Source organism: Lissotriton helveticus, chromosome 7 (assembly GCF_964261635.1).
Source record: "Lissotriton helveticus chromosome 7, aLisHel1.1, whole genome shotgun sequence".
Classification (NCBI taxonomy): Eukaryota; Metazoa; Chordata; class Amphibia; order Caudata; family Salamandridae; genus Lissotriton; species Lissotriton helveticus.
In genome coordinates, this window is record NC_136068.1 from 841,824,475 (window position 1) to 842,401,190 (window position 576,716).

The 576,716-nt window shown below is 48.6% G+C and overlaps 1 protein-coding gene across 1 annotated transcript; it reads left to right on the forward strand.

The window, feature by feature from the left end:
* The first annotated feature begins 10,762 nt into the window (after nucleotides 1-10,762).
* CTNNA1 (catenin alpha 1) lies at nucleotides 10,763-431,403 on the forward strand. The gene is made up of 18 exons (XM_078653347.1): nucleotides 10,763-11,118; nucleotides 76,021-76,126; nucleotides 93,435-93,630; nucleotides 127,600-127,766; nucleotides 128,774-128,893; nucleotides 159,648-159,914; nucleotides 173,869-174,072; nucleotides 176,447-176,527; nucleotides 176,904-177,056; nucleotides 177,673-177,765; nucleotides 220,207-220,363; nucleotides 222,139-222,339; nucleotides 276,300-276,451; nucleotides 310,551-310,661; nucleotides 342,214-342,395; nucleotides 422,668-422,773; nucleotides 429,249-429,383; nucleotides 430,428-431,403. The coding sequence occupies exons 2-18, from the start codon at nucleotides 76,022-76,024 to the stop codon at nucleotides 430,713-430,715; spliced, it is 2,718 nt and encodes a 905-aa protein (XP_078509473.1). The 5' UTR covers nucleotides 10,763-11,118; nucleotide 76,021; the 3' UTR covers nucleotides 430,716-431,403.
* The last annotated feature ends 145,313 nt before the right edge of the window (nucleotides 431,404-576,716 follow it).

The following is a 576,716-nucleotide window of genomic DNA, read 5'->3' on the forward strand; positions in this document are numbered from 1 at the left end:
CTCCAGAGGACTTGAGTGACGCCCTGCAGTTTCAACGCGTTGCGTGTTGAATAAAAAACCCGGCATGAAACTGCAGACAGAGGGCGCAGTTGGGCTCAGATGTGAACGTAGTTGGGGGATGTCTAAGAAGCTGCAGCGCCTGGCGGGATGCGAGGGATCCCTGTGGAAGCGCTTTCTATGTTGATCATTAGGGCTAAGCACAGGGGAGACCCGAGGAGCAAATCTTAAGAATGCAGACCGAGGTGCGTGATGCGGGAGCCTTTGACAAAAAGATAACAAAAATAAAAGAATAAATACAATTACGATGTAAAACGTTTTTATGTAGTGCACAGTTTATTTCATGCAAAATGAACCCAACTCAATACATATGTTAAAGGTTATTTCCGGGGCTTAACACAGTGACGTGTATGACTTGATGCTGTGATGCTTGAAAGAGGTTTGATGCGCAGTGAGGTTTCGGAGAATGTGAAGATATGTATAAACATACATTATATGTACAGAGCTCCCCTCAGTGCAGTGTAGTGGCATCTGCGGATATCTGACATTCTCAGCACCTCAAAGACATGTCTCGTGCACATATTTAATGGAGCCTGGAAGAGATCTGAACATTGTAAGGCAATAACAAGGCAGCGCTGGGAGAAATGTGAGTCACGGCCGGCCAAAACAATGCAGTGCTCGTGAAACTGAAAGCACGGCCGACCGGCCGTGAAAGCCTTTGATGCCGCAGGGGGTGGAGCGGCAAACTGAAAGCACGGCCGGCCGGCCGTGAAAGCCTTTGATGCTGCAGGGGGTGGAGTGGCACCAAGCTGGGCAACAGATGGCTGACGATTTGATGCTGTGCACGCGCATTTTAGGTCAATGCGCTTGCGCATTGACCTAAAAGCGCACAGGCAAAGCACCAAATCGCCAGCTAGTTAAACCTCTGTTTAAGCCCCTTTATATCTCGCTCCCGCTCAATGCGCATGCGCATTGAGATAGGTCGCTCGACCTAAAAAGGTGGGAGGGGGAGGGAAGAGAAAGAAAAGAAACCTATATTTCAAACCCAATTCAAACAAGCATTTACAATGCAATGGTCTCGGCATTATTAAAGGTAGAGCTATTGGCATTGCTCATGACTTTTTTTTTTAAATCATAAATAAATGGCATTGTCATTTACATTGCCAATAGCTTAATTGTTAAATAAATGGCATTGTCATTTACAATGCCAATAGCTTAATCGCTTGCAAATGCATGACCTATTGCATGTATACCCACACAGAGCCACACATACAAAGCCACCCACACACACATAGAGCCACCCACAGAGCCACCCACGCAGAGTCATTCACATAGAGCCACCCACACATACAGAGCCACCTACACAGAGCCACCCTCACACAGACAGAGCCACCCACACATAGAGCCACCTACAAAAAAAGCTATCCACACAGAGCCACACACACAGAGCCACCCACACACACACAGAGCCACCCACACACACACAGAGCCACCCACACACACAGAGCCACCCACACACAGAGCCACCCACACACACACACACACAGAGCCACCCACACACACACACACACAGAGCCACACACACACACACACACAGCCACCCACACACAGAGCCACCCACACACAGAGCCACCTACACACACACAGAGCCACCCACACACACACAGAGCCACTCACACCCACACACACACACACACACACACAGAGCCACCCACACATAGAGTCTCACCTATAACTGAGTCTGCTTCTTGGAAAGCGGGAAAGAGGCGAGCCTTTGATACCGACTCATGTACAGGGAGGGACATGTATGGGGATAGAGAATGGTATGAGGGAATGATAACTGGTGTTAGGTCAGATATTGGGGAGGGGTGGACACTAAGCGACAGACACTGGTGAAGGGGAACAGACACTGGTGAAGGGGAACAGACACTGGTGAAGGGGAACAGACACTGGTGAAGGGGAACAGACACTGGTGAAGGGGAACAGACACTGGTGAAGGGAAACAGACACTGGTGAAGGGAAACGGACACTGGTGAAGGGGAACGGACACTGGTGAAGGGCAACAGACAGTGGTTAAAGGGAGCAGAAATTGGTTAATGGGAAGAGACAGTGTTTAATGGGAAAAGACAGTGGTTAATGGCAAAAGACAATGGTTAAAGGGAGTAGACAGTGGTTAAAGGGAGCAGACAGTGGTTAAAGGGAGCAGACGCTGGTGAAGGGGAACAGACGCTGGTGAAGGGGAACAGACGCTGGTGAAGGGGAACAGACACTGCTGCAGAGGGACTGGTACTAGTGTATGGGAACAGGCAGACACCTGTGTGAGGACAGACACTGGTGTTGGGGCAGACATCAGCGGTGAGGGTGGACACTGGTGACTGGAGACAGAAATGAGTGTAGGTGGCAACAGATGTACGGGGAGGGACATGCATAGGGATAGACACTGGTACGAGGGACAGATATTGGGGGAGGGGTGGACACTAAGCAACAAACGCTGGTGAGGGGGAACAGACTGGTGAATGGGGTCCTGTACTGTTTAACAAAGAGAGAAAGAGGTGAGCTGTGGGACAGGTGTGGGAGCGAGTGAGATAAGGGAGATGAGACAGGCGACAGGGCTCCCCGGCATACGGAGGGGGTGGGAGACCGTGAGGAGGAGACAGAGTGAGACATGTAGAGGGGAGGGTGCGCGGGAGAGAGAAGGGAAAGGAGATTGAAGAGAAAAGAGGGAAGGCCAGGAAAGAGTGGAAAGAAGAGTGAGCGGAGAAAACGCGAGTGTGAGGATGAGACACGGATAAAGGAAGCAAGAATCAGGGGATGAGTGCGCAAAGTAATGAGACACGGAGAAGGGATTTGTGCGAGCTCTGAGTGGGATCAGCGCAAATAATGGGGGGCAGCGGGAGACGGAAGGGGGCGGAGACAGGCGACAGGGCTCCCCGGCATACTGAGGGGGTGGGAGACCGTGAGGAGGCGACAGAGTGAGAAGCAATTTTATCCGCATTATAGGAAATTCTGTAGCTATAGCTGACAATGTATTTGTCGGAGACAGCAGCCACACCTCCTCTTCGTGCCTAACAGTTAACTCCTCTAAAAAGAAGACACATGTTCAGGGAGGAGCAGGGGCTGCCGTGGGAATGGGGGATTGGAACTTTAGACCAGTGGGCCCTGCAGATCCTTCGACTGGGACGCTCTGTCCCATTCAGCAGAAAGCCTTCGCTCATCAAGCTGTGCCTGTGCACTCTCCCCTCACAGAACCATCTTGATGAAAGTACTTTCTGAACAAAAGGGGGAGATAGAACAAGTTCTCCTCTTGCAAAGAATCAAGGAGGTCCCCAAAAAGTTCAGAAAACCGTTGGCGACACCCACAGTCCACTACTATATGAGTAGAGAGGCTGTTACTTTAGCTCCGTAAAGAGGATTTACCTGCATTCATCTCTGCCGAGGATATGTTAATTTTCGGTAGTGTAATTCATGCTAAAAATTGAACAGTTTCGTGGCTTTCTCTTTCTTAACGCCTAGAAAATTGGGTTGAATGAATGTCACTGGCGCCATTTGTCCCATTTTTGGATCGTATTCACTTCCGATATTGAGGTCACGGGATTTGAAACCTTGGACAAGTTCGTCATGAGGAATATGTGGAAATATTCACTGACAGTCCGTTGCACACCCAGTCATATATAATGATGGTTTAGAGTGCATACTACAAAGTCAAAGACTTATAAAGACGCATTCGACAAACACACGGCGTGACCTATAGAGGTTAATTTTAAATCAGCGAATGAATGATTGACATCTTTGGTTAAAATAAAAAAAAGCCTCAAGGAATGTTACATCAACACTATATGTTACATCAACACTATTCGGGCAGAGTCCCGTCCTCCCTCAAACCAAATGCCATCTCAAAAAAATTAACAGTCTGCGCAATGCCTCTTGGAATTAAAAGCAGGGCCGTTCTGCGGGCCTTGGATCCAGAGGCAGTGGGGGATCCTTTCAGGCACCGGGGATGGTGGGCACATATCTGAGGAGAAGGAGGAGGACTGCATCATGAGCGTGCTGAAAAGCAAAGATATCCCGGCAGGGAGAGGCGGTGCCGGCCGAAGCTCCTCTGTTTACATGCGTGACCACTGCAGCATGCCACCTCATAAAAGCAGAGGGCTTCCCCGCCCCCTCAGAGGGTCTGCCGCGCTAGGAGCGCAGCTCCTGTGTATACGTGTGCCCGCTGCCGCATTCCACCTCATGGCACTCCCAGTCGGACGCCCCCCGCCACCCTCAGGGTCGCAGAGCCTGCTAAAGTGAGGCCGCTCCGGGCTGTCTCAGCTGCCGGTTCACACTTGACTTCTCCCCCTTCCTTCCTCCGTGTCTGTCGCGTGCAGCAGTTTCAGGCACGGCCCCTAGGACCTCCAAATATTTTTACCAGTGAACTATAACTGGGTGAGCTATACATGTTGGGAATGTTAAAGGGGGGTTAGACCGGTTGGTGGTATTTGGGGCTAGCTCCAAGAGTGAGCTGGACTGGCTGCTGGGGTGTTCCGGGGTGGGCTGGGTCCGTTGGAGTGTTCAACGGTGAGGTAGACCTGCTGGGCTCTTCGGGGTGAGTTATAATACATGGGTGAGCTATACCAGCCCGGGGTGTTCACGGAAGAGTTAGAGCCGCTGTAGCTGGTCACCTGCGAGCCGTACTTGCCGGGGGATGTTCAGGGTGAAGAGTCAGAGCTGCTGGGTTGTTGAGCGGTGAGCCAGACTCCCTAAAGCGCCCGGAGACGATGGTGGCATCTCTGAGACCCGCCTCGTATATTTTAAATAACTGTTAACAATAGGTGGACTAACAGCTGCACCTTCAAGCCAGACATAAACAGTGCATATTTTGTGCTGCCCTCTTTTATTGTGTTACTGGATTTATAAACACAAAGAAACACAAGGCTAAAGGGAAGTGAAGGGTTCTTTTATCTTCGAATCACCGTGGTCCGACTGCGGCTGCATGGGCAGAGTCATGAAAGGTGTTGTAAAAGTTCAATAATACCGAGGGTCACGATACTTGGGTACAAAACATAGATACACTTGTGACGAATTAAAACTCAGAGCAGAGGGTCAACAGTAGATCCAGGGGGCACGTGGGAGCTTCGTTCGAGCGGCCCACTGCCAGTCGGGCCGTTCGGTGATGGGTGTGAGGAGCCCCGCACCTCCCTGAAACCAACAACCCGGGTCTTGCACTCACCGGGTCTCTGCAGGCACCGGGTCTCTGCAGGCACTCACCGGTTTTCTGCAGGGCTCCTCTCTCTTTCTTGCTTCCGTTGCGGGGCTCTCTCACACTGCGGGATTCTGACGGCAGAGTCACCGCAGCCCTTCTCCAGCCACGGCAGTCCTGTGAAGCGTCTCCTCCCCTGGGGGCGCCATAAATGTCAGTCTCCAACTTTCATATAGCGCTTTTCATTGCGGGTTATCGTACTTCTAAGCGCCTTCAGTGTTTGTTAAATTGGGGGAAGGAACAGCAGTCCGGGATAATTCAGTGCCCAGGGTCACACAGTGACGTAGCCAATTCACATCCTGGATATGAGCGTAGATCCACAGGTAGGGCAAGGGAAAATGGCAGCACTGCTCCCTGGTGGTACGGAGGCCGCAGCTGCAGAAAGAGGGCGACTCAGTGCAGGCAGGTTGTAAATGCAAAAGGCACTCATGTAGATGTTGGGGCCACACAGTGTAATAGGTCTCCTTTGTTCACCCCAGGCAGATTAGCCATGATCTCGCAATGCAGGCGGGACCGCTTTATTTTTATGCAGGTGACTGCCACGTTGGTCCTCCAGGCGTCCCCGGGAGTCCCCGTTTTCAGATGAGGCTACTGCTGTGTATCGGGCGGCCGCCGCGCGCACACCCGCACCTGTCCCTGCCGTGGCCGCTGCAGCGCCCGACCCTAGCAGATGCGGCCGGAGGGCCCTGATCCCTCGCGGTCTCAGGGAAATGAAGCGGCAGGGGCAGAGCGGCCAGCCCAGCAGCCACAGCAGACCAGAACAGCAGGGGAGTGAGGAGAAATACACCAGCGCGTGCCAGACTCACCCCTCCTGAAGAGTTGCGGTCCCGCGAAGAACTCCAGTAGCGTCGGGCAGATGTTGCACACTGAGCCTGGGGATGTTAGTTATGGCAGGGCTGCCCTACCCATATAACCACAGCCCTGCGTTATCCCCAGTGCGTGCACGCGCCGTGTTGTTTGTGGGGTGAGGGGCCTGCTGCTGTTTTAAGCGGGAGGAAGGGATGTGGGTCCGGCGGAGGAAAGAGCGCAGGGAGAGGAGGAGGTTGAGAGCGGAAAGGCGGAAGGAAGGAAACCGAGGCAGGATGCAGCATCGGGACAACGGAGGGTCTGTCGCGTCTGGCAGAAATGGCGGCCTCAAGCTTCTGAAATTTTTCGGATTCGGGGGCGTGTTTTGCTGTCCTGAGTGACGGACGACGTCACGAGCTAAAGAACAGCAAAACTTACGCCCCCGAATCCGAAAGAGACGGGGCTAAATTTAAGTGACGGCCCTCTCCTCCAATGGCTGGCCTCCGTTTAGGAAGCCAGCCAATGGAGAAGAGAGGAGGGTTAAACGACCCTACTAAGAAACATAAGATCTCCTCCCGGAAGCTGGCAAGCCAGCATTTCCGGTCCTCGACCTAAAAAGTGTTAATAATTTATTCAACATATAATTTACAGATAAAACACATTACAGATCCAATAAAACGCTCATAAACAAGTGTGTTGGCAAAATTAAAACAACAAACTCATATTGCCAAACACATGGCTGACATACAAAAATTACACATACAGAAAGAACAACAAAAACAAATATAGTGTGTCTTTCACAGTTTGAGGCCACAGAATGCGTCGACGGCGTTTCGACCGCTGGATGACTATGCGGTCATCATCAGGACAGACAGTGGTTTGAGCGTTTTCAGTTACAGTATTAAAAGCAGGCCATTCAAATTTTGAACGGTAGATGCAGTACGTTAAAATTTCTCGCAGGTCCTTATAACACAAATAAAGGACAGATAAATCAGCTTGTGTAAAGCTATATCTTCATTATGGCAAGAAATCCACACGGAACCTTTAGTTGTAGCCCAGCGTATGCCCAATCAATCGGCAGAAATTCGCGGGTCAAAACAGAATAATGTTCTCGCGCTGTTGCACGCAGCAGGTATGTAGATTGTGAAAGCAATATTTAGTGCTGGGTTTTTAGGGCTCAAGGATGTAATTATTGCCTGTCTGCAGGTCCGAACCCCCAGCCTATACCATTCTGCTTTGAGATTGCGTCTACGTTGGGGCATGAGGGCAGGACATAAGCAAACCACATGCTCCAGTGTTTCGGCTGTCTTGCCGCAACCTCTGCATGTTAAATCTTCCGTAGTGCGCCGCCATGGGGGCAGATCTTTTAAGAATAGCCAGACCCCCATTCTGATGGCCAGAAAACTGCGTTTTAGGTGCAGTGAATAAGTACAGGAGAGGTAGGTAGCGGGGGATAACCGCCCATAGGAGTTCATGTGGAATGATGTGCCAAACCGTCAATAGAAAAAGTTGAGACAATTTTACTTCTGCCAAGGCCACCCTGAGTAGATTTGAAAGCATTGGTATCAAGTTGTCTGGCGCACAGCTGCAATGCCAAGCAGATCTAAAGTGGTCTTTATTTGAAAAACATTGAATTGCCTTTGCTTCCTGCAGCCTCTCTTTTGAATCAAGAGAACCTGATTTAATTACAATTCAGTCTCTTTTGGGGTTAATGATATAGGCGATCAAATGGTTTCTTGCAAAGCTGTTGATTATTTCTGGGCTAAAATGTAAGTTAATATTGATGTGGAGTTTGTTCATTTTTATTATGTAAATGTAAAATGTATTCTAAATATACAACTATTTGTAATTACTATTTACTTTGGTATTTCTTAAATGAATTTTGAAGTTGTTATGAAAGTTTAGGTTTTTTTTTTTTTTTTTTGCCTATAGCTTTTTTAGAGGTGAGTCGATGCTGCTAACAAATGTTAGCTTTTTACAGGGTGAGTTAATGAGGTAAGCATTGGTATTGCAGCAACCTAAACTGGACTGTACAATGAATTGTATTGTAACGGGAAAGGTTGGTGTCATTTCGCACCTTCCAGCCATCTCTTTCTGGGTGCAGTGGCTGACTGCGGTAGGCAGATGCTCTGTGCAGCCACCCCCACGCTTAGCCAATAGGTCTCGCCTTTGTACTCCTTTTTCGGGAGATTGCTGGAAGGACGGTTACCATGCCGGTGTAAAGAGCTTATGTGAAGTACCATCCTATGTACAAAATACTTACTGTGACTGCGAAGTATCAATCAGGACGGATTGGTGTCACTACAACGCGTTTTTTTACAACGCATTCCGTTACATCGGAATTTTTACAACGCAGGATCCATTACATCGGATGCCATTACAACGCATGGCATTACATAGCAGATGCTATTACAACGCATGGCATTACATCGTAAGTATAGGTAAGTATACCTTTTTAAAAAAAATGTAATTAAGTTAATTTAATTAATTTAATTAAAATACATTTTAAAATAGTAATTAATTTAATTTAATAGATTTAAATCTATTTATTTAATTTAATTTTAATAAAAATTGTAATTAATTTTAATTAATTAATATAATGAAATTAATTTAATTTAAATATTTTTAAAATTGTAATTAAATTAAATTAATTAAAATATGTTATTTAATTTAATTAATTTAATTAAAAAATGTAATTAATATAATATAATTAATTTAATTTAATAAATATATTTTAATTAATTTATAAATGGTAAATATAATTTAATTAGCCCTAAGCACAAACCCAACCCTGAACCCTAAAACACCCCTGTACCCCAAAACCCAAACCTGAAACCTAAAAACACCCCTGTACCCCAAAACCCAAACCCTGCCCTGAAACCTAAAAACACCCCTGTACCCCAAAACCCAAACCCTGCCCTAAAACCTAAAAACACCCCTGTACCCCAAAACCCAAACCCTGCCCTGAAACCTAAAAACACCCCTGTACCCCAAAACCCTTCCCTGAAACCTAAAAACACCCCTGTACCCCAAAACCCAAACCCTAAAAACACCCCTGTACCCCAAAACCCAAACCCTGCCCTGAAACCTAAAAACACCCCTGTACCCCAAAACCCAAACCCTGCCCTGAAACCTAAAAACACCCCTGTACCCCAAAACCCAAACCCTGCCCTAAAACCTAAAAACACCCCTGTACCCCAAAACCCAAACCCTGCCCTGAAACCTAAAAACACCCCTGTACCCCAAAACCCAAACCCTTCCCTGAAACCTAAAAACACCCTTGTACCCCAAAACCCAAACCCTAAAAACACCCCTGTACCCCAAAACCCAAACCCTGCCCTAAAACCTAAAAACACCCCTGTACCCCAAAACCCAAACCCTGCCCTGAAACCTAAAAACACCCCTGTACCCCAAAACCCAAACCCTTCCCTGAAACCTAAAAACACCCCTGTACCCCAAAACCCAAACCCTGCCCTGAAACCTAAAAACACCCTGTACCCCAAAACCCAAACCCTGCCCTAAAACCTAAAAACACCCCTTTACCCCAAAACCCAAACCCTACCCTAAAACCTAAAAACACCCCTGTACCCCAAAACCCAAACCCTGCCCTGAAACCTAAAAACACCCCTGTACCCCAAAACCCAAATCCTTTAATTATAATTAATATTAATTAAATTTATTAAATAAAAATTAAATACTTACCTATATTTACGATGTAATGCCATGCGTTGTAATAGCATCTGCTATGTAATCTCATGCGTTGTAATGGCATCCGATGTAATGGATCCTGCGTTGTAAAAGTTCCGTTGTAATAGACTCCCGTTGTAAAAGTTGCGATGTAACGGTGCATCACCATCAGGACACATAGGACACAACATAGATATGAAGCCCTGAAGAAGTCTCATAGAGAGACGAAACGCGTTTGCTATGTTTGTGATGGAAGAAGTTTTTTTGTGAACAATAAAGAGAACCTCTTGTGGAACAAGATACAAAACGATTGGACTTTGATACTTTTTCTTCACCCCGTGTGCAAACAATTTGTAAAAAAAAAAAACTTTATTGAAAGCACAATTTGCTTTTAGACAGAATCTTGTGACTTATCTTTAATGAGTGTGTTGGAACCGATTTGTGTCACTCGCCTTTGGGACCTTATAAGTGTTTAGCCATGCAACAGCTGATGTTGTTGCACCAAGGATATTGTGCTGCATAACTAAATACTTATAAGGTCACAAAAGCGAGACCTATTGACTATGCCAATGCTTGTTTTAGGACTTGTGCCCTGCACATTACTACCTCACAGAACACTACATTCTCTAATGACTGATGAAGCAGCAAGTAGGCTCTGCGCAGGAGTAGACTAGACTCCCAGGCAGGAACTCCCCTGCTGGAGCAGGTGTGGCAAATGCCTGTACCTTGAAGGGGAGGAGCCCAAGAAGTCTCCCTGACCCACAGCTCACACGCTAAGTGAATTTCAGAAGTTATAGTGTGAAAATATTTAACATGTTCAATAAATGTGGACAGCAACGCTGTGGAAAGAAACTCGCCCAAATTCGGTATTTTGTAAAAGAATGGTCGCCAATGGTCGTTCTTAGCGGCATTAAAGACAAATGGTGGCACAAGCAGAGGGACCACCGGCCCTTGACAATGGACAGCGCCTGCAAGGCCACGGAGCAGAGTTTCAGCGGGTGGGCAGGGCCCTGAGGCGTGGGCGGAGGCTCAGGAAGGAGGGGAAGAGCGCCCATACACACCTGAAAGGGTGTGCCAGCGGGGGAGGCACTGAGTCACTGCTCCCGGCCCAGCTGCTCCTCCCGCTGGCCCGAGATCATTCATTTCCTGTGTTCCCAGCTGCCCTCCGTCCGCCTGCTGATTCCGCTCTCCTCTGCCTGGGCTGTGCACTCCGGTGACGGGCGCGGGGCGGGTTCATTCCTGCGCAGAGGAGCCTCCTGCTGGAGGGCGGCCGTCGGGATAGTTTCGGGAACAGCCAGCGCCTCCCATTTCCCAAGTCCGTGCCCCGCCCGCACCGACGAGCCCGAAAGACAAAGCGGCGCACGGGATCGGCAAGGCACGGGCGCTGTGGCCGTGTGACCCCTCGCCAGGTAGGTCGACGCCGCAGCTTGGGTGGGCGCCTGTGGGGGCGGCGGATGTCCTTTGCCGGGCGGGGGGGCGCCCCTCTCTGAAGCCGAGCCGCGTTGCATCCACCCGGACATCTGTGGCCCGGCGGCTCTGCTTCCGCCGCCGCTGTTTACTTCCAGTTGGCTCCGGAGCCCCGTCCCAGGCTCGGAGTCGGGGTCCCGGGTCAGCCGCTTCACTTTGGGCTGTTTTCGTCGACTTTGGAGAAGTTTGCGCGCCCGCGTGCGCCGGGACTGGACTGGGGGTTTCTGTTGGCGGCTGTGGGGTGGGACGCGCGGCCTGGGAGGGGCGTCTCCTCATTCTTGGGATGTTTTGAGTGCTGATCTTGCTGGTGCCAGACATTTCCCGGGGTGCTCAAGGGTTGTGCTCGCGCCCCAATAACACACAGACGCCTCTCTTACACCTCCTATTCCACCCGCGGGTCGCTTCTTCTGTGGAGCACATTTGTAGGCAATCCCATTTTTTTTTGTCAGGAGTTTTGATATTAAAGGGCCGACAAGGTGGCAGGGGTGGATTGGGTGCCCCGTCACCAAATGATGAACTGGTTTTCATGCTTTTTGAAAATCTCATCTGATAAGTAGAGATTTTCACTAGCATTTTATAGAACACAATTAGGATTTACCACTTGTGAATAAAATTGTGCATATTCATTTTGGTGGAATACGTTTGACGTTTTGTGTTACTAAAAGCAAAGGAGCCCCCCCCCTTTCTATTATGGGGGGCCAAACGTGCACATTCCTTTATGTTGCTGACTAGTGGTGTGCGCATTCCATTTCGTTGTTGAATAAACAGTGCAGGCCATTCTGTTCCTGGAATTGCTAATTTTATCATGCATCTCAGGACGTGTCTTTTCATTAGTGAATTCAACTGTTTATTGGTCCATTGCTAACTGAATGTTTTACATTGTTGACGATAAAATACATTGCGCAATTTCATTAATTGAAAAAAGAATGTATGCTCTCTTTAATAAATTAACATGGTCGTTTAATCTCGTTAGTGTATAAAACGAGGCATATTACCTTTTTATTACCGAATACAATTTGTACATTTACTTGACTTTGTTGGAGAAGGCGGTGCATGTTTCTGCACATTTACCCTTGGGGAATCAAACAATCCACATCATTTCCCTCTGTGGAGTTGTAAAACCCTGTATCTTACATTGCTAAATAAATTCGTGTAGGTTCCTTCGCTGACTTAAACGGCATGTGAAGTATCGCTGATAGACTTTACTAAACTGAAAACACCACCTTTTAAAATATGTACACAGTTAAAATAGATAACACATTGTATTCTGCCCATGGCCTCTGTTGCATGGTGTGCCTGAGCAGGGCGTGTCACTTAAATTACATGTTTTTAATTATCCCTATCGTGACCGGAAAAGGTGGACATTAGGCTTTCCTTCTTAACTGTATCATCAGAGTGTAAGGCTCTTCCTCTCCTTAAGGTTTCTCTTCCTCTGCACACACCTCCCCATGACCACTTTGCATATTTCATGACCCTTCAAGCCCGGCCTTCTTGTTCAGCCGATATTTTCAGTTCATTAAGCTTATTTGGTGCTGTTATCATGTTATGTTTGGAAATTGTAACATACGAAGCTGTTGTTAAATAGACTCTTTGGAGGCTACTGCACAATAAAGAAATTGGGAAAGTATCAGACATTATGCCAAGGACACTTACTGTGACCAGCTGCTATACATAGACGCCATCTCCGTCTGCCTCTACCCTCTTGGTCTGTGTCTCAACTTGTTTTGGAGGTGAGGGGCGAAAGTTGCTTACAGCGCCCTGGTAATTGTGGAGAAACACTGAGCAAAAGGTGCTGCTTATTTTCTACTTTAGCGCATAGAAACAGGCGTTAAAATTATATTTGCTTTGGGTTTGCATTCCCTTTTGCTATTAACTCGTAGGGAGTAGTAGTAAAAGTGACTGACCAGCAAGCACAGATTCTATTTGGGTGTTCTTTTTTCCATTTTTGTATTCATGTGTTATGAGGCGCAAAATAACACAGTATATTTCGTAAAATTAACAATAGCATCTAAATAGTTTATAAAACTGTTGTTTAACATCCTTTAAGCTCATTGGTGGCATTTATTTTTTTAACGAGAAACCATGGTAGCTACTTATAATCTGTTGTATTTGCCACTGCTAGTTGGCTTGGTGTAATGGACGTCTATGCTTGGTGTGTGTTTTTTTTTTTTTCCTATCCATTTCACACACGTATACACATGCTCTCAATGTAAGAAGCAACAAGGCATTATATTTCCGATGAATCTCCACCTGTTAGTGTGACCTAGCGCATATGAACACACTTTGATTCTTGTCTGCCAGAGGATTATTAGCAGTATACTATACAAACAGAGCTCGCTTTGAATGTCCTCTCCATGTGATGATGTGCTCCTATTAGCCTAGTCCATGATGAGAAACAGCCTTTACAATGAGGTTTTTACCACATTGTACCTTTACCACCCATGTTTTTAGAACGCATTTGGTTCTACAACATATGCCTTTACCATGCATTTAAGGTAAGTTCGGGTGTGTGGGGGCCTCTCACCACAAATACACTGTGTGTGTGTGTGTATATATATATATATATATATATATATATATATTACACACCGCATGGTAAAGGCACACGTTGTAAAAGCCTATGCGCTCTAATAAAATGCAGGATAAACAATGCACGGTAAAGGTATGCAAAGTATTTCCCTGCATTGTTCCGTCCATGACTGCCACCATTCTCACCAACAAGAAGATGGAGTAAAATGTGTTAGTACTGTCTTGAGTATCTTGCTGCCTCCAAAGGCCAAGGACATTATTTCATTCTGTACCGTACTAGTGCCAGCAACACTTGACGAAGTTCTTAGTCAGGATTTTTTTTTTTTACACTTGTAAATAAGATGACATTGTATTTCACTATTTATTTTATGTAGAAATCTAGATGATGCAGATAGTGTAGTTAGGCTTATGTGAAAGCTGAGATGTGGGGGTGCAATTTAAGAGAATTTTGAGCTAACACTTGCAGCAACATCAAGCCCATAACTTTGGGGATTTTCTTTTTATTATTTTGGAAGATGTTTCTGCTCTTAATGCTTTGAGATGTAGATATGTTTTTAGCAAATAGTGTAACTCTGATATCCAGGTAGATGATGGAAATCTCTCCCACTAATAGACCAGTAGGGTTTGATTCAATTAAAAACGTAGGGGTGAAGATTAGGGCAGGTTTTGTTTACTGACAAAATTATAGCAGCGGGTTTTGTTTACTGACAAAAATATAGCAGCAAAAAGATATATGGCAAATGGAGCATGGATGAAAGAAAACATTACACCATACATATGAGCTTATGCCAATATTTGTGTGCTTGATGACCTCACGCCACCATTCTGGCCATTGGTCATTATAACCATCTCTGAGCAGCAAACCTCCCTTTTGTTTAAAACTGAAAGGTAATTCTTAGAAAACTTGTAACAACTTGCTTGCAGTCAAACAGTTTGTGAAAACGTGAGTCTTGAATTGAAAAGTCCAACACTGAAGGAATAGGGTGCAGGAATGATCATTGACCAACTTCCTCTCCACTACCAAACTGTATTGTGTTCAAACTGAAAAGGAGGAAAATAATTATGACCGGTAAGAGGTGGGTGGAATATTCTTTGCCTCAGTGTCTTTAATAGAATCTAAACATCCTGACACATGGGAGGTGAAGATTTCCAATCTATTACAAGCCCGAAGGCTTGATTATGACAATTTCGAAGCTGTGCTTTACATTGCAAGAAACATGAGCAATCGTTTGGACATTGGTCGAGAGAATCTAATTCAGAACTGGACCCCATCCCCTTGGTTCTTCAGCCTTCTAGTTAGCACTCCTTCCTTTTAAAACCCTTCCAGTGTTTAGCAGGCTACTAACTATTCTAACAGTATGTGCACACGGGCTACCCGTAGTAAAGCCGCCAAGGGTGGAAAGTTGGTTAATGGAACTCTGGATGACTTCATTACCAGAACAAATACAGCCATCGATCACGAAATCTCAAAAATGCAAAAACGTGTATCTCTGGACCTTGAAGCTGCTAGAAGATTGTCCCAAACTTTTGCTACGTCTAAGAAATCCTCCCTAGGTCACATAGCATTAGTTAAGAGCCCCGAATACCAACCTAATCCCTGTCTAATTACAACCCATGCTGAGATCCACAAAACTCCTCCCTTATCACCAAGGCCCACTTTGACCCCCAGTTCCCTCAAAGTACAAAATAACATTACCTCTCCTGTGCATGCTAGTATCCTGGGTGATGCTACTGACACAGACACAGCCCCTATCTTGATTTCTCCTAGCATCATTGAGGAGTACGTTAATTCCCAGGGTCCCCATCAAAAGAGTTCAGTTCATAAAAGGAAACGCAATGCAATGTCTGCTTTCACGCGGAAGAAGGCCAAAATTGCTAGGGTACATTGCCCAACTGACGTTAATCGACCCAATCCGGGAGCAGTACTAAGTTCTGTTGCCCAAGACTTGGTCCTCCCAAGCGTTGCTGGGAATTGCCCAAGCCTGCGCCCAACTGATATTGCCATCTTACAGGCGAATATTGGGGGGGAACCAAGTGTAGTTGGGGGAAGTGATGAGGAGTTCCTAGAAATAGTTTGGAACTCATTAAAAAAAACTCCTTACCCCGCTAGACCTTAGACTCTCCCGCATTGAAAACCACCTTTTAGAGATGGAAAAAAGTATTTTAAATCTAGCAAGCCTTAGTCTGCAAAGCGTTAAAGGGCCTCCCATACCTGAAAAGGACACACCCATTATTATGCCAGTTGCACTGCCCACTAGCAAGCCATTACCCAAACCACGCACTAAAGGCTTTGATCTTAAATTCACCAATTCCACTGCCCAGTCACTTCCACAGTACTCACAACAGCCAACTAAATCCACTAAAGAGGCTGTTGCCCAAAGGGTGAACACAACTAATTATAATCACTCTACTAAGCAGGGACTACGGAATGCTGAAAATTTTCGCGGGGGGTATATAGACCTACCCCCTGACGCAAGGCCCTTCGTGGTAGTATTAACGGGTGTTCCCGTATTGGGGAGCTCCATCCAAGAAAACTACTGGTCCCTCAAAAACAAGGTTATCCATTGGTTGAACACTAATAGGCAGCTCCCAAGTCACCTGAGAAGCAAAGTCCTAATGGTGCGCAGAGTTCCCTGGATAGGACCCTCACGTAAATCTATCGAAGGTGACTGTATTGTGGTCTCTTTTGAAGATCCACAGACAGCACAACATATTAGTTCTTGGAACATTAGAGAGGAGACTTCTTCCATTGCTGCAAGACCCTTAACCTTCTTTTACCCCCCCGCGTCCAGCCCAAAATTATGTCGGCGAGTGGTCACACCCCCGATATCCGGCTCGTGGAGGGGTGAGTGGGGATCGGCATTATTCCAACAGGAGGTGGCAGGGAACAACAATCGCAAACAGATTTGGCTGTTTAGAGGAGGTAGACTGACTCTCTCTGCTTCCCTCTATAGCCCATGACGCCGAGACCAAATTGCCACCAGTAACTCTGGTTTTACCAATTCCTGAGAGCAGTTTAGTTGTGTGTAGCCCTGTCCTGTGTGAATTGGTAATACCCGATGGGGCATTGCCCAACACTCCAATTCTCCACCTTCCCACTTGTTATCCATCTGACTACTCTAACCTATATGCAGAAACTGACACGGGGCTTACGAGCAATGCTACCCAGGAGGTAGCACAGCAATTAATTATCTCGTCCCAATTTAACTCTCCATTATGGTTGCCCCCACTCACTCAAATTCATTGTGATAGGGCAGTTCCTGTATTAGCTTCCACGGAAGACAAACTTATAGCTGGGACAGGGTCATATCCCAAAGCGGATAATCTTATAGCGGATGTTATGTCGCTATCTCCAGATAGGAACCTTGAGCCTAATCTAGTAATTGATCCATCTTCGGGAGCGAGGGCTACTGGGACCATTGTTGCGGGTACTGCGCTCCGGATCTTGAGTTGGAACGTAGCAGGCCTTGCACGTAATCTTAACATCCCCGACTGGAACCTCGTTGTTGAATCTTTTGGGTTTTGTTTATTGCAGGAAACTTGGTGCGTTGAACCTTGTCATAAGGTGGGTTATACCACATACTTTGTCCCTGCTCTTCGATCATCCGGATCTAAAGGGCGCCCTTCAGGCGGCCTCTTAATCTGCGTTAGAATTTCCTTGGGCCTCTCCATCAGGCACTTATCCACAAACTCCCCCGATCTACAGAGACTATTAGTTAAAGGTCTGGGGGGGAAAAATCTGGAAAAATTAATGTCTATCTAAGGGGGGCAAGGGGTGGTGTATCCATGTTGTCACAGACAGGCCTAGAAGAAGAACTTGGAACTTGCAATGCCAACTCTCTTGTCCTACTTGCAGGGGATTTTAATTGTTCATTTGAGCCTCTCTCTAGCGAGGACATTTTAGACACTTGGGAGGAAGACACTAGGAGAGGCATCCCCCTACTAACACTTAACCCTATCAAAAAATGGTCACAGGGGGCCATAGATCTTAATGCCCTCTGTATGGAATTTGGTCTAAGGGCAACTAATGGCAGATCCAAATCTGATCCCAACGGGGCACACACTTTCAATAGGGCCGGTCACACCTCTCGGATCGATTACATTCTCCTCAACTATAAGCTTTGGGCCTACCTGCTTGACATGGAGGTTTCAACAACGGTCGATAGTGACCACAATCTTCTAGCATTGTCACTGTCTTCCCTTTGGAGGTGCTCGAAGTTAAACCCCCCCCCCCCCCCCTCACTTATGGAAGTCAACTCATGAAGTGTGTCCTTCGAACTGTGGATCTGACCCCCGCCCCTTGTTTGCTTTCTGTTTAGCTAAATTCCTGGCTTGGGCCTGGCGGATCAGATCTCTTAAGCTATTAGTAGTACACCACTAGTAAATTGCATACCTCTTCTACTGCCCATATCGGTTGCATGTAAATCATGAAATGAAATGTTTTTATATTGTACTTATTCTTTTTTTTTTTTTTAAATATATACATGTGTGTTTGTAATGCTTTTTAAGATATGTGCAAAATATCGAAATAAAGCTTGTTTCTACTACTACTACTACTAATTCAGAATTTCTCAATCTGCTGCTTTAAGAATGACCTCCAGTCGATCAAATGCAATGAAAATTAAATGTTGGATTCTGTAATCCTTCTGATCGAATTGGCACGAAAAAGGGAAGCATTAAGGCCTGCTTCAGCTATGTTCCATCTGACCCCCCCCCCCCCCCCCACCCCCAAGCCAGAGTAGAAGGGGAAACAAGTTGGTGTGGTTTTTTTGTGGAATATTAGCAACTGAAAGGTATCGGGAGGATGAAAAACAGAAGTTTGGTTTTCATAACTTCATAAATAGGGCTCCCGGTGTTGGGGAGGTATTTTTTTTGTTGTTGTTGCCATTCCCGTCTGTATTTATCCTTATTTTTTTTGTGCTAATTTTGTGTTTTGTGGAAAAATTAAGCTGAAATCAGTATATTTCCACATTTATTTAACCAATAAATATGCACTCGTGCTTAAATGCCTGCCATGTTTAGGTGCTGAAGATAAATCAGTGAACTAATATGAAAATATGCACATTTCAGTATCAACCTTGTGCACATCTACTGTTTAAACCTCTTTACTAAAATTACTTTTTTTAACCCCCCCACCAATCCACACGTCTATTGGCATGACAGACAGTATTTTGAATTGCTCAAAAAGCAAGCCAATTTCCGTTTTTATCCACATTTAAAAATAAATACAGACAAGAAAATGAATGTTTTCTGTCTGTATGGATCTGTAAAAACGGAAAACAGGGAGCCTTAATCATAAACCAGACCATCGTTTTTTGCAATCATGGAAAGCTGGATAGAACATTGAAGACAAAGATGAATTTGAATATTGTGAGAAGTTGGCCTGATATATGATGCTCACTAGTTCTAGTGATCACCTTGTATCAGTCCAAACAACCCTTATGGTGATTGGTTGTAAGTCAACCTTATAGACCAGCTATCCTAATGGTAGCATGGACAAAGCAGTCTTAGGCTAAACTCTTTTGGCATGTGAAGCCAGCTGTTTTACCACAATATAACCCCTTGAATACCAGATGAGAGGACACCACACAGGTTGTTATGAAAATAAACAGTATATTTATTAATAACAACACCTCTGAACTCTTTATGAGGTCAGAGGGCTAAGCACATGACAATCTCTTACGAAAAATACTATAAGTCGCACAAAATTACAATGGTGCCCTAGGGGCACGACAAACCATATACTAAGTAAGTGGAATGTGAGAGTCGATAAAAGGAATGGAGCTGTCCAGAGGCTGTAGGATCGATGGGACCACGCTACACTAACTCTAGGTAAGTAATAGGAGGCCCACGGAACGCGTGTGCAGAGTGTGAACTCACACACTAGATGCGTAACAACGTCTATGGACACTACAGTTCAAGTTAAAGGTGAGTACGGACAATCCTGACTAGTTAGGACTAAAAGGACTGTGGAACTGGACACTAGGTCAGTTAAACTACCCTTGAGCACCAAAATGCTCTCGTTACCTCACCCACGGGCTGCGCGTGCATAGGTGCCAAAGTGTGTCGGGTTCTCGCGTTGAAGTCAATGGAGCCTGAAAGAAAAGATGCTGCAGGCGATCAGGAGGAAGATGTCCGGTGCGATCCAAGGGTGGATCGGTGAAGAAGAGGACCTGAAAGCAGAGGGGACAGTGTTCAAAGTCACTAGCCAGTGACCGGTGTGGAACCGGGAAGGAACCAGGTGCTGTCGTCGCGATCAGGTGAAGAGTGGACGCTTGACTCTGCAGGCACGTGGACCAGGAGGTGTCTTCGACGACCAGGATGGAGGCACGAGCTGTCCCATGCAGGCTCTCGCTGTTGGCGGTGTTGGATCTGGAATTTGAATCAACAGGCCTTGGCAAAGGCAACCCACGCGGTGAGTGGAAAAGACGTCTGGTGCGGACTAGGAGAGTCCGGGGTGCCCCTCTTTTGGAAGTCAGCAAGGGCCAGTCTGGAGCAACCAGACCAGCAGCAAAGATTCAAAGGTTCGTTGTCTAGGTCACTAGCCAGCCGGCAAGTGACCAGACAACGCGTCGAGCAGCAGACAAGCAGAAGGGCCCCACGCAGATCTCGTGGATGCTGGAGGGCTGATCTTCGGTGCAGGGGCTGCTTGGGGCTGGGGCTTCTCAGTCCCCAAAGCACTTGGTCGAGTTTACCTCGGGAGTCGTTCTGGAAGCGAAGTGCAGTTTCTTTCAAGATGGCCGGTCCCACGTGTCTCGTCGCACCCACGGATCTCAGCTGTTGAGGTACTGGGTTTTTAAGAACTGGCACAGAACCGGTAACCCAGCGGTGTCAGGGTACACCCAGAGACCTCGGGTTCTTCCTGATCCAGACCACAGAAACTCAGTCTTCTAGGTGAAGTCAAAGATTTGTTTATTGGCTGCAACCAATGTAACAAGTGTCCTAGAAGTACAACACGGGGAAGTATATTCTCAGGAGACTGCTCGAATTTACAAAGTCAGGCTTCTCTCTTTATACAGAATATTCAGCTTCAGGCAAACATTCTTCGAATTTGTAGTATGTCATTTACAGTTATTGGTTTACAAAAGAAAAGCAGAGTCATGATGACATGTACATATTTCACGTCGTGCTGCCTACAACAAATCACTTGGCAAGGCCCAACATTTCATCAGATATCAGTGGACCCCCAATAAAAACAGGCACCTCCCCATCATAAAGTAAGTGAAGCAAAAGAGTAGAGACAGATGTGAGCAAGATACGGCAGGTGTGCGCGCTGAAATGGTTTTATGGCTTGTTGAGCCTAGATGCTATCTTGCTCGGCCACTGGGAGGGGAACTGACCTAACGAGTTCGGCCTGGGGCAATGGTTCCAACTTGCACAGGTCATGGAAAAGTCGATTAAGGAGTATGTGTCCTTGTGGAATTGAATTCAACTGGATTAAGGCCTATGTAAAGGGCAACACATAAATGGAAGCCAAGGGTTCAGAACGCAAATGACGATTTTGAGGTGAAATAGTCACTCGAATATGCTGAAAATATATGTACATGATGTACTCATCATTCTCGGTCTTTTGATACCAAATTCGTCATGTTTCGACGAAGTTTTAATTCTCGAGTCCAGAACGATTACACGAATCCGGATTTTCAGAACCACAGGTTGAGGTCGGAGAGGTCTGGGAATCCGGGTCTCATCGGGCTCTGACGTCTGGATCCTCGAAGGAAGACGACAAAGGGAAGCCGCTGGACGCTTGATGGTGCCTGCAGTTGCAGGGTGGACACTCCTTGCCCACAATGGAGATTTCTTCATTCTTCTGTGGAGCAGAACGTCGAAGTCCAGAGTTTCTTCTTGTAGAGTAATTCAGGATTAATCTAATTTGGAATGGTACCAGCTCCTACCTTTATCCTGCTAAAGGGGGCTGCACTACGGACTAGGTCCCTCCCCTGGGTGGGACCAGGAAGGGGGGTGGTTACACCCCCTATCCTTTGTCCGGTTTCCCGCCAGACCTGGGGCAGGGATGCCCCAGCAACCGGTTTGAACCGGTGTATGCACAGGGCACCTTGTGTGCCCCAGGCATGTCTCATTCCTTTCAGGCCTATCCTACCCAATACACAAAATCCTGTCTGGGGTGGTGCTAGCACCTCCCAAGGCAGGAAACCCTTTGTCCAAGCCGCCCTCGCTGGAAGGACTCCCAGCAGCAGGAGGTCAGACTTGTGCCAAGGCTCGAGTTAACTTTAACCGGGGTTCACAGTTACCTACATGTCGTGTCCCTCTAGAAGGGTGGAATGCTACCCCCGTCGCCAGAATTGGCGAGGGGGTAGTATTCCAATTCGTATGAAACCTTACTCGACATGTTTTGATAATGTTATACCAGAGTTAGCATTTAACCGCGAGGATTATAATGCACTTAAGAGTATATGGTATAGCGTTATCATGGAACAGCTATTAGGACTTGGTTCCGCAAGCTGCAGACGGGCTCAGCTCATGCCAGAGCACCATCTCACATAATTCCAAGCACTCTGCCTTCAGGATTGATAAGGCCTGCCATAGGAGTGACTGATGGGAATATATGTGTCCATTTTAGGGTTAGATATAGGTATACTATATCTATAGCAAAGGGTGATTACACCACCTTGCCCCAGCTGTCTTGCAGCCAGTTGTGTCCGTTTTAGATGGCCAGCCAGGGGTGGCATAATACATGCTTCAGCCCCTGGTAGGCCCTGGGTACACCTATGCCCTGGATACCTAAGGTACACTGTACAGGGACTGATACGGTGGCCCAGTACCAATTAGATATGTACCTAAGGTACATGGAGTCCATTTTAACAGAGAGAGCAGGAAGCCTGGGGTCCTGAATAGCAGGATCCCAGGCCAACCAAGTCAAAAACCAGCAAAACACTAGGCAAAAAGTTGGGGGTAACCATAGTCAGATATACACCTTCCTACATACATCATGTAATATAGAAAGTTACCCTTCTGGAGGAAAAACATTTGTTATCTACATCCAAGTCCCTAATGTCCGAAACAACACTCTTAAATGACAACAAGCACTGAAGGGGTTAGTCATTCAGGGTTTTTGTTTAAGTTTGGAGATCCTAAGTTTTTAAAAAAGATTAAGTTGAAGATTCTGCAAGGATTTGCCAAGTTATGGGCACAGATAACAAAGCTATTAAGGTAGGGTACTACAATAGTAGGACTTCACTGTGGGATCTCCCAGAGACCCCCACCTGGTTGAGAGATAGTCTATCGACACCAATTAAGGAAGCTGGATTAACTGTCTGGGGGGATTTGTTTACAGAAGGAGAGCTACTTCCATGGGAGTATCTTAGAAACACCATTGGTATAAATTTTGCTAGGTTTAAATACTTACAAATAGACAGCTGGTCCCAAGCATACAATTCCCGCACAACGCGTGGAAATAAATTCCCTATAGGAGGTCACAGTCCATTAATAGCATCTTTGGTTGATAAACCTCCCGCTAAAAAGGAAATTTCAACTTGGTATAACTTGATTATGGAGGAAAGAGACGGAGATTTCTCACTACCAGAAGACCTTTGGTCATCAACTATAATGGGACGGAATCTACAAACCCTCTGGGGCCTATCCTGTGGAATGTTGTGGGACGTAGTGAAACCATCTTGGCTCCGTAGGAATCACATCTTTACTATTCATAGGGCCTACTACTCCCCATTAAGGCTTTCGAAATTTACACAGGGGAGCCAGGTAGCATGTCCTAAATGTGGTGAGGTAGCTGCTTCGGATTGTCATATGTTTTTTGAGTGTCCCGATCTGTCAACTTTTTGGGAGGGCATAAAAAGAACGTTGTCCCTATCTTTGAACTCGAGCATAGTCCTCGATCTCCCACTGATCATCTTTGGCATTATGGAAGATCTTCAAAGCTCAGAGAAGAAGCTAGTTTTCTATTCTATCTTGCTTGCTAGGAGGGAGATATGCAGAAGGGCTGCGAGCGCTTTTATCTGGATTCGACTTGCTGGAATATTTACTGGTGATATTGTGTTTTGAACTGTAAAGACAGCGTTTTTTAGGAATTTCACCTGGGGGTTCTAAATAGAAATTTTAATTGGGGAATTTAGCCAGGCACACTAACATCTTTCACACGCTCATACCCCTTTCCTCTGCCTCGCCCAGCCGTCTTGTGTCATTTGCGGTTGGCGGCGGTGGGCGCCATTTTAGGTAGGGCTGGGGGTGCGCTCTAGTCGCGCCGCCCTCCCACCCTCCTCACACCCTATATAATGTGCATTCCGGCCAGACGGCGCAGCGGGCGCGCCGGATGCGCGCCGAAGCCAAGCCCGTCTGCGCCCGTCCGCGACCGGACACGGCCCAGGGCCCCAACCCCTGTCCCGGATGGTAGTCACCTGGAGCAGGAGTGAATTAGTAAGTTTTTCCTCTATCGAATGCTCTCCTGGCCATCACAGCGTAAGGGTAGGGGAGAATGAAGGGTGTAGTTACTGTCAATTCCGCTTCAGCACGGTGCCAGCAAACAATAAGGCTAACAACTCCTCACTGTCCTGTGGCCTTATTAATGTGAGATCGCTTAGCTGTCATAAACACGATGTACATGACCTTCTCATTGATAAACATCCTGATCTGCTGTTTATTACAGAAACCTGGCTTGACGCCAACTCTGATCCAGATATCATTCAGGCTTTACCAGATGACTATCAGATGGTACGCCTGGACAGACTGGTAGGCAGAGGAGGCGGAATTGCGATCGCCTTTAAACAGCAATGGGCCTGTAAACTAGAACCAGTTAATCTGGCAGGATGTGAGGCGGGTGTCTTCACCATCACAATCGATGGGACCATGACTGTTAAAGGTCTGTTAGTTTCTCGCCAACCGGGACCTATGTCCAGATTCAAAGGCAATCTCCTAGAGTGTGTCACAGAAGCAGCGATAAGGAGGGACAAGTTTCTATTGTTAGGAGATTTAAACGCACACCTGGAAGACCCACTAGACAAAGGAGCGGTGGAGTTCCTGGAAGAACTTCACACCCTACAGCTAGAGTTAAAGGGGCAGCTCCCAACACACAACCGTGGGCACCTACTAGACCCTATATTTGCCAATTGGGAGGATGTTTTGGTTGTACCCCCAGTGCCCCTGCCCTGGACAGATCATATTTTTGTTCCATTCGTTATTCAACTGCCCAAGCAAACAGTTATCGCTCCCACCCCTCTCAACTACCCTCGACGCAGGTGGGCAAGATTCTCCCTGCTAGAATTCAATAAGGCTCTCACCGGGGAAGGGCCCCCAGGAGGCAATGACGTGGTAACGGCAAATAAACTGCTCAATGATCGCATCACGGCTGCTCTGGACTGCACAGCCCCTTTGGGCCGGTCAACTAAAGGTGTCCACAGACAAAGAACTGCTCCCTGGTTCAGCAAGGTGGTGCGCTGCGCCAAAAGGGACTGTAAACGAGCAGAAAGACAATGGAGAGTGGCATACGATGACCGGCTGAAGGAGGCTTATCTCACTAAGAGACGCATCTATCATAACAAAATCCGGATAGAAAAAGCCACATACTATGCAGACAGAATCCATGGGGCAGAGAATTCTGCCAGGGAACTGTTTAGCATATATAAGTCCCTAGCCACCCTTAAAACCTCTACTCACGACGTAGACCACTCAGTAGCAGCATGCAATCGCATTGCCTACTACTTTGGTGACAAAGTGTCTAAGATCTACTCTGCTTTTCCCGATACACCACCTGTAGCGGATGAGCCTGTAGATCTAATAGGAGACGAAGCCGATCAAAATCTGCTACTTAATTTCACTATCCCCTCAACGGAGGATTTAGTTAAAATTTGCAGGTCTGTTAAATCTGGCTCCCCTCGAGATCCTGCATCCCCAAAAAGGTTGAGTGACAGTTTGGAGACACTCGAACCCTATATCAGGCACTTGCTAGATGTCTCCTTCCGTTCTAGTTCTATACCTGAGGATTGGAAACAGGCTGTGGTGCTTCCCCTCCGCAAAAAGCCCAACATTAGCTTTGAGAAGTTGGACAATCTACGTCCCATCTCTCTGCTGCCATATTTCTCTAAGGTAGCAGAGAAGGTGGTTAACAAACAGCTAATGAAATATGTGGAGGAAAACAACCTTCTTCACCCCACCCAATTTGGGTTTCGGCCCCGTCATTCTATGGAGTCTGCCCTTCTTAGGGCTACCGAAACCTTCAGGCAGGGTGCAGATGAGGGACAAACCATGGCTTTAATCCTCTTGGACCTCAGCGCGGCGTTCGACACTGTAGCACATTCCATCTTGCTACAGTGTCTGAACAGAGGGGGGGGTGAGAGGGGCAGCGCTGAAATGGAGTTATTCATTTCTTACAGGTCGGGGCTTCCAAGTGAGGCAAGGCGATCAGTACTCTGAGCGAATCACTTTGGACCAGGGGGTGCCGCAAGGTTCGTCCCTGAGTCCAACACTTTTTAACCTTTATGTTGCCCCGATTGCCTCCTTAGTAGAGAGTCACGGCCTCCGAATGGTGTCGTATGCCGACGACACGCAGATGGTTATCTCCCTGTCGCGTGCACCCGGTCTCTCGGCGGACATCTTCAGAGCTTGCATGCAAGATCTAGCTGCCTGGATGTCTGCCAATTGTCTCAAGCTCAACGGAGGCAAGACCGAGGTGCTGGTCGTGGGGGGTTGCCAATCTGCATGGACGTCGGCATGGTGGCCGTCCTGCTTAGGTCCAACACCTATCCCCTGCCAGAAAGCAAAGAACTTGGGCATATGGTTTGATACTGACCTTACCTTTGGCCCTCAGATCAACCGGGTGGTTGGATCATGCTTCGGGACCCTTAAAAGTCTCAGGAAGGCATTAAAGTTTTTACCTGTGACAGCCCGTCAAACCCTGGTGCATGCACTAGTCACATCAAAGATGGACTATGGCAATCTTCTCTATTTAGGGACTTTGGAGAAGAATTTGAGCCGCCTACAGGTTTTACAGAATGCCGCTGCCCGACTAGTGCTTAGACTACCCAGAAGAGCCGCATCTTCAGCGGCCCTCCGTTCTCTGCATTGGCTTCCGATTAGAAGCAGGGTAGAATTCAAAGCACTATGCACGTGCCATCGGATCATCAACGGGAGGTCCCCTCTCCCTTTGAAAGGACTGCTGACATCTTACGAGCCGTCCCGCCCCCTGAGATCTTCCGGCCCAGGACTCCTGGCTGTCCCTAAAGTGTCTAGAGCACGGATGGGAGGAAGATCCTTTAGGTACCTGGCAGCCTCTAGATGGAACAAATTACCTATGGCATTGCGATTAGAACCATCAGAATCAATCTTTAGAGCTAAGCTTAAAACTGTACTATTCGCACAGTAAGTTATTCTGCTCTGTAGGCTCCTGTAAATTCTGCTCCTCAGCGCGGGGACACGCCGTTGAGCGTCACCAAGCGCTTTATAAAACCCCCTAAATAGAAATAGAAATAGAAGATGGAAAGACCCTTTGCCCCCTACAATAGAAGACTGGTATTCTTCGATTCTATCTGTTTCCAGATTAGACCTGGGTAGGTCTAGTAACTCAAAGAAAAAAGCGTTTTGGCATCTACTAAACTGGTCACATTGATCTCCGGGGTTTTTTTTTTTTTTTTCTTTTTCCCCGGGTCCAATGATTAAGCCACATGGATACATCCCAGGGCCTGGTACTATTGTGGAATCTTCCACTTTATTTTTCTTTTTAATGATTGGTTTCTGTCTGGTGAAATGGAGTTGGTCGAGAATGAGGAGCTGAGGGTTGAGTTTGGATAGTTGATTTGGAACCCCACCAGCTAAGATATCTGCTGAGACAGCATCCCGTTCGTATACCACTGAACTTCATCATCGAAACAGATCATTGTGGCAAATGAGGACAAAAAAAAAAAAAAAGCACTGAAGTTTGGTTGATATATATACTTTTTTGGGGTGAAAGTAACTCATTAATTGTCAAAGAGAGTAACAAGTCTAGCACCACCTTTATGTTCCCTAGAGCTGAGTTCTTTCAGTTTTGATGGAATTTTAAGGCAAATGGGTCTTCTTTATACCTTACAAACTAAAAAGTGTTTACCCAGTGGATTTCCTTTGACAAAGATTTGACCTGCAGAAACTGCTGATGTATATTACATACATTAAGGCCTATGTCTTCTGAGATAAAAAAAAATCACCACTTCTACAGGCGGTGTAGATAGATATAGGTTCAATCTCCTGTTCTATAAACCAGTAAGCCAGTGGTTCCCAAACTGTTCGCCGCGGCACCCCGGTGCGCCATAATGAGGTGCCAGGGGCGCCGCGCACAGTAAATTTCACGGACCGTCCATACGCCTTTTATCTGTAATTTTGGCCATCACAGGGAGCAGCGCTGCTCCCCTTTGAGAGGCCTCACCCCCGCTGATGGAGCTGTCTCGTACTCCTCCTAGAGCACAAGAGCAGCCCCTCCCGCCCATTGTCATTCAGTATGCCGCTGATTGCCACACACAGAATCGGGCAGTCTGGGGTGTTAAAGCATGTGGCGGCCTCCTGCATCAGTGTACAGAAGGGCATTCTGTTAGATAAAAAGTAAAACGCCTAAGCTGCAACGTTAGAGAACACTTCATTTAAAGAAGCCTGTAAAACAAGTTATTAAAAAGAACGGCTTATCGTTCTTTCTCTGTCTCGTCATTTTAGAACTGAAGTATTTTCAATATTCTATTCAACAAAGCCAAGGTTGCTGCTTTTTTAGGTCTCCTGGCGTTTAACAGCACGTTAGCGCTGTGTCCGCCAGGAGATCTATTGTTGCTGACTCTGCTCCCCAGGAGACAGCACCTGCCGCGTGCATTTCGCAAAAGGCGATCGGCGCAGGCCACGCGCGCGCGAACGCGCTCGCCGTGGCTGTCTCCTGGGAAGCGCAAGCATACCCAGGCACACCTCCCCCTGCACGCATGCGCAAACACGCACACATACACGCACGGAGAGACATCCCCCCCCCCCCCCCCCCCCCGCCGTTGCACACACAGACACACACACACACACACGCACACATACACGCACACATACAGGCATCCCCCCCTTCCCCGCTCACCGGCACTACGTTCTGTTGCAGCCTCCGACCGACCGACCGCGGGGCTCTCCCATGCCCCGCGTCACCACTGCTCCTCCAGGCACTCCGTGGGGGTCGGGCTTCACAAAACGGAAGTCCCGCCCCACCATAGGTTTCGTTTTGCGCGCACGTCTTGTTTTTGTACTCGTGCGTGGTGACGTGCCCTCGGGGGAGGAGGAGGTCGTTGTTTTGGGTTTGCGGACAGTCGCAGAATCGAAAGCAGACTTTCAGTGAGTGTTTTTTTTCATTTATTGCCTACCTCTGCCTATCGTTGCCTCTTCTTGCACCTCCTCTTCCTCTCTCTGCACGGCACCTCCCTTTCCCCTCCCACTTCCTCCGATCTTGCTAGGTGTCTATCCTCTCCCCCTGCCATCTCTGAACTCAGACTGGATCGCAGTTTTCCCGTTTTATATATATATGGTCATTACTACTACCTTCTGGTGGGCTTCCCCACTCCATGCTCTCTTCGGTGTTGCTCATTTTATTGATCCTCGTCCCACTGGGTCTCTTCCTGCCTCGTCTCCCACCAATTCACTCTTCTCATCACCCTATTTTCCTTTACTTTTTCCGTGACCTACATGTATAGCCCACATTTATTTACCTTAATGTGTAGCTTTCTTATTCTACCTACTCTTGCCTCATCTAACATCCTCGCTTCTTACTTAGTTTTAACCCCCATTCTTCCCACTCCCCGCTTCTCTCTGTGCTTCCTTCTGCGCACCCCATGCCATGTTCCATTTTGTCCAGATATGATCTGTGTTATCAGGCCGACTGTGCTGTTTTGAGTAATCAAAGGTATGTGCTTTTTACTGACATATGATTAAAAAAAACGTCGTTTAGAGAATTCAAGTCGGTGTCAAGTGTTGTCCATGTTTATACCCCCTGGTTGTTGGGTTCTCGTCGACTCTAGTTTTAAAGGTGGCAAACTTTTGAATACCTTTCCATTCACTTTCAGTATTGACTTTAGTTTAACGGCTTTCAGGAGGTTCTGAAGAGCACATTAGTTAGGCTGCTGAAACTTTATTTGACCATAGGTAATCCTCCCGTTTTGTTTTTTCAGTCGCATGTACTATGAGAGTGACTTTAACGTACCAATCATGGTACACTTTTTGAATGCCTCTGTGGCAAATGTACAGATCGCTCGTTTGTATGGCATCGACAGACTGGATTAAATTGGCTGACTGGATAGGCCTTTCGGTCAGTCCGAATCCCCATTTGTGAGGAGTGTATTCTTTTGTACAATAAATGCCCAAGCGCATGTCTGTAGAGTGTGGCAAGCATAGTGGCCTTGTCGCTAAAGATGTGAAGGAGCAAAAGGACGGACTGGAGGGACCCGGTTTTCAATTAATTGTCAGGCTGCATACAACTGGGCTTTCTGCACTTCGTCTAGGAATTTGACTGCTGCATAGTACTGAAGATGTTTTCCTGTTAACTGTTCGTATTTTCGTTTGCTTGAAACGCCCTCTGCGTTTTTTATATAGCTCAAGCAGGCTGTGTATCCGGATCAAGGATCTGGCAAATACTATTGTACTGGGTGGTTGTCAGAGCTTGGCACCCAGCCGGTCTCCTGCGAACTGGCATGACCCTGCCTTTGGGTGGGACGGGCAGGACCAAGATATGACAAGGAACCATACACACCCGGAAAGGGTCAAGTACTGTCTGCACTTCAATTATCAGTAGATGTTAAAATAGGTGTTACATTTCTGGCGCCTTTTTGTACTTAAACTGTGCAACAAGAGAGCTCTCCGAAATTGGGAGCAAAGCTTTCATCTCTTAACAGTCTCTAAATGAAAGTCAATTTTTCTTTCCTTTCATAGGGTTGCATTGATTCTTTTAAAGTACTTTGTCACACAAAGGCTCCTGTTTTTCCCTATTGCACCGAGCTATATAAAGCATGTGATATTTATTTTTGGATTGGGAATCAGCAATTGTTATGCAAAAAAATGTGATACATGTCAGTGCAGTTTGAGATGTCCAGCTGTTTGTTGCAAAGGCGCTGCGTACTGACTTACTACTATACATTTTAGGTCTGGCGTTAGCCAAGTGCAGCTGACTTTACTACCTTGAGATATATTATATATATTTATTCCGGCCAGCCCTCTTCATCCAATGCTCTGTTATTATGGTAGTGAGTGCAGAGTAGTGAGTGCAGAGTAGTGAGTGCAGAGTAGTGAATGCAGAGTAGTGAGTGCAGAGTAGTGAGTAGTGAGTGCAGAGTAGTGAGTAGTGAGTGCAGAGTAGTGAGTGCAGAGTAGTGAGTAGTGAGTGCAGAGTAGTGAGTAGTGAGTAGTGAGTAGTGAGTAGTGAGTGCAGAGTAGTGAGTGCAGAGTAGTGAGTGCAGAGTAGTGAGTGCAGAGTAGTGAGTGCAGAGTAGTGAGTGCAGAGTAGTGAGTGCAGAGTAGTGAGTGCAGAGTAGTGAGTGCAGAGTAGTGAGCTGCCTCAAGTGAAGTACTCTGGTACCCAAGGATGACTAGCAAACAATATTATTCACAACATTGCTTACTATTCAGCAACATTTGACAGTTTGCAACTCATCTTTATACAACAATTCAGAGTTTGATAACAAATTAATGTAACACATTGTAATGTACAATGCCAATAGCTCAAACTTTAAAGCTGGGAGACCTATTGCATTGTAAATGCTTGTTATTTTAAGGAACTAGCAACCATTGTCAATAGTCCTGGCTTGTTGTTGGTGTAATGATACTTGCTGTGTATTATACATCTGGATGCAATGACAGAAATAACATAATACCAGTTGGGCGCAACACTATGCTAAGAGCAGATTTTTAGCCTAGGTGTTTTAAACTACGCTCTTAATTACATCCAACACCCCCTTTGAAGAGACCCCCCCCCCCCCAGTTTTTTTACACCACTTAAAGCCCTTCAAACAACACCATGTTACAGTCACCTCACATCCTGGCACTCTGCATCATGTGTGGCTCATGACTTCTACGTTTTCAGTCTGCCTATGTGCAGGGGTATAGTGAACTCTCCACCACCCCACCCCTTGCTGTTGTTCGTTCTTGATAGGCTTCTTCTGCCTGCAACTCTGCAGACAAAGGCTCAGCTCATAATGTGGAAAGGTGGGTGAGTAAATAAGTGAAGGAATGTCTGAATGGCTGGATGGATTACTGAAAGGATGAATGGATGAATGAAAGGGGAGAATGGATAGATAATGAAAGGATGGATGCTTGTGCGAATGAATGGAAGTATGGATGAGAGAAAAGGTAAATAGATGGATGTATGGGTGGAAGGGTGGATGGATGGGTAAAAGAGTGGATGGGTGTGTGAAAGGATGGATGGATGAGTGAAAGGGCAGCGGATGGGCGAGTACATTGGTGGATGGGTGTGTGGATGGATGGATGGATGAAAGGGTACATGATGGGCAAGTGAATGGATGGATGAATTGATAAGTGAAATGGTGAATGGATGGATGAGTGAAAGGGTGGATGTAAGGATTGTTGAGTGCGAGAAAGGGGGTTTTATGGACAAAAGGATGGATAGATGAGTGAAGTGAAAGATGAGATTAATAATTCAAGCATTCCAACCATTATAATACCTTCATTGCGTCCCAATTACTTTAAGGAAGACAACAGGAAGTACATACCCCCCCCACCCACCCACCGGTAAAAAAAATGGTGGGAGCCACGGCTAACTGCCTGTTAGGTCAAGGGAGCCACAGGTCAAAAAAGTTTGGGAACCACTGCAGTAAGCCCAGGGGTATTTATAACCAAATTGAGTCAAAGGAGCCCAGTGCATCTGCCAAAATTACCAGGACATGCCAAGTTTACCTGAAGTCTTCCATACCATACCATAAAATGTAGATGGCCCTGGAGAATCCGTTTGTGGGGGTGATCTGAGGATCCATGAGTAGAAGGGGGAAAATGGGTAAAATCTTTGAAAAGTCTATAGAGCACTTTAGACGCTGAGGGAGCAGTACCAGAGCGGGCAAAAGTTATCTCTACTAAATAGGCTAAGTCTCTCCTGACATGTAACAGTGTTTGGTATAATTGCGGATGGAGGGAGGGGGGCGGGACCAATGCTGGAACTTTGTAGAAATGTGTCCACCACTAGATGCAGTCTCCAGCTAAAGAAGAGAGGGAGTTTGCGATTGAGAAGGGATGGAAACAGGTTTTTGTGAAGTAGACTTCAAAGGAGGAGACTTTTCCGCAAAAACTTTGCGAAATGAAAACCAGTCGCTGTTGTCCTGCAGAAGCCTGTACCCGCAAACCACAACTGAGTTGGCAACCTTTCCATGGCTTGATCTGACAGAAATTTGAATTTGACCCCGCATTTGTTTGTGTCAGACAAGGGCAACTTTGCCCCTTGCAAAGGAGAATGCAGCAGTACACTTGAGAAGAAGCCAAACTTTATTTTTTATAGTAATTGAATTTGCCCTATTAAAGGATCTTAGGGTTACTGAAACGGTTTTTAGTGACCATAAATTATTTTTTCATCAATGAATATAAATCCTCCGAAACCCGACCAATGGTCACTTAATAGTGACCAGGTAAGCTTTGGAGCGAAATCAGGAAGATGCTATTGGAACACAAAAGCTGACCAAGATCTGGAGAGTGTTCTTGACGCTGCAATTGATGACCTTGCTATGTGGCAAGGTTTTGAAACTGTGTGCTTCCAAGATTTTATGAAGTTAGTGATTTCGGTGGCTAAGAAACCAAATAAGAAAAGGTGTTTTGCAATACCCTCTTGTCCCCTACGTTTACTTAATATAGAAATAAATAAGCTAGTAAGGAAACAATACTTGCGTAAATCGGCAGAAGGATCGCGCAAAGTAAGTTTATTAAAAAGGAGGAAAAGGTTACAAGTGAAATTACGGAAAGAAGGAGGATACTATTTGGATAAAATTAAGAGAGGCTGCTTTTAATGGGGAAATGAGACAGTTCTGGTCGCTTATAGGTGAGGGGTGTAGATCAAGAACAAGACCGCTTCCTATCCCCATTGAAGAACAAACATGGGTGGACTATGTCACAACCCTTTATGCAAATAACGGAGCGGCGGTTCCCCGTGTAAGTTCTATTGAAAGTGATCAGCCTTTGGATCCCTTATCTGAAAATGATATTGTTTTTTTTTATTTTTTTATTTCAAATCATTTTTATTGAAATGATAAACAAAAGACATAACAATAATTCTTCCTTACAGACCTTATCAGGTCAGTTATTGATGGACAATACAGAAGAAAAGCAAGATGACAGTAATAAAAATAAAACAACTCAGCTTGCATCTTCATGTTCCAGTTACATACTTAACATTCAGTAGGTAGAGGTATCAGCATGGGCTCTAGTAGGTTACAGCAGATGTGTTCCTCAGTACCACAGGACAAGTAACCGAGTCACTTTTGACTCATCAAGGTGGTTCATAGTGAAATGATGATGCATCTAGTGATGACCATAATTTCCTATTAGACGGTTTCCATGTAGCTGCCTGCAGCGCTGGATTATTGGCACCTCTCAGGAATGACAGGCATTCCTGCCAAATTTTGAAGTTTACCTCTTTCGCACTTTTCCACTTGCATAGTATCACCTTACATGCCAGTGTTAACATTAAGTCCAAAAGTAGGCGGTCCTGGTCATTTGGCAGTTGTGGATCCAATGCCCCCAAAATAACATAAGCAAAGTCCTGTACAGGTCTTATTTTGAATACGTGGTGAATGCATTTAAATATTTTCCCCCAGTATGTACTTAAAGAAGGACAGTTGAATAGCATGTGTGCGAGATCTCCCGTCCCTGAGTGGCAGTTCCAACATGTAGGCGAGTCCCTTAATTTACACTTGAAGAGTCTATCCGGAGTCCAAAATGCCCTATTTATTAGCATGTATTTTGTTTGGAATAGAATGGGTGAGACTTTTTGGGTAAGAGCCGTCTTATGAATCAAGGCCCAGTCAAAGTCTATGCCTGTTAAATTCGGTTCAGCTTCCCACTTCAGTTCCACCTTCCTATGAGTTTTCCTGGATAAGGGCAATAATAGTTTGTACACCTTAGAGACAAAGTGACCCGCACACATGAGACGCGGGATATGAGTCAATAGCCATGGTGTATAGGGAGAGAAATTGCGTGCAGTTAGTATTGCTTTGATTTTTAGAAAATCATAGAAGTCCATCAGAGTAAGATCGTGCTTCTGCTGCAAGGTTGAAAACGGGAGTGGTGTCCTCCCCTCGTATAAATCCCCCACCAAATTAATACCCTTTGTGGACCATGAGTCCCAGAAGAGTGTACTGCCCTTGTGTTTGAGATATGGATTTCTCCATAGGGACATGAAGGACGATTTAGCGAAGGTCAATTTGGTTTTGTGTGTCTGGTCGAGTCTAAGCAAAGCTCGCCTAGTATTTAGCATTATGTATTTGGAATGTGGTAGGTGCGATAGGTCCATAGTGAGTAGGGTTTCAAGAGGGGCATGGTTCACTAAGGCTTCCTCTATGTTAATCCAGACTGGTGTGTAGTGTGGTGATTTCGTCAACCATTGAGCACCTTGTTTGCAAAGGAAGGCTGTCTGGTAGTTCCTGAATAAAGGCAAACCCAATCCTCCTCTGTCTTTAGCTAATTGCAGTTTTTTTAATGAAATTCTGGCTTTTTTACCTCGCCACAGGAAAGCACCAAACAGTTGATCTACCTTAGTAACAAAGTTGTTCGAGAACGTCATTGGGAGCATACTGGCCAGGTAATTAACCAACGTAGTAGACATCATTTTTAGTGTCTCCGCTCTGCCCCACCAGGAGAGGAATTTTGGTGACCAGCCTTCTAGTAATGTAGATATCTTTTTAAGAGTCAGGTCCTCATTTATTTTCAGGGTGGTGATCAAATCTTTAGCGTAGTCTAAACCCAGGTATTTAAAACATTTGGGCTGCCATGTAAGACCGGAGTCCCCAATGATTCCTTTATCACCAATATTGTTCAGAAGCTTGACCTCTGTTTGTCCTTATTAAGTTTGTACCCAGATACTCTGGAAAACTCCTCAATGTCAGTCATGAGCGCAGGTATAGCCTCTTCAGCTCTCTCAGACAGAACCAGTACATCATCTGCGTACGCTGTTAATTTAACCGTGCAGTCCCCAAATGGAATGCCCACGATTTTGGGATCTTCCCTTATATGGTATAGGAAAGGTTCGATTGCCAGTAAGAAAAGTGAGGGGGACAGGGGACATCCTTGTCTTGTACCCTGCTTTAAACAGAAGGCAGAAGAGAAAGAACCGCCAGCTCTGACCCTTGCTGAGGGGCAACAGTACAGGGACATTACTAGTCTTATAAAAGTTTCCCCTAAGTTAAATTTGTGAAGGACTGCTTTAAGGAAGGACCAATCAACCATGTCGAAGGCTTTCTCAGCATCCAATGTTATTGCTGCTGCGGAAGTGCCTAGCAGTTTTGCCTTTTCTAGAACATGCGTCCGAATCCTCGTGTTGTCACTGGACAACCTGTTTTTAAGAAAGCCTGCTTGAGAGGGATGGACTAACTGAGGAAGGACCTTCTGGAGGCGGGCGGACAGTATCATAGCCAGGATCTTAGTCTATATTGATCAATGAAATTGGTCTATAATTTTTTGGGAACGATGGGTCCTTCCCATCTTTGGGGAGAACTGCAATTATTGCTTCAGCTAATGTGCCCCATACCTCTCATGAGTTATTTATTTCATTAAATAGATGCAGAAGGGGTTCTGCTAGTAGGGAGGGGAAGGTTTTGTAAAATTTAGCCGTAAAGCCATCCGGGCCTGGTGCCTTTCCTGATTTCAGATTTTTAATCACATTCCTTATTTCTAAAGCACTAATCGGGGCATTAAGACTCACTTGGTCTGCAGCAGAGAGACGTGGAAGATCACATTCGTCTAAGTAACCCTTAATCTTGTCCTCCTCCACCGCCTTGTTCTTCGCATAAAGATCTTCATAGAAATCTTTGAACACCTCCGTTATTTTGCCTGGATCCGAGTGCGATGATCCTAAGGTGTCCTTAATGACATTGATCGAGTTTTTTTGGGCTTTAAACTTCAAGTATGAGGCTAGACTCTTGCCAGCTTTGTTAGATTCACAGATCTTAAATCTCCTTGTTCTGTCATGCTAAACTCCCGCCCTCTCACTGACTAGCTTATTATATTCATATTTTTTATTAGCCAAGGCGTGTAAAGACATATCATCTCTATCTTTCAAATGTTTACTCTCTAGGCTTGCAATTTCACTCTCTAAAGACTCCAGATTCGCGTTATGATTTTTATTCATTGCTGACCTGATTTTAATGCACACCCCCCTTATAGTACTTTTCAATGCTTCCCATCTAGTAAGGTCAGATGTGTCCCCCATCTTGTTGTCCTGCAGGTAGGAGGAGATTGCAGCTTGTAGTGTGGCCCTATGTTGGTCATTGGTCAAGATCTCATCATTTAGGCGCCAAGACGTTTGACTAGAGGAGGGTTTGGTGTTGGATATGGATAAGGAGATGCAAGAGTGGTCAGACATTACTCGGGGTTCTATAGTAGTAGAATCTACTCTGGGCACTCCGTTCTGCGTTATGAGAATATAATCTATCCTAGAGTATGAGTCATGTGGTGCGGAGTAAAAAGTGTAATCTCTCCCTGTGGGATTTTGAAGCCTCCATGCATCTATTAAGTGGAAGCGTTGACACAGATTAAGAAAGGCTTTATGCGACTTGTTTGTTTAGAAGGGACAGTGAGAATCTCCTATCTAATATTACATCCATTGGGAGATTGAAGTCCCCGGCCAATACGTGAACAGCATTATCCGGGATATTTTCAATATGCTTATTCAGATTCTCCCAAAATTTTAGGTCGCTAGTATTAGGAGCATATACGTTCGTGACATAAAACTCTGTATTGTCCCTACTCAGTTTGGCCGTGACCCATCTCCCATCATCACTCGCTTCGAAGGACAACAGTTCTACCTTAGATTTCCTTGCCACAAGTATCAGGACACCATTCTTTTTGCTCGCAGCCTCTGCTCCCACAACCTCATTATAGAACTTATTTCTCAGGTGGTAGAATTGCTTACTTTCCAATTTCGTCTCTTGAAGTAAAACAATATCACCTCTCAATCTCCGCACATAATCCAAAACCTTTTGTCTCTTAATAGGCTGATTCAGCCCTTTAACATTGAGGGATAATATCTTCAGTTTGTCCACATTGCATACTCCCAACGGAGTACTAATTGTACTATGTGACATCAATAAATCCTACCTTCATCACGTTTCTATATAGCTCACATGGTAACGACATTTCTCCAAGATCTAAAGGGCCCGTGTGTACGGTGATATGACAGTAGAGCCTCAGAGCCTCCCCACTACCAAGCATTGAACCATTAAGGAATATGCAAGCACAAAGAAGCAAAAGCAAAAAACACAGAACACATATCCCAACCCCTACCCCACTCATCCCCCCCACCCATCCCACCCCACCTGTATGTAGTAGGCATGGTGACTGAAGAGAGATTACTATGCAACCTCCCTGTGCATAAACTTCAGATAATTTTGGAACAAGTGAATTTTCACAATAGATCAGTTGTTTACTGCTAACTAAGGTGTCTTTGGGAAAGCATATTATCGGGACATTATCGGAACTAACAATTATAAGTCCCCTGAATATGAAGTGAACATGAAGTGAGATTATCAAATATCCGAAGGGCCCAGGGCAAAATTACGACGACAACAACTCCAACTGTCTTAGCCCTTCAAAATACCAACTGGTAAGCATTTCAACTTGTAATCAGGTGTACATTACCTAGCATTCGTTATACTAATAGGCGATAATAAAGACATATTCAGTGTCTGTTAACACAAAACGTGATTACACACCACGATGAAAAACCACTCAGAAGTGGGAGAATTTTAAGCAGAGTTCAGTATTGTCGATACCCCTTCAAGCTAAGGGAAGGGGACACGAATGAGAATTGTTGGGAAAGCGACAGCAAAGATCAGTCACTTATAGCCTGAGGCCGAAGCCTGATCCCCTGAACCTTCTGGTTTGCTCGTTTCCATTTCCAGATCTTCAGGACCATCCAACATGCGCTTAAATTTCAGGGGATCTGAGAAGATGTGTGGAGAACCTTGGATAATCACACGATACTTTGCAGGGCCCATAAAACCATATTGAAAGCCCCTTTTCCTCAACAGTGGACGGAGTGCCAAGAAAGCTTTCCTTACGTCTACCGTCTCTTTACTAAAATCCTGCGAGATGTAGATTTTAGCAGACTTCCAAAGGATATGGTTATTCTTCCGCATGAAGTCTAGAATTTGTTCAACATGCTGGTAGCGTAGTGGCTTGCACACAATAGCTCTAGGGCCTTTTTGATTCTTATTGATCCTGCCCGGTACTCTGTGTGCCCTATCAAACTCTAATGGATGATGAAAGGTCAAGTTAGTAGCTTGGGTGAACCAGGACTCCAAGAAGGCCACGCAGTTCCCATGTTGATCTTCCGAACCTTCCGGGACCCCAAAAATACGTAGATTCCCCCTTCGGTTCCTGTCCTCCAATTCCGCGAGTTTGCGAGTCGTTTGATCCGCAGATATACATAGGCGCTTGATGGCTGCACATGACTTGACCTCCATGTCCTCGAGTTTGCTGATCCTTGACTCTGCTTCCAGCAGTTTTGCGTTGGTGTCGCGATTATCCTGCCTGATCGCCGCCACTTCTTCTTTGGTCGCCTTCGCCAGATCCCTTACTTCATCCAGTCTGCTAAGTATCAGATCGATCGGATCGGGATTGCTTTTCCCTCCTTTGTTGGGCGAATTCGGGTTCGACTGATCATATTTGAGCCTCTTCAAGCTTTTCATTAGTTCTTTATTTTCTGCCATGGTTGATTATGGTGCAGACTTCTTAATCGTTACAGACGACTTTATGGAAATCACTTAATTGCCGGATGTCCTGATCTTTTATCTACACCGACACCTATAGCCACAAAAAGATCCTCTCAGGTCCCCAGGAAGCAAAACCGTAGTCGTACTGATCGTTTTTACTTCTTGACCTTAATCACGCTCCGTGAGGAAGTGAGCGCATTTCAGATAGGGCAGGAGGACATCATCCCCATTATAATCGCCATCATCGCCATTATTTGGTCCGCCAATTGTATGTAGTGCTTTGCGCAGGTTGCTTTGCGCAGGTCGGGCTAAACGTAAATCCAGATGCTGCTTACGTCCCCTATAGGGATCTGAGCGGGCTACCTGCGTGCTTAGTTTTGCATTCGTATGACAGACGCTAGCCCCAGAACTTTAGATTCAGGCATTTCCTTGGTAAAGGCATTTACTGGTATTCACTGATAATAGTACCCCATAGTCAGTCAAACAGCCCATATATCCTGAGGCGAACAAGACACAGTATTTCACGGATTCTCCCTCTGATTCACTCCTGTTTTGGATTCATGTCACTGTTTTCCCTCCAAATTTATATGCATTCCAAATATTCAAAGTTTCTCAAAACTCTTCAAAAGCCCACATGTCACAGTCCTTGCCGAGCCGAAAGGCGGATTAATTTCCTTTCCTTCCCCACTTAATGTGCGCCAGTGATACCAGCGCCTGAGCCGTTGACTCGCTATTAGACATGGAGAGTTGCCGTATGAAGCAACGAAGCCGCCATCTTGTGTAGGCGCGAGCAGCGTTTACTTTACTGTTCCGAAAGCGGGTACATTACTCACGCGACCCTTATGAAGGCGTCCTTGGTTCGGTCTTTTCACCGGATTCCAAAGCGGATTGTCCAGAGTCCGTGTAGGGTCCTCACCTGGCATCCGCCGACGCCTGGGTTACCGCGCGGTCTTCCGTCAGCCCTGGTCCGCTTCAGACACCGGCGCGTATTTTCAGAGCAGCCAAAACGCCACTTTCCTCTCACGGAATTCGTCGGGCGTACTCACTTTCTGCTCCTCATGTTCCGGTTGCCGAATCTTTGATTTTCGGCCGTGTCAGAGTGGTTACACTTGCTCCCAGCTTGGTTAAAGGCTTCCGCACGGGTGGAGAGATTCACATAGCCGCCATCTCTCTCGGCGTCCAAACCACGCCCCCCATCTGAAAATGATATTGTAAGAAATGCGCTCATCCGGGGCAATGGGGCCGGATGAACTTCCAATCTCTGTTTTAAAACAAAGCAGTGAAAAATGGAGCAAATTGTTATGCCCGTTCAACATTTGTTTCTCTAGCGGAAAGATTCTTCCCTCGTGGAAAGGGAGCATCTTAGTGCCCCTTTTTAAAAAGGGTGATCGATTAGCTCCCCAAAATTATCGCCAAATTGCCTTGTTAGATGCAATCAGCAAAGTCTTTGCAAGATGCCTTTTGAAACAAGTTAATGATTGGGTGGACCAAGCAAATATACTTCCCCTTGAACAGACGGGATTTCGAAAGAATCATGGTACCTTGGATAATTTAACTGCTTTGCAGATAATAACGGATAAATATATCGGGGTCAGAGGTGGGGGGGGGGAGTCTATGCTGCCTTCATAGACTTCTCCACTGCTTTCGATAAAGTTGACCGTCCTCTATTGTGGAAGAAATTACTTACTTTGGGTATGCCAGCTAGGCTGTTAAATCTAGTTCAGGAACTCCACTCTGACACCTGGTGTAGAGTACTGTTGGGCGGGGAGAGAGGCCTATCCCAAGCAATTCCCTCAGCCAATGGGCTTAAACAGGGTTGCTTATTAGCGCCCTTGTTATTTTCTCTCTATGTTTGTGATCTCCCCCAGACCCTATCCTTGAGCGAAGGAATTGCCCCCACTTTAGGGGACAAACCGGTTGCATGCTTAATGTACGCAGATGACATACTTCTTTTAGACCTTACTCCGAAGGGTCTTAATAGTCGTCTGCATGCCTTGCATGTATTCGCTGAGTGCCACCATTTGAAGATCAATATGTCTAAAAGCAAGGTAATGTGCATTACAGGGAAGAAAAAACCAAAATCTGGTAATTTCAGTTGGTTTTTAGGGAGTGGGAAATTGTAAAATCTTATGTTTTTTGGGGGGAAATAGTATGTGGTAACTTGAGTGACAAGGCTCACATAGACAGTAACATTAGGAAAGCCATGACCCAGGGAAATGGACTGAGTGCTCTTTATAAAGCCACAGGCAGAAGACATTTTGTCTATTTGCTAGAGGCCTTTCGAGCAAAAATTCCACCTTCCCTGCTCTATGGCACTGAGCTAATAGATTTGAGGCAATGGGGTTTCCTAGATATTATTGAGGGTAGGCTCTTGCGACATTTATCGTCGGTTAATAATGCCTGTACAGTGGAATCCCTTAGACTTGAATTGGGCATACGAAGTAGTTGGGTTCAGACCCTGGCAGGAGTAATACGTTTGGTCTTTCACCTAGCCAAGGGCAAACCAGCTACTTTAAGATGTCTGATTAAAAAAGAATTACTGGGTCCTATGAAAGAACATTCTTTACTTATAAAGAACTTTAGAAGGGCTGTTACTTTACTAGAATTGGAGGAATCCACTCTCTTTTTATTATCTCCACATCAGCTAAAGTTGTCATTAAAACGGGCTACATGGGAGTTAAGTTTTAGGAGGGATAGAGATGTCCTCAACACAAAGAAAGGTGTTACTGAGGTTGTCAATTCTTACTTATTCAAGCATATACAACCCTATGCATCCTGGACCCTCCCCCACGGCTTACGCCGCTTTTGGTTCCTCTTGAGACATGATCTTCTCCCTTTAAATAAATTATTAGCTAGATGGCATGGTTGTTCCGATAAATGTAATCTATGTAGCATTGACAGCTCAATTCAGGATATTACCCATATCCTTTTCATATGCCCTGCCCTAATGGTCCATCGTCGAAAGTGGTTGAGACCTATATGTTTAAAGTTAAGCATTTCTTCTGCCAAATCTCTACTCGCTGCCATTTTCAACCCTCCCAATGAAATGTTCTGTTACAGAATTTTTAACTTTTTTAAATGTTTCTTAGAATTATATTAATAGATATGATTTCTACTTTTTTGTTTCTGTATAAATGGAATGTATTATGAGGATTTTATGCTTTGCAATTTCTGTTGTCATTTATGTTTCGTTTATATGTGGATCTCAATTGAGTTCCAAATCATATTTAAATAAATAAAAATAATAGTTAGTTAATAGTATAGTAATTGAACCAGCAGGCGGTTCTATGCGATTTATGTAAAACTGTGAATCCTCTTGGGACCATTTCCCCCTTGTTAGAACCTGACCACATCTTTCTCCTCAACCCATATTGTTGGCATTTCGCTCTATCATGTTATGCTATTTTCATTTATACAGTGGGCAGATATTGCAAGAGGGGCCCAGCGCGAACATTGAGAGATGTAGAGAGGAGCCAGATTTAGGAAAATGGGAACGTTTTCAGCTTCTTTTTTTAAAAGAATAGGGTCTTGAGTGTGTTGGAAAGTGAGAGGCAGATGTCTGGGGTCTGGCCAAAAATGTCTTTTTCATCCCAAGCTTGCTTTCCAGAGAACCACCAGTCAAACTCCTTTCCCTGCCACCATGAAAAGGAAAAATTAATGCTGAGTAGGGAAGGCTTTTGTGAAGATGAAGAGCTTTCAGGTGTTACAGTTCTTGATAAAGAAGAGGGCCTAGAAACATTGCTCAACTGAATGCTGACAGTAGGTCTACTATCCTTGCTAACCTTTGAAGGAGTTTCTTTAATTTTGGGGTTGATCAAATCCTTTGTCAGTTGTTTTTTGGGGTGATTTTATCCATATAAAACAAACAAACCAAAAAGAGCTAACTTATGGGAGTCTTTCGTGAAGCCTAAGAATAGAATGACATGGCAAGTGATCAAAACCAACTTCTTTTAATTTATCCCAAAATGTAATTCCAGTAGCAGTGTGAGTACCCATTGTATCTCTGTTATAACCGCTTGGCATTGTCCATCGCTAACCGGCCGTCTAGATATGACTGATTCTGTATAATTTCAGCAGAGAAACTACAGTTTTGAGGTTCTTGGAGAAGCCCAGAGGGGCTGAGAAGAGTCAGAAGGAATTGATTTGAACTACAACTTCTCTCCGTTCCATATGAATTGTATAATGTGTGGAATATGGATGAATTGGGACTGACAGATAGGCACCCTTTAAGCCTATATTTGCCAACCAGTCCCCTGACTGAAGAGAATAACAGTGAATCCTCTCTGTTTTTTAACAGTTATAGGTTTATGACTGGATGATAACCTTTGGTCAACTTGCAAACTAACAAAAATATTGCAGAGGAAACCTTTTGGGTGTGAATGGGAATTTTCTGAATCACACCTTTTGCACAGTAAATCCTGAACTTTCTTTATTATCAGTTATATTTCTAACATAATGAAAACCATTGAGCGAGGAGGAATTCACTGAATTGATTGATAGTAAACCTCAATCTTGTACACATGAATGGTTTTCAAAACCCATTGACCTGAAGTGATAAGCCTCAAATTGTGGAGAAAGAGGGACAGCCTGCCTCCCAGTTTTATCAGACACGCTGGCCCCAGACACCACCACTAGCCCCCGGGGACCGGCCTCCAGCACCGCGGCCCACACCCGTCAGGCAGACCCACTCCGGTGTGCAGAAGGGCCCAACAGCGTATGAAGACAGTTTCCCCGGACAGGAGCCCGCCCGGTCCGCAGGGATCGCCTCTCGGGAGATTACGTGTAAGGTGGGAGCTGAAACATCCAGGGTTACATAGGATTCAGCTCATTTACTGTGCAGCCGCCATGCTCGGTAGTCAGCCACTCCCCTGTAATGTTAAGCCATAATGGTGTTTCAAATGATGTAATCATGGACAAATAATTTAATTAAATGAGGCCCATTTTCTTCATTATCACATATGAGAGCACCTTCAAATGTGAGAGTTCAGCATGTCTGCTGTACAAAAAGCTCTTTTGTGTGATTTAATAGACAAAACTTTTTTTCCATATGATACAAATCTAGCCACATATAAGGATACCCATGACCCCAGGACTTGCCTCTTAGTTCATTAACAGCATTTTCATCCGGGTGAGGGCATGAATGTTCCTCAAAGCATGTATTTTTTTTATTTTTTAAATACTTTATTTTGAGTGTGATGCAAAAACATACATTCGAGCAGACCCGCACATGTCTAATCCGTGATTCAAGGAGCTGGAGAGTTCTCAACAGACACAGCCATTCAGCCCACATCCCGGGGGCTGGGTGGCAGTTAGGTACCAGAAACATGGGCTCCGTAGTCATGACAAAGCAATAAACATGCCGTAATTACAGCCAGGTGAAAATACATCATCACTTTACTCTTTTCTTTTTACTAGAACAAAAGGAAAAACGTTCCCCCCCCCCCCCCCCCCCCCCCCCCCCCCACAAACTCGGCATCAGTGAAAACACAGGCATAAACATTCCGTTCATGTCAACAGGGCCCATCCGGGCGCAGCTATCATATCTAACTCAAACACAGAACCATTTGGGATAGCAAGTAAATCACTTATTTACACAGGGTATGCGTGCGGTATTAGGACGACACTAGCTCGTAGCAATCCCCTCATCTCCACTCTCGTCCACTTCCTCCCCGGAGACCGACCCCTGTGGGGTGAACAGCTCATCACTGGTGGCGTCCGAATCACTATCTACAGAACCCACTGCACACATGCGCCATGCTAACAGGTCCTCCTGCAGTTTGTCATCCCTACGTGTATGTTGCATGTGTGTTTCCTCCGCCAGGGACCATTCCTTGAAGTCTCTAAGCCAAGATGTCAGCTTCGGGGCTCGACTACCCATCCAGGTGATGGCCACCCTGCGTCTTGCGAGCACCAATAGCAGCTGTAACAGCTTATAGGACAATTTACTCTTTTTAGGCTTGGGTACCAGGGCCAACAGACAATGCAGTGGATCCAAGGCGATCCGGAGACCCGTAATCCGCCTGAAGCGCCCAACCACCTGCCCCCAGAAGGTCTCCACCGGCGGGCACTCCCAGGCTAGATGGAGAAATCCCGCCCCACTCTGGCCACATCTAGGGCAGTCGTCTCGTCTGTCGTTGGAGATGCGGTGTAAGGATACCGGGGTCATATAGGTGCGGTGCATAAAATTGAAGTGGATGAGCTTGAACCGTGCGTTGCACGAAACCATACGGGTCGATGTGCCGATTCGTTTGCGCCGGTCGGGTTCCAGGGGGACCCCGAGGTCCGCCTCCCATGAAGCCCAAGCCGGGGAAACCGGAGGATCTGAGTCCCTCCGCATCGCGGAATACAACAACGCAATGAGCCGTCGGCCCCTGCCACAGGAAAGGAGGATGTTAAGGGTGTGCGACATCGGAGGCGCCTCTGGGAACTGCGGCCAGGTCACTCGCGCCATGTCCTGCAGTCCCCTATAATGTAGGTAATGTCCCTCCGTCAGGCCAAAGGCTGCAGTGGCCCCCTCGAAGGTTACAAAGGAGTCGTCCGGGTACAGGTCCGCCAACGTTTCACAGCCCCCCCTCCTTCCAGGACCGGAAGGACATATGTTCTGCCATCTGCACTACAGGTGCCAGAATATCTACGAATCTTTGCCAGATCGTTGCAGCGTGCCTCACCACATAGGGTAAGGACACATCCGCTCCCCGTCCTTGCATCAGTGCTACCTGTAGGGTCTCCTCATCAGCCCTTCCTGCCAAGAGGCCCAATTCCCAGTTAGCCGTGCCGGAGAACCAGCGCGCAGCTGGGTGGAGCTGTGTCGCGAAATAGTATAGGTCGAATCTCGGAGCCTGCAGACATCCCTCCTCCCGACTCCGGACGATGGTGCGCAAAGCAATTCTACTGCGCTTACCCGCCCAGAGTAGTGACGTAAGTAGTGAGTCAAGTGTGCGAAACAGGCTTGTCGGGATCGGGCAGAGCGAATTCTGTAGGACGTATAGCAGTCGCGGGAGGATCACCATTTTAGCTACCGCCAACCGTCCCATGAGGGAAAGCGGAAGCGTGTTCCAGAACGAGACGGACTGCTGAAGGGATCGCACCACGCGCCCGGCATTGCGGGCCAGCAACTGGTCATCCGTCGGCGCCACCTGGACGCCCAGATACCGGAAAGCTTCCAGTTCCCATCGCAACCCCAGTTGTGGGAGGTGCGCCCACTGGTCGGGGCCATAACCCGCCAGGGGGAAAATCAGGGACTTATCAGGATTAATCCGGAGGCCCGAGGCCGCGCCGAAGCGATCCAATAACTGCAACAAAATTGGCAGCGACTCATTCGGGGAAGTTAGGTAAAATAGAGCATCATCTGCGTACAGGGAGACCACATTGACGGTGTCTCCCACCCTGACACCCCACTGTGCCAATTCCATCCGCACGAGGACCGCCAAGGGTTCAATTGCCAAGGCAAAGAGCAGCGGCGAGACGGGGCACCCCTGCCGCGTGCCCCTGCCCAGGGGCCAGTCTTCCGATCGGGCTGCGCCGAGGCGAACCCGAGCTCGAGGAGACCCATAAAGGGTCCGGATCCAGTTACAGTAGATGGGACCCAGACCCACCAGTCGAAGCACCTCCAGTAGATACCCCCAATCCACCATGTCGAAGGCCTTGGCCAGATCTATAGACACCAGGACCTGAGGGTCCTGTCTATCGCGCACCTCATGCATAATATGGTTCAAACGTCGGAGGTTCATCGCCGTGTTGCGGCCGGGAATGAAGCCGCATTGATCCTGATGCACAAGATGCGCCATGTGCGGTGCCAGACGATTAGCTAACATTTTTGTGAGAAGTTTTGCGTCCGTGTTGATGAGAGTAATGGGCCGATACACTGCAGGGTCGCAGCTGTCGCATCCAGGTTTGAGAATCATGCAGACCTCCCCCTGATCCATAGAGGGTGGAAGGGCGGCACTCTCCAGCGCCTCACCATAGACCTGCAGGAGACGGGGGGGCTAGGGCCTCCTCAAATGCCTGATAGAATTCCGGCGGAAACCCATCCCCTCCAGGGGTCTTGGCCCGCGGCAGACTGGCCAGCGCGACCTTGAGCTCATGGAGGGATAAGGGCACCTCTAACTCCTTCGCTGTCTCCTCCGATAAAGTCTGGAGGGGCAATCCCCGAAGGTAAGCCTGAGAATCGGACTCCGTAACCGAGGGGTCCGCAGCATATACTGCCTGCAGATGGGCCCGTAGAACCCCAAGGATACCCGCCTCCGAGTGCACGAGGTCCCCCGCAGGGTTGCGCAGAGCAGTTATCCGTTCCGGGGCGAATTCCCTCCTAAGAATCCAGGCCAGCAGTCTCCCAGCCTTATCCCCTTCGCGATGGAGTCGCTGACAATACTGGCCCAGAGTGTACTTATCCAGCCTGGTCAGTACATCCTGGACCTCCTCCCTGGCCGACCTCTCCGACTCCAGATCCGGGTCGCCTGGGTCGGAAAGAGCCTGACAGTTCCGTAGGCGGTCCTCCGCTTTGCCCAGGTCACGGAGCAACTGCTTCCGGACACCATAGGTCAGGCCCATGCACGTACCTCGCACCACTGCTTTCATGGCATCCCATTTGACCGCATAGGACAAGTCCGCTCCACCCCAGTTCAGATCCAAGTATTCTGTAAGAGCTGTCTCCACATGGGCTTTGTAGTAGATCCCCCGGCATCCTCCAGGTCCGAGGACGAGATGGCCGGACAAGCCACTGGGCTACGCACGACACCGGGGAGTGGTCCGACAAGAAGCGGGCCTGGTGGGTGACCGTCAGGGAGAGGGACACGTCCCTATTCGCGGCGAGGACCCTGTCCAGTCTGCTATGAGTATTATGCGTCTGAGTGTAGCAGGTATACAATTTTTGTGAGGGGTGGTGCTGTCGCCATACGTCTACAACCCCTAGATTAGCCATCACTTCCCTAAGGTTCGCCGTCATACGAGGTTTCGTGCCGGCACTGGGGGGATGCCTGTCCAACTCCGAGTCTAACACACAATTAAAGTCCCCAAACCAAAGGGGGGGTCATCAAGGTCCAAAACCAGGACATCCTGGAGCCGGGAGAAGAAGTCAGGGTCATCAACATTGGGCGCATAAGAATTTAAGATCGAGAAATCCCTTCCATCAAGCTGCACCCGCAGTAGCAGGTACCTGCCCTCTACATCAGCCTCTACATATTGTACTGCAAAGGGTACCCCGGGGGCCACCCAGATCAATACCCCCCTAGCATAGGTAGAGAAGGAGGAGTGGAACACCTGACCCAGTTTTTGAGCACCCTCGTCTGATAGATGCGTTTCCTGCAGACATGCGATGGCGACTCCGTGGCGGCGGAGGAAGGACAGGACCCTACGTCTCTTGGTGCAAGTGCCGCACGTTCCATGTCATCAACTTATAACCCATGGCCTGTGTTGACTAATCGCATTCCAGTGGGTTCCCCCGCTTGTGACCCTGAACGGTGCCTCGATGCCAACAACAATCATCCCCCAACACCCAGCCCAGCCTCTGAAAGCCCCAAACCCCTCAACCCCCCAGAACACACCCCACCACCCCCACCCACGAGCAAACAGGCAGTGAAAACAATAAAACATGCTACCTTGCCCTCCCCCCTGCCAGTGCCAGGACGTGCACAGCCACCCCATCCGTTCCATACAACCCACACACACACAACCCAACCGGTATTCCCCACCCACCCCCCTCCCAGCTCCCCGCTAGACCCAGACTAACATAGCAAACCTCAGGCAAGATACTACAATAGAACATACAGTTACACCGCCCTAGATTCCCCCTCAGCTGAATGCAAGTCCTCCGCTCCATCCTATCATCCCGAGCAAACCGCCGAACCCACCCGCATCACATAACTTCAGCAAGGGCATCAAAATTCCTCCCATACTAAGGACAACATTGCAGAGTTCACAAGTACCTCAGGGTGGGACCGACTCGGTCATTGTCTCGGGTAGTCCCGTCTCTGGAATCACCGGTGCCTCGGTGTCTGTGGTGGGACCGTATCTTGTAGGGTGTCCGCAACTAAAGTGTCCCCAGGGAGAGACCTGATCAAAGACTCCGGGCCCGCCTCCCCCCCCCCCCCCCCCCCGGGTGGTCCCAGCAGGAGAACGCCATCCTCACCCACCATGATTCTAGGCTCTGCAGGATCCATTGAGGCAGATCGGCGCCTTTGTCTCAAGCGGCGCCGTCGCTGAGGGCGGGTGCCCCACGTCTCCCGGGGACCTCCTCGTTCTCCCGGTGGTAGATCATCGCCTCGTATCTCGAGCCACTCCCAGACCTCCGCCGGGGATTCGAAAAAATGAGCACGACCTTGTGAGAGTACTTTGAGCTTAGCTGGGTACAAGAGCATATACTGCAGCTTCATCTCCCGGAGCTTCTGTTTCACGGCCAGGTAAGATTTCCGCTGCTCCTGCACCTGCTGGGTGTAGTCAGGATATATGGAGATGCGGATGTTTTCAATAGTGAGGTTGTCCGTTTCCCTCGCCGCCCTCAGTATACAGTCTCGGTCCTTGTAGTTCAGTATCTTGGTGATAAGCGCTCTCGGGGGTTCCCCCGGGCGCGGAGGACCACCAGGGCCCTGTGCGCCCATTCGATAACAGACACTGGATAGTCCCTGTGGACACAGGTGGGTCCGAATCCAAGTTTCCTGGAAACGTTCGGCGTTGCCCGCCTCCAACCGTTCCGGCACACCTAGGACCCTGATGTTACTACGGCGTGCTCTACCCTCCGCGTCCCCTGCTCTCCGCTCTAGGGCATGTGTCGCAGCCGTGAGGGTCGTTACCGTTTTCTTGAGGGATGCCACCTCACCCTGCAGTTGAACCTCAAAGCATGTTTATAAAAAAAATATCACTTTTAATAAATACATAGTTAAAGCATGAAGTGGTAGCAAACTGTCATTTGTAATCTGAAGATATTACATTGAAATGGCCACAAACGTTCCCAATGACATGCAGCTTTACTGATAAAACTATATAGTGTACAAACAATTGTTTGGAAATAACGTTTCTGCAAATAAGTGCCATTTGCACATCCCCAAGTAAAGTGTTCTGGTTTGTTTTGCCGCTATTTAACTCTTTGTTTGCATCACACTTCTTAATTGCAAACAAAATGTGCTTTTGTAATTCCTGATATATTTTGAAATATCCATGCAAACAAAGCTCCCATAAAATTCTGTATTTATTGTGTTACATTTTCTGCACTTCAAAGACAGAAGTCAAATGTTAGGCAATGTCGTCTGTTTATTTTTTTTTAACACCGAAACTGGTGTTTAGGAACTTCTTAATTTGCAGTTAGAGAACAAGCATTGGTATAGCTAGTAGGCCTCTGCAATTCGAGAGCTATTGGCTTTCACACACTCCATGTCTTTTAGCCGTGTTGTATAGCAGCACTGCAATAGTAATCTGCTTAACCAAGTAAGAAGCAAGATCATAGCCTGGGACTCTCAATCTAAGAAAATTATATCCTAGCAATTTAATCTACAAAGGGAACCAGTAAAAAGAGTGCACACCTTAATTTACCTGGGCATAACGTTTGCCACTTTAGCCTTTTCACATCTAAAACATAGAGCAGTGCTCTGGAAAGATGAGATTGTCAAGGGGGTCATCGTTTGCTTCACATCACTGCCTCAACAGCAAAAGCACTAGGTCAATGATGTATGTCTATAAATGTATCTGAACCCTACCAGCAGAAGATGCCCTTTTATAATATACCATGGCACTATAAACTGGCAGCCTATGGGCTTGTGCTGCAGGAAGGTAAAACCTACCAGTCCAGTAAACCAAATGAGAGCTTGTTGTCTTAGACTGTTAAGACCTTTTCACTCGTATACTAACTTGCATGGTCATGCTTAAGTTTTGATCAGAGGCTTCCTTCTTGGCCTACAGCACTTAATGGACAAAAATGAAAGGTAGTGGCACCTAGAAAGTGGCTGAAAGTCCTTGTTTTGTTCCTCCTAGCATTGCTATAACTGGTTATGGCCTCCAAGCACGGGAAATTCTTGTTCCAAATCATGTTTACCCCGTGCAGCAGCCCTTGATCAAATTTGTAAATGGCTGTAACAAACCAGTGTAATGGCTTATTGGGCTTTAATCCATACTGTTGTCGTGGTGAAGCAGTTTTATTGGATAATGTGAGTATCTTGAATTGCATCCTGGTAATGACTGGAAACAAATTCAGTATTCGTAGTTCAGTTGACTAACATTTTCTGTCCGTAAGCTACAACGTTATTTGATTTTGTAGCTTTGTTTATTGATATGTTGATTTGTTTGCTTTATATGTTAAGAAAACATGCAATAAGGGCTTTTTCTTCAGCTATAATTGGTGGTTTGGGTATTTTTATCCAGTGGTTGATGTATGAGAACGCTCTTAGAGATTGGGTTCCGGACATTTGGAAATTATCCTATTTGTAACGTGATAACTGGACCTGGTATGTGATCGCAGCTTTTTGTAAGGTTAAGCAGGTAGGGGGCTGCTAATTTCCCATGATAACTCATGCAGACCTCCGAGTATGGTTGACATATTTCTTTTATAACAACCTTTTCATACTGGTGATTTATGGTGAAGGGTCTTAAGCATTCACTCCTTTTTATTTTTCCACAAACATATGTTATTGCCTTTTGTATGTAACATTGTTCATGATAATTCAGCATTACATTCATATATTCATTTGCATGTACTTCTGCCTTGTATTACATTAGTCTGGTCTGTATAACATATCTGTTCGCTCGGCATCCCATGAAGTTTAATTATAGGAACCCATTATGTCATGCATTTGTGCAATAATTTCCCTCCTTCCCCAACTTTACCCAACCACTCCCACCCTCCCCCACACTGCTGTCTCCTAGGGTATTGTGCTACATCCTTCTGAGTTTCACTATTAACATATGTCTTGTATATCGGTAGTGCTTGGGCACTCCCTGCCAATCTTGTCTTTTTTAATTTTTTTTATATGTGACTGGGTAACTTAAACTACTTTGGGCACCCCTCCCCTGGCGCTTGTTCCATTTCCCCTTCCTGCCTCCTGGTGCTCCCTTGTCTGAATGGCCCCATGGGGGTGCTGGATTCAGATCCTTGATCATTATTCCTAATTTCCTCCACCAACACTTCCCATGCTTGTGCTCTCTCAACCCTGCCTGTACTCCTTCTCTCGTTTCTGAGCTGGATTCTGCCTTCGCATCTTGCCCAGCTCTAGCTTACATCTGTGAATGCTGGGGCCATTTGGTGCTTTCTATTTACTGATTATTTCTCGCTTCGCCAGTATAAATGCAAGGTCTTGAAATCTATCAGTAACTTTAGTCTTCGCTATGTGAGGGGACATGTTAAATAAGACATGTTCTGGTGTGCAGGGTACTACCCGCTCTGTTATTCGTGCCGTTTCCCTTGTCACTTGCTGATAGTAATTTGTTAAAGATTGACAGCTCCGCATCATGTGGATGAAATGTTCCCACTTTACTCTGCATCGCTGGCATTCCGCATCTTCCCTGTAGAAGAACCGATTGATTCTATCTGGGGTTATGTACGCCCGATGTAATGTGTATAAGCTAATCGGGCTGAATCGCCCATTACAAGAGACTTTGGTGGCCCTTTGTAGTAAGTTTTCCCAATCTTTGTTCTCTAATGGTCTGCCCAGGTTGTCCATCCATTGATTCCTTAAGTCATCTTGTGGTTGCATAGACGCCTGTCTAATGGCCCTGTATAAGCCTGTAACTGCCTTTATGGTTCCCCTGCCTGTCCTAGGTATTCACATGTGGTATGAGTCTGTGATTCTGTCGTTCCTGCCCCCCAATATCTCCGAATTGCCCCATGACTGCCCTATTTAGCAAGAAGTGTCCCTGCGGGATATCCCAGCCTGTGCTGAATTCCTCAAAAATGAGTAATTCCCCATCTCTATACCGGTCTCCAATTTTTGTAACCCCTGCTTGTTCCCACTCCTCAATCCTCCTCCACTGTCCCCCATGCGGAAACACCCAGAGCAGTGCAAGTGACCGCTCTGGTCAGTACTGGCGATTTTGTCTTTTGCAACCATCTACCCCAACAACGCCGGATCACCCTGTGCTCGTTGGTATGGACATGTCGCCGCTTCATGGTTCCTAGCAGGGTACCGAACACGTCTGCCCTTTCCGGGGTGAAGGGAGCCGTTCCTCTGTCTGGCGCAAGGCTTCCTGCCACCCACTGTGTGAACCTCTGCAGTTGCCTTGCTAAGTGATGTCTCCATCTCTTGAACTGCCCGGCCCCCTCCAGCTGCGCCCTTTTAATGTGGATGGAGCTACCCTACTTCTGCTTCCACCTCATATAAAAGCTGAGATGCATGAACCCAGCTCTCGAATCCACGCTCCCGGTATCCATACTGGAAACGTGGTAAAGAAATACAACTGTCTGGGGAGAGCCACCATTTTTAGCAGATAAATCCTTCCCGCCACTGACAGAGGGAGTGCGCCCCCCCCCCCGAACTCCATATTGCCCTTTAGCGATCGTAGCGCTCCTCCCACATTCCCCTCCTGCACGTCTAGTATGGAGTGGAAGATCTTCACCCCCCCAAGTATCTGAAGCATTGGGGTTTCCGCTGCAGTTTCATCATCTCTTCAAGAGGGTGCACTCTTATCTTACATAAGTGAAGTAAACCAACAACTATATTTTAGGCATCAGCAGTCTCTAATGTTTATAAATATAACTTTGCAACTATACTTCTGTATAAGTGACCTGGGTATAGGAAACGTATGTACCCCAAATTCAGTGTATTTAATACTTGAATGTAATACAGGAATCTGTATATTGCCTAATTTGAGTCTCCAACTGGTCAATCAATCAATGCATTTATAGAGCACGCTACTCACCCGTGAGGGTCTCAAGGCCCTGAGGGGGGGTGCTGTTACTGCTTGAATAGCCAGGTTTTGAGGTGTTTCCTGAAGGTGAGGTGGTCCTGGGTCATACGTAGGTGGGGGAGGAGGGAGTTCCATGTCTTGGCGGGCAGGTAGGAGAACGATCTTCCTCCGGTGGTGGTTCTGCGAATCCGTGGGACCGTGGCGAGGGCGAGACTGGTGGAGCGGAGCTTGCTGGTCGGAGTGTAGAAGGTGAGGCGGTTGTTGAGGTATTCGGGGCTCATGTTGTGGAGCTCTTTGTGTGCGTGTGTGAGGAGCCTGAACGTGATCCTTTTGCTGACGGGGAGCCAGTGCAGGTCTCTTAGTTGGGCAGATATGTGTCTGTGATGGGGGATGTCGAGGATGAGTCGTGCGGAGGCGTTCTGTATGCGCTGAAGTCGTTTCTGAAGTTTGGCTGTGGTTCCTGCGTATAGGGCGTTCCCGTATTCCAGTTGGCTGGTGATGAGGGCCTGGGTGACAGTCTTTCTGGTTTCGGTAGGGATCCATCGGAAGATTTTTCGGAGCATGTGGAGGGTATTGAAGCATGAGGATGAGATGGCGTTGACTTGTTTGGTCATCGAGAGTGAGGAGTCCAAGATGAATCCTAGGTTGCGTGCGCGTTCCACGAGTGTCGGTGCGGTGCCCAGCGCTGTGGGCCACCAGGAGTCGTCCCAGGCGGATGGGGATTGTCCAAGGATGAGGACCTCCGTTTTGTCTGAGTTCAGTTTCAGGTGATTCCGCGATGTCCTTCGTTCCTTCCTGGAGGTTGGTTTTGGCGGTGGCTGGGTCCTTGGTGAGGGAGAGTATCAGCTGGGTGTCGTCTGTGTAGGAGATGATGTTGAGGTTGTTTTTCCGTGCGATGGCGGCGAGGGGGCTCATGTAGATGTTGAAGAGGGTTGGGCTGAGCGAGGAGCCCTGGGGTACACCGCAGATTATCTTGGTGGCCGCGGAGCGAAGGGAGGGAGGCGGACTCTCTGGGTTCTGTTGGAGAGGAACGAGGTGATCCAGTCCAGGGCCCTTCCTTGGATCCCAGTGTCGTGGGGGCGGGTTATTAGGGTGCGGTGGCAGACGGTATCAAAGGCGGCCGAGAGGTCTAGGAGGATGAGAGCGGCTGTTTCCCCTTTGTCCAGCAGGGTCCTGATGTCATTGGTGGCTGCGATGAGGGCTGTCTCGGTGGTGTGGTTGGCTCGAAATCCAGACTGGGATGGGTCGAGGGAGTTGTTTGCCTCGAGGAATGTAGTCAGCTGTTTATTGACCGTCTTCTCAATGACTTTTGCCGGGAAGGAGAGCGATGCGGCGGAAGTTCTTGAGGTCTTTAGGGTCCGCTGTGGGTTTCTTTAGAAGGGCGTTGATCTGTGTGCTTCCAGCTTTCTGGGAAGGTGGCGGATGTGAAGGAGTTGTTTATGACGTTCCGGAGGTGGGGTGCGATGATGGTGTCGGCTTTGTTAAAGATGTGGTGAGGGCATGGATCCGAGGGGGGGCCAGAGTGGATGGTGTTCATTACGTGGGTGGTGTCTTCAGTGCTGATGGGGGTCCAGGTGATGAGGGTGGTGGTGGGGGGCTTTGGTTTGGTGAGTGGTGGCGGGGTTTGGGCGCTGAAGCTGTCGTGTATATCGGCAATTTTGCGGTAGAAGAACGTGGCGAGAGAGTTGCAGAGGTCTTGCGATGGTGTGATGTCATTGTTGCTGGGGTTAGAGAGCTCTTTTATGATGCTGAAGAGTTAAATATGAGCGTAGGCAGAGCCTGGTGTTTAATGCTTTCTCTAATTGGAAATTGTTGCAATTGTTATTAGAACATTGGAATGTTGGGAGCTCCATTGCAGACAACGGAGTGCTCCCTGCTTCTACGGGCCGGTAAAGGCCCACAGAGCAACATTCCAATGGTCTACTAAGGCTTCTCGAAGTTCGCGGGGATTTATATCCCCTCGAGCTTCGAGAACCCTTTGTTTAATTTGTTAGAACATTCTGCCACTAGAGGGCAGAATGTTCTAATAGCCTTATAGCCCTTCGTAGCAGGGCTATACCGGCTATTAAAGTCCCGCTGTTTCGTTAAAGTCCCTCGCCTTCGGCTTGGGCCTTTAACGATTCAGTGGGCCTTTCGGGCTATAAGGCTATATTATTGTACCAGGAAGTGAAGTCCATATTAAAATTGCCGTATTTCTGCTGGTGTGAATTTCTTTTTTTATTTGTAGGAATAGATGGTCTGGAGTGAAGCCAAGCTCAAAGAGCTCTGGTTTGGTGGTAGGTCAATAGTATATGCTGAAGGAGACCAGTACAGAGTGGAGAAATGCCCAGTAAGCGATGCATATTTCTTTGAAGGTGGTACATCTTGTCATAGGTAACCAATGTAATGACTAAACGGCAAATGAAATGCGAGTATAGATATTAAAGTTAAGTGTCTTTACAGAAGCATTCTGTAGTTTCTGAATTGTGGAAGGATGTTCCAGAGTATAAGCTACTGACATAGTCTGGTTGATGGCTGCACATACCCTTTGAGAGATGGCTAGATATGGTAAAACCAGTCTAGGTATCTCATGTAAGTATTCCCTTGTAACTCAATTAATTTGCAAAATCATAGTGAAGTTTGTATCCATAATTGCTTCTTAAGTCCTTACTTGGTGTTGTGCACTAGGAAGTGAGCCCAGCTCTTTCGGCCCTTGATGGTGGAAAACAGCCCATTAACTACAGGGTAATTTCACTTAGTTTGCTTTCAGCATAAAGTGATTCATTAGTATTCAGTGGTCAGCTGTTAGAGTGCAGTGACCCATGATGCAAGAGTCTGTGTCCGATAGTCTCCAAATGTTACTATAATTTGTGTCTCATTAATGCAATTGAAGCAGATGGTTAACTCCCAATAATTGGCAAAATGGAGGTTAGAGGAGGGTTATGGTGGATCCTTGAGGAATTGAGCCTGCCAAGGAGAGAACAGCACCAGAGCAAAGAAGGGATGGCAGTTGGAGTTGTTAATGATGATACCTTTAAATACGTGTCAGACATGAGTCTGCTGGTTATTCACAAGTGTCACCAGCTTTTGTGAAATGGACAAAATCGCAGGTGGCTAGAGGTTTGAAGGAGTAGTCATGGTTGAGAAATTGGTTGAAGTGTCCACGAAGTGTTTGAGTTGCACATTTTCCTTGGCTTTTCCATCAAAATATGGTCCCAAATAGTTCGCTTTAGAGAGGAAGTGATCTGTTAGGAGCCTCAATGTTCTTGTGACTGGGTGATTTTGAGAAGCACTGCATTTCACATTAAAGAGTTTCATTATTATGTTGTGAAGTTCCTTATTTGGTGAACCAGCTCACTGATGCATCATGAGTAGTGAAGTCTTTTAGCCTTTGACGTCTGTTAAATATATTCTGCATTGATATTGCAGTTGATTTGCAATTAAGGTTGTTTGTCCCCTTTTGTTGCCTTGCCAAAGATCTTTTGTTTGACTTGAGAGATTTCATCTCTGTCATCCAATCAGCTTATCTCCTTTGATGGGAGCTCATGGTTCTTTTAATGGAATATTGTTGTCAAGGACAGTTGTCAGCCTACGGAGAAACTGTTGAACTTAAATCAATGGGTTTTTAGATTGGAAAGTGGTATTTTCGGTCTAGAAAGCGAGGGTCCTGTTTTTTGTATACTTCAGAGGATGTTTGGGTATTGGGCTATACACTTTGCAGGAAGAGAAAAGATGTGAAGATTGATAATTGCGTAATGAGTCTTGGTACTGTGATGAGGCTGTCATGGCCAAACATTGCTTCAGTGCTTCAAGTGAATGTCCAGGCTTTGGATGGGACTTGAGATTGGTTAAGGGAGTCAGAATTTCCAGGTTGGGTAGCAGGAACTAGAAGCTTTGCCAGGCAGGTGTTGATTGAAATGTGGCCATGAAGTGTCGTATGGGGAAACACTGAATGAGCAGACATTTGCCTTCTTCAGCAGCATACGCCTAAGAGGAACTTTTAAGTAGAGATATTTTTGTGGACAACAGCAACCCCCCCACCTCCCCCCCCCCCCCCCGACTTTTTCGAGGGTCTGTATCTCACAAGGATTTTCTATGATTCAGCAGTGCCCCAACGTAGGATGCAATCTTATCACTTAGCCATGTTTCTGTGATCAAACAAGTTGGGGTAAGTCTGAGCTTGAATCATTGTTAAGAGTTGTGGATCAGAAATCGTGAGTTTGAGGAGACATGGAAGTAGGTGAACAGACTTTATTTATTTTTTTGTTGGGGGGAGGTAACTTTTGTAGAAATTAGGGTGTTTGGTTAGAAAGAAAGGTAGAAATGGGGCTTCTCAGAGCCAAGCAGCATGAGAACTGACTTACGGTTGGGAAGTCGAGGGGTGAAGAGATAAAGGACAGTTGGGGTAGTTTAAAAGAGAATGTGGGAATGTGTAGTCAAGAGCTATAACTGTATAGTGTGCTACATATCAATGCAAGGCACAAACAACATACATATGGCACTGACCCACAAACGACGGAGCTCAGTGGTGGCAATGCATCCGGATCAGAGATCACACACATGCAAACTGAGACTGAAGAGAGCAGCCCCAGAGAGGGGGACAGAACTGTCCCTGAGGACTCACATGCGGAGACACCATCGTCCTCATCTTCAGACAGTGGTGGTGAGTCACCACTGTCCCGTGATCTGCCCACCTCTCTCTCAAACCGTTGTACCATCTCTTAGTGCCTTGATGCCTACGGGTTTAGTTGCGCTTTACAAATCTTAATTCATTCATTCATGCATGGGCTAACTTCATTCACCCCTACTGGAGGAGGTAATCGCCTTACTAGTGCTGTTTTTTTGGCCACCTGTTGAAGAACGGGGCTCCTGCTCTGTAGTTGCACATATGTGTCTGCGGCAAATTAATCATTATTCACCTTGACTTCTTGACCAGTTCAAAGGTACAGTATGCATACACACTTTATAGCCATTTGCAGTGTATATGAGGGTCAGTGAGGGTTTTGAGACTAAGCTGGAAGCTACTCAAAAATTGCCTCTGTATTACTAATGGTATGTTTCAGATTGATTTTCTTTTTCCTTTTTTCCCCTAATTGGCAAACTATTTGGCTAGGATGCCAGAAGGTATTCAGAACCGATGCGAGAGACTGGTAGGAGAACCTTATGCCTTCGAATTGTGCTTGGAATGGATGTTGCACAAAGGCAAGAAATCTGAAGAAGATAATTGACCTGAATGGGCTTAATCCTCAGTGAAAATGAGTGGATAGTAGAACAATTGTCCCTCATTGGATATCCATTAAATACTTATTAACCATATACTTGCTTACCCACTAAATTAAGGATATTCCGAGGGTATACCCAGAGATATTTTGAGATTTTATCTAGACCCTTGCTTTGGTTTAGGAACAACTTATCTAAGCATTCCCATATCGATTGAGTCTGCTAGAGTGATATTTACATATTGTGGTGTTGATAGGTCGCCGATGAAACATGCAATGACCAGAACTGAGTGAGGTGACCGTTCTAATGTTTTTGGGATCATTAAGGACTAGCATAGGTAGAAATAAACACACACGAGGATTTTTGATGGGGTTCAGATTTCGCCACTTGAGTACAACTAGTGAAGGTATTAGTTAGGAGGTTTTGCTTCAATGGTTCCCCCTTTCTCTCTTTTATTGGAATGCACATGAGTCGTTTTGATTGCACCTCTCCAAATTCACCTGAAAGGTTTGTCTCAAAAGCAGACTCTTTTCTTGGATTATGCCATGCTTGGATCCCCTCATGCCCTACAAAGGGTGATGGGTGGAATGCTTAGTAAAGATTCAAACGCTGGGGACACTGTTCATGGGCCAGGAAGGCCAGCAATCTAGTTTTTTGGAACTCCGTCTCCTGAACCTCCCATCCATTATAAGTGATAAGATGCTGCCTTCTCTCCTGGATTTTAGATTGATTAATTCGCTAGGATGTGGATATCACCTGTCTGCTTCAATTATCGATTCTTCTGAGTATGTTCTTTACTGATTGACTGTAGTGAAAGAATGGCAAGCTCTCCACAGGCTTTTTTTAATGGATGACATAAACGAAAATCACGAACAATACTATTCGGGCTGTTCTAACTGCAGAGCTTGACTTTGCAGTCTGGTATATACGAGGCTCACTTTCGTAGTTTTCCAGTGCAAGTTTCGGAAACATGCTTCAAATGTTCACTTGACAGACACTTTCTTTATCTCACTTTCCATGCAGTGGAGTGAGGCAGTGCATTCCAGTCTCTCCTTGGACGCCCTCCATCTCCCCACTCCATGTGCTATTTTTGAAAGTCCACTCCATGGCATGCTGTAATACCAAGCTCTCCAGTGTATAACATCAGTCCCATTAAGGAAAGGGCTTCGTAAAGAGCAGTGGAATCACTCATTCTGAGGTGCGAAAGAAAGCTCTTGGTATAGCTAGGTATAATGTGTGGCATTGCAGGATTTTGTGTACTGCAAAATATTTCCACTGCTGTCCTACTAGGGTCTCTAACCTCTTAATTGTTTTTCTCCCCCTTGCAATGCATGTTTTCAGTTGACAAAAATGCGAATCATTGGCATTGCATATGCTTGTAATATTTTGCTGTAAACCAAAGTACATTTCAGTTGACTGAATATTCAGTAAAACATTTTTCAATTAAAATTCAAAATAGTCTTACTAGTGCACATTGAGCATTAAAAAGGAGTAACATTAGACAGCACATAGGGCCACCTCTTTGGTTCTTCTATGCTGCAAAAATAATTCTAACAGCTTAGCACATCCAATAAAATGTCCTATTAGAACATTGTACAACTGTATGGCTTGGCTGTAACAGTATCCTTTACACATCTGTGCAAATGTGGCTCTTAGGTGGACGCTCTAGGAAGCTGGGTTTCTGTTGCAGTAACACTTTTTGCCAGACTACTGATGCACTTTGACTTGATGTGCTCTGGGTCCCTGCCAATCTGGTTCCCAGGGCCTGTGTTCTTTCCCCAAAACTGTACCTTGGCACATCTCTGGCCACATGTTAGTCCCTTGTAAAAGGTACCAAGGACACTGTGGCCAGGGAAGGCCTCAAAGGGCACAACACTTATTGTGCCACCCTCAGAGGCCCTGTACCTTTACACACATACCCTTACAGGCTGCGTGGTTTGGTGCAGAACAAAGTGGAGTAGACCTGGCACATATCCCTGTGTGGCATGCCTACAAACCACTGCTGTATCATAGATCAGTCACCCCTCTAGCTGGGTGCACTATACCAGTGGTGAGGGTACAGGTGCATGAGCTCTGTACCCCTAGTGTCTAAGTCAATTCTTGGACATCGTAAGTGCAGTGCTGCCATATGGTTCCAGTGTGGGATTTCATGAAAAATGCACACAGAGAGCATCTTAGAGTTGTCTCCTGAAAACTAACCTACCACTAGTGTCCCGGCTGAGTGGCTGCTTTCTGCTGCCGCCCCCAGACATGTTTCTGGATCCTGGGTCGAGAGCCTGCTGCCCTTTCGGGCCTGAAACAATGCACATCCTGGGACGAGGTGCCAAGCCTCCTCTACCCCAGGATGGGCAGGGTTCATGAAGGGGAAGCTTCAAAGGCTTGCTATCTTTGTGAGCTTCCCCAGGCCACTTGCTGCTCTCAGCAACTGGTCCCCACTGGTTCTGACCCCCACTTTGGCGGGAGAACTGTTGGGAAAAACAAGTGAGGAAGAGAGGTGTGCCCACCTCTGACAACTCCACCCCTCAGGTGGGGGAGGCTGAGTGAAGCACAACTCTCAATTTAAGAGAATATGGTGCTATGAGCTTATTACGAACTCCACACAGTACAATAATGGCTGTACTGAAAACTGAGAAGTTTGGTATCAAACTTCTCTGCACATTAAAATCACACTGATGCCTGTGTGGGATTTAATGAAAAATGCACTCCGAGGGCCTCCTGAAAAACGACCAGACTCTGGTGGGTTCCCTGGCTGGTGCACACCAGCCTGCCACCATGAAACATGTTTCTGGACCCCTGAACCAAGGAGTTGGACAAGAAACTACAAGAAGAAAAGAAGGACCGAACAGCCTTGCCGAAGCTAACCGGAGGTGTACACCCACTGACTTGGCCCTAGCCCTATCGGCCTGTCCACACCTTGAACCTGCTCAGCGAAATCCCGGTGTGTCCTGTAGCCAGCAACCTCGAGAAACCCGGAGGACCTGCCTGCCTTCAATCCCAAAGAGACTGTCTACTGTAAACACTGGATTTTTTTAACAGACTCCAGATCCCCAAGTTTGCACCACTCTGCACCCTAAGCCCATGGCCCAAGTTCGAGTGCCCCAACACCAAAAGGTTTCCCCGGCGATCCTGATCCGTAATCTGGCGAACCCTGACCTGCCTCCAGCCGACTCCTGCAGCCTAAAACCAGAAGCCCCCCCCCCCCCCCCCCCCCGACGCCCCACTGCCTTGAGTGGCCCAACAGACAGTGCCTAACCAACCCCTAATATCCTAACTTGCCTCTCCAAGTGGTGGTTGCACCTAGAAGACCTTCGTCCCTGAGCCTACAGTGTGTTTGCAAACTGGAGACTCCCCATTGAAAGCTACAGGGCACCCAATGCCAAAACAGCACTCTGCACCCGGCCGCCCCAGTGCCGGTGAGGGTGCATCTTTTTTGCTGGACTAAACCCCCGTTTGCCCTGAGGTTAAGTCCTGGAGCTTTGCTTCCACAACCTGCTCATCAGCAGCCACCAACCGGAAGCCCCCTATCCCCTAGTGGATAACATTGGGTTTCAGCACTCTGCACCCGGCCGCCCTAGTGCCGCTGAGGGTGCAACGAGTGGATCCTTGACCCTGGGGGACCCCTGAGTCTAACCCCAGAATACCAACTCCCACAACAAAGTACTTATCTTTTGAACCGATAGCACTATTTTCCTCAATAGGATAACATTGACTGTTTTTCTGTGAAAAGTTTCTAAGTGTGGAGTTAGAAAATCTAAGAAATCCTTTTACAACGGTACTAAATACCAAAAACGCGTTTACTTACCCGTTTACAGGAAATGTCTCCGTGTAGTATCCAGGTATACTACACTGTGTAAGAAAAGTAATCTGAAAGTAATTACCGGTCATTTTACCAAAAAGTCCATTCAAAGTATATGTACTGTATTTCCAAAGCATTGCATTTCTCAGTAACAGTACTGTAAATCAAAACAAAGTGCATATACAATTACATTCCAAACTTTGTTACATCTGTAAATTTACTGTATGTATCGCTTACCTGTGCCAGGCATGCTTGGTTCTAGGAAATAAAATAACTAAAAGAATCTTTTATACAAAAACAATTGGTCTGAAGTTCATTCTTTGGGTGTGTGAATTCATTTGCTGACTGAGTGTGTACATCAAATGCTTAACACTGTCCTCTGATAAAGCCTTACTGCTCGACCACACTACCACAAGTAGAGAGTGAGGTGCTATCTACTTTACCTTTTGGGTTCCATTGGACTCTGAACACACTATACCTCCGTTTGGTATAGTATATAAAGCCAACTTCCTACAGACGCTTGCTTACTTTGCTAGGTTCTTGTTGGAAGTCTCATCTCGAAGAACAAATGCTTCTCAGCTGCTGCTTCCACTCACTTACTGCCCTGCTGTCTAGTGGTTAATGCTGGGCCAAAGTCCTTTGTATGTACTGACCCTGCCTCAGATGGCCCAATGCTTCAGACCGGTTCTCCCAAATTCTGAAATTTCCCAGGTAAATCAACACCCCTTCGTTATCCAGTATTATGGGTGTCTTTCATAGATTCACATGCCTGAATCATTCCCCGTCGTCGAGATGGGAGCCCCGGTAATAGAAAAGTAATGTCCTATAGACATACATAGAGAAAAATAGGCCTAAGGGCCTTGCCTTAGTAGCCTATCTATGTCCTTTTGTGAAAAGGACCAAATTCCAAAGGTAGCCAATCAGCTACCACCTCCCTCTAGAACCTTCCTGCCAGGAGCCTCAGTCTCTCAGATTTTCTACCGCACGTTGTGCTAGGGAGTCCCCACCTGAGCTCTCCTCAGGTTTCTTCAAATTCTTTACTTTCTTCACAAAAACTTGGATTCTACTTCAAATATGGCTGAACAACAGAAAAGAGGACTATTCAGAGCTTGTTCTTCTTGTGGCAAGAAGAGACTGCACGTCGACGACAAGCATGAGACTTGCCTCTACTGCCTCTACCCTGACCACACAGTAAAGGACTGCAGGGTATGTAGAACATTCTCTACCAAAACCCTTAAGGATAGAGAAGGCAGACTGCTCCTCTGGCTAAACAGACTAAAAACCAGAGATGTTGAGGTGCTCTCCTCGGAGGGCAGTGAAATGGCCTCAGTTTCCTCAAAACTGTCCTTAAAAAGGCCAAGGGAGGCTTCCCCTGGCCATCCAGACGTCCCTCACAAAAAGACTACTTCAAAGTCTTCTGAGGCAAGATCTGATACGTCTGTGAAGGATGCTGCAACCTTCAGAAAGCCATCGCAGTCCTCGTCGTCTACTTCGATGACATTATCTTCAAGAAAAACGAACTATGTTTCCACATCGACGACGACGATCTCGACGACGGTGGCATCGTCAGCCTTGACTTCAACGACGACGACCACCCACTCGTCGACGACGGGTAAGCCAATATCGTCGATTGTACTTATTAAAAAACAGCAATCGTTTGTCAAAACTCCGTCGTCATCTCCGTCGACGTTGACAAAACAGAAAACACCGACATCGTCGACGAGAATTCAGTCGACGTCCACCGCATCGTCGACGAAGACACCGACGACGGTAGGAGCACCGCCGACGACAACTACACCGTCGACGGCTACTACGACGCCGACGACAAAACTGCCGTCGACGTCCACGACGACGGCGAAGGCACCGTCGACGACCGCATCGACGACGGCGAAGGTACCGTCGACGCCAACTCCGTCGACGGCTAAGGCACCGTCGACGGCTACTCCGTCGACGACCGCCTCGTCGACGACAGCTTCATCGGCGAAGGGACACTCGACGCTTGAAAAGCGATCGACGGCGATACCGTCGACGACCTCGTCGACGACCTCGTCGACGACGACATCATCGACGCCATGGAAAAAAGCGGAGTTAATTCCATCAAAAAAGGTCACCAAACTCCCTATTACGCCCGAATTAACATCACCCAGTAGGGTTCAATCACTGCTTCCTTCTCACATACTTCAAGCTGACGAATCAGATGATGACCACTTCGAACAAGCTACTAGCCCGTCAGATCTCAACGTCAAATGCCAGAGTACTGACGATGACGGAGATGATGTTATATTTACGGAAGAAACTATTCAGGCTCAGGTACATACTCAAGTCACTCCAATGATAGTATTACCGGCCGAGATAGTTCAGGATCTTCAATTCCTGATCACAGACTATAAAAAGAGATTCCCAGAATCGTCAGCGACACCATCACATGGCAATTCTCAAGAATCTTCCACACAGCAAAGATCACCAAGGGCAAGACCAACGCCTTTGGTTATTCCTCAAGATACTGAACAGGTTCACAACATACAATCCTCTGATGATGACGACGAACCTCCTGAGGAAGGTGAGGTTAGAGATGACCTCTCTCAAAACAGAGATGATGAGGATTACGTTGCTCATTCTCCGGCCACACCGGAACCCAGCACATCAGACTCTCCACCAGTGGATATCGGTGGATTCCACAATTTAATAGAGAGAGCGGCCACCAGATTTCACATGGCAATGGAAACAAAAGTAACAGATTGTTTCTTGTATGACTTCAAAGACCCCATAAGAAAGGAGGCACGATCCATTCCCATAATAGAACATATCTGGGAACAGGGGCTACAACTCATGCAAACACCTGCATCTGTTTCTATAGTGGTCCCTAGACTGGACAAAAAATATAGGGCTCCGTCAACGGCAGCCACTTGTTTTAATTCACATCCAAAACCTGATTCGGTCGTCACTCAAGCCGCCCAGAAGAACTCCAGAAACCCATCCTCGCCACTCTCAGCACCACCAGACAAGGAGGGCAGGAAATTGGATGGCATAGGCAAACGCTTCTCCACAACGTCAGCCATGACGGTCAAAGTGGCCAACGCCATTGCTCTGCTGGGCAGATACAATAGGCAACTATGGGAAGATATTGCTCCATATCTCACGCACGTGCCTGATGACTTGAAAAATGAGGTCCAGGCACTCCTTCATGAAGGTCAAATATCGGCATCAGAAATCATAGACTCAGCTGTCGATGTCGCCATGACAGGCTTCAGACAGCTTGCAGGTGCCGCAGTTTTGCGCAGGCAAGGTTGGCTCAAAGCGACGTCCTTCAGACAGGAAGTACAAACCAAAGTTGTAGATATGCCCTATGACGGACAACTACTATTTGGAGCTAAAATAGATGAAGCCTTGCAGACGATAAAGAAAGACACCGATACTGCAAGGGCTCTCGGGACTTTACAATTCAGGAACCAGTCCTTTCGAGGGCACAGAGGACGAGGACAATCCACGTACAGAGGATCTTATCAAGGCAAATCCACATATAATCAAAATCGCTCCCAATATCCACAGCGACAGCAACAACAAAGTCGTCAGACCCCCTACGGGAGACCGAACTTCAGAGGCAAATCGCAAAAGAAAACGGCTGGCGGAAGACAATGACCATTTCCCGCAGCCAGTCCCCCCACCGTCCGGTCCGCTCAAAATTGGTGGCAAGCTAACACATTTCCTCCAAAATTGGAAAAGGATTACGACGGATCGGTGGGTACTACAATTGATTCAACACGGTCACACCTTGGAATTCAACTCCATCCCACCGTTCACCCCTCCTCACAAACATCATCACAGACACCTTCGTCTGTTACTGCAGGAAATCTCTTCCATGATAAAAAAGGGAGCAATAGAGCGAGTCCCATCAGCTCAAAAGGGAAAGGGATTTTATTCCCGCTTCTTTTTAATCCAACAGAAAAAGAAGAAATGGAGGCCCATTCTAGATCTCAGGGCACTCAATGCCTTCCTGAAAAGCCAATCGTTTCGTATGGTGACTATCCAGGAAATCTTAGGCTCCCTGGAGGAAGGAGACTTTATGACATCTTTGGACCTGCAAGATGCATATTACCATGTCCCAATACACAAACGACACAAAAAATTCCTACGATTCGAAGTAGCAGGTCTCCATTACCAATTTTGTGTCCTCCCATTTGGCCTCAAATCAGCACCTCGCATTTTTACAAAGTGCCTGGCTCCTGTGGCAGCTTACCTGAGACAACAGAATCACCAGGTCTTCCCCTACCTAGACGACTGGCTGGTGAAAGCACCGTCTCTCACGGACGCACAGCTGTCTTCCAACGCCTGTCTCAACATTTTCCGGAGCCTGGGTTTGACTCTCAACTTCGAAAAATCTACTTTACAACCCACCAGGATAATAACATTTCTGGGGGCCACTATAAACACCATTTCCTCCAAAGCTTTCCCATCTCTGGAAAGAAAAAACAAACTGATGACTCTAGCTACCGCGATATCTTCAAAACCAACCATCAAAGTAAGGATTTTCAAATCTCTTCTAGGGATGATGTCTTCCTGCATTCTACTCATCCCTCACTGTCGGCTCAGAATGCGCCCCCTTCAGGAGGCCCTGACCAAACAGTGGACCCAATGTACAGATTCCTTCGAGGATCACATAGTCGTCACTCGACAGATATCCGAGACGCTGGGCTGGTGGATGAAGCACAAGAACCTATCCAAAGGTCTTACGTTCTTGTTACCAGAAACTCCACACGTCATAACGACGGACGCTTCTCTCGAAGGCTGGGGTGCAGTCCTTCAAGACTTACAAATCAGCGGCAGATGGTCGGAGCAAGAGAAGGCTCTGCATATCAACCTCCTAGAACTACGTGCAGTCCTTCACTCCCTACAGGCATTCCTCCCTCGCATCAAAAATTCTGCAGTGCTAGTGAGGACAGACAACACGACCACAATGCACTACTTAAACAAGCAGGGAGGGACACGCTCGCTGACGCTGTCTCGCGAATCACAAAAAATTTGGAGCTGGCTACTGCTCAACAACATCACATTAACATCGGAGTATGTCCCAGGAAAAGACAACGTCATAGCAGACGCTCTCAGCAGACAGAGGTCAATGTCCCACGAATGGGAACTGAACCAGCAAGTTCTAGACAACATCTTCTCGGCATGGGGAACACCTCAAATAGACCTCTTTGCCACCAAGGAGAACAAAAAATGCCAAAGCTTCGCAAGTTGGCATCCCCAACAGGGGTCATTAGGAAATGCATTTTCCATCGCATGGCGCAACGTGTTTGCGTACGCGTTTCCGCCATTTCCCCTGATCAGCAGAGTCATCCGGAAGATGAAAATGGAGCATTGCACATTGATTCTCATGGCCCCATACTGGCCGAGACAACATTGGTTCGCGGACCTCCGACGCCTCTCAGTCCGTCCATCAATCCAACTGCCTCAACATCCTTCTCTACTCTCGATGTCCACAGGCCAGATACTCCACCCGAATCTGACATCTCTCAGATTATCGGCTTGGCTCCTGAGTACCGAGAATTCTGTCACCTAAGCATCCCGCAGGAGTGCAAAGAAGTCCTAGCTAAAGCAAGAGCAGTTAGCACGAACAAAACTTATTCCTTGAAATGGAAGCGCTTTTGTATTTGGTGTAAAGACAACAATATACACCCTTTTAGAATCACTCCAGAGCAGATACTGCCTTATCTCCTGCATCTGGCCCAAACAGGTCTTGCGCATGCTTCCATCAGGGTACACCTGGCAGCAATCTCTCGCTTCACCAGGTCTTCAAAAGGCCCTTCACTATGGTCCAACAGACTGATAAAACAGTTCCTTAAAGGGCTTTACAGATCTTTCCCTAGACCAAGACGAATACCACCAACGTGGCATCTGAATATTGTACTCAATCAGTTAATGAAACATCCATTTGAACCTATCCATAGGGCTGAACTCAAATACGTTTCCTGGAAAACTGCACTTCTTTTAGCTCTAACATCAGCCAGAAGAGTCAGTGAGTTGCAAGCTCTTTCGATACAGGATCCTTTCTTGCAATTTAGAGAAGACAGAGTCATCTTAAGAACCAACCCACGTTTCATTCCTAAAGTCCCCTCGGACTTCCATCTCAATGAACCGCTTGTGCTTCGCTCATTCTTCCCGAACCCAGGCACAGTGGCGGAAAGATCTCTTCACTCTTTGGACATTAAGAGATGTCTAAAATTTTACCTGGACAAAACAAAAGCTTTCAGAAAGACCAAACAACTTTTCGTTGCCTTCAGCAGGCCGAGAAAAGGCATGCCACTCTCCAAACAATCCATTTCCAGATGGATATCGGCAACAATTGCATTTTGTCATGACAAAGCCGGACGTCCATTACATTCCTCAGTCCGAGCACATTCCACGAGAGCTGTGTCCACATCGGCAGCACTATTCGCTGGTGTACCGATTCTGGATATCTGCAGAGCGGCCACCTGGAAATCGCCGCACACCTTTACCAGACACTACTGCCTGGACACGGAACTGATGCAGGATGCAGCTGTGGGCCAAGCTGTACTTCGCCATCTCTTCCAGTAAAGATGAGCCTTCCTACTTCCCACCGTCCTGCAATGGTATGCACATTTATTTACTTTACTCTCTATATTACTGATGGTATCTAGTCACATGATATGTATTATCTCAGACTGTTATATTCCATCGCATATGTGCATAATGTATTGCTTGCTATTCTGATTCAGGCATGTGAATCTATGAAAGACACCCATAATACTGGATAAGAAATGCGTTACTTACCTGTAACAGCAGTTATCCAGTATTGGTGTCTTTCATAGATTCACATGCAACCCTCCCACCTCCCCAGGAAGGACTCATCTCTCACTACAGAGCATATCTTACGTCTACCTAGCTTGGTGCGTACGAAAATCTGAGAGACTGAGGCTCCTGGCAGGAAGGTTCTAGAGGGAGGTGGTAGCTGATTGGCTACCTTTGGAATTTGGTCCTTTTCACAAAAGGACATAGATAGGCTACTAAGGCAAGGCCCTTAGGCCTATTTTTCTCTATGTATGTCTATAGGACATTACTTTTCTATTACCGGGGCTCCCATCTCGACGACGGGGAATGATTCAGGCATGTGAATCTATGAAAGACACCAATACTGGATAACTGCTGTTACAGGTAAGTAACGCATTTCTTCCCAATGGCACAACAATACTGCGGGCATGAGGCCACAAAGACCTATGCAACACAAGACCAAGAACTCTCATACTGCAGCCACCGGCTACATACAATCATGTAAAAGACACTTGACTAGGCAGTATCTTGGGTCCCGTTCTAGGTTGAGGTGGTGAGATTGAGGGTCTTGGATGTAACTGACGAGGGGGAAAAGGGTTAAATACCTTGGAACCAAACCTTGACACATAGTTACAACTGTATAGACCCCATTTTTGCATATCTTAGTCTATTATAGATTGAAACGTATAGGGTCTGGTTGGTCTGGGAAGAATACACCACTACGTGGAGGACGATACGGAGTTAAACACCCTTCACAATTTTGGAGTGATTGATAAATAACTAGCTCATTAACTTGAATGGCTAAGTCTAAAACCAATAGCCGGTGCTGTAACCTAGTTGGTGCGTTACCCAACGGCACCATCCTCTCCATATAGAAGAAAGGGCAGATGGCACCATTCGAGTTTTTGAGGGTAGGTGGGATAATGAGCTTTGCTTAAAGCAGATCTGCTGCATATATATTCTTTACACAGTACAGGTGTAAAGACCCGATTAGTTAGAATTTTGCCCAGCTTTATCCTTACTGTTCTAAAGTATATCGATTCTGGATGACTCCTAATTGAAGTTTCAGGATCCCCTGGCAAGATTGTAATTGCATTGATATAACACTTACTACCTCTGACGAAGGATTAAGCGTTTTTCGACGAGTAGCCTGCTACTCCGAACCCGAAAAGGATTAGTGGTGAGTTAGTATAGGGAAATATGAAATTAATTTGAGTGGTGGACATGTGTCTTTTAGTTGGATTGAAAATGATAGTGGAGGGATTGAAGAGGGAAGGGTCTAGAAAATGTTTATTTGGAGATCAGAGCAGTAGGAGGAGGTTTTGGGATGAGTAAAGGAGAGATGGAGGGGGAAAAAGTGTCTAGAGGTGGATGTAGGGAGAAAGATGGCTTCGCGTAAACTAAGTCCCTGTCCACTGCCATCGAATGCACATTTGTGGTCCAAAAACTGGCAAGCAAATGTGCCTTCCTGACATGTGCTGCTTTATAGCTCATTTATTATAGAGTGCAGATGTTATTTGCATAGCATATTTTGCTCTAAACCTAGTCTGGAACTTAAGGAGGATCCTTTTATCAATGTTCCAGACTTCAAAGCTCTTAACTATGATCTAGGGATACATTTACATATCCCTATCCAACAAGGCAATCCGCTTACTTCAATGCAATGTTTGTTGTCTAATTTCATAACGGGTTGAAAGGTAAATACTCCTAACAGTTTTCTGCCAGTGCTTAGCGCCAAAATAAACAAGCATTTGCAATGCAATATGTCTCATTACTTAAAGTTTGAGCTATTGGCCTTGCAAATAATAATGCAACGCCGGGTGCTAAAATTTTCAGTAGGGCGAGACATGTTGCATTGTAAAAAATGTTTTCCTTTAGTTTTATATAGTACAAACTGGACGCTAAGGTATCGTAGCGCTTTACATGACGGACATGCACATTTTGTTTGTTGGGCACGGGGAGATTAAGTGATTTGCCCAGGATCACAGGATGTTGAGTATCCCTGCCAAGACTCAAACCCTGTTCTCCACAGGCCTCGGAAAATCATAAAAATCTTATTAGACCTGCAGTTCTAGTGACTTAACAAATCTACTCGGCCTATTTCTAATGCTCCTGACCTATTAACTGGTTTCAAATGATGTGAACGTGGGCAACTATTTTAATTAATTGAGTCGCCATTGTCGTCATTATCACATTTGAGAGCACCATTAAATGCTAGAGTTCAGCATGTCTGCTGTACAAAACTGTTTGATTTAATAGACTAAACCTTTTTATATGTAATACAAATCTAGCCACAGGATACACATGACCCCTGACTTGCCTCTTAGTTCATTAACAGCATTGTCATTAGGGCAGGAATGTTTCTCAAATCCTGTTTAAAATCACTTTTAATAAATGCATAACTAAAGCATGAAGTGGTAGCACGCTCATTTGTAATCAGCAGATTCACATCTAGCGCTATAGTTAAGGTTCTACTTAGTAAGTGCTTGAAATTTGGAGGAACGTGTTCTACTTCCTTATTTAGTTCCTTATTTACAGATCGTATATAATCTGGTTCACATCCTCCCTTTCAGAGATTTCTCTCACAAATGTTTAGTATTTAATTCCATGCCCTAAACTAGAGCCCACAAAATGGCTTTGACTCTTCCCCCATTACAAATATCTGAAATGGGCCCACTGTTTTCATATCCATGCCAGATTGGTTTCAGATTCCCTTTTTGTACTGACTTTGTGTCCACATTTTCACAATGTATACATAATAATTGTATGTATGTATTTGCATATATGTATGTGTGTGTGTGTGTGTGTGTGTGTGTGTGTGTGTGTGTGTGTGTGTGTGTGTGTATATATATATATATATCCGGAAGATCTGGCAAATATATATATATATATATATATATATATATATATATATATATATATATATATATATATTTGCCAGATCTTCCGGAGTTAACGAAAGAAGACCATCTACCCTTTTGTCTGCAGAGTACTTTCTTATTTGAGGACTGAAAGTCATTCGTCTCCACTGGTTTTGCTTTGTCACATGATTTGCATGAACTACAGCTGCCCTGTTACCCTTCCTTATGCCAATGTTATCCATTTTTTTATTTTGTTAAACGTTTAGGCATTATATGCTAGCTCCCTACTCTAAAAAATAAATTGGTTGCCCACTGCCCTCTCTTCCTCTCTTTAAGCCCCACTAGTGACTGAGATTGCCTTATCCCTGTCTCTGAATTCTCGATCATAATGAAACTTAAATATTGAGGCCTAAATGTCTAGGTCTTCCATTTTTGAGAGGCTTTGACCAGTGAGGAATTGGTACACCTACTGCTCCACATGAATGTTATGGCTTCTACAACTTTTCCTTTTGAGAGAGCTCCATGTATTATAGGGTTCGCTATTCTGTCTGCAGTTTCATTTCATGTCCCTCTATGCTGAGCGGTAAATGAAGAATGCTGCCAGATAAACCATAGTACTATAGCATGCTAATAATCCCTCCTAGTTTCACTGAGTTATTTGACCCTTATTTGCTGCCTTTCTATCACATATGGCCTTTAGAATTGTACCTGGGCAGCTACAGTGTCGAGCCCCTTGTGCAGAATTGATAAAATGGTGTTTGGGAGGGTAGCTGTGAGAAGCAAAATGTGCCTTCCCATTTGTAGCCTTTTTAGGTCGAGCCTAGAGTAGCGCAGGCGCTGCTTGCTCTACTTTAGTAAGGGGGTTTTCAAAGTGCTACTAGAGGCTTTTGCTGGCCTCAAGCTTGCGTTCACGATCGCGTGCACGCACGAAGCCGCCTCTGTCTTTTTTCCGTCATGGGTAATTAAGTGCCTCGCAAGCTTGAGGCCAGCAAAGTCCTCTGGTAGCACTTTGACTTTACCGTGTGTTTGTAAATGCTTTTTATGCAGAAAAAAATACAGCCATCTGCATTTCTCCTCCTTTTGTTCGCTTTTTCTCCCACCCTGCCTTTCTCTCTTACTCTTTCTAGCTCTAATGGTCTGTTGTGTGTCTCTTCCTCAATCTGCCTCCTTTGAGTTGTCGTCCTCTCTATCTCTTTGTCCACCCCATGCCCAATGTCTCTATCTGTTTCCATGCATTTTAGCATTCAAGCATTGGCATAGCCAATAGGTCTTGCTTTGGGACCTTAGAAGTGTTTTGGTATCCAGCACAATAGCCTTGGTGCAACAACATCAACTGTTGCATGGCTAAACACTTATAAGGTCCCAAAGGCAAGACCTATTGGCTATGCCAATGCTTGTTTTGGTACATGGAGTTCTCACTACAAATGAACAATCCTAGAACTCCAGAACAAAACAGGATTTTATTTCGGTGATTTAACAGTTCAATCCAGACAGTTGTATAGAGCGGCAATGAGTACAGCCTTCAGCATATATATTTCAGGATCCTGTAGCAGTATTTAAGATTGTTAAAAAAAAAAAACTTTAAAAAATGTTTGAACAATTGTTCTTAGTTTAGAACATTTTACATACCTAAACATATATAAATTATAAAGCGCTTATTGTGGTGAGTTATTATAGTATGTAAAGCTATGGAACGGTGGCATTGTAGAAGTTGGCTATATGAAAACAGTTACTGGTAGTAACCACCGTTTTTAAGTCCTGTTATAGATTACAAGTGAGGTGTTATTTTGCTGAGGCAATGCACACTCCTGGTATTCATTTTGAAATCCTGGTATTAACGTTTCAAAGTATTTGCTTATCTAGTTTTAAGATTTTAGCCAAATGGTTGGTATTGTAACAATAGCAAATATAGTTCAGTTCACTCACCTGTTTTATTTATTTTTTCACATGGATGTTCATATTACAGGTCTTATGCGCCTAGAAACGGTACCCTTTAATGGTACTCTATTTATGCTCAGAAGGCTGAGATGATCATTGGTAACAATAATATTAATAATAATAAACAGAGCTAGTCTTTACACTAACACTGTGTGGATGTCCGTTTAATGATGAACTCTGTGGTTTTAAAAAAAAAAAACTGAAAGCTAGAGTTGTGAATTCTGTGCTTCTGTGGAAGCAGAAGAAGACTGCTGAACATGCCGGATACCCACTTTGTCTGTGTTTGATGTTTACAGCGACCTCCGTTCTGAATAACGATCAGGTGACAACTAAGTAGGCCATAAGAAGCCTTGTACACATACTGCACTTTTAAGAACTCTGACTATAGTTTTTCCACACTGATAAAATCGCATCTGGCTGCAACACAATGAGCTTAATTGGTTTTGGACCAGAGCAATGTATTCGCCCCTCAGTGTGCGAAATTACGTGGCGATAAAGGCACGGCTAGGATTTTGGTCACACTGTATCTGCAGCATCTGTGTCTGCACATTTATGCCACCGAGTTTCCTCCGAACTAAAATCTGGGCCAGCCACATAAATAATTGCAAGTAATGTTCTTTTCGGTGAGGCCGCTGAGATGGAAGGGGAAGTAGCATTGGCCGCGCGGCTGCAAAAGTGAAAGCGATCACATGGTGGCTGCACGCAAGCTTGAGGCCACCAAAAGCCTGTGGTGGCACTTTCAAAAGCTGCTTACTAAATGTCTTGCAGAGCAGCGCATGCGCTGGCTCAGCGAGTTCTAAAATAGGTGGGGTTTAGACCGTTCAGTAGATGGTTGTAGATGCATTTGACCTGCGTCTTTGTTTAATCCTAGGGTAGTGTGGTAGGAAAGTTGATGGATAATTGTAGGTAGTCATGCTGTAATTGATGCTGCCGTGCTTATGGAACTAATACACTTATGTTTTTTGTTTGGTTTGCAGGTTTGCAGGTATTGTTCAAAGACTTACTCTTGTTTTCCTTCTTTCCTCTCTTCCTTTTTAGAATGACTGCGGTGAACCCTGCAAACATCAACTTCAAATGGGACCCCAAGAGCCTGGAGATCCGAACGTTGGCAGTTGAAAGGCTTTTAGAGCCACTAGTGACGCAAGTGAGTTTGCGAATGTCTATTTGTGTCTCTGTAACCTACTTTCTCTTCCGTCTAGTTTTTAGTGTGCATTGTAAGCAAGTGCTTCTTGTTATAGCAGGAATTTTCTGTGAGCATAACCCTAAAAGTAAAAAAACCTTCTTATTTAAATTTTTGCATTGATATCGCAAAACAAGAAAGAGAACAAACAGTCCGACTCAGTTCCAGTACCTTCAGCCATTAGCATTTAACATTATTTATTGCGGGCGGTATAAGGCACAGAACGGGTCCCTAAAAGTTGTTCTAGGCCCTCCAGTGAGCGATGCAACACAGCTTTTTCTGCTAGATAAAATTTGAACGCAATCCTCTTTGCTGTGTTCTACATTTCACTTATTGTTTACATGATGATCATGTTCATGTATTTGGCTTTAGAAAGGGAACTTAAGTTCATAGATAATCCTTCTATATGTTTTTAAGTAGCTAACCAGGTGAGCCTGTGTAGTGTCTCATGGAGATGACTACTGTTTTTTGTTCCAGGACACTGGCTCTGAAGGGATTGGCATTTATGGAATTGTGTTTTTTTTTGCCTTTCAAAATAAGGATGGCTGTTGAATCATTCTGAAAATAGTTATATGGCGTTGCTAGGCATACTGGTAGTCATGATGTTTCAGAGTCGAAAAGTGTGATGATTTGTCAGTATAGAAGAGGGCAGTTCCTTTCAGGAAAAAAGCCGTAGAGCTGTGACACATTCTGGAGAATTAGTACTTTGCCCTGGGTGTGGAGGCCATGTCTAGCAATTATAGCTTTGTTGCACCTTCCGGGTGCGTTTTGCAAAATGGGCCTCCTGGAAGCAGATCCTTTTCAGTTCTGTGAGATCAGAGACTTAAACCGTAGAGAGTTAGGTGTTAGGAGTAAGCATGTACTAATCTCAGTTTTCATTAGCACAGCAGTGTTAAGGCAGAGTCTGTAATCCATGCGGAGTATGCTTTTTAGGGGGTTCAAATTAATTGAATATCTGGGTAGATATTGCTTTAGGTCTGGGAATGTTTTTTCAGGGACCTTAGGATGGCTGAACTCCTTATTGGTTTCTTCTTCCAAGGGTACTAGCATACACACGAAGTGTCTTCAGCATAGTAAGAATTTTATAAGTGAAGCTTTCTACATTGGTAACCAGGGCTCCTGCTCCTCGATCTTAAATGTTTGCTAAATTCCTTGTTTCATCCTGATGTTTAACGCTGATGTATTTGGCTTTGTTTACCTGCATCTAATGAACAAGTTATGGTAAATAATGTAATGGCCGGATTTAGGCTGTTAGACAAATGATGCCTTTCATCCCCACTCGGATAAAAACTGCTAGCAATATTCTCATGCACTGTTACTATTTGATCTATACAGATCTTTGAAACAATCAATTTAGAATAAGGGTCTGTATGTCAAGTGGTCAGTGTGTAAACTAAAGTGCATTTACATGCAGTTTATCAGACTTAACTTTTTGTGATTTGTGCTCATATAGCAATCTAGCATGAATCAGGCCCTCCTTTGGACACCTCTGCTATAAATATTATCTAAATTCTGTTGTGCGTTACACACAAAATGTTATCTCAAAGATCTAATGGTGTACATGAGATATGGAAAAATGAGGCCAGATGAGAGAAAGTGAGCTATTTTTTCTGGCCTGCTTTGGGTTTTCTTCCCATGAACAAATCCATTTTCGAGTACACTGGAGGAGCTCCACACAACACTGTCCCATTTGTCAGCAGAGAGCCTCTACTGATTGCTCAACCCAAAGTTCGTCCCAAATTGAATGATGGTGGCTACTGTTCTGTCTTCAATCAAAACACAAAGGAGCCCTCTGGTCTAAAAAGGAAAAAATGTGTCAAGTATTTCTTTATTCGGTTTTTGTCACAGAAAAAAAAAACCATAAGTAAATTTCATTTTCAAATTCCACATTAAAACGAAATACTACCAATAAGAAAACTATTGTTTATAAAACATATGAAGTTGTAAAAAACGTATTTACGATATAATTTGTACAACATTTCCTTTTAAAAAGTTCTAGCTATATACATAAAACCTTAAAAAGGAACATCATCTCACATTTTACTAGCACGATTGGATTATTAAATTCATACTGAATACAAAATTTGTTACAAATTTGATCGATGTCGAAAAATACATTTCAGAAATTTGACGATGTGCTTAGATATCCACTCCTCACCCAAATACTGTAAAGAAAGCAAGGCAGGACGGCATCTTCTAATGCCAAAACGTTTTAATATCGGTATCAGCCAAATCTTTCTATGTTCAATGTAATACTTACAGAAAAATAGGGTCTGAATGGTTGCCTGAACAGAAGTGTTATCACACGGACATGATGGTAATTCTAAGTCCCAGTTGTTTCTCTTCGGAAAGGCAACCAAACGGTGAAAAACATTTAACCTAAATCTGGTCAAAAGAAATCTCTCAAACATAGGAAAATCATAAGTTAAATAAGGCTGGATAGAAAAAGTGGTTTGAACGGCCATAGTGTTGTACAGATGGTTTAATGGCCTCTTTAGTCATTCTTATTTCTTCTAGGTGTGCGAGGCACAACACCTGTAGTGCCTTCCTTGAAAATGACCGAACTGAGGATGGTACAGAATAACATTTTTCCAACCCCAGGTCATTCAAGAAACGTTTTATATATAATAACCAGCCGATTTTATGAGAGTGGTCCAGAGACATACAATCTAGAATGATTCCCTGTGTAAAAACATTCTTATCTGAAGACCAGAATCGATGCCACAGAAGGAGTGGTTGTATTTTGGCTATATCTGATAAATGTGAAATCCCCAATTCAGTATAGCATGAAAAGGTAGGTGTGCTCCTTGGTACTGTTAAAAGAAACCTCAGAAAGGCATTTTCCACCACTTGCAAACTGTTAGTATTTACGTACCCCCACACACCAGCCCCGTACAGTGCAACTGTTTGGCATTTGGCTGTGTATATCTGTAGGAGCTCTACGAGGGCCATTGTGGCTCTCGTAAGATGGAGTTTCCTGGACTCAATTGCTGGTTTCCAGTTGAGTCTGTGATCTATGATAATTTCCAGGTATGGATACTGATCTGTGGTGGCCTATTTCTCTTTTTCTAAATAAATACTCTTTGACCTTTTCTTTCCCGGTCCTGCAATCATGACAAAAGTTTTTTTTAAATATTTATACGTAGGTCCAGGTTACCCATGAATTGAGAGTATCTATCTAGCGCCTTCTGTAGTTCCAGGGGGTACGGGCCAGTATCACCGCATCGTCTGCGTAGAGAAGAGCTAGAATCGGACGGGTGTTTATTAAAGGAAGGTCCCGGCTCCCATTTATCATATCCCTCTCCAGCCCGTTGGTTTAAAGCGTGAAGAGGAAGGGAGCCAGGACACAACCTTGTCTGACTCCTCTCTCCACTCCAAACGGTGCGGTTAACTCGCCCTGTGTCCCAAACCTCACCCTGGCTGATGAGTTAGAATATAATTCACGCAAAAAAATCACCAATGGTAAATCAACCCCCATTTCCAATAAAACGGACCAAAGTTTGGTGTGGCAAACGCAGTCGAAGGCTGCTGACAAATCTACGTATACCATATACATCGAACCTGCCTTCGCACTAACGTATTTACCTAGTAGCATTGTCAGGTTTAGGGCCTGTTCAATAGTCCCCAGACCTTCCCGGAACCCAAATTGGATGTCTGAGATAATCCCGCCTTCGACTGCCCACTGCTGGAGGCGTTCAAGACTGACTCTGCCCGCCACTTTGCCCAGAGAGTCCAGCAGTGAGATCTGGCGATAGCAGGATACCTCCTGGCGGCCCCCCTTCTTGAAAATAGGGACCATGATTGATTTAGACCATAAGTCCAATAGCCCCACCTCGCAAGATGCCCTAAGTACCCTAGTCACAAATGGGGCCCACAGATCTAAATTTGATTTAAATAGATCTATTGGTACCCCATCAGGGCCAGGGGCCTTACCGTTTTTACTAGATTTTAAGGCTTGAAGTACCTGTTTAATAGTAATATCTAGAACGATTGGATAGGGTGGTGCAGGTTGAGCTAAAATTATATTTTCTTGTCCCCTGGTATTAGCTGGACCTTTCGCAAAAATTTTTGAAAAGTGCTCCACCCAAACCGTTTCGTCTATGGCCACGTCAATGATAAGTATCTTTATTGTCAATTAGGTATGGGGATTTAACCACTGCCCAAAAAGTAGAGCTATTTTTTTGTGTGCAGCTTTTATGTAGCTGATCCCATAAAGCCTGTTTTAATTCGGATTTCCTGTCCTTAATCGCTGCGTTCTATTCCCTCCTCAAAATTGCTATTTCTTGAGGGACCCTATTGCAGGGCAATTTTCAATTTGGAATGGGCTGCTGTGCACCTATGATTAAACAACCCCCTTTTTTTTGATTGGATGTTTTTTAATTTTACAAAAAGTGCCTCATTTATTGCATTTAAAATCACCCTGAAATTACTGAATACTTCCTCATCTGGAGTATACAAATCTAAGCATTTGAGAATTGGAAGGAGTGTTGTGTTTAAGACTCTCCTGGTGATCTCTGGAGGATCAACTTTCTCCCATTTTATGGAAAATCCATTGGTTCTATTCAGATTTAGGGCGTTTTGCTTCAATGCATTAACTATACTTTGCGTGCAGTGCTTATAAAGCGGTCGAAATGTTATACTAAGCGCACAGTGGTCGCTCAGTACATTTATGTGTGTTGCAAAATTTGTGGCACGTTCTCCAGCTATATTGGATATAAGGATAAAATCAATGGTGCTCTGCCTGCCCCTACCGAGGAAGGTTGGATCATACAGCTCTGAGCAAAGATTCTTTTTGTTTGCAATTACAAGATCCAAATCAAAAAGTATTTCATTTAAACAATTGCCAATACTTGAATGGGAAAAATGGGCAATTAGATTGTCATTTTCGTCTGTTATCCCACAAAAAATGGGGTTGCTATGATGGCATAGATGCTGGTTAAAATCCCCACCCCAGTTAATTGTTGCGCCTTTTACAAATCCCCTTGTCAAGACGGATAATTGAAGACGCAGCTGTCGCACTACTGTCAATAGTTCTCCGTCTGGAAGGTTATTATAAAAGTTTACCAAGAGAACTGAGTCCACTTTATTAAAACGAAGACTGAGTATCTGGAAATTGGCCTCCAGTTTTATAGGGGTTATTTCCAGTCCCCCTATCAAATTAGAAATATATATATAGTTAAACCACCTTTTGCTCTGCCAGATGCTACAGCTAGGGCAGAGGAAAAGTACGTTTTATAACCTACCAGGTGGATTTCAGTGGTTGTCCACGTCTCCTGGAGACATTATACCAAAATTCAGAATAAAATTCAGCCAGGTGCTATTGTCTACCTTAGGGCGAAGTCCCGCTATATTCCAGGAAAGTATCCTAATTGAGGAATTATCTACGCCTGGGTTATTGTCCGATGCCATAGCAAACGATATCAATCCCGAATCCGCGTTCGATCTAAATTCCACAACCTTTTCCTGGGGAAGAGAGGCTGGCACTATTTCTATTAGCCGGATCTGCTTACTGCCGGCTTCAAAATTGCCTCTCACCCGTTCAGTGGGTATTATTTCCGCACGCGCTTTCTTGGGGTCCAATATGTTGATCAGTTCACCTTGAAGGCCAGTCTTTGGGACCACTAACATATCTAGTTGTTTAAGTGTGTAGTGGTCCCTGGGCACGTGGTTGGGGAGTCAATCTACTCCTTCCAAACCGGAAAGCGTGGTGAAGCGATTAAAGGTGGGGATGTTCTAGCTAAAGTTACACCTATATGGGATCCGGGATCTTGGAGGATTTGTCAATAAAGATTGAGGGTAGAAATAACTTAAATCATGTGTCGAGATTTCTTCCCCGCGTCTCTCAATGTACAAATCTCCAATATGTGTAATTACTCTATGGTCCCTAAAGTTAATAATAATAACGTCCCCTTTTATATCCTTCGGTCTATGCCCCACCCAGTCAAGTCTTCTTGCATGAAGGATTTCGCCATTGATGTTGGGAGGTAATGGTCTGTTATTTCTCAACCAATATACAACTTTATTTTTAAGTTCTTGATAAACTTCAGTTTTTCCAACCTCTAATTCCGGTACCACAGTTAATACCACGACATAGGGTGCCGCCTCCAGTGGCAGGTCTATTTTTCGCAGGTTTACTCTTGACTTCTTAGCTGAGGGGGGCGTCCTAGCGGCACTTGCTTGGGAGCTGTCTGGTTTGTTAATGTCACCACCCACTCTTACTCCCCTGTCGGTTATAATGGGCTTCTCTACGATCGGTGGTGCCAGATGTTCTCGACGGGGGCGGGAGATGGAACCTCATTGTTCATTTCATTTGTTGATGTCAGCCCTAATGGTATGATGTGTGTGGCCTGGTTCTGCCTTTGAGTTGTCAATTCCTTAGTTAAATCGGTAATGATTGCAATTGCCTTTTGTATGGACCCCAGTTGTTCTGCCATTCTTTTGACCCCCTCTTCAAGAGGTAATAAGAGATTTAACCAGTTGCTCGATACTTCCCATTAGGTCTTGAATGTGATGACCGGGTGGGGGAAGGTGGTCTGACATGGTCTCCCTTACAACTGTTCCTACGTTTTTTAAAGGTCTCGGAAGTACTTTCGGTGTTTTTGCACATCTACCGTTATGACTGTTCCCCCTGCGCTTTCTTTTCTTTGATGTATGCCATTGTCCTGTTTCGTTATATATTTTCTTTCTCGGGATGTCCTTGGGGATATTGTGGATGAATGTTCCTCCGATGTCATTTCTAAAAGTGTATCTATGTTTGAATCATTTATGTAGAGGTCCCTGTTTGATTCAATTGGGTCTGTTCTATCTTGTAGCTGTAGGGGAATGCTAGTGTCCCCAATTAGATCTTTTGCCCTACTTTCAACTGGTGGTGTAATCGCTAGCTGGATGAGACCCAGGGACGAGTGTTTGTTATATAGGTGTTCCGAGGACAGGCGCCGTTCCGTAATAGCTATTTCACGTTCCAGCACTGAGGCGGCCCTAGTTATGAATTGGTCTAATGTCCCTCTGACAGACCCTCCTACCAGCGATTTCCTGCCTTTGCTAAGGCGTGAACTCATGTTCCTGTGGAATTTGTTTGCAAAGACTAAAATCAGATGCACTAAAAAAGAACAAATAAATTGATAAAAGAAACAAAATAACAATAAAAGAGTGATAGGACTGTGTATTACACGGTGCAAAGTTATATTAGTCCATTGAATGTAGACACTAAGGGGATACCGCAAGCTTACTGTAAGTGTATTGATGCACCAATGTAAAGGGGTTGGCCCAGCCCAGCCTTGTCTGGCCTCGGACAGCCACAGACGGTCCCGCCCTTATCCCGGGCTTCTCATGGCGACGCCCGTGAGGCGGGAGGCGTTCCTCAGTTTTCAAGCGCCTCCGGGCGCAGCAATGGCGTCACACGTGCGCCGTGGCCCACGGGGCACCTGGGGATTGTAGTCCCTGCCCTCGCGGCGATGGTGTGGCCGGTGGAGCAGCCGTTCCCCTCACGGCGGTAGTGGGCACAGGATTAACGAGCCGTTCCCCTCACTGCAGGATCAAAAAGGTTAGCACTCGAGTTCAGCGTCCAGAGAGGTCTCCCAATGAGCGCTCGGCGCTCCTCAGTTTTCAAGCGCCTCCGGGCGCAGCAATGGCGTCACACGTGCGCCGTGGCCCCCGGGGCACCTGGGGATTGTAGTCCCTGCCCTCGCGGCGATGGTGTGGCCGGTGGAGCAGCCGTTCCCCTCACGGCGGAAGTGGGCACAGGATTAACGAGCCGTTCCCCTCACGGCAGGATCAAAAAGGTTAGCACTCGAGTTCAGCGTCCAGAGATGTCTCCCCCCTGTGTTGGCTGACCAATAAAGGCATCCCTTTAAAGGTCTGTTTCCCTCACCCACCAGACGTGGCATGCTTCATCATTAGGGAACCTCCTCGCACCATGAAGCCTAGTCATGATGGTAGCTACAACCCCCTCGCTGAGAGGTAGGTGCTCAGGGATGTTTTGTATGTAAGTAGGGTTATTACTAAAACCCAGTGCGTGATTACAAAATGTGGTGAGAGACACAGTACTAGTGATTAAGTGAATTAAAACTAGTTACAGGGTTTGCCACATGTCCTTATTCAAGCTACCATGTGCTAGGATTAAAAAACAGGGGATACAACAGGAACCATTACCAGTCGTACTATGGTAAGATCAACATGTTTCAGCCAGTGACTTAGTGAGTGTTGTGGCTTTATTCAGGATCCAGTTTGAACTACTGCTGTGAAAGTGATGTATACAAAAGAAAGTGCGAAAATACAGAATATTACTTGGATACAAAACCAATGATCCAAGGTTAGCAGGATGGAGGATTCACTTGTCGTACCTGCAATAGTCTGGTATAGTGCCTCAACGGTCCTCGGCATAGGTGCTCAAGGTGCAGGTGCGTCTCCAACCTGTTTCAGTACATCAGGTGGAAATGTTTCTGGCCATACCAAGGTATAGGAGCATCCCCTACTGTCCTTTCTTCTAAGCTTATTAGTAACTAGCTTCGGCTGTAGGTGCACTAGACACATTTGGAACTGTATGGCCGTAGGTGCTGGATAATTGTATGTAATAGACTATTCATAATTCTTTGACTGTGTTGAAGGCTGAATAGTCATGCATGTAATGTTTTTGATATGTAAGATGTTAATATAGAACTAGATGGGAAAACTTGTCATGGCTGCAGCATATTAAAATTTAGGGTTGCAGTGCCCCTGGTATGACTCCATTTTTCTTGAGTGCGTCACAAGCAGCAGCATGCTACTGTATACATAATAGCATAACTGTAACCAGTGTAGGAGGCAAGGCTAGTGGCTATACAGTATCTAGCCATTGCGTGATAGACACTAGGAATTCCTGTACAGTCAATAGGTTATATTGGCTTCAGACATCAAGGATCCTTGAAGATGGGTCCTAAACAGAAAAGCATCAATAAGGGAGCAAATGGCCCATGGGTGGAAGCAATAAATTCATAGACTGAATCACACTGATCGATTTAGCTAACGAATGGAGTTGGATAGCGGTTATTATATAATAGATATTGAATTGAGGAGAATTTGTGAGTGTTCGGATAATGCAAAATGCAAATCATTTTTTATAAATTAATAAAATATTTTTGAGATCATAGACTTGGCAGACCGATCGACACAAGTGGTGAAACTAGCATGGTACGCCGTAGACTACCTTAAACAAGTGAGGAATATGTTAAGTAGTTTCATTAAGCCTCTATTTCCAAATACATATTTCCCCTGAAGATGTACAAAATACATTGAGAAGGATTAGGAAAATGAAATGCTCTGTTGAAGCAAAAACAAGTGCAATGAAAGCACTTCTAGCCTCATGTCAAATCATAATACATTTTGAACAATGTAAATCTAAAAAGCTAAAGGAAAGTCTTTTTGCTCAAACAAAAAGGGACATAAGTTCCAGTCATGGGGCCAATGTTGCCTTTCTCAGTATTGTTGGGCAGTTGCATTTCCAGATTCATAACATTTGCTTGAAGATGTCCCTCTGGCTAAGTGTGGATTCCTGGACCAACTTGTTGCTGTTTGCCTGTAGGAGCCAAGAAGCTGGACTATTTATTTAGAGAACAATTACTTTGACCAATAGACTACACAATGCCCAACACATTATAATGTGTTTGTAGATAGACTGGAGGATCTGAGACCATGTTGGATCCAAGACCTCCATGCAAGTTTGCTGGCTTGGAAGGTAGTTTCATGGTCCTGCTGTGTTGAATAATGATCTTCCTTCCGACACTGCTGGGATACATCGGTTACTCAATTCTGCATAGAGAAACCTATGATACCTGTGCTAAATCATGACAAAAGATTGGTGCAATAGCATAAATTAAAATGATATGAACTTAATATAGGATTAGACCCTTCTGTGCTAGAGGAAAAACTGTCTAAAATTTCCCTTTAAAGGAAATGCTCTGGGAAGGAGTTTCACTGACAAAGACATATTGACTGCAAGTTAACATGTCAGCTAGGAGGAAGAGAACCCAATGAAGTAAAGCAGATTACCTACTGCGTAAAAGGTCATTAGCTTGCTACCACTATTGTAATTATCTTTCACAAGATGCATGTAGCAGAAATTACCTGGACTGAAAGCACTGTCAACTTGTAGACCTCATTAGTCGACACACAATCTATTGAGTGGTTTGTAGATAGGAATATAAAAGTTATTAACCATGATTGCGGCTCAAGCATAAATTGTCTCTGTTGCCATTAATCACAGGCTCAATCCAATTTTATAGGATCCGCTTATTTCAGATGAGCTGAAATGAAAAATATAGACTGCTTGTATAAATGGAAATTCATTTTATGAAATACTAAACAAAAATTAGTCTGTAGTTTCTTTAGCTGAATTTTGAGGATTGTAACGCACTGACCAGTCACTCTCTGTACCTCTTCTCACACTTTTACAGTGCCTCATAGCCATTTCAATTTTCTCCAAATTGATAGCACCAGCTTCTCTCCCACTCGGTCTGGTAGAACCAGTCCGTTTTCTCATCCAGTAGGTATGGGACTTGCTCTCACTTTGTTGATTAATTTCCCTCTGCTGGGTCACCATCCAGTATCCATGGCAAGCTTTCCAACTTGCATTCTCGTACCTACACTGCTCCCAGTCATTGGCGTGTTGAGTCCCATCCAATATCTTGTGAAAGCAGTTACAATTCAAGAATTGCTTCCTATAAGCGTATAATTTAATAGTTAGGGTAACAATATATTTTTGCTTTAACTCGTTATTTAGAATAATCTACATCAATGGTCTGCAGTTTGTAACAATTTTCTATTCATTTTTTATTGTGTCCTTGCCTGAATTATGGATTTTTGTAGTGCATCACATTTTTCCATATTGACTAAATTCAAAAGTGACTAGGATTTTATATGTCCTGTCCTAAAACAGTTAGTGAAATTAATTATTAACCAACATAAGTAAGAATTTAAAAACCTACTTTGGAGGGACTATTAAGGACTAGTGCAATGGCTTGGTGATGGCTGTCGTTAGAAAGAGAGGTTAGTGCTGAAAATTCATAGTTGAGGAATGTGTAGAAACCGGTTTAGTAAAAAGAAAAGGTGAGAGGAAGAAAATTTGGATTATGATGGACTTCATAACCTTCAGAATTTCAAACCTTGTGTACTCATTGGATACCACCAGATCTGTAGAATTTATAATTGTTTGACATACAGGGTCCTTCCTTTTGGAAGGCCACAATGAAGAATAGTTTTTGGGGGATAAAAACAAGGCTCCAGTTGGATCTTTAAGGAGTGTAGCATTAGGAACTGGTCATCCTGCTCTCACTCCTAATAGGAGCCCTGCTGCAGGCAGTAATGGAAATTGTTTTTTAGGTTTCGCCCTGGCGTTGCAACTGCGTAGCAGTTGCTCCGCCCAGGGCGAAATCTCATGATCCTACATATGGGGCTTTGGTTTGCCTCTGTCTCCCATTGGCTAGCTCCATAAATGGAGGCTAGCCATTGGGAGACAGAGGCTGTCAATCACGCTTTCCCGTGAAAACGCGATTCGGGGGCGTTTCTCGGTCTTTTTTAAGTCCCGCCCCTTTGTCCTGGGCCGCGCTGTCATTGGCTGCCGGCCCGGGACACCCCCGTGACGTCATTCCCCGGGCCGCGCTGTGATTGGCTGGCCGGCCCGGGACCTGACTTGTTTATAAAGTCTAAGGGACTGCATAGAAGCAAGACTAATGATTCATATTGGTATCTCCCGTAATGTATTGGCCTCAACCCTAGAGGTTCCAAATGGTCCGCACCCAGTTGATTCCTTTTAATGACTTCAATGATAAACCCTCCCTAATTCTGACTCGAGAGATGGAAAACGGAGCCATCTTTAAAGATGGAAAGCAGGCTTGATAGGCAGAATGTCGCTTCCCAAACGATTTTTATCGCATGCTATTATTTTCTTGAGACTACTACAAATTCCGGTTCTCTTCACCTTCAAAGTATAAACCAACATCACCGCCAACAAAGTCCGACGAAAAGATCTTCATAATATTGGCGCTGCAGAATTTTACATTGACGTTTTGCTTACACCGGGACATAAGATGTGCAAATGATATGTGAATCACACTGTACACAATGTAATTAAAAAATAAACAGTCCTCAGGCTAAGAGAGTAGGTAATATTTCTATGCCATCTGTGCAGTATGCAGCTCGATAGCCGGATGCCTTACAAAGTCAATGTAACCTTTCCTTTCCTGTGTAAGGGCAAGTGTAATTGGTAACATGTTTGTTGAACCTATCCCACAGCGTCGCTATTTAAGTAACTGCTTTAATGTTTGCTTAACATTTCGCAAAGGACATCCAATGCATCTGAAGAGAGCTTTGGTGTGAACGGTGTTCAACAGCTTTTAATTGTGCCATTACGAATTAATTAGGACCCCATTTACTGCCAATGATTTTCAGAGGAAAGTTGTGCTCAAGGAGAAGGGCATCCCATAGATCTGCCCGCTCATTCAGTGAAAAAAAACAACCTTGCCATATGAATAATACGCAGAACATTAAGAGCATTGCGAGTTTAATTTGCCTTGTGTCTGATAATTAAGACGAGCAGTGCTGTACTGCGGACGGCGCTAGGACCCGATTGTGGAAGCGTCTGTCTCGCAGGTTTGAAGCACCTTTGCAGAACATCCACAGGGCGGGGCGGACTGGCCGTAACGAGCACCGGGCGTTTCCTCGGTGGACCAAAAGAGTGGCTCACGGTGGTGGGGAGTTTTTGCAGCAGTGCCAGTCCGTCCCCGAACACCCGTCAGGTAGTGAGGGCTGCCTATGGGAAGACTGGCTGTGTTTTTTGTGTGTTTTTTTTGCTATGAGTTAAGCTTGTGTTAAACAACTCCCCTGCCAACCATACGTATTTGACACTCATATGAAAAAAAAACTCACTCAAGTTGTTAATTAAGCCCCTCGAAAAACTTGGGGTCGGGAATGCAGCCGATGAACTATGTGACGGGCTATGACCAGCTGAGGTTGTATGACTATTGCCTCATCAGCATTCAGTGCAAGCACTGCAGCATGAAGGTGATAAAAACAACAGAAATATATATGGTAAATGAAAGGAGAAAGAAGCAGAGCGGGCAGTGAAAAACTCATCTGCTCAGTCTGTCGCTCAGACATCATTCTTCATACCTGTTCCCAGTGCGGCAGGGACCGCCATAGATGGTGACATGCTTTACTGACCGCGTTATCACCGTAATGTGGCCTCGACGTGCACTGAATCTGGGATGCTCATGCTCGCCGTACACGAGCGCCGCCTTCAATAAATGGCCTGTGACTTCCACGAGTGCCGTATAGTCGCGCATTAGTGTGGCCCAGGAGTCTCTGGCAGTAACTTGGCTTCGGAATGCATCATGAAACATTGTATGAAGTACTGTATCACTCTGAATCTATTCCATCATCATACATCCTTTATCAGCTGAACAGCACTAATGTTACCCGGCACGTGGAATCATGGGAGGCGACTGATAAACACAGCTCATTCTTCGAGTGAGGTGGGGGAAAACGCAAATGTTTATTTCTACTGATTGGAGAGGTTTGTCAAAGCTCTGGTGCTGCCTCTGATCCATGTGATAGTCACAAGAAACCTCCCAGTGTCTAGAGGCCGGGGCAGTACACAGTGGTGCAATACACTGCATGAATGGTCTACCTTTTTGAGGGTGGGTTGATGAACGGGCCCCACAGGAGGGTTTGATCTTCCAAACACTTTAGTACCCATCTCCATTCTTACAGCTTGAGGTGTTTGTTCCCTGATGAGGGACACTCGTGAATAACTTGCAGCCCGACGCATCAAAGCGCTTTAACCATTCTGTATCTATGGGAACATACCTTGATACATTAGCTCCATAATCAGATGGCATTTCTGTATCTTTCTGCACTATGAGTCACAGCATTTTTTAATCTAATGTGCATTAAACTTATTCCAATATATTTTTTGGAAAAAAAATGATTTAAGGTGTAATTAATTTTGCTGTACAGATTCTTCTTTTATTCTTATCAACAATGAACAGGAAAGATCAAGGAACCAAGGATTAAATTGGTTTTTGGGAAGGGTGAAGGTGTGACCAGGAATAAGATATTTTCGGCCTTACATGAAAAGTATTTTGCAGTTCACTTTAGGGTTCCGTGACCTTATAAAGTAACTCGGCTTATGTGGTCGCAGAACTCTTTGATGACTTGTAATATCCCTATAATGTATGGCATGGGGTACTTCATGTCATGCCACATACAGAGAATAGCATCTTCCCTCGTGCTGTAGTATGGTTTAGGGCCTCCATTTGCGTGCATGTTATGTTAGCATGGCTTATTAGAAGTTTAAACGCCATTTTACCTTTTGCTGCTTTTGCACGGGTGTATGACGTTACTACGCATACTTTTACAACTCATACCTTTACAAGACATTTTTTACAACGCAACATCCATTACAACGCATTCCATTACAACGCATTCCATTACAACGCATTCCATTACAACGCATGTCATTACAACTAATTTTTAAAAACTACCTTTACAACACATTCCATTACAACGCATACTACCTTTACAACGCATACCATTACAACGCATAACATTACATTGCATGTATGGTAAGTATTGGATAGTGTAGTGGTAAAAATTACTATTCTAACTCCAGGGGGGTGCAACAGTAGGGTAAGTGTTGGATAGTGTAGGGGTATAAATTACTATTCTAACTCCAGGGGGTGCAACAGTAGGGTATGTGTTGGGTAGTGTAAGGGTACTATGCGTTGTAATGTTATGCATTGTAATGACATGCCTTGTAGTGGTATGCGTTGTAGTGTCATGCGTTTTAATGGTTGCGTTGTAATGGCATGCGATGTAATGGATGTTGCGTTGTAAAAGTTGTTTTCCCTTTTGCACACAACACTGCATAGCTGTTTTTGTAAGTTAGCCTTCACGAAGGTCTACACATGAGAAAAGGTTTGTTTTTCGACATCTCTAGACATACATCAAGCCCCTAGTCTGCACAGTGATTGCTGAGCCATCAAGGTTATCATAACATGTGAGCCTGTTTATCGACATGTCCGTGTTACACTTTCTAGGCACAACATTTTGGCGGCTGCGAGCCAAGTAAGATTCTGGCGCCTTTATCATAGCACACTTGCCACGATTTCACACACTTGGAAGATTCTAGGGATGCAAAGAGCCTTGCTGATCCAGATGTAATTTACACTTACTGAGCGGAAAGGTAATGGGGTCCCCCAAAACAAGCCCAAGAGACCTTCTTTAGTTTATAATACATAGTTCCTATATGGGGAGGGTGTTAAAACTAGGCGCTATATAACCTGTTTGCAGTATCATTGTAATATGATTCCTCCTTTTGTATTTTATGGAATTGTAACCATGCTGACCATGTTATTCTTAATCATATGTCTGCTTATGTTGACTAAAATACTCCGCATGAGATCACGTCGTTAAAATAAATATTTTAACCTTACCATGTCTATTATTTTACTCCTGTTGTGGACTGGTATGAGAATATAACAAAAGAGTGTTCTCACTTCCCACCATTCCTGAGATGGTCCTAAGTCTCATGTTCTAGGTTGTCTAATCATTTACAAACGTACAGCCGTAACGTACCCAAGCTCGAAGATTCCTTTTCTGCTCCCGTCCCTTACACTACGACTGCCTACCCCTTCACTGTCTCCCCGCCTAGCCTCTTCGCTCTTCCTTTCTATCCTATCCTTCCCACTCTCTCCTCTCCCTTCCCTCTTGAAACCCCATAAAATGCTGCCGTTTACTTTGTTTGGGTTACTGCAGTGCAATGTCTTTTCTTTACTTATTATGATGTGTGTCTGTGATATGGTCATGGTGGTGACTTATGCATGTGGTAGTTACGTGCCAGTGTGACGTGTTTGTGATGACATTTGTGGCAATATTTTGTATGGGTTATGCTATGTTCTGCTGTGACTTGTGCATGTAATGATGTACATCTTGGTCAAGTGCATTTTAAAGTATGCGTTTATTTGTATGTAATTGAGTATGTGGCTCCTGACTGTGAATTATGTATTTGGTGATGTATGTGGTACTAGTGTGTGTGTGTATATGATGACGTACATTGAAGGAGGCAAGAGTCAACATAGCATTTCTGCTCAGCACTTATTATTCTAAGCACAAGCCTTTAATGGCATACAATACTTTATTTGTTAACAAGGGTTTTCCATTTCCGGACTCAATATTTGGTGTATATTTATGGTTTCAGTACATTGAAATCTAGCCCACTACTAACCACATACTTCCAATACCACAGCTGTCCGGCTGGTTTGCACTGCTCACCAGATATTGGCCGTGATCATAATATTATAATGTGGCCTGTGTATTAACTAATTAAACATTTTACTTAAACACTTCTGCATTTAGACTGCGTTTACATAAACAAGGTCAGCCTGTCATTTATTTTATGGGTTCTGATGTTTTCCTTACTTAGCAAATTTGGTTGCAATGCTTCTTACTCTCCTGTTTGTGGATTGGGTATTCCCTCCATGATCACGCCCAACGTTGCCAGATCTCGGATTTATTCTTATCAAGTAGAGCTGCTTCCCTGCCCCCTCGGTTTTGTGTGTGCCTCTGTTGCCTGCTTGTGACCCGGTTTTGTGTGTGCCTCTGTTGCCTGCTTGCGACCCGGTTTTGTGTGTGCCTCTGTTGCCTGCTTGCGACCCGGTTTTGTGTGTGCCTCTGTTGCCTGCTTGCGACCCGGTTTTGTGTGTGCCTCTGTTGCCTGCTTGCGACCCGGTTTTGTGTGTGCCTCTGTTGCCTGCTTGCGACCCGGTTTTGTGTGTGGGTGCAAATGCAATAGGTGTCGCATTTGCGAGAGATTAGGCTATTGGCTTTGTAAATGACACTGCCATTTATTTAGGTTTTCAAAGCCAACACATAAATAAAAATGTTGTCATTTACAATGCCAATAGCTTTAACTTTTCCAAAGGCGAAACCGTTGCATTGTAAATGCTTGTTTAAATAATGCAATGGCTCTAAAAACTTAAATTGTGCTTTTTACAAACTTGCTAATTTTGTTAAATGCTAGAACCCATCGCTTTCCTGCACCCTCTGTAGCCCTAGTTCTATTCCTACTTCTCCACAAATTGGCAAAGTCCTAAACTGTTGTATTAACATATGTGTTGAACTGAATGTTTTTGGACCACTCTCAAACGACATTGTAGTACACTTGGGTAGTATTTGTATGTGGGCTTTTTCCTGTATTGCTAACCAGTCTATTTTTTCATATTTGTGCATGTTTTTGCAGGTTACCACTTTAGTGAACTCCAGCAGTAAGGGTCCATCAAATAAGAAGAAAGGCAGATCAAAAAAAGCACATATTTTAGCAGCATCTGTGGAGCAGGCAACCCAGAACTTTTTAGAGAAAGGGGACAAAATTGCAAAAGACAGCCAGTTTCTAAAAGAGGAACTTGTAGCAGCAGTTGAAGATGTTCGCAAACAAGGTTAGTGTCAATTAAGTTAATGTACAGTGTGATTTGTTAAACCATGAACTTTTTTAATATGGAGATAATCTATTCTAGCCTGTTCTAAATGCCCAAGCATCTGTTTATTTTGAACCCATAACCTTTGGAAGTTTACCCTGTATTGTAGCTTTTGAAAATATTTTCACACCCCTCTATACCTTTATTTCTCTTGTTTTGTATTTTGTTTTAAAAAAAAACAAGTAATAAATATTAAATGTGGCAGCATATGTTATGTTATGTTATTAATATTTGTACAGCGCAACAGCTGCCCCAGCAAAGGGGCGTCCTGGCGCTAAGAGAAGGCAAACACAACATCAGTCTGGCGCAGAGAAGAACCTAAATTTAGACAAACAATAAGGTTTTGATAGCTCGTCTAAACTGAAGAAGGTCATCAATTGCCCGAGTCTCAGAAGGGAGAAGGTTCCACCACTTCGCTGCCAGTACTCGAAAGCAGCGGCCGCCAGTTCTACTCAGCCTGAAGCGTGGAACCACTGCCAAGTTCTGGCCCAAAGATCTCAGAGTCCGCAAAGGGACATAAGGAATTAAAAGATTCGCCAGAATTTGGGGAGACATCCCTTTGAGGATTTTAAATGCCAGGCAGAGAACCTTGAATTTAATCCTCTGAGTTACAGGGAGCCAATGAAGCGAGTGCATCGTCTTGGAGACCGAGCACCGTCTAGGCAAACCTACCACTATTCTGGCTGCAGCATTTTGAACTCGCTGCAGCCGAATAAGTTCAGCCTGATTTATCCCGGCCAAGAGCGAGCTGGCGTAGTGCATAGTTGCATCAAGCGGCTTAGTATGATGTCCAGTTAATTTTTCAAGAATACATTAACCTCTGCTGAATGCAACAACACAACGCATGGTTATATTACATCTTTTTGTAGTTTTTCTTTCTAACCCCCTCCCAGGAAATCTTTATCGCATCTTCGACAGGTTGAAAAATCCTTATTCAATCAAAAAGAAAACAGTGTGCACACACACAGCAAAATTAGGTACTCACCAAGCTTCTTGGTGATGGACAGATTATTCAGAGTAATTGAAGAAGCACAAAAGATGGGGACATTAATGTAATGGTCTCTTGCACTAACAATATCAGATTTCTCTGCTAATGTTTGGTATTACTCGTAAATATAGGAGCCTTTTATGAATATTTTGGTAATGCTTTTCATAACTTTATTTAAGAGATGGCTGCTTTTAAGATTTACTCACTTTAGTGCACCACACTTCCTGCATCCCTCTCTGCCCTTTTTAGGGCTCGCCTGCTGATGCGCTTCAGCGCATAGCTGGCGAAGCTCTATAGGGGCTTATCCAGTGTTTAACCACCACTGGCGATTCCACTGGCGATTCCTTCAAGTGCATGTGCTTTTTAGGTTTTGCCTAGCGAAAGCTGCGCTCTGCGCAGCTTTTCGCGCAGGCGAAATCCTGTTGAGAACTGTAGGGTGCTTTGGGTCGGCCCTCGTCATTGATTGGCTGGCTCCGTAAACGGAGCCTTGCCATTGGACGAGGGGCCTGTCCGTCAATGCCGGACCAGACACGGGGGCGTTCCTGACATTCTTTCCCTTTTGCCGACGTCACGCGACGCCGGGAACGCCCCCGAGTCTGGTCCGGCATTGCCTGCACTTCTGCGTCTCTCCACCCCCCTTTCCCGCCCCCTCCCGCTTGTTGCCTGATGCTGGCCTCGCGGCCGCGGAGAAGCCGAGGGAACAACCGCCGACGTCACCCGGGAGCCGCGCTGCCATTGCTTCAGGCTGCGGGAGGCTCGCCGGGCGACCTGCGCGGTGATTGGCTGCCTTTTTCCCCTCGGTTTGCAGTTTGTTGTAAGCTGGGCCAGGACGAGGCCGCCAAGAAGCTGCTGGGCAAAAGGTGTGCGGCCGCAGCGCTGGGAGAGGAGCCCACGGAGGAGGAGGCAGCTTCCCGGGACCCCCAGGAGGGAACGGAAAGAGGCAGACCTAGGGGACTGTGTGCACCGAGGTATGCCTAGGGGAGTGTGAGCGCCAAGGAGGAGGGGACGGGGGAGACAAACAAGCACGTGAGAAGCACAGGAGCGTGAACAGGTGCTTAGCAGCTAGGCTTAGCCGTCCGGGTGTGTCGCCTCGCGCTCCCCTCACTGCCTGTGGGATGTGCAAGCAGCTGGGCTGGAACTGGGACCCCTCCTTGGTGTTGGGGATTCAGCTGGAGGAGACGAGGGGTGCTGAGCAAAGGGGCGCTGCCGAACAGCCGTCTTCGTGCGCCTCTTCGAGGGTGAGACGACTTCCTCATTGTGTGTGCAGTTGCCACATAGCACCGAACCGTTAAGGTTCTCATCTCTATGTTTTCTCTCAGGGCTTCTCTTCTGTGATCTTCGGTGTCTTATGTGATATGGAACTAAAGGTGAAGTTCATAGGGACAGGCATCCCTCCCGTGATATTTTGTGACCTCCCGTTGAGTGGTCTCTTTGAGTTCTGTCTGAGCCGCCTCGTATGTGACTAAGAGGACTCCTATATGACGGCCATGGTGTGCTTTTTTTCCTTCATTACCGATGAGCTGTTTCTCGGCTCTCGCTGCTATCGATAATTCAGGTGTTTAAGTCCCGCTGTGGGACGGAGTGCAGGGAGCTTGGCCAAGTGATTCTTCTATGGTGGTGAAATCCCTCAGGCTGACTGGCCTGTTTTTTTCTCTCTCCGGTACAGAGAGATCTGAAGTTATGATCAGGAACTGAATCTCTGGCAACAGCCTTTTAACTTGGAGGGTGCTTTTCGATTTCTGCCCATGGGCTGCTTTTCTCGAGTGAGAACTTTCTTCTGAGAAGTTTATTCTCCGGATAAATATTTTGCTCATAGGCTGCTGCTCCAGCTTTAGGGACAGTCACGCAGGTGCTACATGGCTGGAGAGTAGTGCTTGCTGACGGAGGTCGCGTCTTTCGGTGGTGCGATCATATTACTAGATTCATCTCGATACAAGGAGAGGGCACACATTCCTTACCATATTTCTGTCTAGGTAAACATTCAGGTCAGTTTTAAGACTCGTTACATTTCATACTCGCCATATTTAGCAAAAGAGAAAAATATGCTGTCAAGTTGAAGGGTCCTTTCTCTTTGCACATTTAAGTTTTTTAATGCTGCTATGATGCTTCTTCATCGAAGATAACCTTCCAAATACAGGATCTGAAATCCAGCATGATCTGGAGCTCATTATTCCAATGCTTTTTCGTTAGTCTGCACAACTCAAACTGCAAATGGTCTCTATGCAAAAGACACTTTGCAGGAAACACTGATTTTGAGCCAACTTTAATTTTTTTTATGTGAAATGTTTATCCACTATTGCAGTTAAGCTTCGGACACTCTTCTGGCTCAGTTCTGTTGGGGATTATAATACCAAAGTAGGTGTCAACTAACACATGGCCTAATGTTGTTCAGTGGACTAGCAGTAGTCAATCAATCAAATCCTTTATTCGATCTTACACAGATCATAAAAGTATCATAAAAATATTTACAGTCACATTTTAGAAAAAAGACGTTATAAAAGATAGCTTAAATCCTGAGTCTTAAGAGTGCTACCATATAGATTAAGTTAAAAATCATTTAATCTATATACATAATACAGTAAAAATGTAAGTCAATTTTAAGTCGTCTTATGTGCCAACCTGCTTCCTCTTTTTAATACATGCCCATAGAAATTATGCTATCGAAAAGCACACAAACAAATTTTGCAAGGATTCCTGTTGCCTGCTTGTGCCTCCGTGTGCCCCTGTTGCTTGCTTGTGCCTCCGTGTGCCCCTGTTGCTTGCTTGTGCCTCCGTGTGCCCCTGTTGCCTGCTTGTGCCTCCGTGTGCCCCTGTTGCCTGCTTGTGCCTCCGTTTTCGTGCCCCTATTGCTTGCTTGTGCCTCTGTGTGCCCCTGTTGCCTGCTTGTGCCTCTGTGTGCCCCTGTTGCCTGCTTGTGCCTCTGTGTGCCCCTGTTGCCTGCATGTGCCTCTGTGTGCCCCTGTTGCCTGCTTGTGCCTCCGTGTGCCCCTGTTGCCTGCTTGTGCCTCCGTGTGCCCCTGTTGCCTGCTTGTGCTGTGTAAATGTGTGTAGAGTGCTCTGTGGGTGTGTGTGGGGTGCTTTGTGTGGCTGTGTGTGTGGGGGGCTTTGTGTGGCTGTGTGTGTGGGGGGCTCTGTGTGGCTGTGTGTGTGGGGGGGCTCTGTGTGGCTGTGTGTGTGGGGGGGCTCTGTGTGGCTGTGTGTGTGGGGCGCTCTGTGTGGGTGTGTGTGTGGAAGGGCTCTGTGTGTGTGTTTGTGGGTGTCATTTGCGAGAGATAAAGCTAGTGGCATTGTAAATGACAATGCCATTTATTTATGTTAAAAAAACATAAACATAAATAAAAATAATGTCAAGAGCAATGCCAATAGCTCTAACTTTAACAAAGGCAAAACCATTGCATTGTAAATGCTTGTTAGGTCATTGCGCTTGCGCAAGCCCTAAAAAGCGCGTGCACAATGCCACCAGCAGCCTGCCTGCCTGCCTCGCATTACCACATCAAAGGCAGCCCTCCGAGCGCATTTCTCACCCCCTAATTATTCACGGCCGGCCGGCAGGCACATCAAAGGCTGCTGCTGCCGCCGTGACTCGCATTTCTCCTCCCTCCTCCCCTATCACTGCCCAGGCCGGCCTTACTTTCTCTTTACACGGGCGCCCATTCCTGAATCACTTGAAATCTCTCCACATTATTTGCATTTTGTTCATTAAAAAAATTAACTACAACACAGCGTTGCACATTTTTCTCGACTTCGGAAGGATGAGTCCCAATCTCATTTGTACAAAGTGTTGTAATGGGATTATTGGAGAGTTAGAGAAACGTGCTCACAATACTTTTACGCGATGCTTGCTTCATTCGGCATTATGCTCAGTAGTGGATCGGATACTTTAATTTATCATGTAGGTCTCCGCTGCCAAAGAAATTCCACATGCCCGACGGCGTCTCTATCAGCCACACATGAGGCAAGGTTAATGTTTATATTTTACCGGACATAAGACTGTATCAACATGTACATGTTGCTGCGCTATGTTTACTGCGCTTTTCAAATAATTTGCTGCGTTTTAACAGAGTGCATCCAAAATATAAGCTGTATGTCTCACTGCTTGTTAAATTTTCAATTCTTCTCTACCTTTCCAGAAATTTTCGTTAAGTTGTCTTAAGTGCCATCAATTGGTCACCATCACCGCCCAGGCCGGCCGTACTTTCTCTTTACACGGGCGCCCATTCCTGAATCACTTGAAATCTCTCCACATTATTTGCATTTTGTTAATTAAAAAAATTAACTACAACACAGCGTTGCACATTTTTCTCGACTTCGGAAGGATGAGTCCCAATCTCATTTGTGCAAAGTGTTGTAATGGGATTATTGGAGAGTTAGAGAAACGTGCTCACAAGTTACATTTTTATGCAAATCATCTGAGTAAATAAACAATAGCATGGTGCCGTTTGCGTCCTTGACTTGATCTGGTTTTTATTTTTATTTTGCTATTATTCTCACAAAGGCTAAGAAGGTCTGCCTACTTTAGTATTAAGTGCTATACGTCGCATAAGCAACAGCTAACCATTCACTCACCCACGCAACGCCACTCACCCACGCAACGCCACTCACCCACGCAACGCCACTCACCCACGCAACGCCACTCACCCACGCAACGCCACTCACCCACGCAACGCCACTCACCCACGCAACGCCACTCACCCACGCAACGCCACTCACCCACGCAACGCCACTCACACACGCAACGCCACACACACACGCAACGCCACTCACCCACGCAACGCCACTCACACACGCAACGCCACTCACACACGCAACGCCACTCACACAAGCAACGCCACTCACACACGCAACGCCACACACACACGCAACGCCACACACACACGCAACGCCACTCACCCACGCAACGCCACTCACCCACGCAACGCCACTCACCCACGCAACGCCACTCACCCACGCAACGCCACTCACCCACGCAACGCCACTCACCCACGCAACGCCACTCACCCACGCAACGCCACTCACCCACGCAACGCCACTCACCCACGCAACGCCACTCACCCACGCAACGCCACTCACCCACGCAACGCCACTCACCCACGCAACGCCTCACCCACGCAACGCCACTCACCCACGCAACGCCACTCACCCACGCAACGCCACTCACCCACGCAACGCCACTCACCCACGCAACGCCACTCACCCACGCAACGCCACTCACCCACGCAACGCCACTCACCCACGCAACGCCACTCACCCACGCAACGCCACTCACCCACGCAACGCCACTCACCCACGCAACGCCACTCACCCACGCAACGCCACTCACCCACGCAACGCCACTCACCCACGCAACGCCACTCACCCACGCAACGCCACTCACCCACGCAACGCCACTCACCCACGCAACGCCACTCACCCACGCAACGCCACTCACCCACGCAACGCCACTCACCCACGCAACGCCACTCACCCACGCAACGCCACTCACCCACGCAACGCCACTCACCCACGCAACGCCACTCACCCACGCAACGCCACTCACCCACGCAACGCCACTCACCCACGCAACGCCACTCACCCACGCAACGCCACTCACCCACGCAACGCCACTCACCCACGCAACGCCACTCACCCACGCAACGCCACTCACCCACGCAACGCCACTCACCCACGCAACGCCACTCACCCACGCAACGCCACTCACCCACGCAACGCCACTCACCCACGCAACGCCACTCACCCACGCAACGCCACTCACCCACGCAACGCCACTCACCCACGCAACGCCACTCACCCACGCAACGCCACTCACCCACGCAACGCCACTCACCCACGCAACGCCACTCACCCACGCAACGCCACTCACCCACGCAACGCCACTCACCCACGCAACGCCACTCACCCACGCAACGCCACTCACCCACGCAACGCCACTCACCCACGCAACGCCACTCACCCACGCAACGCCACTCACCCACGCAACGCCACTCACCCACGCAACGCCACTCACCCACGCAACGCCACTCACCCACGCAACGCCACTCACCCACGCAACGCCACTCACCCACGCAACGCCACTCACCCACGCAACGCCACTCACCCACGCAACGCCACTCACCCACGCAACGCCACTCACCCACGCAACGCCACTCACCCACGCAACGCCACTCACCCACGCAACGCCACTCACCCACGCAACGCCACTCACCCACGCAACGCCACTCACCCACGCAACGCCACTCACCCACGCAACGCCACTCACCCACGCAACGCCACTCACCCACGCAACGCCACTCACCCACGCAACGCCACTCACCCACGCAACGCCACTCACCCACGCAACGCCACTCACCCACGCAACGCCACTCACCCACGCAACGCCACTCACCCACGCAACGCCACTCACCCACGCAACGCCACTCACCCACGCAACGCCACTCACCCACGCAACGCCACTCACCCACGCAACGCCACTCACCCACGCAACGCCACTCACCCACGCAACGCCACTCACCCACGCAACGCCACTCACCCACGCAACGCCACTCACCCACGCAACGCCACTCACCCACGCAACGCCACTCACCCACGCAACGCCACTCACCCACGCAACGCCACTCACCCACGCAACGCCACTCACCCACGCAACGCCACTCACCCACGCAACGCCACTCACCCACGCAACGCCACTCACCCACGCAACGCCACTCACCCACGCAACGCCACTCACCCACGCAACGCCACTCACCCACGCAACGCCACTCACCCACGCAACGCCACTCACCCACGCAACGCCACTCACCCACGCAACGCCACTCACCCACGCAACGCCACTCACCCACGCAACGCCACTCACCCACGCAACGCCACTCACCCACGCAACGCCACTCACCCACGCAACGCCACTCACCCACGCAACGCCACTCACCCACGCAACGCCACTCACCCACGCAACGCCACTCACCCACGCAACGCCACTCACCCACGCAACGCCACTCACCCACGCAACGCCACTCACCCACGCAACGCCACTCACCCACCCAACGCCACTCACCCACCCAACGCCACTCACCCACCCAACGCCACTCACCCACCCAACGCCACTCACCCACCCAACGCCACTCACCCACCCAACGCCACTCACCCACCCAACGCCACTCACCCACCCAACGCCACTCACCCACCCAACGCCACTCACCCACCCAACGCCACTCACCCACCCAACGCCACTCACCCACCCAACGCCACTCACCCACCCAACGCCACTCACCCACCCAACGCCACTCACCCACCCAACGCCACTCACCCACCCAACGCCACTCACCCACCCAACGCCACTCACCCACCCAACGCCACTCAGCCACCCAACGCCACTCAGCCACCCAACGCCACTCACCCACCCAACGCCACTCACCCACCCAACGCCACTCACCCACCCAACGCCACTCACCCACCCAACGCCACTCACCCACCCAACGCCACTCACCCACCCAACGCCACTCAGCCACCCAACGCCACTCAGCCACCCAACGCCACTCAGCCACCCAACGCCACTCAGCCACCCAACGCCACTCAGCCACCCAACGCCACTCAGCCACCCAACGCCACTCAGCCACCCAACGCCACTCAGCCACCCAACGCCACTCAGCCACCCAACGCCACTCAGCCACCCAACGCCACTCAGCCACCCAACGCCACTCAGCCACCCAACGCCACTCAGCCACCCAACGCCACTCAGCCACCCAACGCCACTCAGCCACCCAACGCCACTCAGCCACCCAACGCCACTCAGCCACCCAACGCCACTCAGCCACCCAACGCCACTCAGCCACCCAACGCCACTCAGCCACCCAACGCCACTCAGCCACCCAACGCCACTCAGCCACCCAACGCCACTCAGCCACCCAACGCCACTCAGCCACCCAACGCCACTCAGCCACCCAACGCCACTCAGCCACCCAACGCCACTCAGCCACCCAACGCCACTCAGCCACCCAACGCCACTCAGCCACCCAACGCCACTCAGCCACCCAACGCCACTCAGCCACCCAACGCCACTCAGCCACCCAACGCCACTCAGCCACCCAACGCCACTCAGCCACCCAACGCCACTCAGCCACCCAACGCCACTCAGCCACCCAACGCCACTCAGCCACCCAACGCCACTCAGCCACCCAACGCCACTCAGCCACCCAACGCCACTCAGCCACCCAACGCCACTCAGCCACCCAACGCCACTCAGCCACCCAACGCCACTCAGCCACCCAACGCCACTCAGCCACCCAACGCCACTCAGCCACCCAACGCCACTCAGCCACCCAACGCCACTCAGCCACCCAACGCCACTCAGCCACCCAACGCCACTCAGCCACCCAACGCCACTCAGCCACCCAACGCCACTCAGCCACCCAACGCCACTCAGCCACCCAACGCCACTCAGCCACCCAACGCCACTCAGCCACCCAACGCCACTCAGCCACCCAACGCCACTCAGCCACCCAACGCCACTCAGCCACCCAACGCCACTCAGCCACCCAACGCCACTCAGCCATTTGCAAAACGAAAAATGTCAAACTCTTCTATTGCGAGACCTATTGCATTTTCAATGCTTGTTATCTTTGCTGCACTGTAGGGCTGTGACCTCTTATACTTGTTTCCTCGTCTTTAGGTGCGAGTACACAGTTTTGGGCTTTGGTGTTGTGGCCCTCGCATTATGTCACCAACCTTTTGGAGTCCACATTTACGTTGAGCCGGGTTATTGTCATACCCCGGATTATATTTTGAAAATGACCTCCCTCTTTTCTATCTCTACAACAGTAGTGGCTCTTATGAAGTCTATTGTTTGTCAGTCCAGAGTGTTTTTAGGTTTGTCCTTTATGATGTAAGCTCTGAAGCAGCTTTGTTCTTTATGTGCAGCTCCTTAAAAGACATGTGCTATTTTATATTCATTATCAAAGCCAAGAAATACACTAGTTTTCTGGAAATGTCGATAGCATGTCTTGCTATAGATAACTTGCTTTGGCCCCATCTGCCTTTTAGTGTTGGCCACAGACTTTCCACTTTGTTCTTTTTCGAAGTAGGACTTTGTTTTGAGGTGATTCCTGATTCCTCCACCAAACCCACAATAGACCAGGACGAAGTCTTCATGTTAGAATGTTTTTTTCCTACCTAGATTGAGTTCACATGTGCTTTTGGAGATCTGTGGCTGTATAGATACAAAAGAACAATTGTTTGTCTCTGGAGACTAGAATTGCCGCCAACGAGTGAAGAAAAAAACGTATGATAACAATGCTCCAGAATCAGATTGGAGTTATTCACAGCACGAGGTCGAAAGAGACTCCATGCCGGTGTGTTAGGGAGAACATGACCTAGTTCTGCCCCATGTTTGGCAGTATGTTCCAGTGGTTAGACAACCGTAGGATCTGTAATCTCTGCTTACCCTGAGGTAAAAGAGAATCTGTTTGGCGTGTCAGTTTTTAAATTAATAAAAGGTCAGCAGTTCTCACAGGGAACGTTGATGGGTGCATTACAAAATGCATTGTCCAGCTATCTAGAACCATCGACTATGCCCTAAGTCGAGGGTAAGTACTCCAGTGAAGAGATGGGAGGCCCAGCTGGTGTCCAATATGCTCGGGGGCGATCTTTGGATATGAGCGATTTCCAGAGCACCCAGTAAAACCTGCACCCAGGACAAAAACTCCATTGGAGATCTCTACACCATCTGAGGATCATCCCTCTCGACTCCAGGCTAAGCACTGGTCTCAAGACCTGGACTTCGAGTTCAGAGACTTCACTGAAAATACTTTGGCAGCTGGCACTGACCCTGTTCCCTGCACAGACAGCCCCTCTTGGCTCCGGAAAGCCTCAATCACAGGGCACTGGGCTTCAAAGCAAACACACCCTCTGATCCCTGAGGTACTGAAACACCAACATGGGCACGGAAGTTGACTCTAAAGTCTGCTTCGGAACAGGCATCAACACCTGCTTCAATGTTGAATGAGCCAGTGCTATCCCCAGAGCTGTCTGAACAGCATGTCAGGCAGAGAAAGCTTTATATACATCCTCAAACAGGACAGATATTTGCACACCACTTCGACCACAAACTGGACCAGTGCCACTTGAAAAGAGGAAACTCTTGAGGTCCTATAGGAGTTAGTTGGAATGCTTCTTATACCCAAGAAACATTGACCTAGAGACTCTAGCCCTGTACCTCCACCATAGTCCCAGCACACTCTCCTTCATCACAATATTCACCACACACTAACTGACCAGGGGCATGAGTTGAATCCCCAAGATCCCTGCTATGAGCCTGTACTGAATGAGGTTTTATAGTATCCCTTGCACCATTACAGCAGTGACACCCAGGAAGCGCCATTGTTTGAGTTCTACTGACCTGGAGAATGCGCGGGCCTATCATGCAGTATTTTACAGAGCTGCAGATCCCCATAAGGTGAAACTGCATGGTATAGAAGATGAAGACTTCTGGTGGAGGCCTAGTTTCTACCTATGCTCATGAACATGACCAGGTGTGCAGCTGAAAGTTCCAAGACCCTGTGAAAACTAGGGTGGTAATCCTGAGGGTCTTGAAGCAATCCAAGGTGGCATAGGAAGACCCATTGTTATAGTAGAGGCCACATACCACTTGACTCTGGTGGTTCACACTACCAGTACTAATACTAAAGGTACTGGCATGGCTCTGTCAACAGACTGGAAGAGAGCCAGCCACAAGATGGCTTCTGCAGGCAACAAGGTAGTAGTTGGAGCTGCAATGCAGTGGTGCATCACCACCTCAGTGGACGTACTGTTTATGTAGGATTGGTACCACTGGGAGGCGATAGAGCAGCTGTTCAAAGATCTGCCATAAGCCTACAGAAAGAAAGGCCAGGAATAGGTGTAGGAAGGAAAGATAATATTCAACTTTAATATTGGATGTGTATCACGCAAAATTAACACCAGTGTCCTCCTTTGTAGAAACACATGGCTCAAAGTCTCAGGCTTTTGACCAGAGGTAAAGCAGCCAATCATTGATGCCCATTTTAATGGACATCATGCGGACTATGCTAGAGATGATAAAGAAGCACATAGAGACAGCTAAGGCCATGGGGCATTTAAAGATCAAGCTGGATTTTGGTGTGAAAGCAGCAGCAACAGTGAAGAACCCTAGATAACAAAAACAGTACTTTCTACAGGAATGACCTCTGAAATCTTCCTCGAGGCAGTGGAGGAGAAAATTGTGGAGGAGCCCAAGAAAAGGGCACCTCTACTTCAAACCAGCGACTAGCCCACCACCCCTCTTATATAACACGTGAGGACAGGTAAGGTTATACTTTCCACAATAGGTAGAAGGGCCTCTGGTAGGTGGGTCCTATCAATCGCCCTACAGGGATATTGCTTGAAATTCCACACCAACAAACATTGCACCTCGCTGTCAAACAATCTGTGAACATAAGAGACTGTTGCAAGAGGAGATGCTAGCACTCCTCAACAGGAGTGCAGTACTACCTGTTTCACCAGAGGACAAGGGATATATTCACTATAGTTCCTAAGTCCAAATAAAATTGGATATGAAAGTCTGTACTAGACTGGAGCCCACTCAACCATTTCATATCAAAGTAATTCCCTCTTATAACGCATTCTTCAGATGCACTGCATGGGAGCGCAGATGGAATCTCTTGATCTCAAGGATACCTACTTCCACATTCATCCAGCTCATATTTGCTACCTCAATATTGTGGCAAGTGATCAGCACTAAAAGTTCAAAGTACTACCTTTCAAGGTCAGAACAGCATGAGGATAGTTACTAAATGCCTAGCAGTGATTGCAGCACATCTGTGAAGTGCCATTCAAATATTTCCATATCTGGATGACTGCCTGATATAGAGCAGCTGTCCTCCGTAATGTCTAGCACACTCAGCAAGTGGTGCGACACCTACACAGATTAGCATTTACTGTGGGTGCCAAAAAAAACAAACCCCTCCCCCAACAGATAAAACACTTTTTAGCATCTATATTGAATACAGTGAGAGCATGTCAGTTTTCGGGTGGGAAACATCTTGTATTTATAAAGTTCCTCATGCTATTCTTCTAATGTAGGTACCCATTACAGGACTGTTTGTCCTGGCAATGGTCACAAGTCATGGGTCAGTGGGAGGATCTTATGTTGGAAGACCACAGAGGTTTGCACAATCTAAACACTGAACTTGTTACTGGCCAGGCCATTGTTGACCTTCCGCCACAGGTAACCTTTAACATGGATGCTTCCCTCTGAGGTTTATAGGCGACATCTATATTACCTGCTCATACAGGGTATTTGAACTGAACAACAACAAAATGATATCTATTAATTTGTTAATGCTGATAGCAATTGTAGCATCCAAAGCTTTTGATACTCCAATTCGCAACACAACAGTCCTCATACTAACAGACAATATTACTGCCAATATGTTACATTCAAAAACCAATGGGGCACTCATTTGTCTCAATAGTCAACATTGGCACAAACGATGTGCCAATAAGCCACTCATGATCCAGTTTTGATCTTAGTGGAGCATCTGCTGGGGGCGGACTACCACTTTGCTGAACTGCTATAAAGGTGCAACAACAGTAAGTATTGGGATGCATCACCAAGTACTTCAGAAAATACTTTCAGGAATGGTGACGGCCACCGTCTATCCATTTGCAACCACAGAAAGTGCACCCCGCCAAAGCTTCATCTCCATTAACCCAAATCCACAGTCCTTTGACCAAGCTCTATGGATGAATTGGTTAGGGAGATTTGCTTAAGCTTTTCCTTCACTACTTCTCCCTCGCTATTTAGTGTAGAAAATGAGACCAATGTCTGAGGCTTATTTAACCTCACCAGCTTGGTTAAGATTACAATGGTACTCAGTATTACTGGACTCATCCATTTACCCACACAAGAAATTACCCTGAGAGCAGACCTAACTCCGCTTCAGGGGTAACTACAACACCCAAATCTCAAGCTAGTGAACCATGCGATTTTGCATCTGATATCTTAAAATGTGGATATATTAGACTTCCTTGTAAGTGTATGATTAATTTGCTGTAGGCCTACTAAAAGAGCCTCTACCGCCTCCAAATGGAACTAATTTGTACACTACTGTCTCAGAGACAAAAACTCTTCAGGCTTTGGTACAAGACAGGACTTATTTGCTACATTTACAAAAAACGTCTACTATATAAATTCCTTATGCTTCGTTTGGCAGCTTGCATCCTGAATAGACAACATCAATCTCCAAGTATCCAGTTGTGCAAGCATTCAAGGAGGGTTTTTGTTGTAAATTGGTAGATACACAGTCCAGCTGTATAAGCAGAGTAATCTGTTGTGATTGCCTTTGTCCTTCTCAGGACACCGTACGGGCCAATGACAGTTTGAGATTGTGCATCGATCTGCGTGATCTAAATAGGAGCATTGTGGTGGAACAGTATCCCTTGCCGAGAATCAATGAGATGCTAGCCAAAACCAAGGGGGTGAAGTGGTTTTCGACAATAGATTTGAATGCCACCTATCACCAGGTTCCCCTCCACCGAGAGAGTAAGAAATTCACCACATTCGTGACGCCTTTTGGGTGTTATCGCTTCAACAGAGTCCCTTTTGGTTTGGCGTCTGCGGCCGCAATGTTTCAGAGACTAATGCAGAACATCTTCGCAGACATTCCGGACTTGCTAACGTTCCAAGACGATAACCTCGTCATGGGGAAGACCTGACAAGAGCATGACGTTAAGGTCCAAGAAGTTCTGGAAACTCTTGCAGCAAAGGGCTTGACGTCGGAGTACAAGAAGTGCAGGTTTGCATGTCGCAAGGTGAATTACCTGGGGCATGAGTTAACAGGAGAATGTATTTGTCCCAAGAAGGAGCTGTTGGAAGCCATCAATGATGCACCAGAGCCAAAAAACAGGGAGGAGCTAAGGTCCTTCCTAGGATTGATTGAATTCTATGCGAAGTTTATAAAGAACTTCTCACACAAGACTTACCCACTGAGGCAATTATTAAAGGAGAAGAACAAGTTTATATGGGATGATGAGTGCCACAGTACTTTCGTAGCATTGAAGAAAGAACTATGCTCAACTGTTCCACTGCAAGGTTTTGACCCCATGCTTCAGAATGTAATAACAGACGCGAGCTGCAGAGGGTTGGGTGCGGTACTATCCCAGAGAGATGTCAGTGGAAAGGAGTGTACCATAGCCTTTGCCTCACGCTCCTTGACCCCGAGTGAGGAGAAATCTTCGGTCATTGAACTTGAGGCACTGGCGTGCATATGGGCTCTCGAGCACTTCAGACCGTTTGTCTGGGGTGGCAGGGTTATTCTACGAAGCGATCACAAACCTTTGACAAAGGTATTCACAACTAAAGGATTGTACAATGCGGCACCTAGGCTAGCGCGTTTGTCTATGAGATTGCTGGAATACAACTATGTTGTGGAGTATGTACCTGGGGTAAAGAATGTTGTGGCGGACTTTTTCAGTCGCATGCCGTCGCCTGAACGTGAAAAGTGTGATGAGTGAAGAAGAGTATCGCCAGTGTGAGAGAAGAGTTAGAGGGGATTTCTCTCGATGAATGGAATGTGGAACAGGAGAAGGACAGTAGATACACAGCCACAAGTAGTATGTGAGGTGTATTGTAAGTCAGCCTTGCTCAGCGATGGCAAAGTGTGGCATTTCTCTGCCCTGTCACAGTGCAAAAACTAAGGTAGAGAAACCTGATAACGTGGTCAGAACAAACACAGGGTTTAGGTAGGGCATTTACAGGATGGTCAGATGAGGAGACTGACGAAGAACCCCAAGCATCCTACACCACTAGGCTTCCCAATCTTGAGTTTGGCAATACTTCTTCCAATCACAGTGAGTTGGGTAGGACAGGTGCAGGTAGAACAAGTAGGAGGTTACCATCCCCACCTGCTCCTGACCGAGGCTTGAACCAAGCCACCAGCAGGACAGGAAGCAGAATATTGCCACCTATTAAATTGTCAGATTATGTTTGTGAGTAGCTTTGAAATGTATTTTTAGCCTATCTGTGGTTTCCTGTTTAAAAATGTTGCAATATGTTCACTCATCTGTTCTCTCTCTCCACTCTCACTCTTTCTCTCTTTATCTCTCTCTCTCATTCTCTCTCTCCCATCTTTCTCCTCTCCTTCCCAGGTTGCTTTTTCTTCCTCTAGGAGGAGGATGTGTTGTGATTGCCTTTGTCCTTCTCAGGACACCGTACTCCCGATGCCTACGTCACCAGCTGTCACCTCTGGAATGTTGACAGATGACAGCTGGTGGGAGGCTCTGCAGGTTGTGCGCTCAACCCCACGGAGCGTATGTGTTGGTGCTTATCTTAATAAAGAATACTTGTGATTCCTAATCGCCTGTGGACATTATCTTTACATAATCCTTTTTTGTAGCTTGGTTCTAGGATAGGTGAGTAGGAGAAGATGGAAAGTACAGATGCAGACCCACCAGGAGCAGGCTCCTAGCAGCTCAGCCGGGATTTACCAACTGACACTCTAAACACAGAGAGGCACTCAGGCATTCTATGATGTCATGAACATTCCATCAGAGCAGTACAGTGGGAAATAGTAGGGAAGTAGTTTACCACACATCCTCCTTTCTTGGGGAACAACAGCAGAAATAAGGAGAAAAAAGTACGATATCTCAGAAATAACATTAGCATGAAAGGCAAAACATTAAGATGCACATATCAAATGGTGTAGGACATGAGGTATCAGAAATACTACTGCCATGAACAGAAATACATTAAAATACAAAAATTTAAAACATTAGAATTGCAAATATCACATTGGGAGGATGTGTGGTAAACTACTTCTCTACTATTCTTTTACATATAACCACCCTCGGCTGCCCCCAACCCATTCACCAGCACAAATACAATCTTATGATGTCAGAAGTGTGGATGATTGTGAGTTCAGACTTACTTTAGACTCGCACACTGTTGACAAGATTTCGACTGGGAACACTGCATTTTTTAGTGTCCTATCCCAAACAGGCTGGCTGGTGTGTGAGACTATCCCCCTGTCCTTGTAATAATCTGGCCAAACAGAGTACAATGCATTTTATGTTGTTCTGTTCCCTGTACAAATACTCTAGGGCATGTTTTATTAAACCTATATTGAACGTTATTAGGCCCTGCTCTTATCAAGAGGGCCATGCCTATTTAAGGGCACTATCTACGGCTGTAATTTCTAGTGCAGTACTTTTTTACTAAATTTTTATTTAGTCAATTGTACAAACCAGGTGGGGATAGCTATGATGATTTTAAAATTGATTGATTTTGCTGGTTTATTAAGATCTATGGAAGGGAATATTTGCAAATTTTGTAATTGTTTTTAGACGTTTTATTGTGTAAAGTATTATGATTCTAATGAATCTAATACAGTTATTTAAACGAACGGACTTGCATTAATGAACTCCCCCACCCCAGTTTAGGACTTGTCTTTCGATAGCTTTTAGCTGCTGTGGACAATACTTGTTCTGACATGGAGTTTTGGGCCAGCCGGTTGCTCATATTTGGTTAACTTGTCATTCTTGCTTGCTTTGTTATCTGCTGCCTTTCCTTTCTCTTCTTATATTTGCCTCTCTACATGAGCATAGCTTCTTTACCATCCATTTGAGTGGTCTCATCTTTGTGAGCTGCTTCCATCACAAATTCCCGCTTAACCCCCACTGAGCCCCACCCAGCTGCTCTTCCTCCTCAACTAGTCAGAAGCATTTTGTTCCTGTTTCTGTTACAGAACACTTTGGACGTAAAGGTATGCATTTTCAAGTCTGTTAGGCAAGACCTTACACCGTTGCAAATGCTTCTTTGATTTATCATAAATTATATGTTCGAGGCATGTGAGCTGTAGATCACATGCTTTGCATATTCCTGCCATCAAGTAGTGGGTCCGGATGTTTGCAAGTTGATTTTCTTCGAAGAAGTCTTTCCAGTCACGAAGTAGGTGGTGACTTCTTTCGGTGACAGTGCGCATGGGCATTGACTCCATTATTGCATTGTTTATTACCGCCATTGGATTCGGACGTGAATTGCTGTTCTCCGGTTTGACACTGTTTCTCAGGTTCCCCTTGGTGCGCAATACACTCTCCCTCAACTGTATTGTTTTCGATTGAATATTTCCATTCTCTGCGTATCGTATTTACTGAAAATCCCTCTTTCGATCGGGCATCTCGTGGAAGACCGTTGGGCCTACCCGCATCTCAGTAGATGGAACTGACTCCATTTGAATTCTGCCCTCGGTGCTATGCGAAATTCCCGCGTACCGACTCACATGAAATGTGTATCTTGTGCATATCTCCGGAGCACAAAGAACAGGACTGCGAAGCGTGTAAGGCTTTCCGATCGAAGAATACGCTTTGCGACCGTTTTGGCTCAACGTCGCAACATACAGAGCCAACACACCGGTTCCATTCCAGACGTCTTCAGAGAAGATTCGGAACAAGAGGCCGGTGATGCCATGGGAGCCGAGGAAGAACATATCTCTATCTCTGAATCCGGCTCCGAGTGGGACGAAGACATCCCGCAAGGGCAGCCTACTGTGAGTACTGATCCTCCCTTGTCCCAAAGTCCACCTCAACCCAAGAAGGCGGCTTTGGTCTAACCCCCACCTGTGGGCCACGGTCGGCACGAGAGCATGTTTGACACCCGCCTTCTGGCTCAGCACCAAAACACACCCCAAAGCCTTCCGGACCCAAACTGGGTTCTTAGAAATCTGGCACAGAACCGAAACCTTCGGGGACGAAGTCCAGCTCAGGTCTACCCCATTCGACGCTGATAACTTCTTCAGATCCGAATCCTCGGCATCCAAAACTCAGAAACCTTCGGCACCGAAACAAATAGTTGTGACGATTCAATCAAAAGAGCACCTTTTCGATGTTCCGCCCTCAAAACCGGATCAGAAACGGAGAGAACTGTGCATTCATCCAATAACTAGACATATTACCACCAAAGTGACTCTCAAACGTAAACCTGAGACTGAAGAAGCTTATCACATTCTTTTAAAAGGAAGAATGTGGGTACTAACCCTTCTCCTTCTACTCCTCCATCACCTCTTTCTCCGGAGTCTCAGCCATTGCTAATTTCACCTGCTAACTCAACACCACCATATACATCTGATAAGGATGATGGGGATGGGGACAATAATCCAACACCTACAGACCCCTAGAGAGATGATGGCACTAATTCTCCCACAGGTAAGGATCCTGATGTATACTCTACTAACATACTTGAACCAACTTCTCTCACTAACCCAACTATTCCTCTGCTAACCTGGAAAAAAACCAATAACAAAACAAATCATCACAGTTTCATTTCAGACTGACGTTGCCGGGCTATCTAAAAACAAACTTTTTACTGCCTTGAACGAATCATATATCAAGGGGAAACCTCAATTATACTTTAACTACTCCCTCAACCCCCAGACTCGCAACAAAATATTATACATGAGGCTGCTAGCCTTACCAATCTTCGACTTTAACCCACAGTGAGCTCGGTGGAACGAGCAGCCCATTTGCAGGTTTTGCAACTATATACATGAGTCCTGGCTCCACCTGCTTTGCTGTTGGCCATTCTTTGCCACCGATCGACGTCGCCTACTGATCCCCGTCTTTCAGGAACAATCACTGAGACACTGTAGTGAAGCATGGACTTTGTGCTTTAGTAACAATTCAGCCCAGGCCTTAGCAAGAGCTGGGAAGTTCGTCAATATCATTTTAACTGCACTGCATAAACGCCTAGCATTAGGAACCTGATCATGTTTTTATATATTTTAAAATTTTAATCGAACACACATTACTCTGTTTGTACATTACGGTTTTTATTAACTGTATAATAAAGAGATACTCTACTAAACCTTCTCCACCAGACGACAGTGTAGGATATATAGAATTATTAGGTAGAGCTGCTAATTACCATGGGTCGAGTTAAATGAGGAATCCATAGAAGATCTCCTTTTCGCAACACTTAGTAGTTCCAAACATCCTCGCACACACTTCCCATGCTCAAGGGTATGCTTGAACAAGCGGATGACATTTTTAATGATCCTGTGGTCAGGGGATGCTTCTTCCCCAGACAAAGTTTATAGACTCCTGGAAAAAGAGTAGCCTCCCAAGTTGCAAATGTTTGGCGCATTTCAAATACCCAAGCACTTTTAACCAGGTACGATGGGGCACATTGGGATAAAATGGAGCTATTGCTCCAATTTGTGCCTGATGAGCTCAAGTCCAAAGCTAGTGCGGTAGGGTCGGGTCAGCTCATCTCCAACAATTCCATCAGGTGCGCTTTAGATGCGGCTGACACTGTTGCTTGAGCCATCAACACCGGCGTTCTCTTAAGAAGGCATGCCTGGTTAAGCATTTCAGGGTTTAAACCAAAGGTTCAAGCTTCTATGCTTAACATGCCATTTGACAAGCAGCACCTCTTTGGCCCTGTACTAGACTCCTCATTAGAAAAGATGAAAAAAGACAGAGGTAGCAAAATCCATTGAAGCTCTTCAGTCACCTTCAGGCCGTGGGTCCTATATGCGCTCCTATCGTGAAGGGTCCAAGAACACCTTAGACGATGCTTCTACAACTTACAAAGGCAACAATCATCCCTTTGCTTATAAGGGTTTCTTCGGAAGGGGTTACAGAGGGAACAATGGTAAGGGTAGAGGTAAAGATTCCAACACACGTGCCTCCCCCTTCAATACCAAACAGTGACCATTTAACACCGGTCAGGGGGGAGTCTTTCACAATTCTTACACGTCTGGCAGTCCGAACTACAGACAAATGGGTACTAGAAATTATCCGTTCCGGTTATTGGCTGGGGTTTTACCAACTATCCTTCAAAACATTTCTCCACATTGCCACAAACTGTCACCAGACCACTTGCACCTCCTCAACCAAGAGATTCAGTCTCTCCTTTTGAAACAAGCTATAGAGCCCGTACCACTACAATACCACTGGTCGGGCGTATACTTCTTCTACTTTCTTATACCCAAGAAGGACGGTTCTCTTGGGCCTATCTTGGACCTCAGAGAATTAAATCTTTACATACAATCAGACCATTTTCACATGGTAACACTTCAGGTGCTCCCACTCCTACAACAGGACCACTTTCCGTCTATTCTAGACTTAAAGGAAACGTACTTCCATATTCCAATACACCCCACTCATCGCAGATTTCTCAGATTTATGGTAGCGTGCATCATTACCAGTTCAAAGTACTCCCATTCGGAGTCACCACAGCTCCCAGAGTCTTTACAAAGTGTCTGGCAGTGGTCGCTGCTCACCTAACAAGACGACACATTCATGTCTTCCCCCTACTTAGACGACTGGCTCATCAAAGCCAGTACGTATTCAAAGTGTCTCCAACACACTCATTGGACACTGCAGTTACTGCACCAACTGGGATTCACAGTCAATGTGTTGATATCGGATCTTTAACCTTCCAACACTCTAAGTATCTAAAGTGGCTCCTGGATAGTTCTAAGGGCTCTAGCCTTCCTCAATGCAGCCAGAATTCTAAATATTCAGGCTCTAGTTCTCCAGTTTCAGGCCACTCGCTAACTATCAGCTCAAGTGTATATGCAACTACTGGGAATGATGGTCTCTTGCATCATGATTGTTCCACATGCCAGGCTTCACATGCGTGCCCTCCATTTAATGCTTAGCAAGTCAGTGGAACCAATCCCAGGGTCTTTTAACCGGTCTAGTGTTGGTAAGCAGCCGTACTCCTCGCTCTGCAGCGATGGAACCCACAAAATGTATCAAAAGGACGTCCCTTCGTAGACCCAGTTCCACAGACCATGCTAACAGCGGACGTGTCCCTCACTGTTTGGGGGGTGCTCATCTTCATCACACATTGCCAGCAAAAAACTGGGGGCTCATCTTCCACATCACACAGTGCCAGCAAAAAACTCTCCACATAAATCATCTAGAGCCTTTCAGACTCACCTGGTCAGCAAAGCTGTCCTAGTTTGTATCGACAACATGATACCTATGGATTATATACAAAAACATACTTGGGTCAAGACATTTGCAAGTGGGCGATTCACCACAAAATCGATCTCCTAGCAGAACACCTCCTAGGAGTGAACAATCCGATTGCTGATCTTCTCAGCAGACCGAAACAGCAAATCCACGAATAGTAACTTCACCCTCAAGTTCTCCTCCCATACTTTCAAAGTTGGGGAGTCCCTCAAATAGATCTTTTTGCGACACACCAAAACGCAAAATGCCCAATCTTCGCCTCCAGGTACCCACACCCGCTCTCTAAAGGCAATGCATTATGGATGAATTGGTCAGGGATATTTGCCTACGCTTTTCCGCCTCTCCCACTCCTTCCATTAGTGGTTCAGAAACTCTGGCCAAAATCCCTCACACTAATCCTAGTAGCTCCCACATGGCCCCGTCAACCTTGGTTCACAACCCTAATGAAGCTGTCGCTAGGTACACATTTATAACTACGGCTCACATCCAGTCTCCTCACACAGAGCCATGGAAAAACCAGACACCCAGATCCCAAACAACGGAACTTTGCGATCTGGCTCCCGAAATCTCCCACCACACTGTATGAACCTCATTAGAGAGACCAGAAGGCCTACTACAAGAGCCCGTTATGCTGCTAAATGGGAACGTTTTGTTATCTATTGCAATATTAACAAAATTAATCCTCTTGATGCTTCAATACAAAATATAATTTGTTCTCTTAGACATGCAGCAGTCTGGGTTAGCTTACACTTCTATCCGACTAAATCTCGCCGCAATTGCTGCGGATGTACAAAATCGGCAACACTTATCTCTCTTTAGAGTACCAGTAATCCATGCTTTCATGGAAGCACTGAATAGTTATCCCACCAAGACTTCCACCTGCCTCAGTGTGGAATCTTAACATAGTCTGCACAAGATTAATGGGCCCACCTTTTGAACCCATGCATAAATGTGAACTGCAGTTTATCTCCTGGAAAACCGCTTTCTTCATTTCAATCACTTCACTGAAGAGTGGGTGAACTACAGGCACTAACCATAGAAGAACCTTTTTTCCAACTTCAGAGAATAAGTGGTTCTTCATACTAACATCATCAATCTATGGGGGTTAAGGGGGAAGGTAATCGGTAAGGCTGCCCCCCACTCAAACAACAATTAATCAACCAAAGCCTCACCTAATCGGAGACTCATCCACATATACGACCAGAAACCGGGGTACGATATCTTATTATCAATATGAATCCCCTTGATGTGTCAAATAACACTAGTCCTATGGTCACGATGCGTAATTGCTCACTGTAAAAACACACAGGTCCACACTCGCTACAACCAGAAAAGGTGTAGAAAATAGAGAGAGTGTCTCACGGTAGTCACACCCGAGGGGGTTCCCGGCTAGCAATTACCGGTGTACCCACTTTTCATCACTGGTCACTCTCTCTCTGTGAAAAGACAGAAGTGCACAAAAACATAGTCGTGCACACGTGAGAATAGTGGTGAAGAGACCAGTGACAAACCTATAAACACTGATGTGAAATATTGTGTACATGAATAAACCCCATACCAGACAAACTGTTAAAACAAGGCAAGGTTTTGCGGCTATTCGTTTTTATTCTGTTGCTGCAAGGCCTGCCATTTAAAAATGGTTAATTATATACCATAATTATTTTATCCTCAAGCCGACATGTTTCATCGCTCCAACTTTCAGCGATTTCATCAGGGCATTCAAGGGGTTCTCTATCCTCAGTCGTCTCAATAGAACAAGGACCTTAAGGGTGCCGTGTCTTAGAGGACCGTCGGAAGCGCCGGTGGGACTCTGCAGCAGTGGCTGAGACAACTTCCAGCCATTACCGGACACGTGATCACGCGACACGGGGTCCAACAGTGGGGTGCCGGTACGTGCAGACTTGCAGACCAGATTAATTGTTCTTCATACTAACACAGTTTCTACCAAAGGTAGTTTCTGCCTTCCATACCAATCAGTCAGTCCGTTGAGTTACCTGTATTCTTTCCTCAACCTGATTCAGTGGCAGAACCGGCTCTACACACCTTAGATGTTTGAAGAATCCTTTTATATTTAACATTGAAAGATCAAAATCATTTTGTAAAACTAAACAACTTTTAATTGATTTTGCATCTCCACACGAGCAATCCCATATTAAAGTCCGGTATTGCCAGATGGATTTTTAAATGCATTCAAACTTGTTATGCAAAAGCAAAGCGAACATTAACAATACCACCTAGAGTGCATTCCAGTTGCAAAAGGGGCTACTATGGCTTCCTTAGGAAACATCCCCATAGTTGACATTTGTAAAGCTCCAACATGTTCTGCACCACATACATTCACCAAAAACTATTATGTAGATGTGTTAGCGAGACAACAAGCTAATGTGGGCCCGGCAGTACTTAAAACACTCTTTCAGACCATTTTGTCTCAGGCCCTAGCACACCAACATACAGATTATAACAAGTTAATGACTTGAAGTTCAACACAAATACAATAACACGATGTATGCGTTAATATTTCTAATCTTGTTCTGACTTCAGCCAACACGTGTTTCGTCGTTCGGGACAAGACGCCCGCGACTTCTTCAGGGCTGGAAGACCTATACACAAAGCATAGTGTAAGCCCAAAAATCATCGGGCATCAATGTTACAGTAAAAGATTTATAACTTTCCAACCGTGTCAGTCACTCAATATGTCCCCGCCAATTACTTGGTGCGGCGGACATGGGATAGTGAGGGCAAGAAAGAGAATAGATCTTCAAATAGATCCCTTAATCCAATTACATGTCTGACTCAAAAGGCTAACCAATAATGGGGGTAATCATGCTAAAGTGAAAGTGAGTGGTGTAGAAACTGGATGGTGTAGGAATAGGGAAGGGGGTGCAAATTGCTAAAATAACAAATTGAGTGCAGAAGAACTCCATGTGCTTATTCCAGTGAGGTACATATACTGGGGCAAACACCAGGCCTCCCTTTCAGTCTTTGAATCAGTATTCTATTATATACACACAGCTGTCATGAAAATCCCCTTTAAAACAAGATTTTGCCACGTGAGTATCTGCATTTCTAAAATTCGAAATAGAGTGATCCATAGTCAGACCATCTTCCCACGAACATGTGAAAAGGACAAGTTAATGGTAATGCTTATTTTGTTAAGGTCCTTAACATGCGTGAGATTTATTGACCAAGATCCAGCCGGATATTGTCCGATCTATTAATTAAGTTCAGATCTCCATATAGATCACAATCGGTTGCATGCTTATAATGTGGTCCTGTTGTCAATAGATGTGTATTTATATACACCATCTCCATTCTGAGTGATTGCCACCTTCCCATCAAATCCGTGCTTCATTTGGAAAGACATCGCTTACCCTATTCGCACGATCCAGTATTTGCACGTGCTCAAAAACTGACTCAAATCATGTCCGCATAATGCACGCTAAAAGATTAGAAAAGAAAAAATGGAGAAGTCGGTCACTGTCCCAGCTGTGTCTAATACGGACTCGCGATGTCTTTGCAGATACATTTTCTTTCTAAAAGATTCGTCTACGGATGATTAGCAAGTTGCCCAGCCATATTTAGGCTTGGACGGAAGTATAACCAGCCAGAAGATATGTGATTTACCTCGTGGTGCTGAATCTCCACATTTAGGAATGGATAGGAAATTTTGTAAATGGGTATCATTATTTATTTTTAGGCATATAATACTGATTCAAAGACTGAAAGGTAGGCCTGGGGTCTGCCCCAGTAGATGTACCTCGCCGGAATAAGCACATGGAGTTCTTCTGCACTCAATTTGTTATTTTAACAATTTGCACCCCCCTCCCCTATTCCTACACCATCCAGTTTCTACACCACTCACTTTCACTGTAGCATGATTACCCCCATTATTGGTTAGCCTTTTGAGTCAGACATGTAATTGGATTAAGGGATCTATTTTAAGATCTATTCTTTTTCTTGCCCTCACTATCCCATTTCCGCCGCACCAAGTAATTGGCAGGGACATATTGAGTGACACGGTTGGAAAGTTCTAAATCTTTTACTGTAACATTGATGCCCGATGATATTTGGGCTTACACTATGCTTTGTGTATGTCTTCCAGCCCTGAGGAAGTTGCAGGTGTTTTGTCAAGAACGATGAAACACATGTTGGCTGAAGTCAGAGCAAGAAAAGAAATATTAACGCATCATCGTATTATTGTATTTGTGTTGAACTTCAAGTCATTAACTTGTTATAATCTGTATGTTGGTGTGCTAGTGCCTGAGACAAAGTTGTATGAATCAGCTGATCCAAAGGTGGAGGTGTTTGTTGATTGCCTCCTCCCTAGGCACCCATAACTGATAAATTTTGGACAACGTAATATTAACCGTAACCTGTGAGCGCCACTTCTCCAATCCAATCCAAAAAATCTTTATTTCGGCCATTAAGACCATAAAAGATGCATGAAAAAAACATACAACATTTTAAAACCAACATTTAAGTGCATGTAAGTGCCAATCGATACGAATCTTGGAAGTTAAACTTAGATGAAGTAAAATGAATAAGAAAAATACATCACAGTTCATATCAATTGAGGTAAGATAGACATTAATGTAAAAACTTTACGTAAGGAGCTAAAAATTGTTTTGAGACAGTGGCTGGAACTACCATCCTATGTTGGTATGACCTTAATCAACTTGGACCTGATACGCCACATGGCGAACAAATATTTTGAGACTGCAAAAACAATGTGAGGGGAGGAATCAGATTTCAATATTCTATACGATGTTGAACAATTTCTTATTGCCATGTTTCTACATAAAGGCACCAACCAATACTTCCTTGGGGACCTATAAGTGGGACAGAAAAACAAGACATGGATATCCTCCTCATCACAAGAATTGCAGCCAGGGCATAGTTTGTCCCCTCCATTGGTCCATTTACTCGTAAAGGATTTAAGGGGTAGGGTTCCGAACCGCCACTGTATAAAAAGCTTCCTTGCTATAACCGGGTAAATAAAATCCAAAAAAGATTCAAATTTGTAAGTATTTTTGGATTGGGTAAAACAATGGGTTAGGGTGCCGATGCTAGGTGCAGTCATTTGGGATACAAGATTTTGTTGCTTGTAGGCTTTCACTAGTCTTTTCCGGGGGACCTTATTGCAGCCAATTTCGGGGGCCAGCCACAGTTCATTGAAGCCTAGCCGGAACAATTCTTTTTTGACAAAAGTTAGCCAGGGGATCTTGTCGTTGTGGTTTAGATTCATAACATGCACGAGATCTCGCCTGTAGTGGCTAAGCTCCTTAGTTGACCAGAGTCTGTGCCAGAATCTTATAGGATTAAGTTCTGCATCCTCCCTGATAGATGATAAGCCCAAATCAAGACGTAGGGGAAGCAAGGGAGTTGCAGCTGGAAGGGCCAAAAGACGCCTCATGAAATTATTCTCAACACGTACCATCTCATTTGCAGCTTGGTGTCCCCATAGTTCGCTGCCATATAGTGCAGCAGATTTTGCTTGAGTTTTGTACATCTCAACTGCAGGAGCTATGGGTTTATATGTTGAAGTATTTGTAATCTTCAGGATAGCCCCTGACAGTTGAGAGAGCCTTATTCGCGAACTTGCAATCTCTGGACACCATGAAAGATTCTCCTGGAGGGTTACGCCCAGGTATTGAAAAGTTTTTACCCTCTCTAAGACCGTGGAATTTAGGGATGGGTTAGGTCTAGTAGTGGAGGAGGGGTTAAAAATCATATACTTGGTCTTCCCGGCGTTGATCTCGAGGCCATACTGCCTGCAAAAGAGATCAAAGCCATCCAGAATTCTCTGAATTCCCATGGGCGTTTTGGAAAGCAGGAGGGTATCATCAGCAAACATAATTGCCGGTACCCTCCTGCCTGCCAGGACCGGGGCGTCGTTGTCCCCAACATTGGCTAAATGCGAGATGACACTGTTCACATATAGACAAAAAAGGTTGGGGCAAGGACGCACCCCTGCCTGACCCCCCGGGAAACAGGGAACCTTTGTGTCAAAGCACCACCCCGCCCACAGCGCACCTGGGCGAAATTACCCTGATGGAGTCTTATAATTGCCTGGAGTAAACTGGTAGGAACTCCCATCTCCCTCAGGACCTCCCAGAGTTTTTTCCGTGGTACAAGGTCGAACGCTGACCTCAGGTCTACGAACACCATGTATAATCTCCCGCCCTCAATGGTCACCGTTTTCCAATAAAGGAGGACGAGGCGGAAGATTTGATCCATGGTGGACGTATTTTTCCTGAAGCCAGCCTGGAGAGGACTTAAAATTTCATTTTCCTCCATCCAGTCCATGAGTTGGTCCAATAAGAGTCGCGAATAAATCTTCTGGGGGACATCTATCAGGCTGATCGGCCTGTAGTTGGATGGGAGCAGAGGACAGCCCTTCTTGAATATGGGGACTATCTCTGCCCCCAGCCAAGTGCAGGGAATCGCCATTCCACATGCTATTGAGTTGAAAAGGATAAGAAGGTAGGGCGCCCAGATCTCTGAATTGGACCTGAAGAGGTCACCAGGTAGTTTATCAAGGCCGGGGGCCTTGCCCATTGCTAGGCCATCTATTGCACTGACCACTTCCCCCAACGTGAACTCCAAAGTATCTCCTGGGAGGGAGAGAAGTGTTGCAATAGTGACATCAGTGTTTTCTAGTTCATCTGCATAAAGTTTCCCAAAATGGTCTTCCCATATATGTGCAGCTATATTGGGTTCAACTGCTGCTTTGGGTTCCCCTGAGCCAGTAGAGACTATGGACCAGAATCTTCTAGTATCCTTAGCTATTAGTGCTGCCGAAAGATCGTGCCATCTATCCCAGTCCCAGTCGGACCTCGCACGAGCCATAATGTCCTTGTACAGTTGTCGCAGAGCGGACACCCTGGTACGGGGGACACCCTCTTTGACTGCAGCAATAAGATCAGATTTTGCCTTTCTGCAGTCAGAGTTGTACCAAGTGGAGGTTCTGGTTTTATGCTTGGGTTTAGGTACCTCTGGATATAGGACCTCTCCCAAAGCTCCCACTAGGTCTTCATGTATGGAAGGTAGGATTTTAAATAGGTCCTGAGCACTGGAGCAACTGATCACTTCATCCAAAGCCTCAAATCTTGGGAGGACGAGGTTGTAAATTTTCCCAATATTTTCTTCCGACTTTGAGAATTTCTGCCATTTCACCCTACGCCTGTTAGAGGTTAATACAAGGTTTCCCCGTTCATCTCCTTCCCCCGGGGAGGAGAGTCCGGTGGGCTCAGGAAGATAGGCCAGGGAGAGTGAAAGGGCATTATGATCACTATCAGTGCGGGGAATTATATTAAAATCCTCAACCTTTGGCCACAGACTGGTATCGACAAAAATGTAGTCCAGTCTTGACTCATGGTTTGGTCTATTAAATGTGCATTTTGAGGGGGTGTCTGAGGGTGTGCGACCATTACAAGCTCTTAACGCATAGTTGAGAGTTAGTGTCATGATTTGAACCGCAAGTGGAGACCAGGATCTGGGATGGGGAGATTGGCATGCTGGTATACCCCAGTAATCGTCCTCTGCCGTGAGGGCCCCTTCCCTCAAGCCCTCTAAGGGTTCAAAATGGCAGTTAAAATCGCCACCCATAATCACCTTATAGTCTGACGGCAGCTGGCTCAAAAAAGACGCAAGGTCTTCTAGTGTAGAAGACTCCGCCGTTGGCCCTACTGGGCGGGAGTAAACATTTATTATTGCCAACTTCGGGGCACCCGTCCAGGTTAGTAAAACACACTGGATGTCTTGGGAGAGCGTGGCTATACTTTCCGCTATGCACCCAGTGTGAGATGCTATCCACACCGCCAGACCACCTGAGGGCCTCCCCCTTCCATTCCAAGTAGCAGGAATTTCAAATACAGCATAACCATTCTTATGAACCGGTTCCCTCGCCCATGTCTCTTGGAGGAGGCAAATCTCATTATTAGATATCAGGGAATCCCATTCTTCAGTTTGTATTTTGTTACAAATACCTGCAACATTCCATGAAAGTACCCTCAGGGTTCTAGACTTAGTATGGAATGTGGGGCCCTGCCCCTCAGAAGTATCTCCACCACTGCATACATGGGAGGTGGAGATCCGTGGGGGGGGAGATAAACTGTGATTGCTTCCAGCTGGATGGGTTTGGGTTGTGCCATAGACATCGCCACACAGTTGTCGGGGGGGGTTAAAAGCTTGAGCAACAGAATTACCATTGTGTTCACTTGGGGCCCCCTCTGCAATAGAATAACCAGGGGAGCACCCCTCGAGTCAGTCGCAAAAATCCAAACCAGAAAATGCTTCGAATCTGTTGCTAACTTCCAAGGGTGTGAAAGGAAGCAAGTGGTCCATCCCCCCCGTTTGGGAGGAGTGGTCCAAACTCCTATAGTTGGAACCATAGCCCCTCTGGGGGACAAATTCCCACCTATAAGGATTCTTTGGAATCAAGGGGTCAGGGTGCAAAGGAGGATAGTGGTTGGTTTGTTTTGGACCATTGATACCTGTCAGGGACATAGATGGCCATGGACATGACAGGGGGGCCACTAGAGCTCTAGGGTAGAAATAGGTAAGATCACACGGCATGATGGATTTGCCTAGGTTCCCTGGCATCCAGCTCAGAATGTGCCTGACAACTGGGTCCCTAAAGTTGATCACAATCAGATCGCCTTCTATATCTTTCACCCGCCCCCCCAACCAGGAGAGTCGGCGCACGTGCACTATGTCCCCACTTACATTCCCAGGGAGTGGTCTATTCTTAGACAGCCAATACATGGTCTTATTTTTGAGTTGTTGTGGGCCTTCTCGCTTATCAGGGTCAAGGGTGGGAACACCCGTAAGCACCACTACATAAGGTAGTGATTCCGGAGGCAGTTCGACCGGAGGGATCCTACGTTTTTGTACTATACTAGGGGGTTCCCTGTCTTCAACCGACTGAATTGGTCTGGGTAACATGCTATTTCCGCCCTTGGGAATGGCACCATTCGAGTGCACTTCAGGTCTAAAATCATTTTTAGAAGTTGAAGTTCCCAAGAGATTATTTGCCACTATTTTGGTAGGGAGATTGGACATGGGGAGAGAGGCCGTTGCGGTAGTGATAGAGGTTATGTGAGCCGCCTTGGCTAGGTTGGTAAAAGTTGGGTGGGCCTTCTTGGGTACAGAGGGTTTTAAACTATTTGATGAACTGGCTGAAGCTGACACTGTACTAGATATGGGGACCGCCATCTGGTTGTCCAATTTATTAAGAATAGTCTGCTCCAGATTCCCTAACCGCTCTTCAATGGCCCGTAATCTGTCTATGATTGGGGAAGTGAGCGTCCTGAGCATTTGCCCAAGATACTCCACGGTGGGGGCGAGCGGGAGAATCTCCTCAGAATTTGCATTTGGAGGGGTAGTAACTACTGTGGGAGATGGTGTGTCTTGTATAGTCACTGCAGGAATATCAAGTCTTGTGCCTTCAGTTGATTTAGAAACAGAGGCTGTACCCCCCCCCCCCCTTCCCCTTGCCAAATTCAGTATGACTAGTTTTACCTTTTTGTATAGGGCCCCCCTTCCTCATTCTCTTTTTGGGCGGAGGACCATGATTTATCTGGGCCACAACCTTCCTCTGCAGATTTTTGGGGTTAATTACTCCGATTGGGATGTGAGCTAGCGGGGGATTCGAGGCTACATCAGAGTTACAAGATGGAGGGGGGGCAGGAGGAGGTGGACTAAAGGGATCCACAAGAGAAAGTGGCGGAGGAGAGATATCTCTTAAGAGTTCTGGGACACCCTGAGATGTAAAGGGGTCCTCAGTGATCAACTCTGTACTAGTTAGTCGATTGGGCAGGGATGTACCCAAGGTGGATCTAGCCTTATGACCCTCGACGGAGCGACGACGCTCCATCCTTTTCTCTTCCAGGGATTCTTCTCTTTCAACCTCAGAGATGGATTTCTTGAAGTAATTGTCCAGTGTCCCCTTGTTAAGATTTACCCCCACTTTCCCAGGTGAGGGCATGTCCATAGTGACGAAAAATAGACAACTATGGGAAGTAACCAAGAGCAACCGTCGTAATAATTGCCCAGCCAGCAAAGTTAGAGGGGCTTAGCAGCCACTAGACAATCACATCCAGCACGCCAAGCAGCACATTAAGGAGGCATACATTAGGTGTTCAGGTCCAGGGTATACGCCACAAAGTCTCAGGGACAGGGCCCAGCCCAGCCTTACCAGCCACCTAACGGCCACACAACGGCCCGCTCTTTGCCCGCTCTTTGCCCGCTCTTTGCCCGCTCTTTGCCCGCTCTTTGCCCGCTCTTTGCCCGCTCTTTGCCCGCTCTTTGCCCGCTCTTTGCCCCGCGTGCGCGTGGCTGGGGCAGAATTTCAGAGGGAGTGACAGGTGGGGGCGGGAAGAGGACCAGCTGCGGCCGATTTGCGCCGCTCAGCAGGCTGGTCCTCGCAGTCCCGCCTCTGTGCTTGTAGATGCAGAGTTAGTAAATGCGTTGGTGCTCCAATGCACAACAGGGGACCAAGAACCAGAACCCTGGCAAAGTCTTGAACCTGCGAGCGGCTCCCGCGGAGCGGGGGCCGCGAGGCGTAGAATCAGCAGGCAGGCGGAAAAGAACAGGCAACCGGGACGGCACTCCCAGCACGGCCAAAGAACAAACCCAAGCAGCACACTCTCCGCGATGATTTTAAGCCGGTGGAGGGGGCGGGAAGAGGACCAGCTGCGGCCGATTTGCGCCGCTCAGCAGGCTGGTCCTCGCAGTCCCGCCTCTGTGCTTGTAGATGCAGAGTTAGTAAATGCGTTGGTGCTCCAATGCACAACAGGGGACCAAGAACCAGAACCCTGGCAAAGTCTTGAGCCTGCGAGCGGCACCCGCGGAGCGGGGGCCGCGAGGCGTAGAATCAGCAGGCAGGCGGAAAAGAACAGGCAACCGGGACGGCACTCCCAGCACGGCCAAAGAACAAACCCAAGCAGCACACTCTCCGCGATGATTTTAAGCCGGTGGAGGGGGCGGGAAGAGGACCAGCTGCGGCCGATTTGCGCCGCTCAGCAGGCTGGTCCTCGCAGTCCCGCCTCTGTGCTTGTAGATGCAGAGTTAGTAAATGCGTTGGTGCTCCAATGCACAACAGGGGACCAAGAACCAGAACCCTGGCAAAGTCTTGAGCCTGCGAGCGGCACCCGCGGAGCGGGGGCCGCGAGGCGTAGAATCAGCAGGCAGGCGGAAAAGAACAGGCAACCGGGACGGCACTCCCAGCACGGCCAAAGAACAAACCCCACTTCTATCCGGGGTATAATCATCCCAACAATCTTTCACTCTTTCAGACCACTCCAAAAGCCAACGCTTTGGGAGAATACTGCTGTATAATCTAAGCAAAGCATGTGATCTACAGCTGACATGCCTCGAACGGATAATGTTACTTCTCCAGTAAGCATATGTTCTTTGCATGTAGAGCTGTAGATTCACATGAGTCCACCCGCCTCCCCCAGTACCTGTACCTGTTGCAGTTCTCTCTCTTACTCTATATACATACGCATAGACATCTCTATTCTTTACTTACTAACTCCATTCTCACCCAAAGCGGGAAAACAATCTAACAATGGAGTTGATGCCCATGCGCACTATCACTGAAGGAGGAATCTCCTACCTCGTGACTGGAAAGACTTCTTGGAAGAAAAACAACTTGCAAACAACCGGACCCAACCCTAGATGGTAGGAGTTAGCAAAGCAGGTGAATCTACAGATCGACATGCCAAGAACAGATGCTTACTGGGTAAGTAACCTTATTGTTCCAAGGCCAGTGAGTAGACAGCACAAGTTTGCATACCACGTAAAGCTGTACAATATTTGAACTATGTAACTGTGGCTGAAGATACATAAACTTTTTCTTACTTCTCTTTGAGACCTGTCTTTTTCCTCTGATTTACAAATTTAAAATAGGTATGCAAACTGTTCAGATTATTTCACATGTAAATGCTTGATTGCAGGAGATATGATGAAAAGTGCTTCTGGGGAGTTTGCAGATGATCCTTGCTCTTCAGTGAAACGTGGAAACATGGTACGAGCTGCTCGGGCCTTATTGTCAGCTGTTACACGGCTGCTCATTCTGGCAGACATGGCAGATGTCTACAGGTTACTTGTTCAGCTAAAAGTGGTGAGTATAATGCGTCTCTTTATTGCTATGTCTTATTTATGGTACAGAGTGTTACTTACGTGGCTGACATTGCAACTTTGCCTTTAGGTCATGTGCAGTCTCTAGCACACATGCCTAAATGTGCCTTCGTTGTGTTTAGGTGCTTAATTTAATCTAGCTGTATATCTATTTCGTTTTTTTGGTTCTTAGTGATCTTATTTTGCTCTACTTTTGGTCAACCACGTAGCCTGTCCTCCTGCCCTTCCTATTACGTCAGTTATTTAACCCTCAATTGAACGCTGACTAAGCTCTCAAGTAAAGAAGCACTTATAAAATAATAGACTTTATTTTTTTTTCTTCTGGTGGGGGGTATCAAAAACAGTATTTTAGGGTATTAGACTGTACAGTGTTGACATGTTTTAAAAAAAAGTGTTTGTAAAATCTGAACTGCAGTAGGTCGAATTAAACGTTCTTTATACAGGTGTCATTTTCAATTACCGTTAGTTCTTAATCGGCTTCCCTTTAGCGAGCTTCTTTTGTTGGCATTTTATTACCCAAATAATTTATTAGCAGCAGTTATGCATTTCTGTTCAGTTTGAATGCCCTGTTCCAAATCTCTTTAATCTGTGCTAATTCTATGTCTATGGGCTTCACTATTAACTTATTGATTTGATTCGTAACCAGAATACTCATTGACTGTCTATAAATGCTGAACAGACGGCTTGCATACATGTATGATAGTTGGAAGCAGGTGTCCTTAGTTAGGTAACCTAGAAGAATTTAGAAATCTGATCAACTGAAAATACTTCAATATGTGTCAATTAGACAGCATGCAGTTTTCATCCAGTGTCGTGTACGTTGAGAACTGAGCCAGAGGACTGGATTAAGAGTTCCCAGAGATGTGTTTTATGGTTGCTTAATTTTGGTAATTGTTGCTACTTTAATCTTTGTGTCGGTTGAGAGGTGCCTTTTATTTTTGAAAAACATTGATACTTTTTTCTTAAAAATAAAATACAATTTGTCTCTAGGTGGAAGAAGGCATTGTAAAACTGCGGAATGCTGGGACTGAGCAAGACTTGGGCATTCAGTATAAAGCCCTGAAAGCGGAAGTCGATAAACTGAATATCATGACTGCCAAGAGACAGCAGGTGTGTTTAAGTGTGAATGTGCTCACTTTTATACTGAAACAGTCATCTGGTTCTCAAAAACAAAGCTTTGATTGGAGGATTCCTTTAAAATACAAAGATTACAAAATAAGAAAGCATGTGTTTATAGAATTTAACTAAACACTGATACCTCTGGTTTCTCTTCAGACAAAGCATGTGGAGGTGGCATTGCTATTTGATATAGGTTGACCACATATACTCATTGCTGCAGTGAAATGTCCTGGACATCGTACTGTATTGTGTTTTTTATGTGTCACTTTCCTAACCATTGACGAGACCCCAAAGCTCCTGGTTGGCCAAGCAAGTAACTACTCCGTTTACATGTTGCTTTTCAGTTGCTGCACCAGGCACCTCAATTCTTTATTGCTGTAGAATGTCCAGTTTTTTATTTTTTTTAGAGTGAAGCAAATCTAATTAGTGCAATTTGAGATATAAGTTGCAAATGTCATTTGTGGATTAAGTTTGTGGTTTTAATGGCTGGCTGAAGCAAGTGCAGTCTGTTAGCGCTCAATGGGGCATGAAAGCATGGCAAATTTAATCAGTCGTTGAAGATCTTGTTTTTGAACAAAATTTAATTGGTGGTTCGTGCCACCTTCCTATTTAGTTAATTCATCCTTCTGCCTGTGATTGTACTATACCAGCTCTCAGTGCAGGTTACCTGTAGAGACCTCACAAGAGGAGTGAGCCCCCCACAGTATGCTGACCACTTGCAGCATTTGGGAGGTTACTCTCTGGGGAATGAAGAGAATAAGATATCAGGCTTGGGACCCCTATGATGCTGTGACAAGCGTACAAGCTAGACAAGCCTCAGTGTGACTTTCCTCCAAGTCCAGGGACAACTTGGGGTTACCTGGGTATTATTGTGCTGTTCATCGGTTGTTCAGTAATCTGCTTATTTATTTAAGTTTGTTTTTTTGCAAAGTGCTACAAACCACAGGTCATTTCAGTGGGCTTGGGTGTGATAAGGAGTGGTAGATTGAAACAAATCAGTGGCACAGGAAGATGGTTAAAATGAACATTATTAAAATTCGACTGGCTGAGGTAGATTCTCTCCATCAGAAGAAAAGTCTTGACAAGGAATATGTTAAACCAATCTTACGCAGTTGACTTGCAAGCAGGAGTAATCGTACAGGGAATCTAACAGGAGGTGGACTGAAGATTGTGTTGTCCGGGCCTATTGAGGAGTGGAAGACTGTTTGGACTTGTGTGAACTTTTGGAAGTATTGTTCACTGTATCAGGAAGGGGGTTCCAGAAGATCCCTGCACCAAAAATTCATGGTTTAAAAAAGTTACATGTTTTTTTTCTATGTAATAGGGCCTCAAAGGATTGTTTATTCTGAGATATCTCTGTGTAGAGCCCATGTTGAGTGATATCGCATCCCTAGTGTGTATAGTAAATCTCTACTCTTGCAATATTCATTTGAGTGCATGCTCTAGCCACGCTGGACTGTACACCAATGTTCAGTGCCAAGAACACATCTAGTTGTGCTTCTGCTCCCTCGCTGACTGCTTTAATGTTTGCTCTTAGGTGTCTTTTTTTTTTTCTTTTTTTTTTTTTTAAAGTGAAAAACAATATAGGAGGAACATTTTATATTAGCAGTTGCATACTGTGGATATTTCATTTGTTTGCTGCTGACACTTTTTTTTATTGGGTAACTGAATATTTGTACCTGTCTAGATAACCTTGAAGCTCTTCACTCCTCCGGCTAGCCACCCCCTGTCACATGACCAATCTCTCTTCCTTGCCTTCACTTTCGTTACCTGGTTCAACACAAGTCATCTTGCAGCTTCTTGGTGCGGTTGCACTTACTGCTTCAGATCAGACTAGCCCTACATTATCCCCAACCCACATTCTATCCCAGATTACTCATCCATAGCTGGATCTTAAGTCTGCTTTCTTCACTCCCTCCCCCACCGGGTGTGCCACCTAAATAGGTGGGAGGGTGTCTTGCAGTGGTGACTTTCCTGGTTGTCTGTGAGGGGGGAGGGAGGGGAGGGGAGGATCACCAGACCCTGCTGGCTTTCCTGCCTTCTTACAGCCTTGCTGGATTCTCAAGAGTCTCCTTCTTTGCTACTAAATAGCTTTTTTCAATGGGAATTCCTTCTAGATTCACATGCTGTTTTATTCTAACCATCTATTAGGGCCAGAAAAACATGTACAAAAAGTTTAATTTGGCGATCTACCATTGGTCAAGTTAGTCTAACTATGATGAAGTTGACCATAAGCTTGCAGTGCCCCACTATGTGATCACACTTACACATTTTTTTCAATCATCTCATTCGACGGCACATACTAATTTGAAAGTTAATTTGTTAAAGGTTCGAAGAAGTGCTTACCAGAGAAGGGCTACTGTTGAGCATCAGAACATAAGGCCAAAGACATGGTAGAGGGTCCAAAGAAATTACTGGAGGGTGCTGTTTTTCTGAGGTTTTCAGCAGACCACAGGAGGACGACGAGTCTTAAAGAAAGTTTGTATGAAACGTCATAAAGCCGCAAAGTTGAGTTTTGGTAATGGAGAGGAAACTTTAGATTTTGCCCTCAGTGTAGGTATTGGACAGGTAAGTAACGTTTTCTCCAGTAGTAGGGTGTCTTTCATAGATTCACATGCTTGAATATTCCCCGTCTTCGAAGTGGGAGCCCCACGGTAAATAAAATAGCAATAAAAGAATCCCAATAAAGTATGTATATAAAAACATATCACATAAACTGCAACACCGAAATACTTAAGTACCAGGTCAGCATAACCACATAGGAATACATCGAGAAAAGAAAACAACCTGTATAACATATCCATGTAATTATGTTAGTCCAAACTACGGCCAATCGGGCGCAAGCACCCCTCCAGAACGTTTTCCTCAGAGGCTCAGGCCCTCAGATTTTCTACCGCACGTCATGTGAAGGGAGTCTCTCTGAGCTCTGCTCAGTTTTTCTACTTTCTTCTGGTTTTCCATTGTTTCTACTATGTCTTCCAAGTAATAAGTCTTTGTTTAGGCCTTGTTCTTCTTGTGGGAAGTTGCGGCTCTACTCTGAGGACCCTCACAAGAAGTGTATTTACTGCCTCTATCCTGACCATGAGGTAGGCAAATGTAAAATTTGCAGGACTTTTTCCACAAAAACCCTTAAGGATAGGGAGGGTAGTCTCCTTCTTTGGTTACAAAGATTGAAAGAGAAGGATTCGGCTCTGACGCAGAAAGCCTGGTGTCAGGTACTTCTAAAGCCGCTTCTAAGCGTAACAGTGTTCAGGATTTGCCATCTTCCTTCTTGAAGAAGACATTTTCACTCATGAAGACTTCTGCGGTCTCTACCTCCTCCTGCTACGCCACCGAGATCTGACTCTCAGGCATCTACGGCTTCTTCTAAGCATTTTTCTATAAAAAAACATGCAAAATCGTCGACGGAAGCGTCGACTATCGTCCCGACGACAATCTGTTGTCTCCGACTCGTCGATGTCGACAGTGACGACGACTTCTGCTTCTGGCTTGCCGATGGTGGCTGCGTCTACGTCGTCTGTGTCGACGAAGGCATGCCTCAGTTTTTTTTTTTTAAACATATTTTATTGCATGAAAAACATTACAGTGCATGTGCATCACCCACGGACGGAATTGTGACAAAATTGAATGCAAATCCATGAGGAGACCTAGGTACAAATAACATCGTAGAGCCATGAATTGGAGGGCAGCACAGCATGCATTTATGGGGCAAATCGACCAGTTGTATTATGACCATATATCAATGCTCAAGTAACGTATAAGGAACCTAAAAAGGAAACAACACCCAGCTCCAACCTCCTCCCCTTTGGCTCAGCCTGCTTATAAATGGACAATGAAACATGTATCAGTGTCAGCCTTATTTCTCTGTGTGCATCTGCAGTAGGCACCAAAAGAAAGGAAATACATTCTCATCCAATAAAAACTCGGTCAAAGCGCCCATCCAACGGCGCAGGGCTCTGCACTCCAGAGGCCACTGCCTCAACAACAATTCAAGCAGGCCTTGGGCTTAACAGAGAAACAGGTTCCTCCCCTAGAGAACTGAGTCCGGCGAGCCAGTCAACCTACCCCCCCATACCCCCCCCCCGCATGCCTCAGTTTTAAAACTCTTGTCGACGATTCCTATCGCCTCCGCGTCGAAGAGTCTCTCGTCATCAGGATCTTCGTTGACGATGGTTGTGAAGAGTGCCTCCTCGTCGTCTGTTGCTCTGTCGACGAGTGCTCCGTCGACGGTGGCTCTGTCGGCAGCGGCTCTGTCGTCGTCAACGACTTCGACGGTGGTAGCATCATCCTTCGCATCTTTGCCTCTGGTGCCCCTTTCTTCAACTGGGTCTGGTTCGTCCACTGTTGACCCTTTGCACCAACGTGCCAGGTACCTTTGGACCAGCTCAATATTCCAAGTGACACGCAGCCTCCATCACACCTATTTGCCACAGGTTCTGAACAGGACTCTAGTTCTGAGGAAGACTAGGATGATCAATTCCGGGCAGCACGAAGCCCTTCTGAACTGGTCATCAAATGTCAAGAATATGGAGATGATCATGATGATTCGTATTTACAAGAGGTGGAACCTTCTACTCAGGTTCCTACAGCGACACTACCACTTTTCCTCATTTCTAATCTCCAATATATGTTGAAGATTACAACAGGCGTTTTCCGCCATCTCGCGGTGGCTCTACTTTGCCTACAGCGCCCGTGCCTGCAGCAGCTTTTGCTGCTGCTCCACTGCCATCCAGCAGCGCCATCTGTACCGGTTACGACCTCTATTCAGGTCTACGCTACGCTGTATGAAGATGATGATGATGCTCGCCCAGAGCGAGAGGACGGCGAGGTTCAGGGTGATGATGATGATGATGGCAATATGGCAGATTGGGATGATTACCAGATCCAAACCCCGTCCCCGCATCCTGTGACTCCAGGGGATTCCCCTCCTGTTGACATCGCAAGCTTTCACCAGCTTATGGATAGAGCGGCGCTCCGCTTTAAACTTCCTATGGTCCAAAAGGACGAAGACTGTTTTCTTTACGACTTTAAAAGTCAACCTTTCAAACCGGTCCGGACAGTCCCCATCATCGACTTTATTTGGAATGAGGGTGTCAAGTTGATGCAAACGCCGAATTCCATCCCGGCACAGCTACCTCGTTTGGAGAAGTATAAGGCGCCCCATGGTTCTCCAGCTTGCCTGGTTGTACAGCCTAAACCAGATTCCGTGGTCACACAGGCTGCCCAGTGCCGTTCCAGAAACCCCTCTTCTCCAATTACTTCTCCTCCTGATCGCGAAGGTCGTCGCCTTTATGACATTGGGCGAACATTTTCTACTATGGCTTCCACTACTGTGAGGGCTGCAAATTCTTTGGCCATACTAGGACGCTACGACAGTCTGACATGTCTGCCTTTGTTGCCCTCATTCCTGAGTCCTCCAGAGCAGAGGCTCTAAAGATTCTTCAGGAGGGGGAGAGAGCGTCGGAAGAGATCATAGACTGCTCTGTGGATATCGCCTGCACTGGCTTCCGTCCGCTCGCGGGGGCAGCTGTTCTGCGATGTCAGGGTTGGCTGCGTTCTACCGCTTTTCGCCAGGAAGTTCAGGCAAAACTCCTGAACATGTCGTATGACGGCGAATCGCTCTTTGGTCAACACGTCTATGAAGCACTACAGACGATAAAGAAGGATACCGAAACTGCTCGTTCCTTAGGCACTTTGCAGTTCCGCAAACAGCCTTTTCGTGGTGCGCGCGGATGCGGCACCACCTTCTTTTCGCGGCAGATCCAATCAGTACCGCTCCTATGGTCAAGGAAATCAGCGATATTCCTTCTAGTCGCAGCAGTCCTCTCGCCAGCAGTCTTCCAAATCGTACCGAGGAAAGTCTTCCTATAGAGGCTCTGCTTTCAAGAGGCAATGCCTTCCCCGCTCAGAGTTGGAGGTCAAATCTCTGTTCTTTTCTCAATGGTCCTCTATCTCCTCGGACCGTTGGGTGCTGGACATTGTATCAAAGGGCCATGCCTTGGAGTTTGTCAAGATTCCTTCTCGCACTCCTCCGACTGGTCCGCCTCCAGCGCACCTCAAGAACTTTTCCAGCAGATTCGCATCATGATTGAAAAAGGTGCCATCAAAGTGGTTCCCAAGTCTCAGAAAGGGATGGGATTCTATTCCCGGTTTATCCTCATCCTCAAAAAGACCGGCAACTGGTGTACAATCTTCGATTTACGGGCACTGAACAAATATCTAAAGTGCCAATCCTTCCGCATGCTCACGCTCGTGGAGATCCTACATCTTCTCTCCAAGGACGACTTCATGACTACCATCGATCTCCAGGACGCTTATTTCCACATGCCAATTCTTCCACGCCACCGGAAGTACTTGCGCTTCTGGGTAGGGCGGAGAGAGACTTTCAGTTCAGAGTGCTGCCTTTCGGCCTGCGGCCCGCCCCTCGCGTCTTCACAAAGGTCTTGGCTCCAGTGGTGGCTTACCTGCGTCTACAGGACGTTCACATTTTTCCATACCTAGACCATTGTCTAATCAAGTCGCAATCTCGCAGTCAGCTGCCCCGGGACACTCGACTCTGTCAGGCCTTATTCCGCTGCTCGGTCTTTCCATCAACACCGAGAAGTCTCAGGTCGACACGGCTCCATGCAGAACTTTTCTAGGCCCCACTCTGGATACGTCACTAGCCAAGGCATTCGTGTCTCACGAGCGTCAACTGCGGAACTCATTCTGACGACAGACGCCTCCTTGGAAGGATAGGGCGCACACCTTCAAGGGCTGTCCATAAAGGGCAAGTGGACTCTGTCTCAACGCTCCTGGCACATCAACAGGCTGGAGTTAATGGTTATCTTCCTGGCACTCAAATCGTTCCATCTTCCGATCCAGGGAGAATCGGTGCTCATCCAAACCGACAATACCACCAGTATGCACTATGTGAACAAGCAGGGCGGCACCAAATCTCCTCTCCTGTCTCGACTGGCACAGAGTATTTAGGATTGGGCACTTCGGCACCATATTACCCTGACAGCAGTTCACCTACCAGGCATCTCCAACATACTGGCGGATTCCCTCAGCAGGTCCACATCCTCGACTCACGAGTGGGAGCTGCATCAGCCGACTCTGGGCTTCATCTTTCGGCTTTGGGGGTCATCCGCCCATGGATCTCTTTGCGAGCCCTGTGAACCGGAAATGCCAGTCCTTTGCAAGCTGGCTTCCCCATCCAGAATCGTATGGGAATGCCCTTTTGATGGACTGATGCGATCTATTTGCCTACGCTTTTCCGCCGATTCCACTAGTTCCTCAAGTGTTATGGAAGATGCAGAGACAGCCGTGCCACATTCTCCTGATTGCTCCCAGATGGCCTCGCCAGGCGTGGTTCTCTGAACTGCTGCTTCTCTCAGTGCGAACCCATTCTCCTTCATCCTCGAGCGGATCTCCTCACGATGGACGAGGGTCAGATCTGTCATCCAGACCCCTCCTCTCCCAAATTATCGACCTGGAACTTGAGCATCTTGAATTTGCCCATTTGAACATTTCGCCAGCATGCTGGGACCTTCTTGCCAATCCCAGGGCTCTGTCCACAATAAAAACCTACAAGCTAAAGTGGAAAAGATTCTCTCACTGGTGTGCAGCTGCCAACATCCATCCCGTTCATTCCACTCCGGCTCAGTTACTGCCGTTATTTCTACAACTGGCACAATCAGGACTTTCCCACTCCACTTTGAAGGTTTTCTTGGCGGCAATCTCTCGCTTCCGGCAAGATGGTTTCTCCTCTCTGCTCTTCCAGAGTCATTCGTCAATTTTTCAAGGGATTGTTCAGGAAGTTCCCGCCCATTCTGCGTCCTCCTCCTACCTGGCATCTCAATATTGTTTTGGCGCAATTGATGAAGGCGCCATTCGAGCCTATCCACAAAGCGGATTTAAAGTTTTTGACTTGGAAGGTGGCCCTTCTCCTTGCTTTAACCTCTTCACGTCGCGTGAGCGATATTCACGCCTTTACCATTAAACCTCCTTTCCTCCAGCTCAAATCGGACTGTTAAGCTTCGCACCAACCCGGCTTTCATGCCTAAGGTGCCCACTGACTTTCACCTCAATGAACCTGTTTTCCTAAAGACTTTGTTTCCCAATCCTCAATCTCCAGCGGAGCAACGTTTGCATTCACTGGACGTTAACGATTCCTGAAATTTTACATCGACAGGACGACACCCTTTCGCAAATCTGATCAGCTGTTCGTTGCTTACGGACGCATGCGCAAGGGGCGTTCTGCTACCAAGCCAACTATTGCACGTTGGATTTCTTCAGCAATTTCTTTCTGCCATCAGAAAGCTGGCAAGCCTCTTCAATCATCGGTGAGAGCTCATTCCACCAGGGCGATGTCAACCTCTACTGCCCTGTTTGCTGGTGGGCCGATTCACCAAATATGCCGAGCAGCTACATGGTCCAGCAGGCACACTTTCACAAGACATTACTGCCTTAAAATGATCAACCACTTCGACGGGGAATATTTGAGCATGTAAATCTATGAAACACACCAATACTGGAGAGCCACCTGTTTACAGGTAACAATTGTTCTTTCTTCCTATTCGACTCCCACCATACTTATAACGTAAACTACACTTGTCTCTACCCATTCTTAGTCGAGCACGTCGCACTGAGGTGTACTGTACACTCTTCGATAACTTTTTTAGAAGCTGCTTTGGTTGTGAGTAGATCACGGAACCTTAGATGATTATGTTTTAGGAAGGTGCTTTCCAAATTGGCTGCTCCCCTATCATTTCTGGGACAAACACTTAATGTCTGATAACAATTGGTTCTTGGCTGGATGTACCTTGAGCCCCTAGTAACCTATTTTAATTTAGGTGTTTTCTTAAGCTGTTTCCCATTGGCTGTACACTGTAGACTTGCTTTGATAACTCACCTGTCCCTTTTCAGTCACCTGCGTTGTTCAGTATTCTGGCACAGCACCCCAGTGGATGTCGCTGAGAACAAACACTGGACCAAGTCCCTACTAGATGGAATCCACGTCCCATTACCTTGATAGTTTGATCTTCAATAATTGTGCTACCAATGTTAATCATCTGTACCTTTTTGTTTTCCAATTGCTCCTATCTCATGACCACTTACTGTATGCATAGTTTGGCTCCTGTGCTCTCACACACGTGTCTTGCTCCTTGTCTCGCATATACCTTTTCCACATTTCCTACAAGTACAACTCTCTATACATTGCCCTGCCTCGTCTTTATACCCGGTTCCTATCTTCCAATTGCTTTCATCCATTTTACATTCGGTGTCTGTCAAGTTGGTTGATTTAACAGGTGGGACAAACTTTCAATCTCTAAGCCTTTTGTTGTATAACGGAGACTTCTCATCCCTTACTGCAGAACCTCCCTTTCAGAAATCTTTGCTCTCTTTTATGCTCTCTTTTATAGAATTATCAATGCTAGGTCCCTGAACTGGCGCCAACTGAACATTTTTTACCTGATTGGAGACTAGCTCTCACTCAGAGTTATCATGAATGTGACCTGGTCAAGAGCAGAATCGGTCTGATCCCTCAGACGGATACTGTACCACCAAGAAAATCAGTGGAGGAGTTTAGGTATTGTTCAGAATATCCTTATGTGCACCATATTGCCATAGTTCTCAGTCGCAGGGTGTAAATGCATATGTCAAGTGTTTTGTAGTCCAACTTGATACCCCCTGGGATCCTTCATCTCCAGAAAGCATGTCACCTGGAGTGACCACTATGCTGTCAATTCTCACCTTGTCAAGCTATATGGACCACTCCAGCAACCCCCAATGTTAAGATGTATTTATTGTCTTGGAAAGAAAAGTGTCTTGAGTAACTTAACTTCTCTGATTCCATCCTACTCAAATCCAAACAATAAGTAAGAAATTTCGACCAAACTAACAAAGCCTTAGGCACTTTGATGCCTCATCCTTGCTTCCTGGAAACGGCCACAAGATTGGCTTGTTTTCCTAAGACCTTAAAGTTGGCAAAAGCTAATAATGAGGAAAGTAGAGGCTCCAAATGAGCTATTCCAGTGCTATACTACATCTGGGAAGAAGGGCTGTTTTGTTTGCACAATCCAATTATGGGCTCCATTTGGACTTCAAGATTAGGAAACCAATACAAAGTAACCAAATGACCAAGCGTGACCGCTAAATCAAGTCAAACTGGACTGATTTCAACTGCAGTGTAGAGCCATTCTAGAAACCCAGACTCCATTTGTTCCCACTGCAAAGGCAAGAAATTAGATATAGTGGGGAAGAGAATTGTGGTATTTGTAGCAAAGAGTAAAAATAGCAAAGGCAAGTGCTGTCCTATTTTGTCAGGACCGGTTACTATGGAATTATGACTCCTTACTTAGACAAGCCAGTGGACCACTGCTGAGAGCAAACAAAGAACAAGTTCAAAGAATGAGTATTGTCCTAGTCTGCACTCATAGGTTCATTGCTGGATGCTTCCAACAGCTGCTTTTGACACCTCATCGAAAGCAGTCTTCAAAATGTAATAGTACTTTTTGCCTGGAGGTCCAGTCGAAATGTTAAACACGCCAGTCAATGGTCCGCATTTATTTGTCAAAAACGTGAATGACGCCTTATAGATCATCAAAACAGACACTGACAGCAGATCTTTTAGGGTATCGTCTATTGCAGGAGACAATCTGGTTCCCATCGAATTTATAAAGTACCTTTTGCCCCTTCGTGCATGTATACCTTCCTCAAAATTATCCCGTCACAGAATACGGAAGTAAAAACTGAAATTCCCCTTGGACTTGAATCAAACTTGTGTATATCATAATCTCCTACATCAATTATAGTGCCACAGACATTCAAATGAGAAATATTATGTATTTATTAAAAAAGTATACTACTAATAATTATACTCATATTGGAATAATATATCAATATAAAACAAAAACTTAAATGTGGGAGCTTGGATCCCCGTTTGCCCCGTGCTAAACCTTAGGAGCTTTGCTCCCACATTAAAGTGGTGTGCCCATGAGAAGCCACCAACTGGAGGCCCCCTGTCCCTGTTGGATAACATTGGGCCTCAGCACTCTGCACCCGGCCGCCCTAGTGCCGGTGAAGGTGGTGTTTGCGTGCATCCTTGACCCTGGAGGAACCCTGGTTCTAACCCCAGAAACCCAACTCCCAAGACAGATTACTCCCCTTTAAACCGATAACCTGATTTTTTTTCCTGTAGGACTACATTGACTGTTTTTCTGTGGAAAAGTTCTAAGTGTGGAGTTGAAAATTGTATAAAACCTAAGAAACAGTGTTTTGACAAACTGACTTGCTCACCTTTTATTCAGGAAATGTCAGTGTGATATCTATATAAAAGTACGTGATAGAATGCACTCCATTGTACTTTGTTTCAACTTTGTTCTATGCGCAAAAACGTGTTTGGCACGTGCCCTGCCCCAATAGCACGACAATATGATCCATTAGGTGAGGAGCACTTTTGTGCCCCTTTACCAGCTGCACAGCATTGTTCATAAGTACTCAATAGACTGTTATTTTAATATTGTAATCCATTTTCAACAATTTTATTCAGTTTATTTCATCCAACATCTTTTTATTTATTTTTCCATTCAAGTACAAGTCTTCATGCTTTCCATTTGCTTTTCATACTTGAGATATGCCTGTCCAGGCCTTTTTCTTACACGTGGGAATATATTGTTTCGTATTAATAGCAACCCAATGCATTTCGGGCTCAATAGCCCTTCTTCAGGCGGCACTAAAAGATTAAAAACCAACATTAAATCTTTGCCGCATCACACAACGACAGTCTGAGGTACTCTCCTCCCATTATATGGAAACAACTTCATGCTTAAAACAGCATAACTTTTCTTCTTTGTTTCACAAGAAACAATGTTATCCCAAAAATGTGTGCCCCCCCCCCCTGCTTTGAACTTTACAACATGAATCCCCAATCATGTGCATCATGCCTGAATATTCACCCCGTGTGATCACAACACACCCCATGTGCTCCCACGTCTAACTCACTCCGACACCAAACTCTAACAAAAACGAACAAAGTTGTCACATACTCCTGCAAAATCATGACATGGAGAAGATGGTTGAGGTGCTCGACCTCACCCCTAACCTCCATCTAGAATTTAGGGAGATAAGGTCTCTGTGTAAACTCAAAAAAATTGTTATGGGGTACCATCCTTCCAAACAAAAGCTCCAGGAGCTCTTGGCAGGGTATGCCAAGGACCCCCCATCTGAACAAGATGTCTGGACCCAAGGCTGGGATTGAAAGTGTGTGTTGTGCACTTATGTTTTCTTTTGAAGTCCCCTCTTGAACACAGGCAATTTTTGAGTTTAAGTGAAGGGGCTCTGACCCCATGTTTTCAGAGCGGAATTTCTTTTGGGAACAGACAACTACTTTGCAAACTTGCTCAGCAAGAAGTTCATGAATAGGAACTCCACCCACAAGTCCTTCTTTTCTACTCGCAAAAGTGGAGATTTCCTAAGATCGATCTTTCCGCCACACATGCAAATGCAAAATGCTGAAACCTTCGCCTCAAGGTACCCACACCCACTATCCAAGGCAAAAGTACTATGGATGAGTTGGTCAAGGATATTTGCTCCTGCTTTTCACCTTCACCATGATCCTTGTAGCTTGCACTTGGGCTTGTCAGCCCTGGTTCACTACAATACTAGATTTCTCAGCAGTTCCACATGAAAATCTCCCCAACAGGCCGGACCTTTTCGCTCAAGGACAAATCTGACACCCAGACCCCAAAACCCTCAACCTAGCTATTTGGATCCTGAAGTCAGAGACTTACCACCAGAATGTACGGACTTTCTCAAGGAAGCATGCAGACCCACAAATAGAGCCTGTTATGCAGCAAAATGGAGGGCATGAGAGATAACAACCAAGGCACTTTAACCAACCAACTGTTTTTATCACAATAGAAAAATCATATAAAACGAAATAGTGCGAGTAGGTCTAATTAAAATATTTTTATTATAAAGTATATAAACAAAGAGGAGACAATCATACAGAATATATAATTCAAAACTTAAAATCATGAACAAAATATTTTATAACAAATTAATAGAGACATAAAAAACAATCAGTGCTATACAATATATAAACAAAGAGAATTAATCGCTCCATTGAAGCAGTTTTTTGATCCTTGCGCTGTTGAGACCCCCCACCGCCTCCCTCCCGCCGTCCTGCTGTTACTTTACACCTGTCAGCAGGGCCGCCGAGTGGAGCGAGGCGAGGGGCTGCCTACAACTCCCGGCAGCCCTCGAGGTCTCCAGCCACACCCCCAGCACGCCGCGCCAGGAGGCGCATAAAGGGCGTCACTGCCATTGGAGCGCTGACACGCTGTTTAACTTGTTCTGACTCTGGTTGTTCCCACCTGCGCTTTGCCGAAGGGGAGAGGCTCCATTGAAGCAGTTTTTTGATCCTTGCGCTGTTGAGACCCCCCACCGCCTCCCTCCCGCCGTCCTGCTGTTACTTTACACCTGTCAGCGGGGCCGCCGAGTGGAGCGAGGCGAGGGGCTGCCTACAACTCCCGGCAGCCCTCGAGGTCTCCAGCCACACCCCCAGCACGCTGCGCCAGGAGGCGCATAAAGGGCGTTATCACTCCCCCTCGCGGGACGCGAACGGGACGCTGGGCGAAGCCTGGGTCAAGGGTGGGCCAGTTTTAGCCCGTCACAGACCGGAGGAGACTGGGCTGGGCCCACCCCCCTAACATCTACTGTCAGGTAATACTATCTTAGACCCAAAAAGCACGTGTTTTGATTTTATAAGACTCCATAATGTCCACAAGAGGCTCCAGGAGCAAAACGCGGAAAAACAAGATGATTTCTACCGGCCCTATTGACCAATTTATCAGCAAGGTCAATCAAACCATAGATGACACTGTAATGCTGATTGATAGAAGAGTCTCTTATGAACTCGATCAAGCCAGACGCTCCTCATTGGGTCTGCTGGCACAAGCAAAAACACCAAATGTACAACAACATAACATTACTACAGTGGATTTACACACTGATATCCACATAATCCCGAATACAGTCGACCTCTCAGTATCCCTACAATTATCCGATACACAACTTTCTCAGGATCTTGAGCGAACTCCTGACATCTTTGCAAGCCCGAAACTATCTCAAAATGTCCCCATGCAGAATGAAAATAAAGGGATTAGGGAAGGAGCAATTCCGAAACGTCCAACGCTCAATGAAACTCACTCAGGTAATCAAACAAAACCTAACACAGCAACTTCTGAATACATCTGTTCTTCTAACCTCTATGATTCAAATAAACCTCAGAGTATGATTAACACCACCAATATGGTAGTTTCGGAACCCAACAGTAACATCAATACAAATTGCTGTCACAATTGAAGACCACAATGGACCTAATTACAACCACAGACATCAAAAAAATTCGAACCCACTGCAACCTAGAAACCCGAATAACGACAAGCTGCAATCAGTTCTAATAAAAGAAGTTGAGAAAATAATTAATCATCAGCTACAACCTATCCAAAAAAGTTTAGAGTTGATAGAAAAACAAGTAGCAATCTTAGTCGCTCTCTCAAAAAAACCTATAGATTCGAGCCTACAAGATGTACCAACGCCGATTGGCCTCTCAGCCCAAACTGGAAAAACACAAACTGCGATCAATCCAACACAACCAGAAAAAAATATTACAAATACCCAAAACCTAAAACCTGGTCAATCTTTGAATAATTCAAAAAATTCAACTTCTTTAACCAATACTAAATCCTCTCAAGTACCTTCAAAATCAACATCCACTACTCAAAATCAACCATTAGTAACTGCTCCCTCACACAAAGTTCCCCCAGTTAATTCATCTCTCACACCATCTGCACCCCCAATTCCACAGCCCGACCGCATACAAAGGAACCTCAACAAACCAGAACGAACCAAATCAAGATGGACCAAACCAGTAAATCTCCCCCCAGAGGCAGCACCTTTCGTAGTCATTCTAACAGGGGTCCCAGAACTAAGCAATAATACTGAAGAACCAATTTGGTCCCTGCTAAACAAAACCCGGCACTGGTTGAATACCAACAGACCCAACCATCCCAATAACATCACTGGGATCACCACGGTCAGAAGGGTCCCATGGATAGGTTACCAACCAAAAACCATCCCTGGCGACTGCATAATAGTCAATCTTGTTAATCCTCGGGCAGTGGACTATATTTGCTCCTGGGATCCACTGGAAGGTAGTGGCGGAATAAACACTAAACCCCTATCCTTCTTCTATCCCCAACAAAGTCATCGGGACAAGGACCATAATTGGTCCTGGAATCAGTACGATCAAAGAAGCAGGAACCAAGGTGATTGGGGCTTTGGTAACAATCAAAGGAGCAGAATCCGAGGAGAATGGGGGTACGACCAAAACGTTCGAGATGACTGGAACTCTCATGGTAGTAGGGCTCAGCAAATACCACAGAGGGTACAATGGGCTGGAATACCAACCTTTAATTCCTACAGTTGCCTGGAGATGGTCGACTGACCACCACCACAGATCCTAGCTAGTCTCACTCCATGTAAATCGTCCGATAAAGAACATTACATCCAAAGTTTCAACTCAAATGAACTAATTAAGATGGAAAAAACTCATACGGATGGTACAAAGACACAGGACTCGCAACGTCCCTCTAAGGTTAACACGAGATTCTCATCAATCCTACAATCTCACCAAAATTGTCAGCTAACAGCCTCTAATATGACACCTGATTCACACCCTACTCCTAGCGAAGAAATAACTCCTCGGATCGTGACACCCACAACAACTCCAGGGAACCCCGACAAGAGTGTGCTTTTCTGGAACGTAGCGGGATTAGCGACTAAACAAACAGAAATAAGTTTCCTTGAACTGATAGAATCAAACGATGTTATCTGTTTACAGGAGACATGGCTAAATAACCCAATCCACCTATTGGGATACAAAACGTTCTTCTCCCAAGCAATAAGATCAAACTCTGGGAGAAGCAAAGGAGGACTAATAGTGTATATCTCTAGCCCATGTCATGAAACAACTCCGACAATACTACATCAAAATTATCAGATTATCAATCTTCAGGGACTGAATCGTGTGGTCTATACCATCATTAACTTCTACAACAACATGAATACGATGGAATGGTCAAAAACGTTAAATGAAATTTTACACCAGACCAATGATCTCAAAACAAAGTACGCCAAGGTTCCCCACACGATAATCTGGGGAGGAGATTTTAATCTTCATATATGCAAGGAAAACAACACCTTCATCTGTGGGACTCCCGATGAACATGGAAATTGTTTCACCCACTTCTCCCACACCATCGAAGGTAATAACATGCAAGCTATCATGGCTGAATTAGATATGGGATTTGCTAATTTATTAAAACATCCCATGACTCAATTTACTCCCACCTTTCATGGAAGAGGTCTTGAAACTCTGATCGACTACATCTTAATATCTAGCAATAAAGCTACACATATAAAGACCTTTGAAGTGCTCAATAACGTACTCAGCGATCATTTTCCATTAAGACTAACATACCAAGAACTGATCCATCGAAAGAATAAAGATAAGGTGAAACTCGGAATGCTCAATCAGGAAGCACTGACACTGGACAGACTCAACGGGTTCACCCTCAAATGGAGTACAATAGACCAAGAGGCTATCAGCAAAAGAATAATCACTGCATGTAAAAACCAAATAGAAAGGTGTTTAAATCCCTCCACATCACCAAAAGAGATCATGAGCAACTACGAAGTAATCTGTTGAAGATAAGAAATGAATTAACCATCCCCCGCAAAGCCAATAAAGCCGCTAGAACAGGATGGTTTGATACAGAATGCACTAAAGCATATACTGAACTAAAGAAGGCCTTAACGAAAAAAGATAGAAATAGACAAGAGGTAACTAACTTACGAAAAACTTATAAACTGGCTATCAGGAAAAGAAAAACGGACCTGAAAACAAATCTTTGGACACAACTGTTAAAAAGCAGTTCTCAAAAAGATAGCTCAGCGTTCTGGAAAGTAGTAAAAAACCCCTTCCTAAACGATAATAATAATGAGCCCTCCCTGGATGTAGCGATTAATGCACAGGATTGGGTGGAACATTTTTCTGGAGTATTCGGACAGGACGAATCCGAAGACTCAACTGCTCAGGGTTCACTTCCGCCAGTAAACTATCCAATTCCCATTCACTTTACACTGAGTGAAACAATAAAAGCCTTAAAATCGGCCAAAACAGGCAAAGCACCAGGACCTGACTCAGTCCCAATGGATTTTTATAAACTTTTACCTGATCTTTGGTCTCCTCTCCTCAACAAGGTACTAAATGCGGCAAAGAACACTAATCTCCCTGACTCATGGTCCACCTCGATACTGGTCTCTATTTTTAAGAAAGATAATATGGACAGTCCTTCTTGCTACCGCCCAATCTCCCTCCTGGATTCGATCGGAAAGATGGCGGGCCGCATACTTCTCGATCGTCTCCAGGAGTGGTCAAAAGAACATGGTGCGCTCTCAGATCTGCAATATGGTTTCAGGGCCGGACTGAGTACCGTGGATCAAGTGCTAAATTTAACATTATTGGCCGGAAAATATGTCAAAGCAAAGAGTTCTTGCTTACACATGGTCTATGTCGACCTCACAGCAGCTTTTGACTGTGTCCAACATTCCAAACTCTGGAGAATAATGCTGCAAATGGGGATTGATCCATCAATTGTCGACTTTCTCCGCGAACTATATACTGGCGCCACCGGCAAGGTCAGATTTGGGACAGGAGGACAACTGACAGATAGTTTTCCTATACAGAAGGGGGGTCAGACAAGGGTGCGTACTGGCCCCCTTCTTATTCACGCTTTATACCAATGGCCTCGAGAATGCAATGCTGAAGGAAGTAAAAGATCTCCCTGAAGTAGGTCGTCGGCAGATTCCTGCATTATATGCCGACGACGCGGTAATTCTCGCTCAAACCCCTGTTCAACTTCAACGGGCTCTAAACAATTATAGCTCTCTTATGTCCAGTTTAAATCTGAAAATTAACATCAAAAAAACGTACGTGATGCACGCAGGTACCAAAGGGAAAAAAATAAAGACTATACACGTGGACAACATACCCCTTGCAAGAACTAAAACGTACCCTTACCTAGGCATCATCATGGACGAGGCCTTTAACTGGAAAGATGCAGTAAATTCTCGAACCTTGTCCCTCATAAGAACTACAGGGGCATTTAAAGCTTTCTCCCTCCGTCTCGGAAAAAGGCCCCCGACTGAAATGATCAAGATCTATAATGCCAAATGTATAAGCACTGCCACCTTTGGAGCAGGGGTTTGGGGAACAACAAACGTCGAGCAACTGCAAAAAATCAAATTCCTTTTTCAGATTTTTACTGGCTGTCCCAAGAAGTACAACAACGTATGGATGTCATCTCGAACTTGGGGTGGAATTTATCAGTGACATCATTAAAATTCAACCAATTATGCTATGGCGCAGAATATGGGTTACGGAGGAGTGTCACCTCACAAGGTCAATAATCCAGGACTGTCTGAAATTAGACAATAGGAGAGAGATAAAATGGCTGGCCTACGTGGAATCCTTTTTTGCAGACATTGGTTTCCGGAGGTTTTTTGACGATCCATCCTCAGTTGCAGACATATCAAAAAAAGAACTGAAAACAATCTATGTCGCATTTATCCCAACTTCGGCTAATGACAGAAATAGGGAAGCCATCAGTCCAGCACTGTCTAATGATTAAGCTGACCCCTACCATCCAACCCTACCTACAGTTTGACTTTACTCAATATGAAAAGTTTCTTCTTACCCGTTTTAGGTTTAATCTGTATCACTATTTGGTCTTGTTTCTCAAACAAAACGACTGGACACATAACATTTCAGTATGCCCTTGTGACTCTATGGCACTACAGTCCACTATTCATGTCTTATTCTTTTGCAAATTCTACATACCATTACGTAACCGATGGATTATACCAGTACTTAAAGCTTTAAAAATTTGTAGATGCCGCCCCGCCTATATGGCACTACAATTCCTGGAGAACCATCTAATGTCCAAATCGGTTGTACATTATCTTAAACTCTGTATCAGACACAGACTGAATCTATTTTTTTTTTGTTTGAATGTTTTTATTGTTATTTCAACATATAGTAACAATGCAGAGCTGTAGACGGTACAGGGCGAGTGTGAGAAGTTGGCCTGATGTGCAGTGCTCACTATTCTAGTGATCACTATATATCAGTCCAAACAACCCTTATTGATGATTGGTTGTAAGTCAACCTTATAGACCAGCTATCCTAGTAGCATGGATACGAGCAGTCTAAGGCTAAGACTCTAGAGGGCGTGTTAAGCCAGCTGTTTTACCATCACATTACCCCTTGAACACCCAGTGAAAGGACACCACACAAGTGTTATGAAAATAAACAATGTATTTATTAGGATCACAACAACCCTGTACTCTTTGAGGACAGGGTGCTAAGCACACAACAAAACTCTTACGAAAATACTCAAGTTAGCACGTTACACACAAATGCCCGAGGGGCACGAAAAACCATATACTCTAAAAGGGGAATGCGAATTACTAGCAGGTAAGTAACGATTCGCAGAGGCTTTGGGATCGCTAGGACTGGACTACTGAACCTTTAGATTACTAGCAGGAGGCCTAGGGAACTCGGGTGCAGAGTGTGCACTCTCACGCGGGATGCGGGACAAAGTCTATGGAAGCTAGAATTCACAAAGTTAGTGTTCACGGGCGAACCCGACCTGGTAGGGAGAAAACGACAGTGGATCCTGACCCTTGAATAGTGAGGCTATGCTGGGACACCGAAGTGCCGAAGTTACCTAGCCCAGGGGCTGCAGCTGCATAGGTCTGAAAAGACGTCGGGAATCCTCGTGCCGGACCAGGAGCCTGGAAGAAGGAAGTTGCTGGCAGGTGACCAGTGAAGGAAAGTTCGATGGATCCAAGCCTGGATCAAGGAAGAAGGAAACCTGAAAGCAGAGGGGACCAAGTTCTTGAATCACTAGCCAGTGATTAAGTGGGCACCAGGATGGCACCGGGCGAAGTCACCGCAGTCGGGTGAGTGGGCGCTGCTGGGCTCTGCAGTCTCTCGGACTAGGAGGCGTTGTCGGCGACCAGGATGGAGGTGCGAGCTGTCCCACGAAGGTTCTTGCTGTCGACGTCGCTGGACCCAGGATTGGGCAACAAGTCTTGGCAAAGGCAAGGCCCACGCGGTGGACCTAAAATGGCGTCTTAGCCGGACCAGGAGGGTCCAGGGTACTTCTCCGATGGAGGGAAGCAAGGGCCAGTCTGGAGCAACCAGACTAGCAGCAGTGTTGTCGTTGGGCGTCGTTCGGAAGGCCACAAGCCAGCGGGCTAGTAGCCAAACAACGCGGTGAGCAGCAAAAAGCAGAAGGGCCCCACGCCGATCGTGGAGATGCTGGGGGGCTGCTCTTCGGTGCTGGAGCTGCTCAGGGTGGGGGCTTCTCGGACCCCAAAGCACTCACCAGGAAATTACTCGGTGGGCTTGCTGTGCAGAAGTCGTGCAGTCTTGGCGATGGCCGGTCCCTCGAGGTCTCGTCGCACCCACGGTTCTCAGCTGTGCTGCAGAGGTGGGTAGAGGTCAGAGGTGCCAGGGAAGCCGGGTCTCGTCGAGCTGGGCAGTCGGATTCCGGAGGAAGGACGTGCAGCAGACCGCAGTGTTCTTAGATGGTGCCTGCGGATGCAGGGTGACTACTCCTTAGCCACAAGGGAGAATCTTGAAGAAGAAATCGTGAAGTCCTTTCGTGGAAAGTGGTATCTTGATTCCAAAGATGATCTAATTTGGAAGGGGGCCTGCTCCTACCTTTATCTGGGAAAAGGGGGCTGGCACGCGACTAAGTCCTGCCCTATGGGTGGGACCAGGAGGGGGGTGGTTACACCCATCTCCTTTGGCGGGCTTTCCCCAGGCCAGGGGCTGGAGTGCCCCTGGAACTGGTTTCAGCCGGCCTATGCACAGTGAGCACCGGGGTGCCACTTGCAGTCACCTTCCTCTGTAGCCCTGCCTACCTGGAATACACAAAACCCTGTCTGGGACGGTGCTGGCACCGCCCCTGGCAGGAAACCCTTTGTCCTTGCCTCCTGCTCTGGGAGGACTCCCAGCAGCAGGAGGGCAGACTTGTGTCTCGGTGGCAGCATCCATTTTGTGGATGCTAAGGCTCTGTCTGACTTTAACCGGGGTTACAGGTTACATACATGTCGTGTCCCTCTAGAAGGGTGGAATGCTAACCCCGTCGCCAGAATTGGCGAGGGGTTAGTATTCCAATTCGTATGACACCTTACTCTACATGTTTTGATAAAGCGATACTAGAGTTGGCATATAACCGCGAGGATTATAATGCACTTAAGAGTATATGGTATGCGATATCATGGAAACGGCTAAGGGATGGATCCCGAAAGCCGCAGACAGGCTCAGCTCATGCCAGAGCACCCTCTCACACGATTCCAAGCACTCTGCCTTCAGGATTGTTAAGGCCTGCCATAGGAGTGACTGATAGGAGATCTGTGTGTCCATTTTAGGGTTAGATATAGGTATACTATATCTAAAGCAAAGGGTGATTACACCACCTTGCCCCATCTGTCGTGCAGCCAGTTGTGTCAGATTTGGATGGCCAGCCAGGGGTGGCATAATACATGCTGCAGCCCCTGGTAGGCCCTGGGTACACCTATGCCCTGGGTACCTAAGGTACACTGTACAGGGACTGATAAGGTGACTCAGTATCCAATTGGATATGTACCTAGGGTACATGGAATCCATTTTACAGAGAGAGCAGTAGGCCTGGGGTCCTGAATAGCAGGGCCCCAGGTCAACTAAGTCAGAAAACCAGCAAAACACCAGGCAAAAAGTTGGGGGCAACCATAGTCAGGGATCTACCTTCCTACAGCGAGACAACAACGATTAATAGGGATCACATCTAGGAGCAAATACAGTAAGAAAATTGTGTGGCGCCACCAGCACGAGGTTCATCCAGTGTCTCTGTGGAGAAAGAAATTGGAGGGTATAGGGGAGGAAAACAGTGGTGGTGACACAGAACAGCCTTACTCTGCATTTCCCACCAGTACGTGCCAGTCTCTTCCATGGCCACCCCCGTCTACCCACCAGGGCAATGGAAGCCTCTGAAGGCCGAGGCAGCACCACCTGTGCATGTTAATGTGAGTGTGTATCTGCACTAGCTACAGGTCCGCGGCCAGTGGGGTGTCATAGGGGAAGGGCGTCACCGATGGCCATGTAGTGTGCAGGTCGGGCCAGTCCCGGGCTGGTCAACAAGTACCAGTGGCGTGTGGTGAGGAGTGCAGAGGCATGTCCCACATGTTTCCAGTGTATAAGGATGTAGGCGAAGTCTCGGTGCGCTGCGTTCCGTGTCCCTTTATGCCACTCGACAAATCGCGGTGTGGTCACAGCAATGTCATTGCTGTCTCACGTGCTCCAGTACATGAACTGACGAACAGGGGAGAGAGAGAGGGGGGGAGGGAGGGCTGGGTGTGGTCAGCAAGGTCAGCTATGTGTCTCGCGTGGTGCCGTGGGGATGGCGCAGCAAGAGCGGGTGGTAGGGGGGGCAACTATCGGCCGGCGGATGTCTGTAGTGTGTAGGGGTGGGGGGGCGCGGGGGGTTCCGCAGGAGGCGCAAGGCGGTGGAATGACATGCAGGTCATCTCCCCGTCAGCCAGAGTGCAACCTGACTGATAGCGGGGCGAACGTCAGTTCAGGGGGGTGCATGAGGGGCTGGGCAAGGGATGTCAGGGCTGCCATGTGCGTCGGCCTGATCCGCTATCATGTCCCCATCCCTCTCAGGGGAGTTGGCGGGTGTGTGGTCTCCCAGTGGGTGTCTGTCGCTGTGAAAGGCGCTGAGTATGTCGTCCCATAGTGTTGCTATTGGGAACTGTCGCAATCTCGCCGTTTCTTCGTTGTGTAGGACTGTGCTTTCCGCCCTTGCCCAGGTGTCCAGAGAGGTGCGCCAATGCTGGATCAGGGGTGGGGTCGCGCGCTTCCAATGTTTAGTTAGTAGCCTCTTGGCCGTAATAAGGCCCAGATCCCAGAAACGGGAGGGGACTTTGTTGAGGGCTGTCCTCTTATAGAGGCCCAGCAGGCAAGTCTCCCATGTGTGCGGTAATGGCATAGCCGTGCAGCGGTCAAGAACTAATAGCACCGAGTGCCAGTATGGTCGTATCCGTGGGCAGAGCCATAACATATGTAGTAGATCCGCTCCAGTCAGCGCGCACCTCGGGCAGCCAGCCGAGGTACTCGGGAAATATTGGTTGAGTCTGTCTGGCGAGAGGTATGCCCTGTGCAACACATAAAATTGTATCACTTTGAAGCGTGCGTTACGAGGGATGTTTTTGGGGCTGGCGAGTACCATCATCCACTCTTTATCCGTCCAGTCTCTCCCTCTGTCGACTGCCCATTTAGCACGCAGGGGTTGTAGGGTATGTTGCGTATGGGTCAATAAGGCCTGAGTCAACCAATGTACCACATGCGTACCGTCCCCCATGACATGGAGGTGTTGTATCAGTTGATGCGTGGGGGGTTCAACTGTGATGTTACCCCATCTTCGGGTGTATGCCGCTACTATGGATGCATGTTGTAAGAATTGACCCGCGGGAATGCCCGTGTCGTCAGCCAGTGTCTCAAAGGGAATCAGGGCGCCATCGGCATATAGGTCCGCCATGGTTTCAATCCCTGAGCTCGTCCAATGCTCCAGTGCAGCTTCCGTGACTATGGAAGTCGCTTTAGGCGTGCCCAGGAGTGGGAGTGCTGGGGCGTAAGGTGTGACATGTTTAGTGAGTCGTATGCTTCTGTTAAAGCATTTCACCGCCACGTCCATATGTAGTTGCGGTCGGTGTTTCGCACTTGCTAATGGGTGGAAAAACGAGTGAATCTGTAGGAGGGTGAGTGAGTCCCCGTGCGAGGCCGTGTCCGCCAGGTTCCTGCCCGAGAGCCAGGCGGTCACCCACTGGAGCTGCGCCGCGAGGTAGTAGAGCTCCAGGTTTGGCACCGCAAGGCCGCCTGCCTCAATCGGTGCGTAGAGCTTAGTCAGCGCCACCCTGGGTCGTCCAGTATTCCAGACCAATTCCCGGAGTATAGACTCCAGGTCCTTAAATGTACGGGCTGGGACATACTCCGGTATGTTGGCAAAGTAATAGAGAAGCCTGGGCAACACTATCATCTTCGTCAATGTGATCCTGGCCGGGACAGTGAGTGGGAGAGTCTTCCAAAAGGATATCTGCGACCTGATGGATGTGATGGCGCGTGTCAAGTTGCCATCTAGGATTTCAGGGTGTGTTCTGTATACATGGATTCCCAGGTATTTAAACACGGTGTCATGCCATGGCAGTGGGACCCCACCGATGCTAATTCCTGGATTCGGGACGTCGGGCGCGAAGGAGTATGCTCCCGACTTCGCCCAGTTCACTCTGAGGCTGGACATGGTTTCAAAGGTCTGGAATATGTCCGAAAGTTCCTGTGGCAAATCCGTGAGGTCTCGGAAGTACAGTAATAGATCAGCGTACAGCGAGACCACATGTGTGCCGTCTGCTAACGGTATACCCCAGTTCGCCCCGCTTCCGCGCAGGATCTCAGCGAGAGGTTCGATTGCCAGCGCAAAAAGTAGTGGGGACAGCGGGCACCCCTGTCTGGTGCCTCGTCTGACTCTTATAGTGTCCGAAAGTAGCTTGCCCGTGCGGACGCGCACTTCCGGACTCCTGTACATCAGGCCGACCATTTCCATGTAGTTATCGCCCAGGTCAAACTTGCCCAGTACCTCCCGCAGATACGGCCATTCGACCGAGTCGAATGCCTTTTCGAGATCGAGAATTAGGCACCCCGATCTCGGCCAGTCCCGTACTGCATATTCCTGCACCCGAAATAGTCTCCTGATGTTATGGGATGTGCACCTAGTGGGCACAAAGCCGTTCTGGTCGCTGTGTACCAGGGATGGTACCAGTGGCGCCAGCCGCCTTGCCAGGGAGGATGCTAGGATCTTGTAATCCGTATTCAGGAGTGCTAGAGGCCTGTACGAGCCGAGGAGCACGGCGTCTCGGCCTGGTTTGAGAAGCGACACCAGCGTTGCTTCATTCATGGATGTGGGCAGGGCAGAGTCATCCAACGCCGCCGAATACATTCTAAGGAGCTCCGGGATCAAGATGTCGGAGCAAGCCTTATAGTACTCAGCCGGGAGGCCGTCTGGTCCGGGTGCTTTACCGTTCGAGAGGGCAGAGATGGTGTCGCGTAGCTCATCCGCCTCCAGTGGCGACCCAAGGTCGCCCTGCTGGTCCGCCGTGAGGGCGGGAAGCATGAGTCCTTCGAGGTAACCGGCAATGTCCGGGTGCGGGTTCGAGAGACGTGACTCATATAGCGCTCGGTAGTGCGCTATAAAGGCGTCATGGATCCTCGCTTGGGTGTACACCGCGGTGCCAGCGGGCGGGTGTATCGCAGTGATAGGGGACGTTCGCTCCTCGCGTTGAATTAGCCAAGCCAGTAATTTGCCAGGCTTATCACCGGTGTGATGTGTGCTGGCCGAGTGTGCTGCGTAGTTAACATGTTTCAGGCTGTCCATGAGTTTGTCATGTTCCACGCGTGCCCCTGATAGTTTGGTGTCATCACCGTCAGCCGCTTCTTGTTCAGCCTGCAACAGGTCAGTTTCCAGGCGCTTGAGGTCAGCTTCTATGTGGCGGCGTGAGAGGGCTTGTGTGCCGAGACAGTGCCCCCTGAGGACCACTTTAAATGCGTCCCACTCGATCTGCGGGGACGACGCTGTGCCAGTGTTCTCAAAATACTGCGCTGTCTGTGCACTAATGGAGCTTCGGAAATGGCCGTCTAGGAGCAGGTCAGGTTGTAGCCGCCAAGTGGGCACTGGGGGTCGGGGGCAGTCCCATACTATACTCGGAGTGTGGGGATTGTGGTCTGACTGCGTGCGGCCCATGTAGCAGGTGTCTATGACGTGTGGCAAAATGTCTTCAGTGACCATGTATCTGTCTAACCTCACATGAAGAGCGTGCGCCCCAGAGTAGTACGAGTAGGCCCTGGTGTGTGGGTTGTGGCTGCGCCAAGCGTCTCGCAAGCCCCATTGTGTGGACCACGCCTGGAGGGTGTCTGCAGTAGTCTGCGCATGCGAGTTGGGCGGTGGGGGGTGCGAACGGTCTAGGGTCACGTCCAGTGTGCCATTATAATCCCCACCCAACACCCACGGGACACCATGCCAGGGAGCTAAAGTGGTGGACAATTGTGTCAGGAAAGCAGTCAAGCCCGTGTTGGGTGCATATATCGAGGCCAGCACCAGTGGGTTCCCGTCTAACCTGCCATGGACCACTACAAATCTTCCTCCGGGGTCAATGTGTGTGTCCGACATCGCCCAAGGTGTACCTGGTCTGACCCATACTAGCGATCCCTTGGCATATGACGAATGGCGTGTGGCGTATAGTTGCCCCCGCCATCTGTGGCGCAGGGTGCAGACTTCCGAGTCACTGAGGTGCGTCTCCTGTAGGAGAGCTATCTGTATGTGGTGGCGCTTGAGGTAGGAGTATATTTGGTAGCGCCGGGATGGCGTGTGCATGCCCCTGACATTCCATGTGCATATCTTAATGGCAGACATTAGTTTCCCCATAGCAATTCCCACCCCGCCTCCCCATCGCCACCCCTAGAGTCCCACAACATCGTCAAACAACTCTCCCCAGCACCATATCACAGCAGCCTCCCCGTGGTCACAAGTCCCAGCAATGGAAGGGGGGGGGGGTAAGGGCACAAAAAAGGGGGGGGGGAACAGTGAACCTTCGAACTTGGTGAACATATAGAATACCAAAAGGTCGGGTGCGGAACGTGCACCCGTCCATGCTCTCAAGGAGAGTAACCATGTCTAAGACTGAAGGGGGTAGGTGTGCAGAGCGCACCCTGTTCGTGGCAGCAAACCAACAATGTCTGTCCATGGAGATCCTCCACCCACCCGGCGAATGTTCGGCAGCACAATAAGAAAAAAAAGGAAAAAATAGAAAGGGGAAAGAAAAAGATCTATGCAAATGCGGGCCCTCATGCACACATGCACCAATGCACTATACGTTACGTGTCCCAGGGTAACAGTGTTCAGGAGCCGCTTCTCCGGGCGCGTGTGCCAGCCGGGAATGGGCGCCGGCGACAAGTCTGGGGTTCAGCATCGCCGCAGGGGTCTCCGGGTGTGCAGTCGCCCCTCAAGCAAAATGCAGGGCCAACAGACTCACTCGGCATGGGGTGAGTGCGTGTCTATCCATTCCTCCACTGGTTCCGTGGAGGCGTTGTCGGAGCTGTGTCTCTTTGCCCTGTGGCGCATTCAGCTGATATAGTCCGCCGTTTGGGGTGTGACGTCCGGTCGTTCCTCCGAGCCCTGTGAATTCGGTATGCCATAGATGGCCTCGTCGTCACTGGGAGGGTCTTGCTGGCTGCCTCCCGCTGTCGCACTCTGCGTTGGGGAATAGCTTAATTCCATGACCAGGCGAAGGGCATCTTGCTTCTCCTGCTGTCGAGCGTCTTCCGGGGGGGATGTCCTCGCCGTTCCTCGCGTAGCAGATCGTGATCTCCGGCGCGGCCTGCTTCTCCTCCGGGCGTTTCCGTTCTGCCTCCTGGGCGCAGGACCAGCCATGGCCCCAGGGTCCGTGTCCACGCCGCTCTCCAGCCATGCCTCCACTTCTGCCGGGTCAGTGAAGAAGTGGGTGCGTTCTCCAGCCACCACCCTTAGTTTCGCAGGAAACAACAAAGAGTATTGCAGGCCCTGCTGCCTCAAACGTCTTTTCACCTCTAGGAAGTCGTGCCTCCGCCTCTGCACTTGAATAGTGTAGTCCGGGAAGAACATTACTGACGCGTTCTCAACTCTGATCTCTTGGAGCTTGCGCGTTTCTCTCAGGATGGAGTCTCTGTCCCTATAATTCAAGATACGGAGTAGCATGGGCCTCGGATTAGAGCCTGTTGCTAGTGGTTTGGTGGGGACGCGGTGTGCACGTTCGATCACAAAGTGTGGGGACAGCGAACCCTCTGGTAGTAGGCCCCGCAGCCATTGTTCCATGTGCTCCTCCGGATGCCTCCCTTCCCATCTTTCCGGAACGCCCACGAGGCGCACGTTGTTTCTTCGCGCCCTGCCTTCCGCGTCCTCCGCTCTATCCTCCAAGAAGTCCACTCTGTTCAGTAGGTCCTGGATGTGTTTAGTCGATTGGCTGACCTGGGGTCGGACTTCCTGCACATCAGTTTCCAGGGATACAGTGCGGTCCGCCAACTTCTTATGATCTGCTTTCAGGTGCGTCAGATCAATGACCACTCCATCAATTTTTGTGGCTAATGAGGTGCGCGTCAGGTGGATGGATTCCTCCAGACGTTCCATCGCTGCCAACATGGTGTCCAGCTTGGCGGCCGTTTGATCGGGGTCAGAGCTCTTCCCGGATTTGTCCATCTTGCCCTTGGGGATGGTGCCACTGTTCCCGGTTCGGGTCCTGGTCCAAGCAGACATCTGTGCCAGGACGCGAGTATTACCTCAGCAGGGAGGGCTGTGCTAGTGGGGCGTGATAAAGTTCGGGTCCGTGGACGCTCTGGCAGGTCACAGTGCGGTGGCGGTCTCCCGACTCCGGGCCTCAGGTCGTGAGCAGCACAGAGTCTCGTTTCAGGTGGGTCATCAGTGCTACGCGGGAGTGGGGCGTAGGCGTTGCGTCGGCACAGGCAGTCTCTCGGGACCCGGCACACATCGTGTGGAGTCGTCGGTAAAGGGGGTGTCGTGGGTGCCTTGCTCGCACGCCCGTCTCGTTAGGACTACTCCCAGTCCCCGGCGGTCGGCCCCTTCTTCGCGGTCCGTCAGACGGTCAACAAGGTCTCGCTAAGGGCAGTCTCCAGTGTTTTCGACCTCAGCCGCCTGCAATGCACGGGTCCCCGGTGCTCTCCCCGTCCGCCAGGCCCGTCCGCTCTGGCCACGGGTCAGTGGCCGCTCCTGGGCAGCGCGTGTGCCAGGCGTCCAGTGCCAGTCTCAGTGGGGGATCGTCCTCTCTCCTCTCGGGCTTCAGCCCCTCCACCAGTGTCTTGCAGCAGAGGGCAAGGGTCTAGCGTCCATAGCAGCCGGCGAAGAGTTGTATGGGACAAGGCCGATGCACGTGTCCAGTGCCACAATACTGTCGTGTAGGCCTCTCCCTCGGGCCTACTAGTGCGTGTGGAGCTCTGGGTAGGTCAGAGCACTGTTTGGGTGCCAATGCGGTAGGCGCGGCCCAAAGGGAGCAGGTCCGGAGCGTCTGTCCCGGTCAGGCACAGTGGGGCACCTCAGGCGCAATCCGGCCCCGTCAGGGCGTCACTCCGTGTCTGGCAGCCGGGCCTCTCCGTCGCAGTAGCCACCAGTGGCGGCTGGCGAGTGCCCCCGGTTCCCGTCCTCACCTCTGCTCAGGTTCGCGGTGCTCACCCCCGCCGGCCGGCTGCACAGCGGTCACTCCGCCGAGGAGGTCGACTCTGCCGGCCCCGGCCCCACGTGGTGGTTCAGCGTCGGCCAGTTGCGCGGGCGGCCGCAGGGCCGATCGACCCAGCCCAGGCCCCGCGTCCGCAGCAGCCGGCGGGGGGTGCAATTCGTGGTGCCCCGTGTCTCCGGCGCCTCATGCAGGACTCCCTCCTGCGTGCGATGCTCTTCCGCGAGCTGCGCTGCTTGTGTGTTCCGCCTCGGCCCTCCGGGCCTAACAGCAGTCCTGGAGCCCCGGGCTGTCCTGGGCGCACGCCGGGCGTGGAGGCAGCTTGCTCGGCTGCTTCCCAGCGCTGTCCTCGGTGCAGGACAGGTGTACCGATCGTCCCCAAAGTTGGCAGGGTGGCGGATGACCACTCCCCACGTCGGCGCCGGCAGTTTCCGCCGGTCGTGGCTCACGCTGGACAGGATAAAAGCACCGGGTGGGGAAGCTCAGCGCGGAGCTCTACCTGGAGGCGTCCATGTTGTTCGCGTGCGTAGCCACGCCCCGACACAGACTGAATCTATGATCAAAGATGAAATACTTGATTTCTTTTTACATGTATCGTTTGGTTCAAAATGAATGCATTTTAAAATTATGTACTGTGTTTTTTATACACTTTTATGGTTTTCAAAGAAAAAGGAAACCGAATAAAGATGATTTGATTTTGATTTTTGAATTGTACAGACCTTGCCTACAACCCCCCCAAAATCTTTCTTTGCTTTTCATCATGTTTTTGTAGAACCAACCACTAGATGGCAGGACAATGCCAAGGATGTGAACCTAGAAGTTTTGAAATATTACCTGTAGGGAACTTCTTTCCTCCCCACATCGGGAATACAGTGGAACCAGATGGGGGAGTGAGGAATGGCCCTCTAACGTTTTAGTTCCGTAGACTTTATGCAATTAACAACCCGTGTGTCCCTGGTTGACTTTGGATTAAGGTTTTCTAGTTATCTAGCTACGACAAATACGGGCCGGGAGTAAAGATAAATAAGTAATTGTGGTTCAGACCTGCGGAAGGAGGTCCGCCAGGAATCGCAAGCAGTATTTTCTTTTTTTTTTTAATTCATCCCTTTAATCCTGGGCATCTAGGTGGTACTGTTAAAAACTGGTCTATAAAACTTGAGTTTTGTACTTGCAGGTAAGCTGTGCGATCTTATTTTTACTACAAGGCAAAAATAATCATTGAACAAACCTAATTGGAGTCACTATTAAAGTTTTTAAAACTATGTAGGCCTATTTTCACCCATTAGTTTAATTGGTTTTGCTTTTTATTTGGAAGGAACTTAAAGATATTGGTCACCGTGATCAGATGGCTGCTGCACGTGGAATCCTGCAGAAGAACATTCCTATACTGTATACTGCTTCTCAGGCATGTTTGCAGCACCCAGATGTGGCAGCTTACAAGGCCAATCGGGACTTAATCTACAAACAACTTCAGCAGGCTGTCACTGGAATTTCAAACTCTGCTCAGGCTACAGTGTCTGATGAGGCTACTCAGCAGCAGGTTGGGGGAGGAGAGCTTGCTCTTGCACTTAATAACTTTGATGTGAGTATAACTCGCTTTTGTTCTTTAATTTTAGGACATTTGTGAATCTAAATTGTTTTTACAACATCTTTAAACTCAACCGGCTTTTTCTGTTCCCTTTTGTTTTCTGTTCACCAAATGCTGATGTTTGTAATAATGTTTGAAGTTAACTTGTAGCTCCCAAATCCCATGCCATACACTGTTCTTCATGCAGAAAGTGTGCATGCTGTAATTTTCATAATTGCAAATTCCATATGTTCACGCGTCTAAAAACGCTTCTTTATCAATGCACAATAGAGTTTGACTTTATTTGATAGCACTATTGTACAGTTTCTGTTAAATCAAGTGTGTGTGTGTGTGTGTGTGTGTGTGCACTAAAACAGTACAAAGTTCCTATGTATGCCCCCTCCAAAAACGAAGGTGGGATGCACTTACAGGTAGGGATTAATGCCATCGCAAGGGCGCGAGCCACGAACAGAGTCCCTTTCCTGCCAGACGCGTTTCGGGCCAACGCCCTCTTCAGTGGCAGCACATGTGACATGACGGCAAGCTGCAGGCACCAGTAAATACCCTCAGTAATTGTGTATATATATGTGTGTATATATATATATATATATATATATATATATATATATATATATATATATATATATATATATATATATATAAAATCCTCTCTCACAGACAGGTACACAGGACCAACTCGGTTTTATTCAGCTTTCAGGGCATGACTCGTTTCGTCGGAAGAATTTTTCAAATGCCTAAAATTACGAATGCTGACCAATGTCCACTTAAAACCAGCTTGGCTTACTGCGATTGGTTGTAGTCATCTGGTAGGCACAAGGGAGCATCTCTGAACTCGGTACTCCGAGTTTCGCGTAGGCAGTCACTCAGCGTCTGTACTCTCCCAAGTGGGCGGTGTCTGCCTCCTGTTCCCTTCGCACCTGGATGTTATTTGTGGCAAAACCTGCTGGCCTGACCTTACAACCCCTCCGCCCACTGCAGCTTGGTCGTTGGAGCATCACATCAGTGCATGGTGTCCCCTCGTGAAGTCACGGACCAGCTTGTCGGTAAGTACCGGTTGCAGCGAGCGGTGGTTCAGCGGTTCCCCAGTTCATGAGAAAAATCCAAAACGAGCACTTGCCACTGTTTTACCGCTATATATATCTCCACACGAGCAAGTAAGGCAGTAAACTGCATAGGGTGTACTGCATGTGATTAATTTCTAGATTTTTCTGATTGTCTGTCTGAAATTGTGTACGATAGGACCCTCCTGCTATTGGCACATGCCTTGCATTTACTGCAGGGATAAAAGCCCATCATTTGTTTCAGTGTGCTCACTTTTGGCGGTACTCTCTAAGTGACTCCTCACTGGCATGTCCTGAAGAGACCTAGCTTTCTTAAGTCACCAATGGTAGTGGAGGGATATCATCACTAATGATGGTGTCTGTGTTAAGAATATGCCGGTTCTTCTTTAGCATTTAATTTAAATGGTTAGCTGCTGCAGAATAGGGAGTTACCATCTGGAACTTACTCTTATCTGCAAGAACAAACCCCCGGAAGGAGACGCAGAAAAACCCGCGGGGGCGGCAGGAAGAGGAAGGAGCAAGGCACCCGGCTGGGTGAGTCGCAAGAAGAACACGAAAAGGCAGTAGAGGCGTCGAACCTCACAGTGGTCAACCTAACGTATAGATCTCTCACGGACCTTAAATTAAAAGTACTCACTTTAGGACTAACATTTTGTCCCAGTAATCATTAAGAGTACACGTAATCTCGAATAGAACTGTTCAGCTTCGTGCGAAAATTAAAACTTCATAAATACTTCAAAATCAGATCAAATATGAGGGAACATAAGGGTACAACATCTAGGTTGACTGCAACAGATGCACTAACTGGAAAAGACCGTGGCACTTGGTGAGTGTGGAGGGCTGTGCGTCTGTGCAAAAGGTGCTCGGGCTGGGCTTCTCAATCCCCAATGTACAACTTCGAGGGTACCTCAGAAGCTGCGCAATTAGCAATAAGCAGGTTTTCCAAGATGTCCAGTCCCATGTCTCTCGTCGCCTCCACGGGTCTCAGCTTTGCTGTGGCTGAGGATCGGGGTCAGAGAAGTCTGGAAGTCCAGTTCCTGTCTGGCTCTGTGCTCGGGCTCCGGCGGGAGCGTCGACAAAGCAAACCGACAAGTCGCTATTGGTGCCGGTTTGCACAGGGTGGTCACTCCTTGGCCACAAGGGAGATTCTTCAGTCTTCTAGTTTCAGTAGAATGTCGAAGGTTCTGAGTTTCGTTTCAGTTCAGGATAAATCTAAAGTCTCTAGACTCCGCTCCTACCTTTATACTAATCAAAGTGGCTGGATTACCTGCTAGGTCCCTCCTATGGGTGGGACCAGGGAAGAGGGTGGTTACACCCCTTTCCCTTTGTCCAAGTTCGAGCTGGGGCTGGAGTGCCCCAGCAACTGGTTTGAACCGGGCTATGCATGGAGCACCTTGTGTGCCCCAGGCAGTGTCTCATTTCATTCAGCCCTCCCTGCCCCAATACACTAAGGCCTGTCTGGGGTGGTGCTAGCACCTCCCAAAGCAGGAAATCTATTGTCCAAGCCTCCCTCGCTGGAAGGTCTCCCAGCAGCAGGTGGTCAGACTTGTGTCTGTGGCAGCAGCATCCATTTTGTGATGCTGAGGCTCTGGTTAACTTTAACCGGGATAGTCAGCAACAACATGTCTTCTCCCTCTAGAAGGGTGGAATGCTACCCCCATCGCCAGAACTGGCGAGGGGGTAGTATTCCAAAGCGTATGACACCTTACACGACATGTTTTGATAAAGCCAAACCAAAGTTCGCATTAACCGCGAGGATTATAATGCACGTAAGAGTATATTTTATGGCTATATCCTAGAACAGCTATAAGGACATGGTTCCGAAAGCTGCAGACAGGCTCAGCTCATGCTAGAGCACCATCTCACATAAAACCAAGCACTCTGCCTTCAGGATTGTTAAGGCCTGCCATAGGAGTGACTTATAGGTGCATATGTGTCTATATATAAGGTTAGATATAGGAATACTCTATCTAAGCAAGGGGTGATTACACGACCATGCCCCAGCTGAGTGATCAGCCAGTTGTGTCAATTTGGATGGCCAGCCAGGGTGGCATAATTCATGCTGCACCCCTGGTAGGCCTTGGATGCACCTATGCCCTGGGTACCTATGGTACACTATACAGGGGCTCACAAAGGTGACCCAATTCCCAGTTGGTTGTGTACCTAAAGTACATGGTATGAATATAGAGAGAGACCAGCTGGGCAGTGGGTCTGAATAGCAGGTCCACAGTCACACTGAAGTCGAAAACCAGTAAAGCAAAAAGTGGGGTGACCATAGGAAAGCAGACCATACTCTCCTACACAATCTCCCCCCCCCCCCTCCAAACGCAGGGACATTAAACTAACCTTGACCAGGTGAGTCTTCCTGTTCTAAGTGGAAATACCTGGAGAGACCATCTGCATTGCCATTTTCACCCTTCATCTGATTTAGCCACAAGAGGGGCTTATGGTCTGTCTGAATCTTGAAGTGAGTGCCAAATAAGTATGGTCAGCTTCTTCAGGGCCCAAACCACAGCAAAGGCCTCCCTCTCAATAGCTGACCAACGTTTCTCTCTAGGGGTCAGCCTTCTGCTAATAAAAGCAATAGGCTGGTCTTGACCATCTATATTCAGTTGTGAAAGTACAGCTACCACACCCAACTCAGTAGCATCTGTTTGGACAATGAACTATTTGGAGTAGTCTGGACTTTTCAGAATACATGGCCTGCTTCAGGTCATCAAATGCCTTCTGACCGCTTACTGTCCACTGAACATTCTTTGGCATTTTCTTTGAGGTCAAGTCATTAAGTGGTGTCACAATGGACCCATAATTCTTAACAAATTTTCTGTAATAACCAGACAGGCCCAAGAAAGCTCTGACTTGTCTGGGTGGTTGGAGGAGCCCAGTCCTTTATGGTCTGGATCTTGCTCTCCAGTGGTTAAACTTGAACCTGACCCCCACCTACAAGGTGGCCCAGGTACACAACCTTACTCTGCCCTATCTGGCACTTAGTAGCCTAGATAGTTGGGCCTGCCTACGGCAGGGCCTCAAACTTTCTTCAGGTGGATCAGGTGATCCTTCCAGGTGGAGCTGAAGACAGCAATATCATCTAGATAAGCTGCACAAAAGTCATCCAACCCAGTGAGAACTTGGTTCCCCAACCTTTGGAAAGTGGCAGGTGCATTCTTCAAGCCAATGGGCATCACCACAAATTGGTAATGACCTCCTGGGGTTGAGAAAGCAGTTTTGGCTTTTGCATCATCAGCTACTCTGATCTGTCAGTAGCCTGCTGTCAGGTCAAATGTGCTCAAAAACTTGGCAGAAGCCAATCTGTCTGAGCTCATCTGCCCTGGGAATTGGGTGGGCATCTGTCCTAGTGACCGCATTGAGACCTCTGTAGGCCACACAAAACCTCATTTCTCTTACCATCTTTTGTGTGAGGTTTTGGCACAAGGACTACAAGGTAAGTAACTTGTTCTTTACTGGCGTGGCTTATTGCGCCTTTATCTTTTAGAAGGGGGTGTTTTCGCAACGGGGCTTTAAGCTGTGTATTGTCTTCGCGTTGCGCCGGCCCTGCGCATGCACTGCGGTGTGTTTCTCTCAGAAGCAGGCGGTTTGTATGGAAGGAATAGTGCTGTGGATAGTGGCCATGGGGAGGTCCGGTCTCTCTCAACAGCTATGTGCGGTTGAAAGGGTGTGGGGGGGTGGGTCCAATAGTGCAAAAAGTGAGCCTGGGCACACAGCACATATAGCTGCAGGTCCGGTGCACCTATCCCACCCTGTGATTGTGGCAGTGCTAATAGCTCATATTTCACAAGGGGTTATTGGCTAGCCTAGACTAGCGTGATTAGGTTGAAGCGGAGACGTTTAAATAAGGCCTTGGTGATCGGGATAGGGATATTCACGAATCAGTAAAGGAATTTGTGTAATACAACCATCTTCGCAATGGCTGTGCGTCCCGCCACACTGGGACACTGTTGTCCAGCCAGTCCATATCCTTGCCAAAATTGGCTTGCCACAGCTCTTCAACATTTCTTTTAACCAGGCTACCTCGAAATTTAACAGGGCCCGTGGCCCATTGGAGTGGATATTCCTCTGTTAAAGGGAAAAGTGTGACTTGGCCTAATATATATGTACACCAGAGAGGCCTCCAAATCATATATATGATTTTGCAAAACAGTGGGCCAAGGTTCTTCTTGAGGTCTATGACATAAAGGGTGATATCATCAGCTTATAAAGATATGAGGCTGCGGGTTGTGAAGCCCAGCCCTTGATTGGCGTGGTGTTGGCAGATTTGTGCCGCTAGGGGCTCCATCGCAAGGGCGAAGAGTAAAGGAGAGGGCGGGCATCCCTGCCTCGTGACACTAGTGATCGGTAAAGGGTCTAATATTTTTCCATTGTGGTTCACTCGTTCTGAGGGCAGGGTATAGAGAAGACTAATTTGCACTATGACATTGAACCAAGAACTTTTCTTCGCAGCAGTGGGAACAGATACTCCACTCCAGAGAGTCAAAGGCTTGTGTGGGGTTAAGCAAGGCAGCCACTGCTGGGGTTTGTGTATGCAAATAGTGCATTGCTGCAAATATGGTTCTGAGGTTGTGGGCTGTGGAGCGACCGGGAATAAAGCCAGGTTGGTCAGGTCTGATCATCACTGGAAGCAGCAGTTCAAGCCTGCTCGCAAGTACCTTAGCAAATATTTTATTGTATATGTTGATAAGAGATGGAGGGCGATCTGAGTCTCATTGATTAGCCAATTTGCTTGGTTTAAGGAGTGTGAATATTATGGCTCCCACATCTGTTAGCCCACCTCCAGGGCGTCTTGATAAAGGTCTAGGAGTTTGGCGGCTAAAATTTTGAAATATTCCTCATAGAAGGCGGCAGTTAATCCATCCAGTCCGAGACCCTGTCTGGAGGAAGACTAGCGATTGGTGTATTTGTTGTACAGTGATGGGAGGGTTTAGGAATTCCCAATGGGCATCTGATAACCAGACCAATGATATGGCGTCTAAATAGGCCTGTAGAACTGCGGGTCCTGCTATCTGAGTGTCGGAGTAAAGATGGGCAAAAAAGTTGGCCATAATCTGTAGAAGATTTGGGGTGGAAGACCGATTCCGGCCTTCTGCATCTAAGAGGTCCAAGATGTAGGCTGAGGCATGAGGCCTCTGGAGCAGCCTGGTCAGAGTTTGGCCAGGTCAGTCACTCTCGCCATATCTGCGATCATGAGATTCTTTACCTAGGAAGAGGGTTTCCCTCAGTACCTCTTCCTGATATGCAGACATCTTGTTGCATGTACTGGCCAAAGCGTCTGGGTCGTTTGTGATAAAAGTGGGCTTCCAGTGTAGAAATTACTGATTTGAGTTTCGAGATCGAATGGATTTAAGAATGCCGTGTTTAGCTATGCATGTACCGCGCATAGCTGCTTTGAACGCATCCCAAAGCATGTCTGGTGAGTTCACTGAGCCATTGCTCTGTTTAAAGTATTCTTGGATAGCTGCACGTATATCTCCTCTTTAAAGACCATATCCCCAAGGGCTCGCCTTGGCAATCTCCACAAGAATGCCCCCGGGAGAGCATGGGGGGGCTGGAGAATTCATTTCACCGATGCTTGGTCAGAAAGGGTGTGCAGCAGGTGGGTGACCATCGACAGCCATTGCAGCTAACCAATAGTCCATTCTGGACCATTCTTTGTGTTGCAGTGAGAAGCATGTGCCATCGTACATTTCCTGGTGCGGGTCTCTCCAAATATCAGTGAGGCGGTTATCAGTGATTATCGTTTATAGTGCTGTTGCTGTGGCTCGGTGAGGGTGGGGGCGCCTGGAAATGCCAGCTCTATTTAGCATGTCTCCAGCGTGATGTTGAAGTCTCCGCACCAGAGTACTGTCCGTGGGCCGACGCCGGATATTGGGTGCCAAACCTTAGTGAAGATATCGGGGACATCCACATTGGGCCCGTACACAGCAGCGAGGGTTATAGGATTATTGGAAAGTGTACCTTCCAGTATGACATAACAGCCCTCTTTGTCGCTAACACAGTGGGTGGTTTTCCAAGCCAGGCCCCTTTGTATAAGGACACAAATCCCTCTTGCGTAGTTGGAATAAGTCGGCGAGTAGGACCGCCCCCAGTCCCTGATGAGTGATGCAGGGAGAGAATTACTGATTACGTGCGTTTACTGGAGGAGGCAGATATCAACTTTGTCTCTAATCAGGTATGCGTGTTCTAGATGGATCTTTCTACCGTCATTTAAACCCCGTACATTCCATGTGATGAGATTAATCGTGGCCGCCCTATTCATCGTTTTAATGGGGAGAAGTGGCTGCGTCCTGAGGAGGTTGCCATGTGTTGTGTATAGGGATGAGAGCTGTGTCCCAAACGTGTGGGCAACAAATGATGTAGAATGTTTGCATGCTGCTTAGCCATTGACTTTGAAAATGCATTAAACAGTCCCATTGACATCACCATCGCCCCAATCCACCCCCCCCCCCACAGTTAGGTTGTGTTACCCTTACTCACAACACTTATTGCTGGGAGTTATCCCTTGGGGCAGTGGAGCCTCCAAGTAGTCTACCCACCATAGAGTCTGGGAGGCTGAGTAACAGCCATAGGAAGGGACCCTCGGCTACTGGGCACACCTCAAACCAACCTGTGACTACAATCAAACATTTCTGTTGGTGAAGCCGTAGCATAATTATCCGGCATCATCACATGACAACAGAACAAACAGCATGTTAAAAGAAACAAGGCGCTTGTCATCCCAAGCAATACTGAAACTCATAAGCTACAATGCATCTTTAGGAATGGCCCATTGCTAGTCTTTGTCGCTCAGTTGTGCATCTGTTGGAGAGCGTGGCGAGCCAGCCTGGGATCAGTTTGGTTTGGCCTTTTGTTTGGCAAACTTGAGTGCTTGCTTCGCGTCAGTGAAATTAAGTGTTTTACCTTCGTACAGAATTTTGAGCTTCGCTGGATACAGCATGGCAATCTTTATATCCGCCTGCTGCAGCAGCCATTTGACTGGTAGAAAGTCCTGCCCTGCACTGCATGGTGAAATCTGGGTAGAACAATACATTATTTCTTTTATATTGGAATTGTCCCCATTCTCTGGCCAGTCTAAGGACCATGTTGCGGTCCTTATAGTTCAACAGATGGGCCACAATAGACAGGGGGGAGCTCCTGATGGCGGTCTGGGGCCCAGCGACCTGTGGGCCCTTTGGACGATGAAAACTGGGGACAGTTCTGTGCCAAAGAGATCTCTTAGCAAGGTGTCCACAAAATCCTCCATTTTAGAGATCGCAGTGGATTCTGGATCTCCCACGATGCAGAGATTATTGCGCCCGAACGGTCTTTGAGGTCTTCATTCTTGAGTTTTAGGAGTTCCAGTACCTTGTCCTTGCGAAGAAGTTCCTGTGTGGTGCCGGATTGTAGTCTAATTTCGATATTTGGAGTTCCAGGTGATCGAGCCTAGTATCATGGGCATCTACTCTGCTCTTCACCTTATCTAGACGTGAGGTTAGCTGATTTACTTTAGAATCTATTTGTTCGAGGCATATGAGCTGTAGATCATATGCTTTAGCATAGATTGCCATCTGGTGTTGGATCCTGATGTTTGCACTTTGTTTTTGTTCACAGAAGTCTTGTAGTCACGAGGTAGATGACTCCTCCTTTCTGTGATATTATGCATGGGGATCAACTCCATCCTTAGATTTGTTTTTTCCACTATCTGGTTCGGATGTGTATTACTGCGCTCCGGTACCGTTTACGGCCCCCTTTGACGCGCAGTCCATTTCCCTCGACAGTATTGTTATCGATCGCGGTTCCTCATTCAACGTGCATCGTCTCACTTCGAAAAACTTTCCATCGGAAAACTCTAGGCCGGCTGTCTGACCTACTTGTGCAGACAGAGCTAGCAGTCGATGGAACGGACTCCATTCAAGCTATGTCCCGGTTGTCGTGCTAAATTTCCACTCACCGACTTGCAGGAAGTTTGCAACCTCTGCTTGTCCCCGTAACATAATGGGAATGCCTGCACCCAACACCCAGCTCAAGAGCCAGAGGAAGAAGAGCAGATCTTTGTGTCAGAGGCTGACTCCGACATGGAAGAAGAGGAAGACAGCACTGCGGGTCAGCGTACCTAGAGTACAGATCCCCCTGACCCATTCCACATAAGAAAAAGGCTCCGGACACTCCTTCGCCCTCAGGTTCAAGTCTGCACTGACAAAACGTTTCCGATAACCCTCCCTTCAGCCTGGCTCCGAAACAAAAAGAGAAGCCTTCTGTCTCGAGCTCGAGCCAGCCCCGCTCTGATGCCGAACCGGCACCTTTGGCAACAAAACATAAGACCAAGCATCTATTGGTCAACATACCTTCGAGACCGAAGATTCCATCTTCGACGCCGGCAAAAAACTCTGAGCCGAAGCCTTCCAAGGCCAAAGGCTCGGAGCCAATAAACTCCAAGGACAAAGGCTCTGAGCCAAAATTGCCAAAGGCCAAAGACTCGGAGCCGAAATCTTTGGTGCCAAAATGTCCGTGGAAAGAGACACTCTCTCCAAAGAGCCTCCATCTAATGAGCTGACTTTTGACCCGAAACAGAAAAAGCTGGTTATAAACCCTAAAACAGGACATATTCACACAACCGTTCCAAAGAAACAGAAAATTGACTTATCAGAGGACTATCCTATCCCTCTTGAGAAGAAGAATGTGGGCACTAACTCTTCTCCTCCCTTATATTCCACCTCCTTCTCCTCCTTATCTTAACTTGATTATTACACCATTAAATTCACCACAAAGGCCAATTACACCTGACCCACAGGATAGAGGATGGGGATTAGGATCAGGACACTGATGCTTGGGAAGATTACCACACAGATCCAAATACTGATAATGATCCTGATTTGTATCCCTCAAGACCTTTCCCACCCGATGACATTGGCTATCTCGAGCTCCTTAACAGGGCTGCTCATTATCATGGGTTAGAACTTCATAAAGAGCCTTTAGAAGAGAATTTCCTCTTTGAGACACTTTCTTCCTCACAAAGAACTGCGCATACCTTGCCAATGCAAAAAGGCATGTTAAAACACACAGACTAGGTCTTTAAGGATCCTGTAAGGGAAAGAATAATCCCACCTAGAGTGGATAAAAATACAAATCTGCTCCTACCGATCCTATTTATATTAAAGGTCTGCTGCCCTTAGACTCTCTTGTAATCTTAAACGCATGCAAGAGGGCTAACTCACAAGCCAAAAGAGAGACCCCCTCCATCTGACAAGGAGTCCAAGCTTATTGATGCCTCTGGCAAAAGAGTAGCTTCACAGGCAGCAAACAACTGGCGTGTTGCCAACGCCCAGGCGCTGATAACTCTTCGACAGGGCTCATTATGATGAGCTAGAAAAACTCATCCAACACATGCCTGACAAATATAAATCAAAGGCTAATGACCTTATTCAGGAAGGTAAACTCATTACCAACACCTCCATTAAATGTGCACTAGACGCAGCAGACAGCGTGTAGTGCAATTAACACCAGTATACTATTACGCAGACACACTTGGATCAGAATTTCTGCATTTAAGCAGACTCTGGCTGCGGTCAAATCCGCAAGTCTGCAGCACTCTACACCCATCGCCCACAGCCCGAGTTTGAGTCGCCCAACACCAAGAGGAGGTCTCCCCGGCGATCATGACCGGAGATCTTGTGATCTCTGACCTGCCTCGAATCTCCCAGCGAAGTCTGCTCCTACAAAACCAGGACACACTGAAACTTGAAAAGTATTATTGTATTAAAAGTATTACCTGCTACGAAGTAAATCTTGGCTCTAGAAATAAAAATTACAAAGTAACAACTAGTTATACAAACAATTGGTATGGATTCAGTCTTTAAGTGAGTGATGGCTTTTCTTGCCTGAGTGTGTACAACAAATGCTTAATACCACCTCAGAGGTGCCCCTTGAAAGCCTTCCAACCTCTGGTCTGCTTGCTGACTGGATTCTGCTACCCAAAAGAGGGTTCTGACCTTCTAGGGTCAGAGCCTTTTGCTTTCTGGTCAGGAACAAAAGCCTGTCTGGGAAGAGGGTGTAATGCCCCCTCCCACTGAAGGACCTGCTGATTTAACCTTCTTGGGATGGCGAGCTTCAAAGGAGCCGTCGCCTTTGGAATGCCTATCTGGCTGCCCTCACAGGAGAGGAAGCCACCCCCCTGTCCCGAGCCCACTTGGCACCTGGACAGGCAGGAAAATTACTCAGGTAGGCGTGCCACCCCTAGACTACCACCCTTAAGGTGGGCTAAGTGCGAGGTGCACACAATTTTTCAGAAGTAGTTATCTTTGTTATGGCATACCTAGGAATTCTGAACACTATTATGTCCACTTTCCACTAGAAGTGGTCATATACGGGGCGTATTAGCCCCAAAGGTAAACCGCCCTTTGTATACAATCCTACAGTCCACTAACGCCCCTAAATTCAGTATTTAGGGAAGTCCCTGGCACCACATTCTGATGACCTAAGAGGACACTGAAAAGCCCTAAAAGCAGAGTAGACAGAAGAGAGCACCCGACTTGGCCCCATTCAGCCTGTCTGCAGCCCTCATCGAAAACTGCACCAAAGTAGACTCGTTCTTCAGCTGTGACTCCAGAAACTTGGGAGGACTGCCTGCCTTCGAAAGACTCGAGAAATCCTGTGAATAGCATACCTGTTCAGCAGAAACTCCAAAAAGAAGACGCTGAGGCCTCGGGAACCGCCAAACCCAACACATGAAGCAGTCACTACACCCGTCGCTTCTGGCCCAAGTTGAAGCGGGCCAACTGTGCCATCAAGGTTCCCCTGCCCTCCAGAGCTAGAGTCCATCATGGTTTCACCCCTCCTGAATTCCCCAACATCGCCTGCAGCCTCTGCATGCAGGCCCCCCTCAACCACTACTGCTCTGGTAATGAACAACCCGACACCTAAAGACACCTCTGCACCCACCACCCCTTGGCGTGGAGAAAGGGACCAAAGGGGTTCTCTATCACCAAGCATCGCAAGGCTTGAGCCCACTTGCTGGTTCAGACCGACTGGCCTCCTGGCAAGAGCATACAGCCTCTTTCCGCTGTGACCGATCTCCATTGAAATACATTGGGCTTCCAACGCTGTTCTGCAGCCAGCACCGACCGCCCTCATGCCTCTGGTGGTGGTCTGTTGGTGCTACCTAGCCCACCTCTCACCTTAACTCCTGGAAATTGGTATTGGAAGGCGTTGTACCTTATGTGTTTTCAGACTTTGTCTTCCTTGCATAGAATAACATTGCAGAACTCAGAAATTACACTGTTCACTTTGTGAAAAGAATTTATATGTGAAAAGAATATATTTATAAAAACGTACTTACCTGAACGACATTTCTCTAATGGCCTAACATATATAAAGATACTTAACATTTTTATAAATTGGTGTGGATCTCCTTCATGAAACGTGTTGTCATGCATTAACCTTTGTGTGCATTTGCAAATTTCTTACACTTCTCTGTATTAAGCCTAAGACTGCTCGACCAAACTACCCCCTAACGGAGCACTTTGGGATTGCATAGCCAGCCCTGTCCACCAGTAAGGGAACCCATGGAATCTACACAGTAGATCAGATTAATGATATATCACATAAAGAGCCAGCTTTCTACTATACTGCTATGTAATTTCATCTGAATTTAGCCATATAGAAACCTAGGGGTTTTATTTGTTGGTTGGTTGGTAAAGGAACTGTCAAAATAAGATGTACAGAGAAATCCAGAAGGTGCCAAGAGCTCCTTGGGCCAAGATGCAGCCACAAAAATTGCGAGTAATGATTAATTGTGTTACAGCAACATGCTTGATTCCTAACCAGCTTCTCTTGGAGCTATATCCATCTTGACAAATTACATTATAACTCAGATCTTGCATTTTGCTCCTTTCTGTGAACTCTTTGCACTCTCCCATTTTGGTTTACGTTTTGCAGATTGCACACTAAGCTTCTTTGAAGATGAAAAAAGATGCACAGTGCCCTGCTACCTTTTTTTGTGATGCCCCCTATATAGATATAAGGATTAAAACGTCCGCTTGGTCAAGTAGACATCGAGAGTTGCAGATTGTGATGGTTTATAAGATGGTCTCATTTCTTTGGATATTTTAACTTCTTTTCAACCGTAACTACTACCTGTTATTTGCTGTACTCTACATACTTTGAACCAACGTATTGTTTATGCAACCATTTTTGTATTGATTGTGTGCATTTACCAAGAGTACAAAGCACAAAAATCTAGTTTTTGATTGCAGCAGTTTGAAAACAAATTGCATTATATAGTCAGATCACATCTATTTAATTGGTTTGTTTATAGAATTAACTGTGCTTCAAACAATTTGTCACAAATTTCCTTCGAATGAAAATAACTTCAAATGGACTTCAAAATAATTTTTTGTAGGTAATGCACAGTACATGGTCTTCATGAATTCTATAATAAATGACCCTGGCTGAGATTTTTTTTTGTGTTGCTTATATAACTTATTGACCCATATCTTGGGCTATGGGATAGTCCTGTTTTATATCCCGTCCTGGAGGATGCAGGCATACCTTGTGGTGCTGTTAAGCTGCCTGACAACCTCACCTTAAAGGTCTACATGAGAAAACTAAGTTTAATGGTGCGCTACGAAAGTACCACCAGCAGAATTCTGAAAAGCAAGGGTCTATTAAGTGGATGACACAATGATAAAAGGAAGCCACCCACCATGTACAAAATTAGCATACTTCTTTGTGGAAGCAAAAAACAGACATAACAATTGAAGATTTCATGGATACTCTGATGGGAGGAATGAGTGAAGAGTTGATAAAAAAAAAAAGAATTTTTGGAAGTAACCGTAACAGTATTTTGATTAGACTATGTTGAAATTAGATACAAATGATATTTATCTTTTCTTTATCAGAAGCAAATTATTGTGGATCATGTCACCTTCAAAGAGGATCGTTTCAGGCCATCCCTCGAAGAGCGTTTAGAAAGCATCATTAGTGGAGCAGCCCTAATGGCTGATTCATCATGTACACGTGATGATCGTCGTGAGCGTATAGTTGCTGAATGTAATTCAGTTCGACAGGCCTTACAGGATCTCTTATCAGAGTACATGGGCAATGTAAGTATTACAAATGTTCTTTTGCTTTGTTTTTTGTTACTTGAAAGCTTTTTGCAACTTCTTTCATCTCCAACCATGCCATCTCTTTAGGACATTGGAGTCTTTCCTACTCCTGCCTACCATGGACATCACATAACCCTCTTCACTGCCATGCACCTTTTACCTTTGGACTTGCTGAACTCCCCTCTGAGGTCAGGGAGTCTGCCAATTTGTCCTTCATAGAGGTGCCTGACAATACCAATTTGCCTTGAACCACACATGCCTCTTTAAAAGAGGCTATACAGCTGTTATTATGCCTTCGAAGCAATGGAGGTCTCTTAATCCATGACTGCCGCCTTTAGTCTACATGTTTCTCTGTGTTGTCATAATAACTTGTTTCCAGTGTCTCTTATCTCCACTTGCCCAGTTCCTCATCCATTTCCTGCAGTCTCCTACCGCATCCGCCCTCTATTTATGTCTTTCCTTCCCTCCTCTCTCAATGTATTGAGACTGAACTATTTTGTCTGGCGCCCGATGGAGCTACTTAGTTTAGCTATAGGGGAGATGGGCCGTGGATTTCCTCCTTGGTCGTCACCTACCCAGTCGGTCTTTAGACAGACTTCTTTTCGTCCCTCCTCATTGTCTCGTCCCTCGCTCCTATCCCCTCTCCCCCAAATTCTCTCCCCTTGCCTGCTACTCTGCCTATCCCCTGTCCTTTGTGCCCTTTGACTAAGCACTCTTTCTCCCCTTGTTGGGGAGAGATCCAATATTTATACTCTGGAGTCTCAGCGAACCTGCTGAGTGAGTCCACTGCGCCAAGGGAGCCTCTAGCAACAGAGATAGGGAAGTGATACCACGTCCCCTGGGATCACAGCTTACTGGACTTTGGACGTTTGCCTTGACTCGTCTACCGGTTTGTGTAACAGTCACCCTTCCCCTCCTCTTCCCATGCTGTGTCTCTCACCCTACCCTCTTCTTTCCCGCCTTCATTATCTGTTTCCCTGCTCCAAACCCCCCTCCCCTGAATCTCTCACCGTGCCTGCTTTTCCCCTTACATATTTGTGCTTATTGTTTATCTCGACCTTACCAGTAACTATGTGGCCATGCTCGAAGAACTATGTAACCTTTATGATGTAACCTGTAACTATGATCTGATGCACATGTAAAGTGCTCTGATACCTCCGGGTCTAGCCAGCGCTATATAAAACTCTTGAAAATGAAAATAAAATAAAAAAATAAAATGAAATTTCCAACAATATTGGTGCACATTTCCTGGTAGTGTTGGCTCCATCAGTGATATTGTCACTGCTGCTTACCGAGAATGTCCTGTGCTGGACAGTAATTGCTTCAGAGCAAATCAGTGAAATCTCATAAAATGCCTTTGCCAATTGTAAAGCCAAAATTCAAATAGGACTCAGGAATTCGTACGGCAGGCATGCATGGTTCTAGGTGCTGACTTATGTTTAAGAAGGCATGCTAAACTATGGTTAAAAAATAGTATTGATAGACAAACTGCACTGAAAGTCAAACTTTGTGTCAAATACCTCAAATATTAGGGGGGTAGTTGGATTACCAGGTGAATTTCAGGTGGGCAATACAAAATAGTCATGAAGGCAGCTGTGTTAGTCACTGTAGATGTTCTGGTAGTTCACTATTGATATTCATAAATGTAGGATACTTGTGGTTAATGTGGGCATTATCTTGGCTATCTAATTTAGAGTGCTCCATTATTCTGTCTCTGGAACACTAGTGAAAAATAAAATGAAAAGCACAGGTTTAGCCAGCTAGCCCCTTAACTCTCCATAGCCCCCAAAGAAGTCTTTACATTTACCTATAGGATCATTGCCCCCCTTGCTTACTGTTATGGAAGGTCTAACGTTAAATTCTCCTGGTTTGCCTGTTACATATTGTGATTTCAGAAGTTGCTAAAATTACCTGTGGCAAGGCTGAAGCCATCATTGATTTTCTGGACATTTGAGCATGTACTCAAGCTTTGGGCCCTGTGATACTATAAAAACCTGGCCGTTCTCCAAACCGGTTAAAGGTAGACTTTTAATTGAGGATGATCAGTAAACCCTTTATCTTTACTGAAGTGGGGAACAATTATGTTGCTGATATACTTCCGCATCCACCTTGGGGCTTGAGCTTCCTTTACACTTCTGAATAAGGCTGCACATCCTTTTATAGTTTTATATGCATTGTTACCATTATGTGCAGTTTGAGCCATGTTCTTCCGTGTAGGTTTTCACTCTGCTGATTAAAAACACTTATTTCCCTACTCCCAATTACAGGCTTATTGACACATGCGCACATGCTGTCCATCAATATTCTTTTGCCCCATCCTTCCAAAACCATAGTTGCGTTAACTAATCTAAAAATGTATATTTCTTGACAGGCTGGAAGAAAAGAAAGAAGTGATGCCCTCAATTCTGCCATTGACAAAATGACAAAAAAGACTAGAGATTTGCGTCGACAAGTAAGTAAAAAAGAATCTGGTCAATGGAGATTATTAATGTTTGCTAAACACGGATCAATTTTTTGAGTACATGATTAAAACTTGAAAATGTGATCGGAGGCCTTTGTTGGATAAGTTTGCAATGGATTACAAACTCATTTTCCAGCTAAATCTTCCTAGAGTCCAGCTTAGGATTCCACTGTACCCTAGTAAACCGTTCATAAAAATCTGGATGTTTTGCAGTATTTTTCTCTAATGCTTATCTGAAAGAAACATTATAATTGGAGAAAAGGTTTTAAGTAATAGTAGATGTTGTGTAAGTAATGGAAAAAGGAAAAAAATATTGGTACATTTAGCAAAGAAATAAGAATAAAATGTATTTTTTTGTTTTTATTAGCTGCGTAAAGCTGTTATGGACCATGTTTCGGATTCATTCTTGGAAACAAACGTTCCTCTTTTAGTATTAATTGAAGCTGCCAAAAATGGCAATGAGAAGGAAGTTAAGGAATATGCTCAGGTCTTCCGTGAACATGCCAATAAGCTAATTGAGGTAAGAAGAGCAATAAATGTTTATTTTGTTAATCAATTCAGTACTATAATTTCGGACCATGTTACAAAGTGTGCTGATATGGTACAGCACAATTAATTTCTTTTAGAATAAAAGTGCATCTGATACCTACATTTATACCTTTTACTTATCCATAATATTGAAAGTCTGGGATGTACATGGCAGTTGCAGAGTTCAGGACATAAGTTAACTTGGAAGATGTGAACTGTGTGTGTTTTTAATTTGAATATTATAAGTCTTGTTTTTTGTATTGTTTTTTAAAAATAAACGTACATATATTTTTTTTAAAACCTGTTTGGCAGAGAGATTGTGAAAAACGTTTTAGCGCAGTAATGAAAGCCAGCTATTCGCTCGCACACCTGCTCCACCTGTGTATTATTAGTTTCTTTACCTCTTATTGTTAAAGATTTCATATTAAAATGTACATTTATCTGCCCATCGTTTCCCACATCAATTCTGCCACCACTTCTACTTCCCTCCCCTTTTATATTCCTTCCATCATAGTAGCTCCCTCTATCATAAAACCAATACATCTCATTGACTGAAAACACAGTGCTTGAAGGACCATAACTGTTCTTTTTTTTATTTCCCACAAAAGGTTGCAAATTTGGCTTGTTCCATCTCGAACAATGAAGAAGGTGTGAAACTTGTTCGCATGTCAGCCAGTCAACTTGAAGCACTGTGTCCTCAGGTATGAAGCATACTACAGCTAGTCCAAATGTACTGTGTAGAAGAATTTAAGTTCATATAGAAAAACTGTTCATCTTCCTTATAAAGTTGGTGTTAATTTAGAGATAGACGCCTATCAAAGTTATTTACAGCAAAAGTGACAATCCTATGAGCAGATCTATTTCTGTACAAATGTAACTTTTGTAACATCAGAGAACTACATTTTCTCATACCAATTTGTCCCGGGGTACACTCTGAAGAGTGTTGTTGCAGCTGTGTTTTGCACAATTTATATGCTACTCCAGACCCTTGAGTGCGTGACTTATCGCTAACAGCGATTCATTTTCGATTAGGTTATTTGTAAATTGAGATAAAGAGCCCAGTTTATAGAATAGATATTTTATCGATCTTGTAAGTTAACCCAATAAGTTTCTTCACGTAGGCCAGGCATTCTCCCCTACTCACTTCTCCTCTTCTCCCTTCCCTTATCAAAGGGTTGCTTCATTCACAGAGATGTCAACAAATAGCCCGAAACCGTTGTTGTTTGTGCATTGCCATGCTTAATAGTTGAACGTTTTTCTGGCGTAAGTCAACCACTTCCCTCGTTTCTTTTGGCAATCCGGTATTCTGTAATTTGGGCTGCCTTTCCTTGTGAGACGTCCATCCTCTCAAGACTTCAAGGCTGTAAAGATGCTACAGTACAAAAGTGTTTTTTCAACAGTGATTTATTTTGAGTTTTGACCTAGGGACAGCTTTTGTTGTTTGATAGCCTTATGGAATAAAAAAGAAATCCTAAAACGTCTCACCAGTAAAAATATGGACAGCCATTTCAACTCAATTATTGGGAAAGCCAATAAAACTAGGACTTGGAGCATGCAATGGCCATTACTCATCCTATTTAGCTGATGCATGTACTTTCAAGAGGCTAAATCAATCAAGCAGACTATGTTGCATTATGCTAGATCTACAACTCTGACCACATATGAGATACATGATGGTCTTTTAGAGGAAGAATTGTGACCATGATGCCCTCCATCTCGTGATGAGAGGGTATTTGCTATCCTATTCCATCGAATCAATCGCTGCATATTATTGTGAGAGGAGTCTTTCAGACAACCGTAGGGCAATAAAATGGTACTGGGTCAAAGGTTAACTACACCTTATGTCACCAATCTATAACAAATTTGCAGATGCACTATAACAAACAGGAATGGCAGGGGCGTGGTGCAAGGCATGAAGGTTGCAGATATGTTGAAGGCCGATGAAGCTGGGTCCAAATGGGGGAAGAATGATCTGTCGGCAGCAGCTGGAGTGGGCGGCTATAAAACATTCTGGCTCATAATAGCCCATAGAAACTGCTACTTTACGACTAAGGTTGATGTCCATAGTCAGCCGCTAGTCTGGGTAGAGCACTGTGAAGGCTTATATTTGGAAGCAGACAAGGTGCATAATGGGATAGCGGGCACGGACCCACATGTGATCAGAGACACCAAGTACATCAATGATTACACTAGAAGAGTGCTACAGTGCCATAAATCGGATCGTTTTTGGGAAGGCTCCTGGGTCTGATCAAATACTGGAAGAACTGTACGACTGATCCCCATGCTTGGGACTCAATATCTTAACAAGTTCATCAGTTGTATTCTGGAGGGAGCGAGTTACCAAAATCTTGGTACAATGCTGAGATTGTACCAACCCATAAGAAGGGTAGTCCCTAGGATCCTCAGTACTACAAACCCATTAGTTTAATTGATGGCCTGCAGAAGCCTTTCTTCTGTTTAAATACTGGGGAAACTTAGTGTTCTAATGAAAACAAAATACTGTCCAATTTGCAAACAGGGTTCCATCTGCACAATTGTATCAGATTTTGTGATTGTGTGCAATATATTGTAAAACTGTGCCTCTGGTAAAGGGCTACCTTCATGTGGCATTTGGTCGTCTTGGGTCAGCTTTGACCTAATACTCTGCTATAAGCTTTAGATTGTCCTGGGCATTGCAAGTATCCCTGATAACATTTTATCTAGATCAGTAAGGTTACATGATGAGATGGGGCAGTTAGAGTGAAGTGACCAGACGCACCAGAATAGAGAAAGGAGCTCCGAAGGAAGGTGTCCTGGCCCCAACTCTCCTTATATATAGATGATGTAGCGAAAAACCCATCTATCCCTGGAAATGATGCACCAAAAATAGGAGCTTTAAAAGTACCAACACTGTTATTCGCGGATGATGGACTAATTATTTAAAAAAAAAAATTCTGCCTGGGTTGCAGGTCCTGATGGAGCAGTTTTTGAGGTTTTGTGCGTTTTGGGAGTTGTAGTGTGTAGGAAAGTGCCCCTTTTTGCATGTTGATGCTCTTTGACTAAGTGTTCTCTGGGTGCCTGCCAACCAGGTACCCGGGGCCTTTGTTCATTCCCTAAAACTGTACTGTTGCAACCCTAATTGCCCACTCTCTGGCCATATGCAAGTCCCTTATAAAAGGTACCAGGGGTACCAAGGGCACTGTGACCATTGAAAGCCTATCATAACTGCAGCACATGTTGTGCCACCCTTGAGGCCCTGTACCTTTACACACACACACACACTGCCCTTGTAGGTTGCGTGTTGTGCAGTGCTGAACAAAGTGAAGAGTCGACATGGAACACATCCCTGTGTACAAATGAATGTGTAAAGAGCCTGTCACATATAACCAGGTGTACCACTCGAGCCCTTACGGTGCAGTATGTTGAAAACAGCATTTTTTTAACAAAAATTCAAATGTTCCAACTAATTTTAACAATTTCTACTTTCCTTGGACACTAACGTTCGATACCCTACTCCAGTAGTCTGAGTAAGTGACGATTTGGCAGCAGGCAGTATCTCCCAATTTCTAGATATAAGATTACCGTGACTTGATTGGCGGTGTTAAATAGAGAACAGAAGATGTACAAGAGATAACGGCTGACAAATTTTGAAACCCGCAACTATCTCTACACTACTGGCGGCTTCACATCCTTTCAAGACAAATCAAACAATAATCCCCATATTGGCGGTCAAGGTTTACTGAGGACCAGAGTTCCCTAGATGAAGGGATTCGCGAAATGCATTGGGAACACAGCATAAAATATAATTTGTTGAATGTGATGTAAGAAGTGTGAATTGATAGATAAATGTCATATCAACGAAAAGTTGATTGGAAAATTGAGCATTGTTAATTCCATCATTCCTTTTCTTTTGTTTAATATTTGGTTGATCAGCCATACGGAACATATTGATGCGCTATGCATGAATAGGCAAAGTCATCATCAAAATATCTTTATTCGATTCAAAGAATCATGAAAGAAGACAAAACACAAAATATACAAACATTTCCAGTAGTTAACAATTATTCAGTTTGTAAGTTTGCCAATTTATACAATATTACATTTGTGCAAATATGCAATACCTGTCTAAAGTGCAATCAAATCAGTGCAAAAGAGAGCACATTCATAAGAACCGTGACTGTTGATGATCACAAAAGTAGATGACTAGTTCATAAGAAAAAAAAACATTTGTGCAAATACGCATGGTCCAAACTTCGAATACAATAATCATAAGAGCGGGGAAAAATGCAATTCATATGAGATACAATGCCTAAACTGGTTCTCCGAAAAATAGCTAGGAATAGGTTTTCGATATAATATAAATACTAAATACAATAAAATATCAGTTGGAGAGGAATACGTTCTCGCTATTCTCAGAACTAATATTAAAATGAAAATCCTTGTTTTAAATTTCAAACCCTTTTTCATTCTGATAAAGTTAGCAGCTAATAGGAATCTCGAAACTCCAAATACAACAAGCTGGGTAATGTCAGTCTTTAAAATGCGCAGCATTTGCATGTATCTTCTCACACCCATCTTCCTTCCTAGCGGTACAATCCATTTCTGTCTAGCTTTCGTATAAATAGGACAAAATAAGAGAACATGGGCTATGGCTTCCTTTGTATGCAGCTGGCACAATATACACTTGTTGTCCTCCTGCCTGTTCTGGGGCATTCCCCACTTGGCTGTAAAGGACCTGACTAAAAGTGTCCCATACCTGAATTTTAGATACAATGTTTTTGCAAGTTGAGGTTCTATTTGGTCAAGGAAAACCTCAAAACTAGGGACAGATTTAACCATCAAGTAATCATTCGTAAGTGGGCCAGCGCTCCTATTCTATACTACTTTTAGTACAGCCATACTCCAATAAATCCTCTTGAGTTCGCTTTTGGAATTGGAGGTCAGGTTTTCTGGATAGAGCCAGAACTCGCTGAGCCCCAGGTCTGTTAGCCACCTACGAATGTTTGTCAACCAGGTGAAGGATACATGTGTGTCTAATAAAATTAGTTCTTTTAGTGCCTGTCTATAAATACAAAGTTCATCAGTAGCTCATAACTTGATCCAGTATAATAGTGTCATCAAAACTGCTCTGTCCTCAATGCGTTTTATCCCAAGGTCAAATACATACGGGATCATCGGGGTGTTTTGAAATTACTGGATCAGTGCTCTTAAGACCCTATTTTCCCCCAGGGGAATTGAGGTCAGTTGCTCCCCTCCCCACAATTCAGAGCCATAAAGGGCCGCAGTTTGAGCCTTTGCTTTGTATACCTCCAGTGCTTGTGTGATCGATTTAGTGTAAGTGGCATGGAGTTTTTTTAGGATGGGCGCTGAGTTTTGTGTTTAATATCGTACCTGATCTCCTAATGTGGGGGCTCCACGAAAGCTTGGAATCCAGGGTCACTCCTAGATAAACAAAGTTATCAACCCTCTCTATTGCTGCATTGTTTAGAGTAATAATGTTTTTAAAACTTTTGTGGGGCCTAATACACATATATTTGGTTTTAGAGGGATTTATTTCCAGGCCCTTCTCTATACAGTACTCCTCTAACTTGTTAAGGAGGTTCTGGAGCCCCCTGGGGGTTTGGGAGAGCAGAATAGTGTCGTCTGCAAAGGTAAGGGCACACACGTGGGAACCACCTAACTTGGGCGAGTCATGGTTTGAGTTCAGTAAGGAGTCTACCATATTGTGAGAAGTTGGCCTGATGTGCAGTGCTCACTATTCTAGTGATCACTATGTATCAGTCCAAACAACCCTTATTGATGATTGGTTGTAAGTCAACCTTATAGACCAGCTATCCTAGTAGCATGGATACGAGCAGTCGAAGGCTAAGACTCTAGAGGGCGTGTTAAGCCAGCTGTTTTACCATCACATTACCCCTTGAACACCCAGTGAAAGGACACCACACAAGTGTTATGAAAATAAACAGTGTATTTATTAGAATCACAACAACCCTGTACTCTTTATGAGGACAGGGTGCTAGGCACACAACAAAACTCTTACGAAAATACTTAAGTTAGCACGTTATACACAAATGCCCGAGGGGCACGAAAAACCATATACTTAAAAAGTGGAATGCGAATTACTAGCAGGTAAGTAACAGTTCTAATAGGCTTTGGAATCGCTAGGACTGGACTAGGGAATCGTTAGATTACTACTAGGAGACCCAGGGGACTCGGGTGCAGAGTGTGCACTCTCACGCGGGATGCGGGACAAAGTCTATGGAGGCTAGTAAAGGCAAAGTTAGTGTTCACGGGCGAACCCGACCTGGTAGGAAGAAAACGACAGTGGATCCTGACCCTAGGATAGTGAGGCTATGCTGGGACACCGAAGTGCCGAAGTTACCTAGCCCAGGGGCTGCAGCTGCATAGGTCTGAAAAGACGTCGGGGATCTCGTTGCCGGACCAGGAGCCTGGAAGGAAGAAGTTGCTGGCAGGCGACCAGTGAAGAAAAGTTCGATGGATCCAAGCCTGGATCAAGGAAGAAGAAAACCTGAAAGCAGAGGGGACCAAGTTCTTGAATCACTAGCCAGTGATTAAGTGGGCACCAGGATGGCACCGGGCGAAGTCACCGCAGTCAGGTGAGTGGGCGCTGCTGGGCTCTGCAGTCTCTCGGACCAGGAGGCGTTGTCGGCGACCAGGATGGAGGTGCGAGCTGTCCCACGAAGGTTCTTGCTGTCGACGTAGCTGGACCCAGGATTGGGCAACAAGTCTTGGCAAATGCAAGGCCCACGCGGTGGACCTAAGATGGCGTCTTGAGTGGACCAGGAGGGTCCAGGGTACTTCTCCGATGGAGGGAAGCAAGGGCCAGTCTGGAGCAACCAGACCAGCAGCAGAAATGTCGTCGGGCGTCGTCAGGAAGGCCACAAGCCAGCGGGCTAGTAGCCAAACAACGCGGTGAGCAGCAAAAAGCAGAAGGGCCCCACGCAGATCGTGGAGATGCTGGGGGGCTGCTCTTCGGTGCTGGAGCTGCTCAGGGTGGGGGCTTCTCGGACCCCAAAGCACTCACCAGGAATTCACTCGGCGGGCTTGCTGGAAAGAAGTTGTGCAGTCTTGAAGATGGCCGGTCCCTCGAGGTCTCGTCACACCCACGAATCTCAGCGTGACTGATGATGCAGGTAGAGGTCAGAGGTGCCAGGGAAGCCGGTTCTCGTCGAGCTGGGCAGTCGGATTCCGGAGGAAGGACTTGCAGCAGACCGCAGTGTTCTTAGATGGTGCCTGCGGGTGCAGGGTGACTACTCCTTAGTCACAAGGGAGAAATCTTAGGAAGAAGTCTTGAGTTCCTTTCGCAGAAAGTAGTTTCAGGATTCAAAGATGATCTGATTTGGAAGGGGGCCAGTCTCTACCTTTATCCTGTAAAAGGGGGCTGGCACGCGACTAAGTCCTGCCCTATGGGTGGGACTAGGAGGGGGGTGGTTACACCCACTTCCTTGGCGGGCTTTTCCCCAGCACAGGGTCTGGAGTGACCCTGGAACTGGTTCCAGCCAGCCTATGCACAGTGAGCACCGGGGTGCCACGTGCAGTCACCTTCCTCTAAAGCCCTGCCTACCTACAATACACAAAACCCTGTCTGGGACGGTGCTGGCACCGCCCCTGGCAGGAAACCCTTTGTCCTTATCTCCTGCTCTGGGAGGACTCCCAGCAGCAGGAGGGCAGACTTGTGTCTCGGTGGCAGCATCCATTTTGTGGAGCTGAGGCTCTGTTTGACTTTAACCGGGGTTAGGGGTTACATACATGTCGTGTCCCTCTAGAAGGGTGGAATGCTAACCCCGTCGCCAGAATTGGCGAGGGGTTAGTATTCCAATTCGTATGACACCTTACTCGACATGTTTTGATAAAGCGATACCAGAGTTGGCATATAACCGCGAGGATTATAATGCACTTAAGAGTATATGGTATGCGATATCATGGAAACGGCTAAGGGATGGATCCCGAAAGCCGCAGACAGGCTCAGCTCATGCCAGAGCACCATCTCACACGATTCCAAGCACTCTGCCTTCAGGATTGTTAAGGCCTGCTATAGGAGTGACTGATAGGAGATCTGTGTGTCCATTTTAGGGTTAGATATAGGTATACTATATCTAAAGCAAAGGGTGATTACACCACCTTGCCCCAGCTGTCAAGCAGCCAGTTGTGTCAGATTTGGATGGCCAGCCAGGGGTGGCATAATACATGCTGCAGCCCCTGGTAGGCCCTGGGTACACCTATGCCCTGGGTACCTAAGGTACACTGTACAGGGACTGATAAGGTGACTCAGTATCCAATTTAGATATGTACCTAAGGTACATGGAATCCATTTTACAGAGAGAGCAGTAGGCCTGGGGTCCTGAATAGCAGGGCCCCAGGTCAACTAAGTCAGAAAACCAGCAAAACACCAGGCAAAAAGTTGGGGGCAACCATAGTCAGGGATCTACCTTCCTACACATATTATTTATATAAAGGAGGAACAAGGTTGGCGCCAGGACACACCCCTGGCGCACACCTCTCCTCACCGGGATCTCCTCAGTCAGTTCACCACCTGATCCCCAGTGAACTTTTGCATAGTTGTTCTCATGAAGTCTTATAAGTTGTACGGATGTTTTTCGGAACGCCTTGTTTTAACAGATTTACCCACAGCTGATCTCTTGGAACTAGGTCAAATGCGGCCTTAAAATCGATGAAGGCCATATACAAACTACCTGATCTTATTTTGGTATATTTCCAGGCAATGGTTAGCAGCCTAAACACCTGATCTATAGTGCTGACTCTTTTTCTAAATCCAGCCTGGTAAGGAAGACAGTATGTCGTTCTCAGCTAACCAAACATTTGACCTTTCCAGGATCTGCTTAGAATATATTTTGTGGGTAATGTCTATCAGGCTGATCGGCCTGTATTTGGCAGGATTGTCTTTAGAACCCTTCTTGTGTATAGGGACAATCACTGCCCCTTCCATGAGATTGGGATGGGCTCACCGCTGCTTATTGAATTGCACAATAGGTTCATATACGGGGCCCATACATCTGGGTCGTGTCTGAAAAGATCCCCCGGGACATTGTCAGGCCCTGGTGCTTTCGATGCCTTAATTGATAGTATGGCATTCTTAGTTTCTGTGAGGGTGTAAACAAGTGGAACCATGTCATCAGGTTTCAACAACTTACTGATTATGACTGAATTCTGCTTTGATATAATTTCCTCAGGTGCATATAAGTCTGCAAAGTGTTTAAACCAGGTGGTAGGAGCCAGGTAGTAATCCTGCGCTAACTTACTAGACTTGGTACCTTGTGCAACGATCCGCCAGAATAGCGAGTGGTCTCTTGCCCTTGCTGCAATTAACAGGTCTTCACAGCAGGCGTCCTCCCAGCATTTACTTTCTGTCCTTAGGGTCCGACTATAATTGTTTCTCGCTTGCCTAATTAAAACTGGTTCTTTGAGGCGCAGTGTTTTTATTAAATCTTTTTTGGCTGTTCTGCTATATTGAACCAGGGATTAGCTAGTTTCGGCTTGATTTTGCGAGAGTTTCCCCATTGCTGCTCTAGTGAGAGAGTTTGATTTTCTCCACTAACATAGCGTGGATTTGAGTAATTAAGAAGGAATGTAGGAAGGTTGATCCCTGACTATGGTTGCCCCCAACTTTTTGCCTGGTGTTTTGCTGGTTTTCTGACTTAGTTGACCTGAGGCCCTGCTGTTCAGGACCTCAGGCCCACTGCTCTCTCTGTAAAATGGATTCCATGTACCTTAGGTACATATCTAAATTGGATACTGAGTCACCTTATCAGTCCCTGTACTGTGTACCTTAGGTACCCAGGGCCTAGGTGTACCCAGGGCCTACCAGGGGCTGCAGCATGTATTATGCCACCCCTGGATGGCCATCCAAATCTGACACAACTGGCTGCTTGACAGCTGGGGCAAGGTGGTGTAATCACCCTTTGCTTTAGATATAGTATACCTATATCTAACCCTAAAAATGGACACACAGATCTCCTATCAGTCACTCCTATGGCAGGCCTTAACAATCCTGAAGGCAGAGTGCTTGGAATCGTGTGAGATGGTGCTCTAGCATGAGCTGAGCCTGTCTGCGGCTTTCGGGACCCATCCCTTAGCCGTTTCCATGATATCGCATACCATATACTCTTAAGTGCATTATAATCCTCGCGGTTATGTGCCAACTCTGGTATCGCTTTATCAAAACATGTCGAGTAAGGTGTCATACGAAGTGGAATACTAACCCCTCGCCAATTCTGGCGACGGGGTTAGCATTCCACCCTTCTAGAGGGACACGACATGCCTGTAACCTATAACCCGGTTAAAAGTCAGACAGAGCCTTAGCATCCACAAAATGGATGCTGCCACCGAGACACAAGTCTGCCCTCCTGCTGCTGGGAGTCCTCCCAGAGCAGGAGATAAGGACAAAGGGTTTCCTGCCAGGGGCGGTGCCAGCACCGTCCCAGACAGGGTTTTGTGTATTGTAGGTAGGCAGGGCTTTAGAGGAAGGTGACTGCAAGTAGCACCCCGGTGCTCACTGTGCATAGGCCGGCTGGAACCAGTTCCAGGGTCACTCCAGACCCTGTGCTGGGGAAAAGCCCGCCAAGGAAGTGGGTGTAACCACCCCCCTCCTGGTCCCACCCATAGGGCAGGACCTAGTCGCGTGCCAGCCCCTTTTTACAGGATAAAGGTAGAGACTGGCCCCCTTCCAAATCAGATCATCTTTGAATCCTGAAACTACTTTCCACGAAAGGAACTCAAGACTTCTTCCTAAGATTTCTCCCTTGTGACTAAGGAGTAGTCACCCTGCATCCGCAGGCACCATCTACAGAACACTGCGGTCTGCTGCAAGTCCTTCCTCCGGAATCCGACTGCCCAGCTCGACGAGAACCGGCTTCCCTGGCACCTCTGACCTCTACCTACATCATCAGTCACGCTGAGATTCGTGGGTGTGACGAGACCTCGAGGGACCGGCCATCTTCAAGACTGCACGACTTCTGAACAACAAGCCCGCCGAGTGAATTCCTGGTGAGTGCTTTGGGGTCCGAGAAGCCCCCACCCTGAGCAGCTCCAGCACCGAAGAGCAGCCCCCCAGCATCTCCACGATCTGCGTGGGGCCCTTCTGCTTTTTACTGCTCACCGCGTTGTTTGGCTACTAGCCCGCTGGCTTGTGGCCTTCCTGACGACGCCCGACGACATTTCTGCTGCTGGTCTGGTTGCTCCAGACTGGCCCTTGCTTCCCTCCATCGGAGAAGTACCCTGGACCCTCCTGGTCCACTCAAGACGCCATTTTAGGTCCACCGCGTGGGCCTTGCATTTGCCAAGACTTGTTGCCCAATCCTGGGTCCAGCGACGTCGACAGCAAGAACCTTCGTGGGACAGCTCGCACCTCCATCCTGGTCGCCGACAACGCCTCCTGGTCCGAGAGACTGCAGAGCCCAGCAGCGCCCACTCACCTGACTGCGGTGACTTCGCCCGGTGCCATCCTGGTGCCCACTTAATCACTGGCTAGTGATTCAAGAACTTGGTCCCCTCTGCTTTCAGGTTTTCTTCTTCCTTGATCCAGGCTTGGATCCATCGAACTTTTCTTCACTGGTCGCCTGCCAGCAACTTCTTCCTTCCAGGCTCCTGGTCCGGCAACGAGATCCCCGACGTCTTTTCAGACCTATGCAGCTGCAGCCCCTGGGCTAGGTAACTTCGGCACTCCGGTGTCCCAGCATAGCCTCACTCCCCTAGGGTCAGGATCCACTGTCGTTTTCTTCCTACCAGGTCGGGTTCGCCCGTGAACACTAACTTTGTGAATTCTAGCTTCCATAGACTTTGTCCCGCATCCCGCGTGAGAGTGCACACTCTGCACCCGAGTCCCCTGGGCCTCCTAGTAGTAATCTAACGATTCCCTAGTCCAGTCCTAGCGATTCCAAAGCCTATTAGAACTGTTACTTACCTGCTAGTAATTCGCATCCCACTTTTAAAATATATGGTTTTTCGTGCCCCTCGGGCATTTGTGTATAACGTGCTAACTTAAGTATTTTCGTAAGAGTTTTGTTGTGTGCCTAGCACCCTGTCCTCATAAAGAGTACAGGGTTGTTGTGATTCTAATAAATACACTGTTTATTTTCATAACACTTGTGTGGTGTCCTTTCACTGGGTGTTCAAGGGGTAATGTGATGGTAAAACAGCTGGCTTAACACGCCCTCTAGAGTCTTAGCCTTAGACTGCTCGTATCCATGCTACTAGGATAGCTGGTCTATAAGGTTGACTTACAACCAATCATCAATAAGGGTTGTTTGGACTGATATATAGTGATCACTAGAATAGTGAGCACTGCACATCAGGCCAACTTCTCACATTGGTGGCAGCGGTGGGATTTGAGCTTGCTGTTGTTTTACCACACATGCCCTAAGAATATCTTGTGAAAGATCACATAAGTACTAAAGGTACATATAACTTAGCTTAGAATACTCTGAGTTCTACTGAACCAGCTGTTGTAGCTCCTAGGGCCTAGCACACCCTAAACTACAACTCTAGCAAGGGATCAGTAGGCAAACATATAGTGTAGGTAAGTGCACCACTTACACCTCACTAGAAAAGCATGTCGACTCAGGGGGACTCTGCCGAGACTCCCCTGGTCAGTGTTGACCCTCCACAGGTCACTTCAAGATATGCAGCTCTCAATTTTCAGGAGATGAGGCAACTCTGTGTCTCCAGGAAACTGAAACAGGGGTCTAACCCCACCCTACCCTTTCTGATAGGTCTCTTAGAGACATATGATGCCAGAAAGCTCTCTCAGTTACATGAGAGCATGCCAGCCTTAGAGGGAACCTCTGGGGATCCAGACCTCCCCAACACTGATTCAGCAGTTGAGGAGGGGGATCAGGAGGTACTCTCTGGGGATGAGGTAGACAAAGGTCTTGAGGTAGTCAGAAGGCTAACCAGGACCAACTTAGACTTACTTGGGCTAGGATCTGGGGGCCCCCCAGTACTAACCCGAAGTGGGCCTAACCTTGGAGTTAGGAGAGATAGATCTCTTTCTAGGGACTCCAATAGATCTCTGCACTCTAATGCCTCTTCTCAGGGGAGAAGGAATCCTCCACAGAGGAGATTTACTTCCCCTCAGAGAAGGGAGCATGAGGCTAGGATGAGACAAGCTGAACTGAGGATTGAAAGGGAAGAAATTGCCCTGGCCAAAGAGAAGCTTGCCCTGGCAAGAGAGCAGCAGATGAGTGGGCTAGCTCCCACTGGTGGCAGCAATCTCCCAAGAGATAGAGAGAAGGGTTTAGATACTAAACACCTGACTAAAATAGTGCCCCCCTTTAAGCAAGGGGATGACATCCAGAAATGGATGGCTGCTCTGGAGAGGGCCTGCACTGTGCAGAACATTCCCCAGAGTCAGTGGGCAGCTATACTGTGGCTCTCCTTTGATGGTAAAGGTAGAGATAAGCTCCTCACTACAAGAGTGGAGGATGCTAACAATTACCAGGTCCTGAAAAATGCACTGGTTGATGGGTTTGGTTTAACCACTGAGCAGTACAGGTTGCTGTTCAGAGACACCCAGAAAACTCAGTCTCAGGACTGGTCTGACTTTGTTGATTGTGCCACTAAGGCTTTGGAAGGCTGGCTACTGGGTAGTAAGGTTACTGATTTCAAGGGATTGTATAATCTAATTATGAGAGAGCAAGTCTTAAATAATTGTCAGAACCAGTTATTACACCAGCACCTGGTAGACTCTGATCTGACCTCTCCAGAAGAATTGGGTAAGAGGGCAGACAAATGGGTCAGAACCAGGATTAGGCCCAAGAACCAAGGTGGTGACCAGAAAAAGGAATCAACCAAGCCTCAAGAGAAGGGTGGGAATAAATCTACAGATCAAACCACATCAGGGCCCCAAAAATCCTCTGAGGGGGGTGGGTCCCAGAATCCTTCCAACAACCAGAAGAAACCTTATTGTTATCCCTGTAAACAGGTGGGTCATTTAAAAACTGACAGCAGTTGCCCAAAGAATAACAATAAGGAAAACATACCCCCAAGTAACATTCCCAAACCTCCTGTTACTACTAGTAGTAATCCCCCAGGTGGTGGGAGTGCCCCCAAGAATTTGGGTGCATTTACTTTGGGAGTTCCTGGAGACTCTGGCCTAACCAGGTCCCCAAACTTAGATACTCTTGTCTGTGAGACTGGCATGGGGTTTGCCAACTTCACAACTTGTCCCAACACTTTGGGCAAGTACAGACAGGAGCCCCTCATCAATGGTATAAAAGTTGAGGCCTATAGAGATACAGGGGCCAGCATCACTATGGTGACTGAGAGTCTAGTCCCCTCAAGGCAACTTTTACCTGGTGCCACATACCAGGTGACCAATATTGATGGAGTACAGAGAGATCATCCCATGGCAGTGGTCAATCTCAGCTGGGGAGGTGTCACTGGCCACAAGAGAGTGGCAGTGTCACCAAACTTGCCTGTAGATTGCCTACTGGGGAATGATTTAGAGCTTTCAGCCTGGGCTGAAGTAGAGCAAGAAACCCATTCTAGAATGGTAAACATCCATGGTAAGGTTAGTGGGGCAGTGGTAGCCACAGCCCCAGTCCAGGATATCCTCCCTGAACAGGTCAGGAGGGTTGTGCCAGTCACAACCCAATCTCAGACAACTTCCTTCCCAGAACAGGTTGTCAAGGCTGTAATGGTAACAGCCCACACCCAAACTGAGCCCCCTCCTGAAAAGGTTGGGAGAGTTGTGATGGCCACAGCTCAAACTCAGACAGATGACAGTGTTGTGAAGCCTGAAACTATGGATCACTCCACTCAGACAGAGAGTATTGAGGAGGAAGAGAAATCTCCCTCCCACCAGACTTTAGGAAAGGATCAGCCTCCTCAGGGAACTGATCTGACCCCTTGTGAAGAAACTGCCACAGAGGTAGTCAGGCCTAGCCTGGCAGAACCCCTGATGTCAGTGGACCCTTCCAAGGTGGGACCCAGTCTGGAGCAGGTAACCTGCCCCTCTCTACCCTGCCTCAGTCAGCCCAGGGCTGTAGAGGTCAGGGAGGCCAGTGTTGGACCCCAAGGGGCCCCCTGTCCAAAAGAATTTCCCAATCAGCAGATTAAGGGCACTGAAGCTAGTAGACCTAGCCAAGTGAAAATAAGACACACTCCTGAGGGATCCCCCTTAAAATCAGTTAGGGACCTCCCACAGATGGACACTGTTGGGCACAGCCAAACTTGGGACCTGAGGGCCCCAGACCTGAACTGTCCCTCCAGTAAGCCAAACAGAGGGACCCAACCTCCAGCTGTAGGTAGCCAGAGGTTGACCCTGAGAGCCCAAAACAACTCAGTCTTGGAAAGAAAGGCCTCTATGGTGGAAAATGATTGGAGGAAGCTGAGCCCAAAATTAGTGGAGCCTCACTTCAGTACTCCATTTCAGCACCAGCCTTTTTCTTTGACAAAACACACCACAGGTAGAGATTCCCTATGGTGGAGACCCTCAGACACCCTTAGGGTGAGGGATTGCTTAGTGGACCATGACATAGGGGGTAACCATGCCAGTGCTGGTACTTCCTTAAATGGCCACTTAGGCAATATAGGCTTACCTGGACAAGGATAGCCTTATCTCCTTTCGTTTGGGGGGGGGTTATGTAGGAAGGTTGATCCCTGACTATGGTTGCCCCCAACTTTTTGCCTGGTGTTTTGCTGGTTTTCTGACTTAGTTGACCTGAGGCCCTGCTGTTCAGGACCTCAGGCCCACTGCTCTCTCTGTAAAATGGATTCCATGTACCTTAGGTACATATCTAAATTGGATACTGAGTCACCTTATCAGTCCCTGTACTGTGTACCTTAGGTACCCAGGGCCTAGGTGTACCCAGGGCCTACCAGGGGCTGCAGCATGTATTATGCCACCCCTGGATGGCCATCCAAATCTGACACAACTGGCTGCTTGACAGCTGGGGCAAGGTGGTGTAATCACCCTTTGCTTTAGATATAGTATACCTATATCTAACCCTAAAAATGGACACACAGATCTCCTATCAGTCACTCCTATGGCAGGCCTTAACAATCCTGAAGGCAGAGTGCTTGGAATCGTGTGAGATGGTGCTCTAGCATGAGCTGAGCCTGTCTGCGGCTTTCGGGACCCATCCCTTAGCCGTTTCCATGATATCGCATACCATATACTCTTAAGTGCATTATAATCCTCGCGGTTATGTGCCAACTCTGGTATCGCTTTATCAAAACATGTCGAGTAAGGTGTCATACGAAGTGGAATACTAACCCCTCGCCAATTCTGGCGACGGGGTTAGCATTCCACCCTTCTAGAGGGACACGACATGCCTGTAACCTATAACCCGGTTAAAAGTCAGACAGAGCCTTAGCATCCACAAAATGGATGCTGCCACCGAGACACAAGTCTGCCCTCCTGCTGCTGGGAGTCCTCCCAGAGCAGGAGATAAGGACAAAGGGTTTCCTGCCAGGGGCGGTGCCAGCACCGTCCCAGACAGGGTTTTGTGTATTGTAGGTAGGCAGGGCTTTAGAGGAAGGTGACTGCAAGTAGCACCCCGGTGCTCACTGTGCATAGGCCGGCTGGAACCAGTTCCAGGGTCACTCCAGACCCTGTGCTGGGGAAAAGCCCGCCAAGGAAGTGGGTGTAACCACCCCCCTCCTGGTCCCACCCATAGGGCAGGACCTAGTCGCGTGCCAGCCCCTTTTTACAGGATAAAGGTAGAGACTGGCCCCCTTCCAAATCAGATCATCTTTGAATCCTGAAACTACTTTCCACGAAAGGAACTCAAGACTTCTTCCTAAGATTTCTCCCTTGTGACTAAGGAGTAGTCACCCTGCATCCGCAGGCACCATCTACAGAACACTGCGGTCTGCTGCAAGTCCTTCCTCCGGAATCCGACTGCCCAGCTCGACGAGAACCGGCTTCCCTGGCACCTCTGACCTCTACCTACATCATCAGTCACGCTGAGATTCGTGGGTGTGACGAGACCTCGAGGGACCGGCCATCTTCAAGACTGCACGACTTCTGAACAACAAGCCTGCCGAGTGAATTCCTGGTGAGTGCTTTGGGGTCCGAGAAGCCCCCACCCTGAGCAGCTCCAGCACCGAAGAGCAGCCCCCCAGCATCTCCACGATCTGCGTGGGGCCCTTCTGCTTTTTACTGCTCACCGCGTTGTTTGGCTACTAGCCCGCTGGCTTGTGGCCTTCCTGACGACGCCCGACGACATTTCTGCTGCTGGTCTGGTTGCTCCAGACTGGCCCTTGCTTCCCTCCATCGGAGAAGTACCCTGGACCCTCCTGGTCCACTCAAGACGCCATTTTAGGTCCACCGCGTGGGCCTTGCATTTGCCAAGACTTGTTGCCCAATCCTGGGTCCAGCGACGTCGACAGCAAGAACCTTCGTGGGACAGCTCGCACCTCCATCCTGGTCGCCGACAACGCCTCCTGGTCCGAGAGACTGCAGAGCCCAGCAGCGCCCACTCACCTGACTGCGGTGACTTCGCCCGGTGCCATCCTGGTGCCCACTTAATCACTGGCTAGTGATTCAAGAACTTGGTCCCCTCTGCTTTCAGGTTTTCTTCTTCCTTGATCCAGGCTTGGATCCATCGAACTTTTCTTCACTGGTCGCCTGCCAGCAACTTCTTCCTTCCAGGCTCCTGGTCCGGCAACGAGATCCCCGACGTCTTTTCAGACCTATGCAGCTGCAGCCCCTGGGCTAGGTAACTTCGGCACTCCGGTGTCCCAGCATAGCCTCACTCCCCTAGGGTCAGGATCCACTGTCGTTTTCTTCCTACCAGGTCGGGTTCGCCCGTGAACACTAACTTTGTGAATTCTAGCTTCCATAGACTTTGTCCCGCATCCCGCGTGAGAGTGCACACTCTGCACCCGAGTCCCCTGGGCCTCCTAGTAGTAATCTAACGATTCCCTAGTCCAGTCCTAGCGATTCCAAAGCCTATTAGAACTGTTACTTACCTGCTAGTAATTCGCATCCCACTTTTAAAATATATGGTTTTTCGTGCCCCTCGGGCATTTGTGTATAACGTGCTAACTTAAGTATTTTCGTAAGAGTTTTGTTGTGTGCCTAGCACCCTGTCCTCATAAAGAGTACAGGGTTGTTGTGATTCTAATAAATACACTGTTTATTTTCATAACACTTGTGTGGTGTCCTTTCACTGGGTGTTCAAGGGGTAATGTGATGGTAAAACAGCTGGCTTAACACGCCCTCTAGAGTCTTAGCCTTAGACTGCTCGTATCCATGCTACTAGGATAGCTGGTCTATAAGGTTGACTTACAACCAATCATCAATAAGGGTTGTTTGGACTGATATATAGTGATCACTAGAATAGTGAGCACTGCACATCAGGCCAACTTCTCACAAGGAATGTGCATCATCATTCGAGAAAAATAAAAGTAAAAGATCCCTAAAAATATTATAAATAGAGGTCAACGGTTCAATTTTCCCTATAATTACCGGCCCTCTAATGGCTCGCCTGTTACTCAGCATAGGCTGTGGTCCCTGCATGCCTAGACTAATCTGAGGCTGAAAGTGTTTGGCTTCTAACAATAGACATAGGGGGAAGTGATCACTTTCCCTACGTCCCTCTACTTTAAAATCAATCACATCTCCCCAGTATGTAGCGCTTATCAAGATGTTAGTCTATTGATAATAGTGCCTGACCCCTAGTAAAGGTCTTTGTTATCTCAATATCAGATGGGCACCTACCATTACATGCCCGTAAGCCTTATTCTATAGTAAAATAAAAAATCTGAAGAGCTAGAGCAGTACACCTTGCTACCTTATCAGAGCTTAACTGGGGGATACCTAATGCTTGATCTTCTTCCTCAGTTAATGTTATCATATCCTGAAGGGGTTCATGACAACAATTGAAATCGCCGCCAATTAAGATAAGTCGCACATTAGTGGTAGAATCAATAATCTCCGCTAATTGAGAGCCCACCAGAAGGTCTACCTTTATTAAAGTGGGTTGCTGCAATACTGAATGTTCGATAACCCACTTTAAATAATGGTTCCAAGGCCCACGTCTCTTGGAAGAGGCATATATCGAATTGGTCTATGTAGTTTTGCCAGTCCGGTTCCAATATTTTTTTGCATTTTGCAAGACCTGCTATATCCAAGACAAGATGTTAAAACTACTTACTATTGGGACGATATCACTTGCTGAGGTCTGCTTGGTAATCGTAAGGGTATTCATTTTTACAGTGGGGTTATCAATCAATCCCCCCTCAAAATCCTCATGGGCGTATTCATCATCGGTACTTCTTTCCCCTAGGGTCCCTAGATGGTCCCCCTGTTCCCCATAGTTTGGCTAGCTGAGCCTGTTAACCAGCTATTGGCAATCTACTGCTTCAAGATCAGTTTGCAAATTCAATTTAGTCACTAAGCTAATTGGAATAACCTCTGGCACCATGAAACTAGTCCTGGGGCCCGGGTTAAACATAGTTTTATTTTGTCTGATCCCCATCTTTGAATCAAAATATACATGAGTTCTCAAGTTAAGTTATCAGGTTCTCAGCTATAATCCTCGAGTAAAAGGTCACCTTGATGTCATCTAAATCCCCTCCTTCTTGCTGCTGCCGTTCAACGTTTTTGATGTCCGATTTAATTATAGAAAGGCAGCGGCGTTTGGTCCTGATCCAGTGGATGACCTTGTTAACCAGAGAGTCAGGGTCCTCCCTTGTTCCCGGCTTCAGTCTAGGGGCATTCGTAAGAAAAACATGGGGTTGGATCATTCCATCATGCAAATTATGTAACAAACTCCATTTTAAGTCTTGTTGGGGTGACTCAAAGTGTACCTCATTTTTCCGGTAGTTCACCCGTTCGTGTGCACCCCCACGAAAACTAAATAATGGTAAACTATCGAGCACCCATGCGTAAACTCGCTTGAGGAGGTCTATCAGGGTGCCTCCTCATATGGGAAGGAATTTGCTTTCCTCTATTTAAGCTACACTGTCCCTGATGGGCTGATTCTTGGTATCCTGGGTTTTGTTGGTAACCACTGCCATAGGCTTCAGGATGGTTCCCGAGGGTGCTAAGAGGCTGGGGATTAGTTGACCCCACAGTTTGATTAGAACACACCACCAGTTTATTTGCATACTTTCCTGCTCTTGGCTCTCGTAAATTAAGCCCATTAGTTATAGGGATGGATTCCCTCTCGCTTGTGGGTAGTTTCTTAATAAGCATTTCTATCATTCCCTTGATCACTATGACTTCTTCTTCGACCTTGGTTACGTTAATGATCTGAAAGAAACAGGTTAGTATTAGATTCCTTACCTTAGAATATCCCCAGGCGTCTGACTGGATCCGGAAACTTTTGCGTAGCAGTACCCTTGCGCGTCGGTAGGCGTCGTCGGCAGCTCCGCATCCGTCGTCTGCGTCGATGGCGCCGGGATGACGTCGCCGGAGTACTTAGACGCCGCCCTCGCGAGCTGACGTCAGTTCTTCTTTTTTCCGCGCCAGCAGTGCCGATCCAGAAAAAGTTGTACCCTAGACACACTGACTAACTTTTTTCGATCCTTTTTGATCATCTTCCGAAGTTTTTCGACTCCGGTGCCGGTAGGGATGCCCGGGTTCAAACCCTGCGTCGATTGCAACTGACTGATGTCGGTTACCGACCCCCATCGCCGGTGCCTTCACTGTCTGGGCCCCGACCATGACGACAAGTCCTGCTCCGACTGCCGGGCCCTGACGTCCAAAGCTAGGCGACACCGCCCCCGCGGCTCCGCCGGAGCCGTAGTCGTCGCGGCCTGCTCCATACCCGCCGGTCCCTGGACAGCACGCGACGCCGGAGTAGATAGTCTTTCCTCATGGCCATGAGGTCGCTCACACCACCGGGTTCCGTTGCGCCTTTGGGCCAAATGGCCCTGTCTGGGTCCCCACTCGGGCCGGGGGCTTCGGCGCCGCCGGGTGCTTCGGCCCCGGCGCTGTCGGCGACTTCGGTCCCGACACCGCAGAGCCCCGCCAGATCCGGGTCGCTGCCGGTCGGCCTCACCGGCGCCGGCCCCCAGGGTGTCGCCCCTGGCGCCGTCCCAGGACGACGCCGTCCCTGGTCCTACCCTCGATTCTGGTCCAGCACCGGAGCGGCACCGCTCCGTGCCTCTATCGATGCCGTTTGGAGACTTTTACTTCTACGACCCGGCCCCATCCTTTGATCCTGAGTACCAAGCGATGAGTGACTAGGAGGATTGGGAGGCACATGAGTGCCAGTCTTCTCAGGTGAGCTTGGGGATGCCAGTGGTCTGGACACTTCGCCCGACACTAGTTTTGTCTCCCCTCCTACCGTGGCTACGGAGGAGGGGGCTGCCTATAGTGTGGTGCTGATGCGGGCTGCCAAGGCCTTTGGCCTTGAGCTCCCCGTCGCGACCGTGAGGACTAACCTCCTCACTGAGGTCCTTAAGCCGCAGGCAAGCTCAGCCGAGCCTCTGCTGCCGTTTAATGAGGCCACATCAGACGTTCTTCTGGGCACTTGGTCCAAGCCCGCTACAGGTCTGCCTGTAGATAGGAATGTGGCCAGGCGCCACCGCCCAGCTCCGGGCGACCCTTGCTTCCTGTCCACTCACCCCACTCCCAAGAGCCTGGTTATCCAGGCCTCTAACTCCCAGACCGCATTCCCGTCGTCTCCCCCCGATCGGGAATCCAAAAGGTATGAGCAATACGGGAAGAAGGTATTCTCCCTGAGTTTGGGATTGCAGTCAGTCAACACCGCATGCCTCTTGGGCCGTTACACCCACTCTCTGTGGGATACGGTCGCGGACGTGCTGCCACAATTTCTGGAGGAGGTACGGACTAAACTCACCCAAGCCCTTGCGGAGGGTCGGGATGCAGCACGGTATTCCATCCGGTGTGGGCTAGGTACCACGGACTCTCTGGGCAGAGTGATGGCAACGACGGTGGCGATTCGTTGCCACGACTGGTTGAGGTCTGCCAACTTTTCGACTGATGTCCAAAACACCCTTATGGACATGCCGTTTGATGGCCGTCCCCTCTTTGGCGACAAGGCAGACCATGCGCTTGAGCGCTTCAAGGACTCCAGGGCTACGGCCAAGCCCTTGGGCCTCTCGGCCCCGCGCCAGCCAGCGGCTGCCTTTCGCATCTTTTGTGGCCAAGGAAGGGGCGCCCCCACACGTTCTGCCAGCCACGGGCCGCAGACTACATCCAGCGCAGTGTGGCGGACGTGGAAACCGCCTTGGCGGCGGTCGGGGACAACGGCGAGGCCAGTCGACACCTACCCCTGCAGCATCCGCCTTAAAACCCTCCTAGTCCGAGCTTTCAGGCCCATGTGACGCCAGTGGGGGGGCAGGGTTCGCCATCACCACCTCCACTGGCGCACTGTCACATCGGACAGGTGGGTGCTGCAAATCGTCCGAAGGGGCTACTCCCTCCCCTTCGAGGCGACCCCTCCAGCCATGCCACTGCAGTATCACCGCGTGTCGGGATCACTTGCAACTTCTGCAAGAGGAAGTTACGGCCCACTTGGCCAAGGGGGCCATCGAGCGTGTTCCTGGGCCAGAAGTAGGGTGTAGTTGTTACTCCCACTACTTTTTAGTTCCCAAGAACGGCAAAGGGGGCCTACGCCCTATCGTGGACCTGCGGAATGTCAACGGCTTCCTCCGGAAGGAGAAGTTCAAGATACTGACATTGGCTCAGGTCTTAGCTGCCCTGGACCCGGGAGACTGGATGGTACCTTTGGACTTGCAGGACGCTTATTTTCACATCCCCGTCCTGCCGGCCCACCGGCGTTACCTGTGGTTCACGGTCGCCCATGAGCACTTTCAGTTTACCGTGCTCCCCTCGGCCTTACCAGCGCCCCACGGGTGTTCACGAAAGTGATGGCAGTGGTCGCAGCTCATCTGCGCAGGTTAGGGGTTTCAGTCTTCCCCTACCTCGACGACTGGTTGTTGAAGGTGGACTCGCCCCAGACAGTAGTCACCCACTTCCAGACTACGGCTGACCTCCTGCACCTGTTGGGGTTCTCCATCAATGTGCCAAAGTCACACCTGTGTCCCTCTCAGAAGCTCCTCTTCATCGGAGCAGTTCTAGACTCGGCGGAGTTTCGGGTTTATACTCCCAAACAGCAGGTTTGGGATATTCAGGCTCTGATTCCGATCTTTCAGCCGTTATCCCGAGTCTCGGTCAGCTTGACGCTGCGGCTTCTGGGGCTGATGGCCTCCTGCATCCTTCTGGTGCATCACGCCCGGTGGCAGATGCGGGCTCTGCAGTGGGACCTGAAGTTTCAGTGGGCCCAGCATCAGGGCAACTTGTCCGACCATATCTTGATCTCGGAGGGCACTGCAAGACAGTTGCAGTGGTGGCTCACGGACCGCGATTGGGTCAGCGGCAGATCCCTACCCCAACCGGAGCACGTAGTTGTGACGGACGCGTCCCTCCAGGGCTGGGGAGGCCACATGGGAGAGGCGGAGATCAGAGGCCTCTGGTCTCCGGCGGAGTACCAGCTCCATATCAACCGTCTGGAGCTGCGGGCGATCTGACTTGCACTGAAGGCATTCCTCCCCTCTGTCCGGGGGAGTGTAGTGCAGGTGTTCACGGACAACACCACCGCCATGTCGTACTGCAACAAACAGGGCGGGGTGGGGTCGTGGACCCTATGCCAGGATGCTCTGCGCCTCTGGCAGTGGCTGAAACATCAGGGCGTGACCCTGGTGGTTCAACACCTGGCAGGTTCCCTAAACGCCAGGGCGGATGAACTCAGCCGTCGGTGCACTGATGCCAGTGTGGGATTTAATGAAAAATGCATTACAGAGGGCATCTTGGAGATGCCCCCTGAAACCGAACCTACAATCCACGTCTAGTCTGAGAGGCTGCCTAGGCTGCCACACAGCAGACCTGTTGCTGGACCCCTGGGTGGAGAGCCCCCCGCTCTCCTGGGCCTGCAACAATGCACATCCTGGGCGAGGTGCTAGGTCTCCTCCCCCCGGATGGGTAGGGGGAAGCTTCAAAGGCATGCCGCCTTTGTGAGCTTCTCCAGGCCACTTGCTGTACTCAGCAACTGGCCCCCACCAGTTCTGACCCCCACTCTGGCGGGAAATACTATGTCAGGAAGGGGGTTGTGCCAGCCTGTGCCAACCACGCCCCTTAGGTGGGAGAGGCGAGGTGAAGCACAACTCTGAGCCCCGGCCATCTTGAAGATGGGGATCCCTGCCCAATCGGAGATATGCCCCTGCACCCTCCCACAGGAGAGGAGCAGGATAGGGGGTGTACTCACCTCAGGACAGTGACCTATTGGTCCCTGCCTTTCCCCTACCTGTAACACCCCTAAAATTAGTATTTAGGGGCACCCTGAACCTTCCTTCCTCAGATCCTGATACGAAAACAAGAAAGAAGATCAAGAAGAAGAACCCCGTGCAGCTGCTAACAAAAGGACGACACCAACTGACTTGGCCCCAAACCTACAAGCCTGTCGATCCTTGAACCTGCTCCTGCTAAATCCCGGCGACTCCTGCGAGCAGCAACCTGTAAAACCCCGGAGGACCTGCCTACCTTGACCCTCTGAAAGACTGGGACTCCCATGAGCAGTGGTTCTGCTCCACCAGCAATACCCCTGGTGCCAGCCAGGAACCGCGACTCCATCACACTCGTCGCCCGGCCCGTGCCCGAGTGACCCAAGACCACAAGAACGTCCCCCCGGCGACTGGGACCAGAGTTCCAGTGCCCAAAGACCCTCCTCGATGAACCGGACGACGCCTGCAGCCTCACAACCAGGGACCCCTCCAACCGCGACCAGCTGAGGGTAAGATTTCCTGATGTCAAAAGACACCCCTGCACCCGGCGCCACACGGCCCCCTGTGCCCAACTCCTGGGTGCCTACCTATCCTCCAAGACCCCAACTTACCTCTCGAAGTGTTGGTTGCCCCTGAAGAATCTCCGTCCCCGAGCCTGCAGCCTTTTTCCACTTTCCAAGATCTTCATTGATTAACATTGAGCCCCCCCAACGGCGCAGAAGCACCCAGCCGCCCGTGTGCCCCTGGCAGTGCAACCTTTCCCCTATTCTACTTCCCCCATTTGCCCTGAGCAAGTGACCAGGAGCCCAGCTCCCACAGCCGCGTGGCCTGCTAGCCAGCAGCCACCAACCGAAGGCCCCTGCCGCTCATTGGATAACATTGGGCCTAACTACCTCTGCACCCGGCTGCCCCTGTGCCCGAGGGTGTACCAACTGTACCTACCTGACCCTGGGAGACCACTGAGTCTATACCCAGAACCTTAACTCTGCCAGTCGAGTACTTGCCTAAAAGCCGATAACTCACTTTTCGTCCATAGGCTAACATTGACTGGTTTCACTCAAAATTTCTTCTAAGTGTGGAGTTTTGGAACTTTAAAATATTCACCTAAAATCAGCCGAACAACGAATTCCGATTTACTCACCTGTTATCAGGAGAGACCTTCGTGCTGCATCTTTTAGCCAAGCACCAACGCTGCAAAGTAATTTTTACCGTACGTACCAGTAACCTGAATTTTCTTCCATAGGAAACGCCTGACTGTTTTTCTGTGAAATTTCTTCTTAGTGTCGATTTTTCCAAACTATAAATATTCTTTAAAAATCGTACCGACTACCAAAACGTAATTACTTACCTGTTTTAGATAGAAGTTCCAGTGCTGAACCTAGGAGTCCAATATTGGATTACAAAAGTAACATCAACATACTTTACCTGCAAATTGATTTTCCTTCGATAGGATAACATTGGTAATTTCAACTGGAAAAAGTTTCTAAGTGTCTGTTTACAGGACCTGTCCCAGGACTGAATATAGGATCCAGTCTGGTGGTTAGAAAAGTAATCTACAAAGTAATTTATTGCATTTAACTGAAAAAATCCCATTGAACTCAATGTTGCATTGTTTGAAATTGTGTTGCCTATTGCAACAAACTGTAACTATTGCATTCAACAAGTCTAATGCCTATTTGAAAAGTATTTAACTAAAGTAACTCATTCTGAGAAAGCATATTTTGATACCTTGTTGGTTCTAATATGAAACCACTATATCTCTTGATACAAAACCATTTGTCTAGAGTTCAGTTCTTGTGTGAGACCATTTGCTGACTGAGTGTGTACAACAAATGCTTTACACTGTCCTCTGATAGTGCCTTACTGCTCGACCAAGCTACCACTTTAGAGAGAAAGGTTATATCTATCTTTAGCCTCTGCCAAACCTCTGGGGTCGGGGGACTCTTTACACACTGTACCTTACTTTGGTCCAGTGTATATATAGAGCCTCTTTCCTACAGGCACACATTCCTGTGTGCCACGCCTACAACCCACTGCCCTGGTATAGATCAGTCACCCCTCGAGCTGGGTGCACTATACCAATGGTGAGGGCACAGGTGCATGAGCCCTGTACCCCTACAGTGTCTAAGTCCATTCTTAGACATAGTAAGTGAAATGCTGTCATTAAGAGTATATAGTTCTGGAAGTTTGTCATTACAAACTCCACAGCACCATCATGGCTACACTGAAAACTGAAGTTTGATATCAGACTTCTCAGCACATTAAACCCACACTGATGCCAGTGTGGGATTTAATGAAAATGCACCCAAAGGGCATCTTAGAGATTCCCCCTGAAAACTAACCTACCATCCGTGTCCAGGCTGAGTGCTTTCAGCTGCCACCACCAGACCTGTTTCTGGACCCCTGGGTCGAGAGCCTGCTGCTCTCTGGGGGCTTAAACAATGCACATCCTGGGACGTGATGCCAAGCCTCCTCCCCCAGGATAGGCAGGGTTCACAAAGGGGAAGCTTCAAAGGCTTGCCGCCTTTGTGAGCTTCTCCAGGCCACTTGCTGCTCTCAGTAACTGGTCCCTTACTGGTTCTGATCCCCACTTTGTGTGGGAGAACCACCGGGAAAATTAAAGTGAGGAAGGAAGGTGTTCGAGGCATGTGGGCTGCTAAATTCATATCTTATGCATAGATCGCCGCCTAGTGTTGGGTCCGGATGATTGCACATTGTTGTCCTGGAAGAGTCTTCGAGGTATCACGAGATAGGTGGCTCCTCCCCTGGACTACAGTGCGCATGGGCATCGACTCCATCCCCAGATTGTTTTTTTCCGCCATTGGGTTCGGATGTGGTTTTGACGTCTCCGTGTCGGAACCGATAAACTTTCATCTTAAGGCCAAAAGGCCTTCGCTACCTGCGTCGGTATTGTTTGCGTACGGTCTCGAGTGTCGTCCGCCTCTCTCGGCCGGAAATCTACGGAGTCAAGTAACTCCTCGGACATCGAGGCCCTCTCGTCGCAGCAAGACCCGACGAACTTAACATGGAGCGGAGCCCGTTCAAGTTCTGCCCCGTCTGTGGATCCAAATATCCACACATCGATGTGCATCCGGTCTGCAATAAATGCCTGTCGCCGGATCACAACGAAGAAAACTGCATGGCCTGCTCCAAGTTCAGGTCCAAGAAGACGCTCAAGCTTCGGCGCGCGGTGCGCCTTGAGGCCCAGCGAGCGACACCGACCCCCGACAACATATTCGACCCGAGGAGGAAGGCGATAGCCATCATCTCCAGATTTCGCCACTGTCGACGGAGGTCCAGGCCGATCCGGAGGACTACATCGAAGGACAGGCCCCGGATCTTTAATACGTCGAGGAGGTAGGGGACGACGAAGAAGTTTATGGGGCCGTGGAAGATAGCTCAGAGGAAGAGCTATGCCCCGAGGTCTACGTTATTGAGGCTCAGGTCACGGGATCGCCACTCGGCCTTACCCACGACCCTGCACCGCTATCCCCGGCCCCGCCTTCTGGCCCGGCCTCGGACACTCAAGCGGAGCCGCCATTGCCCGTATCGAAACCGAAACCTTCGGATCCTACGGCGCACAAGATGGCCGACGTCCAGTCGAAAACGAAACCGAAACCTACGGACTCGACAAAACCTAACATGGCCGACGTCCTACAAAAACTATCAAAGCCTGCTCCTTCATAGACTCCGTCGCCCTCCGGCCCACAAAAGTCGAAGAAGGCTGTTGAGTCGACAGCACCGCAGAAGGTGCACAAGGAACCCTCCTCCAAGACGGCCGTCCATCAGGCGTCGACCACGGTTGCTCCGGCGCGGACACCTAAACCTCTTGAGACGCCTTCGGACGCTGCTACAGCACCGTCCAGTAAACGCACGGCCGACCCAAAGTCGACTAAAAGCCACGACCCAAAGGCCGCCGGCTCAACGCATCGCCACAAGGATGCGGGATCTGCTGCATCGGCGCCAAAGCCTTCAACGGAGCCCCGACACATTGCAGCCGAAGATTCGTCGACGCAAATACCGTCAACGCCAAGTAACTCCGACGGCACCGAAGATCGGCCGTCGGTTACAAAACCCTCTTCCTCCTTCACAAAGCAGGTTACTGACTCCCTTAAACATATAAGGGAAAAGACTTTGTCGTCCACGGCTTCCACGCCATCGGCTCCGAAATCGGTGGACACACCTCAGAAGTCCTCAAGCAAGCTTATTTACACTCTGCCACCGAAGGTGGCCCCAAAGGCTTTTGCAACCACGTCGGTGCCAAAACCGTCGGATCCGTCCACGCCAAAGAGCCTCTCGGATCCATATCACGCCTCAGAGGAGCAATCTGAGCATTGCATCGATGCCCACACAGGGAAATTGACCCTTTATAAGAGGAAAATCACTTCCCAACCACTGGAATCATATGTTATTCCACTAAAGAAGAGGCCAGCACAGGACATTCCTTCACTTGTGGAGCCTATTCTGCCACCACCAAGAAGGAGTACATCACCTTCCCCCAACCAATCAGGAGGGGATGATGATGACCAACAGGACCAATACAATTTCCCAGTTGGCAATGACCCTGATGTTCAGCAGGACTCGTATGGCGACACTGGGGACCAAAGTGGACATCAGGTGGTAAAAGATCCACAAGGCTTTGGAACACGTACATCTCCAACAGAGGATTCTGCTGCATTTAATGCTTTACTCGAACGGGCAGCAGCAAATCATGATGTGGACATGCATGCTGACCCGGTAGATGAAGACTTTTTATTTGACACTTTCTCCGTCTCAGAGAGAACAGTTAAAATACTTCCTATGCTTAAAGGTGTCCTCAAACATGCCCCAGAGATCTTTAAGGAACCTACCAGGGCGAGGGTGGTGAACCCACGTATCGAGAAAAAATACAGGCCAGCACCTGGAGATCCTGCATATATTCGAGGACAGTTGCCTCTAGACTCGTTGGTGGTCGCCAATGCCCGCAAGAGGGCAAACTCCCAAACGACGGGTGAAGCTCCTCCCCCAGACAAGGAGTCGAAAGTGCTTGAGGCATCGGGCAAGAGGGTGGCGGCGCAGGCTGCCAATGTATGGCGTATTGCAAACACACAGGCACTATTGGCACGCTACGATAGGGCGCATTACGACACCCTAGAACAGCTCCTTCAACACCTACCTGATGAGTTTAAGAAAGCAGCCGAAATGCTCATACAAGAGGGAAAGCTTATCTCCAACGCTGCAATAAAGTGTGCACTTGATGTGGCAGATACAGCGGCTAGGGGGATTAACACTAGCGTCATGTTGAGGCGACAAGCTTGGCTTCGCATATCTGGATTTAAGCCTGACATCCAAACTACAATCCTCAACCAGCCCGTCCATCCTGACACTGTTTGGTCCAGATGTAGACACCACCCTTGAAAAAATTAAAAAGGACAACGAGACTGCTAAGTCCATGGGGGCGCTTCAGTCACAACAATTCAGGGGAAACACTTTTCGTTGCTCAGGAGCACGTGGTGTTACCAGAGGACAATTGGGTCAACAAACACAATACGCGAAAGGTGGTGCACAATCCTCGTACCCAAAGCAGGGTAGAGGGGGTTACAGAGGTAACAGTGCCAAAGGCAGAGGTAACAACAACTCCCGTTCCTCTGCCGCCAACAAACAGTGACTCTCTGTCACTGCCCCCCGACCATCCAACACCGGTCGGGGGGAGACTCCAGCAGTTCCTGCCAGTCTGGACGTCCATCACCACAGACAGGTGGGTGAGAAAACTTATCCAGTACGGTTACTGTTTGGAGTTAACCTCCACCCCTCCCAACATTCCCCCAAGACACCGTCCTATGTCGGCAGAGCACTTGCACTTATTGCAGCAGGAAGTACTGGTGATGCTGCAAAAAGGCGCAATCGAGCTCGTGCCAGTGGAAGAGGAAGGCACAGGGGTCTATTCCCTGTACTTCCTCATCCCAAAGAAGGACGGATCCCTCAGACCTATTCTGGATCTACGCCCCCTCAACATGTACATACTGTCAGAACACTTTCACATGCTGACTCTGCAACAAATCCTTCCCCTGCTCAATCAAGGGGACTTCCTAGCAACCTTGGACCTCAAGGATGCTTATTTCCACATCCCACTCCACCCATCCCACAGAAAATACCTCAGGTTTACCATTCTAAACAGGCACTATCCGTTCAAAGTCCTACCCTTCGGGGTGACTACTGCCCCCAGAGTGTTTACAAAGTGTCTGGCGACAGTGGCGGCGCACCTCAGGAGACAGAACATACATGTCTACCCGTACCTAGACGACTGGCTTGTTCAAGCAAAGTCGGAACAACAGTGCGCCGCGGACATGTCCCACACTATTCAACTCCTTCACAGCCTGGGGTTCTCGCTAAATTACCCGAAGTCGCACCTTCAACCAGCCCATGTGCGGCAGTATCTGGGCGCAACAATAAACACCCTGACTGCTATGGCTCAGCCCAACCCAGTCAGAATCGACAGCATTCAGTCGCTGTGCCAGAAGTTCAAACCGCAACACTCCCTGCCAGCGAGAGTGTTCATGCAGTTGATAGGCATGATGGCCTCCTGCATCTTCATAGTCCCGCACGCGAGGTTGCACATGCGCCCGCTCCAAGAATGCTTGGCAAATCAGTGGACACAGGCTCGGGGACAGCTAACAGACCTAGTGTTGGTGACCGGTCGGGCATACAACTCTCTGCATTGGTGGAATCCACACAACCTTTGCAAGGGCCGACCGTTCCAAGAGCCAGTGCCACAGATAATCCTAACAACGGACGCATCTCTCCAAGGGTGGGGCGCCCATGTGCTCCACTACACTGTGCAGGGACTGTGGTCCACCCAGCAGCAGACGTTGCACATCAACTACCTGGAATTGATGGCAATCTTCATGGCGCTGAAATCCTTCAAAGTACATTTGTGCAACAAAGTCGTGTTGATCCGGACGGACAACATGACCGCAATGTACTACATCCAAAAACAGGGAGGTACGCACTCTCCACAACTGTCTCATCTGGCTCAGAGCATGTGGAAGTGGGCCATTCAGAGGAACATCTTCCTCATGGCGGAACACCTCCCGGGCAAGGACAATCAGATGGCGGATCTGCTAAGCAGATACAGCCGCCAAATGCATGAGTGGGAGATACATCCATCAGTACTCCACCCGTACTTCCAGCAGTGGGGTCATCCAGAGATAGACCTGTTTGCCACAAGGGAAAACGCAAAATGCCAAAGCTTTGCCGCCAGGTTCCCTCACCCGGAATCGCAAGGGAATGCGATATGGATGAACTGGTCAGGCAAATTTGCGTACGCTTTTCCCCCAGCGCCTCTCATTCCGCTGGTGGCAAGAAAGCTAAAGCAACACTCGATGACTCTCATCCTGGTTGCTCCAACATGGGCTCGCCAACCATGGTACACCACGTTTCTAGAACTTTCCGTGGTACCGCATCAAAGGCTGCATCTCACATCCCGGCTCTTGACGCAGAACCATGGCGACATTCAGCATCCAGATCCGCGACACCTCAATCTGGCGATCTGGCTCCTGAAGTCTTAGAATTTGGCTACCTCAACCTGCCTCCGGAATGCATGGACATCATCCGGGAGGCACGTAAGCCCACTACCCGAGCTTGCTATGCAGCTAAATGGAAGCGGTTTGTCATGTACTGTACAGACAACAATATCAACCCGCTAGATGCATCCATTCCTAACATCATCTGCTATTTGTTACATCTTTACAATTGCAATCTAGCGTACGCTTCCATTCGGATACATTTATCCGCCATAGCGGCTTATCTCCAGAATAGGCAACACCTCTCTGTTTTCAGGGTGCCTGCCATTAAAGCCTTCCTGGAAGGACTGACGCGAGTCATTCCTCCCAGAACGCCACCAGCTTCAGTATGGAACCTCAATGTGGTCCTCACTAGGCTGATGGGCCCACCTTTTGAGCCACTGCACTCCTGCGAAATCCAGTTTCTCACATGGAAAGTGGCTATTCTCATTGCTATCACATCGCTCAGACGTGTAAGCGAGCTGCAGGCGCTCACAATCCAAGAGCCATTCATACAAATACATTCCAACAGGGTAGTGCTCCGCACTAACCCCAAATTCCTTCCTAAAGTGGTGTCACAGTTTCATATCAACCAAACTATTGACCTGCCTGCATTCTTCCAAAACCCACAAACGGTAGCAGAAAGAATGCTTCATACATTAGACGTTAGGAGGGCGCTAATGTACTACATTGACAGAACGCAACCCTTTAGAAAAACACAACAACTTTTTGTTGCCTTCTCAGCACAGCACAAGGGCAACCCCATTTCCAAAGCAGGAATAGCCAGATGGATTGTTAAGTGCATTCAAATCTGTTATCAAAAGGCTAAACGTACTTTAACAATACCCCCAAGGGCGCACTCCACACGCAAATTGGGGGCCTCCATGGCTTTCCTGGGGAACATTCCCTTAGAAGACATTTGTAGAGCAGCCACATGGTCTACACCACACACATTTACCAAACATTACTGTGTAGATGTGCATTCAAAACAGCAAGCAGCTGTAGGACAGGCTGTTCTCAAGACACTTTTTCAAGCTTCTGCAGCTGGCACGGGCAACCGCCGTTAATGGAGGGACTGCTATGTATTCTATGCATAAGATATGAATTTAGCAGCCCACATGCCTCGAACTGAATATGCTACTTACCAGTATGCATCTGTTCTTGGCATGTAGGGCTGCTAACCTTCATATCGCCCGCCCTCCTCCCCGGTGCCCGTAGCGGCTGCAGATACTCTCTCTATATTCATCATTAGCATGGACATCCTTTACACTGTCTCACTCCATCTATGCCACAATGGCTAAAAACAATCTGGGGATGGAGTCTATGCCCATGCGCACTGTAGTCCAGGGGAGGAGCCACCTATCTCGTGATACCTCGAAGACTCTTCCAGGACAACAATGTGCAATCATCCGGACCCAACACTAGGCGGCGATCTATGCATAAGATATGAATGTTAGCAGCCCTACATGCCAAGAACAGATGCATACTGGTAAGTAGCATATTCATTGCCCACCTCTGCCAACAACACCCCTCCGGTGGGGGAGGCTAGGTGAAGCACCTCTCAGTCCATGCCATCTTGAAGATGGGGGACTCAGCCAACCAGGGACAGGCTGATACCCCCCTCCCACTGGAGGGTGGCATAATAGGGGGTGTACCCACCCCACTGAAGGGACCCATTGGTCCCTGCCTTTTACCTACCTGTAACACCCTAAATCTAGTATTTAGGGGCAACCCTGAACCTTGCTTCCTCAGACAGGAACCCGCAACAAGAAAAGGACCGAACAGCCGTGCCGAAGCTAGCAAGAGGAAGACGCCCACTGACTTGGCCCCAGCCCTATCGGCCTGCTTCCACTTCGAACCTGCTCCTGTGAAATCTTGGTGTGTCATGCAGCCAGCAACCTCCAACCCCGGAAGACCGGCCTGCCTTTAAGCACAAAAACTTTGTCGCCTGTGAACACTGGATTTCTGCACCTGAGACTTCCGGACAACGTGAATCCGCCCCACTCTGCACCCGCCGTCCACGGTCCGAGCGCGAGTGAGCAAACACCACAAGGAGGTAACCCTGGCGATCCTGATCTGAGATTCGGCGACCCCTGACCTGATTCAAGCCTCCAGCTGACGCCTGCAGCCTAAATCCAGAAGCCCCCCTAACCGCGAACAGGAACTGGTAAGAAGAACCGACCCCAAAAGGCACCCCTGCACCCGACGCCCCACGGCCTTGTGTGCCCCAACTGACGGTTCCTAAAACAACCCCTAACTTCCCAACTTCACCTCTCGAAGTGGTGGTCGCACCCAGAAGACCTTCGTCCCCGAGCCTGCAGTGCCTTTGCAAACCAGAGGTTCCCCATTGAAACCAATATGGTGCCCGTCGAAAAAGCACCCTGCCCCGGCCGCCCTAGTGCTGCTAAGGGTGCACCTTAGGTGCTGATTTCCCATTTGCCCTGAGTGAAATTCCTGGAGCTTTGCTCCCACAAACCAGTGGCCTGCTTGCCAGCAGCCGTCAACCGGAGGCCCCCTATCCCCCATTGGATAACATTGGGCCTCGACACCCGGTTTCTCTAGTGCCGCTGAGGGTGTAACGAGAGTGCATCCTTGCCCCTGGGGGAACCCTTGTTCTAACCCCAGAAGCTCAACTCCAAAGACCGATTACTTACCTGGCAACCATTAACTTCATTTCTCCCCATAGGAACCTATTGGCTGTTTTTTTTTTAAACCTATTTTTGATTTACATTTTTCTTCGCAGTTTACAGGCTTCCAAGATAGCATATCTGTGTTTCGTACAACTTACACCATTATCTATAACATACTATTGCAGTGCTCTTTGTACTTATTACAAAGATCTATTGTTATGTAGTTCCAACCATGGCATCTTCCAGCTGCCCCAGGACCTAACCCCGTCCTAGTCGGGGGAAGAGTATTAATATGCCGTGACAGCCTGTTCTATCATAACATAACTTTGCGGACCTTTATATTGCCGATTTGACAGAACATATCATACTGGGGGGGAAGAAAAAAACAACGTAACTGTGTTACCCACCCCCACCCTCTAAACCTGCATATATACATATAAAGCCTCTCCAGGTTCGGCCTCCAGCACTGGTTTGATCATTGTTCGTACATCTGTCCCGCTTCCGCAGACACCCAGGCCCATATCACGGAACCTATTGATCATTTTTCTCAGAATTTGTTTTTTAAGTGTGGAGTAGATAGAAAGATTTCCTAGCTAACGTAACGGAAAGTTTCAGTTCTATTAAGGACTCGGAAGCGAGGATTATGCCTTCTTTCTTCAATTTATTCCATTAGCAGCAAGAAGGTAAACAGAATACGTTTCCCATGAACCATAGGGAAAAAGTAGGCAAGAACAACAACCAATCAAAACAGAGTCCATGTCCAATCGGGGGCAGCCAGCCCAATCTAGTCCTCTGTCAGTAACCATTCCTCCTCTTTCTGAGTGCGACGACAGCTGTCCCACACTCTTACGCTTTGCACCGGACAGTAATGCAGAACAGCAGGCAAGGTACATCATACCATCAATACATCAAGAACATGAAAAAGAAATACTTACACCAATACGGGGAGGGGTCTCCTCGGGATCAATGGGCGGGATAATCTTCACCTCCAAGTCCTCAATAGAATTGAAACTTTCCGTTACGTTAGCGAGGAAATTTTTCATTCTATGTCAGGACTGGAGGCAAGGATTATGCTTGTTTAAAGCTTGCCCACAACCAGTTGAGCCATATTAAGAACTGGTTTGAAATAGAACCTCTTAAAGGTAGAGTCCGAAGACCAATCTGCCGCATTAAGGATATCCTCCAGGCGGGCACCCAAGCCAAAGGCTTTCGACGCCATTGCCCCCCGGGCGGAATGAGCGCCTAACTGTTGCAAACTGATACCAGCCTCCTGCATTACCCACCGAACCCATCTGGCAATGGTGGGGGATGAAACCGCTTTAAAGGACTTCCGTAGCGATATCAGTAGCTGACGTTCCCCAGGAGGACAGAAGTCTATCGTCCTCTCTTCATAGGCTTTAAGGCAGAGGTCTTCAAACTATCTTGCTCTGAGCCCCCCTAAAACTATTTTTTTAAAGTCAAGGCCCCCCCTTCAAAACTTTACGGCAATGGTTGGGTGAGCGGAAGGGAGAAGGCTGAGTGCAGGGAGCATGGCTTATGAGATCATTTCAGAAGTACTTTGACTATTGCTCATGAACCACACTAAGAGCCTGATTGTGACTCTTGGCGTTGCGGCACCGGGTCTGTCCCACCAAAACAGTGGTCAGGTTGCCCGGCAGATCACAAGTGTAACTCGTACCTGGTGAGCTTTTATTTTGATGTTCCAACGGGGTGCCTTGAGAATGGGCACCGCAATAGGAACGCAAAAAACAGTTACTGCATGGAATGGAATGAAAAGTTCACGCTGTGCAGGAACCAGGATGCATGCATACAGGGGGCACATGTGACCCCCTGCATGCACCCCAGGGTGCAGAGGCACAAGGGGGGCCCTGTAGAGCCCTCTTTGTTACCTCTCCACCAGGGTTTTCATGGAGGAGTAACCGCCATTAAAACCATGGCAGAGTGGAAACTCTTGATATGTTTGGCGGGACTGGGGCGGTCCCGCCAATTATATTGATGCCTCCTAACTGCTGCACCACTGCCAGGTAATGGCAGTTCCCTGGCGGCTGTCGCGGGGCAATGGCAGTCTGACTGCTCTAATCGTAATAGGGCGGTCGGGAGACCACTGCCGCAGTGCCACCAAGAGTCCCGCCAGATGCTTAATTCGCCCCGATATTGCTTATTTTGGGTGATAACTGGTAGTAATGCAGTATAATACTTCCCCTGACCGTGTTACCATGAGAAAAAATGACAAAAAAATGTAGTTTAGCTAACCACAAAATGTGCTGGAATACGCTGCATAATTTACCTTTTCTTGCATAATTGAGTTAACAGAGCTGCCTAATTTGGTCCTCTCTTGCCAAATAATTCCAGTGGCCCTGCTTGATGCGTCATTGTGGCAAAGATTATTTTTCTTAGAGTGAATATAGGGGTGTTTTCAGCTGAGTTCTGGACTTATGGAGATACTTATAAAAAAAAATTGCACTAGGTGCAGTGTAATTACTTTAGTAAAAACTATATTTTGTAGGAACGTGTTTTTATCTCTAACACTGCATCATTTTGCAGCATCCTATGCTAGACTGTGTAATGCAAGGTTAAAATAATAACATATCCACTGTGCTTTCTGTCATAGGCTGAGACCTCGCAGCACTATCAGTACAAAAGTCACTGTTCCTTAAAGTGCCAGCTAGGGTTCAATAATGTGTTGCTCAAGTTTCAGACTCACTGACGTCTGCAGTGACGGTATTTGCTAACTACGAAATACTTAGACTATTTTCTTATTAGCCAACTTCTTGACACTTGGTGACCTCTCTTCAGAGCACTCCGAATCTTTTTATAGTCCCAGTTTAAAGCACTGCGTAAATAAAGACAGCCAGGAAATGCAGCAAATGAACAAGGCCGCAGTTCCAGGCCATCTTCATTTGCATGTAATTGCAGAGGCATTCGCGCCCCCCTTGGAAACCATTCACCGACCCCCAGGGGGGCGCGCCCCACAGTTTGAAGATCTCTGCTTTAAGGCATCTGACCACGCACAACTTAGGAGAGTCGGGAAAAGCCGGGTAAGAAATAACCCTGGAATGGCACTTAGTGCGTCGTTGAAGAGTAAAGGTAACCCCCTCAGGCGAGAAAATCCTTCCCGAAATGTCCAAAGCCCGGACATCCGAGACACGTCTACACGACACCAGACAAAGCAGCATAGCTATCTTCGCAGACCACTCGTTCTGTGACAGGAACCGGTTAGGTTGCCATGAAAGAAAAAGGTTCAGGACCTGATTAACGTCTCAGAGGGTGGAATAACGAGGCTCCGGGGGCAAAGACAATCTTATGCCACCTAGCAGCTTACAGACCAGGGGATTTTCCCCCACCGGAGTGCCATTCACAGGGACGTGACCAGACTAAATCGCTAATCAAAAGGAATTTATAGAGCGGTAAGCCAGGCCATCAGAGGCCAGTTGCGCCAATAAATTCACGGCAACCACGTTGGCAACCAGGCGATCGTAACCCCGTCGCATACACCAATGGGACCATCTGCCCCATGCGGACTGGTATCGCTTAACCGTACTGGCCGCCCAAGCCTTGGAGATGAGGTCCTCAGCCTCTCTCGAAAGGCCCGGGGTTTCCCATCTACCCCGTAAATCCGCCACGCCATGAGAAACAGAGACCCCGCCAATACCAGCGGGTGAGGGTTCCCCTCGGGATTCGTGAGAAGAGCGGGAAACTGGGGGAGTAGGATTGGAAAATCCCAGGAAAGTTCCAGTAGAACTGGAAACCACACTTGCGACCTCCATAGAGGGGAGATCAGGATTAAATCTGCCTCATGTCTGCGGATCTGAGCCGAGGAGCGTGTGATCATTGCGAAGGGAGGAAACGCATATCCCCTTTCCAGGCTCCAATCCTGGAGGAACGCATCCTTGGCCGCCGCCAGGGGATCCGGTCTCCAACTGAAACTGTTAAACCTGGTGGTCTAGACGGGAGGCAAACAGATCCGCCGAGAACAGGCCCCAGTGGTCGTTCAGGGCAGAAAAAATGGCTCGATCCAGCTTCCACAGGCTGGAATCCCGGAAATGACGAGACTGAAAGTCTGCTTCCAAATTCTCCCGGCCCAGGAGGTACTCGGCAGTGACCGAGATCTGGCTGTCCAGGCAATATTGCCAGAAGCTCGCCTCCAGGTCCGATAGGTCCTTGGATCTGGTCCCGCCCAGGTGATTCACATACCGAACCGCCGAGATGTTGTCCATCTTAAGGAGTACGCAAGACTAGACAGTCTCTGGTCCAACACCGTACGGCGAACGAACCTGCTAAAAGCTACAAACAGTTTGTGTAACTTCTGTTCTGCTGGAGACCACAATCCTCATGTGGACAAATCCCCGCAGCGGGTGCCCCAGCCAAGTCTGCTGGCGATTGACTCGATAACTAGATCCTGGGTAGAACCAAAGATCGCTCGCCCGTTCCAGGCTTCCATGTGGTCCAAACGCCACCGAATCTCGGGCCGTCACCTCGGGTGTCCAATTCACCATGTGGGAATTGGGGAACCCCTTCGTGTGAAATACGCCTTCAGGCGCTGCAGGGCCCTGTAGTGAAGAGGGCCCGAAAAGATGGCTTGGATGGAGGCTGACAAGAGACCCGCGCTATCTGACGGAGAGACACTTGGCTCTTGGGCCAGCACGCAGCACAACTCGTGGCAGATCTTGGAGATCTTCTTTGCCGGAAGACTGAGAGGAGGACGTTGAGTCGATGACTAACCCCAAAGAGGTAAGGGACTGGATCGGCTGGAAGATTTCTCTTTGTTGATCACAAACCCAAGATCTAGGAGGAGAGCCACTGCAATCTGAAGCTGCGTTCCCAGGCATTGCGGACAGGAGGTCATCCAGATAAACGATCATCCTGACCCCCTGGCTCTCAGGAAGTCTACCGCCGGCTTGAGGACCTTGGTAAAACACCATGGTGCCGACGAGAGGCCGAACGGAAGGGAGGTGAACTCGTAAACACGGCCTCTCCACAGAAACTAGGAACTTCGGTGCGGAGGAAAGACAGGGATCAGCAGATGAGCGTCCTTGACCATCCAATCGCCGGGATGAAGGACATCCCGCAGGAGATGAATCCCCTCCATTTTGAAATGGCGATACACCAGCCATTCGTGGAAAGCGCTTAAATTTATGACTGGCCGTTTGCTGCAATCCGTCTTGTCCACTAAGAAGATATTGCTTAAAAACCCCTCCGGGTGACGGATAGACCGGGGAAATGGCGCCTTTGCGCAAGAGAGGCAACCTCTTCGTCTACCAGAGCGGCGTCTGAATCTGAAAAATGGAGGATGTGGGGGAGAAAGCTGCCTTGGGGACCCCAAGAACTCTATGTGGAACCCCTGCCCAGTCTGGAGAACCCACGCATCGCGTGTGAGCGACTCCCAAGCCTGAACACAACTTGCCAACCGCCCTCCAAGCATTGACGGGGGAAAAAAGGTGAACACTCACCGGAGTTTGTACTGGTGGAACCTCCACGGTATCCTCTTCCTTTTCCTCTGCGTCCTCTCATAGGATAGAAATTTCCAAACCGGGACTGGTCTTGCTGTTGACCGGGGCCTCTCTGGTTACCCTGCTGGTGACCGCGACTGGCAGAGCGGCCCCTGCCTCTGCCGGCCCTGCGAAAAACACGGGGAAACACCTTGCGAATCGTGGACTGGGCCCTGTCCAGGGACGTGAAGGTGTTCACGAACTTGCCGAGCTCTCGAACAAAAGGCTCGCCAAATAGGCCCACCTGGGCCACGCTCCGGCCTCAGTCTGCTAGGTCGCCTAAATTTGGGTCCACCTAGATAAGGAGTGACCTACGACGCTCAGTAGAGAGCGCGCGATTGGCATTGCTCAAGAAGACAATGACCCGTTGAGCCCAGTTGGACAGAACGTCCATAGAAATAGAGCCTGATTCCTTGGCCTCCTCGGCCATATTCAGGATTTTCGTAGCCGGGCCGAGGACATCCAAGAGCTTGTTCTGGCAAGCTCCTTCGGGTCGAGAATTAATTTCTGCAGGAAGGAATGCATCCTGGGGTCGATCTCAGGAGTGAGAGATACCTTGCCCTCCAAGGAAGGGCGGGGGCACTCCGCCCTCAGGCAATTCCGGGCCTCCTTTTCCAAAGGACGACGGATGTGCTCCGCCACGTAAGCAGCCACTTTGTCTCCCGGAGCCCACTCCGACGAGCGGGGTGAACGATATCGTTCGGGTCCAGCATATCCGAAAGAACCGGAGATGGAGCTGAGGAAGGCTCCGGAATGGAGGCGTTCGGATCGGTGTCGGGGGCGCCTGTGGGGAAAACCGCAGCGGGTTGAGGCAACGGAGGTGGAGGAGCGGGAAGCGCAGCCGACTGACCAGCTCGGCTATCCAAGAAAGCTTGGCGTAAGCGCTCTAAAGCGTCCGCGTCTACTCCCGGAGCCGGGGAAGACACGGGAGCGGAGGGCCCAATGCGCTGTTCCAAGAGCGAAAACGCATCGGCAATCTGACTGGAAAGTCTGCCTTCGAGGGGGGGCATAGCATGGCAGACAGCCTGAGAAAATGGAAGAATCCATAGCATCGTAAAATGTGTCCTCCCAGCGCATCCCTACAAGGGGGGTCCTCCTCCTCAGGGTATTCGTCGTAATACTCCATGACTCAGCGCCAATTGAAGGGAGCCGACGGTGAAACAGGCTCTGCCTCTGTTGAGGACGGTAATTTAAAGTAGCAGGTAGTGCCGACACTCTGCGCGGCACCACACAGGCCTCTGTTGAAGCCCTACGAAATAACGAGCTGGGTGGCAGCTGCAGGTAGGGGCCGCAAAGGTACTGCAATCGGGGAAAGGCTGGAGCCCCAGGGGACACACTTGCTGGCAATTTAATATACAACACCCCCCTGTGTCAGAGGGGCGCTCACCGGTCTGGGCCTGTCCCCTTTTGGAGCCTAGTACAGGACCTCGTGTTTTCTGGGATTCCTCGAGGCATCAGTAGCAGTATTACAGACCCCGCCACCGTTTAACTTTATCCCCTGGTGGCGGTGCGTTCAGACAAGTAACGCTTTGGAAGCGGTAAATGACCCGATTCCCACTGCTACAGACCAACGGCGTTTGCCTCAGACCGGGGCCTCAGCAACAGGATGCGCGCGCAACGTTTGAAACCACAGAAGGGACAAGCGTCGCGCACCAGATGACCTCCACGCCCTCTAGCGGCGGGAGGTCTGCCGAAGCCAAGCCAGCCTCTTCACCGCGTAGGGTTGAGGAAAATCAACCCCGCGGCAGCAAACAAAAATGCGAAAAGCGTCGGAACAAACCCCCGCCCCGTGGGGGGGGGGGAGGGGAGAACAGTCACCCGCGACGCCTACTAAGGAAGCAATCGTGACCTAAAGTAAAATAAACACAGTGCGAACGCTGAACCACCACAAGAACAGCGCGCCACACAGTGCTAGCACAGAGCAACAAGCGCAGCCACAGCGTTACCACCTAGCAAGAAAATAAAAGCAATCAAATGAATAGAAAGCTCCAGACAATATAAGGAACTGAAGAGTACTTATCTTTGCTGCGGAGCAGCGACGAAAGAGGAGGAATAGTTACTGACAGGACTATATTGGGCTGGCTGCCCCTGATTTGACATGGACTCTGTTTTGATTGGTGGTTGTTCTTGCCTACTTTTTCCCTATGGTTCATGGGAAATGTAGTCTTTGTTTACCTTCTTGCTGCTAATGGAATAAAGTGAAGAAAGAAGGCATAATCTTCGCCTCCAGTCCTGACATAGAATTGTATGGGAACCTGAAAAATAGCAATTGTGCAAAACTGATTTCACTTACCTTTTCTCTAGGAAATGTCCTAGTGTGATATCTAGGCATATTACACGGAGTAGAAAAAGTAATCTTAAAAGTAACTTACCTGTAACTTTAATTGCAAAGTCAATACAAAGTATATGTACAGCATTTCACAGTATTTGCATTACCTCTATTTACTGCAAAGTATTTGTCAACGTAACTCTGCCAGGCTTGCTTGGTTCTAGAAAATAAAATAACTAAAAATATTTTTATACAAAAAGAATTGGTGTGAGGTTCAGTCTTTGAGTGTGTGAATTCACTTGCTGACTGTGTACAACAAATGCTTAACACTGTCCTCTGATACTGCCCTACTGCTCGACCACACTACCACAAATAGAGAGTAAGGTTCTATCTAACTTTACCTCTGCCTACCTTTGGGGTTCCACTGGACTCTGTGCACACTATACATTACTTTTGGTATAGTATATACAGAGCCAGCTTCCTACATGAGCCTACTTCACTACATTATGTATACAGGGAAGTAAAATGTTTCCTTTTACCTGTTCAATTTATCAATCCAACTAGTCATTTATCGTAAAGGTTAAACGTTGATTCAGCATTGATTTTATTGTGTTATTTTCTGTTGCACTGTATCTGAGATTGTAACACCTGCAGCCACATAGGGTAACACACAGGCTTAGCCTTGACTGTTCTCCCTCACTGCATTTTCAACTGCACAAACTGAATAACATGGTTATGCCTCGGGAGAGCGATAGTATGGTCTCTGGTACAGAAATAGTAAACTTGTATACCGACAGCAGGATATGCCTGACTACCCTATGTCCCCTAGGAAAAAAAAAGTATTGCATTCCTTAAAATGTTTTACATTTGTGTATATAAAAGCATTTCCATCGTGCAAGCTGAGCATTCTAATGTCTGGCCTTATTTGAGTGATGGAGAGCAACATACAAGAATGTGTAACATACCATCAAGGAAATGTTTCTGCTTGTTTTAGGTTATCAATGCAGCTCTAGCCCTGGCTGCAAAACCTCAGAGTAAAGTCGCTTTGGAGACTATGGACCTTTTCAAGGAGCAGTGGGAAAGACAAGTACGTGTGCTGACTGATGCAGTTGATGACATTACTTCGATTGATGACTTTCTGGCTGTTTCAGGTATGCACTGTCCATATTCATTCCTTTAACCACAGACTTGCAGATGATCTTGGAATGCTACTATGTAACGCAGTTCACTTTCATGAAGTTTTTAGAACTGCACAAAATGTTTTTAATTGTAAGATTTGTTTAACAATAATAGTGTTTAATTTCTTCATTCTCACTATTGATTTAATTTTAAGCTTGCTTTCTCATGGGTTACTTGTATTAATCAGCATGTATCTGGGGTATCCAATCAAGCAGAATGCCTCACTTCGGCAACCATTTGTTACCTTTATTGTGTTTGTACAAACTACATTGTGTGTCTTCTGCCATTAGTATGACCATGTAGTGCCTTCAGTCATCCCTTTTGTGTTTCACATGTTCCTGAGATTTCCTTTTATTACTGAAGCTGGAGTCATCCAGTGATGGTGTTAGTCAGTGTCTATGTTGAGTCAACATCTTGTTAAAGAGTTGTTGGGGGTGTATGTGTGTGTGTGTGTGTGTGTGTGTGTGTGTGTTTTTTCATTAAAATGTAGTTTTATATATATAATCACGCATATAATATATTTTTTTAAATGCCTCTGATGGGCTCTAGAAGTCGCTGTGTCTTCAATTCTTTGGTGACCTGCTTTTTTTCTAGCTTTGTTCCGGCATGAGCTAATTGTAAATATTAGTGACTTTTTTACAGTCATTGGAAGTTCATTGCCACTGCCAAACAATCCAGTCCTGTAGCCACCATGGAATCTGTTAGAAAGTGTAGACGTCTCAGCTCAATACAGTCTGCGACTTCTGGATCCACCATTATTCTCTGCATATGTAGGTTCAGAACATGTCTCTTTAAAGGAGGCTGAGAACCTGTAATTTTACCTTCAAGTGGAAAACAATCTCTCGGGATTACATTAAAGTCTATGAAATTAAACCCCCCCCCCCCTTTCCAATCTCCTGCTCAGTTTCATTTGTATTGCATACTTGCAATTCCTCTCTATAATGGTTCCTGTGCTTTTGGTTTCTCCTAATTTTCCGCAGTCTTTCTCCATCTTCAACCTCTACTTACATCTATTTATCATTCTGTCCTCTTATACTCTCAGTAGTGGCTCTTTATGTTGATGCCTCCTGTCATCTAACTCACACATGCTACATGTGTGCTATCCCCCCTTTGTTACCAGTTATAGTTCCTAGGGCAAGATGTGAGATGGGTGTTGAACACAATTACCTGAGCCTCTAGTCCTGGTGAATTGCATGAAAATCTTAGCAGGAGCTCTGTAGTACTGACTATCTTCGTTCGTAGATTTCAAGAAACCTTGTTAGAGAATTGTAATGCATCCGTATTGTGGCCCAGGAACACCAGTGGTCTGTGACAGTCCACTTAGGATACTAACATAGGAACACAGAAGAGGCCTAACAGAAGGTAAATAAAACCTTTTGGTCAAGATTCTCCTAGAAAAAAGAAAATCTTTCTTCCTTTATATTTTATCATCTTTTGTAGGCGGAGCGGACATCTTGTAATTCCAACTGTGTATTAATTTTGATCATAGATATATTTTTCAGTCTTTTGGCTGTTGTCAGATATAGTTGTTCTGAGTAAGAACTTTGCTGTGTCCTACATTATAACACGGGGTATTGGTAAGCTCAAGGAGGTTTATGTAGACAATGTAGTTCAACCTATGTAAGGTATCTTCATCTGTTGCTAAATGTTTTTTGTAAATTCATACCGCTAGCTTGTATATGAATGTCTGTATTTACTCTGTTACTTGGAAAATATCTAATTCTGCTGGTATGCTTCTTGCTTTTAGAGAATCACATATTGGAAGATGTCAACAAATGTGTCATTGCCCTTCAAGAAAGGGATGTTGATGGGCTTGACCGAACGGCTGGTGCAATTCGTGGACGTGCGGCAAGAGTCATTCATGTTGTCACATGTGAAATGGATAATTATGAACCCGGAATTTACACAGAAAAGGTTATTGAGGCTACAAAATTGTTATCAGACACAGGTAACTATATTTTATTTAACTTGATATATAAGCTTATTTTCATGGTGTTCTCAATGCTGGTACTTCAAAAGTCACAATAAATGCTTATGGGTATCTGTTCTAATGAGGCCAACACATAGTTCGAGTACACCTAGTATTGCTTTTTAAAAAAAAAAATTTTTTATTGCTTTGGTTTAAATATCCCATATACAGAAAAGCAAACACAATGTCTAAATACAGTGTCCACCCCTCCACCCTAACCAACAAATTCACACGATCAGCAGTCAAAGCAATTTGATATTTTTACCAAATCCAACATTTAGGGCAAGCAAAGGTATGAAAGACCATTGTCACACAACAATCCTTTTAGCCCCAATAGAAAAAGTGCATAAAGTGCAGAATTTACAATTCATCAGATAAATATTCATTATAAACAAAGTGACCTGTGCAAGAAACGAGGTGCAAGGGTGCTAAGGTGTATATAAAGCAGTGCAAAACATAACTAAAATAACTTGACCATCCCTCCAATGATTTATCATCTCAAGACAAAAGACAAGAGGCCTAACCTTATTTCTTAGGGTTGCTGAGGAGTTGTCTGATAAAGCCAACGAGACAAGGGTTCCCAAATAACCAAACCTTTCTTTTTGGCTCAAATGCCCTTCTTATTGTAAATAGCTTTTTCAAGAGTGCATGTAGAATATAATTGAGGCAGCCATTGCAGAAATAGAGGATGTTTAGGGTCTATCCAAGCAGATGTATGCACAGCATATAGATTGCCATGGCAATACAAATTTGCACCCCCCCCCTCCCCCCCATTTTACCTATCTGTTTCTTGTATGCCCAGTATAAGCGTTGTGGGAGTAAGTCGGATGTCTTGAGACCGAACAGATCCAATAAAGCTTTGCTTTTTAATAGTTAGAGGCCCAAGTTTCTCAAATGTAGCACACATGTGAACAGGATCCGTACTGTATTCAGAGCAACAAGGGCAATAAGTCCCTCTGCCCTACCCCCACTTTGCTATTTTACTGGGTGTATAGTATAGAAAAAACAGGTTTTGTAAAACTGTGCCTGTAAGTTAGCTGACAATAATTCGCTTTGGGCAAATTGGTGGGCTAGGCAGAAAATCCCATTAGTAATATCCAATGTCTATTGCCATTTAATAAAGATACTAGTTAAGTCATCAGACATTTGGCTATTAAGAGTGTCATGAATAGACCCAATTTGGAAGTGGTAGGCTCAAGCAATTGTTCAATAATTTCGCTTTTCACAAATCCCAAGGCCCCCCCTGCCTTAAATGCTAAAAATGTTTTAATGGCTAGGTATTTAAAAGCATTGTGTTGGTGTAAATCAAATTTCATATTAAGGTCCTCAAATGATAAAATACCCTCAAGTGAGTACAAAGCCCCTAGTTTATTAATACCGGAGTTTAGCCATTTCTGAAAATTAAACCCCCCAAATATGCCTGGCAGATTATCGTTATTTCTTGTAGGGGTATAGTGGTTCAGTCTGCCAATTCCAAATAGCTTACGTACAGCTGTGAAGAATTTGAAAGTTCCCAAAAGGGACTGTAATCTAACCCTCTTAAAATAACCAAATTCTAACTGGCGCTTCAAACCACCCCATGCATCAGACCTGAGCAACAGTTCAAATTGTGATGGGAGTTTAGATGTCGATGCTGGAGGTTGTCCTTGTATAATTACCGGGTATATCTCCAAGACCGTGGCCCAATAATATAATTTTACGTTTGGGAGTGCCCAGCCTCCTCTTTTCCGAGGAAGGGCTAAAAATTTGAACGATCGGATTGGCTGAGAGTAAGCCCATATGAATTGAGAAAAGAGAAAGTCAAATTGCTGTAAGATTGTATTTGAAAATTCAAGAGGGATGGATCTAAAAAAAGTATAGAATTATCGTGAAAAATCATTTTGATGACGTTGCACCTACCCACGATTGACAAATGTAAATTGTTGAGCAGGTTCAATGCCCTCTTTGTCTCCTAAGCAAGCGGATTCAAATTTTCGCTGACAAGTCCGTTTCAGCCACGATATTTACCCCTAAATACCTTGCCTTGGGGACCACTCTATTGTCCGTCCAATTAATTTTGTTATTTTCTATAATCTGGGTTTTTCCTTTAAGCGTATACTCGGAGACCTCTCCAAAGAGTTGGGCCTCTCGTTCTATAGCTGTTATAGCTTTCTCAGGGTCTGTTACGAAAGCTAAATCGTCCGCGTAAGCCATACATTTTGTCTAAAAGTTATGTCTATATATGGCTGGGATTTTCAGATTGCTAATACGTCTTTTTATAAAAGGATTAATGTACATGGCAAACGGCAGCTGGGAACAGGGGCAACCCTCACAGGTCCCGTGTGCGATTGTAAGCTGCTCAGTAAGTTGCCAGTTTATCCAAACTCTGGCCGAAGGCTTTAAGTATAAGGCCTTATCGGAATGTATTGCCCTGGACCCAAAGCCCATACTCTGCATGACGCTCCACAGAAACAGCCATCGGGTCCGCTGTAACCCGTGTTGCACAAAACAGAGTAATGGTTCTCCGGATGTGGTCCCTACGCGAAGGATCTTTGAGTAGATGTTAGCATCTCCATAAATGAGTGTGAATGGGCGATAAGAGCACATTTCCAAAGGGGATTTATCTTTTTTGAGAAAGATAATCTTAGCTGTCGACCATGATGGAGGAGGGGTCGCACCATTAAAAATTTGAACTATAAAAGTGTTAAAAATATCCTTAATCTGGGAGGAAAAAACTTTATAGACTTCAACAGGTATGCAGTCCGTGCCGGATGCCTTGCCATCAGCTAGATCTGACATTGCCCTTGAGATTTCATCCCAGGAAGGTGGATCCTCTAGTTGATCCCGATCCTCAGGGCTGAGACATAACACAACCGAATTAAAAAAATTGTCAATTTGTGCCTGCCTAGCTTCTTGTGAGCGAGTGTCCTATTCAGTATATAAGCCTTGTAAAAATTCTCGAAAGGCTGTTCGAATTATACTCTGATCGCTAGTTATCCCACCCACGGGGCTTGAATAGAAAGTATACTAATGTTTGGTGTATGCTGCCTAGTTCTCAAATCCATCTGATGGGCAATTTGCTCGCTGCACTCGTGGATTTTTTCACGAGCAGCGGCCCATTTTGAGGCATCTTTTTCAGCCAAATTGTGCCTATTTCAGCTCTGATACCTGCAATTTCCAGTTGAAATGGCTCGCTCCCTCACACCCCCCCCCCCCCCCCCCCCCCCCCCCCCATCTGAACGGCACCCATAACTTTTTCCTCTGCTTTTGCCAAATTTTTTGGGAGCTCTAAAATCTGCAATTTTTTCTTGTTTCTTCTTCCTGAGAGAGAACTGTAGTCTCACCTCTAGTACATGCTTTCAAAGTGTCCCAAACAACCATGACTGGTGCAGAACCAACATTCCTTACAAGGAAGTCTTGAATCCAAGTTCTCATATGATTCGGATAACCAACATCAAACAATAATGCCCTCTCAAAGCTCCAGGGGTGGACTTCCCTACCTTCCATAATCCCATTCACAGAAAATACTGCAGATTTGTGGTAGATGGTCAACACTACCAATTCGAAGTCCTCCCATTGGGGGATCACTACAGCACCCGGAGTCTTCACCAAATGCCTCGCAGTAGTTGCAGCCCACTTAAGGAGACAACCTATTCATGTCTTCCCTTATCTGGACGACTGGCTCATAAAAGCCAAATCACACAGCAGCTGTGTGCAACACACAACACAATCCAGCTCCTTCACAGCATAGGATTCACAGTAAACCTCGCCAAATCCCATCTCCAACTGTCCAGCATACAACAATACCGAGGGGCTAGAATAGACACTTCAAAAGCTCAAGCATATCTCAATCCAGTCAGGATAAGCGCCATACAGGCTCCAATCCAAAAATGTCAGCCTCAACACTCGCTACCAGTTCGAGTGTTCATGCAGTTAATCAGGATGATGGCCTCCTTCATTCTCCTCGTCCCTTATGCAAAACTCCCAGTGTTTTCCCCTCAACCAGACTCAGTGGAAGAACGATCTTTTCACACGTTAGACGTTAAAAGAGCAATACTCTACCACATTGAAAGGACAAAATCCTGTAGAAAGACCAAACAACTCTTTCTGGCTTTTTACCCACCTCACAAAGGCAATCCCATCTCAAAGACAGGAATTGCAAGGTGGATTGTTAAATGCATCCAAATATGATATATCAAAGCCAAACGCACACTAGCCATTCCCCATAGAGCTCATTCCACACGCAAACTAGGGGCTTCCATGGTATTCTTAGGGAACATTCCCCTAGAAGACATTTGCAAAGCAGCATCTTGGGCTACACCACACACCTTCACAAAACACTATTGTGTAGATGTGCAGGCAAAACAATCTAGTGTGGGCCAGGGTGTATTAAGAACACTTTTTCAAACCACTGCAACAGATGCAGGTAGCCACCGCTAAGGAGGTAACTGCTATATAGTCTATGCAAAAGTATACAATCTGCAGCTCATATGCCTCGAACAGAAAATGCTACTTACAAGTATGCATCTGTTCTTGGCATGTAGAGCTGCAGATTTGTATACGCCCAACCTCCTCCCCAGATACCTCTATCTGTTCTAATACTATCTTAATTAGATACATATGGACATCTCTTTCTACTACTTACGTCAATGCCCATGCGCACTATCGTCCAAGGGAGGAGTCGCCTACCTCGTGACTACAAAGAATTCTTCCAAGACAAAAACACAGTGCAAACATCCGAGCTCAACACCAGATGGCGATCTATGCAAAAGTATACAAATCTGCAACTCTTCATGCCAAGAACAGATGCATACTGGTAAGTAGCATTTTCCTTTGGTTATTTGGGCGATTTCTAGGTTTAACTTTGTTTTATTGGCATTTGCTTCAAAGGGATTACAAACATTTCCAATGAGGGCAAACATACTATTCATGCATATCAAATCGAAGATAAGCCCCCTCCCGTTGGCCCGAAACTATGAACCACATAACCACCTCAAGCCCCCCCCCCCCCCCCCCCCCCCCCACGGTGCTGCCGCACTGTCGTGCAAGCAGCCAAGCGGTGAGTAATGTTGCCATATTGCTTTTTAAAAAAGTGAAAGAACCCCACCCCAGACCGCAACACCCTCCCCCACCCCGAACTGGTGTGCCTTCCTAGTGAACCGAGATGTGTTATGGTGACTGGGATAGACCTTGATTCTCCGAAAGTTCGTGTGTGGTGGCCAAGCTTGTCGTTCGGAGAAGGCGGAGAAATTTAGGGCATGTAATCTCATTCATTTATGTTGATAATAAAGCAATCAGTGGCTGCCAAGCGTTAGCGAAGCTGGCTATGGTGTTGGAAAGAGAGTCCTGGATACGTTCCATTCCTAGGACATGCCATAGTTTATATAGCTCCCACAGTCGTGTCAGTCGCAGAGGTGAGCCCCAATGTGATAGGATGTTCTGTGTGGCAGCTCCCAAAGCTATCCCCAACAACCTGCCCCGCCTGGACTTGAGTGGGTATGTCATGGGGTTGAGCAGTCCCAAAACTATGTAAGCTGGATCTCCGTATAAAATTGGCGATTGATCTCATCAAGGACCTCTTTCCAGTAGGTCTGAAGCTCTCCACATTCCCATAAAATATGTATCAGGGTGCCAACCTCCCTGCAGCCACGCCAGCACCGCGGACTATGTGCTGGATTCCCCTTATGCAGGTGGGCCAGGGTCAAATGCCAATACATAGCTGTGAGAGTGCCATCTTTCTTGCATCTGTATGCCCCCCACTTTTTTCTGAACTGCTGATGTGCTTTGACTGAGTGTGCCCTGGGCTCCTACCAACCAGGTGCCCAGGGCCTGTGTTCCTTCCCTACAAACTGTGTTGAAACTAAAACCCAATTGGCATCTCTGGCCACCTATCAACCCCTAGTAAATGGTACCCAGGGCATGGTGACCAGAGAAGACCCCTAAGGGATGCAGCACTTATTGTGCCACCCTTAAGTGCCCTGTACACTGACACCCACACACTGTCTTTGCAGGCTGAGTGTCTAAGTACAGAACTAAACAGAGTCGACATGGCACATATCCCTGTGTGCCATGCCCACTGCTCTGGCATACATCAGTCACCCCTCTAGCTGGGTGCTCTGTGCCAGTGGTGTGGGCACAGGTGCATGAGCCCTGTGCCCCTACATTACCCAGGGCCATTCCTGGGCACTGTAAGTGCAGTGCTGCCATTAAGAGTATATGGTGCTGGGAGGTCGTCATTACGAACTCCACGGCACCATGATGGCTTCATTGAAGACTGAAGTTTGGTATCAAACCTCTCAGCACATTAAACCCGCACTGATGCCAGTGTGGGAATTAATGTAAAATGCACCAGAGGGCATCTTAGAGATGCCCCCTGAAACCTAACCTACAATCCACCTCTGGACTGAAAGGCTGCCTAGGCTGCCACACAGCAAACATGTTGCTGGACCCCTGGGTGGAGAACCCCCGCTCTCCTGGGCCTGCAACAATGCACATCCTGGGCGAGGTGCTAGGTCTCCTCCCCCAGGATGGGCAGGGGGAAGCTTCAAAGGCCTGCCGACTCTGTGAGCTTCTCCAGACCATTTGCTGTACCCAGCAACTGGCCCCCACCAGTTCTGACCCCCCACTCTGGCGGGAAGACTGGCGGGAAACCCTACGTCAGGAAGGGGGGGTGCCAGCTTGTGCCAACTCCACCCCTCAGGTGGGAGAGGCGAGGTGATGCACGATCCTGGGCTCTGGCCATCTTGAAGATGGGGAGCTCTGCCCAATCACAGCTAGGTTCCTGCCCCCCTCCCACCGGAGAGGAGCAGACTCGGGGGTGTACCCACCCCAGGACAGGGACCTATTGGTCCCTGCCCTTGCCCTACCTGTAATACCCCTAAATTCAGTATTTAGGGGCTCCCTGAACCTTCCTTCCTCAGATCCCGATAAGAAAAGAAGAAAGAAGATCAAGAAGTGCAGCTGCTAACAGGACGACACCAACGGACTTGGCCTCAGCCCTACCGGCCTGTCCACCCTGGAACCTGCTCCTGCTAAATCCCGGCGACTCCTGCGGACAGCAACCTTGGACAACCTGTAGGACCTGCCTGCCTTGACCCTCTAACAGACTGGGACTCCCATGAGCAGAGGCTCTGCTCCAACAGCAATACCCTTGGTGCCAGCCAGGAACCGCGAATCCAGCCCACTCTGCACCCGCCAAGCCCGGCCTGTGCCTGAGTGATCCAAGACCACGAGGACGTCTCCCCGATGACTGGGACCCAAAGTCCAGTGGTGGTCACACCTGAATAATCTCCTCCCAGAGTCTGCAGCCTTTGTTCCCTTCTGACCTTTCCCATTTAATAACATTGAGCGCTCAAAGGCTCAAAAGCACCCTGCCGCCTGAGTGCCGCTGGAAGTGCAACTACTACCCTACTCTACTTTCCCACTTGCCCTGATTAAGTGACCAGGAGCTCAGCTCCCTCAGCCGCGTGGCCTGCTTGCTTGCAGCCACCAACCGAAGGCCCCCTACCCTCAATTGGATTACATTGGGCCTACTCTCTCTGCACCCGGCTGCCCGTGTGCAGCTGAGGGTGTACCTACTGTACCTTTCCGACCCTGGGAGACCCCGGAGTCTATGCCCAGAACCTTAACTTCACCAGTCGAGTACTCACCTGGAAACCGATAACTCAGTGTTCGAGTCATATGAGCTGCAGATTGCACACTGTGCATAGATCGCCACCTAGTGTTGGGCCCGGATGTTTGCTGTTTGTTTTTGTCCTGAAAAGTTCTCTGTACCACAGTGCGCATGGGCCTCGTCTTCATCCCCAGATTGTTTTTTTCCGCCATCGGGCTCGGATGTGTTTCCTGCGCTCCGGTTAGAAACCAAATTTCCTTCGGCGCGCAATCCTCACCCAGTTAGACGGTATTGTTTCGATCGCGCTCCACATCGATGTGATTCTTCACCTTCGAAGTCTTCGATTCCGGTCGTCGACGAAGGCCCTTCGTGCCTACCTAGGCCTTACGTCTGGCTCATGGAAAGTACGCCATTCAAGAAGTGTCCTCGATGTGGGTTGAAGTTTCCCCACGGCGACCTACATGAGGTGTGCAACCTTTGCCTCTCACCGGAGCACGAGGCCGAAGACTGTTCCGCTTGTGCCTCCTTCCGCTCCAAGAAGCCAATCTGGGACCGACTAGCTCGAAGAACAATGGCTTGCTCGTCAGCTTCGATCCCAGACGACCTCTTCGAAGAGGGCATCGACGTGCCAGAACACCAGCATGCCGAAGAGAGTACCAGCCCCTCAGACGTCTAGAAAGTCACTCCAGCTCAACGGGTCGTAAGTAAGATCATCGACCCCAACCCTTCCTCGACACCCTCTAGAAAGGCTTCGGGCACACCCTCCCCTTCAGGCCCGGGTGCACACCAAGAGACTGCTTCCAACGCCCTGCCTTCGGGCCCGGCAAAGAAGACCATTAAGCCTTCAGGCAGCTCAGGCTCGAGCCAGCCTATCCACGGTGCCGATCCTACACTGAAGAAAAAGCCATCTTCGTCAAATACACGGCACCGAAGACTGGCAGCGGCTCATCGATGCCGGAACCGCATTCGGAGCCAACTAAAAAACAGCCTAAAGCTCCAGATTCACACGCTTCGGAACCGAAAAAACACCCGGAACCGAAGAAACAGGTTCCGGTAAAGGACACTTCAAAAGGGCACACCTCTAAACCGAAATCAGCTATTGACTTGGTGCTGAAAAAACCTACAGAGCAGACAAACTAGACACCGAAGGATCTGCCCTGTTCAGAGGAACTTTTCACACCTGATCCTAACCAAAAAACTCTTGTCAAGGATCCTAAGACTGGTCAATTGACTCTCAGTTCCAAAAAGAGACCACTTGATGCACCAGCACCTCCTCCAAAGAGACATTGCAACCTCTCCATTAAGGGTGCCTTCTCCTCCACCTCCCCTATACTCTTTCCTCCCCCTCCCTCCCACACATACTCCAACTCACCATTCACCTACACCATCCCCCTAATCCACAAGATGATACAGACTCTGATGACACAGATGGAGGTGCACATGACCCAGCAGGGCCAAATAATCCCCCTCAGTCACCTAATCCATGGGATGATTACAACACCACTGATGTGCCTTATGTCCCACAAGACGACATACACCCTTCTATAGTGTCCTCTGGTGGGGATGTTCTAGGTTTTAACCTACTAGTCCAAAGAGCTGCCCAATATCATGGGGTGGACTTACACACAGATGCGGTGCAGGAAGATGTCCTAATAGACACTTTTGATAACACACAAAGGTCTACTGCCATTTTACCAATGCTTAAGGGTGTATTCAAACATGCAACAGAGGTTTTTAAAGACCCCGTCAGGGCTAGGGTCCTCCATCCTCGAATTGAGAAATTATAAAGCTGCTCTTACAGACCCAGTCTATATTAAAGGTCCAGCACCATTAGACTCTTTAGTAGTGTCTAATGCACGTAAACGTGCTAATTCTCAGACATCAGGTGAGGCCTCACCACCAGACAATGAATCCAAGCTACTTGACGCCAAAAGCAAAAGAACAGCGCCTCAAGCAGCTAATATCTGACGCATCACCAACACCCAAGCATTGCTGGCCAAATATGACAGAGCTCATTATGATGAACTAGAGTCCATAATGCAGCATCTACCTGACAAATACAAAAATAGGGCCAATGAACTTATACAGGAAGGTAAAAATATTACCAACACTTCCATTCGCTGTGCCCTAGATGCAGCAGATACCGCCTAAAGAGCAATTAATACCAGCACCCTCCTGCGTAGACATGCTTGGCTACGTATCTCCGGTTTTAAACCTGAGGTACAAAACTCCATCCTTAATCAGCCATTTGATGAGACACATTTATTTGGCCCAAATGTTGACGTGTCTTTAGAAAAGATGAAAAAAGACACCGATACAGCAAAATATATGGGAGCCTTGCAACCGCAATCTCCCAGACGTTCTTTTCATCGCTCCTCATACAGAGGCAGCACTAGAGGCTACTCCTCCGAAAGTCCCTCCACCTCTTACAAAACCCCTAGCCAATCAACATTCACTAAGGGCTACCAAAGAGGGGGCTACAGGGGTAACCTCAACAAAGGCACAGGCAAAACCAACAACTCCCACTCTGCCTCTACCCAATGATTTTCAAATGAGTCTGCTACAAGAATTTCTGATCACGTCAGTGGAACCAGGCTCAAGGTCAATTGACAGACCTAGTGTTGGTAGACGGTCTGACTCCTCGCTCTCTGCAGTGGTGGAACACCAAAAACCTTTCCAAGGGACGACCGTTCCTAGAGCCAGTTCCTCGGTTAATCTTAACTGGGGACGCATCGCTCTCCGGCTGGGGAGCCCACCTACTGCAACACACCATGCAAGGCAGGTGGACACCACAACAAAAGTTACTCCACATCAATCATCTGGAGTTACTAGCAATATTCCTAGCACTAAAAGCTTTCCAAAAGCAAGTATCAAACAAAGCTGTGTTAGTCCGCACAGACAACAGGACAGCCGTGTATTAAATACAGAAGCAGGGAGGCACACACTCCCTGCAGCTATCTCAACTAGCACAGGACATATGGCTGTGGGCTATACCTCAAAACATATTCCTTCTAGCCCAGCATGTTCCAGGAGTAAAAAATACCATAGCGGATCTGTTAAGTCGACAAACACAACAGACCCACGAGTGAGAACTTCATATGCAAGTTCTTCAGCCATTCTTTCAGATGTGGGGACAACCTCAGATAGACCTGTTTTCCACCCACGAAAATGCCCAAACTTCGCCGCCAGATATCCACACCCACTGTCCAAAGGCAATGCGATATGGATGAACTGGTCAAACAGATTTGCGTACGCTTTTCCACCTCTGCCACTCATGCCACTAGTTGTACACAAACTACAGCAGCATTCTCTGACCCTCATCCTAGTTGCTCCAACGTGGGCCAGACAGCCGTGGTATACCACACTGCTACAACTGTCGGTAGTACCGCACCACAAATTACACCTGTCTCCACACCTCTTAACACACAACCGTGGAGAGCCGACACCCGGACCCAGCTCAGCTCAACCATGCGTTCTGGCTCCTGAAATCCTAGAATTTGGATATTTGAACCTTCCTCCAGACTGCATGAATGTCATAAAAGAAGCTAGACGTCAAACCACTAGGGCATATTATGCAGCCAAGTGGAAACGATTTGTAATATATTGTCACAACAACAATATTAATCCTCTACATGTGTCTATTCAACACATCGTAGGATTCTTACTGCATCTCCAAAGATGCAGCTTAGCCTATAAGTCTATTAGACTACATCTTGCTGCAATAGCAGCATATCTGCAAAACAGACATCTATCTCTATTCAGAGTGCCTCCCATTAAAGCCTTTATGGAAGTCCTTAAAAGAATAATTCCTCCCAGAGTACCACCTTCACCTGTGTGGAATTTAAAGGTTGTTCTCACACGGTTAATGGGGCCTCCCTTTGAACCCTTACACAAATGTGAACTACAATTTTTAACATGGAAAGTTGCGTTCCTAGTAGCTATTACCTCTTTGCGGAGAGTTAGTGAACTACAAGCACTAACCATTCAAGAACCCTTTTTGCAAATGCATCACAATAAGGTAGTTCTGCATACTAATCCAAAATTCTTACCCAAAGTCATTTCTCCCTTCCATCTCAATCAATCTGTGGAACTGCCCGTTTTCTTCTCGCAACCACAGACAGTACCAGAAAGAGCTCTTCACACATTAGATGTCAAAAGAGCATTGCTATACTACATAGAGGACACAACCCTTTTGTAAGACAAAACAACTTTTTGTGTCTTTCTCACCACCACACAAAGGTAATCCCATTTCAAAATTTGGGATAGCTAGATGGATTGTCAAATGCATACAGATTTGTTACCACAAAGCTAAACGTACGTTATCTGTTCCTCCTAAAGCCCACTCTACAAGAAAAATAGGTGCTTCAATGGCATTTTTAGGGAACATTCCCCTAGATGACATCTGCAGAGCAGCTACATGGTCTACACTGCACATCTACACAATAGTGTTTTGTGAATGTGTGCGAACCAAGCAACAAGCTAATGTGGGCCAGGCTGTTCTCAAAATATTATTCCAAACTACTGCAACAGATAGGGGTGGTCGCCGCTATGGATGGGTACTGCTATACAATCTATGCACAGTGTGCAATCTGCAGCTCATATGCCTCGAACAGAAAATGATACTTACCAGTATGCATCTGTTCTTGGCATGTAGAGCTGCAGAGTTGCACACGCCCACCCGCCTCCCTGGCTACCCTTGTCTGTTCCAGTATTATCTTAATTAGATAAAAATTTCATGGGCATCCTTTGCAAGAAAAGTCTTGCAAAGCTCCATCATATCCCTAATGGCGAAAAACAATCTGGGGATGGAGCCGAAGCCCATGCACAATGTGGTCCAAAGAAGGAGTCGCCTATCTCGTGACTTCCAAAGAACTTTTCAGGACAACAACAAACTGCAAATATCCAGGCCCAACACTAGGTGGTGATCTATGCACAGTGTGCAACTCTGCAGCTCTACATGCCAAGAACAGATGCATACTGGTAAGTAGCATTTTCCTTCCTGCCATAGGATAACATTGACTGGTTTGACTCGAAAAATCTTCTAAGTGTGAAGTTTTGAAACTCTAAAATATTCCTATAAAATCAGCCGAGAAACAAATTTCAAATTACTCACCTGGAATCGGAAGAGGAGCCAGTACTGTACCTTTCAGCCCAGTACTGAACCGCAACAGTAACTTTAACAGTACTTACCCATAACCTGAATTTTCTCCCATAGGAAACCATTGACTGTTTTTCTCTGAAATTTCTTCTGTCTACTTTTGAAAATTACAAATATTCATTAAAAATCATACCAACTACTGAAACGTAATTACTTACCTGCCTTAGGTAGAGACCCCAGTACAGAACCTGAAGTCCAGTCCTGGATTACAAAAGTAACGAGAACCTATTTTACCTTTGACTTGAATTTCCGTCCATTGGATAACATTGCTAGTTTTTCACTGAAAAGTTTCTAAGTGCCAACTTTTAAAATACCTTTATATTCTTTAACCCCTTTAGTGCTTCTGTCGGCCGTTGGATGTTGCGAGCACTACCTCCGTAGTGCTGTGCACGTCCAACGGCCGACGTGGCCCCACCCGTTTCTTCGAACGTTTTGCACTGGCGCTGAACGTTCGAAGCAGTTAAGGCGTTAAAAATCATTGCAATAACTAAAACGTTTCTACTAAACTGTTTTCAGCTTAGACCCCAGGACTGAATCCAGGATCTAGTCCCAGAGTTACAAAAGTAATCTATAAAGTAATCAGCTGCATTTATGTAGAAAAACCCATTGAGCTCAATGTTGGATTGTGTTTAGAATTGTTGCCTACTGCAACCACTGTACCTATTGTGTTAAAGTTTATTGCCTCTTAGCAAAGTAATTACCTGCAAGTACTCATACTGAGAAGTACATTTTGATACCTGTTGGTTCTAAAAATAAAACAACTATATATTTTGATATAAAAACAATTGGCCTAGAGTTCAGTTCTTGAGTGTGAAACCTTTTGAGTGTGTACAACAAATGCTGTACACTGCTCTCTGGTCCTGCCTTACTGCTCGACCAAGCTACCACTTTGGAGAGTAAGGTCAGTCCTGACTTTAACCTCTGTTATCCCTCTGGGGTTTGTGGACTCTATACACACTTTACCTTACTTTGGTCCAGTATACATAGAGCCACTTTTTCACAATAGCCACCTAACTTCCGCTTCCCTGCTAACTGTGTTATGCGCTGTGTGATTTGCGCAATAATAGATGTCCGCCCACTCTTTACTCGTTATCTCCCCAGTTCCTTATCCCACCTTCTCTGGCCTGCAGTTGGCTCCACGGAGACCCTCCTTAAGCATATACTAGATGTTAGTTATGATTGCTTTGTCCGGGTTTTTGCGGTATGGCCACTTCTCAAGCATAGTTAGCTTTCTAGCCACTTTAGGGCGAACATCAGCGTGGAGGAGCCAATGTCTGAGCTGGAAATAGCGAAAGCGCTCTGTGTCTGGAAGAGTATAATCGCTCTTGGGATCGTGAAAGGGGATGATACCCTCAAGATCAAAACAATGACCTGCTGAACGGCATTCAGTCGCCCTCCAGACAGAAAAAACCTTGGCATCCACCCCTGGAGAAACTCTTTACTGTCGAAAAGCGGTGTCATGGGAGAAGGGAATGTCGTCCAGCCCCGTCTTACCGCCACCCTGTCCCACGCCTGCAGCAATGACTTTGTGACAGGGGAGACCCAAAGGCCCGGGGGTCTTTGAGTCCGATTTAAGAAAGGGGACTTTCCAGAGATCTATTTGAGCTATGGACCTGTCTTGGAAAAGCCAGCTTTTCTTCGATTCGGGGCGTTTCCACTCCACTAGATATCTGTTGCGCGGAAATATTCTAAAACATTAGGAATACCCAATCCCCCTTCATCCGGCTTCAGATATCCCAGGTTCTTGTGTAGCCGGGGTCTCTTCCCTCCCTATATGAGTTGATTAATAGCTCTCTGTAGAGCTTGTAGTATGCCCGGGGGTGGCCAGACCGGAATGGTTTGAAAGAGGTACAGTGCTCGAGGCAGGAGCGACCTCTTGACCGCTGCAACCCTGCCTAACAGGGAGAGCGAATGACGCTTTCAATTATTCAGCTCTTTGGTAGAGCACTGTAGAAATTTGGAGTACTTAAGATGGACTGTTTGGGGAACAGATGCCGCAAGATCTATGCCCCAGTAGGGGATGGAAGAATAAATGCGTATGCCCGCGTATCATCTATTCTCGGATGAAAGGACTGAACCCTCCTCCCGAAACCGTAGGACCGAAGACTTCCCAATATTAACCCGTAGGCCCGAAACCTGACCAAAGTTCTCCAGTTCCTGCAAGAAGGCAGGGACCGAGCGTGCTGGAGACTCCAGGGAGGCGATGATATCACGGCATATAGACTAACGGTGTGCCGCTCTCCCCCAAACAAGATGCCCTCCATCCCCGGATTATACCTAGTCCTCTGCGCCAGCGGTTCTATATACAAAGCGAAGAGAAGGGGAGACACCAGACACCTCAGCCTGGTTCCTCGCTGTATCTCAGTGTGGAAGTTAACCCATTTACCCGAAGCACCGCCTTGGGGTTGGTGTAGCAGCTCAAAATCCATGCCCGGAACCTGTCCCCAAAGCCCAAATGTACCTGGGTTCTATCCAAGAAGCGCCAATCTACCCGATCGAACGCCTTGGCGTCCACCGACAAGAGGAGAGCATCCATTTTAGTATGATGGGCCTTATCAATAAGATGAAATATACGCTTTGTGGTGTTGCTACATTGCCGGGCCTGTATAAAACCAGACTGATCTGGGTCAATGATGCCCGGCATGAGGGGACCCAGACGCTCTGCCAAAATCACTGTGAACAATTAAGCAATGAAATGGGCTGATAGGAGCTACACCTGGAAGCGTCCTTACCTGGTTTGGGTGGCACCATTATTGAGGCCAGCAGCATCTCTGAGGGTATCATGCCTGGGCCCGTAAAAGAGTTGAAGAATCTAGTAAGTACTGGAACTAAGATGGCACAAAACCTCTTATAAAACCCAGCCGAAAATCCATCCGGACCCTCAATGCGTATGGGATAATCGAGCGCATCGCCATTTAACTGGGTCAGTGCTGTCGCGCGTGCTTGGCTAAGGTAGGCATCTATCTGATGGGTAGACGATGACTCCCCCTCATAGAGCTGCATAAAAATTCCAGAAAGCCTGTGCTATTCCCATATCAGTGATCTGGCTTCCTTCCGAGTCGGTGATCACCTTAACTTTACTCTGTTGCAACTGATATCTGTCACATTCAAAGTAGCACCGGAGGCGGTGTATGAGAGGGGTAATTTTTTGTTGTTGTTGTTGGCATACATGGAGAACACTGTCCTAATGTTACTAGATAGTCCGGATTGTCCGTGCTCACCCGATCACTGTATTACTTAGCGTCTACTCACTTTGTTCCATTCAATGCTTTCATTCAGCCCATCACGGTCTGCTTTCTCAGAGAATATCCATTTGGCTTCATTCCGGGCCAAAATTGCATCAATATTGTGCGTCTCACCGACAACTTTCTCTAGAACAGTCCATTTCAAATTCTTATGGTCATGACCCTGCTCAATGAAATGTTGCACAAGGCGGGTGGTGAGTTTTTTTAGCCTTGATAGTACTGATATGCTCCTGGATGCGGATTTTAACTTTGCGTGAAGTGAGTCCGATGTAGTACAACACACAACTGCACATCAACCTGTTGATCTTGATTAACATTAGGACAGTGTTCTCCATGTATGCCAAAAAAAAAATAATGACCCCTTTCTCATACACCGCCTCCGGTGCTACTTTGAATGTGACGGATATCGGTTGGGTCTGTTTTGGCAGACTATCCCGCTTCGGAGGTTGAGTCTTGAGCACTCCTGAGGGGCTGATAGCTGCAAGGAGAAATGTGGTGATCGTCCCTACGATTGCATCTCTGGGTCTGTGGATTTTAATGATGAGAATAATTTGGTGCAACCTTTGTATTTGATACAGCATGTACAAGCCTGTTTAAACTTCGAGAGCACCCCTCGAAACACTTCAATGCGAGTTTTGATAAAATGGGTAATTATTGTGCTGCATGTTTATATTTTTTACAATGCCCCTTTAATTTGATGGCCACTCTCCTTACATATATTGTAATCAAAAGTAAGTGTTTAGACTCGAGAGGGTAGTGTCGGACCTCGGTGGGACAGCCGCATCCGTGCTTTACTTCACAGGCGGCATGTTGAACAGCGGTATCTGAAAGAGACACGTTAGTATTAGATTCCTTACCTTAGAATATCCCCAGGCGTCAGACTGGATCCGGAAATGTTTGCGTAGCAGTACCCTTGCGCGTCGGTAGGCGTCGTCTGCGGCTCCGCGTCCGTCGTCGGGGGCGCCGTGATGACGTCGTCGGATTACTTAGACGCCGCCTCCGCGTGCTGACGTCAGTTCTTCTTTTTTCCGCGCCAGCTAGCGCAGATTTGGAAAAAGCAGTAACCCTAGTCAATTTTTGACTTACTTTTTGATCCTTTTTGATTGCTATTTTGAAGTCTCTTGACTCCGAAACGGTGCCGCTAGGGATGCCCGGCTTCAAGCATTGTGACGATTGCGACCGGCTGATGTCGGTCACAGATCCTCACCGTGTTTTTGTCGTGTTTGGGCGTCGACCACGACGACCAGGCCTGCTCCGACTGCCGGGCCCTCTCTTCGAAAGCCAGGCGGGAGCGGTCCCGTAGGCGCATCGAACTCCGGCAGTCGGTCCCGCGCCGTGAGAGGTCCCGATCCCATGGGAGGTCGAGGGACAGGTCGCGGGCTCGGAGCCACCACAGCTCCGAGAGTAGGCCGCACTCCTCCGGGTCGAAGTCGTCGTCAGGTAAGAGGCACAAGAAGTCCAAGCGGCGTCATCGCTCCTCGGACTCCCCCCGACGCTCGCACGATGCGGCCGGGGGTTCGGGTGACACCACCCACGCGGCTCCGTCGGAGTCGCGGGCGCCGCGTCCAGCTCCACACCCTGCGGTCGCTGGGCTGAACGCGTCGCCGGAGGAGATCGAGCGCTTCCTCATGGCCATGAGGAACCTCTCTCCTCCGACGGGCTCTGCGGCGCCTCCGGGCCCAGCGGACCCGTCTGGGAGCCCTAGCGGGTCGGCGGCTCCGGCCCCGACGCCGTCGGGTGCTTCGGCCCTGACGCCGCCGACGCCTTCGGGCCCGGCGCCGTAGGTCCCCGTTATCCCGACGCCGCCGGTGCCTTCGGGCCTGGCGCCGAGGGGCCCAGTTGTTCCGACGCAGCCGGCGCCTTCGGGCCCGGCGCCGCAGGACGCCGCTGGTCCTCCTTCGGGATCTGGTTCGTCGCCGGTGGATCTGACTACCTCCCCGGCGTCGGACCCTCAGGTGTCGCTTCCGGCGCCGTCCTCGGGCGGCGCCGGACCTACCTCCGTTCCTGTTCGGCCGTCGGGACGGCCCCGCTGGGCGCCGCTCCAGACGCCGTTAGGTGAATTTCACTTTTATGAACAGGCCCCATTGGTTGAGGACCCTGAATTTCAGGAGATGGGTGAGGAAGAGGACTGGGAGGGGTCTGAGGACCCTCTGACCAGGGAGTGTCTCACGAGGACTGGACAGGAGACCTTGGGGAGGCCAGTGGCCTGGACACCTCTCCAGACACTGGGTTTGTCTCCCCTCCTACCGTGGCTTCGGAGGAGGTGGCAGCATATAGTGTGGTGCTGAGGAGGGCTGCCACGGCCTTGGGCCTTGAGCTCCCCGTCGTGGCCGTGAGGACTAACCTCCTCACTGAGGTCCTTAAACCGCAGTCAAGCTCCGCCGAGCCTCTGCTGCCCTTTAATGAGGCCTTGACCGACGTTCTTCTGGGCACTTGGTCCAAGCCCGCTACGGGTTCGCCCATAGATAGGAACGTGGCCAGGCGCCACCGCCCAGCCCCGGGCGACCCATGTTTCCTGTCCTCCCACCCTACCCCTGAGAGCCTGGTCATCCAGGCCTCCAATTCCCAGACCGCATTCCCGTCGGCCCCGCCTGATCGGGAATCCAAGAGGTATGACCAGTATGGGAAGATCTTCTCATCCCTTAGTCTAGGCCTGCGGTCTTCCAACACCGCCTGCCTCTTGGGACGTTACACCCACTCTGTGTGGGATAAGGTCGCGGAAGTGCTGCCAGAGTGTCTGTTGGAGGTACGGGCCAAACTCGGCCAAGCCCTTGTGGAGGGCCGGGATGCAGCCAAGTATTCCATCCGGTGTGGGCTGGATACCACTGACTCGCTGGGTAGAGCGATGGCAAAGACGGTGGCGGTCAGACGCCACGCCTGGCTGAGGTCCGCCAACTTCTCGGCAGATGTCCAGAGCACGCTCATGGACATGCCGTTCGATGGCCGTCGCCTCTTTGGCGACAAGGCAGACCATGCGCTTGAACGCTTTAAGGACTCCAGGGCTACGGCCAAGTCCTTGGGCCTCTCGGGCCAGCGCCAGCAATCTGCTGCCTTTCACTCCTTTCGTGGCCACGGAAGGGGTGCGCCCACACGCGCCGCCAGCCACGCACCGCAGGGCAATACCCAACGCGGTGGCGGCCGTGGGAACCGCTGTCCGGGCCGTCGGGGGCAGCGGCGAGGTCAGTCCACACCTTCCCGCCGCAGCATCCGCCTCGAAACCCTCCTAGTCCGAGCTTTCAGGCCCATGTGACGCCAGTGGGGGGCAGGGTTCGCCATCACCACCTCCACTGGCGCACTGTCACATCGGACAGGTGGGTGCTGCAAATCGTCCGAAGGGGCTACTCCCTCCCCTTCGAGGCGACTCCTCCAGCCATGCCACCGCAGAACCACCGTGTATCGGGGGATCATTTGCGACTTCTGCAGGAGGAAGTTACAGCCCTCTTGGCCAAGGGGGCCATCGAGCGCGTTCCTGGGCCAGAAGTAGGGTGTGGTTGCTACTCCCACTACTTTCTGGTACTCAAGAAGGGCAAAGGGGGCCTACGCCCTATCTTGGACCTAAGGAACGTCAACGGCTTCCTCCGGAAGGAGAAGTTCAAAATGCTGACCCTGGCTCAGGTTCTGGCTGCCCTGGACCCAGGAGACTGGATGGTAGCGTTGGACTTGCAGGATGCTTACTTTCATATCCCCGTCCTGCCTGCCCACCGGCGCTACCTGCGGTTCATGGTGGGCCACGAGCACTTTTAATTTACCGTGCTCCCCTTCGGCCTTACCAGCGCCCCACGGGTGTTCACAAAGGTGATGGCGGTGGTCGCAGCTCATCTGCGCAGGTTAGGGGTTTCAGTCTTCCCCTACCTCGACGACTGGCTGTTGAAGGCGGGCTCGCCCCAGACAGTAGTCGGACACCTCCAGACGACGGCGGACCTCCTGCACCAGCTGGGGTTCTCCATCAATGTGCCGAAGTCACACCTGTGCCCCTCTCAGAAGCTCCTCTTCATCGGAGCGGTTCTGGCTTTATCCGCCCGAACAACGGGTCCGGGATATTCAGGCTCTGATTCCCATCTTTCAGCCGTTATCCCGGGTTTCGGTCAGGGTGACGCTGCGGCTTCTGGGGCTGATGGCCTCCTGCATCCTACTGGTGCATCACGCCAGGTGGCGGATGCGGGCTCTGCAGTGGGACCTGAAGTTTCAGTGGGCCCAGCATCAGGGCAACCTATCCGACCACGTCCTGATCTCGGAGGGCACTGCGAGACAGCTGCAGTGGTGGCTCACGGACCGCGATTGGGTCAGCGGCAGATCCCTCTCCCTTCCCCAACCGGAGCACGTAGTTGTGACGGACGCGTCCCTCCAGGGCTGGGGAGGCCACATGGGAGAGGCGGAGATCAGAGGCCTCTGGTCTCCGGCGGAGACCCGGCTCCACATCAACCTGTTGGAGCTCAGGGCGATTCGTCTAGCACTGAAGGCATTCCTCCCCTCTGTCCGGGGGAGTGTAGTGCAGGTGTTCGCGGACAACACCACTGCCATGTGGTACTGCAACAAACTAGGCGGGGTGGGGTTGTGGATCCTTTGTCAAGAGGCTCTTCGCCTTTGGCAATGGCTGGAACGCCAGGGCGTGACCCTGGTGGCTCAACACCTGGCGGGTTCTCTGAACGCCAGGGCGGACGAGCTCAGCAGTCGGTGCATGATGGATCACGAATGGCGTCTGAACTCTGACGTGGCGCAAGGCCTCTTTCAGCGATGGGGAGAGCCTTGGTTATATCTATTCGCCACCGAAGAGAACGCGCAATGTCATCTGTTCTGCGCGTTGGAATTTCCAAGGCGGCACTCGCTCGGAGACGCTTTTCGTCGCGAGTGGAGTTGCGGTCTGTTGTACGCCTTTCCGCCTATACCACTTCTGCCCAGAGTGCTGAAGAAGATCAAGCGCGACCGGGCCCAAGTCATCCTCGTGGCTCCGGACTGGGCGAGAAGGTACTGGTATCCAGAGCTACTCAGTATGTCAGTCGATCCTCCGGTTCGTCTGCCTCTTCAGGAGGACCTTCTGTCGCAGCAGCAGGGGACGGTCCTCCACCCTAACCTGTCCAGTCTCCACCTCCATGCTTGGAGATTGAGCGGCGACAGTTGAGGCCATTTGACTTGCCTCCTGAAGTTTGTAACATCATTCTGGCAGCCAGGCGTCCCTCCACAAAGTCGGTATACGCCTGCAGGTGGAACAGATTTGTGGCATGGTGCACAGCAAAGGCTGTGGATCCCCTCAATGCCCCTCTTTCTGAGGTTCTTCTCTTCCTTCTTTCTCTTGCCCAGCAGGGCTCTGCTCTGGGCACAATCAAGGGCTACCTTTCTGCCCTTTCAGCCTTTCTCAGGCTGCCTGATCAACCTTCTTTGTTCAAGTCCCCTATTGTGAATAGATTTCTTAAGGGCATCACACACACGTTTCCTCCTGTTCCGTTTGTGATGCCTCCGTGGGACTTGAACCTTGTTCTTACCTTTCTGATGTGCGCTCCCTTTGAGCCACTTCACAACTGTCCTCTTCGCCTTCTGACCTTGAAGACTGCTTTCCTGGTTGCCATCACCTCTGCCAGGAGAGTGAGTGAGCTCCAGGCCCTTTCTTGTACTCCACCTTTCCTTTCTGTCCATCCGGACAAAGTGGTGCTGCGTACCAAACCTTCTTTCCTGCCCAAGGTTGTCACGGCCTTTCACATCGGGCAGTCTATCACCTTGCCAACCTTCTTCCCGCCACCGCATCCCTCTAAAGAGGAAGAGCGGCTCCACCGTCTGGACCCAAAACGTGCGCTCTCATTGTACTTGGATCGCACACGCCAGTTCCGGGTGGATGACCAACTCTTTGTTGGTTACGTGGGTGCTAAGAAGGGGAAAGCGGTGCACAAGAGGACCATCTCCCGGTGGATCATCCTGTGTATCCAGGCATGCTACTCCTTGGCTAGGAAGGAGCCCCCGGTTGGACTGCGGGCTCATTCTACCCGAGCGACGGCGACTACCACTGCCCTGGGCAGGGGTGTGCCCTTACAAGACATCTGTCAGGCAGCTACGTGGGCATCGCTGCACACGTTTGCAAGACACTACTGCCTGGACAGCCAAGTCCGGAGGGATGGCTTCTTTGGCAGTTCCGTCCTCCAGGACTTTCTGGTGTGATTATTGGTTCGCAGACCCACCACCGGGGTTGGTATTGCTGGGGTATCTATTCTAAGGTAAGGAATCTAATACTAACGTGTCTCTTTCAGATGCACAAGTTACTACTTGTGTAACGATATATCTGTAAGAGACATTAGTTAGTATTAGATTCCTTACCGACCCACCCATCCTCCCCGTTCTGCGAACCAATATCTAGGGTTAGGGTTGTCCCCTTTCAGGGCCCTAGTTTCATTGGCACCAGTGTTGGTTTTTAACATGGCTCTGCGTTTCTGACGCGGAAAAACTGTGTCTAAGAACTGACGTCAGCACGCGGAGGCGGCGTCTAAGTACTCCGACGACGTCATCACGGCGCCCACGACGCCGACGACGGACGCGGAGCCGCAGACGACTCCTACCGACGCGCAAGGGTACTGCTACGCAAAAATTTCCGGATCCAGTCTGACGCCTGGGGATATTCTAAGGTAAGGAATCTAATACTAATTAATGTCTCTTACAGATATATCGTTACACAAGTAGTAACTTGTGCATCACGGGTTTCTGTGTCTGAAAGGCAAGGCAATGCTCTGTGGACGGTGTAAAAGCCAGTCCGGCATACCAGACGGGGCGCAAACCAGAGTGCAGTGTGAACGCATAGATATGACGATCAGTGCCCTCACTGCTCTTATGTGTTTTACTCTGCAGGGGGCCATATTTTAAATTGCGCAACCAGCGAACACGTGATCTTGCGACATGTTGTTCAATGCCTGTGATGGTTGCAGGTATGCATTAGCTGGCAGCCATCAGGTAATATTGTATACAGTTTACTCTGAGGGGTTGGTACATGTTTGTTGGTTTATAACATTTGAGATTCATGCAGTCCGATATTGGGGACTAACATTCTATTTCCGCTGGTGTTTGTGTGTTTTTTAACATTACTACAGGTTGAGTGAACTGAGCAAAGCAAAAATTGAAATCAGAACCCCAAGTTTGCCCTGACGAATTTGCTTAAGTTATAGCAATGAAACATGTCGGCATCATGTAAATATATATGGTACAACAAGAACCATTTTTAATTGGGACCACTTGCAGCAGCAGAATAAAGTTATTAAAGCTAGCAAGTTGTTCCACATTTTAGCAGTGGTGGCCATTTGCTTGTTGGCTATCACAGGGGTTCTAGGTGCACACACTCACTTTTTCACTTTCAACTTACATGAGTGGATAGATAGGTTGTTCATTTTTTGCACGGCACCTACATTAGTTGGGTATTTATTATTTCTGTGTTTTTCTCTGTTCTTTATTCACAACTAAGAGAGAGTGACCAATGATGAGAAGTGGGTAAACTGGCAATTGTTTGCCAGGAACCCCCTCGGCTGTTGCTACCGTGAGGCACTCTCTCTTTGCTCACACTTTTTTCACTTTTTTTCACTATTGAGAGTGAGATTAGACCTGGGTTAATATCTTTTAAGTAAACGCACCACGACCCGACAGACGATTGTTAAGTAACGCATCTGGGGCAGGAGTACAATTGACTGTTCAACTTTGCCAGTGGTCGTACAACGAATTGGTGTTAGGTGGGGGAGGCCTTGATTGTTGAATATTGGTTGAGTGGGGGGCGGCTTTCTCCTTCTTTCCCCCTTGAGCTCCTTTTGCTTGTAAGGTATCTCTGGCCACATGTCAGCCCCTGGTAAATGGTACCCTTGGTGCCCAGGGCTCTGACCAGAGAAGACCCCTAAGGGCTGCAGCACTTATTGTGCAACCCTTAGGGGCCGTGTACACTGACACACACGCACTGCCTTTGCAGGCTGAGTGTCTTGGTGCAGAACAAACCACAGAGTCAACATGGCATTTCTCCCTGTGTGCCATGCCCACAACACACTACCATGGCATACTTCAGTCACCCCTCTAGCTAGGTGCCCTATGCCAGTGGTGTGGGTACAAGGGCATGAGCCCTGTACCCCTACAGTACCCAGGTCCATTCCTGGGCACTGTAAGTGCAGTGCAGCCATTAAGAGTATATGGTGCTGGGAGGTCGTCAACACTAACTCCACAGCACCTTAACTGCTACTCTGAAGACTGAGAAGTTTGGTATCAAACGTCTCAGCACATTAAACCCATACTGATACCAGTGTGGGATTTAATGTAAAATGCATGCCAGAGTTGCTCCTTGAAACTAACCTACAACCTGAGTCCTGACTGAGAGGCTGCCTAGGCCTCCCAGCAGACATGTTGCTGGACCCCTGGGTAGAGCCCTCCGCACTCGTTGGCCTGCAACAGTGCACATCCTGGGACGAGTTGCTAGGTCTCCACACCCAGGATGGGCAGGGGGAGCTTCAAAGGCATGCCACCTTTTGTGAGCTTCCCCAGGCCACTTGCTGTACTCTGCAACTGGTCCCCACCGGTTCTGACCCTCACTCTTGCGGGAAGAGAGGCAGGAAAAACAAAGGAAGGAAAGGGGATGTGCCAGCCTCTGCCAACCCTACCCCTCAGATGGGGGCGGTCAGGTAAAGCACAACTTCGGGCTCTCACCATTTTGAGAATGGGGAGCCCTACCCAATCAGAGCTAGGCTTCTGCCCCCCCTCCCACTGGGGAGTGGCAGGATAGGGAGTGTACTCACTCCAGGACAGGGACCCATTGGTTCCTGCTCTTGCCCTACCTGTAAACGCCTAAATCTAGTATTTAGGGGCACCCTGAACCTTCCTTCCTCAGATCCCGATTTTGAAACAAGAAGAAAGAAGACCTGCTGTGCAGCTGCTAACAAGAGGACGACACCAACTTACTTGGCCCCCAGCCCTACCGACCTCTTGATCCTTGAACCTGCTCCTGCTAAACCCCGGCATCTCCAGTGGTCAGCAACCTCGAAAACCCCAGAGGACCTGACTGCCTTGCTCATCTAAAGACTGGGACTCACATGAGCAGTGCTTCTGCTCAAACAGCAACAACGCCTGGTGCCAGCCCGGAACCACAAATCCAGCACACTCTGCACCCGCCGAGCCCGGCCCGTGCCTGAGTGAACAAAGACCAAGAGGGCGTCCCCCCAGCGACTGTGACCCAGAATCCAGCACCCATGGACCCTCCTCGGCGCTCCTGACGACGCCTGAAGCCTCACAACAAGGGACCCCACCAACCGCGACCAGCTGAGGGTAAGATTTCCCGACACCAAAAGACACCCGGCGCCCCACGGCCCCCTGTGCCCAACTTCTGGGTGTTTACCTATCCTACAACATCCCAACTTGCATCTCGAAGTGGTGGTCGCACCTGAAGAATCTCGGTCCCTGAGCCTGCAGCCTTTGTTCAACTTCCAGCTTTCCCATTGAAATACATTGGGCGCCAGAAGGCCCAAAAGCACCCTTCACCCAGCTGCCCGAGTGCCACTGGAAGTGCAGCAACTGTCCTATCCTACTTCCCCACTTGCCCTGTGTACGTGACCAGGAGCTCAGCTCTCACAGCTGCCTGGCCTGCCTACTAGCAGCCACCAACCAAAGACCCCCTATCCTCCATAGGATAACATTGGGCCTACTCACTCTGCACCCAGGTGTAAGAAAGTGGCTCTGTATATACTGGACCAAAGTACGGTATGTAGGAAGGTAGATCCCTGACTATGGTTGCCCCCAACTTTTTGCCTGGTGTTTTGATGGTTTTCTGACTTGGTTGACCTGGGGCCCTGCTATTCAGGACCCCAGGCCTACTGCTCGCTCTGTAAAATGGATTCCATGTACCTTAGGTACATATCTAATTGGATACTGAGTCACCTTGTCAGTCCCTGTACAGTGTACCTTAGGTACCCAGGGCATAGGTGTACCCAGGGCTACCAGGGGCTGCAGCATGTATTATGCCACCCCTGGCTAGCCATCCAAAATCTGACACAACTGGCTGCTTGACAGCTGGGGCAAGGTGGTGTAATCACCCTTTGCTTTAGATATAGTATACCTATATCTAACCCTAAAAATGGACACACAGATCTCCTATCAGTCACTCCTATGGCAGGCCTTGACAATCCTGAAGGCAGAGTGCTTGGAATCGTGTGAGATAGTGCTCTGGCATGAGCTGAGCCTGTCTGCGGCTTTCGGGATCCATCCCTTAGCCGTTTCCATGATATCGCATACCATATACTCTTAAGTGCATTATAATCCTCGCGGTTATATGCCAACTCTGGTATCGCTTTATCAAAACATGTCGAGTAAGGTGTCATACGAATTGGAATACTAACCCCTTGCCAATTCTGGCGACGGGGTTAGCATTCCACCCTTCTAGAGGGACACGACATGTATGTAACCTGTAACCCCGGTTAAAGTCAGACATAGCCTCAGCTCCACAAGATGGATGCTGCCACCGAGACACATGTCTGCCCTCCTGCCGCTGGGAGTCCTCCCAGCACAGGAGGCAAGGACAAAGGGTTTCCTGCCAGGGGCGGTGCCAGCACCGTCCCAGACAGGATTTTGTGTATTCTAGGTAGGCATGGCTTTAGAGGAAGGTGACTGCAAGTGGCACCCCGGTGCTCACTGTGCATAGGCCGCCTGAAACCAGTTCCAGGGGCACTCCTGCCCCTGGCCTGGGGAAAGCCCGCCAAAGGAGAGGGGTGTAACCACCCCCCTCCTGGTCCCACCCATAGGGCAGGACTTAGTCGCGTGCCAGCCCCTTTTTGCAGGATAAAGGTAGGAACTGGCCCCCTTCCAAATCAGATCATCTTTGAATCCTGAACCAACTTTCCACGAAAGGAACTCAAGACTCTTCTCAAGATTTCTCCCTTGTGACTAAGGAGTAGTCACCCTGCAGCAGCAGGCACCAACCAAGCATCGCGGTTTGTTGCCAGTCTCTCCTTCGGATCAAGACTGCTCCAGCACGACGAGAACCGGCTTCCCTGGCACCTCTGACCTCAACCTACATCATCAGCCCAGCTGTGATCCGTGGGTGTGACGAGACCTCGAGGGACCGGCCATCTTCAGAACTGCACGACGCTTGTCCAGCACGACGCCTGAGTGACCCTCGACTGAGTGCCTTGGGGTAAGAGAAGCCCCGACCCTGAGCAGCTCCAGCACCGAAGTCCAGCCCCCCTGCATCCACGAGATCGGCGTGGGGCCCTTCTGCTTTTTGCTGCTCACCGCGTTGTCCAGGTCGCTTGCCCGTTGGCTAGTGACCCCCTCACAACGCTCCACGACAACTAACACTGCTGGTCTGGTTGCTCCAGACTAGCCCGTGCTCCCCTCCAAAAGAGGAGTACCCTGGACCCTCCTGGTCCACTCAAGACGCCATTTTAGGTCCACCGCGTGGGCCTTGCATTTGCCAAGACTTGTTGCCCCAATCCTGGGTCCAGTGACGTCGACAGCAAGAACCTTCGTGGGACAGCTCGCACCTCCATCCTGGTCGCCGACAACGCCTCCTGGTCCGAGAGACTGCAGAGCCCAGCAGCGCCCACTCACCTGACTGCGGTGACTTCGCCCGGTGCCATCCTGGTGCCCACTTAATCACTGGCTAGTGATTCAGAACTTGGTCCCCTCTGCTTTCAGGTTTTCTTCTTCCCTGATCCAGTCTTGGATCACCACGAACTTTCTTCACTGGCCGCCTGCCAGCAACTCTTTCTTCAGGCTCCTGGATCTTCAACGTGGGTTTCCGACACAACTTCAACCCTATGCAGCCGCAGCCCCTGGGCTAGGTAACCTGAGTACTCCGGTGCTCCAGCATAGTCCAACACCCTAAGTGTTCGGATCCACTCCCGTTTTTGACCCACCTAGTCGGGTTCGCCCGAGAACAGTAACTTTGTCTTTACTAGCTTCCATAGACTTTTTCCCGCCTTACGCGTGAGAGTTCCCACTCTGCACACGACGTCCACAGGCCTCCTGCAACTAATCTAAGTGTTTAGTATTGTAGGACTAGCGTTTCTAAAGTCTATGAGAATAGTTACTTACCTGCTAGTAATTCGCATTCCACTTTTGTAATATATGGTTTTTCGTGCCCCTCGGGCATTTGTGTAAATTGTGCGACTTAAAGTATTTTCTTAAGAGTTTTGTATTGTGCTTAGCTCCCTGACTCATAAAGAGCCAGGGTAGTCTTGTTAGAAATAAATATACATTTATTTTCATAACCACTTGTGTGGTGTCCTTTCACTTGGTGTTCAAGGGGTAATGTGATGGTAAAACAGCTGGCTTAACACGCCCTCTAGAGTCTTAGCCTTAGACTGCTCGTATCCATGCTACTAGGATAGCTGGTCTATAAGGTTGACTTACAACCAATCATCAATAAGGGTTGTTTGGACTGATATATAGTGATCACTAGAATAGTGAGCACTGCACATCAGGCCAACTTCTCACAAGGTACAGTATGTACAGAGTCCACAGTCCACAGTCCCCAGAGGTTTGGCAGAAGCTAAAGTTAGATATAACCTTACTCTCTAAAGTGGTAGCTTGGTCGAGCAGTAAGGCAGTATCAGAGGACACTGTAAAGCATTTGTTGTACCCACTCTGTCTGCAAATTGTCTCACACACTCAAAAACTGAACTCTAGGCAAATTGTTTTGTATCAAAATATATAGTTGTTTTATTTTAGAACCAACAAGGTATCAAAATATACTTTCTCAGAATTAATTACTTTAGTTTAAATACTTTGAAAATAGGCAATAGACTTTTTAAGTACAGTAGTTACAGTCGCTGCAATGGGCAACACAATTTCAAACACAATGCAACATTGAGCTCCATGGGAATTTCTAGTTAAATGCAATTAGTTACTATATGGATTACTTTTCTAACCAAAGGACTGGATCCTAGATTCAGTCCTGGGACATCTCCTGTAAACAGTTGAAAGAATGTGTTTAAGTCAAACAGGTAATTTTTTATGATTATTTGTAGTTTGTGAAAATCAACACTTAGAAACTTTTCTCTTGAAAACCAGACAATGGGTTCCTATGGAAGGAAATATAAGTTACTGGTAAGTACGGTTAAAATTACTTTTCAGGGTCCGTGCTGGGCTAAAAGATGCAGCACTGGGTTCTCTCCTGAGAACAGGTGAGTTAATCAGAATTCGTCGTTCAGCTGATTTTAAGTGAATATTTTAACGTTTCAGAACTCGAAACTTTAAAGAATTTCCACGTGAAACCAGTCAATGTTACCCTATGGCAGGAAAGTGAGTTATCGGCTTTGGGGTAAGCTCTCGACTGGCAGAGTTATGGATCTGGGCATAGGTTCAGGGGTCTCCCAGGGTCAGGTAGGTACAGTTGGTACACCCTCAGCGGCACAGGGGCAGCCGGGTGCAGAGGTAGTTGGACCCAATGTTATCCAATGAGAGGCAGGGGGCCTGCGGTTGGTGGCTGCTGGCTAGCAGACCACGCGGCTGTGGGAGCTGGGCTCCTGGTCACTTCTTCAGGGCAAATGGGGAAGTTGATTTGGACAAAGGTTGTACTGCCAGTGCCACTCGGGCGGCTGGGTGCAGGGTGCTTTTGAGCCGTCGGGTGCTCAATGTTATTCAATGGAGATCTTGGAAGGTGAACAAAGGCTGCAGGCATGGACGGAGTTTCTTCAGGAGCGACTAACCCTTCGAGGGGTAAGTTGGGATCTTGGAGGATAGCTAGGCACCCAGGAGTTGGGCACAGGGGGCCGGGGGGTGCCAGGTGCAGTGGTCTTTTGACGTCTTGAAATCTTACCCTCTGCTGGTCGCAGTTGGAGGGGGTCTGCTGTTGTGAGACTGCAGACGTTGTCTGGGTCATCGAGGAGGGTCCGTGGGCACTGGATTTCAGGTCTGAATCGCCGGGCAGACGTCCTCAGGGTTTTTGTCCACTCTGGCACAGGCCAGGCTCGGTGGGTGCAGAGTGGCTGGATTCGCGGTTCCTGGCTGGCACCAGGGGTGTTGCTGTTTGAGCAGAACCACTGCTCATGGGAGTCCCAGTCTTTAAGATGTTCAAGGCAGGCAGGTCCTCCTGGGTTTCCAAGGTTGCTGCCCGCAGGAGATGCCGGGATTTAGCAGGAGCAGGTTCAAGGATCAACAGGCCTGTAAGGCTGGGGCCAAGTCAGTTGGTGTCGTCCTCTTGTTAGCAGCTGCACAGCAGGTCTTCTTCTTCTTGATCTTCTTTCTTGTTTTCAAATCGGGATCTGAGGAAGGAAGGTTCAGGTTGCCCCTAAATACTAAATTTAGCGGTGTTACAAGTAGGGTAAGGGCAGGGATCAATGGGTCCCTGTCATGGGGTGAGTACATCCCCTATCCTGCTCCTCTCCTGTTGGAGGTGGACAGGCGCCGATCTCTGATTGGGCAGGGCTCTCCATCCTCAAGATGGCCGAAGCCCGGAGTTGTGCTTCATCTTGCCTCTCCCACTTGAGGGGTGGAGTTGGCACAGGCTGGCACACCCCCTTGCCTCACAAAGGGTTTCCCACCAGAGTGGGGATCAGAACCAGTGGGGGCCAGTTGCTGGGTACAGCAAGTGGTCTGGAGAAGCTCACAAAGGCTGCATGCCTTTGAAGCTTCCCCTGCCCATCCTGGGGGAGGAGACCTAGCACCTCGCCCAGGACGTGCATTGTTGCAGGCCCAGGAGAGCTGATGGCTCTCTACCCAGTGGTCCAGCAACATGTCTGCTGTATGGCAGCCTAGGCAGTCTCTCAGACAAGACGTGGATTGTAGGTTAGGTTCAGGGGGCAACTCTAAGTTGCCCTCTGTCGTGCATTTGGCATTAAATCCCACACTGGCATCAGGGTGGGTTTAATGTGCTGATAAGTTTGATATCAAACTTCTCAATCTTCAGTGAAGCCATCATGGTGCTGTGGAGTTCGTAATGACAACCTCCCTGCGCCCCCCTTCCCCCAAGCAACCGGGATATTCTACATCGGAGGGTGCTTCTTGTGAGCTGTTTACACTGCGTTTGCTAGGGACTGTGCACTTCGTTTTTTGGCCAGGAGCTGGAGTAAAGTTGTATTCAAACAGTATTGTTAGATTTCAAGTTAGTGAGGCCTTTACCTGCAGGAGTCCAATGTGTGGATTGAGCCGGTCTGTCTCTTAGGAGATTCTGAACAGGAGAAGCAGCTCCCCAGCCCCCACCCCCAGGCCAGCAGACTATGGGCTATTTAGCTACCAGGCAATTCTGAGTCCTCCCCTCAGACTTGCCCAGGCCCCTTAAGGCTTTGCTGGGTGCACCCCAAATCCTTCTCCATCTTGTGAGTTGCACCCTTCCTGTGCCCCAGATTGCAGTGAGCAGAGTCCAGGAAGTGGTAAGGAGACAGACTAGTGATGTCTCTTCCACCAAACAAAAGTTGTTAAAAAACGAATTTCCCTTTCTGTGATTACTGTCTTTGCCTGTGGTTGTTACAGTTTAAAATTGTAGTTTTAACCTGCCTGTGATTGATTATTTTATCACCTGTTTTGTGTTTTAAACTTGTGGTTTTTCCTGCTCATGATTGCTTCCATTTAGTGTTGAATTGTGGGATTTGCAGTATTCTACACCCCCCCAGCAACAGGGATATTCTACATCAGAGGGTGCTTCTGTGATTGTGTTTACCAGGGACTGTGCACTCTGTTTTTTGGCCAGGAGAGGCAGTAAAGTTTTACTCAAACAGTATTGTTAGATTTCAAGTTAGTGAGGCCTTTACCTGCAGAAGTCCAAAGTGTGGATTTAGCCTGTCTGTCTCCTAGGAGATTCTGAACAGGAGAAAAATCTTCCAACTCCCTGGCCAGCAAACCTTGTCTTAGGTCGCCAGGACCTTATATGGTCTAGTGGTTGGTACATGTGTACACTGATTGGTGGTTGTATCTGGTGGTTCTATTGGATTAGTGTTAGTGTCCTCATTGGCTGGGTATTTGAGGGTTCTGATTGGTTTCTGGGTCTGTGATTCAATCAATGTAGGGTTGGAACTAGGGTTAGGATTTCGATTGGAAGTAGGGACTAGGGCTTCCTATGTTATTGGTTGTTGGGAGTAGGGTGGGACTAGGGCTAGGGTAAGACCTTTAATTGGAAGTAGCGATTAGGGCTTCTGTTGTGATTGGTTACTGAACTAGTTGTGGGACTAAGGGTAGGGTTAGACTTTCTGTTGGAAGTAGGGACTAGGGTTTCCTGTCCCATTGGTTGCTTGGACTTGAGTTGGGACTGCTGGTAGTGCTAGGGCCTCTATTGGACGTAGAGATCAGGATTTTTAAACTGATTGGGTGCTTGGACTAGGGCGAAAATTGGCTTTAATGTCCTGGTCTCCTATTGGTTCTAGATTTTATGACTAGTGTTGTGATTGGATAGTGGTAGGGATAGAGTTCACATTGGCTGAAGGGGTCACCTGATTACTAGGGCTATAAAAGGCCAGGTTTAGGGCGTCTCACTCCGGGCGCAGAGGACAAGGGCAGTTGCCTGTTTGAGCCTGTTCAAGACTGACCAGGGCCATGGCCAGAAATGCTGCCCATTTTCCCATTTAGCAATACCCAGCCCACACCACCCACAAACATATGGTACTTATGGATCTATATATTTATCACTTTCTTCTAATTTAGCATTTCCAATGCACTACCCTATTTCTCAGCCTATACATCTATCAATATATCCTCTAGATCCACTCATTTATCCCAAACCCCATACCACTAATATGATCCCCAAAATAACCCTTTCTTAACTCTCTCCTACTCTACCCCTCCTTGTATCACCTGACACCTCTTTCTACTATACCTATCCCCCAAAACCAACCTTTCTAAACTCTTCCCTCTGACTCAAAAATAAAACAAAACCCTTCACTCTTTTATCCCTCCTCTCATTTTCAATCAAAATTAAGACTAACGCGTTCACTTCTCAAATTCCATATTCAACTATACTAATTCACCACTAATCCTTTATGGGCTTCCGGAGTACCGTGCTTCAACACCCCATCAGGGGTAACAAGTGGTATATAAATGCAAACCTTTCTTCCCCTTTTATCCCTCCACTATCCTTCTCACTCCAAATAACTGACTAATATCCACCACTGAGATTACTTTGATATTTCACCATACTAATTCACCACTAATCCTTTATGGGCTTCCGGAGTAGCTTGCTTCACCCCATCAGGGGTAACCAGCGCTATATAAATACAAACCTTTTTTCCTCCTCTATCCTTCTGCTATCATTCCAATTCCAAATAACGGACTGATCTATCCACTACTTAAAATGTACTTGCATGTTTCACTGTACTAATTCAACACTAATCCTCTATGGGTCCCGGAGCAGCGTGCTACTCGCTGAAAAAGCGCTTCGACGCCTCTTCAGGGATAGTAAGCGCTATATAAATGCAATTACAATACAATATACTCTTAATGGCAGCACTGTACTTAGTGCCAAGGAATGACCCTGGGTACTGTAGGGGCACAGGGCTCGTGCACCTGTGCCCACACCACTGGCATACTGCACCCAGTTAGAGGGGTGACTGATGGATGCCAGGGCAGTGTGGTTGTGGGCATGGCTCACAGGGATGTGTGCCATGTCGACTCTTTGTTTAGTTCTGTACCAAGACACTCAGCCTGCAAAGGCAGTGTGTGTTTGTCAGGGTACAGGGCCCTTAAGAGTGGCAAAGTAAGTGCTGCAGCCCTTGGGGGTCTTCTCTGGTCACAATGCCCTGGGTACCTAGGGTACCATTAACCAGGGGCTGACAGGTGACAAAAGATGCCAATTTGGTTTTAGTTTCAACACAGCTTTAGGGAAGAAACACTGGCCCTGGGCACCTGGTTGTCAGGAGCCCAGGGCACACTGTCGAAGCACATCAGCAATTCAGCAAAAAGTGGGGGCATACCATGCAAGAAAGATGGCACTTTCTCACACTGGCTGCCCCTGTGCCACTCGGGGTGGATCAACTGTACCTACCTGAGCCTGGGAGACCCCTGAGTCTACCCCCAGAACCTTAACTCTGCCAGGAGAGTACTTACCCATAGACCGATAACTTGAATTTCTCCATAGGGTAACATTGGCTGGGTTTCACTCAGAATTTCTTCTAAGTGTCGAGTTTTGCAACTTTGAAATATTCCTTAAAAAAATCACCCGATCAACGAAAACGAAATTACTCACCTACTATCAGGAGAGATCCCAGTGCTGGATCTTTGAGCCCAGCACTGAACCTGTGAAGTAATTACAACCTTTGCTTTGCGCCGCTGCAACTGCTGATTACCACTCCTGATCTTTCACATCTGGTGTCCAGATTATATACAGCTGCGCAATCGGAACTGGCGGGACACACACAGAAGGCTAGGGGGCGGTGGGATGCGTTAATGGACACGCCACTGACAGATGAGGAATGGAGTAGCACCTGCGCTCTGACACAGATACTGACACCCAACGGCAATTTAAGAATTATCCATTTTAAATTTCTTCACCAAGTCTACTATACACCGGCAAAAATGCTTAGGTTTGGATTGCAGGAAGAAGACAAGTGTAAGAGATGTGGTGGGGAGGGTGCGGACTTTGCGCATCTGGCCTGGAATTGCGCTAGGGTGGCGAGGTATTGGAAGGAGGTGACTGACACGTTAACGGTGATGTTGGAAGAGGAGGTGCAGTGCACACCCAAAATCTGTCTACTGGGTATAGTGCCACAATTCAGGGCGTTAAAGCGCAGGCTCTGTGCAATTGCCTTGCTGTTAGCGAAGAGGCAGGTGGCACAATGTTGGCACAGCCGTAAAGTGCAGACGAAGGAAACATGGCTTCATGACATGAGCGTCTGCCGAGACAAACTGCAAACATATGAGGAGCAACTGCCAGCAAAATCTAGACCGAAGGACATTTGGTGTTTCTTCACAGACTACCTTACCTCAATGCGGGAAAGTGAGGAGGAGTAGTTCATATTGTGCAGTTCTAACGAGGGTGATGTATAGTGCGCAAGCCCGAGGCCGATGGTGGAGGCACTAGGTGGACACAGGTACTGTTGGCACAATTGATGTCTAGGCTATGTGGGGGGGAGCTGTGAGGTCTTAGTTGGGGTATGTTGAATTTCTGTTTTCCTTTCTATAAAATGTGAAAATGTAAGGCTCACATCATTTTTTCGGTTAAGAGACCTACGAATGTTATACGATGTGGCTCGAATCTAAAATACTGTGCTGTTCTTCATAACACGTTTGAATACTGCCAGATGATAGTACCAACGTAGCGGGCCGGCCCCAGGGTTGTAGGCTCATGCTGTGTACATTGCTTTGTGTTAATAAAGGTCTTACAAAAAAAAAGAAAAAAAGTAATTACAACCTTGATTTTCCGATAACCTGATTTTCTCCCATAGGATAACATTATCGGAAAATCACGGTTGTAATTACGCCCGCAGCACCAGAGTCACGGCCAGTCATCGCTGGACTCTCTCCTCCAGTCGGCACCGCCCTCTAGAGGCACCGGCCTCAGCTCCTCACTGTATCGGGGCTCCTCCCGCTGGATTCTTACCCGACTAGCTGCGGCGCGGACCCTCCTCTAAGTCAATCAGCGGTCTGCTTCACAGTGCCCTCGCCTCCGGTCTCACTGGGCGCTGCCTGTGCTGCTACTTATGACCCCGGGATCGATCAGGCCTCACCGATCACCCAGATCGGCTATACGCATGGCCCTGCCGCCATCTTAGCCGCACCACACGTTCCGCTGGTAAGCTCCTCAGAGGCTTCCACTGACAGCCCCCAGCCACAAAACCGCTGGTTCGAAGCTTTAGGTCGGCTGCAGGGCAGATTCACTGCCCCTTGATGCTGTAGAGGGGCAAATTTGCGAGATTGGGGGCAGAGTTGGGCATCGGCGGGCGGGAGACGAAAGCAGCACACGTCTTACCCGCTCGCCATCTTGGCCACGTCCACTCTTTGTGAGAATTTTAAAGATATTTTTAGATTTCAAAACTCCACACTCAGAAACTTTTTGGAAGAAAATTGTTAAAACACAGGTTATCGGTTCACAGGTAAGTAATAGACTGTGGGAGTTAAGCTTCTGGGGTTAGACTCCGGGGTCCCCCAGGGTCAGTGATGTACTGTTGTTGAACCCTCAGTGGCACTAGGGCGACTGGTGCAGTGTGTTGAGGCCCAATGGTATCCAATGAGGAATAGGGGGCCTCCGGTTGGTGGCTGCTAGCAAGCAGGCCACTGGGTTGTGGGAGCAAAGCTCCTAGGGTAAGGTCAGGGCAAAGGGGGAAACAAAGGAGCACAAAAGGTGCACCCTCAGCGGCACTGCAGCGGCCGGGTGCAGAGTGCTGTTTCGAGGTCGGGTGCCCTGTTTTCAATGGAGAACCTCCGGTTTGCAAAAGCACTGCAGGAAGGGAGACTAAGGAATTCTGGGTGCGACCACCACTTGGAGAGGTAAGTTGGGAAGGTAAGGGTTGGTTAGGCACCGTAGGTTTGGACACAAGGCCGTGGGGCGCCGGGTGCAGGGGTACCTTTTGGGGTCGGATCTTCTTACCAGCTCCTGGTCGCGATTAGGGGGCCTTCTGGGTTTAGACTGCAGGCGTCGGCTTGAGGCAGGTCAGGGGTTGTTGGTTCTCGGGTCAGGATCGCCGGGGTTACCACCTCATGGTGTTTTTCCACTCGAGCTCGGACCGGGTTCGGCGGGTGCAGAGTGGGCTGGATTCGGAGTCTCTGGCTGCTGCCAGAAATTGCTGTTGAACAAATCCGGTGTTCACTTCCAAAGACTGCTTTTCCCGTGAAGGCAGGCAGGTCCTCCGGGGTTTTCAAGGTTGCTGGCTGCAGGACACACCGGGATCTTGCAGGAGCAGAGTCGAGGGGAGACAGGCTGGTAGGGCTGGGGCCAAGTCAGTGGGCGTCTTCCTCTTGTTAGCTGGCTGCACAGCTGTTCGGTCCTTCTTTTCTTGTTGGCAGGCTGGATCGGAGTAAGCAAGATTCAGGGTGCCCCCTAAATACTAGATTTAGGGGCGTTACAGGTAGGTGAAGGCAGGGACCAATGGATCCCTTCCCTGGGGTCGGTACACCCCCTATGGTGCCACCCTCCAGTGGGAGGGGGGCAGGAGCCTGTCCCTGGTTGGCTAGGTCCCCCATCCTCAAGATGGCGGGGACTCCGAGTTGTGCTTCACCTCGCCTCCCCCACCTGAGGTTCTCCCGCCCAAAGTGGGGGGTAGAACACGTGGGGACCAGCTTCTGAAACCAGCAAATGGTCTGGGGAGGCTCACAAATGCGGCATGCTTTTGTAGCTTCCCCTTTGTGAACCCTGCCCAACCTGGGGGTGGAGGCTTAGCACCTCGTCCCAGGATGTGCATTTATTTAGTCCCCGAGAGCAGCAGGCTCTCGACCCAGTATGTCTGTTTGTGGCAGCCTAAGCAGCCACTCAGTCAGGCCACTAGAAGTTGGTTGAGTTTCAGGGGGCATCTCTAAAATGCCCTCTGTTCTGCATTTTACATTAAATCCCACACTGGCATCAGTGTGGGATTAATGTGCTGAGAAGTTTGATACCAAACTTTCCAAGCTTCAGTATAGCCATTATGCTGTTGTGGAGTTCAGAATGTCAAACTCCCAGCACCATATACTCTTAATGGCAGCACTGCACTTACAGTACCCAGGATGGACTTGGGGCACTGTAGGGGTACAGGGCTCATGCACCTATGCCCTCACCACTGGAATAGGGCACCCAGCTAGTGTGGTGACTGATGTATGCCAGGGCAATGGTTTGTGGGCATGGCACACAAAGGCAGTGTGTGAGTGTCAGGGTACAGGACCTCTAAGGGTGGCACAATAAGTGCTGCAGCCCTTAGAGGCCTTCTCCGGTCACAGTGCCCTGGGTACCTGTGGTACCATTTACCAGAGGCTAACAAGTGGCCAGAGATGCCAATTGAGTTTAGACTTCATTGCAGTTTTAGGGAAGGAACATAGGCCCTGGGTACCTGATTAGCAGGAGCCCAGGGCACACTCAGTCAAAGCACTTCAGCAATTAAGCAAAAAGTGGGGCCATACCATGCAAGAAGGAGGGCACTTTGCCAAACAGGTTCCCAGGGCCTTTGTTCTTTCCCAGAACTCTACCTTTGTACCCCCAATTGAAACCTCTCTGGCCACATGCAAGTCCCTTGTAAAAGGTACCATGGGTACCAAGGGCCTTGTGACTAGAGAAAGCACACTGCCGTTGCAGGTTGAGTGGTTTGGTGCAGAGAAAAGTAAAGAGCCGCCATGGCACACATCCCTGTGTGCCATGCCTACAACCCACGGCCCTGGCATAGTTCAGCCGCCCCTCTAGCTGGGTGCACTATGCCACTGGTGAGGATATAGGTGTATGAGCCCTGTACCCCTACAGTTTCTAAGTCTATTCTTAGACATTGTAAGTGCAGTAAAGTCATAAAGAGTATATGGTCTAGGAGTTTGTCATTATGAACTCCACAGCACCGTAGTGGCTTTACTGAAATCCAGGTAGTTTGGTATCAAACCGCTCAGCACATTAAACCCACAGTGTTGCCGGTGTGGGGATTTAATGAAAAATGCACTCTGGGGGCATCTTAGAGATGCCCCTGAAAAACGACCTAACTCTAGTGTCCTGGCCGAGCGGCTGCTCGCCAGCTGCCAACCCCAGACATGTTTATGGACCCCTGGGTTGAGAGCCTCCCTGTGAGAAGTTGGCCTGATGTGCAGTGTTCACTATTCTAGTGATCACTATATATCAGTCCAAACAACCCTTATTGATGATTGGTTGTAAGTCAACCTTATAGACCAGCTATCCTAGTAGCATGGATACGAGCAGTCTAAGGCTAAGACTCTAGAGGGCGTGTTAAGCCAGCTGTTTTACCATCACATTACCCCTTGAACACCCAGTGAAAGGACACCACACAAGTGTTATGAAAATAAACAATGTATTTATTAGAATCACAACAACCCTGTACTCTTTATGAGGACAGGGTGCTAGGCACACAACAAAACTCTTACGAAAATACTTAAGTTAGCACGTTATACACAAATGCCCGAGGGGCACGAAAAACCATATACTCTAAAGGTGGAATGCGAATTACTAGCAGGTAAGTAACAGTTCTAATAGGCTTTGGAATCGCTAGGACTGGACTAGGGAATCGTTAGATTACTACTAGGAGGCCCAGGGGACTCGGGTGCAGAGTGTGCACTCTCACGCGGGATGCGGGACAAAGTCTATGGAAGCTAGAATTCACAAAGTTAGTGTTCACGGGCGAACCCGACCTGGTAGGGAGAAAACGACAGTGGATCCTGACCCTTGGATAGTGAGGCTATGCTGGGACACCGGAGTGCCGAAGTTACCTAGCCCAGGGGCTGCAGCTGCATAGGTCTGTAAAGACGTCGGGGATCTTGTTGCCGGACCAGGAGCCTGGAAGGAAGAAGTTGCTGGCAGGCGACCAGTGAAGAAAAGTTCGATGGATCCAAGCCTGGATCAAGGAAGAAGAAAACCTGAAAGCAGAGGGGACCAAGTTCTTGAATCACTAGCCAGTGATTAAGTGGGCACCAGGATGGCACCGGGCGAAGTCACCGCAGTCAGGTGAGTGGGCGCTGCTGGGCTCTGCAGTCTCTCGAACCAGGAGGCGTTGTCGGCGACCAGGATGGAGGTGCGAGCTGTCCCACGAAGGTTCTTGCTGTCGACGTCGCTGGACCCAGGATTGGGCAACAAGTCTTGGCAAATGCCAGGCCCACGCGGTGGACCTAAAATGGCGTCTTGGGCGGACCAGGAGGGTCCAGGGTACTTCTCTGATGGAGGGAAGCAAGGGCCAGTCTGGAGCAACCAGACCAGCAGCAGAAATGTCGTCGGGCGTCGTCAGGAAGGCCACAAGCCAGCGGGCTAGTAGCCAAACAACGCGGTGAGCAGCAAAAAGCAGAAGGGCCCCACGCAGATCGTGGAGATGCTGGGGGGCTGCTCTTCGGTGCTGGAGCTGCTCAGGGTGGGGGCTTCTCGGACCCCAAAGCACTCACCAGGAAATTACTCGGCTGGCTTGCTGGAAAGAAGTCGTGCAGTCTTGAAGATGGCCGGTCCCTCGAGGTCTCGTCACACCCACGAATCTCAGCGTGACTGATGATGCAGGTAGAGGTCAGAGGTGCCAGGGAAGCCGGTTCTCGTCGAGCTGGGCAGTCTTGATCCGGAGGAGAGACTTGCAGCAGACCGCAGTGTTCTTAAGATGGTGCCTGCGGATGCAGGGTGACTACTCCTTAGTCACAAGGGAGAAATCTTAGGAAGAAGTCTTGAGTTCCTTTCGTGGAAAGTAGTTTCAGGATTCAAAGATGATCTGATTTGGAAGGGGGCCAGTCTCTACCTTTATCCTGTAAAAAGGGGCTGGCACGCGACTAAGTCCTGCCCTAGGGGTGGGACTAGGAGGGGGGTGGTTACACCCACTTCCTTGGCGGGCTTTTCCCCAGCACAGGGTCTGGAGTGACCCTGGAACTGGTTCCAGCCAGCCTATGCACAGTGAGCACCGGGGTGCCACGTGCAGTCACCTTCCTCTAAAGCCCTGCCTACCTACAATACACAAAACCCTGTCTGGGACGGTGCTGGCACCGCCCCTGGCAGGAAACCCTTTGTCCTTATCTCCTGCTCTGGGAGGACTCCCAGCAGCAGGAGGGCAGACTTGTGTCTCGGTGGCAGCATCCATTTTGTGGAGCTGAGGCTCTGTTTGACTTTAACCGGGGTTAGGGGTTACATACATGTCGTGTCCCTCTAGAAGGGTGGAATGCTAACCCCGTCGCCAGAATTGGCGAGGGGTTAGTATTCCAATTCGTATGACACCTTACTCGACATGTTTTGATAAAGCGATACCAGAGTTGGCATTTAACCGCGAGGATTATAATGCACTTAAGAGTATATGGTATGCGATATCGTGGAAACGGCTAAGGGATGGATCCCGCAAGCCGCATACAGGCTCAGCTCATGCCAGAGCACCATCTCACACGATTCCAAGCACTCTGCCTTCAGGATTGTTAAGGCCTGCCATAGGAGTGACTGATAGGAGATCTGTGTGTCCATTTTAGGGTTAGATATAGGTATACTATATCTAAAGCAAAGGGTGAGTACACCACCTTGCCCCAGCTGTCGTGCAGCCAGTTGTGTCAGTTTTAGTTAGTCAATCCAGGGGTGGCACAATACATGCTTCAGCCCCTGGGAGACTTCTGGGTGCACCTCAGCCCTGGGTACAGGGACTTGGAGAGGGCCCAGTGCCAATTCAGTACCTGAGTACAATTTGGATAGAGAGAACAGCTAGGCTGTGGGTCTGATTAGCAGGCCCACAGCCAGGGAAAGTCGTAAACCAGTGCAGCAAAAAGCAAAAAATCTGGGTGATCATAGGATTGCAGACCCTACTCTCCTACATGACCCCCCCCCAAACTTTGGGACAATAAACTAACCTTGACCAGGTGAGTCTTCTTGCTCTAAGTGGAAATACCTGGAGAGCCCATCAGCATTGCTGTGATCAGTCCCAGGTCTATGCTCCACTGTAAAATCCATCCCCTGTAGGGAAATGGACCACCTAAGCAGTTTGGGGCTTTCACCCTTCATCTGATTTAGCCACAAGAGGGGCTTATGGTCTGTCTGAATGGTGAAGTGAGTGCCAAACAAGTAGGCCCTCAGCTTCTTCAGGGCCCAGACCACAGCAAAGGCCTCCCTCTCAATAGCTGACCAATTTTTCTCTCTGGGTGTCAACCTCCTACTAATGAAAGCAATAGGCTGATCATTACCATCAAAATTCAGTTGAGAAAGAACAGCTCCCACACCCAACTCAGAAGCATCTGTTTGGACAATGAATGGCTTGGAGTAATCTGGACTCTTGAGGATAGGTGCTGTGCACATGGCCTGCTTTAGGTCATTGAATGCTTTCTGACAGCTTGCTGTCCACTGAACTTTCTTTGGCATCTTCTTGCTTGTCAGGTCATTAAGGGGGGTCACTATGGACCCATAATTTCTGACAAACTTCCTATAGTACCCAGTCAGGCCCAAGAAAGCTCGAACCTGAGTCTGGGTGATTGGAGGAGTCCAGTCCTTGATGGCCTGTATCTTACTCTCCAGTGGCTGAACCTGGCCTCCACCTACAAGGTGGCCCAGGTATACAACCTGTGTCTGCCCTATCTGGCACTTTGTGGCCTTGATAGTGAGGCCTGCCTTTTGCAGGGCCTCTAACACTTTCCTCAGGTGGACCAGGTGATCCTCCCAGGTGGAGCTAAAGACAGCAATATCATCAAGATAAGCTGCACAGAAGTCATCCAGCCCAGTGAGGACTTGATTCACCAACCTTTGGAAGGTGGCAGGTGCATTTTTCAGTCCAAAGGGCATTACCACAAATTGATAATGCCCTCCAGGGGTAGAAAATGCTGTCTTGGGTTTGGCCTCCTCAGCTAACCTGATTTGCCAATACCCAGCTGTCAAATCAAATGTACTTAAGAAGTTGGCAGAAGCCAATTTATCTATAAGTTCATCTGCTCTTGGTATTGGGTGGGCATCAGTCTTAGTGACTGCATTGAGGCCTCTGTAGTCTACGCAAAACCTCATCTCTCTCTTACCACCCTGGGTGTGAGGCTTTGGCACTAGAACTACTGGGCTAGCCCAAGGGCTATCTGAGGGCTCAATGACTCCCAGCTCCAACATTTTCTGCACTTCAGTTTTGATGCAGTCTCTAACATGATCAGGCTGTCTGTAGATTTTACTCTTGACAGGCAGACTGTCTCCAGTGTCAACATCATGGGTACACCAATCAGTTTGGCTGGGTGTCAGAGAGAACATATGTCTGAAGGATTGCAAGACTTGCCTGCAATCCTGTTGCTGATGTTCAGTGAGGCTGCCACAAAAGACAACACCATCAACTGATCCATCATCAGGATTCTGAGTGAGCAGGTCTGGGAGAGGGTCACTCTCTTCCTCCTGTCCCTCATCTGTGGCCATGAGCAAGCTCATGTCCTTCCTGTCAACACATGCCTTGAGCCTGTTAACATGGAGCACTCTGAGAGGGCTCCTGGGAGTTCCAAGGTCCACCAAGTAGGTAACCTCTCCCTTTTGCTCAATGATGGTGTGGGGCCCAGACCATTTGTCTTTCAGAGCTGCTGGGGCCACTGGCTCCAGCACCCACACCTTCTGCCCTGGCTGGTACACAGTCAGAACAGCCTTTTGGTCATGCCAAGCTTTTTGAAGTTCCTGGCTGGCCTCAAGGTTTTTAGATGCCTTTTCCATATACTCAGCCATCCTGGAGCGGAGACCAAGTACATAGTCCACTATGTTGGTTGCAGGCTTTTTGAGAGGTCTCTCCCATCCTTCCTTCACCAAACACAGGGGTCCTCTTACAGGATGCCCATACAGAAGCTCAAAAGGGCTGTAGCCAACCCCCTTCTGTGGGACCTCTCTGTAAGCAAACAAGAGGCAGGGGATCAGGACATCCCATCTTCTCCTAAGAGGTTCAGGTAGTCCATGAATCATCCCTTTGAGGGTCCTGTTGAATCTCTCAACAAGCCCATTGCATTGTGGATGATAGGGTGTGGTGAACTTGTAGTTCACACCACACTCTTTCCACATTGCAGTCAGATATCCTGACATGAAGTTTGTACCTCTGTCAGAAACGACCTCCTTTGGAAAACCCACTCTGGAGAACACTCCAACTAGGGCTCTTGCCACCACAGGGGCTGTGGTGGTCCTCAGGGGAATAGCTTCAGGATACCTGGTGGCATGGTCCACCACCACCAGTATAAACTTGTGCCCTGATGCTGTCTGGGGTTCCATTGGACCAACAATGTCAATCCCCACTCTTTCAAAGGGGACCCCCACCACAGGTAGTGGTATGAGGGGGGCCTTTGTTGTGCCACCTGACTTACCACTGGCTTGGCAAGTGACACAGGAGCGACAAAACTCCTTGGTATTCTCATTCATATGGGGCCAGTGAAAGTGTGAGACAAGCCTGTCCCAAGTCTTTGTCTGACCTAAGTGACCTGCAAGGGGAATCTCATGGGCCAAGGTGAGAAGGAAACCTCTCAGAGACAAGGGGATGACCAGCCTCCTGGTTGCACCAGGCTTGGGGTCTCTTGACTCAGAGTACAGGAGTCCATCTTCCCAGTATACCCTGTGGGCACCTGTGGCATTCCCTGCAGCCTCAGCAGCAGCCTGCTGTCTGAGGGGTTCAAGGGAAGGGCAGCTCAACTGTTCCTTCCCCAGGTCTGCTCTGGAGGGTCCCCCTGAGCCCAGAAACTCAACTTGATCAAGTTCAAGCTCTTTAGGCTCAGTTTCCCTCAGCTCTTCTAGATCAGCCTCCTCAGAGACTTGATCCTCAACCTGGGGCAAGGGGGAAGGCAAAGCCTTACCCTTACTGCTCTTCTTCTTGGAAGGTGTCTGGTCCATACTTTCAGGATCCAGCACCTGTTCAGTGGGGCATTTTCTGGCCTGTGACCTGGTCACAGCAAGCACATGTGCTGGCAAGCCTAACATTTCCATGTGAGTCCTCTGCTCCACTTCTGACCACTGTGATGACTCCAAATCATTGCCCAACAAACAATCAACTGGGAGGTCTGAACTGACTACAACTTTCTTTTGTCCCTTCACTCCACCCCAGGAGAAAGCCACAATTGCCACACTATGACTAGTAGTGACATTGCTGGCATTGGTCACCAGGAAATCAGTACCTGGCATGATCTGTCCAGGGTCCACAAAGTTAGGTGTCACCATGGTGACACTGGCACAAGTGTCCCTATAGGCCTGAGCCATCTTGCCATTAATCAAAGGTGTCTGCCTGTATTTGCCCAAAGTATTGGGACTTATTTCAGGGGACATATCCATATCCCCTGTACAGACAAGGACAGCCTGAGTGAGTGTGCCAACTAAGTTGTCAGACCCCTCAGTACCCAAGGTTAACCCAACTAATGCCTTGGGAGGTACACTACCACTACTGACTGTACTAGGGGGTGCAGTTGCCTTAGGGGCTGTAGTGGCAGGAGTTTGTCCTCCTCTTTTGGTGCACTCACTAAACCAGTGAGATTTACTTTTGCAGTACTGGCACCACCTTTTTGACTGGCCTTCTTGAGTCTTCTTCTTCTGGGAAGCCTGACCCCCACCCTCTTTGGTTTGTTGGGGACCTGGTGAAGACTTCTGGTCATTTTGCTCATTCTTAACATTACCCTTCTGGTCTGCTTTCTTCTGACCACCCTGGTTCTGGTTCTGGTTCTGCTTGATCCTTGTCCTGACCCATTTGTCTGCCTTCTTTCCCAATTCTTGGGGAGAGGTCAGATCTGAATCAACAAGGTGCTGGTGCAACAACTGGTTCTGACAATTGTTCAAAATTTGTTCTCTCATCATTAGATTATACAATCCTGTGTAATCTGTAACCTTGCTACCCAGCAACCAGCCCTCCAAAGCCTTAGTGGCACAATCCACAAAATCAGACCAGTCCTGAGACTGAGTTTTCTGGGTGTCTCTGAACAGCAACCTGTACTGCTCAGTGGTTAAACCAAACCCATCAACCAGTGTATTCTTCAGGACCTGGTAATTGTTAGCATCCTCCACTCTTGTAGTGAGGAGCTTATCTCTACCTTTACCATCAAAGGAGAGCCACAGTATAGCTGCCCACTGACTCTGGGGAATGCACTGCACAGTGCAGGCCCTCTCCAGAGCAGCCATCCATTTCTGGATATCATCCCCTTGCTTAAAGGGGGGCACTATTTTAGTCAGGTGTTTAGTATCTAAACCCTTCTCTCTATCTCTTGGGAGATTGCTGCCACCAGTGGGTGCTAACCCACTCATCTGCTGCTCTCTAGCAAAGGCAAGCTTCTCTTTGGCCAGGGCAAGTTCTTCCCTTTCAATCCTTAGTTCAGCTTGTCTCATCCTAGCTTCATGCTCTCTTCTCTGAGGGGAAGTAAATCTCCTCTGTGGAGGATTCCTTCTCCCCTGGGAAGAGGCATTAGAGTGCAGAGATCTATTGGAGTCCCTAGAAAGAGATCTATCTCTCCTAACTCCAAGGTTAGGCCCACTTCGGGTTAGTACTGGGGGGCCCCCAGATCCTAGCCCAAGTAAGTCTAAGTTGGTCCTAGTTAGCCTTCTGACTACCTCAAGACCTTTGTCTACCTCATCCCCAGAGAGTTCCTCCTGATCCTCCTCCTCCTCAACTGCAGTAGCAGTGTTGGGGAGGTCTGGATCCCCAGAGGTTCCCTCTAAGGCTGGCATGTTCTCATGTAACTGAGAAAGCTTTCTGGCATCATATGTCTCTAAGAGACCTATCAGAAAGGGAATGGTGGGGTTAGACCCCTGCTTCAGTTTTCTGGAGACACAGATCTGTCTCATCTCCTGGAAACTGAGAGCTGCATATCTTGAAGTGACCTGTGGAGGGTCAACACTGACCAGGGGAGTCTCAGTAGAATCTCCCTGGGTAGACATGCTTTTCTAGTGAGGTGTAAGTGGTGCACTTACCTACACTATATGTTTGCCTACTGATCCCTTGCTAGAGTTGTAGTTTAGGGTGTGCTAGGCCCTAGGAGCTACAACAGCTGGTTCAGTAGAACTCAGAGTATTCTAAGCTAAGTTATATGTACCTTTAGTACTTATGTGATCTTTCACAAGATATTCTTAGGGCATGTGTGGTAAAACAACAGCAAGCTCAAATCCCAACCGCTGCTCACCAATGTGAGAAGTTGGCCTGATGTGCAGTGTTCACTATTCTAGTGATCACTATATATCAGTCCAAACAACCCTTATTGATGATTGGTTGTAAGTCAACCTTATAGACCAGCTATCCTAGTAGCATGGATACGAGCAGTCTAAGGCTAAGACTCTAGAGGGCGTGTTAAGCCAGCTGTTTTACCATCACATTACCCCTTGAACACCCAGTGAAAGGACACCACACAAGTGTTATGAAAATAAACAATGTATTTATTAGAATCACAACAACCCTGTACTCTTTATGAGGACAGGGTGCTAGGCACACAACAAAACTCTTACGAAAATACTTAAGTTAGCACGTTATACACAAATGCCCGAGGGGCACGAAAAACCATATACTCTAAAGGTGGAATGCGAATTACTAGCAGGTAAGTAACAGTTCTAATAGGCTTTGGAATCGCTAGGACTGGACTAGGGAATCGTTAGATTACTACTAGGAGGCCCAGGGGACTCGAGTGCAGAGTGTGCACTCTCACGCGGGATGCGGGACAAAGTCTATGGAAGCTAGAATTCACAAAGTTAGTGTTCACGGGCGAACCCGACCTGGTAGGGAGAAAACGACAGTGGATCCTGACCCTTGGATAGTGAGGCTATGCTGGGACACCGGAGTGCCGAAGTTACCTAGCCCAGGGGCTGCAGCTGCATAGGTCTGTAAAGACGTCGGGGATCTTGTTGCCGGACCAGGAGCCTGGAAGGAAGAAGTTGCTGGCAGGCGACCAGTGAAGAAAAGTTCGATGGATCCAAGCCTGGATCAAGGAAGAAGAAAACCTGAAAGCAGAGGGGACCAAGTTCTTGAATCACTAGCCAGTGATTAAGTGGGCACCAGGATGGCACCGGGCGAAGTCACCGCAGTCAGGTGAGTGGGCGCTGCTGGGCTCTGCAGTCTCTCGGACCAGGAGGCGTTGTCGGCGACCAGGATGGAGGTGCGAGCTGTCCCACGAAGGTTCTTGCTGTCGACGTCGCTGGACCCAGGATTGGGCAACAAGTCTTGGCAAATGCCAGGCCCACGCGGTGGACCTAAAATGGCGTCTTGGGCGGACCAGGAGGGTCCAGGGTACTTCTCTGATGGAGAGAAGCAAGGGCCAGTCTGGAGCAACCAGACCAGCAGCAGAAATGTCGTCGGGCGTCGTCAGGAAGGCCACAAGCCAGCGGGCTAGTAGCCAAACAACGCGGTGAGCAGCAAAAAGCAGAAGGGCCCCACGCAGATCGTGGAGATGCTGGGGGGCTGCTCTTCGGTGCTGGAGCTGCTCAGGGTGGGGGCTTCTCGGACCCCAAAGCACTCACCAGGAAATTACTCGGCGGGCTTGCTGGAAAGAAGTCGTGCAGTCTTGAAGATGGCCGGTCCCTCGAGGTCTCGTCACACCCACGAATCTCAGCGTGACTGATGATGCAGGTAGAGGTCAGAGGTGCCAGGGAAGCCGGTTCTCGTCGAGCTGGGCAGTCTTGATCCGGAGGAGAGACTTGCAGCAGACCGCAGTGTTCTTAAGATGGTGCCTGCGGATGCAGGGTGACTACTCCTTAGTCACAAGGGAGAAATCTTAGGAAGAAGTCTTGAGTTCCTTTCGTGGAAAGTAGTTTCAGGATTCAAAGATGATCTGATTTGGAAGGGGGCCAGTCTCTACCTTTATCCTGTAAAAAGGGGCTGGCACGCGACTAAGTCCTGCCCTAGGGGTGGGACTAGGAGGGGGGTGGTTACACCCACTTCCTTGGCGGGCTTTTCCCCAGCACAGGGTCTGGAGTGACCCTGGAACTGGTTCCAGCCAGCCTATGCACAGTGAGCACCGGGGTGCCACGGGCAGTCACCTTCCTCTAAAGCCCTGCCTACCTACAATACACAAAACCCTGTCTGGGACGGTGCTGGCACCGCCCCTGGCAGGAAACCCTTTGTCCTTATCTCCTGCTCTGGGAGGACTCCCAGCAGCAGGAGGGCAGACTTGTGTCTCAGTGGCAGCATCCATTTTGTGGAGCTGAGGCTCTGTTTGACTTTAACCGGGGTTAGGGGTTACATACATGTCGTGTCCCTCTAGAAGGGTGGAATGCTAACCCCGTCGCCAGAATTGGCGAGGGGTTAGTATTCCAATTCGTATGACACCTTACTCGACATGTTTTGATAAAGCGATACCAGAGTTGGCATTTAACCGCGAGGATTATAATGCACTTAAGAGTATATGGTATGCGATATCGTGGAAACGGCTAAGGGATGGATCCCGCAAGCCGCAGACAGGCTCAGCTCATGCCAGAGCACCATCTCACACGATTCCAAGCACTCTGCCTTCAGGATTGTTAAGGCCTGCCATAGGAGTGACTGATAGGAGATCTGTGTGTCCATTTTAGGGTTAGATATAGGTATACTATATCTAAAGCAAAGGGTGAGTACACCACCTTGCCCCAGCTGTCGTGCAGCCAGTTGTGTCAGTTTTAGTTAGTCAATCCAGGGGTGGCACAATACATGCTTCAGCCCCTGGGAGACTTCTGGGTGCACCTCAGCCCTGGGTACAGGGACTTGGAGAGGGCCCAGTGCCAATTCAGTACCTGAGTACAATTTGGATAGAGAGAACAGCTAGGCTGTGTGTCTGATTAGCAGGCCCACAGCCAGGGAAAGTCGTAAACCAGTGCAGCAAAAAGCAAAAAATCTGGGTGATCATAGGATTGCAGACCCTACTCTCCTACACTCCCGCTCTCTGGGTCTGTAAACAAAGCACATCATAGGGAGAGATGCCAAGCCTCCTCCCCCAGAATGCGCAAGGTTCATGAAGGGGATACTTCAAAGGCTTGCCGCCTTTGGGAAATAACTCAGCCATTTGCTGCTCCTAGCAACTGACTCCCACCGGTTCTGACCCCCACTTTGGGTGATAGAATCAGTGGGAAAACCAAGATAGATGTGTGCCTTTGAAGTTTCTTCAGAACAGGTCCGCTATTTATGGGAGGTCTTGAGTCTTTTTCAAAGGCAAACCGTCTCCCTAAGTTTTTGGAGTCAACAGCTGTCTGACGTGTTGACTTTGGCACAGTTTTCGACAAGGGCTGAAGACAGACTGGTGCCAAGTCAGGGACTGTCTTTAGTCTTCTCTGCTTTTGTGGCTCTTCGGTGTCCTCTCTTCTTGGGTCATCAGGATCTGCATCTGTGGTGCCAGGGGCTCCCCCTAAAAAACTGATTTTAGGGGTGTTGGAGGGAGTGCCAGGCACCCTTAGGATGACTACATCCTCCTATGACGACTTCCATTGGGAAGTGGGCAAAACCCTAGCCCTGGTTGGTTGATTCTCTCCAAGATAAAATGGAGGAATCTGAAGGGAGAGGTCCACATCACCTGCCTCACCCTAGGGGTGGTGGAGGCTGAATGTGGGCACCCCTCGTAATCTAATTTTCCCATCTGTCCACCTGCCAAAAGTGGAGCAGGACAGGGGGGGAGAGAAGCGGGGGGAGTGTTGGCATCCTCTCCTATGAGAGAAACCAGAGTCTCATACCAAAGGCAGAGGAGCTGCCTTGAAGCTCCCTTGACTTGGCAGCTAATCTGCAGGTCATCTTGTGGGATGGGGTGGAAGATGTAGGAAGGTAGATCCCGGACTATGGTTGCCCCCAACTTTTTGCCTGGTGTTTTGCTGGTTTTCTGACTTAGTTGACCTGGGGCCCTGCTATTCAGGACCCCAGGCCCACTGCTCTCTCTGTTAAAATGGATTCCATGTACCTTAGGTACATATCTAATTGGATACTGAGTCACCTTATCAGTCCCTGTACAGTGTACCTTAGGTACCCAGGGCATAGGTGTACCCAGGGCCTACCAGGGGCTGCAGCATGTATTATGCCACCCCTGGCTGGCCATCCAAATCTGACACAACTGGCTGCACGACAGATGGGGCAAGGTGGTGTAATCACCCTTTGCTTTAGATATAGTATACCTATATCTAACCCTAAAATGGACACCTATATTCCTATCAGTCACTCCTATGGCAGGCCTTAACAATCCTGAAGGCAGAGTGCGTGGAATAAGGTGAGATGGTGCTCTGGCACGAGCTGAGCCCGTTTGCAGCTTGCGGAACCAAGTCCTAATAGCTGTTCCATGATAACGCATACCATATACTCTTAAGTGCATTATAATCCTCGCGGTTATGTGCCAACTCTGGTATCGCTTTATCAAAACATGTCGAGTAAGGTGTCATACGAATTGGAATACTAACCCCTCGCCAATTCTGGCGACGGGGTTAGCATTCCACCCTTCTAGAGGGACACGACATGTATGTAACCTGTAACCCCGGTTAATGTCAGACAGAGCCTTAGCTCCACAAGATGGATGCTGCCACCGAGACACAAGTCTGCCCTCCTGCTGCTGGGAGTCCTCCCAGCCCAGGAGGCAAGGACAAAGGGTTTCCTGCCAGGGGCGGTGCCAGCACCGTCCCAGACAGGATTTTGTGTATCCTAGGTAGGCAGGGCCTTAGAGGAAGGTGACTGCAAGTGGCACCCCGGTGCTCACTGTGCATAGGCCGGATGGAACCAGTTCCAGGGGCACTCAACCCCTGATCTGGGGAAAGCCCGCCAAAGGAGAGGGGTGTAACCACCCCCCTGCTAGTCCCACCCATAGGGCAGGACTTAGTCGCGTGCCAGCCCCTTTTTGCAGGATAAAGGTAGGAACTGGCCCCCTTCCAAGTTAGATCAATCTTGGAATCCTGAACCGACCTTCTACACGAAGAACTCAAGACTCTTCCCAAGATTTCTCCCTTGTGACTAAGGAGTAGTCACCCTGCAGCAGCAGGCACCAACCAAGCATTGCGGTTTGTTGCCAGTCTCTCCTCCGGATCAAGACTGCTCCAGCACGACGAGAACCGGCTTGCCTGGCACCTCTGACCTCAACCTACAACATCAGCCCAGCTGTGATCCGTGGGTGCGACGAGACCTCGAGGGACCGGCCATCTTCAGAACTGCACGACGCTTGTCCAGCACGACCACCGAGTGACCCTCGACCGAGTGCTTTGGGGTAAGAGAAGCCCCGACCCTGAGCAGCTCCAGCACCGAAGTTCAGCTCCCCTGCATCTACGAGATCTGCGTGGGGCCCTCCTGCTTTTTGCTGCTCACCGCGTTGTCCAGGTCACTTGCCCGTTGGCTAGTGACCCTCTGACGACGAACTCTAACGACAACCACCGCTGGTCTGGTTGCTCCAGACTAGCCCTTGCTTCCCTCCTTCAGAGAAGTACCCTGGACCCTCCTGGTCCACTCAAGACGCCATTTTAGGTCCACCGCGTGGGCCTTGCATTTGCCAAGACTTGTTGCCCAATCCTGGGGTCCAGCGACGTCGACAGCAAGTACCTTCGTGGGACAGCTCGCACCTCCATCCTGGTCGCCGACAACGCCTCCTGGTCCGAGAGACTGCAGAGCCCAGTAGCGCCCACTCACCTGGCTGAGGTGACTTCGTCCGGTGCCATCCTGGTGCCCACCTAAATCACTGGCTAGTGATTCAGAACTTGGTCCCCTCTGCTTACAGGTTTCTCCTTCCCTGATCCAGGCTTGGATCACCACGAACTCCTTCACTGGCCGCCTGCCAGCAACTTCTTTCTTCAGGCTCCTGGATCTTCAACGAGGGTTTCCGACGCAACTTGAACCCTATGCAGCCGCAGCCCCTGGGCTAGGTAAACTGAGTACTCCGGTGCTCCAGCATAGTCCAACACCCTAAGTGTTCGGATCCACCCTTGTTTTCGACCCACCTAGTCCGGTTCGCCCGAGAACAGTAACTTTGTGAAGTGCTAGTATCCATAGACTTGTTCCTGCATTACGCGTGAGAGTTCCCACTCTGCACACGGCGTCCCTAGGCCTCCTGCTTCTAATCTAAGGGTTCAGCATTGTAGGCCTAGCGTTTCTACAGTCTAGAAAAGTATTACTTACCTGCTAGTAACTTTGCATTCCACTTCTTGTGTATATGGTTTTTCGTGCCCCTCGGGCATTTGTGTAAATTGTGCGACTTTCAGTAATTCTTTAAGAGTTTTGTTGTGTGCTTAGCTCCCTGTCTCATAAAGAGCCAGGGTAGTCTTGTTATAAATAAATACACTTTATTTTTGATAACAACTTGTGTGGTGTCCTTTCACTTGGTGTTCAAGGGGTAATGTGATGGTAAAACAGCTGGCTTAACACGCCCTCTAGAGTCTTAGCCTTAGACTGCTCGTATCCATGCTACTAGGATAGCTGGTCTATAAGGTTGACTTGCAACCAATCATCAATAAGGGTTGTTTGGACTGATACAGAGTGCTCACTAGAATAGTGAACATTATATATCAGGCCAACTTCTCACAGAAGACACCCCTTGCCAGAGCTGGCCTGGTTCCTGGCCTCACAAGAGCGTAGGCCCTCACCCTTGGGGGTCAGGAATTAGTCTGTCTCGCTGGCTAAAACCAGTCAGTCAATCCACTAGCAGTTGGTACGGTTTCAGGGGGCACCTCTGAGGTGCACTCTGGGTGCATGCATTGATAAATCCAACATCAATACAAGATGTTTGATATCAAACATCCCTATTTTCACTAAAACCCTCATGTAGCTGGGGAGCTAGTTTTCACCAGTGCCCAGCACATGTTTTAGAATAGTTTCCCCGTTCACTTTTCACTGGCAGTAATCGGACTGACCAGCACAGGGGCATATCTGCTCATGCATATATACCTTGACATATAATATTAAGCATTCTGTCTTAGGGCTGTCTGGTCTGCTGTAGGGATAACTTACAAATATCATATCGAGTAGTAGGGGACATGGCATACAGGATGGGTGGCATGTTGTGTTTCCACTTTTGCTTGGTGAGGGGTCCCCTAGTGTGGCACAATTTGTGCTGCAGCACTTGGGGGACCCTCTTTAGCACCTATGCCCCTAGATACCAGGGTACCATTTACTAGGGACTTACAGAGGGTAGTAGAGGCTTTTCCAGTTCCCTACAACCTGTTTCTCTGAGGTATGTTTGAGCCAGTAAGGTAATGTATACATTATAATACCAGGAATAGTGTTCCAAAGTTTGAGTATGCAAGTGCAGCCTGTATTTGTTAAGTTGCTTAACTGGCCTTTTCTCAGATGCTGATATGAGCATTGGTTCCATAATGTAATGCTTGGGATGACTTGACTGGTATCTTTTCCTTTCCAAACTACATTTTGATATATATTTGTAGTTCATCAGTCAGCAGAGGCAAAGAAACTTAAAGGAACCCCTAAACCTCACTCCCTTTGTGGCTTGTTGTTTCAATTTGTGTTATGAAATAAAGACTGCTGGACCTTGTGCTAGGTTTCGTTTACCTGATTATTTGAGAAAGTTAACCATACTTTCGAGAAATTCACATTTAACAGTCACAATTTTATTCATCCTTCTAAATTAGTTATGCCTCGATTCACTGAACAAGTGGAAGCTGCTGTAGAAGCACTCGGTGGGGACACAAACCAAGCCATGGATGAAAATGAATTCATAGATGCTTCAAGACTGGTTTATGATGGTATTCGGGACATCAGAAAAGCTGTACTAATGATAAGAGTGAGTATTTCATTTTGTAGAGGTTTTTGTGCGTGCTTTGTCATATTTGAGACTTGCTCCCGCACAGCTCCTACCCTTTCTCCTTCAAGGATATCTAACACTTTTCATTTAAGACACCCAATTGTCTTAGACTAAAGTATGTTTAAGTTGTAAAAATCCATTTACAAATTGGATTCTATTGCAACTATATAACATTCTCCATATTGCTATGTTGTGAAAGATTCAAATTAATTCAACCCCTCCCTCCCTCCCCACTACCAGACCCTCATATCAGCCTTCCACCTTCTCCACAAAGGTAGAGAGCCGTAGGTGTGCAAGATCATGATCTAGACTTTTAGTATGCTGTCCACAACAGTGAGAGCAATCGGTAGCATGTTACAGAATAATCATTCTTGAGACGCCAGAGTTCTTGCTTTGCTACCCTAGCTGTATCCAAATCAATTACATACAACTGTATTATTCCTGCAAAGTATTTTCAGTTACATGCACCAGGCCTGGCTTAGTTCTAAAAATAAAATACAACTAAACAATATTTTTTTATACAAAACACATAAGTCAGAGTTCAGTCTTTGAGTGTGGGAAATCATCATTTCTTCCCTGAGTGTGTACAATAAATGCTTAAAACTACCTTCTAATAAGGCCTTACTGCTCGCCCACACTACCGCAAAGAGAGAGTAAGGGGGCTATCTACTTTAGCCTCTGCCTACTTTTGGGGATCATCTGGACTCTGTGCACACTATACCTTACTCTGTATATACAGAGCCAGCTTCCTACACAAGGCCCTTGGTACCACTGGTACCTTTTACAAGGGACTTACAGGTGAGCCAGAGGTGTGCTAAATTGTGAAAACAAAGGTACAATTTTGGGAAAGAACACAGACCCGGGAAACCTGATTGGCAAGGACCCAGTGCACTCTCTGAAAGTGAATCAGATATTGGCAAAAGATGGGGGGTAACCATGCAAAAAGGGACACTGTCCTACAGCAACCAACTGGGAGAGGAGGAAAACTGAGGCCTCTGGTCTCCGGTGGGGTCCCGGCTCCATATCAACCGGCTGAAGCTGAGGGTCATCTGCTTGGTGCTGAAAGCCTTCCTTCGGTCCATTAAAGGGAGACTGGTACAGGGTTTCATGGACAACTCCACTGCCATGTGCTACTGCAACTATGTGGGTTGGGGTCATGGACACTGTGCCAAAGAGGTCTTATGCCTCTGGATGTGGCAGACCACACCACCATGGAATTTTCCGATGGTAAACCACCTGGTAAGATCATTAAATTCCAGGGTAGACAAGCGCAGCTGTTGACACTCAGCGATCACGAATGGCAGTAACACCCGGAGGTGGCATGAGGTCTCTTATGCGAATTGGGAGAACCATGGCTTGATCTGTTTGCTGCCTCTGGGAATGCGCAGTGTAGGCACATTTGAGTTTCCAAGGCGTCTTCCGGCTCTGAGACGTATTCCGCCTTGAGAGGAGCTAAGACTTCTGTATGCCTTGCCCTTGATACAACTTGTACCCAGAGTTCTCAAGGTCCATTAATCATAGAAGCTCTGGTTTTGGCAGAGAGACTGTGGTATCCAGAACTCCTGGGCCTGAGCATTTGTCCTCTAATCAGACTGTCCTTCCTGGAGGATCTGCTCTCCGCTGCAGCAGGGCAGAGTTCTGCAGCCAGCCATTCACAATCTCCACCTTCATGCTTGGAGATTAAGCTGCGCCAGCTGAATACATTGGACCTTCCCCCAGAGGTGGTTGATGTCATCTTGTCGGCCAGGCATCCCACAAATATAACTGTATATGCCTGCCGTTCGGACAAGTTTGTGGTTTGGTGCAGCTCACGCCAGATTGACCCAGGCCAAGATATCTGATGTTCTATTGATGGTTTTAGTCCCTAGCCCGGCATATCCTTGCTCTGGGCACAGTTAAAGGGTGCCTTTTGGCTCTAGCATCTTTTTTGCAGTTGCTGGATAATCCTTTAAGTCTCCAGTTATGCAATTTTTGTAAGTGTTGCATTATTTGTTTGCTTCTCCTTTCGTCATGTTACAGTGGGACGTTTAACTTGGTCCTCCCATTCCTTATTTGCACTCTATTTGAGCAACTTCACAGCTGTTTTTGCTGCTGCTCACGCTCAAGACAGTGTTCCTCGTTGCCATAACATCAGCATCGCATGTGAGTGAGCTTGAAGCTCGGTGTCAACCTACTGTACGCTAGTTTCTTCCCAGACAAACTGGCCATTGGCATCTTTCTTGCCTAAGAATGTGACGCCATTCCATCTCTATCAAAATTTCTCCAGTATTAGGGGTGTCTTTCATAGATTCACATGCTTGAATATTCCCCGTCGAAGTGGGAGTCCCACGGTAAATAAAATAGAAATAATGCTAAATATATATAAATATATATAAACATAATACAAGATAAAGAAAGGAAATACAACTGAAATCCTCTAAAAACGATTCCTACATAGGAATGCAAGGTAAAGAGAAAAACTATTTGTAACACATTAGTGTCATTATGTTAGTCCAAATTACAGCCAATCAGGCGCCAGCACCCTCTAGAACCTTCTCCTCAGAAGCTCAAGCCCTCAGATTTTCTACCGCACGTCGTGTGAAGGGAGTTTTCCTGAGCTCTGCTCAGTTTTCAACTCATCTCTTCTAGTTTCCAGTGTTTACCTCAACATGTCAAGTAAGAAGTCTTTATTCAGACCTTGCTCTTCTTGTGGGAAGCTGCGCCTTTTTGAAAAGGACCCCCACCAGAAGTGTATCTACTGTTTATACCCTGATCATGAGGCTGGCAGCTGCAAGTTCTGTAGAACCTTTTCTACTAAGACTCTTAAAGACCGAGAAGGCCGTCTTCTCCTTTGGCTGCAACGTCTAAAGGACAAGGATTCTGCGCTGAAAGTTTTCATTCTGGTCTTTCTACAGCAGCCTCTAAGCGTGGTAGTGTTCAGGAGTTTCCTTCCCCTTTCCTAGAAAAGACTAAAATGGCCTTGTCTCTGTCTCCTGTGGTGTCTTCTGCCACTCCTACCACCTCTACGCCCACGAGACCTGGCTCTCAGGCGTCTTCTGCTGCCTCTCGAGGTGTTTCCACACCTCTTAAAGTTCCGCCGTCGACTGGAGCGTCTACGAGCGTTCCGACGGCGAGAACAGCATTGGCTGCATCATCGACGACGACGCTGACTACAACTTCAGCCTTCTCGTCGTCGACGACGGTCTCGTCGACAGCCTACACGTCGACGAGGGTTTCGTTGCCGTCGAAGCCTGTTCCGTCGACGATTCCCATCTCGTCGACGAAGAAGAAAGAATCCTCGTCGACGAAAGACCCGAAGACATCGTCGTCGTCGATTCCGTCGACCAAGGTCTCGTCGACGAAGACACCGTCGACCAAGGTTTCGTCGACTAAGACATCGTCGACCAAAGCCCCGTCGACGAGGACTCAGTCTACGGAGGCTTTACCAGCGTCGACGACTGCACCGTCGACGACTGCACCGTCGACGACTTCGTCTACAGTGGATCGCCCGTCGACAGTGGCCCGGACGACAGCTCCATCGACGGCCAAACCGTCGACGATGACTTCTCCAAAATTATATTCGTCGACAGCCAAGTCAGTATCGTCGACGTTAACGACGACGGCACCGTCGACGGCGGCACAGAGTTCATTTGCCTCTGTGCCATTGAAGACTACAGAATCTTCACATCGTCGCACGAAGGTTCGTGCCAACAGATCTCTGATCCAGAACCGCAACCACCTTCACCAATGTTTGCCACTACCTCTGAGCATGACACAGACTCTGAACATGAAGGGGATACGTTTGGGGCGGCACATAGTCCCTCTGATTTGATAATTAAATGTCAAGACTCTGATTCTGACGACGATGACGGAGACCAAGAGTCTCAGCAGGAGGAGCAGTTGGTCCAAGTTCCTATGGCTACCATTCCTATAACCTTGATTACAAATCTCCAACATATGCTGGATGATTACAACCGCCGTTTCCCAGCAACACCACAGACTACACCTGTGCAATCTCCTGCTCCCGTGGCAATACCTCCACCTTCTCTGCAGCCTGTCCTCCCACCTACAACTTCGTCTCAGGTTCAGACGTCCATTAGAATCCATACAACGGTTTACCCGCAGGATGCGGATGATGAGGCGGTCCCAGAACGTGAGGACGGAGAGGTCCCTGACAATTCGGTTGACGATCAAGGCGACGAAGATATGGCTGAATGGGACGATTACCGGGCACAGACGCCCTCTCCTCAGCCAGGGAACTCTGCTGAATCACCTCCTGTAGATATCACCAGTTTCCATCTTTTAATGGATAAAGCGGCTCAGCGTTTCAAATTGCCAAGATCACAACGCGAGGAGGACTGTTTTCTTTATGATTTTAAAGACAAACCTTATAAGCAGGTCCACACAATTCCTATCATCGATTTTGTGTGGAAGGAGGGAATTAAACTCATGAATGCTCCAAACTCCTTACCTGCTCAGATACCGCGCCTTGAGAAAAAGTACAAGGCCCCAACTGGTTCTCCAGCTTGCCTGATTTCTCAACCAAAGCCGGACTCTGTAGTGACTCAGGCTGCACAGCGTCGAGCACGGAACCCAGCGTCTCCAATCACAGCCCCTCCTGATGGAGAGGGTCGACGCCTAGATGCTATTGGCTGCAAGTTTTCAACTATGGATTCAACATCTGTCCGGGCAGCCAATGCCTTAGCCATCTTGGGACATTATGACCGGCAGATGTGGTCAGACATTTCAGATTTTATGGACCTCATACCTGATGCTTCCAAGGCTGACGCTAAACAGATTCTTTGCGATGGTCAGAGGGCGTCGGAAGAAATGATCGACTGCGCAGTCGATATTGCTAACACAGGTTTCCGTCTGCTTGCAAGTGTGGCTGCACTCCGACGACAGGGCTGGTTAAAGTCCACCTCCTTCCGGCAGGAAGTCCAATCCAAAATACTGGATATGCCCTATGATGGGGAATCGCTTTTCGGATCCCATATCGATGACGCCCTGAAGTCCATTAAGAAGGACACTGATACGGCAAAGTCTTTGGGCACGTGCAATTTCGGAAGCAGTCCTTTCGAGGTGAGCGCGGTCGCGGCACCCCTTCCAACGTTCGAGGTGGGCAGCAATACCGCTCCTACAATCAGAGCGGCCAACATTACACGCCCAATCAGCAATCTCGTCAGCAGCCCTCCACACCCTACAGAGGAAAGTCTTCTTTTTGTGGATCCAATCCTAAACGTCAATGACTTTTGTCACCCTCAAACTGTTGGAGGTCGAATCTCTCTGTTTTATTCTCAGTGGTCCTCGATCACCTCGGACCGCTGGGTTTTGGACATAGTACGACGGGGTCATACCCTAGAGTTCGTAGAGATTCCTCCTTGTACTCCACCTCGTGGCCCGCCTCCTCCACATCTCGAGGAGCTTTACCATCAGGTCCGTCTTCTTGTTTTAAAAGGTGCAGTCGAAGTGGTCCCGAAACATCAAAGGGGGAAGGGGTTTTACTCTCGATTCTTCCTCCTACTCAAGAAGACAGGAGATTGGCGACCCATTCTGGATTTGAGGGCTCTCAACCAGTTCCTAAAGTCCCAATCGTTCCGCATGCTGACGTTACTGGAAATCCTGCGTCTTCTATCCAGCGAGGATTTCATGACCACCATAGACCTTCAAGACGCATACTTTCATGTCCCAATTATCAAACCACATCGCCAGTACCTGCGTTTCAAGGTGGGACCAATGCATTTTCAGTTCAAAGTTCTGCCCTTCGGGCTGCGATCAGCTCCTCGTGTGTTCACGAAGGTACTGGCCCCTGTGGTGGCTCACCTGCGTCTACAAGGAGTTCAAATCTTTCCATATTTGGACGATTGCCTTCTAAAGTCTCAATCCCACCATCAGCTGTGTCAGGACACTCGCCTCTGCCAGCAAGTGTTTCAGTCCTTGGGGTTGGCCATCAACATCGAAAAGTCAGTTTGCACCTCTGCAAACCAGAACCTTCCTGGGAGCGATCCTAGACACGACGCTCTCGAAAGCGTTCGTCTCGAACAAGCGACGTCTGAAGATCCTTCGTCTGGTCTCCCTCATTCGAAGAAAACAGTCCGTTTCTGTTCGAATGTGAAAGTCATTCTTGGGAATGGCGTCATCTTGTATCGCACTGATCCCAAATTGCAGGTTGCGCACTCGTCCCATTCAGGAAGAACTGGACTTACAGTGGCGTCAGGTCTCCGGGTCCTTCAACGACCTAGTTGCAGTCACAGCCCGCATGTGAGAGAGCTTGCTTTGGTGGGCGCAGCCAACGAATCTGGAAATGGGAATGTCCTTCCTCGTTTACGCACCAGATCTTACGTTGACGACGGACGCCTCCATGGAAGGGTGGGGCGCTCATCTCCAGGGCCTATCCATCAAGGGCAAGTGGCCTCCGCCCCAACGCACGTGGCATATCAACAGGCTAGAATTGATGGCGATCTTCCTAGCGCTCAAGTCCTTACTCCCTGTAGTTCACGGGGAGTCAGTGCTTATCCAAACAGACAATACCACCAGTATGCACCAAGTGAACAAACAGGGAGGAACCAAGTTTCCACACCGGTCTCACTTGGCCCAGTCAATCTGGGATTGGGCTCCCTGCCATCACATCACCTTGACAGTCGTCCACCTTCCGGGCGTGTCCAACCTCCTGGCGGACTCTTTGAGCAGGTCCACTTCCTCAACGCACGAATGGGAACTGCACCAACCGACTCTAGATCTTGTCTTTCGCCAGTGGGGTCACCCAGATCTAGACCTCTTTGCAACACCGGAGAATCGAAAATGCCTGTCTTATGCAAGTTGGCATCCCCACCCCGGGTCGTGCGGGAATGCCCTTTTGATCGACTGGTGCGATCTATTCGCTTACGCTTTTCCGCTGATCCCATTAGTACCGCGGGTGCTGTGGAAGATGCGGAGACAGCCCTGCCACATCCTGTTGATCGCACCTCATTGGCCCAGGCAGGCATGGTTTTCGGAATTGCTTCTGCTGTCCCAGTGCGAGCCCATTCCTCTACGTCCTCGTCCAGACCTCCTATATATGGACAGGGGCCTAGTGTGCCATCCGGACCCCTCCATGCTACAATTGTGGGCATGGAACCTGAGCACCTTGAATTCGCAGATTTGAACATATCCCAGGAATGCAGAGACATCCTGGCTCATGCCAGGGCTCCGTCTACCATCAAGACTTACAAACTCAAGTGGAAGAGATTCTGTCATTGGTGCGCTACAGCCAATATCCATCCCATCCATTCCACTCCTGAGCAGCTTCTTCCATTCTTCTTGAGCCTCGCTCAGTCAGGACTCTCTCATGCTACGCTGAGTTTTCTTAGCTGAAATATCTCGTTTCCGACATGATGGCTCTTCTTCCCTCTGTTCATCAAGGATCATACGTCAATTCTTCAAAGGGCTTTTCCGCAAGTTCCCACCTGTTCGGCGCCCTCCATCTTGGCACCTCAATGTTGTACTATCTCAACTTATGAAGTCTCCATTTGAACCTATCCATAAAGCGGATATCAAATTCTTCACATGGAAGGTTGAGCTCCTTTTGGCTTTGACCTCATCTCGTCGCGTGAGCGACCTTCACGCTTTCACTATCAAGCCGCCTGATCTTCAGTTCAAACCTAACGTGGTGGCGCTCCGCTCTAACCCCTCCTTCCTCCCTAAAGTACCTACGGATTTTCATTTGAATGAGCTTGTGTTCCTCAAAACTTTCTTTCCGGACCCAAAGTCTCCAGCGGCGCAGCGCTTGCATTCTTTGGACATCAAACGATGCCTTAAATTTTACATTGCCAGAACTGCCCCCTTCCGCAAGTCCGACCAACTGTTCATTGCCTACGGACGACTGTGTAAGGGACATCCAGTTTCCAAACCAACTATTGCCCGGTGGCTTTCTTCAGCCATTGCCTTCTGTCACCAAAAAGCTGGCAAACCATTGAAGTCTTCAGTGAGGGCTCATTCTACGAGGGCGATGTCTTCATCCACCGCCTTGTTTGCTGGTGTGCCTCTTCATCAGATTTGCCGTGCAGCGACATGGTCCAGCAGGCACACCTTCACCAAACATTACTGTTTGGATGCCATCAATGAAGCGGATACCGCAGTGGGACAGGCAGTGCTTCGCCATCTTTTTCAGTAAGGTGAGCCTCTGTTCCCCCCTCCTTAGTGTTTTCCTGTGATTGCTATGATGTGTTACATGACTGTATTATTATTATTATTATTATTATTAGTACTGTCTTGGTTTCTTCTTTATATGCCTAGCAATCTCAGTTCTCGGAGGTTACTGCTTTCTATTATATTCAAGCATGTGAATCTATGAAAGACACCCATAATACTGGAGAAGAACAATTGTTACTTTCCTGTAAACAGGTGGTTCTCCAGTATTGGTGTCTTTCATAGATTCACATGTGACCCACCCTCCTCCCCTCAGAGGCTCTCTTCTCCTCATACACTCTTGGTTACTTTGTGCTACGAAAATCTGAGGGCTTGAGCTTCTGAGGAGAAGGTTCTAGAGGGTGCTGGCGCCTGATTGGCTTTAATTTGGACTAACATAATGACACTCTGTTACAAATAGTTTTTCTCTTTACCTTGCATTCCTATGTAGGAATCGTTTGTAGAGGATTTCAGTTGAATTTCCTTTCTTTATCTTGTATTATGTTAATATATATTTATATATATTTAGCATTATTGCTATTTTATTTACCGTGGGACTCCCACTTTGACGACTGGGAATATTCAAGCATGTGAATCTATGAAAGACACCAATACTGGAGAACCACCTGTTTACAGGTAAGTAACAATTGTTCATCACCTTGCTGGCATTCTATGCTCCACCCCACCACCCTAAGGAGGAGGAGAGACTCCATTGCTTGGACTTCTAGAGAACGCTAAGCTTCTGCATATTTCGTAACAAGGAATACAGGGTGGAATAAGGGATCCTTATGGGGTTCACTGGTGTGGCAAAAGGCAAAACTGTGCAGAAGAGAACCATCTCCTGATGGATCGTGCTCTGTATAAAGATCTTCTAACCCATAACCCTACCAAGTACCATGCATCTGGCGTTCATCAAAGTATTTTAATGCTGGTGTCTGCATTGCCTCACTGAAACTTATTAGTCCTGCATTAAGCAAGCATTTTAGCGCCCCTCTGACAATACTGCAATTGAGGCACGCCGCCAACTAGGCAGCACCAGCCAGCACGCTAAAATGATCTAAGCGAAATGAGCGTGCAACTGCGCCTTCAAATTTTAAAGCTATGTCAGTTAGAATAATCATGAACAGCGCTGAGCAGTCTGTTCTGTTTACAGTAAGTGAATCACAGTCAGGCCATGGTTTAACAGATCAGTTGGCTGTGCCTCCCCCAGCCTTCCTGTGAGTCTATTCTGGGTGTACCAGCCATCACATGGGTGATCCCTGGGCCAGATCTTGCCTGTAGTTTCCCCACAATTGAACCTCCCAGTGGGTGGCCAGCAGCACGCATGTGCTTCGTAGATTGGATACTCAGGTGGACAGCAGCTTTGTTTTTCCTTACTGTACCCACCATCAGCTGTGGTGCCTGAAACTTTTGCGTATGATGTTGTTTTGCAGCCTGCACTTTCTCTCATAAGCCCTTGTCAACCTGGACACATATTGCCAAAGATTGCTGACAAAAATTCTACTTCTCAGCCCCTGCCCTCCAGTCAGGTGTACTTTAGGGAACCAGAGGCACAGCATTGGGCTAGTCACTTGATCCCGGGACTTGACGGTTGGCAGAGCACACAAGTGTTGAATGGCGACTAGCACAAGTGAGTGGCGATTTAAAAAAAAAAAAAAAAAAAGTCTAAATCCATATTTTCAGACATTCTGTTAGTATGACCTTGGTTTAAAGCAATAATCGTTTATATAGTTCAAAACGCTTTGTTTTGGAAATAATGTAGTTTGCTGCGCTTTTTTACTCATCGTTGGTTGACTAGTGTTCCCTTCAGTGAACCTTGCTTTACCTCCCACAAAGCCAAATCCTTTTCTTGGATATTGTACTTATTGAGTTTCAGGTTGTTACCCAACCCTTACCTCTCTAATCACTCATACGAAAGATGTCCCCAAATAAATCTACCACTTTCTCCCCAAACATGGTGAGCCTCAGTCATACTGCCTTGTCACAATGGGGCTGCAGCTGAGGGCACCTCGTTTCAGAGGGTCACAAATTAGGTTTTGAGGGAAAGGTAATGGTAATTCCAAGTGTGATTCAGGACCACAAAAGTAAAATAAAGCTTGCATTGAAATACTCTCCACAGAGTAGGAATGTAAACATCTTTCAGCAATAGAATGAAAATTAAGCGCTGCAGGGGCCTCCCCCCACATTGCCAAAAAAAGTTTCCATTCGATTCCCTTGCTTTAAGCCTCATTATGAATGTACTAGAAACAGTAGTTTCCTCCAACTCCAAGCACACAAAAAACAAGCATTTGCAATGCGATAGATCTCGCAATTGCGAGAGTTTAAGCTATTAGCATTGTAAATGACAATGTCTTTTATTTGTTTTAAAAACCAAAACATAACTAAAAGGCATTGTCAGTTATAATTCCAATAGCTCAAACTCACGTATATGCGAGACCTATTATATTGCAAATGCTTTTTTTTTTTTTTTATTGTGATGAACTCATTACCGGACTACGGGGTAAACCCAGGCTCCCAGGACAGGTTACTTTACAGTAGAGCAGATGTACTATAGAAATATCAAAACGGGGTGTGTTTCTAGAGCTCCGCTGGTGTTGCTATACTAGGCGGTGCTATCCTTTTAGAATGAAGAAAGGCTGAAACCTGCCTGGATTCATGAACTTCACACACAAATTGCTGCATCAACAACATTACACATTCCGCTTTTGACACCTTAAAAATGGGAAAACAATACGAGTGGTACTTTTGTATCTTAATTATCTCGGTACTGTGGTTGACATCCGCTGCCCGCCAGCTTTGTTTGTTTTTTTATTCTTGTTGCAGTACACACTTTGATTTACCTGCCGCAGGGAGACATGTATTCTTGCTGTCCAACATTCTATGTGTGTTCTCCAGGTGTTCTGGTGTAACCTATGCAAAGCATGTCTAAAACAGCGAGAGATCCATCAGTTGTTGAATCGCAGGCCTTCTGCACCACGTTAAATGTGTCCCGGTGAAATTTGCTGAGGTTTCGATATATATTAAGCGATATATGTGGAGAAGTGTGGCTCAATGGTTAGAGCAGGCAGACCTTGATGCAGAGCTCTGGCCAGGGACCAGGGTTCGATTCCTGCCTCGGCGGGTCTACAGCTCATTAATTCCCCTGACTGGATATTCTCGCCTCAGTGCATGTTCTGATCATGGGTCCCACGCTGCAACTCTGGGCAATAGCTTGCTTAGTCTCCACAACGGCCCCAAAAGCGCTGGGATGCCTGGCTGCACCTGGGGGGTACCCAGGAGTGGACATTTCCCAGGAAAGCCAGGAAGGGTTCCTAAGCGGTATACGGACAGCGTCGGGATACCTCCGGTGGAGGTAGCTGTGCGCTTTACAAATTCCGACATTTTTATATATTAAGCTGTGGGCGTTTTGCATCCACAGCAGTGCCATGGAGAGGCTGAGGTGGGTCCCATGTGACCGTTCTAGGAGGACCCCTAACACAAATGCTTCACTTAAAAGCCAGTCGGAACTCCTTCCCACCAAGTCCTGTTCATCTTGGCTTGGAACTGGCTGGAGCCTAACTGTGAGAAAGTGGCTCCATATATATACTGGATTAGAAGAAAGTACACTATGTATAGACTCCACCAACCCCAGAGGTATAACAGAGGTTAAAGTCAGAACTGACCTTACTCTCCAAAGTGGTAGCTTGGTCGAGCAATAAGGCAGTACCAGAGGACAGTGTGAAGCATTTGTTGTACTCACTCAGTCAGCAAAAGGTTTCACACACTCAAGAACTGAACTCCAAGCCAATTGTTTGTATATCCAGAGATATGGTTTTATTTTTAGAACCAACAGTTATAAAAATATACTTTTCAAATTACGAGTACTCATGTAAATACTTTGCAGAGGAGCAATAAGTTTGTATACACATTAATCACAGGTTAGCTAATAAGCAATACAGTTCTGAAACACACTCTAGCATTGAGCTCAATGGGTTTTCATAGGAAAGTACAGTTGATTCCTTTATGGATTACTTAGGTAGTCCCAGGACTAGATCTTGGATTCAGTCCTGGGGTCTAAGCTGAAACCAGATTAGCAAAAACGTTTTAGTTATAGTGATGATTTTTCCTGAATATAAAGCGGTTTTAAAAGTTCACACTTTGAAACTTTTTGAGGTGATTCTCTCAATGTTATTCAATGGGAGGAAATTCAGGTTACAGATAAAGTATGATCGCGTTACTTTTGTAACCCAGCACTAGTCTCCTAGGGCCAGCACTGGGGGCTTAACTCAAAACACGTAGGTAATTGCCTTTCAGTACTTCGTACGATTTTTAAAGAATATTTGCAGTTTTCAAAAGAAGACACTTAGAAGAATTTTCATAGAAAAGCAGACAATGGGTTCCTATCGAGAAAATACAGGTTACTAGTAAACCCGCTAGGAATTACTTCTGCGGTTCAGTACTGGGCTGAAAGGTACAGTACTGGCTTCTCTCCTGATCACAGGTGAGTAGTTTTGAATTCGGACTTTGGCTGATTTTATAGGAATAATTTGTTTTCAAAACGTCACACTTAGAAAATTTTCGAGTAAAAAAAAAATGGGTCAATGTTATCCAATGGCGGGTAAGTGAATTACCGGTTTCCAGGTGAGTACTTGGTTGGTGAAGATAGGGTTCTGGGCATAGACTCTGGGGTCCCCCAGGGTCAGGTGAGTACAGTTGGTTCAGTCCCAGCGGCGCAGGGGTGGCCGGGTGCAGAGGTAGGTAGGCCCAATGTTATCCAATGAGGGAAAGGGGGCCTTCGGTTGGTGGCGGCTGGCTGGCAGGCCACGCGGCTCTGGGAGTTGGGCTCCTGGTCACTTTCTCTGGGCAAGGGGGGAAGTAGGATAGGGCAAAGAGGTCACAGCCAGCGACACTTGGGCGGCTGGGTGGAGGGTGCTTTTGAGCCGCCGGGCGCTCCATGTTCTCCAATGAGGATCTTGAGAAAGGAACAAAGGCTGCAGGCTCGGGGACGGTGACTCTCCAGGGGCGACCAGCATTTCGAGAGGTAAGTTGGGATGTTGGAGCACAGGTAGGTACCCCAAAGTGAGGCATAGGGGGTGTAAGGTGCCGGGTGCAGGGATGTCTTTGGATGTCGGAAAAGCTTACCCTCGGCTGGTCGTGGTTGGGGTGGCCCCTGGTTCTGATTCTGCAGGCGTCGGCTGGTTCGTCGAGGAGGGTCTTTGGGCACCGGACTTCGGGTCCCAGTCGCCGGGGGACGTCCTCGTGGTCTTATTTTATTTATTTATTTTGAAAGTTTTATATAGCGCGAACAAGATCTCTGCAGATAACAGAGCGCTTTACAAAGGCAAGTGGAAGGGTAGGGAAACCAGGGAGCATAGTAGGAAGGTAGGTCAACAAGTCAATGTAAATAGTACAAATATTACAAATAGTACAGATATGAGGTAGCATGGCATAGTAGGAAGGTAGGTCATCAAATCAATGTACAAATATTACAAATAGTACAAATATGAGGTAGCATGGCATAGTAGAAAGGTAGGTCGTCAAATTAATGTAAATAGTACAAATATAACCAATAGTACAGATATGAGGGAGCATGGACAATCAGGTAGTTCAATAATACAAGTAAAACACGTGTATAGGAATCAGACGGGTAATACTGATCGACGCAAAGTAAATCAAACGTAGTAGTTCAAGTGTATTTAGCCATGAGGATAGTTTTAACTTCTTTCTTAAAAAGAAGAGTGGAGGAGATGAGTCTGGTTTCAGGAGGGAGTGAGTTCCAGATCCTGGGCGCCATTCCTGAGAAGGAGCGTTTGTAAGTTTTTTCCTTCCGGAATCTTCGAGGCTTCAGCAGAAGATTGTTTGTACTTCTGGTGGTTCTGGACCCGCCGGAAATTGTCAACTTCTGCGTGAGGTAGCCGGGTGATTTCAGGTGTATCGCCTTGTGCGTCATTTTTTTTGGAATATATTTTTATTGTTGTTTATCATACAACATAGAGTTCCATCTCTGTACATTGCACTGCGAGGAAGCATTGGTCTGTGCCACATTAAGTTCGCAACAAGAAATAAACCTTACAGTCATATTATGCGTTTCAATCAATCATAGACTACATTGTAAAGAGTATCTGAGCAACCAACAATACGTAAGGTTTAGTGTCCCGTCGCAGCGCGTCATTGCCGGGAGTGTATCCCATCTCCCTAGAGTCCCGGAGCTCGCTCAGGCTCAGGGCGCCCGTTTGGGGCCTCCTACCAGGTTTTGCGCTCTATCCGAGCTCTGCGGTGTAGCTGAACGCGCGTATTTTTGGATGCCTTTCAAGCGGGTCAGCCCCTTGTCGTGGTGCAGTGCCCGTATGGCGTTGTGGTGTGGTCGGCTTGCCGCCCCGTTTCAGCAGTGTGTGGCGATGAGCTGTCACCTCCGTTATGTCCTAGATGTGCAACTCTTGTGTCTCGGAACTGTAGCTCTATCAAATAGGGGGAAATCAGTTGTCTAAACTCAACTGGTGAACATGGGGGGAAATTCGGTTAATGGGGAAGTAATGAACCAAGCAACAAGCTAAAGAAAAGAAAAAGAAAAAGAAGCTCTGCTCTTCATAATCTGGTCTGTCAGAATAGATGGCCTGGTGTCGCGTTTGTGTGCCTCCGGGGGCAGTTGCTCGTATGTTCCTTCATGTGTGGCGTGGCGTGTGAGGGGGGGACGTGGATGCCCCTCTGGTTAGTCTCGTCTCTGTGCCTACTGATTGCACAGTCGCTGTACCTATGAACACATCGACGTGGGGGAGGGGGGCAGGGGGGCAGGGGGGGGCTAGCGGGCAGTCCGGCCTCTCTCCCACTCGCGGCCATTGGTGTCTTCCACTCGGTGTTCCCTACGGGATGTCGCCCGGTGGTTCCCCTTCTCATCCCATGAGTGAGCCTTCCTGCTGCGGCCCTGCATGCGCAGTCTGCCTGGCCCGTCATCTACGTGTCTACCCATTCCCGGTACGCCCGGTTAAAAGACCGAAGGATATCATCCCATATCTGCGCTATCGGTATAGCCCGCAAGCCCGCCGTCTCCTCTCTATGGAGTATCGTTCCCTCAGCTATCGCCCAGTAGTTGAGTGAGGTGTGCCAGTGTTGCACCTGTGGAGGGTGTTTATCTTTCCAGCGTCTTGTTATGAGCCTTTTCGCAGTCACCAAGCCCAAGTCCCAGAACCTGGACTGGGGTTTGTTGTGTTTCGTTCTCTTATACAGCCCCAGCACGCATGTTTCCCAAGTGGACTGCAGCTCCACTCCTGCTCCCTCTGTTAAGAGCGCTGTTACACCCTGCCAATATGTTTGCAACCGGGGGCAGGCCCAGAGCATGTGTAGCAAGTCAGCATTCAGTAATGAGCAGCGCAGGCAACCAGACGTGTCTAGTGCAAAGTACCTGTTGATTTTTTCCGGGGAGAGATACGCTCTGTGCACAATGTACAGTTGTATTAATTTGAATCGTGAGTTACGCGGGATATCGCCTTGTGCGTCATGCAGGCAATTTTCAGCTGTATTCTGGCTTCAAAAGGCTGCCAGTTCAGGGATTTAAAGTCAGGGGAGAGATGTGAGTGTTTTTTAGATCCAGTGATGAGTCTTGCTGCCGCGTTTAGTGAAGCTCTTAGGGGTGCAGTTGTAGTTAGGGTGAGGCCGCAGAGGGCCACGCTGCCGTAGTCTATGCGGGGGATGACTAGTGCTTGTACTGCAGTTTGGAAGTCTTTGGCTGGGAGGAATGGTTTAAGTTTCCTCAAGGTATTTATTTGGAAGTTCGCCCCCTTGGTTGCCTTGCTGATATGCTGCTGCATGTTGAGGTTGGTGTCCAGTGTTATGCCTAAGGATTTTGCTGAATCCACGATGGTCGGTTGGACATTGAGTGCGGTTAGGTGCTTAAGCCATGTTTGTGTGGTTGATATTTTCGTGGGAGGTGAGATCAGGAGGAACTCAGTTTTCATGGCATTGAGTTTGAGGTGGTTATCGGCCAGCCAAGATTGGGTGCTTCTGATCGTTGAGTTCAGACGCAGAATGTCTTTGGGGGATTGTAGCTTGAGATATAGTTGAGTGTCAATGGGGTTACATGTGAAAGTGTACATTGGATGCTTGTAGCAGGGTGGTGAGAGGTTCCATAACTAGGTTGAATAAAGTAGGGGATAGTTTTTGCTCTTGAATTTTTGAGACCGGTTGTGTAGAAAGGAAGTGAACCACTGGAGAACAGTCCCAGAGAGACCCATTCTTGTGTTTAAGAGATCGAGTAAGTTCTCATGTTTCACAGTGTCGAATGCTGAGGAGAGGTCAAGAAGGATGAGGAGGCAGGTATCATTTTGATCTAAAATTTGGAGGGCGTCATCAATTATGTGTGTCATAGCGGTTTCAGTGCTGTGCCCTGCTCGGAAGCCTGATTGATGAGGGTTGAGGAGATCAAACTGTTCTATGTGCTTTGTCAGTTGTAGTTGGACGCATTTTTCCAACAGTTTGGCGAGAGTGGGAATGTTGGTAATCGGACGGTAGTTGTTTAGATCAGTGGCTGTTGGTTTCTTCAGTAAAGGTGTAACTTGTCCAACTTTGAGGGAGTCAGGGATGGTTCCTTGTTGAAGTGAGCTATTGATAATTTTAGTCCAGAGAGGGAGGAGCAAAGGGGTGAAGTCTTTTACGGCGTTAGCAGGAAGAGGGTCAGTTAGGTGATTGGATGGTTTCAGGGTGCTGAGTATCCTGTCAATTTTATCTTCAGAGTAGGTGCCAAAGGATGACCATGTCGCATTGTTTTTTAGTTCATTGGGTGTTATGCAGTGGGGTTTTGAGTAAAGGCTTGCGTCAATGAGGAGATCGCTCCTTATGTTGTCAGTTTTTTGGTTAAAGAAGGCAGAGAAATCTTCACAGGAAGGAGCAGTGCCCATAATGTCAACAGCTGGGGGTTGTTCTTTAGATTGTGATCGGATTAGCTCGAACAGTTTATTTGGACGGTTTTTTGCTTGGTCGAGCTGGAGTCTGAAGAACTCTGATTTTGAGCGTTTTATTTTCCTGAAGTATGCGTTTCTCTTTTTCCTCAGAATTTTTATGTGCAGTGTCGAGGGAACAGATCTCCAGGTGCGCTCTGCCATTCGCATAGCCAGTCTGTCTCAATTGAGGCTCCCGTTGTACCAGGGGTTGGAGATCTTGGTGGAGACTCTTTTCAGTTGCATCGGTGCAGCCTCATTGATTATTGAGGCCATGGTGTTGAGATAGTGGTCAGTTAAGTACTGAACGTCAGTAACGTCGGTAGGGGGGAGTAGGAGATTGCAGCTGTTAAGGGGTAGAGAGTTTGGATTGTTTCCTCGGGTCTCTTTTCCAAACTTTGGGCTTGGAGAATTGGACCAGGATACGTTTAACTTTTTCCTTGATGAAGAATGTGACAATATGGTGGTCTGACCAGTCACAAGGTTGGATTGAATCAAGTTGAATAGTGCCTTCTTTGGCGATGACAAGGTCGAGGATAGAGCCTTTGTCATGTGTCGGGCTGTTGCAGATTTGTGTGAGGTCAGATGCGTTAAGGAAATTTTTGAGGCTATTAACCACTGCGTCACTGCAGTCATTCCAGTGAAGATTGTAATCGCCAAGGTAGATTTGTGTGTTTTGCCGTCCTGATTTGATTGACATTGTGTCCATGAGTTGTTGGGAGAAGATGAGGTTGTCCCCAGAAGGGTGGTATATGATGTGTAGTGAACATACAGGTTTGTTTTCACTGATGACATCAAGGCAGAAGTATTCACAGGAGGTAAGAGAAGGGACAGTGACTTTATTAATTGAGAGGTTGTACTTGTAAATGCATGGGATTCCGCCGCCTGTCTTGTTGGACCTGTCCAGTCTAATGATGCAGTAGTTGGGGGGGACTAGGATATCCATGATAGGAGTAGAGGATTCAGTTAGCCATGTTTCAGTTAGGATGGCTAAGTCAAGGTTCAGAGACATGAGGTCAGCGACCTCCGATGAGTGTTTTTGGGCCGATCTACAGTTGAGAAGTGTGCTTTTGAGTCTGGGGGTGCAAGGGGAGGAGGATGGGTCTATGGTGAGAGGGATTTTAGTGAGGTTGTTGGGCACGGAGCCTCTGTTATGCGTGGGGTGTCTGAGAGGGTTGGAAAGAATCGTAGGAATGGACAGGTGTGTGGTGGCTAATAGGTTTTGGGTTGCCGGGACATATGTGCGGAGTAGGGTATGTATGTCGAGGTCCGAGAGAGTCTTGATAGTGCGCTGGGGGCGGTTGGAGGTGTTGCGAGACGGGATAGAGGTCCAATGTAATGGGTGAGTAGGATGTGAGGGGGAGTTGTTGTTTCGTTGAGAAGTGGTGGTGGGAGGGGGGTGTCTGGGGTGCGTGAGGATTAACTCTTTGAGAGTGTGGATGTGAGAAGTTGGCCTGATATGCAGTGCTCACTATTCTAGTGATCACTATGTATCAGTCCAAACGACCCTTATTGATGATTGGTTGTAAGTCTACCTGATAGACCAGCTATCCTAGTAGCATGCACAAGAGCAGTCTTTAGGCTAAACTCTAGAGGGCGTGTTAAGCCAGCTGTTTTACCATCACATTTACCCTTTGAACACCAAGTGAAAAGACCCCACACAAGTTATGAAAAATAAAGTATATTTATTTATAACAAGACTACCCTGAACTCTGAGTCCGGGAGCTAAGCACAATACAAAACTCTTAAAGAAATACTGAAAGTCGCACAATTTACACAAATGCCCGAGGGGCACGAAAAACCATATACTACAAAAGTGGAATGCGAAATTACTAGCAGGTAAGTACTACTCTCAGAGACTTTAGAAACGCTGGGCCTACATTGCTGAACCCTTGGATTAGAAGCAGGAGGCCTAGGGACGTCGTGTGCAGAGTGGAAACTCTCTCGCGTGATGCGGGACAAAGTCTATGGATACTAGTAAATGCAAAAGTTAGTGTTCTCGGGCGAACCCGACTAGGTAGGTCAAAAACGAAAGTGGATCTAGACACTTAGAGAGTGGATCTACGCTGGAGCACCGTGGTACTCGGTTTACCTAGCCCAGGGGCTGCGGCTGCATAGGGTTCAAGTGTCGTCGGGAAACCTCGTTGACGAACCAGGAGCCTGAAGTAAGAGTTGCTGGCAGGCGACCAGTGAAGATGTTCCGGGCTGATCCAAGGACTGGATCAGTTGAAGAAGAGGACCTGTAAGCAGAGGGGACCAAGTTCTGAATCACTAGCCAGTGATTAGGTGGGCACCAGGATGGCACCGGACGAGGTCACTCAGCCAGGTGAAGAGGTGACACTGGATTCTGCTGCTGCACGGACCAGGGCGCTGATGTCGACCAGGCTGGAGGTCTGCGAGCTGTCCCACGTCGGATGTCTGCTGCTGGCGATGCTGGATCCGTTGAAGGAGGCAACAAGCCTTGGCTAAGGCAAGCCCACGTGGCAACACAAAATGGCGTCTGGAGGGGACCAGGAGGGTCCGAGGAAGTTCCCCTTCAAGAGGAGACAAGGGCCAGTCCAGAGGAGCTATACCAGCGGTGAAACAAACGTAGGACGTCGTCTGGAGGGTCACTAGCCAACGGGCAAGTGACCGGACAACGTGGCAAGCAACACAGAAGCAAAAGGGCCCCACGCAGATCTGGTGGATGCTGGGGGGCTGGACTTCGGTGCTCGTGCTGCTTGGGGTTGGGGCTTCTCTTACCCCAGTGCACCCACTCGAGGGTCCCTCGGTGGTCGTGCTGGGTCAGTGTCGTGCTGGTTCTGATGGTCGCCGGGTCCTCTGGTCTCGTCGCACCCACGGTTCTCAGCTGTGCTGTAGAGGCAGGTCGAGGTCAGAGAGGGCAGGGAGTCCAGGTCTCGTCGTGCTGGTCAGTCTGGTTCCGGAGGAAGGACGTCTTAGCAAACCGCAAGATACTTAGTTGGTGCCTGCTGCTGCAGGGTGACTACTCCTTAGTCACAAGGGAGAAATCTTGAGAAGAAGTCTTGAGTTCCTTTCGTAGAAAGTAGTTTCAGGATTCAAAGATGATCTGATTTGGAAGGGGGCCTGCTCCTACCTTTATCCTGAGAAAAGGGGCTGGCACGCGACTAAGTCCTGCCCTATGGGTGGGACTAGGAGGGGGGTGGTTACACCCCTCTCCTTTGTCCGGTCTCTCCCCAGCTCAGGGGCTGGTGTGCCCCAAGAACTGGTTTGAGCCGGCATATGCACAGTGAGCACTGGGGTGCCACTTGCAGTCACCTTCCTCTATAGCCCTGCCTACCTGGGATACACAACCCTGTCTGGGATGGTGCTAGCACCGCCCCTGACAGGAAACCCTTTGTCCAAGCCTCCTGCACTGGAAGGACTCCCAGCAGCAGGAGGGCAGACTTGTGTCTCGGTGGCAGCATCCATCTTGTGGAGCTGAGGCTATGTTCAACTTTAACCGGGGTTATAGGCTACCAACATGTCTTCTCCCTCTAGAGGGGTGGAATGCTACCCCCGTCGCCAGAACTGGCGAGGGGGTAGTATTCCAAAGCGTATGACACCTTACACGACATGTTTAGATAATGTCAGGCAAAAGTTACCATAACTGCGAGGATTATAAGGCACTTAAGAGTATATGGTCTGACGCTATCATGGAAACGGCTAAGGGGTAGATCCCGAAAGCCGCAGACAGGCTCAGCTCATGCCAGAGCCCCATCTCACACGATTCCAAGCACTCTGCCTTCAGGATTGTTAAGGCCTGCCATAGGAGTGACTGATAGGTGATCTGTGTGCCCATTTTCAGTTTAGATATAGGTATACTATATCTAGAGCAGGGGTGATTACACCTCCTTGCCCCCAGCTGTCAAGCAGCCAGTTGTCTGTTTTACTTAGTCAGCCCAGGGGTGGCATAATACATGCTGCAGCCCCTGGGAGACTTCTGGGTGCACCTCTGCCCTGGGTACAGGGACTTGAGAGGGCCCAGTGCCAATTCAGTACCTGGGTGCAATTTGGAATAGAGAGAACAGCTAGGCTGTGGGTCTGATTAGCAGGCCCACAGCCAGGGAAAGTCGTAAACCAGTGAAGCAAAAAGCAAAAATCTGGGTGATCATAGGATTGCAGACCCTACTCTCCTACAGTGGAGTTCTTCTCTCACTTGGAGGAGGGTGGTCATGATTGTGTCCAGCGTGCAGTTGGGTAAGGAGTTGGGAGGGGGGGGGCACAGAGGGAGAGCACGTGTCTAAGTGACTGGAGTATGGGGGAGAGGGGTGGGGGTGTTATTGAGGAGATTGGAGTTGGAGTTGGGGGTGTTAGTGAGTGTGTTGGAGTTCGTGTAGGTAGCGATGTTGGGGGGGGAGGAGTGAGAGGATAAGTGACGGTGTTGGTGTTATTGGATAGGGAATCAATGATAGGGGGGGTGAGGCAATTGCGGGACGTGTGGAGGAGGCTGGTCGCTGTGGGGGTGAAAGTGTAGTAAAAGGGGGTGAGAATGGGGGGGGAGAGGTTGAGGGAGAGGTGGGGGCCAGGAGTGGCGGGAGTGCAAAGAGTGGGGGGGGGAAACGGTTGAGGGAGGAGTGAGGGCTATGGGTGGCGGCAGTGCAGGGAGTGGAGGGGGAGATGTTGAGGGAGGAGTGTGGGCCAGGAGTGGCGTGAGTGCGAAGAGTGAGGGGGGAGATGTTGAGGGAGGAGTGGGGGCCAGGAGTTTGCGTGAGTGCAGAGAGTGGGGGGGGAGATGTTAAGGGAGGAGTGGGGGCCAGGGGTGGCGGGAGTGCAGGGAGTGGCGGGGGTGGAGAGAGTGGGGGGGAGATGGGATGGGAGAGAGTCATGTTGTGAGGGTCAGAAGCGGTGGGTTGTTCTGAGAAGTTAGTTGGAAGTGTGGTGTTCTGGTTCAGTTGGAGTGGGGTAGAGGGGGTGGGGGTGTTGGTGGCGGGGGGAGATCCGCGTCTGGTGTTGAGGAGTGAGATATATGTAGCCAGGGGGTGATAGAGTGGAGTCCTGGGGGGAGGGAGGAGGTGAGTGTTAGTGGTAGGAGGTGCTGTGAGGTCGATGATGTTGGTATTGGAGGCCGGATGGTGTGGGGACTGCGCGTTGGAAACGTATTCTTTGAAGGTGGGGAACAAGTTGTCAAAAAGGTTGAGGTTTCTGTCTGTGGATTGAATTAAGATGGTACCATTATTGTAGATAGTGATGGATGCTCTAGCTGGGTAGAGCTGGGATGGTGTGGTCGAAAGTGTTATGCCATGGGCAGTTTTCTTGGAGGTCGAGATGGTGAGTAGGGTGAGGAATGCTTTTCTCCATTGTGCTCTGCGTGCGGTGTAGAGAATGATATCGGTGTTCTTAGCTCCATTGATGAGGGAGAAGTAAGTGTCTAAAAAGGGCGTTTCAGGGTGGGACTTTAAGAAGTTGTGTTTAAAGCGTTTTGCGTTTTTTTTTTTTTAGAGCTCTGGGGGGTAATTAATTTTATATGTGTGTTTGCCCGTGAGTTCCATGTGGGACAAATGGGGAGAGGCAGGAGAAAAAGAAAAGTTAAGAATTTAAGAAGTGTGTATGTAGGGGTAGAGAATTTGACTAATCTAAGATGGCCGCTTCATTAGGAGTGGTGAAGAGATGAGGATTGACTAGTCCAAAATGGCCGCCGAGACAAAGAGGTAGCAAATAGTACAGTAGTCCTATGTTTGTTATTATGCCTTAGAACAGGGATGCAGACAAGTATCAAGAAGTCCTGCTTCTATCTTGATGGGGTAGCGGTGAGTCCTATGTCTATTTTGGAGGACCAAAGGAAGGGCAGAGCTTTAGTTTAGCTTTGTGAGGGTCTGGCAGTTTTTAGTTGCAAGTTTATGACCCCAGCCATTTTGGGTGAAAGATCTTTTTACTGGGAAAGTCAGGGAGATTGAGTCTAGTAGATACTACAGTTTTATTACTCCAGCCATTTTGGGTAGAGGATCACATAGGTAAAGTCATGAAAATCACCTAAAAAGCGGTGCAAAAGTAAAAATAAAACACTGAGCAAGAGGCACGATACCTTGCCATAGTCCTGGGGTCCTTTTTGTCCGAGAAGAATGATCTGCTGGCATCAACACGCCCTTTACCCCTTTGTTGGTGTGTCGACTGCTCTTTTCGTTGTGTTTTTCATAGAAATAAATGAAACTCCATTAACGGGAGATAGCCGATGAAAGTGCTATCAACGATCTTTTGCTTTTTTCAGTGCTTTTCCTGGGGGGGGCGGGGCTAAGAGGCGCCTTCACTCCGTGTGAGGTTACAACGTGTAATCCGCCGTGCTCCTGCCGACCCGCCTCCCAGCGCCGCTATTGCTCAGGGGCTCCGCCGCCAATTATCGCCATCACTCCCGGGGGCTGTCTGGGAAGACGATGAAAGGGGGAGAGGCCAGAGTTCCCACCGTCGCGCGCTGTGTAAGCCAGGGCTTGGCGCTCCAGCGCAAGGGAGCAAACCTCCAGGATCGCCTGAATGCTCGCTGCCTCCAACGTTGGCGCTCTCTCCACGGGAGGGTCAGCCTACTAATTGCACGCTGTCTCCACCGTCGGCACTCTTCACAGGGGGGTTGGCCCCGTCGCTTCGCTCCTCTCTTCTGGCTCACAGTGCCCACTTATAAACGACGATCGCATCCATGCAGGTAGCATCCATGGCAGGCAGTCTTGCAGCAGGCAGGCAGTTACGGCAGTGTCGGGGCCCCACACGACAGCGCCTCTCTGCCGCCCACAGCCTCCCAGTCTCTGACCGCTACCAGCCACCGCCGCATCCACAGCAGGCTCTCATCTACCTTCCTGGGCTCCGCCGTTGTTCCGGTGAGAGTTGCAGGGGTCCCAGCCGCCAATGCTTCAGGTAGGTGTGTACATCTATGTTGCCACTCAATCCAGTTACTTTTCGATTTTTGTTGCTCCAGTTACTTGTGTTAATCCAGTTTCTTGTGGTCCACGCTTAAGATGAGTGCTAGCAGGGATATATCCCAGGAAGGGATCCCAAGCACTAGGAGCTCCGGACTCGAGCTCCTACCAGGTGGCCATCTTGGCCATGGATTTGGTTCGGGTTGGCCCGGCCCGGGCTCGGCTGATGTAGAGTGGGCTGGTCCGGAGCTTCCTGGTGGGCACCAGGTGGGTTGTTGCAGCAGAGCCTCTGCTGATGGGAGTCCCAATCGTCGAGAGGGTCAAGGCAGGCAGGTCCTCTTGGTGTCCCAAGGTTGCTGTCCGCGGAGGTCGCCGGGTTTAGGCAGGAGCAGGTTCCAGGATCAACAGGCCGGTAGGGCTGGGGCCAAGTCAGTTGTTTTTGTCCTGTTAGCAGCTGCACGGCGGGTCGTCTTCTTCTTGATCTTCTTTCTTCTTTACGATATCGGGATCTAAGGAAGGAAGGTTCAGGAAGCCCCTAAATACTATATTTAGGGGCGTTACAGGTAGGGCAAGGACAGGGACCAATGGGTCCCTGTCCTGGGGTGAGTACACCTCCTAGCCTGCTTCTCTCCTGTGGGAGAGGAGCAGGAGCCTAGCTGGGATTGGGCAGGACTCCCCATCTACAAGATAGCCGGAGCCCAGTGTCGTGCTTCGCCTCGCCTCCTCCACCTGAGGGGTGGAGTTGGCACCCCCCTTCCTGACTTAGTTTTTCCTGCCAGTCTTCCCGCCAGAGTGGGGGTAGGACTGGTGGAGGGCTGGTTGCTGGGTACAGCAAATGGTCTGGGGAAGCTCTGAGGTGGTATGCCTTTGAAGCTTCCCCCTGTCCATCCTGGGGGAGACTTAACACCTCGCCCAGGATGTGCTTTGTTGCAGACCCAGGAGAGCGGGGGGCTCTCCACCAAGGGGTCAAGCAACATGTCTGCTGGGTGGCAGCCTCTGCAGTCACTCAGCCCAGACGTGGATTGTAGGTTCGGATTTTTGGAGGGCATCTCTAAGATGCCCTCTCGTGCATGTTACATTAAATCCCACACTGGCATCAGTGCGGGTTTAATGTGCTGAGAAGTTTGGTACCAAACTTGTCAGTCTTCAGTGAAGCCATTATGGTGCTGTGGAGTTTGTGAATGACAACCTCCCAGCACCATATACTCTTAAATGGCAACACTGTACTTACAGTGCCCAGGAATGGTCCTGGGTACTGTAGGGGCACAGGGCTCATGCACCTGGGCCCCCACCTCTGGCATAGAGCACCCAGCTAGATGGGTGACTGAAGTATGCCAGGGCAGTGGGTTCTGTGGGCATGGCATGACTCTTGCTTTAGTTCTGTACTTAGGCACTCAGCCTGCAAAGGCAGTGTGTGGGAGCCAGGGTACAGGGCCCCTGAGGGTGGCTCAATAAGTGCTGCAGCCCTCAGGGGTCTTCTCTGGTCACCATGCCCTGTGTACCTAGGGTACCACTTACTGGGGGCTGACAGGGGCCAGAGATGGCAATTGGGTATTTTGTTTCAGCATAGCTTTTCTTTGTAGGGAAGGAATACAGGCCCTGGGTACCTGATTGGCAGGGACCCAGGGCACACTCAGTCAAAGCACATCAGCAGTTCAGAAAAAAGTGGGGGCATACCAAGGCAAGAAAGATGGCACTTTCTCACACTAACTCAGTGATGGCACAGGTCTGAAAACCAGAAAGGGCCCGCAAGCTGCCAGTGTGCGCAATGCCAATGCCGACGGACACTTCCAAGTGTGTACATAGGCCTCCAGCTAGTGATGCAAGGTTCATAAACCGTGCAGAGCTGTGGCCTAATGTCACACCCTGATGTTATCCAGATCTCCAGGCTCCAAAGGTGGTTGTCACTTACCTACTTTTTGACTACAGGGTAACCTTTGATTAACTTAGGAGAATGTTGCAGTAACTCATTATTCCAGGTAGATGGGCAACACAATTCGCAACTGAAGTAGGAGAACAACACCATCAAAGCAGGCTTCAAGGGGGAGGAAGGTGTATTTTGACCACACCATATGCGAGACTAGGAGGCAGAAAGTCTTGTGCAGAGGTGAAAGAACCAGGCCCTGGTGACCGAAAAGCAAGAAGCAATATACACATGCCTACTGTTAGCATTAACTGTGAACTATGCCGCACCACAGGAAGTAGACCTTAAGATGTTCTGGATGACCAACTTGCAGTCCATAGATGGGCCTGCAGCATCTGACACGTTGTCCAAATCAAGTTACGGGGAACCTATAGTGCTCACAGTGCATGGGTATGACCAAGAATCCAACATCGACAATAATTTGGCAAGTAAATGTGAAACCCGGCCATCCCCGAGCCGGATGAAACCAGGCATGGGGCACTCCCATATCCAACCCAAATGCAGCAGAGCCTGGCTTTGTCCAAATCAGATGGCACTGAGCATGGTGGAGCCTGGAACAAAAACATAGGACATGGTTGGGGCATGTCTTTTTCTAACCCTATTAAGCAGGCCACGGCTATCTTAATTCGAGACCACACAAGGCATATAGTGGGGTCAGACCCGAATGAAGCAACACATTGTGGGGGGTTCAGTAACTTACAGTAAACATTGAAAATGAATAACAAAACCACAAGGTTTTAGGGGGTGGGGGGCAAAACTGGTATCTTTGAGAATATATGTAATTTGTTGGATAAATGAAAGCTTTGCTTACAGTAGGTGTTGTCAGAAATACAAATGCAACAGCACAAACACACTTTCGCAGGCATAACCTAGTCTGAGCACAGGCTGGCTTTCTAGAAATCTAAATTAAAGGGACATTTTAAAGACTGCTTGACAAGCTATCACAGCTTAGTGTTTGAGCACCTGTTCCACTGGTCTGTACGCTTATTTGAATAAAAGTGAAAGTTTCTTTAGTTTTTTTTTCCCCCATTCATCGATAGAGTATTGGAAATACGCCACATTCACACAGCATTTTATGAGATTCGGAGAGGGAAAACCGAGAGCGGCACAACTTTCACAACGTGACACGATTCTATTCAAAAGGCTTTTACTTGGCACAATTTTGAATCCCGAGTTCTAAATGAAAGAGGAGACGCAGGCATTTCCCATCAGCGCATGAGGAACGTCCGTGCAATATAGTGTAAATCCTGGGAACACCAACAGTATCAACCTTGTTCCTGATCTCCAATACTCACACTGCACTGACAGACAAATCTTCACAAGAAATCATCCATTTGAATGACGAAGGGCCATTTAACACACATTGTGTCAGAAAGTCAACCTATCTTCCTCCACAGCCTCCGAGATCAAATACAAGTGCAAGACATTCACAGCAAGTAATTAATATAAATAGAATGTAAAACATTTATGGGAATTTCAACAACTTCCAAATGTCAGGTTAAGTACAAGCCATGCTACTTAAAAAAAAAAAAAAATTGCAGTGCACGCAAATAAAACTAAGGCACAGCGCTTTGAAGCTGCACATAAAATTTAAGCGTGGAGCTTGTAAAATCGGCGCCACACTGATTTACATTTGAGCGTTTTTAGGTCGAACAGCAATGGTGAAAAAAGCACAGCGCCCGGTAAGTGTGTGGCTGCCAGTGAAGCAGGGGCCATGTTAAAAAAAAAAAAAAAAAAATTGTCCCGGATGAAAGAAAATAAGCATTTTGGCGGCGCGCACAAATGAAAAAAGTTAGAGCGCAATGCGCGCATTGCACGCCGTGAGCGTGCACATCACCGTGGCCTGCGGATCGCGCCTGTGCTGCAGAATGAGCCCTGGCGCCAGAAAGGGAGTGCGGGAGCTGAAGTCCCGGGTCCCAGGAGGGGCCCCGGGTGAAGATCAGCCGATAGCAGTGCGGGGCTCCCATGACTGAGGAGAGAACCCCGCATCGTGCTGGCAGAAGTACAGAGGAGCTGGAGTGCTCCGGAAGCTCGCCGCAGCCAGCCGCCATTCAGGAGGATTTCCCCCCCGCAGACCGGGTGAGTGGGGGATTCTCGGTTTGTGCCGATGAAGGCACAGTGTACAGGTTGAATTCCTGAGCGGACCCGCTGTTGCGGGCCGCTCCAACGATGGGGAAAGTTTATTTAAAAGCATAATATGGGGGCCAGAAGGTTAAACTGAGTGCATGTGCGCATAACAAAAGTGAAAGTTGCATTGCGGAGGCTTGCGACAACGGGGCGTCCACAGACCCCAATCACCAAAAGCCCTGCGCGTGCCCCATTCTGTCCCACTTCCGAGGTAAGTCGCTGACAATAGATCTCGCTGGCGACAGCGATTTAGCGCTGCATTGCCAGGCGAGACCTAAAAATGTATAGGTACTTTGTCCAATAGTCTTTATTCACCTCATGCTCTCTAGCTCAGCCCTTATAGTAGCTGAGACGATCATCAACCCTTCGAAGTAGTCTGCTTGCTTCATAAACGAGGTTTCTGTTGCAGTAACCCCACTTTTTGCCTGGCTTTTGATTCAACTTTGAATGTAGAGTACTAGGTCCCTGCTAATCAGGTTTCCAGTGTTCTTTTCCCCAAAACTGTACCATGACTGACAACTTTAGATCTTCCTGTAACTCCCTAGTAGATGGTACCCTAGTACCTAGGGCGTTGAGACTGAAGAGGGCCCCCTAGGAACCTTCACTGCCTGTGTGCCGTGTGAAAGCTGCACTACCTAAGGTATGGGTAAGTCACCCGTCTAGCAGGCCTTACAAGCTCGAAGGCAGGTTGTACTATTTCTCGGGTGAAAGCAGCTATGCCCCTACAATATTTGTCTATTCTTAATATTGTAAGTACCAGTGAAGCCATAGAGGGTACATGGGGTGGAAATTCTACAACTCCAGTACCCCAGTACCATGATGACTTCACTGAACCCAGGAGTGTTTAGTGCCAAACATCTCCTCTCAATAAACCCTCAATGATGCTAGTGTTTAATGTATTGAAACATTCTGATAGGGCACATCAGAGGTACCCCTTAAAACCTACCAACCCTGGTGTGGTTTCTGACTGGCTGTAAGCAGCCTGCCACCAAACCTGTTTCTTGACCCCTGGGTCAAGAGCCTCTGTTCTCTGGGACCAGAAACAATGCACATCCTGGGCAGAGGTTTGACACTTCCTCCCCCAGGATGGGCACAGTCTTGAGAGGGAAGCTTCAAAGACCTTACCGCCTTGGTAATGCAACCCCAGCCTCTGCTTGCTAGCAGTAGATAGCAGCCCCTGGTTCAAACCCACATTTTGGCAGGAGAACTGGCGGGAACACCGGAGTGAGAACAGGAGGTGTGCCTCTCTTCACCAACTCCACCCCTTAAAGCCCTAAGGCAGGGTGCACTATACTACAGACGTGGGCATAGCTGCATCAGCAAATATGCCCCTACAATATCTAAGACCTTTCTTGGATATTGTAAGTGCCAGGGAAGCCATAGAAAGCTTGTGGACTGGAAACTCAACAACTCTAGTTCCCCAGCACCATGATGGCTTTCCTGAAACCAGGAGTGTTCGATTCCAAACTACTCCTCTCAATAAGCCCACACTGGCATCAGTGTGGGTTTTATTGTATTATATACTCAAAGGGCACTTCAGATGTGCCACATAAACCTTCCCAACACTGGTGTGGTCGAAGAATGGCTGTAGGCAGCCTGCCAACACCAGACCACCTTACTTGGAGTCACTGAAAGCATAAGTCACCATCTTGATAAAGGGTACACCATGGCGCTCATCTTACTCGATCTGAGCACCGCTTTTGATACGGTGTCTCATGTGGTGCTAATAAAAACACTTACGTCACTGGGCATTGCCGGGCCCGCCTTAAACTGGCTTATTGCTTTCCTTTCAAATAGCACCTTCCAAGTTTTCTTTCAAACTGTCTGCTCTGGAGTCCACTCTTTTGCCCATGGGGTGCCACAGGGATCCATTCTCAGCCCCTTGTTGTTCAATCTTTATATAACACTGTTGGCTGAGGTTGCTGAGAAATCAGGACTATCCCTCTTCTCTTACGCCGATGATTCTCAAATCATTTTCTCCCTTTCTTCACACAATACAAATGCCCCTTCTATTCTCAAAATTGGCTTAAACAAAATAGCATCTTGGATGCAGCAACATTTTCTTGAGCTAAATGGAGAGAAAACTGAGATATTGGTGTTCGGAAAGAAAAAAGATCTCTGGGACCCCCAACACTGGCCATGTGAAATGGGTGATTCCCCCCCCCCTCCCCTTCTCCCCAAGTTCGGAATCTGGGCATCACGATCGATGATTCACTCAGCATGCACCCCCAATCCGTTAAAGTCGCAGCGACTTGCTTCACCATTCTTAAATGGTAAAGGAAAATCTGCTGGATGCTACCGGAATCTATTTGAAAAACCGTGGTCAATGCCTTCATTACATCACGGGCTTGACTACGGAAACGTACTTTAGCTAGGTTGAAACAAATCTGTAGTCCGTAGACTACAGATGGTACACAATAATGCTGCCAGACTTTTGTGCGGAGTCCCTAAGGCCACCTCTATCTCGACCGATCGACGTAAGCTGCATTGGCTTAGAATTGAAAACCGGATAAAGTTCAAGGCACTGAGTTATATGCATAAAATCAAATCCTGTTGTGCTCTTAGTTATCTTCAGTCCTTGGTCAGTCCTTATCTTCCCTCCCGAAACCTCTGCTCTGCCGCCCAAGGAAGGTTTATCGTCCCTAAATTCAAATTCGCTCGGATGGGCGGTAGGTCTTTTCCCTACCTTGGTCCCTCGTCTTGGAACGCTCTACCTACAGCACTCCGTAACGAGACAAACTATACTCCGTTTCGCAAGTCTTTAAAAACATGGCTATTTGACAGATTAACTTCCCCTTCTGTTTTCTTCTAGTTCTGACTTACCCTTTGCGCCAGGAAACCCTTTTTTGAGTAGCTGTTGTGCATTATAAATTTAAAAACTAAACTAGACATGTGTCTGGACCCCTGGGTAGAGAGCCTCTGCTGTCTGGGACCAGAAACAATGCACATCCTGTGCGGAGGTGTCACCTCCTCCCCCTGGATGGACACAGTGCTTGAGGGGGAGGCTTCAAAGGCCGGCTGCCTTTTTAATGCAACTCCCTGCCTCTGCTGCCAGCAGCAAATGGCAGCCCCCGGTTTAGGGTGGCATCATTGAGGGTGCAGTCACACCAGGCAAGGTGCCCATTGGCCTTACCTGCAACTCCCCTGCAACTCCCTTAAATTTAGAATTTTAAGTGGCTCTACCAGATCTGAAAACTAGTTTCTGCCATCCTAAGGACAAACAAGACACCGTGCAGCGAATCCTGAAGACACCTAATCACTTGGCCCCAGCACTACCGGTCGGTCTCCAGCTTCCAAGACCATGCAACAACAAACAAATGCTGTGTCCTGCAGCCAGCAACTTCCAAAACTCAAGGAATATTGCCGGTTCTTTGACAAAGACCAGAACTCCTGATGACAGTGGAAAACCTACACTAAGGACTCTGGTTCCCCGCTGAATCGCAAGTCCTGCCCACTTGGCAATAGGACGGCTCCAGCACGTGGCCCGCCTGTTCAGAACTGTTTCCCTGGTAATCCTGACCTCAAGTCCAGCGTTGGCTGACCCCTCCTAAACTCCACTTCGATGCCTGCAGACTAAATCCAGAGGCTTCCCCCTGTCCGCGTCCGGCTTTGGTAAGAAGATTCTGAGGTCAAAGGACATTCCTGCACAGGAAGCCCCTGTACCTTGGTGAGCTGAACTGACAGTGCCTGTACAACACTCCACTTACCTCTGCTGTCGCTGATTTCCTCTGTGCAGTGTCCAGTTCAATGCCTACCAATTTTTGCATTGAAAAGCATTGGGCGCCCAATGCTGCGTTTGCACATTGCACGCTGTACCCGGCTGCCCCTCTCCCGCTGTTGGTGTATGCTCGGTGCTGCCTTGTGTCCTTCGTGCTTGCTCTAACCCCCAGAGCTTGACCCCTGCAACCTATCTAATTACCTGTAGGCAGTGTGGTTTCGAGCACCCCCAGTCTCCATTGAAACGCATTGGGCCGAACTCAGAATTTGACCTCTGCCTCCTGCCGCCCCTGTGCCACTGGTGGTGCAGACTTTTGTTTTCCTACATAGTGCAATTTTCAAACAGTTCAATGTTATCCTAAGTGCCGACTTTTAAAAGATTAAGTATTTTTCCTGAAAAAGGTACTTGCCTTTTGGGGAGATCTTGGTCTTAAAATACAAATCATACAAAGCTTATTTTTCTAAAATTGGTCTTGACCTCCTTTTTGAGCCGTGTGTCCATTATGGATCACTCTTGTGCAATAAATGTCTTGAACTCCTCTGTGTTAGGCCTAAGGCTGCTCACCCACACTACCACTAATAAAGCAAAGCACTTTGGGTTTACATTGAGCAATGCACACTTCTGGGGGAATCTCTGAGCTCTGTATAACCACTTAGTGGTATACCATATACAGAGCCAGCTTCCTGCTGGTTAACATTGCTGAACTGAAAAATTGCGCTATGTGTCCACTTTTTAAAGGGTAAAGTATTTTTCCTGAAAAACGTACTTACTTTCCTGCATACATCTTGGTCTTAAAATAAAACTTGAAAGAAGCCTATTTTTCTAAAATTGGTGTGGATCTCCTTTTTGACTCATGTCATTTATTAACCGCTACCGCGTTTTCCTGCTGTGCGCTGATTTTTTAAAATCGCGCGGTATGTGACAAAGCCAGCTCGTCATCCGCGTAGCGCAGGTAACGCCCATGACGAGCTGGCTTTGTCATTAGCGTCGATGGGGTTAATCACTGTGTGCATACCAAATGTCTTGCACTCCTCTTATTTAAGCCTAAGGCTGCCCGACTACACTACCACAAATAGAGCACTTTTGGTTTATATTAAGCCCTGTACATTTGGTGGGGGGGGTGGGGGGGGGTATGTAAGAACTATCTGGAATCCTTGCACGATCTAGCCACCTAGTGGTATATCCTATAAAAAGCCAGCTTCCTACAAGCACCACACAGATGACATTGCTGTCCGTATTACACCTCATACCTTTCAGTGCATGAAATAGCAGTCACGCAGTTGGACTGTTCTGCCTAGTTTTAAGCCGCCTCCCGTTAACACGCTTTAGTTAAGTGATTTCTTAGTTTCTCGTTGCTCAATTGGGTGTAATTTCTAATATTTGTTTCCCTGGTCTAAATTGATTGATTTTACTTGCAAGAAAGTGTCACACATAGTCATTGAAATGCCACGCATAATTATACCAAAATTATGATCGTTACACATAGCAACCTGAAATCTTGACCGCTACGTCTGCACTTGCTAAAAAGCAGCCTTTGTAAAGGCTGCATGCTCATTCTACCATGGCCAAAGCTGCTACTACTGCTGCATTAGCAGTCGGAGTTACGGTGGTTACATGGCCGTCCCGCCATGCTTTCACGAAATCACTATGGTCTAGATGGTGCTCTTTGCCCACAAAGGTATTTTTCTGGCTCTGTCCTGTAGGACTTTATGGTTTGAGTCCATTCTCCTACCCACCTCGAAATAGCTACTACTTTGGTATGTGTTCAAAAGGCGAGGAACCTTTTGTCTACAAGTCTTTCAGAATAACAAATTACTTACCTTCTGTAACGCTCTTTCAGGTAGAGACTCTAACCGTAGATTCCTCATTGGACCTCCCATTCTCCCTGTCCTGTAAGTGGACTGTGTCCATTAAGGAGATCCCAAGTTTAGGAATCTGCACACTGGTTACACCAACTAACATCAGCGCGTGGGAGTTACCCTATGTAAGTGCATTTCTGAAGCGGAATGGCTTTGGTTTGGATCTGCACCACCTACCAGCACACAGCAATACTGCTGAAAAGTTTCTGGATCCAGTCTGATGCCAGGCGAATATTCAAAAAGTGAGGAATCTGCTTTTAGATAGTCTCTACCAGAAAGAGCATTACGGCCGATAAATAGCTTTACTTTAGTTTAATTTACATACTATTTCAACTATCATTAATTTGCCCTGATTATCTCTCTTGATATCTATATTAAAATTGAAGCAATCATATTTTTAGGCAACTGCTAATCAGTTTTCCGCATGGTTAGCCATGTCCACTCATGAAATGACTTGTTTGCTTCTGTGTAGAATGCACTGGCTCTTAAGTGTTTTGGTATTCTTATGTAGAGTAAGTGTAACATTTGGTTTTGTTTTACATTTTTTCCTACAGACTCCAGAAGAATTGGATGATTCAGACTTTGAGCCAGAACCATTTGATGTTAGAAGCAGAACAAGTGTCCAAACTGAGGACGATCAGCTGATTGGTGGACAAAGTGCTAGAGTAAGAATTTTTTCTGTTTATTTCTTTTTCGATGTGAAATTTATCTTTACATTTTATATTATCCCTATTATTCCAAAGAACAGCATGCCACATGTTGGGAAAGAATTGACTTGGAGTTAAGGCCTGGGCAATCCAAAAATAGTTTGATTAAACCACTAAAATCTAAAGCTCAGATAGGCCTTAGATTTTTATTGACCTGCAGTGCTGTCCAGAAACTCATGCTTGCTGAATGTGTGACCCTCTTTTGACCGTTCCAAACTCTTTGACTAAATGTCTCACAGAAGCCAGGTTGGCTTTTGTAATACCTGGTGGAACCACATTTCTGCCACTCGCATGGTTTTCTTAAAATACTGAAAAGTAGCACTGAAGTTAGATACAGTAAGGGGATGTAACTTATACTCCATTTGCAGTTTTGATCTTAAAACACCATAGAAAACACAACGGGCTAGCTTAGGTTTGCACCAGAGATATCTGGTTTCATTTACTGTGGAACCCTTTCAGCAGAACATATGCCACTGAACGCGTATTAAAACCGCTCACGGGACGTTCCAGACTCTATATATTGTTCTAAAACATTCGGTTTAGAAACTGTGAAGGTCTTTAATATTTATTCAGCTTTCATAAAGAAGAGAAACTTGAAAATTCTCAAACGAGACAGACTGCTAAAATTAGACCCTCAACATAATTTGATCAAATTATCCATCATTGAGTCCCCATTATTAGTTCCCTTTTATTGCACCCAAGTAATTGTTTGGGCGTAAGAGATTAACCAGAACTAAAGGCAGGGGGTCTTTAAAACTTTAGTAAATTTTGAATTTAATGGAAGAGAAGCCAGGCAGTTGTTGTTAAGGTGAGGGGTTAGTTGGCTTAAAATCATCTTTTGAGTTTTTGATGGGGACCTGTTTTTGTTTGTTTGTTGAGTATTTACCCATTCTTTCACAAGAGTTCCAGTTCCTTATCCAACAACTTATTGTCAGGCTTAAGAATATAATCACACAGTTGCTTGTGTTCCTCCAACTGATTGAATACTTTATTCAAGTGAAGTATGCTTTAGTATAGTTTTGCTGAAAGAAACATTCTGAATCTTGGAAGTCTGGCCAATGTTAAAAACAAAATGTATATGTGGCCAAGGTTATTAAAACAGTTCCTATTATTTCCATCCACAAAAGCTTGTTGAATTACTTGTTTTGTAATGCATGCTGTCAAAGCTTTGTCATCTGGCGCTCCAAGACCACTAAGGTTTCTGCATTTGAGTCTCTCTGGGTAAAATGTTGTAAGATTTTTCATTTGTTTAGTTGCAGCCACAGAACGGATCTTCCACCAAGATGTTTTTAAATGACTGTTCATTACAGATGTCATCACAATTGACTTCCTTGTTAATGAAAGGTCTCTTTACAGAGCAAGACAAATGGTGTGTTCCAGTCTGTGTTTAGGGCCTCGGTGTGACATCTGAGGGACCCCTATGTTTTTTGTTTATTCCTGTAAGTCAATGCCTCTTTTAGTATGGTCACACCCTATTTTATTCGATTGCTGCTGCTTGTTTTTCAACTCTGTGCATTGATACTGAGGTCAGGGTAGCAGGCTTCATTGTGCTCTCAGACTCTAAAGTATATGTCGACTTGGCTGTACCCAATTGGAAATGGCTAACTTACCTGTACGTCCCTAGTAAATGGTACCCTGGTACCGAGGGCATGTAAGTTAAAGCGGTACCCCAGGTCTTGCAGCACTGATCATGCTACGCTTGAGGTCCTCCAAGTAAAACAAGTCCACCACTGCTGACTGGTAGAGCAGTCATGCACTGCTAGCTTGACTTGGCCATTGAAAGCAATGGCAAAGCTGTAGGAAGGTAGATCCCTGACTATGGTTGCCCCCAACTTTTTGCCTGGTGTTTTGCTGGTTTTCTGACTTAGTTGACCTGGGGCCCTGCTATTCAGGACCCCAGGCCTACTGCTCTCTATAAAATGGATTCCATGTACCTTAGGTACATATCTAATTGGATACTGAGTCACCTTATCAGTCCCTGTACAGTGTACCTTAGGTGCCCAGGGCATAGGTGTACCCAGGGCCTACCAGGGGCTGCAGCATGTATTATGCCACCCCTGGCTGGCCATCCAAATCTGACACAACTGGCTGCACGACAGCTGGGGCAAGGTGGTGTAATCACCCTTTGCTTTAGATATAGTATTCCTATATCTAAACCTAAATGGGCACACAGATCTCCTATCAGTCACTCCTTTGGCAGGCCTTGACAATCCTGAAGGCAGAGTGCTTGGAATCGTGTGAGATAGTGCTCTGGCATGAGCTGAGCCTGTCTGCGGCTTTCGGGATCCATCCCTTAGCCGTTTCCATGATATTGCATACCATATACTCTTAAGTGCATTATAATCCTCGCGGTTATATGCCAACTCTGGTATCGCTTTATCAAAACATGTTGAGTAAGGTGTCATACGAATTGGAATACTAACCCCTCGCCAATTCTGGCGACGGGGTTAGCATTCCACCCTTCTAGAGGGACACGACATGTATGTAACCTGTAACCCCGGTTAAAGTCAGACAGAGCCTTAGCTCCACAAAATGGATGCTGCCACCGAGACACAAGTCTGCCCTCCTGCTGCTGGGAGTCCTCCCAGCCCAGGAGGCAAGGACAAAGGGTTTCCTGCCAGGGGCGGTGCCAGCACCGTCCCAGACAGGATTTTGTGTATTCTAGGTAGGCAGGGCTTTAGAGGAAGGTGACTGCAAGTGGCACCCCGGTGCTCACTGTGCATAGGCCGGCTGGAACCAGTTCCAGGGGCACTCCAGCCCCTGACCTGGGGAAAGCCCGCCAAAGGAGAGGGGTGTAACCACCCCCCTCCTAGTCCCACCCATAGGGCAGGACTTAGTCGCGTGCTAGCCCCTTTTTGCAGGATAAAGGTAGGAACTGGCCCCCTTCCAAATCAGATCATCTTTGAATCCTGAAACTACTTTCCACGAAAGGAACTCAAGACTTCTTCCCAAGATTCTCCCTTGTGACTAAGGAGTAGTCACCCTGCAGCAGCAGGCACCAACCAAGCATCGCGGTTTGTTGCCAGTCTCTCCTTCGGATCAAGACTGCTCCAGCACGACGAGAACCAGCTTCCCTGGCACCTCTGACCTCAACCTACATCATCAGCCCAGCTGTGATCCGTGGCTGCGACGAGACCTCGAGGGACCGGCCATCTTCAGAACTGCACGACGCTTGTCCAGCACGACGCCAAGACTTGTTGCCCAATCCTGGGTCCAGTGACGTCGACAGCAAGAACCTTCGTGGGACAGCTCGCACCTCCATCCTGGTCGCCGACAACGCCTCCTGGTCCGAGAGACTGCAGAGCCCAGCAGCGCCCACTCACCTGGCTGAGGTGACTTCGTCCGGTGCCATCCTGGTGCCCACTCAAATCACTGGCTAGTGATTCAGAACTTGGTCCCCTCTGCTTACAGGTTTCTTCTTCCCTGATCCAGGCTTGGATCACTCCGAACTTTCTTCACTGGCCGCCTGCCAGCAACTCTTTCTTCAGGCTCCTGGATCTTCAACGAGGGTTTCCGACGCAACTTCAACCCTATGCAGCCGCAGCCCCTGGGCTAGGTAACCTGAGTACTCCGGTGCTCCAGCATAGTCCAACACCCTAAGTGTTCGGATCCACTCTTGTTTTCGACCCACCTAGTCGGGTTCGCCCGAGAACAGTAACTTTGCAACTGCTAGCCTCCATAGACTTTTTCCCGCCTTACGCGTGAGAGTTCCCACTCTGCACACGACGTCCACAGGCCTCCTGCATCTAATCCTAGTGTTTAGAATTGTAGGCCTAGCGATTCCTAAGTCTAGAAAAGTATTACTTACCTGCTAGCAAGTTCGCATTCCACTTACTGAGTATATGGTTTTTCGTGCCCCTAGGGCATTTGTGTAAATTGTGCGACTTAAAGTATTTTCGTAAGAGTTTTGTTGTGTGCTTAGCTCCCTGACTCATAAAGAGTTCAGGGTAGACTTGTTATAAATAAATATACGTTTATTTTCATAACAACTTGTGTGGTGTCCTTTCACTTGGTGTTCAAGGGGTAATGTGATGGTAAAACAGCTGGCTTAACACGCCCTCTAGAGTCTTAGCCTTAGACTGCTCGTATCCATGCTACTAGGATAGCTGGTCTATAAGGTTGACTTACAACCAATCATCAATAAGGGTTGTTTGGACTGATACATAGTGATCACTAGAATAGTGAGCACTGCATATCAGGCCAACTTCTCACAAAAGCCACCATTTACCCTAGACATGTGTCGAAGTCACCCCTCTAGTAGGCATTACAGTGCTAAAGGCAAGGCGCACCATGCTACGGGTGAGAGCATAGCTGCATGAGCAAAATGCGCCTACAGTGTCTGTGCCATTCACAAGCATTGTAAGTGCAGTGAAGCCATTTTGAGTATAGGAGCTTTGTTTGTCATTACGAACTCTCCAGACCCAAAATGGCTCGATTGAAAACTGGGAAATTTGGTACCAAACTTCTCAGCACATTAGGCCAATGCTGATACCAGTGTGGGATTCGATGTGAAATGCACTCAGAGGGCATATTGGAGATGCCCCCTGAATAACGACCAGCCCAAGTGTGGTTCCTGACTGGCTACCAGCCATCTCTGTCAAGTTGACATCCGGTATGTGGCAAAAAGTTAGGGGTAACCATGCAAAAAGGGCCCCTTTCCTACAGTTCCTGACTGGCTCTCAGCCATCTGCCACCACCAGACAGGTTTCTGGAGCCCTGGGTAGAGAGCCCCTGCTCTCTGGGTCGTGAAACAAAGCACATCCTGGGCAGAGGTGTCATGCCTCCTCCCCCAGGATGGGCAGGGCCCACGAAGGGGAAGCTTCAAAGGCTTGTCGCCTTTGTTAGCCACCCCCAGCCTTTGTTGCTATTAGCAGCTGGCTCCCACCGGTTCTCACCCCCACTTTGGGCGGGAGAATCGGTGAAAAATTCTAGACAGAAAGGCAGATGTGCCTACCTTTGTCCACCCCACCTCCAAGGTGGGGGAGTTCGTAATGAAGCACACATCAGTCACCTCCATCATGAAGATGAGGGGACTTTCCCAATCAAGACTAGGCATATTCCCCCCACCCACTAGTGGGTGGCATAATAGGTGGGGTGTAGACACCCCAGGGAAGAGACCCATTGGTTCCAACCTGCACACTGTGGTAACACCCCTAAATCTAGTATTTAGAGGCACCCCCGAACCCTGCTCCTTAGATTCGATGACCTAAGAAGGAGGACCAAAGAGCCGTGCAGCAGTGGAGAAGATGACGACTGACTTGTCCCCAGCCCTACCGCCCTGTCTCCTCCAGCGACCCTACATCAAGAAACTGGCGTGGCCCATAGTCTGCAACCTCAAGAACCCCGGAGGACCTGTACTGTCTGTCGCCAGTAGGTAGTTATAGTTAGGACCAAGATTTCCATAGGAAAAGCATTTTTTGTTTTGCCATTAAGTTTTGCGCCACTTGACGAATCTTCACACCCCATGTTAAATCTATGGGGATTTTTCATTTTTTTTAAACACTACATCCCGATCCACTGAACGGAATTGCACCAAATTTGGCAGACAGCTAGTTGGTGGTCTAGAAAGTGTGCTTTTTGTGTAAATCTGTTCAGTAGTTTCAGAGACTATGAAGATTAAGAAATATAGATATCTGGTAGCCCAAAAACCTACTGAAATGCCACTGAAATTTGATTGGCTGCCAACACTTCAATCTGAAAGAAAAACAATAGTTATAGATTCCTTACCTTAGAATTACCCTCAGGCGTCCGACTGGATAGGGAAAGTTTTTAGTCCGCAGTACCTCTGTGTCGGAAGGTAGCATCGATCAACGCGGCGTTCGTCGTTGGCGTCGTGTCCCCGGGATGACGTTGCGGTAGCTACTTAGATGATGCCCTCGGGCGCTGACGTCAGTTATTTCTTTTTCCACGCCAGCCAGCGCAGATCCGAAGAGAGCGGTACCTCCAGTCACTTTTTGATTGGCTTTTGTCGACTTCTTTTTGGAGTCAATCGACTTCTGGTGCACGAGGGATGCCTGGCTTAAAGACATGCGGTTCCTGTAACTGATGTCAGGGACGGATAAGCACCACATGTGCTTCTCTTTCCCGGAGGCCACGACCCCAAGTCGTGCTCCGACTGTCGGTTTATGGCGCCGTCCCAAAAGCTGCTTGAGCGACGGCAGTCTGCTTCGCGACATTCGAGGTCCCGGTCGTGAGGGAGGTCGAGGGACCGGTCATGGAGCCACCACCATTCGTCCAAGTCATCAAAGTCTTCGCACTCAGGGTCGCGTAAGTCGAAGCAGCATATGAAGAAGTCGAAGAAGCATTGTCGCTCTTCGGCTTCTCCTCGTTGTGAGAAGTTGGCCTGGCATATGCTGTACACTATTCTAGTGGGCACCTTGCACCAGTCCAAACTACCCTTATTGATGGTAGGTTTAAAGACAACCTATATATTAAGCTATCCTAGTGGTAGCTGTGGAGAGCAGCCTTCAGGCTAAGTCTTGAAGGAACGTAAAGCAGCTTGTTTTACCAATCCATAATCTCATGAATGACCAAATGAAAGGAGAACCACACCAGGTATATATATAAAATATATGTATTTATTTTAAACGCATCCCTCTAGTCTCTTTATGAGGCTATAGCCAAAAGTACATACAGTAAACTTATTTAGCACACAGTAAATAAGCACAATATACGTTGAGCCACACGGACGTACCAAACCATATATTAAAGTGGTATAAGAACCACGACTGACCTAGATACAAGGCCTAGAGCCTTTAGAACCGCTGGGGGCCACCAGGAACCACCCAAGGTAGTGACACGGGACCCACAGGGGAATCGTGCAGTGTCTAAACACAGCCGCAAGTCACCATTAACTTCTATGGGGAAAGTCGCGTTTGGAAAATTAACGATTAAGGACACTTGGAAGAGGACTTGGAGCAAACCTCTTTAGAACTAGGCAGTTCTAGAGTCCATACCCACGGGAGCACCGGAGTACTCGAGTTACCTCACCCGGGGAATTCTGGTGCATAGGTGTCTTTTGATGTCTGGTTTCGTTGTGGTTTTTAATGGCGATCTGCTGCAAAGTGCTGCTAGCGACCAAGTCGAAAGTGTCCCGGTGGATCCAAGGGTGGATCGGAGATCTGAAGAACCTGAAAGCAGAGGGGACAGAGTCTGGGTCACTTGCCAGTGACCAGGAAGGGGGTGAGCGGATGCCCACCGATGTTGGGTGCTTTCAGATGAAGAAGGTGAAGCTTGACTCTTCAGCCACTAGGACCAGGAGGCGTCGACTATGACCAGGTGCTGGATTCGAGCTGTCCCACGAAGGATATTGAGTGCTTCGGTGTTGGTATCCGGATTGGACCGAACAAGCCTTGGCAACAGCAACCAACGCAGAAAGCAAAGATTGGCTTTGGTGAAGACCAGCAAGTTCTGAGGGACTCTCCACTCAGTGGGGAGTCAGGGCACGTCTTGAGCAACCAGGAAAACCCTAGAAACAGAAGCGTTACCTTCGTGGGGACCCACCAGTCGACGGACCAGGAATCGCGAAGGAGCCTCGAGCGGAAATGCTAGAAGCGGGCCCACGGAACAATCGAGTGTAGGCCCACAATCTTCAGTGCAAATGGTGCTCGGGGCTTGGACTAAAAGTAGCCCAATGCACAACTTCGGGAAAGCTTGGGAAGTCGATGCACTTGCAAATGAGTCCAGGAGCTCCACGTCACTTGTGAGGGCTGCGGGTCTCTGCTTTGCTGGGATCTCGTGTCTTCCTCCGAGGAGTCTGGAAGTCTGTGTCCTGAGTCGCAAATCTGTCGGGAGCCTTGGAAATCCTCACCAACTTACAAAACTTAGTTTCGAACGCTTTCCAGTCGATGCTACTCTTCAACATCGAGGATCTCTATTCCGGTAGTCGTTGACGGCCTTCGGGCCTAGCTAGGCCTCGACTCCAGCTCATGGAAAGGACACCATTTAAAAAGTGTCCTCAATGTGGGTCGAAGTTTCCCCACACCGACCTTCATGAGGTGTGCAACCTCTGCCTCTCTCCGGAGCACGAGGCGAAAGACTGTTAAGCTTGTGCCTCTTTCCGCTCCAAAAAGACTATCCGGGACCGAAGAGCGAGGAGAACAATGGCTCAAAGATCTTCAGCTCCGATTCCGAACGACATCTTCGAGGAAGGCATCCACGTTCCAGAACAACATGACGTGGACAGCAACTCCGAGGCAGAAGATTCCGATGTCGAGGACATCACTCCAGCATAGCGGGTCGTAAGTAAGACAGTCGACCCCGACCCTTCCTCAACACACCCAAAGAAGGCCCCTGGTCACACCGTCGCCCTCTGGGTCGGGTGCACACTGACACTGCTTCTACTGCCCCACCTTCGGGCCCGGCTAAGAAGCCAATTAAGCCTTCAGGCAACTCTGGCTCGAGTACGCCCTCACACAGTGCTGGCGCACATCTACCGGCACCGAAAAAGACAACGGCACAGACTATGCCTACATCCAAACCATCGGCGCCGAAACATACTCCTTTGGCACCGAAACCCAGGTCGGAACCAAGCAAACCCGCTTCGGATTCCAAAAAAACATCGGAACCAATAGTCATCTGATCCAAAAAACGGACCGGAACCGAAAAAATCCTCGGAACCGAAAAAAGCTTAGGAGCCGAAAAAGACTCCTGCTTCCCCGGTAAAAGACATTGTCTAGAAACCAAAACAAGCCGCTTCGGTGCCGAAACCTTCCTCCGCACCAAAAGATCGACCTCCTGCAGTGGATTTACCTTATCCAGACCCTGCTCAAAAGACTCTAGCTAAGGATCCAATTACTGGACACTTAATTTTGGCTTCAAGAAAGCGACCACTGGACACACCAGCTCCAGCTCTGCATTCAAAGAAGGACATGGCTACCTCTCCCTTAAGACTGCCTTCCCCTTCCCTTTCACCTGTACCATCACCACAGCCTTACATACAGCATTCCCCAGCATCCTCTATCATACCAGACCGGGATGATAGCTCTGAGGATATGGGGGGAAACATACCTGATCCAACCACGCCTACAGGATCCCCCGACGCGTGATGGTTATACCACCCTGTAGTGTAGTTCCTATAGTCCCAATAGGCTCTGCGCATTGGAATAATATATTCAGCAGTGTAGACTTAGGACTGAGGCTAACTAGGTCTCTACTGACTATATTAGACTTAAGTTTTTGCCAGCTAGCTCAGAGGTCACTAGAAACTTTCTCGAATAAGCGATGAGGAGTTTAACCTCCCTGGATAGACAAGAAGGGATTAGCTTCTGACAACCATAAAACATGACAACTTTGCTCTCCCTGATCAAGAGTATATCTCTAGAGTCGTGTGAAAACAAAAGACAGCTATTTCACTCAGTCAAAGGTGCGTACTTGGTTTCACCAGATTGCAGAGAAGAGAGACGGGCGTTTTCAATAAAAGGTATTATTTATTGAGCAGTCTCCTTCCTCATGCAAGAGAAATGAATTGCTACTATTGCAATACTTATAGTAAAGTAAAGTGCGTACAGTAAAAGCAGAATTGTAAAATAATACTGTAAAAGCATTGATATGGTTTCTTAGCCATATGATACTTTAAAATAGATAAAATAGATACATACATATATACATTGACTAATCGTACTCAACTGGTGCTTCTAACTACGCCTACCCCGGTGTACCTGACCTAAGCCTAATACGTGGGAAGGAGTAAGTAAGTAGCAGTTTAAGTTAAATTTGTTTTGCCAAGAATCTGACTCAAGAATTCTCTTTAAGGGTTTAGTCCGTTCAGTACCTGGGTAATAGAAAGCAGGAGGTCTGGTATCTCTCTCTCAGGACTCGATATCCCAGTCACCCGCAAGGGTAGGCTGGAAACGCCGGAGCTGGATTTTCTCGGCAGGAGAAAAGACAGCGTCTTTCTCAGCGCGTCAAAAGGGAGGGGCAGCGTCCGTGGGCTCTCGCATCAGCTGGGCTCGTCGGAAGTAGATGGCTGCTCTGCTCCAGGATTACCACCGTGTCTTTGCTTAAGGCAGCGTTGGTATATTTATACCTGAAAGGTGCCTGGGTTTGACGTAAGGTTGGACATAAGACGTCAATAAAGATGTCACTAAGAACTGCCCGTTCTTACAGTGCTTTACAGGAGTTCTCGGACGAAATCAAAACAAAGGCAATGGGGATTTCCCAGGTTGCTGGAGGTTTGGTTTGTTTAGAGAACTCGGTGTGCTTTCTAGGGGGCTGGAGGAGTAGGCTTGCTTAATGTGACAGCATGTGCTACGACTGAATTATGAATAGGGTTTTTAGGCCGTTGTATGGATATTATTGATTTATAACCGGACAAGGGCATAAAATAGGAATATCGATTCAGGTTCCTAGATAAACACACTACAACCACAGATGTCCCAAATGTCCCTCAGGATGACATATACCCCTCATGGCCTTCCCCCCCAGAAGACACTATAGGGTTTAATGAATTAATTCACAGGGCTGCACAAGATCATGGGGTAGACCTACATACAGACCCTGTTGATGAAGACTTCCTGATGGATACGTTTGATAACGCACAAAGGTCCTCATCCATCTTACCGATGCTTAAAGGAGTGATCAAGCATGCTCCTGAAGTCTTAAAGGGCCCAGTCAGAAATCGTCATTAACCCTCGTACAGAGAAAAATATAAAGCTGCCCCCTCAGACCCAGCATATATTAAAGGTCCAGTACCACTAGAATCACTTGTAGTTACCAATGCACGGAAGAGAGCAAACTCACAAACATCAGGTGACCCTGCACCACCAGATATGGAGTCTAAGCCACTTGACTCATCAGGGAAAAGAACTGCGTCTCAAGCAGCAAACATGTGGCGTATCGCCAATACACAGGCATTATTAGCCAGATATGACAGGGCACATTATGATGAGCTAGAGTCATTAATGAGGCACCTCCCTGACCGGTACAAGGATAGAGCAAACTAACTTATCCAAGAGGGGAAAAACATCACAAACACCTCCATTCGGTGTGCCCTCGATGCAGCAGATACTGCCTCTAGGGCAGTTAACACCAGCGTTTTACTATGCAGACACGCCTGGCTAAGTATATCAGGGTTCAAACCTGAGGTACAAAGTGCCATTCTTAATCAACCCTTTGAGCAACACCTATTGGACCCAACGTAGATGTATCACTAGAGAAAATGAAAAAGGATACAGACACCGCCAAATCTATGGGAGCCCTGCAGTCGCAGGCTCCCAGACGTTCATTTCGTCACTCATCCTATCGAGGTGCCCCCAGGGGATGTACTTCAGACACAGCTTCTACCTCGTACAAAGCCCCTACACAGTCCACTTAGTGGTTACAGGGGTAACAATAACAAAGGCAGAGGTAAAAATAACAAATCGCGCTCTGCCTCTACCCCTGCCCAATGACTCCCTTCCCCGTCCCGTTCCACTCCTGTTTGGGGAAGACTCCAACAATACCTGTCAGCCTGGGAAAACATCACATCATCAGGTTATTGTCGGGAACTAACATCTACCCCCCCCCCCCCCCCCCCCCCCCAAGCATACCACCCAAGCAGTGTCCAATGTCACAGGAGGTAAATAAATAGATCAGGCAAGATGGCCGCCTGGTAAGAGCTCCCGTCCGGAGCTCCTAGTGCCTGGGATCCCTTGATGGATTTATCCCGGTCAGCACCCATCTGCGCTGAACAAAAACAAGTAACTGGATTTACAGCAAGTAACAGGTTTTACCTCGAGTAACTGGATTGGAAAACACTCACCTGAAACAGCAGCGGAGCCCTGGACGGTGGGGCGAGCTTGGAGAGGGGGCTGCTGCTCGACGCTGGACATCAGAGGAGTTGGAGTCCGGGATCCCTGGGAGGCGTCGTTCGGCTCCCGTGATTGCACCGGACATGCTGTGCTGCCCACAGGAGGGCTACTGGCGAGTTGTGATCCGGCCCATCTCCGCTGGAGCTGAGGGGGCTGTGGTGGCGTCGCTGGGGTCCCGCACCGCTTGCCGCGTCGGAAGATCGTGTCGGAGGATCGCCGAGAGTGCTGTGCTGCGGGAGGGATGCTGTCGGCCTGTGGTTTCCGCCCGTCATCGCTGGAGTTTGAGGAGAGCGCCCGTGACTGCAACGGGCCTGAGGGCACATCGGGGACCAGGCAGCGCCGAGGAGAGTGTCACCACCATGACACCACCCCTACAGGCACAGAGCTTGTCAAACACCCTTTTTCAGTTCCCAGGGCAGCGGCGGTGACTGCAAGGACATAGCGCTTCCTCTGCCTCAGCTCCTCATTCACGGCACACAGCGCTGCGTGAGGAAAGCTCTCCAAAGTATCTCACGGTCCGGGCATGGTAATCACGACAGGGAAAGGGTGGTTCCCGGGCGCCGTGCTTCCCTCAGTAACCCTACACAGCGCGCACAACTCCTGGGCGGCGGCAGTGAGTCCAGGGGCGCAGCGCTTCCCTTCCGCAGCGTGTCTCCGTGCCTTAGAGGCCCCCAGGCGGCGGTGGTGATTCTTTCGGGATTACAGCGCTACGGGGCAGTGAATGAGAACGGATGTCTCTGTGAACTCCCCACGAAGACAGTGCTTAAAGCCAAAAACCTCGCAGAGGCAACGTCTATATAGGAAACCTGGGGGGTCCGTCTCCTGCGCCTCGCTCTGACGACACCTGGGGAGGTGGTCTGCTCGACCCTGTGCACGTTCACGTTTCTCTGCGGGATGTGCTGCACAGATGCAATAATTGGGAGCTGAGACGGCCGGTGAGCCTGTCGATCTGGACACCACGGCAACTGTGATATGCAAACGCTGGCAAATAAGGTCGTATTTGCCCCGGCGGCTGGGTGTGCAGATCGCATGCCGAAGTGAAGGCTGATTAAGGTATTTACTGTGCCCCAATACCTTTGCTGGATTAGTTACTTAGTTTGCCCCACGCGATTTTATTACTGACTCATCTTTAAAAACATTTATTTTCTTCAAAATGGCCGGGCCATAAACTGAATACCCAACCCCCGCCTGAACACACTAGGCCCCTCGACAGCTCCTCTTCAGATAATAAATCTGAGATAAGACTCCCCTGGAATGCAGGACCCTGAGATAGCCGGAATTGAATGTGAAACTGCTCTGCCCTGCTGTCATAACAGCAACAACTAAAAGAGGACTAATGACTACATCCTCCCTACTTGGTGGCCATTTTTAAACTATTCTTGCTCTCTGTGGCGGCCATCATGGACTAGTCCTTCCGACTATTATTTACTATCGGTACCAAGGACTCCACATAGCTCTGTATTTAAATGTCTGTGTTCTTAAGTGCCTGTCTTTTACTGCGGTATTTTATCACTTTTGTATTTTACAGTTTATGTAACCTGGTGCTCTTGATGTGCCTAAGTATCTGCCTTGTACTGCAGTATTATACTACCACTGGTACCCTACATCTTGGGCAACATACACCCATCCTCCCTTTTACTCTCTGACAGTGCACTGATTGCTACCTCATATTCTACTGTCGTATTTGTTATTGCTATAACCTGTTTGTTTGCACACATATTGGACTCAGTAACTCATTAATAATTTAGCGCTATTCTCATACTGTATATGCGGTAAGCTACACCTATCCCACCCTTATCCCTATCACTCACTGTTCGCTACCCCATTTATGTGTTGGGTCTTCGATGTAAGATACCTCACGATGTTGCACTGATTATTATTACTACATCATTCACCTAGTCTAGTCATGTAAGCTGCACCCAGTCACCCTCTACACCTAGACTACACCACTGTTACCTCGGACATTCTGATGTGTAAATCTGATTCCACCTAACCGGTTCTACCTCTCATATTTTGTACATGGTGCAAGCGGACTGCTACCTCGCATATAGGATACATTTTGTAAGCTGCACCTACGCACTGTTGTTCTAGGATTGCACTGACTTCTACCTCTTACACATTGGTCACCCTCAAGTGTCTCTCCTTTGCACTGTAACTAGCGGCTGACAGTTTTTATTTGTCGTCCTATCCCCTATACCCAACATCACAGCCTTTCTATAATGGAGCCCAACGGCACGCACACTTTTAGAATTATCTACCCTCCCACACTCACCAAAAAAGCCACTAAACGCTTTAAACATAACTTCCTGAGATCACACCCTGAAACACCCTTTGCCGACACCTACTTCTCACCGGGCAATGGAGCCCTGAACACTGATATCATCTTCCACACCTCACGCAGAGCCCAATGGAGAAAAGTGTTCCTATCCCTACTCTCCGTCTCCACCACCAGGAAAACAACTCATGGCCTAACTCTCTCTATCACACCTTCCCGCCTCTTCCCTGGCAGGACTACCATTACTATCTACAATAACGGGATTGTCCTAATTCAATCCACGGATAAGAACCTGGAACTGCTAGACAACCTGTTCCCCAAGTTCAAAGAATACCTCTCCAAGCTGCGGACACCCACCCAGAACTCCACCAGCACTACCACCCCTGACGTCGCAGCCCCCACCTACAACACCTATACCCCTAGCACCCCAGTAAATGACCCACCTGCGGTTTACACCCCACACTCCCCAAGAACAGTCACAAACGTCTCCACCTCATATACTAGCCGCCCCTCTAACAGGACCCCTCGTACCCCCACTCACACCCCCTCCATCCCACTCCCCCCTGACCTAACAACTCACAACACGTCACCATCTGAACACACCATCGCCCGGAGCTTATCCACTCCCTCCTCCCTTCCCCCCCACGGCAGACCCCTCTCCCTCCCCAGCTCCCTCCCCACTCCCACCCACGAGTCTCTCACACCTGACACAATAACTCTCACCCACACGCCACCATCTGAACACACCACCATTTGGAGTTTATCCACCCCCCACTCACATCCCCCTTGCAGCGGACACCTCTCCCTCTCCAGCTCCCTCCCCACTCCCACCCAAGACACTCCCACCCTCCCAACAAAAGATACAGAACATACCGCCTCCCTTACCTTAGCATCCCCCTCTCTCCCACCTCCTATTCTCAGCCCCCACTACCCTCCTGTCTCCCCCACTGTCTTCAGCCTTCACTCACTCTTTTACCCACTGACACCGTCTCCCACTGACGTCACTACCTATGCCTCCCACCTACCGCCCCTTTCACCTACTTCACCCACACCCCTCGCCCACAAAAAGGCCCCCACTTTGAATGCCATCCCACTCGTTAGCACTGCAGAACCCTCCAACAACGCCAGCTTATCCACCCCCTCGATACCCTGCCTGCTCTCCAACTCACTACTCAACGACTCTCCAATGGCTCTCATCACAAACCCCATCCCCAATACACCCCCTGACCAGACTTTATCCACCCTCCAGCAAGTCAAAGAGGATATTCTACAAATCAAAAAAGATGTCCACGCAATCAAAGAGCTTCTCTCCTCACAGCCCAGTCTACCTCCCACCATCCCTCTACCCTACAAACGACGCACCCTCCCTACATACCCTCGCCTCCAACGACACCCGCGCTGGCCGACTATCCCCGTTCGCATTAACGCCCACCGCCCCCGGCGTGTCCTCAACCCATTGTCGGACCGTGAATTATGCTCTCTACTAGGCTCCTATGGCCCAGGTCCGGTAAAACACACATCCAACGCACACATCCCCATACCCACAATTCTTACAAACCCTCTGAGGCTCCCAACACTCAACAATAGAGGTTCCGTCCCTAACAACCTCAGAAAAGTTCCCCTCACACTAGAAAGCTCGACCACCCTTCTCTCTCCCAAACTCAAATGCATCCTACTCAACTGCAGATCGGCCCAGAGACACTCCTCCGACATCGCTGATCTCGTCTCAGCTAGGGATCTGGACCTAGCCATTCTAACGGAAACGTGGCTTACTGAAGCCTCTACCCCGATTATGGACATACTAGTCCCCCCCAATTATCACATCATTAGGCTGGACAGGTCTCCTGGCAAGACGGGCGGGGGAATTGCATGCATTTTTAGGAGCAACCTCTCCGTTACTAAAATCACCCCCCCCTCCTTCCCCTCCAGTGAACTCCTCTGCCTCGACATCACCAGCGAGGGCAAACAAGCTTGTGCTTTACATCTCATCTATCACCCGCCTGGTGACAACCTCATATTCACCCAACAACTCATGGACTTGATCACTTCCAATGCCGGTCGGCAAACAACCCAAGTCTACCTGGGTGACTTCAATCTACACTGGAACGATCAGAAAGACACAGTGGTGAATAGTCTCAAAACTTTCCTTAATGCGCTTGACCTCACCCAAATATGCGATAGACCAACACATGACAAAGGCGCGATACTCGATCTCATCATTGCCAAAGAACTCAACACAACTGGAGGCGATTCAACCCTGCGACTGGTCGGATCACCACATTATTACCTTCTTTATCAATGAAAAAGTGAAACCTATCCCAGCTCAACCAATCAAATCCAAAACATGGAAAAGGGACATGAAGAACCTTAACCCCTCTACCCTGCCCCCCCACATCGGCAATCTCCACCTTCCCCCTTCAGGTGCCTCGGATGTTCAAACACTGATGGACCACTACCTTGACGCTATGAACACAGTAGTCAATGAAGTCGCCCCACTTCAACTGAAGAGTCTCCACCAAAACTTCTAACCCCTGGTATGATGATAGTCTCAATGACGACAGGCGTAATATGCGAATGGCAGAGCGCACCTGGAGATCGGACCCTTCAGCAATGCACCTCAAAAGGCTTAAAAACAAAAGAAACGCCTACTTCAGGAAAATAAAGCGCACAAAGGCTGGCTTCTTTAGCCGTCAGTTGGACCAAGCAAAAAATAGGCCAAGAAAGCTGTTCGAACTAATCAAGACCCAAACAAAGACCCAACCCCTACAATCAAACAGCACAACAGGCGACACCCCACACTGTGAAGCCTTCTCTGCTTTCTTTAAGCTAAAGACTGACAACATAAGAAATGACCTCATCTTGGATGTAAGTCGATTCCCCAACAACACCAGAATGTCTTAAACTCAACCTAAAAACAAGGCATCTTGGCTGTACTTCGATACCTACTCGGAAGATGCAATACGCAAACTGCTCTGCACCTTGAAGCCCTCTAATCACCTCACAGACCCTCGACCTGCTAATGCTGTAAAAGACTTCATCCCCTTGCTCCTCCCTCTCTGGACCAAAATCATCAACAGCTCCCTGCAACAAGGCCTCATACCGGACTCCCTCAAGGTGGGGCAAGTCACGCCTATACTCAAGAAACCTACAGCTGATCCGTCTGACCTAAACAATTACCGGCCCATCACCAATATCCCCACCCTGGCCAAACTGCTGGAAAAATGTGTCCAACTAACTAAACACATTGACCAATTTGACCTCCTCAACCCTCATCAATCAGGCTTCCGAGCGAAACATAGCACGGAAACAGCTATGACACACATAATTGATGACGCCCTCCAAATTCTTGACCGCAATGAGTCCTGCCTCCTCATCCTTCTTGACCTCTCGTCAGCATTTGACACGGTCAAACATGAGAACTTGCTGGAGCTGCTAAGCACTAGAATGGGTCTATCGGGAACTGTTCTCAAATGGTTTTCGTCCTTCCTTCACAATCGATCACAGAAGTTCAAGATCGACAATGTGCTATCCACACCTGTGCCTGCAGATCTAGGCGTCCCACAAGGATCCTCCCTCTCCCCCACACTGTTCAACCTCGTCATGGAACCGCTCGCCACCTTGCTCCAAGCTTCCAATGTCCAATTCCATATGTACGCCGACGACACACAACTCTACCTAAAGCTACAATCTCCGGAAGATATCAAACATCTGAACTCCACGCTTATTAACACTCAATCTTGGCTGGCAGATAATCACCTCAAACTAAATGCTCTGAAAACCGAGTTCCTACTCATCTCACCCCGACGAAAACTTCCACCACCCAAACATGGCTCAATAATCTAACAGCACTCAATGTCCAACCTACCATAGTGGATTCGGCGAAATCCCTAGGCATCACACTCGACGCCAAGCTCGACATGCAGCAGCACGTTAGCAAAGCCACAAAAGCAGCTAATTTCCAAATCAACACATTGAGGAAAATTAAACCTTTCCTCCCTGCCGAAGACTTCCAAACTGCTGTACAAGCTCTAGTCATCCCTCGAATAGACTACGGAATTGTGGCCCTCAGCGGACTCCCGCTATCCACAACAGCACCCTTAAGAGCCTCCCTGAACGCTGCCGCGAGACTCATTACTGGCTCAAGAAAATATTCGCATATATCCCCAGACTTAAAGTCTCTAAAATGGCTGCCTTTTGAAGCCAGAATACAGCTAAAAATTGCAGTTATGACACACGCGGCCGTGCACCACAATGCACCCAACTACCTCGCTCAAAAGTTGTCTATCTCAGGAGGTTCGAGGTCCAATAGAAGCACAAAAAACCTACTCCTGAAACCTCGTAGATTCCGGAAAGAGAAAACATACAAGCGCTCCTTCTCTGGAATGGCACCCAGGATTTGGAACGCGCTCCCGCCTGAAACTAGGCTGATCTCCTCCACTGCACTCTTCAAGAAAGAGGTGAAAAGCATCCTCCTGGCCAAGTTCTCCTGAACATGATTGGTGCTGGATCAGAGACTCTGCATTGCTCTGTATCACTGCTCACCTTGTCCTCTGGCACTATACTTCTAACCTGATGTTGTCACTACCTATATATGTTACACGTTGATTCACTCTCCAGATGCCCTTACTCAGTGGTCTCGCTACACTAAGACTTTGGTATAAGCCGTCCACACACCCAAGGTACACATGAACACCCCTGTAGTGGGATCAATGACTTGTGCCATCTTATATTACTTGTTTACCTGATTGTATTGTGATATGTTTCATGTATGTCACTATTACCCCACCATGTTAGTGACTACTATATTGCTCCCATTGTCTCTGTTCACTCATGTTTCATGTATGTCACTATTACCCCACCATGTTAGTGACTACTATATTGCTCCCATTGTCTCTGTTCACTCCTACTGCCCCCTCCCTGTCTTTGTGAAGCGCTCTGATATCCGTAAGGATCTGGTTCGCGCTATATAAAACTCTGAATAAATAAATAAACAACCTTTACCACAAAGTTTTTACCACGCGGTACCTTTACCACGCGGCCGTTACAACGCAAGTCGTTACCATGACTTGCGCTGTGGGATAAGGAATTTTATAAATTTATATTCCAACACCTTCCCTACTGTTACGGGGACTGGTGTTGGAATATAAAATTATAAAAATCCTAAATCCGCGCCCTCCAACGCAAGTCGTGGTAACGACTTGCGTTGTAGCGGCCGCGTGGTAAAGGTATGCGTTGTTACAACCTGCGTTGTAACAACGTACATCCGTCACAGGAACATCTAACATTGCTCAGTCAGGAGGTAATATCCCTCCTGCAGAAAAATGCAATAGAAATTGTTCCAGAGCATCAGAAAAACAAAGGAGTGTACTCCCTATATTTCCGAATACCAAAGAAGGACGGATCTTTAAGACCCATCCTAGACCTCGGACCTCTAAACCTTTACATACAGTCGGATCATTTTCATATGGTTACACTCCAACAAGTCCTTCCATTGCTGGTACTAAACTACTTCCTTGTCACTCTAGATCTCAAGGACGCCTACTTCCATATTCCCATCCACACAGCGCACAGAAAATCTCAGATTTGTGCTAGACGGGCAGCACTACCAGTTCAAAGTGCTCCCATTCGGAGTCACAACAGCGCCAAGGGTGTTTACTGTAGGAAGGTAGATCCCTGACTATGGTTGTCCCCAACTTTTTGCCTGGTGTTTTACTGGTTTTCTGACTTAGTTGACCTGGGGCCCTGCTATTCAGGACCCCAGGCCCACTGCTCTCTCTGTTAAAATGGATTCCATGTACCTTAGGTACATATCTAATTGGATACTGAGTCACCTTATCAGTCCCTGTACAGTGTACCTTAGGTACCCAGGGCATAGGTGTACCCAGGGCCTACCAGGGGCTGCAGCATGTATTATGCCACCCCTGGCTGGCCATCCAAATCTGACACAACTGGATGCACGACAGCTGGGGCAAGGTGGTGTAATCACCCTTTGCTTTAGATATAGTATACCTATATCTAACCCTAAAATGGACACATGTATTCCTATCAGTCACTCCTATGTGGAGAAGTGTGGCTCAGGGGTTAGAGGCAGCAGACCCGGAAGCTGAGATCGGTCCTGGACCAGGGTTCAATTCCCCGCCTCGGCGGGGTCTTGGGCTAAAAATTCCACGGACTCGATAATTCTCGCCCCGGTGCCTCCTCGACTCACGGGTTCACACTCTGCGACTCTGGGCAATAGCTTGCTTAATCTCCACAACGGCCCCTCGCGGCGGGATGCCTGACTTTCACCTTGTGGATACCCTGCTATCTCACAGGGGAATACCAGGAAGGGTTCCCTAAACAAGCGCCGGGAAACCCACTGCGGGTAGCTGTGCGCTATATAAGCTCAACTACATTTACATTTACATGGCAGGCCTTAACAATACTGAAGGCAGAGTGCATGGGATAAGGTGAAATGGTGCTCTGGCATGAGCTGAGCCCGTTTGCAGCTTGCGGAACCAAGTCCTAATAGCTGTTCCATGATAACGCATACCATATACTCTTAAGTGCATTATAATCCTCGCGGTTATATGCCAACTCTGGTATCGCTTTATCAAAACATGTCGAGTAAGGTGTCGTACGAATTGGAATACTAACCCCTCGCCAATTCTGGCGACGGGGTTAGCATTCCACCCTTCTAGAGGGACACGACATGTATGTAACCTGTAACCCCGGTTAAAGTCAGACATAGCCTCAGCTCCACAAGATGGATGCTGCCACCGAGACACAAGTCTGCCCTCCTGCTGCTGGGAGTCCTCCCAGCACAGGAGGCAAGGACAAAGGGTTTCCTGCCAGGGGCGGTGCCAGCACCGTCCCAGACAGGATTTTGTGTATCCTAGGTAGGCAGGGCTTTAGAGGAAGGTGACTGCAAGTGGCACCCCGGTGCTCACTGTGCATAGGCCGGCTTGAACCAGTTCCAGGGGCACTCCAGCCCCTGATCTGGGGAAAGCCCGCCAAAGGAGAGGGGTGTAACCACCCCCCCTCCTAGTCCCACCCATAGGGCAGGACTTAGTCGCGTGCCAGCCCCTTTTTGCAGGATAAAGGTAGGAACTGGCCCGCTTCCAAATTAGATCATCTTTGAATCCTGAAACTACTTTCCACGAAAGGAACTCAAGACTTCTCCCTTGTGACTAAGGAGTAGTCACCCTGCAGCAGCAGGCACCAACCAAGCATCGTGGTCTGCTGTAAGTCTCCTCACCGGATCAAGACTGCCCAGCTCGACGAGAACCGGCTTCCCTGGCACCTCTGACCTCTACCTGCATCATCAGCCCAGCTGTGATTCGTGGGTGTGACGAGACCTCGAGGGACCGGCCATCTTCCAAGACTGCACGACGCTTGACCAGCACGACTCCCGAGTGACCCTCGACCGAGTGCTTTGGGGTAAGAGAAGCCCCAACCCTGAGCAGCTCCAGCACCGAAGCTCAGCTCCCCTGCATCCACGAGATCTGCGTGGGGCCCTTCTGCTCTTTGCTGCTCACCGCGTTGTCCAGGTCGCTTGCCCGTTGGCTAGTGACCCTCTGACGACGAATGCCGACGACAAACACCGCTGGTCTGGTTGCTCCAGACTGGCCCTTGCTCCCCTCCAACAGAGGAGCACCCTGGACCCTCCTGGTCCACTCCAGACGCCATATTAAGTCCACCGCGTGGGCTTGCATTTGCCAAGACTTGTTGCCCCAATCCTGGGTCCAGCGACGTCGACAGCAGATATCTTCGTGGGACAGCTCGCACCTCCATCCTGGTCGCCGACAACGCCTCCTGGTCTGAGAGACTGCAGAGCCCAGCAGCGCCCAGCAGCGCCCACTCACCTGGTTGAGGTGACTTCGCCCGGTGCCACTCTGGTGCCCACCTAAATCACTGGCTAGTGATTCAGAACTTGGTCCCCTCTGCTTACAGGTCTTCCTCTTCCCGATCCAGGCTTGGATCCCCAAGAACTTCTTCACTGGTCGCCTGCCAGCAACTTCTTTCTTCAGGCTCCTGGTTCATCAACGAAGAAACCCGACGACATTTGAACCCTATGCAGCCGCAGCCCCTGGGCTAGGTAAACCGAGTACTCCGGTGCTCCAGCGTAGACCAACTCTCTAAGTGTCTAGATCCACTTTCGTTTTTGACCTACCTAGTCGGGTTCGCCCGAAAACACTAACTTTGCTTTTACTAGCCTCCATAGACTTTTTCCCGCCTTACGCGTGAGAGTTCCCACTCTGCACACGACGTCCCTAGGCCTCCTGCTTGTAATCTAAAGGTTCAGTAGTCCAGTCCTAGCGATCCTAAAGCCTATGAGAATAGTTACTTACCTGCTAGTATTTCGCATTCCACTTGTATAGTATATGGTTTTTCGTGCCCCTCGGGCATTTGTGTAAATTGTGCGACTTTAAGTATTTCTTTAAGAGTTTTGTTGTGTGCTTAGCTCCCTGTCTCATAAAGAGCCAGGGTAGTCTTGTTATAAATAAATACACTTTATTTTTCATAACAACTTGTGTGGTGTCCTTTCACTTGGTGTTCAAGGGGTATATGTGATGGTAAAACAGCTGGCTTAACACGCCCTCTAGAGTTTAGCCTAAAGACTGCACGTGTCCATGCTACTAGGATAGCTGGTCTATCAGGTTGACTTACAACCAAACATCAATAAGGGTTGTTTGGACTGATACATAGTGTTCACTAGAATAGTGAGCACTGCAGATCAGGCCAACTTCTCACATTTACCAAATGCCTAGCAGTAGTAGCAGCACACTTAAGAAGACAACACATTCATGTCTTCCCATATCTTGACGACTGGCTCATAAAAGCCAGCTCATACAGCCAGTGCGTGCAACACACTTATGCTACTATTCAACTGCTTCACGACTTGCGATTTGGGGTGATTTACCGTGAATCCCATCTGCAACCCTCGCATATACAACAGTATCTCGGCGCTACAATAAACACCCAACAAACACTAGCTTATCCCTCTCCAGCCAGGATAACAAGTGTAAAAACTCTCCCAACAAAATTCAAACCGCAACACTCGCTATCAGCTCAAGTGTTCATGCAGCTCATAGGGATGATGGCATCTTGCATATTTGTAGTACCTCACGCAAGATTGCAAATGCGTCCACTTCCAGAGTGCTTAGCACGCCAATGGAACCAGGCTCAAGGTCAATTAATAAGACCTAGTGTTGGTAGACGGTCGGACTCATCATTCTCTGCAATGGTGGAACACCCAAAAACTTTCCAAAGGGCGACCGTTTCTAGAGCCAATTCCCCAAATAGTCATGACTGCGGACGCATCGCTCTCCAGCTGGGGAGCTCATCCACTGCATCACACCATGCAAGGCAGGTGGACACCGCAACACAAGCTACTCCACATCAACCACTTAGAGTTGCTAGCTGTGTTTCTAGCCCTAAAAGCATTTCAAACTCCAGTGTCAGGCAAAGCTGTCTTAGTCCGCACGGACAATATGACAGCTATGTACTACATAAAGAAAAAAGGAGTGACACACTCTCTGCAGCTCTCTGTTAGCACAGCAGATATGGACATGGGCTATACAGCTAAAGATCTTCCTCTTAGCCCAACACGTCCCAGGAGTACAAAACACTATCGCAGATCTGCTAAGTCGACAAACACAGCAGATCCACGAACTTCATCCGCAAGTTCTTCATCCGTTCTTTCAAATGTGGGGACAACCTCAGATAGACCTCTTTGCCACCCACGAAAACGCAAAATGCCCCAGCTTTGCCGCCAGATACCCACACCCATTGTCCAAAGGCAATGCGATATGGATGAAGTGATCAAAATTATTTGCGTAAGCTCTTCCTCCTCTCCCACTACTTCAGTTAGTGGTACGCAAACTACAACATTCCCTGACGCTCATTCTAGTCGCTCCAACTTGGGCCAGACAACCGTGGTACACCGCACTGTTGCAGATGTCTGTAGTACCACACCAAAAACTAAACCTATCTCCACATTTATTAACACAGAACCATGGAGAGATCAGACACACGGACCCAGCTCAGCTCAACCTAGTGATCTGGCCCTTGAGGTCTTAGAGTTTGGTTACCTCAACCTTCCTCCGGAATGCATGAGCATCATTAAAGAAGCTAGACGTACCACTACTAGAGCATGTTATGCTGCTAAGTGGAAACGCTTTGTCATATACTGCCAAAACAACCAAATCGATCCCTTAGACGTGTCTATTCAACAAATCATAGGATACCTATTGCACCTTCAAAAGTGTAATTTAGCCTATACGTCTATCAGACTACACCTTGCTGCCATTGCAGCATACTTACAAAATAGACAATATCTATCTCTATTTAGAGTACCAGATATTAAAGCTTTCATGGAAGGACTCAAAAGAATAATTCCTCCCAGAATGCCACCGGCACCAGTGTGGAACTTGAACATTGTTCCATAAATGTGAATTGCAATTCCTAACCTGGAAAGTAGCTTTCCTAGTAGCATTTACTTCTCTCAGAAGGGTTAGTGAACTTCAAGCATTTACCACTCAAGAACCTTTTTTGCAAATGCAACATAACAAAGTAGTCCTTCGTACTAATCCTAAATTCCTTCCTAAAGTCATTATTCCATTCCATCTAAATCAATCGGTTGAGCTGCCTGTATTTTTCTCGCAGCCTCAAACAGTCGCTGAAAGAGCTCTACACACCTTGGATGTCAAGAGCAGTACTGTACTATATCGAAAGGACACAAACTTTTCGTAAAACAAAACAACTTTTTGTGTCTTTTTCACCGCCACATAAAGGCAACTCCATATCAAAATAAGGGATTGCCAGATGGATTGTAAAATGCATACAAATATGCTACCAAAAAGCAAAACGTACATTAACAATTCCGCCAAAAGCTCACTCAACAAGAAAGATAGGGGCTTCAATGGCATTCTTAAGGAACATTCCCTTAGATGACATATGCAGAGCAGCTACATGGCTTATACCGCACACATTCACAAAGCATTACTGTGTAGCTGTGCAAACTAAACAACAAGCCACTATGGGCCAGGCTGTACTGAAAACACTGATTCAAACAACTGCAACCGATACGGGTGGTCGCCGCTAGGTGTGGGTACTGCTATACAATCTATGCATAGTGTGTAATCTGCAGCTCATATGCCTCGAACAGAAAATGCTACTTACCAGTATGCATCTGTTCTTGGCATGTAGAGCTGCAGAGTTACACACGCCCACCCGGCTACCTTTATCTGTTCCAGTATTATCTTAATTGGATACAAACTACATGGACATCACTACTTCTTGTACAGCTCCATCACTTCCCTAATGGCGAAAAGCAATCTGGGGATGGAGCATATGTCCATGCGCAGTATCATCCAAAGGAGGAGTCACCTATCCCGTGACTTCCAAAGACTTTTCTACAACAAAACAAACTGCAAACATCCTGGCCCAACACTAGGTGGCCATCTATGCATAGTGTGTAACTCTGCAGCTCTACATGCCAAGAACAGATGCATACTGGTAAGTAGCATTTTCCATAGGTTTGTGTAAACTACAGATTAGAACTGAATGCGTTCTATGACCATCGTGGAGGTGAGGCACATTGTAGAAGCAGCTTGCTAATTTTACAAGATTGTCAAAAAAGATATAGAACAGGGAAAGTCATAATCAATCAATCAATCATAGCATTTGTATAGCGCACTACTCACCCGGAGGGTCTCAAGGCGCTTGGGGGAAGGGGGGTCTGCTACTGCTCGAACAGCCAGGTCTTGAGTTGTCTCCTGAAGGCGAGATGGTCCTGGGTCAGCCGAAGGTGGGTGGGGAGGGAGTTCCATGTCTTGGCCGCCAGGTAGGAGAAGGTTCTTCCTCCGGCGGTGGCTCTTCGGATGCGTGGTACGGCGGCGAGGGCGAGGCTTGTCTAACGTAGCTGGCGGCTGGGCGTGTAGAAGGTCAGGCGGTCGTTGAGGTACTTGGGGCCCAGGTCGTGGAGGGACTTGTGGGTGAGGAGTCTAAACGTGATTCTCTTGCTGACGGGGAGCCAGTGCAGGTCTCTCGGGTGGCCAGAGATGTGGCTGCGTCGGGGGATGTCCAGGATGAGTCGGGTGGAGGCGTTCTGGATGCGTTGGAGTCTTTTCTGTAGCTTGGCTGTGGTTCCGGCGTAGAGGGTGTTTCCGTAGTCCAGTCGGCTTGTGACGAGTGCCTGGGTGACCGTCTTCCTGGTTTCGGTCTGGATCCATCGGAAGATCTTGCGGAGCATGCGTAAGGTGTTGAAGCATGATGAGGAGACGGCGTTGACTTGTCTGGTCATCGAGAGGGAGGAGTCCAGAATGAAGCCCAGGTTGCGTGTGTGGTCTGTTGGCTTGGGTGCGCTGCCTAGGGCCGGGGGCCACCAGGAGTCGTCCCAGGCGGAGGGCGATGGTCCCAGGATGAGGACTTCCCTCTTGTCTGAGTTCAGTTTCAGGCGGCTGTTCTTCATCCACTCGGCGACGTCTTTCATCCCTTCGTGTAGGCTAGTTCTTACGGTGGCGGGGTCTCTGGTGAGGGAGAGAATCAGTTGGGTGTCTGCGTAGGAGATGATGTTGAGGTTGTGTTGGCGTGCGATGGCTGCAAGGGGGTCTCGTGTAGACGTTGAAGAGGGTGGGGCTGAGTGATGATCCTTGCGGTACGCCGCAGATGACTTCGGTGGCCTCGGATCGAAACGGGGGGAGGCGGACTCTGTGTTCTTCCGGCGAGGAACGAGATGATCCATTCCAGTGCCTTCTCTTGGACACCTGTGTTGCTAAGGCGTTGGAATAGGGTGCGGTGGCAGACCGTGTCGAACGCTGCGGAGAGGTCCAGGAGGATGAGGGCCGCTGTTTCCCCGTTGTCGAGCAGGGTTCGGATGTCGTCGGTGGCTGCGATGAGGGCGGTCTCGGTGCTGTGGTTGGCTCGGAAACCGGACTGCAAGGGGTCAAGGGATCCGTTCGTCTCGAGGAAGGCGGCAAGCTGTCTGTTGACGGTCTTCTCGATGACTTTGGCGGGAAAAGGGAGGAGCGAGATGGGGCGAAAGTTCTTGAGGTCGGTGGGGTCCGCTGTTGGTTTCTTCAGTAGGGCGCTGAGCTCGGCGTGCTTCCAGCTCTCCAGGAAGGTGGCGGTGTTGAAGGAGATGTTGATGATGTCCCGGAGTTGGGGTGCAATGAGGGAGTCGGCCTTGTTGAAGACGTGGTGGGGGCAGGGGTCGGTTGGAGATCCGGAGTGGATGGTGTTCATCGTGCTGTGTCTTTGGTGGTCACCGTGGTACATGTGCGGAGGGTGGCGGTGGGGGGCGTTGGTTCGACGGTAGGGTGCGTGGATGGTGCGCCGAAGCTGTTGTGGATGTCGGCGATCTTGCGGTGGAAGAACGAGGCGAGAGAGTCGCAGAGGTCTTGTGAAGGAGTGATGTCGTTGTTGCCGGTGCTGGGGTTGGAGAACTCCTTGACGATGCTGAAGAGTTCCTTGCTGTCGTGGGCGTTGTTGTCCAGTCGTTCCTTCAGTGTTTTCTTCTTGGTGGTGCGGATGAGCTGGTGGTGCTTGCGGGTGGCTTGTTTGTGGGTGGTCATGTTGTCTGTGGTCTGGTCGAGGAGCCAGGCTTTCTCGAGGGTGAGGCAGTTCTTCTTGGAGTCCTTGAGTTCGTCTGTGAACCAGGTGGCTTTCTTGCTTCTGGGTCTACTGGGAGGGTTCTTCAGTGGCGCGAGGTCGTCTGCGCAGGCGGTCAGCCACTGTGTGAAGTTGCGGGCTGCTTCATTGGGGTCCGTTGTGCTGGCGGGCAGGTTCTGGCTGAGGGAGGTGGTGAGCTGCTCGGCGGTGATCTTGCTCCAGCTCCTGTGAGGAGCCTGTTGCGGGTGGCGGTGGGTCGTTGTTCTTCTGAAGCTGAAGTGGACGCACCAGTGGTCGGTCCAGTGAAGTCCGGTGGATTGGCTGAAGGTGATGTGCTTGCTGGATGAGAAGCCTGGGTCAAGCGTGTGGCCTGCATAGTGAGTGGGGGTGTTGACCAGTTGCTTGAGTCCGAGGTTTGCGAGGTTGTCCAGCAGGGCGGCGGTGTTGCGGTCCTTGTTGTTCTCCAGGTGGAAGTTGAGGTCCCCCAGGAGGATGTAGTCCGCGGTGGTCGTGCGGGCTGATGAAGTCCGTGATGTCTTCGCTGAATTGTGTGCGTGGGGCTAGGGGTCTGTAGACGAGGTTGCCTCTGAGGGTTGTCTTAGGGTCGGTGTGTATCTGGAAGTGGAGGTGCTCGGCGGCGGGGAAGGTGTCGTTGGAGTCGGTCGTGATGCGGATGGTGTTTTTGTGTACGATGGGGATGCCTCCTCCAGTCTGGTTGACGCGGTCCCTCCGGGTGATCTTGTATCCGTCCGGGATGGCGATGGCGGGCGCTGAGTAGGTGTTCATCCAGGTTTCCGTGAGGAAGGCGACGTCTGGTGATGTGGTGTCGAGCAGGTTCCAGAGTTCGACGGTGTGTCTGTGGACGGAGCGGGTGTTGAGCAGAATGCATTTCAGGTGGTTGCTGCGGGTGCTCGGCTTGGCGGGTGCAGTGCAGGTACGGAGGCAGGTGAATTTGTAGGCTTGGCAGGTGAAGGGTCCGTGGGTGCGTTTCGGGGTGGTTCGGTAGCAGGCGGGGCTTCGGCCGGCGTTGAGTGCGTTGAGGGTGGCGGCGTCGTAGGTCCGTCGTGTGGGCAGGCGTCTACGGCGACCAGGGATTCTGGCGCTGGGTGCGGGCACGGACGGGCGTAGACGGGCTTGCCTTTGGCGCACAATCGGCGCGTCCGTGCGGTCGCCATTTAAGGCTAAGTGGGAGGGAGGAGCAGCTGGGAGGCGGGAGCGGGGAGGACACGGAGAACAGGGGGCGTGGCCGTGAGAACGGCGGCGGGGAGCGGGGCTAGACAGGCAGAACGGTAGATGCACCACACAATTACAACAAAATTACAACAGAATTACAACAGAGACCAAGATACAGCAGGGGTACAATACAGGGAGCCAGTGGCAACAATACCAGCTAGGGGAGCAGGAAAACGGCAGATCGAGACTGCGAGCAGCAGCGAGGGGCACACACACAGCTGGGGGGCCGTGCGGCGCGGGGGTGTCCTTAGAACAGGTCACAAAAGGCTCATGTTACAAGAAATCATTAGCTGGAGCCTACGTTTGTGAAGAGGTCCGTTTACATGGCCATTTTAGTGTTTTAAGATATTTAGCAGTAATTCCCTCGTGGTTACTTTGCCCCCTTGGGAGGGGCGGTGGGCTGCTGGCTCCATTTCAGTCTCACTGGGCACTGTTTACACCCCCTCCTCCTGCACCGCGGGCGGTTGGGTGTTGAATAAGGTTCACTTGCGGCCTTCAAGCTGACCAATTCATTTGTTAATTGCGCATATTTTCACAAGTACATGAGAAGCTTCCTCAGTACAGCCACAGACTATCTTTCACACATAGTGCGCGCGGCGCCCCTGGCTACTCCGAACGACACACTAAGGTGCCGCGGCGCACAGTTTGGAAACCATTGCCCTATCTCAATGACTGTTTGTTGAAGGCTTGCTCGGCCCAGGCAGTCGTTGCTTTCCTCCAGACTACGGCCAACCTCCCTGCATATTCGCAGGGGTTCTCCAACGTTCCGAAGTCACGCCTGGACTCGACACGGTTTCAGGTCTATCCTCCCGAACAGCGAGTCCCGGATATTCGGGCTATGATTCCGATCTTTCAGCCTCTATCCTGGGTTTTGCTCAGGATGACTGAGGCTGCTGGACCTCATGGCCTCCTTCATCCTGCTGATCGATCATGCCAGGTGGCATATGCGGGCTCTGCAGTGGGACCTGAAGTTCCAATGGGCGCAGCATCGGGAGAATCGGTCAGATTGCGTCCAGATCTCGGAGGGCACTGCTAGTCAACAGCAGTGGTGGCTCACGGACCAGGATTGGGTCAACTGCAGATCCCTCTCCCTTCCCCAGCCAGAGTATGCAGTGGTGACGGACGCATCCCTTCTGGGATGGGGCGGCTGTATGGGAGAGGTGGAGATCAGAAGCCTCTGGTCTCTGGCAGAGTCCAGGCTCCACGTCAACCTTCTGGAGCTTCGGGCAATTCGTCTTGCACTAAAAGCATTCCTCCCCTCTGTCCGGGGAAGAGTAGTGCAGGTGTTCAAGAACAACACCACCGCCATGTGGTACTGCAACACACAGGGCGGGGTGGGGTCGTGGACCCTATGTCAGGAGGCCCTTTGCCTCTGAACATGGCTGGAACATCAGCGCATTTCCCTGGTGGTTCAACACCTGGCAGGTTCCCTGAACGCCAGGTCGGACGAACTCAGCCACAGGTGCATGATGGATCACGAATGGCGTCTTCACTCAGAGGTGGTGCAAGGTCTCTTTCAACAGTGGGGAGAGCCTTGGTTAAATCTATTCGCCACCGAAGAGAATGCGCAATGTCAGCAATTCTGCGCATTGGAATTTCCAAGACGGTACTTGCTCGGCGACGCTTTTTGTTGCGAGTGGAGTTGCGGTCTGTTGTTCTCCTTTCCACCTATACCACTTCTGCCCAGAGTGCTGAAGATCAGGCACGACCGGGCCCAAGTCATTCTTGTGGCTCTGGGCTGGGCACGAAGAGTCTGGTATCCCGAGCTGCTCAACATGGCCATTGATCCTCCGACCCGCCTGCCTCTTCGGGAGGATCTTCTGTTGCAGCAACAGAGGACAGTCCTCAACCTGAACCAGTCCAGCCTCCTTCTCCTTGCGTGGAGATTCAGCGGCGGCAGTTCACGTCATTAGACCTGCTTCCCGAAGTCTGCGATGTAAACTTGGCAGCCAGGTGTCCCTCCACTAAGACCATATACACCTGTCAGTGGAACAAATTTGTGGCATGGTGCACAGCAAAGGCTGTGGATCCCCTTTCTGTCCCTCTTTCTGAGGTCCTCTTGTGCCTCCATTCCTAGGCCCAGCACGGCTGTGCTCTGGGCACCATCAAGGGCTATCTCTCGGCCATCTCTGCCTTCCTTTGGCTTCCAGATCAGTCTTCCCTGTTCAAGTCCCCGGTTGTAAATCGCTTCTTGAAAGGCATAACTCATCTATTTCCTCCTATTACCTTCATTAAGCCTCAGTGGGACTTGAACCTGGTGTGCTCCCGAAGATGGTGTCCACACATTGGGGTTTGTGACATACATCTGCTCATAAGGGCAGAATAATGCTGTAAGATCCTTTTTGTGAAGAATTTAGTACAAAAATCTTAAATGCTAACCTTTGCTCTTTTACCTTCTACTAAAAATACAGTGGACCCTGGTGAAATGACTTGGTGGCATTGTTGTGCATTTACTGTTATAGCTTGTTCAGCCATGTATTATGTAAATATTAGTCTAATTCAATAATTGTTTGCATATTCCTTTTGTACATTGTTAAAAGTAGAGTTTCTCACACAGCGCTAATAAAGTCTGTATAATTAAAATGCTATTTGGTTCCCCTCCACCCCAATCCTGTTTTAGGCTATAATGGCTCAGCTTCCACAGGAGCAAAAAGCTAAAATTGCAGAGCAAGTTGCCAGCTTCCAGGAAGAAAAGAGTAAGCTGGATGCCGAGGTGTCCAAATGGGATGACAGTGGCAATGATATCATCGTTCTTGCAAAACAAATGTGCATGATCATGATGGAAATGACTGACTTCACCAGGTGAGTTGAAGTGGGTTTGCACTAATTTATGTGATGTGTGAATCAACCATTGATCTCTGTAGTAGCCTGAAGAAGGTGGTCAATGTAGCTCAGTGATTTCCACCTCAAGAGTGTTTGATTTTGTTTAAGCTTTTTGTGATTGTGGTAATTTACATTCCCGTTGATTTAAGATAAAAGGTCCCCATATTACGTTTCTTGACCTGGCTGTCTTTGGTACCATGGCTTCTCAATTTGTTCTCCTATGAAATCACAGATTCCCCTTTCTTTTGTCTGCCCTACATCCCACCCACCTCCCTTCACTTATGGTCTTTTATGCTACGTCGAGGGATGTAGAATGTTCTAAAATTTCAACCTTATGCTTTAGAAATCGACCTGTTCAGTAAAAAAAAAACCACACTTGTTTCCATTATTGCCATGCACTGAGATGACGACTAATAGCGGTGTTGTCGGTATATCAGACTGCTGTCAACAACTTCTCTTATTATACCAGGGTTTGGACTCTAGAAAAGCTGTTATTTTATACTAAGCAATATACCTACAGGAAGCTCTAGTTCCAGGATTGAATGCACTGCAAGTGGGTGCACACCCACAAACTAACATGTTAAAAGGTATTCATCAAACCCTCTCCAATCTCTTCATACACTGGAAATGGTTTCAAAGTTATTCCGCAAAGAGGCAAAAGTAAAACTTTTCCCAGGGTGAGAAACCGGGTGTATGGAAAATTAATTTGCTGTTGCTCAGCAGATTTTCACATGGGTATAGATTTGTGTGTATATTTGCTCATGCAATAATGGAATTCACAGATGTTTGGAAGGAGTAAGGCTACTAGGCCTCCTTCTGGATGTTCTTGTAAATTTCTGGAAGTAGTAAATCTTCTCCAATGCAAAGGCACGTACCTGTGGGTGCACTATTGTAACTTAAAAAATCTGACACCGGGGGCGTGGCCAAAATGGCGGCGGTGTAGGATGTGTATCTCAGTCCCTCCGGTGCTGCCTGGCATCTAGCTTTGTACATCGCCCTAACTGGTGCCCATCCACGCCGCGAAAGGGTTGATCGGAGGTCCTCTCGCTGCCCTGGTCCCGGTGGTGCCATTATTTCGGCGCTAGCTGAAGGAGACCCGCCCTATTGAGGCTGCATGGCCCGGCGCCTCCTGAGATTGGCCGGCCGCGTAGTGAGTGGAGCTGAGGCCTGTGTGCCGCGGGGTGGCGCATCCCGGGCTCTGAGCGGCCGCCCTTGGTGCTGAGACCGACTGGAGACCTGCGTTGGCGACGGCTGGGCCTGGGGAGGTTCGGGCCCCCACACTGAGCTGGGGCCTGTCCCCGGAGAGGTCGGCGCTGCCTGTGAGCTCCCGCTGTGCTTGTGGCGGTCGAGCGGAGGTGGCTGGCTACTGATGTGAGGGGCGGCTGGCTGATGGCTGGTGAGTTAGTCCACGGTTCGGCAGTCGAGGTGAGGCCCTGCGCTAGATCTAGCAGCAGTGGGCAGCGAGAGTGGTGACAAGCGAGGCACCCCCCCTTCCTCCCCCCCCCTGCAGTGACTTCCGACTGGCGGGACTTTGCTGCATCGGGGAACAGCGGCGCTCTGTCCCGGCCCGTTGATCGGCGGGCGACGCATCGTTTCGTCAGTGGGCCGCTGCCCCCTCCTCCCCCTACTTGAGCTGCGGCCTGGGACCGGGACCGTGATCCTGTGGACGGCGCGAGGCCCCCTGCGGGTGCCTACAGAAGCTAGGCTAGGCTGGGCCCCATAATTACAGACCACAGATCCGGGGCCCAGTGGCACGCTGCTTCGGCCCGCGGTTCGGCGGGCAGAGAAAGAGAAAGCGAGGGGGCGCCAGAGCACCAGAGCTTTGGTGGGGCCCTCCTCCCCTACTGTTGGGAAAGCCCGGGGTGTGCCGCTGCGGGGCTGGTGAGAGGCCCATCATCTGCCCGCATTTCGGCTGGCATAGACTCCACGACTTTGTGCCCCCCCCTTAGCTGACTTTCCGCTGCATGTGGTGGCTGGGAGTGCAGGGCTGGTGAAATATTCACTTTGGTCACAAGCTGCGAGGGAGAATCCAGACAGGCCCCCCAGAGTAGCCCTGAAGGGGGCGAGCGAGCAGAGAAGGGGTGCGGTGTGTGAGCTGGCGACTGTCTCCTTGGGCTGCAGCTCCGGTGAAGTTCGAGGGGCCTAGATCCAAGCTGCCTCCCTGACTGAAGTATCCCACGGTTGGCCTGCGCCCGGTGTGGGATCCGTGGATCGCCTGGCTGGGCTATTGACACAAGTACCTGGGTACAGGGGAAGTATACGAGCTGCAGCCCCCGGAGGCCCCGCACTGCGGCGGACTTTGCGGTTGGCGGACCTGGGGCCTGCTCTCACATAGTGCTGACTGAGTAAGGAGCTTGTTGGCTGGCGGGGGGCACGCCATCTGCCTACATATAGGCAGGCAGCGTCTTCTAGGAGCGGCTCAGGGTCGGGACTGGGGCCCAAAGCAACGTCACTATGTCCACTAACAGAGGCAAGAAGGACAAGCCCCTGAAGGCCCGCTGCTGAAGTTAGGGAGCCGGGCTGTCTCGCAACTGGATACCCAGTCCACACAACTGGAGGACGTGGAGGCGCCGGCTAACAAGGCCCTCATGCTGGAGCTTTTTTCCGCCATAAAGGAAGACATCCTGGAAATCCGTTCCCAACTTTCCTCTGATCTCCGTGAAATGCGGCGGGACGTCGACGCCATTGGTGAGAGGGTGGCGACCCAAGAGGATCACGATTTGGGCACCTCCAAAGAGCTCCATCAGCTCCAGCAAGATGTTATTCGGCTGACGGAACAGAACCTGGACCTACAGGCGCATACCGAAGATCTGGAAAATCGCTCACGGAGGAATAACATCAGGAAGGGAGAGGGGGATAGCTTGCGGGAGTATGTGACTGCGTTGTTCCGACAGATCCTAGATGAGGGGGACAACCTCGACCTTCAGCTGGACAGGGTACATAGACTTGGCTTGCCGAGGAGTGCTAAGGCCCCCCCCCCCCACCGAACATCTTAGTCTGTGTCCACGACTTCCAGATCAAGGAGCAGATTCTACGCAAAGCACAAGCCCTCCCCTTGGTACAGTTTCGCGGACATCAACCTGCCCTTTTTCAGGATCCAGCAGCCTCTACCCTCATCAAGCGTCGCAGTTTCAAACCAATCACCACATACTTGCGGGAGCAAGGCATCCCCTACTCATGGGGGCACCCGTTCCGCATCATTTTTAAGTTTAAGGGAAAACTCTTGCAGCTTCGCTCCCTGGATGCAGCATTTGAGGCGCTGGGCTTGGAGAGGTCGGACACTACCACTGGTCCGGCCAGGTCTCCCGCTCGGCGACGCAGGCGCTCCACTGAATGGCAGACCGTGGGGAGATCGCCCCCGCTGGGGAAACCAGACCCTTCTGCCAGTCTCATGGAAAGAGGCGGCCGTCTCCTCGGTGGCACTGGTGACTGACAGTGAGGGTGCTTCTTGAATGCTGTTTGCTTGGCCTGGGATGAGTTGCTTGGTGGCGTCGGGAGGGGGCCCTGGGAGTTAAGACTGTGATATCCACTCTTTTGTCCCTAGTGAAAGGTGGTGCCCTGTATCAGGGTTGGGTACGGTTCTAACTGGCGTCACGTGCCCTTTCTAGAATGATCCCTTTGATGAACATTGGTCATTTCCCAGTTTGCTTTACACCCTTTTTAGGGTTTTGTTATGTTGTGGGGTGCTTGGGGAGGGGTTTTGGGGAAGGGGTTGTTTTTGGGGCTCCGCATCAGTTCTCTGGGGTGTTAGGTGTAGGTTGGGGTGGCTGGGTGCCTCAGATATGTCAACCAGTGGCCCTGTCTCAGATGCTCCGGCTAGTGCTTTTGTCCATCTCTGGCGAATATAGGTAGGGATCTGAAAATTGTTAGCTTGAATGTTCGGGGCCTCAATAACCCTGTTAAGCGCGCAGCCATACTATCGCTATTGGAGAATGCGGACGGGGATGTGTGTCTGTTGCAGGAGACCCACCTCCTCTCCAAATACTAAGAGGATGAAGGACAGGCGCTTCCCTGTGCAGTTGTGGTCCTCGTGTCCGGCAAAGAAACATGGGGTGGCTATCCTGTTTAGCGCTAGGGCCCACTGCAAGATTCTATCCCAAGTGGTTGATATTAGGGGGTGCTTCCTGGCGGTCCGGGTTCACTGGGGGAACACACTTCACAGTGGGCTCACTGTATGCACCAAACGAATGCCAAGAGCCCTTTTTGAAGGCGGCTCTCGCCGAGGTGCTAGCTTCCCCAGATGTGTATGTGCTGGATTGAAGGGACCTGAATGTAGTGATGGATTCAGAGCTGGATAGATCTGCTGCGCGCTCACACCAAATGGGAGCCCTCTTGCAGGGATGGAAGCAGTGGTTGCAAGACGAAGGGCTGCATTACATTTGGCGCACTCCGCATTCCCTAGAGCGCGATTTCACTTATTATTCCTCAGCTCACAAAACGTATGCACGCTTAGATCACTTCCTGGCTTCGACTTCCTTCATGCCCCATTTGTCTGAAGCAGCTATTTCCCCGCGCTCTTTGTCAGACCATGCCCTTATTTCTGTTCACCTTTCCTGTAGTGGGCAGCAGCCACCGTCATCTGGTTGGGGACTTTGACACTCTCTCCTCAACTCGGAGTCTGCAGTCACTCGCATTAGGGCTACTATCACCCAGTACTTCGTTGACAACTATCAGGGTGGTATGTCGCTGGGGTCCGTTTGGGAGGCCCTCAAGCTGGTGGCCAACCTCACTTTCCCTCCTCCCCCCCCCCCCCCACTACTTTCTCGCTTCTCTCTCCTCCCCTAATGCATTGCTGACTGTTTGATATAATGTTTACTTGTTTGATCTTTTCCTATATATTGTTGAACCACATTGTTGCACTTCCTTTCGTCTCTCCTGCAGTCTCCTACCGCATCCGCCCTCTCTAAGTCTCTCCTTCCCTCCTCTCTCAATGTATTGAGACTGAACTATTTTGTCTGACGCCCGATGGAGCTACTTAGTTTAGCTGTAGGGGAGATGGGCTGTGGATTCCCTCCTTGGTCGTCACCTACCCAGTCGGTCTTTAGACAGACTTCTTTTCGGCCCTCCTCATTGTCTCGTCCCTAGCTCCTATCCCCTCTCCCCCAAATCCTCGCCCCTTGCCTGCTACTCTGCCTACCCCCTGTCCTTTGTGCCCTTTGACTAAGCACTCCTTCTGTTGGGGAAAGATCCAATATTTATACTCTGGAGTCTCCGCTAACCCGCTGATTGAGTCCACTGCGCCAAGGGAGCCACTCACTCTTGAGGTATGGTATGGCACCCCTTGCCAAAGCACTGCCTCTCCCCTTTCTGGGGAAGGATCCAGTATGTAGGCCTTGGAGGCTCAGAGACCTCTCCGAGAGAGTCCACTGCGCAAAGGGAGCCTCTTGCAACAGAGATAGGGAAGTGATACCACTTCCCCTGGGATCACAGCTTACTGGACTTTGGACGTTTGCCTTGACTCGTCTACCGGTTTGTGTACCCGTCACCCTTCCCCTCCTCTTCCCATGCTGTCTCTCACCCTACCCTCCTCTTTCCCGCCTTCATTATCTGTCTACTTCCCCTGCTCCATCCCCCCTCCCCATAATCTCTCACCTTGCCTGCTTTTCCCCTCACGTATTTGTGCTAATTGTTTATCTCGACCTTACCAGTAACTGTGGCCATGCTCTAAGAACTATGTAACCTTTATGATGTAACCTGTAACTATGATCTGATGCACATGTAAAGCGCTCTGATACCTCCGGGTCTAGCCAGCGCTATATAAAACTCTTGAAAATAAAAAATAAATAAAATAAAATAAAATAAACCTACGCTCGAATACGTAGGGAGAAGCGCGCAGAGCTGGAGAAGGAAGTGGGTGGCCTAGAGGTGATACATAAAAGGACTGGGGCTCCGCGCATCTGGAGGGAGTTGGAAACGAAAAGGCACATGCTAAAACACCTCGATTTGGACCGGGCGGAATACGCCCTTTAATGCTTGAGCCACAAGTTTTATCTCAGCGGGGACAAAGGGGGACGGATGTTGGCGCACAGGTTGAGGGCTCAAGCGCAGAGGTCCGCCGTCCAGTCCATTAGGGATTCTCAAGCAGTGGAATAAACAACTGATCCCCTAATTGCAGATTCCTTCCAGCGGTTTTACCAAACCTTGTATTGCGGAGAACCCTCGGACTCTGTGCGAGTGGCGGCGTATTTGGCTTCCTGTGGTGTAATGCCCCTCTTTCATGCCTCGACGGAGGCTCTTGACGCTGAAATACGTATCGAGGAAGTCATGTCGGCGATTGCGAGGCTCAAACTGGCTAAATCCCCGGGGCCGGACGGCTTCTCGGCCATCTTCTATAAGACGTTTTGTGTGGAATTGGCGCCCTTTTTAACCCTTTTTAATTCCTTACTGGAGACTGGGGAGGTGACTCCCTCCATGTCGGAGGCCGCTATCACGGTCATCCCCAAGCCCGGGAAGGACCCCATGGATTGTGGATAGTACCACCCAATCTCACTCAACATTGACGCCAAGCTTTTCACCAGCGTTCTAGTCGCACGCCTCAGCCCGTTTATGGACGGCATCATAGATCCGGACCAGGTGGGTTTCATTCCGACACGGCAAGGGGGGGGGACAACACTAAGACTTCTGCACTTCATGGACGTGGTTCACGGCTCTCGTACACAGGCCCTCTTATCCATAGAAGCAGAGAAGGCCTTCGACCGTGTAGATTGGATGTATTTGTTTGCTGTTTTGAAAGTTTTCGGTCTGGGGGCTAACTTCCTGCGATGGGTTCGCTGCCTGAGGTCATAGTTTGGCTACCTGAATCTGCCCCCTGAATGTATGGACATCATCAAGGAGGCTAGGCGGCCTACAACCAGGGTGTGCTATGCGGCAAAATGGAAGCGTTTTGTAATTTATTGTTCCAATAATAACATAAATCCGCTAGATGCATCAACGCAAAACATCATAGGTTATTTATTGCACCTATACAGATGCAATCTGGCCTATAGTTCCATCAGGATACATTAAGCTGCAATGGCAGCTTATCTGCAGAACAGACAGCACCTTTCCCTTTTCAAAGTGCCTGCCATTAAAGCTTTTATGGAAGGACTCAAAAGGGTAATTCCTCCGAGACACCCGCCTTCGCTTGTCTGGAATCTAAACATAGTTCTCACCAGACTAATGGGTCCACCCTTTGAACCTCTGCACTCTTGTGAAATACAATTTCTAACATGGAAAGTGGCTTTTCTAGTAGCGATCACATCGCTAAGACGGGTTAGTGAGCTGCAAGCCCTCACTATTCAAGAGCCTTTCATTGAGATTCATGCTAATAGGGTAGTGCTGCGTACCAACCCTAAATTTATGCCTAAGGTGGTGTCACAGTTACACATTAACCAAACAATTGAACTGCCAGTATTCTTCCCAAATCCTGATTCAGTGGCAGACAGAGCCCTGCACACACTGGATGTTAAAAGAGCTCTCCTGTGTTACATAGACAGGACTAAAGATTTCAGGAAAACTAAGCAACTGTTTGTTGCCTTCTCTCCACAGCACAAAGGCAACCCAATTTCATAATCGGGTATAGCCAGATGGATTGTTAAGTGCATACAGATCTTTTTTTTTGTAAAAACAATTTTTATTGGCAGTCAAGCTCATAAAGTACATTACAAGGAAAAGCAATCATGGCATTAGTTGACAGGTCAGGATAACTTTACAGTTCCAACAAGACGCCTTTTATATAGAACAATCCCCCAACCGAGCTGTCCCACCCTTAATCCCACCCCCCAGTCAGTGTGCTATACTCCTCTCCCACAATCATTTAAGTGTTAGCCTATTCACTTCCTTGAGGAGCTGTAGTAAAAGGTAAGTAACGCTGAGCAACAGGGAACCCGGACTCTCAGATCTGTTATCATTGTTTGTAGGTAGTGTGTGTGCCTCGTGGAGTGTGAGGTATCCCTTAACGCAGTGTCCCTATCCTGATGTTCCCCCCTCGTCCTCGCTCAAGTCATCCTCTGGCTGCTGAAGCGCCCCAACTAGGGCCTCCCACGCCCTAGCCACCTCTAATGCCCTGTCATTATCCAGGCTCCTGGCCTGTCGCAGCCGCAAGGCACTCTCCGCCCTCGCCCAGCGCTCCAGAGTGGTCCTCCAACGCAAGTAGCTGGGTCCGTGGCTAGATTTCCAGTGCATGGTGATCTCTCGTTTGGCTAATATCAAACCCAAGTCATAAAATGTACTGGTAACTCGAGTGCGGGGGGTGTGGGGGAACCACAATAATAGGCAGGCGCCCATTTCAGGATCAATCTGCCGGTCCGTGACAGCATTCAGGCAGGACATCACCGCCTCCCAGTAACCCGCCAGCGTACTGCAGGTCCAAAACATGTGAGCGAAGTCCGCGTCCGCTGTTTTACATCTAGGACAGAGCGAGGATGCGCCCTCGAAGTATTGCGAGATTTTAATTGGAGTTAGGTATGCACGGTGTAGGGTGAAAAACTGGACCAATTGGAACCTGGCGTTCCTAGTGCCCTTCCATGCCCGTCGCAATAGCTGCGGCCACGTCGACTCGGGAATTGGTCGCCCAATGTCCCCTTCCCACTTGGTTCGCAGCTCATCTAGGGGCCGCAGGGTAGCAGTTGACAACCTCCGGTAAAGGCATGTGACAGCCTTGTAAGTGCCAGCAGCCATGACCACGTATTGACAGCACTCCGAGGTCGGTGGTTCAGCGAGCCCACTCTTCCAATAACGGCGAATACCGGCCACCAACGAGGCGTGCAGCAGATAGCCTCCCCTCGGTAGATCATAAGAGTCCTGCAGCTCTTGAAACGTGAGCAGCGATCCATCCTTATAGAGATCGCCGAGCATCTGCAAGCCAAGCTCCTCCCAGATCGCCAGTGCTGACCAGTCGCCACCGTGTGGAAAGGCTGTGCACATCCCTAGCGGGATTTCAGGGGCATAAGGGCGAGCGGTACCGGAACGCCTGTGGCACCGAAGCCAGCAACTGCGAATCGTGCGTTCCTCCAGCGTGAGCTGGGCGAGGTCCAATTTCTGGCCCAAGATTATAAAGGAGATGACGTGCCTCGGGAACAGTCTACCCGCTACTCCCTCTGGGCCTCGGAATTCCAAAGCCACCGCCTGGGTGAGCCACTGCAGCTGTGCCGCCAAGTAGTACCACTCGAAATCCGGGGCCGCAAGTCCCCCGTCCGCCCTGGGGTGCATCATCGTGGCCAACGCCACTCGTCGTCTACCCGACCCCCAAATGAACCCAGATGTGAGGGAGCGGAGTCTGTTAAAAACGGACGCAGGGATCCAGATCGGCAGGGTGCGGAACAGATATAACAACCGGGGAAGTGCCACCATTTTCAACAATGCCACTCGTCCTGCGACTGAAAGCGGTAGCGTCCGCCAGAAGCCCATGCAGCCCTGCAAACTCCTGATAGCCCTGTTGATGTTACCGTCTAAGAGGGCCAACGGCGAGTGGTAGATGTGCGTGCCCAGGTAGGGGAGGCAATGGTATTCCCATTGCAATTCGCCCTCCGGTTGGGAGTCATCAGCCCCTGGCGTCAGCGGGAAGAGGCAAGACTTCCCCCAGTTGACTCTTAGTCCCGAAAGATGGCCAAAGTCCGACAGCAGTCGCTCGGCCCCCCGCAGGGACTCGCTCGTGTCCGCCAAAAACAGCAAACAGTCATCCGCATAGAGAGAGATGTAGTGGGTGTCTGCTCGTAGAGGAAGACCCGCATACGCTCGACCCATACGGGCGTGCGCAGCTAGTGGCTCAATAGCAAGCGCAAATAGCAGGGGGGACAGAACACCCCTGTCGGGTCCCCCGACCTACCGCATAAGGGGCTGAGATGGTGGCCCCTGTTTTGACACGGGCCGTGGCCGCGGCATAGAGCAAGGCGGTCCACTTCACGAAGCGCTCGCCCAGTCCGAAGGCCTCTAGGACACGGAGCAAGTATGGCCATTCGACACTATCAAATGCTTTTTCGATGTCAATCGAGAGGACAGCAGCACCCGGGCGAGTAGCGGCTTCGCCCCCCATGATCCGTATCAACCGGCGCACACAGGTGGCGGTGGTGCGCTGGGGGATAAAGCCCGCCTGGTCACTGTGTAGCAAGGTGTGCATGTGGGTCAGCAGCCGCGTCGCAAGGACCTTGCTCAGGATCTTGTAATCCGTTGTGAGCATCGAGAGTGGGCGGTACGCCGAACGGCAGCTCACGTCTCCCTCCCGCTTTAGCAATGGTATCACCAAAGCTTCGCGAGTAGACGCCGGTAAGTACCCGGCGTCCCAGGCCTCTCGGTAAACCGCCTGCAATCGCGGAACCAACACATCCGCATAGGCTGTATAAAATTCAATCGGCAGCCCATCCGTGCCAGGGGTCTTGCGGCGGGCCATGTGCCTAATGGCCACTCTGATCTCTCCCTCGGAGATGTCCCCACCCAGATGGTCCGCGTGCTCTGGGTCAAGCCGGGGCAGCTGCGCCGCCAGCAGGAACTCCTCCAGCTCCACCGGGGGATCCGGCATCCTGCTCCTGTAAAGGTGCGTATAATACATGAGGAACTGGTCGTTGATGTCCGATTGCGTGTAAACCATACGCCCCTCTGGAGTGGCTAGCTCCTCTATCGGGGAGCCCCGGGTTGGCCAACCAGGCCAACAGTGAACCCACTTTGTCACGCTCGGCGTGAGCCCGGACAAGAAACTCTTTATAGTCAAAGCAGCGCAGTTTTCCATTGTTGTCGCCACTTCCTCTCTTGCAGTCGAAACCGCTCCTTGAGCCTCAGGCGTCGAGTGGCTGCGTCGTTCCTCTTCGTGCAAGCGGCCCTCGCTGCGCTCTACATCCTGCAGGAGGGTCTTACGGACTCCCGCGGTAGCCGAGATACAGACGCCCCGAATCACCGCCTTAAAGGCGTCCCACTCCAGCGCCCTACTGGAAGCCGTGCCCACATTAGCGTCGAAATAACCTTCCACCCCAGTGTGCACCTCGGCCTTAAACGTCGGGTCTTCCAATGTCAGTGGGTTCAACCGCCACGTCGGGATAGCCTGGCGTTGCCTCATCCATTGGACCATTACTAAGCAAGGGTTATGGTCGGATATCGTCTTGGCCTAGTATTCGCTGTGGCGGACCAGGCTCTGAGCGTCCGGCGAACACAGAATGCTGTCAAGGCGAACATGCAAATCGTGCGGGGGGGAGTAAAAGGAGAAGTCCCTTTCTGTGGGGTGTTGAGTCCGCCATGCATCGACCAGGCCCCAGCTACTTTGCCACTCCCTCCTACACTTCGCCAGTCTGTGAGCTATCGCCTGCGCCAGTGGTGGGTGTGATCTATCTAATTCCACATTCAGTACAGAGTTAAAATCCCCCCCAAGCAGGACCGTGCCGGCCAGGACCGTTGCCAGTTTCCCAGACAATCTCGCAAAGAAGGCAGGCTGGTCCACATTCGGGGCGTAAACGCTGCAAAGTGTCACGTCTCTCCCATCTAGGCGGCCCTGTACAGCCACAAACCTCCCCTCAGGGTCAACCACAGTTACCAAAGGCTGGAAGGGAATCCCCGCCCGTACCCAAATCAAAGCCCCCTAGCAAAGGCCGAGAAGGTTGTGTAAAACATTTGTCCCGGCCATCTGCGCTGCAGAGCCCGCCCCTCAGTGCGATCAATGTGGGTTTCCTGCAAGAAGGCAACCTGAACCCCCCTGCGAACAAGATAGGCATGTACCTTATGACGTTTCAGCATGGAATTCAGACCCCTCACATTCCAGGTCACACACTTCAGTTCAGGGAGGGTCCCCATTCAGAACAACGAATACAGTTCCAATGAAAGTAAATATCGTATGCACACCGACTACACCCCAAAACCAGAACCTTGATACCTCCCAACAGTCCCTTACCCCACCTCTCCCCAGAATAGGTCCCAAACAGTAGAAACCCATCCAAATGATTAACTCCCAAAAAGAACAGTCCCTGGTAACTACCAGAGTCCCACAATAGGTGTGAGATAGGAGGGGGTGGCCCGTCGCCACTTTCAACAGACCGCAAGCAGCACACTCCTCCCAGCCAGCTCTCCCCAACATGCCCTATGCGCCCCGCATCTCCTCCCTAGTTATGGCAGGAACCACTGCAGAAGTTAGCCGCCCAACACCAACCCCAGGCCCATCCGGGTGACACTACCTCCATCCCAAACCCAATTCAGGAACACAGCAGCTTATACAATACCACACCAGGGAAGCATTAGCATCATTCGTCCAACAAATCATCCGCAGTCCCAGGTGTGACATGGGGCGGCTCGGGGCCACCAGTCCCTGATTCCTCCGATGCCACCTCGTCCGTGCCCCCTCGAGAGCCGGACTCCACAGCCGACGCCGAACCCATTGTTCGGGAGATAGTAGAGACCGCCCGGAGGACATCTCTGCGCTCCAGCTCCGTCTGTGAGATCGAAGTTGTCCGAGCGCTCGGCGGTCGCCTCTTAGGTCTCCTGCTCCGCTTAGGTCTCGGTGGTACCCTCCGTCTTTCCCCGGTCGGCTGATGCGCATCCGCGCCGGTCTTGTACAACTCCAGCCAGTCCCACACGTCAGCGGGAGAATCGTAGAAGGAAGATTGGCCGTCCATCATTATCCGCAAGCGGGCTGGGAACAGGAGGGAGTAGCGGATACCCTCCTCCCGAAGAGCCTTCTTGACCGCCAGAAAAGTCGACCGCTGCCTCTGAACTTCCAAGGAATAGTCCGGGTAAATGGAGACCTGGGCGTTGTCCACCTTATAGGGCCCCAGTGCTCGTGCCTTTTGTAGAATGAGGTCTCGATCCCTGTAGTGCAGCAAGCGCGCCACCACCGGGCGAGGAGGCCGACCCTCGGCCGGGGGCCGAGCCGGCACCCGGTGAGCACGTTCCAGAGTGTAGAACGGCGACAGACCCTCCGGAACCACCACGTCTCGTAGCCAGGCCTCCAGGTAGCCCAGCATGTCTGTCCCCTCGATCTTCTCCGGCAGGCACACCACGCGAATGTGATTGCGGCGGTTGCGTCCTTCGGCATCCTCCGCCCTCTGCTCCAAGAGTTGCACCCGTTGCTGAAGCTCCCCCATCAGAGTGTCCGCCGCTTTTGTCGCGGGCTCCAGTGCATCCAGCCGGTTCTCGGTCTGCTTGACCCGATCTGCCAACTTGCCGTGGTCCGCACGCAATAGGCCCAGACTCGTGGATACCTGCCCGATGTCATGGTGCAGGGCCTCCCTGGTATCGGCGATGGCCTTCAGGATTTGTTCCAGCTGGCCTTGCGGCAGACCAGTCGCCGAACCAGCGTCCGGAGTGGAGCCCTGGCCGTCCGTCACCTCCCCAGCAGCATCCGGAGGAGGCTTCAGGCGTTTCCCCATGGAGGCAACCGGGTTCTCGACTCCGCAATATCAGGAGTAGCGTCCGCCCCCAAGTCCAACTCCCAAGGCCGCGAGTCCTGGGGTCACTCCCCACGTCGTACCCCCGCCGGCTCCACCGGCCCCCGAAGCCAGCAACTCCCTGTCTGCGCCGGGTCACCACTCTCCGCTGCACAGAATACTGACCACGAGGAGTCCCCCGGGTGAGCCGTTCCCCTGAGTCCAGGAGCGACAGCAAATGCAGCCAGCACAATACGGCGTCATGGACAGCCTTCCAAGGCCCCAACCACGTGGGGGTCAGGGAGAAACACACCCGGCAAGGGCAGGTCCCGGGAAGCGGGCCCCGCCACGTCCGTAGGGCCCCAGCCGCCCACAGCTGCCGCAGTCGGCAGAGTCCCAATAGGTCTGCCAGCCTGCCCAAGGGCCTGTGTCGGTCCGTCCTTCCCTGGGCAGGCTGGCAGGATCGGGCCCTCCCTTGACCTCGCGCTCCGTGTCTGGCGCTCAGCAGGCCCCCAGCGCCGAAGGTTGCGCCCGGCCTCCTCACCTCTAGATGCCTCCGCTGTGGCCCCGCCGAAGCGCCGCCGCAAGGCAGCTCAGGCCCCGCCGCCGCGGTGAGCCCGCAAGTCCGGAGCTCCGACCCTCTGCAGCCGGTGGCCGGCCGGTCACCACCGCGGGCTGGCCTCCTGATCACTCGAGGCCGGGGATGCGGCCGATCTTCTAGGCCGCAAAATGGCCGGCGCCGCCCACCAGGTCACCGGCGCGGTGCGGGTCCTACACGGTCTCGGACCCGAACTCTCCACTACCGATCAGGCCCCCAGGTGTGCGGGAGGAGATGCGGGCGAATTCAGGGCTTCAGGGCCGCCAGGGTAGATAGTGCCAGGATTAATAGGGGAGGCCGCCTCGGAGCTCAGCGCTCACCCGTCTTTCTTCATCGGCTGCCAAGCCACGCCCTCCTGCATACAGATCTGCTATCAAAAGGCTAAAAGCACATTAACAGTTCCCCCAAGAGCGCATTCCACACGCAAATTAGGGGCATCCATGGCTTTCCTAGGTAACATTCCTCTAGAGGATATATGTAGAGCAGCCACATGGACCACCAAACACTACTGCGTGGACGTACACTCCAAACAGCAAGCAGCTGTAGGTCAGGCTGTTCTCAGAACTCTTTTTCAGACTGCTGCAGCTGGCAAGGGCAACCGCCGCTAAGGAGGATACTGCTATTTATTCTATGCACAGATATAAATTCAGCAGCCCACATGCCTCGAATGGAATATGCTACTTACCAGTATGCATCTGTTCTTGGCATGTAGGGCTGCTGACATTTATATCGCCCGCCCTCCTCCCCGGTGCCTGTCGCAGCTGTAGCACTCAGAATTATTCTCAGGCATGGTCATCACTTACTGTATCATACTCCATCTCTGCCACAATGGCGAAAAACAATCTGAGGATGGAGAGGATGCCCATGCGCACTGTAGTCCAGGGGAGGAGCCACCTACCTCGTGATACTTCGAAGACTCTTCCAGGACAACAATGTGCAATCATCCGGACCCAACACTAGGCAGCGATCTATGCACAGATATAAATGTCAGCAGCCCTACATGCCAAGAACAGATGCATACTGGTAAGTAGCATATTCCATCTGACTTGTACGCCATGATCATGGCGCGCCCTAAAGCTTTGCGTACTAAAGCGCAGGTTCGCTGGGAGACGGAGTTGGGACGCGCGCTGTCACATAAGGAGTTGGAAAGAGTGTTCTACCGCGCGCACCACACCGCTGCCAATGTTGCAGGTGCAAGGTCAGCCTATAAGGTGGTTACATATTGGTACTATACCCCAGCTCGTATTAAGTCCTGGGTCCCAAACCATTCAGGCCTGTGTTGGAGGGGATGTGGTGCCCCGGGCACCTTGACGCACCTACTATGGCATTGCCCGAAGCTAGAGCGATACTGGAAGGCGGTCCTTGACGATCTAGACGATGCGTTTCACATCACGTTCCCTCGGGCCCCTGAACATGTGCTGCTAGGGCTTCCACATTCAAAAGCATTTCCCTTGCGCTCACTGAGGGGTAAGCAGATTGCTTTGGTCTTGTTAGCGGCGCGCTTAGTCATCCTAGCGCAATGGAGGTCCACTGACTCTCCCGACCCGAGGGACTGGATCCGATGGCTGTGGCACCTATTGGCTATGGAGTGACTCTCGCTCTGCATGGATGGCAAGGGGGCGGAGTTGTGGGGACCATTCATTCATCTTCTATCCCGAGATCTGCGTGAGGTAACGTGTCCAAAATATCTCCAGATCCTGCAACGTATCCCATTGGAGCCTGGGGGTCCCGCCCAAAATATTTGAATGGCCTGGGAGGTGCTGGGGGGAGGGTGCGGCCTAGAGCATAAAGGGGGTAGATGAGGCTGATGCGGAGGAGGGTGGGGGGAGGGCATTGGGGGTTGGCTCCTTTTCGTTTGTTGTTCCTGTTTCTATTATTCATTGCAGTAGATTGATGACTGTACTGACTGCTCCTCATGGCATTGCATTCGCCCTCGCGGTGTTGCCCTCCGGGGTGTAGACCCAAACGCTGTGTTTAATACTAATGGATCTTGCTCTGCTGGCCAGTGGATGTAGGCAGCCGAGCTGTGTTATAAGATGGTATGCTGCTCAATAAAAATGATTGATTCTAAAAAATCTGGCACCTAATTTATGTTCATGTTCCCTTATTGGTTTTACACTGATTCTCCATTGTTAAATAGTGGCGTGCATCAAACGCATTTAACTAAATGATGCATCAGAGAAATAATATTTAAAGGTGCACAGTAATTTAGCAAAACATTTTTTTAAGCTGTTTTTTTTCTATATCTTACTTTGAAAGTACACAATCACCAATGTTGCTTTCATATACATGCATGTAGTTTAATTTAATCTAGCCGCAGTCTGAGAGCATTTTAAATTGTGAAATGTTGCAAACATTATTTTTTTTATAGAGAGGAACCACTGTCAGAAATGCTAGCTGAGCTTACAGTTAATTACTTTTCCTTAGAGAGCAAGTTTAAACAGTTAGCACATTTGATTAAAAACCTCACCTCTGTGGCAGACTATCCTATTTCACAGATCCATATTATGATGATGTAAACTGGTAGCCAAAGCGTCTTTGCTGCATGGGGTTGGGCCTACCTGTCCAGTGGACGAAATAAACATGAAAACTGGTCTTTGCCCTCGAGCAATGTGCCCTGAGAGTTAGGCGACAGGAATTCTACACCCATGGATGCACTGTGATGCAGCTTCCCACCCTGGCATGTGCACCTGAAGCAATCTTTTCCTCCTTTCTATTTGCAAGATGTGACCCCTCACTCATCACAGACCCTCTTGAGTTGATCACTTACTCCTGTTGTCCCACAATATAACAGTGAACTTTTCACTTGTATAATATCCTTACTGTATCCTCCCTGTAGGACATCTTCTCTGTATCTCCACATTGGTTCCCCCACCCCTTTGTGACTTGATGAAGTCATACACCTACTTGTTTTCCTCTGTTGGATTTTTTGCTCCTTGGTTTAAAGTTAGCTTCTTATAGGTGTATACTGAATTCAGGAACCCAGATACTATGTAGAGCAGTGTTGACATTCGCAACAAAGAGTACAAGCTTGGAACTCAAAACATCTGTTTCTAGTCTTTGTGACTGCTTATTTTTCCATTGGCATTCACAATATGAAAATAATACTTGGGTATGGACAGTTATATTTTTGTTGCAAACAGATTGGAAAAAAACTGATACAATAAGAAAATAGTCTAGTAGATTCAGTCTTGATATGTGCTCGAATGCTTCATCGTCTAGGAACGTTGTAGTTCTTAATCTGATTCAAGGAGTTAATTCATTAGTGGGCTATTTCTACCTCAAAATAGGAAAAACATTGTTGTGCAGAGTTTGTACTTCAGAAGCTCCAATCATTTAGTGAGGTGATAGCTCTGATGAGATGTAGGAAAGGGCCCCTTTTTGCATGGTTACCCCCTAACTTTTTGCCAGATACCTGATGCCAACTTGACTGAGTGTATGCTGGGATCCTGCTAGCCAGGCCCTAGCACCTGTGTTCTTTCCTTAAGGTCTACCTTTGTTTCCCCCAATGGGCACACGTCTGGGCCACCTATGTCCCTTGTAAAAGGTGCCCCTGGTACCAAGGCCCTGTGACCAGAGCGGGCCTCTGAGGCCCCCAGCCTTAACACCCACACACTGCCAGAGCAGGCAGCGTGTTTTGGTATTTTCAAATCGTTTTCTCAACTGCAAAAGTAATCTTAATGTTCCTACAAATCTAGAGTTCACAGCATTTTGAAAAGTAACATTGTATGAAGAGTTTAACGTACCTGCTACTAAATATATCTTGGTTCTAGAAATAGAACTACTTTTTATACAAACATTTGGTCTGGATTCAGTCTTTGAGGGTGTGACATAATTTCTTGCCTGAGTGTGTTCGACAAATGCGTAACACTACCTCCTAAAGGAGACATCTGCCCTGATACCCCGGAAGTGTAACTAGATTGATTAGAAGTAGCTCTCACATTGGCATTTTTTAGTAGGACATAGTGATGCATCACTTCTATTTTTTCCTATCCGAGGAAAAGTTTTGTTCAGAGCCAATCTTATGGGACCTGTAGTTCCCAGGGTGCCCCTTCCTGCACTTGCATGCCCTCTGTCCACTGATCTGTGGCAGTCTCCAAACTTGTCTGCAAGCAGCATGATCAGAAAACAGTCAATTAATATTATGTAGAAATCCACAACTGTTCTTGGTACATAATCAGCACCATTATTGGCCACATCATAGTCTGACATCAGTGTCCTCAAATTGGAGCTTTACCCTCAGTTGTTCTTAACCTTCTATAAATGCCCCCACCCATAGGTTCTTAGCTGTTGTATTTTCCAGTGTATTTTACTTGCCTCTTATGCCTGAGGTGGTCTTATATCCCCTTTTCTCCATAATGTGGTCTCCTGCTTCCTTCTTGCCTGATGTAACCCTGTTGTTCCATCTCTGTGGGATCTTCACCTCCCACCATGTTATATCGCACTCATACGAACACCTACTCATTGCCTTCAATTATGTAAATTCATGTTTCTTAATCTCCAGCCCATTTTAGGTCTCATCCATGCTCCCAGTTCATGATTGGATCCGTCACCATAACATCGGGGATATCTTTCTCTTGTGCCTTTCAATGAGCACTTCATCTCCCGTCACCCTCATGGGATCTCATCTAGTTTGTCCCCCTCGGTTGGATTTTCTCTGTAGCCTGTGTTCTCTTAGTGGATCTTTCACTTGCATCCCCAGTGATAACTCTTTTGTGATGTCTCCTGCCAGTGTTTCTCCCAATAAGAACATCAAATCCTATGTACAATTCTTTCTTTAAATCCATGATAAAATATCCTACTATGATCGATACCTTGCTCAACAACTCAAGGCTTCCCTTAATCAAATTTTTTTCTGTCTGCTCAAAGAGCCCCTATGTACCTCTATCTTTGTGTACCCACATCTTTTTTTCCATTCATTGAGTCACTACTTCTATTTGGGTTTCTCGTTTAGTATTTGAAATTGAAAATTTGTTTACATTTGTTGAAATCTGAAGCATTCAAGTTATGCTTTGCCCAAGGCTGTTTAGCCTGCCCTGATACCTGTTTTAAGGTACCAATGGGGGAAGATCCCAGATTTAGGATGTTTGGAGAAATGATGAATTGGGAGAAGGCAGTATGGTACTTCTTGAGATGTAGCTGCAATAACCAAAGCATTATTAGACCGGGAGTCTGGTAGGAATTATTTTTTTTGTAAATATAAATATATCCTGAATGTAGTTTGTTTGAAATGTGCTATACATCTATCTGTCATCCAGGATTGGTTAATAAATGTATAATTATGTGTGGGGGCTGTCAAAGTGCATCTTGCTCTAATAATTTTCTTTTATCCATCCTAACCAGCACCAATTAGTAGTAGGTTGCCTGATGCATTTAAAATTGAGTTTTACAAATGTCTTGCATCATGCTTGTGAAATACCGGCAACAGAAGGATCCAGAAATGTGCTCTTTGATTGTAGGCCTAAAAAGGGATTCCTACATCCCCTTTGGTCACGTAACGAAGCCAATTCCAAATTTATGGAGGACATAAAAAAAAATCTAAGGCAGATAAGGGTTTCTTCGTGACCACTAGCAAAGACAGAGGTTGGATCTCCATAAGGGAATTGGCTTTGAGACACCACCTGACCTCTTAAAGAGACTTTTGGTGGTGAGTGAGTTTGAACCAGACAAGAGACATGGAAAGTCCAACATGGTTAATGTCCACGAAGTTTTTGATGCAAAGTGATGATTGGACATCGAAACAATATGCATATCGAAAACTGATAACATAAGAAATAAAGGTGTAACATTTAGTAATAAGGAATGGCAGACACCGAGATGAAGGGGCAAACCAAGGTTTATTACGATTGTCAGCGTAGGTATGAAACGGCCACAGCAGGTGACCGCTAAACTCTGCCTCCGCGGCGCTCACCTTGGAACCCTGGTCGCGGTGACATTCTAAGTGATGTCACCGCGAGCAGTTCCATTACATGCTGAGCTGCCAAGGAGGGGGGGGAAACGGGTGGGAGATACCACAAAAGGCTAGTAATGTTATTGAAGTGGTGCAGTAAACCGTACATATGTGGCATCCTCAAATTCAAATGGACCCCAATGCAGAAAATGTTGTGGAAGAGATTTGGAACTCACTGCAGTTAAGTACATAAGAACCTTCTGAGGTAACGGTCCAGGACATTGTTAGCGGTCTTCTAACTTCACAAAAATTGGGCTATGCCTATCTTTACAAAATGGTGCAATTAGCGACGCTGGATACTTACCCGCAGAACAAACCATACAACCCCGTAGAATTCCCACCATAAAGTCATGTTCGAGGCATATGAGCTGCAGATAGTACACTGTGCATTAGATCGCCACCTTGTGTTGGGCTCGGATGATTGTAGGTTGTTGTCTTCTTGGAAGAAGTCTTTGTTAGTCCAGATAGGTGACTCCTCCCTTGGAAATTACTGTGCGTGGGCATCGGCTCCATCCTCAGATTGTTTTTTCCGCCACTGGGTTCGGATGAAAGTTTCTCCACTCCGGCCAGAAACAGTTTTTCTGCAACTTCGACGCGCAGAACTTCATAAAACATATACTACCTGCCTTCGACTGCTGCACTTTTCAACGACTAAGTTTCCATTCCGGTCATCCAAGTGGGCCTTTGGGCCTATCGACGCAGTGCGGCCTGCACCATATGGCAAGGACTCTATTCCGAAAATGCCCGAAATGTCAAGCAAAGTTCCCACATAGCGACCACCACGAGGTTTGTAACCTCTGCCTGTCGCTGGACCACAATGAGTCGACCTGCACGGCCTGTGCTTCGTTCCGCTCGAAGAAACCCTCCGAGACCGGAGGGCCCGTCGACACGAGATGAGGAGAACCGCTCCAGCACCGGAAGACATCTTCGACGACGAGGTTCCACTCGTTCCCGAAGAAGACTCACTGGATCTCCTGATCGTCTCTGAGGCAGCTGACTCCGACTCCATTCCATCGGGTCAGCGCGTGAGTACCACTGCCCCGGCCACACATATGCCCAAACAGAAGGCAAAGGTCAGCACTCTGCCCGCTGGGCCCAGTCGAGACCGATCATCTACTTTGAAAGTCCCGCCTTCAGACTCGACTCCGAAGAAATCTTCCACGCCTTCCGGTGCCTCGACACCGACCAAGAGTCTTCCGTCGGCTCCAAAAAAATGTCCGGTGCCTTGTCACCGAGCAAGACTCCGTCGGCACCAAAGCCAAAACACTCTTCGGCTCCGACACCGAAAGAAGTGCCAATACCGAAACCGAAAGACGCACCTGCTTCGAAGCCGCATGCGGTGCAGAAAAACACGCAGCCTGATTCTGAGGCCTCCAATCCCTCGAACATGCCTTCCAAGCCAAAAACGACACCCTCGGCGCCGAAACCTAAGCCACAGGACGCTCTAATACCTCCCAAGGCTAAGGACACTAGACAGCCTTCGCCGGCACCGAAAAAATCGACGCCTAAGAAGGTTGTACCTCAAGAGGACCTTTTTCAACCAGATCCTCAACAGAAAAAGATCTTCATCGACCCGAAAACCGGTCATGTTGGTGCCACACCGCTCAAGAAGAGACCTGCAGCTACACCACCTACACCTGTGATTCCTGCCAAAAAGGACTGCGCAACCTCTCCTCTGCACTTTTCCTTTCCTGTCTCTCCTCCTTCTCCCGCTCCTCCCTACATTTCACCTCAAATCTCTCCCATGCAATCTCCATGGTCACCACATTCGCCACAAAATGATGATGAATATGATTTGGGTGGAGTGGACGGGGAAGGAGACACTGCATACCCTGTTGACGAGAACACGTGGAATTTTCCATACACAAAACCTGCGTCTGGGTGGGGCTTTCCATACCCTGCAAATGAACCTGATGTCCCCGAGGCACCCTCATACCCATCTAAACCTTCTCCTCCTGAGGATACTATTGGGTTTGGCCAGCTGATAAACAGAGCTGCTACATACCATGGTGTCCCCATGCATTCTGAGGCTATTGAGGAAGATTTTCTCTTAGATACTTTTGAGCAGTCTCAGAGATCCGCTCAAATTCTTCCCATGATCAAAGGAGTGGTTAAGCATGCTACTGAGGTCTTTAAAGATCCTGTGCGTACCAGAATTTTAAACCCCAGGAATGAAAAGAAATATAGACCTGCACCCTCAGACCCAGTCTATATTAATGGATACCTACCACTAGACTCCTAAGTGGTGTCCAACGCATGTACAAGGGCCAATTCTCAGACTTCTGGTGAAGCACCCCCGCCCTGACAAAGAATCCAAAATTATTGATGCATCAGGCAAGAGAATAGCTGCGCAGGCTTCCAATATATGGCGCATAGCTAATACGCAAGCCCTCTCTCATTATGATCGGGCTCACTACGACCAATTAGAGAAATTGCTTGAGCACCTCCCAGATCAGTACAAAGATCAAGCTACTGACCTCATACAGGAAGGCAAGTTAATATCTAACGCTTCCATCAAATGCGCACTGGATGCCGCAGACACAGTATCTAGATCTATTTATACTAGTGTCGTTATTAGGAGACATGCGTGGCTACGCATCTCAGGGTTCAAACAAGAAGTACAAACCACCATTTTGAACCAGCCTTTTATTGAAAACCAATTATTCGGCCCAGAGGTAGACACTACCCTCGAAAAAATGAAAAAAGACAGACACTGCCAAGTCTATGGGGGCCTTACAGTCTACCCCAGCTCGAGGTTCCTTTCGTCGCTCCTTTTACAGGGGCGGATCCAAACAAACTGGAACAGACCCTAACACGTCTTTCAAGACACAAACCTCCTCCAACAAGAGTTACTATGGAGGAGGATACAGAAGCAATAATACCAAGGGCAGAGGTAGAGGTAATAACACTCGAGCCTCTTCCGCACCTAAACAATGACTTCCCTACGCTCCCCCCGCACCATTCCACTCCTGTAGGGGGCAGACTAACACAGTTCCTGCCTGTCTGGAACTCCATTACAACAGACAGGTGGGTAAGACAGATTATCCAACATGGCTACTGCCTAGAACTTACAGCAACCCCTCCACACATACCTCCCAGACAGCCTCCAATGTCTACCGACCATCTAGCTCTGCTTCAGCAAGAGGTTCTATCCCTTCTACAGAAGGGTGCGATTCAGTTAGTCCCTTTACAGGAACAAGGGACGGGGGTTTACTCGCTGTACTTTCTAATTCCCAAGAAAGACGGGACCCTGAGACCAATTCTAGACCTCAGGCCCCTCAACCATTACATACAATCGGATCATTTTCATGTGATCACTCTGCAACGAGTGCTTCCACTGCTGCTACAGGGAGACTTCCTTGCTACACTAGATCTGAAAGACGCCTACTTTCACATCCCTATACATCCTGCTCACTGGAAATATCTTAGGTTTGTTCTGGAAGGACAACACTATCAGTTCATAGTTCTTCCATTCGGAGTGACGACGGCACCAAGAGTATTCACGAAGTGCCTTGCAGTTGTAGCAGCACATCTGCGAAGACAACAGATCCATGTCTTCCCTTATCTAGACGATTGGCTCATAAAAGCCAATTCGGCCAGTCAGTGTGTTACACACACATCAGACGATCCAAACATTGCACAACTTAGGGTTTACAATAAACTACACCAAGTCGCACCTAGAGCCTTTGCACGTACATCAGTATCTAGGGGCTACAATAAACACAACTACAGCTCTAGCTTATCCAAGTCCAGCCAAGATACAGAGCATTCAAAACTTAGTTGCTGCTTTTCAACACCAACAGTCTCTCCCAGCCAGAGTGTTCATGAAACTCATAGGCATGATGGCATCTTGAATCTTCATAATTCCACATGCAAGATTGCAAATGCATCCGTTACAAGAGTATCTAGCACGACAGTGGAACCAAGCTCAGGGTCAACTAACAGACCTGGTGTTGGTGGACAGCCGCACACATCGCTCTCTACAGTGGTGGAACACCAAAAACCTGACAAAGGGGCGGCCGTTCCTAGAGCCAGTTCCACAAGTAGTGCTCACAACAGACGCATCCCTCACAGGATGGGGAACCCATCTCCTACAACACACCACTCTGGGTCAATGGACCGCTCAACAGCGGCTACTCCATATCAACCATCTCGAGCTGCTAGCAATATTCCTAGCACTCAAATCCTTCCAACTTCACGTGGAAGGCAAGGCTGTCCTCATCCGGACCGACAATAGGACCGCCATGTACTATATTCAAAAACAGGGGGGGGACACACTCTCTGCAACTGTCCCAGCTTGCACAAGACATTTGGAGATGGGCCATTCCTCAAAACATAATATGTTAGCGGAACACCTTCCAGGAGTTCACAATCAGATAGCAGATCTGTTGAGTCGGCAGTCACAACAGATTCACGAATGGGAATTGCATCCACAAGTTCTCCAGCCATTCTTCCAACAGTGGGGTCGTCCAGACATAGACCTATTTGACACCCACGAAAATGCAAAATGCCCAGCCTTCGCCGCCAGGTTTCCACACCCACTGTCCGAAGGCAATGCGATATGGTTGAACTGGTCGGGCAGATTTGCGTACGCTTTTCCGCCTCTCCCACTAATTCCATTAGTGATGCGCAAGCTCAGACAACAGTCGCTCAAACTAATCCTTGTAGCTCCCACGTGGGCACGCCAACCATGGTTCACCACGCTGCTGGAACTCTCTAGTTCCACACCAAAAGTTGCGGCTCACTCCATCTCTGTTAACACAGAACCATGGCGAAATCAGGCACCCAGACATGCACCAACTGAATCTAGCGATCTGGCTCTTGAAGTCTTAGAGTTTGGTTATTTAAACCTACCACCAGACTGTATGGACATTAATAAAGAAGCCAGGAAACCCACTACCAGAGCGTGTTACGCTGCTAAATGGAAAAGATTCGCTATTTATTGCACAAATAATCAAATTGACCCCCTGGATGCTTTCATCCAGAATATCATTTGTTACCTTCTACATCTACTAAGGTCTAATTTGGCATATTCTTCCATACGCCTGCACCTTGCAGCAATTGCAGCTTATTTACAGAACAGGCAACATCTGTCTCTCTTCAGAGTTCCCGTGATTAAAGCATTCATGGAAGGCTTGAAAAGAATAATCCCACCCAGGTTGCCTCCTTCTCCTGTGTGGAACCTAAATCTTGTCCTTACCAGACTTATGGGACCCCCATTCGAGCCCCTACATAAATGCGAGCTGCAATTCCTAACATGGAAAACTGGTTTCCTTGTTGCTATCACTTCTCTCAGAAGAGTAAGTGAAATACAAGCTTTCACTATACAGGAAGCATTTTTTCAAATACACCCTAACAAAGTGGTTCTTAGGTCTAATCCAAAATTTCTCCCAAAAGTTGTCACTCCTTTTCACCTCAGTCTGTCGAGCTACCGGTGTTTTTCCAAAACCCAGACTCGGTAGCAGAAAAGGACTTTACTCACCCTAGATGTTAAAAGAGCTCTACTCTACTATATCGACAGGACTAAATCATTTCGAAAAACTAAACAACTGTTTGTCGCTTTCTCTCCTCCACACAAAGGCAACCCCATCTCTAAAGGCGGGATTGCACAGTGGATTGTAAAGTGTATACAAATATGCTATATAAAGGCTAAACGTACACTAACAGTTCCTCCTAGAGCGCACTCCACTCGCAAAATAGGAGCCTCTATGGCTTTCTTAGGAAATATACCACTAGAGGACATATTCAAGGCAGCAACATGGTCTACACCACACAACTTCGCTAAACACTATTGTGTTGATGTGCAAGCCAAGCAGCAAGCTGCAGTAGGCCTAGCTGTCCTTAGAACTCTTTCAAACAACTGCAACGGATACAGGTGACCACCGCTAGAGGGGATACTGCTGCCCAATCGATGCACAGTGTACTATCTGCAGCTTATATGCCTCGAACGGAAAATGCTACTTACCAGTATGCATCTGTTCTTTGCATGTAAAGCTGCAGAGTAATACACTCCCTCCCGCCTCCCCGGGACTTGTATTCGTTCCAGTTTTCATCTTACTTAGATGCATATGCATGGACATCCTTCTTTCTTTACTTCTACTGACTCCATAATTTCCCATCATGGCGAAAAACAATCTGAGGATGAGCCGATGTCCATGCGCAGTATTGTCCATGGGAGGAGTCACCTATCAGGACTAACAAAGACTTCTTCCAAGAAGACGACCACCTGCAATCATCTGAGCCCAACACCAGGTGGCGATCTAATGCACAGTGTACTACTCAGCAGCTCTACATGCCAAGAACAGATGCATACTGGTAAGTAGCATTTTCCTTATGGAGGGTCTAATCAAATAAATATTCCACACACAGTCGTCCCAGATCCTTCTTGGGATCAAAATAATATTTGTGATTAATAGGATCACCTTCAAAACCACTACATTCTTACTTGCTACAATACCTTGCATTGAAGATTGTTTTCAGTATAAGATCAATCTTACTTGCTGGTTACTAAGGCTAATCTTAGCTACACCTTCATTTTGTAGGTTTCGCCTGCACAGCACTTGCAAAAAAGGCTTAAAACTGGCTTAGAGCCCGCCCATCACTTACCATGGGTTAGCTTCCTCGTCACTCTTGTTTCCTTTCTTATTAGTCAGTGCCTCTGGCTTCCTCATGGGGCTTTGTGTGTCCCTGACTTGGTGTATGGACCAACAACAGCTTCCTATCTGCGGCCAGTATCCTTCCGCTGACCGCAGAGTCCTGCAGGTACTTCATTTCACTTTTTACAGTGCATTCTTATACAGTGCATGTCTATGCTGACCGTCTCCCACCCTGGTGTTGATTTAGCCCTGTCCTCCTTCTCCTTCTGCTGCTGTTTTCCCCCAACCTCTCCCGCTGTCCATTGTTTGTAAACCCACCTGCACCTTCCTCCCACTGTCCATTCTTTGTAAAATTACCCCCTCCTCCCATTGTCTGTAAAACTTTCTTCTGTCTGTTTGTAAACCCACATTTGGCCTCCTCCCGCTGTCTGTAACCTACCCCACACCCACCTCCCCCTTGTTGCTTGCACTCCCCGCCTATGCTGTTTTTACATGGTATACAGCAGCACACACTGCTGTGCAACTGGTTTAAAAAAAACATTGACAAAGCCAATAGATCTCACATAGGCGAAACCTGTTTGCTTTGCCAGTGCTTGTTTCCATGGAGTTGGATTTCCTTTTCGTACAACTCAGTCCATTTAGTTATTTCATCTGCATTATTTACCAATCTAGGCTCTGTAGTGAACTAGACGAGCCCTAATATATATATTACGTTTATCATACTCCTCTACATCACAAAATGCATCAACATTGAAACAAAATTAACTCTTACAGGTGCTGAATGAGCAATCTACTTGTAAAAAGAATCCAAAATGCCTTTTTTAGGAAACAGTCCATTAGCTTACTTCTCTTAGCTTAGTTAGCTTAGCTTACTTCTCTAAAGCAGTAAATGGACATCTGTTCATACAATCAAAAAACAGTACTCTGATATAAAGGCCCATCAAGATGGAAAAGTTGGCCAAACTGTTTTAAAGCTTTACCCCTGTTTTTACCAAGCCACTGCGTAGGTAGAGGCAGTATTTGACTTAGCAAACTATGCACACCGGGATCTACAAAAACACATGCTGCAAATCGAAAACGTTACTTACAGGTAACTGTGATAAAGTGTCTCTGTTTGCCTAGTTAGCACCCACTTTTTGCCTGGTTTTGATGTGGTTTCGATTGTAGGGCACAGTGTCCCTGCCAACCCGATCTCCTGTGTCAGTGCTTCTTCCCTAAAAACAAACCCCCAATTGGTTCTTCTAACCCTGGTAAGTCCCTAGTAACTGATACCCTCGATTCCTAGGGCCTGGAAGCTGAAGAGGGTCCTCTGGGACCATGCCACTGCCCTTGCAGCTTGCATGCCACTGTGAAGGAGAACACAACAAAGTCGACATGGCACCCTGCTTGGGTGCCATGCCTGCCAGCACTGCCTGAAGGCATAGGTAAGTCACCCCTCTAGCAGGCCTCACAGCCCTAAGACAGAGTGCACTATACCACAGGCGAGGGCATACCTGCATGAGCAGATATGCCTCCAATATTGGGGACAGTTTCCCAATACTGTTAGTGCCATGGACGCCATAAAGAGTACATTGTCTCGGAACTCGGTAACTCGAGTTCCACAGCACCTTCATGGCTTCACTGAATGCGGGAGTGTTTGGTACCCAACTACTCCTTTCAGTAGTTCCACACTGATGCCAGTGTGGGATTTATTGTACTATGTACCCAGAGGACACCTCAGGGGTGTCCCCTGGAAACATACTAACCCTGGCGTGTTCTCTGACCGGCTATAGGCAGTCAACCACAACCTGACATGTTTCTGGACCCCTGGGTAGAGAGCTCCTGCTCTCAGACTAGAAACATGCATATCCTTTGCAGTGGTGTCGCACTTCCTCCCCAAAATGTGCCAGTGCTCAGAGGGTAGCTTCGAAGGCCTGCTGCCTTTGTAATGCAACCCCCGCCTCTGCCGCTAGCAGCAGACGGCAGCCCCTGGTTTACACCCCCACTTTGGGCAGGAAAACCGGCTTCAAAACCTAGAAGAATAGGTGGTGTGCCGATCTCTGCCAACCCCACCTCTACGGTGGGGGAGGCGGGTGAAGCGCATCTGTCAGTCCCCATTGACTTGAAGATGGGGGACCCCTCCAATCAGGGCTAGGTCTATGCCTCCTTACACCGGAGGGTGGCTTAATAGAGGGTGTAGTCACCCCAGCTAAGGTGCTTTACCTGCTACTCCCCTAATACGCCCTAACTATAGCATTTAGTGGCTCCCCAGACCATGAAAGCAGATCTGTGACGACCTAAGAAGACCCTGCAGAGAAGATTGAGACTGCCTTGGCCCCAGCTCTACCGACCTGTCTCCAGCTTCTGCGAACCTGCGACCAGTCTTGCAGCCAGCGACCTCTAAAAACACTGTGAGGACTGCTGCCTTCAAAAAAGACTCCAATCTCCCGTGGACAGCGGATCTATCCAAGAAGAAACAAGCTCCAAGGACCCCGGATCCAGGCAGATCCGCTTCACCTGCCCACTCTGCACCAGACGCCCACAACTTGAGTCTGGGTGTCTCACCTGTGCAGTGAAGTCTTCACAGCGATCCTCACCAGCGTTGGCTGACCTTTCCTGATCACAACAGCACCTGCAGTGTGGATCCTGAGGCTCCCCCTGACTGCGACCTGCTCCGCTAAGAAGCCTCCAACATCAAAAGTCACCCCAGCATCCAAAGCCCCTGGGCCTTGGTGAGCTGAACCGACGGTGCCCCTATGATCCTCTTCATCTCTGCTTACCCCTGCTGTCATTCTTCCTCCTGCAACCCCCGCTGCCACAACTGCAGCCTCTTTGCCGAAAGAATCCCCATTCAAAAAGCATTTGGTGCCGGACGTTGAAATTGCTTTGTGGCCCCCACAACGCAGCATAACCATACATAGGGATGGGTTGTGGGAGCAAAGCTCCTGGGTTTAGGCTCTGGGTAAAGGGGGATCAGAGTTAGCACACAAGGTGCAGCTGCACAGGGGCAGCTGGGTGCAGAGTGCAGTTTTGGCTAGGGGTGCCCGGTTGTTTTCAAAGGGAGTTGGATTTTTGCTGCAGGTTCGTCCAGGGAGTGGACTCGGACTCTGGTGCGCTGGGGGATCTCGCTGGGACCCCTGGGCCACTCTGACTCTGGCCATAGGCGTTGGGTGCAGTGGTGGTTCTGAGTCTTTCTTGGCTTCTTATTTTGAACAGAGCTGCTGTTCACAGGAGATCAGTCTTTGTGGAAGGCAGTCTGTCATCCCAGGGGTTATGGATGTCACTGGCTACAGGACAAGTGGACTTTGGTGCAGGATCCCTGGAAACTGCAGACGGGCCGGTAGGGCTGGGGCGAAGTCAGTTTTTCTCTGCAGTCTCCTCTGCTGGGCGTCTTCTTTTGAAGATAAGAGAGCTCAATCAGTTATTCATCTCATTCACCACAGTAACTCCGGGATCACTAGTAACTAAAGCAACTACAGCAAGGTTGAAAATCCAGACAATACTAAGAGGTCACACAGTAACAAGTGTAATGCTAGAGCAAAGACCAAGGGTGCACTTGACCAGAAAGAAGAGGGCAACTCTGGCCTTCATAGCTAATGTCTCAGTCAACGATATCTGCAAATCTGTCACATGATCCTGGACACACCTCTACCAAACATTATTGTTTTGACATCCAAGGTAGCACAGGTGGAAGAGTACTCGAACACCTATTTCCAAATACTAACTTTCTCTACCCAACCTTCCGTAGGACAAGAAAATACAGCTATGCAATCAATGCACAGCATGTGGATCCAGAAAGATTTGTGCTGCAAAACAAAAATTACTTGCCAGAAGGAATAATTGTGCAACTTGAAGACTTTCTGGATTCACCGTAGATCCTTTTACTTCCTCTAGCAAAAAAAAGGGCAGACATTTACAACAGGGATGAGAGAAAAAGTAAACTGACACAAAGGAAATTACAGACCTAAGGACGCCGTGTAAAAAGAATCTTAAGGTGGTGGTGACTATGCAATGGAGGTTCCTGACGTCATCGAGGAGGGACACCACACTAAATGGTTGACAACGCCCACTCAATCAAAAAAAAAAAGTGACAGGAAGGAAACTGAGGCAATTCCAAGCCCAACCACTAGATGGTGGAATAATACACAGCATGTGAATCTAAAAAGTCTTAAGCTGCAAAGCTACTCCTGTAGGTAAGTAGCCATTTCGTCCTCCCTACTCCAAGGCTAGTACATGAAGGAGGTGTGAGGAAATGGGTTGTATTATATGGTGTGGTTGGGTAACCTCACAGTGTAATACACTTAAGAAACCCTTTAGGTCTCTTAGATTTCGGCAGTCAAATCCTCAGCTCAACCTTGGGTAGGTGTGGTACTGAGCTGCAAGGTTAACAGGGGAACAAGTGTAAAGCATGTAAACCGTGCCAAAACAATTGAAGTAGAAATTGACACAACTCCACAAATCAGACACCAATTTATGAAATATGAAAATAGGTTATATTTTTATAAGAATTTAGACATTGGAATGGAAAAATCCACTGGAGAGTTCCGGAGATATGGATTTTTACAGGAAATAATTAATACAAATACTTATTGGCAAATTCAGTGAATTTGACACTTATCGAAGTTTTCTTTGAAAAAGTTTCTAAGTGTAAATGCGGTCAGGTAGAAGTACTTGGGGAGACAAACTCTGCCTGGGAACTAGTCAGGGGGACTAGCTAGGTCCTTCGAAACCGTTACCTTCACAGAAGAAGCAGTCCTCTAGCAATTCCAGGCACGTTATCCGCATTGCCATGGAGTCCTATGGAGTGAGCTTGATGAAAGGAATGAAGAATGCTGAAGATGTTCCAAGGATGCTGTGGATGCGACTCCGTAAATGGGGGTCTTTCTGCAGGTATTCCTCAGTCCACAAAGATGATGCAGGGGTTCTGATTGCAGGGTCGAATTCTCATAAACGTCCTCTCTGGTCTGGCCAAAGTCCAGTCGCCTGGTGTCCCGGTCACCAGTCAATCCTTCGTGGGTAAATATCTCTCCTTCTGTGGGTCCCAGCTGCTCTCCGACAATGCTCCTGTGCTCAGTGAATTCTGCGTGTCAAGTCTTGGTCCCAGGTGTTGCACGGCAGTGGCTTGAAGACTTTGGGGTGCGGGAGAGATTTATCGAATGCTGAGTCACTGCCAACTCTTATCTGCTCCCAGAATCTGGACAGCTTGGGGCAGTGCCATAGTAGATAATCAAGAGAGCGTGTTTGCCCTTACCCCTCCAGCGTTTCTCTGAGCGCCCCATGTCCCATCTGTGGATGCATACAGGCGTAAGGTACCAGTAAGAGGCTAACTTGTTTGCTGTCTCAGTTCCTGTTACGTTGTGCGATGTGCTCTGTAATAAATGTCGGCCCACTCCTTATCAGAAAAGAGCACCTCACTTCTCTCCCCAGCACAGCTGGCCCTTAGTTTTGCGCCTATCGATCCCTTTTGACAGCATAGCATAGAGTTCAGAGATTAGGCGCTTGCCTCCCTTGTGTACCAGCCATTTTTTTAACACGGTAAGGGAGCGAGAGGCAGCCGTCTTGTACTCAGGAGAGGTCATCCAGTGTCTCAGTTGCAAATAATGGAATGAATACGCCATGGGGAGTAAATAGTCCAGTTGGAGTTGTTCAAAAGGGATGATCCCATCGGGGTCAAAGAGAGAACCCACCCGCTTAAATCCTTGCTCTCTCCATCGGCTAAACACCTCCAAGTCGCACCCTGGGGAGAAGTCCTGGTTCTCCACAATTGGAGACATTGACGAAGGAAACATAATCAGGCCCTGTCTAAGGGGCAACACTATCCCACACTTGAATCGTTAGGGCTGTTACTGGGGAAGAGTACAACCCCCAAGCCCTGACTTTGTGCGGAAGCCACGCTTCCCGCCAGATATTCACACCTGCGACAGAATCAACCTCCATATACCCAAACAAAACCTCCACTCTACCAACCTTTTCCTCGCCGAAACCCCGCACATTCGCAGCGCCAGAGCAGGTGATAGATCCTTCTCTTATATCGCAGCCAAGACCTGGAACGAGCTCCCCACCGATATGACGTGCCCCCTTCCTGAACACCTTTAGGAAGGCTCTGTAGACCTGGCTCTTCGACTGAAACGTAACTGCTGACAACCCCCTCCACCTCCCCAGCGCCTTGAGACCCTCACAGGTGAGTAGTGCGCTTTTAAATCCCCTGATTGATTGACTGTCTGGTCCATAGAGGACCAATGCTCTTCGGAGAGAAGATGATTCCACTCGACCAAATAAAAGAGCTGTAGCGCTTGAAAGTATAGATGTATCAGGGGGAGTCCTAGGCCGCCTTCGGCCAGTGCCAATTGAGTAAATGGAAGACTCTGTTTCTCAACTCTTCCTGCCCCCCCCCCCCCCACCTCTCAGAATGTCTGCATTTCATCCAGTAGGGCCGGCAAAGAAATCATTGGGTTCGCAAGAGGGACGACCGCATATAAGCTGATAGTATGAGTATCTGCTCCAACCGGATGCCCACGATCTGCGGCCGAATACGCTGTGCCATTGGATCCATGTAGAGGGCAAAGAAGAGGGGAGAGCGGGCAGGCCTGGTGGTGCCCTGAGTTTTCGGGAACGTAGCCAAAGATGTTCCATCGACCTGGACGAAGGCTTTAGGGGTACTATAGATACAGCCTATCCACCTGATAAATGTTTCCCCAAACCCAAATTTGCGTAGCGTTTTGAAAAGGTAGGCCCACTGGACGCAAACAAACTCCTTTTCAGCGTCAATGGAGAGGAATAGTGCCTCTTTGCGGGAACTCTGGGTGATATCTGTGAGATGCAGGAGCCTCTTGCTAATGTCCCCCCACCCCTCTCCCCCTCCCCCCATCGCTTCGGAATAAAGCCGGCCTGCTCAGGAATGATTAGACGAGGCATGAGCGGGTTCAGGCAGGAAGCCAGGATTACTTGCGAAGAGCTTGGCGTCAATTAGTAGGGAAATTGGGTCTGTATGACCTACAGTCCCTGGGGTCCTTTGATGGTTTGAGGATCACTGATATTGATGCCTCCCTCATCAAGTCCGTCAGCGCACCTGTCTCAAGAAAGGAATTAAAGAGTCCGGCAAGGAGAGGGGCTAATTTCCTGGCAAAAGAATTGATAAAATTGTACCGTGAAGCCATCTGGTCCCAGCACTTTATGGGACTTAAGGCGCGCAATCACTGCAACCACTTCCTAGACCTGTATCGGAAGATCTAGTTGGGATGCGGGTGCCGCTGGCAAGCGAGTCACTGGGATCGCTTGCGGGTAACAACTAAGGTCGCTGGGGAAGCTGTCCGTATTAGAGTACATGGTCTGATTGAACTCCTTAAAACTGCTATGATGTCCTCATCCGAAGAATGTACTTTGTCTTCTGAAGCCTGCCTGATTGAGCCGATAGAGGCTGCCACCTATGGGCGAGCATGCGCCCACATCGGTCACTGCTCAGGTAGAATTTGTTGTAGCCGAAGGAGGGCATAATCCGCCTTGTCCAGGTGCAAGTGTTTTAACAAAAGCTCCAAAAAAGTGTTACCCAGGTTAACCAGAAAGGACTGGGAATAGCAAGACAATATAAAAAGTATTCCTTTCTGTGTTCTTCAATGCTAATGAAACAAATGTATTCAAAGTACAGTGAACCAAAGGAAATCTCCTTACAATAACACATTGAGCTCAATGGGAATTTCTAAAAGGAGGCAATAGAATACTTCCAGGATTACTTTTCTAACTGCAGGACTGGATCCTAGATTCAGTCCTGAGACAGGTACTGTAAACAGTTGAGCAAAATCGATTAAGTCACTGTAGTGATTTTTAAGTAATATTTTGGTATTTTAAAAGTTGACACTTCGAAGAAATTTCACAGAAAAAAAGGCAAGGATTTTCTATGGAAGAAATTCAACTAGCAGGTAAGTGGGGTTATGGTTACTCTTTCTAACTAAGGAATGGATCCTGGATCCAGCACTGGTACACCACCTGTAAACAAAATAACAAAAACCAGGCAATGTTATCCTATGAAAGGAAATTCAGATTGCAGGTAAAGTATGTTTGCTTTACTTTTGTAATCCAGTGCTGGGCTCCTAGGTCCAGCACTGGGACATCTATCTTAAACAGGCAAGTAATTACGTGTTCGAGGCATATGAGCTGCAGCTTACACACTGTGCATAGATGGCCACCTAGTGTTTGTCCCTGATGTTTGCAGTTTGTTTTTGTTGTAGAAAAGTATTTGGAAGTCACGGGACAGGTGACTCCTCCTTTTGATCATACTGGGCATGGGCATCGGCTCCATCCCCAGATTGTTTTTTTCCGCCACCTGGCTCGGTTGTGTTTCCAGCGCTCCGTGTTGGAACCGATTTCCTTTGACGGGCAATCCTCACCAGCTTCCAGAATTTAGTTTCGAACACTTTTCCAGTCGATGCTACTCTTCAACATCGAAGATTTCGAATCAGGTCGTCGACGACTGCCTTCGGGCCTAACTAGGCCTCGACTCCAGCTCATGGAAAGGACGACATTTAAAAAGTGTCCTCAATGTGGGTCGAAGTTTACCCACACCGACCTTCATGAGGTGTGTAACCTTTGCCTCTCCCCGGAACACGAGGCCAGAGACTGTTCTGCTTGTGCCTCCTTCCGCTCCAAGAAGACGATCCGGGACCGAAGAGCTAGGAGAACAATGGCTCGATCTTCAGCTCCAATTCCAGACGACATCTTCGCAGAGGACGTCGACGTTCCAGAACAGCATGGCGTCGACAGCAACTCCGAGGCAGAAGATTGCGAAGTCGAAGACATCACTCCAGCACAGCGGGTCGTAAGTAAGACAGTCGACCCCAACCCTTCCTTGACACATCCAAAGAAGGCTCCGGTCACACCCTTGCCCTCGGGTGCACACGGAGACACTGCTTCTACTGCCCCACCTTCGGGCCCGGCTAAGAAGCTAGCTAAGCCTTCCGGCGACTCGGGCTCGAGTCGGCCTCCCCACGGTGCCGGCGCACACCTACCGGCACCGAAAAAGACAACGTCACCTACCACGCCGGCATCGAAACAATCTGCGCCGAAGCATACCGCTAGTCCCTCTGCACCGAAACCCAGGTTGGAACCAAGCAAACATGCTTCGGATTTTAAAAAAAAACATCGGAGCTGAGAAAACCATCGGAGCCGAAAAAGACTCCTGCTTCTCCTGTTAAAGACATTGCCAAAAAAACAAAAGAAGCTACTTCGGTGCCAAAACCTCCCTCCACACCAAAAGATCGGCCTCCTGCAGAGGACTTATTTCACCCAGACCCTGCATAAAAGACTGGTTAAAGATCCAATCACTGGTCGATTAACTCCAAGTAAAAAAAAAAACTACCACTGGATACACCTGCACTGGCTCCTCATCCCAAAAAGGACATGGCTACCTCTCCTCTAAGAGTTCCTTCCCCTTCTCCTCCACCTGTGCCATCACCACCTGTGCCCCTACCACAACATTCCCGTATATCCTCTATCATACCAGATGACAACAGGGATGATAGCTCTGATGATATAGGAAGTAATGCAGATGATCCATCTATTCCTCCAGGCTCACCTGACCCGTGGAATGATTATAACACCCCAGACATCCCAAATGTCCCTCAGGACGACATGTACCCCTCTAGGCCTTCCCCACCAGAAGACACTATGGGCTTCAATCAATTAGTACACAGGGCTGCGCAGTATCATGGGGTGGACAGGCATACATACCCTGTAGATGAAAACTTCCTAATGGATACCTTTGAAAATGCACAAAGATCCTCATCCATTTTACTCATGCTTAAAGGAGTGATTAACCGCATGCGTGCGGGCGGAATTCCGCTCGTACGCTGACTTTTTTAAAAGCGCACTTTACGTGACGAGCTGGGCTCGTCATGAGCGTGCGAGGAGGCTACCTCATGACGAGCCCAGCTCGTCATCAGCGTCGAAGGGGTTAAGCATGCTCCTGAAGTGTTCAAAGACCCAGTTAGAACTCTCGACATAAACCCACGAATAGAGAAGAAATATAAAGCTGCCCCATCAGACTCAGTTTATATTAAAGGCCCAGTACCACTGAGGTAACGGGTTTTTAGGAACCCGTTTGGTGCCAGGGGATAACACCCGAAGACCTCTGAGTTCTCCCTGTTCCGGACCACAGAAACACGGAGTCTTCTAGTCGAGTCAGAGATCAAGTTTTATTGGCAGCTACCAAGTAACAGGTGTCCTAGAAGCACGACAAGCACGGGTCATGTGTTCTCAGGAGACTGTTCATTTTTACAGAACCAGCCTTCTCCTTATATACAGAAATAATAGCTGCAAGCAAGAATTCTTGAGTTTATGATATGGCTATACACATATTTCTACAATAATACAAAAGAGCGAAGTCATGTAGGCAAGCCCGTATTTTAGATGTCCAATTCGTGATAATTACCTAGCCAGGCCCGGAACTCCCATCAGATATCGGTGAAGCCCCAATAAAAGAAGGCACCTCCTAGTCATAAAACTGGCCATAAACAGGGAGCGTGGACAGGTGTGTATGTGTGTAGAAAACATGATCTGTACGCAGTGAATGGTTTGTGGTATGTTGTGCATTGATGCTATCGTGTTTGGCCACTTGGGCGAGGAGCTGCCCAAACAGGTTTGGCTGGAGGCAAGGGAGTCAGTTGGGACAGGTCAGGGGGAAGTCAGGGAAGGTGGACGTGTCCTTTTAGATGAAGCTCGACCTTTAATTGACTTATCATGAGGGCAAGACGCAAGATGCATACCGTTTACAAAATGGAGTCTGAGGGGTCGGGACGGAAACTACGATTCAGGGGTGTTAGCATACCTCGATCATGACGCAAATGCATAGGAATGATGTCCTAATCATTATCGGTTCGTCGACACCAAATTCGTCATGGTACGTTGATGTTTCGGGACACGGGTATCGGACCTCGATACCGGGACAACAGTAGGGTCCAGAATTTCAGAACCACACCACTAGACTCGCTTGTGGTTTCCAATGCACGCAAAAGAGCAAATTCACAAACGTCAGGTGAAGCTCCTCACCAGATAAAGAGTCTAAGCTCCTTGACGCATCGGGGAAAAGAACTGCGTCTCAAGCAGCAAACGTGGCGTATTGGCAATACACAAGCATTTTTGGCAAGATATGACAGGGCACATTATGACGAATTAGAATCGTTAATGCAGCACCTCCCTGATAAGTACAAAGATAGAGCAAATGAGCTTATCCAAGAAGGAAAAAAATATTACAAACACCTCCATTTGTTGTGCACTTGATGCAGCAGACACTGCCTCCAGAGCAGTTAACACCAGTGTTTTGTTGCGTAGACATGCCTGGCTACGCATATCCGGGTTCAAACCTGTAGTCCAAAGTGCTATACTTAACCAACCCTTCGATGAGCAACACTTATGCGGACCCAATGTAGATGTATCCCTTGAAAAGATACAGATACGGCCAAATCTATGGGAGCCCTGCAGTCGCAGGCTCCCAGACGTTCATTTCACCGCTCATCTTACAGAGGCGCCACCAAGGGATACACCTTCTGCCTCGTACAAAGCCCCCACACAATCCACCAATAGTAGGGGCTACCAAAGGGGTGGTTACAGAGGTAACAACAATAAGGGCAGAGGTAAAAACAACTCCCCCCGCTCTACCCTTACCCAATGACTCCCCTCCCCCCACACCACCCCATTCCACTCCGGTCAGGGGAAGACTACAACAACACTTACCATCCTGGGAAAATATCACATCACATCAGACAGTTCTAGACAGTAACCTGACCGAATTATTTGAAACACCCACCCTCCTGTACAAAAATGCAATAGAAATAGTCCCAAAGCATCAGCAAAATAAAGGAGTATACTCCCTATATTTCTTAATCCCAAAGAAGGACGGATCTCAAAGACCTATCCTAGACCTCAGACCTCTAAACATTTACATACAGTCGGATCATTTTCATATGTTCACACTCCAACAAGTCCTTCCGCTCCTGTTACAAAACAACTTCCTTGTCACTCTAGATCTCAAGGACGCCTACTTTCACATTCCTATCCACAAAGCGCACAGAAAATATCTCAGATTTGTGCGGGATGGGCAGCACTACCAGTACAAAGTGCTCCCATTCGGAGTCACAACAGCACCAAGGGTGTTTACCAAAAGCCTAGCAGTGGTAGCAGCACACTTAAGACAGCATATTCACGTCTTCCCATACCTAGACGACTGGCTCATAAAAGCCAGCTCATACAGCCAGTGTGTACAACACACTCACGCTACGATTAAACTGCTCCACGACTTGGGGAGTCACAGTAATCACACCAAGTCACATCTGCAACCTTCACACATAACAATATCTCGGCGCTACAATAAACACCTAACTAGCACTAGCCTATCCCTCTCCAGCCAGGATAACAATTGTACAAACTCTCCTAACAAGATTCAAACTACAACACTCACTTCCAGCTCGAGTGTTCATGCAGCTCTTCCTCTTAGCCCAACGCGTTTCAGGAGTACAAAACACCATGGCGGATCTGCTAAGTCGACAGACACAGCAGATCCACGAGTGGGAACTTCATCCGCAAGTTCTTCAACCGTTCTTTCAAATGTGGGGACAACCTCAGATAGACCTCTTCGCCACCTACGGAAACGCAAAATGCCCAAACTTCCCCGCCAGATAACCACACCCGCTGTCCAAAGGCAATGCGATATGGATGAACTGGTCCGGACAATTTGCGTACGCTTTACCTCCTCTCCCACTACTTCAGTTGGTGGTACGCAAGCTACAGCAACATTCCCTAACACTCATTCTAGTTGCTCCAACTTGGGCCAGACAACCGTGGTACACCACGCTCCTGCAACTATCTGTGGTACCACACCAGAAACTAAGCCTATCTCCTCGCCTATTAACACAGACCCATGGAAAGACCAGACACCCAGACCCAGCTCAGCTCAACCTAGCGATCTGGCTCCTGAAGTCCTAGTTTGGTTAATTCAACCTTCCTCCAGAATGTATGAATGTTATTAAAGAAGTGGTTTGTGATATACTGTCAAAACAACCACATAAATCCTTTAGATGTGTCTATTCAACACATCATAGGATACCTATTACACCTTCAAAAGAGTAATTTAGCCTACACGTCTATCAGACTACACCTTGCTGCCATTGCAGCATATTTACAAAATAGACATCTATTTTTTTTTTTAGAGTACCTGCTATTAAAGCTTTCATGGAAGGAAACAAAAGAAAAATCCCTCCTAGAACGCCACCTTCACCAGTGTGGAACTTAAACATTGTTCTCACACGGTTAATGGGACCTCCCTTTGACCCGTTACATAAATGTGTATTGCAATTCCTAACTTGGGAAATAGCTTTCCTAGTAGCTATTACTTCTCTCAGAAGAGTTAGTGAACTACAAGCATTTACCATTCAAGAATCCTTTCTGCAAATACATCATAACAAAGTGGTTCTACGTACTAATCCTAAATTCCTTCCAAAGTCATTTCACCATTCCATCTAAATCAATCTGAGCTGCCTGTATTTTTCTTACAGCCACAAACAGTCGCAGAAAGAGCTCTACACACCTTAGATGTCAAAAGAGCATTACTGTACTACATCGAAAGGACACAAACTTTTCGTAAAACATAACAACTTTTTGTGTCTTTTTCACCACCACATAAATGCAACCCCATATCAAAATCGGGGATAGCTAGGTGGATTGTTAAATGCATACAAATATGTTACCAGAAAGCCAAATGTACATTAATTATTCCTCCTAAAGCCCATTCTACAAGGAAAATAGGGGTTTCAATGGTATTCTTAGGGAACATTCCCCTAGATGTATATATGCAAAGCAGCTACATGGTCCACACAGCACACATTCACAAAACACTATTGTGTAGATGTGCAAACTAAACAACAAGCCACTGTGGGCCAGGCTGTACTAAAAACTCTGTTTCAAACAACTGCAACAGATACGGGTAGTCGCCGCTAAAGGTGGGTACTGCTATACAATGTACGCACAGTGTGCAATCTGCAGCTCATATGCCTCGAACGGAAAATGCTACTTACCAGTATGCATCTGTTCTTGGCATGTAGAGCTGCAGAGTTACACACGCCCACCCGCCTCCCCGGCTGCCTTTACCTGTTCCAGTATTATCTTAATTAGATACAAATCACATGGACATCACTACTTCTTGTACAGCTCCATCACTTCCCTAATGGCGAAAAACAATCTGGGGATGGAGCAGATACCCATTCGCAGTATGATCCAAAGGAGGAGTCACCTGTCCCGTGACTTCCAAAGACTTTTCTACAACAAAAACAAACTGCAAACATCCGGGCCCAACACTAAGTGGCTATCTATGCACAGTGTGTAACTCTGCAGCGCTACATGCCAAGAACAGATGCATACTGGTAAGTAGCATTTTCCTTTTGTAATTTGTACTATTTTTAAGGAATATTTGTAATTTGCAAAAATCGACACGTAGAAGAAATTTCACAGAAAAACAGTCAATGATTTCCTATGGATTGAGTTAGCGGTAAGTACAGTTGTAATTACTTTTCAGGGTCAGTGCTGGGTACCAAGATCCAGCACTGGGGTCTCTCCTGATAGCAGGTGAGTAAATTGGAATTCGTTGTTGGGCTGATTTTAGACAAATATTTTAACGTTTCAAAACTCCACACTTAGAAGAATTTTCAAGTGAAACCAGTCCATGTTACTCTATGGAAAAAAGTGAGTTATCGGCTTTTGGGTAAGTACTCAACTGGCAGAGTTAAGGTTCTGAAGCGGTACAAAAGGGGGTGGTGATGGACGGAGCATAAGGAGAAACATAAGGAGAAATAATGGTGTGAAAAAGATAAAGTGAATCAAAATATTTTTATAAACCAGTCCATATTTTTCCACAAATTTGGTGTAGTGTTGTTTTTGTGTGGAAGTGCATTGAGATACTGCTGGGTGGTGTGCAAACTTTACACTTGTGCTTCTAGGAACTGACTGTCTTACCCTAGGCCAGGCTACCCTATGTGACTTGGTAACACTAGGTCCAACATGTTTGGTGTCTAGCGGTGGGATGAGAACTGTGGTTGCGACTACTCTGCAGTAACTAAGTGTATTCCACTGACCTACACCAGGAGTTTTCTCCTGGCGGACTTCCTAATTACTACTTTTGTTTTTTTCTAAATTCATTCCTGGTGGTGGGTGGAGGTAGCTTCAAATTGCCCCTTGTGAATCTATTCTTTTTGTGTGCTTGTCCCTACATTGCTCTTCAGCAAAATGGAATTTGCTCTGGAACAACTGGAAACTTATTCTGTAGCCCAGCTTAGGGACTTTTGTCAAAAGATGGGAGTGTTTTTTAAGCGTGGTGCCAAGAAGGGGGAACTCCAGACCAGTTTGAGGGCTTGGGTGGCAGCACATGGAGAAGAGAAGGAGGAGGAAGAGGGGACGGACCGGGACACAGTCATAGGGGTAGAGGGATTGTTCCATCCTGAGATGGGAAACCTACTTCCAGGGCCGATGACCTACTCAAGGAAGGGTAGTAGTGTCTCCGGAGGAAGCTTGACCGAAGCTGAACTAATGGACAGGAGGGAGAAAAGACAAAGTTGGAATTAGCCAAGTTGGAACAGGGGAGGGAGGAACAGAGGATGGCTCATGAGATAAAACTGAGAGAGCTAGAACTCAAGGCCCTACAGTTAGGTCCCTCCAATTCTCCGAATGGTGGCAGCGAAACCAAAGAATTAACCAGGGAATCCAGACCCTACCTACCTAAAGACATAGTTGCTAGCTACAGCCAAGGGGATGATATCGCCAAGTGGCTGGCTGCCTATGAGGTCTCCTTAAGATCCCATGGGATCCAGGAGAAACACTGGGGGGGTGGTTTATACAAGTACATGCCTCCTATTGGACGGGATACACTATTGGCCCTAGAGCAGGATGAGCAGACCCACTACCCCACCATGAAAATGGCGCTGATTAAAAAGTTTGGGCTAACCCCCGAGAAGTATCGCCAAAAGTTCAGGGGGGGCCACAAATTAAGCACCCAAAACTGGGTGGATTTCCTGGACTATGCGAGGAAGGCATTGGAGGGCTGGGTACAAGGCAGCGAGGTGAAGGACTATGAGGGGTTATATGACCTTTTTCTTAAAGAGCATCTACTCGAGAAATGTTTTCCCGAGCTGCGCCAACACCTGGTGGACAGCAAGCTGACCAACCCCCGGAAGCTTGCAGAGGCGGCGGACATCTGGGCAAGTACCCGGGTGTCCTCAAAGAGGACTGGAGGGGATTCCCAAAGAGCCGGACAGGGCGCCCCTCAGAAGGAGGGGGGAGATAAAAAGAGGGAATTCTCTAAAGGTCCCCAAAACAGTTGCCAGGTAAAGGGAACAGGTTTCACCCCTAAGGCTAACCCGCCCAGAAACTTTCATCCTGGCCAGAGCCAGCAGCCAAGGGGTGTCCACTGCTTAGAGTGTGGTGGTGTTGGACATTATAAGGGAGATGTTAAATGCCCAAAGAGACCACCCCCTCCCACTGGAGGAAAAGCCCCGGGAGTAGCTAGTGTAGCGCTCGGGGAGGAGTTGCCCTTAGATAAGGGGGGTGAGTGGGCGGGTGTCACCTTAGTGTCCCTGAGAGATCGGGAGATGGTTCCTAAGATACAGGTGCCCCTAAATACTATCAAGTATGGGCAATGGATCACCATCAATGGCCAGAGAGGGGAGGCTCTGAAAGATACAGGAGCCAGTATGACTATGGTAAGGAGTCAACTGGTGTCTCCAGAGCAGGTGATTCCCAATGTACTCCACCCTGCCGCGATGGCTGACGGCAGAATGGGCCACTACCCTGTGGCCGAGGTTCCCTTTGAGTGGGAAGGGGTTGCAGGTTCACTTCGAGTTGCCGTAAGCCCTGCCGTGCCAGTCGATTGTCTGCTGGGGAATGACATGGAGCACAATGCTTGGAGAGAGGTGGAATACCGGACTCATTCGGAGATGCTGGGTACACCTGACTGGGCCTGTGTAAGCACAAGGTCTGCGACTGCCCAGAGAGGGAGTTCGCGTGGGTTGGAGCCTGGAACAATGGCCCAGCCTGCTGCCAAAAAGGGACAGACCCGAAGACAGGAGAAGCCTGCTTCGGCTTCCACGCCCCATGTGACAGATCGGCCACCTGCGGTGGTGAGCCAGGAGTCTGTGGAGGGGGAAGTAGTCTCCCTGGAGGACCTACCCATCTCTGCTGAGTGGCATGTGGAGGGAGGGCCTACTAGGGAGGAGTTTTGTAAGGGCCAGAAGGAGTGCCCTACCCTTGAGGGACTGAGGCGACAGGCCGAAGCCCAGGCAGCAGGGAACGTTGCAGGGCACTACCACATTTACTGGGAGGATGGACTCCTCTACAGTGAACCCAAGGTACCTTTGCCCGGTTCATCACGGGCCTTGGTAGTCCCTCAACGATACCGAGCCTTTCTGTTAGAATTGGCTCATGAAATACCCTTGGCAGGACACTTAGGTCAGGACAAGACCTTTGCCCGGCTTGTCCCCCACTTTTATTGGCCTCAGATGAAAGTGGCATCTGACACATACTGTCGGACGTGTGTATCCTGTCAAGCCAGTGGGAAAACAGGGGTGAAGCTGAAAGCTCCCCTGGAACCACTACCTGTCGTTAGCACCCCCTTTGAAAGGGTGGGCATCGACATTGTGGGGCCATTGGATCCACCAACTACAGCTGGTCACAGGTTTATCCTGGTTCTGGTGGATCACGCCACGCGGTACCCAGAGGCAATTCCTTTGAGGACTGTCACTGCACCTGTTGTGGCTAGGGCCCTGATGGGGATCTTTACCCGAGTGGGTTTCCCCAAGGAAGTTGTGTCCGACAGGGGGACCAACTTCATGTCCGCATATATGCGGGCAATGTGGAAGGAGTGTGGAGTGACCTACCGGTTCACCACTCCATACCACCCCCAGTCCAATGGACTGGTAGAGAGGTTCAATAAGACCTTGAAAGGCATGATAAGAAGTCTGCCTGAGAGCCTACGGAGGAAATGGGACGTCCTCCTGCCCTGTTTGCTATTCTCCTACCGAGAAGTGCCACAGAAGGGAGTGGGTTTCAGCCCCTTTGAGCTGTTGTACGGGCACCCTGTGCGTGGACCTCTCAACCTGGTGAAGGATGGATGGGAAAAGCCTCCTCAGGATGTGGTGAGCTACATGCTGGCCTTCCGGAGCCAAATGGCAAAGTTGTGGAAGCAAGCTTCTGACAACTTGGAAGCCAGTCAGGCAGTAATGAAAGAATGGTACGACCACAATGCTCACCCGGTGGAGTTGGAGCCTGGCCAGAAAGTGTGGGTGATGGAACCTGGAGAGCTAAGTGCCCTTCAAGATCGTTGGGCAGGCCCCTATGAGGTGTTGGAAAAGAAGGGTAAGGCCACCTACCTGGTGGATCTTAAGACCCCTCGACAGCCCTTACGGGTGCTGCATGCCAATCGCCTCAAACCCCACCATGAGAGGCCTGAGGTCATCTTGATGATGGTGACTGATGGTGCCGAGGAAGCAGAAAGCGAGCCACTCCCTGATCTCTTCTCGTCACAAGAGAAGGATGGGTCGGTGGAGGGAGTGATTCTCTCCCCATCCCGAACTCCTGAGCAGCGAGAGGACTGCCGCCAAGTATTGGAGCAGTACTCCTCGTTCTCCCTTGTCCCGGGAAGAACACACCTGTGTACCCATGATGTGGACACAGGAGACAGCCCACCAGTGAAGTCAAAGACCTACCGGCTGTCAGACAAGGTGAAGGCCAGCATCCACGGTGAGGTTACCAAGATGCTGGAGCTAGGAGTTATTGAACCTTCCAGTAGCCCCTGGTCCAGCCCGGTGGTTCTAGTGCCAAAAGCAGCTCCACCAGGCACCACTCCAGAACTGAGGTTCTGTGTGGATTACCGGGGACTGAACTCAGTTACCAAAACTGATGCTCATCCGATCCCTAGGGCGGATGAATTGATTGACCGGCTGGGAGCTGCCCAATACTTGAGTACCTTTGACCTCACTTCAGGGTACTGGCAGATCTCCCTTACAGATGGAGCAAAGGAAAGGTCAGCTTTCTCCACGCCTGAGGGACACTTCCAGTTCTGTGTGATGCCCTTTGGGCTCAAGAACGCCCCTGCCACTTTTCAGCGGCTGGTGAACCAGGTCCTCTCCGGAATGGAGGGTTTATCCAGTATTATGGGTGTCTTTCATAGATTCACATGCCTGAATCATTCCCCGTCGTCGAGACGGGAGTCCCCGGTACATAGAAAAGTAATGTCCTATAGACCTACATAGAGAAAAGTAGGCCTAAGGGCCTTGCCTTAGTAGCCTATCTATGTCCTTTTGTAAAAAGGACCAAATTCCAGAAGGTAGCCAATCAGCTACCACCTCCCTCTAGAACCTTCCTGTCAGGAGCCTCAGTCTCTCAGATTTTCTACCGCACGTTGTGCTAAGGGAGTCTCCTCTGAGCTCTGCTCAGTTTCTGTGTTTATTTTCACTTTATTAAATAACTTTGCTTTTCTATTAAGGATTATCTTCAAATACATTCTTTAAGGATAAAGAATTTTATTTTAGAGCCTGTGCTTTTTGTTCCAAGGAGTTGCTCTGCTCTGTTTTTCACACTGACCGCAAGCCAAAGACTGCGCACTTTCTCAAGTAAGTTTTTTGAGAGGTCGTGAAGGGCGACTTTTTATATGGTTAAGACCAGAAAGGAGGTTTTTTATTTTCTCCAGTTACTGTGATGAGGCGTTGTCCTCAACGTCTAGGAGACCTCAAAAGAGAAGAGAATCTCCTCAGACTAATTCCTCAGGGGGACGTCCTGAGAAGGCCCTCAAAGACCACTCATGGGTCTTATGGGCGCAGTCCTTCGAAATCTCTTCACTCTGTGGAAAAGGAGAGTAAAGGACTTGCTTTTGGAGAAAAATCATATAAAAAAGACGACTTCTGAGCCGTCAAAATCACCTCCTCTGATCATGGGACCCTTCAGAAAGGGCGTCTTCTTTGCCTCCTGAGGTAAAGACTAGGAAACAGGATCGTCGACGGAAAACGCCATCATCATTGCCTATTACAGGCTCTTCAGCGATGGCCTCGTCTACGATGGCCTCGTCTACGACGGCATCGTCGTCGACGACGAGAGCGTCGTCTACAGGAGCGTCGACGACGAGAGCGTCGACGCCGACGACGACGACTACGTCGCCGACGACGAGAGCGTCGCCGACGACGAGAGCGTCGACGACGACGAGAGCGTCGACGACGACGAGAGCGTCGACGACGACGAGAGCGTCGGCGACGACGAGAGCGACGACGAGAGCGTCGTCGTCGACGACGAGAGCATAGACGACGACGGGAGCGTCGACGGCAGCGTAGACGGCGAGAGCGTCGTCGGCGAGAGCGTCGACGGCAGCGTAGACGGCGAGAGCGTCGTCGACAAGAGCACCGACGGCGAGAGCGTCGACGACGGCCTCGTCTATATCTGCTGGTCTACGGAATACACTAGGGCCTCGTCTACGATGGCCTCGTCTACGATGGCCTTGTGAGAAGTTGGCCTGATGTGCAGTGTTCACTATTCTAGTGATCACTATATATCAGTCCAAACAACCCTTATTGATGATTGGTTGTAAGTCAACCTTATAGACCAGCTATCCTAGTAGCATGGATACGAGCAGTCTAAGGCTAAGACTCTAGAGGGCGCGTTAAGCCAGCTGTTTTACCATCACATTACCCCTTGAACACCCAGTGAAAGGACACCACACAAGTGTTATGAAAATAAACAGTGTATTTATTAGAATCACAACAACCCTGTACTCTTTATGAGGACAGGGTGCTAGGCACACAACAAAACTCTTACGAAAGTACTTAAGTTAGCACGTTATACACAAATGCCCGAGGGGCACGAAAAACCATATACTTAAAAAGTGGAATGCGAAATTACTAGCAGGTAAGTACAGTACTAATAGGCTTTGGAATCGCTAGGACTTGACTATAGAATCGTTAGATTACTTCTAGGAGACCTAGGGGACTCGGGTGCAGAGTGTGCACTCTCATGCGGGACAAAGTCTATGGAAGCTAGTAAAGGCAAAGTTAGTGTTCACGGGCGAACCCGACCTGGTAGGAAGAAGACGACAGTGGATCCTGACCCTAGGATAGTGAGGCTATGCTGGGACACCGAAGTGCCGAAGTTACCTAGCCCAGGGGCTGCAGCTGCATAGGTCTGAAAAGACGTCGGGGATCTCGTTGCCGGACCAGGAGCCTGGAAGAAGGAAGTTGCTGGCAGGCGACCAGTGAAGGAAAGTTCGTTGGATCCAAGCCTGGATCAAGGAAGAAGGAAACCTGAAAGCAGAGGGGACCAAGTTCTTGAATCACTAGCCAGTGATTAAGTGGGCACCAGGATGGCACCGGGCGAAGTCACCGCAGTCAGGTGAGTGGGCGACGCTGGCTCTGCAGATCTCACTGACCAGGAGGCGTTGTCGGCGACCAGGATGGAGAGGCGAGCTGTCCCACGATGGATGAAGCTGTCGGCGTCGAAGTTACCCAGGATTGGGCAACAAGCCTTGGCTAATTCAAGCCCACGCGGTGGACTCAAAATGGCGTCTTGGGCGGACCAGGAGGGTCCAGGGTACTTCTCCGATGGAGGGAAGCAAGGGCCAGTCTGGAGCAACCAGACTAGCAGCAGAAATGTCGTCGGGCGTCGTCGGGAAGGCCACAAGCCAGCGGGCTAGTAGCCAAACAACGCGGTGAGCAGCCAAAAGCAGAAGGGCCCCACGCAGATCGTGGAGATGCTGGGGGGCTGCACTTCGGTGCTGGAGCTGCTCAGGGTCGGGGCTTCTCGGACCCCAAAGCACTCACCAGGAAATTACTCGGCGGGCTTGCTGGAAAGAAGTCGTGCAGTCTTGAAGATGGCCGGTCCCTCGAGGTCTCGTCACACCCACGAATCTCAGCGTGACTGATGATGCAGGTAGAGGTCAGAGGTGCCAGGGAAGCCGGTTCTCGTCGAGCTGGGCAGTCTTGATCCGGAGGAGAGACTTGCAGCAGACCGCAGTGTTCTTAAGATGGTGCCTGCGGATGCAGGGTGACTACTCCTTAGTCACAAGGGAGAAATCTTAGGAAGAAGTCTTGAGATCCTTTCGTGGAAAGTAGTTTCAGGATTCAAAGATGATCTGATTTGGAAGGGGGCCAGTTCCTACCTTTATCCTGTAAAAAGGGGCTGGCACGCGACTAAGTCCTGCCCTAGGGGTGGGACTAGGAGGGGGGTGGTTACACCCACTTCCTTGGCGGGCTTTTCCCCAGCACAGGGTCTGGAGTGACCCTGGAACTGGTTCCAGCCAGCCTATGCACAGTGAGCACCGGGGTGCCACGTGCAGTCACCTTCCTCTAAAGCCCTGCCTACCTACAATACACAAAACCCTGTCTGGGACGGTGCTGGCACCGCCCCTGGCAGGAAACCCTTTGTCCTTATCTCCTGCTCTGGGAGGACTCCCAGCAGCAGGAGGGCAGACTTGTGTCTCGGTGGCAGCATCCATTTTGTGGGGCTGAGGCTCTGTTTGACTTTAACCGGGGTTAGGGGTTACATACATGTCGTGTCCCTCTAGAAGGGTGGAATGCTAACCCCGTCGCCAGAATTGGCGAGGGGTTAGTATTCCAATTCGTATGACACCTTACTCGACATGTTTTGATAAAGCGATACCAGAGTTGGCATATAACCGCGAGGATTATAATGCACTTAAGAGTATATGGTATGCGATATCATGGAAACGGCTAAGGGATGGATCCCGAAAGCCGCAGACAGGCTCAGCTCAGGCCAGAGCACCATCTCACACGATTCCAAGCACTCTGCCTTCAGGATTGTTAAGGCCTGCCATAGGAGTGACTGATAGGAGATCTGTGTGTCCATTTTTAGGGTTAGATATAGGTATACTATATCTAAAGCAAAGTGTGAGTACACCACCTTGCCCCAGCTGTCGTGCAGCCAGTTGTGTCAGTTTAGTTAGTCAGCCCAGGGGTGGCATAATACATGCTTCAGCCCCTGGGAGACTTCTGGGTACACCTCAGCCCTGAGTACAGGGACTTGGAGAGGGCCCAGTGCCAATTCAGTACCTGAGTACAATTTGGATAGAGAGAACAGCTAGGCTGTGGGTCTGATTAGCAGGCCCACAGCCAGGGAAAGTCGTAAACCAGTGCAGCAAAAAGCAAAAATCTGGGTGATCATAGGATTGCAGACCCTACTCTCCTACATGACCCCCCCCAAACTTTGGGACAATAAACTAACCTTGACCAGGTGAGTCTTCTTGCTCTAAGTGGAAATACCTGGAGAGCCCATCAGCATTGCTGTGATCAGTACCAGGTCTATGCTCCACTGTAAAATCCATCCCCTGGAGGGAAATGGACCACCTAAGCAGTTTGGGGTTTTCACCCTTCATCTGATTTAGCCACAAGAGGGGCTTATGGTCTGTCTGAATGGTGAAGTGAGTGCCAAACAAGTAGGCCCTCAGCTTCTTCAGGGCCCAGACCACAGCAAAGGCCTCCCTCTCAATAGCTGACCAATTTTTCTCTCTGGGTGTCAACCTCCTACTAATGAAAGCAATAGGCTGATCATTACCATCAAAATTCAGTTGAGACAGAACAGCCCCCACACCCAACTCAGAAGCATCTGTTTGGACAATGAATGACTTGGAGTAATCTGGACTCTTTAGGATAGGTGCTGTGCACATGGCCTGCTTTAGGTCATCGAATGCTTTGACAGCTTGCTGTCCACTGAACTTTCTTTGGCATCTTTTTGCTTGTCAAGTCATTAAGAGGGGTCACTATGGACCCATAATGTCTGACAAACTTCCTATAGTACCCAGTCAGGCCCAAGAAAGCTCGAACCTGAGTCTGGGTGATTGGAGGAGTCCAGTCCTTGATGGCCTGTATCTTACTCTCCAGTGGCTGAACCTGGCCTCCACCTACAAGGTGGCCCAGGTATACAACCTGTGTCTGCCCTATCTGGCACTTTGTGGCCTTGATAGTGAGGCCTGCCCTTTGCAGGGCCTCTAACACTTTCCTCAGGTGGACCAGGTGATCCTCCCAGGTGGAGCTAAAGACAGCAATATCATCAAGATAAGCTGCACAGAAGTCATCCAGCCCAGTGAGGACTTGATTCACCAACCTTTGGAAGGTGGCAGGTGCATTTTTCAGTCCAAAGGGCATTACCACAAATTGATAATGCCCTCCAGGGGTAGAAAATGCTGTCTTGGGTTTGGCCTCCTCAGCTAACCTGATTTGCCAATACCCAGCTGTCAAATCAAATGTACTTAAGAAGTTGGCAGAAGCCAATTTATCTATAAGTTCATCTGCTCTTGGTATTAGGTGGGCATCAGTCTTAGTGACTGCATTGAGGCCTCTGTAGTCTACGCAAAACCTCATCTCTCTCTTACCACCCTGGGTGTGAGGCTTTGGCACTAGAACTACTGGGCTAGCCCAAGGGCTATCTGAGGGCTCAATGACTCCCAGCTCCAACATTTTCTGCACTTCAGTTTTGATGCAGTCTCTAACATGATCAGGCTGTCTGTAGATTTTACTCTTGACAGGCAGACTGTCTCCAGTGTCAACATCATGGGTACACCAATCAGTTTGGCTGGGTGTCAGAGAGAACATATGTCTGTAGGATTGCAGAACTTGCCTGCAATCCTGTTGCTGATGTTCAGTGAGGCTGCCACAAAAGACAACACCATCAACTGATCCATCATCAGGATTCTGAGTGAGCAGGTCTGGGAGAGGGTCACTCTCTTCCTCCTGTCCCTCATCTGTGGCCATGAGCAAGCTCATGTCCTTCCTGTCAACATATGCCTTGAGCCTGTTAACATGGAGCACTCTGAGAGGGCTCCTGGGAGTTCCAAGGTCCACCAAGTAGGTAACCTCTCCCTTTTGCTCAATGATGGTGTGGGGCCCAGACCATTTGTCTTTCAGAGCTGCTGGGGCCACTGGCTCCAGCACCCACACCTTCTGTCCTGGCTGGTACACAGTCAGAACAGCCTTTTGGTCATGCCAAGCTTTTTGAAGTTCTTGGCTGGCCTCAAGGTTTTTGGATGCCTTTTCCATATACTCAGCCATCCTGGAGCGGAGACCAAGTACATAGTCCACTATGTTGGTGGCAGGCTTTTTGAGAGGTCTCTCCCATCCTTCCTTCACCAAACACAGGGGTCCTCTTACAGGATGCCCATACAGAAGCTCAAAAGGGCTGTAGCCAACCCCCTTCTGTGGGACCTCTCTGTAAGCAAACAAGAGGCAGGGGATCAGGACATCCCATCTTCTCCTAAGAGTTTCAGGTAGTCCATGAATCATCCCTTTCAGGGTCCTGTTGAATCTCTCAACAGGCCCATTGCATTGTGGGTGGTAGGGTGTGGTGAACTTGTAGTTCACACCACACTCCTTCCACATTGCAGTCAGATATCCTGACATGAAGTTTGTACCTCTGTCAGAAACGACCTCCTTAGGGAAACCCACTCTGGAGAACACTCCAACTAGGGCTCTTGCCACTACAGGGGCTGTAGTGGTCCTAAGGGGAATAGCTTCAGGATACCTGGTGGCATGATCCACTACCACCAGTATAAACTTGTGCCCTGATGCTGTCTGGGGTTCCATTGGTCCAACAATGTCAATCCCCACTCTTTCAAAGGGAACCCCCACCACAGGTAGTGGTATGAGGGGGGCCTTTGTTGTGCCACCTGACTTACCACTGGCTTGGCAAGTGACACAGGAGCGACAAAACTCCTTGGTATTCTCATTCATATGGGGCCAGTGAAAGTGTGAGACAAGCCTGTCCCAAGTCTTTGTCTGACCTAAGTGACCTGCAAGGGGAATCTCATGGGCCAAGGTGAGAAGGAAACCTCTCAGAGACAAGGGGATGACCAGCCTCCTGGTTGCACCAGGCTTGGGGTCTCTTGACTCAGAGTACAGGAGTCCATCTTCCCAGTATACCCTGTGGGCACCTGTGGCATTCCCTGCAGCCTCAGCAGCAGCCTGCTGTCTGAGGGGTTCAAGGGAAGGGCAGCTCAACTGTTCCTTCCCCAGGTCTGCTCTGGAGGGCCCCCCTGAGCCCAGAAACTCAACTTGATCAAGTTCAAGCTCTTTAGGCTCAGTTTCCCTCAGCTCTTCCAGATCAGCCTCCTCAGAGACTTGATCCTCAACCTGGGGTAAGGGGGAAGGCAAAGCCTTACCCTTACTGCTCTTCTTCTTGGAGGGTGTCTGGTCCATCATTTCAGGATCCAGCACCTGTTCAGTGGGGCATTTTCTGGCCTGTGACCTAGTCACAGCAAGCACATGTGCTGGCAAGCCTAACATTTCCATGTGAGTCCTCTGCTCCACTTCTGACCATTGTGATGACTCCAAATCATTGCCCAACAAACAATCCACTGGGAGGTCTGAACTGACTACAACTTTCTTTTGTCCCTTCACTCCACCCCAGGAGAAAGCCACAATTGCCACACTATGACTAGTAGTGACATTGCTGGCATTGGTCACCAGGAAATCAGTACCTGGCATGATCTGTCCAGGGTCCACAAAGTTAGGTGTCACCATGGTGACACTGGCACAAGTGTCCCTATAGGCCTGAGCCATTTTGCCATTTATCAAAGGTGTCTGCCTGTATTTGCCCAAAGTATTGGGACTTATCTCAGGGGACATATCCATATCCCCTGTACAGACAAGGACAGCCTGAGTGAGTGTGCCAACTAAGTTGTCAGACCCCTCAGTACCCAAGGTTAACCCAACTAATGCCTTGGGAGGTACACTACCACTACTGACTGTACTAGGGGGTGCAGTTGCCTTAGGGGCTGTAGTGGCAGGAGTTTGTCCTCCTCTTTTGGTGCACTCACTAAACCAGTGAGATTTACTTTTACAGTACTGGCACCACCTTTTTGACTGGCCTTCTTGAGTCTTCTTCTTCTGGGAAGCCTGACCCCCACCCTCTTTGGTTTGTTGGGGACCTGGTGAAGACTTCTGGTCATTTTGCTCATTCTTAACATTACCCTTCTGGTCTGCTTTCTTCTGACCACCCTGGTTCTGGTTCTGCTTGATCCTTGTCCTGACCCATTTGTCTGCCTTCTTTCCCAATTCTTGGGGAGAGGTCAGATCTGAATCAACAAGGTGCTGGTGCAGCAACTGGTTCTGACAATTGTTTAAAATTTGTTCTCTCATCATTAGATTATACAATCCTGTGTAATCTGTAACCTTGCTACCCAGCAACCAGCCCTCCAAAGCCTTAGTGGCACAATCCACAAAGTCAGACCAGTCCTGAGACTGAGTTTTCTGGGTGTCTCTGAACAGCAACCTGTACTGCTCAGTGGTTAAACCAAACCCATCAACCAGTGTATTCTTCAGGACCTGGTAATTGTTAGCATCCTCTACTCTTGTAGTGAGGAGCTTATCTCTACCTTTACCATCAAAGGAGAGCCACAGTATAGCTGCCCACTGACTCTGGGGAATGCACTGCACAGTGCAGGCCCTCTCCAGAGCAGCCATCCATTTCTGGATATCATCCCCTTGCTTAAAGGGGGGCACTATTTTAGTCAGGTGTTTAGTATCTAAACCCTTCTCTCTATCTCTTGGGAGATTGCTGCCACCAGTGGGTGCTAGCCCACTCATCTGCTGCTCTCTAGCAAAGGCAAGCTTCTCTTTGGCCAGGGCAAGTTCTTCCCTTTCAATCCTCAGTTCAGCTTGTCTCATTCTAGCTTCATGCTCTTTTCTCTGAGGGGAAGTAAATCTCCTCTGTGGAGGATTCCTTCTCCCCTGAGAAGAGGCATTAGAGTGCAGAGATCTATTGGAGTCCCTAGAAAGAGATCTATCTCTCCTAACTCCAAGGTTAGGCCCACTTCGGGTTAGTACTGGGGGTCCCCCAGATCCTAGCCCAAGTAAGTCTAAGTTGGTCCTAGTTAGCCTTCTGACTACCTCAAGACCTTTGTCTACCTCATCCCCAGAGAGTTCCTCCTGATCCTCCTCCTCCTCGACTGCAGTAGCAGTGTTGGGGAGGTCTGGATCCCCAGAGGTTCCCTCTAAGGCTGGCATGTTCTCATGTAACTGAGAAAGCTTTCTGGCATCATATGTCTCTAAGAGACCTATCAGAAAGGGAATGGTGGGGTTAGACCCCTGCTTCAGTTTTCTGGAGACACAGATCTGTCTCATCTCCTGGAAACTGAGAGCTGCATATCTTGAAGTGACCTGTGGAGGGTCAACACTGACCAGGGGAGTCTCAGTAGAATCTCCCTGGGTAGACATGCTTTTCTAGTGAGGTGTAAGTGGTGCACTTACCTACACTATATGTTTGCCTACTGATCCCTTGCTAGAGTTGTAGTTTAGGGTGTGCTAGGCCCTATGAGCTACAACAGCTGGTTCAGTAGAACTCAGAGTATTCTAAGCTAAGTTATATGTACCTTTAGTACTTATGTGATCTTTCACAAGATATTCTTAGGGCATGTGTGGTAAAACAACAGCAAGCTCAAATCCCAACCGCTGCTCACCAATGTGAGAAGTTGGCCTGATGTGCAGTGTTCACTATTCTAGTGATCACTATATATCAGTCCAAACAACCCTTATTGATGATTGGTTGTAAGTCAACCTTATAGACCAGCTATCCTAGTAGCATGGATACGAGCAGTCTAAGGCTAAGACTCTAGAGGGCGCGTTAAGCCAGCTGTTTTACCATCACATTACCCCTTGAACACCCAGTGAAAGGACACCACACAAGTGTTATGAAAATAAACAGTGTATTTATTAGAATCACAACAACCCTGTACTCTTTATGAGGACAGGGTGCTAGGCACACAACAAAACTCTTACGAAAATACTTAAGTTAGCACGTTATACACAAATGCCCGAGGGGCACGAAAAACCATATACTTAAAAAGTGGAATGCGAAATTACTAGCAGGTAAGTACAGTACTAATAGGCTTTGGAATCGCTAGGACTTGACTATAGAATCGTTAGATTACTTCTAGGAGACCTAGGGGACTCGGGTGCAGAGTGTGCACTCTCACGCGGGATGCGGGACAAAGTCTATGGAAGCTAGTAAAGGCAAAGTTAGTGTTCACGGGCGAACCCGACCTGGTAGGAAGAAAACGACAGTGGATCCTGACCCTAGGATAGTGAGGCTATGCTGGGACACCGAAGTGCCGAAGTTAGCTAGCCCAGGGGCTGCAGCTGCATAGGTCTGAAAAGACGTCGGGGATCTCGTTGCCGGACCAGGAGCCTGGAAGAAGGAAGTTGCTGGCAGGCGACCAGTGAAGGAAAGTTCGTTGGATCCAAGCCTGGATAAAGGAAGAAGGAAACCTGAAAGCAGAGGGGACCAAGTTCTTGAATCACTAGCCAGTGATTAAGTGGGCAACAGGATGGCACCGGGCGAAGTCACCGCAGTCAGGTGAGTGGGCGACGCTGGCTCTGCAGATCTCACGGACCAGGAGGCGTTGTCGGCGACCAGGATGGAGAGGCGAGCTGTCCCACGATGGATGAAGCTGTCGGCGTCACCCAGGATTGGGCAACAAGCCTTGGCTAATTCAAGCCCACGCGGTGGACTCAAAATGGCGTCTTGGGCGGACCAGGAGGGTCCAGGGTACTTCTCCGATGGAGGGAAGCAAGGGCCAGTCTGGAGCAACCAGACTAGCAGCAGAAATGTCGTCGGGCGTCGTCGGGAAGGCCACAAGCCAGCGGGCTAGTAGCCAAACAACGCGGTGAGCAGCCAAAAGCAGAAGGGCCCCACGCAGATCGTGGAGATGCTGGGGGGCTGCACTTCGGTGCTGGAGCTGCTCAGGGTCGGGGCTTCTCGGACCCCAAAGCACTCACCAGGAAATTACTCGGCGGGCTTGCTGGAAAGAAGTCGTGCAGTCTTGAAGATGGCCGGTCCCTCGAGGTCTCGTCACACCCACGAATCTCAGCGTGACTGATGATGCAGGTAGAGGTCAGAGGTGCCAGGGAAGCCGGTTCTCGTCGAGCTGGGCAGTCTTGATCCGGAGGAGAGACTTGCAGCAGACCGCAGTGTTCTTAAGATGGTGCCTGCGGATGCAGGGTGACTACTCCTTAGTCACAAGGGAGAAATCTTAGGAAGAAGTCTTGAGTTCCTTTCGTGGAAAGTAGTTTCAGGATTCAAAGATGATCTGATTTGGAAGGGGGCCAGTTCCTACCTTTATCCTGTAAAAAGGGGCTGGCACGCGACTAAGTCCTGCCCTAGGGGTGGGACTAGGAGGGGGGTGGTTACACCCACTTCCTTGGCGGGCTTTTCCCCAGCACAGGGTCTGGAGTGACCCTGGAACTGGTTCCAGCCAGCCTATGCACAGTGAGCACCGGGGTGCCACGTGCAGTCACCTTCCTCTAAAGCCCTGCCTACCTACAATACACAAAACCCTGTCTGGGACGGTGCTGGCACCGCCCCTGGCAGGAAACCCTTTGTCCTTATCTCCTGCTCTGGGAGGACTCCCAGCAGCAGGAGGGCAGACTTGTGTCTCGGTGGCAGCATCCATTTTGTGGGGCTGAGGCTCTGTTTGACTTTAACCGGGGTTAGGGGTTACATACATGTCGTGTCCCTCTAGAAGGGTGGAATGCTAACCCCGTCGCCAGAATTGGCGAGGGGTTAGTATTCCAATTCGTATGACACCTTACTCGACATGTTTTGATAAAGCGATACCAGAGTTGGCATATAACCGCGAGGATTATAATGCACTTAAGAGTATATGGTATGCGATCTCATGGAAACGGCTAAGGGATGGATCCCGAAAGCCGCAGACAGGCTCAGCTCAGGCCAGAGCACCATCTCACACGATTCCAAGCACTCTGCCTTCAGGATTGTTAAGGCCTGCCATAGGAGTGACTGATAGGAGATCTGTGTGTCCATTTTTAGGGTTAGATATAGGTATACTATATCTAAAGCAAAGTGTGAGTACACCACCTTGCCCCAGCTGTCGTGCAGCCAGTTGTGTCAGTTTAGTTAGTCAGCCCAGGGGTGGCATAATACATGCTTCAGCCCCTGGGAGACTTCTGGGTACACCTCAGCCCTGAGTACAGGGACTTGGAGAGGGCCCAGTGCCAATTCAGTACCTGAGTACAATTTGGATAGAGAGAACAGCTAGGCTGTGGGTCTGATTAGCAGGCCCACAGCCAGGGAAAGTCGTAAACCAGTGCAGCAAAAAGCAAAAATCTGGGTGATCATAGGATTGCAGACCCTACTCTCCTACAGCCTCGTCTACGATGGCCTCGTCTACGATGGCCTCATCTACGAAGGCTCATCTTCGATGGCTCGTCTACGACGGCATAGTCATCGACGACCGTGTTTGTGACTGCTAGTCTATGACAGCCTGTCTACGGCGTCGACAAGGGCCTACTATAGAATGGCCTAGTCTACGATGATGGCCTCGTCTATGATGGCCTCGTCTGTGATGGCCTCGTCTCCGACGTCCCTGCCTTTGACGGCGTCGGTGGCCTTGTCTACGACGGATCATCTATGGCGTCGTCTATGACGGCCTCCTCTATGACGGCCTCCTCTATGACGGCTCGTCTACGACGGCATAGTCTATGACTGTGATCTACGCGGGAAAATCCGCCAATTCTGGAATTTCTTAAAATGTGGTAGTGAAGACTACTCCACGTTTCAAGCTCTGAATAACCTCTCAAGAACAGGCCTGCTTCTTGCATGATTTAAAAGAATCTCTCAAGAAGACAGTAAGGTCAATATCGATTATCAATTACCTATATTAAGAAGGGGTAACGGTCATGCAGAACCCCTCCTCTGTATCACCAGTGATCCCTCAGTTGGATAACAAGTATAGGGCGCCAGATACAGCACCGGCGTGCTTATCAGGACATCCTACGCCGGACTCAGTAGTGACACAGGCGGCCCAGAAGAACTCCAGGAATCCTTCGGCCCCTTTATCGCTTCCTCCTAATGATAAGGAAAAAGAGTGGGCAACATTGGGAACAGGTGTTCCTCAATGTCGGCAATGACAGTAGAAACCGTGAATGCTCTAGCGCTCTTGGGACGCTATCATGGACAATGGTAGGCACACATAGCCCCATACCTGTCGGAATTGCCAAATTCACCCAAAGAGCAAGTAAAAAGGATTCTGCTAGATGGTGAAAGCATCGGCGTCAGAAACTATAGTCTGCGCGATGGATACCGCTATGACAGGGTTCCGCCAGTTGGCTGGAGCAGCAGCCTTGCGGCTCCAAGGATGGCTAAAGGCAACCTCTTAAAGTCCTGAGGTGCAAACAAAGATTTTGGACATACCATTTGATAACCAGTTACTATTTGGCACAAAACATTGACGAAGCAAACACTACGAGAGCTTTGGGCACTCTTCAGTATAAGAACCAGTCCTTTAGTAGAAATAGAGGAAGAGGCCAGTCTTCCTAGGAAATTATCAATACAAGCCTTCCTGCTATTCAGGCCAGAGTAGACCACAATGCCAGCGCCAACAGCAGCAAAACAAGTAATCCTCTTTTGGGGAGGTCCTCCTTTCAAGGTAAAGGACAGCGAAAATGACAAATCTACGGCTGCTTCTATGACAGCAATAGAAAGCGTACCTCCATCTTGACAGGGAAAAGGGCTTTATTCCCGCTTCTTTTGGTTCAGACAAAAGACAAGAAGTGGAGACCAATCTTGGACCTCAGGGCCCTCAACAACTTCCTAAGAAGCAGTCGTTTCGCATGGTAGCGATCCAGGAGGTCTTGCGACTACTGTTAGAGCAGGATTTTAGGGCGTCCGTAGACATACAGGACGCTTCCTTCCATATCCCAATTCACAGGAATTACATAAAGGTACTCGAAATGTGCAGTAGCGCACAGACACTTGCAGTTTTGCGTTTGCCCTTCGAGCTCAAGTCTGCATCGCGCATATTCACGAAATGTCGTACCACGGTGGCGGCATGTCTCAGACAGTGCCATCGCCAAGTCTTTCCGTATCTAAATGACAGGCTGGTCAAGGCTTCATCCTTAAAAGATATGTCCAGGTCTTCCAACGCCTGTTTAAGGCTTTTCGATTGCTTGGGCCTCACCCTCAATCAGGGAAAATCTGTCCTACATACTTTTCAGTGCATCAGTTTCCAAGATGCATCCCTGGACACACGGTCGGCAAAAGTTTTCCCATCCAGAGAGGATGAACAAGCCCCTTGCACTAGCTGCTATAATAGCCTCGAAGAAAGTCTTTACAGTCCGCCTCTTCAAATCCCTCCTGGGGATGATTTCAGCGTGTATCCTCCTGATTCCGCACTGTCGACTACGAATGAGTAATCTACAGGAGGCGCTCTCAAAGCAGTGAGTCCAATGCACAGGGTCATTCGAAGGCCACATAAAAGTGAATCCTCAGATGGTCGGAGCCCTTCTATGGTGGATGTCATCTCAAAACCTGCCTCAAGGTTTGTCATTCCCGCTTCCGGCTACTCCTCATTTCGACACAACAGGCGCCTCCTTGGAAGGCAGGGGAGCGTTTCTGCAAGAGCTACAGATAAGCGGGTAATGATCTCCTATGGTAAAGAAACTACATATCAATCTGCTCGAATTGCGGGCGATCTTCCTGGCCCTTCATGTTTTCCTGCCAAGAATCTAATATTCACTGGTGCCCGTCCGGACAGACAACACCACGACTATGCACTACCTCAACAAACAGGGAGGGACACGCTCGCTGACACTCTCTAGCGAGTCGCATAAAAATCTGGGTTTGACTCATATTCCACAATGTAACCCTAAAGGCGGAATATGTCCCAGGTGTGGACAATGTGCTCGCCGACGCGTTGAGCATGCAGAAAATATCATCACATAAGTAGGAGCTAGAACAACAAATTATCGACCAGATCTTCTCCAGATGGGACACGCCGCAAATCTATCTATTTGCGACGAGAATGAATGCCAAATGCCCGCACTTCGCAGGTTGGCATCCCTAGTCAGGGTCTCTAAGGAATGCTTTTTCCATCGCAGGGCGCAAGCATCTTTACGTACGCCTTTCCGCCATTTCCCCTAATTTCAAGAGTCCTTCGGAAAATGAAGACTGAACACTGCACCCTACTTCTGATTGCACCGTTCTTGCCGAGGCAGCACTAGTTCACGGACCTCAATCGCTTTCAGTCCGACCCCAATCCGTCTAAGCCAACATCCGTCTCTTCTCACGATGTCCTACGGCCAAGTACTTCATCCGAACCTGAACTCACTCAGATTATCGGCATGGCTCCTGAGTACAGAGAGTTCTACCAATTAGACATTCCGCAGGAGTGCAAGGATGTTCTCGCAAAAGCATGAGCAGATAGCACAAATAAGACCTATTCCTTCAAATGGAAACGCTTTTGCATCTGGTGTAAGGACCAAGGTCTCCATCCATTTCGGGTTACCCCAAAACAGTTGCTTCCATACCTCTTACAACTGGCACAATCAGGTCTTGCGCATGCTTCTATCAGAGTGCATTTAGCTGCAATCTCCTGGTTTACAAGAACTTCAAAAGGACCCTCTCTCTGGTCCCACAGGTTAATAAAACAATTCCTTAAAGGGCTCTACAGATCCTTTCCTCGTCCAAAGAGGGTTCCACCATCAGGGCATCTCAACGTAGTGCTCATCCAGTTGATGAAGCACCCCTTCGAGCCCATCCACAGGGCTGATATCAAATACATCTCCTAGAAAACAGCCCTCCTACTTGCTCTGACCTCAGCCAGGAGGGTCAGCGAACTACAGGATCTTTCCATACTAAATCCTTTCATGCAGTTCAAGGAAAATAGAGTGATTTTAAGAACTAATCCTCCATTTATTCCTAAAGTCCCATCGGACTTCCACCTTAATGAACCTCTGGTCCTCCGTTCATTTTTCCCTAATCCCAGCACTGCAGCGGACAAATCCCTGCACTCTCGGGATCTAAAGAGGTGTCTCGGTTTACCTAGACAAAACAAAGCACTTCAGAAAAACTAATCAGCTTTTCATCGCCTTCAGCAGACCTAGAAAAGGCATGCAACTTTCCAAACTAAGTATCTCACGATGGATATCTTCTGCATTTGCCTTTTGCCACGACAAGGCCGGACGGCCATTACATTCCAAGGTGAGAGCTCACCCTACAAGAGCTGTGTCCACATCAACAGCGATATTCGCTGGAGTGCCGATACTGGACATTTGCAGGGCGGCAACCTGGAAATCGCCGCATACCTTCACCAGGCATTACTGCCTGGATACGGAGCTGATGCAGGATACAGCTGTGGGCCAGGCTGTGCTTGCCACCTATTCCAGTGAGGTGAGCCTTCCTCCTTCCCACCATCCTTCACTGGTATGCACATTTATTTACTTACTTCTTGTTACTTGTTGATGGCTCTTAGTCGCATGATATGTATTATCTCAGACTGCTTATGCTGTTCCATCAGAAATGTGCATAATGTATTGCTTGCTACTCTGATTCAGGCATGTGAATCTATGAAAGACACCCATAATACTGGATAAGAAATGCGTTACTTACCTGTAACAGCAGTTATCCAGTATTGGTGTCTTTCATAGATTCACATGCAACCCTCCCGCCTCCCCTGGAAGGTCTCACCTCTCTCTCTGTAACATGTATTACGCCTACCTAGCTTGGTGCGTACGAAAATCTGAGAGACTGAGGCTCCTGACAGGAAGGTTCTAGAGGGAGGTGGTAGCTGATTGGCTACCTTCTGGAATTTGGTCCTTTTTACAAAAGGACATAGATAGGCTACTAAGGCAAGGCCCTTAGGCCTACTTTTCTCTATGTATGTCTATAGGACATTACTTTTCTATGTACCGGGGACTCCCGTCTCAACGACGGGGAATGATTCAGGCATGTGAATCTATGAAAGACACCAATACTGGATAACTGCTGTTACAGGTAAGTAACGCATTTCTTCTCAGCTGCTTACCTGGATGACATTGCTGTCTTCAGCAGCAGTTGGGAGGACAATTTGCATCACTTGCAAGCAGTTCTCCAGGCCCTGAAACAAACTGGCTTGACAATCAAGGCCAGCAAATGTCAGATTGGGCAGGGGTCAGTTGTGTACCTAGGTCACTTGGTGGGTAGGGGAACAGTGCAGCCCCTCCAGGCAAAGATTGAGGCAAACATGGCCTGGGAACCCCCCAAGACCCAGACTGAGGTCCGAGCTTTCCTGGGCCTCACAGGTTACTACCGTCGCTTTGTGAAGGGGTATGGCACTATTGTGGCGCCCCTCACAGAGCTCACATCCAAGAAACAACCTCGACTGGTAGTCTGGACAGAGGCTTGTCAGCAAGCCTTTGAGAAATTGAAGCAGGCAATGTGTGCAGCACCGGTCCTGAGGGCCCCAGACTTCTCCAAGGAGTTCATTGTCCAGACAGACGCATCAGAACATGGCATTGGGGCAGTGTTATTGCAACTCAATGAAGAGGGTCTGGATCAGCCTGTAGTCTTCCTATCCAGGAGACTACTTCCCCGGGAACAGAAGTGGAGTGCAATTGAGCGGGAAGCTTTTGCGGTGGTGTGGGCTCGGAAGAAGTTGCGGCCATACCTGTTTGGCTCGCACTTCCTAGTTCAGACTGACCACCGACCCCTTCGTTGGCTGATGCAAATGAAGGGGGAAAATCCCAAGTTTTTGAGATGGTCCATCTCTCTACAGGGAATGGACTTCCGGGTGGAACATCGGCCTGGAGTGGACCACGCCAATGCAGACGGTCTCTCTAGGTATTTCCGCCTTAGTGATGAGGACTCCCAAGGGGTTGGGTAGCTCTCCCCACTTTCAGCTGGGGGGGGACGCGTGTTAGACCTGTCTGCCCTTTGGGTTGTCCCTCCTATTTATTTATTTTTGTCCCCTTTTTGCCCCTCACATCCCTAAAATTTTATGTCCACTGAATTTTATTTGCGGTGTTGACAAGGGGTTAGATGCTCTTTGACCCTCTAAGTCCTTTTCCCTGAGGCCTAGGTGCCACTTCTGACTAGATTTGTGAAACTCACAAAATGGTGGTCATCAACTGCCATAACTGCCGCCCCAGGAGAAGGGCCTATAGATCAGAATACGATCTTCTAGAAATTTCTGGACCTTGCTGGACCCTTGGTGGTCAGCCTATAAAAGGCCAAGATTAGGGCAGCCATTTTGTGCAGTGTGTGAGGCAGCGTGAAGAGAAGTTTGAGTGTAGGCTGAAAGAAGAGGAGGTTGGCGCAGTGTGAAGGACTTGACAGTCTTGTGGGGCTGCTTCCTGCCTGCTGACGCTACCCCTCCCTTGCTGACCGGACCCAACAGGAGTAGCGTTTCTTCAGAACCCTCAGGCAAGGAGGGATTGTGGCCTTGGACGAAGGCTGAGCTATTAACCAGGACCAGTGAGAAAAGGGGGCCTGTGGAACTGTCAGCTTCCTACCGGAAATCAAACCCCTTTTCCCCCGTGGAATTGAACGTTAAGGCAACTACGCTTTCACCGTCGTCATCCGGTTACCTGTATCACAGTGGCCTGCCTGGAGTGGCTTCTTCTCCCCTCGTGAATCAAGAACCCCTTCGTGAGGTGGAGAACTGCCTATCAGGGTGTTCCCCGGGTCTAGACGTCTCTCTGCAGCGAGCGAGGAGGAAGCTGCGGTGCTTAATCCCCGACTGACAGCGTCCGTGTCAGAGGTTGCGGAGGCGTGTGAGACGCGCAAGAGGTGGAGCGCGAAGCCGACATCCAGGAAGTGCAGCGCGGCGTTTCGGGACGGAGGAGGAGCTGGACGCGTCGTCAAGCGGAGGCGTTCTCTCCCCGTAGGTTCACGGATAGTGAGGAGGAACCCCGGAGGTGCCGGCTTGGTGAGGCGGGGCGGATTCTATCAGGGAATACAGACGGAGTGCTCACAGTGCTCACCGGAGAAACGCCTCAGTTGAAGGGACCTCACCGGAGAAAAAGGAAGTAAGCGGGGCTTAAGCCAGAAGGGGAGGGAAGGCTGAGATCCCTACCCCTGGCGTAGCCATTACCAACTCCGGCCGGGGGTTTGTTCTTCAATCCAGGGGGAGGCGGGGAGTTTCTGAGTAACGCCCCTGACAGGTTTCCCGAGCCTCGGACTGCTGCCTGTGACGAATTTCCCTGCTGGGGAAGTGACTCCCGGAGGTGCAATCTACTTCAGGGAATAACGGGGGGGGGAAATCTCCCACCGATCAGGTGAAGGAAGGAGCACAATGGTTCTGAATAAGTGTGCAGAATAAGAAAAAGGGTCACCTTTGTGCATGTTTTCCTGAATAAAAGGAGAAGTGTTGTGTTATCTTTAAAGCTAAGGCAGACGTAATGTGAGCTAGCCACTGGTAGGAGTTAGGTTTAGCTTGCCTGTCTTCAGTTGTCATTGAGCTGTGTGAGGTTTCATAACCAAAGGAATCAACTGTGGAAACTTCTGTTATCGCCTTAAATCTGTCTATTTAAAATGCCTATGTTTTACTGAGGGAACCGTATAGGCTGATTTCCTTAATCCACTGCTATTCTTCATTGACTGTGAAGTATTGTTAGAAAACTGGTGAATAAAGTTTAGTGCTGAACTCTTATGTAATTGACAAAAGGGAATGAAATATGTCTTTGAAATGTGATATCAAACTTTAAAAGTGAAAAGAAACATAAGGAGAAATAATGGTGTGAAAAAGATAGTGAATCAAAATATTTTTATAAACCAGTCGATATTTTTCCACAAATTTGGTGGTGTTGTTTTTGTGTGGAAGTGCATTGAGTTACTGCTGGGCGGTGTGCAAACTTTACACTTGTGCTTCTAGGAACTGACTGTCTTACCCTAGGCCAGGCTACCCTATGTGACTTGGTAACACTAGGTCCAACAGGAGGGGAAGCAGGGGCCTGGGGGAAAGGAGGCGGTGACCAGGTTATTTTACTGTCAAAGTTTGGACAAGGCCTTTGCAAGCCTAAACACAACAGTGTATTTTAAATATTTGTGTCCTGTTTTGTGCATGACTGGAATATGCGCGTGGTCAGTGTTAAGCGGGAACATAGGTGGGTCAGTGTGTAGAAGAGGCCATGAAACTAGAACTTTTTCTTGCTACTGTGCTCTTCTTTGCCACCGTACTCTTTTCCTCTTTCTGACCTATGTGCTTCAGCCCCCCCCCCGCACTCTGTATTGCCCTCATGTTTGTACTGTCCCCTTTCTCCCGTGCTGCTCTCACTTGTGATGTCTCCCCCTCCGTCTCATTTTTCCTCACTTACTGCTTGTCTTTTCCAGACCTCCAACCCTTTTTGTCCCCTTCTAACAACCCCACACAGTTCTATTTTTTTTTATTTTGACTTTTTTGTTTTTGGATAGCCAGGCAGCGTGCTACTTCATTTTGATATATAGTCAAATTCTTTTTTTTAATGATCCACCTTTAATTCGTAAATAAACATTTGCAATGCAATAGGTCTCGAATTTGCGAGAGTTTACGCTATTAGCATTGTAAATGACAATGCCTATGATTTATTTTAAAAACCAAAAATGCCAATAGCTCAAACTCTTATAAATGTGAGACCTTTTTCATTGCAAATGCTTGTTCAGCTTTATTGCTGCTTTTTGCACACTACTTCTCTGCGATCGATCTTACCTGCTGAGCCACCGACTGCAGGGTGCGGTGAGCGTACTCACTCCACGCCCTACTGCCTCTGGATTGGGTAGAACTGGCCCGCCCCTGGAGGCGCTCTATTTCAGGATGGCCACGGCGCCGACACGGCAAAGGTAAGCCCATCTGCACCCGTCCGGCATGGGTCAAAGACCCCTGCCAGTTTCTTAGCTTGTCAACCCCTAAAGTACTCCCCTAAACAACTGAGACCTAGCTCTTAAGACCCCAGATCTCCTTGTGTTTGCCCTAAAGCATGCTGGCATAAGCTAACTGTAGAGGCTGACTTGGGTCACTGCCCACATTGTAACTTCAACCCGGAATCTATAAAGCAGACGTTCACTAGTAAGCGCAAATTACAGTCCTTACTAATTAACTGGCGATCACTAATCAAACACAAAAACAACATTTTTGAATGTCTAATGGAAAACAGCTCAACGCCTTGTTTCTGACAGAAACCTGGCTTAATGAGTCCTCAATGTAGGAGAGTAGGGTCTGCAATCCTATGATCACCCAGATTTTTGCTTTTTGCTTCACTGGTTTACGACTTTCCCTGGCTGTGGGCCTGCTAATCAGACCCACAGCCTAGCTGTTCTCTCTACTCCAAATTGTACCCAGGTACTGAATTGGCACTGGGCCCTCTCAAGTCCCTGTACCCAGGGCTGAGGTGCACCCAGAAGTCTCCCAGGGGCTGCAGCATGTATTATGCCACCCCTGGGCTGACTAACTAAATCAGACACAACTGGCTGCTTGACAGCTGGGGCAAAGTGGTGTAATCACCCTTTGCTTTAGATATAGTATTCCTATATCTAAACCTAAATGGGCACACAGATCTCCTATCAGTCACTCCTATGGCAGGCCTTAACAATCCTGAAGGCAGAGTGCTTGGAATCGTGTGAGATAGTGCTCTGGCATGAGCTGAGCCTGTCTGCGGCTTTCGGGATCCATCCCTTAGCCGTTTCCATGATATCGCATACCATATACTCTTAAGTGCATTATAATCCTCGCGGTTATGTGCCAACTCTGGTATCGCTTTATCAAAACATGTCGAGTAAGGTGTCATATGAATTGGAATACTAACCCCTCGCCAATTCTGGCGACGGGGTTAGCATTCCACCCTTCTAGAGAGACACGACATGTATGTAACCTGTAACCCCGGTTAAAGTCAGACAGAGCCTTAGCTCCACAAAATGGATGCTGCCACCGAGACACAAGTCTGCCCTCCTGCTGCTGGGAGTCCTCCCAGCCCAGGAGGCAAGGACAAAGGGTTTCCTGCCAGGGGCGGTGCCAGCACCGTCCCAGACAGGATTTTGTGTATCCTAGGTAGGCAGGGCTTTAGAGGAAGGTGACTGCAAGTGGCACCCCGGTGCTCACTGTGCATAGGCCGGCTGGAACCAGTTCCAGGGGCACTCCAGCCCCTGATCTGGGGAAAGCCCGCCAAAGGAGAGGGGTGTAACCACCCCCCTCCTAGTCCCACCCATAGGGCAGGACTTAGTCGCGTGCCAGCCCCTTTTTGCAGGATAAAGGTAGGAACTGGCCCCCTTCCAAATCAGATCATCTTTGAATCCTGAAACTACTTTCCACGAAAGGAACTCTCGACTTCTTCTCAAGATTTCTCCCTTGTGACTAAGGAGTAGTCACCCTGCAGCAGCAGGCACCAACCAAGCATCGCGGTTTGTTGCCAGTCTCTCCTTCGGATCAAGACTGCTCCAGCACGACGAGAACCGGCTTCCCTGGCACCTCTGACCTCAACCTACATCATCAGCCCAGCTGTGATCCGTGGGTGTGACGAGACCTCGAGGGACCGGCCATCTTCAGAACTGCACGACGCTTGTCCAGCACGACCACCGAGTGACCCTCGACCGAGTGCTTTGGGGTAAGAGAAGCCCCGACCCTGAGCAGCTCCAGCACCGAAGTTCAGCCCCCCTGCATCCATGAGATCTGCGTGGGGCCCTTCTGCTCTTTGCTGCCAACCGCGTTGTCCAGGTCGCTTGCCCGTTGGCTAGTGGCCCTCTCACGACGCTCCACGACGACAAACACTGCTGTTCTGGTTGCTCCAGACTAGCCCTTGCTCCCCTCCAAAAGAGGAGCACCCTGGAGCCTCCTGGTCCACTCAAGACGCCATTTTAGGTCCACCGCGTGGGCCTTGCATTTGCCAAGACTTGTTGCCCAATCCTGGGTCCAGCGACGTCGACAGCAAGAACCTTCGTGGGACAGCTCGCACCTCCATCCTGGTCGCCGACAACGCCTCCTGGTCCGAGAGACTGCAGAGCCCAGCAGCGCCCACTCACCTGGCTGAGGTGACTTCGTCAGGTGCCAGGTGCCATCCTGGTGCCCACTCAAATCACTGGCTAGTGATTCAGAACTTGGTCCCCTCTGCTTACAGGTTTCTTCTTCCCTGATCCAGGCTTGGATCACCACGAACTTCTTCACTGGTCCCCTGCCAGCAACTTCTCTCTTCAGGCTCCTGGATCTTCAACGAGGGTTTCCGACGCAACTTGAACCCTATGCAGCCACAGCCCCTGGGCTAGGTAAACCAAGTACTCCGGTGCTTCAGCATAGTCCAACACTCTAAGTGTTCGGATCCACTCTTGTTTTCGACCCACCTAGTCGGGTTCGCCCGAGAACAGTAACTTTGTCTTTGCTAGCTTCCATAGACTTTTTCCCGCCTTACGCGTGAGAGTTCCCACTCTGCACACGACGTCCACAGGCCTCCTGCTACTAATCTAAGGGTTTAGTATTGTAGGCCTAGCGTTTCTAAAGTCTATGAGAGTAGTTACTTACCTGCTAGTAATTCGCATTCCACTTTTGTAATATATGGTTTTTCGTGCCCCTCGGGCATTTGTGTAAATTGTGCGACTTAAAGTATTTTCTTAAGAGTTTAGTTGTGTGCTTAGCTCCCTGTCTCATAAAGAGCCAGGGTAGTCTTGTTATAAATAAATACACTTTGTTTTTGATAACAACTTGTTTGGTGTCCTTTCACTTGGTGTTCAAGGGGTAATGTGATGGTAAAACAGCTGGCTTAACACGCCCTCTAGAGTCTTAGCCTTAGGCTGCTCGTATCCATGCTACTAGGATAGCTGGTCTATAAGGTTGACTTACAACCAATCATCAATAAGGGTTGTTTGGACTGATACATAGTGTTCACTAGAATAGTGAGCACTGCATATCAGGCCAACTTCTCACACTCAACCCCCGACATCCTAGATGCCTTACCTCAAGGCTATGGAATACTAAGGCAGGATCGCTCTATACAAGGAGGAGTGATAGCAATAATATATAAACTGTCCCTAAAATGTACCATCAGTGCTGTGAACATTAAAAACTGCGAAGCCATCTTTTTCACCCTGGGTGCTGTAGAAGACCACGCTCTTGCGGGCTGCCTGATTTATCGTCCTCCAGGACTCGCTACACAGTTCATATCCAGTCTTGTTGAAAATATTGTCCAGACAGCACTTTGCCACACCATGATAATCCTAGGTGATCTTAATTTGCACTTCGACAATAACTCCAACCTGTAAGCACAATCTCTATGTAAGGAACTTAATACTATGAACCTATTTCAAAAAGTGAACACCCCCACCAACTAGGACATATCCTAGACCCGATATTGTCCAACATCCCTGAGATTGAAGTGGACAGACCGCTAAGAGTTCCCTGGTCAGACCATCAGGGTGGCCTATTCTACTCTTCTTGACAGACCCCCGCTTTCCTTTAAGCCGAGTCAGATGATCATCTGAAGGAAATTAACTTAGTTTAGTACTTAAACTTTTACTCAGACTCTGAATACCAATCCCCAACTTGGGGATGACTTCAATAAATGTAAGTTAATAATTACAGCTAAAAGATTGGCAGATGCCCTCCTTATACAGGTACAGTCTTCTGAATCCGGACTCAGAGCAGAGATTGTGATGGCTACATTTTACCATAAGTTAGATCTGGTTAACACTGAACTCGCAAAGTATCGAGACTACCTCATGAATTCCAAAATTACTAAATTACAGAAAGACCTTAAGAACTTTTCGAGAGAAAAACTATATCCGTACACAACAGAGGAATGTTCGACAGAAGCTAACTGAGAACAATAAGGGTAACCATCAGGGTAGACCACGACACTACACGACAAGTAGCTCCATTGATAGTAGTGACATTGAGTATCCCCAGAAAAGGAGGGGGAGAGGGCGTGGATACTGGCGAGAACCTAGACCCCCGATGTTTCAACATCCGTTTCAACAGTACCAGAATCAGGCCTGTAATTGGCCTATGATGGGTTATCCGCCTCACCCTCCTTTTCAGAACCCGCAATTTGAGGACCCTCTCTTTCAAACCCCCCATTTTCAATTAGCCCAATTTCAGAATTTCCAGGGGCCTTTTTAGGGAGGGGCCGAAGCAAGGGGAAGCAGAGAGGGCAACAGATGGTGACCTGGGACGACCAGGACCAAAAGATCAACCAACGGGTCACGAGGAGCATGGCATCAAGCATGCTAACAGGGACCAGTCGGTGACGTCCTTGGTATTGAATCGGTCATCGCTTACCTTATCTGCCACACAAGAACAACTTCTCAACAAAGGTTTGGGATTTGTTCCCACAAATTAGTTGGATCACTTTCAGTTGCGCCAGGATTTGGCTACTTTTTTTCGGAACATCAGGCTGAAAATCTTTTTTCAAGATAAAGAGTTCACTGATACTTTGAGAGGGGACACTGCACTTCGTCCGAAGTCTACTTTTCCTCCCCAACTAGCCGTGTTGCCTGTTGAGGTGGGGACTTTTGAGCAGGGGGTTATCCATGACCTACAGAATGTAAAGCAACAGAAATCGCGTTCCTTCTCTAATTTGTCTAATGTGGAGAAGATGGCCCTGAAGGAATTAGAGGAGAATGAGGATTGTTCTGAAACCTGCAGATAAGGGCGGGGCCATAGTGATTTTGGACAAAATCACCTATGATGATGAATGTACCTGCCTGCTATCGGATGGCAGTAATTATCAGAAACTTGTGAGGGACCCCACTCTAGAGATCACCACTGAGATTGTCTCATTGGTGGAGGAAGCACGGTCCAACGACTGGATCTCGGGACATAAGGCTGAATTTTTGGTTAATAAGCAACCGAGAACTCCTTATTTCTATGTTTTCGCAAAAATTCATAAACCTACCAGACCCCCCTCCAGGGAGACCGATAGTCTCAGGGATGGGTTCCCTTTGGAACCTCTGTCACAGTTTTGTGACTTTTATTTGAAACCTCTAGTAAAGAGGTTACCGGCATATCTACGGGATACTCTAGATATTCTGCACCATTTAAAGGACATGCCATTTGACCCTGGTACGGAGTTTCTCATAGGCCTTGATATCGAGGCCTTGTATACCAACATCCCGCAAAGAAAAACCCTCAGGGTCTTGGAAGAAATCTTGTTTGCTGAGGATTGGCCCTATCAAACACTTCGGGCCTTCGTCCTACATCTGGCAGAAATAGCCTTGACCAAGGACTACTTTGAATATGAGGGTACCCTGTACCTGCAGACCCATGGTACCTCCATGGGCAGTATTTTTGCCCCTAGTTTGGCGGGACTTTACGTGGGGGCCTTTGAACAATCTGTGATTAGTGACATCTCCTGCCCCTGGACGTCCAATATAAAACTTTGGCGTTGTTATATTGACAACATCTTGGTGGTTTGGAAGGGAGATGAACCATTGGTTCATCTCTTCCTGGAATGGCTTAATCAGAGGAATCCCTTACACCATTTCATTTCCACTATTACCAAGACGAGTTTACCTTTCCTGGACCTGGTGATTGAACTGAGGGAAGGGGTTCTGCATACTAAAGTCTTCCACAAACCAACGGATAAGAACTCTTTACTTGCCTTCGATAGCTTCCACCCCAAATCCCTTAGGGAAAATTTACTGGATGGACAGTTTTTCCGGATACGCTGGAACTGTTCTGACAAAGTGGATTTTAAGGAGGAGGCGAGTCTCCTCTCTGAGAAACTGCTACGGAGGGGTTATCCGGAACGGGTGATAAAAAGGGCCAGAAAGAGCTTCCAATGTCAACCGGGAACTCTTGTTGTCCAAAACCATCAGACCCGCAACAAATCAGTTTTTGTTTCCACATTCAATACGGCTTCTCAGCAGATTAAACGGACTATCCTGAAGAATTGGAGGATTTTAGATTCCAATGGGTTGAGCGTAGAAAAGACACTTTTCTCATTTAAACGCAGTCCGAACCTAAGATCTACTGGTCCATACTAGACCAAGGAATGTGCAACATGGTGGGGCTATTACATCTACTGGTCTACCCCTGGTGAGTGGACACACACAGTGCGGTTCGTGTAGTGTGTGTACGAAATGCATTGACGTCGGTTTGGCATACCCCTGGGAACAAAGATCCCATACTAATTGTAATTCTGGAGGAGTAATTTACCTGATTACATGTCCATGCCGGAAGCAGTATGTTGGGATGACAAGCCGTAAAGTGAAGAATCGCATTATGGAGCATCGAAGTACTATTAGATGTGGGAGGTCTAATACGAAATTGACTGCACATTACTTGGAACTAAGGCACACCACGGAGGAGCTCAGGTGGTCGGTCATCGAACAACTGAAGCCGAGTTCTTATACGGAGGACAAGAATAGAGCCCTTTTACTGAGAGAACAGAAATGGGTCTATCGTTTGAAGAGCCACATTGTGGAGCTTAATGACGATATCCCATGGCATGCCCTCACAAGATAAACTTTCCAACCCTTTTCTGGCAGCATGTAGTGGCCAGTTGTCCCCTGGAGATGGCCCCTATAGCACCTTTCCTCGACTGGCAGGGTCTATTTACATTCTGGGACACAGCACTCTCGTATTAATAACTACTGGGGATTGGTGTCTGTTTTTATTTATGTATTGGGCCAATCGCCCTCTGCCGGTCACGCCCCCCGCCCGCCCCCTCTTCTCACTCCCTCTTCTATATGACTAAACACGAGAGAGGTGCCTCCATATATAGAAAGATGAGTCCCCTCTCGCTTCCGTTTTCATTTTGTAATTTGATGATGCGAGTGGTCTATATTCACCATTTTGTTGTTACTATCCCCAGAGATGATGTTTTTAACGGGATCTGGTTCCCCTCGGTTCACCCGTCCTTCTCTAGGTGATTGTGACGGACAGAGGAGAGGCGCGGTTCTAAAGCCTGGGACCATGCCCCCTCCTCCACCCACTTAGTGTTGGCACGCTGACTCATATGCGCCCCACGTGACCTCCGGGGGTGGATGTGGATGAAGCATACTTAGCCGTGCCAGTGTCTTCTCACTGCACTACGCGGCGTTGAGGAAGCAGGCACGACTTGTGCGAACTCTCTTCAGAACAGTAAGGGGGCTAGAGTTGGGGTGCTTTTATTGTTCTCCGTCAAAATTGGAGTATTTAAAGCACAGTATGATACAGGTAATTGACAATTGACATGCTCTGTCTTCTTTTGGATACAGGTTGTGTTCTTAGGGGTTCTCCCTGCCCGCCGCCATTTCGAGTTCACCAATTTGATAAACTGAGTGTTGGCTGGTGGGCAGGGATGGAGTTGTTCCCCTGGTTTTAGCAATGATGAGGACATGTTTTCTTTTTTGGGGGGGAAATCTTTTTTTATTAATTATCGCTCACAGACTCACAAAATACAAAGCAGTGGTGGCATAGTTAGAAATATTTAGCAATCCAGTGTACATTCAAGGGCAAGTCATGCTGAATCATTATCGCATCCCTCGTATCACACTTCTCCCGCTCCCCCCCACACACCCTGATACCTTCGCCAGGGGCCCCAGATCTTCTTCCACTTTTTCACACACCCATTGGCTTTGTAGACGGTATCCTCACCCTTTGACACCAGTCTAAGTCTCGCCGCCACTGGTCCCATTCTGGGGCCTCCTGTGCTCCCCAGCCCCTTGCTACATTTCGTTTGGCCACCCCAGCCGCTAGAACCAGCCAGATCTCCGTGTGCCTTGACCAGTCAGTTGGGCCCTTGATCATTAAAGGACATGTTTTAAACAGCGAGTGGATGGAGTGTTTTTACACATGACAGCAGCGATAATGAATATCTGGGTCATATCGCAGATGATTTTTTAGGAGGGGTTAAGATAATGATGCAGTTAACCTGGGCATTGAAGAACTGATAGTTCCATCAGTTTGATGCCCGTTACTTCACAGGGTGATTATTATTTTTAATTCATAATCTTTTGGAGAATATGGTGATTACCTGTATGTACCCAACTCCCCTTGACTGGCATATGTATGTTGTGTCTTTCCAGTATTTGTATCCTGTGTTTGCGGGAATTACCTCCACACGTTTGGTTCTTTTTAGGTCCATGAACCCCAGCAACTGACCAGAGTAAGGTAATGTGGGGAACCTGACTGGGACTGGTACAAGTCCTGAGGAAGACCAACGTGACCTTCTTTTGGGGGCACAGTAAGACGGTCGAAACATGTTGACACTGGCAGTTTAAGATGGGGTGTTTTTGAGGACCTAGCTTTCTCTATAACACACCCATCCTTCACGATTTAATCCTGGCCTTGGGACCGGTGAATAAAGGGTTCTGAGAGGGTACCCATGAGCCAGTTTTAAGCACTTTCTTTGCTGTACCTTTTCTATCACTGTACCCAGTCGCCGGGCATAACACACCCTGTCACTTCTGCGTTTCACGTTTATGTTGTTTTGTCTTCCCCCCTCCCTATGCTCCATCCTGTGCTTGGCTACGCCAGGGTGTTTTGTAAGCAGACCGATGATGAAGCATGTCACACACATTTGTGTGTGAGTGAGGGCAGTTTTCAAAAACACAATTCGTGCCACTGCATGTAAATCACCTTTTACCTCTCTCCACCCCTCTTTGTGTTAACATGTTATACAAGGGGGTTCGGGGTAGATGAGATTTTTGACCCTCTCCTCTTTTTCGTGAGAAATAGTCAATAAATCTAACACAGATGTCGAAAAATGGATATTAGGAGCCTTAGACGAAATAGCCCCATGGACCACTCACTACACCCAGAGGCGGCGGAATTCTGTGCCCTGGTTCAACAAAACTCTGATTGCAGCCAAAAAAACTTGTAAACGGCTTGAGCGTAAGTGGAGGACGGATTATTTCCCCATTAGTAAAACCATCTAAAAAAATGAGCTTCAAGTATATCACACACTTATTAGAAAAACATGCTGTGCTTTCTATACTGGTAAAATTGAGCAAGCCAACAACTCATTTAAAGAACTGTTTTTCATTCTTGAATCACTGCCCTCGCTAGATCGCATTATGGCCTCTCCATTAACATCACTTGAACTGCAACAAAATTACTAACTACTTCACGTTTAAAGTAGTGCAGATCTATGACACATTCCCATCAGAAGCACATAGCTGTATCATTCTTGACACCACACACGACCCATTATTTGGGGGGACTGGTCTTTCTGAATTTAAACCCCCACGTTGGCTGACCTGAAGTCTGGCCATGAGCATCACATTTAGCTCCGCTCCAGCTCTGCCCAAAACCCTTATACAAGGAATGAACGCTATCCTGCCCTATGCCCAACAACTTCTAGATATCTTTCCGCTTGGACGAAGTTCCTCTGAAATGGAAGCAAGCAATAGTTCTCCTTTTGACAAAAAACGTTCCGCCGCCCCTATGCTGCTAGAAAACCTACACCCCATCTCTCTCCTGCCTTTCTTTGACAAAATCGTGGAGAAAGTGGTGAACAACCAACTTGTAAGTCATATTAAACTTAACAATCTATTTCACCCCTCTCAATCTGGCTTTAGAGCCTCCTACTCTACAGAGATGGCACTACTCCTCGTAACAAACATTGTGAAAAAGTGCAGACGAAGGCCATACTGCAGCACTGGTCCTGTTGGACCTTAGCACTGCATTTGACACTGTATCCCATAACTTGCTCCTTCAAAGACTAAGACTTTGTGGTATTGGGGGCTCAGCTCTTCGCTGGAGGACCTCCTTCCTCCTCTCTCGCAGCTTCCAAGTCGTTCCGCATCTGCATATATCCAATCCCACTCCGCTTAGGCAGGGGGTCCCTCAGGGCTCTATACTGAGCCCCACGTTATTCAATCTCTATATTGGCCTCCTTCCTGAAATTGTGGATAAATACAAAGTAACCAATGTGTCATATGCGGATGACATGCAACTAATTGTCACCTTCTCTCAGGACAAGAAGATATCGGCTAATCAGTTCTCCTCTTGTCTAGCGGAGCTTGCCTCACGGATGTCCAACAATTACCTTAAAACTTAACGGCAATAAAACCAAAGTAATGATAGTTGGGACAACGCCTTCAATCTGGGCATCAGCATGATAGCCCCAGGCTCGGAGGCAAACCCCCACCCTAAAAGAGGAAGCTAAAAATCTATGGGTCTGATGTGATCCCAAACTTTTGTTTGAGAATCAAATCCGGAAGGTAGCCGGAAAATGCTTTGGGACTCTCAAAGTCCTAAGAAAACTCCTAGACCTACTTCCTACTGCGGCCAGAAAAACCCTTGTACACGTTCAATTTACATCTCAGACTGTGGTAACATTCTATATCTAAGAGGCTCCAAAAAAAGCCTCAGCAAATTGCAACGTATTAAAAATGCTGCAGCTCTACTAGTCCTGAACCTCCCTAGAAGAACATCCTCCTCTAAAGCTCTGGCTACCATCCACTGGCTGCCAGTAGAAAACAGGATCACTTACAAAGCTATGTATTACTGTCACAGAATTCTGTGGAATAGAGGCCTGCGTTATCTCCACCCAATGATAGCCCTTTACACTCCTGTCCGCGAACTTAGAGCGACGGGAGCTCACCTGGTCAGAGTGCGAAATTCCATAGCCAGGATGGGAACCCCATCCTTTGGCTATCTTGAAGCCAAAAAGGGGAACACTTTACCACTGACTCTGAGCCAACCCACTGAGAGCATCTTTGGCAAAGGTCTAAAAAGCTGGTTATTTCATCCCTAATTTGGCAACCGCTATATGTCCTGTTCTAACTTCTAGGTGCATTCTCTCTCTGCTTCAGGGAGTCTTGATCCTAGCGTGGGACATACCGTAGGGTGTAACCAGAAACTTTACAAACTGAATTATGACCTCTTCCATGTCCCTTCGTACCGTTTTCATATCTGCAGAGAGCTGCGTCTGCATTGCCTGTAGGTCCCCTCGGAGGGAGGAGATAAGCAAAGCCATGAATGTCTTCATTGTTGGGCCTCCATGTTCTCCGTTCTTCCTGTTGCCCAGTGTCACTCAGCAGGGGCCCAGATGGCGTCCCCACGGTTGACTGTTTCGCGAGCATGTCTTTCAGAGACCAATCCTTCTTGGAACACAGGGCAGCCATGACTCAGGTCCTCTTGCTCATCCCAGTAAGGGAGCGGGCGTGGTCGACCAGCCACTCTGCTGGTCGGCAACGCGGCCCTTGGCCTCTGCTCCAGGCCTCCTTTTCTGATGACTCCTGCGCAAGTGGACTACGCCAGCGAGCACTGCTGAGTCCCCCTCTCCGCTCTTCTCGCAGGCAAGGTAGGGGGCAGTTGCTCGGAGTCCGATCTTCAGTGGCAGGCTAAGGGACCTCAGAATTGGGGAAGGGCCCTTCCCCCCTCCCCACCCTGCAGCTGTGCAGGCACCAATGATGAGCGACCTACCTCTGTCCACAATTTGCACTTGCCTCATCGGCCAGTCGCAGGCGGCCGCGAGCCTTCTCAGCTCTGCCACCAGCCACTGTCTTTCAACCACGTGTCAGGGCATCTGCCCTGGATCTCTTATTGTGAGGCCCCTGGTGGGAGAGGTCCAGGCCAGCGGGCGCTGCAAAGCCTGCTTCTTTGCTCTCCCTACGGGTGTAGTGCGGGGCACCGCTTGGATCCCGCACCTCCATGGTTGGCTTCAGGAACCTCCTTCACCCCCCTCTCCTGCGGCTATGCAGGCACTGGTAATGGACAGAGCGTCTGTGTCTACGATCTGTATCTTTGCTGCGTCAGCCGGCCTGGCTGTTGGCAGGCGGCGGCCCCTCTCCGCTCTGCCACCTCCTGTGCTCCGGCAGAACGCTGAACAGGGCTCCTCTCTATTGATTCATCATCTGTACAGTGCGTCACCACCACCCAACAGTCAGCCGGGCAAGCTTGTACTCTCAGTGGTTGCCCACCTCCAAAGCAGCCGCCAGCCAGCCATGCGGTCCACAGGCCTTCATCTCGGGCCCCTGGGCGGCGATTCTCGACATCAATGGGCTCATGCCTGCAGAGGGGGCTCCGGTGTGCCCCCCTTTTGCTGGGGACCTGGTGGGAAGGCGCTCTCCGCTGCAGAAGCTCGACGGGGTAAGAGACTCAAAAGCACGTCTCATCTGACCGCCATCTTGGTTACACCCCCGGCACAGGAATTTTAAAGGCAACAAGGTGGCATGTGTAAAAGTTAAATTAATTTCTGCTTGAGATACAAGTTGGGCTTAATGTAACAAGTTGTTTGATACCTTGGAGTGCCGAATTTAGTCACGTCGGTCAGGAATTAACACAGCTGAGCGAAGCAGCGTGTAATCCTGTAGTCACCAATTGGGCAACCAAGTCTTTCCACAGTAGAAAAGATGGTTTTGTTTGCGGACAGGACATGTAAAATACATGTCCTGCCCGTATCATATGTTTCACCCTGCCTTAGGATTCGGTAGGCCTGCCAGAGGGGTGACTTACACATATGTGCAGGAGACTTCGTTATTTTGCCATTGCTTTCAATGGCAAAGTCAGGTAGCAGTGCACGACTGCTCTGCCAGTCTGCAGTGGTGGACTGAGGGACTTGTTTTACGTGGGGGACATCCAGGGTGGCACAAGCTGCAAGCCCTGGGGTACCCTTATAACTTACATGCTCTGGGTACCAGGGTAGCACATGCAAGGGACTTACAGGTAAGTTTGCTATTTCCAAATGGGTACAGCCAATTTGGCATACACTTTGGGGGCAGGGCACTGGCACTGAGATCTGATTAGCAGGCCTCCATGCATTCTTGGAGTAGAAAAACCAGAAGCATCAGTCGAAAAACTTTGGGGTGAAAATATATATATATCTCTATCTCTGTCTCTGTCTCTCTGTCTCTCTGTCTCTCTGTCTCTCTGTCTCTCTGTCTCTCTGTCTCTCTGTCTCTCTGTCTCTCTGTCTCTCTGTCTCTCTGTCTCTCTGTCTCTCTGTCTCTCTGTCTCTCTGTCTCTCTGTCTCTCGTTCACCGTAATGGTGGCTGTGGAAAATGGCCCAGGGCACCTGTCGGCTGCTGCTCACCTGGCACCACTGAAACCAGTATATGGTACCCAATGGGCTCAGTAGACCGGTTCTTCTCTGTGAGGGATGGCAGCCCTCCCCGGTCACCACTGGGCCATCTACAACTCTCCATCACTGAAGTAGGTAAGTCATGATCATAGCTTCTCTGCAGCCTGCCAGATCGATTTAGAGGCGGGTTTGTGGGCCTCACTCCACCACTGACCATATCCTCAATTACAGCGGGCAGTCGGGCATGCTACTTTCTGTCTCAGCCATTTTCTAAAGACATGTAATTGCGTGCTTGAGGCTACCCGGTGTCCATGCGACGTAGTGAGCGGGTAGCCTGCGATTGTGTACCCCCTCGCCATAATCTCTTCAGTATCTTGTGGAGTCTGTCTTGTGGCCACAGCCTTTCTCTGCTGTTCTCCACCACGGCACAGCACCCCTCAATGGGACAGCTGGCTGCACTCTGCTCTAGGCCAGCATCTCCACTAGTTATGAGGCAGTGCAAACTTGCTACCTTGAGCCTCACAGCTCCTAGTTCTGCATATCACCGGGAACTACAAGGCTAATGCGGCACACAGCACAAGCAGCTAGGAATCTAACATGTGGGTGATGCGATGCAACATAAAGTACAGTTTCAAGCATCCACTGTGGTGGGTGTCGTCGTGTCCTGTTGAGAGGATTGTTAAGCGGGGGCATAACTGTTACAGAACATCTGCCTACTTGGCCGATCAGCCCCGCCCTTCTTTGTTCATTTTTTATTAAGATATGTTTAACTTTGTTTGCACTGAAGAGTGGGTTTCATTAATCTTTCTCTTGAAGGAAACTGGCATTTAGAAATGTTTGCATTATTAAACATACTACTTATTTGTCTTGTGGTTTTCATGGCCTTTGTTTTCCATGAAGCACACTTATAAATGTTTATAAACTGAAAATGCTTTCTGAAGGTGATTGAAATTCAGAATAAAGCTATTTTGAGGGTGATAAGAATGTTGCTCCAATCGCCTCATGATGCATGAAAATTCTTATGTGCATGTTTTGCATTTAAGAGTGAAATCATTTTAATGGTTTAAGTCTTAGTTTGCAGTGTCTAAATCTGTACACTTATTTTGCAGAGGTAAAGGGCCCCTTAAAAATACTTCTGATGTTATAAGTGCTGCCAAGAAAATTGCAGAGGCAGGATCCCGGATGGACAAGCTGGGACGTACCATTGCCGACAATGTAAGCTTTTTTTCCTTTCTTCTTTTAAAATTCTTTCTTTTAGGTTTCCCAAGCCAGCGCCATATCCAGAAGAGTGCCTTGTGTGGCAAATGCTAAAAAACAAGGACATTGTCTTCATTAGTGTTTGTGAAGGTTAATCTATAGTTGCTGCTGGGCATGAATATATTAGTCTTTCATGTAGTCTCCAAACAGAACCTTTCTGCTTGAATTGATGGAGTAAGCCCCAAAACTTTTATTTTTTAAAAAAAAATTCTTACTTTATTTACCATTTTACATAAAACAATATACATGACAAGTACTCATTGTGGTTATGCAGATGCGTCAATCTTAACCTACCAACAGTGTAAGATCTGTAGTGTCCATAGAGTCTTAACCACAGACTATTTCATGCTACTCGCCCCATTACAGCGTGCCATTTCACATAGTAATGGTATGTCCATTCAGCTGAACAATATGCATACATGTCAACATGAGGTTCATCCCACCCCAGTGGGGACAAGCCCTGCAAGGGACTGGTGTGTGGGCGCTGCTTCTAAGCCCTAAAACTCTTGAGTAGAGTGGTACTGACTGGGGAAATGCGTACTTGTGTTCCATCAAATATGTGTAGTCTAAATAATCAAGTTTACATACTCTGCATCATATTTTTTAGTTAATCTTTTGGGGAAGGTGTTTGAAGTTAAAGGAAACTGTTGTGGGGACATGTTTGAGGGAGCTGCCACAGGGTTTGAGTGGAGCAAGGTCTATTACTGGATTAGCTAAAAGCAACGTTAGATTATCGGGCAGACACAGATCCTAGAAACCCTTCCATCTACTGTTTATGGGAAGCTCTGAGCCCTTTGCCAATTGATTTTCATGGGCCTGCTAACCTCAAGAGACATAAAGGTTGTTCAGCAGCGGTCAGTTGCCGTGCCCAGTTCTTCTTAGGTTTAGGCTTGAATTTGATCAATTCTAAGAGAAAATTCAAAAGTTGGTAACCCCGGTGGCTTCCTCCCTCTCTGGTTTTAGCTGGGCTGCAGAGGGTGGGGTAAACAATATACACCTCCAATTTCGAGAGAAGAACCCAAATGACGACCTTGTAGGTAGTTTTCTTTTTTTAAATCTTTTTCTGAGAGACCTTCTAGCGTCAGGACAAGATTCTCCTTCACCCCCGGCAAGTTAGATAACCTTTTCTTTTACCTTTGAATTCTAGGAATTTCTGAACACTTCTAGCCAACAGACAGCAGGCTCCAGTTGCCCATGCATGTTTTATGAACAGCCGGCACCAGCAATTTACAAAATAGTTTCTCTTTATCAATGCCATGTATTTACTTTTACAATACTAGTATGGCCCATTGTGAAACTAAAATACTTTGCATTTACATTCTATTGTATTACGTACCTTACCGGATATTGAGATTTCCAACCGCAGGTACTTCTTAAAACCGTCTCCGCTGCTGCATAGTCTGTTTTGGAACCTCCATGCCTTTTGCAAGATTTTACTAATTCACTCCAGAATTATAATCTTATAAACAAATTTCAATTTAGAACATTTTCAGAAAATGAGTCATATCCTAAAGAAATGTAGATGTTAATGGAGTCTGTATCCCTTTCATACTACGTGGTCTGTCATTTCTGTTTTAAAAATATTGTTCAATTATTTTTGGGGTGCTGGAGGGCGGGAGCAGTTAAATTTGGTAACTTTGTCCAGTTCCTTAACTATGAACACTCTAACTCCACACACTTACCCAGATTTGTAGCCGGTTTCATATAGATGCTATGCATGATGTTCGAGTGGTATGAGTTTTAATCAAACTCTATTGTGAGTCCTGCTGTCTCTCAGTTCAGAGTGATTGCAATTTCCAACTGCTCTGGTGGTGGTTTTCTTTTTAAAAACACAAAAAATTGCTGCTTTGAGAAGTAATCATTATTTCGGTTCATCATTTAACACGAAATATCTCTTCCAGAGGACAGCAATGAACATGTAGCTGTTTCTTCCTTTGTGATTTAAGTGTTGGATGATGTCTATCCACTGTAGGAGGGCATTTGGTTTTGTGGATTATCATTGGCCCAAAAATGCATCCTGTGGGATTATCCCTACTACCACTGCTGTCTGCCAGTTCGGTGGGTTGCACTGAAGTGGCACAGTCACCTGAACTTCCATGAAAATACCAGGTGTATCACTGAGATGTGATCACAGAATTTTTACAAAGTAGTCAAGAGATGAAATCTGTATTGTTGAAAGCGAGATGGAGAAAACAGACTGTGATCAACAGAAGTTTTTTTTTTGTGAGGATCTAATAAACCACACAACCAAACATTATGGCTGCTTACCTCTGACCTCAGCTCATTGTGAGAAAATGGCTCTATACATACTGGACAATAAGGAAGTACACTGTGTATAGAGTCCACAACCCCAAAGGCATAAGAGGTTAAAGTCAGGACTGACCGTACTCTCAAAAGTGGTAGCTTGGTCGAGCAGTAAGGCAGTACCAGAGGGCAGTGCAAAGCATTTTTTGTACACACTCAGTCAGCACAGGATTTCACACACTTAAAGACTGAACTCCAGGCCAGTGGTTTTTATATCCAAAGATATAGTGGTTTTATTTTTAGAACCAACAGGCATAAAAATATACTTTGCTAGATATGAGAACTCTCATGTAATTACTTTGCAAGGAAGCAATGAAGTTGGTGAACACAATAGGTACAGGAGTTGCTGAAGGCAACTCAAGTCTAGACACACTTTAGCATTCAGCTCAATGAATTGTTACCATAAAAGTACAGTTGATTACAGTACAGATTACTTTAGTAGCTCCAGGACTAGATCCTAGATACAGTCCTGGGGTCTCCTAGATACAGTCCTGGGGTCTAAGCTGAAACACAGTTAGCAAAAACCTTTTAGTTACTGTGGTGAATTTTCATGAATATAAAGCTGTTTTAAAAGTTCACACTTAAAAACTTTTCAATGACAATCTGGCAATGTTATTCAATGGGAGAAAATTCAGGTTGCATGTTAAGTATGATCGCGTTACTTTTGTAATCCAGTACTGGGCTTTTAGGGCCAGCACTGGGGTCTGAACTTAAAACAGGTAGGTAATTGCGTTTCAGTATTTCGTATGATTTTTAAAGAATATTTCAAGTTTTCAAAAGTAGACAGAAGAAATTTCATAGAAAAACAGACAATGGGTTCCTATAAAGAATATACAGATTACTAGTAAACCCGGTAAGGATTACTTTTGCGGTTCAGTACTGGGCTGCAAGGTACAGTACTGGCTTCTCGCCTGCTTGCAGGCGAGTACTTCGGAATTCGGGCTTCGGCTGATTTTATATGAATATTTGCAGTTTTCAAAACTTCACACTTTGAAAATTTTCCAGTCAAAATGGGTCAATGTTATCCAATGGCAGGTAAGTGAGTTACCGGTTTCCAGGTGAGTACTTGGCTGGTGAAGTTAAGGTTCTGGGTGTAGACTCGGGGGTCCCCCAGGGTCAGGTAAGTATAGTCTGTTCCGCCCCAGCAGCGCAGGGCTGGCCGGGTGCAGAGGTAGGTAAGCCCAATGATATCCAATGCGGGAAAGGGGGTCTTCGGTTGGTGGCTGCTGGCTAGCAGGCCACGCGGCTGTGAGAGCGGAGCTCCTGGTCACTTGTTCAGGTCAAGGGGGGAAGTAGGATAGGACAAAGGTGGCACAGCCAGTGGCACTCGGGCGGCTGGGTGCAGGGTGCGCTTGAGCTGTCGGGCACTCAATGTTACCCATTGGGAAAGGTCAAAAAGGAACAAAGGCTGCAGGCTCGGGGACGGAGACTCTCCAGGGGCGATCAGCACTTCGAGAGGTAAGTTGGGATCTTGAGCACAGGTAGGTACCCCAAAGGGAGGCACAGGGGGCTGTAGGGCACCGGGTGCAGGGGTGTCTTTGGGTGTCGGAAAAGCTTACCCTCTGCTGGTCGCGGTTGGGGTGGCTCCTGGTTCTGAGTCTGCAGGCATCTGCTGGTTCGTTGAGGAGGGTCTTTGGGCACTGGACTTTGGGTCCCAGTCGCCGGGGGGACGTCCTCGTGGTCTTGGTTCGGTTGGCCCCGGCGGGTGCAGAGTGGGCTGGTCCGGAGCTTCCTGGTTGGCACCAGGTGGGTTGTTGCCGCAGAGCCTCTGCTGATGGGAGTCCCAGTCTTCAAGAGGGTCACGGCAGGCAGGTCCTCCAGTAGTCCCAAGGTTGCTGTCCGCAGGAGTCGCCGGGATTAGGCAGGAGCAGGTTCCAGGATAGACAGGCCGGTTGGGCTGGGGCCAAGTCAGTTGTTGTCGTCCTGTTAGCAGCTGCACGGCGGGTCTTCTTGATCTTCTTTCTTCTTTTCATATCTGGAACTGAGGAAGGAAGGTTCAGGAAGCCCATAAATACTGAATTTAGGGGCGTTACAGGTTGGGCAAGGACAGGGACCAATGGGTCCCTGTCCTGGGGTGAGTACACACCCTAGTTCACTCCTCTCCTGTGGGAGGGTGGCAGGAGCCTAGCTCGGATTGCGCAGGGCTCCCATCTACAAGATGGCCGGAGCCCCGGTTCGTGCTTCACCTAGTCTCCCCCACCTGAGGGGTGGGACTGGCACAGGCTGCCACACCCCCTTTCTGACTTAGTTTTTCCCACCAGTCTTCCCGCCAGAGGGGGGTGTAGAACTGGTGGGGGCCAGTTGCTGGGTACAGCAAATGATCTGGAGAAGCTCTCGGAGGCGGTATGCCTTTGAAGCTTCCCCCTGCCCATCCTGGGGGAGGAGACCTAGCACCTCGCCCAGGATGTGCATTGTTGCAGGCCCAGGAGAGCGGGGTGGGGCTCTCCACCCAGGGGTCCAGCAACATGTCTGCTGTGTGGTAGCCTCTGCAGCCTCTCAGCCCAGACGTGGATTGTAGTTTAGGATTTCAGAGGGCATCTCTAAGATGCCCTCTGGTGCATTTTACATTAAATCCCGCACTGGCATCAGTGCGGGTTTAATGTGCTGAGAAGTTTAGTACCAAACTTGTCCGTCTTCAGTGAGGCCATTATGGGGCTGTGGAGTTCGTAATGACAACCTCCCAGCACCGTATACTCTTGATGGCATCACTGCACTTACAGTGCCCAGGAATGGCCCTGGGTACTGTAGGGGCACATGGCTCATGCACCTGTGCCCACACCACTGGCATAGGGCACCCAGCTAGAGGGGTGACTGAAGTATGCTAGGGCAGTGGGTTCTGTGGGCATGGCACACAGGGATGTGTGCCATGTCGACTCTTGGTTTAGTTCTGTACTTATGCACTCAGCCTGCAAAGGCAGTGTGTGGGTGCCAGGGTACAGAGCCCCTGAGGGTGGCACAATAAGTGCTGCAGCCCTCAGGGGTCTTCTCTGGTCACCACGCCCTGGGTACCTAGGGTACCATTTACTAGGGGCTGACAGGTGGCCAGAGATGCCAATTGGGTGTTTAGTTTCAGCACAGTTTTAGAGAAGGAACACAGGCCCTGGGTACCTGGTTGGCAGGAACCCAGGTCACACTCAGTCAAAGCACATCAGCAGTTCAGAAAAAAGTGGGGGCACACCAAGGCATGAAAGATGGCACTTTCTCACACTCATCAATTTTTTTTCTCCATCTTTATTCCACAAACACTTTGCTGAATGTTGCAGAAGCAACATTTTACAACTTCACAACCCTTTAATTGCAGCCTTTTCTGGCACCACTTGTACCTGAAAGCCAGTTATCCTCTGAGTTAAAGTTGGGTGTCGTTTTTGAGGGTAGTGGAAGCATGCCTCGCCATTCTCTAGCTTGCATCTGTGCAAGTGTATATAGAACCTACTTGTAACGTAACTCCAACATTAAGTACAGAAAGCACTCCCTAATGTAGTCTTCTGTTCCAGAGACTTGCTTCCAGCAGCATGCGCAACAAATTGAAGTGTAACTTGGGATCCAAAGAAGAGAATTTGTAATTTTCACTGCTTAGTTTGTGATTTTCTGCCTCAATTCTCAAATCATCACATTCAGTCGCCCCCTGTGCAGTCTTATACACTGTGTCTTTTCCTGTGGACCCTTCTGGACTGCATGCAGCCCCTTGAACTTAAAAGTCTAGAAAAAATGTTTTTCCTCAAAGGCCTTCCCATTACCAAACTTGCTTTTCAAATACTTATTGTTCAGGGAATTTCAACTGTGTGGTACTTAGGTTGGTGCGCATGTCCAGGGCAGATTTTTTTTTTCCTGCGTTTAAATTTAGGAATAGACAAGAGCACTGAAGATACTAATATAACGGCAAACTTCCCTATGTGCAGTCAAGTGTTCCTTATATGCCCATGTCAGACATGATGTGGAAATTACTAGTGTGGTCAAATTGGACTGATGTTCCTGAAAAGGCTGGTTTTGTTTACCAGAGATTTAAACTTGATTTCAAATGAATCTGTTTTTTTGTTATATAATGTAATTGACTAGATAACTTTTTTGAACTAATGTTCAACAGATGAACGTTTTTAAATAAGTGCAGTTTTTTTCTTCTTTTTTCTAGTGCCCAGATTCTACCTGCAAACAGGATCTACTGGCATATCTACAACGCATTGCATTGTATTGCCATCAGCTAAATATCTGCAGTAAAGTGAAAGCAGAGGTTCAACATCTTGGTGGAGAGCTTGTAGTTTCTGGTGTAAGTATGATCTTTCTGAAGTCTCCTTAGTCATTATCCTAGGTATTTTGTTTGTATATTTTGTATTGCTGAAGTATTGGCAAGCAACCCTCAGATTGTTAAACTTATTCATGTGATCTCTCGACTTTATAAAAATAATGTTCCTGCAATCCTTGCCTGAGTAGGTTTCTTTGAGGAATAGTTTCTTTAATTTCTCTACTATTCTCATCTATATATTTTTACTTTAGGGACGGCTCTTTATCTTCTGTCAAAAGGTTAAACAGCTATCTTTGAAGATGGCAAAGCTTTTCAGGTGCTGAATTTTAAGTAGGAAAAGTATTGCATTCATAAGTGATTTGTTGGGACTTAGGGACCTTAAAGGGTTTGGTTACACAGTTGATATATCTGAAATGCACGCACGCTAAGTTAAGTTCAGCTTTTTCTTTTTACTAGATTGTTGATGGGTTGTAGGATCAAGTTCAATAACTATCAGATCAACCCAGTCTGTGTGAGTTGTAAGATGTGTAAACTGACCTATTTTGCACATGTGTACAATACACTCTTGTCAATAATGAACATAAGGTGTAAACAATCTGTATTTCCCCCAAGGTGAGGAGGTACTGTGGGCGCCTGTTATTCATAGTGGAGAAGCCTTGGTTCAGACATACCCAGGTACACCTAAAATGTACCAGCAGTGTATAGGCATTGAGACAATGCCTAGGTTTTTAAGCACATCAAGTGTACTCAAATTGACCAGTCCCATGTGGAATAACATGAGGAAGATTTGAAAAAATTCCAGCTGTGCAACTTTACAAGCCCAAACTTATGTCCCTTCAAAGCATATTTGCTGTGAGCTATTGAACTGAAGCATGTGATAACTCACATTATTGTATTGGTTCTAAACAAACATTTTCTTGGTTCTTTCTGCAAAATGTTAATAGAATAACAAGATTGTCATGTGTCTGAGTTACGAAACACATGGCGTAAAGTTCATCTGGGTTGAACATTTTATGGCTTGAAAAATATTTTGATGTAGACATAATTCTTCTCGTATTTTTGCTCTAGGTGGACAGTGCGATGTCTTTGATCCAGGCTGCCAAGAACTTGATGAATGCAGTAGTTCAAACAGTAAAAGCTTCGTATGTGGCATCTACTAAATACCAGCGCTCTCAAGGAATGGCTTCCCTCAACCTTCCAGCAGTTTCCTGGAAAATGAAAGCTCCAGAGAAGAAACCTTTGGTGAAAAGAGAGAAGCAGGATGAAACTCAAACCAAGATTAAACGGGCTTCTCAGAAAAAGCATGTTAATGTTGTCCAAGCGCTCAGTGAATTTAAAGCGATGGAAAGCATTTAAGGGATCATGCATAGTAATGTTTCAGAGCTTTTTATATTAAAGTATTCATTTTAGGATCCTCACTATTCACAAACATATATTTGCATAGTATGTGGTGATCTACTTTTGTAGAATAATTATGCCTATACGAGTGCGTTCTGCAGGTTGAAATTTTTAAATTGGACATGGTGGTTTTGTATGGTGATTTTCCGATTAAACTAACCTTACGATAACTGCTTAAAATATATAGTATATAAATATATTGTAACCAAAGATGATTCATTATTCTTAACACTAAACATGGAGAGATGTCTAATAGCTTTTTAATTATTTTACTAGTTTGCAGTTCTAAGTAATGGTCTCAAGAATGCAGCAGGCATGCCTTTCTTTCATTTTGTGTTTTTTTGCAGTACAAATGAATTGAATGTTAAATTAAATTTTGTTAAGATATAGAAAAGATGGACCAGTACAAACTGTTTTGGGCATAAAATGCAAATAATTCCAGGTTTTTTTAACGGTTCGTTGAATACAGTTTTATCTGTCAAATACATTACACAAGATTAAATGCAGCTTTACATATGTTAACTGCATTGTAGAAAGAAACAGTTCAATGAATTTATAAGACAAGTTTATAATTTGTAATGCTTTTACAAATTGCAACCATGTTCTTTTTGGCACTGGAAATTATTAAACTTGCTTTTATTAGAAACATTTTGTTGTTCTTCTAATATGTTTGCTCTTATTTTAAATATTATGTTTGCATTGTTAGAGAATTATCGACTATTCCCATGTATTAGTAAAAATGAGTTAATCCTCCACTACCCCTCCCCCGCAAACAAAACCCAGATGAAAATAGTGTCCTGGAGTACCCAAACCGTCCTCCTCACCACACCCTCTACTGTATATCCCAACTACGATCTATGCAAGTGTCACCTGGGCCACGTCTAGGGCTTTTCAGGTCTCTTACAGACACTGTATCAGCTCGCCCCATTATCTATTCAATGTTTTTTCACTAGTACCGCTAAATGTGGTGTGGATCTCCCTTTCACCCATCTGTAATATCTGATAGAGACGTCTAGCCGCAGATTCTCTAACTTGGAATATCCCCAGGCGTCAGACTGGATCCGGAAAACTTTCCGCAGCAGTACCCTTGCGCGCCGGGGGGCGGTGATGCAGCGGTTCTATCCTAAAACTCTCCACTTACATCACCAATTCAGGAACATCTTATTCTTACTCATCGGTGGGGCCCATAACACCGCGAGTCACACACACACCCCCTTCAGATTACACCTGTCCCTGAATCAATGATCAGTAGACAATGCTGCAAGACATACGGGGTACCTTATTATTCTATACAGTGACTTCATACATTATATACAATAGGGTTTCTAGACGCTCAAAAGTCATAGAGAATAGCATCTAGGTACTCCGCTATTTGGTCGATGGACCAACTAGTAGGAATCAGTTGATGGCGATTAAGTCCAGCTCAATCGCATTATTCCCATAACTTTGACATATTAATCAGAATGACTTAATTTTAATAATCCGGCCAGAGTTTATATTTTGTATATAATTTTATCTAAATCATTAAGAACATTTTTATATTTTAAAGGTTTTATCATACAAGTACATTCTAAGCATTTAGTAAAACATTTTAAGCAAAGTAAAATAAAAAGAACTCATTACCCCTAGGCCATAGGGCGACGATAGAGCAATAGAACATGGAACAGGTTCCCAAGCTGACTCTTTTCTAACCTCCTCGATGTATCCCTCCCGACTTAGAATCTCCGCAACAAATCTCGTTTCTCTTCCCCATCAAAAGTTAGTCCAAAAAATGTTTAAAGTCTCTTGCACCAAATAAAGAAAAATGGTCCCAACCAACAGCATGTCATGGTGCAATTGAAAAAGGCCACACCAAGATCATTTTAATGACATTTTATACCCTTTCTCTTACTAATTTCAAAATTAAAAACTTTTAGGGGCTTCACTCATCTCTCATTGGTCCATTGGAGGTGTGGCGATGATCACCTCATGTCCTCCTTGTTCAAACCAGTTCGTAAAAAGTGCAAAATCATTCCACAGTTTCCCATGAGCTAACATATTACGTGTACTTGTATATCCTTTTTGTATCAGTTCCATGCATTCAGTTTTCAATGTTCATACTTTCCCAGGCTTTTAATTCCGGACAACTTTGGCAAAACTCTTGTCTGTAGGCCAGGCTGGCTGTAGGCCAGGCTGGCCTTGACATCTCTTGCTCCGGGCATAGGCCATTCGCACGTGACTATATTCTCTCTTTTACGCATGCGTGGGGGCATCTTTCATTTTTGCCATCTCCACCAATTCCACCAACTGCGTTTCAAAAGCCACTTTTCAGACTAGGTCTCTCAGGCCAAAATGGGAACTATTTTGAAAACAAACACAACAGAAATTACATATAGCAAATAAACCCTTCTGTTTACCTCCCACCTTCTAACTTTTCCCCTGTTAGATGTTACCTAGCAAAGAAACTTGTACGCGTTTTTACTTACCATCTTCATTATTTTGCCACAGTAAAATTTCTATCACAAGCACACATATATGCATTTTATTCTTATCATTATAGCTCTATATTAGTTAGACCCATTTTTATTAGTAAATAAGGTTTTTGCAAATAGCAGTTTTCCCACGTATAGTGTCAAAATCTTTGTGTACTTGGTTGATTAGTTTACATGCTTCTCACAATTAATATTATTATAGTTATGAGGGGGTACAACATTTTTTGTTTCTCCCCTGCTCCATCAACTCCCCCCTTTGGTGATTTATCACCACAAACCCATCCATACCTAAATTGTCTAGAACATGTTTGTAGTTCTTTCACCTTTTAGTTAGCTCAAACTCTAGTATCTTATACTATCTTAGTGTTGTGGTGCATCTTTTCTTTGTATTCTTCTAATTCAATTTCTCCCATTTCTCGTTCTGTTTATTTTTCGCAATTTTTATCTTTACTGGTTTTTCTTTTTCTAATATATACACACCAGTCTTAAAATGAATGGCAGTTGAATTACTATTGTTACTGGTATTAGTATTTTCCCTATCGATGAGCTATTTCTGAAAAACAATTCTTTACAACTGAGAAACTTTTACCTAGTTTCTCAAAACACCACCAACCTCCAGTGGGGCAATTTCTTTATGTAATTCAGTAATATTTTTAATGTATCTTCGAATTTTCTGAGTTTTATCTAGAATATAGGTACAACAATGTTGCACTTTCAATACTTCACAAACTCCACCTTATTTCGCTAATAAGATATCAAGAGCAAGTCGATTTTGCATCACCATAGCTCTCATGCCAACCATTTCAGTATTTACCATCAAAAATCCTCCAGCCGTATTTATTGACAAACGATCTACTATCATTGACCGTTTCCGAATTCTATTTGCATTAAATTATATTCCCACTGCTGATATGTGGTAAATAAATAATTAATTACCGGTACTATTTTTGAATACATTAAAAATAACAGCTCAATAAATAAGAGGCAAGATCCGAGGAATCTGAGGTTATCAGGCTTTAATCAGGCATAAGGGAAGGGACAGGATCAGGACGGCCTGAAATAAAGTGACATCGAAGGCACGGGATGGCAGCTGCCCCTCTTTCATCACAATTCAACATATATATAGTAAGACATTTCAATTACATTACATACAGTAGGCGTAACTAATGACAAGCGTAAGATAAGGAGACATGGGTGTGAAAAGAAGGCGTGCACAGGGCGTGCACTTAGACATGTGATGAGAACGTCACAGAAGTGTCATGAAATGGGCGGAAACATGGAGGGGGGCTACCTGAGCAGCTGGAACCTTTAACCTAGTGGTGCGCGCAAACGGGCCATGACGTGTATCTGGGGAGAACTGGGGGCTATGACTTCTGTACTAAAAGAGGAGACTAAAGTCTGAGAGGTCAGGACGACATGCACCTATAGCATATCTGGTATCTGGTGTTTGGAGAACATGTTGATAGAATCTAAATGTCATCAGGGCAGAGGCTACTTGACACTAAGACTGGTGCATGCATCTATTCTACATGTATTGCGTGTGCTAGGAATATTCTATGAATATTAATACAGTATTTCTCTTACATGGAGACAGAAAGACTAGACCATAGCTGGAGATGTTTATACGGTTCGTTAGCTTAGGAATGTGAAGAAGGAAAGCTGGACTGATAACTAGAAGCATAACATATTCTTGGCAGACGGGCAGGCAGAGCCAGGCTGGGCACCGCGCTGCGCGGCGGAAGTAAGTGAAGGGTCAGGGATGCAGGTGGGGGCTGCATCGCTCCTCGGAATGGGTTCAGGAGACTGGAGCTTGAATCTGGTGTCCGGGCCCTTTTGAGGCCTAGAAACGGGGACAATTCAATGAATTAACGTGCACACTGTAAAACGTGGCAACATAGGCCTAATACTCGTTGCTTTCACGAGAACTGGAGACTGGCATACTAAAGTTGGACACAACTATAATTGCATCTTTAATCGATCATAGGGGGATATATGCATATCGATCATGCACATATAACATAGGATGGGGAACACGTAGGCACATATGGCAAGGCAAAATTTACTTTTCCACATTCCCTCCTTGTGCCCTACGTTTCCATCAGGAAACATCAATATTCATGATACCATCTATCTGTTCATATAGCATCATTTGCTCGTCTCGAATTGTCTTGGAACGGGATTTAGGACTAGGAATACAAGAGGTAGCACACAAGCCGCAAATCGCAGGGCCACATTGTAAACAGAGGCAGCAACTGAATATGATCATTACTGCTATACCTAGGAATGACAATACTTTCCATCCCCAGGCAGATATGATATTCCAGAGCCAACCGGACCATGTCCAGGTGCCTGGATTCTGGTGTAACTGATGGGCAATTTTATGAAGTCTGGTTATAGCTGAATAAACAGACGACGCGTTATTAGGAATGAAAATGCAGCAACTAGATCCGATGACTCTACAAGCTCCTCCTCTATCGGCCAGTATGACGTCAAGGACGAGACGATTTTGGAGCACGACAAATCTCATAGCAGATTGCTCTTCAGTTAAGTTACCTAGAGCGGAAGTAGTCTCATTCACTACTGCTTCAAGGGTTCTGGTTAACCTACGTATTAACTTACTATTCTGGACAGGCCCTATAAAGAAAAAGAATCCTTTATTGAAGTCTTGATACTGTTCTAGAGCAGTTTCAGTTTGATCGACAATTGGGGACTCAGTCTCCCTTCTATGTCTAACGTGTACTAGATGTGTGTTTCTGTGATAATCGGATGGGGCTAGGAAAACTGGTGGCAGTAGGAAGGCAATATAACATGTTCCATCCCAATCGAGGGGCAGACGAACATATGCGGTCTGACCACAAACAAAATAAGAATGACGTGAGGCTTTGAAACTAGATTTCCCACTGTCACTATACTCGACCATAGTAGTACAATCACTATGTCCTACATGTGCGGAACCATTCTTTCTGACACATAATTCGCCTTTGACTGGTAGAACTGAAATAGCAGGCAAATCTGGAGTAGTATCGGACTGAACATTCAGAACCATGAAATTCGAGGAATAATTACCTAGATCATATACTTCATTTTCTAGATCTAACCCTGTTCTATGGGAAAGACCTTGCTCGAACCATTATGTGAAAAAGGATAAGGAAAGAGTGGCAGAACTCCCTTCGGTGTCTGGAAAGGGGGAAGTCGACCACACACCCAACAATTAGTGGCATTGCTGGTCTGGTGTGAATAGTGCAGCATTCGGATAAAAGTATTATTACGCATAGCAAGACGATAGGATAACTCGTGAGGAGGCAGGTCACTAAATGTGTGCTCTACTGTAACATTAGAAAACATATGTACATGTGAAATAGGAAAGCATAAATGCAACGCATAACTTATGCATGTAACCATAAGACTCAGGAACAATAAAAAGAATAGAGTAACGATACATCTCTTAGAGTTTTGACTAACTCTCTCACTGTGTGGGTCTGTCTCATACATGTCAGGAACCTGTCTAACCGTTTCACCCGAGAGGGACTTAGACAATTAAACTGGCTGACTTACTAGACCTCAACTTGGATTTATACTCCTGCTGCGGAGTTTTCTCTAACAGGGGGAGTTTAGATTCATTTTCTGAGCAGTCCTTGAGAACGGGGCAGTCCTTGAGAACGGGGCAGTCCTTGAGAAATGTTCTAGTTTTGAGTCCATGGAATTTCTTGACGTGGCTCGCGTGTAGCCACCCTTTTCGGTTTTCCACCTTCACCGCCGTCCGGGTGGTGAGTAGGACCAGACGGGGCTCCTTCCAACGGGGCTGCAGCGGACTTGAACGATCAAAATTGCGGATCAGCACGAGATCCCCCGGAACGATCTTGTGTGGTTTCACGTCTGTGTTGTCTGGAAATGCAGCGGCAACCTGTGAACGACAAGATTGTAGTGCAGACATCAAGGAAGCAAGGTAATCTGTCAGCATATTACTGTCAACATCGGTAATGATACGGGGTCTAGGTGTACCCCACATATTGGGGGGATGTCCAAACACTATCTCATACGGGGACAGACCTGAACGGGAATGAGCAACCATTCTCATATAGAAAAGGGCAACTGGCAGTGCTACTATCCAATCTACGCCTTTCTCTGCACATACTTTTGCGATGCGGATTTTCAGAGTCTGGTTATGTCTCTCTACGAGACCGGCTGCTTCAGGATGGCGTACACAATGGAACTTCCACTGGTACCCTAACAGAAGGGAAACTTGTTTCATGAGCTCGGACGAGAATGGCTGGCCGTTATCTGAATACACGACCCTAGGTAATCCATAGCGGGGAAAATACTCATGAACCAACTGCCTGGCAGTGGTCGCAGCTGTGTAATCTGGAACTGGATATGCTTCAGTCCATCTGGACAAAGCGCATACGACTAAGAGGACATAATTGAAACCTCGACATCGCTCCATCTGAATATAATCCATCTGGAGGACTTCAAAAGGGTGGTCAGGAGGATGGAATCCACCTTGTTCCACCGGGACACCTTTTCCTGGATTGAACTGACAACAGATCATGCAGGTACGGACTTTCTGTTTGGCTGCTGCTCGTAAATGCTTGTTGAACCAGAGGTTCTGGATACTGTCTAACATGGCTTTTTCTCCTAAGTGTGCTGGACTATGTGCGGTGTTAATAATGACTTGAACCATAGAGTCGGGGAGAAACCATGTGGCTTTTCCCTTCGTCAACCATCCTTGATCTGTCTGGACCCCTCCTTGTTCAGACCATTTCTTAATTTCATCGGGAGTAGCATGTAACTGTATGTCTATGACATCTTGTGTAGGGTCCTTAACTATCATACAAGTAGTCTGTTCTGGAATGTGTGTCTGTGTCATGTTAACTGGAATGTCTGGAGTCTGAGCTGTGAGCTTGGCTGTTCGATCTGCTAGATCGTTACCTTGGGAAATGATATCAGTGACTTTCGTATGTGCTTTGCACTTCATGATTGCGATAGCTGTCGGTAAATGTATTGCATCTAACAGAGCTTGAATGAGGAGACCATGCTGAATCTTGGTTCCATGAGAAGTCATAAAACCTCTTTCCTGCCAGAGTACTCCAAAGTCGTGTACGACTCCGAATGCATAACGTGAATCTGTGTATATGTTAACTTTCAGGTTCTTGGCACGTATGCAGGCTTGGGTCAGAGCGACAAGCTCTGCTGCTTGAGCAGACAGGGTGTCAATACGATGTGTTTCTATAACTTCGGTTTCAGTAGTCACTGCATACGCGGCTACTAGTTCTCCTGTACTTGTTCTCATATATGAACCATCCACATAAAGTGTCAGGTCGGGATCAGGTAATGCAATGTCTGTCAAGTCTTGTCTTGGCTTTGTCATGGTGTTAACAACTTCCACACAGTCATGTGTGGCAGGATTTGAAGTAACTGACGGTAACAGTGTAGCTGGATTTAAAATGTTGCAGCGTCTGATTTCTATGTGTGGCTGGAACAGTGTCAGTTCATAACCTGTTAAACGGGCAATTGTCAAGTGCTGAGTCTGTGTTCGGTTTAAAAGAACTTCCACGTAGTGTGGGACTTGTACTGTCAGGGAGTGTCCTAACACTACGGAATCACTTTGTCTGATAGCTAGAGCTGTGGCTGCAACTGACTTGAGGCACGCAGGCAGAGCCTGGGCCACTGGATCTAATGTGCTAGAAAAATAAGCACAGGGCTTGTATTGTCCTGCTTGATCTTGTGTGAGAACAGATAATGCAGTACCATCACGTTCAGTAACGAAAAGTGTAAAAGGCTTACTGTAGTTCGGTGTTGCTAGAACAGGTGCATTACATAAAGCTTTCTTTAATTCATTGAAAACAAGTGTATGTTCTTGGGTCCAAGGGAGGACAGTCGATACGGCTGCCTCCTGTGTCGTTAACTGTATCAGTGGCTTGGCTAGATATGCGTACTGAGGAATCCATTGTCTGCAGTAAGAAGTGAGGCCGATAAAAGCTCGTACCTCCTTCTGTGTCTTGGGTTGTGGAAGACGTGCTATTAACTGGATACGGTCAGGTGTCAACTGCCTACCCCTCTTGGACAGTAAGTGTCCCAAGTAGACCACTTGCTGGACACAGAATTGCAATTTGGAAGGGGACACCTTGTGCCCCATCTCGGCCAGAAAATACAGAACTGTAAGTGACGCGCGCTCGCAGTCACGTTCAGAACGGGCTGTGATCAATGGATCATCGACATACTGGAGCAGGGCAGTGTCAGTTGGCATGTGTATATTGTCTAGTTGTCTTTTAAGTGCTTGACTGTAAATACTAGGACTTTCTGTGAAACCTTGAGGAGCTCGTGTGAATTTATAGCTTCTTCCATTTAAACAGAAACCGAAAAGGAACTGGCTGTCTGGATGAATAGGGACACTAAAGAATGCGTTCTTGAGATCGATAACTGTAAAGAATGTGGCTTCAGAATCAATGGCTGTCAAGAGTGAGGAAATATCAGGGACTACTGGGTACTGGGGTATGATACACTTATTAAGTTCTCGAAGGTCAATCACTAATCGATAAACTGGAGGTGCATTGGGATCAGTACGTTTCAGGACTGGAATGATAGGAGAATTACATACATTGGAGTCAGTTTCTACAACCACTCCTTGGGCAATCAGCTCGTCAATAATTTTGGATAAGGCTGCTACAGCCTCAGGTGGCAATTTGTACTGTCGGATTCGTGGTAATACAACACCTTTCTTCAGAGTGACACGATGGGGTGTGATATGCATACAACCTACATCAGTTGGACCTTGCGCCCATAAATGCTGCGGTACATTCAATAATCTTGGATCAAAATCACGTAATACAAAATGACCTTTAAAATCACGGAGAAACAAACGGACACCTTCTGGGGAGCAGCATATGACTGCTCCTAATTCTTTCAGTGTTTTAATGCCTAACAGATTCTCTGAGCAAGACTTCGTGAGTAACAAATCTGTAGTTCGGGACAATGGACCAACTTCTAGAGTAACTGGTTTCGATATTTCATTAACAATAGGCTTTCCTGAAAATCCAAGGGAAACATTTCTAGAGCCTGAGAGTGGAGCCCCTGGAACCTCGTCATGACTGATGGTAGTCCTACTTGCCCCTGTATCAATCAGAAACTTTTTGTCTTTCCCCAATACTTGACTGTGTACATAGGGACCCTCTTGATCTACAGGAATCTCGATGAGAGGCAAGCCTACCTCCCTCTCTAGGCTGTTTCATGAGTATGGCTGATAATCTGGATACTCTGACTGTGCGTACTGGTACATCTGCTGTGTAACGTGCTGTGTTGCAGCGATAGGCTGCGGTACTGTAACCGTCTGTTGTGCATTCTGTGGTGACTGGGAAGTCTGTGAAACTTGTTCTTGTCTAAGCGGACGTGGTCTTTCTTTAGTCTTACCAGTAGCTATGTTGTGTTTCAGAACTGCACATTCGTTTATAAAATGACCTGGCTGTTTACAGTAATTGCATGTCCCTTTAACGGGAACTGCAGGATGACTGGCTTGATTCAGACCCCTCTTCTGACTGTCTTGTGGAACAGATTGTGCAACTAGTACTTTCATTTTCGTGTCTTTCATACGTCTCTTTTCGTGTTCCTGCTCTTCCCTGATTCTGTTCTGGTGGTACTGTAACATCTGGAGCATCTGTGACGGAGTATTAGCTTGCCATGTACTTTCGACTTTCAGTACTCGATTTTTAACTTGTGGACTTGAATTCTCGACTAGTTTGGTAACAAAAAGATGAGGGTACGATTCACTACTTGTTTTCAGACCACTATTAATAATGAAACATTTCTCAAATCTAGAATAAAAATCACTAGTATCTTCGTCTTGTTTCTGTTTACAGGCTGAGATGGCATCCCAATCTTCCTTTTTCGTGGCTAGTAATCTTGGCAAAACTTGGATTAACAATTCGGGCAAAGCTTTAGCTTTATCCCCAAGACCGGTACCTGGAACTCGTGAATTATCTTCAGCTTCTAATGCTGTCCAATCTATCTTTTTCTCTCCCACCTCCCATTCTTTTTCTTTGAGTTTTTCATATATGCCCGCAGGCAACAGGACCTTTAACATTTTAATGATATCAGGATACGTGTATTCTCCCATACGGAGCATGTCCTTTAATTCACGGTGAAACCCTGCTGGATCTTTATCATGACAGGGAATTAATTTTTTCATTTCCAAAAGTTCTATTTTCGTGATAGGGGTGTAAACAAATACTCGTTCTAGACCACCACCCTCTTTCTTGACTGGATGCACTTCTCGTAACGGATTCTGTCTGTCTATGTAGAATGATTTACTTTCTGGGGGTGAGACGTGAACAAAATGTGGATTCAGAAACGTTCGGTATTTGTGGCGCTGTTCTAGAATGACACTAATTAAATCGGTACCTAGACCTTTCCATCTATATTGGAGTAACTCGTTCAATACATCATGTAGCGGACCTGGATCAGAATGTTGTTCCTCATACAGCGTAATGAGGTGCTGGATCATATACATACCCACCAGACGTTGCTCGGCTGGGGGGAGTTTCAGAAAAATTTGAGCCACTATTTCGTCTGGAAACGTGGTAGAATCAGTAGTCCATCGGACTGCTGATCGGGCTAGTTCTTGTTCATGCATTGTACTAAGCTCGCTATACCCTATTCGTGATTTTAGAATGTGATCGGTAGCTTGGAATACTTGCTCAAGAGAACACTGTTCTGGTGCTGGAGGAGGAAAAGCTTTCTTGTAATCTAGGCGTGAATGTCGGTCGGAAAGTCTAGTTCTACCTACATACGCTATTCTGTCGGGATTCTCGTTGTCTACCTCTTCACTAGAAGAGTCATTCTCTTTCTCGGTTGCTCGTTTTTCTTCCTCTTTCTGGTGTATACGTATTATTTCTTTACGAATTTTCTTGTACATACTCTCTATACAACCTTGTGTCTTGTGTTTTCCATCGGCTATATTGTCACTCCACCTAGTCAGGACTTTCAGTTCTTCTTGATCTTTTTCTGGACAATCTTGCTCTCTTATTAAACAGTTAATCAGGAATCATGAGCTGAGTCTCGACTTTTCTTTGAACCATAGCTTCGTGAATACTTCCTGGATTCACTCCTGTACGGATAAAACGATATATTCTGTCTAGATGTTCCTTCATATCGGGCAGGGTGGTCAAAAAGCTGGCCACCCGTCTTAGACGTACTGAATATAAGATCATGTGATCTTCGCCTGGAACTGGATCATATATACAATCAGTAAGAAGTCGCTTGAGATCTGTGTATGTCGCCACTTTTGGCGTGCGCTGTAACGCTAGCTCATGTAGCGTCAGACGTTTCGGTTGAGGCGGGGTACGAGGAGAACCTCCCCCCGCGGCTCCTAAACTAGAATCGTCGGTGAATACTGTACGGGCTGGTAGTGACTGGCATAACGGGTGCATGTACTGTAGGCTGGGCCGGGGGTGCTGTAACAGGTACTGTAACATTAACTGGACCCACGGGACCAGCGGCTGGAGGAACAGGGATTACATTATTAACAGGAGCAGGCGGAACAGGATTTGCATATGCTGGTACTGTCGTCCAAGTAGGACGAAAGAAAAATATCAGCTGCAGTCGGTTTATGACGTAGCTTAGTCGGGACCAATGGCGGCGGTAAATTACAGGGTGCTTCCGGGGTTGCTTTTGGCAAGCCCTTGGCAAGAAGAGGATACATGCCTTTAATAAGGGCATTTCTCTGTCTATCTGACTGTTCTATTCTAACTCGTTCACCTTCTTCGATTAATTCCCTTTCTTGGGCTTTCTCTGAGGATTCCCTACTTAATTCGGTTTTTCTGAATTCTTTTTCGGTTCTTTTATGAGATTCTTTGCGCCATAACTCGATGGCATCTTTCTGGGACTGTCTGGCTTTCTTTTTCCATAATGCTTCTTCTACTCGCATGATGCACTCGGCATCCCATGTACTTGATACGGGCCATCTATATTTCTCTTCTAGTTCCTTAGTATAATCCGCCCATAAGTCTAGATATATTATGGCATCTAAGCCATGCTTGTGATACATAAAATGTCCTGGACTGTCCCTAGGAGGGACAGGAACTGCTTCTTCGAGTAACCCTTTTCTGGTCTTTAACTGACGTAATTTCGAGAACAGAGGCATTTCGGTTATATACTTGCAACACAATAATCACAGTAATAAAATAGCGAACAAAACACTCATACCACGACATAAAAATACATTAATAACAGTTCGAACAGAAATACTACCTGATACACTGAAAACAGAACACATGAATTTCTCGAGAACGAAACTTACTAGAATTACTGGATGCACTGCTAAAACAGTACAGAACATACCGGTCCCATAAAGAGACACGTCGGACCCGTATCCACCTAGGTGAATACTTCGGACTGGATCTGTGTACCCAAACCCATCGGACCAGGATCAAACTAATGACCCTGTCTAGATACTTCCCCCGCGACGGTACTCACCGGGAAGCAGAAACTGGAAGGCCTCGGACTGGACTGGACTGTTACGACGTCGGACTACGAACTTCGGAAACTTCGGTTACAGGTGGGCCTCCGGATACCTCGGACCTTGTTCTCTCGGCTTGGGCTCTGGTCGGGACAAACCGCCTTCCACACGCCTCGTCTGGATACCGGACCGCAGTTTCCGTCTCCTCCGTAGGCCTGAGGGAGACTTGAAGCAGAAATATCTGCACTTGCGCATAGGGTTCCGTCACGGCTGTAGAAGGGTCAGGGGGCCTGCGTTGGATCGCCGGCGCGTGGGGAAGAGGTAAGTCCCTGTTCGGGCGCCATTTATGTGGTAAATAAATAATTAATTACCGGTACTATTTTTGAATACATTAAAAATAACAGATAGCTCAATAAATAAGAGGCAAGATCCGAGGAATCTGAGGTTATCAGGCTTTAATCAGGCATAAGGGAAGGGACAGGATCAGGACGGCCTGAAATAAAGTGACATCGAAGGCACGGGATGGCAGCTGCCCCTCTTTCATCACAATTCAACATATATATAGTAAGACATTTCAATTACATTACATACAGTAGGCGTAACTAATGACAAGCGTAAGATAAGGAGACATGGGTGTGAAAAGAAGGCGTGCACAGGGCGTGCACTTAGACATGTGATGAGAACGTCACAGAAGTGTCATGAAATGGGCGGAAACATGGAGGGGGGCTACCTGAGCAGCTGGAACCTTTAACCTAGTGGTGCGCGCAAACGGGCCATGACGTGTATCTGGGGAGAACTGGGGGCTATGACTTCTGTACTAAAAGAGGAGACTAAAGTCTGAGAGGTCAGGACGACATGCACCTATAGCATATCTGGTATCTGGTGTTTGGAGAACATGTTGATAGAATCTAAATGTCATCAGGGCAGAGGCTACTTGACACTAAGACTGGTGCCTGCATCTATTCTACATGTATTGCGTGTGCTAGGAATATTCTATGAATATTAATACAGTATTTCTCTTACATGGAGACAGAAAGACTAGACCATAGCTGGAGATGTTTATACGGTTCGTTAGCTTAGGAATGTGAAGAAGGAAAGCTGGACTGATAACTAGAAGCATAACATATTCTTGGCAGACGGGCAGGCAGAGCCAGGCTGGGCACCGCGCTGCGCGGCGGAAGTAAGTGAAGGGTCAGGGATGCAGGTGGGGGCTGCATCGCTCCTCGGAATGGGTTCAGGAGACTGGAGCTTGAATCTGGTGTCCGGGCCCTTTTGAGGCCTAGAAACGGGGACAATTCAATGAATTAACGTGCACACTGTAAAACGTGGCAACATAGGCCTAATACTCGTTGCTTTCACGAGAACTGGAGACTGGCATACTAGAGTTGGACACAACTATAATTGCGTCTTTAATCGATCATAGGGGGATATATGCATATCGATCATGCACATATAACATAGGATGGGGAACACGTAGGCACATAACCCCATAAGTTACATTCCTCACAGGATGGAAAGTAAGTACCCGGGCCTCAAACAGATAATCACACCTCTGGAATAAACACTCGAAACACCCTCTCAAAACCGTTTGCTCAATGTCCAGTATGTAAATAGACGGATGGGGGAGTGTTCAGGCCGATGATATGGTGCCTTGAGATCCTACCTGATAATTAGCAATGGTTCACAGAACGGACCACGGAATGTCATCGTTCAATCCGTCTTTGTGAGTCCCCAATTTCAGTACCCATCTTTGTTCTTTCGTCAGCAAGTATTTGGTCACATCTGCTGTGTGTTTGGGGATGAAGGGTTGCTCCAAAACAGTCCATTTGAATTCCGTGGCTAGGTGTTTCGCCTCCAGAAAGTGGGCAGTTAACTTAGTGAATGTAACTTATGGGGTTTAGTGACGTCACCTCATTGAATTTGTCCATCCTGACGCCACTGTATTTGTCCATCTTGACCACTGTAGGGTCGTATGTTCTGGTCCTTTCCTTTTTTCAGGTGCTTTCCTGTTGTCCTATGTGTTCCAAATACTCAGGACATTGCATCTATAAAGACATATTCGTGAAAAGTCATATTCGTGACGACTCAAATGAATTTCCACAGCTATTCTGCATTTTGTGCATTATTTGATCAGGCGTCACGGTGGTTAACTGCTCACTTACAGCCTTAAGCCATCTATACATATTCACCGCTGCCCCCCGTTTGGCCTTACTAACTTTCAGCCAGGTATTATATTCAGCGGTAATACTAAAGAAACGCTGTGTTTTCTTTTCCTTAGCCTCGTTTTCCTTAAATAACCCCACCTAACTTCGCTAGCGCTTTGGTCTGTTTACACTTGCATTTCGTCGTGTGTCTCCGTTACCATGACTCCACACTACAGATCAACCAACGACTTGATTTGGCTCTCAGTCAGCATAGCCAATCAAATCGCGGGCCTCATCCACTCTCAGCCAATTGAGGGGGGCAGTGAAGGGCTCCACGCGACCAATGGTAGCGCGGCTTTTAAACAGGCGATCCTCGGTTGCTCGTTACCTCTCCAGACGGCCAGGACGCCGGCCCCGGAGTACCGACGGATAGGTAAGAGGGACCCTCCCTCCTTTTCTTTTCTCCGCATCGTTACATTCTTGTAGTGGAGAGTATTCGCTCCCATATGGAACCTCGGCCCCGCCATTGCTGGGCACGATTTTACTTTTGATAAGATACTCATTCCATCTTGTTTCTGGCTATTGAGATCATGAAGTGTTTCGTCCTTGTTCTGTGCATACTGTGTGTTGATATGTGTTCCACATGTCTTTTAGAGCGGTGCTTCATCTTCCCCTGAGCCGCTGCCAGGTGGGGTGAGGCCAGTCCACCTTACAGATCGAGGTAAGGACTGGGGAACGTTCTGCTTATGAAATTTCTTACTGAATGTTTCTATATCGGGCCATATGTGCTTTAAATGCCCGTATTTCCACAATCTGAAGATGATGTTATGTTAGATCCACAGTGGTGGACTTTCTTGCCAGCCCAGAAGTAAACGATAGTTATACCCAACCTTTTCTCTTCCCACAGGGATTAACCCAGACTGTAAGGGCACCCGGAGCTTTCAGGTGACAATGTTCACTTTTCTGTTTTCCCGGTGCTTCCCTTCACTTTATGTATTTCACTTGGTGCAGTAGTTTAATTTCATTGTTGGTCCTGATGAATGCAAAGACACAAGAGTCCCTTATTTGCAGAAACTAGTTGACCATTTTTCACCTCATGTCGTCTACATAATTAGACAGCCTTGGGTCACATTGATTTTTAACGTTGGTATGTCAGGCACACACCGAATAAACTTTTGTTCAGTGCCTTTTTTCAAACCAATTTTAACGCACTCCTTCTTTGGTTTTTCACCCTTTCACCTTTTTCAACACTGCACACCCCAGTCCCTTGTTTTTGGCCGCTCATTAACATCGAGTGGCATACCTCACTGTCATTGCCACCATCCACTTAGGAACCCCCTTACCACCGGGTTGACCTTTGTGTGTGGCACCGATTTTCTCAGACGGGTGGTACGGATAAAATCCCAAATGATGAAGGGCGGATCCGTATGGTGACTGATGGGTATTTCTCGCACTCTGCTGAGAACTTCTGTGGCGTATCACTGTGGATTCTTTATTTCACCTGTTTTGCTCTGTTCTTTTTCATATTCCGAACTGTCGTTCAATGTTTTCAGATGTCGACTTACAGGTCGATCTTCAAGATCTGGGATTTCAGTTGAATTCGGTTTGTTTCACTTTCTTTGTCAGAATCTGAACTAGTATTTTCTTTTAGATGTTGACTCCCATGTTGAACTTCAGGTTCTGGCACTTTGATTGTATTGCTGGCATGAATCCACTTTTTCACACCTGCACACTTTACTGCAGTGGTGTTAACCAGGATCACTTGACGTGGTTTGTCCCAACGTGGAACCAGACAGTTTCTCCTTTGGTGGATTTTGATACGTACCTAATCTCCAGGGCTCAAGTCGTGAGCTGGATGTCTTTCGAGAGTACTTGCATCAGTTCCAACCTGGTGAAACACAGAATTTACCACATCAACCAGGCACTTACAGTAGTCCAAGATAAGATCATCAGTTATAGTTAGCAGTTTGTTGACAGGTACAAATGCATGTCTCATTACTCGTCCCATCAGTATTCCATATGGACTCAAACCTGTCTTCCTGTCGGGTATGCTCCTTAGGGTCATTAGGACACGAGGTAAAGCATCCGGCCATTTGAGTCCTGTGGCTAAACACATTTTCCCCAAGTCTGTTTTTGATCGTCCCATTCACTTGTTCAACCACCCCAGAAGCCTCTGGTCTGTAGGCACAATGCAATTTCTGTTGTCCAGTGCCTCACATATTAATTGAATGATTCTGTTCTGAAAAGGACTTCCTCAGTCTGTTTCAATTGTCACTGTAAAACCATATCTAGGAATTAATTCCCTCAGCAACAGTTTGTCTACTGTTACTCCATCATTTCTCCTAGTCAGGTAAGCCTCCACCCAACAAGAGAATAAGCAAACCATCACTAGAACATAACGTAACCTGTTACATTGTGGCATTTCAATGAAGTCACGTTGCATTCTGGTAAAAGGACCTCCCTCCCGTCTTATGGATCCCAGAATCACAACTGTTTTTCTTCCTGGATTTAACTGTTGGCATATAAGACATCACTGACAAAGACTCTCAGTAATTGTGCGAAACTTTGGGTTATACCACGTTTGTTTAAAGAGTCTAATCATTGCATCTCTGCCAATGTGTGCCTGTCCATGCTACATCCGTGCCATGTTAGAGATCATACTATCAGGCATGACTAGTCTTTCATCTCTGTAAACCCAAAATTCATATTCCTCTTTGTCTACAACCTGCTTTTATCCATTTGTCTATTTCCTCATCACTCATTTCTTCCTGTAAACGCCTCACTTCCTGCCAAGTCTCCACTATGTTAGTAAGCATTAAAGGACAAGAAACATGTTATTTTTCTCTTTCCCGATTCATGGAACTCATGTGCCAGGCACAATATTGAGCTATCTGAAAGACACGTTAGTATTAGATTCCTTACCTTAGAATATCCCCAGGCGTCAGACTGGATCCGGATATTTTTGCGTAGCAGTACCCTTGCGCGTCGGTAGGCGTCGTGTGCGGCTCCGCGTCCGTCGTCGGCGTCGTGTGCGCCGTGATGACGTCGTCGGAGTACTTAGACGCCGCCTCCGCGTGCTGACGTCAGTTCTTCTTTTTTCCGCGCCAGCAAGCGCAGATCTGGAAAAAGCAGTAACCCTAGTCAATTTTGACTAAACTTTTTTGATTCTTTTTGATTACTGTTTCGAAGTCTCTCGACTCCGAAAAGGTGCCGATAGGGATGCCCGGCCTCAAACCTTGTGACGATTGCGACCGGCTGATGTCGGTCACGGATCCTCACCGTGTCTGTTTGTCGTGTTTGGGCGTCGACGATGACAACAAGGCCTGCTCCGACTGCCGGGCCCTCTCTTCGGAAGCCAGGCGGGAGCGGTCCCGTAGGCGCCTCGAACTCTGGCAGTCGGCCCCGCGCCGTGAGAGGTCCCGATCCCATGGGAGGTCGAGACAGGTCGCGGGCCCGGAGCCACCACAGCTCCGAGAGTAGGCCGCACTCCTCCGGGTCGAAGTCGTCGTCAGGTAAGAGGCACAAGAAGTCCAAGCGGCGTCATCGCTCCTCGGACTCCCCCCGACGCTCGCGCGATGCGGCCGGGGGTTCGGGTGACACCGCCCACGCGGCTCCGTCGGAGTCGCGGGCGCCGCGTCCAGCCCCATACCCTACGGTCCCTGGGCTCAACGCGTCGCCGGAGGAGGTCGAGCGCTTCCTCATGGCCATGAGGAAACTCTCTCCTCCGACGGGCTCCGCGGTGCCTCCGGGCCCAGCGGACCCGTCTGGGAGCCCTAGCGGGTCGGCGGCTCCGGCCCCGACGCCGTCGGGTGCTTCGGCCCCGACGCCGCCGATGCCTTCGGGCCCGGCGCCGCAGGTCCCTGTTATCCCGACGCCGCCGGCGCCTTCGGGCCCGGCGCCGAGGGGTCCAGTTGTTCCGACGCCGCCGGCGCCTTCTGGCCCGGCGCAGCAGGACGCCGCTGGTCCTCCTTCGGGATCTGGTTCGTCGCCGGTGGATCTGACGACCTCCCCGGCGTCGGACCCTCAGGTGTCGCCTCCGGTGCCGTCCTCGGGCGGCGCCGACCCCGGTCCTCCTTCCGTTCCTGTTCGGCCGTCGAGACGGGCCCGTTGGGCGCCGCTCCAGACGCCGTTGGGTGATTTTCACTTTTATGAACAGGCCCCATTGGTTGAGGACCCTGAATTTCAGGAGATGGGTGAAGGAGAGGACTGGGAGGGGTCTGAGGACCATCTGACCAGAGAGTGTCAGTCTCGTGAGGACTGGACAGAAGACCTTGGGGAGGCCAGTGGCCTGGACACCTCTCCAGACACTGGGTTTGTCTCCCCTCCTACCGTGGCTTCGGAGGAGGGTGCAACATATGGTGTGGTGCTGATGAGGGCTGCCAAGGCCTTGGGCCTTGAGCTCCCCGTCGCGGCCGTGAGGACTAACCTCCTCACTGAGGTCCTTAAACCGCAGTCAAGCTCGGCCGAGCCTCTGCTGCCTTTTAATGAGGCCTTGACCGACGTTCTGCTGGGCACTTGGTCCAAGCCCGCTACGGGTTCCCCCGTAGATAGGAACGTGGCCAGACGCCACCGCCCGGCCCCGGGCGACCCATGTTTTCTGTCCTCCCACCCTACCCCCGAGAGCCTGGTCATCCAGGCCTCCAATTCCCAGACCGCATTCCCGTCCGCACCCCCGGACCGGGAATCCAAGAGGTATGACCAGTATGGGAAGAAGATCTTCTCCTCTATTAGCCTCGGCCTGCGGTCTTCTAACACCGCCTGCCTCTTGGGACGTTACACCCACTCTGTGTGGGATAAGGTCGCGGAAGTGCTGCCAGAGTGTCCGTTGGAGGTACGGGCCAAACTCGGCCAAGCCCTTGTGGAGGGCCGGGATGCAGCCAAATATTCCATCCGGTGTGGGCTGGATACCACTGACTCGCTGGGTAGAGCGATGGCAACGACGGTGGCGGTCAGACGCCACGCCTGGCTGAGGTCCGCCAACTTCTCGGCAGATGTCCAGAGCACGCTTATGGACATGCCGTTCGATGGCCGTCGCCTCTTTGGCGACAAGGCAGACCATGCGCTTGAGCGTTTTAAGGACTCCAGGGCTACGGCCAAGTCCTTAGGCCTCTCGGGCCAACGCCAGCAATCGGCTGCCTGTGAGAAGTTGGCCTGATATGCAGTGCTCACTATTCTAGTGAACACTATGTATCAGTCTAAACAACCCTTATTGATGATTGGTTGTAAGTCAACCTGATAGACCAGCTATCCTAGTAGCATGGATACGAGCAGTCTAAGGCTAAGACTCTAGAGGGCGTGTTAAGCCAGCTGTTTTACCATCACATTACCCCTTGAACACCAAGTGAAAGGACACCACACAAGTTATCAAAAATAAAGTGTATTTATTTATAACAAGACTACCCTGGCTCTTTATGAGACAGGGAGCTAAGCACACAACAAAACTCTTAAGAAAATACTTTAAGTCGCACAATTTACACAAATGCCCGAGGGGCACGAAAAACCATATATTACAAAAGTGGAATGCGAATTACTAGCAGGTAAGTAACTACTCTCATAGACTTTAGAAACGCTAGGCCTACAATACTAAACCCTTAGATTAGTAGCAGGAGGCCTGTGGACGTCGTGTGCAGAGTGGGAACTCTCACGCATAAGGCGGGAAAAAGTCTATGGAAGCTAGCAAAGACAAAGTTACTGTTCTCGGGCGAACCAGACTAGGTGGGTCGAAAACAAGGGTGGATCCGAACACTTAGAGTGTTGGACTATGCTGAAGCACCGGAGTACTTGGTTTACCTAGCCCAGGGGCTGCGGCTGCATAGGGTTCAAGTTGCGTCGGAAACCCTCGTTGAAGATCCAGGAGCCTGAAGAGAGAAGTTGCTGGCAGGCGACCAGTGAAGAAGTTCGTGGTGATCCAAGCCTGGATCAGGGAGGAAGAAACCTGTAAGCAGAGGGGACCAAGTTCTGAATCACTAGCCAGTGATTTGAGTGGGCACCAGGATGGCACCGGACGAAGTCACCTCAGCCAGGTGAGTGGGCGCTGCTGGGCTCTGCAGTCTCTCGGACCAGGAGGCGTTGTCGGCGACCAGGATGGAGGTGCGAGATGTCCCACGAAGGTTCTTGCTGTCGACGTCGCTGGACCCAGGATTGGGCAACAAGTCTTGGCAAATGCAAGGCCCACGCGGTGGACCTAAAATGGCGTCTTGAGTGGACCAGGAGGGTCCAGGGTGCTCCTCTTTTGGAGGGGAGCAAGGGCTAGTCTGGAGCAACCAGACCAGCAGTGTTTGTCGTCGTGGAGCGTCGTGAGAGGGCCACTAGCCAACGGGCAAGCGACCTGGACAACGCGGTTGGCAGCAAAGAGCAGAAGGGCCCCACGCAGATCTCGTGGATGCAGGGGGGCTGAACTTCGGTGCTGGAGCTGCTCAGGGTCGGGGCTTCTCTTACCCCAAGGCACTCGGTCGAGGGTCACTCGGTGGTCGTGCTGGACAAGCGTCGTGCAGTTCTGAAGATGGCTGGTCCCTCGAGGTCTCGTCACACCCACGGATCACAGCTGGGCTGATGATGTAGGTTGAGGTCAGAGGTGCCAGGGAAGCCGGTTCTCGTCGTGCTGGAGCAGTCTTGATCCGAAGGAGAGACTGGCAACAAACCGCGATGCTTGGTTGGTGCCTGCTGCTGCAGGGTGACTACTCCTTAGTCACAAGGGAGAATCTTGGGAAGAAGTCTGGAGTTCCTTTCGTGGAAAGTAGTTTCAGGATTCAAAGATGATCTGATTTGGAAGGGGGCCAGTTCCTACCTTTATCCTGCAAAAAGGGGCTGGCAGGCGACTAAGTCCTGCCCTATGGGTGGGACTAGGAGGGGGGTGGTTACACCCCTCTCCTTTGGCGGGCTTTCCCCAGATCAGGGGCTGGAGTGCCCCTGGAACTGGTTCCAGCCGGCCTATGCACAGTGAGCACCGGGGTGCCACTTGCAGTCACCTTCCTCTAAAGCCCTGCCTACCTAGGATACACAAAATCCTGTCTGGGACGGTGCTGGCACCGCCCCTGGCAGGAAACCCTTTGTCCTTGCCTCCTGGGCTAGGAGGACTCCCAGCAGCAGGAGGGCAGACTTGTGTCTCGGTGGCAGCATCCATTTTGTGGAGCTAAGGCTCTGTCTGACTTTAACCGGGGTTACAGGTTACATACATGTCGTGTCCCTCTAGAAGGGTGGAATGCTAACCCCGTCGCCAGAATTGGCGAGGGGTTAGTATTCCAATTCGTATGACACCTTACTCGACATGTTTTGATAAAGCGATACCAGAGTTGGCACATAACCGCGAGGATTATAATGCACTTAAGAGTATATGGTATGCGATATCATGGAAACGGCTAAGGGATGGATCCCGAAAGCCGCAGACAGGCTCAGCTCATGCCAGAGCACTATCTCACACGATTCCAAGCACTCTGCCTTCAGGATTGTTAAGGCCTGCCATAGGAGTGACTGATAGGAGATCTGTGTGCCCATTTAGGTTTAGATATAGGAATACTATATCTAAAGCAAAGGGTGATTACACCACTTTGCCCCAGCTGTCAAGCAGCCAGTTGTGTCTGATTTAGTTAGTCAGCCCAGGGGTGGCATAATACATGCTGCAGCCCCTGGGAGACTTCTGGGTGCACCTCAGCCCTGGGTACAGGGACTTGAGGGCCCCGTGCCAATTCAGTACCTGGGTACAATTTGGAGTAGAGAGAACAGCTAGGCTGTGGGTCTGATTAGCAGGCCCACAGCCAGGGAAAGTCGTAAACCAGTGAAGCAAAAAGCAAAAATCTGGGTGATCATAGGATTGCAGACCCTACTCTCCTACATGACCCCCCCCAAACTTTGGGACAATAAACTAACCTTGACCAGGTGAGTCTTCTTGCTCTAAGTGGAAATACCTGGAGAGCCCATCAGCATTACCATGATCAGTACCAGGTCTGTGCTCCACTGTAAAATCCATCCCCTGTAGGGAAATGGACCACCTAAGTAGTTTGGGGTTTTCACCCTTCATCTGACTTAGCCATAAGAGGGGCTTGTGGTCGGTCTGAACTGTGAAGTGAGTGCCAAACAAGTAGGACCTCAGCTTCTTCAGGGCCCAAACCACAGCAAAGGCCTCCCTCTCAATAGCTGACCAATTTTTCTCTCTGGGGGTCAGCCTTCTGCTAATGAAAGCAATTGGCTGGTCGTTGCCATCAAAATTCAGCTGAGATAGAACAGCTCCCACACCCAACTCAGAAGCATCTGTTTGGACAATGAATGGTTTGGAGAAGTCTGGACTCTTTAGGATAGGTGCTGTGCACATGGCCTGCTTTAGGTCATCGAATGCTTTCTGACAGCTTGCTGTCCACTGAACTTTCTTTGGCATCTTTTTACTTGTCAGGTCATTAAGGGGGGTCACTATGGACCCATAATTTCTGACAAATTTCCTATAGTACCCAGTCAGGCCCAAGAAAGCTCGAACCTGAGTCTGGGTGATTGGAGGAGCCCAGTCCTTGATGGCCTGTATCTTACTCTCCAATGGCTGAACCTGGCCTCCACCTACAAGGTGGCCCAGGTATACAACCTGTGTCTGCCCTATCTGGCACTTAGTGGCCTTGATAGTGAGGCCTGCCTTTTGCAGGGCCTTTAACACTTTCCTCAGGTGGACCAGGTGATCCTCCCAGGTGGAGCTAAAGACAGCAATATCATCCAGATATGCTGCACAGAAGTCATCCATCCCAGTGAGAACTTGATTCACCAGCCTTTGGAAGGTGGCAGGTGCATTTTTCAGACCAAAGGGCATTACCACAAATTGATAATGCCCACCAGGGGTAGAAAATGCTGTTTTGGGCCTGGCTTCCTCAGCTAACCTGATTTGCCAATACCCAGCTGTCAGGTCAAATGTGCTGAAGTAGTTGGTAGAAGCCAATCTATCTATAAGTTCATCTGCCCTTGGTATTGGGTGGGCATCAGTCTTAGTGACTGCATTGAGGCCTCTGTAGTCTACGCAAAACCTCATCTCTCTTACCACCCTGGGTGTGAGGCTTTGGCACTAGAACTACTGGGCTAGCCCAAGGGCTATCTGAGGGCTCAATGACTCCCAGCTCCAACATTTTCTGCACTTCTGTCTTGATGCAGTCTCTGACACGATCAGGCTGTCTATAGATTTTACTCTCGACAGGCAGACTGTCTCCAGTGTCCACTTCATGGGTACACCAATCAGTTTGACTGGGTGTCAGAGAGAACATATGTCTGAAGGATTGCAGAACTTGTCTACAATCCTGTTGCTGATGTTCAGAGAGGCTGCCACAAAAGACAACACCATCTACTGATCCATCATCAGGATTCTGAGTGAGCAGGTCTGGGAGAGGGTCACTCTCTTCCTCCTGTCCCTCATCTGTGGCCATGAGCAAGCTCATTTCCTTCCTGTCGACATATGCCTTGAGCCTGTTCACATGGAGCACCCTGAGGGGGCTCCTGGGGGTTCCAAGGTCCACCAGGTAGGTGACCTCTCCCTTTTGCTCAATGATGGTGTGGGGCCGAGACCATTTGTCTTTGAGTGCTGCTGGGGCCACTGGCTCCAGCACCCACACCTTCTGTCCAGGCTGGTATACAGTCAGGACAGCCTTCTGGTCATGCCAAGCTTTTTGGAGTTCTTGGCTGGCCTCAAGGTTTTTAGTTGCCTTCTCCATGTATTCAGCCATCCTGGAGCGGAGACCAAGTACATAGTCCACTATGTTGGTTGCAGGCTTTCTGAGAGGTCTCTCCCATCCTTCCTTCACCAAACACAGGGGTCCTCTTACAGGATGCCCATACAGAAGTTCAAAGGGGCTGTAGCCAACCCCCTTCTGTGGGACCTCTCTGTAAGCAAACAAGAGGCAGGGTATCAGGACATCCCATCTACGCCTGAGCTTTTCAGGTAGTCCATGAATCATCCCTTTGAGGGTCCTGTTGAATCTCTCAACAAGCCCATTGCACTGTGGATGATAGGGTGTGGTGAACTTGTAGTTGACACCACATTCCTTCCACATTGCAGTCAGATATCCTGACATGAAGTTTGCACCTCTGTCAGAAACAACCTCCTTAGGGAAGCCCACTCTGGAGAACACTCCAACTAGGGCCCTTGCCACTACAGGTGCTGTAGTGGTCCTAAGTGGAATAGCTTCAGGATACCTGGTGGCATGGTCCACCACCACCAGTATAAACTTGTGCCCTGATGCTGTCTGGGGTTCCATTGGACCAACAATGTCAATCCCCACTCTTTCAAAGGGAACCCCCACCACAGGTAGTGGTATGAGGGGGGCCTTTGTTGTGCCACCTGACTTACCACTGGCTTGGCAAGTGACACAGGAGCGACAAAACTCCTTGGTATTCTCACTCATGTGAGGCCAGTGAAAGTGTGAGACAAGCCTGTCCCAAGTCTTTGTCTGTCCTAAGTGACCTGCAAGGGGAATCTCATGGGCCAAGGTGAGAAGGAAACCTCTCAGAGACAAGGGGATGACCAGCCTCCTGGTTGCACCAGGCTTGGGGTCTCTTGACTCAGAGTACAGGAGTCCATCTTCCCAGTATACCCTGTGGGCACCTGTGGCATTCCCTGCAGCCTCAGCAGCAGCCTGCTGTCTGAGGGGTTCAAGGGAAGGGCAGTCTAACTGTGCCTTCCCCAGGTCTTCTCTGGAGGGTCCCCCTGAGCCCAGAAACTAAACTTGATCAAGTTCAAGCTCTTTAGGCTCAGTTTCCCTCAGCTCTCTCAGATCAGCTTCCTCAGAAACTTGATCCTCAACCTGGCGCAAGGGGGAAGGCAAAGCCTTAACCCTACTGCTCTTCTTCTTGGAAGGTGTCTGGTCCATTCTTCCAGGATCCAGCACCTGTTCAGTGGGGCATCTTCTGGCCTGTAACCTAGTCACAGCAAGCACATGTGCTGGCAAGCCTAACATTTCCATGTGAGTCCTCTGCTCCACTTCTGACCATAGTGATGACTCCAAATCATTGCCCAACAAACAATCCACTGGGAGGTCTGAACTAACCACAACTTTCTTTTGGCCACTTACCCCTCCCCAGGAGAAAGCAACAATCGCCATACTATGACTGGTAGTGACGTTGCTGGCATTGGTCACCAGGAAATCTGTACCTGGCATGATCTGTCCAGGGTCCACAAAGTTAGGTGTCACCATGGTGACACTGGCACAAGTGTCCCTATAGGCCTGAGCCATTTAGCCATTTATCAAAGGTGTCTGTCTGTATTTGCCCAAAGTATTGGGACTTACTTCAGGGGATATATCCATATCCCCTGTACAGACAAGGACAGCCTGAGTGAGTGTGCCAACTAAGTTGTCAGACTCCTCAGTTCCCAAGGTTAACCCAACTAATCCCTTGGGAGGTGCACTACCACTACTGACTGTACGAGGGGGTGCAGTTGCCTTAGGGGCTGTAGTGGTAGAGGTTTGCCCTCCTCTTTTGGTGCACTCACTAAACCAGTGAGACTTACTTTTACAGTACTGGCACCACCTTTTTGACTGGCCTTCTTGATTCTTCTTTTTCTGCTGTGAAGCCTGACCCCCACCCTCTTTGGTTTGTTGGGGACCTGTTGAAGACTTCTGGTCATTTTGTTCACTCTTAGTATTACCCTTCTGGTCTGCTTTCTTCTGACCACCCTGGTTCTGGTTCTGGTTCTGCTTGATCCTTGTTCTGACACATTTGTCTGCCTTCTTTCCCAATTCTTGGGGAGAGGTCAGATCTGAATCAACAAGGTGCTGGTGCAACAACTGGTTCTGACAGTTATTTAAAATTTGTTCTCTCTTCAGATTATACAATCCTGTGTAATCAGTAACCTTGCTACCCAGCAACCAGCCCTCCAAAGCCTTAGTGGCACAATCCACAAAGTCAGACCAGTCCTGAGACTGAGTTTTCTGGGTGTCTCTGAACAGCAACCTGTACTGCTCAGTGGTTAAACCAAACCCATCAACCAGTGTATTCTTCAGGACCTGGTAATTGTTAGCATCCTCCACTCTTGTAGTGAGGAGCTTATCTCTACCTTTGTCATCAAAGGAGAGCCACAGTATAGCTGCCCACTGACTCTGGGGAATGCCCTGCACAGTGCAGGCCCTCTCCAAAGCAGCCATCCATTTCTGGATGTCATCCCCTTGTTTAAAGGGGGGCACTATTTTTGTCAGGTGTTTAGTATCTAAACCCTTCTCTTTTTCTCTTGGGAGATTGCTGCCACCAGTGGGAACTATTCCACTCATCTGCTGCTCTCTAGCAAAGGCAAGCTTTTCTTTGGCCAGGGCAAGTTCTTCCCTTTCAATCCTCAGAGTAGCCTGTCTCATCCTAGCTTCATGCTCCCTTCTCTGAGGGGAAGTCAATCTCCTCTGGGGAGAGTTCCTTCTCCTCTGAGAAGAGGCATTAGAGTGCAGAGATCTATTGGAGTCCCTAGAAGGAGATCTATTTCTCCTAACTCCAAGGTTAGGCCTAATTAGGGTCAGTACTGGGGGTCCCCCAGATCCTTCCCCAAGTAGGTCTAAGTTGGCCCTAGTGAGTCTGCTGACTAACTCAGGACCCTTGTCTGCCTCATCCCCAGCGAGTTCCTCAAGATCCTCCTCCTCAAGTCCATTTTCAGTGTTAGGGAGGTCTGGATCACCAAGGTGCCCTTCTAAGGCTGGCATATTCCCATCTCCCTGATATGCTTTCCTAGCATCAGAAGTCTCTAAGAGACCTAACAGAAAGGGAGTGGTGGGGTTAGACCCCTGTTTCAATTTCCTGGAGGTACACAAGTGTCTCAACTCCTGGAAATTGAGAGCTGCATATCTTGAGTTGACCTGTGGAGGGTCAATCACCACAAGAGGGGTCCCTGAGGACTCTCCCTGGGTAGACATGCTTTTCTAGTGAGGTGTAAGTGGTGCACTTACCTACACTATATGTTTACCTACTGATCCCTTGCTAGAGTTGTAGTTTAGGGTGTGCTAAGCCCTAGGAGCTACAACAGCTGGTTCAGTAGAACTCAGAGTATTCTAAGCTAAGTTATATGTACCTTAGTACTTATGTGATCTTTCAAATGATATTCTTAGGATACGTGTGGTAAAACAACAGCAAGCTCAAATCCCAACCGCTGCTCACCAATGTGTGAAGTTGGCCTGATATGCAGTGCTCACTATTCTAGTGAACACTATGTATCAGTCCAAACAACCCTTATTGATGATTGGTTGTAAGTCAACCTGATAGACCAGCTATCCTAGTAGCATGGATACAAGCAGTCTAAGGCTAAGACTCTAGAGGGCGTGTTAAGCCAGCTGTTTTACCATCACATTACCCCTTGAACACCAAGTGAAAGGACACCACACAAGTTGTTATCAAAAATAAAGTGTATTTATTTATAACAAGACTACCCTGGCTCTTTATGAGACAGGGAGCTAAGCACACAACAAAACTCTTAAGAAAATACTTTAAGTCGCACAATTTACACAAATGCCCGAGGGGCACGAAAAACCATATATTACAAAAGTGGAATGCGAATTACTAGCAGGTAAGTAACTACTCTCATAGACTTTAGAAACGCTAGGCCTACAATACTAAACCCTTAGATTAGTAGCAGGAGGCCTGTGGACGTCGTGTGCAGAGTGGGAACTCTCACGCGTAAGGCGGGAAAAAGTCTATGGAAGCTAGCAAAGACAAAGTTACTGTTCTCGGGCGAACCCGACTAGGTGGGTCGAAAACAAGGGTGGATCCGAACACTTAGAGTGTTGGACTATGCTGAAGCACCGGAGTACTTGGTTTACCTAGCCCAGGGGCTGCGGCTGCATAGGGTTCAAGTTGCGTCGGAAACCCTCGTTGAAGATCCAGGAGCCTGAAGAAAGAAGTTGCTGGCAGGCGACCAGTGAAGAAGTTCGTGGTGATCCAAGCCTGGATCAGGGAGGAAGAAACCTGTAAGCAGAGGGGACCAAGTTCTGAATCACTAGCCAGTGATTTGAGTGGGCACCAGGATGGCACCGGACGAAGTCACCTCAGCCAGGTGAGTGGGCGCTGCTGGGCTCTGCAGTCTCTCGGACCAGGAGGCGTGGTCGGCGACCAGGATGGAGGTGCGAGCTGTCCCACGAAGGTTCTTGCTGTCGACGTCGCTGGACCCAGGATTGGGCAACAAGTCTTGGCAAATGCAAGGCCCACGCGGTGGACCTAAAATGGCGTCTTGAGTGGACCAGGAGGGTCCAGGGTGCTCCTCTTTTGGAGGGGAGCAAGGGCTAGTCTGGAGCAACCAGACCAGCAGTGTTTGTCGTCGTGGAGCGTCGTGAGAGGGCCACTAGCCAACGGGCAAGCGACCTGGACAACGCGGTTGGCAGCAAAGAGCAGAAGGGCCCCACGCAGATCTCGTGGATGCAGGGGGGCTGAACTTCGGTGCTGGAGCTGCTCAGGGTCGGGGCTTCTCTTACCCCAAAGCACTCGGTCGAGGGTCACTCGGTGGTCGTGCTGGACAAGCGTCGTGCAGTTCTGAAGATGGCCGGTCCCTCGAGGTCTCGTCTCACCCACGGATCACAGCTGGGCTGATGATGTAGGTTGAGGTCAGAGGTGCCAGGGAAGCCGGTTCTCGTCGTGCTGGAGCAGTCTTGATCCGAAGGAGAGACTGGCAACAAACCGCGATGCTTGGTTGGTGCCTGCTGCTGCAGGGTGACTACTCCTTAGTCACAAGGGAGAAATCTTGAGAAGAAGTCGAGAGTTCCTTTCGTGGAAAGTAGTTTCAGGATTCAAAGATGATCTGATTTGGAAGGGGGCCAGTTCCTACCTTTATCCTGCAAAAAGGGGCTGGCACGTGACTAAGTCCTGCCCTATGGGTGGGACTAGGAGGGGGGTGGTTACTCCCCTCTCCTTTGGCGGGCTTTCACCAGATCAGGGGCTGGAGTGCCCCTGGAACTGATTCCAGCCGGCCTATGCACAGTGAGCACCGGGGTGCCACTTGCAGTCACCTTCCTCTAAAGCCCTGCCTACCTAGGATACACAAAATCCTGTCTGGGACGGTGCTGGCACCGCCCCTGGCAGGAAACCCTTTGTCCTTGCCTCCTGGGCTGGGAGGACTCCCAGCAGCAGGAGGGCAGACTTGTGTCTCGGTGGCAGCATCCATTTTGTGGAGCTAAGGCTCTGTCTGACTTTAACCGGGGTTACAGGTTACATACATGTCGTGTCCCTCTAGAAGGGTGGAATGCTAACCCCGTCGCCAGAATTGGCGGGGGGTTAGTATTCCAATTCGTATGACACCTTACTCAACATGTTTTGATAAAGCGATACCAGAGTTGGCACATAACCGCGAGGATTATAATGCACTTAAGAGTATATGGTATGCGATATCATGGAAACGGCTAAGGGATGGATCCCGAAAGCCGCAGACAGGCTCAGCTCATGCCAGAGCACTATCTCACACGATTCCAAGCACTCTGCCTTCAGGATTGTTACGGCCTGCCATAGGAGTGACTGATAGGAGATCTGTGTGCCCATTTAGGTTTAGATATAGGAATACTATATCTAAAGCAAAGGGTGATTACACCACTTTGCCCCAGCTGTCAAGCAGCCAGTTGTGTCTGATTTAGTTAGTCAGCCCAGGGGTGGCATAATACATGCTGCAGCCCCTGGGAGACTTCTGGGTGCACCTCAGCCCTGGGTACAGGGACTTGAGAGGGCCCAGTGCCAATTCAGTACCTGGGTACAATTTGGAGTAGAGAGAACAGCTAGGCTATGGGTCTGATTAGCAGGCCCACAGCCATGGAAAGTCGTAAACCAGTGAAGCAAAAAGCAAGAATCTGGGTGATCATAGGATTGCAAACCCTACTCTCCTACACTGCCTATCACTCCTTTCGTGGCCACGGAAGGGGTGCGCCCACACGTGCCGCCAGCCGCGCACCGCAGGGCAATACCCAACGCGGTGGCGGCCGTGGGAACCGCCGTCCTGGTGGTCGGGGGCAGCGGCGAGGTCAGTCCACACCTTCCCCCGCAGCATCCGCCTCTAAACCCTCCTAGTCCGTGCTTTCAGGCCCATGTGACGCCAGTGGGAGGCAGGGTTCGCCATCACCGCCTTCACTGGCGCACTGTCACGTCGGACAGGTGGGTGCTGCAAATCGTCCGAAGGGGCTACTCCCTCCCCTTCGAGGCGACTCCTCCAGCCATGCCACCGCAGAACCACCGTGTATCGGGGGATCACTTGCAACTTCTGCGGGAGGAAGTTACGGCCCTCTGGGCCAAGGGGGCCATCGAGCGCGTTCCTGGGCCAGAAGTAGGGTGTGGTTGCTACTCCCACTACTTTCTGGTACCCAAGAAGGGCAAAGGGGGCCTACGCCCTATCTTGGACCTACGGGACGTCAACGGCTTCCTCCGGAAGGAGAAGTTCAAGATGCTGACACTGGCTCAGGTCCTGGCTGCCCTGGACCCAGGAGACTGGATGGTAGCGTTGGACTTGCAGGACGCTTATTTTCATATCCCCGTCCTGCCTGCCCACCGGCGCTACCTGCGGTTCATGGTGAGCCACGAGCACTTTCAGTTTACCGTGCTCCCCTTCGGCCTTACCAGCGCCCCACGGGTGTTCACGGAGGTGATGGCGGTGGTCGCAGCTCATCTGCGCAGGTTAGGGGTTTCAGTCTTCCCCTACCTCGACGACTGGTTGTTGAAGGCGGGCTCGCCCCAGACAGTCGTCAGCCACCTCCAGACGACGGCAGACCTCCTGCACCAGCTGGGGTTCTCCATCAATGTGCCGAAGTCACACCTGTGTCCCTCTCAGAAGCTCCTCTTCATCGGAGCGGTTCTGGACTCGGCGAGGTTTCGGGTTTATCCGCCCGAACAGCGGGTCCGGGATATTCAGGCTTTGATTCCCATCTTTCAGCCGTTATCCCGGGTTTCGGTCAGGTTGACGCTGCGGCTTCTGGGGCTGATGGCCTCCTGCATCCTACTGGTGCATCACGCCAGGTGGCGGATGCGGGCTCTGCAGTGGGACCTGAAGTTTCAGTGGGCCCAGCATCAGGGCAACCTATCCGACCACTTCCTGATCTCGGAGGGCACTGCGAGACAGCTGCAGTGGTGGCTTACGGACCGCGATTGGGTCAGCGGCAGATCCCTCTCCCTTCCCCAACCGGAGCACGTAGTTGTGACGGACGCGTCCCTCCAGGGCTGGGGAGGCCACATGGGAGAGGCGGAGATCAGAGGCCTCTGGTCTCCGGCGGAGACCCGGCTCCACATCAACCTGTTGGAGCTCAGGGCGATTCGTCTAGCGCTGAAGGCATTCCTCCCCTCTGTCCGGGGGAGTGTAGTGCAGGTGTTCACGGACAACACCACCGCCATGTGGTACTGCAACAAACAAGGCGGGGTGGGGTCGTGGATCCTTTGTCAAGAGGCTCTTCGCCTTTGGCAATGGCTGGAACGCCAGGGCGTGACCCTGGTGGCTCAACACCTGGCAGGTTCTCTGAACGCCAGGGCGGACGAGCTCAGCCGTCGGTGCATGATGGATCACGAATGGCGTCTGAACTCGGACGTGGCGCAAGGCCTCTTTTAGCAATGGGGAGAGCCTTGGTTAGATCTATTCGCCACCGAAGAGAACGCGCAATGTCATCAGTTCTGCGCGTTGGAATTTCCAAGGCGGCACTCGCTCGGAGACGCTTTTCGTCGCGAGTGGAGTTGCGGTCTGTTGTACGCCTTTCCGCCTATACCACTTCTGCCCAGAGTGCTGAAGAAGATCAAGCGCGACCGGGCCCAAGTCATCCTTGTGGCTCCGGACTGGGCACGAAGGTACTGGTATCCAGAGCTACTCAGTATGTCAGTCGATCCCCCGGTTCGTCTGCCTCTTCAGGAGGACCTTCTGTCGCAGCAGCAGGGGACGGTCCTCCACCCGAACCTGTCCAGTCTCCACCTCCATGCTTGGAGATTGAGCGGCGACAGTTGAGGCCATTTGACTTGCCTCCTGAAGTCTGTAACATCATTCTGGCAGCCAGGCGTCCCTCCACAAAGTCGGTATACGCCTGCAGGTGGAACAGATTTGTGGCATGGTGCACAGTAAAGGCTGTGGATCCACTTTCTGCCCCTCTTTCTGAGGTTCTTCTCTTCCTTCTTTCTCTTGCCCAGCAGGGCTCTGCTCTGGGCACTATCAAGGGCTACCTTTCTGCCCTTTCAGCCTTTCTCAGGCTACCTGATCAGCCTTCTTTGTTCAAGTCCCCTATTGTTATCAGATTTCTTAAGGGCATCACTCACACGTTTCCTCCTGTTACGTTTGTGATGCCTCAGTGGGACTTGAACCTGGTTTTAACATTCCTGATGTGCGCTCCCTTTGAGCCACTTCACAACTGTCCTCTTCGCCTTCTGGCGTTGAAGACTGCTTTCCTGGTTGCCATCACCTCTGCCAGGAGAGTGAGTGAGCTCCAGGCTCTTTCTTGTACTCCACCTTTCCTTTCTGTCCATCCGGACAAAGTGGTGCTTCGTACCAAACCTTCTTTCCTGCCCAAGGTTGTCACGGCCTTTCACATCGGGCAGTCTATCACCTTGCCAACCTTCTTCCCGCCACCGCATCCCTCTAAAGAGGAAGAGCGGCTCCACCGTCTGGACCCAAAACGTGCGCTCTCATTCTATTTGGATCGCACACGCCAGTTCCGGGTGGATGACCAACTCTTTGTTGGTTACGTGGGCGCTAAGAAGGGGAAAGCGGTGCACAAGAGGACCATCTCCCGGTGGATCATCCTGTGTATCCAGGCTTGCTACTCCTTGGCTAGGAAGGAGCCCCCGGTTGGACTGCGGACTCATTCTACCCGAGCGACGGCGACCACCACTGCCCTGGGCAGAGGTGTGCCCTTACAAGACATCTGTCAGGCAGCTACGTGGGCATCGCTGCACACGTTTGCGAGACACTACTGCCTGGACAGCCAAGTCCGGAGGGATGGCTTCTTTGGCCGTTCCGTCCTCCAGGACTTTCTGGTGTGATTATTGGTTCGCAGACCCACCACCGGGGTTGGTATTGCTGGGGTATCTATTCTAAGGTAAGGAATCTAATACTAACGTGTCTCTTTCAGATGCACAAGTTACTACTTGTGTAACGATATATCTGTAAGAGACATTAGTTAGTATTAGATTCCTTACCGACCCACCCATCCTCCCCGTTCTGCGAACCAATATCTAGGGTTAGGGTTGTCCCCTTCAGGGCCCTAGTTTCAATGGCACCAGTGTTGGTTTTTAACATGGCTCTGCGTTTCTGGCGCTGAAAAGCTGTGTCTAAGAACTGACGTCAGCACGCGGAGGCGGCGTCTAAGTACTCCGACGACGTCATCACGGCGCACACGACGCCGACGACGGACGCAGAGCCGCAGACGACGCCTACCGACGCGCAAGGGTACTGCTACGCAAACATTTCCGGATCCAGTCTGACGCCTGGGGATATTCTAAGGTAAGGAATCTAATACTAACTAATGTCTCTTACAGATATATCGTTACACAAGTAGTAACTTGTGCATCGCATCCGCAAACTTGTTTCCTTCAGTGATGTAATCATCTCCATACTGATGAGCAGCACATTTTACAACTGCAATCATTTTAGGCAGCTGTATCGCCTCAAGCAACATTTTTTTTCACAAACTCACCATTCCTTATTGGAGATCCCGAAGAGGTCAAATATCCTCTCTGGGACCATATTTGCCCGAAATCGTGCACAACTCCAAACCCGTACTGACTTTCAGTCACTACGGTAATTCGGACACCCTTTCCCAGTTTATAAGCTAGAATCAAAGCAATCAGCTCAGCAACTTGTGCTGAACGTATTCCTTTCAAACAGGACGCTTCCATTATAGCTGCTACTGTGCATACAGCATATGCAGCACTCAAAATTCCCTCATCTGTTCTCAAACATGATCCATCCACAAACATCACATAGTCTAATTCTTCCAGAGGTTCATCTTTAATGTCCGGTTGTGATTTTGTGCAATACTCAAGTACATCCAGACATTTATGATCACATCATCTTTGACTTCAACATCCAATGCATCAGGCAATAGTGTTGAAGGATTCACATTTCTACATCTGGCAATTGTCACATTGTCTGCACCCAAAATCACTTTCTCATATCTAGTCAAACGACTATTAGTCATAAACTGAGTTCTGGTGTGGGTCAAAAGTATTTTAACTGAATGTGGGACATAACCTTTGACAGGATATCCCATTACAATGCCTTCACTCTCCTCCAGACTCACACTCGTAGCAGCTAAAGCTTTCAAACATCCAGGTAATGCCTTTGCTACTGGGTCTAAAACAGCTGAAAAATATGCAATTGGTCTTCTCATTATTCCATGCCTCTGTATTAGAAATTAAAGTGAACACCCATCTCTTTCACTGCAGTACAGTTCAAATTCTTTTTCGTAATCAGGCATACCTAGTGCTGGCGCTTCGCATGAGCTGTTTTTCAATTGTTCAAAAGCTTCCGTCTTCTCATTCAGTACTATAGGATCTTTCACATCTCCTTTAGTCAGTCGCTGTAAAGGTTTTACAATCAATGAGAACCGACTTATCCACTGTCGGCAGTAACCCACCATTCCAAGGAACATTCTCAACTGCTGCGACTTTGGGGGAACTCATTCCTTTTATAATTCTGATTCTTTCATTGGTCACTTTTCTCATTCCCTTTTCAATCTTATGACATAGATACTGTACTTCTTGCTGACAGAACTGCAATTTTGACGTAGACACCTTATGTCCTCCCTCTGCCAAGTGGTTCAACAATGCAATAGTATCAGAAATGCAAGCCTCTGTGGTCCTTGATGCCACTAATAGGTTATCAATATACTGAACCAAAACTGATTTTCTGGCAATTTTTCTAGGGATTTCTTCAGTATTGGATTAAAAATTAAAGGACTTTCTCAATACCCTTGAGGAATTCGGCACCATGCCAAAATACGCTTGTAAGAAAGTGGCTCTGTATATACTGGACCAAAGTAAGGTACAGTGTGAAGAGAGTCCACAGTCCCCAGAGGTATGGCAGAGGCTAAAGTTAGACATAACCTTACTCTTTAAATTAGTAGCTTGGTCGAGCAGTAAGGCAGTATCAGAGGACAGTGTAAGGCATTTGTTGTACACACTCAGTCAGCAAATGGTCTCACACACAAGAACTGAACTAATTGTTTTGTATATAAAAATATATAGTTACTTTATTTCAGAACCACAGTAGGTATCATAAATACTTTCTCAGAATGAGATGTTGCAATTGAATACTTTCAAATAGCAGTTGACTTTTAAATGCAATGGTTACAGTTGTTGCAATATGCAATACAAGTTTAAACACCATGTTCGAGGCATATGAGCTGAAGATTGCACACTGTGCATAGATCGCCACCTAGTGTTGGGCCTGGATGTTTGCAGTTTGTTGTTGTCCTGAAAAGGTCTTTGGAAGTCACGAGATGGGTGACTCCTCCTTTGGACCACATTGCACATGGGCATCGGCTCCATCCCCAGATTGTTTATTTCCACCATCGGGCTTGAATGTGTTTCCTGCGCTCCGGTTAGGAACCGAATTTCCTTCGGCGCGCAATCTTCACCAAGTTTGACGGTATTGTTTCGATCGCGATCCACATCGACGAGATTGTTTACCTTCGAAGTCTTCGATTCCGGTCGTCGACGAAGGCCTTTGGGCCTACCTAGGCCTTACTTCTGGCTCATGGAAACGACACCATTCAAGAAGTATCCTCGATGTGGGTCGAAGTGTCCCCACATCGACCTACATGAGGTGTGCAACTTTTGCCTCTCACCGGAGCATGAGGCTAAAGACTGTTTCGCTTGTGCCTCCTTGCGCTCCAAGAAGACTATCCGGAGCCGACTAGCTCGAAGAACAATGGCCCGCTCGTCAGCTTCGATCCCTGACGACATCTTCGAAGAGGGTGTCGACGTGCCAGAACACCAGTACGCCGAAGAGAGAACCAGCTTCTCAGACACCGAAGACTCCGATGTCGAGGAAGTCGCTCCAGCTCAACGGGTCGTAAGGAAGATCGTCGACCCCAACCCTTCCTCGACACCCTCTAAAAAGGCTTAGTGCACACACTCACATCCGGGCCCGGGTGCACACCGAGTGACTGCTTCCTACGCCCGCCTTCGGGCCCGGCAAAGAAGCCCATTAAACCTTCAGGCAGCTCGAACTCGAGCCAGCCTATCCACGGTGCCGATCCTACACCGACAACGAAGAAAAAGCCATCTTCGTCAACCACGCCGACCGTTGATTTGACACCGAAGCACACGGCACCGAAGACTGGCAGCGGCTCATCGGTGCCGAAACCGCTTTCGGAGCCAACTAAAAAACCGCCTAAAGCTCCACATTCACACGCTTTGGAACCGAAAAAACACCCGGAACCGAAGAAACCGGTTCCAGTAAAGGACACTTCAAAAGGGCACCACACTTCTAAACCGAAATCAGCTACCGACTCTGTGCCGAAAAAACCTACGAAGCTGAAAATCTCGACACCGAAGGATCTGCCCTGTTCAGAGGAACTTTTCACACCTGATCCTAACCAAAAACCTCTTATCAAGGACCTTAAGACTGGTCAACTGACTCTCAGTTCCAAAAAGAGACTACTTGATGCGCCCGCACCTCCTCCTCCTCCTCCAAAGAAGTGAGACATTGCAACCTCTTCATTAAGGGTGCCTTCCGCTCTACCTCCCCATACTGTTCCCCCTCCTACACCTACTCCACCTCACCATTCACCTACACCATCCCCTGATCCATAAGATGATGTAGACACAGACTCTGATGATACAGATGGAGGTGCACATGACCCAGCAGGGACCAATAGTCCCCCTCAGTCAATTAATCCATGGGATGATTACAACACCCCTGATGTGCCTTATGTCCCACAAAACGACATATACCCTTCTAGACCATCCCCACCAGAGGACACTATAGGTTTTAACCTACTAGTCCAAAGAGCTGCCCAATATCATGGGGTGGACTTACACACAGATGCGGTGGAGAAAGATTTCCTACTAGACACTTTTGATAAAACACAAAGGTCTACTGCCATTTTACCAATGCTTAAGGGTGTAATCAAACATACAACAGAGGTTTTTAAAGACCCCGTCAGGGCTAGGTTCCTCTATCCTCGAATTGAGAAAAAATATAAAGCTGCCCCTACAGATCCAGTCTATATTAAAGGTCCAGCACCATTAGACTCTTTAGTAGTGTTGAATGCACGTAAACGTGCTAATTCTCAGACATCAGGTGAGGCCTCACCACAAGACAAGGAATCCAAGCTACTTGACGCCTCAGGCAAAAGAAAAGCATCTCAAGCAGCTAATATCTGGCGCTTCGTCAACACCCAAGCGTTGCTGGCCAGATATGACAGAGCTCATTATGATGAGCTAGAGTCCATAATGCAGCATCTACCTGACAAATACAAAAATAGGGCCAATGAACTGATACAGGAAGGTAAAAATATTACCAACACTTCCATTCGCTGCTCCCTAGATGCGGCAGATACTGCCTCAAGATCAATTAATACCAGCACCCTCCTACGTAGGCATGCGTGGCTACGTATCTCAGGTTTTAAACCTGAGGTACAAAACTCCATCCTTAATCAGCCATTTGATGACACATTTATTCAGCCCAAATGTTGACGTGTCCTTAGAAAAGATGAAAAAAACTCCCAGATGTTCTTTTCATCGCTCATCATACAGAGGCAACACTAGAAGCTACTCCTCCGAAAGTCCCTCCACCTCTTACAAAACCCCTAGCCAATCCACATTCACTAAGGGCTACCAAAGAGGGGGTTGCAGGGATAACAACAACAACAAAGGCAGAGGCAAAACCAGTAACTCCCGCTCTGCCTCTACCCATACCCAATGACTTTCCTCCCCTTCCCCCCCCCCCCAACATTTCACTCCTGTGGGTGTAAGACTGCAACAGTTCCTACCTGCCTGGACCAACATCACATCAGGCAGGTGGTTGCGACAAATTATTCAATCAGGTTACTGTCTAGAACTAACATCTACACCCCCAAACATACCACCCAAACAGCGTCCAATGTCACAAGAACATCTAGCACTGTTAAAGCAAGAAGTAGAATCCCTGATACAAAAAAGTGCAATAGAACCAGTTCCTCTGCACAAACAAAACAAAGGGGTTTACTCTCTATATTTTCTGATTCCAAAAAAGGATGGCACTCTAAGGCCTATTCTAGTCCTCAGACCGCTAAACATATACATACAGTCAGACCATTTTTACATGGTCACACTGCAACAAGTCCTTCCGCTTCTGTTGCAAAACGACTTCCTTGCTACTTTAGATCTCAAGGACACATACTTCCACATTCCCATTCACAAGGCTCACAGGAAGTATATCAGATTTGTAATAGACGGACAGCACTATCAATTCAAAGTACTCCCATTCGGAGTCACAACAGCACCAAGAATATTCACCAAGTGCTTAGCAGTGGTGGCAGCGCATTTACGAAGACAACACATCCATTTCTTCCTGCACCTCCACGACTGGCTCATAAAAGCCAGCTTATACAACCAATGCGTGGAACACTCATGCCACAATACAACTGCTTCACGACTTGGGGTTCACAATAAACCACAACAAGTCCCATCTACAACCATCCAAACTACAACAGTACCTCGGTGCCACAATAAACACCTCAAAAGCGCATCCCACTCCAGCAAGGATAGCCAGCATACAAACTCTTCTAACAAGGTTTCAGCTAAAACACTCCTTTCCAGCAAGAGTGTTCATGCAACTCATAGGGATGATGGCCTCTTGCATTTTCATAGTGCCCCATGCAAGACTTCAAATGCGCCCGCTACAAGAAAGCTTATCACGTCAGAGGAACCAGGCTCAAGGTCAATTGACAGACCTAGTGTTGGTAGACGGTCGGATTCATCGCTCTCTGCAGTGGTGGAACACCAAATACCTTTCCAAGGGACGGCCGTTCCTAGAGCCAGTTCCTCAGATAATCTTAACTGCGGACGCATCGCTCTCCGGCTGGGGAGCCCACCTACTGCAACACACCATGCAAGGCAGGTGGACACCACAACAAAAGTTACTCCACATCAATCATCTGGATTTACTAGCAATATTTCTAGCACTGGGGGGCACTAGATGGCCGCACCTGTGTGAGGCTCTGCCCGGCTAAGCCAAGATCCGAGCATAATCTGTTTTCAATCCTGAAAATCTCTCCAGAGAGCGACAGTGAACAAGCTGGTGCCCCGCCTGCATTGCTGGGTTTGTGGTACTGTTAGCTGCCCGTTTTGAGTATAAACACACTGGTGTCCGCATGGCATGGCGGAGCTGGCTGGGCCGTGATTCTGGAGGCTGATTGATCAGCGGCGCGCGCTGCCACAGCTACGGAGCAGAGTGAGGCCGGGGACTGTGCGGAGGATGGCGGAAGATACAGAGACCTCCCCTGCCCTTGCCGGGACGGAGCGGCACCCTGCGATCCACCGTGGTCAGTGGTGGAGCGGGCGGTCCTCGCTGGAATTGCGGCGCCTGGGCCCCCGGCGCCGGTAGCGGTGAGTGGGGCACGGTCGGCACCGGGTTGTTACTCGCGGGGGGCGGCCAGGTGTGGGCTGGGTCCGGGTCTCGCTGCTGGGGGTTTGAGGCGGCCGAGAGGAGTGGCTGGGGATCGTAGGGCGGACTGGGCCCCGAGCTCCGTTAGGCCTGCCCTGGGTGTGGCACCTGTGCTGTCTGGACGATCTTGGCCCCCTGAAGGGAATGCGGGACAGTGAAGCGATTGGCTGATTTCCTGGGCCTGATATTAACAGCTTTAGTGACCATTGGGTTCTGAACCCCCCTGGATCTAGGTGGCGCTGCCATTACTGTATGACTTTCCCCATTTTGGATTGTTGCTGCCACTGGCACAGCTATCCGGGCCGACTCACTGGTCGGGTCTGTTACTATGGACAAGGTCGGAGTGCCCCTTCCCACCTAATAAGCCCTGTGGTGTGAGCCTCTGGAGATTGGGAGCTGTGTGCTTTGGGATATTGCCAGCAGCTGGAAGGAGTTACCACAAACGTTTTTACATGCTACTTGACCTCAGACACAGACTAATTAAATCTTCCTTGTAGAGGGTTTATGCTTGCCTCACCCCCGCCTGACCCTGCCTGCCAGACCATTCTTTGAGGCCTACACACTTGGGTGCTTTGTGTGACGCCTGGGCTGCTGGGCGAGGTGCGCGCGCCTTGGCATCACTTCTATTGCTGTTCATCATTGACGGCACCTGCCGCAGTGAACTGTGGGTGAGGTGGTTTAATTGTGTGTGGCCGCTCTGGAGGGTGATACAATGGGCAGGAACGAGAAATCCCAGACACGTCTCACGTTTGAGGCGTGTAAAACGCCAAAGCCTTCACAAAAGGCGGACTCTGAGGCGGAGGCCCCTGTGACAGAGCAATCCACCTTGGAGACCACTCTCCTTGCAATGCAACGCAGCCTCCAGTCCATAGAGGGCGCGATGGCTGCGGTGAACCATCGATTGGACCATATGTCTTCCCAATTAGAAAAACAAAATGCCCGCATGGGAGAGGTTGAGCAGCGGGTGTCTGCAGCTGAAGATGGTCTTGGTGACGTGGCGGGGAAGGCCTTAAATATGGAGAATGTCCGCACCCTCATACAAGCAAAGAATGAATGAGGATTTAGAGACCCGTTCCCGACGGAGCAATATACGCATTATTGGGCTGCCGGAGTCCACAAATGCGGGGAACATGGAGTCCTACATTGAACGGTTAATCACGGAGATTTTTGGTACCACCCACCTTTGGTCCCCAAGCCGGTCCCTGGTGCGCCCCCACGCCCGGTGATCGCTAGGGTGTTAAAATATAGGGATCGGGACTCCATTTTGAGAATGGTCAGGGGCAAGAGGACAATTGAGCACCAAGGGAATACACTTACTTTTTTCCGGATTTCACTGTGGCGATGCAAGCAGCTTGTCGAGAGTTTGGTGCCGTTAAGAAATTTTTACAAGCAGAAGGGGTCCCCTACGCAATGCTCTACCCGGCTCGTTTGCGGATAGGAACCGATGCTGCATCAAAAAATGTCACCTCTCCAAAGGCGGCCATGGAACATGCGAAGAAATTGAAGAAACTGTGACGTAATTCACAGGCGACCTCTGACGTGGATGATTGAAGTAGACCGCACCGATATTTACCAGTTATAGAGGGCACTGTTATATATGGGATGGGAGAGTGCGGGTCTCTTTGGAATGTTCTGTTTTTCTTTTTTCATGCCTCAGCTTGGTGACAATGCCTTATTCCATAGTTAAAGCAGTTGTATCACATTTTATATGACTGCCCTGGGACTGCAGGATCTATTATGTAGTTTGGTATTTTGCTTTGATGAGAATATTGTAGCTTAGCCACCTCCTAGTAGATGGGAGGACAGTAGCTCTCAACGCCCCCTAATGGGAGTACCCCAGATGTATGTGCTTCTTTTCATGTTGGGTTGGTGTGGGTTTGTTCAGGGTTGGGATGGCTTTGGCGAGTTGAGGGTGCTGAAGTGGGAGGGGGGTTGTGGGCTTGGGTGGTTGAGGTGGCTTAAGGCTGGAATGGGGATTCTGAAATGTCATGAGATGATGTGGTTGATATATTGGTCCTATGCGAGCAATGGCGCGTATGGTATTGGCTGGCCTGGAAGCTACGGGGTCACTGTGGAACATGTGGTAACCTTACGAAACTCTGATGGGGATGAATAATACAGTTTGCTTCCTCACCTGTAACGTCCGTGGGCTGAATTCCCCAAAAAAGATTAGATCAGTTTTTGCCTATTTAGATCGGCTGGGAGTGCAAGTGGCTCTGCTGCAGGATACCCACCTCACGGTGGATTCGGCTAAGGGTATAGGTGCACCCTGGGCAGGTATCAGGGTGGCATCTTATTATTCTTCCTACGCTAGGGGGGTGCTGGTGTTAATAAAAAAGGGCGACCCTTTCACAGTGTATAGGGAGGAGACAGATGATCAAGGGAGAGTGGTGCTCCTTTATGGATGCTTGGGTGGTATGAGTGTGCTGATAGTGAATGTCTACAGCCCAAATGTGGACGACCCCTCCTATTCTGATGAATGGTGTAGAATTTCAGGGTTCCCTCCTGCAACGATCATATGGGGTGGCGATTCTAATGTGTGTCTGGACCCACGACTGGATAGAACGGGTAGTAGTGAGGCACGTCTTAAGCAAGCCTCCGAGGCGCCGCAGGGGATCTGTGATGCAGGGAACCTTTATGATGTATGAAGGTGTCGACATCCTGATAGTAAGGAAAGCACGTTCATATCCACCGTACCTGGGTCCTGGTCTCGTCTCGATTTTTGGCTACTCTGAGACTGCTTGTGCACGGGTGTCGGAGGTGAAACATGAGGCGCGCACGCTGTCGGACCACTCCCCGGTTACTTTGGCACCACAGGTTCCCACGTGCGAGCGCCCCCCTTATTCGTGGCGTTTGCAGCCTACGGAACTGGCTGATCCGGTTTTTCGAGAGGCCATTACGAAGGCGATTGGCAACTATTGTAGTGAAAACGAGGGCACGGTAGACAGTGCGGGAGTGCTCTGGGAGGCCTTCAAAGTGACTATACCAAAGGGTGTGCATTGGGGCGCAGGCAGGAGTGCTGGGGGATATCCGGCTCCGTCTTAAAAAGCTGGCATCCGATATTTCCGCACTTGAGCAGGAGTATGAGACTACTCCTTCCCCACAGATATTGGCGGATATACGGTCCCTCGTCACCGAATATGATGAAACTGTGGATCAAGAGTTACTCCATTGTTCCCGTCGTAGAATAGCTCGTTATTGTGTAGAGGGAGGGCGCCCAAGTCGATCCTTGGTGCAGAAACTTGCGGCGCCTAAGACCCAGGAGCACATTGCGGAAATACTAGATCATGATGGCACCCCGCATTGTTCCACGCCTGAAATTAGTGAGACGATTGTGCAATTTTATACCTGCTTGTATGCTGCCAAACCCGATATCTCCCCTGAGGAGATAGGCAATTATCTGGACGACGTAGCACTGGGCTTGCTTTCCAATGCGCACAGGGAATATCTTGTGATGCTGTTTGATGAGGAGGATGTTAAAATGGCTATTATGGCACTTCCCACCTGCAAGGCGGCCGGCATGGACGGACTACCTAGTGAATTTTATAAAGCATATGCATCTGAACTGGCCCCGAGATTACTGGAAGTCTTCGCAGAGGCTTATGACACCGGTCAATTGCCTCCGTCACTTTGAGAGGCATTAATAGTGATGCTCCTGAAACCAGGTAAGACCCCGAAAACATGTGAATCATACCGGCCGCTTTCCATAATAAATATAGACGCCAAAATACTGGCCAAAATGATTGCAACTAGATTGCAACCCTTTGTCCCCTTGCTGGTCCTCCCGGATCAGTCTGGGTTTGCTACGGCGCGCTCCACGACACATAATCTTCGCACAATTTTTTCGACATTACATTATTTCTTCCAGACTTTCAAGCGGTTGCTGTACTTTTAGATGCGGCAAAAGCTTTTGATTCCTTACAATGGCCTTACATGTTTACGGTATTACTGCGGATGGGTTTCCCCCCTTTTTTTTTTTTTGCAATGGATCAGGGTACTATATGACGACCCTGTTGCTAGTGTGCGTGTAAATGGGTGGGTCTCCTCACAGATTCCAATCAGGAGTGGCACCCGCCAAGGTTGCCCGCTGTCCCCCATTCTTTTTTCGCTTGCCCTTGAACCTCTTGCCTTCGGCAATTACATGGTGAGGCAGCGTTGCGCTTCCATCAGCGTCCGCTGGTGGTGTCACTGTACGCGGACAATATGCTGCTTTATGTGCGAGATCCCGAGGTACATCTGTCCGCACTGTTCCGGGAATATGTCAAATTTGAGCGCTTTTCTGGCTTGGGGATTAATTGGTCAAAATCAATGGTCTTCCCACTCACGGAGCACACGAAAGATTGCGCTGGACTTCCAGTTGACTTGGACATCAGACCCTGTCAAATATCTGGGAGTCTGGATCCATAGGGAACCGGCGGTGGTGATTTCGGAAAACTATGGGCGGGCAATCGCGAATATTACAGACAGAGCCGAAAGATGGGCGCACTTACCCCATTTCAAGATGACTTTCCTCCCCAAATTATTGTATTTCTTTATCAACGTCCTTATGAAACTGAATATGGCATTTTTAAAAACTTTACAATCAGTGCTTTTGACATTCGTCTGGGGAGGGAAAATGTCTAGATGTGGGTGGGATCTTTTGGCGAGACCATTTGAACAGGGGGGCTTTGAGGCACCAGATTTCAGACTATTTGTGTGCTCAGGCGCAATTCGCCCATTATTGGCTCTACCCGCAACGCTTCCAGCCTCACGTGGCCATAGAGGCGGATACGGTACTTCCTATGGCAGTCCAGGCGGCGACACTTTCTGGTGGCACTGGTGGTCCTAGGACCGAGTTTAGTCCTGTGCATTGTACAGCCTGGGCCTGGCGACAACTTGCAGAAAAAGCTCAATAATCCTATTTATATGCCCCGTTATTGCCACTAGCGTCTCATCTGGATATCTCTGCTGCACGCGAGCAGTGGGCTCTTAGTGAGTTGGCCAAAGTGGCGGTTGTGACACTTGGAGATCTTTACGACAATGGTCGCTTCAAATAATTGCATGAGGTGCGCACAGGAATGGATGGTGGTTTCATGTTGGGGTTCATGTTTGTGAGAGTGAGGCAGGCCATCCAGGCAGCATATCCGGAGTTCCCAGCAGAGCATACCACACTGCGGGCCTTGCAGACAATGTTAGCAAGTACTGAACGCCCGGGCCTAATCACCAGACTCTATAATGCCTCGCTACGCGAGTGTGAGCAGCAAGAGAGACCCTCTTTTGTGAAGTGGCGGAGGGTGATGGGAGACGCTTTCACTCCAGAAATGTGGGTGATATGCTGCAAGCTTACTGGCCGCCTGACAGCGAATTGTAATTTGCGAATTATACATTTTAAGTTTTTGCACCAACTGTATTACACCCCGGTACAACTTTTTAAATATGGTTTGAGAGAAACTGCCAATTGTGTGTGGTGTGGAGGAGCAGATGCGGATTTTGTGCATGTTGCATGGCGGTGTGGGCATGTGTTTGCGTTTTGGGAGGAAGTGAGAAGATGCTAGCAGATATCACGCAGGAGCCGGTACGTTGCACCCCTGAACTATGTCTACTAGGTTATCCAATGCTTTAAGCCCTGCAATAGGCGACTCATCGCTATATCCACCCTCTTTGCAAAACGAGCTGTGGCACAATGCTGGGACGCAAAGGCGGCTCCGACCGAGAAAAGATGGCTTTGTGACCTATTATATTGTAAGGCACACCTGCACACATATGAGGAAGAGCTTCCTGAGGCGTCCCGCCCGAAGGACTTTTGGGCTCCATTGACAGCTTACTCACTCACTTGTCCAGCCCCTGAGTAATCCCTTGTACATTAGCCTGTGTTGGCTTTCTGATCGGACTTAGTTTGGTTCCGAATCTTGCTCCATGGGGGACACTACTGGGGCTCTTTGTTGTACATGGACTTTGATTCCCGACTGTGATATATTTCGCTCCAGGTCTCTTTACGTGACCGTTTCAACGACATTGTATATGTGCAGTTACATGTGTGCTTGTGCTATTTTGACGCTGTGTGGGTACCAGCCTGGGTTGGGTGGGAGAGGCGAGGGTGGGGGGTTTATTTCACATTGATCTGTTATTTGTAAAGCTGATGATGCGATGTCAATACTATGTGCAGATGCATATCTTTTTTGTTGGATGAAAACCAATAAAAATATATATATATTTTTTTTAATCGCCCCACCCCCCCAAAGAACAATAAAATCTGTATTTATCGCCTGTAAAAAAAAAAATATATATATATATCTAGCACTAAAAGCTTTCCAAAAGCAGGTATCAAACAAAGCTGTGTTAGTCGGCACAGACAACATGACAGCCATGTATTACATACAGAAGCAGGGAGGCACACACTCTCTGTAACTATCTCAACTAGCACAGGACATATGGCGGTGGGCTATACCTCAAAACATATTCCTTATAGCCTAGCATGTTCCAGGAGTAGTACAAAATACCATAGCGGATCTGGTAAGTCGACAAACACAACAGACCCACGAGTGGGAACTTCATATGCAAGTTCTTCAGCCATTCTTTCAGATGTGGGGACAACCTCAGGTAGACCTATTTGCCACCCATGAAAACGCCAAATGCCCAAGCTTCACCACCAGATATCCACACCCACTGTCAAAAGGCAATGCGATATGGATGAACTGGTCAAACAGATTTGGGTACGCTTTTCCACCTCTACCACTCATGCCACTAGTAGTACGCAAACTACAACAGCATTCTCTGACCCTCATCCTAGTTGCTCCAACGTGGGCCAGACAGCCGTGGTACACCACACTGCTACAACTGTCGGTAATACCGCACCAACAATTACACCGGTCTCCAAACCTCTTAACGCAGAACTGTGGAGAGATCAGACACCCGCACCCAGCTCAGCTCAACCTTGCGATCTGGCTCCTGAAATCCTAGAATTTGGATATTTGAACCTTCCTCCAGACTGCATGAATCTCATAAAAGAAGCTAGACGTCCAACCACTAGGGCATGTTATGCAGCCAAGTGGAAACTATTTGTAATATATTGTCACAACAACAATATTAATCCTCTACATGTGTCTATTCAACACATCGTAGGATACTTACTGCATCTCCAAAGATGCAACTTGGCCTATACATCGATTAGACTACATCTTGCTACAATAGCAGCATATCTGCAAAACAGACAACATCTATCTCTATTCAGAGTGCCTGCCATTAAAGCCTTTATGAAAGGCCTTAAAAGAATAATTCCTCCCAGAGTACCACCTTCACCTGTGTGGAATTTAAACGTTGTTCTCACACGGTTAATGGGGCCTCCCTTCGAACCCTTACACAAATGTGAACTACAATTTTTAACATGGAAAGTTGCGTTCCTAGTAGGTAATACCTCTCTGCGGAGAGTTAGTGAACTACAAGCACTAACCATTCAGGAACCCTTTTTGCAAATGCATCACAATAAGGTAGTTCTGCGTACCAATCCATAATTCTTACCCAAAGTCATTTCTCCCTTCCATTTCAATCAATGTGGGGAACTGCCCGTTTTCTTCTCGCAATCACAGACCGTACCAGAAAGAGCTCTTCACACATTAGATACCAAAAGAGCATTGCTATACTACATAGAGAGGACACAACCCTTTCGTAAGACAAAACAACTTTTTGTGTCTCTCACCACCACACAAAGGTAATCCCATTTCAAAATCTGGGATAACTAGATGGATTGTCGAATGCATACAGATTTGTTACCACAAAGCTAAACGTACGTTATCTGTTCCTCCTAAAGCCCACTCTACAAGAAAAATAGGGGCTTCAATGGCATTTTTAGGGAACATTACCCTAGACATCATCTGCACAGCAGCTACATGGTCTACACCGCACCCATTCACAAAACACTATTGTGTAGATGTGCAAACCAAGCAACAAGCTAATGTGGGCCAGGCTGTTCTCAAAACATTATTCCAAACTACTGCAACAGATCGGGGTGGTCGCCGCTAGGGATGGGTACTGCTATACAATCTATGCAGTGTGCAATCTGCAGCTCATATGCCTCGAACAGAAAATGCTACTTACCAGTATGCATCTGTTCTTGGCATGTAGAGCTGCAGAGTTGCACACGCCCACCCACCTCTGTTACAGTATTATCTTAATTAGATGCAAATTACATGGGCATCCTTCCTTTTCTTGCAAAGCTACATAATTTCCCTAATGGCGAAAAAACAATCTGGGGATGGAGCCGATGCCCATGCGCAATGTGGTCCAAAGGAGGAGTCGCCTATCTTGTGACTTCCAAAGAACTTTTCAGGACAACAACAAACTGCAAACATCCGGGCCCAACACTAGGTGGTGATCTGTGCACAGTGTGCAACTCTGCAACTCTACAACTCTACATGCCAAGAACAGATGCCTACTGGTAAGTAGCATTTTCCTTATCATTGAGCTCAATGGAGGTTTTTAAGTAAATGCAATAAAATCACTTCACGTATGTTTTTCTAACTCAGGTCTGGATCCTGGATTCAGCCCTGGTGCATTTCCTGTAAACAGTTGAAAGAAATCATTTTTGTTATATAGGCGATTATCTGAAAGAGACACGTTAGTATTAGATTCCTTACCTTAGAATATCCCCAGGCGTCAGACTGGATCCGGAATTTTTTTAGGTAGCAGTACCCTTGCGCGTCGGTAGGCGTCGTCTGCGGCTCCGGGTCCGTCGTCTGCGTCGTGGGCGCCGTGATGATGTCGTCGGAGTACTTAGACGCTGCCTCCGTGTGCTGACGTCAGTTCTTCTTTTTTCCGCGCCAGCAGCGCAGAGCCGGAAAAAGTGGTACCTTAGTCACTTTTTGACTAACTCTTTTTGATCTTTTTGATCTCTCTTTTCGAGTCCTCGACTCCTAATCGGTGCCGGTAGGGATGCCTGGTTTCAGGCCCTGTGAGGATTGCGACCGGCTGATGTCGGTAACGGACCCTCACCGTCGGTGTCTCCAATGTCTCGGCGTCGACCACGACGACAAGGCCTGTTCCGACTGCCGGGCCCTGACTTCGAAGGCTAGACGGGAGCGGTCCTGTAAGCGACTCGAACTCCGGCAGTCGGCCCCGCGCCAAGAGAGGTCCCGGTCCAGACAGAGGTCGAGGGACCGGTCGCGGGAGCGGAGCCATCATAGCTCCGGGAGTCGACATCACTCCTCAGGGTCGAAGTCGTCAGGTAAGCACAAGAAGTCGAAGAGACGTCATCGCTCTTCCGACTCCCCCCCGACGCTCGCGCAACCGGGGGTTCAGGTGGCATCACCCACGCGGCTCCGTCGGAGTCGCAGGCGCCGCGTCCGGCTTCATACCCTCCGGTCCCTGGGCCTAACTCGACTTCGGAGGAGAACGAGCGGTTCCTCATGGCCATGAGGTCCCTCTCTCCTCCGACGGGTTCCGCAGCGCCTTCGGGCCCAGCGGTCCCGTCTGGGGGTCCTAGCGGGTCGGGGGCTCTGGCCCCGATGCCGTCGGGTGCTTCGGCTCCGACGCCGTCGGGTGCTTCGGCTCCGACGCAGCCAGTGCCTTCGGGCCCGGCGTCGCAGGGCCCCGCTGGATCCGGTTCCGGATCCGGGTCGCCGCCGGTGGATTTAACGACCTCCCCGGTGCAGAGCCCTCAGGTGTCACCACCGGCGCCGTCCTCGGGCGGCGCCGTCCCAGACGCCTCCCTCGATCCGGTGCCGAAGCGGCGCCGATTATGACGCCGTTCGGAGCGTTTACTTTCCATGAACCGGACCCATCCTTTGCTGACCCTGAGTACCAGGATATGGGTGATGAGGAGGATTGGGAGGGGTCTGAGGACCCTCTGGCACGTGAATGCCAGTCTCATGAGGACTGGGCAGGTGAACTTGGGGAAGCCAGTGGTATAGACACTTCGCCTGACACTGGCTTTGTCTCGCCTCCTACCGTGGCTACGGAGGAGGGGGCAACCTATAGTGTGGTGTTGATGAGGGCAGCCAAGGCCTTGGGCCTTGAGCTCCCCGTCGCGGCCGTGAGGACTAACCTCACCGAGGTCCTTAAGCCGCAGTCATGCTCAGTCGAGCCTCTGCTGCCGTTTAACGAGGCCTTAACCGACGTTCTTTTGGGCACTTGGTCCAAGCCCGCTACGGGTTCGCCCGTAGATAGGAACGTGGCCAGATGCCACCGCCCGGCCCCGGGCGACCCATGTTTACTGTCCACCCACCCCACCCCCGAGAGCCTGGTCATCCAGGCCTCCAATTCCCAGACCGCATTCCCGTCGGCCCCGCCGGACAGGGAATCCAAGAGGTACGAGCAGTACGGCAAAAGGATCTTCTCGTCCCTTAGTCTAGGACTGCGGTCTTCCAGTACCACATGCCTCTTGGGCCGCTACACCCACTCTCTGTGGGATACGGTTGCGGAAGTGCTGCCAGAGTGTCCGTTGGAGGTACGGGCCAAACTCGGCCAAGCCCTTGTGGAAGGCCGGGATGCAGCCAAATATTCTATTCGGTGTGGGCTGGATACCACCGACTTACTAAGTAGAGCGATGGCGATGGCAGTGACGGTGGCGGTCAGACGCCACGCCTGGTTGAGGTCTGCCAACTTTTCGGCCGATGTCCAAAACACTCTGATGGACATGCCGTTTGATGGCCGTCGCCTCTTTGGCGACAAGGCAGACCATGCGCTTGAGCGCTTTAAGGACTCCAGGGCTACGGCCGAGTCCTTGGGCCTCTCGGCCCCGCGCCAGCAATTGGCTGCCTTTCACTCCTTTCGTGGCCATGGAAGGGGTGCTCCCACACGTGCTGCCAGCCACGCTCCGCAAAGTAATACCCAACGCGGTGGCGGCCGTGGGAACCGCCGTCCCGGTGGTCGGGGACAACGGCGAGGTCAGTCCACACCTTCCCCCGCAGCATCCGCCTCAAAATCCTCCTAGTCCATGCTTTCAGGCCCATGTGACGCCAGTAGGGGGCAGGGTTCGCCATCACCTCCTCCACTGGCGCACTGTCACGTCGGACAGGTGGGTGCTGCAGATCGTCCGAAGGGGCTACTCCCTCCCCTTCGAGGCGACCCCCCCCCCAGCCATGCCACCGCAAAACCACCGGGTATCGGGGGATCATTTGCGACTTCTGCAGGAGGAAGTTACGGCCCTCTTGGCTAAGGGGGCCATCGAGCGCGTTCCTGGGCCAGAAGTAGGGTGTGGTTGCTACTCCCACTACTTTCTGGTACCCAAGAAGGGCAAAGGGGGCCTACGCCCTATCTTGGACCTCAGGAATGTCAACGGCTTCCTCCGGAAGGAGAAGTTCAAAATGCTGACACTGGCTCAGGTTCTAGCTGCCCTGGACCCAGGAGACTGGATGGTAGCGTTGGACTTGCAGGACGCTTATTTCCACATCCCCGTCCTGCCGGCCCACCGGCGCTACCTGCGGTTCACGGTTGGCCACGAGCACTTTCAGTATACCGTGCTCCCCTTCGGCCTTACCAGCGCCCCACGGGTGTTCACAAAGGTGATGGCGGTGGTCGCAGCTCATCTGCGCAGGTTAGGGGTTTCAGTCTTCCCCCTACCTCGACGACTGGTTGTTGAAGGCGGGCTCGCCCCAGACAGTAGTCAGCCACCTCCAGACTACGGCAGATCTCCTGCATGCATGAATGAATGAATGAATGAATGAATAAAACTTTATTTTTGGTTACTCAAAACCATTAAAATAGGGCGTCAAAGTACAAGAAAACATAATTATCAGGCCAAAGTAAAAGAACTAACTTAAAAATAGATAAAATCAAAGACGCAATTAAAAAAAAAAAAAAAAAGTTCATTAGTCCATTTCTATGTGGGCCGGTGAGTCTCGATAATTAGAGGGTAATTGACCGGTGGCCTAGCTATGCGGGGTCATCAGTTTCTGGCGTGCCTGTTGAATGAATTTACTGAACACAGCCATGTCTTTCACAGTTTCCATTGTGAATAGATAGTTGAAGGCCTCCTTTATTTTTCTAATTCCTTGTCTAAGTAAAATTGGCTTTAGGTAGCGGTTGCGCTCGGAAGACAACCCCGGGCAGCAGAATAGGATATGTGCAAAACTTTCTTGTCTGTAGTTGCATAGGCGGCACTCAGAATGGGTTATATCAGATAACCCCGTGGAGTAAAGGTCTTTAAGAGGGAGAGGATGTAATCTGAGTGCTAAAATCCTGTTTACTGCTTGTTTTCCCACCGCTTGGGTAAGATGGAGTTTCGAGGTCTGTGTCAACTGCGGGAGTTTTAGAGACTCGTGAAAGCCTCTTAATTCCAATGCTTCCAAATCAGTTGTGCGCGAACAAAGCCGGACTTGTTTTTTTGTTGCGCTTTTAATGGCAACATAGTTGATTAACTCGGGATCCCAATTATCCACTGCAAGATTCAAAATTCCTTTGGCGGAGGAAAGACTATTTGACCACGGATTCCCTGCTTCCAGAAAGATATTCTTTATACTAAATTTCAAAGAGTTTTCTGGTGCCGCGGTAGTGAGGTAGTAGTATTTACTCATTAAGGCCAGTTCCTCAAGTTTTTGTTGTGCGAGGCCAAATTCAAGCCGCACTAAGGTGTTTCTGGTGCAGGAAGGTAGATGGAATAGCTTTTTGTACGCCGAGCAGTGAATTTTTTCCAGAGTACTTGATAGTTTTCCTGGGAAGGCCTGCTGGGCATAGTTCAATGATGGTATTAGCTTCGCCCTTAATACTCTACGAATTGCTGTTGTCGTGGGGCTGTGTAAAGTGGCATGCAGCTTCCCAAGGGCGTATGAGATACATTTCCCTTTTGTCCGTATTTTGTCCAGATGAACTCCTGGGCGCCCTGTCTTACTTAGCCATACCCCCAAGTAATTATATTGTTGTGTGCTGTCCAACGTCAACTTTCCTATTCTCCATTTTATCAGTTTTTTCTTCGGAAACGGTCCGAATATTATTATTTTTGATTTTGCTGCGTTCACGATCAGTTTATTCTTTGCATTATAGTTGCCCAGAGATGTTAAAGCTTTTTGAAGCCCGATTTTGGTGTGATCTAGTAATACCAAATTGTCGGCATACTGCAATAATTGAATCTTAGTGTGCCCAAGTCGGGGTGTTGCTAGTGATGCTCCAATCAAAGCTTTGCCCATGTCTGCGGTGTATAAATTGAATAACATCGGGGCTAAAACGCATCCTTGCTTCAAGCCGCGATTGGTGTCAATTTTCTCTGTGGCTGCTGTATTTGACAATTTAATTCTCACCCACGTTTTTGAATATAGTGATATGATTGCTATTAATAGAAGGGGGTCGATGTTCCAGCTTGCCAATTTCTGCCAGAGAATAGAGCGGTCGACACCATCGAAGACCGCAGTATAGTCGATAAAGCAGGCAAATATGGGAAGAGATATTCGTGTCACTGCCTTATATGTTAGGTATGAGAGCACAATGATGTCCACTGTTGAGGCTCCTGGTCTGAACCCTGTTTGGTAGAAGGGCAAAAGGCCTTCCTTACTGACCCAATTTGAAAGCTCCGCTAGTATAGTACTTGCGTAGGCCTTTCCCTCAATGTCAAGGAGAGCAATCATGCGGTAGTTTTGTGGGTTTGATTTCGGCCCTTTCTTATAAATAGGGTGCAGAAGTGACCCTCGCCCTGAGTCCGGGACGTTCCCTGTTGCTCGACATTCGGCGTATAACATGGTCAAGTTTTCGGTCCAGAAGTTTGTGTCTTGCCTGAACAGGGAGCCTGGCAGTCCATTAAGTCCCGGAGCCCCATTGGGTCTGATTTTTTTAAAAATTGTGTTGACTAATTTTTTTTCTGATGAGCTCGGCTGCTTCACAATATTTGGAGAGTTCTTGAGGTTGGTCAGTTGGATTGCATTGTCCAGGTCTATATTTTGATGAGTTGGGCTACCTTCCTCTTGGTACAAGGATATCACATGAGCTGTCCAGGTGTCAGAATCAATTGAGTTCTCCCTCAACGTGCTCCCTTGGTTTAGGGTGTTGAGGTATTTCCAGAACTCTTGTGTTTTGCTGGGACTCAACAATCCAAAGATCTTTAGCCATTTTGCTTCAATTTGGTTCCGTTTTTCGATCCAAACTTGCTTTGAGTGTAGTTTTGCTGTTTCCTGAAGGAGTTTTTTTTCTTGAGTAAGGCCAGTTTTTAGGTAAATCCTTCGTTTGGTTCGCACTTGTTTCGCACTTTCACGGATTGCAGGGATATTACCAAGGTTAAGCCTAGGATAAGAATTAACTTTATTTGTTTTTCTTCCTTGTAGGTATAATACTAGATTGTGAGCAAACCGATCCCTTTCTTTGATTGTGCCCCTATTTATTTTCTTTAGTGTGCCCTCCATCCATGCTTTTTTCCACTCCTCAAACTTGTATATAGGAGCCTTGCCCCATTTGATCCTTCTCACCAAAATATACTGTTCAATACAGTTTGTTGATCCAATTTGTTTTAGCGTGAAGTGGTTGACTACTGTAGAGTTTAAAGTTATTAGAGTCGCATGGTCGCTTTCATTCCGCTGTACAACTTCGTACCCTGTCATTAGCCTCTGTAGCCTGCTGCTTAGCAGGATGTAATCAATTGTGGTTTGATTGTTGTATGTTGGCGGGCAGAGCGTTTCTGGGAAGTTTTTTTAGGAGTAAGGAGTGGGCTGTTGACAACTGGTAGGCAAGCAAAAGGGCGTTAAATGCTTTCGTTGTGGAAGAAATATTGTTTTCAGCAGACTTTACCCCAATGTTATGGGTATTAAAGTCTCCGAGGATTATTGAGTCCATGTGAGCAAATTTTAAGAGGAGATTTTCAATGTTTACTAATAACTCGGAGAGCTTATCCTTTGCTCCTGGGCCATTTGGGTTGTAGTAAACATTGATTAACAGTATGGTCAATGGGCCTTTGTTTGATGAGAGGCCTTTCAAAATACCGGCCATGTACAAATTTGATGTTGTTTTTATTTCCTTGAATTGTATCTTCCGTGAAAGCCTGATATATATATATTGAACTGCCTCCTGACGGTCTGCCAAAGATGTTCTCCTTAATAGCCGGTTTGTGATAATCCGCGAATCCCCTTATTGAAACTGGTTTGATGGCCCTCGTTTCTTGGATGCAGAGTATGTCAATTCCTGCATGGAACGGGGGTGATGCCGGCTGTTGTAATAGTTTTGATATTCCAGCTACATTCCATGACATAATCGTCGTGGTCTGTCTACCAATTATCTCCATTTTTTGTTTTATACCTGATAAGTCTGTCTGTCGGTGCGCTGGTCTGTCCCCGATTGTAGTGGTGAGGAAGTTAGGAGTTGTGAATTAAGGCCCTGGGCACCCAGGACCAATCTTCAATAGAGTTGTTTTGTATTGAGCAGCTCCGAGTGCCTTTGCCCAGGTTTGTTGTGACCTTGATTAACCCATCGTTTATCAGTTTTGGGTTTGTTCCACTGTTGCTCCCATGAAGTATAGAGAGTGTTTTTATAGGTGGATGTTGTGGCTCAACTAACGGGGTCTCCCTTTGTGTGTCAGGTGTCCAGGAATCGTTTAGATGCTTCGAGTGGACATATTTCAACAACGGCATGGGGTATTTTATCGCCAGTCGATTTAGGATCTTTATGCCCCAGTCTTCCAATAGGTTCTTATTTCTTTTCAGTGTATGGACCGTATCTAGGTTAGAAAATAGCAGTTCTGTGGGTTCGTTAATATCACCTAGTCCTTGCGTGAGAAAGGAGACACTTTCAATATCTGTGGACTTTATATTTTCCAGGCCTGGAATGTTCGCGAAGAGTCTTAATAGGTTGCTACAGTTGAGTATATCCCATTTACCCTGTGAGACGTATTCTGGGTGGAGGCATAGTTTCAGGTCGTCCTGTGTATAGGGGATCGGATTCTTGTGTGCCCTATTTGCAGATAAATCTAGGCACATTAAGTCCTGTGGGATTTTCGGTGCCATCGCGTTGGCATCATCCTTTGCGTGATTCCCGGTGTCCGATTTTAGTGTCGGTGGTAAAACCTCCCTTGCTCCAAGTGCTACAGTCTTGGTGAGATCTTGGGAGTCCTTTCAGCCGATGCTCTGGTTGGCTTCCTTTGTTGAGGTTCTACCCTTGCTTTGCGAGGCTTTGTCCCTCGTAGTGATAGGCGGTGGGCTATCTACATGTAGTGCCTTAGATTCTGGCGGGACGTGACTCCCTACCCGCATTGTTTGTTCCTCATGTTGATTAGGGTGCCCGCTGCTTGATGCGACGCTTCTATCCCAGGTTTTGGGCCATTGGCCTCTGCCTTCGTTTGTTATCACCAAGGATTGGTTCTTGGTTAGTTTTACCTAAGTTATTTGGCCAGATGACGTTTCCGTCTGGGGATGGTGACTTTTGTGGGGTGTGTGACTCAGAGTTATTCTTACTGTGTGTGGACGACTCTTTAGTTTCCGGTAATAGCCATAACCTGATTGAACCATTTTCATTGTAATTGCTTTTTTTTTGTTTGTTTAGCTTTTTTAGTTTTTTCTTATTTTTCCGAGATAAGTGGCCAGTGTCAAGGCTGGACTCCTGCAAAGTTTTTGAATTTGCTTGTTCATTGACAATGGTGCTACATTCATCAATAATTATTTGTGGTGTCTTATTTAGTTGCTCTGCCGTCGTCCTTGTGGGGTCCTGCTGGATTTCATTGCAGTTAAGGTGGACAGACGGCTTGTTTGTCAACTTCAGAGTTTCGTTGTTCCTTTGCCTGCTGGTTTCCACCTTTAGGTCTTCAAATGTATTCATTATCCCAGGCAGTTTTTCCAAGCAAAGCAGCACTGGGCTACATCCACAGTCCTGCGGTTTGGGTGTAACTGTATTTGCCTGAGCGCGTTGGATTAAGGAGTTCAGATCTTCTAATTTGGAGTCTATGCCTGATATCAGCCCGGCGACTGTGTGAAGGAGACTTATCTGGACATCTAGCTTGTCAGCGTGCATTATGGCGGCATTTACCATTGAAGACAGTACATCGTTGATTAGCACAAGATGATGATCAAGTTTGTCTGACTGCCTTTCCGTTGTGTGGTCCACCCCCTGTCCTTGGTGGCCGTGTCTAATGCCATTATGATTAAGTCCAGGGCTACCTAAATTTGGGTATTGAGATGCTGGTGTTTGAAATGGCTCTGCGTGCACGCTAAGTGCTGAAATACTGATTGCGCTGCTCTCCTTGGTGTAGATCGTCCCTGTTGCCTGTTGATCTTCAATCTCGCCGTCAGCTAAAATGGCCCTACGGGTGTCCCGGGTCTGTTGAATCGCTATGGTGGAGGGGCTGGCTTGGCAAGCGTTGTTGATAGGCGTGGTTGATGTTGTTTTTATTTGATCTATAGGGCCACCCGGTGCTATAAATATTTTTGGTGATAGCGGGATCGCTGGGCTCAAGGAAGTGTTTTCCAATGGTTCAGCAGCTGTATCCGAAATAAATAAGGCGTTCTCTTGCTGCTTCGCACAAGTAGGCGTTTTGTGAGAAAGGAAGTCTTGTATGTCTCTATTACTGACGATATTGGTCGATGTTTTTCTGTGGCTGCATGAAAGTGAGCCCTTGTCTGGCATTGGCCCGTGTGGAGGTGTAGTCCGTTCATGATGGGGCTTGTTTGCCCAGGATGGTGCTATTGTCATGTCTCCAATTTGATTCACCTCCACCTCTTCTTTAAACTCCACCTCCTCCTCTGCTAATTCTTCTCTGTGGCTAGACCCCATACTTGAGGCCCCCCCGCTGGAGGAGTAAAGCATTTTTTCCTTCAGGCGCTTTGCTGTCTTATGAGGTCGAGGTTTCTCTTGGCGTTGTAAGAGGTTCGAGTTTCTTGTTCTCATCTCTATATTCCACCAAGAGTGGGGATCCCGGGTCAGACCCAAATTGCGCCCGATTTCTCTTGCTCCCAGGACCCAGCCACTGCAGGGGCTTGACGTGTGTGCGGGTTAATGCTGCTCTGCTGTGAGTGTTGCCGCTCTCGCTATATTTGTTGTTTTATACTAGCGACGAAGGGGGGGGGAGTCGTGCACTGCTATTGCTGCTCGTCTGCTTGTTGCAATGCAATGCAGTTCAGTGTACCCCCGCACTCCGCGGCACTCCTTTAACTGCAAATTTGCCATGTAACACCACTGTGGTCCCAGCTCCTGATTCCCACTCCCGGTCCCACCTTCAGAGATGCCACCGGTGCTCACGGTCGACTGCTCCGGCGGCCATAAGCTTCAAGATCCACAAACTCCTGGTCACAGTGATGGCTATGGCGGCGTTCAACAGCTTCTGCAGGGACAGGAGCTTCAGTCTCTGTGTCTGCGCTGCCCTAGCCCCGAATCGCTGTCACAGTCTCAATAGCTTTCACTCATTTAGTGCTCTGCAGCTCCCCTGCATCCGCCTCTGAGTCTCTCAAGCGCTCCCTGACACGAAAAAAATATACTGTCGATCAGCGCAAATCCCACATTTAAATCTGCAGGTTTCAGCTTTCTGGGGGCGCCTCTGTTTGTTTGGTGAGCCGGAACTGGAGCTGGAGGCTTTGTGCTTTTGTACAAATAACTGCCTGCTAGAGGGCCGCTGGGCTGGGAGCCGGTAATAACACTCACCGAATGTTGCCGGCCCGCTAGGCTGCAGCCTCCGCCCGCCGCCAATGGGGGCTCCTTTTCGGATTGCAGATGTAGCAGTTCATAGAAGGGCACCTTCCCTCTCACTCACTCGCGGGAGCTGAATGGCATGTAGCGCGTCAAGCGTCAGTCAGTTCTGCCCCTCCGGCGTCTCCGTCAGCATCGCCGGGGGCCCCTGTGATCTCCAATAACAGGGGGACCCTGGGGTAGACTCGGGGCGGGAATGCAGCTTGCACTTGCACTGCTACCTCCGCCGTAACTCCTTGCCGAGAATGGCGACTGGCGTTCTGCTCGCGGTCGGCGGTCTGCTCACTCGCTTCAGTTCGCCTCAGCTCACTACCGCGCTCTGCTGAGCGCCAAAGCAACTGATGATCAGTGTCAGAGTGACTGATGATCAGTGTGAGAGTGAGATCTCCTGCACCAGTTGGGGTTCTCCATCAATGTGCCAAAGTCACACCTGTGCCCCTTTCAGAAGCTCCTCTTCATCGGAGTGGTTCTCGACTCGGCGCGGTTTCTGGTTTATCCACCCGAACAGCGGGTCCGGGATATTCAGGCTCTGATTCCCATCTTTCAGCCGTTATCCCGGGTCTCGGTCAGGTTGACGCTGCGGCTTCTGGGGCTGATGGCCTCCTGCATCCTACTGGTGCATCACGCCAGGTGGCGGATGCGGGCTCTGCAGTGGGACCTGAAGTTTCAGTGGGCCCACCATCAGGGCAACCTGTCCGACCACGTCCTGATCTCGGAGGGCACTGCGAGACCGCTGCAGTGGTGGCTCACGGACCGCGATTGGGTCAGCGGCAGATCCCTCTCCCTTCCCCAACCAGAGCACGTAGTTGTGACGGACGCGTCCCTCCAGGGCTGGGGAGGCCACATGGGAGAGGCGGAGATCAGAGGCCTCTGGTCTCCGGCGGAGGCCCGGCTCCACATCAACCTGTTGGAGTTACGGGCGATTCGTCTAGCACTGAAGGCATTCCTCCCCTCTGTCCGGGGGAGTGTAGTGCAGGTGTTCAGGGCAACACCACCGCCATGTGGTACTGCAACAAACAGGGCGGGGTGGGCTCTGGCAATGGCTGAAATGCCAGGGCGTGACCCTGGTGGCTCAACACCTGGCAGGTTCTCTGAACGCCAGGGCGGACGAGCTCAGCCCTCGGTGCATGATGGATCACGAATGGCGTCTGAACTCGGACGTGGTGCAAGGCCTCTTTCAGCGATGGGGAGAGCCTTGGTTAGATCTATTCGCCACCGAAGAGAACGCGCAATGTCATCTGTTCTGCGCGTTGGAATTTCCAAGGCGGCACTCGCTCGGCGACGCTTTTCGGCGCGAGTGGAGATGCGGTCTATTGTACGCCTTTCCGCCTATACCACTTCTGCCCAGAGTGCTGAAGAAGATCAAGTGCGACCGGGCCCAAGTCATCCTTGTGGCTCCGGACTGGGTACGAAGGTACTGGTATCCAGAGCTACTCAGTATGTCAGTCGATCCCCCGGTTCGTCTGCCTCTTCGGGAGGACCTTCTGTCACAGCAGCAGGGGACGGTCCTCCACCCGAACCTGTCCAGTCTCCACCTCCATGCTTGGAGATTGAACGGCGACAGTTGAGGCCATTTGACTTGCCTCCTGAAGTCTGTAACATCATTCTGGCAGCCAGGCGTCCCTCCACAAAGTCGGTATACGCCTGCAGGTGGAACAGATTTGTGGCATGGTGCACAGCAAAGGCTGTGGATCCCCTCTCTGCCCCTCTTTCTGAGGTTCTCCTCTTCCTTCTTTCTCTTGCCCAGCAGGGCTCTGCTCTGGGCACTATCAAGGGCTACCTTTCTGCCCTTTCAGCCTTTCTGCCCTTTCAGCCTTTCTGAGGCTGCCTGATCAACCTTCTTTGTTCAAGTCCCCCATTGTAAATAGATTTCTTAAGGGCATCACACACGTTCCCTCCTGTTCCGTTTGTGATGCCTCTGTGGGACTTGAACCTTGTTCTTACTTTTCTGATGTGCGCTCCCTTTGAGCTACTTCACAACTGTCCTCTCCGTCTTCTTACTCTGAAGACTGCTTTCCTGGTTGCCATCACCTCTGCCAGGAGGGTGAGTGAGCGCCAGCCTCTTTCTTGTACTCCACCTTTCCTTTCTGTCCATCCGGACAAAGTGGTGTTGCGTACTAAGCCAGCTTTCCTGCCCAAGGTTGTCACGGCCTTCCACATCGGGCAGTCTATCACCTTGCCAACCTTTTTTCCGCCACCGCATCCCTCTAAAGAGGAAGAGCGGCTCCACCGCCTGGACCCAAAACGTGCACTCTCATTCTATTTGGATCGCACACGCCAGTTCCGGGTGGATGACCAACCCTTTGTTGGTTACGTGGGCGCTAAGAAGGGGAAAGCGGTGCACAAGAGGACCATCTCCCGGTGGATCATCTTGTGTATCCAGGCATGTTACTCCTTGGCTAGAAAGGAGCCCCCTGTTGGATTGCGGGCTCATTCCACCCGAGCCACGGCGACTACAACTGCCCTGGGCCGGGGAGTGCCCTTACAAGACATCTGTCAGGCAGCTACGTGGGCATCGCTGCACACGTTTGCAAGACACTACTGCCTGGACAGTCAAGTCCGGAGGGGTGGCTTCTTTGGCCGTTCTGTCCTCCAGGACTTTCTGGTGTGATTATTGGTTCGCAAACCCTCCACCGGGGTTGGTATTGCTGGGGTATCTAAGGAATCTAATACTAACGTGTCTCTTTCAGATGCACAAGTTACTACTTGTGTAACGATATATCTGTAAGAGACATTAGTTAGTATTAGATTCCTTATCGACTCACCCATCCTCCCCGTTCTGCGAACCGATATCTAGGGTTAGGGTTAACCCCTTCAGGGCACTAGTTTCAATGGCACCAGTGTTGGTTTTTAACATAGCTCAGCGCTTCTGGCGCGGAAAAGCTGTGTCTAAGAACTGACGTCAGCACGTGAAGGCGGCGTCTAAGTACTCCGACGACGTCATCACGGCGCCCACGACGGACGCTGAGCCGCAGACGACGCCTACCGACGCGCAAGGGTACTGCTACGCAAAAAATTTCCGGATCCAGTCTGACGCCTGGGGATATTCTAAGGTAAGGAATCTAATACTAACTAATGTCTTACAGATATATCGTTACACAAGTAGTAACTTGTGCTTTAAGGAATAGTTGCAAGTTTGGAAAGTTGACACAGAAAATTTTCTGGTAAAAACCAGACAATGGATTCCTATGGAAGAAAATTGTGTTAACCATCAATCAGTTATAATTACTTTTCAGGTTCAGTGCTGGGCTGAAAGATTCAGCACTGGGATCTCTCCTGATAACAGGTGAGTAATTGGGAATTAGTTGCTCGGATGATTTTTAGTGAAAATTTTTGAAGTTGCAAAACTCCATGCTTAGAAGAAATTCTGAGTGAAACTCAGCCAATGTTACCCTATAGAGAAAATGAAGTTATCGGTCTTTGGGTAAGTACTCGGTTGGCACAGTTAAGGTTCTGGGGGTAGACGCTGGGGTCTCCCAGGGTCAGGTAAGTACAGTTGTTACACCCTCAGCGGCACAGGGGCAGCCGGGTGCAGAAGTGAGTAGGCCCAATGTTATCCTATGGATAACAAGACAGCTGACCGCCTTCCTCGAGACGAACGGATCCCTCGACCCCTCGCAGTCCGGCTTCAGAGCCAACCACAGCACCGAGACCGCCCTCATCGCAGCCACCGACGACATCCGGACCCTGCTCGACAAGGGGGAAACAGTGGCCCTCATCCTCCTGGACCTCTCCGCTGCGTTCGACACGGTCTGCCACCGCACCCTAGTCCAGCGCCTCAGCAACATCGGTATCCAAGAGAAGGCACTGGAGTGGATCATCTCGTTCCTCGCCGGAAGAACACAAAGAGTCCGCCTCCCCCCGTTTCGCTCCGAGGCCACCGATGTCATCTGCGGCGTCCCGCAAGGATCTTCACTCAGCCCCACCCTCTTCAACATCTACATGAAACCTCTGGCAGCCATCGCACGCCAGCACAACCTCAACATCATCTCTTACGTCGACGACACCCAGCTGATCCTCTCCCTCACCAGAGACCCCGACACCGCCAGAACCTGCCTACACGAAGGTATGAAAGACGTCGCCGAGTGGATGAAGGACAGCCGCCTGAAACTGAACTCTGACAAGACGGAAGTCCTCATCCTGGGATCTTCGCCCTCCGCCTGGGACGACTCCTGGTGGCCCCCAGCCCTGGGCACCGCACCCAAGCCAACCGACCACGCACGCAACCTGGGCTTCATCCTGGACCCCTCCCTCTCGATGACCAGACAAGTCAACGCCGTCTCCTCATCGTGCTTCAACACCCTGCGTATGCTTCGCAAGATCTTCCGCTGGATCCCGACCGAGACCAGGAAGACTGTCACCCAGGCACTCGTCACCAGCCGACTGGACTACGAAAACGCCCTCTACGCCGGAACCACAGCCAAGCTACAGAAAAGACTCCAGCGCATCCAGAACGCCTCCGCCCGACTCATCCTCGATGTCCCCCGACGCAGCCACATCTCCAGCAACCTGAGGAACCTGCACTGGCTCCCCGTCGACAAGAGGATCACGTTCCGGCTCCTCACCCACGCACACAAGTCTCTCCACGACCTGGGCCCCAAGTACCTCAACGACCGCCTGACCTTCTACACGCCCACCCGCCAGCTACGGTCCACCAGCCTCGCAGCCGTACCACGCATCCGAAGAGCCACCGCCGGAGGAAGATCCTTCTCTTAAATGGCTGCCAAGACTTGGAACTCCCTCCCCATCCACCTTCGGCTGACCCAGGACCATCTCGCCTTCAGGAAACAACTCAAGACCTGGCTGTTCGAGTAGTAGCATACCCCTCCCCCAAGCGCCTTGAGACCCTCCCGGGTGAGTAGTGCGCTATACAAATGGCATGATTGATTGATTGATTTGGTTGGTGGCTGCTAGCAGGCAGACCTCACGGCTGTGGGAGCTGAGCTCCGGGCCACTTACACAAGGCAAGTGGGGAAGTAAAATAGGGTAGTTGCTGCACTTCCAGTGGCACTCGGGCGGCTGGGTGCAGGGTGCTTTGAGCCTTCGAGCACCCAATGTTATTCAACGGGAGACTTGAAAGTTGAACAAAGGCTGCAGGCTCGAGGACGGAGATTCTTCAGGTGCGACCACCACTTCGAGAGGTAAGTTGGGATCTTGGAGGATAGGTAGACACCCAGGAGTTGGGCAGATGGGGCCGTGGGGCGCTGGGTGCAGGGGTGCCTTTGGACGTCGGGAAATCTTACCCTCAGCTGGTCGCGGTTGGAGGGGTCCCTTGTTAGGCTGCAGGCGTTGTCAGGATCGTCGAGAGGGGTCTTTGGGCACTGGATTCCGTGCCACAGTCGCCGGGGGGATATCCTCGTGGTCTTTGTCCACTCAGGCACGGGCTGGGCTCGCAGGTGTAGTGTGTGCTGGATTCGTGGTTCCTGGCTGGCACCAGGGATTGTTGCTGTTTGAGCAGAACCACTACTCATGGGAGTCCCAGTCTTTAGATGAGCAAGGCAGGCAGGTCCTCTGGGGTTTCGAGTTTGCTGTCCGCAGGAGACGCCGGGGTTTTAGCAGGAGCAGGTTCAAGGATCAACAGGCCGGTAGGGCTGGGGCCTAGTCAGTTGGTGATGTTCGCTTGTTAGCACCTGCATGGCAGGTCTTCTTTCTTCTTGTTCTTTCTTGTTTTCAAATAGGGATCTGAGGAGGGAAGGTTCAGGGTGCCCCTAAATACTAAATTTAGGGGCGTTACAGGTAGGGCAAGTGCAGGGACCAATGGGTCCCTGTCCTGGGGTGAGTACACCCCCTATCATTCCACTCTCCTGTGGGAGGGGAGCAGGAACCTAGCTCTGATTGTATAGGGCTCCCCATCCTCAAGATGGTGAGAGCCCGAAGTTGTGCTTTACCTCACCGCCCCCACCCGAGGGTTAGGGTTGGCAGAGGCTGGCACACACCCTTTCCTTCCTTTGTTTTTCCCACCAGAGTGGGGGTCAGAACCGGTGGGGGCCAGTTGCAGAGTACAGCAAGTGGCCTGGAGAAGCTCACAAAGGCGGCATGCCTTTGAAGCTTCCCCTGCCCATCCTGGGCGAGGAGGCTTGGCACCACGTCCCAGGATGTGCATTGTTTCAGGCCCCCAAGAGCGGCAGGCTCTCGACCCAGGGGTCCAGAAACATGTCTGGTGGTGGCAGCCTCGGTAGCCACTCAGTCAGGACACGGGGTTAGTTCGGTTTCATGGGGCATCTCTAAAATGCCCTCTGTCGTGCATTTGGCATTAAATCCCACACTGGCATTAGTGCAGGTTTAACCCCTTCCGTGCTGGGCTGTTTCCCCCGCTGTGCTGGAGAGCGGGGGCGCGTACAGCGCCCCGGTGCTCATGACGAGGTCAGCTCGTCATGAGCTCCGACGCTCCGGTGCTCATGACGAGCTGAGCTCGTCATGGCCACACCCGTTCCCATGGAACGTTCAGCACAGCAGGGGAATCATCCCAGCGTGCGAGCGTTCCACGATACAGGCGCGGTCATGACGAGCTCAGCTCGTCATGAGCGCCGTAGCTCATTACGAGCTGACCTCGTCATGAGCACCCAAGGTGTTAATGTGCTGAAAAGTTTGGTACCAAACTTCTCAGACTTCAGTGTAGCCATCATGGTGCTGTGGAGTTCGTAATGACAGCCTCCCAGCACCATATACTCTTAATGGCATCAGTGCACTTACAGTGCCCAGGAATGGCCCTGAGTACTGTAAGGGCACAGGGTTCATGCACCTGTGCCCACACAACTGGGATAGTGCACCCAGCTAGAGGGGTGACTGATGTATGCCAGGGCAATGTGTTTGTGGGCATGGCACACAGGGAAGTGTGCCATGTCGACTCTTTGTTTAGTTCTTCACCAAGACACTCAGCCTGCAAAGGCAGTGTGTGCGTGTCAGGGTACAGGGCCCCTAAGGGTGGCACAATAAGTGCTGCAGCCCTTCGGGGTCTTCTCTCGTCATAATGCCCTGGGTACCATTTACCAGGGACTGACATGTGGCCAGAGATGCCAATTGGGTTTTGGTTTCAACACAGTTTTAGGGAAGGAACACAGGCCCTGGGCACCTGAATGGCAGGAGCCCAGGGCACACTCAGTCAAAGTACATCAGCAATTCAGCAAAAAGTGGGGGCGTACCATGCAAGAAAGATGGTACTTTCTCATAACGCTCGCCAAACCTGAAAGCAAAAATTGGTTGGCTATGAGGGTGTAATGGAATTGTTAAGAAGCATTACACAGGTCAGTGACGGTGTACCATTCTGCATCATGCGGAATTTGATATAAGATCACAGCTTGGCACAATCGGACAACATGGAACAACAATTTTGTTTAGTTTTCTCAAATCCTCTACTATCCTAAAAGTTCCATTTGGTTTTTTCAGTCCCATTATAGGTGAATTATATGGACTGCTCATTATTTATTTTTAAAATCCCTTGCTCAATCATTTTATTAATCACTGGGGTTACTCCTTAAATAATTTTTGGTGTCAATGTATACTGTGGAGTATTTGGGTAGACTGCTTATTCTTTCACAGTAATCTTTACAGGATTTATTATTTTCATTAAACCTATATCTTCTCCTGTAAAATCCCATACCTCACTTTAAACTGTTCCTTTAAATTCAATGGGAATCTTTTCTTTATCAAATACAGGGAATATTTCACTCTTTTCTGAATCAATTATTGACATGGTCACTTTATACAAAAGATCATTATCTGCTATTTGTAAAGCAATGCCATTTGGGGTACAGTAAATGGCACAATTTATTTTACAGAGTATGTCGCGTCCTAGCAAATTTACAGGACTGCTATCGCACACCACAAAACGATGCATTTCTTTAAAAGAACCTATTTCCACCTCCACTGGTTGTGTGAGACGGGTTTGAATTTGCCTATTCGTTACACCTACAACTTGGATGTATTCTCCTGAGAGAGTAAGGTTTGGAATTTCTTCTGATCTAACTGTAGAACGGGTATCACCAGTATCCACTAAAAAGGTTACACTTACGCCATTCACCTTTCCGTTCACTAAAGGACCAGACTGATCTACCTCTAGAGTTGCGCCAAGCACGCACTCCACTTCCTCTCCTAGGCACCATCAGTAACTCTCATCTGATTCATTTCCATCCGGTCACACCCAATACTGGGAAACAGCTGAACACGGCAATCATTTTACCTGCTCTCCTCCGTAGAATCCTGTCTCTGCACTGTATCTCTGAGGATTTACACTCTGTGGAAGAGATGGTTGTGGCAACTGACTCTGCTAAGTAACTACCTGTTGTAGCGGTGATTGCTGATTCACCTCATTCTGCACCTGTGGATTCAATTATTTATTTTCTGTATTAATTTTTGGAGATAACTTACACTCGTTCTTCCAATGCCCTACCTTGCCGCAATTATGACATAGCCATTTCTTTATTGCCTCATCTATATTCATTTGAACTTTACCCTTACCAATATTAAATTTCGATTTAGTCTGACCTATTTCATTTGTTTGGTTAATCAATTGTGCTTCTTGATGTTCAGCAACTTTCACTTGTGCCCACACAGCTTTTTCTTTAAGCTTACGCTGTCTTGCTTCAATGTCATCAGTACAATATTTCGCATACCTCAACACCTCATCAACCGTACTAGACTGCAAACACCTCAAATGCTGCTTTATCATGTCACCTATTTCAGGTATCAATCCAAACACAAATCGATAAACAAAATGACTCGTATCTTTCTCTCTTAAAGTCTCATATCTGCTATATTGTTTGAAAACTAGAAGTAATCTTTCATAATAAGTATGTACAGACTCTTTAGCTTCTTGAATAGTCCTATCTATTTTTACCCAATCTGTCTCTTTAGGAGGAATTTTATTTTTTAAAAAGGTTATGACCTGCTCATATTTTCTCATTACTTCCGGACCTGGAGCTCCTGTTTTTGCATCTCTTGGATATTCTTCCTTTGGCCAGTCAATAGTAATTTTACACTTTTTCCACAAATCTGCAGGTACAACTATGTCAAACAATCCATCTAAATCTTCCCACAAAACCTTTGAAACTTTCACAAACCTAGCTACTTGTCTGTACCATTCTACAGGTTTTTCTTGTAATCTTTTAAAATCATTTGTAAATGACAATATGTCTTGCCTACTCCATGGCACATGTACATAACCTACTCCTGGTATTTCTCTCATTGGATATTCTGCTACCACTGGTTCTTTTTCTTTGACAGGAAAAGCTAGTGATGCTTTATCAAGTGTTTCCTTCTTCTTTATCCACCTACTTCTCCATCGATCTACATCTCCCCATTTTCTTAACCATACAATCAATTCTTTTATCTGGGTCAATCGTCCTGATGTATTCAAATTCTCTATATCTTTTTCAGTGAAATCTATTCTGTAAGGTTTCTGCAAAGTTTTCATTTTTGCAAATTCTACTCCTAATTCATTTGCTGTTTCTTCTAATTTAACATGTAAATTCTTGGCACTCCAAGTTATATTCTTGCACATAAACATTACCTCGTCATCTTGATATTATTTTAATCTATCAGTACTAATTGTTCCGGTAATCAGCTTTTCCATATCTATTTTTAGTCTTACAACATCTAAAAGCTTTGGTTCTGTATCTTTCTTTTGTAAAGTTTTAACCCAATCGTTTAGTTCTTCTGCCGTTGGCCCTACTGGAGTTTTAGATAAATCTATTTTACCATACTTCTTTCTGGGGTTTCAGTTGCCGATTCGGATCCCATTGGAACCCTATATATTCGACTTGGATTCATCGTTAAATCAGCAGGTGGGGTCGTTCTAATTGTACTTTTTGTCTCATTAAGGTCAGGATACATTCTTTTCTCATACTTTTTGCATACTGGAATTTAAAGGTCTTTTTAACGAATGCTCATCTATTTCTGATTCACAAATACTGGTATTACAGGACCTATAGTTACGGGTACAGTTAGAGCTTCTACATTTCTCGTTAATTCTTTTATTTTCTCAGCTAATTCATTTGTTGATTTTTCTAATTCGGAAGTACTAGGTTTTAAAGTTTGTGTTATAGCTTGCTTTTCAAATTGCTTCTTTAATTCAGCATATCTGTTTGGGGTTTTATTCATTTCAGTCTCTATTGGTGGTGCATTGAGTGTCACCACTGCAGAAGTCTTTTGTTATGGAGGGGGTCTCTTATTTAAAATATCCTCCAACACCTCATCTTATGTATCACTGATTCCACATCCTCTCTGTTCTGATATTCCATGTTTTCTCTTCTCTGTACATTTTCTTCCTACTATCCGTCCACTGCTCTGACAGGATACATACCATCCCACATATCAGCACACCTCCAACTTTTCATTCTACTATCAAGAGTGGATCCCCATAATCCTCTTGGGTTATATCGGTTTTCTCAGGAATCTTGGAATCTTTCTCTCTGTCTCCCTGTCGCTCTCTCTCTCTCATACATCTTATCTTCCCATTCCATTAAAGCCTCAAATTGTGTTGGTTTAGGTCTTGGTTCAAGTTTCATCATTTTCTCTCTTAAATTTCGTATCACTGCTGCGCTAAATTAACCTATTTCTGGAAATGCCAACACTCCATCGGCGTTAGTATATTTCACCCAATTGTCTAACCAAATGCAAGTATGGTAGCCATATTTCGTCATCATATATGATGCAGGCGTTTTCGGCAGAGAAAGCACTTTTCCCTCTTTAGTGACTATTTCTTTGTCTTTCTTAAAAAGATTCTTGATTTTCTTAAACCATGAAGCTTTCTCCTTTTCTTGCTCATAATAATAATCCATTTTCCCCACAATTTTCACCCAAAACCAAGTTGCACACCTTTCAACCTATTCGGATATTTCGTCCTATCTTAGCGTGAAACACACTAATGCACCAATCAGAATAGCTCACGTCACACTCACGCGGACCTATCCAAGCGCAGCTCTTGCTGATGTCAGTTCTACTCCTGCTTCTTGTAGCCCCTTCTTTACAAAATGTATCAGCACTGTATTTACAACCTTTTCTGTAGCAAAACTTGATTAGTTACTGCACAAAAACATTGTCTGTTTCTCTAAACCAAAGACATATTCTGTTCAAACATACAAGAATTCTGTATTTCCAGTAGGCAGCGCTTACCTCTACCCTATCACAGAACTTCGTTTTGCCGATAAAGTAGCACTTCCCTCGACCTTACCCTTCTAACAAGCAAGAGGTAAACCCGTTTCTCTGTGGATAAGACATGTGGAGACTAAACTGCTCCTGAGAATTAAGGCCAGAGTTTCACAAGAATACCTATCGCTATTTCACTCGACTCAATGCATACAAAAATTCCCTAACATAACACCTTCCTGTGTTATCACAATATTGAAATCAGACTATGCACAATTCCGTGTGACTTCTCTTGTCACATGCATCCACTTCCCGGAAGTTTCAAGATTCCGACTACATATAACGTAATACAAACTCAACATGTAGTGTTAAACATAAAACATCAATAATCAATCATCTCCAAACTGACCTATAGAAACTATATCTCTGCTACCAGGAAAACTGATGCAGCTGTTCTATGCTAAAACTCTCCACTTACATCACCAATTCAGGAACATCTTATTCTTACTCATCGGTGGGTCCCACAACCCCGCGAGTCACACACACAGACACACACCCTTCAGATTACACCTGTCCCTGAATCAGTGATCAGTAGACAATGCTGCAAGACATAAGGGGTACCTTATTATTCTATACAGTGACTTTATACATTATAGTTTCTAGACGATCAAAAGTCATAGAGAATAGCATCAAGGCAGTGCTTAATTTGTAAAAAAAAAAAAAGAAGTGCAGGTGCTGAAAATTTTGCCAAGGAGGCCACAGCTCAATTCTTCCTCCGGTGAGCCCCACTTTCAAGACTCTCACTGCCTCAGTCTCTATCTTCTAACCTTGATCTGTTGTCTGTCCCCTACGTCTTTGCTCTAAGAGTCTACCCTCTCACCTCTCTAATTGTTTTCTATCATCTTTGTCACACCTGGTGTGTTACCTTATTCGCTGCATTTCTGATTTGCCCTCTATTCATTCTACCCCTGCCCTTTTTCTTCACTTTCTTCACTTCACTCTCTCTCCCCCTTCGATCTTGGCTCTTTACGATCACTCTTCTAGCAGTGATTAGCTGTGTCTCCGTTTTATCATTTGTCTGCTTTTTTTCCTCTGTCCTGTTCTCTACATCCTTAAATTCTATCTTCTCTCTTTCTAATGCTCTCTTCTTCACATTATGGCTGCGTTCTCTTTGTATCTGATTTGCTCTCCTTTTCTTCGACTTAGCTCCGTCTTATCTGTCTCCTCTCCTGTTGTTTCTTTCTCCTCTTTACTCCTGCTCTCTCTCATCTATAACACTGTTGCTGCCTGTGACCCCTGTCGTCAGCCTGTACATGTCCCTGCTATTTTGAACTCTGCGTTTTCCTGTTGTCTTTCCTAATGAAGAGGAAGATGACATGTGTTTTAGTTTCTTACCTATACCGAGTGCAAAAACATAATGTACACCAAATGAAAATGCTTTTTTTGCATATATTAATCAGTGCAGTATAACTGGGTTATTTGCAGAATAGGTAGCTGCCCGAGCATAGCAGGTGATGTCACTACTAGTGCTGCCTGTAATTAGTGGGTCCAGGGATGGCGACGGCATTGGCATCCACTGCTCAGCTTGCTGTGACCCTGCCTGCTACAGCACAGGCATTGTCCCCAGCCGTAATGCTGCCAATGCCGGAAAGTATGGTTGTGGGGCCAACTGGACTCACGCACGCTCAGCAATTACCATGCTGGGGGCAGCGCACAGATTCTACAGGTGACTCCATGGCGCACAAAAGTTGTGTTGCGCCACAGCTGCATCAAGCACATTGAGGATAGCAGTAATGCAGGGCTGCAGGATATGCTACTCTGGCTACAAAGCAAGTGGAAAGTCCACACTTACTTTTGTTTATTCTTTCTCAAGAGTCCTCACTCCCAAGTTCCAAATGCGCTCTCGCAGCTTCCTTGACTCAACTCCGTCTTGAGCCAGCTACAATTTTCCAATGGGAGGCTTAGGCTCAGGCAGTGGCAGGGTGCAGCAGACTTGGGGAATAGAATGCAAGACATAGTTTGTCGATGACTTCATGGATTTGTGATCGGCGAGATGACCATCACTAACGTGGTGATACACAATCATGCCTGCCTGGACAGGCGTATGCTGGCCTGTCTATGAACATTTACCAAGCTGTCACCATGCAATGTATGTTGTTCTTTTTTTATTTGAACAATTAATATTGAGACCACCGCTTGCAGAGTCAGAAATTGTAACCCCGGCCCTGTGAAAGAAGTGCAGGTGCTGAGCACCTGAAAGCACCTGCTCAAATTAAGCACTTCAAGGTACTCCGCTATTTGGTTGATGGACCAACTAGTAGGAATCAGTTGATGGAGATTAAGTCCAGCTCAATCACATTATTCCCATAACTTTAACATATTAATCAGAATGACTCAATTTCAATAATCACGGACTCAAGTTTATATTTTATATATAATTTTATCTAAATCATTAAGAATGTTTTTATATTTTAAAGGTTTTATTATACAAGTACATTCTAAGCATTTAGTAAAACATTTTAAGCAAAGTAAAATAAAAAGAACTCATTACCCCTTGGCCATAGGGCGATGATAGAGCAATAGAACATGGAACAGGTTCCCAAGCTGACTGTCTTTTCAAACCTCCTTGATGTCTCCCTCCTGACGTAGAATCTCCGCAACAAATCTCGTTTCTCTTCCCCATCAAAAGTTAGTCCAAAAAATGTTCAAAGTCTCTTGCACCAAATAAAGAAAAATCGTCCCAACCATATAGTGTCAAAATCGTTATGTACTTGGTTGATTAATTTACATGCTTTACACAATTAATATTATTATAGTTATGAGGGGATAACTTTGTAGGGGGTACAAAAAATTTTGTTTCTCCCCTGCTCCATCAGCGGCGCTGCACGACTCTGCCCTGTCGTTGTCCATGGACGTGACGTCAGCGGAGCCATATATGCCCCTCCCAGCGCGCTGACATCAATTTTCACCTTTTCCGCGTCCCAACGTGGATCTTGGAAAACCAGCAGTTCCTTGGACTGGATGTTAGGCCTTCTCGACCCCTTCGGTGCCGCCGGAACAGTTTGCAATGCCTTCAGGCTTTACGGCTTGTGAAGCCTGTGCACGTCAGATGTCCAGAACTGACCCGCACCTCATCTATATGTGGTGCCTCGGCGTGCACCACGACTCCAAAGAGTGCGACGCCTGTCAGAGGATGAAGCCCAAGTCCCTGAGAGAGCGTTGTATGAAACTGCTGGCCGCACGGCTTTCCGGACCAGCACCTTCGCGTCGGCGCTCTCCCACTCAGGATCGGGCTTGTTCCAGAGGTCGTTCCAGTGAACGTCGTTCGAAGGCAGGTAAGCACAAGCGGCAAGCACCGAGGTCTTCCTCCCATACGTGTACTGCTGGTGCTTGCTCCTCTCGTTCTATGCCAGGTAATGGCATCCGGCAGCCGCTTCCTTCATACCCTTCTTCTCTAGGGGGTTGGAGCGACGCGTGCCCAAATGGAGGCTTATTTTATTGCACTCCAGTCTTCCTTTGGATCAACCCCTTTCCCTGGAGCGCCTTCGGGTCCCAAAGTGGTGGAAGGCACTCATGTTGGGTCCTCGCCGGCGGATTCTTCCTCGGCACCAGAGCCGATACAACGCCGACGGGACATGGCCCATTGGGTCCTCCTAGTCACCCGTCCATCCCACCCAGTCAGCCATCGCATAGCCCTGACCGGCTTCCTACGCTGACGTCGGTGGCGGCACCAACGCCCGGTTCGACGTCCGGCTTGCCCAAATGTGCACATTTTGCAGTGGGATCGACGTCGGACAGCGTCCAATTCGAGTCCCCTCTGGAGGTCGTCGACGTCCAGACGACTCCTACCCGGCATCCATCGACGCCGCTGCAGTCGTCCAAGTTTCCTCAAGAGGTTGCTGCTCCCCCAAACTCCTCAGACGTCGCTGCGACCTCCACACAGTGTTGATCAACTCCGGTGCCGGCAACTACGCCTCCTTGTCAGGATGTTGACGTTTCTCTGTATTCCCCGGGTCAGGGGCCCATGGTGCAAATGCTTTGTGTTGCCTGGCCTTCGGGTCAGTCTCCGGCTCCTCCACTTTTGTTGTCGAGTAGACGGCTTAGTCTCCAACCGTCTCCTACCGACGGTTTATTATCGCCTAACCGGATGGCAACTGAAACTAGTACTGCTTACGCATGTGCTATTCACAGAGCGGCTGCTATTGGATTTCAGCCTCCTGTGGTCCCCCTGCTTTCTGGTCCTTTAATGGATCTGCTCCATATGTAGCCTATTGAGGTGGAGCCTTTGCTGCTATTTGGTGTTTTTTTATTTGACATTTTGTGTGGCATATGGGCAAGGCCCTCTTCTGGTGACCATGTTGATCGGGCTATGGCTCGTAGGCACCGTCCTGCTCCAGGTGATCCACTCTGCTTGTCCAGTCACCCTACGGCTCAAGGACTCGTTGTTCAGGCGGCCTTTGACTTAGTCTTCATCTGCCTTGCCATTATTACCTCCCACTAGGGAGTCTAGGTGGCTGGATGCGTGTGCTCGCCAGCTTTTTGCCTTTACCAGTGCTAGTATCCGTGCATTAAATACTGTGTGTGTGTTTGCGCATGCATCCTCGACCCTTTGGGACATGGTCTACAACCTTCTCCCTTCTGTTCCAGATGAGCCGTGGTCACAGTTTCTTCGGCTTCTGCTTGATGGCAGGGGAATGGCGCAATTTTCCCTTGATGCCACTGACTCTGTGGGACGAGCTCTTGCTCGATCTGTGGCTTTGCGCCGCCATGCATGGCTGCGCGACAGTCGTTTCCCGGATAATGTTTGGGATGCCCTCCGAGATCTACCGTTCAATGGTGTGGACCTTTTTGATCTCCACGCGGATTCAGCAGTCTCCCTGCTCTTGTCCGGGTTGCAATAACTCTTGTACGATTCTCTGCCTCATTTCCCTAAACCTATATAACACACGGGTATAGTAGGTTACCTGGTTGATGTCCGCGGCTGTTAAGCCTACTCTCATTTGTTAAAGTTTAGCTGTATGGCTGATTTGATCTTCTTTTCAGTCCTCTGACTGTGTTTTGCCGAAGAGGATCCACCTATCAGGGGTTGACACTTACCCTATGTGTGGTATGTGCTGGTACTAGGCGACTGCCTTTGCCTCGGTACACTCCTATGGAGTATTCCTCGCGGACTTCCTTCGGGGAGTCGCTCTCTGTCTTTTCTCCTCAGATCCTATTGTTAGCATTGCTCTATCGCACATCGGGTGCCTTTTGTCCAGCTTGTCTGTAGTGCTACTATCCTTGCTTTTACGGCTCACGCCTTCTCCGCCGCTGTGGGGCAATGCTTAGTACTATTAGTACAGACTTGCGCACGCAGCCCTTATTGGGCTCATCCTCGAAGGTACTGGATTAGCATTTATATCTCTGCTGTATGTGGCCTCTTTTTCTCACCACTTCTCCTACAGCGTTTTTTTCCACATTCCCTGCTGCCCCGCACAGGTGTTTCCACACTTCTGCTTGGATTAAACTGTGATCTTTCATGGGGCGTATTTCTTCGGAATACTTGCTTCTTGTGGTCCCAGGCACTTACATTGATCCCGACTGTTTCTACTGTCGTGCCTGGTTCTCTCCCACCTACCTTGCAGGGGACCGTGTTTCCTCCCGGGCAAGGGGAGTAGGTTGCTGCTTACCTTATCCAGTTTCTTTCTCTTCTGGATCTGCTATGTCTTGCACAGAGGATGCATGCAGGTTCTTTCCTTCATGCGGTGTCCATGGTCACTGACCTGGTCTGCTTGTGCCACCACCTGCATGTGGTGACCGACTGCCTGGTGCCCCTTTTTGGCTGTTGCCCTCTTGATGTCATGCACATCTGAGCCGCTCACGCTGCCCTGCAGGAGGTCTTTCCTTTCTTCTTGTGGTTCCAACGTCCACACGGTGTGCTTAGGGGCCTTCCGGTATTCTTAGATATCTTACAGGGTCGCTCCTACTGTAACGCTAGGCTGTGTGCCATTGGCCCTTTTGTCGGTTGTAACAGATCGCCTATGTCTTGGTGTGTCTTCTATTTTACTACTGGCCTTCTGGCATGGATTGGTCGCCTGGAAATGTCACATGTCTAGCTGTTGCGGGGGGGCGGAGCTTGCCAGCGTCGATGCAAGACGTGTGAGAGCCGAGCTCCGCGCCTTCACCCGCTAAAATCCTGCTAATAATCCTTCCTTGACGGACCATAAACCACAACGGAGGGCGAATACGCTCCCTGAACGTTGCCGGTGCCAGCGGAGGCGTCGCAGACGGGGTTCGGCTGAACCGGAGGAGCTGGAGAGAGCACAATCGGCGGGGAGCTCTGGGCCCAGAAGCAGCGGACTGTCCTGTGAGCCCATCCGGCGTACGTGCCCCGACGTGCAGCTGGCGGCGTAGCGAGGACCCGGGAGTCACCGGAGCGTCTCCGACGGCGGCGCGGCGGGCAGCAGGACACGGCACTGCCGAGGGCTCCGCAGATTAGATCCAGCGGTCGGACCACGGATGTCCGCCTGCGCCCTGTGAATTATTTGGCGCCTCGGCGGCTGCCCGCTCAGCAGCCATTGAACACAGTTTACACGGCCTGGGCGCTGTCCCGGGGCTGCAGCTTTCCTGGATTGGGTGCCGTAGTGCAAGTGGTGATATTACTATCCGCCCAACCCCGCAATTCAGCGCTTCCTGCATTCTGCCTGCGGGAGCACAGAGGAGCCGCGTGGTGGAACTACGGCTTCTGGAAAACACGGGGGTATTTGGCCTGGCGAGGGGTGCGGCTGCCATCGGCCGCCTTTGAAGTGGACTCGGCGTTTGGTCCTCGCGTGATGGGGCAGCGGGCTATTTGCGCCCCCTTCGCCCAGGGCACCTCATGGTGGTGATCGCGCCCCGATACCCCAGCGCAATAGCTGTCCCGACCGGGAGCCCGCAGAAGTTTGAGGATTTTCGCTCCCTGGGTGCGGAGCAGTTGCACTGAGCATAGTGTGGGAGAACGCAACACCAGGTGATTCCACGTGGTGCATCGCACTGAGGGACTTATAGCGACACTCCACTGACGTATACCGATATCTGTCCTGGGGACTGTGGTGCCTCGGTATGTCGAGGGATAGACGAACGACACCCCAACGGTAAGACAACCGGCAGTGACTGCATTTTTTGAATACCAAGAGCGCGGACTACCCCCCCCCCCCCCCCCTGGAGGTGAGGAGTACACGACTTTGGTGGTGCTGTGCCGCTCGTCAGGGGGTGACCAGCAGCTGCGAGCAGGAGGTGGTGGCGGAGTGTCTGCAACACGTGGTGTAGACGCAGGTGCATTACAGACGCCATTGCCCCTAGAGACCGTTGGCTCAGAGTTCGCGGAGTGTAGCCGGGCACGGACCCCGCCTGGCGGCGCACGACGGGTAAGAACGACAGGACCCAGACCAAGCTGGCGTTTGAACAGCGCAAAACAAAGGCCCCGGAGGACACAGAGCCAGATACGTCCCAAAGAAACAAAGGATCAGAAGGCACACTATACACAGACATAAAAGAGATGCTCGTCTCCATGGAGAAAGGGTTGCAAGACAGTATGGCGTCTATTGGGACGAAGATCGACGTGCTCACCTACCGTATGGACCGCATGTCGGAGCGAGTGGACAAGCACACAGAGAGAATTGACATGTCGGAACGGCGTATAACGGAGGTTGAGGAGGCACAGATGGAGTGGGACAAAGATCGTAAAAAGTTCTCCAGACTGCTGCAGGTTATCCAGGATAAATCGAAGGATTTGGAGGCCCGCTCAAGACGATCGAACATACGCATCACAGGAATTGCGGAGACGACGCAAACGGGGAAAATGGAACTTTTTGTGGAGAAACTTCTGATCACCCTCCTAGGAGATGATGTATTCTCCCCGATGTTTATAGTTGAGAGAGCTCACCGTACACTGGGACCGCGGCCGCGCCCTGGAGCGCCTCCGAGGCCGATAATAGCAAAACTGCTGAATTATAGGGACCGCGACACTGCGCTGAGAGTGGCCAGAGACAAAGGGAAGCTGCAGTACGAGGGCATGGAGGTGTCCCTATACCTAGACTTCACGGCGAAGGTCCAGGAGGAGAGACGACACTTTGCTCTGTATAAGAAACAATTGAGAGACCTTGGCCTAGACTATGCAATGTTGTACCCAGCGAAATTGAGGGTCAACAGACGGGGTCACGCGCACTTCTTCACGGACCCTAGGGAACTACAGAAATCGTTGAAGGAATGGACTAAGGAGCAGAAGAACAGCCCGCACAAACAGGCCGGAGAGCAGGAAGAGAGCAGCAATCTGGACGAACAAGAATGAACCCGCTGGCGCCCGGATGCGCTGACCCCCCCCCCCCCCCCCCCCAGAACACGCCTGACTCGGAGTCGCGGCGTGCTTTTTGGGACTCTGCCTTGCCAGTACAGCCAGGTGTGATGCAGCGCCGCAGCCGAGAGATCGCCACTCCCTGTGAACGGACTGCGCATAACAGATGGGTGAGATCTTTTCATTAAGTTTCCCTCAGATGACACTTGCAAGGCACACTTTGGGGCACGTTTATACATGATTCTTGATTACTTCTGTCATGGATTTTTGCTGTGGGGGGGTGGCAGGGGCTGGACGGGGCGTGATTGGGAGGCGCCCTGCATGCACACACAAAAGACTAAGGCGCAACCTCCCGTCGATGGTTTATAACCTGGGTGAAGGCGTTGAGAGACTCATTGCTATACTGTGCGATGCTGATGCACAATTGTGCGATTCCTGTGGCGACCTCTGCCCTAGCGCTTTTGCTACTAGTTGCCCCTATGAGGGCCTTACCTGAGACCACTCGGGGACATGTGTTGAACTGGAAGTTGGTGGGTGGGATTGGGTCCTGTCAGGCCAGGTTGGGGGCGGTCTGCTGTGGGTGGGGGGGACGTATGTATGAAGGGATGTTGTGATACACAGGGGGTACAGAAAGTTGAGCCAAGCAGGGAGCTTTCCGTTTTTTCATGTAGGGGAACCACTGATACCGACATAGCTGTGCAGAGACAGATTGGCAGAGCTGGGAGGGCGCCTACGGACACTTCTTCCGCAGTGTATTCGATATGGCTGGAGCGAATGTTATGACTGCTGACAGCGGTCCTGATACACTGAAGACTTTGACCTGGAATGTGAGAGGGCTGAATGATTACCGCAAACTTAGGAAGGTGCTCAACTACCTACATAGACACCACATTGACCTAGCACTGATACAAGAGTCTCACCTTCCCCCATCGAGCAAGATGCTGGCCGCAAAGGGATTTGGGGGTAACTGTTTGGCAGCGGGATTCACCACACACTCTAGGGGGGTGGTAACGTGGGTCAACCCTCGATCACAACTAAGGCTAACATTGATTGAGGCAGACTCGGAGGGTCGCTACCTGATCGCCAGATGCGTAGGTAAAGGACACGATCTTATAGTAGTCAACGTATATGGGCCCAATTACGACCACCCTGAGTTCTACGCTGCGCTGGCCGACCGCTGCAGATCACACGCTACATCTAAAATGCTTTGGGGGGGTGACTTCAACTTCGTGTTCAATCCGGAACTGGATAGATCCAGGGGTCCACCACGCCGGCCGTCTGCAGCGGCCATTCACATGCAGGCGGAATTGATTAAATTTGACCTTGCTGATGTATGGCGATCCAGGCACCCCACACAGGGAGGGTTCACGCACTATTCGGCCTTCCACAACATACATACAGGAATTGATTATTTCCTTGCTTCTCAGTCAGTGATTCCTTGTGTTCGGAGTTGTGAGGTGCTCCCCCGTACACTCTCTGACCATTCCCCTGTGCTCCTGACGCTGACAGTGCCGACAAAGCGAATCCCCCCCTTATTCTCTGTTAGATGAGGTGTTTCGAGGAGAAATGGCAAATGATATAGATACCTACTTTGAGACTAACTTGGGGTCTGTGGACAGTTTCCAGACTCTATGGGACGCATTCAAAGTTTACACCTGGGGGATGGCCATGGCCAAGCACTCTAGTGTCCTGAAGTCCATAAGACAAAGGTTGAAACATCTTGAGACACAGCTGAGGGATCTTGAGACGAGGCAACTGAATAATACAAATGATGACACCACGGCACAGATAACACTATTACTCTCTGACTATAATGAGGAGGCGGATAGGGAAGTGCAACATATGGGCAAGTATGCCACGGCTTGGACATATGGGGAGGGTGAGAGGCCCAGCTCAGTGTTAGCCAGAATAATGCGCCAAGAAAGGCGACCCTTGGTGATTGACGAGATACTAACCGCCACGGGAGAGGTACTTACAGATGAGACGGAGATCCATGATGAGTTTAGAGGGTATTATGCGGATCTCTATAAGTCGAAATTCTCCCAGATGGAGGGAGAGATTGATGACTATCTCAGCTACATCAAAATGCCATTTCTATCTGATACGCAGAGGGAGTTTTTGATGACACCGATCCAGGAAGATGAGATACGAGATGCGTTGGGTGGGATGCGTTCGGGTAGCGCCCCAGGGGCGGATGGACTCACAGTGGGTTTTTACAAAGCATTCATAGACACCTTAATGCCACATCTGCTTTCCCTATTCGATTATATCTGCGCAGAGGGCAGCATGTCACCCTCTATGAGGGAAGCACTGCTGATCACCATTCTGAAACCTGGATAGCCCCCCAATTCCTGCGGTTCCTATAGACCACTTTCCCTAATTAACGTTGACGCCAAACTGTATGCTAAGGTGTTAGCCACATATCTCGCCCTACTGACTCCGGACCTCGTGGCGCCAGAGCAGGCCGGTTTCGTCCCAGACCGAAATCTCACGTATAATATCCGCACCGTACTGGGCACCATGCAACACGTCCGACAAGAGAACACAGCCCTAGCTATTTTCCTTGATATGGAGAAGGCGTTCGACTCCGTTGAATGGCCATTTCTGATAAGAGTATTGCAGAAACTGGGGCTGGGTGAGCCCTTCCTGCAAATGCTGGGGGCCCTGTATTACAAACCCACAGCCAGGCTACGAATAGGAGACACGGTCACTGGGTCTTTCGAAATAAGCAGAGGAACCAGGCAGGCCTGTCCCCTCTCACCCCTTTTGTATGCGTTGGTTGCGGAGCCTTTGGCTTGTGCGATCAGGGAATACCATGCTCTAGAGGGCATCCACTTCCCAACGTACAAAATAGGCATCTCCACATATGCAGACGACACACTGCTATATGTCCGCGACCCGGAAACGAATCTTAAATCAATACTCAGAGAGGTGGTGCGCTTTGGGGCCCTCTCGGGGCTGAAAGTTAATTGGACGAAGTCGGTGGCGTTCCCGCTGACACCAGTCACAGGGCCGTTCGAGATGGAATACCCACTACAGTGGTCGGCTGACCCGGTTCGGTATTTGTGGATACAGTTACATACTGACCCAGAAATACTGATTCGAGAGAACTATGGGGTGGCATTTTCCAAACTGGTGGACGACGTCGAGAGGTGGTGCAAACTCCCCCTGTCACTAATGGGCAGGATTGCGATCATGAAAATGGTGATTTTGCCAAGGTTCCTGTTTCTGTTCTCTAATATCCCGGTTGTCCTCTCAAAAGTATTTTTCAAACAGCGGACACAAGTACTCATTAAATTGGCGTGGGGGGGTAAGCAACCCAGAATACAGTGGAGTGTGTTGACTCTACCATATGAGATGGGGGGCCTAGGTGCTCCAGACCTGGAGAGATATTATAGGGTTGCGCAGGCGGCACACCTGCACACATGGATACATGGTAGGCACGACATCCCTCATGTAATACTGGAACGTCTGTTCGCGGAACCTTTCCCCCTGCCGGCCACTGTTTGCTTCCCGGCTGATCGTAGTGTGGGTAAATTGGACTCCATCAAGACCACGAATCATGCTTGGCATGAGCTGATGCGTGCGCAGAGCTGCGAACTGCTATATTCCCCGCAAATGCGAATAGAATGGGCAGTATGGCTCCCACTACTTAAAGAGAAAGGAGTTACAAGTGCGCTGCATAAGTTGGGCATCATGAAGTTAGGAGACCTCTTCGTTGACGGCGTGGTGAGGACGTGGGAGCAGGTCCCCCCCCTCCCCACGGACAGCAGCTTCGCTGTTAAGCGCTTCCAGTATCAGAGTACGGAGCGCGCTGCAGGAACTCTTGGGCCCGGACCTTGTGGAACCAACTGAGGTCCCGGAACTTACCTATGTGATAAAGGCAGTATCCCCCTGCAAGCTGGTTACCAACCTTAATAAACTGGGAGCTCGGCATAAGCAGCTTCAATATTCCAAGGCTAGAATGGAATGGGAGCACGATCTTGAAATACAGATAGATGACGGGATGTGGAAGTATTGCTGCACTGGCACCAGGAGATTATCTCTGAATGGGAGATACAGATTGGTGCATTTTAAATATCTGCATCGTGTCTACTACACTCCGGAGAGACTACACAGGTACGGGCTATGGCGGACGGCGGAGTGTGAACGCTGCCACGCACAAGTGGCTGACTTTATTCACATGGCTTGGAGCTGCCCTGGCATTAGCAAATTCTGGGGGGTAGTTTTTTCGGAACTAAGTCAGATATTAGAAGTGGAGATAACAGTGAATCCGGCGCTGGCACTGTTGGGATACTCAAAGCCACTGCCGGTGGCGTTGCGATGCCTGGCGGATATGGCTTTGCTAATGGCTAGACGCGTCGTGGCTATTTTCTGGATGAGGGGTCCGTTGCCTACAAAGAAGAGATGGGCTAGGGATATGCTGTATTGCTGTACACAATCAGAAACATATAGCGAATTGCTTCCACCTAAGAGTCGCCCCAAGAACTTCTGGAGTCTGTATAAGACATATGCTCACACAGGTGAGGTGGGAGAGGAGTCGGGGCAGGAGGGAAACTCTGATGAGCTCACCGCCCCGGAAGAACAGGCTGCGGGGACTGGGGAGGACACAGAGTGAAGCCGGAGCCAGATCTGGGTAAAATGAACCAGCTAGGTGCCCGGAGAAGGAGTGAACAGCGCTCTCTACGGTACAAGAGACATTTAGGAGGGAGGCTGTGTGAGGTTCAGTGGGTAGGGGTGGAGGGTTAGAGTCCTGAGGGACGCTGGTCACCCCCTTCCCGTCTTGAGAAGGGTGACTGTATTACTTAGCTGGGAAGAGGAGGGGGTAGGCAAACTGCTGGCATGTTGTGGGTGGGGGGGTTGTTGGGGTAGGACTTAAGGATTTGGTTCACATGTGGTAGGAATGTTAGTACTGCGACCTGTGGAGCTTGGCGCACTACTTGTTTGTATGCAAGTGGGTGAACATTTGAAGGGAGGGTTCGGCGATTTTACTACCATGGCGCTTTTGACCTACTTGGATACTATTTTTGATGCGAGTGATCTGAACGCCGCCGAGCCTCCGGGATGTCGGCTAAATGGCTGTGTGAGAAATTCCTGGCTTGACCGAATGTACTTGACAGCTGCCGCCCCCTCGGGTTGTAGGCCACACGCCGTGTACAATACTCTTGTGAGAAAATAAAGGTTTTTTGAAAACTAAAAAAAAAAAAAAAATGTGTCTAGCTGTTGCAGCTTGAACAGTGCTTCTTCCGCTATTCTAAATACTGGGCCGGTATGCGACATCTGTCATACCGTTTGCCATTTCTCTGCGTTTTGCTTACAAGCGATATATTGCATCTGGTGAATCTCTCCAACCCTAGGTCCAGTTCCACTTCTGGCGGTGTCATGAGATTCCTTTTAATTCCAACATATCTAGTATGCGTTTTCTTGTTCCATACCGGCACTTGCTGGGCACGAGTCAGCCTTTTGCCTCCGTTGCCCCATGTATCTTGCAGGTGCAGGTTCAACAGTGTTTTTTCCACTGTTTTGCCGGGTCGACCGGTAATCGCTTTTTGCTTTCTGTCGACACCTCGGATCCTGCGGATCCCTCAGGCCCGGTTCATCTTCCCCTCTCGAAGTTGTGATATCTTGCTCCCGCACGCGCATTCTGGCTCTGGGCTTTCCCTCTCTCAACCCGAAATGCACAAAAGGGGTTTTCGTGCTGTTCTTGTCGGCTTGTGGTACCTTTGCCTTCCATTGTTCTCCGCTCTATTCAGAGCTTCATGGTCTAGAGGAGTTAGCTGCCCTGACATTACTGTCCCCACTGTGCTTCATCACATGATTGACGGCACTGTTTTAGTCACATTATTGACAGCTAAGTTCTTTCTGGAACTTGGTGGGGTTCAGTTGCAGACCCGCCTCCTCTACGGGTATGGCTTTGGTATCTATTCTAAGTTAAGGAATCTGCGGCTAGACATCTCGATCAATTAATCAATCATTTGTAAAGCGCACTACATACCTTCGAGGGTCCCAAGGCGCTGGGGTGGGGGGGGGGGGCGCTACTGATCGAACAGCCAGGTCTTGAGTATCCTCCTGAAGGTCAGCAGGTCTTGGGTCTGTCGTTGGCTCAGTGGGAGGGTGTTTCATGTTTTGGCGGCGAGGTGGGAGAAGGATCTCCCACCGGTGGTTGTTCTTCAGATGTTAGGGATGGTGGTGAGTGAGAGGTCGGCAGAGCGTAGCTGGCAGTTGGGGATGTAGAAGGAGAGCCGTCTGTTGAGGTAGGCTGGGCCAGTCTTGTGGACTGCCTTGTGTGCGTGGATGAGGAGCTTGAAGGATATCCTCTTGTTGACAGGGAGCCAGTGCAGGTTTCTCAGGTGGGGGTGATGTGGCCGTGGCGTGGTACGTAGAGGATCAGTCGTGCCGAGGCGTTTTGGATGTGTTGTAGTCGTTTGATGAGCTTGGTTGGGGCTCCCGCGTAGAAGGCGTTTCTGTCTTTATCAGATGAACGAGTTACTTACCTTTGCTAACGATGTATCTGGTAGAGACATAGTCTAGTCACAGATTCCTTAACACCCGCCCTCCCAGTTTCGCGAGGACCTTTTCAGGTTGGGCTTTCTATACTCTCCTCCCTCTGGGTGGCTTGCCCTTCGGCAGGGTGAAATTTTCTTTTCATTCCGACACAGAATGCTTCATCTATTTTCATTGCTACTCCGCCCATTCTCGGGATTGGGCGGTATGCTCATATGTCATGTGTTCTTTCCAGCCCTTTGCCTGGATTGTGTGGTGTGAAATCTTTCATGTTTTTCCCCCCCACCCTGCTCTCCCCATCCCCTTCGGGTCTTTTCCACCCTGGTGACCCATTGGTTCAAGTCTATTGGCTCTGCCACATTCTATGGGTCTCTTATTGGGGTTACTACGTCTGTCTCTCTGGTGATGTCTTGTGGTGAGTTATCCTTAACCCTGTGTTCCGGACTTGTTGTCCTTCACGGTTATACATTATGGATGTGGACTTTCTCTTGTCTATCGGACTGTTTTTCACATCCTCATCTCCCTCCAAAGGTGATTTGGCCTTCACTTTGTGGGGTTGTTTTTCAGAGCGGTGATCTGCTCTTCCTTTTTCTGCTTTTCAACATCCAGTGCCTGGCACTGTCCTTTATGGTGCTGTTTTTCACCTTTCAATTTATTTTTCATCCTTTTTGCACACTGTTACCATATTCTCACAGTTTTTGGTGGTGGCTCCGCGTTGTAATGCGGAAACGTTTCTCTGAAGAAAACTGACGTCAGCGCGCCGGGAGGGGCATATATGGGTCCGCTGACGTCATGTAGGGGACGATGTCAGGGCGGAGTTGTGCGGCACCACCCCCCGGTGCACAGAGGTGCTGCTGCGGAAAGCTTTCCGGATCTAGTCTAACGCCTGGGGATATTCTAAGTTAAGGAATCTGCGAATAGACTAGGTCTCTATTAGATACATTGCTACCGAAGGTAAGAAACTCGTTCATTAGTTGACTCATTTCCAGGTTGAGAACACCTGTCGGTTTGAGGTAACTTGGGCATTTGTGCTCTCCAAACGCTCAAGAGGTAGGGCGGCACTGCCTCCCACTGTGAGTGAAAAGCATGGTTCAGGTCAGCATTTGCTGCTGTAAGTTTCTCCAACGCTAAAGGAAGGCACAGTTGCTGAATCCAGTCTTGGTATGGTTGCTATCACCTCCCAGTCTGGGCAGCAAATAGCTCTCTTGTTGCTAGCAGTAAAGCAAGAAGTGACTGCTTACTGCCTTTGAGAGGTAGGTGGTACCAAAGAGGTCCCCAAACTTTGTGGAACACCACCAAATAGTCTTTCTAGGGTGAATTCTATATTGTTAATCATCTGGTTGCAAATTGTGAAGACCGATATGCTCACCTTTGCTGTACTTGCCTTTTCCCACTTTTCCCTGAAGGCTCTAGTCAAGCCTTGACACTTATGCATCTTACATAATCCTATTCAAATCATATTGGTCAGTTGGGTATAAATAGTGTGGTATCGAACAAAGCACCCTTGCTTCTCTCTTGCCTTTTCGTACTATGTTATTATTAATCTCAATTGTACCACAAAGAATTAGCAGACTATATCTGTGCTGCAGTTCCAGGTGCCAACATAAAAACCTACTATTCCCCTTCCCCCAGCAAGGTATAGTAGTTAAAAACAAATCCTTGCAGCAGACATGGAGGAATCGGTAAAGGGTGTGAGTAACAACATCATCTTAACAGCTGCGAGCCTGCTTTGCCACAAGCCTGCCTTAAATGTACAATGTCCGTGGTGTTTCTCGTCCATGAGGTGGATAATTGAGCAGGATAATCCTATTGATGGTTGGGGCCAGGTCCCTAGTTGTTTAACACTGTTGTCCATTTCTGTTGCCCATTTCATGGAGACCCTACTACCATCCCAGAGAAAAAAAATACATTATCTGCCAGTGCTCTCCAGCATCTTGGACTAGGGGCAAGAGGCTTTTAAGGAGCCAGCCTCAGCCTGGATCGCAGTGCCCAGAGGGAAGAAGTACATCATTCTTCCCAGTGTATATCCAGGACCACATAACAGTAGAGTCCAATAGTCATCACCACAGTGCACAAAAGTGGCAAAGCACCCACTGCCATAGGCCCGCCCCCTGGTGATGGAGATGGTTGGGAGTAAAATCGGGAGGTCAACTACTACCCAGTGGTGCGTTGCCAACTTCCATGCACTACTCAACAGGTTTCTACACCAACAACGGAAGGTGTTAATGCAACATCTCACAGAACAGGTCAGATAGAGTGCAAAGGTGTTCATCCAGGAGAGTAAGACACTCTCCACAACACTTCCCTAAGATCTGTACTGGATGCAACCAGCAGTGGGTAGGTACCACCGTAAGAAGGGATTCATAGCTGAGGGTGCCTGTGTTCAAGTAGGAGGTGCAGGCAGCAGTATTAAACAAGACTTCACAGGGGGTGAACCTCTTCGAGCTAGCAATTGACGATTCACTGCAGAGGTTCGAAAAGCACAGTGCAAAGACTATAGGTGCTTCGCAGTTCAGGAGCCATTTCAAGGAAGGGCAGCACCAAGAAGATTACCCACTAGTGGTGGATCACAGCCTGCCCCCGCCAACATCACACCACAAACCAGCTCCCCAAATGTCCCTTCACAGAGGCTTTACCTTAGTTTGCAAAGGCAGGAAGGGTTGGAGACGTACCAAACCATGAGTAGCAGGTCACTCAAGCAAGTAACTTGCTCATGGAGCCCCCAAGTGAACGCAACGCCACGAAGGAGCAGAATCTGAGGTCTTTCAGGAATAGGTAAGGTAAATCATTTATTTGTACATGATTAATTAAAATCTTTACAAAACTATAAAACATTACTAAAAATTATTTTAAAAGTTCATTTGTGCGCAATCTCCTCAAATTGAAAGTTTGATTAATATCAGTTCACAATTGTCCATAAAATCTTTCAATGGTCATCACGCGCTCCTGTATCTTTTTTTCTGCTAAATCAAAAAACTTTACGACCTGCCAGTTTAATTTGGTATTGCTGGAGTTAAAACACAGTTTAACAGCCTGCCTGCATGCCCGAACGCCGTGTAATTTAAAAGAGGACCGTAATAAATTGTACCTCAAAACCTTTAGTTTGGGACAAATGCATATCACATGGACAATGTCTTCCTTGTCAGCTTTACACAGGCGGCACTGCTGTGAAAAGTTTTCTGAGGTCTTTCAGGAATGGAGGGCAATCGCCTCCTACAAATAGATATTGAACAGGTTTATTTTGCAGAACTAATACAAAGGCCTCAAAACATTGGCTGCAAGCAAGAACTTGCAGCCAGGAGGAGGCTGTGGCAAGAGGTCAAGAACCTTTTAAGCAAACAGGCAGTAGAGAGGGTTTCAAAGGAAGAAATGCATCAAAAGGTCTATTGAGTTTATTTTCTGGTCCCAAAGCCAGACAAGACACTCGGGCCCATGCTAGACCTACCAGCTTTGACAAGTTCATAATGATGCAGAATTCAAAACGGACATGCTGCAGGCAGTCCTCCTGCGACTGCGGAAAGCAGACTACATGGCAGCTAGACCTCAAGGACCGCATTCTTGAGTGTGCCGATAAACATCAGTGACAAGCGGTTCCAGGGAGGCAAAGGCCTTCCCAGTTGCCAAGAAAATCCTGGCACTGACCTAGTAGACTCTCCTTTACCAAATGGGACAAACTCTAGCAGTGGGGAAACTAATATGCTTGATGACATCATGCATGCCCTTAATAATCCATAGCCAGGTTACACATGCAACTACTCCTATAGTGGCCGCTACTTCAGTGGTCACATGCACACAGTAGTTGCACTGATTTAGTGGTCATCACAAAGACAAAAGGCAATACAGTGGTGCAACATGAAGAACACTGTAGGAGAAACGTTCAGGCTACCTACTCCCTCAGAAACCATCACAAAAGATCTCACCCACAGAAGTGGGGTTCACACATGGGAAAACTGACCATCAGGGGTCTATGGAGTCCAGATGCAGCTGTTAAACATACGAAGAGCGTCTTCTTGGACCTAAAAGCCTTCCAGACAAATCATTCTAAGAACGTTTCAAATACAGACAAACCACACAACCACTATCTTTAACCACAATAAGCAGGTGGAAAGAGGTAGCGTGCAATCTCCCAGCTAGCTCAGGACATGTGGAAACTGAATATGCAGAGGAGGATTAACACTAGTGACAGTATACCTACCAGGGATTCAAAACGGAGGCAAACAGGCTAAGCAGACATGCTGCGCCTCACACAAGTGGAAACGAACAACAAATAGAGGGCAAACTTTCTCAGAAATTGGGCAAGCCACAGGTAGATCTCTGTGCAACACAGGAGAAGCGAAATGTAAAAATGGTGCATTCGGGTACCTGCACCATAGGTCGTTGAGAATGGCAGATTAATAGACTGGTCAGGGAAATTTGTATATTATCCCCTCCTCCCCCCCATACCGCTGATACCGCTGGTGTTAGACGGGTGCTGACAAGTAACCGTGACACTAATCGTTATGGCACCTCAAAGGGCTAGACAGACATTGTTCTCCGATCTGTTAGAAATGGCACAGAATATTGTGATGAGACTACCAGCTCAACAGGACTTGTTAGCAATGCAAAGGGGTCAGGTACATCACCTGGTACAAGCCACCCTCAACCTAGTGCCATAGCTCATGAAGACCTAGAGTTTGGATACTTCTACAGAGATTCATGGCAGCATTAAGAGGAGCTAGGAGGGCTACCACATGAACATGCTATATTACAAAATGGAACAGGTTCTCACAATTGTACAATAGGGTAGAACCTTGGGACAGTTAGACACAGGACAGTAATGTTTTTAAGCCCCTTACTCACCTGTTAGATGAGGGCCTTTCATACGCCTCACTCAAAGCACACCTCTCCCCCATCATGGCCTACAAAAGGGACGTTGCCGAAAGAAGCATTCGTAGCATGTGTTGGCTGCAGATACACATGCTCTGCATACTCTTGTCATCTAGTGTTGGGCCCGACTTTGCAAGTTCTTTTTCTCGAGGGAGCTTTATGATTGGCGTCATGCATTGATTCCCCCCCCTCGAGGCATTGAGGCATTACGCATGTCGAAGTCTTTGTTCCTCAAAGTTTTTTTCCACCAAACGACTCAGACGGATTACGTTAAAGCTATTCAAGATTCAGAACCACACAGCCTATGGGGAAAGAGTAATCACTGGAATTGATTTCTACACCGGGGAAGTACTTCCTAGATTCCAAATACACTCGATCGTTAAGAATGATCGTCTCCGGGTGATGGAGACAAAGAAAGAACTCCTCGGAAGGTGTCCTCTGTGCGGAACTAAGTACACACACTCCAACACACACAACGTCTGTAACTTGTGTCTCTCTCTCCGGGGGAGCACAAAGAACAGTCGCTGCCTGTGCATTGTTTAAGAATAATAAGACTCTTCAATCACGAGGAGATCGACGGCTCACACATAATATGCGGGCCGACCGACACGTCCCCGCAGGGGACACTAGTAAGAGGGCGGCCCCCTTAGTGCCACAAGATGGCACACTGGGCAGCCCAGCGAGTTGGGACCCCTGAGGGTCCCGTGCGTCACTTCCGGCCTGCTGTGGGCGGGGGAGAGTATATATTCCTCCCCCGCCCACCGAGCGGCCTCTTTGTCCGCTGTCCCATCACCCTGACGCCGTTTTTCGTCTTGGTCTCGCGCCGTTTTGCTGCCTGTGGCCTTCCCCTGGGGTTCGCCTTTGGTGTCCTTGGTCGCATCTTGCCCATTAGCCAGGGTGCAGAGTCGGTGATTAATAGCGGTGAGTGCGGGGCCCACTGGGGCTTTTCCGTGTACTTCTTTGGTTTATTGGCTTTTTCAGGGAACTTGGGGCGCGGCGTGACAAAGAGGAGGTGATTGACACCTATAGGTCCAGCGGCGCCAATTGCAACATTTCAGTCGGCCCGACCCTTTCAGGGTGCGCCTGGTCTAGCGAGATGTGTGCATTTATGAGTAACGGCAGGGCAAGGTTTCGATTGTTGTTGCGTTACAGTTTTCCACTTTCCCAGGGACACTGCATTAAGCTTTAATAGGGACTCGCTCAGAGCGTGGCTCTGTGGGTGCATTATTTGAGTTGTATTTCGAAATTTGGGTGGGCAGCACCATTTAGGCCTACTGGCCCTGCTCCGGGTATCTTGGGGCGCCTGGTTTCGCTTTGCATGGGGCGATAGTGAGAACAGAGCAGCCCAGGAGCTGTCGCTCCAGGGGAAGGGGGATGCTTTTAGGGATCCGGTCACCGCACCGCTTGGATTTCGAGGGCAGCTTGGTGCCTCGGTAGCGGGATTCTCCAGGATTCGTGTTCACCCAAGGCGGTGGAATTGGGGAGGTGTGCCTCGCAATACTAACATGCAGTGTATTTCATTTCACTCGGGAGTTTCGTCCCGTTGCGATTTTCGCTCGCACCAGTCGAGTCTGTCCCGTGGGTAGACAGCCAGTTGGAGGCCCTTGTGTCTCCTGTTGTGCTCGATTGCGCTATACGTCAGGCCTTATTCCAGGGGAAACTAGCTAGACATAGGGTGTGGGGACTATGCGTGACCTGCTGCCTTTCATTCCTTTCACCCGCAGCCGAGGATATGGCTCTGGGGATCTCTGGATACAGATGGCCAAGGGGAACCCTCATGTCGTTGGGTTGGCCCGGTTTCGGAGCTAACCGTGATTTAGAGAGCTCTCAGTGAGGATTGCTCGGCATTTGTGGTGCAGACGGGTAGTTTTCACCATTTGCGCATCGGTTGGGGGGTGTCCTGAGCACGGTGGCTTGGGTGAGGCGGCACACAGTATGGTTTCGATTTTCGGACCTTGAGCCTTGTTATGACTTAGACTGTGATGGTGCCGCATACTGTTTTTGGTGGCTCCGCTACTTTCCTCGGCAGTACGTGGGCGTTTATTGCTATATAGTAGCCAACACCCAGTTAGCATCACCCTTACTTTTACGGCAGGTTACGCTACAGTGGTTCCTTCGTTCTTCTAGTTTGCTGATTCAGCACGTTATGTTGCTTCGCATTGGCACTGTTTCACTTCCATGCTTTTTCTGGTTTGGCGGATTGTGTATGTGTCCGGCGGGGGGGGGGGGGGGGGGGGGGGGGGGTTCCCTGCCTCGCTGGAACCACCCGGAGTGGACTTCCCTCCGCTGAGGAGTCGGGGCAGCGCTGCTGGTTGTTACCTGATTTCCAATTAAGAATGATAGAAATGCCAATTGTTTTTAGTATTTGCATGTTTGGTGCTTCGCACTTTTCCCGTGTGCACTGCCGGTCCCCCGCCCTTGGACCAGGACGCTCTGTAGGACGGCCCGAGGGAGTATTTTATTTATGCACGTTGTTATGGCCGACATTAGCGAGTCCGTGGTGGAATTTGTGTAACGCGGAGGCCTCCCCACCTTCACGCGAGGGAGAGTGTAACATAAAGATCAATGCTACTGAGAGAGGGCCGATTTTCTCTCGGGCTTTGTCACGAGTACGGGGGAGCCGAGATTGTGTTAGGGGTATTGCACCGTCTGGTGTAGTCGGCCTTGGTATTATGGGGGCAGATTATTTTGGCACCCGCGAGTAATGGCGCCAGGGTGTGGCCATCTTGTTGACCGTTGCAGCTTTAAGTTTCTGCCCACTTGGGGAAGGGCGCCAGGGTACGGCCATCTTGGCTTCAGTGCGGCTTTAGGGTTCTGCTCGCGAGGGCAGGGGCGCCTGTGTGCGGCCATTTTGGCTTCTCTTGCCTTTTCGGGGGGGCTTTACTCCGGGTCAATGCTCATAGGGCAATGTGTAGCAGCCGCCACGTTGTGTGAGGATGGTGTATGGCAGGAAGTATGCTGTCTCTTCTATGTGATGGTTATTAGTCAGATTCGTGCTTTTAGAGGTAAAGTGATTCGGTTACAGCATTTTGTTGGTGGCTAGAGTACGGTCTGGGTTTAGGAGGGCTGCGCAGCTCGGGAGGGAATTCCAAGCTTGGGGTATTATCCTCTCGCGGAGTCTGTTTTCAGACCGGAGACTCTTCGCCTTTGCCACGGAGTCTACGCCAGAACTAGGAATTTGACTGCCCAATGCAGATCGGACCGAACGGGCGAGTCTGCAGTTGGTCCTGGAACGTACCACCAGGCCATGCCGCCCTCCCCCCGCTGCCTCACGCGGAGGGGTGGTTGTAATTTTTTCGGCACCCCTCGGGTTCCCCGGGGGTTCGCTTTGCCTCCCTTTTGCCCGCTCCACACGCTCTTTGGAATGGTGTTGTACGGGGAGAAGTTGCTAATACTTGATCTATATCACGTTTTCCCACGAATGAGCTCCGCTCTCTATTTTACCGGTTTGTTCCCGGCGCAGAACAGCTTTGTGGGATATTGCATTGCAAGTATGGGCCAGAGTTGTCATCAGTGTTGCCCACCCAGGGACCCAGGAGGTTTCAGTTGCGTCCATGGCGCTTTTGCGGAACGTGGATGCCTTGGGAATTTTCATGGATTATCTCATGACACTAATTTGACCATACTTGGCTTTGTGGTTGTACCAGATAAAAGCTTTACTGTGTTTGGCTGGGGGAACAGGGAATTGGGGCGTGTAACAATACTGTGCCTATGCTGTATCCGGAAGAGGGGACGATGGCTAATAGTTATTACACTTTGCGTGAGTCCATTGACTTAGGGTGTGATTATATTCACTTTCAGTGGAAGAGATTACTTTCCTAGGAGCGGACATGCCCCTCGTAGTACACTGAGTTTTTTTACTCTTGTCTTCCACAGCATGCTGCAGTTAGACTGGACTCATTTCGGTATTCTCTGCAAGGGAGTTGGGATCGTCTTCAGGTCTCGTCAGGTTGAGATGCTTGCTGCACCACAAGCAATACGGTCCTTCAGCATGCTCATGGGATAGTTTGTAGTATTTTTTCCAAGCACAGCTGCTGCTCTTTTTTCTGCACTTAACGACATCCACTAAACCAACTTCCCTGTCTTGTCAGGTGAATGTTCTTGCTGCATCTTTTCAGATGCAATGGCTATACAACAAGGTGCCAGTCGGGAGGCAGATTGGCTCCCGCCGGCACAGGAAGGCCCGGGTCAGGCTTTCAACGGGTATCTCTGGGGGAAGGTTTACACCTTGCTTGGTAAACACTCTTTATGCCTTCTTATAGCGCGGACTGTACCCGATGGTGTCAGAGCGCTTCACACTAGGAACAGAACTGAGTCTTCAGTGCACTCGAAGTTAACTCATTCAAAGCAAACATATAGACAGTGGCAATAGTGAGCAAACTTTACTAGAGGTAGCATCCGGAGGGGGCGTGGCTTGGCAGCCGATGGAGGTAGACGTGTGAGCGCTGAGCTCCGCCGTGGCCTCCTCCATTAATCCTGGCGCTGGTGATCCTGATGGCCTTGGAGCCCCGAGTTTGCCCGCATCTCCTCCTGTGTGCCTGAGGACCTGGCCGGTGACAGTGGAGACGGATCCCCGACTGCGCGGAACCCGCGCTGCGCCCGGTGTTCGGTGGGCGGCGCCGGCCATCTTGCGGCCTTGACGCTCGGCCGCATCCCCGGCCTCGAGTGATCCGGGGGCCGGCCCGCAGCGGTTCCTGGCCGGCCGCCGGCCACCACGGGACCCGGAGCCCTAGATTTTTGAGCCCGCCGCGGCGGCGGTGCTCAGACTACTTCACCGCGGAGCATCAGCGGGGGCACAGCGGGGGCATCTGCAGGTGAGCGGACCTGATACCGCCCCGGCCCGGGGGGGCCTGCTGCTGGCCGGACAGGGAGCGTGTGGCTGTGCTTGGACTTGGGCCTCTCTCAGCGCGGCCTACTGGGGTCGCAGCTGCCCGGCGCTGCCCCTTGCCAGCCTGACCTTGGGTGTTCCCATTGTGCGCCAACTGTGGAGCGCGGGCTTGGGGTGCAGACCAGCCCTGCGCGACCCGGGATTGGGCTGGGACCGGACCCTGTGCAACCGGCCTGAGTGGGGGTGGTCCTGCGCTGATCCCTGGCCTTCTGCTATCGAGGGGCTCTGCTGCCGCCGGGGAGCCTGGTGACCTGACTCTGAAGACCCCCCGGGGGACCTGTTTCTAGGCGCCCGGGCGAGCCTTTTCCTGCCCCTGCATCATTGGCACCCTGGAGACCCGCCCCTGTCGCCAATCTGGGCTGGTGGCCTTGTACATTGCTTGCAGACTTAGAGGAGCGGTGCACTCAGAGGGGCTCCTTGTGCTCAGTGGACTGCGAGGCGACGAGCGGGGCCCGGGAGCCATCGGAGAGCTGCTGGTTTCGGGGGCCGGCGAACCCAGGGGACGTGCCGCGCGGCGAGCGACCCCGAGGATTGCGGCCTGGTGAGTTGGACGCAGGAGTAGACGCCGACCCTGTTGCTGCGAGGGCGAGACGCGACCACCCCCATGGGGAAGCGCCCCCTAAAGCCCCCGCCGGAAGCTGCTGGGGGGCCGGTGGATGATCGGGGCCCCACTCTGGATCCCATCCCGGCCGCGGGCCTACCGCAAAGCCAACTGGAGCAGATCCTGAAGGCCATCGCTGACACCAGGGAGGCCCTGCATCATGACATCGGGCAGGTGTCCACGAGCCTGGGCCTCTTGCGTGCAGACCACGGCAAGTTGGCAGATCGGGTCAAGGAGACCGAGACCCGGATTGCTGAGCTGGAACCTTCGTCGAAAGCGGTGGACGCCTTGCTGGGGGAGCTGCAGCAGAGGGTGCACATTCTGGAGCAGCGGGCGGAGGATGCAGAAGGGCGCAACCGCCGCAACAATGTTCGTGTGGTGGGCCTACCGGAGAAAATTGAAGGGGCCGACATGTTGGGCTATCTGGAGGCCTGGCTGCGAGATGTGGTTGTTCCGGAAGGGCTCTCGCCGTTCTACACTCTAGAGCGTGCTCACCGCGTGCCGGCTCGTCCCCCAGCCGAGGGCCGGCCTCCCCGCCCGGTGGTGGCGCGGTTGCTGCATTACAGAGACCGAGACCTCATTCTGCAGAGGGCGCGAGCTCTGGGACCCTATCGAGTGGACAATGCCCAGGTATCCATATATCCTGATTACTCCTTGGAAGTCCAGAGGCATCGGTCGACTTTTCTGGCGGTCAAGAAGGCGCTTCGGGAGGAGGGCATCCGCTACTCTCTCCTGTTCCCAGCCCGCCTACGGATCATGCTAGATGGCAAGTCTTCCTTCTACGACACTCCCGACGACGTTTGGAACTGGCTGGAGCTCTACAAGACCGGCGCGGATGCTCTTCATGCGACCGGGGAGCAGCGGCGGGCGCCACCACGACCCAGGCGGGGCAGGAGACGCAAGAAACGACCACCAAAAGTTCGGACACCCACGGTCTCACAAACTGAGCTGGAGCGCAGAGATGCTCTCCAGGCGGTCTCTGACATCTCCCGAACATTGGACTCCGCGACAGCTATGGGGTCGGGATCTCGAGGTGGCACCGACGGGGGGTCCTCAGAGGAGTCGGTGATTGGAGACCCCGCGCCACCCCATGTCACGCCTGGAACTGCAGATGGTTTGCTGGACGAATGAGGCTGATGCTCCCCCGGCAGTGGTATCGTATAGCCTGATGTGTTCCTGACCGGGGTTTGGGGCTGTGGCGGCATTGACCTGTTGGGCCTGAACCTGGAGTTGGGCGGCCAACCGCTGAGGTGATGGTCGCCTTCATTGTGGAGGGGATGCGGGACACTTGGGGCATGAGGGGGAGGCCTACCTGGCTTGATAGAGTGAGCTGCTTGCGGTCTGCTGAGAAAGGTGACAAGCCACCCCCTCTTCTCCCACACCTACTGTGGGACTCTGGTAGTTGCCAGAGACTGTTACTGTTGGGACTTGCTCATTTGGATGGGTTTCTGCTGTTGGGGACCTATTCTGGGGAGGGGTGGGACATGGGGTTGTTGGGGAATGTCGGGGTTTATTTCTTGGGGAGTGGCCAGTGTGCGTGCGAAAGTTGCTTTCTTTGGGGTTGTGCTTGTCGTAGGGAATGGGGACCCTCCTTGAACTGAAATGTGTGACCTGGAATGTGAGGGGCCTGAATTCCATGCTGAAACGCCACAGGGTTCATGCCCATCTTGTCCGCAGGGGGGTTCAGGTTGCCTTCCTGCAGGAAACCCACATTGATCTAACTGAGGGGCGGGCTCTGCAGCGCAGATGGCGGGGGCATATGTTTTACACCACCTACTCGGCCTTTGCGCGGGGGGCTTTGATATGGGTCCGGGCGGGGGTTCCTTTCCAGCCTCTGGTGACGATAGTTGATCCCGAGGGGAGGTTTGTTGCTGTGCAGGGCCGCCTAGATGGGAGGGACGTGACGCTCTGCAGCGTCTACGCCCCTAACGTAGACCAGCCTGCCTTCTTTGCGCCACTGTCTGGGAAGCTGGCGACTGTCCTGGCTGGTACGGTCCTGCTTGGGGGGGATTTTAACTCAGTGCTGGACGTGGAACTGGATCGCTCTCACCCGCCCCTAGCGCAGGCAGCGGCTCACAAGTTGGCGCAGAGTAGGAGAGCGTGGCAGGGTAGCTGGGGCCTTGTCGATGCGTGGAGGACCCACCACCCAACGGAAAGGGATTTCTCCTTTTACTCCCCCCCACACAATCTGCATGTTCGTCTAGACAGCATTCTGTGTTCACTGGACATCCAGAGCCTGGTCCGCCACAGTGAGTACTTGACTAGGACGGTGTCTGACCACAACCCTTGCCTGGTGACGATACAGTGGATGAGGCGACGCCAAGCTATCCCGACGTGGCGGTTGAATCTGCTGACGCTGGAGGACCCAGCGTTTAAGGCCAGTGTACGTAGCGGGGTGGAGGGATACTTTGACACCAATGTGGGCACGGCCTCCAGCCGGGCACTGGAATGGGACGCCTTTAAGGCGGTAGTCCGGGGCGTCTGTATTTCGGCTACTGCGGGTGTCCGTAAAACCCTGCTGCAGGATGTAGAGCGCAATGAGGACCGTTTGCGCGCTGAGGAGAGGCGCAGCCACGCGGACCCTGAAGCTCATGGAGCGGTCTCCGAGGCTCGAGAGGTAGTGGCGGCAGCGCTGGAAAAACTGCGCTGCTTTGATTATAAGGAGTTCCTGATCCGGGCTCACGCCGAACGCGACAAAGTGGGTTCGCTACTGGCATGGTTGGCCAGCCCTGGAACCCGAGGCTCCCCTATAGTGGCGCTCGCCACTCAGGAGGGGCGCATGGTCTACACGCAATTGGACATTAACGACCAATTCCTTCGGTATTACGAACGTCTTTATAGGAGTAGGATGCCGGACCCCCCGGCGGAGCTGGAGGAGTTCCTGATGGCGGCGCAGCTGCCCAGGCTCGATCCGGAGCACGCGAAACAGTTGGGCGGCGATATCTCCGTGGGAGAAATCAGAGTGGCCATCAAACACATGGCCCGCCGCAAGACTCCGGGCACGGATGGGCTCCCGATCGAATTTTATGTGGCCTATGCGGATGTGCTGGTTCTGCGACTGCAGGAGGTTTATCGAGAGGCCTGGAACTCGGGGTCCTTGCCGGCGTCTACGCGCGAAGCCTTAGTGATACCCTTACTGAAGCGAGACGGTGATGCGAGCTGCCGTTCGGCGTACCGCCCGCTCTCCATGCTCACCACGGATTACAAGATCCTGAGCCGGATCCTCGCGACACGGCTCCTCACCCACATGCGCTCCTTGGTGCATAGCGACCAGGCGGGCTTTATTCCTCAACGCACCACTGCCACTTGTGTGCGCCGGTTGCTACGGATCATGGGAGGGGAGGCCGCCGACTTTCCGAATGCCGCGGTCCTCTCGATTGACATCGAGAAAGCATTTGATAGCGTCGAGTGGCCGTACCTGCTCCGTGTCCTAGAGGCCTTTGGACTGGGCGAACGCTTTGTGAAATGGACTGCCTTGCTGTATGCCGCGGCTACGGCCCGTGTCAAAACGGGGTCCACCATTTCAGCCTCTTACGCGGTGGGTAGGGGGACCCGACAGGGGTGCTCTCTATCCCCCTTGTTATTTGCACTGGCCATAGAGCCACTGGCTGCGCACGCCCGGCTGGGCCGAGCGTATGTAGGGCTCCCGCTGAGAACCGACACCCACTACATCTCTCTCTATGCGGACGACTGTTTGTTGTTTCTAGCGGACACGGACGACTCCCTGCGCGGGGCCGAACGGCTCCTGGCGGATTTTGGTCATCTTTCAGGGCTGAGAGTCAACTGGGGGAAGTCTTGCCTCTTCCCGCTGACTCCGGGGGCCGGTGACGCCCAACCGGAGGGTGCCTTGCGATGGGAACACCATTGCCTCCCCTATCTGGGCACTTTCATCTACCACTCCCCTGCGGTCCTCCTAGACGGTAACGTCAACAGGGCAATTAGGAATCTACAGGGTTGCATGGGTTTCTGGCGGACGCTGCCGCTCTCAGTCGCGGGACGAGTCGCGTTGCTGAAGATGGTGGCACTTCCCCGACTGTTGTACCTGTTTCGCACCCTGCCGGTCTGGATTCCCGCATCTGTTTTCACCAGACTCCGCTCCCTAACGACGGGGTTCATCTGGGGTTCGGGTAGACGATGTGTTGCGCTGACCACGTTGATGCGCCCCAGAGCGGACGGGGGCCTTGCTGCCCCGGATTTTGAGTGGTACTACCTGGCGGCTCAATTGCAGTGGCTCACCCAGGCGGTGGCTTTGGAGTTCCGCGGCCCGGACGATGTGTCGGGCAAATTGTTCCCGAGACACTTCCTCTCCTTTATAGTCTTGGGCCAGAAACTGGACCTGACTCAGCTCACTTTGGAGGAACGGACAATTCGCAGCTGTTGGCTTCGGGCTCACAAGCGCTCCGGTGCCGTTCGCCCTTACGCCCCGGAAATTCCGCTCGGGATGTGCACAGCCTTCCCGCATGGCGGGGACTGGTCAGCACTGGCGATTTGGGAGGAGCTTGGCCTGCTGATGGTCGGCGATCTTTACAAGGATGGCTCGCTGATTCCGTTTCAGGAGCTGCGAGACTCTTACGATCTGCCGAGGGGTGGGTATTTGCTACACGCTGCATTAGTGGCTGGTATTCGCCGCTACTGGAAGTGTGGGCTCACCGAGCCGCAGACATCGGAGTGCTGTCAGTATGTGGTGACGGCCGCTGGCACCTACAAGGCTGTCACGTGCCTTTATCGACGGCTGTCGGCTGCTGCCCTGCGACCCCTGGATGGGCTGCGAGCCAAGTGGGAGGGGGACATGGGGCGGTCTATTCCTGACACGGCGTGGCCACAGCTACTGCGCAGGGCATGGAAGGGCACGAGGAACGCCAGGTTCCAGTTGGTCCAGTTTTTTACCCTGCACCGGGCGTACCTAACGCCGATGAAGATCTCGCAATACTTCGAGGGTGCTTCCTCGCTTTGTCCCCGATGTGGGACTGCGGATGCGGACTTCGCCCACATGTTTTGGACTTGCATCAAGCTGACGGGTTACTGGGAGGCGGTAATGTCCTGCCTGAATGCTGTCACGGACCGGCAGATCGCTCCTGACATGGGTACATGCCTCTTACTGTGGTTCCCTCACACCCCTCGCACTCGAGTTACCAGCAAATTCTGCGACCTGGGTTTGATATTAGCTAAACGTGAAATCTCCATGCACTGGAAATCTACTCAAGGCCCCAGCTACACGCGGTGGAAGACCACTCTGGAGCGCTGGGCGAAAGCGGAGAGCACATTGCGGCTGCGACAGGCTAGGAGCCTAGATAATGACAAGGCGCTGGAGGTGGCCAGGGCGTGGGAGGCCTTGGTGGTAGCGCTCCAACAGCCGGATGGAGACCAGAGTGAGGATGAGGGAGGGACTCCAGGGTGAGGGCACTGGGACCGGGCTTTCTCACACATACCAAGGCGCACACACTACTTACTATTACTGATGGCAACCATGGGGGTCTTGACACTCCGTTGAATGACACCACTTACCCTTTACTGAGGTCCCTGTCCAGGACGGGCGGGGATAACAAGTTGATGACTGGAAAGGAAGAAAGCGGCACACTGGCTACGGGGGGGGAATGTAGGGTGGGGTGGGCACGTTGGGGACGGTTCTATAAAAAAGGTATCTTGCTTGAGCTGAGCTGAGCTGATCTACCGCATCGTTCACTGATGCCTGAGTTGATTTTATGCTGTATTGTATCCTCAGCACCTGATTGCCAATAAAAAATGTTTTTACAAAAAAAAATAGAGGTAGCATCCGGTGCTTTACTGCAGGAGAAGGGACACGTTTGCAAGTTTTCAAAGGCTTACAAACTTCGAGGAGAGGTATATATTGCAAGGAATGGAGGACCTCGCAAACAAGAACATACGTACGTAGCCTATAGTGGGACTTGTGCAAGTACAGGAACTTGGCGCCATGTAAGAGGTAGCAAGCAGCATGTCTCAAGATAAAGTTAAGTGTGCATGTTACTATGAGTCCCAACACAGGTAGAAGGATACTTCCTCGTAAAGAGTAGACGCTCCAAACACATGAACTCACTGGGAGGACTCACCGGGGGGGCAGTGAGACAGGGTCTGGGACACTCCTTTGCGCCCCGCGCATCACCCTTGTCCTTGGGTTTGGGGGGCACAGTTACGCCCCATAGAAACTTTACTTTGGTAGTCAACCGGTGAATGTGAGCAGGGCAGGTAGTTCCTGTGCATTAATGGGATGTTTTCAGGGATGGCCATAGATGAGGTGTTCTGGGTAGAATGGTAAGGGGACAAGTTAGATGGGCATAGTTATCACTCTCACCTAAAGTGCACTGGGCATTTCCGGACTACGCATGTCTTCATGCAGGTTGCATGTCCTCCTCTATTCTCTGGGTAAGGGGCACTTCGTGCACATGCTCCTTGCTGTATGCAGCACGCACTTGCTTGCGCTCTCAAGGGCAGGGTATGTCTCTTTTAGTGCATATCCCACACGTACACCCATACCTCCAAGATTCAGGCATGCCCATTTCTCAACCTGCGGAATGGCCAGCACTTTCGGGGGCCACTCTTGAACTAGGACTTGTCTGGTTCAACACCCAGGGTCACTTTCGGGCAGCAGGTAGGGTTACCTGGGTTAGGACTAGAGCATCTAAGCTTGAGGGTTTTTTGTAGGGGTCACCCCCCAGGGGAGACAGTATCTGCCTGTCTTTTGCAACCTTTATTGCAACATGAATTTTATTCGTCAAGGGGGAAGCTATCTCCTACTTTTCCACTTCCTAGTAAGACCAAACATTACAATTTTTGTCACTTGGTACATGCTTTTAGTAGCAGCCTCCTGGATAGGAAAATTATGTTATTACCATGGCCCAGCTGCACCAGGGAGCCTCTCTACGAGCCTCAATTTGTTGGCGGGATATAGCTTAGCGCATAGATCGGAACTATTCTCTTGAAGGCAGCCCCCTTTTTCCAGGCTTAGCGCATAGATCGGAACTATCTCTTGAAGGCAGCCCCCCTTTTTCCAGGGCCCTCATAGAGCCATCTCCATGGTTTTATTGCTAGCACGTAAGTGTCATTCCTAGTCTGTTAAGTTCACTCACTGGGCAACGCATGTTATGCGTTTGTAGCTCCTTTTTTTTTTACGCAATGAGGAAGCATGGATCAGGCCAGCAGGGGGCTGGCAGTAGAAGCAGTGCTCCTGTTGGGGTAATTATAGTGAGGCAAGGGTATAGTGGGGAATGTCCAGGCAATCTCCTGGCAATTGCCGGTACACGCTGGGTAGCCCCTTTTTGATGTGCTGGGCTCGCTCTAGCCACACTTTTTCCTCCCTAACCTGGCCCACACGGAGACCGTCACATGGTTGTTTTCTGTTGTTGTTGTTGTTTTCACGCAGGCCCATTCGCACCTAGGTGATGCGTGTGCGATTTACACAATCCTGGCCCGGTTTAGGCGCTTATACCCCCCTTTCAATCTGTCCCCATTAAGACCAAGTCTGGCTCGGCGCCGGGACTGGCTGATACAACGTACCTCTACCTGGCCCACGCAGGCGTTTTGGTTCGGCTGCATTTGGCTCATTTGGTTGTTAATCTAGGATTAACGTAGGGTTTCCATTACAGGGTTCTTATGTCAGGGAGACCCCACGGTGACTTGCAAGTCTGGCCCCGCGCCGGGTCTGATTGTTACAACAAGCCTCTACCCAAGCAGGCGCCTGGTTGGCTGATTTTTCTTGAAGGGTCCCGAGGTGGCAGAAAAAATAAACAGTCAAAATTCAACAACTAGGGTTGACACGCTGGAAAGGCCCGTGGCGAAGTCCACGGGTAGGCTGTTACCTGACAGTATTTCATTTGGTGTTTTTTTCAGGTAACTAAGTAGGGTCCCCTTTTGCAGTTTCACAGGCCAGGAATTATAAGTGAGGAAGCAATAGTTCCCCTAGCGGCACTACATGTATACACAGTTGGGAGGCTGCTTGTTATAGCTTCTTAGGGTCCAGCGAAGGACAGGCAAAGGGGGACGATTTGTACTAGTGTCTAACATCAGGAGATACTCTCCTCAGTGTTATAGGGATGTTGCCTTAGCAAAACTCTAAACAGCCTTTACGCATGATGAAGAAGCTTGCGGCCACATAGTGAGTTGTCCAAACATTGATATTGGGCACCAGGCACCATAATGAGGCACTTCGTATTGTGAGGTATGTTGTATTTTGATGTACTTGTAGGGCCCAGGGGGGGCAGGTAATATCAGTAGTTATACCAAACTGCAGGGAAATAACCTATGTCACTCGTTGGGCACTGAACTAAGGAAATGTCACACATAGCAATTTACCCGTGTAGCCCTGAAAAGGGTGGCCAGTTCAGGGTCGGCTATGCAGGAAAGCTTTACTTGTGGCTTCCTTATCCTGTACAACTAGCAGCATTGACTTGTCTACAGATGGGCTGTTGGATGTGCAGGCATGCACCACGAGATGTTTCATCTAGATCATCCTAGACGGTCTTCAAGTCCTGCCCTTTAGACAGGTTTGGGCTCTTGCGACCAACTGTCCTGCTTAGTTGGGGTGCATTATGTTGAAGGGAGCATGGGGGGAGAACTTATTTTTGGCACATCCTGCTGGTAATAGGCTTATGGGGCATCTCTATGCTCTCTTATCTGGCAAGTTCTCAGTCTTACCCCCCTGCAGGTTTACTGCAAGTTCACTTACCCAGGGCTAGGTAGCCTACTAAGCGGGGGGGGGGGGGGGGCTGGCCTCCGTCAGGCCTGCAAGGTCAGAGGAAGCCAAGCTTTAGCTAGAGCCTGTGGTGGTGTTGGTGTTCGAAACCCAGTCTGGGGGTTCTGGGCCAGTTTTCCCTCGCCATGCGTGCGGGGGGCAGCGGGCTCTAGGTGCCTTTTGAGCATCAGGCAAGGGTATCCTGGACTGAGGTGCGTGTCACTGTATTTACACATCACAGACGGGTTACAGCGGATGCTCCCTGTCCACCATATAGGGAACCTTGTTGACACACTATCTTTCTAGTCGAAACCATCCTGGTGTATATATCAGGGTCTCAAGCGGTTAGCAGGGTCCAGGCATCTGTGACCAGTCCCTGGTTCAGCAAGCAGTGTAGGTTGACACTGCAATTTTTTTGCAGTGTTTCACGATCGGACCCAATACCTTAATTCCCCATTCCTGAATGTGACATCTGGTGTGTGCACCTAGGATCTTTTATGATTTGTGCGCTGGCCATCACGGCACGTTATGGCACCTGATAGAACGACCACATTGAACTTTCGGTGGGTTTTGCCACCAATGGGGGACAGGTAAATTTCAGTGGTCAGACTTGTCTCCATCTCTGTGGGCAAGGCGCCCGTCATGGGAGGCGCTGGAGCCAAGGCGCAGGAAGTCCTGCGCTGTGTGTAATTCAAAGGGCAGAGGAGACAGGACGTCATTAGACTTGGGAGACCTTATGCCAAGCGCAAGGGGCTTTGGGAGGATATTTTGACACTCCTGCCCGATTTAAACTTGGACTGGTTCAGGCTGGTTAAGGGAGAGGCCCTAGAAATAACGTGCTAGAACTAGTAGGAGGAATGCCGGCCTTGGTGGGGGTCCCTGGCGGCGACGTTCGCCACACCCAGGGCTGTGGCGGAGTTACAGGGCGATCCAGAGGCGGAAAGGTACCCGGGAGTACCCTCTTCAGGAGCACAAAGGATGCTGAGGCCTAATATCCCCAGGAAGTCTGTGCGGTGGACCTTGGGGGTGTGACGGCGCCCCGCTATCCTAGGGGCGGTTGGAAACCTGTACAACCGGGGGTCGCTTGAACGCTTCGCCCCTCGTAGGGGGGGGGGGGTGAGCAAGAGGGTGGACCAATGGTTCACCGGAAATGGGAGGGGCTATCTCCTCACCACAACCGCTAAGCAACGATTGGCTAAGGCCACGTTGCAAATTGGCCCATCAGGTGGTAGGTCGCGAGGGGCGGCTTGCCTTTGGATCGTCTGTAAGATAACCCACCTTGTTGGCATGTGTATATGCTAATAAACCTGCAGCTACTTTTCTCCAACAAAAAGTTGTCTTGTCTGCTTATTTCTGCGACATGCATGTTGCTGCGAGCGGGCTGGTGAGTGGGCCGATATTGGCACTATTCGGGCTGACCGACACGTTCCCGCAGGGGACACTAGTAAGAGGGCGGCCCCCCTAGTGCCACAAGATGGCACATGGGGCAGCCCAGCTAGTTGGGACCCCGGAGGGTCCCGTGCGTCACTTCCGGCCTGCTGTAAATGTACATGTACAGGAATTTATATAGCGCAAATCACCAAGCGGTTTCTAAGCGCTTGCTTAGGGAACCCGTCCTGTTATTCCCCTGTGAGATAACCCCGGCAGGGTATCCGCAAGGTGAAAGCCAGGCATCCCGCCGCGAGGGCCATTGTGGAGATTAAGCAAGCTATTACCCAGAGTCGCAGAGTGTGAACCCGTGAATCGAGTAGGCACCGGAGTGAGAATTGTCGAGTCCATGGACATTTTAGGACTCAAGACCCCGCCGAGCTGGGAATTGAACCCTGGTCCCGGGCTGACCTCTGCTTCCAGGTCTGCCTCCTCTAACCAGTGAGCCACACTTCTCCTGCTGTGGGCGGGGGAGAGTATATATTCCTCCCCCGCCCACCGAGCGGCTTCTTTGTCCGGTGTCCCCTCACCCTGATGCCGTTTCCCTCCCTTCCGCATACCCGGCGTTTTCAGGGTGGGGGGGAAATGTCTTCTAATCTTTTCTCATTTGTGTTGCAGGCGGAGTTACAGGGCGATCCAGAGGCGGAAAGGTACCCGGGAGTACCCTCTTCAGGAGCACAAAGGATGCTGAGGCCTAATATCCCCAGGAAGTCTGTGCGGTGGACCCTGGGGGTACGACGGCGCCCTGCTATCCTACGGGCGGTTGGAAACCTGTACAACCGGGGGTCGCTTGAACGCTCCGCCCCTCGTAGGGGGGGCGTGAGCAAGAGGGTGGACCAATGGTTCACTGGAAATGGGAGGGGCTATCTCCTCACCACAACCGCTAAGCAACGATTGGCTAAGGCCACGTTGCAAATTGGCCCATCAGGTGGTAGGTCGCGAGGGGCATCGTCTGTAAGATAACCCACCTTTTTGGCATGTGTATATGCTAATAAACCTGTAGCTACTTTTCTCCAGCAAAAAGTTGTCTTGTCTGCTTATTTCTGCGACATGCATGTTGCTGCGAGCGAGCTGGTGAGTGGGCCGATATTGGCACTATGGAGCACGCTGCTGAGACAGAGTTCAGTCACAACAGCGACGCAGACAGCGAAGCCAGCTCTCCAACAAGAGGCAGGGCAGTAATAGCCAGTTCACAGTACTCTGTGTCTGAAGTATCTTCTGGGGATGAACAAGCTCCGATACACCCCAAGTCACTGGTGCCGATCACAGACTCTGGAGTCTGGACTGAAAACCAAGATGATGCCACATATAGGGTGACCAGATTCTCTAACACAAGCATTTGCAATGCAATAGGTCTCGCATTAGGAAAGTTTGAGCTCTTGGTATTGTAAATGACAAATATTTTATTTATGTGTTGGTTTTGAAAATAGCGAAATTAATAGCTTTGTCATTTACCATCCCAATAGTTTTAACTTTCGCAAATGTGACACCTATAGCATTTGTAATGCAATATGTGTTGTATTTACGTGGCTTAGATGTATTGATATTACAAATAACAATGGCTTTTAATTTTTTTTAATAATTAATACTTAAATAAAAGTTATTGTCATTTATAATGGCAATAGCTTTAACTTTTGTAAATAATTTTTGTGAAGATTATGTTCAGTGTATTTTATTGTGACGAAAATCCAAGAACAAAAGTGAAATATTAACATCTTTTTGTGACATTTGTAATAAAACTTGAAACATTGAGAGAACATATTTGAACCTGTTGTTGTTGAATGGTTGCACAGATTGATGCTGTGGTGGCGCTGAGTGATGTGGTGGCGACGAGAGATGCTGTGGCGTTCAGTGATGCTGTGGTAGCGCATAGTGGTGTTTAGGTGCCCCTGAGTGATGTTGTGGTGCCCCTGAGTGATTTTGTGGTGCCCCTGAGGGATTTTGTGGTGGTGCTGAGTGATGCTGTGGTGTTGCAATAGATAGATGGAGTGAGGGCGATAAATAGTGGGAGGCCGATAGATAGAGGGGGGGCGATAGATAGAGGGAGGGCGATAGATAGATAGATATAGATAGATAGAGTGAGGGCGATAGTTAGACAGATAGAGTGAGGGCGATCGATTGATAGATAAATAGATAGATAGAGTGATAGCGATAGATAGTGAGTGCGATAGATAGAGTGAGTGCGATAGACAGATAGAGTGAGGGCGATAGATAGAGTGAGGTCGATAGATAGACAGATAGACGGAGGGCGATAGATAGAGTGAGGGCGATAGATAGATAGAGTGAGGGCCATAGATAGAGTGAGGACCATAGATAGATAGGAAGATGGTTGTGTGTGTGGGGGGTTCTGTGTGTGGGGGGTTCTGTGTGTGGGGGGTTCTGTGTGTGGAGGGTTCTATGTGTGGGGGGCTGTGTGTGTGTGGGGGGCTGTGTGTGTGGGGGCTGTGTGTGTGTGGGGGTTGTGTGTGTGGGGGGGTTATGTGTGGAGGGTTGTGTGTGTCGGGGGTGGGTGTGTGGGTGTGTGAGTGGGGGGGTGTGTGGGGTATTTGTGGGGGGTTGTGTGTGTGGGGGTTGTGTGTGTGGTTTGTGTGTGTGGGGGGTTGTGTGGGGGGGTTGTGTGTGTGGGGTCGTGTGTGGGGGGTTGTGTGTGTGGGGGATTGTGTGTGGGTTGTGTGTGTGTGGTGGGTTGTGTCTAGGGGGTTCTGTGCATCTGGGGGTTGTGTGTGGTTGAGTGTGGTTGTGTGTGGTTGTGTGTGTGGCTGTGTGTGGTTGTGTGTGTGTGTGTGTGGTTGTGTGTGGAAGGGTTGTGTGTGTGTGTGGGGTTGTGTGTGCGGTTGTGTGTGTGTGGGGGGGTTGTGTTTGTGGGGTTGTGTGGGGTTGTGTGCGCGGTTGTGTGTGTGGGGGGGTTGTGTGTGGAAGGGTTGTGTGTGTGTGTGGGGTTGTGTGTGCGGTTGTGTGTGTGTGGGGGGGTTGTGTGTGGAAGGGTTGTGTGTGTGTGGGGGGTTGTGTTTGTGTGGGGGGTTGTGTGTGTGTGGAGAGGTTGTGTGTGTGCGTGGGGTTGTGTGTGTGCGTGGGGTTGTGTGTGTGCGTGGGGTTGTGTGTGTGTGTGTGTGTCTGTGCGGTCAGACAAAGATGATCACTACACAAGTGATAGAAAATAGATTTCTGAGGAGATTGCCTCCTGTCCCTATGGCCATCCCTTCTTATATTATTCACCAAGAAGCAGGGATAATTTTTATAGCAGAGTTGATCCAACTGCAACACTTACTTCTGGGGCATAAGGTCTGGACCAAAGAGAAAAGAAGCCTCAATACTAGATCAATTATTCATGACCGCTTGGCACTTGATTATGATCAAAAGACATTTTGGTTGAGGAGTGTGAAATCATTGTGTGAAAGTCTGGGCATGCCTAATTTCTTTGCTTACACAGAACAGCTTAAAGGGATCGGTCGAGATGAACTAAAGCGCAAAGTGCTTAGTAACCTCAAAGCAACTAGATTAAAGGCTGAAAGAGTTAAGCCTACGGTCATTGCATATCTGGAAGTGGGTTCCTTACTGGGTTGCTGCCATATTTGGTATGGGGGACGAGATTCATATGGACATGCCTTAGATTAAAAATGCGCGAAACCCAAATGAATTACATTACGAGCATGCATGTGTTCCAGGCACTTGCAAGGCTGTCCGGAGACTCCGTGATAAGATACGAGAGCAGAACGACAGAGCTGCTTAACAGGAGAGCGAACCCTTCTTAAAATGGTCAATGACTGCATTATGTCGGACAGCGAGATTAGGAGGAGGGGTCGCAGTCGCACTGATCTCTAGAGGGGGCGGGGAAATGTCAGGCACACCCACCAGCTTTATGTTTATTCGTATGCGGAGTTTAATGTTTATAGTTCACTAGCTGCAGGGTGCCTGCTGACGTAAATAAGCAGGAGGATTTTTTTAAGTGCCGCTCAGTCTGAAATAGTATTGGGCAAAAGCAAAGAAATACAAAACTAGGTCTGTGTTCCGGCTATGAGGAGACCTGGGAGGGCGGGGGCTGCCCGCGCATGCGCGGCATTTCTAACTTTTATTCTGAAGAGCCCCAGTTACAAATGCCGCGCATGCGTGGGCAGCCCCCGCCCTCCCAAGTCCGGCAGCTGAAGTCCCGGGTCCCAGGAGGGGGCCCGGTTGAAGAACATCGGGAAGCCCGGTGAGGTAAGAGGGGGAGGGGGGTGTAGCTGTGTGTGTGCGTGTGTGTAGCTGTGCGTGTGTATGTATATGTGTGACTGTGTGTCTGTTAGCTGTGCGTGTGTATATGTGGGTCTTTGTGCCTGTATGTGTGTGCGCATGCGTGAGTGTGGCTGTGTGTGCGCGCGGGCGAGAGCCTGTCTTGCTGTGAATCTGAGGCAGGGGATGTGCACGGCGCCAGGCTGGGTGTGCGCGCCCACGAGGTGAAGTCGACGCTCGTGCCCGGCCCCTGTCTCAGATTCCCAGGAGACGGGCGGCTATAGTTGTCGAGCTGGACTCCAGCATGCTTCGCATGCTTTCTCCAGGCTCGACCTAAAAAACGGTGACAGGTCATAGAGATAGAAGTAGGACTATGGTTTGCAGTAAACATTGACATAAAAGTAGGACTATTTGACACTTGTCTTAGACATAGAAAATGGACTGCAATAACAGCTCCCTCCACAGACCAAGATGAAGCATTACAGACCACAAATCCGAGGTCTTTTATTGGCACCCCTCTCCTTTAGCAGCAGCATTAGTACTTTTTATTACATTTACACTTTTAAGGACTATAGCATATATTAGCCAAAAATCAATAAAACATCACAGGCTAGCAAACGCCAGATTTACTAGCTTTGTCAATGCTCGTTTCAATAGCTGCGCGTCAAGACCACGTAAAGTACAACTCACTAATGTTGCTTAGTTGCTAATGACAGAAAAGCATGGGAGGTAAACTGCGGAATGCTAAATTGCCAAAGGGCAGTCATGTACCAATGTAAGAAAAACACATCGCTCCAGGTATTACTGCCTTAGGGTCTTAAGGGTCGCAAAGGCTTGCCGACCACACAGTCCTCCCACATTTGCGTGGTCATGCTGGGATGTCATGTTACCTTACTGGGGTATGTATAGTGCACTTTAGCCATTGGTATCATCTCATAGCGCAATAGTGTGAAGACCTGAGTAAAAAGCTGGAGCAGCGCTGCTCGCCTATTCCACAGGCGTTAATACGGCTCTATTAAGTCCTTTCCAGCTAAACAGTTTGCCGTGATCTGAAAGGTCAGTCAAAAGGTCAAGTCATAGCTTTGATATGGAGAACACAGGATTTCTGTTCTGATCTTGGAACTGGTAGAAATTAATGGTTGGAGCTTGAGAAGGACATTGGGGACGTCATCACCACATGTGTTATCGGACACTCATCCTAACATTCAGAAATACTTTAACATTTCTGTTTCGTGTACTTCTAGGTGGGACATCTGGGGGAGCAGCAAACACACAGCCTCAACAGATCACAGAAGTTCAGAAAGTTCATAAACTAGGGTTGCCCCTCAATATCACTATTTCCTCCTTTAGTGAAGATTCAGTTTTGATGATATGCAATTGTTCAAATATGGTTGGCACAATGACGTAGGTGGCGCTGCGTGGAAAAAGAGAATTGAAATTCCAAGAGAAAATGTCTCTCTTCAAAGGATTTCCCTTCCTGCTACAGCGCTCACCTCAGTGATGACACACGCCGTAAACCGTGCAAAAAGAGCATGAGCGCACATGAACAATGAAAATCAGGGACATTTCTGTGTTTAACCCGGACACTGTTTGAAAACAGGGACATTTGAGTCACTTGGAGAAAAGTGTCAGAACACGGGGACACTTCTCCAAAAACAGGGACCGTCCTGGGAAAAGGGGGACGTCTGGTCACCCTAACCACATACCAGGAGTACTACTACACCAGAACCAATACCCCAACATGATACACCACAACCTTCGGTTTCAGGCCGACACCATGACTAAGCCTCGGAACCGAGAAAAGATGAGAGTATTCTCAATACTGATCTGGTGGCCAGGTATCAAAAAAGGAACCGTTTCCAAATTATTTAGACACCGAAGACCACATCCACTCCGACAAAGCCTTCGACACCAAGGCATCAATCGGAACCGATAACATCATCAGCACAAGAAGCGCTGCAAGACACACACATGGGAGCAGAGAAAACATTCAGAATCGACGGGAACGAAGTCTAAAACTTTGGTTCTGAGCTCTGAGAAACAACACAGACACTCTTAAACAGACGAAAAACCCTGATTCCAGTAGTTCTAAAGCACAGACAGTTTCTAAAAGCATAACAGCACACAAGAAGCATAGGACACAAAGTACTAAAGCCACTGAATATCAAGGGTTAGTATTTGAAGGACTACACCAGTTCATGAAACAAAAGAGAAAGGGAACTAGAAAAAGAAAGGCAGAAGAGACAACTTTCTGAGCCTCCACAAAAGATTATAATCCAAGAGACTAGAGACACCAGCCCTATATTTTTCAGTGTACCTGCATCACCTCATACTTCACCATCTCCACAAGGAGAAGAAAAGGGAGAAATACAGGACACTGATTTCCATGGTACACACAATACTGATGACACACCTGACCTATGGGAAGACTATGATGTGGTGCTACCAGAGGATGACATAGACCCACTTGTGCCCACTACGCATTCTTCCCCTGATGACACTTCCTCATATCACAGTGTCATACATAGGGCTGCTGAATACTATAACCCCCATGCATTCAACAGAGGAAGAAAGTGACTTTATGGTTGAAACACTGTCATGCACAGAAAGAGCTGTTCAATATTTACCCATGATTCGATCCCTCCTGAATGTGGCTAATGAAGTGTTCAAGGACCCCGTAAAATCAAGAGTACCTATACCACGTATTGAAAAGAAATATAAAGCCTTACCAAATGATCTAATATATATTCGAGGTCATCCACCTGCAGATTCACTTGTCACCACTGCTAGGAAAAGAGCTGATGCACAAGGCACTTGAGAAGCACCTCCTCCGTATAAAGAAAGCAAAAGAATAGACACAGCAGCAAAAGGAGTTACTACAGGCCATGCAAAGCAATGAAGGATTGCAAACTCTGTGGGACTCCTCTCACTCTATAATAGAGCTACCTCGGACGAGATACAGGAGCGCATGCAACATCTTCTAGAGGAATACAGGAAGAAGGGGGAAGATCTAGTTAATGAAGGGATCGTTATAAATGCTACCATCAAATGTGCCTTAAATGGAGCGGACACTGCGGCTAGGGGCATAAATACTTTTATTAGGCTCAGAAGACATGCGTGGCTATGCATTTCTGGCTTCAAACCTGAGGTACGACAACATATTTTAAATGTACCCTCTGATGGAGTATTTTATTCAAAAGGTTGACAAGGCTGTTCCTCAGGAATGGACGGGAAAAGTGATGCACTGGTCAAGGGAAAAAGTGGTGGTTAAACGGTGATAGCCTCCCACTGGGTATCCATTGTGTTGGATATGTTTGCCTCACACACCCTTGCAGGTGTCATGCTTCATCATAGGCGTTGCTCCTCGTCAGGAAGGCGGTGCAATTCCCAACGGGCTCACCTCAAAGAGGGGCTCTTTAGCGGAGATCTTTTGAATCCAACTGCCTATGGGTGAAGTGTGGGTATGGGGCCTTCAGGTTTGCAGACATGAGTGTGAGTTAAAATGTAGCGCAGGGTACCTGAGACTACTTTATTCGGGTGGTCCCTCGTTACAATTAAAAGGGTGAAGCTAGACTAGACTTGGCTGGAAATTAATGTTTCCTTATTCTAGACTAGACTTAGAAGGTATAAAAATGGTCGACATGTTTCTCGCTGTGTAACAATGACTGCGATTCATCAGGACCTATGTGGTAAAGTCTACAAAGGAAAGGTATTTATGTCAAAAAGTGTATCTTTTAAACAGTAATTGGGAGGAATTTTACCTCAATTATGCTGTTCCTTGCCTGAAATGGGGAACAAAAGGAGCTGATTAAAAGCGTAAGTGACATGATAACATTGACCAGGTGCATGCATCGTGACATGCTCTGTGGTGCATTAGCGCAAAAAGCATGTAAATGTACTCAAGTTGAACCATGCGTCATGCTTGTGGTGCAACGTGGGTTCAAAGTGCAGCAGTTGCGTGTATAACTGCATGCGAGTGGATAAAGTGATTTAAAAACAATAATGCAGCAGCATTCAATTCATTATGAAGTAAATAGGCGTTTGCAACTCACCTAAAGGTCAGTAATGATTTGCCCCATCAATACTCGGCGGGTGGTACATCAAAAGAGGTGCCTCTGGTTAGTAGGCTGGGTAATAGGGAGTTTAAAAACAGTGTTTGTAGCGTGCAGTTACAAAAGAGGACCAGCCGTATGTGTTAATGTCCCTTGCTTGCGTGGTTGAATCGATTGCAAGTAAGAAAAATAAGTAAAATAAGCAGGGACCCTTTATATCATAAGCGGGTGATGACCCGCCATGGTCCTGAACATAAACGGGCAGTTGCCTGTTGTGACCTGCTGGGGAGTGTTAGGTTAAGTTAACTCGCCGTGGAACTAGGAAAGCGGGGAACCTCCCTCACGTGGTTGTTAGACTCATAGTGATGTCCTTTCAAATGCGCATATAGCGCGAACCCCTTCTGGCTAAGGAGGAATTAACAGACCCCGCCGGTCGCTGGTTAACTAGTTCTAACTCCTCTTGTGTCAATCGCACCACTTACCTATTTCTCTCCGTGTAAAGGGCCTTTTGCCTACCCCTCAATCCGCCGAGCACGGGCCGGTGAAGGCTGTCCCATTGCTCTCGAGCAGTGTGTTTGGGGCGTGTTTGGGGCGTGTCCATGCTCATGGAGAGTGGTTTAGAAATCACATGGTGGGTTCGGTTACTAGGGCGGCCTTTTTGGAGTGGCTAGTTATGGTGGATGGCTGTATAGACAATAACATTATAAATTGCTGTCAATCAGATATTCGTGATTTGGAACACTGTAAACGTCAAGGGATATTTAAAATTGACATGTGTTCAATAGTATCTGTTGGCAATTGATCTGTTGCTCATAGGTGGTTTAGGTTTTATATATGTAGAGAGAGGCTTACGGGGTCAGGGCTTCAGTATAATTCCCCGTTTTTTCTAGATGGCTAGAGTATATCAAGGTGTTCAACAGTGTAAGTTCACTCTTCAGAATTGATCCTATTTAACCTAGCGCCACCTATTTAGGGAATGGTGAAGGAAAGAGGTTCTGAAGAGCAAGTAATGTTGGTCTTCGCCTTATAACGAGCTCCAAGGGATATCCTCATTTAATCCCTCCCTGTCTGTGGCCAGACGATGTACCCATCGTTGCTCTTTCAAAAATAGGCTCTGTTTGGAGCAGTTGGGACTTGCTTCTATGACTAACCACTTGAGGGAGTCTGCGGTGTGTTTGAACTCAATGAAGTGTCTGCACATCTTGGTATTGTCTTTCTTACAGCGGAAGCTGCTGCGGTGTTCTGTAATACGTGTCTTAATGGGGCGTGTGGTCATGCCAACGTATTGTAGGTTGCAAGGGCATTGTAGCAGGTATATGCAGTGTTAGATATTACAATTCGTATGACCCCTCAGTTCCCATTTGAATGATTCTGTCAGTTGTACAGTCTTGTGCACGGACGTGTAGGGACATACACTACAGGACCCACAGGGATAATGCCCTGTCACCGGAGGTAGGTGCCAGAGGGTAGATTGGGTGGGCTTTCTGATTGGTTTGGGTCTGGTCTTGATCAGAATGTCTTTGACATTTCTAGATCTCTTGAAAGCGAATCTAGGCAATTCAAGAAAAAGATCCCCAGTGTTCAAAATCTGCCAATGGCGTTTTATGATGCTCTTGACCTGTGTTGATGCTGGTGTAAAGGTAGTTACACAGATCATTGGTTCATTTTCACTAGGGGTTCTCTCCCTATGTTCAAGCAGTGCCTCCCTATGGTTATTCCTGGCTCTTTTCTGGGCTTTGGTTATATCTCTGACCGGGTACCCTCTCTCCACTAGATTTCTGGATAAAATAGCGGAATGTTTCTTGTATTCGGGTAAGCTACTGCAGTTCCGCCTCACTCTCAGAAACTGTCCGAACGGTAAATTCGTTCGTAGTGCTTTTGGGTGGTGGCTAGAGAAGTGTAGGAGGCTGTTCCGGTCGGTAGGTTTCCTGAACATCGTCGTACTCAGTTGGCCTTCGGTGAGTTTGATCGTTAAGTCAAGGAAAGCGATCTCTGTTTCAGACACTGTCATAGTGAAATGTAGGTAGGGGTTTAGTGTATTGATCCAGTCATAGAATGCCTGGTAAGAGTCAATGGTTCCTGTCCAGAAGATCAGAATATCATCGATGAACCTCCTCCACAGTCTGATGTTACTGTGGTAGGGGTTCATCTCTTGGTGTATGTGCTTCACCTCAAAGTCCGCCATATACAGGCAAGCCACCGAAGGGGCAAAAGTGCTGCCCATGCTGGTGCCTTGTGTCTGGTGGTACAGCTTACCCATGAACTCAAAATAGTTCTCTGTCAGCGCCAGGGTTGCGCATCCCATAATGAACGATGGTGGTGTGTTGGACTCCCACTGTTCACGGCTGAGAATTTCTTCTATCACCCCGAGTGTGGCCCTCTGTGGGATGTTGGTGTAGAGGGCCTCCACATCGAGGGTGATTAGAAAGTCAATCTGTCCGTTTGACCACTTTCCTGAAAGATCTCAAGGGTGCGTAGGACGTCTGTGGTGTCCTGTATGTAAGATGGTATCCGCTTGACCAGTGGTTGTAGGAAATGGTCACAAAATTGGGACAGGGGCTCAAGTATTGAGTCTATTCCCGAAACTATGGGGCGTCCCGGTGTAGGCGTCGTCTCCTTGTGGATTTTCGGGAGTACATAAAACTAGGGGGTCCGCGGGTCTCTCTTGACCAGAAATTCTGCCTCCTTCCTACTTATCCATCCCTCACATTCCGCCTCCTCGACAAGGCCTGTGATAGTGTTTCTGAGGCGTTCAGTGGGATCAATTGAAATGGGGGTGTAGTACCGCCTGTCACCCAATTGTCTGAGGCACTCTGTCTCATAGTCCTTGGTATTCATGAGTACAGTTGCACCCCCCTTGTCAGCCTGCTTAATTGTAATTGCTGGGTCATTAGCTAGGGATTCCAGGATGGTTAATTCAGCTCTCGAGATGTTTTTGTGGTTCTGTTGGTAATTCAAGGTTTTGATTTCCTTGAGGACAGCCTGTTCGTAAGTGAGGACTTCATTAGGAACCATCCCACTATGTGGGGTGAATGTTGAAGGATTGTGTAGACCAGAATCCTCAACAGGTTCATTTGGTCTCCCCTCAAAGAATGCCTTCAGCCTGATTTTCCGAAAGAATTTTTGTATCTCACATGTTTGTTGGAACAGGTCAATTTTGGGAGTTGGTACAAAACCGAGACCTTTCTGTAACACATTCTCTTCCTCTTTAGAGAGTAGGCGTTCTGAGAGGTTAACAACCAGGCTTATTTGCGTGCCGTCATGCTCCTGGTGTCCACCCCTTGATGTTGGGGTGTTGTTTCCCACTGTACTCTCTTTTCTGGCGCATTGCCTCGCTTTCGCCCTCGCCCTCTGCCCCAACCTCTGCCTAAAAAAGGTCGGTTACCACCTTGTGGGGCAAACTGGGGATGGTATTGTGGGCCATAGGAGGGAAACGTCTGAGGGAATTGCACAATGGTGGTATTGGGTATGAAGGGTGTTGGAAGTTTTGATTGCCCTGTCCTCCCTGTCCTCCCCCTCTTCTCCCCCTGCGTTGTTGTTGTTGTGTTTGCCAGTCATCTCCACTGGAATCACTGCCACTGTTGGAGCCCCTTCTAGATGAGGTGGCACTTGAGTCTGATTGGTTATTAGTTCCTGGAGGGACGTAATCGTCTTTTAAGTATGGATAAACCTTTTCTTTAGAGAACCGTTTGATGTCTTTCTGTAATTTTGTAATTTTTTGGTTCATAAGGTATTCCTTATGTTCGGCCATTTCTTTGTTAAGTTCCGTTAGTTTGGTCTTGAAACCCGGATTCGGGACTGCTGATTTGAGAGCACTTTCCGCGGCTTGTATGCGGACAAGTAGTTCATCTGCTAGACGTTTAGATGTGTTCACAATTAGGATTAGCAGGTCATGGGTGCATTTCCATGCAATTTGTGACCACTCAATTTTGAATTGTCCGTCCTCCCAGAAGATTCTGGGGAAGTTTTTAACAATCAGCCCGTTGGGAGCAATTTTGGCTTTGAAATATTCTGCCATTAATGCGCCGTGAAGGGTTATTCTAACCCATTCCCTTTTCAAGTCGGAGAGGGCTTGCCAATCGGCTGTGTTACTTCCTGAGGCTATGTTAGTCTCTAAGCCGAAGATTGATGGAGTTCTCAGAATGGCTGCTGCATCCTCTTCCCCAAAACTCAAACCCTGGCCGTCCATCTTGCGGAGACTGCCGGGGAATTAAGGAGAAGGAGCTGTTCCCAAAGGAACTGGAGGATGTTGTAGTGGTTTCGTGAGGAAAGTGACACTTCTTTATGAGCGGTGAACACACCTTCTGCCAAATTGGTCTAGGTGTATACTGGGGGATAGAACAGGTCTTACCCACCAAAAGAGGGACTCCCACGGTGGTTAGCCGTGCTAGAGCTGTGTACAAAAAGGAGGGAGTAATTGATCCAAAGGGATCAATGGGGGCGTGATTACCACTCAAGGGAGAGCGGAAGGTCCAGCCTCGGTCGGTGCCCCCAATAAGTATATTATTCAAAAGGTTGACAAGGCTGTTCCTCAGGAATGGACGGGAAAAGTGATGCACTGTTCAAGGGAATAAGTGGTGGTTAAACGGTGATAGCCTCCCACTGGGTATCCATTGTGTTGGATATGTTTGCCTCACACACCCTTGCAGGTGTCATGCTTCATCATAGGCGTTGCTCCTCGTCAGGTAGGCGGTGCAATTCCCAACGGGCTCACCTCAAAGAGGGGCTCTTTAGCGGAGATCTTTTGAATCCAACTGCCTATGGGTGAAGTGTGGGTATGGGGCCTTCAGGTTTGCAGACACGAGTGTGAGTTAAAATGTAGCGCAGGGTACCTGAGACTACTTTATTCGGGTGGTCCCTCGTTACAATTAAAAGGGTGAAGCTAGACTAGACTTGGCTGGAAATTAATGTTTCCTTATTCTAGACTAGACTTAGAAGGTATAAAAATGGTCGACATGTTTCTCGCTGTGTAACAATGACTGCGATTCATCAGGACCTATGTGGTAAAGTCTACAAAGGAAAGGTATTTATGTCAAAAAGTGTATCTTTTAAACAGCAATTGGGAGGAATTTTACCTCAATTATGCTGTTCCTTGCCTGAAATGGGGAACAAAAGGAGCTGATTAAAAGCGTAAGTGACATGATAACATTGACCAGGTGCATGCATCGTGACATGCTCTGTGGTGCATTAGCGCAAAAAGCATGTAAATGTACTCAAGTTGAACCATGCGTCATGCTTGTGGTGCAACGTGGGTTCAAAGTGCAGCAGTTGCGTGTATAACTGCATGCGAGTGGATAAAGTGATTTAAAAACAATAATGCAGCAGCATTCAATTCATTAGCAGCATTCAATTCATTATGAAGTAAATAGGCGTTTGCAACTCACCTAAAGGTCAGTAATGATTTGCCCCATCAATACTCGGCGGGTGGTACATCAAAAGAGGTGCCTCTGGTTAGTAGGCTGATGGAGAACATCTTTTTGGGCCTGCGGTAGATGATCAACTAGAAAAGATTAAAAAAAGACACCAGTACTGCAAAGGTAATGGGTGTTTTACAAACCACTACACAAAAACAGCCCTTTTGGAAGTACAGAGGTAGAGGAGCAGCAAAAACCTCTACCACAGAAAATACTTCCCATAAACGCCAACAGCAGCAATACCATCAACAAGGTATTATTGGGGAGGACACAAAAACAAGGGTAGAGGCACACCCAACAAGGGCGCCTCCACCCTGCAACAAAATGACTTGCTAATAAGCCGGCCCGCCCCCCCTTACTGCAAAACACCTGTCCAGGGAAGGTTACAAGATTTCCATCTATCGTGGGAAAACATTACATCGGACCAATGGGTCCTAGACATTATCAAACAACCTCTAAATATTCCGCCAAAAAGGCAGGTATTAAATCCACAACATCTACACCTGCTAATAGAAGTAGTAAAGGCAAAAAGGGGCTATCGAGAAAGTCCCATATGAATTCCAAAACAAAGGAGTTTATACTTTCTAATACCAAAAAAAGATGGAACCCAAAGACCCATTCTGGATCTACCGCCACTATATCACTACATACTGACAAAACATGTTCACACTACAAGATGTAATGCCACTTCTTCAAAAAGCCGACTTCATGACCACATTATAATTGTGAGACGCTTACTTCCATAATCCAATACATCCAGCACACAAAGTTTATGAGATTTATGATTAGTGGACATCATTATCAATTTAAAGTACTACCCTTTGGAGTAACAATAGACCTAAGGGTATTCACAAAATGTCTAGTGGTAGTAGCAGCAAAACTAAGAGAAAACATTCAGGTGTTTTCTGGTCTCGACGATTGGCTGATCAAGAGTCCAAAGAGAAACAACTACTCAAAAACAAGGGGACCACTGGAGGCAATTACAGGTAGAGGGGCAGAGGATATAAATTCAGACTACAGAAAATGAAACGTCTACCCATATGATTAAACTATGCTGTACATCAATTAATATTTAGACCCACTCTACACGTGTTGAGTGGGTCTAAATATTAATTAATGTACAGCATTGTTTAATCATATGGGTAGAGGTTTCATTTTCTGTAGTCAAGAGTCCAAAGAGAGTCTGTCTGTTTGATTGGACTGTCTTTCCACTTGTTTTTCTTAGTAGAAAACAGAAAGTTTTCTGAAAATAATCCTTACCCACCAGGGTTTCCTCTTGGGGGGGATGCTTCATCATAGGGTTTTTCACGTCCCGCAGCGGAACGGGCGTGCTACGACCTATGATTATATGTGGGAGTACTTTGATCATATACTACGAAGTATGGAGAGGTTTAAGAGTAGGTGAGTCTTATCTAGTGAGAAAATAGGGTTAAAAATACCTGGCTAAGTAGGGAAAATGATTTATTCTTCCCTTTAGCTGTTATGGTTAAAAATGGGGAAAAGATGAAAAACATGCGGTTATGTGCATGTATTTTATAGGTCTACATGTTTCAAACCCTACCCTAAGGCTTTTCGTCAGGAACACGTAATGATTCATTTTGCCATTCCAATTGTGAATCAACTCTGACGCGAGTGTCCTATAGTTTTGTCAATGAATACAAATATATTCAATACTCAATTGATGATGTTTCTTTTAGATATGTGGTAAGCCAAAATTTGGCCTCATGAGCGCAGACGGGGGAAGGGACGCTTTTAATCAAACTTTCTTTAAAGCTACTCCCTTGCCAGTGGAGTTAGCCTTCCCTGCCGCAAAGCTTCCCTTCCAGACATCCACACCCACAATCCAAGGGCAATGCTCTATGGATAAACTGGTCAGAGATATTTGTGTACGCTTTTCCTACTCTCCCTCTACTACCTTATGTAGTCAGGAAACTCAGACTTCAACACTTGGAGTTCACTCTATGATCTCCTGTGAAGCTACCACATTATTCAAATGTTCTAACACACAGCAGCGGCAAGGTGAGACAGCCCAGCACCCATCTGGCACCTGAGGTCCTACTATTTGGATACCTCCATTTACCTGAAGACTGTATCACAATCTTAAAAGAAGCAAGACGACCTACAACAAGAACATGGTATGCTGCTAAATGGAAGCATTTTGTACATTATTGTCCTACACAACACATTAACCCTTCCTCTCCAACAGAACAACTAAAATGCTTTCTGTTACATTTACAAAAGTCACTTAGCATACACCTCCAAACAAGTACATCTGTAAGAGACTGTAGTTATAGATTCCTTACCTTTACAATTACCCCCAGGCATCAGGCTTGATCCGAAGAAATTTGATACAGCAGTACCCCTGCGTGATGGTAGGTGGTGTCAGTCGACTTCGCGTCCGTCATCAGCGGTGTCGTCCGGATAGACGCCGCAGCTGCGCGCTAACATCAGTTTCTTTAATTTTCTGTCCCAGCTAGTGCAGATCTGGAGAGTGCCCCTCAATCCCTTTTTGACTAACCCTTTTCCGACTTTTGTCAATGTCTTTTTTGAGCCTTCGACTCCTGGTAGCACGAGGGACGTCCCATCGTCGGAGCGGCATCAAGCCTTGTGACTCGTGTCATAAGTTGATATCATTCACGGATGCGCACTCGTGTGCTTCTGGAGCCTCGAGCGCGACCATGACCCGAAGTCTTGTTCTGACTGCCGGGCCATGAATCCAAAGTCTTTGCGGAAGCGATGCGAAAGCACTTGGAGGCCCTGCAGTCTGCTCCGCGCCGTTCGACGTCCTGGTCGAGAGGAAGGTCGCGAGACCGGTCGCGGAGCCACCATTGCTAGTCATCAAAGTCTTCACACTCATCGGGTAAGTCGAAGTACAAGAAGGCGGCGAAGAAGCATAGTCGCTCTTCGCCTTCTCCCCGTCAGTCGACTGGGCGAGACCCAGAATGTCGTCGCTCTCCTGCTTCTCTCCCAACACCAAACTCCCACGAGCTTGGTGGTCCAAGCCACGTCCTCTAAAGGCACATTCCCTACTGCTCCCCCAGATAGGGAATCCAAGAAGCTGGACCACCTGTTCTTCCGCCAGCTTAGGGCTGCGGTCGGTGAACATTGCATGCCTCTTGGGCTGTTATACCCATATGGTGTGGTATACAATTGGGCAAGTGCTGCCACAGTGCCCGGAGAAAGCCAGGGCCGTGCTCACCTACGCAGTTGCTGAGGGTTGCGATGCTGCTAAGCTCACCATCAGGTGTGGTCAGGATACCGCCACCTCCCTGGGCAATACGGTTTCCACGTTGGTAGCCCTGAGGCGCTACGCCTGGTTGAGGTTTTTCAGGGGATCGGGGGATGTCCAATGTTGCCTGTTTGGTGACAAGGCAGACTCGGCACTTGAGCGCTTCAAGGATTCTAGGGCTACGACCAGATCCTTGGGCCTCGCAACAACCTCTCGCCCCACGCAGTCTGCCTTTCGCCCCTTTCGTGGCTACAGAAGGGGTGCCCCTCCACATTACACCCAATCGAGCCACAGGACCGCGCAAGCTACCAGTCTATGAGTGGCAGCGGACATAGTACCCAGCGACGCAGGTCTGGGGGTCAGCGAGGCCAGTCCACCCATACCCCCCTGCAGCAGCCTCCAAACCTTCCTAGTCTGACCTTTCAGGGCCACCAGAGGCCAGTGGGTGGCAGAATTTGCCATCACCTCCCCCACTGGTAAAACATCACATTGGACAGGTGGGTTTTGCAGATAGTACAAATGGGCTACTCCCTCCCCTTCAGTACTACCCCTCCCTCCATGCCACCAACACTCCATCGCATGTTAGAGGATCACTTGGCCCTTCTCCGCCAGGAAGTTACTGCTCTCTTGGCCAAGAGAGCTATCAAGCGGTTCCCTGTGACAGAAGTAAGAGTTGGTTGCTATTTCCACTACTTTCTGGTACCCAAGAAGGACAACGGCCTGCGTCCTATCTTAGACCTTCGGTCCCTCAACAGCTTCCTCTGGAGGAAGTTCAAAATACTCACTTTGTTGGCTCAGGCCCTCTCTGCCCTCGATCCCGGAGACTGGATGGTAGCGTTGGACTTGCAGGACGCCTATTTCCACATCCCTGTCCTGCCAGCCCACAGGTGTTACCTACGGTTCACGTTAGGCCACAAGAATTTTCAATTTACTGTGCTCCCCTCTGGACTTACCGAAGCCCTTCGGGTGTTCACGAAAGTGAAGGCGGTGGCCGCTGCTCATCTGCGCAGATCAGAGGTTTGAGTCTTCCCCAATCTCGGCGACTGGCTGTTGAAGGCAGGCTCGCCCCAGGCATTCGTCTCCCACCTCCAGACTACGGCGGACCTCCTGTATTCACTGGGGTTCACTATCAACGTGCCGAAGTCTCACCTGATTTCCTCAAAAGCTCCTTTTCTTTGGAGCAGTTCTGGATATGGCGCAGTTTCGGATTTATCCTCCCGAGCAGCAAGTCTGGGATATTCAGGCAATGATACCAATGTTTTAGCCTCTATCCCGGGTTTTGGTCAAATTGACCCTGAGGCTGCTGGGCCTCATGGCCTCCTGCATCCTCCTGCTGGTGGATCATGACAGGTGGCATATGCGGGCTCTGCAGTGGGACCTGAAGTTCCAGTGGGCGCTGCATCAGGGGAATCTTTACGATGTCGTCCAGATCTCGGAGTGGACTGCCCGTTAATTGCAGGGGGTGGCTCACAAACTAGAATTGGGTCAACCGCAGATCACTCTCCCTTCACCAACCAGAGTTCACAGTGGTGACAGATGCGTCACTCCTGGGATGGTGCGGCCACATGGGAGAGACGGAGATCAGGGCTCTCTGGTCTCCGGCGGTCCAGGCTCCACATCAACCTTTTGAAGCTTGGGGCGATCTGTCTTTCACTGAAGGCATTCCTTCCTTCTGTCAAAGGTAGAGTAGTGCAGGTATTCACAGACAACACCACCGCCATGTGGTACTGCAACAAATAGGGCGGGTGGGGTCGTAGACCCTGTGTCTAGAGGCTCTTCACCTTTAGACACGGCTTGAGCTTCAGGGCATATCCCTGATGGTTCAACACCTGGCAGGTTCCCTGAACGCCAGGGCAGACTGACTCAGCCACCGGTGCATGCTGGATCAAGAATGGCGTCTTCATTCAGAGGTGGGACAATGTCTCTTTCAGCAGTGGGGAGAGCCATGGTTAGCTGAAGAAGATCAAGCGTGACCGGACCCAAGTCATTCTTGTGGCTCTGGACTGGAACGAGGAGTCTGGTACCCCGAGCTCTTGAGCAAGGCCATAGACCCTCCGATCAGACTGCCTCTCCGGGAGATACTTGTGTCGTAGCAGCAGGGGATAGTCCTCCACCCAAACCTGTCCAGTCTCACCTCCTTGTGTGGAGATTGAGCGGCGACAGTTGACAGCTTTCAACCTTCTTCCCTAAGTCTATCTTGGTAGTCGGGCGTCCTTCCACTAAAATGGTATACGCCTGTAGATGGAACAAACTTGTGGCATGTGCACAGAAAAGGCTGTGGATCCGCTTTCTGCCCCTCTTTCAGAGGTTCTCCTCTTCATTCTATCCTTGACCCAGCAGGGCTCTGCTCTGGGCACCCTTAAAGGCTATCTTTCCGCCATTTCAGCCTTTCTTCACCTTCCTGATCAGCCTTCTCTTTTCAAGTCTCTTATTGTAAATAGATTTCTGAAGGGCATTACTCATCTCTTTCCTCCTTCTCTTTTCGTAATGCCCCAATGGGACTTGAAACTTGTCCTTACTTATCTTTAGGTGGGCTCCCTTCGAGCCACTACATAATTGTCCTCTTCGTCTTCTTATTTTAAAGACTGCTTTCCCGCTCGCCATCACCTCTGCTCACAGGGTGAGTGAGCTTCAGGCTCTGTCCTCCAAGCCTCCTTTTCTTGCTGTTCATCCAGACAAAGTGGTCCATCACACTAGGTCCTCTTTTCTGCCCAAAGTGGTTACCTCTTTCCACATAGGCCAGACCATCACGTTTACCCACCTTCTTCCTGCCTCCACACCCTTCCAAAGAGGAGGAGAGACTGCACCGTCTGGACCCAAAACGTGCACTGTCCTTCTAACGTGACAGCACTAAAGATTTCCGGGTGGTCGAACAACTCGTCATGGGCTATGTGGGTGCCAAGAAAGGTCGGGCCGGGCACAAGCGAACCATCTCTCGATGGGTTGTCCTATGCATCAAAATCTGCTATTCTTTGGCGAAAAAGGAACCTCCAGTAGGACTACACGCCCACTCTACCAGGGCGACAGCAGCCACTACTGCTTTGGAACGTGGGATTCCGCTGCTTGACATCTGCCAGGCAGCCACATGGGCATCCCTGCACATGTTGACAAAACATTACTGCCTGGACAGCCAAGTCAAGAGAGACAGCTTTTTCTGCCATTCTGTTCTGCAGGACTTCCTGGTGTGAACTTAGTTCGCAGACCCACCACCAGGGTTGGTATTGCTGGGGTGTCTATTCTAAAGGTAAGGAATCTATAACTACAGTCTCTTGCAGATGAACAATTTACTTACCTCCTCTCGATTGTAAGAAATGTATATGCAGATTGTATTTGCTTTCTAATAAAAACTTTAAAAAAAATATGTACTTACCTTCGGCAACGATGTATCTGTTAGAGACATATGTAGTTATAGATTCCTTACTGCCCCACCCATTCTCCCCGTTCTGCGAAATGACTTTTAGGGATAGGGACTCCCTTCTAGGGCCCTAGTTATGTGCACCAGTGGTCAGTGTCTTGCATGGCTCTGCACTTCTGGCATGGAAAGTCGTGCCAGTACTGACGTCAGTGCGCAGAGGCGGCATCTAAATATACACTGCGATGTCATCCCGGCAAACACGTCGCCGACGACAGACGCAGAGTTGACCGACGCCATGTACCGACGTGTAGGGGTACTGCTACGAAAAAAATTCTCCGGATCCTGACTGACACCTGGGGGTGATTCTAAAGATATGGAATCTACAACTACATATGTCTGTTACAGATGCATTGTTACCGAAGGTAAGTAACTTGTTCATTTAGCAGCTATTGTTGCATATGTTTTTTTTTACATCCAATGTTATCTGCATTTTCGAAAAACAAGATAACCATAAAAACACTTGTAGCATTGTGTTATGTATACATTTCATTGCATATCCAATTAGTATCTCCCCCACAGTAGTCTTAAAAAGATAAATAGAAAAGGGCCCTTAGCGCTAAGAGCAATCAGTCCAATAGTCCCGTCCATTTACCCCATATTCGCTCATATTTGTTTGGGCACCCTCTTGCCGCATAAACTGCTTTTTCTTGGATAGCACACCAATTGACTCCCCTCCGCCATTTCGAAATAGAAGGAGACTTTGAGTCCTTCCAGGCCACTGCAATGTCTCTTTTAACAATCAACATGGCTGTTCCTAAAAACAACTTATCAGAACGGGAGCCGTCCATTCCCTCCATCACCCCCAAAAGAAGAAGAGCAAGCGGACTAAGGGGCACCTCCCACCCCAATATGCCACTTAATTCCATTGTGATTGATGCCCAGTATTCAGATATGACCGCGCAGGACCAGACCATATAGAAGAAGTTGGCTGGTTCCTCTTTACAGCGTGGACATTGTGGGGCTGCGAGAAGTCCAGCTTTGTGCAGTCGTGCCAGTGTAAGATATGCGTAGTGAAGATAGTATATCTGTATAATGCGAAGTCTGGCAGATCTAGTGAGAGTCCTGTGGGCCATAAGAGCATCCCTCCCATCTGATTCCAAAGGGTCCAGCGTGGATGGAGTATTGTTTAAAAGGGATCAGTATATTTGGGATATCCCTCCCTTCCCTAGGTCTCCCATGAGAATTTTGCGGCCAGATGTATCAAGCTGAATTACGATCGCAAATGCTAAAATTCACAGAATTTCAGCATTTACAATCGCAATTTAGCTTTGTGCAATGTAGGTAAGCAAAAACCTACTTGCAAAATAAGGAATCGCAAAATTTGCGAATTCCTATTTTGTGCATGCATTTAGAGAATCGCAATTTGCGATTCCCTAAATGCTATTCTAATAGACATCGCAAATTGCGATATTGCTGTAAGGAATCGCAAATTACCACCAACATTTTTGCTTTTTTCAAAGTGCCATGCAGCACGCAAACATGCCCTTAGAGCATGGATGTGCGCCACATGTGCACACATGCACATTTCAGGGGTGCAACAGGCTGGCCTTTCGGAACCCTTGCACCCTTGAAATTGCGTGCGCAATTTGTGAGTACCTATTGGGTATTCGCAAATTGGGCACACAATTCCCATTCATTCCTATGGGCCTCTTGGCCCACAGAAATGAATGGGAAGCCATTCCTTATTTGCGACTCCCAATTTGCAAGTCGCAAATAAGGAATGCGTATTTTAAATGCAAAACCTACCTACATAGAAGTTTGCGAGTCCTTAATAGCGATTTGCAAAAAATCGATATCAAGAACTCGCAAACCAGTACTTTCAAAAATGTGCCCCTCGGCCTCCAATGGACTGAATTTGGGAAATTACTCTTGATTAGGGATGTGAGTGGCAAGGGCGTGACGTAATTGGAGATATCTAAAGAATTGCGAAGAGCGTAAGTAGTATGTGAGCTGTAAGTCCTGGAAGTAGGACAAATGTTCTCCCTTTCAGACGTCTCCCAGGTAGGAGATGCCTATCAGGTCCCACATTTGAAAACCCGTCAAGAGTCCCCACCTCCCGCAGCCAGGTGCTGTGCCATAGTGGGGTTTGTATTGTGATTCTGTTGCCCCAGTGCAGATCGCCATGCTAGGAAAGCCGTATGAGTGACTACTGGTGTGGCCTGAGGGATTGGTGCTCCGTACAGCATTGCTTGGGCCTGAGAGAATCCAAGACACCCCAATTCAAGCCGATATTCTGGATCCGACCATCCCCCATTAAACCAATCATGGATTATCAGGAGGTGAGCGAGATAGTATAAAAAGGGATTTGTCATGCCCATTCCGTTTTATCTCCCCACCCATGCACGCTAGCTACTGAAGATCTCCAGATCGATTTAGCTGTCTCACTTGAGATATTTCTTCCCGCACTAATTGCAGTTGTCGGCGTTCTGCGTCCCCTTCCGCTGTCGCTGCCGTCATTTCCACACGGACCGCCCTGGCTTCAAGTTGAGAGAGGTAGTGGTCACGGGTCTGACGCCTGCTTTTAAGGAGTCCTTTAGCATAGCCCCGAATTGTGGCTTTGCCCGCCTCCCAAAGTGCATCCTGACGCTGCTCTGTGCCTTCGTCAGTATGAAAGTTTAATTATCGACTTCCTCCCCAATACTCTTTTTTTATTCTTGGTCTTGGAGGAACCAAGCATTTAGTTGCCATATTGGCCTGATCATCCTCGTGGGAGCACCTACTTGTAAAAGGAGCGGGGAATGAGCGGATACTCCGTGTGCTAGAATCTGGATTTCAGAGACAGCACAGCAGTCTGAAGCGGGCATAAACAGGAGATCTATACGGGAGTGGTTGTGGTGCGCCGCAGTGGTGTATGTATATTGTCGTGTCTTAGGGTACCAAATATGCCATACATTACAGAGACCCAGTGTAGCAGTCCAATTCCCAAGACGTCTGGCCTCCGATTTTCTATGAGCGTATACAGGACCCGTAGTGTCCTCAGTGTGCTCCGGGACAGCATTAGAATCACCCCCCACTATCGTCGAACCCTGCGGAAGAACGGATATTATTTTCAGTGCAGCTTGGAGTGTGGGCTCTAAATTTGCTGGAGGAGCATACAGTGATACTAGAGTAATGGTGGATTCTCCTAGGGTACCAGAGAGAGCTGTGAATCGGCCTGACAGGTCATCAACCACTTGGGTCATTGTTAGAGGAAGGGAGCGGCGCAAGAGGATTGCTGTTCCTCAAGCTCCTCTGGAAAACCCAGAATGCCATACCCTGTCAAATCCCTGACGCGCCAGGGAAGGGGTAGCGGTTCCCAAATAAGTGTGTCTCTTTTAGTAATAAGACATCTGGGTCACTCCTTCGGGCATGTCTTAAAATCTCCATCCGTTTAATTTTATCTAAGAGGCCATTTACATTCCATGAGAGGATTCTCATGGATCTGACATAGGGGCAGTGTTGCATTGTCTGGAGCTGAACATTTGCTGGTCTTCAATGGATCAGGTAGTTGGGCTTTCAAGGGAGACAGTGTGTACTCAAGGGCACTAGTTGGGCCACCTAAGGGAGTATCTTGCATATTGTTGCATATTTACAAAACAGAAAACGCCTATCCCTTGGTCATTTTTCAGTAAACAAAGCCTTCACGGAAGGATTAAAAAAGATCATTCCACCACGTACACCACTAGTACCAGCGTGGAATGTTATCATTGTATTGACACTGCTTATGGGACCACCATTTAAGCCACTACAATAATTGTCCAATACAATTTTTAAAATGGAAAGTAGCTTTCCTAGTAGCAATAATATCATTAAGAAGTGTCAGTGTAGTACATGCTTTCACCATTGAACAGCCTTATTTCCAAGTCTTCACAGACAAAAGTACGTTTACATACTAACTCCAGATTTTTACCCAAGGTTATTTCACCATTTCATCTATATCAAACTTTGGAACTGCCAGTTTTCTTACCAAAACCACAAACCGTTGCAGAACGTTCCTTACACACCTTAGATGTTAAAAGGGAACATATTTACTATGTTGGACATACTAAATCTTTCAGAAAAACTAACCAACCTTTTGTCTCCTTTACTAATCCAACAAAATGAAATGCTATATCCAAAGCTGGTATAGCAAGATGGATTGTTAAGTGCATTCAAATATGTTATGTTAGAGCAAAAAGAACATTACCACAGGCACCAAGAGCTCCTTCAACAAGAAAAAACAAGAGCAGTCATGGCTTTTTTTTTTAGGAAATATCCCACTCAATGATATTTGCAAAGCAGCAATATGGATTAACCCTTACACTTTTACAAAACATTATTGTGTGGATGTTCAATCAGGACAACAACCTCTAGTTGGACAAACTGTCCTTCAAACATTATTTCAAACCACTGTACCATCTCATGCCTAAAGCCACCGCGTGGAGGGATTCTTCTTTACAGTCTATGGCGAGCATGTCTATCTGTGGCCAACACGTGCTATGAATGGATTGCTGCTAACCCTGTAAGAATCTGTTCATAGCATGTAGTGCTGCAGAGTCACATGCACCCTCTCCGGCAGATATTAGATGGTGACAAATTAACTACAAAGCAGTATGTCTAACAAAAGATCACTTACAAAGCAAACTATATCCTCACTCATTTTCAGGGCAAAAAAACAAAACTTTCTTGGGAACAAATACTTCAACACGTGCAATACCTCTGAGAGGAGGAGAATTGATGCATGACCCTGATCATAAACCTTCCTCGAGAAAACCAACTTTCAAAGTCTGGGCCCAACACTAGCTGGCAGGAGTATGCATAGCATGTGAATCTCCAGCACTACACGCTATGAATATATGCTGTAGGAGGATGGCTTAGTGTATAGTGCACACCTACCTAAATAAAGCACCTTGCACTAATCTAGGCAACCTCTTATGGTGATTTTAGTGGTCTTAGACATCCATAGAAAGCTCTCTAAGTGGTAGCTGTGGAAAGCAGCCTTCAGGCTTATCCAAAAGGAGTGTTCAGCAGCTTGTTTTACCAGATCTAATCATGTAGTATAGGTTAAACAAAAAAGAACCACACAGTGTATGTATAAAAATGTCTAGTTGTTACACAGCGCTCACTAACACATTGTTATATCTCCTACCTGGAGATATCAACACAAACACTCAGCAATACTTCAATTGCAAATAAGGTAAGTAGCACAAAATACAGTGGTCTTCAGGGGGAGACCAAACCCTATACTAAAAAAGTGGAATGCAAACTCCGACCGAAGTCGGGACTTGGACCAGGATAGAAACCACCCTAGGTAAGTACCCAGGGACCCTACAGAGGCTGTGAGACACAGCTGTGTACTCAATAGAAGTCAACTGGAAAGTCGCGGTTGCAGTTTTTAAGGAGGACCCTTCCCAGTAGACCCTGAGGAAACTCAGTGGAAGACAAAAGGTTGGAGAGTCACCCCACCCATGGATACCCCAGGAACAAGAATACTTACACCAGGGAAACTGGGTGAATATGTGCGAAGTGAAGTTAGAAACCACCGTAGACCACAATGGAGAACTTCTAAAAAGATGCTGCTGGCAAAGACTGCCAGAGACGGTGGAATCCAAGGGTGGATTCTTGAAGAGGAGAACCTGCAAGCAGAGGGGACGGAGTCTATGTCACTCAGAAGTGACAAGGAGGCACGGAAGAGCAAGGTCCACCGATGTCAGAAGGTTTAGGAGTGATCTTGGTGCTGCAGTTGTGAGGACCCAGGTGACGCTGAGGAAGACCAGGAGTCGTGCACGAGCTGTCCCACATCGGAAGTCGATAACCTGGGGGGTTGGTGTCTGTCGGGAGCACCAAAAAGCCTTGGCAACTGCAACAGGCATGTAAAGCGAAGAAGGAGCAAAGTTGGGATAAGTAGGAGAGTCGGAGCAGGACCCGAGCAAGCAGAGGAGCCCACTGAAAACAGGAGAAGACTCTCGAGAGGACCTACAGGCCAAAGGTACAGAAGTCTCAAGAGGACCTCAAGCAGCTCACCAAAGATAAGGCTCCACAGTGCAGAGGACGCTGGTCTTGGCAGGAAGAGATGCTGGAGCTTCTTGTAGCCCAAAGAACACTCTGGTGTGCAGAGCCAACAAGCCTTGGCAATGGCAAGCTGATGCCCTGCGCAGGGGTTCGGTCCAGCTGTTCCGGTGGGGATACTGGCCTCATAATTACAGAGATGTCCGGTCTCAAGGGAGTTGCAGAACCACCACCTGTGTTTCTGAGCCTTTCGAAGTCTGTGGGACGTCAGGAGCCGCAGACCAGTCAGCTTTGTTGCGGTGCCTGCAGATGCAGGGGAGTGACTCCTTCACTCTAAGGGAGATTTCTTTGGATGTTCTTGATGCTCATGGTCTGTTGAAGATCTTGGAAGAAGCACAGACAGAGACTTGCAGAACAGCAAGACCAGGAGTAGCAGGAGTACTCAGTGATGCAGTCTCGGTTTCAGGCAATGTCCAAGTGTCCGGATGGTCGAACAGTGACATGGTTTCAGGCTTGAGTCTTGTCCCACGACTAATCGGAGGACCCACCCACAGGCAAGCCCTTAAATATCCTAGGAAAGGGTTAGGACGACTCCAGGTCCCTCCCAGAGTAGGGGCTGGACAGATGGGAGGATACTTCCAGGTCCTTTGCCAGTTTCACACTGGAGCCGGAGCTAAGGCATACCTGAACTGGCTCCAACCTGAGTATGCAAGGAGGGCACCAAAAGCAGTCTGGTGGGGCTGGCAAGTGCCCCCACCCCAGCCCAATACACTAAGTCCTGTCTGGGAGGTGGTCACACCTTCCTGTGACGGGAAACCTATTGTTCTACCTTCCCCTGCTCAAGCTCAGCAGCAGGAGGGCAGAATTGTCTCTGGGAGTCAGCAGCAGTAACACTAGCTGTCAGCCCCTGAAAGGCTGTTACCAGGAGTACTGGGGGCTTCCTGGAGGAGCCCCCAGTGCATGGAATCATACCTCCAACATCGATAACGGGGTGTGGGTATGATTCCAACATGTTTCAAACCAAACATGCCCTGATTCGGCACAACCACTATATAGTTAGTCATTGCGTAATGACGGATGGCCACTACATGTATCAAAATGGCTGGCCACATTTTCAAAGGCTGGGGAATAGACTGCATTGACTTGTGGGAGTGTCCTGCTCATGCAGGGGCACCCAAGCACCTCTAAACCAGTACCCTGCCTTCAGGATTGAAAGGCCTGCCTTAGGGGTGACTTATAGTTTTTAAGTGTAGTGACCTCACATATAAGAAAATGTATATCTGTTGTAAGTGGTGCTAGCACCAGTTTATACAGGCTGCAATGGCAGGACTGTAGACACAGTTTGAGTGGTCTCTCATGGGTGGCACAATACATGCTGCAGCCCATGGGAGACCCCAGGTGTATCTATGCCCTGGGTACCTCAGTACCAAATACTAAGGACTTATAGGGCTGCACCAGTAGCCAATCGTGGAGGTACAGAAGTACTTACCATGGTCAAATTTAGGGCCGAAACACAGTGATGGGGGTAACCATGCTAGAAGGATGCTACCTTCCTACAGATGCTTGAAGGGTAAGTAAGCTAATCCTACTTCAACATGCCTGTGAACAAGAGATTTCTAGCAGGAGCAAAATAAAGAGTAGTAGCTCCACCAAGGTCAGTACTCACAACCTTTTTTTGGTAAATATCTTCATTGCATTTTATATTTCATTGGTCCTGACAAAAAAATGAACACACATGGCATACAATAACTACTTGTGTTGGAGGAAGGAAGTCACAGACAGTACAGTCCATGTGACTAATCATCCATCGGATACATATATATTGGGGATCACACACCCACCTCCCCTGACAGAACCCCACTTTCGGATAGACCAAAACACAATGAAACTTAAACTTGGTTCTAGCACAGCTCAAGAAGCTGTTTTTCAAGCCTGTGCTTAAGGCAGGGCTCAAGGGCTTAACACAAAAGACAGCCTTCATTATTGCCATCACATATTTGCCAAGAATGAGTGAACTGCCAGCACTTACAACACAAGACGCTTACTTGCAGTTGCAGAATGATTGGAAATGAAGATAAAGCCACAAGTTTATGCCTAAAATAATTTCATATTTTTGTGTCAGCCAAGCTATACAGCTACCAGCTTTTTTCCGGAAACCAAGATCTCAAGCAGAAAGAGCCAGTCATACACTAGATGAAGGGCAGTCATGTTTTACTTGCAAAAAACAAACCAAATTGGGAATGGAAGTTAATTTTCCATCTATGTACCAGCAAACAAAGGCTCACCAGCAACCAAGACACTATGGCAAGCTGGATAGTCTACCCAAATCAGACATGCTACAAGGCAGCAAAATTAGCACTGGAACAAAAAACCAAGAGCACACTTGAGAAAAAAATCGAGCAACCATGGCATTCATAGCAAATGTTTCTACAAATGACGTCTGTTATGGTAGCCACATGGTCTTCCATACATACCTTTCCAAAACATTTTAGTGTAGACATTGAAGCGAACAAGGAGGCATGGGTGGAATAAAGAATATCTGAAAGAGACTATTAGCTATACATTCCGTACCTTAGAATTACCCCCAGGAGTCAGACTGGATCCGGAGAAATGTTTTCGTAGCAGTACCCCTGCCCATGAATAGGTGGCGTCGAACAACTACGCATTTGTCGTCGGCATCGTGATCGCAAGGATGACGTCGCTGTATCTACTTAGATGCCTCCCTAGATCGCTGACGTCACTTCTTTTTTTTTCCACGCCAGCCAGCGCAGATCCGGAGAGAGTGGTACCTCTAGTCACTTTTTGATTACTATTTTTCGACTTTTGTCGACTTCTTTTCAAGTTGTGTTGACTCCTGGTGCTCGCAGAGATTTCACGTTGGACCAGCTTCAAGGCTTGTGACGCTTGTCACAAATTGATGTCGGTTACTGATCCGCACCTCGTAGACCTCTGGTGTCTGGAGCGTGACCACGACCCAAAGTCATGCTCGGATTGCCAGGCCATGAACCTGAAGTCTTTACGGGAGTGGTCCCGAAAGCTTCTCGAAGCCGGCAGTCCACTCCCCTCGAGATCTCGGTCGAGAGGGAGTTTGCGGGACCGGTCTCAGAGCTATCACCACCACTCATCATCAAATGCTTCGTCTTCGGGTAAGCCAAAGCACACAAAGAAGGCAATGAAGCATCGTCGCTCTTCGCGTTCTCCCCGTCCTACAGCCGACGAGATGCGGGATGCGGATGGTGGTCGTCCTGTGGCTCTGCCTGCGGAGCCTGCTAGGCCGGCTCTGTGCTTCCCTCTTTTTCTGGGGGCCGCATCGACGCCTTGCCAACTTTGTAATTTTTACGAAGCCCTTTATTTGATCTTTGGGCAGCCCGACTCTGCTGGCGTGCCTTTGGGCCCTGCAGACTCGGCTGAGGGTTCTAGGCCTTCGAACGGGGCAGCTCCCGCCCTGGCGCCACAGGGCCCCCAGGGATCCAGGCCTAGATCCGGATCGGCGCTGGTCAACCTAATGACACTTCGTCTGGCATCCAATTCACTGACAACACCTCCCCCCGACAATGGTGTGTCCCCAGCAGGCATTGACCCCGACCTCCACCCTGATCTGGACACGGAGCCAGACCGACATCGACTGCTCCGCATCCGACGCTGACCATTAGATTTGTACCCCTGTTCTAACCTGGCGTTCCCTTTCGTCATGAGTGGCAGCTAAAATGAGGGTGAGGAGGACTGGGAGGGGTCTGTTGACCCTCTAGCAGACCAGTTGAGTGAACTGGACTGGAGAGAGGAGTTGGGTGAGGCCAGTTGTCTGGACACCTCACCAGGCCTCTTCGGAGCCCCTGCTGCCATTCAATGAGACCATCACTGACATCCCTCTGGGCACCTGGTCCAAACCCAGCAAGGGGGCTCCTGTGGATAGGATGATTGCCCGACGCCATCGCTCGGCCCTGGGTGACCCCATTTTCCTCTCCCAACACCCTACTTCTGAGGGCTTGGTGGTCTACTTCTAAGGGTGCATTCCCTACTGCTCCCCCAGATAGGGAATCGAAAAAGCTGGATCATCTTGGGAAGAAGATGTTTTCTTCTGCCAGCTTGGGACTGCGATCAGTGAACACTGATGGGCCGTTACACCCAGTCTGTGTGGGACACTTTTGCGCAGGTGCTACCACAGTGTCCGGAGGAGGCCCGGGCCACTCTCTCCTGTGCAGTTGCTGAGGGCAAAGATGCAGCAAAGTTCACCATTAGGTGTTGGCTGAAAACTGCAGACTCACTAGGCAGAACGATTTCAACGTCGGTAGCCCTTGGACGCTACGCCTGGCTGAGGTCTACTGGTTTTCTGGGCAATGTCCAATCAACTCTTTTGGACATGCCCTTTGATGGCCGTCGCTTGTTTGGTGACAAAGCGGACAACGCGCTCGAGCGCTTTAAGGATTCTAGTGCTATAGCCTGATCCTTTGGCCTAGCTACCACCTCTCGCCTCACCCAGTCTGCTTTTCGCCCCTTTTGTGGCTACGGAAGGGGTAACCCATCACGTTCCGCCCAGAGCCACAGGCCTTTGCAAACTTTTCAGCCTCTACTCGTCCGGGGACGTGGGACCCAGCGTCGTGGGTTAGGGGGCCAGCGGGCGGCCAGTCCACCAGTGCCCACTCTGCAGCAGCCTCCAAATCTTCCTAGTAGTACCCTCCAGGGCTACCAGTTGCCAGTGGGTGGCAGGATTCGCCATCATCTTCCCCACTGGCAGAACATCACATCAGACAGGTGGGTTTTGCAGATAGTCCAAAGGGGCTACTCCCTCCCATTCTGAACTACAATGCCATCCATGCCACCTACACTCCAATGCATGTCGGAGAATCACTTGGCCCTTCTCCACCAGGAAGTTACGGCTCTCTTGGCCAAGGGAGTCATTGAGCACGTCCCTGTGTCAGAAGTAGGTCATGGTTGCTACTCCCATTACTTTCTAGTACCCAAGAAGGACAAAGGCCTGTGTCCTATCTTAGATCTCAGGGACATCAGCTGCTTCCTCCGGAAGGAGAAGCTCAAAATGTTGATGCTAGCTCAGGTCCTGTCTGCCCTCGACCTCGGAGACTGGATGGTAGCATTGGACTTGCAGGACGCTTATTTTCACATCCCCACCCTGCTGGCCCACCGGCATTACCTATGGTGCACGGTGGGCCACGAGCATTTTCAGTTTACCGTGCTCCCCTCTGGCCTTACCAGCGCCCCTTGGTGTTCACGAAAATGATGGTGGTGGTTGCAGCTCATCTGCGCAGATCAGGGGTTTCAATCTATCTCTATCACAACGACTGGCTGTTGAAGGCGGCCTTGTCCCATGCTGGTATCTCCCCCTCCAGACTAAAGTGGACCTCCTGCATTCGCTGGGGTTCACTATCAACGTGCCGAAGTTAGACTGATTCCCTCTCAGAAGCTCCTTTTCATATGAGCGGTTCTGGATACAATGCAGTTTCGGGCTTATCCTCCCGAACAGAGAGTCCGGGATATTCGGGCTATGATTCCAATCTTTCAGCCTCTATCCCGGGTTTTGGTCAGAATGTCCCAAAGGCTACTGGGCCACATGGCCTCCTGCATCCTGCTGGTGGATAGTGCCAGGTGGCATATGTGGGCTCTGCAGTGGGATCTGAAGTTCCAGTAGGCACAGCATCAGGGGAATGTTTCCGATTGCGTCCAGATCTCAGAGGACACTGCACACTAATTGCAGTGGTGGCTAACGAACCAGGATTCGGTCAATGACAGATCCCTCTCCCTTCCCTAACCAGAGTTCATAGTCACGACAGATGCTTCACTTCTGGGGTGGGTGGCCACATGGGAGGGCGGAGATCAGAGGCCTCTGGTCTCTGGCAGAGTCTGGGCACCACAAGGCGGGGTGTGGTCGTGGACCCTATGTCAAGAGGCTCGCTGCCTTTGGACATGGCTGGAACATCAGGGCATATCTCTGGTAGTTCAACACCTGGCAGGTTCAATGAACGCCAGGACGGACGAACTCAGCTGTAGATGCATGATGGATCACAATTGGCGTCTTCACTCAGAGGTGGTGCAAGGTCTCTTTCAGCAGTGGGGAAAGCCTTGGTTAGATCTATTCGCCACCAAAGAGAAAGCACAATGTCAGCAATGTTGCGCTTTGCAATTTCCAAAGTGGCACTCGCTCTGTGATGCTTTTCGTCGTGAATGGAGTTGCTGTCTTCTATACGCCTTTCCACCTATACCACTTCTGCCCAGAGTGCTGAAGAAGATCAAGTGCGACCGGGCCCAAGTCATTCTTGTGGCTCCGGATTGGGCACAAAGAGTCTGGTATCCAGGCATGGCCATCAATCCTCCGATCAGACTGCCTATTCGGGAGTATCTTCTGTCACAGCAGCAGGGGACGGTCCTCCTTCCGAACCTGTCCAGCTTCCACCTCCTTGCATGGAGATTGAGCGGCGACAGCTGACAGCTTTCCACTTTTCTCCCGAAGTCTGTAATGTTCTCTTGGCAGCCAGGGGTCCCTCCACTAAAACAGTATATGCTTTTAGATGGAACAAATTTGTGGCATGGGGCACAGCACAGGCTGTGGATCCTCTTTCTGTCCCTATCTCTGATGTTCTGTTGTTCCTCCTTTCCTTAGCCCAGCAGGGCTCTGCTCTGGGCACCCTTAAGGGCTATCTATCAGCCATTTCAGCCTTTCTTCTGCTTCCTGATCAGCCTTCTCTTTTCAAGTCCCCTATTGTAAATAGATTTCTTAAAGGCATTACTTACCTCTTTCCTTCTTTTCCTTTCGTAATGAACTTGGTCTTGACGTACCTTATGTGCACTCCTTTCGAGATGCTACATAATTGTCCTCTCAGACTCTTGATTTTAAAAACTGCTTTTCTGGTTGCCATCACCTCTGCTCGCAGGGTGAGTGAGCTTCAGGCTCTGTCTTCTAAGCCTCCTTTCATTGCTGTTCATCTGGACAAGGTTGTCCTTAGAACTAGACCTTCTTTTCTCCACAAAGTGGTTACTTCTTTCCACATTGGACAGACCATCACTTTGCCCACCTTCTTCCCGCCCGCATCCTTCAAAGGAGGAAGAGAGGCTCCACCACCTGAAACCACAATGTGTGCTATCTTTATACCTGGATCGCACAAGACAATTCCGGGTGGATGACCAACTCTTTGTTGGCTATGTGGGTGCCAAGAAAGGTAGGGTCATGCAAAAATGGACCATCTCTCGGTGGGTCTTTCTTTGCATCAAAATTTGTTATTCCTTGGCAAAGAAGGAACCTCTAGTAGGACTGCGTGCTCATTCCACCAGGGGGCAGCCACTACTGCCTTAGGACGTGGGGTCCCGCTCAGTGACATCTGCCAGGCAGCCACGTGGGCATCTCTGCACACGTTCACAAAACACTACTGCCTGGACAGCCAAGTCTGGAGAAACGGCTTCTTTGGATGTTCAGTTCTCCAGGACTTTCTGGTGTGAACTTAGTTCGCAGACCCACCTCCGGGGTTGGTATTCCTGGGGTATCTATTCTAAGGTAAGGAATCTATAACTACAGTCTCTTTCAGATGAACAAGTTACTTACCTTCGTTAATTATATATCTGTAAGAGACATATATTAGTTATAGATTTCTTTCCACCCCATCCATCCTCCCCGTTCTGCGAACTGACTTCAAGGGTAAGGGCCCTAGTTTTGTGTACCAGTGGTCAGTGTCTTGCATGGCTCTGCACTTTCTTGCGTGGATGTCATGTAAAGAACTGATGTCAGGGCGTGATGGTGGTGTCTAAGTTGATACCGCAATGTTATCACGATGCCGACGACGAACTCAGAGTTGACCAAGGCCACCTATTGATGTGCAGGGGTACAGCTACAAAAACATTTCTCTGATCCAGTCTGACGCCTGGGCGTAATTCTAATGTAAGGAATCTATAACTAGGGGGGCGCTAGTGAGCCCACGTCAAGATGGCTGCACAATAGTGCAGCTCTGCCGGCCGGGGAAAGACTCCGCCTAATATCGGGCTCCATGAAGCCATTGACGGCCCGAAAGGCAGGGTAAATAGTCTGCAACATAATCTCTGTACATATGGAGAGTAGGGGCGACGGATGCCCACCCAGAAGGCCAAAGCAGTAAGAACGAGAGTGTGGAGCTCTCCCTCGAAAATGGTGGACGGCTGTGGCCGATCGGAAGACTGAACCTCGAGGAGGGCGGACGAAGCAGAATTCGGATGCGGTGCCACCAAACCAACCAGTAAACAGTGCCAAGTTCCGGGGGAGGCAAGACTTCTGTCCCCTTGGTAATCGGAGATTGACAATCAGCGTTGGACAGGTACAGCCGTGACACGCATGGGAATAGATGCGAGTGCTGGGTAGTGGAGGACAGGTATAGGAGCGAGCGAAGCACCGGCAGCCGCTGCACCTGTGCCCGGAGAGAACAGCACCAGGGAGCAGGGAGTCAAGGAACTCCGTCCAGGAAAGGATGACGGTGACAAAGCAAGTAGGCCAAGGGGCAGATACTGCGCAGGGAGCAGAAATACCTTAACAGTGTGTGGCGCTAGCAAGACAGTGCGCCCTACCCTCTCACACTCCCCAACTGAAACCGCCACCTGCAGTGGTGCATATCTGGTTGAGCCCCCCACTCCGCAGAGAGTAACGTACCATGTGTATCCAGTGAGTACTGCAGGAAAAGAATTGCAGAGTGCCTCGAAGTTGGGGGGCCATGATCTTGGTGCACAACCCACCTTCCCAGGAAGCGGTGGTACAAACAGGGAGACACGCCACAAGATGTAGCAATGCAGGAAACTAACTGAGTGCATATAGACCAACAAAGAGCAAGGGAAAGCAACTTCAATAAGCAAACTCCTCCCCATTCCCCCCGTGTAGCAAAGAGGGGCAGAAGTACGACCCTAAGTCACCAGTGTGGCGTAAACTGTCTTACAAGATGGGTAAACAGACAGAGAGCAGACACGCCTCCCCTTTGAGGCAAAGAAGACATCAAAAACGGTGTCTCAGGCATATTCAGACTCTAAACAGGACGTGCCTTCGTGACCAAGCGCCTCCCTGGAGGCCACATTGCGAGCCATGCAGCAAAGTCTACAATTGATAGACGGGAAAATAGACGCTCTCAACTTACAAACGGATAACATGGCCTCCAAGCTGGAAATGAAAGAGGGCAGACTCAACAATGTGGAGGAGCGCATTTCGGGAGCTGTAGATAATATTCAAGGCCTGACTCAAAAAAAGTTACATATGAAATTAAATGAAATTTGAGTTATAAAGCGCATGGCTGCCCGAGAGCGTCCCAGCGCTGCAGAACAAAAAGCAACCTAAGATGGGGGCCGTTAGTTAAAGGTTGTTGGGAAAGAGAAACGTTTTGAGAAGCTTCCGAAACTTCCAGTGATTGGGTTCAGTTCGGATCGTCACAGGGAGGGTATTCCACAGCGTTGCCGCATTAACAGAGAAGCGACGCCCCCCCGAGCGCGCCTTCCTCACTCTGGGGACAATGGCCAAGTTTCCCCGGTCAGAGCGTAAAGTCGAGAGGACTTGTACGGGCGGACCAAACTCCTCAAGATGGGGGTCCCTTATCCTGAAGAGACTTGTGTGTTATACAAAGAGATTTGAATTTTATTCTTTCCCGTATCGGCAGCCAATGAAGAGATCTTAATGCTGGCTTAGCCGAAGTTCTTAGTGAGGAGCCAGTAAGCAGCCTAGCTGCTGAATTCTGGACACGCTGGAGAGTGTTGATGGTTGCTTCGGGTGCCGCCAGAAACAGGGCATTGCTGTAGTCCAGTCTAGATATTATTAGACCCTGGATTAACAGCTTCCTGGACTGGAAAGGCAGAAGTGGAAGGACATTTCGTACAGACCGAAGTAACCCATAGCATATGCCTGCTGTTTTCTTTGCTTGGGTCTTGAAGGTAAGGTCCCGCTCAAACTAAACCCCCAAACTTTTGATTTCATCTTTAGGGGCGGGAGCATCACCCAGGCAGGGAGGCCAGATGGACTTGGGCAGCGCTGTTAGTTGGTGGCCCAGGAGCATGATCTCTGTTTTGGCTCCATTTAGTTTGAGCTGAGAACTGGACATCCAGGAATAGATTCCCGAAAGGCATGCAAAAAGATTTTCCGAGCACCTCTTGTGTTGGGATAACGATACAACTAGTTGGGTGTCGTCAGCATAGGTGACTATTTTTATCCCAAAGGGATTAACCACCTCCTCCAGTGGGGACATATAAATGTTGAAAAGGGTGGGGCTCAATGAAGAGCCCTGAGGTACTCCGCACTGGAGGGGGATGGATTTCGAGGTTGCACTGCCTTCACAGATCTGGAAAGATCGAAGTCTCAGAAAAGATGAAAGCCATTTTAACGCAATGCCAGAGATTCCCAATCCCGCAAGTCGCTGGATTAGGATACCATGGTCCACCGTGTCAAAAGCTGCACTAAGATCATATGACAAGATCCTAGCAGTGATACAAGCAAAAAATGAAGACCTGTGGGTGAGGTCGCACCGCAATAACCTGCGCATAATTGGGGTCCCGGAATCTACAAACACTGGACGCCTGGAAAATTATGTGGAAGAAATGCTGAGAAATATCTTTGGAAGCAAAGAGTTATCGTCCGTACTTATTGTAGAACAGGCACATTGATCACTGCAGGCGGGCCCCTCCCCTCCCCCGGAGCACTGCCATGGCCGATTTTCGCCAAACTCCTAAATTATCGAACTCGAGACACTGTGTTGTGAATGTAGCGAGAGGAAGGCTCCATTAAATTTGACAGGAATGAGATATCATTCTACCCAGACTTTACGGATGTATGTCAGTACAACGCGATCTTTTAGATCGTGGTAATTGACATTGCAGGTTTTACAACGCAAGTCGTTGCAACGACTTGCGTTGGAGGGCACGGATTTAGGAATTTTTTTATTTTATATTCCAACACCAGTCCCCGTAACAGTAGGGAAGGTGTTGGACTATAAAATTAAAACATTCCTTATCCCACAGCACTATCCAGCACAAGTCGTAGTAATGACTTGCGTTGTAATAGCTGCGGGGAAAAGGTCGTGCGGTGTAAACACCGCGTTGTAAATGAGTTTCCCGACTTTACAGTTGCAGTTCAGACAGCCCAGCGCGAGTTTGGCCCAGTAAAAAAGAAGCTGCCATCGCTGGGACTTAAATAAACAATGCTATATCCGGCTCATTTAAGAGTGGACTACGGAGGCCGTCCTGTCCTACTTAACACGGCAAAAGCAGCAATGGAGTTTATCAAAAAAGCGGGAAAACCACGGACTAGGCCACCGAGTACTGAAACAGACGATGGAGAAACCCATCTCACTAGTCTGGACGTGCATGAATGAACTGACGATAAAGATAAGTAACCTCATGGGACAATTTGGATTAATAGGGACAGTCTGGGAGGATATTGATATTGATATTGAGCGGTATTTATATAGCGCATGGCTACCCGGAGGCCTCCCAGCGCTTAAGATAGACAGAACCAGATGACCAGAACACGTTAAGGAAACAGCAGTGTCTTAAGGGATCTGTGGAAGGAGAAATGGTTAGGTTCGGCACGAAGATAAAGTGGGAGGGAATTCCAGAGTTTGGCAGTGTGCAGGGAAAATTGACGGCCTCCACTTCTGGTTTTATGGATTTTAGGAACGGATGCCAGGTTAAGGGATTTGGATCGGAGGACTCTATTGGGATGGTAGCGCTGGATGACGTATCTGAGGATGGGGGGGGCCTACATTGTGGAATGATTTATCGGCGATACAAAGTGATTTAAATTTGATTCTTTCCTCCACGGGAAGCCAATGGAGGGATTTCAGCACTGGTCTTGCGGATTGCATCTTAGGTATGTCAAGCAGTAATCTCGCAGCCCGATTCTGAACGGTCTGAAGCCTCGAGATAGTAGCCGTTGGAGTGCCCAGATAAAGCGCGTTTGCGTAATCCAACCTGGATAGGACAAGGGCCTGTACCATGATCTTTCTTGCCCTAAATGGCAGGAGTGGGAGAATTTTGCGTACAATTTGGAGGAGCCCATAGCAGGTGCCGGCTGTCTTCCGAGCTTGGGATTTAAAGGATAAGTCCTGGTCCAGCCAAACACCCAGACTCTTGACCTGGGTTTTGGGGGTAGGGGCCGGACCCAAGACAGTAGGCCAGATTTCTCTCATGTCAAGAGGGGAACGATTTCCCAAGACCATAATTTCACTTTTATCCCCGTTTAATTTCAGGAAGGAGTCCCTCATCCACAAGGCAATTTCTTGAAGACAGGAGTTTAGGCCTGGGGGATTGCTGTCTTTTTTGTTGAATCCAATCACCAGCTGAGTATCATCAGTATAGGTGATGATATGAACTCCGAAGAGGAGAACTGTTTCGGCAAGGGTATGGGTATATACATTAAAAAGGGTAGGGCTCAGTGAAGAGCCCTGGGGTACTCCGCATTGGAGGAGGGGTTTTTTTGGAAGATACTTCGTTGTGGAACACTTGAAATGATCTCTTATCTAAAAATGACTGGAACCAGGCCAGTGCGGCGCCGGAGATACCTATGTTGCTCAACCTTTGGATTAGGATGGGGTGATTAACGGTATCAAAAGCAGCGCTGAGATCAAGTAGCAGGACTACCGCTGTACCACCGAGTCAATTATTTTTCTGGTTTCCTCTACTACCGAGATCAGGGCCGTTTCTGTTCCCTGAAGTGGGCGGAAACCCGTCTGAGTGTGATGGAGAAGGTTGTGGGTCTCGAGGAAAGTGGAAAGAATCGTGTTGATGTATTTTTCCGTAATTTTACTTATACCGGACAGAAGAGAAATAGGTTGGTAGTTTCCTAAAACAGACAGGTCCAGGGAGGGTTTTTTCAGCAGGGCCTTCACCATGGCTTCCTTCCAGGCAGGGGGGACCACTCCTGATGCGAGTGAGGTGTTGACTATTTCAAGGATTACCGGAAGGACAACACCTGCTACCTGTGTGAGCCTACGTATGGGAGCGGGGTCTTTAGGAGAGCCACTTTTAACTTTGAGGAACAATCTTTCTAATTCTGACATTTCTAAGGGCGGAAAGCTGAAGAAAATTACATATTTATATGTATTTGTGCCCCCACGCGCTACCCTCTCACCATCTGCCATGTTGAATAAAAATCCCTGCATTACTTCACATTCAGAGGCCTTATTTCTCTGTCACCAGGCCCCTCCATGCCAGACCCTGAAAAAGGCACATGTTACATTTCTCTGCAGCACATTAGATATTTTGCTGAGCAGTCACGGAGAAGAGGCCCAGCCCGGGGTGTCTTAACAGTGTCAAACAAGGGTCGACCTGATAAAGCTGCATTCCGGCCCTGAGCAGGAGGCAAGCAGAAGCCCCTCTGCAGAGATAAGGCCCAGTTTTGCTGTCGGCTCTCAGAGATAAGTGGGGCCCATGTCAAGGGAAACCTCCAAGACAGTTACACAAGGGGTGGACAGGAAGGGCCAAACCAACTTGCTAGTATGAAGCAGCAACACTTCTACAGATGAGAGCAATCTGCATGCTGCCCCGAGCTAGAGATAAGACCAGACATGCTAGTCACTCTGACACCCAGGGCCCTCCCTGACCAACAGAAAGGAAACAGCCCTCGTGTAAAAGTCTGATAAAGTTACGCAAACAGGCAGTGCGAGTTTTTGCTGACCTTGCTGCCCCCTCTATGCACCCACCCACCTATGACTCATTACAGTGAACGCCTACATGCTCATATCTTTTTCTTTACTTCTGCTTGGAGGGCTCCTCCCTATGTATGCAAAGAATGTATAAATATTGTACTCTGTGAATAAAGCTCAGAACTCTCCTGAACCTGCTTGGTGAAAGGAGCTCTCCCTTAACTCGAGTTAATGCAATAAAGCCCATTGACTCTAACACCACGGACTCTGCTCCTCATTTATATTTGATCCTTTTTGCATCTATAGAAATTATGATAGTGTAAATAATTTATTTACCACAAAGCAATCAAGGCTGGGCTGCCCAATACCGGGGGAAATGAGTGGGATATATTTATTAAAAGAGGGAAAGGAGGAAAAAATAGTGTTGATTTTTGTGACAAAGAATTCGGCAAGAATGTCACACTGGGAACCTGAGGTGTCGGAGTAGACAGGATTAGGTGGAGGTTTTGAAAGTGTTTTCACAACCTTAAAGATCTCTCGCGTCGAGTTGGATGCAGCTAAGATTTTTTC

What these genes read in the sequence shown, in the direction of transcription:
- CTNNA1 (XM_078653347.1), top strand. Translation starts at nt 76,022, where the DNA reads ATGACTGCGGTGAACCCTGCAAACATCAACTTCAAATGGGACCCCAAG. An exon ending in TTGAAGCACTGTGTCCTCAG is followed by an intron (nt 177,766 to 220,206) that starts GTATGAAGCATA and finishes TGCTTGTTTTAG; the next exon opens with GTTATCAATGCAGCTCTAGC. An exon ending in TTGGTGGACAAAGTGCTAGA is followed by an intron (nt 310,662 to 342,213) that starts GTAAGAATTTTT and finishes ATCCTGTTTTAG; the next exon opens with GCTATAATGGCTCAGCTTCC.